Source organism: Typopeltis vanoorti, chromosome 13 (assembly GCF_054136105.1).
Source record: "Typopeltis vanoorti isolate ZY-2024b chromosome 13, IOZ_Tvanoo_1.0, whole genome shotgun sequence".
In the NCBI taxonomy this organism is placed as follows: Eukaryota; Metazoa; Arthropoda; class Arachnida; order Uropygi; family Thelyphonidae; genus Typopeltis; species Typopeltis vanoorti.
This window is the reverse complement of record NC_143561.1, coordinates 68,615,304-69,030,091: the sequence shown is the minus strand read 5'-3', so window position 1 is coordinate 69,030,091 and position 414,788 is coordinate 68,615,304. Positions and strand designations below refer to the sequence as shown.

Sequence of the window (414,788 nt, the reverse complement as noted above, 5' to 3'; positions counted from 1 at the left end):
TACCTAATTTTGCATCATCAGCAAACAACTGAATATTTCTTGTATCATTTATGTATAAATTGAACAGCAATGGACCCAGCACTGAACCTTGTGACACACCACTAGTCACCTGTTTTTGCCTCAATTCTGCCCTTCCATATACCACTTTTTGATATCTGTCCAGCAGCCATTCTCTTATCTGCTTAACCAGTCTCGTAACCATCCCCATTTGTCCTAATTTGTGTAACATGGTTCTATGTGGTATTCTGTCCAACGCCTTTGCAAAATCCAGAAAAATAATCATGTAGCCATTTCCTTTATCCAACTCAGCTGTTACTATATTATAAAAAGTTAGTAAATTACTAAGGCATGACTGACCCTTCACAAAGCCATGTTGACCCTCATACAGTATCATATTTTTATCTATCCATTCTTAATTCTCTTTTTTAAATTTTTTTTCTAGTACTTTTACCACCACACCTGAGATACTGATTAGTCTATAATTTGCTACTGCAGCCTTATGCAAAAGAACCTCCTTTATGCAAAAAAATTATTTTGCCCTCTTTCCACTCCCTTGGAACCTCTACCAGAGCTGAGACTTAAATTAAAGAGCCTAGTCAAAGGCATTGCCAGTTCCCTTGCACATTCTTGCAAAAACCCTAGCTGATATCCCATCTAATCCCACAGCTGTATTTACATTGACATTCTGCAATGTCCTAGGAACCTCCAATTCATCCACCTCTGTTCCCACATTAGTTTCTGTCACATATGATAAAGCAGTAACTTCACTAGGATGATATACTCTTACAAAGTGGTCACTCAGTAACTCAACTATTTTATCTGCTTCTCTCTCCTTATGACCATCATCATTCATTAAGGTTAATCTTCCATAGTCATTCTTCCTCTTACTTGCCATGCAACAAAAACTCTTTGGGATTTCCTCTGGCCTTCCTGGCTATGGTACAGATTTAAGCTTCTTCCTAAGCATGTCATAATCACTTGCCTTGTAGTTTCACAAATACACCTTCTTGATAGAATATTCCTCATGTTTTACAATCTCCCAAGTCAAGACCACATAGTCACTTCCACTAATTAGAGGCAATGTTGTCACCTTGGTTATGGATGGCTCTTCTGATCCTATGACAGGTCCAATACTCTTGCACCCCTAGTCCTCCTCCATCACATGCTGCCTTAAGTAATTATCTCTTAGCAGGTGTATAAATTCTATTTCCTTCCTGCCATGTGATCTTTCTTCCTTCCAGTCTATACTCCATATTTGAAGCTCTTCATAATAATCATTTGACCTGTACTCATTGTACTAATTTGGTGATATATGTCTTCCAGATCATCCACAGATGATCTGGAAGACATATATCCCTGGCCTATAGCAACAATCATCTGTATACTTTGTCTTACTGGCCTTAATCTCAAACCAGATTGCTTCAAATGAACAGCCACCCTCCAGCCTGTCTTCTATTTTTTTGGCTGTAATTCAGGAGGAGTACTGCTGTTATCAGCAGTACTCCCCCCCCCCATCCTATCTTTTCTATCTTCCCTGAAAATACTAAACCCTTCACATTCAATCCCTATAACTACATCATCTGCTGTTAGCCAAGTCTCACTAATGCATGTAACTTTTGGCAAGGTTGCACTAACCAATGCCAAAAACTCCCATCTCTCTCTTGTTTGTGATACTTCTGGCATTATTATATAGAAACTGCAGCATCTTATTAGTCCCCCCACCCATTTTTACTTCTGAATTGACTACCCTATTCAATATTTTTACTTCAGAGACTAGATTCCTCACTGATCATTCTCGCACTCACTCACTTCATGGGTACCTTCACACAAACTCACTTGCTTCCACCCAAAAGCTCTCTCCAGACCTTACATCAAAACTATTTAGATGCAATCCATCAGCATTGTACAAATTGTTCGTTCCACCAAACCGAGACCACAAATTCACAAATTCTACATGATTCCTTTTGCAAATACAGGGTGTTCGGGATAAATTTGACAGTTTCGTAAGGAAAAAGAAAATCTTCTTTGTATCTATTAAATTTAATGAATTGACAAAAAACATTACAGGCAGAGTTAATTACAATACTATCAACAAGATTTACTCAAAATAACCACCATTAGCATCGATCACAGCTTCAATCCTGCTTCGGAACCTCGAACAAGCTGATGCTACAGTCTCCCTGGGAAGGGCCGCAAAAACTGTTTTAATTTTATCCATTAACTGGGCTTTTGTATTACTGGAAGTGCGATTGGTGTCTTTTTCAACTGCGCCCCATACAAAATAATCCATGGGGTTAAGGTCTGGGGAGTTTGGAGGCCAAACATTTGGACTGGTGAAGTCGTAGAAATTTTCAGACAACCATTTTTGACTTTTCCCAGAGGTGTGGCAAGGGGCCGAATCCTGCTGCCATACATACGGCCTACCATTGGCTACCCTTGTTATCCAGGGCTTGACTACAGTGTTTAGCAACTCCACGTAGCCATCTGAAGTCAACCTGAGGCCCTCTTGGAAAAAATGCGGAGGCATCACATTGCCTCCAGAGGAATTCTGCTGTACGAACGCAATCAGATCGTCTGCTAGGGATCTTTCTTCTTGCTACATCCTCGTAGTCACCATTGCAAGTCTCTAGTTCATGCCTGATTGTTTTTACTGTATTCAGGGAGCATTGGACAGCAGTCGAAATATCCTTATTTTGATGGCCGGCACGAATCATCATGATACAAGTTATTCTCTTCCATGATTCAGGTGGGTTCCAGCTATCCATCCTTTCTGACATCTTGTATATGAATGAAGAAGGGTCCAACCTTTTAAATGAAGAGAAGTGTGTGTTAATACATGTAACTTATGGAAAAATATAATTAATTATAAATATGTCAAATTTATCCCGAACACCCTGTATACTGTATCTTTTTTTTTATACTGATAAGATAGCTTAGTAAATTTAAAGAACATAGCAAATTCTTAAAAAAAAAAAGTATTGACAGTAGTTGTGTGCTAATGTAATTAGCATACGAAAGGCAAAGTACCTAAGGAAATGTCGTAATTGCCGTCTCCTAGGATCTGTCAATTGTCTTGGTGTTATTTTGGACAGAGAATTAGGGAATACATCTGGCAGTTTTTTTTTTTTTTGTAGCTAAATGCATTCAAATTCAGCATATTTTTTATTGGTGAAGGTCAGATAGTCCCTTGGTTCTGTGTCATCTTCTTTTTAACATGGAATTTCCCTCTACACAAAGGATAGCAAATGATCTGTTAGCCATTCTTCAGTATGAATTTAACTATGAAGTCCTTTTCCTATGGGTTGCTCTTTGAGATTGTTCATAATAATAAATCGGCAGAGAATCAGTTTCTAATAATACTTTTTGAGAATTGTCTTGATTTCTTCTCCCTAACGAAGTGCTTTGCTTTTAATGGTTTCGGAGGTCTAATGTGACTGTTAGTCTGCAAGTTGTTGGTTTTATTCTTTAAACAAACAAGGATTATACTTGTTTGCATTTTCTAGCTCATTCTGGATTATAGTATTTGAAGCAGATGATATAATTTTTGTATTAAAAGTTTTGATGCCAAATGTGAAGAATAGCAGTTTGGTGATAATCACCACTGATGTGGTGCATAGTTTTATATATATATATATATATATATATATATATAGAGAGAGAGAGAGAGAGAGAGAGGAAGAGCAGTCATCTGACAGCTTGGTGACTAAGCAGTAATTTTCTTGTTTTCAAATTTAAAAATAATCAGCATGCAAAAATAGATAATCTCCTCCCCCCCCCCCCCCCATTATTTAAATAGCACAAAAATGCAGATTTGTAATGAAAATCAGTATATAAATTAGCTCCCTTTCCTCCTTAATAAAATTTCAGTTTTGTGTTCTACTTCATTTCAAAGTGAATAAAGTTTGGATATGGTTTACAGTTTGTGCAAAGTCTTGTAAATCATATTGTAACAAATATTTTATAAAATACAATTATATGCATGATTTTCAATACTGAAGTGCCAAACTTATTCCACCGCATTATTATTATTATGTGACACCTCCAAGGACTTATCGAGGGAGGGCACCTACTCTACAACTCTCTGTCTCCACCACTCAATCCACCACTACAGCAAACCACATCATCTACACCAGTGATGGCGAACCTTTTTACCCAGGTGTGTCAGACATCTTTTTTTTTAAATATTGATGTTGTTGATGTGCCACTTGCATACATGCATTATAAATTTAACTACATAATCATAGCTGGTGATTTATACATGTCATATTACGCTATTTATTTAATAGGACATCGATATAAAATCTATGAATTCATATTATAAATAGGACAATTCTTGTCCTGTCAAATGAAAACTTTAAGTTTATAATATATAAAGCACGTATTTATAAGTTTGTATCGTATAATATTGATAATAATTTTTATAAGTTTGTATCATATAATATTGATAATTATTTTTATAAGTTTTTATATCATATGACTATGCAGAAATTATAATGATTAAGAAAGAAAACGTAAACTTAAAACGCTCGTTGTTTATAGGCTAGTTACAAAATAAAATAGAAATAAGCTAACTACAAAATAAAATTGAAATAGGCTAACTATAATTTGTAATTTTTTCAATGAACCGAAATCTACCTTCACCTTAACTGAGAGTGATCTTACACAATTTATCACAATTTTTTCATCAGAATATGAATATTTTTCCACATCCAAGGTGTGTCACCTGAAACCCTCAAGTGTGGCAGTGCTGACACGCTTGTCATAGGTTCGCCATCACCGATCTACACCAATGCTATCTATTGCCCACCGCTAGTATTTTCACAGACAAACATCCATGCCTGTAGTTGGATTCGGACCCGCTGCCTTTTGGCAGGAGAGGGAATATGCTAACCACTCGGCCACTGTCCACCTGCTGCTTCTGAGAAAGGGAATTGTATTTTTAAATTACTTGCACATGGTACTATTCATTAAAATCTATGTAATATTTAAATTGTAAAACAATACAGTCAGCTCTCACTATAGCACACTTCTAGATACTACAGCAATGAATAGTTATAGTGATTGCTTGCTATAATTAATGTCTTTTAACACAGCATGGTACTGCTGAGATTTGGTCAGGACTTATCAGTAGTTTGTTACAGCAGTTTGCTAGAGCAAGAGTCAAATTTGAAACAAAGATGGGATACAGAATTAATCAAATTAAGTGGATATTGAATCCAACATTATTTCAAAGCCAAATAGAGAAACTACAAGGATTTTGTGCCGAATATAGATAATATTGTTATTTCATAACAATATTATTTGTTCATAGGCTTAGCTGGTGGGATAGTTATCAAATCTGAGTTCTATAGAAAATCTTCCAAATAGATAATATGCTCACCATCTTGAGAGACATATTGAAGTCTTCACTTCAATATGTGGTCTCCACTTCAAAAATTTAGCTGAAATGTGTGAGGAGAAAGGAGTATAGCTTATTAATGTGTGGAATGAGTTTGAAGGACAAAGTGAACTATATAAGAAAGATGGACTGCATTTGAGTGGTTATAGTGTGAGTCGCTTGGTGAGACTAAGAGACTACTGCTGGAAGGTAGAGATGTGAGTACAGAGAATGAATCTGATCAAGTGAGAGAGATTGAAGAGGTTGTTATGAATGAGGAAGTGAGTGCCATGAGTATGGAAAATGAGAGAATGAGTGTGCAAGAGGAACAGGGAAACAGGAAAGCTCCAGGTAGACAGGGGTACACAGTGTGAGAAAGGTGGATGCTGCAAGAGGATGTGAGAGCGTGTGTAGATATATTATTATTATTATTATTATTATTATTCAGGCCTCCAAGGAGTCAAAAGACTCATCGAGGGAGGTCCTTTCTAAGACATAAAGTCTGTCAAGACTCATCGAGGGGAGGTCCCCCCCTGAGAAACACAAAGTTTATCATACCACTCCTTAAACCCACTGACCGTTCTCGCTCCCACCACTCCATCAGGCAATGCATTCCACGGCTCAACCACCCTCCACACAAAGAAACCACTCCTTACCCTCTTGCTCACAGTTTCCTTTCGTAACTTCCAGGGATGGCCTCTTGTCATCACTCCTTCCCGCTGATCAACCAAGCGAAAGAACTCCCCAGTGTCAACCCTGTAACCACCTCTCAACAGTTTAAAAGTCTCAATCATATCACCTCTCCTTCTTCTATCCACCAAACTCTGCAGTCCACATTCTCTCAGCCGATCCTCATAACTATCCTTGTACAGTCCTGAAACCATCTTTGTCATCCGTCTTTGTATCCTTTCCACAGTTAATTTATCCCATTCAAATCCTGGGGACCAAATCTGAGAACAATAGTCCAAGTGTGGTCTGATCAGAGACTTATACAACGGAATGATAACCCTCTTATCTCTGCAGGTCAGTGTCCTTCTCATAATAGTAGCAATCCTCTGTGTTACCTTCACCACCTTTGCAATATGTCCCCTAAACTTCAGGTTTCTATCAATCATCAACCCCAGATCTCTTGTCTCCCCTACTTCCTCCAGCATAACTCCTCCCATAGAGTATGCAGCATCCCATCGATGTTTCCCAAACCTCAAGACCTTACATTTTGCTGCATTAAACTGACATCCCCATTCATTTGCCCATCTATCTAGCTTATTTAAATCCTCTTGCAGGGCTACCACATCTGCACTATTACTAATAATCCTTCCAAGCTTCGCATCATCCGCAAACAACTGAATATCCCCCTACAATCCACTGGCTATGTCATTGATATAAAGGTGAAACAATATAGGTCCTAGTACTGAGCCCTGTGGGACCCCACTTGTAACCCTCTGCCTCCTGGAAACTGCTCCACCATACACAACTCTCTGATACCTATCAGACAGCCAATCCTGAATCCAGTTGACCAATCTGACATCCAGACCCATGTGCTGCAACTTAAATATCAGCTTATCATGTGGCACCCTGTCAAATGCCTTCGCCAAGTCTAAGAAAATTGCAGTATATGCCTTTCCCTCATCTAATGCTCTTGTAACTTTATTATAAAAGGCTAGCATATTGCTAAAACAAGAGCGTCCTTTCACAAATCCATGTTGATTCTCACAGATAACATTACCCTCATCTGCCCAATGCTGTACACGGTCCCTCACTACTTTCTCCAAGATCTTAACAACTACTGATGACACACAGACTGGCCTATAATTAAACACTTCCAGTCTGTTACCACCCTTATGCAATGGCACTATCTTACCTTCCTTCCATTCCCTGGGCACCTTTGCCAAAGCCAGACTTTCATTGAAAAGCCACGTTAAAGGTATTGTCAATTCCCTAGCACATTCTCTCAAAACTCGTGGCGAAATACCATCCAGTCCCACAGCTTTACTGACATCCAGAGTACTCAGTATCTGAAACACACTCTCCTCCTGTACCTCCAGACCTCGTACCAGTCCTATCCCTCTAGCATTAAAACTGACTCCTCTAGGATGAAATACTCCAATAAAGTGTTCATTGAACAATTCCACTATGTCCTCTGCATCAGTCACTCTATTCCCATTTTTATCCCACAATATCATTCTTCCACAGTCATTTCTCCTCCTACTGGCCACATAGCTAAAAAATTCCCTAGGATTTTCTTTGGATCTTAGGGCTAATCTCCTCTCATATTCCAGTTTTGCTTTCCTTACCACACGAGTCACTCTTCTGGCCTGTGTCTTATATTCCTCATGCATCTCTTCACCTGTTTCCTTATATCTCTTCCATAGCCTCTTTTTCGCATGCAATATGGGATGACCTGGGATCAAGAGGAAAAGTTGGAATTGAAGAGGGTTCTAAAATGAATAAGTAGAAAGAGAAATGGCTTCAGTCTACAATGGAGAGATCACATCAAATGAGTAGCTGTAGATCAGGATTGAGCTGTTGTGTCTGTATACAAATGCTAGAAGTGTAAGAAACAAGGCAGATGAAATGGTTGCGCTAATTGAGTCTGTTCACCCAAAAATTGTTGGAATGAGTGAGACATGGTTAGATGAAGATGACATCCTGACAGGAATAAAGATGGAAAGGTATGATATGTTTCGTGAGGATAGAAGGGGTAAAAAGGGAAGGGGAGTACTATTGATGATAGAGAAAGAGTTATGTCCATACAAGGTAGAGATGCAAGAGGGAAATAGTGCCAGTGGTTTTGAGGCAGTATGGTGTGAGACAGAAGTGAATGGAATGAAATACTTGGTTGGATGTTGCTGTAGACCAGGTAATGTGGATGGTAGTGACTATGAAATGCATAACCAAATTAGTCAAGCAAATAAGAAAAGAGTGATTTTAATTATAGCAATATAAACTTGAATGATGAGATAACAACTGGAAGTAAAGAAAATGAGTTTCTTGAGTTTTTTAGGGATAACTACCTCAGACAGTATGCAACAGAGGGCACTCGAGGATTGTGGGTCTTGGATTTGGTCATCTCATCAGAGGATGTAATCATAAATGAGGTGTCAAATCACCCACCAATTGAGAGAGTGACCATGATGTGATTACCTGGGTAGTTGCCTGCAGTGTGAGGACCTCTCTGAGAAAAGGGTATATATGGAACTACAAGGGGGGGGGCTGATTATGAAGAGCTCAGGAGACAGCTTGCAGGTGTAGCATGGAATGAGAAGTTAGCTGGAAAAGAGATCAATGCAGCTTGGGGTTTTCAAGAACTATCTAGTAGATGAATGTTTAAATGTATTCCAAATGTCAGAAGGTTAAATAAAGTAGGTGTGAAATGGATGAATAAAGAGATTATGCATGCGATACAGAGAAAGAGGACATTATGGAGGCAGCATAAGAGAAGTGGTAATAACCAATTCCATTAGGATTACAAAGACCAGGCAAGGCCGGTGACTTGGTTGGTAAGAGTAGCAAAAGTGAGGTATGAACAGCAGTAAGCTAATGAAGCCAAAAAGAATCCTAAAGAGTTCTTTCGATATGTAGCCAGCAAAAGAAAGAATGATTATGAAAGAATAACATTGATTGAAGAAAATGGTATAAAGACAGCTGTTGCAGAAGATACTTAATCAGCAGTTCATAAGGTCTTTCAATCTTGAGAATGTAACTTCATGGAGAGATTGAGAGCAGTTGATGATGGGGAGAGACTGACTGTAAGTGAGCAAGAGGTGTATGGGGAGTTGAGCAAATTTGATGTTAATAAGGCTGTGGGACTTGATAATATATCACCACATATTCTGAAGGAATGTGCCAGGGAGTTGACACCTGCCTTGATATATTTTTTTAATACGAGTCTTACACTGAGTCAAGCTCCTAAGGAGTGGATGGAGGGCAAGATTGTGCCGCTTCATAAGGGAGGTGATAGAACTCAAGCATCAAACTATAGGCCTATCTTTGTGTTAAGTGTTGTGGTTAAGTTCGTGGGGAAGCTTGTGAGAACTAGGATCCAGAATTGGGTTGACTACAATGGTATTATCGTTGATGGACAGCATGGATTTGCTAAAGGGAGGTCATGTTTCAGTAATCTACTTACTTATTACAATAAGGTGACTGCTTCCATGGACAGAGAAGGATACACAGTAATATACTTAGATTTCCCAAAGGCTTTTGATAGATTACCGCATGATAAGTTGATAGTCAAACTAGAGCAGATGGGGTTGGATATTAGATTGGTGCATTGGATTGGAGACTGGCTATGTTTAACTTGTATATTAATGATATTGGCAAAGATTTGGATGGAGATATTCAGTTGTTTGCAGATGATGCAAAGTTGGGATGAACCATGAAGAGTAGAGAAGATGTGGCCTTACAAGAAGACTTGAATAAATTGATTGATTGGCACGGGCATGGAGATGTGAGTTCAGTGCTGCTAAATGTAAGGTTTTAAAATTTGGGAAACAAAAGTGGTTGAGACAGTTGTAGGTGTCCTCCCGTGATGAGTCTTCGGACTCCTTGGAGGCGTCAGGAATAATAATAATAATAATAATACAGAATTAATCAAATTAAGTGGATATTGAATCCAACATTATTTCAAAGCCGAATATAGAAACTACAAGAGTTTCGTGCCGAATATAGATAGAAATTATAAAAGTTTTGGCTGATCTAAGCGTTAGCAAACCTTTGCTTATGCTTGGATCAGCCAAAACTTTTATATTTCTATCTATATTCATCACGAAACTCTAGTAGTTTCTCTATTCGGCTTTGAAATAATGTTGGATTCAATATCCACTTAATTTGAATAATTGTGCATCGCCGAAGTGAAGCCTTTAGGCTCTCTTATTTCAGTAATGGGATACAGAATTTATGCTTGGTGAGGATATATTGTCAATGGTGGAGGAAATAAGAGATCTTTGGGTGATAGTGGATAAGGATCTGAAATTTAGAGGACACATAGCCAAAATTGTGAAGACAACACAAAGGCTTCCGGGAATGATGCAGAGGACACTAACTTGTAGAAGTAGGGAGATTCTTGTTCCATTGTATAAGGCTTTGATTAGGTTGCACATGGACTATTGTGCCCAGATTTGGTCACCTGGTTTTTCAGAAGGATGAAGAGATTTTGGAAAGGATCCAGAGGCTCTGACTAAGGTAGTTTCTAACCTCTGGAATGTGAGGAAAGATTGAGAAGATGCAATTTGCAGAGTCTGGTGGATAGGAGGAAGAGGGGAGATATGATAGAGACCTACAACTTTATAGGATCAGTGTTGAAGAGGTTCTGCAGAAAACAGTGGAAGATCAGGGGGGAACCAGAGGTCATCCTTGGAAACTGTATAAAGAGAGTGTGAGTAGGAGAGTGAGAAGCAGTTTTTTTTTTCAAGCAGAGTTGTGAATGATTGGAATGCCTTGCCTAAGAGTGTTGTGTGTGCAGAGAATTTGAGCATGTTTACAGCATTGTATTATGGGCTGTGTGTATGATAAAAGGACCTCCTAGATGAGTCTTTGACTCCATGGGATCTTGGATAATAATAATAATAATGTATATGTTAAATGCTTACCATTTAATTTCATTTGCAAGGTTGATTTCATCATCATCATTTATATGTACCCTCAAATTGTGTTCAGGCTGCTACCACCGCAGCACTACATGATTAAGTTTACTTTATTAATAATCTCTTATTGATTAGGAGATTATTAATTTTCCAATCTTCTTCAATTTTCCTCCAAATTAGTCTGTTACTTGTCAGTACTCCAATAGTGTTGTATCTAATATTTATCAGATATTAGTATCTAATACATCTAAGGCACTTCTGCCTGAATAAGTCCACCTAGACCTTGCCCTTCCTCTGGATCTTTTTCCTTCCATCTTGGCATCAAACACCTGTTTTGTCCTTAATTTTTCTAAGAACTCTCATATGTGTGGTCTCTAGTCTTTAAGTGCTTTATTTATGCTCTAGAAGGGAGAACTTTCACCCTGAAATGTTAACAGTAATAATCCCAGCTGTTCAAAATTCCTCTGCTTTTAATAAAAGAAAATTTAGGTGCTACACCTGGTGTAATTTGGTTCATATATTTTCCTTTATGCCATGATAAAGCTCATAGAAATAGAGATAATTTTAGTGCAAATGGTAATAGTAACATTCATACCCATGTTATTTCAATGGAACATCACATTGCAATAACATTGGAACATCAATGTTATTGCAATTATAATCGGTTCTTTGCATTCATGATAACCTTGACGTGTATACATGTCAAAGCCAGTTGGGTAGTTAAATCATATCTCAATGTCATCCAAGATTCTGCTCTCATAAAATCTAACTATTCAGATTTTTCAAGAGAATCACCAAGTTCTGCACAGAAACCTATGATTCTGAACCTTTAAATTAGTAAATTCTTCAACTGCTCTATGCAAGCTAATTTTTGTTACTCTGGGACATTCATCATGTAGTGACATGGGAGTTCTTTGTGACTATAAGAGATTAGCCACAGTTTGATGTAAGGGATTTAGACCAAAATGTAAAATGAAGAGGATTTTTTTATCAAGAGATATTAGCACCAAAAAAGCCCTAGATGTCACAATCTTTCTCACAAAATTATTAGTCTTTCAAGCAATTTTTAGTACATATTTTCTGGTGATCTTAGGGTAGAAATTCTTATCACTCTATATATATGCTTGCTACAAAGTTATGAATGTGATGTCTCTAGATGGGATTAGCTTTCAGACAAATTCTTCATTAGATTCAATGCCTTATATTTTTTCGATACTTTTATAGTTTTGACTTACTAAAATCTGTGGCATTTCAGTGATGTCTTCATTCATTCTTCTTCAAAGGAATGAAGAGATAGGTATTGAATGGTAAGTTCAAAGTTGTACTGAAAATGAAACAACATATTTTCAAGAAAGTTGTGGAATTTACTGTCAGATGATCTTCAATGATAAGTAATGAGGTGATAAGTAATGAGGAATCATACTGAGAAAGAAAGAAATAAAATGCTTAAGAGAGAGAGAGAGAGAGGAGCTACACAAGGGAAATATTCTAATTTAAACAGTGTACCTTTTATGTTACTCTCACTGCTATTAAGGATGAAAGTAAGGTGAAAGTAAGTAAACAGTTAAAAATAAAATTTTGAAAATGAGAAAAGTCACATATTGGAATTTACAAATTTCTATCAAATGAAGTTATTTCATTTTCTAACAAAGATCAGTAGTTTATTTGCTGAAATTTTTTACAGTGAAATTTAGGCATTTGGAGTCAATTTATTAAATCTAGCAGTATATACTCTTTCTTCTCTGTTAAGTATATCAGAATTTGGAAAATTAGTATGTGCACATCCAGTGAATGGTATAAACAGAAATTTTCAATAGCATTGGATTGGCTTTTTTCTTTCTTATTTTTTTTTCCAAATTTATTATTATAGTCAACTCTCATTATAGCAAATACCATTATAATAAAATTCATTATAGCCAACTACTTTTTGTATCTCTAACAATTTACTATAACGAGAGTAATTGTACATGCAAAGATATGCATGTGAGAAAATTCAATACAAGGACAAAGATATATATAGATATATATATATGGAGTGTGTGTGTGTGTATATATAGATATACACACACACACACTCCAGCAAAGGTTGGTCGATTGGTAGAGCCTCTGTTACTAATGCTCGCAAAAAGTTAAGCATGTTTGAGCATGGTTAGTAGGTGGAAGGGAATCAATCGTTCGATGCTGTTGGCAAACTCTCCATCAATGAGTCTTTGGACTCCCTGGAGGTGTCACATAATAATAATAATAATAATACATCCTTCCTAAGGAATAGGGGAGGGGTTTCAAGATCCCTTAAACTCAATGTTATGTATTCATCATTTAAGAGTATGTGCACATAGTCACAGGATGATTATCACATATGTGGTAATTACATGTGAGTTTACAAATACTTGTTAAAATTGCTATTTGTAAAACCTGTGCAAGTTGATAAACTTTCAAAAGTTCTCCATGAAAATATGGCAAATTTTATGGTCTATAAAATTCACATGAAATAACAAGTAGAAAGGCTTATGTGTTGGCAGTTCATGCTAGTTTAACAGTATTGATTCACAACAGAGAATGATAAGAAAATACGTATTTATTAACTAATTAGATGATATTTTGCTGGTATCATATCCAGCTTCTTCAGAGGACAAGAACAGTTTGTCACAGTATACAAAACAACAGTTTGGTATAATTGTGGGACTAATTTTGAAAAAAATGTAACGGTCAGCACAAGGAACTAAAGTCCTAACTGGCACCATCTATTATTGGATAAAGAGAGAGAGAGAAAGAAAAAACAAGGTATTAATTAGATCTTAAAATGACTGTCTCCAGATTTTTGGTAAATTGATACAACCAAACTTGTTGAGGCTTGGAGTATGTTTTAAAGCTTGGAGTATGTTTTAAAGCTGCTGCTGATTCCAAAAACAATCTCTTCGAGTTATGACTTTTGTATAGAATTTTTGTCTTCCATTTTTCACTTTTGATCCTGTGTGAAGGGATATCCAAGGCAGGCATAGTCTGCTAGACCCGTGTTAGACAATGGCTGTAATCCTCATAGAATAGAAAAATAATAAATGCTCCCCCCCCAGAAATCCCCTCCATTGCCGACTACACAACACTGCAGCAAAATTGTTACCATCCCATATATTTAAGGCACATCTGAAAAGATATCTAGGATGCTTAATAAATATCAGCTATGCACCATATTTAAACCATATGTCAAATTGGCAACTCTCATCCATTCACCTAAGGACAAAGTCTCTTCTTTATCACATCCAGGAATATATGAAGTGTCCTGTTCTTGTGACCTGGCTTACTACGGATAGACAGGAAGATCTGTTGACATCTGCCTTGGAGAACATAAAAATACATTTTGGAACTATCATTATGGCAAGTCGGGTCTAACAGAGCATGCCTTGGATACCGCTTCACATTATTATTATTATTATTATTACATGACACCTCCAGGGAGTCCAAAGACTCATCGAGGGAGGGCATCTACTCTACCCCTCTGTCTCCACCACTCAATGCACCAACAACCATCATCTACACCAACACCATCTACTGCCCACCAACACCACTAATATTTTCACAGACAATCACAAACATCCATGCCCACAGCAGGATTTGAACCCGTAGCCTTTTGGCTGGAAAGCAGATATGCTACCCACTCGGCCAACCAGGCCGGCAAAAATATTCTAACAGGTTTTTAAGTATTTACACAGATAAGATTTCTTTCATTTATTTGAACAAATGCTATTCAGGCAGCTATTATTCTGTGTCAAGAATATTTTTATTATTACGTGACACCTCCAGGGAGTCCAAAGACTCATCGAGGAAGGACACCTACTCTACAACTCTCCGTCTCCACCACTCAATCCACCAACTACAACGAACTGCAACTACCATCATCATCATCATCTACACCAACGCCATCTATCACCAACCACCACCACCACCACTGTCACTAGTATTTTTACAATCACAAACATCCATGCCCACGGTGGGATTTCAAACCGCAGCCTTTTGGCTGGAAAATGGATACACTAACCACTCCATCAACCAGGCCGGCAAAGTCAGAGATTACTTTCATCACATAAGTTAGAGATTATTTTTGGGATCAGCAGCAGCTTTAAAACATTTTTCAAACCATTAACAAATAAGGCTGTATCAATTTACCAAAATGACTGTTTCTGAGACAGAAACAGTCATTTTAAGATCTAAATAATACTTGTTTTTTTTTTCTCTCTCTTTATCCAACAATAGATAGTGCTAGTTAGAATTTTAGTTCCTTGTCCCACTGTTATACCAAATTGTTGTTGTTTCGTGTACTATGAAACTCTTCTTGTTCTCTGAAGATGCTGGATACAATACCAACAAAATAGCTAATAATTTAATAAATATTTATTTTCTTATCATTCTGTGTTGTGAATCGATTGCATTAAATAAACTAGCATCACATGAAATAAGAAACCAGCCTTAACTCAATTTATGTACATATTTTTTTATTAATATTTTAAATATATATTCTAAGTATATACTTTACAGTTTTGCAATATTCACTTTTTAATAATGCTCTGTTATCTGGATCCCAATATCTCTATCAGTTTACTACACATCAACGGTTTTCTTGATATTCAATACATATGTAAACAATTCCACATTAACAATATTAATAATATGGAGAAAATTTGTTTACATGACAAAACACTGGCATAACTTAATAAAACATTACTTTTACACAGTTTATCTTACACATGTAAGATAAACAATGTAAAAGTACAGTGGTTAAACAGTATTTAAACAACACTATGAGCCATGGTGTGTTTAGTCATTATACAAAACACGAATGTGAATTGTATCATTGAAGTAAATGGATATAAAGTATAAGATGGTTGATATATTTCATTCACCATTGTTGGTTGGGTGATACACGGCATTGAATAATTTATTAATTAATTTTTGTTTCTATCAAATGTAGCAGAATTTATTTACACACTGGAATATTTTTATTTTAGTACAAATTTACAAAAATCCTAAGTACAAGCACATGAGTGAATTCTGGTTTTAATGTCAATATCTTGGTCGTTTATACTCTGATTCTTCCCTGTAACAAAATGGGATAAAAAGATTAAAATATAATTCATGTCAAAATAATCATTCATTGAACATTTGTAATAATGACATTTCATTAACTACTATAAGCTTTTATTTACACTTAGGAATTAATGAATAAATTTCATGAAAAATCATATTTTGATTCAAGATATTAAGTAGCTTTTGTTTAACTGACTGCTAATAAATAGCACACATCCTCCTTTTGCAGCTAAGTATTCAAGAGTTTCTACAATGCCTTGAAGCTTTGGTTTAACAGTATCATAACATAGTGACTACTATCACCATTAACATTTATTTCGATATTTATTTTCAAGATATACAGATATACACCACCTTGGGTACCATGATGGTCTAGCACAGTTAAGTTTACTGTTATTGCTAGTTTCCTTTTAACAATTTTCTTTCAATTAATCTATTGCCTGTCATTTCTAAGACTGATTGAATCAATCCACCTAGATCTTTCTTACTCTGGGTCTTTTTCCTGCCATCAAACACCTGTTCACTAGCCTTTCCCAATTTTGTTTTGACATATCACTTCAGATCAGCCCGATTTTTTTTTTTTTTTAGCAATTTCCTCTTATTTTATAACAATGTTATGGCCAAGTGGGGTAAAGGGAATGGATACACTGTGATAATATTGTATTTCGATAAGGCATTTGATAGGATACCACATGAAAGGCTGTTGCATAAACTGGAGAATATAGGATTGGAATACAAACTCTTAACTTGAATCAGTGGATGGTTGACACACAGATATCAAAAAGTGGTATACAGATTTAAAGCTACTAGTGGTGTTACCTCAAGGTTTAAACCTTGGGCCATTGTTGTCCACTCTATACATTAATGACATTAGGAAGGATCTAACAGGAGATGTGTAATTGTTTGCTAATGATGTGAAAATAGGCAGGGCAACAAGAATGCTGCTGATATCCAGCACATACAAAATAAATTTAGTTTAATCCTTTATCCAAGTAAGCAAAAAAAGTTTGCACCTGAAAATATCTTCAGGACTGAGGTAAGGTGGTACAACACTTTGGCAACTCGCAGCAAAGTGGACCAAGCTCTCATCACTCCTTGTCTCAGTATCTCCCATAATGCAAAGCACATAGCATTATACATGTCTGCAAGGAGATATGATTTTCATTATGGGAGATACTGAGACAAGGAGTGATGAGAACTTACGCCTGTGCTCCACCTTTGCTGCGAGTTGCCGAAGTGTTGTACCACCCTTACCTCAGTCCTGAAGATATTTCCAGGTGCAAACTTTGTTTGCTTACACTTGGATAAAGGATTAAACTAAATTTATTATAGTCTAACCAAGTGCAAAATAAACTTCCAGCACATACAAAATTATTTGAATAGGCTGGAAATTTGAGCAAAAGAAAATGGCTGTCGGTTTAATGTTAGTAAATAAATTTATGCACTTTGACATGATGAGATTTCCAGGGGCATATTATATTAGTGGGGTTATGATACAAGAAACTGACGACACTAGAGATCTTGGCATAATGGTGAATAGGAATTTGAAGTTCAAAGGTCACATAGCAAAAGTTGCAAATTCCAGGCGGTAAAATGAGTAGAGTGATTGAGGCATTGAATATGAGGCGGGAACGAGCAAAAGAGTTAATTGTATTAATTAGTACAAATGATTTGAGAGAGAACAAAGAGCATGTCAAAATGAATGTCAGGAGACTGCTTGGAAAGATAAAGGAGAATAGTGTGACAGCAAGGGTAGTCAGTGTGTTGCCTAGGTATGATTGTGGTGAAATGAGGCAGAGAGCAAGGATTATGAATGATATTCTGGCCGAAATGTGTGAGGAGATGGGAGTACAGTTTGTTAATGTGTGGAATGAGTTTGAGGGACGAAGTGAGCTGGGTTAAGCACTACGGACGTGTTTTGAAGAGCTCCTGATTCAGATAAGTTTTACTAGGAATAATTAAGTATATATGCGTAATTGTTTAAGTAAGAGCGGCTGTAAACGTTGTACGCTACCGATATTATTAGTGTGGGGTTTTTTCCTTGCTTAAACTAAATATGAAATCGTTAATATTAGACCTAGTAACCTGCAGAAAAAAAAAAAAAATGGCGGCGGCATTGTCATTCCATGATTTTAATTTCGATTTCAGTCGTTTCGTTAAGTGTGAGGTCTGTTATATCTATTCCTTCGATTACATAAATGATTTGTGGATGTTTAGTGCGGATGGAAGAATGGTGTGTGTGCGAAATGTGACCTGAACGAGGAATTGATGAATGCGAATATGAAGTTGATGACAGAAAGTGCTAGTACCGATTGTGTCGCGAGTGCATGTTTGAAAGAGAAGGATGGTGAGAAAGACAGGCGAAAAAATGTTAAAAAATCAGGAAAAAAGAAAAAGAGCGATTTGACAACCGTAACGGATGTTAAAAGGGACGAAAGTGAGGCGGAAAGAAACAAAATTGGGAGAACGAATGAAAGTAGAAATAGCGCGATGCAGAAATCTCAAGTAAAAAAAATCGAAAGAATGAATGATAGCGAAAAAAGAATAAATGATGGCGAAAGTTGGACGCATGTTGGAACGAAAGTACTGAACCAAAGAAAGGTGAATGACAGTAAAAGTGAGAAGAATGATAGCGAAAGTTGGATGCATGTTAGTCCGAAAGTACGGAAACAAAGAAAGATATGTGAGAGTGAAAGTGAGAAGAATGACAGTGAAAGTTGGACGTATGTTGGACCGAAAGTACGGAAACAAAGAAGGATGAATGAGAGGGAAAGTGAGAAGAGGGGGTCGAGAGTTAGAAAGTTAGAAAGATTTAATGATAGAGAGAATGTGTCGCGAGGTTCGGAAGGTGAATTGGATTGGATGAAGCAAGAAATGAAATGGATGTGGAATGAAATTAAGAGAATTCAGGTCAAAACTTAAAATAAATCATGATGGCATGAAAGAGTTAACAAAAGTTGAGCAAGTGGCGTTGTATGGCGACTCCGTTATTAAAGGTGTGCTAGAGGATAAAATGCACAAGGTATGTTTTCCAGGCAGTAAAATGAGTAGAGTGATTGAGGCATTGAATATGAGGCGGGAACGAGCAAAAGAGTTAATTGTATTAATTGGTACAAATGATTTGAGAGAGAACAAAGAGCATGTCAAAATGAATGTCAGGAGACTGCTTGGAAAGATAAAGGAGAATAGTGTGACAGGAAGGGTAGTCAGTGTGTTGCCTAGGTATGATGTGGTGAAATGAGGCAGAGAGCAAGGATTATGAATGATATTCTGGCTGAAATGTGTGAGGAGATGGGAGTACAGTTTGTTAATGTGTGGAATGAGTTTGAGGGACGAAGTGAGCTGTATGGGAGTGATGGACTGCATTTGAGTGGTTATGGTGTGAGTCGCTTGGAGAGACTGCTGCTGGAAAGTGGAGAAGTGAATAGAAGAATGAATCAGATCGAGAGGGGAGTGATGTGTAAGAGAAGGAGAGTAAGACAGGAGAGATTGAAGAAGTGGAAATGAATGGGGAAGTGAGTGGTATGAGTATAGAAAATGAGAGAATGGGTGTGCAAGAGGAGCAGGGAAACGGGGAGGCTCAGGGTGGACAGGGATACACAGCGTGAGAAAGGTGGATGCTCCAAGAGGAGGTGAGAGCATGTGTAGGCAGGAAAGTAATGGGATGATCAGGGATCAAAAGGAAACAGATGGAATTGCAGAGGGTTCTAAAATGAAGAAGCAGAAAGGGAAATGGCCCCAGTCCAGCATTGAGAGATCACATCGAGTGAGTGGTATCAGTGGAACTAGCTGTAGATCCAGAAATGAGTTGTTGTGTTTGTATACCAATGCTAGAAGTATAAGAAACAAGGCGGATGAAATGGTTGCACTAATTGCGTCTTTGCACCCAGAGATTGTCGGAATAAGTGAGACATGGTTAGATGAGGATGACATCCTGACAGGAATAAAGATGCTAAGGTATGATATGTTTCGTGAGGATAGAAGGGGTAAAAAGGGAGGGGGAGTACTATTGATGATAGAGAAAGAGTTATGTCCATACAAGGTAGAGATGCAAGAGGGAAATGGGGCCAGTGGTTTTGAGGCAGTATGGTGTGAGATAGAGGTGAATAGAATCAAATACTTGGCGGGATGTTGTTATAGACCTGGTAATGTGGATGGTGGTGATAGTGAAATGTATAGTCAAATAAGCCAAGCAAATAAGAAAAGGGTGATCATTATGGGTGATTTTAATTATGGCAATATAGACTGGAATGAAGAGATAGCAACTGGAAGTAAAGAAAATAAGTTTCTTGAGTTTTTGAGGGATAACTACCTCAGACAGTATGTAACAGAGGGCACAAGAGGATTAAGGGTCTTGGATTTGGTCATCTCATCGGAGGACGTAATTATCAATGAGGTATCAAATCATCCACCAATTGGTGAAAGTGACCATGAGGTGATTACTTGGGTGGTTGCCAGCAGTGCAAGGACCCCTGTGAAAAAAGGGTATATGTGGAACTACAAGGGGGGTGATTATGAAGAGCTCAGGAGACAGCTTGCAGGTGTACCATGGAATGAGGAGTTAGCTGGAAAAGAGATCAATGCAGCTTGGGGGATTTTCAAAAAATATTTAGTAGATGCAATGTCTAAATGTATACCATGGGTGAGAAGGTTAAATAAGGTAGGTGTGAGATGGATGAATAAAGAGATTAAGCATGCAATACAGAGAAAAAGGGCATTGTGGAGGCAGCATAAGAGAAGTGGAAATAACCAATTTCATGAGGTCTACAAAGACCAGGAAAGGAGGGTGACTTGGTTGGTGAGAGTAGCTAAAGGGAGGTATGAACAGCAGTTAGCTAATGAAGCTAAAAAGAATCCTGGGGAGTTCTTTCGATATGTAGCCAGCAAAAGAAAGAATGATTATGGAAGGATGACATTGATTAGAGGAAATGGTATAAAGACAGCTGTTGCAGAATGTGTGGTGGAGATACTTAATGAGCAGTTCATAAAGATCTTTCAATCTTGTGAATGTGACTTCATGGAGAGATTAAGAGCAGTTGATGATGGAGAGGAGAGACTGACTGTAAGTGAGCAAGAGGTGTTTGGGGAGTTGAGTAAACTAGATGTAAATAAGGCTGTGGGACTTGATAATATATCACCGCATATTCTGAAGGAATGTGCCAGAGAGTTGACACCTGCCTTGACATAATTTTTTAATACGAGTCTTGCATTTGGTCAAGTCCCTAAAGAGTGGAAGAAGGGCGAGATTGTGCCACTTCATAAAGGAGGTGATCGAACTCAAGCATCAAACTATAGGCTTATCTGTGTGTCAGGTTTTGTGGCTAAGTTGTTGGAGAAGCTTGTGAGAACTAGGATCCAGAGTTGGGTTGACAACAATGGTATAATCTTTGATGGACAGCATGGATTTGCTAAAGGGAGGTCGTGTTTTAGTAATCTACTTGCTTATTACAATAAAGTGACTGCTTCCTTGGACAGAGGAGAAGAATACACAGTAATATACTTGGATTTCGCAAAAGCTTTTGATAGAGTACCTCATGATAAGTTGACAGTCAAACTAGAGCAGATGGGGTTGGATATTAGATTAGTGCATTGGATTGGAGACTGGCTATCTGATAGGTATCAACAAGTTGTGTATGGGGGTGCAATATCCAGGAAAGTCACTAGTGGAGTGCCTCAGGGATCTGTTTTAGGGCCATTACTATTTAACTTGTATATTAATGATATTGGCGAAGATTTGGATGGAAATATTCAGTTGTTTGCAGATGATGCAAAGTTGGGACCAACCATAAAGAGTAGTGAAGATGTTGTGGCCTTGCAAGAAGACTTGAATAAATTGAGTGATTGGGCAAGCAAATGGGGATGTGAGTTCAATGTTGCAAAATGTAAGGTTTTAAAATTTGGAAAACAAAGATGGGATGCAGAATTTATGCTTGGTGAGAATATATTGTTGGAAGTAGAGGAAATAAGAGATCTGGGGGTGATAGTGGATAAGGATCTAAAATTTAGGGGACACATCGCCAAAATTGTGAAGACAACACAAAGACTTCTGGGAATGTTGTGGAGGACACTGACATGTAGAAGTAGGGAGATTCTTGTTCCATTGTATAAGGCTTTGATTAGGCCACACATGGACTATTGTGCCCAGATTTGGTCACCTGGTTTTCAGAAGGATGAAGAGATGTTGGAAAGGGTCCAAAGGCAACTGACTAAGGTAGTTTCTGACCTCTGGAATGTCGAGTATGAGGAAAGATTGAAAAGATGTAATTTGCAGAGTCTAGTGGAGAGAAGGAAGAGGGGAGATATGATAGAGACCTACAAGTTGGTAAGGGGTTGTTATAGGATCAATGGTGGAGAAGTTCTACAGAGAATAGTATGAGATCAGGGGAGAACCAGAGGTCATCCCTGGAAACTGTATAAAGAGGGTGTGCGTAGGGGAGTGAGAGGCATGTTTTTTTTGTGCAGAGTTGTGAGTGATTGGAATGCCTTGCTTGAGAGTGTGGTGTCTGCAAGGAGTTTGAATGTGTTTAAGACGCGGTATGATGAGATGTGTGTGAGATAAAAGGACCTCCTAGATGAGTCTTTGACTCCATGAGGTCTTGTTTAATAATAATAAAAATAATAATAATACAACTCAGAGGATAATTGCGATGTTGAAGAGAACCTTGACATGTAAGGATAAGGAAGTCATTTTGCTTCTTTATAAGGCCTTGATAACAACCATACCTGGATTATTGTGTGCAGATTTTAGTCTCCTGGATTCCAAGGGGGGGGGGGGGGAATAGCTATGGAAAGGGTGTAAAGAAGAGTTACAAAGATTATATCTGGATTATGAGGACAGATTGTGAGTATGTGGATTACGGACTCTGTAAGAAAGAAGGGTGATATGATAGAGGTATATAATCTTTTGAATGGGTGTTATAGGATATCATTTGATGACATTTTTCGTTATATGGAAGGTGAGGGGAGAACAATGGGGGGGAGCATCCATGGAAGTTAAGTTTGTTCACAGTCAAGAAAGGAATAATAGCTAGATTCTCCTCCACAGAGCAGTGAGTGAGTGGAATAGTTTGCCTTTAGGGGGTAGTGAGTGCATCTAGTGTGAATGAATTTAAGGGAAGGTATGACAGTTGGTTTGGGTAATTTATAACCTCCCTCGATGAGTCCTTGTCTCCCTAAAGGTCTCATATAATAATAATAATGTGAGGTTCCTTTCTAATATAGGCAATCCCCCAACTTACACAAGAGTTACATTCTGCATATTATATAAATTTTGTCCCTTTACCTGTTAATCACATCCTACTGCTTATTTACAAGAGTATGGTTTAGTGCATTAACATGTTTTAAAGGTTATTTCTGTTAGCTCTATTTGCAGAATTCACATACAAATCCAATTTGTGTTCCAATTTGAAAAGCCTTATTGACAATGTCATTGTTGATAGTGATATCTTCATGCTGGTTCAGGACACAAGAGTATACAGAGGATTTGAAATTGGAAGTGACCATCGCTTAGTTTTAAGTAGGATAAAAATGGATACTACATTGAAAAATAGTATGTAAGAAAATTTTTCTAACTTTTAAAATGAATAAACTTATTGTATGTGATCTCCGCACGGTCTAGTAGCTGTGTGCTTCGCAACCATATGCCTGGGGGGAAGGAGTGTCCTAGGTTTGATTCCCATCGGAGACATGAGGAGCTCAAGGATCTTCCTCAGTCATAGCCAAGTTAGCCGATCTTGGGCATTAGCAGTAGGGTTTCCCCCCCCCCAGTATTTTTAGGGTTGTTTCATCCTGCAAACCGGCCCCCCGTGAACACATACGGACCACAGTCATGCATACCTCCAATAGGGATGCAGCAGAGGAGTGGCATGCCGGCTGCGTTATTTCGCCGTGATTCCTCATTAGGAGGAGACCCAACCCATCTGAATCAGATGGAAGGGAGAGCTAGATAGATTGCATGTGATACAAAAAAAAATTAAAAGCTGAGCAGCTTTTACAGGTGAACTGAACTATACAAACATTATTGAATAAAACGATGAAAGTTTAAAACTGGAACCAATCCTCAAAGTCTCAGTGGCAAACTCTGAAGAAAACATTGACTAATTCAGCCAGGGAGGTATGTGTTGAAGCTGTCTGCAAGGATTAAACAAGTAAATCATTACATTACTTAGGACAACAGATATCAATGGAACAAAATATCATGGACGAAATTAAAAGATGCATGATGCTTGAGTGGAACATTGCATTCAATATTCAAAAGCCAACTACTATTATGCCTGAAGAGAAAAGTTTTTAACCAGTATATTCTTTTTATGTTGATCCTATATGATCCAGTAGAGGATAACAATGGCTGATGATGATGATATGAGAGTGTGCTGAAAAGATCTCGTAATTCTCGAATTTCTTCAAAACCTCTGGCATGTTTTATATATCCTAAAAGAAAAAGTACGAATTATTACAATTTGATGAAACATGGGGGTTAAAGGGTTTTAAGATATGTTCTTTCTTGTGGTTATAACAATTGCTTTAATATCATTTTTGCTCTAGGTATTTATCAGAACTTTTCAGCCCCCCCCTCTCGTATAGAGCAATCGACAAATAGAATACTTTAAATTTTATATAAATTTTCATTATAGAATATAGAGAGAAGATCATTAAAATAATAATTTAAAATCTATACTGATTAGTCAGCTTATTAGGTACACACACTTAATAGTGAATAGCATCCCCTCTTTATCTCTAGAAGAGCCTCAATACATTAAGACATACATTCCAGGTAAAACGTGTTTTGTGTATTCCTAGAACCATTCTCAAATGATTTGTGACATGACGCATTATCTTGTTGGAAGTGCAGATTGAGCGTTTAGACATGGGTCTTTGTGAAATGAACATTTTTCGAAAAAGCATCCGACTGACATTTTTGTTATTATTTGATCTCATACACGAGAGGTAGAAGACCTATAAGTATATCAATGTTGTGTGGGGGGAAAAGGAATTGGTTTAGGCTGCACAATTCTTGTAATCCTTCATTGCTCTTTAGCATCAACAAGCTATCTTCAACCACATGATTGATTGCCATAGGCTAGATGTTAGATCACTTGTTTATAAATCTACTGGCAAGAGGACAGCTCTGCCTAGAGTCTGCACACACTGTATCCCACGATATCTGTCAGTTTTATATACCCTGCAACAGACATTAATAAATGCAACTATTTTCATATGTGAAGGGGGGAGGTCTGAAAAGTTCTGATTAACACTTAGAACAAAAATGATATTAAAGCAATTAATATGACCACAAGAAAGAACATAAGTCTTCATAACTCTGCTACTAGTATGTTTTTCTTGTGGTTATATAATTTGTTTTAATACCGTTTTTGTTGTTGGTGTTAATCAGAACTTTCCAGACCCTCCCCATAGTGCATTTTATTTATCGTTCTGTCGCACTGGTGAATGACTATCTTAAGTTAGGTATGATGCAAAGTAATTTAAACTATTAGATTCAAGTATCATCAATACTTCTTACTTGATTATAATTTAGAATTACAAGTTAATAAAAAATTAAATTTAAATTACACAATAATTAATTATGAATTAAAATTATTTTATGCGATATTAAAATAGAATATGTTTTGGATTCATCCATATTTTATAGCCAAATAGAGAAAGAAACCCGCCAGCAAAAGTTGGTTAATTGGTAGAGCCTCTGCTACTAATGGCCCATGCAAAAAAGTTAAGCAAGTTTGGAGCGCGGTTAGTAGTTGGAAGGGGTTAATCGTTCAATGGTGTTGGCACACTCTTCCTCGATGAGTCTTTGAACTCCATGGAGGTGTGAAATAATAATAATAAAAAACTCAAAAACAAAAGTTACTAATTTACAAGAGTTTATGAGAATATAGCATTCGAGTTGCCTTGATTTGCATTGCTTAAAAGACACGAACTCTGTCCAGGAGCCGTATTTTCGCCTTTTATTGGTGCTTAAATTAGGTTTCACTGCCCATGGCCTGAGAGCTGTTTCGAACTCTTGCTTTTTATCAGACTAAGCAGAAACCTAAAAAGGCCAAAACCCTCTTTTCAATACCATGCTCATGTCACAAAGTTAAATTCATCATTAGTACTTAGTACTTCTCGTAATATAATTACTAAATGGAAACTACTGTTTAGTAATTGAATAGCACTTTTCCATTAATAATATTTCCTCATCTGTAGATGAGGAAATATTATTAATGAATTAACGAAGCGTCCTCTGCTTTGTTTTCTTGCTCTTAGAAGTAGTAATCAGTGATTACTCTTAAAATCGACGGAATTAAAATCCCATCTGTTTTTTGGAATCCCAATGAAACCAAACAAGAGTAGCGGCGATGCTTTGGTTTGAAGGAACGTTTAGAAGGGTTTTCAAGTAAAGGTGAGTTATACGATCGCATATCGAAATGGTGAGTTTTTTTCATCTAGCACAGATAACAAAGACATAGTCATACGCCATAATTCCCTATTTTCAAGGTCTCCGTAACTCTAGCGGTATCGACGAAGCCCTTTTGCTAGAAAGACCTGCGTATGATTCCCGTCGAGGATGCAAAGAACCATAAATTTATTAGTGCTTTTCAACTGAAAGTGGGTTAGCCGGCCTTATATAGAGATGGTGACTCGGGTCTTTTCATCCCGTGGAACCAGACAAACTGGACAGAAGAGCATACGCAATTAACAAACATGATACAAGTCTCAGAGTCTTATAAAGTACCCACAATATCTGGTGCAATCAAGTTTCAAAAGTTACAGTGGGTAGGACATGTTTTCCATATGGAAAATGATAGTGTTCCTAAGTGATAATAAATGATAAAATTCTTGGTCAAAGACTAAACCCAGAACAAGATAGATAGACACCATTAGTTAAGATAACAACGTCATATTACAATGGACTACAGGGTTGGAGGCAATAAATACCTGCCTGGTTGGTCGAGTGGATAGCACACCGCTCTCCAACCAACAGGTCGTGGTTTCGAGTCCCACCATGGGCATCGGTATTTGCAAAAGCTTGCTCTGGACAAGCTTATATACTTCCTTGAGTTTATAAGGCTTGTCTTAAAAAAATCTAGGAGGCCAAGGGTTGATTTGGGCTGTATAGCCATAATAATAATAATAAGATTTCTGTTCACTTGAAGTATTTTCATGGCTTGAGACATCGAGTTGTGAGTAAAATGCTTCAGAATCCAAACACAAATTTACGTGAATCTATAAACGCGTTAAATAATGTAATCAACTTTACTAAAGAATTTAGATCAGGTGAAAATTTTAATGTTACACGCTTGTGTAGCTCAGCAGAATAATTCAAATTGAGAAAAATGAAGAAACAAAGGGTGTTCCTGAAACCACTGGTAATATTAAAATGCAAAGAGGAATAAAGTATATATCACGAGTGATAAAGAGTGACCTTTGTAACCCAAAACAGAGAAGGATGAAAATAAAAGTCGCTCCAAATATCACAAGAGCAAGAAATAAAAACGGCAGTGAAAAAAGAAATCCGTACGAATAATAATATAAATAACACACAGCACGAAAGTTATGAGCCTAAATTGTAATGGTCTAAATCATAAGGATACTCAAAATTTACTAGTAAACCTAAATTCTATTATAATAGAATTATAATATCTGGAAAATATTTAAATATTTTCCAGATATTATAATTCTACAAGAAACAAAAATTTGCTCTATAGAACCCATACAAAATTTTAAGAAAAAAAAAACATAACTGCCCATTAAATCCACGAATTTGTAAATAATAGTAATAGTGCTGAACTGATAACTCTAATAAAACGCAACCCTGTCATTCAGTTATTTTCTCATGAGGCATCCATAAGATATAAAGTTTTAGAAACAGATAAAGTAATAGAACACAAAGTATGCACATTTATTAATGTATATGGACCAACAAAAATGGAAACAAATGAAACATCATCTATTGCAAAAAATAAAAATTGCCATAGTAGTAGGGACATGAACTTTATAGAAAATAAGTTAAAAGACCAATAGAAAATAATTGAAGTACACAAAAGGAATATACTAACATCTTTAAAGACTGTGGACTTACTGATGGTTTCAGGTTTTTATATCCGATGAAAAAACAATTCACCCAGGCAATGCATCTAGAATAGACAGAATTTACCGTCGAATCCATCGAGGAATAACTGTAAAGAGTTTTAAATATACTCCAGTCGTATTCAGTGATCACCACATGGTAGAGGCTAAACTTCAGTATTCCCAAAATGAAAAACCAAAAACATTTATTAATCGGAACTTTCCATTATGGAAATTCAATGAAAAGTGAATTTAATACGGAAGTAGAAAATATAATAGCAGAAGCCGAAAAGCATGAAAATGCAATCAGTGAGTAGGAAATATTTAAATTTAATATAAAAAAGGCAGCTATCCGAAAAGAAAGTAGAATAAAGAACCAGCAAAGAAGATAACAGGAAGAAGATTTTAAAAAGTTATCTAGCCTATACTACTCAGACAGAACAAACAGACAAGTAAAAGCAGAAATAAATCGATTAAAAAATAAAATAAAAGAACTACTGTACAATGCAATGAAATAGAAAGTGCATGACTAAGGATGCGTTTAAAAGCTGTAGAAAATTATGAAGGCAAAACATCTACGGCTTGACTGTTCGAAAGAGACAGCAACAAAAGAAAAAGGATAAATGCTCTGTATTATGAAGAGTAAACATTGTAAGAAGATGCAGACTTACTGAAATGGTCTCACAAACACTTTACAACTGTGTTCATTTGTAAGACGATGCACACTTACCGAAGTTGTCTCGCAAACACTTTACAGCGCTGTTCACAGAAAAAAGAGAGTGATACCATTGAACAAAATGAATTCGTGTCATTTTTATTCAAGATAACTCGAATGGAGGCTGAAGAGATTGATGCCCTCATTACAATATCGGAATGCAAGAATACAATAAAGCATCTCCCAAAAGGAAAGTCCCCCAGAGCAAATGGCTTAACTGGTGACTTCTACAAAAGATATTTTCAATAGTTCGAAAACTTGTTTATGAGGATGAAATTTTAGAAACACAGGCAAAACCAGAAAACTTCAACACTGGATAGATTTCTAGAAAAACTTATATCGCCTAATCAAGCATGCGCATGATTATGTGTATACGAATACTAACAATTGACCAACAGACATCCATATTACTAAATCTAGACATCGAAAGAGCTTTTGACACAGTGAGCCATGAATACATCTTTGAAGTAATAGAGGAAATAGGATTTTTGAGCAAACTTCAAGAACTGGTTACAAATATTTTATGAAAATCCAGAAAGCCGTATAATCACAAATAAAAAACTCACCGCACTTATCCAAATCAACTGTTCCGTACGGGAAGGTGACCCTCTCTCAATCTCTCTCTCTCTCTCTTTCTCTCTCTGGCTCTCTTTGTATTAGCACTTGAACCACTAATTAGAACAATTAACACAAATAAACAAATTCAAGGAACAAATATTCATGGAGAAAGCGAAGCAAAATTGTTAGCTTATGCCGATGACATAACACTCACTCCAGAAAATGAGAAATCCACGGAGGAAACAATAAGAATATTGGACTCCTTTGCAAAGGCCTCAGTTCTTATGGTGAACATTGTGAAGTCTTGCTGTTTGGTTGCCGGGACTGAAAAAAGGAACCTAAAATACCGGTGGGAATGTTGAGAAAAAACTACTTGCCAGTATTAGGAATAAAAAGTGGAGACCCAGATACACATGTAGATCAATGGAAAGAGTTGTATGAAGTCATATTAAAAAAAATAATAATAATATGCGAAATAGACACCTTTTTGTGAGAAGCAAAGCTAGGATTTGCAATCTATACTTAGCCTTTCGACTGTGGTACGAAATACGTAACATTCTATACCACAGACAATGGGCATATGAAAATCATTGGCTCTTTGCATATGGAGTTCACAATATGAATCAATGCGACATTGATAATTGATAATCAGAGCTATACCTGCAGTAAAAGCACATAATAAATCATACCACTGATACGTAATTGTTTTCTACAAACGTGCCTTCCTGACACTGTCAGGAAGTCATCAGCTTTCTTCCTTCGATCAAAAAAAGACCACCAAGAATGTTCACTGAAATGGCTGAAGGATACCCGTTTAAAATTACAGCATTGAAAAGCTACTACATGCCAAATCAAGAGTAATATATGCAAAGCTATCTAGAACCATTTTTCCAATACCCCAGCATCGAGAACGAAAAAGAGGAGAGATCGAACTAAGCTCAGTCTTAAATGTATTTTGTCTTCCAATAGGTCCTTTCGATAAAACATTTTTCTTTAAAGTTCATCATGCATGTTTGCCAACCAAGTGGGTTGTGGCAAAAGAAATACCATTGAATGGCCTGTCAGTTCTGAAACAGCCAGAAACACTTTACCACATGATGATTTATTGTAAAAAAGCAGAGGAAACCTTGAATCTTGTAAAACAATGGTGCCACAGAATCAAATAATAAATGAAAATATAATATTTTGGCTCAACGAGAAAAGTTAAGCAGAGTTCAAACAATTATAATTATTATAACTATGTTTACTATTTGGACATACAGGTGTGACCATTATGTATGACAGAGAAGGCGGTGAAAATATCCAAAGTGCCATAGATACCTCCAAGGTGTCGTGAGGAACTCTATCCTTTTGAAAAAGAGGAATGGGAGTCCTTAGGAATTCACTTGCATCAAATTAACGAAAGCTACCTTTCAGATAGCCAAACAGAAAGAACTTTTCTGTTTGACTATCAGAAGAGAGAGAGAGAGAGCATCAGTTAATAAGACAATTTCTGGAATGCTAGGTGAACTTTAAGAAATCAAAATGTGTAATCAAATAGCAGTGTTAAAAGAGCTAACAATTAAATAGTTAATAACAGTAAAACAAAGGTATTAAGAGTTAAAACCTGAATGTAACTAATAATGTAATTAGTGTCATATAACTCTTCACTGTTAATGACTAAGAAAAGTAAATTCACAAAATGAATTACTTGTAACAAATAGTAATACCCTTGAGGAGGTTTAAGCATGTAAATATATGATGTATCTATTTATGATGCATTTATTTTTACTACTATGTATTTATTTGTTATTGGTTTAATTAACTACACTCAGTGGAAGTGGTGTTTGCACTCCTCAAGGCTAAACCACCCGTAGAAAGAACGTCATCAGTTCGATTTCATCCGCTGACTAAAGAAACTTTTTCTAAGCCTTTTTTTTGACCGGCTCCAGAGTTAGTCGATCTCTGGCACGGGAAAGCGAGATTTTTCTTTTGGAAACTCTAGAAAATCGACCGTAGTACCCACACTATTTCACACATTAAAACTTACTGTGTTACTGACCACGAGATGGCGACACTTGTTGAGCCGTTTCTTCACTGCGGGCCGTTTAAACAGGCGATAGCCTTTGGCAAACTATGTTAGATAGGGCTAAAACAGCTTCGCCACTCACTGTAAGAGAATAAAAGGCATTAGCTTTTTTTAAAAAAAAATTATTTTATTACTTTAATCGGCATAAGTGTTAGCATTAGATTTAGAAATTTCTCCTGAGTTCAAAGCCATTACGCAGACGTAAGAAAAGATTGTTCTGTTAGGAATGTTCGGACGAAGCGCCAGTTAATCCGCAATATAACTTTACAGTTGCATTTTTTTTCCCTTTCTTTTCTTTAATTGTGGACATTATTACTAATTCTTTGGCTGAAAGGTTTCATCTCTTGAAATACTTTCAGCCAAAACTTTAACATATTACAGGTTTATTCAGGTTCAAGGAAATTTCTAATATGGGACACTTTAAGAAAACACCCTGATGATTTACAGGATACGCTGACTGATGGTGAAGAAAAGGATATTTGTGCCACCGAATTGTATAATGAAATAAAAATTCTAAAGGACATCATACATGATAGTGACAGCTTAAACCCACTGAAAATATTCCAATATACTCGTATGTACGCAAATGATTTTAGAAAGTGTCGTTATTAATTTAACAATTTGTCTTCGAATATTTTTTTACACTTCCAGTTTTAATGTTTCACAGGAAAGACTAGTTGGACTGTCAGTGATCGCAACAGAAGATGATATCTGCCAGAAACTAGAAACAGGTGAAATTTTGGATGAATTTGCTTCCATTAAATCAAGAAAAGTAAATTTTTAAATCATTTAATTTTTTCATTAAAAATTAAATGATTCTTATCATTGTGCAGTTTTTCTAGTTTATACATCTCTAGTTATAATAACTCATAGCCAACTAATTTATCTGTAATTCTAATTCTAGTCCATGTACATTTCTGTATATTTTGGGATTTTTGCTGTGTTGTTAATATATGTATTATTCGAAGTACACATTTTACATAAAAATATGCGTTTTGATTTTTTAAATTTTAAGTACACTTTTAAAAAAAAAGTAAGGGAAGCTCACCTTAAAATTGAATCGGCACGCTAATACCCCTATAGCCTGCACTGGGTATGTATCTCTAAAATGGGAAATTGAGTCTGTATTACTCTATGCTATAGTATATAATGGACCAGAGTTTCTTAAATCTTGCTTAGACATATCATTTTATATATATATATGATATCTTATTAATTTGCTAAGGTAGTTTAAGGCTCATTTATAAATTATGTAATGCTCTTGGAAAATAGGAATCTTATTTCCATGTATATATGAAATAATGGCAGATCCAGAAAGTGTGACGGGCGATTGTTCTTATGCTGTTAGAACAAAATAATATTCATGAATAATAATTTTCAGCTTAAAAATGAAAGAAAAATAATTTTCATTAGAAACAAAATAAAACAACATTTGTTGAAACAAAAAATATAATTTTGAAATTATTAGTGAAATGTTGAATTATATTAAAATAAAAATGTGACAAAAAATATACACCTTTTTCAATTTTATTCCTAATATCTAAAAGCACTCCATTTCAACCGAAAACTACTTCTGCTGCTAATTACATAACTGTGCGATTCAGGAAAACTTGAAAAAAATATTGTTATGTAATTTATAAACGAGCCCTTATTCGTTTTGATGTACTGTGATAGGATTCTAAATTAATGCCAGTGTTTCAAGCAATCATTATGCTGCTGGTGTATTTCATATTTAGAGATAATAAGCTTGAGAGTAATATATATTGTAGAGAAGAATATAATCAGAATACAAAGCGTTATTTATAATGAAAATAACGGAAATGCATTGCTGCCTTCGCAAAGCAATCGCAATGGAAGAAACGTGCGCCTTTTTATACGTGGATCGTGACCAACAGTTGAAGACCTGCTGGTGCAACTTAGAAAGTCAAATTATTTATTCTGATGTAAAGAGTAAAAAGTATTGCTTGGTGAAAATAAAATTTTTCCCTCCTCCATATGGTCTGTAATGGATAAGAAATCGTCATCTAACGGTGTTTGGTCAGTGATACGGTAAGTGATGGCTAGTATTATCAAATGAAATCAAATTCTCAAATATATTTGAGAATCAGTAATACACATAGTTAGGAATTTAATCAGATTAAGGAAGTAGAGTTCAGAAAAATAGGACATTTGCGAAGACGGATTTCGAGAACGATGATATATCACAATGTCGAATATGTTATTAATTTTATTATTAATATTATATGGCATCTTCATGGTATCCCGGGACACATCACTACAGTTGAATTGCTCGAGTTCGTTGTATAGTTTGCCTGTTTTGCTGGAAGAAAACCTAAAAAAAAAAAAAAAAAACTTTGCCATCTCCGAATTTTTATTAGAAACGCAGTACTGCGAAACATTTTAAATAAATTCTAAAAATTCGAGAAAAGAAATTAATATGAACAGAATTCAAGTGTTGATTTCTGGTATGATTTCAAATTACAGCAATCCCTCGATTAGTGCGTCATTTTTTTCTATACCCAGAATCGATTAGTGCATCTCTAAAATTAGATTAATCTTACATATATCTTACAAATAAATGTTACAGATTTAAAAAATTTTTCTATCTAAACATTTTTTATGGATAACTATTTTAAAAAAATCACTCACCAGGATGAAATAAATTAGTTACCGATTTACAACATTTTACAAAGTTATTTTAATGGCATACTACTACACTATGTTCTAAATTTATGTCGTCTGCTAATTACATAGCAGTTTGATGATCATATCACATGCCTCTTTTTTGTAATTGTTTTCTTTACTTTTTTATGTTAAAGTATTTCCCAACCTTTCATTATGAGTAAAAGAATTAGTGAGCAAAAAAGTGGAAGTGTGAAAATGATTCGAAAAGTAATTTCATTGGAAGAAAAACTTGAAATAATAAAGAAAAATGAACAAGGCGAGTCCAGAGCAAAGATAGGACAAGAACACAAAAATGGGTGAATCAACTATAAGAGCAATTTTAAGCTAGGCTGCTGAATGCAAATAGAAAGGTAAGGCTGCTTCAAGTTTATCATGCATGCACTCAAAATCAAAGTATTATAATGATTGAATTAGAGAGACTTCTTTCTATGTGGATCGAAAATTGTAAAAAATTTATCCCGCTAAGCACCGACCTTATTAAATCAAAAGCATTAAGTCTCTTTGGAACCTTTAAAGAAAGGGCTATCAATGATGGAAAAGAAGAATTCCACGCTAGTGCTGGGTGATTTGAGCGTTTTAAAAAGAGAAATATCCTGCATAATGTTCTAATCACAGGCGAAGCTGCAGATAAGGAGGCGGCTGCAAATTATCCAGAGATTCTGAAGAAAATTGTGGAAGAAGGGGGCTATTGTGACCAACAAATGTTTAATGTAGATGAAACGGGCCTTTTTTTTTTTTTTTTCTTTCGAAGTGAATGCCTTTCAAGACTTTTCTGGCGAAATCAGAGAAATCTCAGCCTCGTTATACAGTCGCAAAGTCGAATGAAATTGCTGCTTGCAAGCCGTTTGGAAGCACGTTTTTCCGCATTATGCAAATGATTTTAGAGGCTTTCAAATAAATGTAAGTTAATTAAATCTCATTCTGAGAAATTGAGTGATTCCAACTTGCTAAATTTGGATGCACAGTGGGAAGATCCAGAAGAATATGAAGAAAATTTAATTACTGGCAAGCACAGAGAGATTTCACAGAAACAATTTGAAAATATTTTTCATACAATCAAAGTTTTTAAGCAGCAATGCTTAGAGGCTGACCCTGATGACAAGAGAAGCAGTAAAATTTGTAGAAGTAGTAGAAGAGGCAATAAGGCCATATCAGTTGTATTGGAAATAAAAAAATAAAAAATAAAAAAAGAAACAGAATGCCGGCCAAACTACGCTAGCTCAATTCTTTGTTAAGAAGTAGAATAATAAATTTTTATTCTGAATATGTTTTATTCTCTTTCAGCTTCGTGGCTTTTCTTTAACTAGGCTCTGAGTATACCCTAATTCTTTTATAAAAAAAAAATTCAGGGTCAAAAAAGAAATTTGAGGAACGAATCAGTGGCGCACCCAGAGGGAGGGGGGGCAAGGGGCCCGGGCAACCCCAAAGAAAAGGAAAAAACACTAGAAAAATTTCCAAAAATCTTTTCCTAATTAAAATTCATTTTTTTTTATTTATGTTGTGTGCTACTTATGAATTAGCGATCACTGCAGATGCTCAGTTATAGGTCGTATGCGATGTGTAGTGTGTATTCGCAAAACGTCTACTCAACTCCCCCCCCACCAAAGGTTAAATCCTGAGCGCTCGGCCCCCTCCAAGATTAAATCTGCAACGGATTATACTTTTTCCCATAAGTTATTATATTCGAATAGTGCGTTTTCAATTTAATGCGCCTAAAGAACGCATTAGGCGCACTAATCGAGGGATTGCTATATAGTAATGTGATATTTAGACATCAAAGTGTATCAAAGACATAATCAGTAAAAAAAGTTTGGATGGCATGCTGTCCAAATGTAGAATTTTATTCCAAATAATATATAATTTAATAATAATAATAATAATAATAATATAAATTTCTTTTAGCATTACATCATTACAGATTTGGTGGGGATAAATTCAACAGCTTTTTGAGGTTATTAGCCAAAAAACTGCATAAACTAATGGTTGGATAAACTTCTGTGGTGTCAAAATTTTTGGATGAATAATAGTAAAGTATGGGTGCTATAAAAGGCACTCACATTTGGAGAAGGTTGATTCAGAATTTTTTAAAAATGCCAGAAAATGCATAACCCAGAGGTAACTGAACAAAGGGAGGGTCAGAATCTACTTCGTTTATGTGCATTTGTGTATTCATTATGCCTTTGATCGCTGCATAATGGTCGTTTCTCTTATTATTATTATTAATATCAGCTCTCCATGGAAGCAAAGCACTCATTGGAGGAGGTCTACACACACACACACACACACACACATGCAAAAAATGTTGATCAAACTTAAACCTATTAGCAGTTTTTTTGCACACACACTCCATTCAAAGAACCTGCTTGTCACTCCCTTTTTAAAACCCTCCTTATACAGCTTCCAGGATAGCCTCTTGTTCTATCCTTGTGTCCCTCCACTCTATGAAAAATCTTCTTTTTAAGAAGTTTGGTAAGGTTTGCTTTTGTAGCCATTTCATATAAGATAGGACACATTGCACTATCCTCCAGGCAGCAGTAATAGTCACAGAAGATTGCCATGGAGATCACCACTGTTTCCCTTGTCCTTGATGTCATTTCATTCCTATTCTTTACTGAGTATGTGTCTTTGATAATGTTAGATTAAGCTGGTGAAATGTTAGCATGTAAATATTTAAATTTAGTTACTAAATCACTTAATTTCATTCCAGGTCCACACTTCTATATCATGTTGAAGTTTCTGGAAAACTTCAACATGCTATAGAAGGGATATACAGTGTGTCCATTAAGTAACTTAATGGGCACACTGTATATATCCCTTCTATGTCATGTGTGCCCATTAAGTAATGAGACCATAATTATTATATCAAAACAAAGAACTATATTTGGAATTGTCAGTTACACAGATTCAAAATAATCTCGCTCCATTTCCACACAATGTTTACATCTGTCGTACAGGCGTTCGAAGGTATGGTGGAAGTCCTGAATGGAACCCTCCTGCAGTGTCTGGGTTACACAATGTTGAATGTCCTCAATGTAGCTGAAGCGCTCACCTTTCAAGGCAGACTTCATCTTTGGGAGAAGGAAAAAGTCTGCAGGAGCCAAATCTGACGAATGGGGGGGGGGGGATGTACGTTCACACAGATCGACTTCAAAGCCAGAAACTGCTTCCCAGGACACACAGTGCACGGCACATTGTTATGCAACAGAAACCAGCTGTTGTTGTTATGGAACAGTTTTTTTCTGACATGTCACCTGCGGTTATACAGACATTGCATTACTTACTCCTAAATAATACTGACTTTGGTGCCCTCAGGAACAAATTCGCAGTGGATAATTCCAGCAGCATATTAAAAAAAAAAAAAAAAAAAACAGTCCACAGTCTGGTTCATCCTCCAGGGATTTCCTCCCCTCTTTGAATGTTGAAAACCAGCAGGACACCTGCGCATGGCTCAGTCATTGATTTGATCTTGAAAGAAAATTACAATCAAGCTTTCTTAAATTGTTTCCAAAAGATAGAAAGCTTTTGATTCTGAGTTATAATGAAATTCGATTAACTTCACCGTCTAATTTCTACCGTAAGGGTAAAAACATAGTATAGCTACGCCCAAAGCAAGGCACAAAAGCATCGACTATTCAATCATCTGCTCAGTAGCGCACTCAGGATTTTTTTTTTTTTTGCGGGGGGGGGCGAGTTGAGTAGACGATTTGAGAATACAGCACATTACGCATCGCATACGACCTAAAACTGAGCGTCTGCAATGATCGCTAACGACACAACATAAATTTAAAAAAAAAAAAAAAGAATTTTAATTAGAAAAAGACTTTTGGAAAATTTTTTAGTGTTTTTTTTTATTTTTATTTGGGGGGACAGTCCCCCCCCCTCTGGGTGTGCATCTGCCCACCCATCATATTAAGTATCAATTGCGTGCATAGTGGAGCATCAACTGACGACTATCGACGGTCTTGTTTCGCCTGCAAATGTTGTTTGACTCAAGATTCCCCTTTAATTTTCGTATATATTATATTCTGTTGTAAGTTATATACTTGGCTGGCAATCAGTGGCGAATTAAGGATAGTTGGGGCCCCCTACGCAAATTATATTTGGGGCCCACAAAAAATAATAATAATAAAAAATAAAAGTTGGGTGGCAAATAAATGAAATTTTGTACTTTTGAATTTTTTGAACTTCTGGATTTTTCTGCCTGTTAAAGGGTTAAAAGATGATAAATAATAAAACTTTTTATTTATTTTTTTTTATCAGTTTGTTTTTACTTGCACTACACTCAAATAATGAAAACACAAAAAGTCATGCTTATTTTTGAAACAAACACCTCACTCTTACACGATTCAATAACAAATGAAGTTAAGGAGCAACCAGGCGAATCTTCCTATCTCGGCAATGCAATAAGTTTTCGTGCCCTCGATGCTGTCAACAGCGCCGTGCGCCGACGTTAATAATGCAGTTTAATTTAAAGCGTAGATAGCGCGCGCGCTGTTCAAAATACAAAATACGAAGCCTGTCAACTAGCACCGACATTGGTATTTCGACATTATTAAAGCGTAGATAGTGCGCGCTGTTCAAAATACGTATTAAAACGTAATAATTGTTTTGAAAAAATTTCGCTTAAAATAATTAAAAATTTTAATGATGTTTACTGAAAACATTAATATGTTTTAAAACATTATAGGAAAATGTCTTGACTTGGCTCCCCCCAAAAAAATTTGAGGCCCCTAGGCACGTGCCTCATTGTCTTAATGGGTAATCCGCCACTACTGGCAATATTATAACATCGATTTGCATAAATGACTAGTAGTATTTAAATTAGTTGCAATTACATTCCAATATTTACCCAAAACATATATATTTATTATGATGGCCATTATGGCGTTTGTCCCATATCGGAGAATAGCGCAAGCCCTCTCAAATCTATCTTGTTCAGGCACTTTTACTCATTTTTGGCTGAGACTTAAGAATTCTTTCATTTTCTTGAACAAATACAAAGCGTAAATATTGTTTGTCGTCGCTCTTTTGTAGACGCAGAATGTCAGCGCCCGAAAAGAAGAGGTACCAAATCGATGCAGAAAAACGAAAAAAACACCCAAGAGAAAGCGAAGAAGCTCGATGAATAAATAATAACAAAGACACAGTCTTTTCCAACTTGGCTTTACTCGTGAGTCAACAGAGGATCAATCCGATGCCTCTTCAAGTACTTCTGCCAACGAAGTGATGGCAGTAGACCATAACCCCCCTCCCCCGAACAGATTGATGAGGATATGGTTCAATTACTGGGTGCAGCTGAAACTGAGCCGGAAGTTCAGTTACATCATCAAACTAGAGATAACCAAGGACCAGAATATCAAAATGACATTGGGTTATGGCGAAACATTACCGATAAAGTGCTGAATTTTTGGTGTAATAGAGACCCTGTGGAATGTCAACTTTGATGGTGATTTTTCGGCTTCAAGCAGCAGTATGAAGATCGTAAAAGAAATTTTTTGGTTTCTATGATCTTTCGAAAACATGTGATGAAGAAATCAAGAGAGAATGGATCATGTACTTTCCGTCCACAGGAAATGTGTACGGTTTCCCATGCATCTTATTTAGTGAAACACATAAAGGCCGAACTCAATTTTCAGATGAATTTTTAGAAATAAATTGGAAGAATGCCTTGCAGCGAATGAAAATGCTCAAGGACAGTTCAATGCATTGGGCATGTGTACAAACACTGATCAAACAAAACGTAATTCCTTTCTTCTTGTTTAATAATATTGTGTAATATTGTTTAATAATATTTAATAATTATTGTTTAATAACATAATATGCTTATTTGTTATAACATTAATAATTGTTAATGTTTGTTTTGTGTAATAAAATTGGTTTATTAAAATTGCTGGTTGGTAAAATTCAAAACGTATTAGGAGATAATTTGCAAGGGGGGGGGAGGCTCAAGATTTCGACTGCCTAGGGGCCTCCAATTTTAATCCAGCACTGAAGAGGAAAACTAAGGAAACTGAAAATATTGGGAGGAGATGCAATCAACCATGTGTCTGGCCACGCCTGAGATAAATGAGTGTGTATGTACAGAAATGATTGTGCAATTCTGAATGCGATTACACAGGGCACACTGTGTATCTACATCTTCAGATTCAAGTGGGTTGGTGATGCCATTACACAAAGATAATTGTGGGTCCTATGTTGAACTATAAAGCTGGTAATTATTATTATTATTCAAGCCTCCATGGAGTCAAAAGACTCATCGTGGGAGGTCCTTCCTAATAAACACAAAGTCTATCATACCACTCATTGACTGTTCTTTCTCTCACCACTCTATCAGGCAATACATTCCATTTGAATGGTTTTTGGAGTTAGATGTTTGAAGAAAGTCTGTCTGGCATAAAATAATGTGATAAAATGAGCATGTGTACAGAAATTATTATGCAATGCTGAATGAGATTTCACAGTCTTCTGATTCAAATGGATTGATTAGAAATGAAGAGGATTTAGGTCTGGAGGAGATTGTTCATTCAAGGCTGCCTAGTATGAGATAGAGGCTTATAGGACAAAATATATTGTTGGTCACTGCTGTAGACCAGGGGGTTTACAGGAAGATGTAGATATCATGTATTGACAGATTAGCACAATGAGTGCTAATTATTATGGAAGACTTCAGCTATGGGGACATAAATTAGAGGGAGGAAAGGGAGCATAGCAAAATGGAAGTGGGATTTATACAGTTGCTAAGGGATAATTACCTGAAACAACATGTTATAGAGGGGGGGGGGGCAGGGGTTTGAGAGTGCTGGATCTGGTAATAGCATCAGAACATATATCCATAATCGAGGAGTGGTCAGAGATTGTTTAAGAAAAGTAGTATCAGACTTCGTATCCAAGTTCAGCAGGATAAACCAAGTGGGGATTAAGTGGAGATGAGGAGAGATATAAAGCAAGAACTGAAAGGAATATAAAGGTGATAAGCATACTCATGCACTAAATGCATGCAAGAAGAGTGACTAGTATGGTAAGAAAGGCCAAATCAGATTATGAGAGAAAATGAGCTAAGTAGCCAAAGTTAATCTAAAATAGTTTTGTTTTTGTTATATAAAGTGTAAGAGAAAAAATGATTGATAGAATGACTTTATTCACTACTGATGTAGGGAGGTGACAGAGGCAATAGAAATTGTTGAGTTGCTGAGTGATCATTTTGCAAAGGTGTATCATCCAAGGTGGAGATTTTGCAATTGCTGATATGTGTTTGAGGGAAGAATGAAATTATACAGGCATGATGGGTTGCATTTAAATGGCTTTGGAGTGAGTGTTGCTGGATGGAAATACAGTATCTGATGCGTGCAAGAGATCAGGAGAAAGAGATGAAGGGAAAAATCGGGAGTGGTATTAAATAGACAGAAGTGCTTGGCAGTGGAAACAGTAGTAGTGTCAGAGATGAAGAGAGAACAATAATGCAAGAGGATCAGGAAACAGGGGGGGGGGGTGGAGCTTGGGTGAACAGGGAGACATGATATAGGGAGAGTGGATGTTGAAAGTGGCAGTGAATGTGTGTATGAAGATGGAGTATATTGCAATGTGGGTGGACAAGTGGAGACTGAGCAGGTATATGTGGTAAGGGGTGATAAAGGTGATTTGGCAGGTGTAGTGAGGAAATCACAACCAACAGGTGTCTTGGATAGGACTGGTTATAGACCTAAAAATGAACTGCTTCTGTTTACAAATTCCAGAAGTATCAGAAAGGTGAAATGGTTTTAGTGATTGAGTTTATTTGGCCACAAAATCATTGGAATTAATGAAACACGGTTGAATGAAGATGACATTGTAACGGGAATAGAAATGGAAAGATACGGTATTTTTATGAGGATAGAAAGGGCAAGAAGGAATAGGTAGTGCTGCTGATGATAACAATGGAATTAAGTCCACATAAGGTGGACATGAAATGGAGAAATACTGGCAATGGTTATGAGGCAGTGTGGTGTAACGTGATTGAGTTCCAGGGTTATAGCAACATAATGTTGCTATAACCCTGGGAATGTGGAGGGTGGTGAAGAAGAAATGGATAAACAACTTAGATTAGTGGACAAAGGAAGGGGAATTATTATGGGTGATTATAATTATGGTGGTATAGATTGGAATGAAGAGGTAGCATTTGAGAATAAGGAAAATGAATTTCTTGAGTTCTTGAGAAATAACTATCTTAGGCAGCACGTAAAGGAGGGCACGCGAGGGTCGAGAGTTCTAGATATGATCATTTCATCAGAGTATGTATATGACTATCTACAGAGTAGATAGTAGATAGTCATATGCAGACTTTTGTGAGGAAAGGATATATGCGGAATTATAAGGCTGGTGATTATGACAAACTTAGAAGAGAGCTTGGAGCTATAATATGGTATGAGGAGTTGAGCAGTAAGGAAATAAATGCTGCATTGGAAATGACAAGGAAATACATAACACCATAGATGTGTGAATGTCTTCTGAAGGCCAAAAGGCTGAATAAGGTAGATGTAAAATGGATGAATGTGGAGCTTAAGCATGAAATCTGGAAAAGAAAGTACTTTGGAGGAAGTACAAAATGAATAATGGTAATAATCACTTACATGAAGAGTATAAAGAACAAGTCAGGAGAGTGACTGAGTTAGTAAGAAAAACAAAAGTAGAGTATGAGCAGAAATTGGCAAGTCATGCAAAGAAAAACTCTACAAAGTTTTTTAGATATGTGGCAAGTAGAAGGAAGAATGATCATGGTAAGATGATGTTAATGGATGAAAGTGGTAGAATGGTAACTGCTATAGAAGACATTGTTGAGGTATTTATACAGATCAATTTATAAGGGTGTTTCATCCTGATCAGGGTGGAATCATAATGGCAATGATGCAGAGGACTCTGACATGCAGAAATAGAGAGGTTATGATGCCATTGTATAAGGCCTTGATCAGGCCTCATATGGATTATTGCGCACAGATTTGGTCGGCTGGTTTTCATGGTGATGAGGATATGCTGGAAAGGGTCTGGAGAAGATTTACAAAAGTGGTCAGTGGTCTTTGGAATGTGGAGTATGACACAGATTGAGAGACTGGAAGTTACAGAGCCTTGTGAATAGGAGGAAATGGGGGGGGTATGATTGAGACATGCTAGTCAGGGGTTGTTATCGGGTTGATATGGAAGAGATTTTTCATAGAATGGGAGGGGGGGGTAGAACAAGAGGCCATCACTGGAAACTGTATAAGGAGGGTGTGAGGAGTAGGTTCTTTGCATGGAGAGAGGATGGTGAGTGGAATGCATTGCCTGAGTGTGTTGTGAATGCAGACACAATGACAGAGATGCATGTCAGAATTGAGGTAGATGCACAGGAGGTGTTCAGCATATTGAAAAATATTAGTGTGAATACAGCAGTGGGGCTGGATTGGTCAGCGGATTTGAATATGCAAGAGAATTGTCATTACCTCTGATGAAGTTGTTTGATCTATTCTTGGTACTGGCAAGATTCCAAGGGAGTGGAAAGAGGGTAAGATAGTCTCTTACATAAAGGTGGCTCCAAGACAGAAGTAGCAAACTACAGAACAATGAATATATCAGGAGTGGTTATTAAAGTATTGGAAAACTTGGTTAAAGGTAAAATCCAACAGTGAGTGGATAGGAATAAGACACTGTATTGGGCAGCAGCAAAGCTTTATAAAGCTTTATAGAAGTAATTTATTCACATTTTATAATAAAGTCACAGTGGAATTAGATAAAGTAAATAAATGGCTACACCATGATACTACTGGACTTTGCAAAGGCATTTGACAGAATTCCACATTGGAGAACTATTACAAAAGTTAGACCAAATTGGAATGGATGTGAAGCTAGTAGTATGGATGAGGGTGACTGTGGAGTATCTCAGGGTTCTGCACTAGGTCCACTCTCTTTAATTTGTATATCAGTGATATAAAGAAAGATTTAACTGGATATATTCAGCTGTTTGCTGATGATGCAAAACTGGGGCAGTACCAGTAGTTGATGAAAGTGATATGGATATCCTGCAAGATGATTTAAATAAATTAGCATTGTGGGCAAAGGATAATTATTGTCAATTTAATGTTGTAGAATGTAAGGTTATGTACTTCAGATTGAAAAGTTTGTATCACATTGATGGTACAGAATTGAAGAAAATGGATGATGCTAGGGACTTAGGGATAATGGTAGACAGAGAGTTGAGGTTTGGAGAGCATATTGCAAATGTTGGTAAGATAGCTCAAAGGATTACTTGGATGTTGCAAAACATGCTAACAAGTAGTAATAAGGAAGTTATTTTTCCTCTTTATAAGGCTGTGATTCAGCCACATCTTGACTACTATGCACAGATTTGGTCACCTGGATTTCTTAGGGATCAAGAGGTGGTGGAGAAGATTCAGAGACGCGTGGTTTAGCTGATGATAAGGTCTGTGGAATGCTCCTTATGAGAATAAGTTGGAGGTGTGTGGGTTACAAAGTTTAGTTGATAGACAGAAAAGAGGGGACATGATAGCAACTTTTAGGATATTAAAGCAATTTTATACAATTGACACAAAGGAAACTTTTCAATATATGACAAACAGTCTGAGAACTAGGCATCATCCTTGGAAATTGTGTAAAAATGTGGTTAGTAGGGGTGTGCCGACTAGGTTTTGTGTATGGAGAGTGGTAAACAAGTCGAATGGATTGCCAGAATTATTTGTGAGTGCCATGACAGTGATTGAGTTTAAGGAGAATTATGATAGGTTTTATGTATAAATGTTAGTGTGGGTCTCCCACGATGAGTCTTTGGACTCCATGGCGATTTTATTTATCTTCGTATGGGGTTCCCCCCATTCCTTCGCTGTCCCTCAGGACTAGCTGAACCCTCCTAATGAGGGGTTAAGTATGTGTTTTATGACACATACTTAACGTGTGTATGTGTTATTTTGCCACTGTCCGGTTTGCCTGTTCTGAGGAACGAAAAACCTGAGTTTCTGGGTGGATAAAGAGACCAGATAAAGGATATTAAAGGATATTGGTTCCTCACATCTTTCTAACCAAAGGGCTTCATCTATACCGACTGAGCTACAGAGGCTCTTCCATGGAGATACCATGTAATAATAATAATAATAATAATAATAATAATAATACCTCAGGAGGAGAAATCACTTAGGAGTTATATGGATGCATAGTATTATCAAGGAAGAGCATCGAAAAAAAAGCAGTACAACGATCAAGCAAAAAGATGAACAACACAGTAAGGAAGGCAAAATCATATTATTAGAATAAATTAGCTGAACAGGCAAGGAATTCTTTCACTACATGTCAAGTAAAATGAAAAATGACCATGGAAGAATAACTTTTATGAGTTTAATGAATGCTGGTAGTAGTGAAGTGACAGAAGAAGACAAAATAGTTAAGTTACTTAGTGACTGCTTTGCAAGCATCTGTCATCCAGAAGATATTGCTGCAACATATGTGACATGAACTGATGTGGGAATAAAGGTTGATGAATTGGAAGTATTTAGGATATTGTAGAATCTCAATGCAAATATGGTCATGAGATATCAACTCGTGTGTTGTGTCGGAAAAAGTGATGAGTCATCCCTTTTTCCCACCCAACGTTACGTTACCTCAGAAGGAAGGGATAAGGACATGCTTATGCCTCCTGATGGGAAATGTACCGAATAATGTCCCAAGAAAGTGTAAATATTCAGATGTATAAATTCCAAACATTGTTAAAATAGTTCATACATTTATTAAGATAACAATTGTGAATGAATTAAAGCAGAAAGTCATGTAGTATTAACAAATAAATATGTATAAGCTAAGTACAAGTTTAAGGCATGTAAAGACAGTTCGTAGCCACGGCGTCCAATCGGCTGCCGCCGTATGCGTGACGACACCGCCGAATGAGGGAGCTGTTCCGGAGTATATAAGTTTCGGCGGAGTTCGAATCGCTCTCTTTTCTCTTATCTCCGATCTCTGATCACTTGTGTCTCGTCTCCGAGTTTTGTCGGCGCCTAGTTTCCCGTAGGAGAGCTATGTAGAGCTTGCCGCCACGTGTAGCAAGAATCTCCCCTTGCTATGCATGTTACATCGGTCAGAGCTGCAATTTCAATGTGTTCAAACACATTAGGAGAAAGAGCCGCTGATGAAATCCACGCCAGCGTACAGATCTGTGCATGAGTGTTCGGTTTGTGTAGAACAAAGGAACAAAGCCCGCCATCAGAGGAGGTACAGTGAACAGATCAGAATACCTAGTCAAAGCAAGAATGGTAAGCGAAGATTTTCTTATATTAATGTAGGATTAAAGTATCCGTGGAGTAAAGAAACAGAAGTTAAGAACACACGCTATTTACGTGTTGTGCGATTCGGCGGAGTTCGAATCGCTCTCTTTTCTCTTATCTCCGATCTCTGATCACTTGTGTCTCGTCTCCGAGTTTTGTCGGCGCCTAGTTTCCCGTAGGAGAGCTATGTAGAGCTTGCCGCCACGTGTAGCAAGAATCTCCCCTTGCTATGCATGTTACATCGGTCAGAGCTGCAATTTCAATGTGTTCAAACACATTAGGAGAAAGAGCCGCTGATGAAATCCACGCCAGCGTACAGATCTGTGCATGAGTGTTCGGTTTGTGTAGAACAAAGGAACAAAGGAACAAAGCCCGCCATCAGAGGAGGTACAGTGAACAGATCAGAATACCTAGTCAAAGCAAGAATGGTAAGCGAAGATTTTCTTATATTAATGTAGGATTAAAGTATCCGTGGAGTAAAGAAACAGAAGTTAAGAACACACGCTATTTACGTGTTGTGCCACAAGAACAGTCTGCAATTTGGACACTTGTGTCTACTGTTAAGAAGAAAACATATTAGGCTACAGCCGAAACAGGAGCTCCGGACTGTTTAAGTGATTTAAGAAAAGTAATGTCATATGATCAGAAAGTAGTTAAGTGTTAACAGATATTTTGGGGGAGAGAATTAAGTAGAAATAAGGTCTATTGTCCTAGAGAATTACATGTCAGATTTATTGAATTGTCTAGTGTTTATATGTAATGTTTCATGTATGATATTATCAGGTAACTTAATTGTGAGAGTCTGAGGATAGATATATGTACAGAAGCGAGGAATTTATGCCCAGTAAGAGATCATAGTGCAGAAGTTTTAAATATGTTTAATTAAGCAAAGGGAACTCAGACTCTCGTAAGATTCAGAATTTAAATAAAATGTATACTTATCTTTGTGCATTAATAAATGTGTTTCTTTTTATATAATCAATTGAGTTTGTCATATCTTCTGCGGATTTGAATTACCGTTTGGAAAATTTCGTACCTTGCGTTTAAAGGGGAAACCAATAGTGATATGAGAATAGGGACCATGACTGCATATATCTTGATCCCTACAATTTTCTTTAAGTATTTTAGATAGTGTATCAGAATTTGGTTGCTGGCTGGCACAGCTGTTAATCTATACAAATTTGTCGGCAGCTGAAGTCTGATAGCAAAGAGATACAAAAATTTAATGTTAAAAGTAAAGTTAAAGACAATTAAAGATTAAAGATAAAACAAAAAGAAAAACAGGGATATATTGCAAGTGTATTGCAAGAACATGCAGGGGGGAAATTGGCATTGTTTCTGGCTTGACAATTTAACTAAGTCTCAGCTCTGGTAGAATCCCAAGTGAGTAGAAGGGGCAAAATAGTTCCATTGCACAAAGGAGGTTCCAAGACTGTAGTAGCAAATTATCAACCAATCACTATCTCAGGAATTGTGGTAAAGAGGATATTGGAAAATTTGTCAAATATAGAATTCAAGGTGTGGATAAAAATGATACCCCTATGGAAGCAAAGCAACATAGGGTATCATTGAAGTGTAGGTTATGCCTTAGTAATTTTTTATAAGAGAGTTATGGCTGAGATGAATAAAGTGAATAACCACATGATGATACTGCTGGATTTTGATACCAAAGAGCAGTGCTAGGCTCAGCTCAGGAAAGGAAAGTGATTAGCATGGTAAGGAAGGCAAAATTGATTGAGACAAAATTAGCTGAACAGGCCAAAGGAAATCCCAATGTTTGTTTGTTTGCTATGTGGCAGCTTAGGGGAAGAATGACTATAGAAGAATAACTTGAATGAATACTGAGGTAGCAAGTTGGCAGAAACAGGCCAAATGGTTGAGTTAGCAAGTGATCACTTTGTAAGGGTGTGTATCATCCCAAGTGAGGATATTATGGAGGTGCAGAATCCAAGATTATTGAATAATAGAAAGCATAACAAGCATAGAAAAGGAAGTTATCATTCTTCTATATAAAACCCTTAAAGCAGCCACATTTGGATTATTCAGGTCTTATCTCTGATCTTTTCCCTCTGGTCACCTTGGTTTCATGGTAATGAGGAAGTGATAGAGATGATCCCGATGTAAGTGACCAAGATTGTGGATTGTCTGTGGAATGCTTGCTATGATGATGGATTGAGGATTTGTGAATTATAAATATTAGTTGACAGGTAGCAACAGTAACATGATAGAAACATTTAAGTTATTAAAAGTTTTATAAGATTGATGTAGAGGAAATATTTCAGCACTTGGTTAGGTTAGAAAAAGAAGCAGAACAGGGATTCATCCCTGGAAATTGCGTAAGAATGCAGTTAACAAGGGTGTGAGGACTAGATTTTTTTTTTGCTTGGAGAGAGTGGTGAATGAGTAGAGTGAGTTGCCAGTTTGTTTTGAGTGTTATTATTATTATTATTATCTTCTTTACCTCCATGAAGTCACAAGACTCATTGTGGGAAGACACTAATCAATACAAAGTCTATTTTACCACTCCTTAAACTAATCCACCCTTTCAACTTTCACTGTCCTCTCAGCCAATGAATTCCATGCTTCTTCCAGTCTCTATGCAAAAAATTATTTCTTATCCTTTTACTCACTATTTCCTTTTGTAACATATAGGGATAGCCCCTGTCCTTGTTTCTTTCCCTCATTCTACCACATGAAAAATCTCCTCAGTGTTAATATGAAAATAACCTTTCAACAGCTTAAATGCCTCAATCATATTATTATTATTATTATGATTCAGGCCTCCATGGAGTCACAAGACTTATCATGGGAGGTCCATCCTAGAAAGCACAAAGTCTATCATACCATCGTTGAACTCATTGACCATTTGTACTCTCACCACTCTATCAGGCAATGCATTCCACAGTTCAACTACCATTCATGCAAAGAAATCACTCTTCGTCCTCATGCTCACAGCTTCCTTTCGTAACTTCCAAGGATGGTCCATTGTCCTTGCTGCTTCTCCCTGTTCTACCACATGAAAGAACTCCCCAGTGTCAAATCTGTAACTGCCTCTCAGCAGTTTAAAAGTCTCAATCCTATCTGCAGAAATAAAAGAGTGTTAACTCTTTTATCTCTGCATATCAGCTTACCTTGACCCTGTCAAATGCCTTTGCAAAATCCAAAAAAAAAAAAAAAAAAGGCAGAAAATGCCTTTCCCTCATTAACTGCTCTTGTCACTTTATTATAAAGGCAATCATATTACTAAAGCAAGAGCACCCCTTAACAAATCCATGTTGACTCTCACAGATAACATTACCCTCATCTGCCCAACGCTATATATGATCCTTCATTAATTTCTCCAAGCTCGTAACAACTATCAGTGAAACACAAACTGGTCTACAGTTCGACACTTCCAGTTCTGCTACCACCCATTTGCAATAGCACTATCTTATCCTCCTTCCACTCTGTGGGTACCTTTCTGTGGACCAGACTTTCATTGAAAAGCCAGGTCAATGGAACTGTCAGTTTTTTAGCACATTCTCTCAAAACCCGTGGCAAAATTCCATCCAGTCCCACTACTTTATTGACATCCAGATTACTCAGTATTTGAAACACACTCTTGCACTTCTAAACCTTGAACCTATCCTTTCCCTCTAATATTGTAATTTACTTCTCCAGGATGAAATACCCCAATTAAGTGTTCATTGAACCACTCCACCATGTCCTTTGCATCAGTCACTATTCCTATTTTTATCCAACATCATTCTTCCACAATCATTTCTCCTCCTACTGATCACATAGCTAAAAAATTCCTTACTTTTGTTTGATCTCAGGGGCAATCTCTTCTCATATTCCAGTTTTGCCTTCCTTGCCATACTGGTCACTCTCCTGACCTGAGTCTTATATTCTTCATGCATCTGCTCTCCACCCTCTCCTTATCTTTTGCATAACCTCTTTTTTACTTGCAGTTCTTGTTTCATATTGTGTGTCATCCACTTTACACCACATTGTATTTTTTTCTTCACTCACAGTATACAGCTTGCTATTGCTGCTAATAAATATTCCTTCACAAGTTCCCAAGCACTAATGATATCTTGCCCTTCCAATTCTTTCCTCCATGGAACTGTCCCAATTTAATATCTGAGACTATTATAATCACCTGCCTTATAATTCAATGTATATTCCTTTCTCTTTGATATTCCTGCATATCTATTCATCCTCCAAGTCAAAACCACATGGTCACTCTCTCCAACTGGGGGCAGAGATGCCATCTCAGTTATAATCAGCTCTTCTGATGTTATGACCAAATCCAGAACTCTTGAACCTCATGTTTCTTCTACTACATATTATTATTATTATCGGGAACTACAAGAAGTCCTTAGACTCATCAAGGAGGCCCTAAACGTCATGTCAAGAACAACTATTCAGCATTTGCACAGTATCCATCATACTTTGCTTTGAACTCATTTACAGTCATGACACACAACAAACTTGGGCCTTATTCCACTCATTCACCACTCTCCAAGTAAAAAAACCTAGTTCTAACCCCCCCCCCCCTTGCTAACTACATTCTTGCTCAGTTTTCCTGGATGGCCTCTAGTTCTTCCACCACCAGACCTGTTCTGAAAAATTTCCTCTGAATTAATCTTGTAAAAACCCTTCAGTAATTTGAATGTCTCAATCATATCATCCCTTTCCCACCTATCAACCAATTTCTGTAACCCCTAGATCTTCAACCTGTGCTCATAAGGTTCATTCCATAGACCAGCTATCATCTTGGTCACTCGCCTCTGGATCCTCTCTACCTTCTCCCCATCAAGAAGAAACCGTGGTGCCCAGATCTGGGCACAGTAGTCAAGAAGGGGTCTTATCAAGGCTTGATAAAGAGGAACAATAACTTGTTTGTCTCTGCTTGTCAAAGTATTCTTCAGTAACCAAGTGATCTGATGAGCTGATTTAGTCACTTTTGCTATGTGCTCCCTAAACTTCAACTCACTATCCACCAACTCTCCCAAATCTCTGGCTTCATCAATCTCCTGGAGTACAGTTCCACCAATGTGGTATACTGGTGCTAATCTTTTCACCCCAAAATGCATAACCTTACACTTTGCTACATTTAACTGACATCCATTCTCCTTAGCCCAGTCTTCCAATCTATTCAAATTATCCTGCAAAATTTTGACATCATGTGCATCCACTATTGCTCTAATCAACTTTGCATCATCAGCAAATAAATGAACAGTTCCTCTCAGATCCTTTCCTATATCGTTAATGAACAAATTAAATAGCAGTGGTCCAAGAACAGAATCCTGTGGCACACCACTAGTCACAAGTCTTCTTTTGGACTCTACTCCTGAATAAACTACCTCTCTGATATCTCTCCATCAACCACCCACTTATCCATCTCACCAGCCCTATATCCATTCCTATATGTTGCAGTTTAAGGATTAGAATTCCATGTGATATCCTGTCAAAGGCTTTAGCCGGGTCCAGCAGTATCACATTACCCTTATCCAGTTCAGCCGTCACTGTGTTATAAAACATGAGCAAGTTACTAAGGCATGATCTACACTTCACAAAACCATGCTGTCCCCCATACTTTGCTCTACTTTTTCATCTATCCATTCCTGTATTTTGCTCTTGACTACTTGCTCCAAAACGTTGATAAATGTTGCCTGAAACATTTGTCCCTCAAGAATTCTAGAAATTCCATTTCCTTATTACTACATGCATTTTCCTCTTCCCAGTTTATATTGCTGTAGTTAACATCTCTGAAACCCTCTCCAAGGTTACTTCATCTGTTACAAATCTGTATCAAATCTGTTTCTTCATCTGTACCAAAAACGCCAACCTGGCTAGCCGAGTGGTTAGCACATCCGCTCTCTAGCCAAAAGGTTGTGGGTTCGAATTCCGCCATGTGCATGGATGTTGTGATTGTCTCTGGAAAAACTGGTGGTGGTGGTGGTGGTCGGCGGTAGATGTCGTTGGTGTAGTTTTGGTCAGTTGGTGGATTGAGTGATGGAGAGTGAGGTGTAGCGCAGGTGCCCTCACTCAATGAGTCTTTGGACTTCCTCGAGGTGACAAATAATAATAATATAATAAAAATACCATTAACCTGATCTAAGAACAGAAATCCAGATGTGGTCTGATCAAAGCTTTATATAATGGGACCACCATATTTTTATCTCTCATGGTCCTCCTCAACATCACGCCAATTATTGGATTTGGATTTGGTTATAGCATCAGAAGAGTTGATAATAACTGAGATGACATCTCTCCCACCAGTTGGAGAGAGTAACCATATGGTTTTGACTTGGAAAATGAATAGACATGCAGAAGTATCAAACAGACGGGAACTTATGTGGAATTATAAAGCAGGTGATTATAATAATCTTAGACCTCAACTTCGGGAAGTTTCATGGAGGGAGGAATTGGAAGGCCGGGATATCATTAGTGCATGGGAAATTGTGAAAGAATATTTGTTAGCAGCAATGGTAAGTTGTATACCACAAGTGAAGAAGAGAACACAAATTTGGAGTAAAGTGGATGACAAACAATATTAAACAGGAATTGCATGCGAAAAAGAGGCCATGGAAGAGATATAAGGAGACAGGTGAAGAGAAGATGCATGAAGAATATAAGACACAGGCCAGAAGAGTGACTAGTGTGGTAAGGAAAGCGAAACTGGAATATGAGAGTAGATTGGCCCTAAGATCCAAAGAAAATCGTAGGGAATTTTTTAGCTATGTGGCCAGTAAGAGGAGAAATGACTGTGGAAGAATGATATTGTGGGATAAAAATGGGGATAGAGTGTGATGCAGAGGACATAGTGGAATTGTTCAATGAACACTTTATTGGAGTATTTCATCCTAGAGGAATCAGTTTTAATGCTCGAGGGAAAGGGCAGGTTCGAGGTTTAGAGGTACAGGAGAAGAGTGTGTTTCAGATACTGAGTACTCTGGATGTCAGTAAAGCTTTAGGACTGGATGGTATTTCACCACGAGTTTTGAGAGAATGTGCTAGGGAACTGACAGTGCCTTTAACCTGGCTTTTCAATGAAAGTCTGGCTGCGGGAAAGGTGCCCAGGGAATGGAAGGCAGGTAAGATAGTGCCATTGCATAAGGGTGGTAACAAACTGGAAGTGTCTAATTATAGGCCACTTTGTGCATCATCAGTAGTTGTTAAGATTTTGAAGAAAATAGTGAGGGACCGTATACAGCATTGGGCAGATGAGGGTAATGTTATCTGTGAGAGTCAACATGGATTTGTGAAAGGGCGCTCTTGTTTTAGCAATATGCTAGCCTTTTATAATAAAGTTACACGAACATTAGATGAGGGAAAGGCATATACTGCAATTTTCTTAGACTTAGCGAAGGCATTTGATAGGGTGCCACATGATATGCTGATATTTAAGTTGCAGCACATGGGTCTGGATGTCAGATTGGTCAACTGGATTCAGGATTGGCTGTCTGATAGGTATCAGAGAGTTGTGTATGGTGGAGCAGTTTCAAGGAGGCAGAGGTTTACAAGTGGGGTCCCACAGGGCTCAGTACTAGGACCTATATTGTTTAACCTTTATATCAATGACATTGCCAGTGGATTGCAAGGGGATATTCAGTTGTTTGTGGATGATGCGAAGCTGGGAAGGATTATTAGTAATAGTGCAGATGTGGTAGCCCTGCAAGAGGATTTGAATAAGCTAGATAGATGGGCAAATGAATGGGGGGTGTCAGTTTAATGCAGCAAAATGTAAAGTCTTGAGGTTTTGGAAACATCGATGGGATGCTGCACACTCTATGGGAGGAGTTATACTGGTGGAAGTAGGGGAGACAAGAAATTTGGGGTTGATGATTGATAGAAACCTGAAATTTAGGGGACATATTGCAAAGGTGGTGAAGGTAACACAGAGGATTGCTGCAATTATGAGAAGGACACCGACCTGCAGAGATAAAAGGGTTATCATTCCATTATAGAAGTCTCTGATCAGTCCACACTTAGACTATTGTTCTCAGATTTGGTTCCCAGGATTTGAAGGGGATAAATAAACTGTGGAAAGGGTACAAAGACAGATGACAAAGAAGGTTTCAGGACTGTACAATTTTGGTTATGAGGATCGGCTGAGGGAATGTGGACTGCAGAGTTTGGTGGATAGAAGAAGAAGAGGTGATATGATTGAGACTTTTAATCTGTTGAGAGGTGGTTACAGGGTTGACACTTGGGAGTTCTTTCGCTTGGTTGAACAGCAGGAAGGAGTGATGACAAGAGGCCATCCCTGGAAGTTACGAAAGGAAACTGTGAGCAAGAGGGTGAGGAGTGGTTTCTTTGCATGGAGGCTGGTTGAACCGTGTAATGCATTGCCTGATGGAGTGGTGAGAGCGAGAACGTTCAGTGAGTTTAAGGAGTGGTATGATAGACTTTGTGTTTCTTGGGGGGGTAACCTCCCCCTCGATGAATCTTGACAGACTTTATGTTCTTAGGAAGGACCTCCCACAATGAGTCTTTTGACTCCATGGAGGCCTGAATAATAATAATAATAATATTTACAATGTCTGTAATATGTCCTCTGAATTTCAAATTTCTATCTACAGTCACTCCAAGATCCTCTGCTTCCTCCACTTCTTTGAGCATAACTCTACCAAGTGAGTATGAAGTATCCCATCTGGGGATTCCAGTTGCAAAATTTTACACTGCAGTTTAGTTGCATTAAACTGATATCACCATTCATTTGTCCACCTTTCCAGCTTATTCAAATCCTCTTGAAGAGCCAAAACACCAGCACTATAACAAATAACTTTCCCAACTTGACATTACCATTGACATAAAGATTGATATCCAAATCCATATGTTGCAACTTAAAATTGTCATGTGCACTCTGCCAAATGGTTTTGAAAATTCCAAAAAAATCAGGAAAACAACGTTACCCAATTATTTAATTAAGGGGATAAGAAATCACTCGTTATTTTAAAGCTGAATAAGAAACTAGAAGATCAAAATCTAAGAGTTTCATGCCGAAGAAAGTTCGGCAAGTCCATGCGTGAGTCTATGCCTGGTGGTACAACACTAGGGCAACTCAGAGCAAAGGTGGAGCAAGATACTATCACTGTCCTTAATATTTTCTCATAATGTAAAATGCTGCTACTAAGAGATGTAGTACTGTTTTACATTATGAGGGAAGGTCACTACCCAGACTGGTTTCGACCTATGTATAGGTGAAGCTGGCTCTAAAAATTAGGTGATCCCAAAAGATCGCCCATCTCAGCATTGTTCCACTCAGTGACAGGCTCACCCCATCACCAAGAAGAGCTTCTCAGCATAGGCTCTACCCAGTGGCAGGTTCAACCCCCCACGAAGTAGAGCCATAATCTCAGTGGTGGCCCCACTCAAAGACAAGCAAAAACCTATCTCCAAGCAGAGTCTCTCAGAACCCAAGCCTAACCCGCACCGGTTTCAACCCTTTTTTATAGGTGAAGCAGGCTCTAAAAATTAGGTGATCCCGAAAGATCACATCTCAGCATTGTTCTACTCAGTGACAGGCTCACCCCGTCACCGAGAAGAACTTCTCAGCATTGGCTCTACCCAGTGGCAGGCTCACCCCTACCACCAAGCTGAGCCATAATCTCAGTGGTGGCCCCACTCAGAGACAGCCAAAAACCTACCCCCTAGTGGAGCCTCTCAGAGCCAGATCCACCCCCCCCCACCGGTTTCAACCCTCATTGGGGTCTCATCAGTGAGTAGGTAAACCTGGATAATACCAAGGTTTTAGTGATCAGAGCTTACGAATTGCCAGAAAGATGTACCCATCAATTATTTCTACAATAAAGAGCCAAAAGGCTATTTTTTCAGCGACGTAAATTATTTAATTAAGGGGATAAAAACTCCCTTGTTATTTTAAACCGAATAAGAAACTCGAAGATTGAAATCTAAGAGTTTGATGCCGAAGAACATTCAACAAGTCCAAGCGTGAGTCCACGCCTGGTGGTACAACACTAGGGCAACTCGGAGCAAGCTACTATCACTGTCCTTAATATTTTCTCATAATGTAAAACACATTTTTGTTGTTGGCTCTTCATCATCATCATACGTATCAAGGATTTAGGCCTAGTATGGCCTATTCCGGCCTTAGAAGTCATCATTGAATCGTTTAAGAGGACGTCCTGGTTTTCTTTTTCCTAATGGCTTGTACTTTAAGTTGTTGGCGCTTTATTTGTTGTTGGCTCTTTATTGTTGTAATAATTGATGGGTACATCTTTCTGGCAATTCGTATAGTAAAAGTATGTAAGCACTGTTCATTAAAACCTTATTATCCAGGTCTACCTACCTACTCACTGATGAGACCTCAATAAAGGTTGAAACTGGTCTGGGTAGTGACCGTCCCTCATAATGTAAAACAGTAATACATCTCCTAGGAGCTGCGTTTTACATTATGAGAAAATATTAAGGAGACTGATAGTAGCTTGCTCCACCTTTGCTCTGAGTTGCCCTAGTGTTGTACCACCAGGCATCGACTCACACTTGGACTTGCCGAACTTCTTCGGCATGAAACTCTTAGATTTCGATCTTCGAGTTTCTTATTCGGCTTTAAAATAACGAGGGATTTTTTATCCCCTTAATTAAATAATTTACATCGCCGAAAAAATAGCCTTTTGGCTCTTTATTGAAGGTTACCCGATGTTGCAGTCCTGCTGTGGACTTCGTTGATGGCAGTCGTTGAATGGAATAAGAAGGAAGAATTGGTAGCTGAGCAGGCATTGAAACACCTGCAGCAGTATACATCCCTTCTGTCTCCATTCAGTATACATCCCTTCTGTCATCCCTTCTTCAGCTTTTCTGCAATGAATTAACTACTCATTTTAAGAGCAAAGGAATATGAATAACATTGTCTTCATTCTGCCGAATTCTCTATGTGAGCTTGTATCAATTTTTCCAAAATCTTAACAACTACAGAAGAAATACAAACAAGCCTATAATTTGATATCTGCATTCTACTACCACCTTTATGTAATGGCACTATCTTACCCTCCATCCACTCTCCAGGAACCAGGGACAGGTTCCTGGAGAGTGGAAGGAGACTTTCATTAAACAACCAAGTCAATGGCATGGTCAGTTCCACAGCACATTCATTTAAAACACATGGTGAAATTCCATTTAATCCTCTTGCCTTACTGACATTTAGCATACTTAGTATTCAGAATACATCCTCTTCATTCACTTCTAACACTTCACCACACGTTATCCTTCTGGAAACAAAACTGCTGTACCAGGATGGACACTCTGATAAAGTAACCTTTAATAAAGCAACACCATTCACACAATAGATATTGTATGAATGGTGTTGGTTTCCTGCAATGAGTCTTCAGACTCCATGGAGGTTCCCATGCAATAATATTAAAGATAATATTAATATAAAAGCTATTATTACCTTTAATAATATTAAAGGTAATAATATCTTTAATATTATTAAAAATTATTATCTTTAATAATATTAAAGATAATAATAACTTTGTCATGATGCTTATTTTATATACTGATTCACTACAAGTTGTTTTAATTTGACTAAAGTTAATATGTAGACTTTCACAGGTACTTTCCTAGGTAACACAGGTTATCTTACATTATAGTTTATTTGTATTTTGATATAAACTGATAGTAACTCTTAAATTTAACATTTATTTGCATATGTTTGGATATAATATGGGTAACTACAAGAATAAAATTATCTCATTATAATAATGATATAGGTTTGAATGAACAGATAGAAATATATACCTGTAATATATTTTTCTTTAATAATGATATATTTTTTTAAATACCAGAAAGAAGCAGTTTACTCCAACATGTTGTACAAAACATATAATTCCACCCTATAAATCAAGACCTATGAATACACATACCTGGAAGTTTCCAGTAAGCAGTGATAAATTTACACTTATTGACACAGATGGAAAGGAACATTCTGATGCACCTCGAAAGTTGTTTTTAGCAAAACCTAAAAAGGGTCAAAAAATTGGAAGATACAGTAAGCTGACCCCATTGCATCAGCAGCGATTGCTAGAAATGGAAGATTTTAATGAATATCTGGAGCACTGCCGGATTAAAGGTTTGGTTGAACACTTCCAAAAATGTCTTGAGCCTGATGTAAGTTAATATTACTATTTACTTATTAATCTTTCATGTTGTTCTGTAATTCTTCTAGAAAATTGCTAAGTGTATTTATTATCTGGTAATTTCCTTGTAGTGACCCGATTCACTTGAATGCACATTCTTGTGTGATCACTAAAGTTAAGCAAACCTGAGCCCAGTTTGCACTCGGGAGGTGACCACCTGGGAATTTTGGTGCTGTTGGCATTAATTGTTGGAAAGGGTCCAGAGGTGACTTACTAAGGTAGTTTATGATCTCTGGAATTTCGAATATGAGGAAAGGTTGAGAAGATGCAATTTACAGAGGCTAGTGTATAGGAGGAAGAGGGGTGATACGATAGAGACTTACAAGTTAGTAAGGGGTTGTTATAAGATGGTTACAACACTCCCATAAAGAGGTTGAAGTGGTTTTACAGAAAACAGTCAGAGATTAGGGGAGGATCAGAGGTCATCCCTGGAAGCTGTATAAGGAGGGTGCGAGCAGGGGGAGTGAGAACCAGTTTTTTGCATGCAGAGTTGTGAATGATCGAAATGCCTTGCCTTAGAGGTGGTATCTATAGAGACTTTGAGTGTGTTTAAGGCATGGTATGATGACCTGTGTGTGTATGACAAAAGGACCTCCTATATGAGTCTTGGAAACCATGGGGATCTTAGGATAATAATTTAGTAACATTGTTTGAATATGAGCAATAAGAAATTGAGTGCTGTTTTTAGTCTGATTCCTAGACAATTTGTAAAATATTTAGTCTGTCTGTGCTCAATGTGGGTGTGCGTGTGTGAAAGAGAGAGAGAGAGAGAGAGAATATCTTTTAAGCAGTAGCAGTTTGTGAACTTAGTGTTGCAAGAAACATGTTATTGTTACGAATTTTTATTTGGTTACAACTCTCCCATAAAATACAATGGGTATGACAATAAACATGGTTATTCTTGACTTCATGCCATTTGCAAGGACAACTATATTATTATTATTATTATTATTATTTGTAACATCTCCAAGGAGTCTGAAGACTCATCGCAGGAGGACACCCACTATACAACTGCCTCAATCACTACACCGAACCTCTACTACCAATCATCTCCATCAACGCCATCTACCACCCACCACCACCACAACTAGTATTTTTTGTGTGTAAATTGCATATGTTCTGAAGGGGCTAATTTTTATCCCGCATCTGTATGCGGAATGAAAAACCTGAGTTTCTGGGAGAAAAAACTCTGCTACCTCCATATGAGATCGGCTAACTCAACTTCAATTGAAAAAGTCCACATAAAGATTCCTCCCGTCACAACGAGAATCGAACTTAGGCCTATTCCAATCAAAGAGCACAATATACCGTTGTTCTTCCAATTGCGCTATGGATATAACTGTCTGTAGCCCAGCATTTAAACTACAGTTTTCTTTTGTTACATCTGCAAATCCTGCTCTTAACTTGACATTTTTTACATTTTGGATTTTATGAACCCATTGGCAATTTTTAAATATCACTTGATAAAGAGCAGCATGCAATTTAAGAGATCCATTCTTAAGTAAGAGACATTTTCTTTGGATTTTATTGGACCATGATTCTTTATAAATATACACCTGCCTTGACATATTTTTAATATGAGTCTTGCACTTGGTCAAGTTCCTAAAGAGTGGAAGGAGGGCAAGATTGTGTCACTTCATAAAGGAGGTGATTGAACTCGAGCATCAAACTATAGGCCTATCTCTGTGTCAGGTGTTGTGGTTAAGTTGTTGGAGAAGCTTGTGAGAACTAGAATCCAGAGTTGGGTTGACAACAATGGTATAATCTTTGATGGACAGCATGGATTTGCTAAAGGGAGGTCATGTTTTAGTAATCTACTTACTTATTACAATAAAGTGACTGCTTCCTTGGACAGAGGAGAAGGATACACAGTAATATACTTGGATTTCGCAAAGGCTTTTGATAGAGTACCTCATGATAAGTTGACAGTCAAACTAGAGCAGATGGGGTTGGATATTAGATTAGTGCATTGGATTGGAGACTGGCTATCTGATAGGTATCAACAAGTTGTGTATAGGGGTGCAATATCCAGGAAAAGGAAAGTCACTAGTGGAATACCTCAAGGGTCTGTTTTAGGGCCATTACTATTTAACTTGTATATTAATGATATTGGCAAAGATTTGGATGGAGATATTCAGTTGTTTGCAGATAATGCAAAGTTGGGACAAACCATGAAGATTAGTGAAGATGTTGTGGCCTTACAAGAAGACTTGAATAAATTGAGTGACTGGGCATGGAAATGGGGATGTGAGTTCAATGTTGCAAAATGTAAGGTTTTAAAATTTGGAAAACAAAGATGGGATGCAGAATTTATGCTTGGTGAGAATATATTGTTGGAGGTAGAGGAAATAAGAGATCTGCGGGTGATAGTGGATAAGGATCTAAAATTTAGGGGACACATCGCCAAAATTGTGAAGACAACACAAAGACTTCTGGGAATGATGCGGAGGACACTGACGTGTAGAAGTAGGGAAATTCTTGTTCCATTGTATAAGGCTTTGATTAGGCCACGCATGGACTATTGTGCCCAGATTTGGTCATCGGGTTTTCAGAAGGATGAAGAGATGTTGGAAAGGGTCCAAAGGTGACTGGCTAAGGTAGTTTCTGACCTCTGGAATGTTGAGCATGAGGAAAGATTGAGAAGATGTAATTTGCAGAGTCTGGTGGAGAGAAGGAAGAGGAGAGATATGATAGAGACCTACAAGTTGGTAAGGGGTTGTTATAAGATCAGTAGTGGAGAAGTTCTACAGAGAATAGTGGGAAATCAGGGGAGAACCTGAGGTCATCCCTGGAAACTGTATAAAGAGGGTGTGAATAGGGGAGTGAGAGGCAGGTTTTTTCCGTGCAGAGTTGTGAATGATTGGAATGCCTTGCCTGAGCGTGTGGGGGCTGCAAGGAGTTTGAGTGTGTTTAAGACACGGTATGATGAGATGTGTGTGTGATAAAAGGACCTCCCAGATGAGTCTTTGACTCCATGAGGTCTTGGGAAATAATAATAATAATAATAATAATAATATATGTATACAATCGTCTACAAGTTTTGCCAGCTTAAGTCTATCTGGCTTCTTCAGGACAAGAAATGGGTACACTAACATTAAATGCTAAAAAGGAATGCAGTAACGACAGTAAAATTAATTAAAAAATTGAAACATTTCTATTTTTTAATTAATAAATATAAAACAAACATTTGAGTTAGTAAGGGATTTTACATGGATAATACTGGAATTATACAAGAGTTGTAAATGAAGTAGTGGTAACACTGTCAGGAGATGTAGTTGGTAACGTAAATGTTAGTCTTGACAGATGGAGGTGCTAGTTGTATGTACTATACATGTGCACAAGGTAACACAGCCCATTCTAACAAGTGTCCTTGTGTGGAGAAGTGGTTAAAGTTAACGTCTCAGTGTACAGTGCTCTAAAGTATGTTCATAGGATTAAAAAATGATCCTCGATCAAGGTCTAGGGGTTGCATGAGGTAACCTAGTCCTGCAAGCAACCATTATCATGGCCTTAGGGAAGCCTTTGGTGACAATGTCCTACCATACCAGACTGTTACAAGATGGGTCAGTGCATTTCATGTGGGATGAGATCACCCAGATGATAATTGCCATGTATGACAACCCCCATTTTAGATGAATATATTGAGCTTGTTCAGGAACTCCTCGTAGTTGATCAGCAACGGACTGATCAACTATGAGGAAACTGGGATAAACCACCAGTTTTTGCCACAACCTAAAAGAGAGAGCTCAGTATGTGCAAAATTTCAGCCCGTTGAGTTCCACGTTACTTGAGTGAGATGCAAATATGGCATGATATGGAGTTGCTGGCATTCTATCAGGGATGATACAAAAATGAAGGAGTGCATTCCTGAATCATATTGTAGCCAATGATGAAACTTGGGCAAGGGCTTATGAGCCTGAACTGAAGAGGCAATCTATAGAATGGCACTATTTAGGATCACCTCATCCAAAAAAAATTACCAGGAACCTAGCAAAGTTAAAACGATGCTGATACTCGGTTACGACATTCAAGGTGTCATTCTTCATCATGCAGTGCTTCAAGGGCAAACTATTAATGCGCAGTACTGTCGAAAATTTCTGGAGCACCATTTGCATCCAGCTTTAAGGAGAAAGTGACCACAGTTTCTCACTCGTTCTCCACCATGTTTGTTGCATGACAATGCATGATGTCATATGTCACAATTGGTGATACATATGTTGGACAGGCGGCAATTGGAGGTATTCGGACTTCCTCTGTTTTCACCAGATATAAGTCTTTGCAACTTCAACTTGTCTCCCAAAATGAAAAAACCTGTCAGAGGTCTGTGGTTGCGTGATGTCCAAGAGGTTCATCAAGCAGTCAGTCACACTATCACTGATATCAACAGGCAACACTCTGCTGATGGTGGTATCCATCAGCTTCCACAAATTTGGAAACAGGTGTGGAACATGGCCGAAGATTATATTGAATGGATGTAATTGTATAGACTTGATAAATAAACTATTTTACATTTTGTGCACACGTTGCCACTACTTTATTTACAACCCTTGTATATAATGCAGAGCACAGAAGATTTAGAGGCCGTTCTGGATTACATAAAACTATGAAGGGAGTGAGGAGTATGTTTTTTATGTAAAGGTGAATGAATGGAATGTATTGCGAATGTACTCTGAATGAGTTTAAAGTTCAGTATGGTAGATATGTTGCTGTTAAGTGAAAGTACCTATCATAAGCCTTTTTTTTTTTTACTCTATGGAGATTTGTTTATAAATAATAATAATAGTTCTGAATTATCATAACTGGAAGCAGTTAATCCTTATTTTCTAGTCATGAGTTTAAGTTAAGGGAAGTAGTGATAAGCAGAAAAATGTATCATGATGTGGATATTCTAAGGCAATCATTCTTATTTAGTTGAGATAACAATGATAGTCTTGAAATATGCAATCCAGGTAACAAAATTAATATCAGGTCTTTGTTATGTTGGCTATGAAGAGAGATTGAAAGTAATGTAATCTACAGAGTTTGGTAGGAGGAAGAGTGATGTGATTGAGATATAATTGTTCAGAGTTGTTTATCAAACATGAATGGAAGCAAATATCCAAATAACAAGACATAAGGAAGAGCAAGAACAACAGCTGATCCTTGGAAGTGTATGAAAGTTAAAGAATTAAGTTTACTGTAGAAAGTTGTTTTGCTTGATTACATACATCATTAAATCATTCATCAAACTGACAACTGTCATCTATTAGCCCAAGGACAAATTCCCCTCCTCTATTACATTCAGAAGAGTATAAAATATCCTGTGCTTGCAACTTTAATTGTTAAGAATAGACATAAATTGTTAAGAATAGACATAGACATAATAGACAAGACAAATTTTACATTCAGAATGTAAAAAATACATTGGCTATGATTGCGGTAAGTCAGGGATGGCAGGCAGTGTGCTTTGGACATCCTCCTCATACACAGGATTATATGGAATAAAACTGCATAAAAGTGTTGCAGAAGTTACTACAAGTCTGAGAGACTATTTTAAATCAGTAACTGCAATGAAAAACTCTCTTGAACCTTAACAAAGCATAGCTGCATTAGATTACCAAAAATTGAGAGAGTGTTATTTCATTTTCTAAACTAAAGCTGTAATTTTGTTAAAAAATATAACTGTACAGGACACTTTTATAGGGCTGTTATTTTGTCCTTTGCAATTTTGAATTGTTTTTTACAGCTACTGGATTGTTGAATGCCTTGTGCGATATAACAAATATTTTTGTGGTCTGAAGATGTTGGTTTGAAACCCCAAAACAAAATATTACATGTCTAAAAAATCTTTTTTTCTTATTTCTGCAGTATTGCATGTATACCATTCAATTAATGTGCAAAACATTATGTGCAAGCAAATATGTTTGGTTTATTTTATAATTGATACCCTCTGGTTATCTGTCTATGTAATCACATAATTTTTGATTTTATGGTTTGCATCAGCAGACATAGCAAATGCAATAGTGTGGTAAACAAAGCATACTAAAAAAGAGTGAGTCATGAAAGTTAAAATCATTGTTACCAGATTAACCCCCCCCCCCCACACACACACCCAAACAGCCATATGGATAAAATATATCAATAATGTATGCTTCACATTCATTTCCATGTTCAGAAAATAATAATAATAATAATAATAAAATTAAACAAATACATCCAGTATGGACAACCAGAAAAGTGGACTAGCATAACATGCCTTGGAGGATGACCATTTCATCAGAAAGAAGAAAGCCAGCCTACATCACATATCCCAGTTTAAATCAGAAAGACTGGAAGTGGCACAAGTTGTACAGAACCCAGTTAACTGCAACAGATCTGATGGTGTGTGTGAGCTTGCTTAGATTTTGGTGCACTGTCCTTCCTGTCAGCATTAATAACAAAAATTACCATGAAGAATGCCACTGTCTCTGATAATACTAGCTTAAGCTGGTGAAACTTCAGCTTGTAAATAATTAATTTTAGTCAATAAATTATTTATTTTCATTCAAGTTTCTATGTAGTTTTTTCTCCAGAAAAAAAACTTTGACATGAATCACAGTTCCACATACATGTTATTTCAATGGTATCCCAATGTTATTTTAATTTTAGTGACATTTCATCTCCGTGTTTTTATTTACAAGGGTGGTCTGAAAAGTTCTTTCAAAATTATTTTTATTTTTCAACATAATCTCCCTTAAGACTAATACATATAATGCATTTATTTAAGACTAATACATTCCAACGATGTTCCAGCGCCATTATCCTGTCCCGGTAGTGGTTCTCAGTAAGATCTGCAAAATATCCCTTCTATAGCTATTTGATGGGGAGGAGGTGGAGAGGATCCAGAGGGGAGTGACCAAGATGATAGCAGGTCTATGGAATGAACCTTATGAGAGCAGGTTGAAGATTTGTGGGTTGCAGAAATTAATTGATAGACAGAAAAAGGGAGATATGATTGAGACATTCAAATTGCTAAAGGTTTCTATAGGATTAATTCAGAGGATATTTTTGAGATCAGGACTGGTGGTGGGAGAACTAGGGCACACCTATGGAAGCTGGGCAAGAGTGTGGTTAGCAAGGGTGTTAGAGCTAGGTTCTTTACTTTTAGAGTGGTAAATGAGTGGAATAAGCTGCCAGAGTCTGTTGTGGGTGCTATGACGGTGAGTGAGTTCAAGGCAAGGTATGATAGATACTGTGAGAATGTCGTATGGTTGTGTGGACATGATGTTTAGGGGCCTCCCTCGATGAGTCTAAGGACTCCCTGGAGTCACCCGTAATAATAATAATAGCTGCAATCATCTCTTGATTCGAAGAAAAAACGCTGACCAGCGAGGAAGAGTTTTTGTTTTGGGAAGAGATAAAAGTCAAAGGGAGCCAAATCTGGGGAATAGGGTGGATGTTCCAACAATTCATAGTGCAGATCCCTTAATTTTCCTATTGCCAAAACACCTTTGTGGGCAGGTGCATTGTCCTGATGAAAGATGTTTTTTTCCTTCTGCAAACCAGGTCTTTTCTGACAAATTTTTTCGTCTAGTCTGGTTAAAAGATCGGAATAATATTCCCCAGCTATTGTTTTACCCTTTTCAAAATAATTAATAAACAAAATGCCTTTAGCATCCCAAAACACCGATGTCATGACCTTTCCTGCTGATGGAACCGATTTTGTCTTCTTTAGCACTGAACAACTAGCTTCTCTCCACTGTTTTGACTTCTGCTTGGATTCTGTTGTGTAATAGCGATTCCAAGTCTCATCCATAGTAATAAATCGATGCTCAAAATCTGTTTTAGTCTTGTTAAAATGCTGCAAACACTGTTCAGAGATTTTCGTGCGAGTGCATTTTTGATCTGCTGTGAGCAAGCGTGGCACCCATCTTGTGCAAAGCTTTTTCATTAGCAATTCCTCATGCAAAATATATCCTACGTATTCTTTTGAAATGCCTATAGAATCAGCAATTTCGTGCACTTTGATTCGCCGGTCATCCAATACGATATCGTGCACTTGATCAAGGATTTCTGGTGTTGTTACACTTTTCGGACGTCCTTCACGTGGATCATCTTCAAGGCTGGTACGGCCACATTTAAACTCGGCAGCCCATTTTTTAATTGTCGAAAATGAAGGAGAAGAGTGCCCATAAACTTTTGTGAACTTTGAATGAATTTCTGTTGGCATTAAACCTTCTTTTACAAAGAATTGAGTATTGTGCAGTTATAAAATTCAGTGAATACAGACAACTCTTTTGCTTCAGACAGCTGTATAAAACAAACTGCTTGATAGAATAACTTGCAGTTTCACATGGATGCTTATGACAGATATGCCAACTTAGAAAAAAAGCAATCTTTTTGATAGTGTTGCCATCTATGTCGAGACCGAAAACTTTTAAAACCACCCACATATGTGTAAACATGCCAGTATGGTAATTGAAGTTTAGTTTTTTGAAATTTTTTTTTCATATTTTTATGTTTGCATAAACATGGCATATTGACTTTGTGTAGTTATCTGTGCACTGTAAAATTTGATTTTCAATTTAGGTAGTGGAAAAAGTAGCAGAACTTTTGCATACGGAATTACCATCTAGTAGCAAAGTTAATGAAGATCAAGAAGTTAATGTAACTACAGAAGCTTCAGAAAGCTTAAAATTTTTTGCTACTTTACCAGCAGATAAATCAGAATTATCATCACTTCCAGTAGTTGATTCATCATGGTATGTATTGTTCCAAATGGTATAACTATGACTAGTGTTACTCCACTTATCACTAATTAGTTTATTATTATCATCAACAGACCTTTGTGCAGTTAAAATTCTTATGGGAAATCATGCTGTCATTCACACACAGTTCATCAAACTATGCTTTACTTTTACTCTTCAACTACCATCCATGCAAAATCAACTCTTACTTTTCTGATCACACCTTGTTAGGGCTATAACTATGTAGTTATATGATGGTTGGGGTGGTAGATTTAGATTCCAGTATTTATAATATAAGCCTATTGCTGTAGGAATCAAGCAGTAAGGGTAATTATCTTATTTAGAGATTCTGTATGATATATCTTAAAGTTTATAAATTTAATTTGGTTTATTGTTGGTTGTTTTATTGTTATTTACATATCACAATAATAAACCCAGTAACATTTAAAAAAAAAAATCATTCTTGTAATTATAATATATGTTGAGAATGTGCAGTGAAAGATGATGGGAAGCAGGAAATGCAAACAGGAGTCTACCTGAAAATAATCAGAGAGAGAGAGAGAGAGAGATAAAAATGTGAATGGAGATATGAAAGAATAGGTAATGAAGGAAGATGTTTACATTACTTTTTACAAAGTAATGTAAACATAGAAAGAAGAGGAGATTCAAGTGAGTGGCAGGATAGGTGAAGATTGAAAGGCAGGTCACTGGATGATGTAAGAGAGAGAGAGAGAAAGAAAGAAAGAATGCGAGATGCAAAGGCTGAACATATAGGAATGAATATATATCCAAGAGTGTTCAAAAGAGTGAGAATTGTCCTGGAACACAACAACAAAAGTTATGTCTGTTTGTTTGCTAAACTGAGGCTTAACTGTAGAGGAACTGAATAATGTGCTGTTACTACATGTTTGAAGGAATATTTTAGGGCAGCACTTCCCAAACTGTGGGCCGCGGCCCCCTTGGGGGCCGTAGGTTTTGTTGAGGGGGGCCGTGAAATAATGAAAACAAATTTAAAATGTTTTAAGACTAAGTAATTTTTTTTATTTTAAAAGAAACGTATTTAACTTTTATTATTTATTATTTCTTTTTTGTTATTTTTTATATTTTAATATCAAGAACTGTTGATATTGACTTTATATATATATCAAAACTCGTTTTATATTATCACTTTCATCCGAGCTAGTTTTCTGTTACCAATAAAAGTTTCGCATATACTTGACACATGAAAAAAAGCTTAAACAAATTCATGTGGGGAGATAGTAACTGTGTGCAGTGGTAAACAACATGCCTCCCTAATAGCCACTATACTGCAGAGGCAATAAAAACAAGTACTTTTATTATGCCAGTGAATAAGGTATGAGCAGTCTGTGTAATATATTTCTCAACAAATAGTGCAATTAGAGACAACTGGGATAAAAACACACTAATTAATGAATCACATGTCCCCTCATACACAAACTATGCTGTATAGCCTGAAACAAAACCATATGTTGCATGGGCAAAAATCTAACTAAATACTATTGTTATTAATTAGATGTGTGTGAGTTCGATTTCCCAAGGCAGCAATAAAATTTAACCGAACGTGTTAAAATTCGTAAAAGTGTTAAAACTAAGTAATATATATATATATAATGAATGTTATGGCATTTCACATATGGAATTCGGTTGAAGAGAGTTAGCATTTCAACTCAATTGTCAGCTGTGTTTTTATCTTTCGGTTGCGCGATCTTTTGTTAATTCCGCGCCAATCATATGCACGTTTTAATAACCTGCCTTTGCTGTCTGTTTCACATTAGGCTTAATTACCTTAAAGGGAGAAAAGTCACAAAAGAGAAAAATGTTCCTGGTCCGGGGATCCCTTATTCAGGTAATATTCACTAATTTTATGTTATCAGTCTGTGGTGTGCCAGTATCGGTAAGTGGTGATATTATTTGATCTATTCTACATTGAAAAATTTAACCCTGAGATGGATAAGTGGCTGATAAAAAATAAAAAAATCCCGCGAACAATCAGAAGAAGCAGAAACAGACTTAAAAAAAGGGACAATATTTCATGTTTTACCAGAACAGCCCGCATCATCTTCAGAACCAAACGGTAAGAGGCAAAAAATTTAATATATGCATTTGATTTTTGCAATATTCGCTGTGTATGTTTTGTATTGAATATAAATACAATAAATATTATAATAATATATCTCTCTATTACGATTTTGTTTCGAGGGGGGCCGTGAAATATTTTAATTTTTGCAAAGGGGGCCCTGACATCCAGAAGTTTGGGTATCTTTTGATTTCTTGATTAATGAGAATCTTACATTTTTAATTAAAATATTCAAGAGAAATACAATTAATAATTCATATCAGTAGAATAGAATGAGATAAGATAAGCCATCAGAAATGTGAAATATGTCAACTGATGGAGATGATGATATTAAAACAGAGATGCTCAAATGTGGTGGTGTAAAAGTTTTATAGTGATGATACTGAATCATTCAGAAGACCTGGTCAGAAGGTTGAATTCTGGATAATTAGGGTAGAGCTCTTATAGTATCCATCTATAAAAGGAGAAATAAAACCAAATGTGAGAATTACAGAGTAATCTCTGTACTGAGTATGCCAGGTAAGATTTATGCAAACGTCCCCAGGATTTGAAGGAGATAAATTAACTGTGGAAAGGGTATAGAGGTGGATAACAAAGACAGTTTCAGGATTGTACAGTGTTAGTTATAAGGATCGGCTGAGGGAATGTGGACTGCAGAGGTTGGTGGATAGAAGAAGGAGAGGTGATATGATTGAGACTTTTAAACTATTGAGAGGTGGTTACAGGGTTGACACTGGGGAGTTCTTTCGCTTGTTGAACAGCAGGAAGGAGTGATGACAAGGGGCCATCCCTGGAGCTTATGAAAGGAAACTGTGAGCAAGAGTGTGAGGAGTGGTTTCTTTGCACGGAGGGGTGGTTGAACTGTGGAATGCATTGCCTGATGGAGTGGTGAGAGCAAGAATGGTTAATGAGTTTAAGGAGTGGTATGATAGACTTTGTGTTTCCTAGGAGGGACCTCCCACATTGAGTCTTGATAGACTTGTGTTTCCTAAGAAGGACCTCCTGCAATGAGTCTTTTGATTCCTTGGAGGCCTAATTAATGATAATAATATAATAATATTATATAATAATATAATAATATTACTTAAGAACAGGCTAAGAAACTTTTGAAGAGAAACAGAAAGGAAAAACTTGGTGTAGGCCAAATAGGGATTGTTAGCACCAAATTTTTGACTTTACAACATATGTTCGAGAAATCATGGGGCTAGAACATGGATCTGTATTGAGTCTTATAGATCTGGAAAAGCATATGAAAAAGTTTCAAGAAAAGAATTTGTCTGAAACGCTACAGTTATATGATGTGAATGGGACCCTTGTCATCAATGTGTCAGTTTAAAAAAAAATTATAAGTTGGCTGTTGAAGGATGCATACAAAGATGTTTGTTATATCAGGTTGTAAGACAAGTTTCATGTTACCTTCAGTGTTATTCATCATATATGGTGATGACCCCCTTATATATCTTATATATGTTATTCATCATATATAAGAGGGGGGGGGGAAGGCTGGAAAGTCCTTATAAACTTCTAGAACAAAAATGATATTAAAGCAACTGATATAACCAGAAGAAAGAACATACTAGTAGCAGAGTTATGAAGGTAACTTATGTTCTTATATTCTTATATCCTTGTATGTTCTTTTTTTATCGGAACTTTCCAAACCTCCTTTGTATATGGATTATTATGGACAGAAGGGGCATTAGATAATGGACAGCCTGAAATATTAATAATAGTTTTTGAGGAGTCAAACTGTTTATTAATATACATATTTTTCTTTTTCACTAGATCTTCAAACTTCTGAATATGACGTTTAACTGACAAAAAAAAACAAACTTTTATTGTTTAAGTCTGAAGAAATTTTGTAAACAGTATCAAATTCATCAGTAGATGATATATTAGATAATTCAATCATAATAAAGTCAATATCATGGGTGATAAAAAAAATAATGTTCTTTGCTTCTCAGATCTGATCAATCATTGACAGATATGATTGAATTGCATTATAAAGACTTTCATCCTGATATTGTAAAATTTTTCGACTTTATCATTAATGCAGGATACTTTAGATGAACAAACTGTATAAACAGATAGGAGGAACAGCTATGGGGTCTCCCCTTTCTCCAACCTCTAGCCAATTACTTTATTTAACATTTTGAACAGATTATGGTACATAAATCCCTAAAGAACAATACTGTATATTACAACTATTTATAATATACTGTATATTACACCAGAAGAGGGGAAAAGAAGAAGACAGTAATATATTTTATAAAGAATTACAGAATGCCATAGATAAAACAAACAGAACTGACTATTTACTACTAGCAGGAAATTTAAATGCCAGAATAGGAAACAAAAAATACAAAACAAACATAGGTAAATTTGGCGAAGATACATGTAATCAAAATGGTCACAGATTGTGCGATTTTGTCATTTATAATAGTATGAGAATAATGAATTCAATGTTTAAACACAAGGAAATACATAAATATACTTGGTCATCCAGAGGATACAAATCAGTAATTGATTACGTTATCACAAATTTTAAATTAGCGGAATTAATTTTAGACGTAAGAGCATATCGAGGCTTTGAATTAAACTCTGATCATTATATGGTATCAGCAAAAATTCGATTTAAACCAAAGTGGCTAAAAACACATAAAATTGAAAATTCTTACCAACCAAGCTACAAAATTTCTTCATTACAGGATCCTCAAATTAGACAACAATATCAAAAATGCACAAACTTAAAAACAGAAACAACACATGAATCAAGTGACATAGAAGATGAATGGGAAAATTTGAAACAAATTCTCACAAAAGCAGCAACAGAAATCTTAGGAATAAAGTGCAAATGGATTAGAAAAAGAGGACTGTGATACTGGAACAAAGAAGTAGAAAATATAATAAAAACAAAAAAGGACAGTTACCGGAAATGACTAAATTGCAAAACAATAGAAGCAGAAATAGAGTATAAAAGAAATAGTGAAAGTGCAAAACAAGAAGTAAGGAAAATACATAGAGAAAGATGGAACAATTTCATAACAGAACTAGAAAAGGATTTATTTAAGCCACAACCCAAAACCTATAAAGTAATAAAATACATGAATAAAGAAATAAAAGAAAAGATAAAAATACAAACTATAGATTTAGAAAAATGGGTGATTTATTTCCAAAATCTCTGGACAGATGAGAACAATTAAATAAAATTTTATAAGACAAAGAATGACCTAATAGAAAATATCACAATGTTAGAACTGAAAAATATAATAAAGAAGATGAAAAATAGGAAAACATCAGGAGAAGACAATATAAATATAGAACTATACAAAAATGCAGGTGAAAAATTTAATGAAAGACTTCTAAAAACTTTTAATATGGTTTGGATGTCCGGAAAAACTCCTAACTCTTGGAAAAAGCACTGGTTATGCCAATCTATAAAAAAGGAAATAAAGATGATTGCAATAACTATAGGGGAATTAGTCTGCTGAATAGAGGATATAAAACATATGCAGGAATATTAAAAGAGAAACTAAGCAGCGCTGTAGAAGACAAACTACTAGAAGAACAAAATGGTTTCCGAAAAGGTCAATCCTGCATAGATCCAATTTTTCTTTAAAAATTATTAATAGAAAAGAGAAAAGAATTTCAAAAAGAAACATAATCAATAAATGTGGCCTTTATTGATTATGAAAAAGCCTTTGACAAAATTAGTAGACAAAAATTGTTTAAAATATTAACTGATTTAAACATACCAAACCAACTTTTACAATCCATTAAAGAAATATATACAGGAAATAAAATTGCAGTTAAATTAGAACACATCTCAGAATGGAAAGATATATAAAGAGGAGTACGACAAGGATGTACCCTCTCACCTCTGCCTTTCAATATATATACATACATACATACATCTTCAAGGCCCACCTTTCCTAATTGGGTTGTAGGGGCAACAGCTGCAAGAGGAACTTCCAATGGTCACGATCCTCTGCCACCAAGCTCAGGTGTTCTGGTGGGATTCCCAAACGTGTCCACCCATGGTTTTGAATATAATCTATCCAGCGAGTCCTTGGCCTTCCATGTTGCCTCCTACCCTAAGGCTTATGAGGGCCTGCTGAGAGAGCCTCTCTTGTGGCATTCTGACCAGGTGCCCGTACCAACATAACTGTGATCTCTCAACATGGAGAAGCAGCGGTTGAGTATTGAGGGTTTCCCGGATTGTAGAGCTTCTGGCTCTGTCGAGTCTTGTCAACCTCGCAACCCTTGAAGGAGCCTCATTTCAGCCACTTGGATTCGTGTCCGCATTCTTTCAGTCATTACCCAACTCTCATGACCATAGGTGAGGATGGGGACATAGACTGTATTGAAGATAGCCAGCTTTGCCTTCTGGCTTAACTCCCGCTTCAATACTACCGAACGGCCAAGTTCCCGCAATATTGAGCTTGCTAAGCCAATTCGAGTATCTAGCTCTACGTCCCATTTTCCATCATTTGTGAATATGGACCCAAGGTATTTAAACTTCTCCACCTGCCTCACTGGGACTCCACTTACATGTAGAGTGCACTGGGATGGTTGTCTTGAGACCGCAAATGTTTCAGTTTTGGCCACACTGATCTTCATTCCGGCATCTGCACAAACAGCAACAAACCTATCCAGGGTCCGCTGGAGGTCATCTGTGGAAGAGCTAAGCAGAACTAGGTCATCTGCAAAAAGCTGACGTCCAATGCTACATCTTCCAATTCTGACACACTCACTGTCTTGGCTGTGCCTATCAATCCAGTCCATAAATATTATGAAAAGGAGGGGTGACAGAACACACACACACACACCCTTGGCAGAGGCCAACGGAGACTATGAATGGTTCAGACTTTGTGCTGTTTACCCTGACACAAAACTCTGGGCATTCATACAGGGACTTGATGGCAGCTAATAGTTGGTCATCCACTCCATACTCCTGTACTACTTGCATGTTACATAAACGTTGCTTTTTTCTGGAAAAACTTTACAAAGAAAGCTATGAAGCACACATTCACAACCTGAATCTGAAAATAAGCGAATGCCTAAAACTATCTCAATTTTGGGAAGTTATATTAACTAATACTCGCCATTCATGTGTTCCTTAATTATTATTATTATTATGAAACATCTCCAGGGAGTCCAAACACTCATCGAGGAAGGGTATCTACTCTACAACTCTCCGTTTCCACCGACCGCAACTACCTTCATCATCTACACCAACACTATCTACCGCCGACCACAACCACTAGCATTTTCATAGACAATCACAAACTTCCATGCCCACGGCAGGATTCGAACCGGCAGCCTTTTGTCTGGAAAGCGGATATGCTAACCCATCATCATCATCATGCGTATCAAGGATTTAGGCCTAGCATGGCCTGTTCTGGCTTTAGAAGTCATCGTTGAATCGTTTAAGAGGATGTCCTGGTTTTCTTTTTCCTAATGGCTTGTACTTTAAGGCTTGTTTTGGTAATCTTTCTGTTTTCATTCTTTGAACGTGTTCCATCCATTTATGTTTATATTTTTTAATTTTTTTTATTACTGGTTCTTGGTTTAATTCTTTCATAATTTCTTCATTTCTTTTGTGATCAAATAGGGTATACTTTGCAGTTTTTCTCATAAACTTCAGTTGTTAATCTTTGTTTGATTTTTTTGTTTTATTGTCCAGATTTCGCTTCCATACATTAAGACTGGTAGGGCTAATGTATTGTATACTTTTAGTCTGGTTTGTTTTTGAACTAGGTTTGGTTTAAATATAGAGTTAATTACACCTGTTATTTTTAAATATTTTGCAATTTTTACGTTTATATCTTTTTCATTTTCATATGTGACCATACATCCTAGGTAGTTAAATGAATTCACCTGTTCTAAGATCCTGTTATCTATTACTATTTTAGTTCTTGCTGGATCTTGTCCTTTAAAGGCCATAGTTTTTGATTTTTCTGTTGATATTATCATACCATAATCTTTGGATATCTCATTTAGATCTAAAATAGCTTTCTGTAAGTTATCTTCAGAATTTGTAATTATTATTTGGTCGTCGGCAAAGAGGAGAGTGTTTAAGTTTACTGTAGGAGAAAGTTTAATTCCTTGATGTAAATTTTTATTCCATTTTATTATTTCATTTAAGTAGATATTAAAAAGAGTTGCTGAGAGGGGGACATCCCTGTTGGATCCCTTGGTTTATCTCTCTCGTATATGATAGCTCGTGATTTAATCTTATTTGTATTTGATTATTTTCATATATACGAGGGCTGTTCAATAAGTAATAAGACTAATTTTACTGTCGCAAAACCACTCATCACAATATTAATTTCTGTGGAATAAAGAAATGTTGCTGTCTGTATTAACAAAAGAGGTTGATAGATGGCGTATACGGGCTGATGTGCCAGAGTGTCACGTAACTAAACGCAAGCTTCTTTCGGCGCGCCTATGAGCCGCGACCAGTTGTCGAAATGGAAGCATCCTTGGAACAGCGTTATGCGATTAAATTTTGTGTGCGTTTGCAAAAATCGGCATCGGACACTTTTAACATGATACGCGAAGCTTTCCACAATGAAGCAATGTCGAGGGCAAGTGTTTTTCACTGGCATAAAACTTTTAAGGAAGGAAGGCAAAATGTGGACAATCTTGAACGTGAGGGAAGACCTTCAACGTCCATCACAGAGACAATGATCAACACAGCAGCAATTATCATCAAGGAGGATTGCAGAATTACAGTACGCCAGCTGCATGTTGTCCTGGATATTTCTGTGGGTTGAGTGTTCACTCAACCATGACTGAACATTTGGGACTGAAACATGTTTGTTCCAGATGGATTCCCAAACTCTTGACACCGTAGCAAATGCAGCATCGAGTGGATGTGTGCACAGAATGGAAAGAAAGACTGGAACCAGAAGGTGACAACTTCTTAAAATGCATCATTACAGCAGATGAAGCTTGGTTGTATCACCATGACCCTACAAAGAAACAACAAAGCAGTGAATGGAAGCATCCATCTTCGCCTATCCCCAAGAAAGCAAAAACTGTAAATTGGCTGGTAAAGTTATGACCATAATGTTTTTTGACTACGAAGGCATTGTTTACCAACACGCTGTAAAACCCAGGAATACTGTAAATGGCTCATACTATGCGGATGTTTTATGGACAATGGTACAGCACGTCAAAAGGAAGTGTCCATTGCTGAAGAATGGCACCACGATAATGCAAGGCCACATATTGCTGGTTGTGTAGTGGACGTTTTGCAGAAGAACAACATAGATATCCTACCACAACCCTCCATACAGTCCTGGTCTCGCACTGTGCGATTTCTGGCTGTTTCCTCAGTTCAAGAAACCACTAAGAGGCTGCCATTTCGAAAGCAACAAAGCATGTGTAAAAGCTGCGGAGGTGGTTTTGAAAGAACTCTCAAAAAAAACGACTTTCACATGTGTTTAAGAAGTGGATGCAACGTTGGGACAAATGCATCGCATCTCACGGTAGTTATTGCAAAAAAGACCATGTAAATGATGACAATTAAAGGTAATCTATTTTCTGTATAAATATAGTCTTATAACTTATTGAACAGCCTCCATACTTTTGATAGCTTTTAGGATATTATTTGGTATTTGTCTTTCTTTTAATATGTTAAATAATATGTTTCTTCTAACTTTGTAAAATGCTTTTTCAAAGTCAATAAATGCAATATGTGTTTCTAAATTGTATTTTCTTCTTTTCTCTATTATTAATTTTAGGCAAAATGCCGGGTCTATACATGATCGTCCTTTTCTAAATCCAATATGTACTTTTAAAATAAAGTTTTCGGAATATTTCATTAGTTTGCTATTTAAAATTCTGCTATATATTTTGTAACAGGAATTTATTATACTGATACCTCTATAGTTTTTAGGGTCATCTCTATTACCATAGTTATTTAAAATAAATTAACTAAATCAATTTATTGTAATTTATTTTGAATATTTATTAATGCAGATGGAGCTATTCTCCTGGAGCCTATAGTGTACATAATATCATGTGTTTTGAATTAAACTGTAATTCTTTATAAGTTTTCCTATAACTGTATTGACAGTGATGATGAAACTTAGCTAAAAAAATTTTACAAATAAAAATATTAAACATAAAGTGATTCTGGTATTAATATTATAATATAAATTGAAGATGCCAAGAAATTATATTCTTGATTTAATCCTTTATTCAAGTGTAAGCAAACAAAGTTTGCGTGTGAAGTAATTTCATAACTGGGAACTCATATATATAGGTTAATGACTTCTGCATTACTTCAACCTTATTATCAATTCTGGGTCTGGCTCCCACTGATGAGACCTTAATAAAGGTCGAAACTGGTCTGGGTAGTGACCCCTTCCCATAATGCATAGCTTTATACATGTCCGTAAGGATTTGTGCTTTGCATTATGGGATACTGTCAAGTGATGTGAAGTCATTAGCCTCTATGTATGAGTTGCCCTGTCATGAAGTTTCTTCACGTGCAAACTTTGTTTGCTTACACTTAGATAAAGGATTAAACCAAGAATATAATTTATTGGCATTGTTAATTCATAGTAAAACCAAGCAGAAAAACTGTCAACATCTGTCATTAATATTTTATGATAAATGCTTCTGCTTATGTCTTGATCTTTAGATGAGCCAGCCTGGCTGGCCGAGTGGTTAGTGTATCCGCTCTCCAGCCAAAACGCTGCTGGTTCGAATCCTGCCATGGGCATGGATGTTTGTGATTGTCTGTGGAAATACTAGTGATTGTGGTCAGCGGTAGATGGCGTTGGTGGATTCAGCTGGTGGATTGAGTTGTGGAGACAGAGTTGTAGAGCAAGTGCCCTCCCTCGATGAGTCTTTGGACTCCCTGGAGTTGTCAAATAAAAATAATAATAATAATAGTAGTTCCACTGGAACAAATAGGTTCTTATAGTGGAACGTATTAGTGGAATGTTTAGGTTTCACTGGAACAAAGATTGTGGGCTCTGTTGGTTAGAATTTTTACGATGTTGTATTGTTGAGAAGGTTGGTGGTGGGAAAGTTTGTGAATGCATCTGAATATAGAGTTTTCTCTGTGAGTAGGTTTTCTGTATACACTAAATGAGGGTTTACCACTTGGAAGCTGTGTCACTAAGGTGTCTAGGAAACGTAGACTATTGATAATTTTCTCTTCTATTGTAAACTGGATTCTTGGATGTAGACTATTGAAGTGACAGAGGAAGGAATCTAATGTGTCTGGGCCACGAGGCCAAATAGAGAACACTTATCTACATATCTTATCCAGATAGAAGGTTTGACAAAAGCTGATTCCATGGCTCGTTTTTCAAAATTTTCCGTGAGGGTGATGGAGGGAGGATGGAACCCATAGCAGTTCCTTCTATTTGTTTGTAAATTTTGTTCTTCCAAGAAAAATATCCACAATTGATAGCAAAGGAAAAGAGATTTAAGATGTCAGAAGGAAAAACATTATTTAAGAGTGTTAAGGTGTCATTCATGGTCATAAGCAAGAAACCAATTCATAATTCAGCACTTTCTTCAAATGGGAAACAAACAGAGAGAGAGAGAGAGAGAGAGTAACAAAATTTAAATATCTTGGATGCTGATTAAATGAAGTGCAATCCAGAAATGGAAATAAAATTTAGAATTGAAATGGCAAGAAAAAATTTTATCCTGATGAAATCAATACTGTGTAACTGCAATTTAAATTGCATTTATGGAGATTATGCATGGTTAATGCTATTTATGGTCTGTGCTGCTCTATGGTGCAAAAACTCAGACCTTGAAGACAATCAATAAAAATAAATAAAAAAATTGACATACAGACAAATGTTAATAATCCCATGGACAGGAAAAACATCCAATCAAGAAGTACTGGAACAAATGGCAAAATCACGTTAACTTTTACATACCATAAAAAGAAGAAGAACTGCATATCTTACTCACCTACTTTGTAATGAAAAATATAAGATGCTTCAAATGTTTATAAAAGGGAAGATAAATGGAAAAATAGGACAAAGAAGGCGAAGAAAATCTTGGCTGGCAGACATCAGGCAGTGGACTGGCATGAGTTCAGAGTTGCTGAGGATTGCTCAAAATTTGCCAAGGTGGTTGCCAACGTGCAATCAGAGATGGCACTCGAAGAAGAAGGTGTCATTCAAGGGAATATTGGTTAAACAGTGAGGTGATAGCAAAACTTATCAATATATCTCTTATTTGAAGTAGATTTTCAATAGAGGTTTTTGAATGGGTAGAGTTTTTTATATGGGATGTAGTGTGACCAGTGAAGGGGGTAAGAGAGTTTGCTAGCTGTTTTGATAATTTGTAGCATTGTGAATCAGTGGTATCTACTATAGATCTTAGGAGAGGAATTTGGTTTATGGACTTTTAGTAAACTGTATATCTGGGAGGGGGGGGGATGAGAACCAAACAGGTTGACCCTTTTTTGTGATGTCAGGAGGCCAAGAAAGATACTTTTTTAAATAGGTTTTGTAATTTGTTAACCTGTCTTTTGCTGGGGCTATAATCTAATGAGATGTAGGTAGAGTAGTCTAGAAGGATAATATCCATTTTATGATTGTATTTGGTGGCATTAAGGATAGCTGTGGTTATCCTTATTTGCTCTGGTGATAATAATACTTTTATTTTTTTTGTAGCTTTCTGAAAGCAGCAAGTTGGCCAAAAGATAGATTACTTTTCAGAGGTGAAGACTACAAAATATTGGTGACATACATCTATTGTTATTGGCTATTTTGGGACCTAGATTACTGATTCTGCATTCTACATTATGTATTAAGTCTAGTACAGACACTTCTTTTGGTACTAAGGCAAATTTGAGGCCAAAGCTTTGGCCACTGATAGCATCTTAGTTAGTCTTTTTGATGACAGATTCACTCCAGTATGGAGAGATTGAATTTGTAGCTGGGATTTTGAATTGCACAGAGTGTTATACTTTTTGATATTCCTATGTCTTATTTTTAAGAATTCTTTTTAAAGAGATACTGATCAGTCTGTAATTTCATAAGTCCTGTATGCAACACAGAACTATTTTCCTCTTTTCTTTGTCCATATCTTTGGGATCTTACCAAAGATGAGACATACAGCCTGGTCAGAGGCACAGTTTGTTTGCACATTCTTGTTATATATGAGCTGATATTCCATCATTGCCGGCCTGGTTGGCCGAGTGGTTAGCATATCTGCTCTCCAGCCAAAAGGCTGCGGGTTCGAATCCCGCCCTGGGCATGGGTGTTTTGTGATTGTCTGTAAAAATACTAGTGGTGGTGGGGTGGTCGTCGGTAGATGACATTGGTGATGTCATCTAAATGATGAAAGTAGTTGTAGTTGGTGGATTGAGTGGAGACAGAGATTTGTAGATTAGGTGCCCTCCCTCAATGAGTCTTTGGACTCCCTGGAGGTGTCATGTAATAATAATAATAATCTCATTTCATGGTCACATTTGCATTAAAGTTTTGCAATATCTTAAGCATTTATCATTTCACCTACTTCTGTTCCTACATTAATCTCTGTCACATATGTGATTGCATCCACATGGATAATACCCCTCCCCCACAATAAATGGTCACATAGTAATTCAACTATTTTGTCAACGTCTGTCGCCTTCCTACTACCAGCATCCAGTAAAAGTTATCCTACCATATTCATTGTTTCTCAAGAATTTTCAGACATTTTCACAAAGCCTTTTCAAAATTCATTTTTTTCATCAACTAAATCCGATAAGAAAGAATGAGAAAATCTCATTAGCAGGAATTTCATTGCACTCACCATGGCTAATACAATTTGATACATCCTCTTTCAGATACACCATGACAATTTCTCATTGATCAGAGGCAAAGAAACTCCAGTCAGCAGCAGAGTGATTATGGATACATCCTCTGATGCTGTTACCAGTTCCAACACTCTCAGACCTCTGGTTCCCTCCATCACACTTTTTCAGGTAATTATCCCTTAGTAACTGTATGAATAATTCCATTTCCATCTTGCTGATATTCCCTTTCTTCCTTACAGTCTATGTCCTCATGGTTTAAGACCCTCATAATGATTGCTTGGCTTGCGCTCATTTGTGCTGTTCTGTCAATTCTAGACATCCACATCTTTCTCTGGACCTCCTAGTCTATAGCAACAGCCAACAACAACAAACAGTATAATTTATCTTTTTGGCCTCTGTCACAAACAAGATAGTCTCAATTGAACCATTTCCGTCAGACTTTAAATCCTTCTTCCATTTTATTGGTTTCTTCAGCTGTCATCAGTAATACCTCTCTTCCTGTCCTTTTCCCTCTGAAAATATAAATGACATTCTACATTCTATCCCTTTATCATAGAAAAGTAGTAAATTAATACTTTTCTATGATAAAGTGATATCCCTTTATCATAGAAATTTGTCTCTAATACTCGATTTCTCATCAGATATTGGAAACAAAAATGAGGCGAATAATTTGTAGTTGTCAAACTAATGCCAAAAATTTCTCTCATTTATTTCTGATACTTCTGGCATCCTGTTGTTACATCTTCGTCTTTTGTCTTTGGCGTCTATTGGCGCCTTATTTCTTATATGTCCTATCTTAAACTTTATCTTTTGTTATCATTAAATTTTAGTACTTTACTTATTATCAGTTAATTCGTTTGCCAACAAATTTATATTATTTAATGACTGCGCCAGCCGGCAACTAAATTCTGATACACTAACCAAGATTACTTAGAAAGAAAATGCAGGGATCATTAAGTATGCAGTCATGGTCCCATTTCTTATATTACTAGTGGATTCCCCTTTTATACACGGTTTGTGATTTTCCAAGCGGTAATTCAATCCACAGAAGGCATGACAAACTCATTTGATTTATACATAAAGAGATACGTTTATTTTAGCACAAAACATAAAGATACATGTTAGTTAAACCTTTAATTAAATTAGAGTCTGGGTTCCCTCCTTTTCTTAATTTAACACATCTAAAAATTTCTACACTGTAATCCTTTATATTAACACAAATCTTTCACTTCTATATATAGCTATCCTCAGACTCTGACAACATATACTAAATTACCTATTTACTACTACACATGCAAATTACATACATATACAAGTCAATTCTGTAACTCTGACATGGATTTCTTGAGGCAATGCTCCTTCTTATATTTTAGACTTAATTCTCCCCCCCCCCCCAGAATTTTAGTTAGCATTCAATTAGGTTTTGACAGTATAACATTATTGTCCTTTAGACACAAAGAGTTCGTAGCCTCGGTCTCCTACTCGGCTCAAACCTAAGATGCCTTTTCCTTAGATATAGACAAAATGTCCAAAATGCAGACAGTTCTTGTAACACTTCACGGAAATGGCCAGTGTTCTTAAAGATCGGTTCTCCTTACTCCACGGTTACTCCGATATTAATATGAAAAGATTTCTGCTTACCGTTCTTGCTTTATCTGGATATTCGGATCTCTTTACTGTACTTTCTTTAATGGCGGCTTCACCATTCTTTTGTTCCACACGAAATGAAACACTTTTACACTGATTTATACACTGACGTTAACTCATCAGTGGCCCTCTCTTCTTAGGAATCTGGATGCACTATAGCTGCAGCTTTGATCCACATAGCACACATAGCAAGGGGAGATTCTTCCTATGCATGGTGGCAAGCTTTTCACAGCTATACAGCCTTCTGCACAGCAAACCAGGTACCGGCGAAACGAGAAGAAAAAGCGGACGATTCAAATCCCCGCCGAAACCTATATACTCCAAAACAGCGCCCTCACTTGGTGGTGTCGTCATACGTATGGCGGCTGCCGATTGGATACCGTGGCTACGAACTATCTTCGACATGGCCTAAAACTATTATTAGCTTGTACACATCTTTTTAGAATTTATACATGATTTTCTACCTTAATAGATTTAACAAACCTTCTCTATTTAGTTTATGGGATACTTTAACATTACTTAGAATTTACTAATCTGGATATACACATGTTCTTGGGTCATTAATGAGCACATTTTCTGTTTGGAGGCATAAGTATGTCCTTATCCACTCCTTCTGAGCAAACTCTATGTTGGGTCGGAAAAGGGAGATGACTCATGACATTTTCTCGACACAACAATGTACATGCATTTCAACATCTTCTTTGGGCCACAATTACCCCCTGTTAAAGGTCATTACCAACCCATTCAGATTTGAAACGTGGGAAACTCTATACCTTGTAGTTCATGATAATTTTTACACTTGCACTCATTTTTCATAGGGGTTGTTAGACACATGCTTGACTGCATCCCTCTAATCCTCTAGTTTTTCCTGATTTTGCACTTCTAGCCTTTCATTGAACAACACTTTCTCCAAAACTATTCAAAGCAATCTGTCAGATATATACAAGTCCTTTCATCCATGAAATTCACTCTGTATTTTGTTAAGTATTCTTGTTATGTATCATTCTTGTTGAGCATCCTAGTAATATATCTATCCACATATCAAAGTAACATATCCACACAATATTTTCTCTTACTTCCATTTTTTCACTCTTTCATACTTATCCGATTACATTTGCTTTATATTTTTTCTTTAATTTATGCACGCACCCAATGTATTCCCAGTCATTCAAGCTCATGTTGTTCCTTTGAAGGACTCTGTGTAAGTGTACTATATTTCTCTCTTTATTGTCATCTCATCATCCATATCACCTTCAGCCAGATCTTTCATACTTTCATTCATATTTCATCTGCTATTGCTCACTCCTTCCACCACATTCTCTACAACACTATCATGATTTTACTTTTCATCATTAATATTAGTAACTTCCTTCTCCCACTTTTGACAACCTTTGCATTTCTTGTTGTTCACAAAACATTTCCAACACACCCTCTCTTCGTCGTCATTTTCATACCATAAATTATTCACTCTTGTCACTGAGTACTTTGAACATGCACGCACACACACACACACACACTACATTGCGATTTGTAGTTTCCAAAACCTTCATGAATAGATAGTTCAGTATTTTAGTTACGGTTAGCATAATAAGGCTTCAAATCATTCATATTTAATGATACTTCACTGAAGCAATTTATTATTATCCTGAACGATCTGACTAGCATGAACTGTGTATTGGGCCAATATGGACTCTTGACATTTTAGTAGCCAAATGTAACATTGATGTTTCAGAGAATTGCTTCTCAGTTAAAAGACTGCTTCCAAGTAAGATAGGTTTCAAGAATATTTTATTGAAATGTCCATTTAATAAAATGGACATTTTATTGAAATGAAATTATCTGAGTTATGACTCAGATAATAATTATATTATTATTATTTGAGACCTCCAGGGAGTCAAGGACTCATCGAGGGAGGCTATAAATCACCCAAACCAGCTATCATAGCTTCCCTTAAATTCATTCACACTAGATGCACTCAGTATCCCTAAGGACATATTATTGCACTCACTCACTGCTCTCTGGGAGAAAAACCTAGCTGTTACCCCTTTCTTGACTGTGACCAAACTTAACTTCCATGGATACCCCCCATGTTCTCTCCCCATAATCAGTTTAGTTTAATCCTTTATCCAAGTGGAGGAAATAAGTGCATTAGAAATAACAATATCCTACCTTGTTGCTCCAGGAATGGGGAATGAATGTAGGAAGACGAGTAGTGTGATAGGAGAGAATGAAAAATATATATATATGAATGAGAAAATAATAGTTGATAGTGTGAAAAGTGTGAGTGACTATGAAAGTTTAGGATATGGTTTTGTTTGGGAGAGTGAATTTAGATTAAGAATGACTGACCTGCAGAGGGAGATAGATGAGCTGAAAGAGGAGGTGGAATGTCCTGTGAATGAGAGCAGAAGTATGAAAGATAAGATTAGGAGAATGGAAGAGATAAATGCAAGGCGAATCCGAGTAGGGGAGAGAGAGAATTTTGGGTGTTAGAAGAGGAGAGAAAGGAAACAGTAGAAGAGAAGAGAAGAGAGGGAATGAATGAGAGGTATGGGGATGCTAGAAGAGGAGAGAATGGAAACAGTACGAGAGGGAATGAGAGAGAGGTATTGGAATGCTAGCAGACGAGAGGATGGAAACAGTAGGAGAGACGGAATGAGAGAGAGAGAGATATGGAAGTGCTAGAAGAGGAGAGAATGGAAACGATAGGAGAGATGGAATGAGAGAGATGTATGGGAATGCTAGAAGATGAGAGGATGGAAACAGCAGGAGAGACGGAATGAGAGCGGGATATGGAAGTGCTAGAAGTGGAGAAAATAGAAACAGAGGGAATGAGAGAGATGTATGGGAGTGCTAGAAGAGGAGAGAATGGAAACAGTAGGAGGAGAGAGGTATGGGAATGCTAGAAGAGAGAATAGCAGTAGAGGAGAGGGAATGAGAGACACCTATGGGAATGAAAGAAGAGGAGAGAATGGAAACAATAGGAGAGAGGGAATGGTAAGAGGTATAATGTATGGTGACTCAATGATCCGTGGTGTTCAAGATAGGATGCGTGAGGAGTTTTTGCCAGGAGGAACAATAGAAAGGGTAGCTATGGCAATTAAGAGAGGTGAAAGGGTGGATGAGATGACTGTGATGGTAGGAACAAATGACTTGAGTGGTAATGTAAGTCGGGCAGCGAGAGATATGAGATTTTTGCTTGAGGCTGTACGGAAGAAGACAGAGAGAGGAAAAATAGTGTGCGTGTTGTCTAGGTATGATAATAACGAGCTGAGCAGAAGAGCAGTGATATTGAATGACATAATAGCTAGAATGTGTGAAAAGAAATGACTGGTATATATGTGGATGCTTGGAGTCCATTTGAGGAAAGAGAGGAATTGTATGCGAGAGACCGCTTACATTTGAATGAGGAAGGATGTAGGCATCTGAAGAGATTGCTTTCTGAACGAGTCAGTGTGTCCCAGGGAGGATGATAGCAGGAGTGGCCTCTTGTGGGAATGGATACTTTGGAGAAGAGATGACACCAGGTAACACTGAGCCCAGTGGAGTCTAGAGGGGGATAATTCTGGATATAGAAACAATGGCATTTATATGCTTTATACTAATGACAGGAGTATCCAGAATAAGGGAGAGGAATTGGTGGCGAAAGATAGCATCAGCCTGGCCAAACATTATTGGGATCACTGAGACATGGTTGACAGAAAAGGATATAATAACAGGAATATAAGTCGCTGGGTACAGCATTTTTCGGCAGGATAGGAGGGGAAAGCGTGGTGGTGGCGTACTGCTTATGATAAGTGACGAGCTATGCCCTCTAAGAGTGGAGGCTTTGGAAGGCAGTGAGACAAATAATTTTGAGAGCATATGGTGTAAGGTAGAGGTGGGAAAGACAGGATATTTAGTGGGGTGTTGCTACAAACCAAGGAGCACAGAGGGGTGGGGACCAGGAGATGTTTAGACAGTTAAGTTTGGCAAGTGGAAGAAAAAAAAGATTTTAACTACAATAGTATAAATTGGAGAGAGGAAGATGCATGTAACAATAGGGGAATTTAATTTCTAGAATTCTTGAGGGACAAATGTCTTAGGCAACATGTAACAGAGGGAACAAGAGGTTCAAGAGTTTTGGATTTGGTTATAGCATCAGAAGAGTTGATAATAACTGAGATGATATCTCTCCCACCAGTTGGAGAGAGTGACCATATGGTTTTTGGAGAATGAATAGACATGCAGCAGTATCAAAGAGACGGGAACTTATGTGGAATTATAAAGCAGGTGATTATAATAGTCTTAGACGTCAACTTCGGGAAGTTTCATGGAGGGAGGAATTGGAAGGTCAGGATATCATTAGTGCATGGGAAATTGTGAAAGAATATTTGTTATCAGCAATAGTAAGTTGTATACCACAAGTGAAGAAGAGGACACAAAATTTGGAGTAAAGTGGATGACAAACAATATTAAACAGGAATTGCATGTGAAAAAGAGGCTATGGAAGAGATATAAGGAGACAGGTGAAGAGAAGATGCATGAAGAATATATAAGACACAGGCCAGAAGAGTGACTAGTGTGGTAAGGAAAGCGAAACTGGAATATGAGAGGAGATTAGATCTAAGATCCAAAGAAAATCCTAGGGAATTTTTTAGCTATGTGGCGAGTAAGAGGAGAAATGATTGTGGTAGAAAGATATTGTGGGATAAAAATGGGAATAGAGTGACTGATGCAGAGGACATAGTGGAATTGTTCAATGAACACTATTGGAGTATTTCATCCTAGAGGAATCAGTTTTAATGCTAGATGGATAGGGCAGATTCGAGGTTTAGAGGTACAGGAGGAGAGTGTGTTTCAGATACTGAGTACTCTGGATGTCAGTAAAGCTTTGGGACTGGATGATATTTCACCACGAGTTTTGAGAGAATGTGCAAGGGAACTGACAGTGCCTTTAACTTGGCTTTTCAATGAAAGTCTGGCTGCAGAAAAGGTGCCCAGGGAATGGAAGGAAGGTAAGATAGTGCCATTGCATAAGGGTGGTAACAGACTGGAAGTGTCTAATTATAGGCCACTTTGTGTGTCATCAGTAGTTGTTAAGATCTTGGAGAAAGTAGTGAGGGACCGTATACAACATTGGGCAGATGAGGGTAATGTTATCTGTGAGAGTCAACATGGATTTGTGAAAGGGCGTTCTTGTTTTAGCAATATACTAGCCTTTTATAATAAAGTTACAAGAGCAGTTGATGAGGGAAAGGCATATACTGCCATTTTCTTGGATTTAGCGAAGGGCATTTGACAGGGTGCCACATGATAAGCTGATATTTAAGTTAGAGCACATGGATTTGGATGTCAGGTTGGTCAACTGGATTCAGGATTGACTGTCTGATAAGTATCAGAGAGTTGTGTATGGTGGAGCAGTTTCAAGAAGACAATGGGTTACAAGTGGGGTCCCACAGGGCTCAGTACTAGAACCTATATTGTTTAACCTTTATATCAATGACATTGCCAGTGGATTGCAAGGGGATATTCAGTTGTTTGCAGATGATGCAAAGCTGGGAAGGATTATTAGTAATAGTGCAGATGTGGTAGCCCTGCAAGAGGATTTGAATAAACTAGACAGATGGGCAAATGAATGAGGGTGTCAGTTTAATGCAACAAAATGTAAAGTCTTGAGGTTTGGGAAACATCGATGGGATGCTGAATACTCTATGGGAGGTGTTATATTGGAGGAAGTAGGGGATATAAGAGATCTGGGGGTTGATGATTGATAGAAACCTGAAATTTAGGAGACATATTGCAAAGGTGGTGAAGGTAACACAGACGATTGCTGCAATTACGAGAAGGACACTGACCTGCAGAGATAAAAGGGTTATCATTCCATTGTATAAGTCTCTGATCAGACCACACTAAGACTATTGTTCTCAGATTTGGTCCCCAGGATTTGAAGGGGATAAATTAACTGTGGAAAGGGTACAAAGACGGAGGACACAGATGGTTTCAGGACTGTATAATTTTGGTTATGAGGATCGGCTGAGGGAATGTCAACTGCAGAGTTTGGTGGATAGAAGAAGGAGAGGTGATATGATTGAGACTTTTAAACTGTCGAGAGGTGGTTACAGGGTTGACACTGGGGAGTTCTTTTGCTTGGTTGAACAGCGGAAAGGAGTGATGACAAGAGGCCATTTCTGGAAGTTAAGAAAGGAAACTGTGAGCAAGAGGGTGAGGAGTAGTTTCTTTGCATGGATGGTGGTTGAACCGTGGAATGCATTGCCTGATGGAGTGGTGAGAGCGAGAACGGTCAATGAATTTAAGGAGTGGTATGATAGACTTTGTGTTTCTTGGGGGGGGCCTCCCCTCGATGAATCTTGACAGACTTCATGTTCTTAGGAAGGACCTCCCACGATGAGTCTTTTGACTCCACGGAGGCCTGAATAATAATAATAATAATAATAATAATAAAACCAATAAAGTTTGCACCTGAAGTATTATTTTCAGGACTGAGGCAACTCATGGTAAAGGTGGACTAAGCTCTCATCACTTGTCTTAGTATCTCATAATGCAAAGCACATCTCTTTGCAGACATGTATAATGCTATGCATTAAGGGAAGGGCCACTACCCAGACTGGTTTCGACCTTTATTGAGGTCTCGTCAGTGGGAGGTAGATCCAGAGGTGGTGATACTAAGGTCGAAGTAATTGAGAAGTCATATTAACCTATATGAGTTGCCAAAAGGTGTCTCACCTTATTATTAAATTACTCTGGATTTAGCGTTATACATGGCTGCATGGAGATATGCTTTGCATTATGGGTGATACTAAGACAAGTGATGAGAGCTTAGTCCACCTTTAACACAAGTTGCTTCAGACCTGAAGATACTTCAGGAGCAAACTTTGTTTGCTTACACTTGGATAATGATTAAACTAAATTTATTATAGTCTAACCAAGTGGGAAAAAACTTCCAACTCTCTCCCCCCCCCCCATCTTCCATATAATGAAAAATTTCATCTGTTGATATCTATAACACCCATTCAAAAGTTTATAGACCTCTATCTTATCACCCCCTCTTTCTCCTGCAATCCACTCTGGCAATCTATTCTCATAATCTAAATCCCATAATCCAGATATAATCTTTGTAACTCTTCTTTTCAGATTTTCCACAGCTTCTTTATCCTCTTAGAACCCGGGAGACCAAATCTGCACACAGTAATCCAGGTGTGGTCTTATCAAAGCCTAATAAAGAGGCAAAAACACTTCCTTATCCTTACATGTAATGGTTCGTTTCAACATTGCAACTATCCTCTGAGTTGTATTTGCAATTTTTGCTATGTGACCTTTGAACTTCAAATTCCTGCCCACCAATATGCCAAGAAACCCTGCCTCTTCAGTTTCTTGTAACATAACTCCACTAATATAATATGCTGCTGGAACCTCTAATCATGCCAAAGTGCATAACTTTGCACTTACCAACATTAAACTGACAGCCATTTTGGTTTGTCGAAATTTCCAGTCTATTCAAATCATTTTGTAATTAATAAATATCAGTAGCATCCCTGATTGCCCTGCCTATCTGCGCATCATTGACAAACATTTGCACATCTGATGTTAGATTCTTGCTTGATGTCATTAATGTATAGATTGAACAATAATGGCCAATGGACTGAATCCTGAGGTACACCACTGGTCACCTTAAATCTGGCAGATTCACACCCACTGTATACCACTTTTTGATATCTATCTGTCAACCATCCCCTGATCCAAGTCAAGAGTTTATATTCCAATCCCATATTCTCCAGTTTATGCAACAGCCTTTCGTGTGGTATTCTATCAAATGCCTTAAAAAATCAACATTATCATAGAGTATCCATTCCCTTTATCCAGCTCGGCTGTAACATATATAATATAAACAAATTGCTAAAACATGACTTTCCTTTAGTAAACCCGTGCTGTTCCTTGCAGAGTATAACATGTTTGTCTACTCATTTCTATATACAAGTTCTTATCATTTTCTCTAAAATCTTCACTACCACATCTGAGATACTGATAGGTCGGTAGTTAGACACATCAGTTTTTGCACCACCTTTGTACAATGGAACTATCATACATTTCTTCTATTCCTGTGGTATCATTCCTGAGCTGAGACTCAAGTTATATAAACATGTGAGAGGTCTACCAATTCGGTTGAACATTTCTTTAGCAAATGGACTGATATTCCATCTGTCCCTATAGACAAATTCTTATCCAGGTTATTATTATTATTATTCAGGCCTCCATGGAGTCAAAAGACTCATCACGGGCAGTCCTTCATAGGAACACAAAGTCTATCAAGACTCATTGCAGGGAGGTCCCTCCTAGGAAACACAAAGTCTATCATACCACTCCTTAAAGTCATTGACCATTCTCGCTCTCACCACTCTATCAGGCAGTGCATTCCACGGTTCAACCACCCACCATGCAACAGTTCCTCAACCTAATTTTCATGCACATCTAACTCTTCATCCAATGTAACAGTAGCACTATGCACCATGTTTCATGTCCCTGGTTGATATATCTTAACAAAATGAGCACTGATTAACTGAACAATCTCATTAAATTCTGACTCGAGTACCATTTGCATTCAACAAAGTTCTTCTTTCACATTCATTCTTTCTTATACTTGTGGCATAACGATAAAATTCTTTTGGATTGTCTTTAGCTTGCATGGCAAATTTCTTTTCATACTCCGATTTAGTTTTCCGCACAATACTCTTTACTTTTCTGGCCTGAGCTTTATAAATTTCATAACTCCTTTCACTCCTATTCTCACGATATTTTTTCCACATCATCTTCTTGTGGATCTCTTGCTTAATAAGGTTGCACATCCATTTCATTCACAATCTATTTATTCTTTGAACACTAGGGATACATTCAGATACCACCCCATTTAAGCACTTTTCAAAGATTCCCATGCATTGCTGACATTTTTTCCATTCAGTAACTGATACCATGGGACCAAAGATAGTATTTTCCTAACTTGATCATAATTTCCAGCTTTGTAGTTCAGCATGTAACCTGTTTTAATTGGAGCATCAATACAATTAGATACTTCCCAAGAAAGTACAGCATGATCACTGTCTCCAATAACATCAGAAGTATTTGTTATGAATTCTTTGACCTTGAGTTCCTTCTTTCACATGCTGCTTGAGAAAATTGTTTCACAACAATTCAACAAATTCCCCTTCTTTCGCTGGCCTGGTTAGCTGAGTGGTTAGCATATCTGCTCCAGACAAAAGGCTGTGGGTTCGAATCCACCATGGGCATGGATGTTTATGATTGTCTGTAAAAATACTAGTAGTGGTGGTTGGCAGTAGATGCCGTTGGTGTAGGTGATGAATGTAGTTGCGGTTGGTGGAGTGGTGGAGACAGAGAATTGTAGAATAGGTGCCCTCCCTTGATGAGTCTTTTCACTCCTGGAGTGTTATATAATAATAATAATAACTTTTATTATCATAAGATTTCTCTTCTACCCAAACAATGTTTGGAAAATTAAAGTCACCTATAATGATCATTCATTAGGTACCCATAAGGCTAAATTGGTGATGCATTTCTTTGTCCCCTGCAATTGAGCAGCCAGGTCTGTAGCAACACCCCACCATATATTTCATTCTGTTAACCTCCACTTCACACCAGATAGACTCAAACTCACCGCTACATGGGACATTGTGTTACCATCATTGTTTTCTTGTGTTTCTACCCTAACTGGACTTAAGTCATCTGATATCATTGGTAGTACTCCTCCTCCTCTCCTATCTCTTCTGCCATTTCCTAAAAATGTTATACCCATTACACTCAATACCATTTACCATATCTGATTCTGATAGCCAGGTTACACTAATGTCAACAATCTTAAGCCGCATCGTATTCAATAAAGCAACAAACAACCCTTTGTTTCCAATGCTCCTGGCATTTGTGTATAGACATAATAAATTACTACCTAGCTTATTCTTATAATTAGATATTCAATCTATTTGGTCTCATTCTAGAATTTTCTCTTTTCTCTCCACTGATATACTTACAAGGTCTTTGAACCCAAAGCATATTTTTCCACTCCTTCGTCACATACATAACCATGTTCGAAGACATTCATATCTTTATCATGTTTGCATACTATAACTGAACTTTCACATATTTTTCCCATTCCTCCCTTGATGATCTAGTTTCCCTCACTCTCTGCGTTAGGTCTCATACCAAGAAGTAATTTCTCCAGGCTTGTGATGCCAAATGAATTCAAGTTCAGGCCATACTTCTTATACAAGTTTTTTCTGCCATCAAATACACCCCCACATATCTAAAAACTCACATCCATATCTTCTACACCAGTGCTTCCCAAACTGTGAGCCGTGGCCCCTCGGGGGCCGTTAATTTTGTTGAGGTGGGACTGTGAAATAATGAAAACAAATTAAAAATGTTTTAAAACTAAGTGTGCCATGTCAAATGTGTATATAAGATGCTAAAAGTGCAATATTTGCATTTGATTTTTGCAATATTCGCTGTGTATGTTTTGTATTGAATATAAATACAACAAACATTGTAATAATATGTCTGTAATACGATTTTTTTTTTCGATGGGGGCCGTGAAATATTTAAATTTTTTCAAGGGGGCCTTTACATCCAAAAGTTTGGGAAGCACTATCTACATAGCCTGCATGTGAAATCATTTGCTATCATCATCCTTCTTCTTCACCCAGTACTGTCATATCTGGATAGTAATCCTACAATTTTTACTCTCTCATTTCTTTCCTCGCTTGTTGGTAAGTGTATAGTTATGCACTTACCAACAAGCGAGGAAACCAAACATGATTAGAGTTCCAGCAGACCAACAGACCTTTCACATCTTCGCTCATACTATATTTGTCACTACTTAAATTATTAGTACCTACCAGAACTACTATCTCTTTTTGATTTTCAATTACGTTTGTCATTTTTTTATGATATTTTTGTCATATTTTTAATTTTTGCTCCTTATATTTGAATTGATAAATACCTGGAAGCACAGAGTTGCAACCTATTTTTAAGGGAGCAGTAACTAATGGATTTTTGTTGAGGTGAATTTGAAGGTGACAATGAGTTGAAGCTTCTGGAGAACAGTTGTAATGTGTTCAGATGTACCTTTCATAGAGAATAGAGATTCTCTTTGGTCGGCAGATATACAGAGAGACAGAAATCAATCATTTTTGCAACATCTTTGGATTGTAACCTAATATGCTGACAACATTTCTGCAGTTTGGAAATATACAGATCAAGATTTAAATGTTACTTCTTTAGACAATCAATCTTTTTTTTTCCATCCCAAGGATTACTTTTGTCCTTGAAAAGAAATCGCAAGGAGTATTATTTTACTGGAGGTTTGTCTCCAGTGAGAAATTAATAATTCTTTGTCTACATTGGTTCCCACAAATCCACTTACTCTAGTCAGCTATATTCATCGGTCCTGCACATCATCCATCCCAGAAATATGGAGTAATCACATTTCTGTTTGTTGGCCTGGTTGGCCAAGTGATTCATTTATTTGCACTCCAGTGGTTTTGAATTTCGCTGTGAACATGGTTGCTTGTGATCAGGGCCGAGCCATGTGGTTGTGCAGATTGTGCGCCACACAAGGGCACTTGAAAATAGGGGTGCCATTTCACCACGGAAAATAATAAAAAAAAATATTAAATTTTCTTATTCTTGAATTATATTGTACTATATAAATTACACAATTACAAATTATAGTTAATGCAATAAAAATGAAATTTTAAATCACTCAAATTCTTATGAATTCTTAATAATCTAACAACATTTTTAACTTAATACATCACCAGTTTTATTATAATTTGTTTGAAGTGAAAGTTATCAATATTACCACAGATTTTATTTCACAGAGTAAGCATCAACTCAGCGAAAATTTTATAAATCTTCTCTATTGTTTATTACATTTTTAGTGGAAATTGTTAGTTTAAGGTGGGCGGTAGATGGCGTTGATGGAGATGATTCGTAGTAGAGGTTCAGTGTAGTGGTTGAGATAGTTGTAGGTGTCCTCCCGTGATGAGTCTTCGGACTCCTTGGAGGTGTCACGAATAATAATAATAATAAGATAGACCGTAAATTCATTCTTACGCTGTGCTTTGCCCAGTAACGTCGACAGGATGTAGCATAGAGGCAGCCTGCCTCACGGCACTGCTTAATAAGGGCGCTCATTCAGCCGTATTACGGCAACAAGATATTTTACAACAATACAGCATTTAGTTAGCAAATAAAAAAGGCACCATTTCCTATTGACAGTGAAATATGTGCTTATTATATTTTATTAATAAAAAAATTATAGTCATACATACTAAAACTAAACATTTTAGAACCCACTTATTAGATACTTAAGGAAACAACCCATAAAGTATCATACGATATGAATTTCATAAACTTTTATAGTCTATATATATATATATTAAATTATAAAAATAAAAAAAAATCAGCTAACTCCTTTTATTCCCTTATAGGGAGTAGGCGAGACCTTTATACCCTATCTAGCTTTTGGAGACTGAGTGGACAGTTCAATCTCCAAATTCTCCTACTCAAATTGCGAGTCTCTATCGCCCTGAATTTCACATTGGAGCGATAATTCGCTCCCTGCAGTAAACAATATGCCATCCCCAACAGCCATTATACTGCAGAAACAGGAAAACCGATTAGCTTTATCATGTCATTGGATAAGGTTCATAGACATTTGCAGACTGTGTAATATATTTCTCAACAAATAGTGCAATTACAGACAACTGGGAATATAAACACTAACTGATGAATCCCATCTTCCCTCCAACAGAAACTGCCATATACACTCAAGCAAACCACATGTTGCAGGTGCAACATATGGTTTTGCTTGACACTATCCCCATCATGAACGTGTTAAAACTAAGAAATATATAGTGAATGCATTTCAGATATTATGGAATTCGGTTTAAGAGAATTAGCATTTCAATTCAATTGTCAGCTTGTTTTGTTTGGGTCGCGCAATCTTTTGTTAATACTGCACAAATCATATGCACTTCTTAATAGCTGCTTTTTCTCTATTGGCCTACAATCGTGCACATCTTTCACTTCTCATTAGTAACTTGTCAAGGATTATTCATTATGTATCTCAAGTCTTAAATTACTGATAATTTTTGCTTGATATAATGGGAAAGAAGATGACTCTATTTGGGTAGATAACTTTTATTACACACAAGGAAACCACTCTGGAGGACAGAAGAAGTGATGGAGAATAGAAGTTTCTTGGTAAGTCATACTCATTTTCATTTTTTTTTCTGAAAACTTTAGTTTCCAAAAATCCCCGCATATATCTCCAGCACGATTTTTTAGCTTTAATTTTAGGAAAAAAGTGCAAGTTATAGTCGAGTAAATATGGTAATTTTTTTAGCTTTCAAATTGTTAAGTATGAATCATTTGTTAAAGACTGGATTTATAAAATACACAAAAGAGAGCAGATATAGAAATAAGCAATTTCACTCCTATCATTGGTGATAAATTATTTATATTAAGTAAAAATGTATAGAATCTTTATAAATTTTGTTCTATTAAAAATAAATATTTTTTTGTTTAAATGTACATCTAAATTCAAATAAAACAGACATTTACAATGAAATATATTTTATTTATTATTATTATTATTTTGATAAGGGTACTTTGAAAAGATACTTGGTAATAATGAAAATTAAAGAGGGTACAAGGATATCTGAAGTTTCAGAAACACTGATCTATCCAAAAATATTTAGTCTGAAACATAGGTGTATATTACGATGTTCGTTTTCTTAAATTCCGCTTAGAATTTGGATAAACGAAATAGCGTCTATCCAAATATGCACTTACATTTTTTCATTTCAATTTTGAATGTGAAACATTGAGTGTATTGTATATTCTGTGTTTAAGTGACTTTGATTTTAATTGTGTACTTATTTTTGGATTTTTGATAGACAAATAAAATTTTAAAGATAATAGTTTATAAATTATAAACATATTAATCAGCTGAGGGGACCATAGCTAAAAATCCTGTATATATGTGGGTAGACTATCTGCGCGTCAGACTGACACGGATCGAATTAAATTAATAAACATAGGTTATTTATGAGCTATAAAACTCTTTAGATGATCTAAGTTTGTTTAAAATTATTATACTGCAATTGGCCCTTTGTTGATACTTTTTTGGTGTATTTTTGCATCATTTAATTTTGTGCATTACAGTGTTACTGTGCAGTTGCCTTTTGTTTCATAAAATATATTTATTGTTGTTTAGTAAATTTTTTGTGAATTTGGATTATTATTCACGTAAAGTAAGTACGTCTATTATATTTTTGCTAAGTTTGAAAATCATTTAAATTGTTTCATTTTAGTTAATTATCTTATTTTGAAAACAAAAGATTTTTTATCTTATGTTGGATAGACGTCTAGAAAATAAATAATTTTCAATAAGAGATTTATTTATATATTTGTTCTTGTTCTGGGTGGAAGACATTGGGTCCTTTTACTAATTTCTTTAATAAATAATTTTAATATTCTAGAAATTTCTTAATTATTAAACAATTACCAGAATGTAAAAAATATTAAATAAATATCACTGAGAAATCAATCAGTGGCTAATATCTCTACATGTTAATTTTCAAAAAATACCTAAAATGTAAGCATATTTATTATTCAAAACATCTGAAAAATCAAATTCTGTAATAAAAAAAAAAAAATTCAGTCTTGGGCCATTCACCTTAAAAATAATAGTCAGTTAATGGGTTAAAAAATAAGTTTAAGGGAAAATTTCAGAAATATTATTTATTTTGGTGGACAACTTTTAACCCTTTTCTTATCTTAAACTCTAACCAAGTGTGTTAACCCCTAAATGTTGGACAAAAAGCCAAAGAAGTTATCTGGTACACAAAACAGGAAAAGACAATAGCAGCGAGTACAACTGGAACATAAACTGGCTGGATTGTTGAATACATTTTTAACTTCAGGACCACGTAAAAAATGAAGAACAGAAAGTTCTGACAAAGCAAGTACTCCATGTAGCTCTACCACAGAAAAAGAGAGGACACAAGATAACTATGAAGAAATAAATGTTACATGCGAAAATGAAACTGGCCTGACTGGACTATCTACAGAAATTGCAGCAGAAGAAATATTGGATTCCAATTCAGCGAAACACGAAACTTCAAATTTTAATGTTAATGATCCAGGTACTTGGCCGAATCATGCAACTACCAAAGTTAGAGATTGTTTAGTTGAGCATTGCCCGTGTCAAGTAGTTAATAAAGAATTTCCCAAAGATGAATCTGACCACAAGTTTTCCGATTCATACAATTATCAAACTTTAGCAAATGGAAAAAAACTTTTACGAAGTTATTTAGTTTATTCAGAATCGCGAAATTCGGTTTTCTGTTATTATTGCAAAATATTTGGTAGTCAAAATTCCCAACTTACTAATGAATACAGTTGTAACGATTGGCAACAATTGAGTCATATACTAAAAATACACGAGACAAGTTCTGCGCACATTAAAATCTGTTCAAAATACAGCAAACTTAAAATGTCATTGATTAAGAAATGCACTATTGATTGCACACAACAAAGATTATACGAAACTGAGGAAAAATATTGGCAATCTGTTATAGAACGGTTAATCTACATAATACAATATTTATCAAGACAGTGTATAGCGTTATCATTTTACAAAAACTTTTTGAAAATGATAACGGCAATTTTCAAAAAGAAACTGTCCCTAAATTTGATTTGATAATGGTAGAACACTTGCATCGCATCCAAACATCACAAAAAAGGAACACTGCTCATTATTTAGGTGATAAAATACAAAATGAAATCATCCATATAATTTCTGAAGCTATAAAACAAAAAAATTTAGAAATGGTTAAAGAGACAAAATATTATTCATTAATTCTTGACACTACTCCAGATATAAGCCACACAGAACAATTATCTATTGTTATTAGATTTGTTAATCAAAATAAAGTTACAAATATAGCAGAAATTCGTGAACATCTTTTGGGTTTTCAATCTCTAGAAGATACCACTAGGCAAGGACTATTTCAATTTATAAAAAATTATTTAAAATTAACGAATCTTAACGGATTTACACAGCCAAGCTTATGATAATGGTGCAAATACGCGAGGCAAACATAATGGACTGCAGAAAAAATCCTTGAAATAAATTCAAGGGCTTTTTTTTATTCCATGTGCTGCTCATTCATTAAATTTGGTAGTTAATGATGCAGCTAAGATATCCTGTGAAACTGTAAATTTTTTGGGAGTAATACAGGAATTATATAATTATTTTTCAATATCTGTGAAACGTTGGGCTATATTAAAAAAAAACATATTTGTGTTTTAAATTTGAAACCACTTTCTGCTACTAGGTGGGAAAGTAGAGTAGAAGCAATAAAGCCACTTAAAAATAATATCAAGGAAATTTACCAGGCTCTTTTTGATATCGATTCTAGAGTTCAGACAGACAACTTAATTTCAAAGATTTATTTGTTTAAATTTATTTGCCCTGTTCATGTTTGGTACGAAATCTTAAGTCTCTTAAGTCTTTACTTAAATCTTAAGTTAATGTTGCAAGCAAAATAATGCAGAATCTGACATTTGATATAGGAAAAATTACAGAAAATCTTGATTATGTTATACAAGAATTAAACTCGCCGAACAGACCAATATTTGGAAAATATTAGAACTGCAAAAGTAGCAGCAAGCAATTTTAATATTGATCCTATTTTTCCAGACATTCGCAAAAGAACAAAAACAAAAATATTTGGCTACAAAGCATCAGATGAGACAATGCATGATCCTAAACAAAATTTTAAAATAAATTTTTTCTTTGAGATTTTAGACACGACAATAACTTCAGTCATGGAAAGATTCATACTTTTAAAACAACATAGTGAGGACTTTAAAGTTGTAAGAGACATTAGCAAATTAAAAGATTGGAGCAATGAAGATTTAATGAAACATTGTAAAGATTTGCACTTAAAACTGAGCGACAATCGCGATATTGTTGGTATGACTATTTGAGGAATTAAAAACTTTACAATGTTTTATTAAAAAAGAGTCGGCTCCTCAGGATGTTTAAATTATATACACAAAAATAAATCAGCCGACATGTTTCTGAAAACTGCGATTGTGATGCGTATTTATTTAACATTACCAATATCCGTAGCATCAGGGGAAAGAAGTTTTTCAAAACTGAAAGTAATAACAAATTATTTGTGGTCAACAATGTCGGTAGAGTGTCTAATGGATTTATCAATTATATCAATTGAAAATAATATGGATTCATTAGACATTAAAAATATTATTAAAATCTTGTGGCGGCTAAAGCAAGACGGATAAATATGTAAAATAAATCTACATTTATATTAATTATATAGTTAAAAGCATATCTCCAAATTATCTTTATTATGTAATATTTCTTTTTATATTAAAATAAAAGTAATTTTTGTTTATATATATATATATATATATATATATATTCTGTTGTATTTATATATTAAGGAATAAACATTTTTGAAAATGTTTATTGTTAAAAATTCCTTATTAATGAATTTCAGTGATTACAATGTTCTACTACTGTTAAATAAAATTTATTTTTATATATGCGTATAAACTGTTTTGTACTTTTAACAAAATAAAATTTTTTGTAAAAATTTTTCATGGAAACTTATTATTTTATGGGGGCGCTGAAAAACGTTTTGCACAAGGGCGTCTCCTACCCACGGCGCGGCACTGCTTGTGATTGACTTTAGGTGAAAGGTGCATTTCATCCCTTGAATGAAATTTGAATAAATAAATTTAAAAAAAAAAAAAAAAAAAATATATATATATATATATATATATATATATATTGATTTTTCTCTCTCTCTCTCTCTATATATATATATACAGAGAGAGAAAAAAATCATCAATAAAAGTAGAAAAAAATACGTAGCCCACCCATATCACTAGTATACTATAGGTTTACAGTCTTTCATGGGTGACAGTCACATGAAAAAAGAACAAGAGCTCAAAACATATGCTCTCTGCAGTATTTCTCCAGCAGGAAATTTCAGCTATTAAGCAAGAAAACAGGTCTCTTTGTTTTATATAATCATTATCTTGTGATACTCAGTACAAAATATCCATTAACCAGTTTACTTAATTTCACAGGTTCTGTTTCCCGTTTGTCTGTCTACTAGTTTCAGACTTACAATAAATGAGTCCTCTTATCTGATTATCAGCCATATTAGAGATAGAACTCCTCTAATGAGAGTTCTGTCTGTAGCTGCCAGATTAGATGTTTTTATACAATTTAGTGAATTCATCACTAAAAAACACATGTACTAACCACAGTGATAAGTTTTAATATGTAAATATTTCATCCCAAGTGTCTTGGGACATCCTCAGTACAGTAATTCAAACAATACTAGAAATAACAGTAGTTGTTTTAGGGTGCATGATTACAATGGAATCTCAGTATGCTGCATTAATATGTTATAGAAGTAAATTAAAATATAACTGAACAAAAAAAAAAAATAACATATATAAAGAGATTATTTAACACAATTTTGTATGACAATTTCCCATACTTTAGGAATAGTAAGAAGGTCATTGCAGTTTAAATTTGGTGTGTGTAGTAGGGCTTCAGCACTTTCTTTATATAAACGTTCATGTTTATATAAAGATCTATGTAAAAGTTTTGATTTATCCCAATGGATCCTATGGTTTGGGTTTTCAACTCCAAGTTGAGAGAGTCCAGATTTCTGGGGTTTGAAAAGATGAATGTGGTCTTGATGTTCCGAGATGCAGAACATCAACCTCTGAACAGATCTACCTGTTTGTCCAAAGTAAGACAACTTACAGGAGCATGGGATCTCATACACGCCAGGTAACATCAGAGGTGAGAGTTTGTCCTTAGGAGAAGGTAACAAGTTATAGATCTGGTTGATGGGTTTATAAGTAATGGCAAAATTGTATTTTTTCATAATTTTTGAGATGTTCGGAGATGCCTTTGACATAAGGTATGGGAATCCTATGGGCTTCTTCTTGTCTAGGTTGATGTGTGGAGAAGTGACTAATGATTTTTCGAGTTGTTTTAAGATTATATCCATTTAGTATGACTGTATTTTTGATTATTGCTAGTTCTTGGTTTAGAAAATCTTCAGAGGAGCAGAATTTGTGTGCTCTGGTAACTAGTGATTTAATGATACCAAATTTCTGAGATGGATGATGAGCGGAAGAATTGTGAATGTAGCGACCAGAAAATGTAGGCTTGCGATACATGGCGATGGAACCGTCTTCTTTTCTTTGAATGTGTAAATCCAGAAAGGAGATACCTGTGGAGATTCTTTTTCTAGCATAAAGTTGATGCGAGGGTGAAGAAGGCTTATTTAATCTAGGAACAGGTGTAATTCATGTTCGGGATGATCCCAGACTGCAAAGCATAAAGTTGATGCGAGGGTGAATAAGGCTTATTTAATCTAGGAACAGGTGTAATTCATGTTCGGGATGATCCCAGACTGCAAAGATGTCGTCGACATATCGTAGCCAAATTTTTGGTTTGGGTTTAAAAGTTAAAATTTTTTCTTCCAGGTATTCTAGAAACAGGTTTGCTAAGTTTGGTGATAAAGGAGACCCCATTGTTGTTCCTTCTTCTTGCTTGTAAATTTTACCTTTACGAGTGAAGTAACCAGACGTAATAACAAATTTGAATAATTCAGCTATATCAGACGGAAATTTTTGAGTTAATAATTCTACTGTTTCTTTATGAGGAATGTTAGTGAAGAGGGAGACAATGTCGAAGTTAATTAACAAGTCGGTTTTTAACAGTTGAATGTCTTTTATTTTTTTGTGAAACTCTGTGGAATTTTTGATTGAAGAGGCTGAGTGGCCTATGTGAGGATGGAGAAGGTTAGATAAGAATCTGATAACTTGTAAGTATGGCTGCTAATAGAATCTACGATGGGTCTGAGTGGAACATTAATCTTGTGAAGCTTAGGTAAGCCATAAATTCTAGAAGGTCTTGCATGGTATGTCTTGAGTTTTTTTAATTGTTTCTTCATCTAAGGAAGAAGTTTCATCAAGTAACTTATTTAATTTCCTGAGTTGACATTTTGTAAGATCATAATCCAGTTTGGCATAAGTATTACAATCTCGCAGTAGTAAATTCATTTTCAGTCATATGAATTGGTATCAAGAACCACAGTGGTATTTCCTTTTTCACCTCTGGTAATGATTATGTTTTTATTATGTTTTAAGGAGGTAAGAGCTTTCAATTCTGATGATGGGATATTTAAGTCCGAAGGTTTGGCATCATAGATTATTTTTGCTACCTTGAAACGAAGTCTGTTGGCTTCAGTACTGGAGAGATGGCCGATGTTTCTCTCTGTGTTATGTATGAAATCTATATATGGGAAACATTTAGGTGAAATTGCAAATTTATGACCTCTTGCTAGAACATTTAATTCATCTGTTGTTAGTGGACGGTTAGATAAAGAAAAGAAGATGGTTCCATCGCCACGTCTGTCTATTGCAAGCCTACATTTTCAGGTCGCTACATCCACAATTCTTCTGCTCATCATCCATCTCAGAAATTTGGCATCATTAAATCACTAGTTACCAGAGCACACAAATTCTGCTCCTCTGAAGAATCTCTAAACCAAGAACTAGAAATAATCAAAAATACAACCATACTAAATGGATATAATCTTAAAACAACTCAAAAAATCATCAGTCACTTCCCCACACATCAACTTAGACAAGAAGAAGCCCATAGGATTCCCATATCTTATGTCAAAGGCATCTCCGAACGTCTCTCAAAAATTATGAAGAAATACAATTTTGCCACTACTTATAAACCCATTAACCAGATCTATAACTTGTTACCTTCTCCTAAGGACAAACTCTCACCTCTGATGTTACTTGGCATGTATGAGATCCCATGTTCCTGCAAGTTGTCTTACTTTGGACCGACAGGTAGATCTGTTCAGAAACGCATCTTGGAACATCAAGACCACATTCGTCTTTTCAAACCGCAGAAATCTGGTCTCTCTCAACAATGAGTTGAAAACCCAAATCATAGGATCCATTGGGATAAATCAAAACTTTTACATAGATCTTTATATAAACATGAACGTTTATATAAAGAAAGTGCTGAAGCCCTACCACACAGACCAAATTTAAACTGCAATGACGTTCTTACTATTCCTAAAGTATGGGAAATTGTCATACAAAATGTGTTAAATAATCTCTTTATATATGTTATTTTTTATTTTTTTTGTTCAGTTATATTTTAATTTATTTCTATAACACGTTACTTCATGCATATTGAGATTCCATTGTAATCATGCACCCTAACTGTATGTTATTCCTAGTATTGTTCGAATTACTATACTGAGGATGTCCCAAGATATGTGGGATGAAATATTTATGTATTGAAACTTATCACTATGATTAGTTCCTGTGTTTTTTAGTGACAGATTAGATGTGTCTCCAGAATTTCCTCTGAATGTTGAATCAGCTATTTTGCTGAGATTGGGTCATCATATCCATGTCTATTGTAGTAGCTGTACTATGAACATGTGGCATTGACAGATGAAAAACAAGATAAAATTTATCTTGTTTTTCATATACCCCTTGTAACCTTCAATGTGATAGTGGTAAATAACCATACATGTTAATGGGTTTAAATTTTTTTCATTATCTTTCTTTCTTTCAGTCAGCCATATTCATCTCTTGATACTCCAGAACCAGATAATCCTTATAAAAATTTGTTGAAAAGATTAGAGCAGGAAGAAGAAGATAGAAAACATACAGATGATGGAAAAGAACAGGCAAAACTGATAGTAAGTTTTTTTTTTAGCTTTTTTTTTTTTTTTTTTTTTTTTTTTGTAAAAATGTAATCTGAAAATTCATTAATTTGATTTTTAAAGGTCCACCTATGAAAGGTTAGAACCTCAATATATGAATATTGAATACTTTGGATGACCGACAATCACATAATCTGAGAGCCTTGCTCTGGAGACTAAACATTTTTCAAGTCACTTCAGACATCCAGTGAACATGATGATTAATTTCCCCCCACACACACACAATTCCTCATCACATGATGAAGAATTATGAAAAGGAAAGAGGGGGGGGATAAGGGGCAAGCAGTTCAATTTATAAACCAGTGTGAATAATATTAAGAATAAAAAAAAATAGAGTTTATGGCTATGGCCGGCCTGGCTGGCTGAGTGGTTAGTGTATCCGCTCTCCAGCCAAAAGGCTGTGGGTTCGAATCCCACCATGGGCATGGATGTTTTTGATTGTCTGTGAAAATACTAGTGGTTAGAATTTATAGAAAGAAGTAGGTGACAGTGGTGTAGATGATGCGGTTTAATGTAGTTGCTGGAGATGGAGAGTTGTAGTGTGGGTGCCCTCCATCAATGAGTCCTTGGACTCCTTGGAACTGTCATGTAATAATAGAGTTTATATAATAATATATAAACTATATAATATATATAATATAAAAAATATATATAAAATATATAATATAATAATAATAATATGATCAGGTTAGTTGGTCTGCAGATCATGGGATTAGTAAGATGTGGTGGTTGATGAAACATGATGTAGTGATGGGAATAAATCCTCCTATCCTGTGCCCTCAGCCACACAGCTGGTGGGGATAGTAGATTATTAAAAACTTGGGGAAACATCATCTTCCTAGTATGGTCTAAAGTGGTTTCCTGTTGTTTTCCTTGCCGTAGTATATTTTATGACTAGCTGTGTGTGTGTTATGGGATCAGATTGCCTGTTTTGAGGGATGAAAAACCTGAGTTACCAGGAGAAAAATCCTTCCACCACCATATGAGACTGGTTAACTCACTTTTAGTCGAAAGAGACCAGATAAAAGTTCCTCACATCACTGATGGGAATCAAACTCAGGTCTTTCTGACGAAAAGCTTCATCTATACTGACTGAGCTATGGAGGCTTGGGAATAGAATATAATACATATAACATTTGTCAAGAAGAGAAAGGATAAAAGGGATGCAGTGTTACAGATAATCTTAGAAGAGTTGCATCCTTCTCCAATTGGAGAATCAAGAAAGCAGTAGCAATATTGGTTTTGAGATAGTAGTGAGTTTGAGGTGAGCAAGAATTTTAGATATTTAGTGTGGGCGTCAGAGGCGAATTCTCCATGCTTGCTGTGCAAGCTCATTAATTGAGAAAGAAGTAATATTTATTTGTTAATAAATGCATGCATTTATAAGCATTCCATTTAGGCTTTTATTTTTGTAGACAGAAGATGTCTTAAGCTTGCGCGACAATAACTGAGCTTTGTGTTGTGTATTGAAGGTCAATGCTTGCTCGTCTAGTCAAAGCTACTTTGGCTTGCTCTGTTGTAGGGGCTTCCAGGTCTTCGTTGCAGCACTGTGATTTCATGCGCACGCATAACCATTTCCGCTCCCTTCACGTCGTCTTAAACGCAAAGCCATATGCAGTCAAAGTAGCTCTAGCCAGTGAGCTTCAGTCAGCCTTTACAAGTGTGTGTGTTGCTTGGGAAAATTAAGTTAAAACCAACTTTTTATGACGATGTTATTGACCAGCTCATAAAGAAGAACCATAGGGTAGAATTTGTATTCAAGTAGCGAAATTGAAAAAGATAGAATATCATTTGTAAAATAAATGTTGTATTTGTATTAAATTTCTAAATATATAGTTTTAAATGGTCGGTAATTAATTATTCCGCTAATCAGACTTCAATCATACCTCTCCTCCCCCTGAATGATAACAAGAGCAAGCTTGAATTTCAAGACCAGCATTCGCCCCTGATGGGTGTTGTAGATTAGTTAAGAAGGGCATATTTTGAGATCTTCAGGTAGAAGAAACTGGTAAGTGACAATAATTGTAATGGGCAACTTTAACTATTTATTGGAAGCATCAAATATGAGTAATGAGTTCCTTCAATTATCATAGGACAACTAGGTTATACAACATATGGTTGAGGTAACATGTAGGACACAGGTGGATTTAATAATAATGTTTCATATGGTGATAATAGTGCTACCAGTTGGTGAGAATAATTTTATAATTTTGGCATGGTAGGTGTACAACTTCGACTGAAGGAAAGAGATGTGCAGAAAGTTATAACAAACTCAGGAAACCTTTTCTGTAAGGATTTTTCATCATGTTGGAGGTTTAATGGAGTAATGACAACACTAGGAAAGAATTAAAAATTAATTTTAATGCTTCCAATTTCATCTAAGTCACTGAGACATACATCTTCAGGGAATACTAATAACACACGCACACACACAACTGAATGAAACGCATGGGTGAATCTGAAATACTATCTAGATGGGTGCCCTCTATTGGTGTTGTAGGCAACCTAGGATATAAACTGGAACCTCTGACGATTGTTTCCCAAATTTCGGGAAGTTTTTTGCATCTCTCGTTGTTTAAATTTGGTTGATTTCTGAGTGCCACTGCAGATTTTCCAAAAACAGTCTTTCCTTTTTAAATTTACTATAGTGAAATAAATAGTGAATAGTGGCTGATCTACCTGTTTGTACAAACTAATCCAACTTGCAGGAATTATATATTTTATATAATCCACTCACTTAGAGTGAAAGGAGCTGATTTTTGGCAGAATGGATAAGAGTAGCAAGTTTCCGGTTGGGCTTAAAAGTTGTGTAGAGGTTGTACGAGGATGGTCTGAAAAGTTCTCGTCCTCGACCATAGATGGAGATACTATCAGCACGATTGTTTTTATCAAAGTTGGTACATCTGTCACGCATCCATGTGAAATTGCAAGTCATTCTATCAAGTAGTTTGTTTTATACAGCTGCCTGAAGCAAAAGTGTGTCTGTATCCCTCGAAATGGATAAAATTAAGTATCGTGCAGTTATAAAATTCTTTGTAAAAGAAGGTTTAATGCCAAAAGAAATTCATTCGAAGTTCATAAAAGTTTATAGGCACTCTTCTCCTTCGTTTTCAACAATTAAGGAATGGGCTGCCGAGTTTAAACATGGCCGTACCAGTCTTGAAGATGAACCACATGAAGGACGTCCAAAAAGTGTAACACCACCAGAAATCATTGATCAAGTGCACGATATGGTATTGGATGACCGGCGAGTCAAATTGCATTAAATTGCTGAGACTATAGGTATTTCAAAAGAATGTGTAGGATATATTTTGCATGAAGAATTGCAAATGAAAAAGCTTTGCGCAAGATGGGTGCCTCGCTTGCTCAAAAATGCACTCGCACAAAAACTCTGAACAGTGTTTGGAGCGTTTTAACAAGAATAAAACTGATTTTGTGTGTCGATTTATTACTATGGATGAGACTTGGATTCACCATTACACAACAGAATCCAAACAGCAGTCAAAACAGTGAAGAGAAGCTGGTTGTTCAGCACCAATGAAGACAAAATTGGTTCCATCAACAGGAAAGGTCATGACATTGGTGTTTTGGGATGCTAAAGGCATTTTGTTTATTAATTATCTTGAAAAGGGTAAAACAATAGCTGGAGAATATTATTTCGATCTTTTAACCTGACTAGACAAAAAAATTCGTCAGAAAAGACCTGGTTTGCAGAAGAAAAAAATCATCTTTCATCAGGACAATGCATCTGCCCACGACGGTGTTTTGGCAATCGGAAAATTAAGGGATCTGCACTATGAATTGTTGGAACATTCACCCTATTCCCCAGATTTGTCTTCCTCTGACTTCTTTCTTTTCCAAAAACTAAAACTCTTCCTCGCTGGTCAGCGTTTTTCTTTGAATCAAGAGATGATTACAGCTGTGGAGGGGTATTTTGCAGATCTCACTGAGAACAACTACAGGGACAAGATAATGGCGTTGGAGCATCACTGGAATAAATGTATTAGTCTTAAGAGAGATTATGTTGAAAAATAAAAATAATTTTGAAATTATAAATTCGTTTGAAGTTTATTTTTCACTTGGTTAGACTATAATAAATTTAGTTTAATCCTTTATCCAAGTGTAAGCAAACAAAATTTGCACCTGAATATCTTCAGGACTGGGGTGAGATAGTGCAATACCAGGCAACTCCAAGCAAAGGTGGACCAAGCTCTCATCACTTATAGGAGTTGCCAACAGGTATACAACCTTATTATTCAATTACTCTGGATTTATAGAAAGATGAACTTCCTACATCTTTCTCTAAATTAAGAGTAATTCAATAATAAGGTGGTACACCTATTGGCAACTCCTATAGGTAGATATGACCTCTCCTATTGCTTCTGCCTTAGGAGAGGTCATAAGGAAAGGGACACGATCCGGTCTGGGTAGTGTCCCTTCCGTTAATGCATAGCAGTATACAAGGAGACGTGCTTTGCATTATGGGAGATACTGAGACAAGGAGTGATGAGAGCTTGGTCCACCTTTGCTCGGAGTTGCACTACCTTACCCCAGTCCTGAAGATATTTTTAGGCACAAACTTTGTTCGTTTACACTAAGGATTAAACTAAATTTATTATATAAATTCGTTTGTTATCGGTCTGGTTGGCCAAGTGGCTAGTGTATCCGCTCTCCAGCCAAAAGGCCATGGGTTCGAATCCCGCTGTAGGCATGGATGTTTGTGATTGTCTGTGAAAATACTAGTGGTGGTGGTGATGTGTGGTAGATGGCGTTGTTGTAGTTGCGGTTCATTGTAGTTGGTGGTGACAGAGAGCTGTAGAGCAGGTGCCTTCCCTTGGTGAATCTTTGGACTCCCTGGAGGTATCATGTAATAATAATAATAAATTACTTTTTTCACTGTTAGGCCGAGAACTTTTCTGACCACCCTTATATTTTTTAAAATCCTGGTTATTTTATTTTTTCCAATGTGCCCTAGACATATGGGATGGTGATGGCATTTCTGAAATCCTTCAGGAGGGATGGCTGAAGAATGGAAAAGAACTGATTATTTTTTTAATTCTGTAAGAACTGTAGCCATTATATAGTGAAAGGTGTTGTGTATATGGTTGAGTTCTGTTCAAAGAGAGGTTACTGGAACAAAGATTATAGGCTCTGTTGGTTAGATTTTTAATGATACCATATTGTTGAGAGGGTTGATGGTGGGAAAGTTTGTAAATGTATCTGCCTGCGTGAGTGGGTTTTCTATATACAGTGAAGGAGATTTAACATTCGAAAGGCCACTGTATGTAGCAGACCACTGTATATAGAAAACTCATATATATTATTGTAATTATTATTAAGAGAGAGACCTCCATGAAATCAGGAACTCATCAAGGGTGGCCATACTATTCGCACCCATTGTCATGTCTGTTCTTGAATTCATTCACGATACTTGTACACACAACATCCAAAGGCAATCCATTCCAATCACGCACTACTCTATGAGAGAAAAATCTAACCCTGACCCTCCCTTCTTGACAGCATTCATTCTCAACTTCCATGGATGCCCTTGCATCCTTTCCCACCCTCCATAAAATGAAAAATTCCATCTACTGAAATTCTGTATAATCCTTTCAGAAGTTTATAGGTCTCAATCATATCACCCCTCTTTCTCTTGTTTGCTAGTGTCTGCAGCCTACAAATTCTCAATCTTCCTTCATAATCAGTATACCACAATCCTGATATCATTTTTGTCACTCTCCTTTGCACTCTCTCTCTCTCTCTCTCTCTCTCTCTCTAGTATATCAGAATCACCATAGAAACCAGACCTGAACACCAGACCATCATGCAATAGTCCAAGTGAGGTCTTATCAAGGCCTTGTAGACAGACAAAATGACTTCCTTATCTTTACATGTCAAGGTTTGTTTCAGCATTGCCATTATTCTCTGAATTGTATTTAGAATTTTTGCTATATGCCCCCTTGAACTTCAACTTCCTATCTACCAAAACTCCAATATCTCTAGCCTCAGGTTCTTCAAGCATAGTCCCACCAATTTAACACGACATTGGATATCTAATCACACCAAAGTGCATGACCTTAAATTTATTAACATTGAAATGACAGCCTACCTATCTTTGCATCATCAGCAAATAGCTGTATATCACTTGTCAAATTCTTCCCAATATCATTAATGTACAGACTGAATAACAGTGGACCAAGCACTGATCCTTGTGGTACACCACTGGTTATTTTTTTTTATTAATCTTTGTACTGGTTATTGGCAATACTACCCTTACATCATCACGTCCAGACTTGATATAGGCCTAAGCCTTTACAAGTGTTTTAGCCTATGCCTGTTCTAGTTATCATTGTAGTCATTCTCTGGTGGCAATGCCATGCCACTGGTGTTCCCTGTAGGGCCCTCAAGGAAAGACCTTTTATATCCTTTTGTGTAAGCCCAAGCTGTTTTTTTAAGTCCTTATAACTATCTGCACTCCATACGCCATGTAAAGAGATGGTGGCGCTGGTAAACCTCGGAGTTGCTTCATGCTCCTCCCGTATCTTACTAACTAGATCTTGGTTATTTTTATAATAATTTACTTTAATATTATGGCTATAGGCTAGTGGGCGCCCTGTTCCCACAACCTGGGCATCAACTACCCAAACATCACCATCTCTTTTAATCACTAAGTCTGGCTTATGCAAACCCGTGGAGGTCCTATAATGTGGTTCCACTGCAGTCTCCCAACCTTTGTTCTTAAAGCGGTTGTTCAGAATGGAGACCACGGCATCATGCCTCCTCATGTGGAAGCAACACTGGGCTATATGAGACAATGTTTCACTGTAGTGGCAGCCAGCCCTACAGTTGGAGTCGTCACTACCCCATCGAGCTGTGTGGGCTCGAGCAGGCAGGGCATTGATCCTCATAAGGTCAATATACTCGAACCCAGGGAGGAGTCTGGTGCCATCCCTTACCCAATCATGCTGGGGAGGCACCAGATATGACTCTTTTAAAGGAGCACCATCTACAGAACAGTGCAACAGAGATGCCCACCTCTTGTGTTCTGCTGATGCTGACTCGATTAAAGTACCTTGATAACGGGACCAGCCTTTAGCCCGCCTAAAGTCTTCTTGTATGGGCTATAGAAAGCCTCTCTGCAGATGGGGGAAGAAGATAGTTCTAACTACACGATTCTTGACAGCCGCAGTAGTGGGGATCAGCCATCTAAGTGATGGAACCCGAAGCCCACCATCCTTCACCCTCGCATGGAAATATGCAGTAGGAGTATCAGGCGGCAGTCAGAGCCATGATCTCATGGCTGAACAGATAGCCCTGTCAATTCGGGACAGTACCAAGATATATATGTCCTACCAAGCACTAACTTGTGGTAAAAGTGAGGCAGGAGATAGTGGGAAAGGAGAAACAGTCTTTGCTGGGGCTTGAGAGGAGCTTTCCTCAAAGAAGAGATCCCAGCTTCTAGGATAGAAGGGATAGAAGACTTTCCCTTTGGGGTGAACATGATACCGAGGTATCTCCACTCTTCCAGGATGGTCAAAGCATGCAACAGCCTCCCGTGCAGGAAAACTCTATAGTCTCGACCTTAAGCTTCTTGTCACGACTAGAGGGGCAAGAGCTAAAGAGCAGGACTTCTCTACATTAATAGAAAGGCCTCAAATAGAGAAGAAGTCAACTGCCCGGTCAAGGAGTTCCTGCAAGCCTATCTTAGTAGAGGCTACGAGAATAAGATCATCCGCAAAGGCCATAGCATTAAAGGAAGATGCACCTAGAGAGCGAGAGAGAGAGAGAGAGAGAGAGTGGCCTATATGGCTAGGAAGAGAATGAAGAAACTCATCTATGACGCAGTTAGAGAAAAGGGGAAATAGAGGATCACCCTGGCGAACACCCCGCACTGTGGGAATAGAGGTTGCATGGGACCCTGTAGTGATAGTGATGGAGCTACCCAAGTATAGCTCCATAACATAGGAAAGAAAAGGTTCTGGACATCCAGTAATAGACAGTGCGGGAAGGAGAGCAGGAAGGGAGATGCTATCAAAGGCCTTTTGGAGGTCCAGCGATGCCATATATAGAGGCTTAAGGTGCTATCAGGAATCAGAGAGAAGAGAAGAAAGAAGATATATATTCTCGGCACAGCCGTCCGAAGGGACAAGCTCTCTGTCTATAATCATGCTGTATATGTTGCTGAAGTCGTTTAACTAATATTTTATGATAGAGTCTAAGTAACACAGGAGAGATGGTAATAGGTCTAAAATCTGATGCACAGCTTGAAGTTTCTTTCTTTGGAATGAAGATAGTTCTTGAAGCATGCAAGTATGGTGGTATTACTTTACTGGAAAGGAGAATGTCCACTAAGTCTTGAAGAATCTTCAACGGCACCTTCCGAAGCCTAGACGCAGGAAAGCCATAAGGTCTAGAGGCAGAGAAATTGGATGGAAGAGCTGCTTTAATCTCCTGAATGGAGACAGGCTGGTATATTTGAAGGGCAGGAATGGACCTCAATATCGTAGGTTGGTCATCATAATCAGGGAAGTGTGGAGATGGAGCAGAAAAGACTGTACTCCAGAATTTGACAAAATCATCATCATGTAAGAGGTGGAGGGGAAGCGCCGTCAAGGATGGTTTGGCACATTGCCCTCTATTCTTTTTATAGAGGGCCTGCATCTGCATAGGCCCTCTTCTTCTGCTTCCTATTTGACAAAGTCATTGTAGAATGAGACGTAGGCTGATGTTAACGAGGCATGAAGTGTTCAGAGAATTCAGCATGGAGGTAGTCATTCAACTGATCTGTGATATCCATTCCCAGAAGGTGAGTCTGGATGAGATATTTAAGAATCCTTAAATCATGCAGACTCACATCCCCTGTATACCTCTTTTTGATATCTGTCAGTAAGCCATCCTCTTATCCACACTAATATTCTATAATCCAAATCCATATTCTCCAATTTATGCAACAGTCTTCCATGCTGCTATATTCTGTCAATCTGCCTTCATAATAGGTATACCACAATCCTGATATAATTTTTGCACTCTCCTTTGGATATGTCAGTCTTTTTTCACCACCCTTGTGAAATGGGATTACCATACATTCTTTCTACTCCTGTTCTGAATACTCTTTTAGCATCCGTGCTGATATCCCATCAGTTTCCTATTGCAGAATTCATATTCAGTTTGTGCAATAGCTCCAGCACTTCCTCATTCACATGAGTTTCCTCATATGGTGAGGAGGTAACAGTGAGTTCATTGTTGAAAATACCAGTTTGATAACTTTTAGCAAAATGACTGCTCATTAGTTGAACAATCACTTCTGCATTAGTCACTTGCATACCATCTGCATGCAGTAGTATTATTCTTTCAAATTCATTGTTTCTTTAACTTGCAGCATAAGGATAGAATTCTTTTCAGTTGTCTTTAACTTGCAGAGCTAGTTTCTTTTAATACAATACTTGTGACTCTTCTGGCCTGCTGTTTATAATTATAACTATCAACCTTATGAACACGATATTCCTTCCACATCATCTTTTTCATACGAATCTCTTGCTTAATTAGATTACACATCAGTTTCATTCCTACTCTATTTATTCTTCAGAATCTAGGGACACATTCTGATATGGCATCATTTAAGTATTTTTTAAACACTTCCCATGCACTGTCGATATCCTTCCCATCCAATAATTGATACCAGGGTACAGAACCCAGCATCCTCCTCAGGTGATCATAATTTCCTGCTTTGTAGTTCAGCATGTAATCTTTTTTGAATGGCACATTCATAAACCTAGCCAAGCCACTTCCCAATTGAGTACCACACAATCGCTGTCACCAACTGGAGGCAGAATAGTTTCAGTCAAAGACGTAACTATTCTGCCTCCTCTGATGCTATAATCAGATCTAACACTTTTTGACCATGAGTTCCTTCTGTCACATGCCGCTTGAGGAAGTTGTCTCGCAACAGCTCAATAAATTCAGTTTCATTCTTCTTGTATGATTTCATAGCTACCCAGTCAGTGTTCAGATAATTAAAGTCTCCCATTATGATTACACTTTTTGCAAATATCATATTTATTTGGTGATGCATTTCTTCGTTACTGGTAACCAATGAACCAGGTCTCTAACAATACCCCACTGTGTATTTAATCTTTTTAGACTCTGCCTCACATCGGATAGCTTCAAACTCATGGCCACATGAAAAACTGTTACTAGTATTGTCATAGGTCTCAACTCTAACTTGATTCATGTCATCTGATATCAATAGTAGCAACCCCCTCCTCTGCTATCCTTCCTAAAAATACCATACCCTTTGCATTCGATACCAGTTAGTATGCTTCTAATAGCCAGGTCTCAGTAATGCCTGTTATATGAAGTCCCAATATATTAACTGAGGCAACAAACTTGACTCCTTGTTTCTGATATTCCTAGCATTCATATACAGACATAATAAATGATCTGCATGCTCTTTTGTCTATATGCTTGCATCGATGCACCCGGGGGGAGGGGGGGGGCAACAGCCCTCCCCCCAAAAAAAAGAAAATGAAAAAAAACACTAGAAAATTTTGCAAAAAATCTTTTCCTAATTAATAAAATTCATTTTTTTTATTTATGTTGTGTCTTCTATGTCTTCTATTTCTATACTACTTATGAATTAGCAATCATTGCAGATGCTCAGTCATAGGTCGTATGCAATGCATAGTGTGTATTCTCATATGGTCTACTCAACTCTTCCTTACTTATGCAGATATTGTTACACATGCTTTATAGGTCCGACTGGACGAATACAGAATCATTCTATCTTAATAATAATTTCCATAATAATAACCATTGCCATCATTAACATAGTCATCTAACATTTTTGCTCTTACATACAGATTCTCATGATTCGTCCCATCAAAATTCAATTTCCCTGACTATCTGTGTTAGGCCTTATATCAGTTAATAATTTTTCAAGACTCCTGATGCCAAATGCATTCAAGTGTAGGTCGTCCCTGTTATACATATTCAATCTTCTCTCAAACTCATTCCACACACACATCCAAAAACTTACATCCATTTCTTCTACATAGCCTATGCATCGAATCATTTGCCATCATAGCCCTTCTTCATAATTCATTTCCATCATATCTAGGTAATATATTAATGATTTTTATGTTTTCACTCTTCACTCTCATTTCTTTCAACAACATTTTCATGACCTCTCTCATACTGAATTTATCACTAGTTAAATCATTGGTTTCTACCAGATTACAACCTCGTTTGCTTTGCATTTCTGTTTTTCAATTTCTTGCATTATATTTTTAATTTTTGCTCCAGGAAAAGACTGTGGCATGTTTTATGATAGAGTCACCATACCTAATAACATCCTTCTTTTTATAATCAACTTTACTTACCAGTTGTTTTTTTTTTGTTATTACACACTAACTTACTTGATTCTGTGCTTTGTTTTAAATTTGGCTGCTGAACTTTTTTTATTTTTCCTATGTTCCTCTAAACATCGCTCGACTTTCTGTAGTTTCCTCATCAACTGCCTAATAATCTGCTTTTACCTAGCAATCTTTAAATTTTTAAAGACAATATTTAAATTTTTTTTCAGTATTGTCTTTAATGGACAAAACCTTGTTCACTACTTTGCTGTTCTTGTTAGCATTCCATTTCTTCTGTGTTTTTGGCACCACTTTACAGCTGTATTTAATATTAAAATATCACAAAAAAAAAAAAAAAAAAAAAAAAAAATTGGTTACTGAGAACGCAGGGTCGGAATCGGATGCATAGCGGTGGAAGAGAAGAAGAAGATAACATAAGTTTTCATTATTTAGATATTTAGTATACTTAAATATGTTTTATACTTATAGTTATACTTATATAGTTATACCTAAGAGTGTAATTAGTTGTAATATTTTGAATAATGGCAGCAGCAGCAGCTCCAATTGCAAATGGTGTATCACCAAGTCCTCCCCCATTTGAGAACTCCATTTTGCATGATATAATTAGTGATGACTATAACTGATCTCGTTGAGGTGGGAGATTCTCCACATAGAGAGATGAGTGGTATGATAGAGGGTGAGAATAGTGAGAGAAATATGAATGAAAAATGAGTAGGGAGTGTGGAAAGGTTGAATGATTGTGAAGTTTTCAGAGATGGTCTCAATAGGGAGGATAAATGGCAGACAAGAGTGGCTGACTTGCAGAGAGAGAGAGAGATGAGCCGAAAGAGCAGGTGGAATGTCTCGGGAATGAGATGAGAAGTGTGAAAGATGAGATTAGGTGAATGGAAGAGATGAATGCAAGGCGAATCAGAGTAGGAGTGAGAGAGAGTTATGGGAATGATAGAAGAGGAGAGAATGGAAACAGTAGGAGAGAGGGAAGGAGAAGAATGTGAGGGGGCACTGGAACCAGGGACAGAGTGATGTCAGGAAGGCAGGTAAGTAGAGGAACACAGAGAAAGTGTTAGAGGAGAGAGAGAAAAAGTGAGGGATGCAGGTGAGCAATCGCGGAACAGGGTGGTAAGAGGTGTGATGTATGGGAAAACTCAATGATCCGTGGTGTGCAAGATAGGAAGGATGGGTGAAGAGTGTTTGCCTGGAGGAACAATAGAAAGAGTGGCTATGATAATTAAGAGGGGTGAAAGGGTGGATGAGATAATTGTGATGGTAGGAACGAATGACTTGAGAGGCAATGTAAATTGGGTTGGCAAGAGATATGAGATTCTTGCTTGAGGTTGTACAAAAGAAAATGCAGAGAGGAAAGATAATGTGCGTTTTGCCTAGGTATGCTAGTCACAAGCTGAGCAGAAGTGCAGTAATATTGAAGAACATAATAGCTCGAATGTGTCCGAAGAGAGGATTGGAACATGTGAATGCTTGGAGGGCATTTGAGGACAAAGGAATTGTATGCGAGAGACCGCTTGCATTTGAAAGAGGAAGGATGTAGGCATCTGGAGAGATTGCTGTTTTCTGAGCGAGTCAGTGTGTCAATGCAGGGAAACTAGAATACCAAGGGTGGATGGTAGCAGGGGTGGTTTCTTGTAGGAATGGGTGCTTGGGAGAAGGGGGAACGACATCAGGTAACACTGAGTCCAGTGGAGTCTAGAGGGGATAATGCTAGGTATGCGTTATGGGAATAGGAATGGCATTTTTATGCATTATACTAATGCCAGGAGTATCCGGAATAAAGGAGAGGAATTGGTGGTGCTGATAGCATTAGCCTGACCAAAGATTATTGGGATCACTGAGACGTGGTTGACAGAAGAGGATATAATAACAGAAATAGAAACAGCAGGGTACAGCATTTTTCGGCAGGATAGAAAGGGAAAGCATGGTGGGGAGTACTTCTTATGATAAGTGACGACTTATGTATTCTAAGAGTGGAGACTTTGGAAGGCAGTGACACTAATGATTTTGAAAGCATATGGTGTAAGATAGAGGTAGGAAAGGATATTTAGTGGGGTGTTGCTACAAACCAAGGAGCACAGAGGGCGGGGACCAGGAGATGTTTAGACAGTTGAGCTTGGCAAGTGCAAGAAGAACGATTGTTATGGGAGATTTTAACTACAGCAGTAGTATAGATTGGGGAAAGGAAGATGCATGTAGCAATAAGGGAATGGAATTTCTAGAATTCTTGAGGGACAAATGTCTTAGGCAACATGTAATAGAGGGAACTAGAGGTTCAAGAGTTTTGGATTTGGTCATAGCATCAGAGGAGTTGATAATAACTGAGATGACATCTCTCCCACCAGTTGGAGAGAGTGACCATGTGGTTTTGACTTGGAAGATGAATAGACATGCAGGAGCATCAAAGAGATCGGAACATATGTGAAATTATAAGGCAGGTGATTATAATAGTCTTAGATATCAACTTGGTGAAGTCTCATGGAGGGAGGAATTGGAAGGCCGGGATATCATTAGTGCATGGGAAATTGTGAAAGAATATTTGTTAGCAGCAATGGTAAGTTGTATACCACAAGTGAAAACGAGGACACGATTTGGAGTAAAGTGGATGACAAACAATATTAAACAGGAATTGCATGCAAAAAAGAGGCTATGGAAGAGATATAAGGAGACAGGTGAAGAGAAGATGCATGAAGAATATAAGACACAGGACAGAAGAGTGACTAGTGTGGTAAGGAAAGCGAAACTGGAATATGAGAGGAGATTGGCCCTAAGATCCAAAGAAAATCCTAGGGAATTTTTTAGCTATGTGGCCAGTAGGAGGAGAAATGAATGTGGAAGAATGATATTGTGAGATAAAAATGGGAATAGAGTGACTGATGCAGAGGACATAGTGGAATTGTTCAATGAACACTTTATTGGAGTATTTCATCCTAGAGGAGTCAGTTTTAATGCTAGAGGGATAGGGCAGGTTCGAGGTTTAGAGGTACAGGAGGAGAGAGTGTTTCAGATACTGAGTACTCTGGATGTCAGTAAAGGTTTGGGACTGGATGGTATTTCACCACAAGTTTTGAGAGAATGTGCTAGGGAACTGACAGTGCCTTTAACCTGGCTTTTCAATGAAAGTATGGCTGCGGGAAAGGTGCCCAGGGAATGGAAGGAAGGTAACATAGTGCCATTGCATAAGGGTGGTAACAGACTGGAAGTGTCTAATTATAGACAACTTTGTGTGTAATCAGTAGTTGTTAAGATCTTGGAGAAAGTAGTGAGGGGCCATATACGGAATTGGGCAGATGAGGGTAATGTTATCTGTGAGAGTCAACATGGATTTGTGAAAGGGCGCTCTTGTTTTAGCAATATACTAGCCTTTTATAATAAAGTTATAAGAGCAGTTGATGAGGGAAAGGCATATACTGCCATTTTCTTGGATTTAGTGAAAGGCATTTGTCAGGATGCCACATGATAAGCTGATATTTAAGTTACAGCACATGGGTTTGGATGTCAGGTTGGTCAACTGGATTCAGGATTGGCTGTCTGATAGGTATGATAGAGTTGTGTATGGTGGAGCAGTTTCAAGGAGGCAAAGGGTTACAAGTGGGGGTCCCACACGGCTCAGTACTAGGACCTATATTGTTTAACCTTTATATCAATGACATTGCCAGTGGATTGCAAGGGGATATTCAGTTGTTTGCAGATAATGTGAAGCTGGGAAAGGTTATTAGTAATAGTGCAGATGTGGTAGCGCTGCAAGAGGATTTGAATAAACTAGACAGATGGGCAAATGAATGGGGTTATCGGCAGCAAAATGTAAGGGCTTGAGGTTTGGGACAAATCGATGTGACACTTCATACTCTATTGGAGGAGTTGTACTGGAGGAATTAGGGGGAGACAAGAGATCTGGGGGTTGATGATTGATAGAAACCTGAAATTCAGGGGACATATTGCAAAAGTGGTGAAGGTAACACATAGGATTGCTGCAATACTGAGAAGGATGCTGACCTGCAGAGATAAAAGTGTTATCATTCCGTTGTATAAGATCTTGATCAGACCACACTTAGACTATTGTTCTCAAATTTGGTGCCCAGGATTTGAAGGGGATAAATTAATTTTGGAAAGGGTACAGAGGTGGATAACAAATATGGTTTCAGGACTGTACAATGTTAGTTATGAGGATCGGCTGAGGGAATGGGGCCTGCAATGTTTGGTGGATAGAAGAAGGAGAGGTTATATGATTGAGACTTTTAAACTGTTGAGAGGTGGACTCCAAAGAACTCCCCAGGGGTTGACACTGGAGAGTTCTTTTGCTTGGTTGAACAGTGAGAAGGAGTGATGACAAGGGCCATCCCTGGAAGTTACAAAAGGAAGTTGTGAGCAAGAGGGTGAGGAGTGGTTTCTTTGCATGAAGAGTGGTTGAACCGTGGAATGCATTGCCTGCTAGAGTGGTGAGAGCAAGAACGGTTAATGAGTTCAAGGAGTGGTATGATAGACGTTGTGTTTCCTAGAAGGGACCTCCCACGATGAGTCTTGATAGACTTTGTGTTTCCTAGGAAGGACCTCCCACAATGAGTTAGTTGGTATCATATGAAAGTGGTAGTTTTTTTTATCCTTGAAATTCTAGGTTTTAATCCAAGAAAAAGACAGTTGACTTAGATGAACACACGGTTAACAGACGCAAGACACTGGCCTCATGTCCATAGTTGCTTCAGCCATAATTATAAACAATCCAGACAAATTATTTCTTCTTTCCAGCTCCACCTTGTGTAGGTATGATTCCTCTCTTATTAACATCGCTTCACCCTATCCTTTCTTTCACAAGAAAAGGAGGAAGAGGGGGGGGACACCATTCATAGCTATAATCTCTGTTAATCAGAATATTATCTTTATCCAACCATGTTTCACTCATTTCACCAGATTTCAGGACAAATGAATTCAATCAGTACAGTGAAGAGAGATGAATACATTTCATTTATCTTATTTCTGATACCCCTGGCATTTGTAAACAGACACAGTAATTCTTTTATGAGTCTGTAATCAGTTCAACCATTCCCATCTCTCAGCTCTGACTCCACATCTGTCCTTGCTGTTTCTCTTTATTCTAACCCATCTGATATTTTTCCACAGACTCACCTGCTTCCCCTTGTATTCTTACCCACTCGCATGATGACCACCATCATTTTCTACTGCTTCCACATTCTGCTTTCCTTCTGTCATATCTCTTCCTGCCTATACTGACTCCCCTCCATTTTTCTGTCTCCAATTTGCATTCTAATCATGGTAATTTTGCATTCCCATTCTTTGATTCTGATCTCTCATGCTATTCTCCATTCATAAGTGCTTGTTCAGACTCATTTATCTCACTTTATTGCTTCTTTATTTTACTTCTTACTTTATTTACTCTGATTTCGTATTCATGTCTGCATTAAATTTTCTTCAGCAACAGCCTCTCCAGTTGAGTCACACCAAATCATCACTGTCATACAGTTCTGTTCGCCTGAAATTCATCACATGCATTCACAAATTGCAATTTTTTTCCCCACACAAGCCCTGCCAATGTATTCATGACTTTTAATACAACATTGCTAATTTCTCTATAATCACTAGTTATATTTCACCATTGTAAAAGGCCTTGATCAGGTCTCATATGGATACTTGTGCACAGATTTGGGCACCAGGTTTTCATGGTGATGAGGATATGTTGTAAAGGGTTCAGAGAAGATTCACAAAGGTGGTCAGTGGTTTTTCGAATGTGGAGTACAAGGAAAGATTGAGAGAATGTAAGTTGTAAATCCTCGTGAATAGAAGGAAGAGGGGGGAAGGGATTTTATTGAGACATATAAGATAGTCATGGGTTGTTATCAGGTTGACATGGAAGAGATTTTTCATAGAATGGGAGGGGTGGAGGTAAAACAAGAGGTCATTGCTGGAAACTGTATAAGGAGGGTGTGAGCAGAGGAGTGACTAGAAGGTTCTTTGCATGGAGAGTTGTTGGCGAGTTAAATGGATTGCCTGAGTGTGTTGTGAATGCAGACAAATTGAATCAGTTTTAAAGCACAGTTAGATGATCATTGTGTGCAATAATGTGTACCTCCCACAGTGAGTCGTCGACCACATGGAGGTCAGATGTTAATAATAATCATAATATGATATGATTGATTATATGAGAAAGTCATATCATTTGAAACTAATAATAACATAAGTACAGTCTGTTGAAAAATATTTGTTTTAGCTGTATTATTTTATGTTATTTTTCTACGCAGGCTGACCATATGGAAAATGTGGTTCATGAGTTCACATCTTGGACTGCCACAATGGGTTCACATGAAGAGAAAAAAAAAGAAGAGGATGAAGAGGTTCATCCTGTTATTCAGCCTGACGTGGTTAAAAAATGGTTCCGTACTGAATTTGGCCATTCTGAATGGTGTCCTGCTCTTCCTCTTTGTGTACGGGATGCTCCTTTTGATCCTAATGTAAGTGCCAAAGAACGAAAGGAGCAAGCACTGCATAAACATAAATATAAAAAGGCGAGTAATAATTAAATTACTGTTTTTTTTATCAATCATTATTTGCAGCAAAATTTTATAATACTCAGTATACATAAGAAAATTCAGCAGGCAACTTGCAGGTATAGCATGGAATGAGAAGTTAGATGGAAAAGAGATCAGTGCAGCTTGGGGGATATTCAAGAACTGTCTAGTAGAAACAATTCATTCATTCATTTCATTTCGTATGGTGATTCAAAGGCCATGAGCCCCTTTTACGGGGAGGTACGGCACCACCTCAATCCCCCCTATTTTTATCTGTGCTCGAGACCAGCATAGCTGGCAATTCAGACCTATAGCTGGAGATATTGTCTTATAGTGTGTTCACGGGGTCGGTTTGCTTGCTTGCGGAATGATAAACCCCAGTTATACTAGGGTCAAATCCCTGCTGTCCACATACAAGATCGGCTAACTTGGCTATGGCTGAGGAAGATCCTTCAGCTCTAAATGTCATTGACAGGAATCAAACCTAGGACACTCCTGGTCAGAAGGTTAAATAAGGTAAGTGTTGTTATGTCGCTACTTTGTCCCTTTGTTGTTATTTATATTCTGCTGTTACTATTATCTATCACTTTAGGACATCAGTTATTCCGTTGCCAACAAATTTATAATTGTTTAAAACGACTGCGCCAGCCGGCAACTGAATTCTGATACACAAAATAAACAACTCAAAATATTAAAGGGATCACGTGATTTGCAGTCGTGTCTCCCCCCCCTTCTTTTTTTTTTCTTATGGCAATGGATTCCCCCTTTACTTATGCAGGTCCGAAGGTTTAATAAGTGGTAATTCAAATCTCAGAAAACGACAGACTCATGAACTTTGGGTTAAAGAAATACATTTATTTTAAACACTTGCATATATATACATTTTATGTAGTAAATCCAATACTAAAGAGTCTGAACTCCCCCCCTCCCCCTTTTTAGGTTAAGATATCCAAAATTTCTATTCCTAAATTTAATCTAACAGTCCTACACTCTCTTTTGTGTTACTATGTTCAGACTCGGTTAATCCACACAGAGTTACTCAGTTCGCGCATATAAAAACAACACATGCACATAGTTATATACAATCCTTGTGTAGAGCATATCAGACGTGTTCCGTCTTGTATTTTAACATGGGATAATATTCTTATTTATGCTCAGGTTTTATCCTCCCCCAACTCAATTAATATTCAAGCTAATTTCTAACATAAGATCACAACTGTTTCTTCCAAATAAACAGTTCGAAGGTTTGGTTCCTTTCTCAGCATAAGCTTAGAGTGGCACCAGCTTACTTGACAGACAGATTAGTCCAAAAACAATCCTTTACGCATTATATGAAAGTTAAATGTGTGGAGCTCCTTAATTCTCTGGTTACTATTCAAAATGAGTATGAAAACTTGTACATTACCATTCTTGTCTTTTCACGGAGTTGCTGAGGCTTCCTTGATTACACTTCCGCGTTTTCTCACCACGTATTCTCATGGCATCAGCGACTTCCTTCTACTATCTTCAAAAGGTTCCCCTTTCGCTGACTACACGTTGGCATAACTAACCAACGGCTCTTTACTGGAATTCTGACCTCATTCCTTCGTTGACTATACTCGGCACCGCACGTACAGCAACCGGCAGATTGTTGCTGGGTACGGCGGTAAGCTTCCGCAGCTATCCAGGACTTGGATCAGGAACGCAGAAACAGAAAACAAGAGAGCGACTGAATCTCACGCCGGACCTTATATTGCAAAATGCGAGCACCCTCTCTCGATGACTACGTCATACTCATAGCGGCGGCTGATTGGTCACTGCAACTCCGAACTGTTTTGACATGGCTCCAATACATATATCATCTTATATACATCTAATAATAAAATTTCAGTACTGATACATAATTTTCCCTTGTTAATTTTTACACAGACATTATCAACTTTAATTATGGACTTCTCAAAATCACTTAATATCTACAACTCAGATGGTTAGACATACTTCTGAGTGAGCATATGTACACTATCTTTTTAGCTCTTCTTCTGGAGGCATAAGTATGTCCTTATCCTTAGATCTAATCGTTACCGTATGTTGGGTCGGAAGCAGGATAACTCACCAATAGTGAATCAGCACGTTTTCCGACACAACAGTGTGAAATGGATGAATGAGGAGATTAAGCATGCAATACAGAAGAAAAAGACATTATGGATGCAGCATAAGAGAAGTGGTAATAACCAATTCCATGAGGATTACAAAGATCAGGCAAGGAGGGTGACATGGTTGGTAATTGAAGCAAAAGCAAAAGGCGTGAGCAGCAGTTAGCTAATGAAGCCAAAAAGAATCCCATGGAGTTCTTTCGATATGTAGCCAGCAAAAACACGAATGACTATGGAAAGATGACACTTAATGATGCTGATTGGAGAAAATGGTATAAGGACAACTACTGCAGAAGATATAGTGGAGATAATTAATGAGCAGTTCATTAATTATCTCCACCTACAGCAACATATCTCCAACCAAGACTACTTTCATTCACAAGAATGAAAGTAGTCTTTCATTCTTGTGAATGTAACTTCATGGAGAGATTGAGAGCAGTTGATGATGTGGAGGAGAGACTAACTGTAAATGAGCAAGAGGTGTATGGGAAGTTGAGCAAATGATGTTAATAAGGCTGTCAAACTTGATAATATATCACCATATATTCTGAAGGAATGTGCCAGGGAGTTGGCATCTGCCTTGACATATTTTTTTAATTCGAGTCTTGCACTGGATCGAGTTCCAAAGGAGTGGAAGGAGGGCAAGATTGTGCCAATTCATGAGGGAGGTGATAGAATTCAAGCATCAAATTTTAGTCCTATCTGTGTGTCAGGCATTGTGGTTATGTTGTAGGAGAAGCTAGTGAGAACTAGGATCCAGAATTGGGTTGACAACAATGGTATTATCTTTGATGGACAGCATGGATTTGCTAAAGGGAGATCATGCTTTAGTAATCTACTTATTACAATAAGGTGATGGCTTTCTTGGACAGAGGAGAGGGATACACAGTAGTATCCTTAGATTTTGCAAAGGCTTTTGATAGATTACTGCATGATAAGTTGATAGTCAAACTAGAGCGGAAGGGGTTTGATGTCAGATTAGAGGATCGGAGACTGGCTATTTGATGGGTATTACAGCAAGTTGTGTATGAGGGAGCAATATCCCGGAAGAGGAAAGTCACTAGTGGTGTGCCTCAGGGGTCTGTTTTAGGGCCATTGCTGTTTAATCTGTATGTTCATAATATTGGCAAAGATTTGGATGGGGATATTCAGTTGTTTGGAGATGATGATGCAAAGCTGGGATGAACTATGAAGAGTAGAGAAGATGTTGTTGCCTTACAAGAAGGCTTGAATAGATTGAGTGAATGGGGATGCAAGTTCAATGTTGCAAAATGTAAAGTTTTAAAATTTGGGAAACAAAGATGGGGATGTAGAATTTATGCTTGGTTGTAGATATGATGCTGTAGGCGGAAGAAATAAGAGATCTTGTGGTGATAGTGGATAAGAATCTGAAATTTAGGGGACACATTGCCAAAATTGTGAGGACAACACAACGAATTCTGGAAACGATTCAGAGGACACTGACTTGTAGAAGTAAGGAGATTCTTCTTCCATTGTATAAGCCTCTGATAAGGCCACATATGGACTGCTGTGCACAGATTTGATTGCCTGGTTTTCAAAAGGATGAAGAGATGTTGGAAAGGATCTAGAAGCGACTGACTAAAGTAGTTTCTGATCTCTGGAAATTCGAATATGAGGAAACGTTGAGAAGATGCCATTTACAGAGTCCAGTGGATAGGAGGAAGAGGGGTAATATGATATATACCTGCAAGTTAGTAAGGGGTTGTTATAGGATCAATGTTGAAGAGGTTTTACAGAAAACGGTGGGAGATCACGGAAGAACGATAGGTCATCCTTGGAAGCTGTATAAGGAGGGTGTGAGCAGGAGAGTGAGAACCAGTTTTTTGCATGCATAGTTGTGAATGATTGGAATGCCTTGCCTCAGAGGGTCATATCTGCAAATAATTTGAGTGTGTTTAAGGTGCAGTATGATGAACTGTGTGTGTGTGTGTGTGTGTGTGTGTGTGTAACAAAAGGACCACATAGATAAGTCTTTGATCCAATGGGGTCTTGGGATGATAATAATAAGTTTGTATAAAACTTTTGGCGATTTTATACAATAAAATTTTATACAGTATCAATAAAGGCTCTAATTCTGTCATGATGTACCATCATTTTATATTGTGGCTTGTGGTTTTACATTTCACATGGAGAAAAGATTCAAGAATAAGAAAAGTCTCATTTACTATGTTATTGTTGATAGTGATGTTTTCTTACTTGTGCAGGATACTATAGTGTAAAGAGAATTTGAAATTGGAAGTGATCACCATTTAGTCTTGAGTAGGATAAAATTGAATTTCATATTGAAAAGAAAGCTGAGCAGCTTTCAGATGTGAACTGTAGATTAAAATACCCAAACATTATTCAAGAAAAAAATGAAAGAGTTTGGGAACAGGAACCAAACCTTGCAGATTCATTGGAAAGCTGTGAATAAAACACTTATTGATTCAGCCAGCGTGGCGAGGTTGTCTGCAAGGATAGAAAAATCAGAACTCCATGGTGGACACAGGAAGTTAGAGACAGTGAAGGAAAAAAAGAAAGCATATCAAACGTTCCTGGCAAATAAGTCAGCTTGTGCTCTTAGAGAATACAGAGACAAACATAAGAAAGCTAAACACTGGGTAAAACTAGCTAAACAAAAGTCATGGGAAGACTTTGGTAAGATCATAGAAAATAGATATCATGAAGGTGGCATATTTTGGAGGCTTTCAGAAAGCTCAGAAATGAAGGAAAGAGTGTTGTAAAAGGAATTAGAGATGATTTTTATGATAAAGGTGACATGAAAGCAGAAGAAAAAGATATCCTTGAAGTATGGAGTAATTACTTTGAAAAATTGCTAAATAAATCAATCAGTGAGAGCATAGTGATAAAAAACACTCATCAGGCATGCAATCAGGAAAACATATTCATACTTGAAGTAGAAAAAGCCATCAAAAGCCTGAAATGTGGAAAGGCTGCTGGAGTAGATGATATTCAACTACAAATGCTCAAGTATGGAGATATAAAAGTCTTATTATAGCTGCGCTGCATAGTTATTCAGAAGGCCTGGACCGAGGAATGAATTCCAGATTTTTGGAGTACAGCTCCCATACTACTCATATACAAAAAAGTGAAATAAAACTGAATGTGAGAATTACAGAGGTATTTCCCTACTGAGTGTTCCTGATAAGGTCCTCTAAACTTTAACTCTCTGTGCAACCTTTGCAACACTAGCAGTATGCCCTCTAAACTTCAGTCTACTGTTAACCATCACTCCCAAATCTCTAGTTTCATCCACTTCCTGCAGTACAGCACCATCAATATAGTGCATAGCCTTATATTTCTGCACTCCAAAATGCAACACCTTGTTGATATTAAAACTACAACCCCACTCTTTTGTCCAAGTAAAAAGTCTATTTAAATCTTCCTGAAGGGGTTCAGCAGTGCTACTTGTAATTCTTCCCAACCTTGCATCATCAGCAAATAACTGAAGATTCCCATTCAGTCCACATGATATATCGTTTACAAACAAGTTAAACAGCAGGGGCCCAAGAACAGAACCCTGAGACACGCCACTGGTCACCCTTCTTTTTTTGAGACACAGCTCCATCATACACAACCTACTGGTATCATTCAGAGAGCCAATCTATGATCTATCTAACCAATGTGCTCTATTCCCATCCTCTGCAGCTTGTACACCAACTTATCATATGGTAATCTATCAAATGCTTTTGCAAAGTCTAAGAATATTACTGTATACGATTCTCCCTTGTCTAACACACTCATCACCTTATCATAAAATGCAAGTAAATTACTGAAAACAGGACCTACCCTTTACAAATTCATGCTGACCTTCATAAAAAATGCCATGCCCATCAACCCAATTCTCTATTCTATTCCTTATAAATCTCTCCAACACCTTGACCACAACTGCAGTTATACAGACTGGTCTATAGTTGGAGACTTCTGTCTTAGAACCATGTTTGTGGAGTGGCTATTTTTCCCTCTTTCCACTCCTTAGGAACCCTACCCACTTCAAGACTTTCATTAAATAACCAGGTCAAGGGCATTACTAACTGTGGTGCACATTCCTTAAGCATACATGGTGATATGTCATCCATTCCTACAGCCTTATTCACATCTAACCCAACCAACATCTGATACACCTGTGTTTCTTTCACTTCCAATTCTCCTAATACTTGCCTCTCTTCTATATATTGTACTGGGTAATTTATACCAGTATGATATACACTGATAAAGTTCTCATTCAATGGAATGACAACTCTTTTATCTTTGCAGGTCAGCATCCTTATCAGTACTGCAGCAATCATCTGGGTTACCTTCACCACCTTTTCAATATGTTCCCTGAATTTCAGGTATCTATCAATCATCAGCCCCAGATTCCTTGCCTCCCTTACTTCCTCCAGTACAGTTCCTCCAACAGAGTATGCAGACTCCCATCGATGTATCCCAAACTAAAAGACTTTACATTTAACTGCATTAAACTGACAATCCCAATTCATTTGTCCATCTGTCCAGTTTATTCAAATCCTCTTGTAGGGCTACCACATCTGCACTATTACTAATAACCCTTCCCAGCTGCATATCATCTGCAAACAACCAAACATCCTCATGCAATCCACTGACAATGTCATTAATATAAAGGTTAAGCAATACAGGTCCTAGTACTGAGTCCTGTGGGATCACACTTGTAACCTTTCTGCCTCCTTGATATGGCTCTCTCCCCATTACAATCAATCAATACAAGACAGTCAGTCCTAAATTCATTTGACTAACCACCATCTAAACCCATGTGCTGCAACTTAAATATCTGCTTATCATGTGGTACCCTGTCAAATGCCTTTGTAAAATCATGGCAGAATATGCTTTTCCCTTATCAACCACTCTTGTCACTTTATTATAAAAGGCAATCATATTACTGAAGCAAAGGTGTCCCTTAACAAATCCATATTGACCTTCACAGATATCATCTGCCTAATTCTGTATATGATCTTTCATTAATTTTTCCAAGATCTTAACTACTGACGAAACATAAACTGGTCTATAGTTTGATACTTCCAGTCTGCTACCACCCTTATGTAATGGCACTATCTTACCCTCTTTCTCTTGCACTTCTAAACCTCATACCTGCACTAACACTTTAGCATTAAAACCTTCTTCTCCAAGATGAAATACCCCCAATAAAGTGTTTATTGAACAACTCCACTATGTCTTTTGCATCAGTCACTCTGTTCTCATTTTTTTCAGTCAGCATTCTTCCACAATCATTTCTCCTCCTACTGGACACATAGCTAAAATTTTTCTTTGAATCTCAGGGCCAATCTCTTCTGATATTCCAGTTTTGTCTTCCTTACCTACTAATCACTCTCCTGGTCTGAGTCCTATGTTATTCATGCATCTACTCTCTACCCCCTCTCCTTATATCTCTTACATAACTTCTTTTTTTTTACCTGCAGTTCCTGTTTGATATTATATGTCATCCACTTTACACCAAATTGTGTTTTCTTCTTCACTCATGACTAACTGGTAATTAGCTTAAGGAATTAACAACGCATATAATGGGTATTAATTAAAGCAAACTTTAATGAATACCTTCAATATTTTGGCAACGTCATGTTGCCATCTTCAGGAACATACAAATATGGTATGTGCATGCAGGCACTAACAAAAGCAAATGAGGAAGAAGGCAAGAAACTAATACTGTTCCTAAAGTCCTAATGGTGCCCCCCCTCCCTAGTGGGCCAATTGGGTTGTCTTGACCGTTGGGCTGAAGTTCTCATAATGTAGGCTTCCCAAATTTGGGGTAATTTCATGCACCCAAATTTGTTGAGGTTTGGAACGTTTTTTTAGAGCTGCTGTTGATTCCATGAATAATCTTTCGTACTTGAACTTGCTGCAGTGTATTATTTTAGTTTTCTTCCAACAAATTCTATGGCAGGTATCTAAGGCATGGTCTGCCAGCCCAGAGTGGCTGTACTGGTGAAACTGGATGTAGTCTTTGTGTTCTGAAATCTTACATACTCGCCATAGAATTTGTTGGAAGAAAACTAAAATAATAGTTTTATTTTAGTTTTCTAACAATTTAGTTTAGAAGAAAACCACAGCAAGTTCAAGTACGAAAGATTATTCATGGAATCATTAGCAGCTCTAAAAAAAGTTCCAAACCTCAACAAATTTGGGTGCACGAAACTACCCCAAATTTGGGAAGCTTACATTATGAGAACTTCAGCCCAACGGCCAAGACAACCCAATTAGCCCGCTGGGGGGGGGGGCACCATTAGGACTTTAGGAACAGTATTAGTTTCTTGCCTTCTTCCTCATTTGCTTTTGTTAGTGCCTGCATGCACATACCATATTTGTATGTTCTTGAAGATGGCAACGTGACGTTGCTGAAATATTGAAGGTATTCATTAAAGTTTGCTTTAATTAATACCCCTTATATGCATTGTTAATTCCTTAATCTAATTACCAGTTATGTATGACCAACGTATAAGCCTTGCTACAAGAATTCTTCACTCATGGTATACAGCTTGCTATTGCTGCTAATAAATATTCCTTCACAAGTTCCCAAGCACTAATGATATCTCATCCTTCCAATTATTCCCTCCATGAAACTGTCCCAAGTTGATACCTAAGACTGTTATAATCACCTGCTTTATAATTCCACATACATTCCTTTCTCTCTGATACTCCTTATAATCAGCTCTTCCAAATCCAAAACTCTTGAACTTTATGTTCCTTCTACTACATGTTGCCTAAGACATTTGTCCCTCAAGAATTCTAGACATTCCATTCCATTATTACTACATGCACTTTCCTCTTCCCAATTTATACTGCTGTGGTCATCTCCCATCACAATCATTCTTCTTGCACTTGCCAAGCTCAACTGCCTAAACATCTCCTGCTCCTCACCCTCTATGCTCCCTGGCTTGTAGCAACACCCCACTAAATATCCTATCCTGCCCACCTCTACCTCATGCTTTCAAAACCATTAGGCTGATGCTATCAGCACCACCAGTTCATCTCCTTTATTCTGGATTACTCCTGGAATTAGTATAAAGAATAAAAATGCCACCATTTCTATGCCTATCATTGTCCCCTCCAGACTCTACTGTATTCAGCATTACCCAATGTATTTTCCCCACTTCTCTCAACCTATGCCCACAAGAGGCCACAACTGATACCATCCACCCTAATAATTCTGGTTTCCCTGCATTGATACACTGACTCATTCAGAAAACAGCACTCTCTTCAGATACCTATGTCATGCCTTATTCAAATGCAAGCTATCTCTCATGTATCTATCCCTTTCTGTCCTCAAATGCCCTCCAAGCATCCATATATTACAAGCTTCTCTTTCGACACATTCTGGCTATCATACTATTTATTATTAATGCTCTTCTCTGCAGCTCTGAATTATCATACCTGGGCAACACACACACACTCTTTTTCCTCTCTCAGTCTTCTTCAGTAAAACCTCAAGCATGAACCTCAGATCTCTTGTCACCTGATTCACATTGCCTCTTAAGTCATCCATGCTCACCAACCCGGTTATTTCATTCACCCTTTCACCTCGCTTAATTGCCATAGTCACACTTTCTATTGTTTCTCCAGGCACTCTCTCTCTCTCCTCTAACACTTTCTTTCTTTGTTCTCTTACTTATCTGTTGTCCTGGCATCTCCCCATCCCTGGTTCCAGCACTCCCTCGCATTTTTCTCATTCCCTCTCTTCTACTGGTTCTATTCTCTTCTATCATTCCCATAATTTTCTCTCACTCCTACTCTGATTCACTTGGCATACATTGTTTCACTTTAATCTCTTCTTTCACGCTTCTAAACTTATTCTGACACATTTCACTTTCAGTGCATCTCTCTCTCTCTGCAAGCTACCCACTCTTTCTCACCATTCATCCTCCTAATTAACACCATTTTTGAAAACTTGACAATGATTCAAACTTACCACCCTCCCCACTTTTTTTTTTCATTTATATTCTGCTTGTTATTCTCACCCTCTATCATCACGCTACTCATCTCTATCGGTCAGTATTTTCCAGCTACTGATGCAACACTGCCTAGGTCTGTTATACTAATCTCCAACTCACAAAGTTCTTCCCATTTCCTACATTTTCCACATATATGCACTTCTCGATCTCTCACCTACCACATATCCAGAAATTCTCTATTGGGTTGAGGTCTGAAGACTGAGTTGGCCACTGAAGTAAAGGACTCTCTGTCATGTTCCTTGAACCACTTCAACATGCTATGTGCTTTGTGACATGGTGCATTATCTTGCTGGAAGTACCCACATGACAATGAGTAAACTGCAGCCATATATGGATGAACATGATCAGCGATGATGTCAAGATAGGCTGTGGCATTCAGTGTTCAACTGATATCAGGAGATGTCACATTGTAAAGAAAACATTCTCCACACCATTACACCCCTGCCACCAGCCTAAGCTGTTGCTGCTTGACAGTATATGTCCATGCTCATGTGTTGTTGCTGCCATTTCTGGTTCTGTCATCAGCATGACACAGTACAAACTGAGACTTGCATCAGACCAAGTGACATTTTTCCAGTTTTAGCTCTCCAGTGTTGGTGATCATGTGCCCACCAAAACTGCATCTTTCTGTTCTTAGCTGACAGCATTAGGACCTAGGATGGTCATCTGCTTCATGATACTGTGCACTCCAGGATAATAATCAAACAACTTCAAACCAGTGGCAGTCCTGTGGATGGAAACAGCTCATTGAAGCATGAAGTCAGAGAAAAATGACAAGGATTGCAAAAGGTAATGAGAGGGCCATTACCATATTTCTCTGACTTCATGCTTCGATGAGCTGTTTCCATCCACAGGACTGCCATTGGTTTGAAGTTGTTTGATTATTATACATCTCCTGGTACACCCTAAACACTATTGTGTGTGAAAAGCCCAGAAGAGTAAATTTGCAAGATGGAACAAGCATGTCTGGCACCAACAATCACACCACACCACACTTAAAGTCACTTAAAGCATGCCTTTTACCCATCTTGATGCATCAGACACAAAGAACAGAACAATCAGATGCCTCTGCCTGATTTATATAGCAAACTGCAGGTGTGTCTTCAGAAATGGTGTATTTTCCTAAATGGTGAGGTGTTCCTAATAAAGTGGCCACTCAGTGTATGTTAGAAATCCACATCCTCATCCACATTAATCTGGTTATCACCAGATTAATGTGGATGAGGTTTTTCACAGAGTGGAATGAGATAGAAGAGAAGTAGCCATCTCTGGAAGCTGTATGAGGAGGATGTGAAAATGGGGGGGAGGGGAGGGGAGGGTTTTTTGTATGGTGAAAATGGTAGTTGATTGAAATGCATTGCTTGAGAGTGTAGTGATTACAGAGACTGTGATTGTATTTAGGGCACAGTATGACGAGCTGTGTGCGCACATGCATGTGTGTGTGTGTTTAATGGGACTCCCACGATGAGTTTTGATTCCATGGAGGTCTTATGATGATAATTATAATAATAATAAGAAGAAGACTTCTATGAATAAGACTTGGTTATTGAAGAACACACTGACAAGCAGAGATAAGGAAGTTATTATTCATCTTTATAAATCTTTGATATGGTCACATAGGGATTACCATGTGCATATCTGGTGACCTGGATAATGGTCACCAGAAGCTCTGGGAGGGGGGGGGGAACTAAAATGTGACTGTCTTCTGCAGAATGCACCCTATGAGTATAGTTTGAAGGTTTGTGGATTACAATGCTTAGTTGATAGATGGAAATTAAAAGAGAGATGATTTAGAGAGATATATGCAGAAGAAAATTTTCAATTCATAACAGGAAGAGAGAGAGAGAGGACTACATTTTTTGTTTGGAGAGGGGTGAATGAGCAAAATCGGTTATCATCGGAAGCTATGAGTGTTTTGTCAGTAAATGAATTTCAGGAGAAGAGTGATAGGGATTGTGTGTGAGAGTTAATGTGGGCCTCATGTGATGATTCTTTGAACCCTGTAGAAATGCCTATATAATAATAACGTACTGTTGATGCTGTTTTATTTTGGTGCATATAATTTCCTATATTTACAGTTTTTGTCTGATGATCCTGTAACCTAGGTCCTGAAGAAGCTGTTCATAGTAATAGCAAAAACTGTTGTTCTAATAAAAGTGATGTTTCAATGTGAAAAATACTATGCAGATATTATTCATCATGAACAACAATCAGGGTAGTCTGAAAATGATGATTTCTTGCCACCATCTTTTCTAAAGTTCTGAAATTTACATTAAATTCTTTTCATCATTTTTTTCTGTTCCAGGAAGAAGTGAAAGTGCCAAAAAAATTCCATGTTGCTTGGTATTTAAAACCTACTGTTTGGTTTAAGAACTGGGAAGATAGCAATTTCACATCCAAAAAAAAGGATCTTGCATCTACAGAAAAATCAAGTGTAAGTTTTTTCTTTATATTTATAATTATTGTTTATTCAGTTTACTTTAGAAAAACTAAGAGGAATATGCAGGAATAAATTGGTGGATTCAGATTGGAGATAAGCTGATAAATCTGGGTGTACATGTGGGTAAGGAGCAGTATATCTGAAAAAAGCCATATATCTAAATTGCTACAAGATTCTGTACTATGGCCAATGTTGCTCAACTTACATTGTTAATTGAATGAGCAGTTTATTAATGTATATCATACTAATGTAAATGATGCATGCGATATGTAGAATAGAGGCAAGTGTTAGGAGAATTAGAAGTGAAAGAATCAGGGAGAATATCAGGTGTTGATTGGATTAGATGTTAATAAGGCTACGGAAATGGACATATCACCATGTATTTTTAAGGAATGTGCACAACAGTTAACTATGTCCTTGACTTGGTTATTTAATGAAAGTCTTGCAATGGGTAGGATTACTAAGGAGCAGAAAGAAAGCAAAATAGTACCACTCCACAAGCATGGTTCTAGGACAGAAGTCTCCAATTATACACCAGTCTGCATAACTGTGGTTGTGGTCAAGATGTTGGAGAGATTGGCATAAAAAGAGTAGAAGGCAAGAGAAGAACTATAGGTCATCTCTGGAAGTTATGTAAGAATGTTGTGAAGAGAGGTATGAGGAGTAGATTTTTTACATGGAGAATTGTGATTGAATAGAATGTATTACTGGAATATGTTCTTAATGCAGGGAGTGTTAAGAAATTTATTATTATTATTATTATTACATGACACCTCCAGGAGTCCAAAGACTCATTGAGGGAGGGCACCTACTCTACAACTCTCTGTCTCCACTAACTATTACGAACCATCATCTACACCAACACTATCTACCGCCAAACACCACCACTAGTATTTTCACAGAGACAATCACAAACATCCATGCCTGCAGCGGAATTCGAACCTGCAGCCTCTTGACTGGAGAGTGGACACGCTAACCACTCAGCCAGCCAAGCAGGCAGGCTGAATTTAAGATTCAATGATAAATATGTTGTCAGTTGAATGAACTTCCCATTATGTATATATAAAATTAAAAAAATTAAGATATTCTTACTAATTAACCTTGAGTGTAAACATTTTCACATCACCAATATATTGTATCTCTAGTGATAAACTAATTTAATTTAACCTCCTTATCATTCATTTTTCCCTAAGGAGACATGACCATGAGATTGAGAACTCCTGGAATGCATGAATTTTGTTGGTGATCATTCAATGACTTTATCAAACTGTTTCTCCTCCACTATCCCCTGTCCCACCTTTATTGCTCATTTAAGCTATTGCATATCAGTACTCATTTGAAATAATTAATGGCTTGGAAGTGTTGTGATTGTGAAAGAGTTTTATATTCAGCAGAATTTTAAATTGTTATTGCATGCATATAATATCATTAGAATACAATTCATATATTTAGAATAACAGGGACTGATAAGTGATAGATTTGATACATTTCTTTTGTTTATATAAGAATTTATATACACTTGATTATGAAAAGGGAATGATTAAAAAAAGACACAAAGACATTACATTGACTCTCCCACGATGAGTCTTTTGACTCCATGGAGGCCTGGATGATAATAATAATAATAATTAATTGTTGTAAGCCATCTTTATAATATAAATATCAAGACTTTGATAGCTGTTGGAAGGTTTTGGTCCTCATTCCAGCAAGGATTATTTCAGTTATTCATTTGAAGCAAGTGTTTAAATTAGGAGTGCAGAAACACTAATTAGACTATTGAGAGGCACAGAAATAAAGATCTTTCCATTTGATACAGTTGTGCCAAAGAACACAGGACCAAGTATGGCTGGGAAGAATGCTTCATAGCTGAAGAAATGTAGATAAGGTTATAGTCTGAGTTACCAGTGGGGACAGTTGATATCTGCAGCATATTTGGAGAGAGAGAGAGAGAGATAGTTAAGAAGAGGTCAGAAGTATTGGAAGGATGGTGAGGATTAGATATTATTATTATTATTAATATCTGACCTCCATGGAGTCAGACTTATCATGGGCAGTACATACTATCACACACAGAGCTCATTCATATCGACCTGATATGAATGAGCTCTGTGTGTGATATTTCCTCCTATTCACAAGGTTTTGCAATTTAAATTCTCTCTTTTGCAATTTAAATTCCAGAGACCATCTTTGTGAATCTTCTCTGGATCCTTTCTAACATTCTCATCACTCTGAAAACAGTGACTAAAATCTGTGCACAATAATCCATATGAGGCCTGATCAAGGCTTATACAATGGTATCATAACCTCTTTATTTCTGCATTTTTGTTACCATTGCTAGCATTTTGGTATTTCTTCCATTTTTGTCAGTGGAAGTGGAGAAGAGAAACCAGTTTGAGTTGTGGTCATTGAAGTTTTCAAGGAAAATGGTCTCTAAAAAGTTTGGGTATTGTGTAGAAAAATCAACAATATACTGAATAAATAATCAATGTTGATTATTTATTCAGTATATTATTTATTTATTGATTATTTGATTTTTGGAATATGTATTAAAAAAATTGGGGTGGGGGAAGTGTCTTTGCAAATAAAATTATTTTTATGACAAGAGGGATTTTGCCTAATTTGCGAGCCCTGTGGCATATATATATATATATATATATACACAGGGCTTTTTTTCTAAATATAAGTTTACCAGAACTCTACCATCTCATCTCATAACACAAGAAAATCGAAATATACCAGGCCTTTGAAGCTCTTGTTCTTTCACTTTTCACAAATGGATATTATATATATCAAATGGAAATAAAACATTAAAGTAAAGGTGAAAAAAAATTTTAAAAATACCTTAATTTTCACAATAGCTTCCAAATTGGGCTCATCACACTGGTGTTGCCATCTTCACAAGTTCGTTCCTTACTCTTCGTGTCTGTTGCTAGATGTCTGCCTTTCAGGAACCAGGAATTAATAAGGGTTGAAAAACAGGCAGAGGAAGCCCAACCAGCTTGATGAACATCAGTGTACTCACGTTCTTCATTTGTGGAAAAGCTCTTGTCGGTGTGATAATCAGGTTCATCTGGAAAAAGCCATGCTCACATTCAGTAGTAGAAATGGGGATGCTGTTGATGGTGTTTATTAACTGCAATAGTGCAGCAGGCATTTTCTTCTTTGTCAGGAATTCACAAAAACCTCTAACAACCTGCCATTCTAGAATTCTTAGCCTCTTACACAAACTCTCCACTTCACTCTTACCGAAAGTAACATTCCTTTCAGCACCGTCTGGCCAACATTCTGGATACAACACTTTTGTCCATTCTGGAATTTGCATCTCTTCTGCAGATAGAAGGCGATTTTCCATTCGTTGTTTCAAGCAGTCATAAAATTTTTGTAGGATCAAGAGAACGATTCACATTTGTTGATCAACTGGTTACCCTCTTCTCCAAAGTTACTCCTTTAAAGTTCAGATTTTCAACTGCTTGTACAGCTTCACAATAAAAAGGCCCGCCATTGACTTTCCTGTCTTCAAATAGCCAAATCTGCCTTGATATACTGCTATGAGCTTTGTAGAGTGTAATATCCCTTGCAGTTCAACACTAAGCTCTGACAATTCTTGGAGGGCATCAAACATCAATCCAAGATCCAAAACAAAATCAACACTTGTTATTTTCTTCAAAAGGCCTTCATACATTACTCTTTCAGACTTGTCTCTGTTTTCATCTTGTTTTGCTGCTAAAAAATGAGCCACAAGCACTTCATAATCTTTACACACTGCGGAAACACTTCTAGAACTAGAAGCCACCCAATGTGTACTTAATACTCTTCCAATTTTGAAGATTTCCTTGTTGCCTAGTTCTCTGACATTTTTGGGTGACTGGTGATAGAGACAGTAAAGTTTGTCAAGAAATGACTTGAAGTGGTTGATTTGTTCTGGGAAGTCTTTTTTTACAACATCACCAACAGAGAGCTCGAGTCTATGGTTGGCACAATGCCAAACCAAAATGTGAGGATAACGTTCCTTAATCAAAGCCACTACTCCTTTTTTCATACCCAACATCACAGCTGCTCCATCACAGGCAATGGCAACAAGATTTTTCTTCAAATAATCATCATGAAACCGCAGTTCATTAAGGGTATTCATCAAGCTATGGAAAATACCTTGCCAAGCTATGGAAATTACCCAGTCCTGAAGATACTTTCAGGCACAAACTTTGTTTGCTCACACTTGGATAAAGGATTAAACTAAATTTATTATACTCTAACCAAGTGAAAAATAAACTTTCAACATCTTTCTCTAAATCCAGTGTAATTTATTAAAAAAGGGTGGCACACCATTTGGCAACTCCTATAGGTGGAGATGACCTGCTAATGCTTCTGCCTGGTATCTCCACTTGGGTTGGCTCCCACTGAAGAGACCTCAATAAAGGTCAAAACTAGTCTGGGTTGTGGCCCTTCCCCTAATGCATAACATTAGACATATCCGCAAGGAGATGTGTTTTGCATTATGGGAGATACTGAGATAGGAGTGTTGGTAGCCTGCTCCACCTTTGCAAGGAGTGCCCTGGTGTTGTACCACTTTACCCCAGTCCTGAAGATACTTTCAGGCGCAAACTTTGTTTGCTCACACTTGGATAAAGGATTAAATTAAATTTATTATACTCTAACCAAGTGAAAAATAAACTTTCAACACCTTGACGAGCAGAGACAAGCAAGTTATCGTACCTCTGTACCGAGCCTTAATAAGACCTCATCTCGACTACTATGCCCAAATTTGGTCACCTAGGTTCCTTCTTGATGGGGAGAGGATCCAGAGGTGAGTGACTAAGATGATAGCAGGTCTATGGAATGAACCATATGAGAACAGGTTGAAGATTTGTGGGTTGCAGAAATTAGTTGATAGGTGGAAAAGGGGAGATATGATTGAGCCATTCAAATTGCTTAAAGGGTTTCTATAGGATTAATTCAGAGGATATTTTTGAGATCAGGACTGGTGGTGGGAGAACTAGGGGACACCTATGGAAGCTGGGCAAGAGTGTGGTTAGCATGGAGTGTTAGAGCTGGGTTCTTTACTTTTAGAGTAGTAAATGAGTGGAATAAGCTGCAAGAGTCTGTTGTGGGTGCTATGACGGTGAGTGAGTTCGAGGAAGATACTGTGAGAATGTCGTATAGTTGTGGACATGATGTTTAGGGCCTACCGCGATGAGTCTAAGGACTCCCTGGCTGTAATAATAATAATAATAATAGAAACAATGTATTGTTGCTATGGGAACAAAATGTCCAATCTCTCTTATGAAATCAAGTGTCAGATAAAACTATTTCATTATAATTCTTTCTTTCACGGTTACACAGTGGTCAGCATTAATTCATTATGTAGATAGAATTTATGGAGACAAAAACAAACATGTTAGAGTAATTACTTTACTTACAATTGAGAAAATAACACTTGACATTCAGTGCTTGTTCTTCTGCCAAAAGGTTCATTCCCATCTTCATTTGTGTTAGGCCTGTCAGGGTAATTACTGTTTATGATAGGAATGATTAATCCTATTCGCATTATCTGCTATATTTTTAAACACGTGATTTCTTCTAGCCTGTTTTTCAAAATGAGAAACCAGTTTCTGGAAGGAAATTTCCTTAGATTTATATGAGACCAGCTAAGTCACCTTCAGTTGAAAAACCCTGATAAAGATTCTTTGATTATAGATGAGATTCAAACTCAAGTCTTTCATTTTTTTCATTTGTTGCATTAGTAGTGCATTCTGTGATAAAGTTGTACAAACTGAAATATGTGTAACTTGAGATATTAATATTTCTGTGATTAATGGAAACAAAGCAAACACAAAGGGGTGCTTAAGGTCAAAGCTGTATAACTAAGAGGAGACCTCCACATAGCCTTTAAAGGAATGCGGAGAACCGGCCAGAGCTTCTGACCTAATGTCCGATCCTCACCTTCTCATGGTGCACCCTGTTGGGTATCTACCTGGATTACTGAACAAACGAGGATGGGATGGCAATTTGGGATTTAGCCGACCAAATTGTATTCCTATTGGTTAAACCAAAATACAAATGATGGTACAACATGACAAAATTTCATGCCGGCTGGGACGTCGTCCGGCTAAACAAGGCCCCCTGTTGTTTTTGCCAGAGAACCAAGGCGAACAGCGAAAAGTCAGCTACTGGAACAAATCTGAAACACACCCCAAATCAAATCACCAGAGTTAAGATCGGTACTATCAACATAAGAATCCTGAATGGCAAAGAAACGGAGCTAGCGGAGGAATTAGATAAGTACCAGATCGACATAATAGGGGTGACTGAAACAAAAAAGACCAAAACTTGTGAGGTCTTTCTGAGCAATAAATACAAAATGTTATATTCAGGAAATGAGAATCAAGGAAAAGAAGGAGTAGCCATATTATTCAACACAAAATATGAGGCTCATCTTCTTGAATGGCAGGCAGTGTCAAGTAGAGTGATTTGTGCAAATATCAGAATGGGGAACTGGACAATGAGACTTATTTGTGCCTATGGTCCCACAGAAGGCTCTACTGAGGTAGAAGTGGAAAAATTTTTTGAGGCTCTAGAGAAAGCTACTGACACAATGAAAAAGGAAATGTTGGTCCTTGTTGGGGATTAAAAAAGCAGAGTAGGAAGTGATTGTCAGACATACAAAAATATTTTGGGAAAATATGGAGAAAAGAGCAAAGCTAATAATAATGACAAATACCTGTTGGATTTCTGCTCAGGACATGGACTGGTTATTACTAACACCATGTTCCAACATAAAAATGTGCACAAATTCACATGGAGAGAAGAGGCAAGGAATAAGAAAAGTCTCATTGACTATGTTATTGTTGATAGTGATGTTTTCTCCCTTGTGCAGGACACCAGAGTGTACAGAGGATTTGAAATTGGAAGTGATCACTGTTTAGTCTTGAGCAGGATAAAATTGAATTTCATATTGAAAAGAATAACATGTAAGAAAGTTTTAAAGCGAATAAAAGTGGAACAGCTGTCAGATGTGAACTGTAGACTAAAACACACAAAGATTATTGAAGAAAAAATGAAAGCGTTTGAGAACAGGAACCAAACCTTGGAGATTCAGTGGCAAGCCTTGAAGAAAGCCCTGACTGATTCAGCTAGAGAGGCATGTGGTGAAGTTGTCTGCAAGGATAGAAAAATTAGAACTCCATGGTGGACACAGGAAGTTAAAGATTCAGTGAAGGAAAAGAAGAAAGCATATCAAACGTTCCTGTAAAATAAGTCAGCTTGTGCTCTTACAGAATACAGAGACAAATGTAAAAAAGCTAAACAGTGTGTAAAACTAGCTAAACAAAAGTCATGGGAGGACTTTGGCAAGAACATAGAAAATAAATATCAAGGTGAAAAAATATTCTGGAGGTTGTTGTAGAAGCTTAGGAATGGAGGAAAGAGTGCTGTAAAAGGAATTAGCAACGATAAAGGTGACATGAAAATGGGAGAAAAAGATATCCTTGAAGTATGGAGTAATTACTTTGAAAATTTGCTAAAGGAAACAAGCAGTGATGATAGCACAGTGATAAAAAAAAAACACTGACCAGGCATGCAGTCAGGAATACATAGCCATACTTGAAGTAGAAAAAGCCATCAAGGGCTTGAAATGTGGAAAGGCAGCAGGAGTAGATAATATTCGACCAGAAATGCATGGCTTGAAATGTGGAAAGGCAGCAGGAGTAGATAATATTCGACCAGAAATGCTGAAGTATGGTAGTATAAAAGTCTTACAGTGGCTGCACTGAATAGTTCAGAATGCCTGGACAGAGGGACGAATTCCTGATGATTGGAGTAGAGCTCTCATAGTACCCATTTATAAGAAGGGAAATAAAACTGAATGTGAGAATTACAGAGGTATATCCCTACTGAGTGTTCCTAGCAAGATATATGCAAGTATACTTGAAAAACGGTAGAGAAGAATTGGAAGAAAAACTTGGTGAAGAACAAGCTGGATTCAGGTCAAATAGAGACTATCAGGATCAGATCTTCACTTTACGACAAATAGTCAAGAAAGCATGGGAATACAACAAAGATCTGTATTTAAGTTTTGTTGATTTGGAAAAGACATATGACAAGGTGCCAAGATAGAAGCTGTTTCAATATGCTGTAGTTATATGGTGTCAATGGGGCATTATATCAAGCAATACTTAGTCTTTATTTGAGTTGTAAGTCAGCAGTTAGAATTGAAGGAAGTACAGGAAGATGGTTTAATGTTAAATCTGGTGTGAGACAAGGATGTACATTATCCCCTCTGTTATTCATTATCTATATGGATCACATTATGAAGGAAAGTGGTATTAAACATGATATCAAAATTGGAGATGTTAATGTCAGCTCTTTGCTTTATGCAGATGATGTTATACTTCTAAATAAATCCGCTACAAGATTCCCCGACGAAATTGAATAACTGTTGTAATAGATATTGTAAGAAGGTCAGCAATAAAAAGACAAAGACAGTGAAAATAGGCAGAATCGCTGAAAATGTCTACTGCGTTGTGAACGGAGAACCTGTGGAACAAGTAAAACATTTCAGCTACTTAGGCACAATTTTTAGTGAAGATGGTAAATTAAATATGGAAATAGACAACAGAATCAACAAAGCTGGTATGGTAGGAGGTCAATTGAATAAATTCATATGGAATAAGGAGAGAAATTAGTCGGAACACTAAATTAGCTGTATACCAGACAGTGTTCAAACCAGTTTTAACTTATGGATATGAGAGCTGGGTCAGAAGTAAAACACTTGATCAAAGACTAGAGACCGCAGATATGAGAGTCCTGAGAAAATTAGAGGCATGAACAGATAGCATCAATGGCAATATCATATTAAAAATGAGGATATTAGGAAAGAACTTGACATTGTCAGCATCCAGGAATGCGTTAGGAGAGCTAATCTCAGGTGGTATGGTCAAGTGAACAGAATGGGTGAGGAAAGATTAGCAAAACAAGTGTTCTCTGCCAAGTTGGCAGGAAAACGACCCAGAGGAAGACCAAGATATAGGTGGATTGATGCAGTACAAAGTGCCTTAGACGATAGAAATATAAGATCTGGTAATGTTGGAGTCTTGACAAGTAACAGACTGATTTGGAGAAAAATTGTAGATAGGAAGTTAGGAATGATGTAAATTTTTCATGTAATACTATCATATCCTGTACACCCCTGAGGGTACATGGCAGGAATTTGATGATGATGAGAAAATAGAAAATTGTTTTCATAAAAGGAAGATTTATTTATCCCATAAACATAATAAATATAAAAAGTAAATGTATATTGTAAATGATGACATGAAATTATTAAAATTTAGTAACAAAAAGTAGTAGTAGAAAATTACCGAGACATAGAAAATTACTCGAGGGTTTTTAACAAGATTAACATAGAGGAAATTTTTCAGAACAGGTCTGGCAGTGGGAGAACTAGGAGGAGGCATCCTTAGAAACTGAGTAAGAATGTAATTGGCAAGGGTGTTAGAACTAGATTTTTTGTTTGGGGAGTGGTGAATCAGTGAAATAGGCCAGAATCTGTTGTGGATACTATGACTCTGCATGAGGCTCTAAACATCATGCTTGGCATTATGTTAAGCACCTCTCTTGATGAGTCTAAGGACTCCATGGAGTAGTCCATAATAATAATAATTCACTTTGGATTCAATAAATACTGAGAAAATTGCTGTCTCTGTTAATTATCTGCAAATTTTTAGTATTTCACCTAACAAAACACAAAAAATAATTTATTTAAAAATAATTCATACTTCGTATCCTATTAACGTATAATTGTTTGATGTTTGTACTGCTCTTACAATCTCGTAAATGCTTAATTAGTAATTTATTATACATTTATGGCATGAAAAACATGTTATAATCACAGATGCATTTACCAGTAACATTCACTCTGCTCAGTTAGTGTTAAAGTACCCCATTACTTGAAAAACATATTTCCTTATGTGAGTAAATAATCAAACCAAAAGTTAGTGATACATTTTACGATCATTCATTTTCAGTTCCTCAAGTAGGCCCTACGCCTGCTACAAAAAGGTTAAGTTGGTTTTTGTAGACTGTATTTCATTAAAATAGGACTATTCCTTTTGGCATGATATATATGTGCTCATTGGAGTTTAAAAAATTATGTTGTTCAACATAGAAAAAGGTCTAATAATAAAATTCACGCTATTATTGGTAGGATTTGGACATAGGTCTCTTTTCCAAGCAGTATTTTTTCAGCACTTCACAAAATATGTACATACATCCATATGAACATTAAAAAAAAAAAAAAACTTAATCCTCCTATGGTATCGTTACTACTGTATAATGGGTTTACAGCCTTTTGTGAGTGAAAGTCACATAAATAAAAAAATAATAATAAAAATATTTATACATACATGACACTTCCAACTTAGGCTATGGCTAGATAGATTTACTGAAATTTGGAATCTTTATTCGTTTTAAGTCATCTCACTTTGCAAAATTTAAACTGGACTGTTTTTAGTGGCATAACAACTTGAAACACTACTTAAACTTACATTTACTGTCAAGTAAAAGAAATTATGTTACAAAAAACAGTACATAAAGTGTAGAATACAAAAAGTGGTTAATTTGGTATGATAATGAAAGGTAATGTGAAATATATCTTTTTGTATTATATCCTTACTTATGGACAATAATATCATTTAGAGAATTCATAATGGCTGTTATTATGTTGCTTTTGCTACATATTTTAGAGAGAAAAAAGTGATCATGAAATTGCTTCAGGACATGCACATGCCTTGAAGCAATCATGTATTCACTTTTTGATACTTGGATAGAGGAATGAGATTCTTCTTATTGTGATTGTTTTGGGTTGCTAACCTACCAAAGAGCCATTCCTGTATTGATAGGATAATATTGTGATTTACTATATCATGCCATTTTTGGATGTACAAGAGTAGGCATACTAACAAAAGAATTGCTGAAAGTAAGAGATAATGAGAAAAATAAAACAGTAATAATAATTTTGACCAGCAACTAGGCCATAGAATATCCTGGAATAGTTACTTATTGTGCAGTTTACAATTGCTATCAAGCTAATTTAAAAATATTTTTCTTGCAGTACTTGAAGGCCGTACCTACTGGTAAAAGTGGTTCAAAGTAATTCGTGTTTTCCCTAAAGATACTTTGATATGTACTGTTATTGTCCATTGTAATGTTTCACTTCTGAGTAATTTTGTGTGTATATATATGTAGAAGACACACAAAATTATGTAAATTTGATAACCATGAAATTTTTCATTCTTTTTGTAGTTTTAATGATGTATAAATGTGATAGTATTTATTGTAAGTACAGTTGGTGTCCATTGTTAGCAAATTTATGTAGCAAGATGTTATATTTTTAAATAAATCCATATAAGTCTGCTGCAAGATTCCCTGATTAAATTGAATAACTGTTGTAATAAATTTGGTCTGAAAATCAGCAGAAACACTGAACGTATCAACTGCATCTTGAATGGAGAACCTATAGAACAAGTGATTCATTTTAGCTACTTAGGTACAATTTTTAGTGAAGATGGTAAATTAAATATGGAAATAGCCAACAGATTCAACAAAGCTGGTATAGTAGGAAGTCAACTGAATAAATTTATATGGAATAAGAGAGAAATTAATCAAAACACCAAATTAGCTATATAGAAGACAGTGTTCAAACCAATTTTAACTTATGGATCTGAGAGTTGGGTTAAAAATAAAACACTTGACTAAAGACTAGAGACCACAGATATAAGTCCTGAGAAAGATTAGGGGCGTGAACAGATGTTAGGAATTTGATAATGATGATGATAGTATTTTTATTGCTGATTTTCATTTTAACTTCGTTGACTTTCATCAATGGCAATTTCTTATTAAAAATGAGGATATTAGGAAAGAACTTGACATTGTTAGCATCCAGGAATATGTTAGCAGAGCTAATCTTAGGTGGTATGGTCACTTAAACAGAATGGGAGAGGAAAGATTAGCAAAACAAGTGTTCTCTGACATGTTGGCAGGAAAAAGACCCAGAGCAAGACCAAGATATATATAAGGGATTGATACATAAAAAGTGCCTTAGAAGAAAAAAATATAGGATCTGATAATGTTGGAGTCTTGACAGGTTACAGATTGATTTGAAGGAAAATTGTAAATAGGAAGCTAGTAATGATATAAGTTTTTCATGTAGTACTATCCTATTCTGTACACCCCTTGAGGGTATATGTTAGGAATTTGATGATGAGGATGGTATTTTTATTGCTGATTTTCATTTCAGATTTGTTACAGCTGTTATTCAATTTAGTTAGAAAATGCTGGAGACTTGCACTGGATGTGTTTAGGAGTACATCATCTGCAAAGAGCTAAGTTTGATATCTCCAATTCTAATTTCAGGTTTAATGTGATCCATATAGATGAATAAGAGTAGAGATAATGTGCATCCTTATCTTATACCTGAATTTACATCAAACTATCTTCTTGTATTTCCTTCTTCAATTCTAACTGCTGACTTACAACTTAAATATAGACTACATACTGCCTTGTATAATGTTCCATTTACCCAATATAATTGTAGCATTTTGAAAAGCTTTTCCCTGGGCACCTTGTCATATGCCTTTTACAGATCTACAAACCTTTAGTATAGATGCTTGTCATATTCCCATGATTTCTCAACTATTTGTCAGAGTGAAAATCTGATCCTGACAACCTCTATTTGGCCTGAATCCAACTTGTTCTCCCAGTTTCTCTTCCACAATTTTTCTCATTCTCTTTTCAAGTATGTTTACATAAATCTTACCTGGACCACTTAGTAGAGAAATTACTGTGTAATTCTCACATTCAGCTTTATTCCTTATTTCATAGATGAGAACTACTCTGATCATCTGAAATTTGCAAATTCTAATGCAGTGTAGCCAATGCAAAAATTTTATACCTCTATATTTGAGCATTTCTGGTCGAATATCATCTATTCAGCTGCCTTTCCAAATTCCAAGTTTTTTTTTTTACCTCAAGTATTGATATGTACTCCCTCTTTGCATTGGTTTGTTTCTTTTGTTAACATAGCACTGTTCAAGTTCACTGCTGCTGTATTACTACTAATATCACAGTGTTGAATAGACTTGCAAAACAGTGCTAGAATTGATAAGATCGTTGATTATAACTTCATTAGTTCCCCAATTAATCAGTGAATGGAAAGATTAAAGCATTTTGTGTGACTGTTTTTCCATGATATTTGTCTTATTCAAAAATTTTTAATGTCAATGATTACACGTAGAAAAACTGGCATTATATTTCCTTGTGAAAAGAAAAATGTGTTAAAAACACTTTAAAGCTTTCGTCATTTCCCCCCCCTTACACACAACTTTCCTGATCACACTGTTTTGCTTTCCATATTGAAATTTCATGTTCAGATATCAGCCATTTGAGCAAAAGAAAATTCATCCTAAATATAACAAAAGCTGGACATCATATGTTATATTATCAAAATGACAGAATGTTGTACTACTTTCAGCAGAAGAAATCAGAGAACATGTGAACTTCAATGACCAAAGCAAAAAATATTTCATGGAGTTTTTGATGACTGAATTAAAGGAATAATGAGATGCGCTAAGTTATGTTTGTCTTAAGGTGATGCCAAAAACAATCTTTGTTGTAAAGAATCAGCATTTTCATGATTTAATTTCTTCACATGAGAGCATAATCCATGTGTTAAGGTTTAAAAGACATGGACACTACATCCTGTAAAGAGGTGTAAATTCATTTCAGACATCTTTACATAATTTATCTATGGATAGATTTTGTTGGTAGAATTAAATGTATTAAAATAGGAAAGTCCATATATAAATATTATGTTGATGAAATTTTAAGCTTTCCTTCTTTTTTTTTGCATGACATTCCATTGTAAAGAGCATGAAAAATCAGTGCATGTAGTTTTATCAGTAGAAAACTAGCAAGGCCATTAAGCCTATCCATGCCTCAGAGTAAAACACATGTTTATGATAAACAAAAGTGTATGGTTATCATGTGTATGATAAACATACACATGAAACTCCAAAAATCCTGGTCATATGACCAGGATTTAACAAAAAAGTGTACATACTGAATTTTTATTTTTTTTTCCATACAAGATAATTTTTGAATTTTGCATGTATAATTAACATGGCTACTTCTAGTGTTGATTTTGCAGCAGATTGGTAAAATGAAAAATTTGTACATGGTCAGAACTTTAATTGTGATATTTCTAAAAATGCAGATGCTTTCTTCAGCTTGGCTGAAACTGTAAAGAAATTAACTAGAGAAGTATCCGACTAAGTTACTCTAGAAAATTTTGATAAATGAATATTCCATTAAGGTGGGCCTGAGACCCATTGAATACTTATACTTTGAATCATATGGAAACTGTATTCCATACTATTGATAGACTAACTAGTCTTGTCTGTAAGTTTTAAATCTGATGAAAAATATACAGGTTTTTATTGATCAATTTATATTCTACCAGTGCAGGAATAGGTTGAAAACAGAACTTAGGAGACCTGTATATGGGAAAGAGGTGACAAGCATTAGAAATGGCTCAAAGGGAGGAGTATTACAAAGCATAAATCTTTCTTCAGTTAAAGATATCAGCTTAGTTAAACATGGCACCAAATAATCTGAAAAAGGGGTGGAATACTGGTAATTCAGCACCAATGCATTTTGATTAGCAACCAAATGCCTGAATGGAAAAATTTGGTGCTAAAACAGACAAAAAACATTCTAAACTAACTAGATTGGAAGAGCAGCTAACTTCTCTTATGGATCTCAGAGTGAAATCTAGAGGGGAGAACTTTCACCTCGAAATGTTAACGGTAATACTCCACAGTTGTATAAAATTTTTCTGCTTTTAATAAAAGAACATTTAGGTGCTACAATTTGGTTCATACATTTTCATTTTGCCATGATAAATCTCATAGAAATGGAGATAATTCTGGTGCAAATGGTAATAGTAACATTCGTATCCATGTTATTTTAATGGAACATCAATGTTATTGCAATTATAATGGGTACTTATAATAAATTTAGTTTAATCCTTTATCCAAGTGTGAGCAAACAAAGTTTGCTCCTGAAAGTATCTTCAGGACTGGGTTAAGGTGGTACAACACCAGGGCAACTCGTTGCAAAGGTGGAGCAAACTACCAACACTCCTATCTCAGTATCTCCTATAATGCAAAACACATCTCCTTGCAGATATGTCTAATGTTATGCATTAGACATATCTGCAAGAGAAGGGCCACTACCCAGACTAGTTTCGACCTTTATTGAGGTCTCTTCAGTGGGAGCCAGGCCCAAGTGGAGATATCAGGCAGAAGCATTAGCAGGTCATCTCTACCTATAGGAATTGCCAATTGGTGTGCCACCCTTTTTTTAATAATTTACTCTGGATTTAGAGAAAGATGTTGAAAGTTTATTTTTCACTTGGTTAGAGTATAATAAATTTAGTTTAATCCTTTATCCAAGTGTGAGCAAACAAAGCCTTTCAGGCTTTGTTTGCTCACACTTGGATTTATCAGGTGCAAATCACACATTTGCGCCTGAAAGTATCTTCAGGACTGGGTTAGGTACAACACCAGGGCAACTCGTTGCAAAGGTGGAGCAAGCTACCAACACTCCTATTCAGTATCCCCTATGGAGATACTGAGATAGGAGTGTTGGTAGCTTGCTCCACCTTTGAGACAGGAGATGTGTTTTGCATTATAGGAGATACTGAGATAGGAGTGTAGGTAGCTTGCTCCACCTTTGCAACGAGTTGCCTGGTGTTGTACCACCTTAACCCAGTCCTGAAGATACTTTCAAGCGCAAACTTTGTTTGCTCACACTTGGATAAAGGATTAAACTAAATTTATTATACTCTAACCAAGTGAAAAATAAACTTTCAACATCAATAATGGGTACTTCGCATCCATGACAACCTTAACATGCATACATGTCAAATTCAGTTGGGTAGTAAATCATCTCTGTGTCATCCAAGATTCTGCTCTCATAAAATCTAACTATCAACATCCTTTGACCATCCAAGTCCTGCAGAGAAACCTATGATTACATTAAGTTCATATGATGCTGAACCTGTAAATTTAGAAAATTCTTCAACTGCTCTATTCAAGCTAATTTTTGATACTGAGGCATTCATTCACAGTAAAGAAGAGACATCTATATCTCAGTTAAAAAAGCCGTGTCCACCAACATAGAGTCAGGCAAGCTCCCTGTTAGATCATTCCATCATTCTATGGTATGGTCCACTCAGTATAGCTAAAGGAGGTCAGCACAGATCTGCACTTAGTGCAACTTTGTGAGAGAATGAAAAATGGTAAACTGATTCTCTGAAGCTCGTCTAACTCTAAGGAAAAGGTTTTCAACTTCCACCCAGCATTATTTTCTCTCCAATCTGCTGTGCACAACAGTATTTAAAAAAAAATAATAAAATAAAATAAAAAAATTGTATTGTTTGATCATGATCTGCTCTTTCCTTCTGATGTTGCCTCTTAACCCCAATTTGTAAGGATACAAAGACACTCATGAATTTTTATGGAATATGATCCAAAATTTTGCACAAAAAAAAAAGCAGCTCCGGTATTAAAGCCTGACAGCGATATAATCTCTTTGCACAACTCCATAACTTACAAATTGGCAGACATCAGACACCCTGATAAAATCTTGACTACACATTAGTTAGAATTTAAAGGAATATTATCAAAAAAGGGTACTACAATATTACCTAGAATCATTATCATCAAATTTCTGATATATACCCTCAAGAGGTGTATAGGATATAAATTTCTTATTGACAATTTTCCTCCAATTGGAAATTACCTACAATCTCACTTAGGAAACTTTAGAAGGTGAAAGGAACTTAAAAGTAAAAAGTTAAAAAAAAGCTTAGATTTTACCACCATCTTTAAATGCCATATGCAAATATTAACATGAAAAAAAAAAAGGCTATAGCTGGTTGAGTTTAATTTTTCAAAATTAATTCTTGTAGATAAGCTTATACGTTGGTAACACGACTATTAAATTATTTCAGGAAATTACAACATATACTAAATATTAATTAAAAGAAAACGAATCAATACTTCCTATGTTTCGGCAACGTTACATTGCCATCTTCATGGGAGCTATGATAAGTGCATGCAGGCACTAATAACAAGCAAATGAGGCCAAAGAGAGTAACTAACGTTGTTCTTAGAGTCCTAAGTCCCCCCCCCAGCAGGCTAAATTGGGTTGTCTTGGCTGTTAGGCTAATGTTCTCATGATGCAAGCTTCCCAAATTTGGGGCAGTCTCATGCACCCAAATTTGTTGAGGTTTGGGAAGTTTTTTTAGAGTTGAGGCTGATTCTATGAACAATCTTTCGTATTTATATCTGCTGTAGTGTAGTAAAGTAGCTTTCTTCATCGTATTTATTCTGTGCTGGGTATCCAGAGCATGATCAGCAAGCCCAGAATGGCTATATTGGTGAAACCGGATGTAGTCTTTGTGTTCGGATATCCTGATATTAGCTGACAGGCATGACAGCTAATATCAGGATATCCGAACACAAAGACTACATCCGGTTTCACCAATATAGCCATTCTGGGCTTGCTGATCATGCTCTGGATACCCAGCACAGAATAAATACGATGAAGAAAGCTACTTTACTACACTACAGCAGATATAAATACGAAAGATTGTTCATAGAATCAGCCTCAACTCTAAAAAAACTTCCCAAACCTCAACAAATTTGGGTGCAAGAGATTGCCCCAAATTTGGGAAGCTTGCATCATGAGAACATCAGTCCAACAGCCAAGACAACCCAATTTAGCCTGCTATGGGGCACTTTTAGGACTCTAGGAACAACGTTAGTTACTCTCTTCGGCCTCATTTGCTTGTTGTTAATGCCCGCATGCATTTATCAAAGTTTTATGTTCCCATGAAGATGGCATGTAAGGCATGTAACATTGCTGAAATATAGGAAGTATTGATTAAAGTTTTCTTTTAATTAATCTTTAGTTTATGTTGTAATTTCCTGAAATAATTTAATAGTCTTTTCAAAATTAATCTAGTCTAGATATTTTCTTTGCCTCACTATACAAACATCAGTCTTATTTTATAGAAAATTTACCCACCATGAGCACTACGCAACTGTTTATTATCAGTTCATTAATACAGCCGATACTTTAACATGGTAAACTTTCATACTGTGGTTTCTGAGAAAAACTGTTGGACATTTGTTCCATGAGTACTTGGAAAATCAGGACTTAGATCAATATTAGATTCAATACTTTTATATTTTTAACTTTTGCTAAAATCTGGGACATTTCAGTGGTCTTCATTCATTCTTCTTCAAAGGGATGAAGAGATAGGTATTGAATGGTAAGTTCAAAGTTGTACTGAAAATGAAACAACATATTTTCAAGAAAGTTGTGGAATTTACTGTCAGATGATCTTCAATGACAGCAGGTGATAAAGTAATAAGGAATCATACTGAGAAAGAAAGAAATAAAATGCTTAAGTGAGAGAGATAGAGGAGTTACACAAAGGGACTTATCCCAATTTAAACAGTGTGCCTTTTATGTTACTCTCACTGTTACTAAAGGGAAAGTAAGTAAACAGTTAAAAATAAAATTTTAAAACTGAGAAGTCACATATTGAAATTTACGAATTTCTCCCAAATGAAGCTATTTCATTTTCTAACAAAGATCAGTAGTTTATTTGCTGAATTTTTTTACAATGAAATGTAGGCATTTGGAGTCAATTTAATACATCTAGCAGAATATTCTCTTTCTTCTCTGTTAAGTATATTGGAATTTAGAAAATTAGTATGTGCACGTCCAGTGAATGGTATAAACCGAATTTTCCTATAGCATTGAACTGGCTTCTTTTTTTTTTTTTTTTTTTCCCGAAATTTATTATTACAGTCAACTCTCATTATAGCAAACACCACTATAATAAATACAACAAACTGCTGAAATACCCAACTAAAGATTCATAGGTATTATAGTATACTGCTATAATAAAATTCATTACAGACAGCTATTATCCCCATATCCCTAACAATTTACTATGAGTAACTATACATGCAAAGGTACACATGTGAGAAAATTCAATGCAATTACAAAGATATATATAATCTTCCTAAGGAATGGGAGAGGGGTTTCAAGATGTATTTGTAAAATCACATGCGATTTTACAAATACATGTTAAAGTTGCTACTTGTAAAATCTGATTAAACCTTGATAAACTTTCAAAAGTTCCATGAAAATATGGCAAATTTTATGGTCTATAAAATTCACATGAAATAACAAGTAGAAAAGCTTATGTGTTGGCAGTTCATGCCAACACACAATGGTACTGATTCACAACTGAGAATGATAGGAAAATACGTATTTATTAACTTATGCTGATATTTCACTGGTATCATATCCAGCATCTTCAGAGCAGTTTGTCACAATATACAAAACAACAATTTGGTATAATTGTGGGACTAGTTTAAAAAAAAAATTGTAATGGTCAACACAAGGAACTAAAGTCCTAATTGGCACCATCTATTGTTGGATAAAGAGAGAGAGAGAGAGAGAGAGAAAAAAAAAAAAAAACAAGTATTAATTAGATCTTAAAATGAGTGTCTCCCAGATTTTTAGTAAATTGATACAGAAAAACTTGTTGCGGTTTGGAGTATGATTTAAAGCTGATACTGATCTTTATGGCACATTGGGTCTTACAGGCCATGCCTTGGATATCCATTCATATAGGATCAAATAGAAGAAGACAAAAGTGCTACAGTGAAGTCATAAGTCAGATTATTTTTGGAATCAGCAGCCACTTTAAAACATTCTTCAAACCTCAACAAGTAAGGCTGTATCAATTTACCAAAAATCTGGGAGAAAGTCATTTTAAGATATAAATAATACTTTTCTTTCTCTCTCTTTATCCAACAATAGATAGTGCCAAATAGGACTTTATGTTGACCATTACAATAGTTTTTAAACTAGTCTCTGTTCTTGTACTCAGAAAATTCTAGATAATATACCAGCAAAATATCAGCAATAAGTTAATAAATATTTATTTCCTTATCATTCTGTGTTGTGAATGGATATCATTAAATAAACTAGCATCACATGAAATAAGAAACCAGCCTTAACTCAATTTATGTACATATTTTTTTATTAATATTTTAAATATATATTCTAAGTATATACTTTACAGTTTTTCAATATTCACTTTTTAATAATGTTCTGTTAACTGGATCCTAATATCTATCGGTTTACTATCACATCAAGGGTTTTCCCGATATTCAATACATATGTAAAGAATTCCACATTAACAATATTAATAATATGGAGAAAATTTGTTTATATGACAAAACACTGGCATAACTTAATAAAACATTACTTTTACATGGGTTATCTTACACATGTAACATAAACAGTGTAAAAGTAGGTTGGTTAAAGTATTTAAACAAAATAAATACTGTAAAGTTTAAATATTGTAAAGTATTTACAGTATTTAAACCACCCTACCAGCCATGATGTGTTTAGCTATCATGCAAAACATGGATGTGAATTGTACCATTGAAATAAAGTATAAGATGGTTAATATATTTCATTTACCATGGTTGGTTGGGCAATGAATAACATTGAATAATTTATTAATTAATTTTTGTTTCTATCAAATGTAGCAGAATTTATTTACACCTCTGGAATTTTTTTTTTTTTTTTTAGTACAAATTTACAAAACTCCTGAGTGCAAGCAAATAAGTGAATTCCGGTTTTAATGTCAATATCTTGGTCGTTTATACTCTGATTCTTCCCTGCAAGAAAATGGGGTAAAAAAAATTAAAATATTATTCATTGAACATTTGTAATAAATAATGACATTTCATTAACTACTATAAGCTTTTATTTATACTTTGAAATTAATGAATAAATTTCATGAAAAATCATGTTTTGATTCAAGATATTAAGTAGCTTTTATTTAACCAATTGATAATAAATAGCAAACATCCTCCTTTTGCAGCTAAGTATTCAAGAGTTTTCTACAATGCCTTGACACTTTGGTTTAAGAATACCATAACATAGTAACTACTGCCAGCATTAACATTTATTCTGATATTTATCCTCAAGATATACAGATATACACCACTATGGATACTATGATGGTTTAGCACAATTAAGTTTACTAGTTATTACTAGTTTCCTGTTAACAATTTTCTTTCAATTAATCTATTGCCTGTCAAGTATCCAATAATGTCATGTCTGAGGTTGATTGCATCAATCCACCTAGATCTTTCTTACTCTGGATCTTTTTCCTGTCATCAAACACCTGTTTTCCATTTGTTTTGCCATATAACTTCAGATCAGTCCTATTTAAAACTAACATCACTTAGTTTTAAATAGGATAAAAATATCACATTAAAAATAACAGTATGTAAGAAAGTATTTTTAAGTTTTAAAATTAATAAACATATTGTATATGATGCAAAAAAAAAAAAAAGAATTGAGCAGCTTTTACAGGTAAACTGTAGACTGAACTATACAAACATTATTGAATAAAAAAATGAAAGTTTAAAATAAGAACTAATCCTCAAAGTCTCAGTGGCAAACTCTGAAGAAAACATTGACTAATTCAGGCAGGAAGGTATGTAGTGAAGTTGTCTGCAAGGATTGAAAAATAAGAACACCATACTAAAAGTTTCTAGCAAAAAAAGTCAGCAGATGCCCTAAAAGAAACAGAGTAAAATGTAAGAGAGCTATATGTAAAAGTAGCTAAACAAAAGTCATCATAAGACTTGCAGAAGAATATAGAAGATAAATATCAGGAAGTTGGCAAAATGTTCTGGAGATTATTGAAAAGCTTAGCTTAGAGAAAAGAGTACTATAAAAGGAATAAAAATGATAAAGATGAAATTAAAACTGAAGATAAGAATATCCTAGATGTCTAGATTAATTACTTTGAAAAACTGTTAAATGAACCAAGCAGTGATAAAACAGCAGTAGAAAATTTTCAAGAGGAATGCAAATAGGAGTACATGATAATTAACGAGAAATGCTCAATTATGGACTTTTTTTTTTTTTTTTAACACTTCTGGTGGCCACACTTCATAATTCAGAGAGCCTGGTCAGACTGTTGATCTCCAGATGAGTGGAGTAGAGTTATCATAGTTGTTCCCATCTATAAAAAAGGAAATAAAGATGCACTGGAGAATTAAAGTGAAATTTCTCTACTGTTTCAGGTAAGATTTATGCAAGCATACTTGAAAAGAGATTGAGAAACTTGGAGAAGAAAATGCTGCCAAACAGAGGTTGTCAAGATCAGATTTTCTTTTTACAACAAACAGTTGAGAAACCACAGGAATATGACAAGAATCTGTAGTAAAGTTTTGTAGATCTGGAAAAGGCATAAGGTGCACAGCTTTTCAAAACACTATAATTCCTAGTCTATATTAAGTTGTAAGTTAGCAGTTTGAATTGAAGGAAATACAGGAAGATTATGTAAAATCAGGTGTATGATACAGATGCACATTAAGAAAGAAAGTGGCATTAAACCTAATATCAGAACTGGGGATATCAAACTTAGCTCTTTGCTTTATGCAGATTTGCAGAATACATTGCACCTGATTCTCTTCTTTCTCTATTATTTCATCCACCACTGCTCTCTGGAACAGCCTTCCTTCATGAAGTATTCCCAAATCTGCAACTTTTCAAGAAAGATGGCAGTAAACTTCTTTCCCAACCTTCAACTGTACCCTACACATGACAGCGATGTGCTTAGAGGTTCTTAAACCACCTCTCATGTATAGGATCAATAAAGACTCCAAGATGCTTTGACATGCTGACTTATTAGCTATCATGAACTCTTTCTTTAACCTGCTATGGAGCTCTTATTTTTCTAACTTTGTATATGTTTTATTGGCTGAGTCAATATTTTATTCAGATTTCATTACTTCAGTCTCTAAGGTTTTGTTTTTTTCTTTTCAAATGCTTTCATTTTTCTATCAGATTTGTGTCTACAGTTCATATCTGAGAGTTCTTCAACTCTGATTCTTTTTCAAACTTTTAGGCCTCCCTCCCTCAATGGAATACTTAAATGGGAATGAATTCCTATTTCAAATCTCCTGTATTGTATCAGAGACTAAGCTGAAAATAGTACTATTATCAACAGTATGCACATTTTTATGTTGAAACCAGTATTGCTAATAATGATCAAACTATATCCTAGTGAGAAATCTAACAGATACTGCTGTTATTAGAATTATTAAAATTTCTCCAAGTTTTCCCAAAACATTTATCTGGAATTGATTTCTTACTTCTATTTAGATCATCAACAAAACTTAGCCCCCCCCCCCTTAAACACAGTAGTTCCTTCTCTTTGTCTACATCACTCTACTTAAAACTGGAAGTTTATCTTCATCCTATAGCTGTTCCCTTCTTTCCATAATTCCTCATGCCTAAATTAATCTTATTATTCACAGGTATCTCAGTTGTTTTGGTAGTCTCAGTAACATGATATTGCTGTAGGTCTTCTCTAAGTCCACTTCTTTTTCATCACTTCTTAAGCTGATGTCATCAATGCCATCCACGTAATGGCACATTTTCCTTGTGAAATTTTGGGAGTCCATAAATACCGGGGGGGTATGGAGTTATATGGTTTTAATTTGTTGGTGATTTCCACAGGCCAAGAAGTGACCTTCTTAAGGAGCCTGTAGAGTTTTCTAATTTGTGAGTTGGTGGGATTGTACTCGATCTAACAATAGATTACATAGGTAAGCTGAAATCTCTATTGTTAGATCGGGCCACTTACCTCCCTATCAAGTACAATCCCACCAACTCACAAATTAGAAAACTCCTCAGGCTCCTTAAGAATGTCACTTGTTGGCCAGTGGAAATCACCAACAAATTAAAACCATATAACTCCCCCCCCCCCGTATTTATGGACTCACAAAAATTCACAAGGAAAATGTGCCATTACATCCCATAGTGGATGGCATTGATTCCCCCACATACAAACTAGCTAAACATTTGGCCAAAGCTCTCTTAAGCTATACTGGCAACGCACCTTCATACATAAAAAACTCAGCCCACTTCAGCATAGAAAACCTTACACTCAAACACACTGACATAATGGTCAGCTCTGATGTCTCCTCCTTATTCACAAATATCCCACTCAAAGAATCCTTAGAGCTAATCCAAGCTAAATTTCCTCCTGATATCACAGCCCTATTTCAGTTCACAATGAACTCAGGCTATTTTGTTTGGCAAGGAAAATTCTACAAATAGAGGGGGACAGCCATGGGTTCTCCACTCTCCCCACCCTTAGCCAACTTTTATATGGAGACTTTTGAAGAGAAAGCTTTAAACTCTGTCCCACAAAAACCAACCATTTGGCTTCGCTATGTAGATGATGTATTCGCTAATTGGCCACATGGCTCCAATGCACTCCTCTCCTTCTTAACACACTTAAACAACCAACACCCCAGAATCAAATTCACCCTGGAAGAAGAAAAAAACAACTGCATTCCTTTCTTAGACACACTAGTCACCTGCCAGCCTGATGGAACCTTGGTTTTCTCAGTATATAGAAAACCCACCCATACAGGCAGTTACATTCACCAACAATCCCACCACCCCTCCTCACAACAATATGGAGTCATTAAGACACTACACAACAGGGCTAAACTTATCTGCTTGAATGACAATGCCCTAACCACATTCTCAACACTTTCTCAGCCAATGGCTATCCACCCCCCCAAAAAAATCCAAAAAATAATGAAACCAGTAAACCACAACCTCCCGCCCCCCTCACAACAAAGACTACTCTAAATTCATCACCATACCCTATATTCGAGGCACCTCGGAAAAAATCACAAAAATCCTAAAAAAACATAACTTCTTGTTACAGACCATATAAAAAATTGGCATCCCTTATCTGCTCTACTAAAGACCAACCTCCACCCCTAGACCTACCTGGTGTATACTAGGTCCCTTGCAGCTGTAAGCTATCCTACTTTGGCCAAACAGGCAGGACAGCAAATATCAGAATTTCAGAACACAAGGACTACATCCGTTTTCACCAATACAGCCACCATGGTCTTGCTGACCATGTGCTAGATACCTGCCATAGAATATGGTGGAAGAAAGCCAGGATAATACACCTTAGCAAATACAGATATGAAAGGCTTTTCATGGAATCAGCTTCAGCTCTAAGAAACAATCCAAACCTCAACAAATTTGGCTGCATGAGACTTCCTCAAATTTGGGAAACCTACATCAGAAGACCTTCAGCCCAATCGCCCAAGAATACCAACATTGCCTGCTAGAGGGCACCATCAGGACTTTAGGAGAAATAATAGCTTCCTACTTCTTCCTCACTTACTGTTTTGTTGTGCCTGCATGCACGTGTCTTGTACTTAAGTTCTTGAAAATGGCAACGTGACGTTGCCGAAATATAGAAATATATTAAAATTTATTTTAATGTATATCCTACTACGTTGTAATTTCTTTAAATTATATAGTGAGAATCTGCATAAACTGTTCCTGAATTCTATTTATAAATGTCATTAATGCATACTTACATCTCAACAGGGATATAAGCTTCAATCTCAGAAGCAGCTGCAGCTTTTCTTTTGTACATCAACTGAAAAAAAAAAAAAAAATGGTAGTACACTTCTAATTATCCAGAAAAAATTGAATAGTTTCTATATTTTAGTATTTAAATACCATTTTAATCAACAATATTATAAGAGAGGAACCAAAAAAGGTTTGTAATAATATCTACCATGAATTAGTGTCCGCAACAAGAAAATGTGCATGTAGATGGCAGTCTTGGTTATCTGTGACCATTAAGTAGAGAACTGTGAATTGCAGCAAGCAATAATTAGATGACACCAGGGCTAAATTACAGCAGTGAACAAAGTTAATCCAAACACTCACATTTTAAAGAAAAATTTTAAATTTCACAAGAAAATAAGTACAAAAATTAAATTTCAATTTTACCTAATAATTGATAGGTGCTCCTCTGTTCTTAATAAGTTCATTAATTTGCTTAGGCATGGACTCTACACACAAAACACATTTTTCTTATTTCTGCAGCTCGAAACCATACTTGTATAATGGAGTGTATTAAGTTATCCTTTGTATCACAATTTAATTTTCCAAGTCTCTTTTTCACTATGGCCCACAATTTTGCTATTGGGTTAATGTCAGGAGAGTTACTTGGCCATGGAAACAATTGGATGTTGTGATTTTTGAGGGCTCTTTCACTATATGACCTTCTTCCACTTCTCAACAGTTCAATCTTTGTACACTTTTGCCCACTGGAGCCTCTTTTTCTGCACAGCCTTCATCAACAGTTGTTTCTTTTTTGGTCTGTGGGCAGACCAAAAAAGAAACATCTCTATTCACTAACATCCCTGTGGAGGAAGTCATCAACATTTTAGGAAGTTTGCTCCCACAAGATATTACTTCTCTGTTCTGTCATTGTTTAACATCAAACTTTTTCACATGGAATAAAACCATATATCAGCAATTGACTGGCCTTGCAATGGGTAGCCCCCCCCCCCCTCTCCATCTTGTGCTGATCTCTTTATGGAGGATTTTGAAAGTAAAATCCTATCACAAGTAGACCCTAAACCCACAGTATGGTGGAGATACATGGACGATATTTTTATTGTTTGGAACCGCACAAAAAAAAGGACCTGTTAGACTTCCTAAACAAGATCAACTCTTTACACCACACAATCAAATTTACTCTAGAACTTAAAAAACATAACCAATTACCATTTCTGGACACTTTAATTAAGCTAACGAATGGTGGTATCAACCTCTCAGTTTACCGCAAACCTACCAATACAGGGCATTATTTACATTTCACTTCCTCCCACCACATTTCTCAGAAACTTAGCATTGTGCACATGCTGAAGAACCATACTTCTCTCCTTACAACAGAGCAACAGGACCTCCAGGAAGAACTATCCCTGATATCTAACAACCTTACCATGACTGGATTTCCTCGAAGACTCGTCCACAAGATACTTTTCTCTGACCCCCCCCACAAAGACAACGAGATGACATACGTTATATTTCTACCATCGTCATTCCATACTTAGGGACAGTTTCGAATAAGATTGCAAGACTCCTTAGACCACATAAAATAAGAGTGGCCTTTAAACCTACAGAAACGATTAGACAATTCTTAAGATCTCCAAAAGATAACCATCCTTTCTTCAAATATGCTGGAGTTTACAACATACCCTGCTTGTGCGGCTTGAATTATATCGGCCAGACTTGAAGGAGCCTTGAAATTAGGCAAAAAGAACATATTGGTGTCATAGTGGGATAGAAGCACAATTCCTTATATAGAGGAGGACTTCCGCTCCCGATTTATTAAAGAAGCCACAGCAGTTGCCTGCTGTACACACAACCTTAACAGGAACCAAGGACTAATCTTGCCCATGATCTGGAAGACCCTTATTAGATCTCTTAACTCAACAGAACTGAATTACATTGCCAACCATAGAACGTTCTTAAATAACAAGTGAGATCATGCACGCTCAATGCATGTTTTGTACGTGCTATGTTCTTTTGTCTAATATAATTTGAATCGGTTGATTATGGTTTGTAACAGTTTTTTACTTTTTTGTGCCTTACATCAGTTATGTACCCTGAAGGTGCCAACAGCCTTAGTTGGTAAAGCATAGTTGTTTATTATATGTACTTGATCAATATAGTCCCATTAGAAGTCTTTTTATATTTTTGTACTCTTTCTCAGCATCCATGGAGATGTATCCATTTTCTAGCTGCAGAAAATGAATGAACACTACAAATGTCAACTTGTTTACACTATTAATAAACATCATAGAGACAGTTAAAACACAGCACTCAAACAAAATAGTGAACTAAAACCAAAATTATTGTTGAGTGAACAAAAACCAAAACCTTGACTAAAATTAGGCTTGTTCGGATTAATTTGTTCACTACTGTATATGCTGAGTGAAGAAGCTCTAACAACAGCTGATTTTTTTTTTTTTTCTTGCATCAGAACTTGTGTGCTGGGGGGGGGGGGGGTTCATTCTGTTATTCATGGAATCTAATTGTAGTTGCCAAATGCTAAGTGTCATGCTGTTTCCCAGTTGCTGAAGATGAAAGTTAATATGTCAGTACTGATGATGGCATGTTCTTATAGAACCAGTTCAAAATAGGCTACACCTTTTGAAATTCCAACAAACACATAACAGGGACTTGTTCTTGAATAGACTCCTAATAGGACCCAAGAGATTATTAATATTATTACACAGAATATCCATGAGGATCCAAAGACTCATCATGAGAGGCCCACACTATCCACATAATACCTATCATACCTTTCCTCAAGAAGAGGTATGATAAGTGGAAAGGATTCACTGACAAAGCTCTTAACAGACTGTTGCAACCATTCTACTCATTCACCACAATCCAAGTGAAAAACCTAGTTCTGATGTCATTGCTAACCATACTCTTATTCAATTTCAGGAATGAGCTCCTATTCTTTCCCATCTAGCCAAGTACTGAAAAACTTTCCTCTGCATGAATCCTATAAAACCCTTTTGTAACTTATGTTTCTAGCATATTCCAGCTTTCCACCTAGCTTCTACAACTTCATAACCCTTAATCTATTCTCATAAGTAGCATTGGACAGATGACTCACGATCTTCGTCACTTGTCTCTGTATCCCTCTCACTTCCTCGTCATTTAGATACCCAGGTGAACAGACATGTGCACAGTAATCCAAATGTGACAGTATCAAAGCCTTATATAAAATGTTAACGTCCTTATCTTTGCTTGTTACTATATTCTTCAATAACCAAGTAATCCTACAAGCTACCCTGACCACTTTTGGAATATGTCCTCAGAACTTTCAATTCCCTATCCAACAAAACCTCAATCCCTAGCCTCAATTTTCTGGATCACAACTCCATCAGTGTAGTACACAGCTTGTAATCTTTTTCATCCCAAAATGTATAACTTTTTAATTTTCCACATTATACTGACACATGATATCTTCTGCCCATACTGTCAGCCTAATTTATTCTGCAAGCTCTCTAACAATGCCTTGATAAATGACACCCGATTTTGCATCATCAGAAAACAACTGAATACTTCCCATCAAATCATTTCCTGTATCATAGATATACAAATTAAATAGTAGTGTTTCAATTGCTGAGCCAGTCATGTCTTCTAGGACCTGCTCCTCCACATATTACTCTTTGATATCTGACCATCAGCTACCATTGTATCCATGATATCAGCTTCATATCCATCCCCCCCCACCCCCCAATGTACTTCAATTTGTATAGAAGAGTTCCATGTTGTATCCTCTCATCATGTAGCCATTCCCTTTATCCAAATCGAACATCATCTTATTAAAAACTAAATAAATAAATAAAACTAAATTACTAAAGTATGACCAACCCTTCACAAAGCTGTTGTCTCCCATTAATCACCCATTCCTGAACTCTATCTTTGGTCAACTTTTCCAATACTATCAAGCTACTGATCAATCTGTACTTTGCTACCTTGGAGCCTCCTTTATGCAATGAAATTATTTTTCTCCTTCCACTCCCTCGGGACTTGACAGACTATAAAGTCCCAAGTGAGTGGAATCTAATTGTGAAATCTAAGTGGAATCTAATCTAATCTGATATCTTATCTAATCCCATGCTTTATGTATTGAAATTCTGCAATATACGAAGTGTTTTCAATTCACCAACCCCTATTCCTACACCATGTACTACAGCAATATAGTTGTCACGTGGATGTAGATCCCTGCAAAAAGTGGTCGCTCAGTAACTTCATTATTGTGTCTGCTCCTGTCACCTTCCTACCATCAGCACTCATCAAAGTTAGTCTTCTATAGTCATTCTTGCTTTTACTAAGAGTGCTTTCACTAAAGTGACAGCACTCTTATTTCCTTTGGCCTATTGGCTCTAACTTCCACTTATAATTTGGTTTTTTCTTCCTTACCATGCTGGTGTCACCATTCTTGGTTGTAACTTGCATTATTCATGAGTTGCTCATTACCTTCCTCCTTACAAACCTCTGCAATATTTTCTTTTTTTGCCTTTCCTACTTATTGATAGTACTCATTCTTCTCACTCCTACTTTATTTATCTTCTTTATCTTGGGTATAGAGTTTAATACTGCCTCCTTGAGATGCTCCTTGGCCATCTCCCAATGTATATTCTTATGCCCAAGGCAAAAAAATCTGCAAGCTACATCCTAAGTCTGTCATAATCACCTATCATGTGGTTTCACATCTGACAACTTAACTGGTGAAAACCGTAGATCACTTGTGGAGGCTACCTTAGTTCTGGATAGATCCTCTGATGCTGTCACCAGACAGCACTCTCAAACCATAAGTATTACTCTCAATCGCATGCTGTTTCAAGTAAATCTCTTAGTAGAAAAAAATTCCATTTCCTTTCTGCCATGTGATTCCTCCTTGTCATCTATGTTCCTCACAATAACTACACTTCTACAATCATACTAACTTGCAAATACATGTCTTCTACATCTTCCCTGTTACGCACTGTCAGCAATTCAACTGTATATGTTGCCCTCTCGACCTTTATTTCACACAGATTGTCTCAAATGCACTGCTTTCCATCTATCTTTCCGATGACCCACTACTCTTTTCTGACTTCAATTTATCAGCTACTAGCTGGGCCCTCCTGCTTTGCTGAGGTGAACTTGTACTGTCAATGGTTCACTTCAGGTTGCTGTTGGTGCTTTTGTCATGGTGTACAATTGCGAGCATTATAACTTACTTACTTACTGTCCTCTTCTGTCAGGGACAAGCTGAGTCCTCCATGTTTTCCACAACAACAACAACAACATCCAGGAGTCTCAGTTTCTTGCATGGCTGGTGAGCTGGCTATAGGTTGGTAATCCAGAGTTAACCTTTATTGATGTTATCCATTTGGTTCTTGGTCTTCTTTTTTTTTTTCTTTTTTCTTCTAATCTTGCATACAGAGTGAGTTAGTCTTTTTGGCGGCATTCTCTCGACATGTCCATACCACTGAAGTTGTCTTCTTTTGATCTTTTCTATTAATGAGTTAGTATAGTTTAGGTCTTGTCTTACAGTTTCATTTGTTTCTTTTCTGTCCATTTTGTTTTATTTATTTTTCTGAGACATTTCATCTCGAAAGCCTCTAGTTTTCGTATCTCTGTCTTCTTGAGTGTCCAAGTTTCTCAAGCATATAGCACAGTGGGTATTATAATTACATTATATAATTTTATTTTTAGAGGTTTGGAGATTTTATCATTTTTCCAGATTTTACCTAGCTTATTAAATGATGGCCATGCAGTCGATATTCTATGTTTAATAGTGGTCATAGTATCTAAATGTTCTGTTATTAATGTTCCTAAATAGTTGAATTATTTTACCTGAATGTTGAAGGAGAAGTTTACTTTATCTTTTCCAATTACCAAGATTTTTGGTTTGTCCATATTTATGGTCATGCTGTATTGTTTAATTTGGTTATTATGTTTACCATTTTTTCTTTTGTGTCCACTATCATTTCCTATTATTAAATTCTCAAGACTGCTAATTCAAGAATATGCTACATATAACTGCCCATTTCGAAACATTATTATTATTATTATTATTATTATCTGAGACCTCCAGGCAGTCAAGGACGCTATAAATCATCCAAACCAGCTGTCATACTTTCCCTTAAATTTATTCATACTAGATGCACTCACTATCCCTAAAAGCAAATTATTCCACTCACTCACTGCTCTCTGGGGAAAAAACCTAACTCTTACCCGTTTCTTGACTGTGAACAAACTTAACTCCCATGGATGCCCCTGTGTTCTCTCCCCACCTCCCATAGAATGAAAAATTTCATCAGACGATATCCTATAACACCCATTCAAAAGTTTATAGACCTCTATCTTATTACCCCTCTTTCTCCTGTTAACCAGAGTCTGCAATACACATACTTGCAATCTGTCCTCATAATCTAAATCCCCATAATCTGGATATAATCTTTGTAACTCTTCTTTGCACCCTTTCCATAGCTTCTTTATCCCCTTGGAACCCAGGAGACCAAATTTGTACACAATAATCCAGGTGTGGTCTTATCAAAGCCTTATAAATCAGGCAAAATGACTCCCTTATCCTTACATATTAAGGTCCGCTTCAACATTGCAATTATCCTCCGAGTTGTATTTGCAACTTTTGCTATGTGACCTTTGAAGTTCAAATTCCTGCCTGCCAATATGCCAAGATCCCGTGCCTCCTCAGTTTCTTGTAGCATAACCCTGCTAATAACCAGATTAGAGTTCCAGCAGCTTATATGCTGCTGGAACTCTAATCACAATAAAGTGCATAACTTTACACTTACTAACATTAAACTGACAGCCATTTTTGTTTGCCTAAATTTCCAGCCTATTCAAATCATTTTGTAATTGCTGAATATCAGTAGCATCCCTGATGGCTCTGCCTATCTTCGTCATCGGCAAACAATTGCACATCCGATGTTAGACCCTGCCTGATGTCATTAATGTACAGATTGAACAATAATGGTCCAAGGATTGAACCCTGAGGTACACCACCAGGCACTTTAAACCTTGCAGATTTACACCCACTGTATACCACTTTTTGATATCTGTCTGTCAACCATCCCCTGATCCAAGTCAAGAGTTTATATTCCAATCCCATATTCTCCAGTTTATGCAACAGCCTTTCATGTGGTATTCTATCAAATGCCTTAGAAAAATCCAACATTATCATAGTGTATCCATTCCCTTTATCCAACTCAGCCATAACATTGTTATAAAAATATGAGCAAATTCCTAAAACATGACCTTCCTTTAGTAAACCTATGCTGCTCCTTACGGAGTATAGCTTGTTTGTCTACCCATTTCTGTATGCAAGTTCTTACCAACTTCTCTAAAATCTTCACTACCACACCAGAGATACTAATAGGTCAACAGTTAGACACATCAGTTTTTACACCACCCTTGTACAATGGAACTATCATACATTCCTTCCATTCCTGAGCTGAGACTCAAGTTATACAAACATGTGAAAAGCCTAGCCAATTTGGCTGAACATTCCTTCAGCAAACAGGCTGATATTTCATCTGTCCCTATAGACAAATTCTTATCCAGGTTATGCAACACTCTTCAACCTCATTTTCATGCACATCTAACTCTTCATCCAATGTAACGGTAGCACTATGCACCATGTTACATACATCTGGTTGATATATCTTAGCAAAGTGAGCACTCATTAACTGAATAATCTCATTAGAATCGCGTACCATCTGCATTCAATAAAGTTATTCTTTCACATTCATTCTTTCTTTTGCTTGCAGCATAACAATAAAATTCTTTTGGATTGGCTTTAGCTAGCATGGCCAATATCTTTTCATACTCCGATTTAGCTTTCTACACAATACTCATTACTTTTCTGGTCTGAGCTTTATATATTTCATAACTCCTCTCACTCTCATGATATTCTTTCCACATCATCTTCTTGTGCATGTCTTGCTTAATAATGTTGTACATCCATTTTATTCCCAAACTATTTATTCTTCGAACACTAGAGATACATTCAGATACCGCCTCATTTAATCACTTTTTCAAAGATTTCCATGCATTGCTGACATTTTTCCCCATTCAATAACTGATACCATGGGACATTCACCTCTTAAATCAAAAACCTGCATATCAAACTCTGTCCTTGGGCTTTATTAATCATCATATCTATTAATCACACCTTATTACTAAAATACTTCTTGGCATCTTTAATTTATAATATAACCAAGTCAAAAAAAACTTTCAACATCTTTCTGTAATCCAGAACTGATAAGATCTCAATAAAGATCAAAACAGGTCTGGGTAGTGGCCATTTCCATATCCATAATGCGTAGCATTATCTGTACATGTCCATAAGGATGTATTTTAGTAGTAAAGTGTGACACTTTTTGACTACTTGTATTTGGAAATATGACTTCTGCATTACTTCAACCTTGGTATCACATCTGGGTCTGCCTCCCACTGATGAGATCTCAATAAAGATCAAAACAGGTCTGGGTAGTGGCCATTTCCATAATGCGTAGCATTATCTGTACATGTCCATAAGAATGTGTGCATTGCATTATGGGATACTAAGGCAAATGATATGAAGTCATTGGCCTCTATATACAAGAAGCCAATCATGAAGTTACTTCACATGCAAATTTTGTTTGCTTATGCTTGGATAAAGGATGAAACCATTAATATAATTTCTTGGCATCTTTAATTTAATGTATGATGTCTGAGGAAGCTCATCTGCAATTTTAAAGGAATTCTGGCATATGATCTATTGCAATGTTCAATTTTTGTTGTAAAATGAGGTGTCTGGACATTTTTTTCCACATAGGGTATCGGCAAGGTCTTAATTTCAACAGTGTGTTACTAACACTAAGGATCAAGGAAATTGTTGGGATATTAATATATCATTTCTGGATATGTATCCCCAAGGAGTGTAAAAGATACTATAATAGTACCAGAAAATTAAGTTTACATTATTACTGTTTTTTAAAAAACAATTTCATTCCAAATTATTCCATTATTTGTTATCAAGTTTCCAACACTTTCAGATTTTATATTCAAGTTCACTAAGGAACTACTAACTACACCAATCCATCTAAGCTCATTCTTTCTCTGGTTCTTTTTTTTTTTTTTTTTTTTTTTAACTGCTATCCTGGTATCAAATAACTGTTTTGCTAAATAACTTGTCTTACATTTTTTTTAAAGTGCCCACACTTAAACACCTTACATTAGCTCAGCCACAAAGACATTCCTGAATGATGTCCGGTTCCTTTCTAATATCCTTATTTTTAATATGATTTTACCATTAAAACATGTTCATCCTCCTAATTTCCCTTGGAAACCTCATATATATGTCATTAGTTTTCAATTTTAACAGTTCTTAATAGCATTTAATAATATGGATATACACAACTTTACTACTTACAAAGAAATATATGATTTATGCATTGATTTAACCTTTGTATTTCCTGGGTCTGGCTCCCACCGATGAGACCTCAATAAAAGTCGAAACATGTCTGACCTTCCCATAAAGTTTTTGCATTTTAATGAGACAACTGATGTGGAGGCCACAGCCTCTCTATATATAGGTAGACTAGTTATGAAGATGCTTCACGTGCATACTTTGTTTGCTTATGCTTCGATAAAGGATTAAAACAAGAATGTAATTTCTTTGTAACACAGTGGTAAATTTTTCACATTAAATTTAGGCATAAAATAATTAAAACTAAGTTTCAAATTTAACCTTGATGACTTTAAAGTCATTCATATCTAGAAATATAAAGAGGAAATATCCAAACAATTACTGAAGACAATGACGTATAGAAAAGCTGTGCAGAATTTAAAACAAAAGTGATGAATGTTGTAAATAACTGCCTAGGACAAATAAGAAAGCTAATAAACTCTGGGTCAATAATGAGAGTTTTGGACACTTGGAGAAGAAAAAAAAAGACTAAACTATCATCATCATCAAATTCCTGCCATGCACCCTCAAGGGGTTAACAGGATATGATAATACTACATGAAAAATTTACATCATTACTAACTTCCTATCTACAATTTTCCTCCAAATCAGTCTGTTACTTGTCAAGACTCCAACATTACCAGATCTTATATTTCTATCTTTGAAGGCACTTTGTACCGTATCAATCCACCTATATCTTGGTCTTCCTCTGGGTCGTTTTGCTGCCAACTTGGCAGAGAACACTTGTTTTGTTAATCTTTCTTCGCCCATTCTGTTTAAGTGACCATAACACCTGAGATTAGCTCTGCTAACGCATTCCTGGATGCTGACAATGTCAAGTTCTTTCCTAATATCCTCGTTTTTAATATGATATTGCCATTGATGCCATCTGTTCATGCCTCTAATCTTTCTCAGGACTCTCATATCTGGGGTCTCTAGCCTTTGCTCAAGTGTTTTACTTCTGACCCAGCTCTCAGATCCATAAGTTAAAACTGGTTTGAACACTGTCTTGTATACAGCTAATTTAGTGTTCTGACTAATTTCTCTCTTATTCCATATGAATTTATTCAATTGACTTCCCACCATACCAGCTCTGCTGATTCTGTTGTCTATTTCTATATTTAATTTACCATCTTCAGTAAAAATCGTGCCTAGGTAGCTGAAATGTTTTACTTGTTCCACAGGTTCTCCATTCACAACACAGTTGACATTTTCAATGATTCTGACTATTTTCATTGTCTTTGTCTTTTTATTGCTGACCTTCATACCATATCTATTACAACAGCTATTCAATTTAGTCAGAGAATCTTGCAGACTTATAGCGGATTTATTTAGAAGTATAACATCATCCGCATAAAGCAAAGAGCTGACATTAACATCTCCAATTTTGATATCAGGTTTAATACCACATTCCTTCATAATGTGATCCATATAGATGACGAATAACAGACGGGATAATGTACATCCTTGTCTCACACCAGATTTAACATTAAACCATCTTCCTGTACTTCCTTCAATTCTAACTGCTGACTTACAACTCAAATAGAGACTAAGTATTGCTTAATATAATGACCCATTGACACCATATAACTGTAGCGTATTGAATAGCTTCTCTCTTGGCACCTTCTCATATGCCTTTTCCAAATCGACAAAACTTAAATACAGATCTTTGTTATATTCCCATGCTTTCTCAACTATTTGTCGTAAAGTGAAGATCTGATCCTGACAGCCTCTATTTGGCCTGAATCCAGCTTGTTCTATACCAAGCTTTTCTTCCACAATTCTTCTCAACAGTTTCTCAAGTATACTTGCATATATCTTACCAGGAACATTCAGTAGGGATATACCTCTGTAATTCTCACATTCAGTTTTATTTCCCTTCTTATAAATGGGTACTATGAGAGCTCTACTCCAATCATCGGGAATTCGTCCCTCTGTCCAGGCATTCTGAACTATGCAGTGCAGCCCCTGTAAGACTTTTATACCACCATACTTCAGCATTTCTGGTCGAATATCGTCTACTCCTGCTGCCTTTCCGCATTTCAAGACATTGATGGCTTTTTCTACTTCAAGTATGGATATGTATTCCTGACTGCATGCCTGGTCAGCGTTTTTTATCACTGTGCTGTCATCACTGCTTGTTTCATTTAGCAGTTTTTCAAAGTAATTACTCCATACTTCAAGGATATCTTTTTCTCCTGTTTGCATTTCACCTTTATCATCTCTAATTCCTTTTACAGCACTCTTTCCTCCATTCCTAAGCTTCTTCAACAACCTCCAGAATATTTTGCCACCTTCTTGATATTTATTTTCTATATTCTTGCCAAAGTCCTCCCATGACTTTTGTTTAGCTAGTTTTACACACTGTTTAGCTTTCTTACATTTGTCTCTGTATTTTGTAAGAGTAAAAGCTGACTTATTTGCCAGGAACTTTTGATATGCTTTCTTCTTTTCCTTCACTGCCTCTTTAACTTCCTGTGTCCACCAGGGAGTTCTGATTTTTTTATCCTTGCAGACAACCTCACTACATGCCTCTCTGGCAGAATCAATCAATGTTTCCTTCAGAGTTTGCCACTGAATCTCCAAGGTTTGATTCCTGTTCTCAAACTCTTTCATTTTCTTTTCAATAATATTTCTGTATTTTAGTCTACAGTTCACATCTGAGAGCTGCTCAACTTTTATTCGCTTTAAAACATTCTTACATCTCATTCTTTTCAATATGAAATTCAATTTTATCCTGCTCAAGACTAAATAGTGATCACTTCCAATTTCAAATCCTCTGTACACTCTGATGTCCTGCACTAGGGAGAACACATCACTATGAACTATAACATAGTCAATGAGACTTTTCTTATTCCTAGCCTCTTCTCTCCATGTGAATTTGTGCACATTTTTATGTTGGAACATGGTGTTAGTAATAACCAGTCCATGTCCTGAGCAGAAATCCAACAGGTATTTGCCATTATTATTAGCTTTACTCTTTTCTCCAAATTTTCCCCAAACATTTTTGTATGTCTGACAATCACTTCCTACTCTGCTATTTAGATCCCCAACAAGGACCGTTTCCTTTTTCATTCTGTCAGTAGCTTTCTCTAGAGCCTCAAAAAATTCCTCCACTTCTACCTTAGTAGAGCCTTCTGTGGGACCATAGGCACAAATAAGTCTCATTGTCCAGTTCTCTATTCTGATATTTGCCCAAATCACTCTACTTGACACTGCCTGCCATTTAAGAAGATGAGCCTCGTATTTTGTGTTGAATACTTCTTTTTTGTTTCAGTCACTCCTATTATGTCGATCTGGTACTTATCTAATTCCTCCGCTAGCTCCGTTTCTTTGCCATACAGGCTTCTTATGTTGATAGTACCGATCTTTAACTCTGGTGATGTTGAGTTGGGTGTGTTTTCAGATTTGTTCCAGTAGCTGACTTTTTGCTGTTCTCCCTTGTTCCCTGGCGAAAACAACGGGGGCCTTGTTTAACCGGGCAAAGCCCTAGACAGCATGAAATTTTGTCATGTTGTACCATCATTTGTATTTTGGTTTAACCAATAGGAATACAATTTGGTCGGCTAAATTCCAAATTGCCAGCCCATCCTCTTTCGTTCAGTAACCAGGTAGATACCCAACATAGTGCACCATGAGATAGTGAGGATTGGACATTAAGTCAGAAGCCCTGGTCGGTTCTCTGCATTCCTTTAAAGGCTATGTGGAGGTCTCCTCTGAGTTATACAGCTTTGACCCTTACTAACGCAAAGCTCATTATATAATTTTACAAAATAATATTGATAGACTGCGTAAGAGAGCCAAAGCTGTCTTACACAGTCTATTTTGTATAATAGAAAGTTACCTACAAGAAAATTTTCCCCCCCCAAATGTTGTAATAGTTGCTGTATAAGGATTTTGAAGCTCTTTATGTGTTTATTAATAAAATGCAAAATTAATTTCAATCTATGAAATGCTTTTAAACATACTTGGTTAATTTTCTGTAGCTCTCTATCTAGCTTTGTCTTCTCATCTTTCTTTCCTGTACCTGTACGCCTAGTCTTTCTACCATCAGCCATTTTAACACCATACTGAAATGCTGCCCTGCAAAAATTAAACAACATAATCTTAATAAGTAAGAAAAAGGTGCTTTAATTTTTCCTAGATATAATGAACTGTAAATAAAATTTTACTTCACCTTCTATGAAGAAAAATTAGGAATCATATTCATATTCCAAACAATAATCCTGTACAGAAACTTTGGCTTTAATTGCTGTAATATAGTAAATGCACAACATGACAAACACCACTATAGTGAAATGATGCACTATAATGAATGAGTGAAAAGTTCTGCCTAAGTTCCATTGAACCAAAACTATTTTAAGCTCACTATTATAAACAGTAAAAGCTCAAAAACCTTCAGATAGCAAACCAAATTTCCTAACAAATGGTGTCATAATTAGTAGACAAAGGAAATGGCAGGAATCATGCATAAACAAAGGAAACAACAGTAAAAAGAGAACAAAGGAAATCATGGGATATGCAATTCATGATAGAGGAGAAGTGCTTTTACCTCAGTCATTGATGCAAGAGAGATCTTTGGGTGGTGTTACAATTGTATCATCTGGATACGAGTGGTGGAAACATTGATGGACACAAGTTGCACTCAAATGGTCTTGATGAGGCCACTGAGATACGAGGGAAGCAAGTTTTTAGCATTTGGCTCTTTCAAAATAAGATTTAGATTTGTTGATAGTTTTACCATGATTGTTACAAGCAGCGTTGTATGCAGAATGTATAGCTGGAATCGTTGCTTCTGTCGAGAGAGAGGACGTATTAGAAATATTTTTGCCAGTATTATTCCACATGAAAGTACCAGATGGGATAGAATAATATTTACTGGCTACTCTAGAATGCAAGAAAAACACAGAACACAAGAATTTTCACATCATTAGGAGAAATAAACAATGGAAAGAGCATTTGCTACGACATTGGTTACAGGTACATGGTTTGTTGCAAACTACTGTAACTGCACGTATATCATGTTGAATTAGAGTAAAATCATCTGATGTAAAATCTGATCTGATGTAAAATCATCCTTTGTTTTTTGTTGCACTGCTGGGGATGTTTGATCATTTCAGCTGGTTCCTTGAATGCTCTGGAGGGGATGGGGGAACTGTAATCTCTATGTGAAGCATTTTGGTTTGTTGCCATAATACTTGATGTTTGGTGTCATTTGGGTTGAAGGCCTTCATTCCAGTAAGAAAATTATTTCTGTTACTCGGTCTGAGCAGGTTTGGATATGGGAAACAGATACAGTCAGACCACAGAAAGGAGGGGAAGAAGTCACAGACATCTTTGCAATGCCAGAAGTGAGAATGGCTGGGTGAAGGCTCAATGAATCATTAAGTTTTACTAAAAGGAGAACTGAATCTACAGTATGTTTGGAAGGAAGATAATTGAGAAGAGATCTAGGGTGCTAGTAGAGTGATGAGGCTTGTCTGGTATTTATTCTGGTAGGTAAATGAACTATCTGCATAAAGTCATTAAGGACACTAAGATATTTGCTAATGGCAAATACTTAGGTGTCCCTGCCTTCTTGACCAGTTTGAGTTATGCATTAGCGAGGAAGATGACCTCACTAGTTGGGTATTTCAATTGCAGAAAATCCAGCTCTGGAGATAGGAAGTCAAAGAGGTCAGAATGATTATCAGACAGCAAGCAACAAAATTTGGTTAAGGTTAAATGGTGGAAAGTTCTACATTCTCTGACATGGGATGTCAGATAGTACTATTTGGATGTCAGATCTAGGTCTGGTTTGGATGACTGCAAACAGTGGTGGACATCACTTATGTTGCTGTTAAGGCAGTGAATGTGAGGAGAACTTTTTTTTTTTTTTTTTTTTTTTTTTTTGAAAGAATTTTTTTGGGGGGAAGGTTGTTTGTTGCTTTTTGGTTTTTAATTTTTTTCTGGGAGATTTTTTGTAATCTGAAGTAAAACTGGTTACACTGTATTTCACTGTTGGTAAGAAAAGTTAAAGAGCATGCAATGAGAGGTGAGAGACTTGCAAACATACTCCCACACAGAGGAAACTCTGTCTCCTGTCTGTACATGGCTTTGACAGTTTTCCCTGCATACTTGGATCCTTTCTAAGAATGATCTGAGGACAATAAGTAGCAATAATTTGAGTGTAGCAGTGTTCAGTGCTTGGTTCTGTAAGTGTTTTTTATAAAAAGAGAGAATAAGATGTGGGATGAGGAGGAATCACTGTTAGCAAATCCATATGTTTGTATATTATAAAGCATGTACTGTAAAACTAAATAATTCAAATCTAGTGGGGAAGAATTGGGACTTTTTAAAATCATGCATTTTTGTTACTTATCTTCTTTGTGCCCTATGACACATAAGGCCAAGGTCTGTTTCTTCCAGATACCTGTGTGCCACTAATTCTGCTTTTCTCTCCAGTACTCCCAACCAGCTATTCTTCTTTCCTTTTCTGTCATTCTCTGCCAAGTTAATTTGGCCTTCCCCTTTTCCTTCTGGAATCTATGTCAAAACTATCTTGGAATCTCATAGCTGTCCATTCTCAGTACATGTCCAGTCGATTTCAATCTGTACTTGGTGATTTCACTGATACTTTTTTTGCACAGTAATTTATATCATTCAATGTTTGTTGGGGCCAAAATATTTTTAATATTTTTGTAGACAATTTGTTTGAAAACTATTTAATTCAGCTTCCTGTTTTTTGGTCAATTTCCATAACAATAAGGCATTAACAATGCTACTAAAGATCTTTATTTTTGTATAATATTTGGATGATTTCCATATAGTATAAAATTTTTAACTTCTATTATGATGATTAATTTTAATTTCTTTGTGGCACATCTGCTGTTATTACTATTATTATCATACGAGCACCTCCATGGAGTCTGAAGACCTGCAGGAGACCCAGTCTATCATATCTCTCCTTTTACCCATTCCACTCATTCACAACTCTCCAAGCAAAAAATCTAGTCCCTACACCCCTAATAACCACACTTTTATTCAACTTCCAGGGATGACCCTTTGTCTGCACACCCCCCCCTCTAACCAAGTGCTGAAACATTTCCCCTATATCTGTCCTATTCTATAAAACCCTTTAAGCAACTTAAATGTTTCTATCATATCCCTCTCTTTTTCTCCTATCAACCATCTTCTGCAATCCACACACCTTTAATCATAGGGAAATTCCACAGGCCACTCACCATCTTGGTCACTTACCTCTGAATCCTCTCCAGCACTTCCTCATCCCCAAGAAACCCTGTTCAATTTAAGAACTTTTGTTTTATTACAGCTGACCCTTCGTAAGGATTAGGGGGTGCCAACCTCCCGCTTGTTTGAAAATCCGCATATAACTTTTGACTCCCCAAAAACTTACCTACTAATAGCCTACTGTTGACTGGAAGCCTAACCAATAACATAAACAGTTGATTAAGACATATTTTATTGGGCATGTATGTATATATAATGTATTCTTACAATAAAGTAAGATAGAGAAAATAAAACATTATTAAGAAAATCATAAGGAAGAGAAAATGCATTTACAGTACTATACTATATTTATAGATACCTTAAGTTTATGTTACCTGTTTACAAGATGAATTGTATGTCTGTCAGTACCTATATTAATATTGTCTGATATGATACAAAACACCATAGATACTATAAGTATTACTAACACTAGACATCAAAAATGAAAAGATAATATGAAAAAGAAATTCATATTTAATTACAGGTATATTCATGCATTGATAACAAAGAAGCAGCATAATTTTATGGTAGGCTAGTGCAATCGATACGACTGCTTCACAGTAGCCTAGCCCATACACTAATGAATGAATCATTATAAAAATTTATTTTATTCTATGCTAATTAATTAACATAAAATAAAAATTTTTATTTTTTATGCAGTTATAATTTTTATTAATTTTGCTTCTCTCTCCAGTACTCCCAACCAGCCAGTCTTCTTTCCTTTTCTGTCATTCCCTGCCAAGTTAATTAGGCCTTTCTCTTTTCCTTTGAATCTATGTCAAAACTATCTTGGAATCTCTCAGCTGTCCAATCGATTTCAATCTGTACTTGGTGATTTCACTGATATTTTTTTTGCACAGTAATTTATATCATTCAATGTTTGGGGCCAAAATATTTTTAATATTTTTGCAGACAATTTGTTTGAAAACTATTTAATTCAGCTTCCTGTTTTTTGGTCAATTTCCATAATAATACAGCATTAACAATGCTGCTAAAGATCTTTATTTTTATATGATATTTGGATGATTTTTTTCCATATAGTATGTAAAATTTTTTACTTCTATCACGTTGCTTAATTTTAATTTCTTTGTGGCACATTTGCTGTTATTATTATTATTATTATTATACAAGCACCTCCATGAAGTCTGAAGACTCAGCCAATCTATCCACATAATCTATCATATCTCTCCTTAAACCCATTAACAGACAAAGCACTCACAACTGACTCTGGCAACCCATTCCACTCATTCACAACTCTTCAAGCAAAAAATCTAGTCCTTACACCCCCTACTAACCACACTTTTATAAATATATAAGTATATAAATAAATATATACTTATTTATATACTTATATACCAAGAAGGTGGCAAAATATTCTGGAGGTTGTTGAAGAAGCTTAGGAATGGAGGAAAGAGTGCTGTAAAAGGAATTAGAGATGATAAAGGTGAAATGAAAACAGGAGAAAAAGATATCCTTGAAGTATGGAGTAATTATTTTGAAAAACTGCTAAATGAAACAAGCAGTGATGACAGCACAGTGATAAAAAACACTGACCAGGCATGCAGTCAGGAATACATATCCATACTTGAAGTAGAAAAAGCCATCAAAGGCTTGAAATGTGGAAAGGCAGCAGGAGTAGATGATATTCGACCAGAAATGCTGAAGTATGGTGGTATAAGAGTCTTACAGTGGCTGCACTGCATAGTTCAGAAAGCCTGGACAGAGGGACGAATTCCTGATGATTGGAGTAGAGCTCTCATAGTACCCATATATAAAAAGGGAAATAAAACTGAATGTGAGAATTACAGAGGTATTTCCCTACTGAGTGTTCCTGGCAAGATCTATGCAAGTATACTTGAGAAACGGTTGAGAAGAATTGTGGAAGAAAAGCTTGGTGAAGAACAAGCTGGATTCAGGCCAAATAGAGGCTGTCAGGATCAGATCTTCACTTTACGACAAATAGTCGAGAAAGCATGGAAATATAACAAAGATCTGTATTTAAGTTTTGTCGATTTGGAAAAGGCATATGACAAGGTGCCAAGAGAGAAGCTATTCAATACGCTGCAGTTATATGGTGTCAATGGGGAATTATATCAAGCAATATTTAGTCTTTATTTGAGTTGTGAGTCAGCAGTTAGAATTGAAGGAAGTACAGGAAGATGGTTTAATGTTAAATCTGGTGTGAGACAAGGATGTACATTATCCCCTCTGTTATTTATTATCTATATGGATCACATTATGAAGGAATGTGGTATTAAACCTGATATCAAAATTGGAGATGTTAATGTCAGCTCTTTGCTTTATGCGGATGATGTTATACTTCTAAATAAATCCGCTACAAGTCTGCAAGATTCTCTGACTAAATTGAATAGCTGTTGTAATAGATATGGTATGAAGGTCAGCAATAAAAAGACAAAGACAATGAAAATAGGCAGAATCATTGAAAATGTCAACTGTGTTGTGAATGGAGAACCTGTGGAACAAGTAAAACATTTCAGCTACTTAGGCACAATTTTTACTGAAGATGGTAAACTAAATATAGAAATAGACAACAGAATCAGCAAAGCTGGTATCGTGGGAAGTCAATTGAATAAATTCATATGGAATAAGAAAGAAATTAGCCGGAACACTAAATTAGCTGTATACAAGACTGTGTTCAAACCAATTTTAACTTATGGATCTGAGAGCTGGGTCAGAAGTAAAACACTTGACCAAAGACTAGAGACCGCAGATATGAGAGTCCTGAGAAAGATTAGAGGCGTGAACAGATGGCATCAATGGCAATATCATATTAAAAATGAGGATATTAGGAAAGAACTTGACATTGTCAGCATCCAGGAATGCGTTAGCAGAGCTAATCTCAGATGGTATGGTCACTTAAATAGAATGGGAGAGGAAAGATTAGCAAAACAAGTGTTCTCTGCCATGTTGGCAGGAAAACGACCCAGAGGAAGACCAAGATATAGGTGGATTGATACGGTACAAAGTGCCTTAGACGATAGAAATATAAGATCTGATAATGTTGGAGTCTTGACAAGTAACAGACTGATTTGGAGGAAAATTGTAGATAGGAAGTTAGTAATGATGTAATTTTTTCATGTAGTACTGTCATATCCTGTACACCTCTTGAGGGTACATGGCAGGAATTTGATGATGATGATGATGATAAATAAATATACTTCTGTATATTTATTTTAAGACCAACATTTTTTAGCTGTGTTATATAATGCTTCTGATTTTGCTTGTATATCAGTATTTTATAACAAAACTATGTTGTCTGCATAATCTAGATCTTCCAACTGTGATATAGGTTTCCATTCAATTCTTCTTACACCTATAACTTTTCTTATAATCCAATCGGAGACTATGTTAAACAGTAAACCAGTAAAATTGTTGTATAATGAGCTTCTGAATTCTATGCTTTGTTTAATAATGTTCCTTAAAGTAAAAATATATGTATAGTACTCCCATCTGAAAATACTCCATTCTAAAACCAACTTGCTCATGCCTTAATATCTTTTCTATTTCACTTTTAAACTTATTTATCCATAGTTTACAAAATATTTTTGTAGGTACTAAGAACAGACTAACTCTTCTGCAAATTTCACATCTAGTAAGATCTTTCTTTAAACTAAACATATTTGGTCGTTTGATAATTAAAGACACAAACTTATTTAATACTGACCATTTACAAACATCTTACATTATAAGCTACCAGTTTCGCCAGCAAACTGTCTAGCTTTTTCAAGGCGTTTGTGGAAAGACAAATACTAGTGTCAAACTAGTAGCTAAGGTTACATGTCAACATGTAACCTTAACTACTAGTTTGTTGACAATGTTTTTATGTTCCTTTCAATTTGCATTTACTAGTAATTATGTCTGTCCGCAAACACCTTGAAAAAGCTAGACAGTTTGCTGGCGAAACTGGTAGGCTATAACGTAAGATGTTTGTAAATGGTCAGTATTAAATAAGTTTTTATTTTTCATCTTCTTTCTTTGGAATTATAGATGTTATTAATTCTTTCCATAATCTGGGTATTGTTAAAGATTACTTGCAATTTATCAGCAGCAATTTCTTTAGTTGTCTTAAACATTTCTATGGCCATATTGTCATTGCCACATGCCTTTCCTCTTCTCATCTTCTCTATTACATTAATTTTTCTATTTTTAGATATTGGTTCTAATTATTCAAACCTATGCTTATAGGAGGTTCTTCCATTACTGAACTTCTTGTGCCAGTTACATTGTGTTCTACATTTAAAATCTCATCTGAGTGTTCTTTCCATCTAACAATCTTATCCTCTTCAATTAGCAACAAACCATTTTTATCCCTTATAGCATACTTTATTTGCTTCTTCCCATCAGAAGGAAAGTATGCAAGCCAGAGAATGGCTAACTTAAAATCCCAAAAAAACAAATCCTTGATGGTGTCCAGAAGAGAGTAGTTTGGCTCATAGATGATTCCCCTCCCTCCCCCTTCTCTCTCTTATACCCTCACTTCAACCTCTATCTTACAGATGCAACATATTAGCACTCTGTTTATTCTACAGGTACTTCAATGATCATTGATCCACTTAACAGGTAACCATCATTCCTCCACTTTTTGCACCTGTTAATAGAAGAGCAGCAGTTGCTCAGCATACCACTCTAAACACACCAAACCTGCTTCTCTTCTTTCTCTTTTACTTCATCTACCTCTGTCTTCTGGAACAGCCTTCCCCCAAGAAGTATTCCCAAACCATTACAACCTGCATCTCTCAAAAAAAAAAGTAAATAACTTTCTTCTTTTTTAACTTTCACCTGAAATGATGTATTTATAGATCTTTTGTATCAATTTTAAGTCATTGGTCATATATAAAAAATTAAAAAAAAAACACCTCATATGTTATTCATATGAAGTGCCTTTGTACATGTGAAGTGGCTTACAAACAGGGAGTTTGGTTGATAACTCTTGGAGAATATCAGAAATACTTTTGCCACCACTGTTATAGCAAGACTGGTACACTATGCTTCACATACCCTTTTACACAGGATTAAATGGAAAAAACCAAGGTGCTACACAGAAATCATTACAAGTTAGATAGACTGTTTTTGGAGTTAGCAGCATGAAACACTCAATGAATCTCAACAAGTATGGCTATAATCGATTTCCCAAGTCTCAGGGGCAGTCATTTCAAAACCAACTCCAACTTAAAACTGGTAAACTTCTTTTTATGAAATGGCACAGGACACCAATTTAGGACTTTAGTTCTGTTCATTTGTATTACAATTGAAAACTGTTCCTACTTCATGAGCGATTGTCAATACTAGTGTACTGTGACAAACTGTTTGTGCTCTAAAAATGCTTGATATAAAATCTGTGAAATATTAGGAACCAAATAAATAAATATCTTATTCTGTTCCACTGGTATTCAGAATTAAGCCACAACACTACTAAAGCCATTAAAACTGAAGAAGGTACAAGTAAGACAATGATGCACACTACTGTCACTCTTATTCATCATGGATATGATGAATAAGAGTGGCATATGAAGGAAAGTGGAGATATACAACTAAGCTCTTTATTATCCTCAAATAAACTGAATAACTTCCACAAACAATACGGCTTGAAAATCATCAATAAAAAGACAAAAACTATGAAAATAGGCAGAAACATGGTAAACTTTAATTCCATTCTCAATGGACAACTTATATAGAACAAGTAAAATATTTTCAGCTATTTAGGCACAATTCTTAATGGAGATGGAAAATTAAATAATACAGTAATAGACAACAGAAGCCAGCCTAGTGCTTAATCCCCACGTATGGCAAATGGTATGGTATAAATTGTCTAAATTAATAAAGCAGCAGCCTTGAAGAATTGCTTTGCACCATGCGTTTCGAGCTGATTATATTAATGCTAAGTGCAGAGAAGCACCGTACATACATCATTTATTACAGTGCAGTACTGTATTACAGAAATTTTATATTATAATTTGTCATCATCATTATCATCATCATCATCATCATCATGCATATCAAGGATTTAGGCCTTGCATGGCCTGTTCCGGCCTTAGAAGTCATCGTTTAAGAGGACGGTCTGGTTTTCTTTTTCCTAATGGCTTGTACTTTAAGGCTTGTTTTGGTAATCTTTCTGTTTTCATTCTTTGAACATGTTCCATCCATTTATGTTTATATTTAATTTTTTCTATTACAGGTTCTTGGTTTAATTCTTTCATAATTTCTTCATTTCTTTTATAATTAAATAGGGTATACTTTGCAGTTTTTCTCATAAACTTCATTTCTGCTGTTGTTACTCTTTGTTTGTCTTTTTGTTTTATTGTCCAGACTTCGCTTCAATACATTAAGATTGGTAGAGCTAATCTATTGTATACTTTTAGTCTGCTTTGTTTTTGAACTAGGTTTGGTTTAAATATAGAGTTAATTACACCTGTTATTTTTTAATATTTTGCAATTTTTACTTTTATATCTTTTTCATTTTCATATGTGATCGTGCATCCTAGGTAGTTAAATGCATTCACCCGTTCTAAGATCTTGTTATCTATTACTATTTTAGTTCTTCTGGATCTTGTCCTTTAAAGGCCATAGTTTTTGATTTTTCTGTTGATATTATCATACCATAATCTTTGGATATCTCATTTACATCTAAAATAGCTTTCTGTAGTTTATTTTCAGAATTTGTAATTATTATTTGGTCGTCGGCAAAGAGGAGAGGGTTTAAGTTTACTGTAGGAGAAAGTTTAATTCCTTGATGTAAATTTTTGAGAGTGCTGAGAGGGGACATTAAATCACGAGCTATCATATACGAGAGAGATAAACCCTTGGTTTATCTCTCTCGTATATGATATCTCGTGATTTAATCTTATTTGTATTTGATTATTTTCATATATACTTGTGATAGCTTTTAGGATATTATTTGGTATTTGTCTTTCTTTTAATATGTTATATAATATGTTTCTTTTAACTTTGTCAAATGCTTTTTCAAAGTCAATAAATGCAATATGTGTTTCTAAATTGTATTCTCTTCTTTTCTCTATTATTAATTTTAGGCAAAAGGCCGGGTCTATACATGATCGTCCTTTTCTAAATCCATTCTGTACATCTAAAATAAAGTTTACGGAATATTTCATTAGTTTGCTATTTAAGATTCTGCTATAGGGGTATTTAAGGGTCAAAGCTGTATAACTGAGAGGAGACCTCCACATAGCCTTTAAAGGAATGCGGAGAACCGACCAGGGCTTCTGACCTAATGTCCAATCCTCACCTTCTCGTGGTGCACCCTGTTGGGTATCTACTTGGATACTGAACCAACGAGGATGGGCTGGCAATTTGGGATTTAGCCGACCAAATTGTATTCTTATTGGTTAAACCAAAATAAAAAATGATGGTACAACATGACAAAATTTCATGCCGGCTGGGGTGGTGCCCGGTTAAACAAGGCCCCCATTGTTTTTGCCAAGGAACCAGAGCGAACAGCGAAAAGTCAGCTACTGGAACAAATCTGAAAACAAACCCCAACTCAACATCACCAGAGTTAAAGATCGGTACTATCAATGTAAGAAGCCTGAATGGCAAAGAAATGGCGCTAGCTGAGGAATTAGATAAGTACCAGATCGACATAATAGGAGTGACTGAAACAAAAAAGACCAAAACTGATGAGATCTTTCTGAGCAATAAATACAAAATGTTATATTCAGACAATGACAATCAAGGAAAAGAAGGAGTAGCCATAGTGTTCAACACAAAATACGAGGCTAATCTTCTTGAATGGCAGTCAGTCTCAAGTACAGTAATGTGGGCAAATATAAGAATGGAGAACTGGCAATGAGACTTATTTGTGCCTATGGTCCCACAGAAGGTTCTACTAAGGTAGAAGTGGAGGAATTTTTTGAGGCTTTAGAAAAAGCAACTGACACAATGAAAAGGGAAAAGTTGGTCCTTGTTGGGGATCTAAATAGCAGAGTAGGAAATGATTGTGAGACATACAAAAATATTTTGGGAAAATTTGGAGAAAAGAGCAAAGCTAATAATAATGGCAAATATCTGTTGGATTTTTGCTCAGGACATGGACTGGTTATTACTAACACCATGTTCCAACATAAAAATGTGCACAAATTCACATGGAGAGAAGAGGCTAGGAATAAGAAAAGTCTCACTGACTATGTTATTGTTGATAGTGATGTTTTCTCACTGGTGCAGGACACCAGAGTGTACAGAGGATTTGAAATTGGAAGTGATCACTATTTAGTCTTGAGCAGGATAAAATTGAATTTCATATTGAAAAGAATAAGATGTAAGAAAGTTTTAAAGCGAATAAAACTTGAGCAGCTCTCAGATGTGAACTGTAGACTAAAACACACAAAGATTATTGAAGAAAAAATGAAAGAATTTGAGAACAGGAATCAAACCTTGGAGATTCAGTGGCAAACTCTGAAGTAAACATTGATTGATTCTGCCAGAGAGGCATGTGGTGAGGTTGTCTGCAAGGATAAAAGAAATCAGAACTCCCTGGTGGACACAGGAAGTTAAAGAGGCAGTGAAGGAAAAGAAGAAAGCATATCAAAAGTTTCTGTCAAATAAGTCAGCTTGTGCTCTTAGAGAATACAGAGAAAAAAATGCAAGAATGCTAAACACTGTGTAAAACTAGCTAAACAAAAGTCATGGGAGGACTTTGGCAAGAATATAGAAAATAAATATCAAGAAGGTGGCAAAATATTCTGGAGGTTGTTGAAGAAGCTTAGGAATGGAGGAAAGAGTGCTGTAAAAGGAGTTAGAGATGATAAAGGTGACATGAAAACGGGAGAAAAAGATATCCTTGAAGTATCGAGTAATTACTCTGAAAAACTGCTAAATGAAACAAGCAGTGATGACAGCACAGTGGTAAAAAACAATGACCAGGCATGCAATCAGGAATACATATCCATACGTGAAGTAGAAAAAGCCATCAATGGCTTGAAATGCAGAAAGGCAGCAGGAGTAGATGATATTCGACCAGAAATGCTGAAGTATGGTGGTATAAAAGTCTTACAGTGGCTGCACTGCACAGTTTAGAAAGCCTGGACAGAGGGACGAATTCCTGATGATTGGAGTAGAGCTCTCATAGTACTATATATATAAAAAGGGAAATAAAACTGAATGTGAAAATTACAGAGGTATTTCCCTACTGAGTGTTCCTGGCAAGATCTATGCAAGTATACTTGAGAAACAGTTGAGAGGAATTGTGGAAGAAAAGCTTGGTAAAGAACAAGCTGGATTCAGGCCCAATAGAAGCAGTCAGGATCAGATCTTCACTTTACGACAAATAGTCGAGAAAGTATGGGAATAACTTAAATACAGATAACAAAGATCTGTATTTAAGTTTTGTCGATTTGAGAGAAGGCATATGACAAGGTGCCAAGAGAGAAGCTATTCAATACGCTGCAGTTATATGGTGTAAGTGGGGCATTATATCAAGCAATACTTAGTCTTTATTTGAGTTGTAAGTCAGCAGTTAGAATTGAAGGAAGTACAGGAAGATGGTTTAATGTTAAATCTGGTGTGAGACAAGGATGTACATTATTCCCTCTGTTATTCATTATCTATATGGATCACATTATGAAGGAAAATGGTATTAAACATGATATCGAAATTGGAGATGTTAATGTCAGCTCTTTGCTTTATGCGGATGATGTTATACTTCTAAATAAATCCGCTACAAGTCTGCAAGACTCTCTGACTAAATTGAATAGCTGTTGTAATAGATATGGTATGAAGGTCAGCAATAAAAAGACAAAGACATTGAAAATACGCAGAATCATTGAAAATGTCAACTGCGTTGTGAATGGAGAACCTGTGGAACAAGTAAAACATTTCAGCTACTTAGGTACGATTTTTACTGAAGATGGTAAATTAAATATAGAAATAGACAACAGAATCAGCAAAGCTGGTGTGGTGGGAAGTCAATTAAATAAATTCATATGGAATAAGAGAGAAATTACTCGGAACACTAAATTAGCTGTGTACAAGACAGTGTTCAAACCAGTTTTAACTTATGGATCTGAGAGCTGGGTCAGAAGTAAAACACTTCACCAAAGACTAGAGACCGCAGATATGAGAGTCCTGAGAAAGATTATAGGCGTGAACAGATGGCATCAATGGCAATATCATATTAAAAATGGGGATATTAGGAAAGAACTTGATATTGTCAGCATTCAGGAATGCGTTAGCAGAGCTAATCTCAGGTGGTATGGTCACCTAAACAGAATGGGCGAGGAAAGATTAGCAAAACAAGTGTTCTCTGCCAGGTTGGCAGCAAAACGACCCAGAGGAATACCAAGATATAGATGGATTGATACGGTACAAAGTGCCTTAGACGATAGAAATATAAGATCTGATAATGTTGGAGTCTTGACAAGTAACAGACTGATTTGGAGGAAAATTGTAGATAGGAAGTTAGTAATGATATAATTTTTTCATGTAGTACTATTATATCCTGTACACCCCTTGTGGGTACATGGCAGGAATTTGATGATAATGATGATGATTCTGCTATATATTTTGTAACAGGAATTTAGTATACTGATACCTCTATAGTTTTTAGGGTCATCTCTATTACCTTTTTTAAAAATAGGAATCACAATTGCTTTTTTCCATTCTATTGGGGGGATACCAGTTGAATAAATTTTATTTAAAAATAATAAGAGTCTTTCTTTGAATCTTGTTCCTGCATTTTTATATAGTTCTGAAGCTAGTTTATCTTCTCCTGGTTATTTTCCGTTTCTTGTTTCTTTCAGGCTGATTTCTAATTCTTCTTTAGTGATTTTCTTTTCATTTTCGTTCATTGTTTGCAGTTGTCTTTTTTAAAATATTTGTCTGTCCACAATTCTGTGTAGTAATTTAGAAATTCTTCTAATTTCAATTCAGTGTTTAATTTTATGTTTTCTTTGGTATCTGCATTTAAGTGTTTCAAAATTTTATATTCATTGGGTCTTATTTTATATAAATCATGTTCTAAATTAGAAACAAATTTGTTCCATGATTCTCTATGTCTTTTTCTGACTTCTCTTTTAGCTATAGCTCTTATTCTTTTATATTCTATTTCATCTTCTAATATTTTACTGCATCTATTTCATCTTCTAATCTTTTAAAAGAAGGAGTAGCCATAGTATTCAACACAAAATACGAGGCTAATCTTCTTGAATGGCAGTCAGTCTCAAGTAGAGTAATGTATGCAAATATGAGAATGGGAACTGGACAATGAGACTTATTTGTGCCTATGGTCCCACAGAAGGTTCTACTAAGGTAGAAGTGGAGGAATTTTTTGAGGCTTTAGAAAAAGCAACTGACACAATGAAAAAGGAAAAGTTGGTCCTTGTTGGGGATCTAAATAATAGAGTAGGAAATGATTGTGAGACATACAAAAATATTTTTGGAAAATTTGGAGAAAAGAGCAAAGCTAATAATAATGGCAAATATCTGTTGGATTTCTGCTCAGGACATGGACTGGTTATTACTAACACCATGTTCCAACATAAAAATGTGCACAAATTCACATGGAGAGAAGAGGCTAGGAATAAGAAAAGTCTCATTGACTATGTTATTGTTGATAGTGATGTTTTCTCCCTGGTGCAGGACACCAGAGTGTACAGAGGATTTGAAATTGGAAGTGATCACTATTTAGTCTTGAGCAGGATAAAATTGAATTTCATATTGAAAAGAATAACATGTAAGAAAGTTTTAAAGCGAATAAAAGTTGAGCAGCTCTCAGATGTAAACTGTAGACTAAAATACAGAAATATTATTGAAAAGAAAATGAAAGAGTTTGAGAACAGGAATCAAACCTTGGAGATTCAGTGGCAAACTCTGAAGGAAACATTGATTGATTCTGCCAGAGAGGCATGTAGTGAGGTTGTCTGAAGGATAAAAAAATCAGAACTCCCTGGTGGACACAGGAAGTTAAAGAGGCAGTGAAGGAAAAGAAGAAAGCATATCAAAAGTTCCTGGCAAATAAGTCAGCTTTTACTCTTACAGAATACAGAGACAAATGTAAGAAAGCTAAACAGTGTGTAAAACTAGCTAAACAAAAGTCATGGGAGAACTTTGGCAAGAATATAGAAAATAAATATCAAGAAGGTGGCAAAATATTCTGGAGGTTGTTGAAGAAGCTTAGGAATGGAGGAAAGAGTGCTGTAAAAGGAATTAGAGATGATAAAGGTGAAATGAAAACAGGAGAAAAAGATATCCTTGAAGTATGGAGTAATTACTTTGAAAAACTGCTAAATGAAACAAGCAGTGATGACAGCACAGTGATAAAAAACACTGACCAGGCATGCAGTCAGGAATACATATCCATACTTGAAGTAGAAAAAGCCATCAAAGGCTTGAAATGTGGAAAGGCAGCAGGAGTAGATGATATTCGACCAGAAATGCTGAAGTATGGTGGTATAAGAGTCTTACAGTGGCTGCACTGCATAGTTCAGAAATCCTGGACAGAGGGACGAATTCCCGATGATTGGAGTAGAGCTCTCATAGTACCCATATATAAAAAGGGAAATAAAACTGAATGTGAGAATTACAGAGGTATTTCCCTACTGAGTGTTCCTGGCAAGATCTATGCAAGTATACTTGAGAAACGGTTGAGAAGAATTGTGGAAGAAAAGCTCGGTGAAGAACAAGCTGGATTCAGGCCAAATAGAGGCTGTCAGGATCAGATCTTCACTTTACGACAAATAGTCGAGAAAGCATGGGAATATAACAAAGATCTGTATTTAGGTTTTGTCGATTTGGAAAAGGCATATGACAAGGTGCCAAGAGAGAAGCTATTCAATACGCTGCAGTTATATGGTGTCAATGGGGCATTATATCAAGCAATACTTAGTCTTTATTTGAGTTGTGAGTCAGCAGTTAGAATTGAAGGAAGTACAGGAAGATGGTTTAATGTTAAATCTGGTGTGAGACAAGGATGTACATTATCCCCTCTGTTATTCATTATCCATATGGATCACATTATGAAGGAATGTGGTATTAAACCTGATATCAAAATTGGAAATGTTAATGTCAGCTCTTTGCTTTATGCGGATGATGTTATACTTCTAAATAAATCCGCTACAAGTCTGCAAGATTCTCTGACTAAATTGAATAGCTGTTGTAATAGATATGGTATGAAGGTCAGCAATAAAAAGACAAAGACAATGAAAATAGGCAGAATCATTGAAAATGTCAACTGTGTTGTGAATGGAGAACCTGTGGAACAAGTAAAACATTTCAGCTACTTAGGCACAATTTTTACTGAAGATGGTAAACTAAATATAGAAATAGACAACAGAATCAGCAAAGCTGGTATCGTGGGAAGTCAACTGAATAAATTCATATGGAATAAGAAAGAAATTAGTCGGAACACTAAATTAGCTGTATACAAGACTGTGTTCAAACCAATTTTAACTTATGGATCTGAGAGCTGGGTCAGAAGTAAAACACTTGACCAAAGACTAGAGACCGCAGATATGAGAGTCCTGAGAAAGATTAGAGGCGTGAACAGATGGCATCAATGGCAATATCATATTAAAAATGAGGATATTAGGAAAGATCTTGACATTGTCAGCATTCAGGAATGCATTAGCAGAGCTAATCTCAGATGGTATGGTCACTTAAATAGAATGGGAGAGGAAAGATTAGCAAAACAAGTGTTCTCTGCCAGGTTGGCAGGAAAACGACCCAGAGGAAGACCAAGATATAGGTGGATTGATACGGTACAAAGTGCCTTAGACGATAGAAATATAAGATCTGATAATGTTGGAGTCTTGACAAGTAACAGACTGATTTGGAGGAAAATTGTAGATAGGAAGTTAGTAATGATGTAATTTTTTCATGTAGTACTGTCATATCCTGTACACCCCTTGAGGGTACATGGCAGGAATTTGATGATGATGATGATGATGATCTTTTACTGCTTAACCATTTTTGATAGGCTTCTTTTTTCTTTTTGATTATTTCTTTCATTGTATCAACCCAGATCTTCAGTTTTTTCCTTTTATTGAATTTTTTGGTCTTTCCTAAGCTTCATTTGCTGCTGCATTTAGTATCGTTTTTATATTAAGTCATTCTATTTCTTCATTTTGTTTTATTTTATCTAGATATTGGTTAATTCTTTGTTCATATAGCCATTGTACATTTGTGTCATTCAATAGTCTAGTTTTATAAACAAATATTTCAATTTTTCTTTCTGTTCTTGTTATTTGTAGCCATTTAGGTGGTAATCTTAATTTTATTTTAACAAAGAAGTGGTCACTGCTTATTTCACATTCTCTGTGAACTCTAACATCTAGTGAAAATTTTGATGTCTTTTCATTTAATATAAAGTAATCTAATATTGATTTCCATCCTCTTGCTGCCCAAGTATATTTATGTATGTCTTTATGTTTATAGAAGGAATTCATTATTTTTAGGTTATTATAAACTACAAAGTCAATCAATTTTTTACCATTCCTGTTTAGAGTATGATCTCCATGTATTCCTATATTATTATTAATTTTTGTGTTTGTTTCCAATTCTTGCATTTAAGTCTCCTGCTAAAATTATGTAATCATTTTTATTTATTTTATTATACATGTTTTGTAGTTGATTATAAAAATCAGTATTATCCTGTTCTCTTCCCTCTTCTGGGGCATATAAACCAATTATTGTTAAGTAGCCTCTATCTATTTTTATTCTAGCTTCTATTATTCTTTCATTCCATAATTTATAATGTTTTAACTGTTTTGAAAGGGAGTTATGAATCCAAATCATGACTCCTGCTTGTGCTCTTTGGTCTCTGTCGACTCCACTGTATATCACATTAAAATTTTCAGTCCTCATGGTTCCTTTTAATTTATTTTTTCTTTCCGTGATTACTGCTATTTTAAAATTTCTTTCAATTAATAACTGGCCTAATTCTATTTCTTTATATGCTATGCCTCTTACATTCTAGTTTGCTATGTGTATTATATTTTGTCGTTTCCATTTTTGTTTTACCTTTTCCATTCCAGGGTCGTTTCCTAGATTCAATCCGATTATCTTTTTCTGTCAGCTTACTAGTAGAATTATGTTCTCCATGTCAGGGGGACTAGCCTGACGATGGAATAGTTCAGTGGTAGGGCTGCTACCTTAGGGCTTCTGAACTAGCCTTCTTCCGAATTTAAACCCATAGGAGGAATAGGGTATACTGAAGGGGGAAAGAGTAGATTATAGGGGAATTATAGTAAGGTTTATATAGAGGGCATAGTTGTAAGGCCAGAAATGAAAAGACCCTATGGCCCTCGAGTACTCTAATAGCATAAGGATCATAAAATAAGAAGAGTTGGATGATAAGACCCCTTATAGGAAAGATTAAAGTAAGTGGATCTTCCTCAAAGTAGTAGAAGGAGAGGATTGATCCAGCTAAGGGTCCATGGGAGTGCCGCTTCCCTTACAATCAAGATAATTGCCCCTTATGGTCCTGTTGGTCCACGAGTCCTTATTCAGTATATTCGGACCACCCCACCACACACACACACACACATGATGGGCTCCCCTATCAGCCACCCAGGGGACGCGCTCTCTAGGGGTTACAGGGTCCCCAGTTTACAAATTATAATTTGTAAACTGTATTATTTCACTACAAACAAAGAGTAAATAATTAAAAATATTAACAGAAATAGATCTACACATTTTAGCATCCAGACATGTAAACTGTTAGCATATCCTTATGGTTCACAGTGACTTTTTTTGACTTACAACTTTTTCAACTTGTGACAGGATTGTTGGAACAGAACCCCGTCATAAGTAAACCGAGCATACCTGAAACAGACCATCCACATGACAGTGGCTGGAGTAAGTCAGAGAGGGAGAGAGAACATCAATTACATCAAATAACCTCTTTTGGACAATATTAAAAAAATTCGATTAAGTTTTTGATGTAGCAGAGGGGTGATGTGAACATGCAGGTGGTCAAAGGATAGAACAGCTGTGCTTACAAATTTGATAAATTTGAAGTTGAAAAAAAACTTTTCACTTACTTTGGCAAAGCTTCCTTGTTGCTCATATATTCACTGTATTCCTCTTGTGTATCAAAATCCCAACGTCCAATAGGCCCTTTTTTATTACCCTACAAAGATATTAAAGTCACCTTAGAAAAGTTCATAGCGAGAAACTACCACTTCCACTACATTATTAAAATTACTAAAAATGATTGTATTCTGATATCTTTAAATCAAAGTATGTTGAAGTAATATATATATATACAACTGTAGCATTTCTGAATAAGGAATTACTTAATGTGAACATCAAATAATTAACTGAAATTCATTTCCATACGGTAAAAGTTAGGTTGCATCATACACAATTAAATTATTATTTCCAATATTTTTCCATAGTTAAAATGGCATCTTAAGGGGAATTTTGCATCTTTAGGTGGATAAGGCAGGATAGTTAGTGAAAAAAGAAGCAGATTCATGGAAAAGCCTCTCAAATTTAAATTTGCTTTGGTGGAGTAAGGTGACTTTTTTTTTTCTCCATCTGATCCTCTGGTTGGTATCTAGGTCATAGTCTGCACGAACCTGAGTGGCCATATTGGCTGTCCTACCTGTTTGGCCACAGTATGAAAGATTGCAGGATACTTGGCAGACCCAGGTACCATAGGTAAATCCAACTAGCATCCCTTATTCACTCTCCTAAAGAGTGAATAAGGGGATGCTAGATTTCTGTGTGGCTTATAAGTGGGTATCTATGTACTAGGTACTCACCAGATTGTAGTTTTTAGGACCTTGGCTGCCTTTTTAGAAGTACCCCAGATATATGGAAAGGTGATGGATTTATTGTATTCTATGTTCGGGATGGGGGGGTATGAGGTATTAGTATTCATTTTGTCTGGTGTGTGTATGGGGGGGGGGGGAGTAGCCATTGACTAAAAAGGTGTTTTGTATGTAGTCGAGTTCAGTAACAAGTGTAGTGTTATCAAAACAAATCAGTTTTTTGGCCGAGTGGTTAGCATATCTGCTCTCCAGCCAAAAGGCTGTAGGTTCGAATCTCATCATGGGCATGAATGTTTGTGATTGTCTGCGAAAATATTAGTGGTGGTGGTGGGCAGTAGATGGCGTTGGTGTAGATGATGGTAGCTGTGGTTCTGTGTAGCTGGTGGACAGAGACCAAGAGTTGTGGAGTGGGGGTCCTCCCTCGATGAGTCCTTGGACACCTTGGAAATGTCACGTAACAATAATAATTTTGTCCTGTGGACTAGACTTTTTATAATGCCTGAATGTATGGGTTTCCTATAGACTGAGAGGGTCAAGGATATCCATCCAATTGTCTTGGATACCTATGAAGGACAGACCATTGTTATTTTCTATTTCTGTAGTCGTGGCCTGGACACTCTAAATGCTTTTCTTTCCCATTTTGAACAGCATTTAGAGTATCCAGGCCATGTGGCCAAATACCATAGCAAGATAAAGAGGGTTGGGGGCAGAATTAAAACAGTTTTTCCAAAAATCTCCATAAACTTTGCTCAGGTTGAGAAACAGAAGAGCCCAAGGCAGAATTTCCCATGCCAAACAAAATAGCCCGAGTTTATAGTGAAGGAAACATGGCTAAGACATTGGAAGGGAATTCTGCTGAGATTAGAAAGGTGTCTTTAAGCGGGATGTTCGTGAATAAGGAGGAGACATCAAAACTGACCATTAAGTCAATACTGAGGAAAGTGAAGTCTTGTATGTTTATATGTGAAGAGGTGTTGTCAGAAATATGACAGAGTATTGTGGCAAAATGTTTGGCTAATTTGTAGGTGGGTAAGTTCTATGCAGTCTTCAAATGGACATAGATAAATCTTCTTTATGTATTTTAAGAAGCCCATATACTGGGAAAGGGTGATCTGGAATTGTAGGGTTTTAATTTGTTAGCAACCTCTGTCAGCCAGGAAGGTTATATTTTTCAGGTCTCTGGATAGTTCTAATCTGTGTGTTGGTGCATCATAGTTTAGCTGGTGGTGCGAAGGTAGACTGATAGCCATTGTTTTCGCAAAATCTGAGTGATTACAGCTGCACTGTCCTCATTTGCATTCAAGATTATTATTATTATTTTATTTTTTTTTGTTATTTTTCAAATTGGATAGAGTTTTAAATTCTCTGATGAGAAAGTTACTTTTGGGAGATTTTGCCTGTGGCATAATTTTAGGACTGTAAGCCTCCCTGTTACCTGCCATCTTCACTAAAAACTGTGCCTAAATAGCCGAAATATTTTACTTATTTTATAAGATCTCCATTCAGAATGCAGCTGAAGTTTTCTATACTCCTGCCTATTTTCATAGTTTTGGGCTTTTCATTGCTGATTTTCATGCCAAATTTATTACAGATGTTCAGTTATTCAATTTAGTTAAAGAATTCTGGAGATTTGGACTAGATGTGCTTAAGAGTATGACATCACCTGCATAAAGCCAAGAGTTAAGTTTGACATCTCCAATTCTAATATCAGGCCTAATGCCACTTTTTTTTTCATAATGTAATCCACATAGATAAGAGTGGAAATACTGTGCATTCTTGTCTTATTTATGATTTTACATCAAACCATCTTCCTGTATTTCCTTCAATTCTAACTGAAGACTGACAAATATAGACTATGTATTGCTCTATTATAATGTTCCATTCACCCCATATAACTGAATTATTTTGAAAAGCTTTTCTCTGGGCACCTTGTCATATGACTTTTCCAGATCTACAAAACTTAAGTGCAGATCCTTGTCATATTCTGACAATTTCTTAACTATCTGTCTTAAAGTGAAAATGTGATCTTGACAACCTGTTTGACCTGAACCCAACTTGTTCTTCATTTTCCTCTTCCACAATCTTTCTCGACCTCTTTTCAAGTATGCTTACATAAATCTTACCTAGAACACTTAGAGAAATTCCTCTGTAATTCTCACACTCAGCTTTATTCCCCCCCTTTTTTTTTTATGGATGGGTACTATAAGAGTTTTACTCCAATCATCAGGAATTCAACCTTCTGACTAGACCCTCTGAATTATGCAGTATAGCCACTACAAAACTTGTATACCTCAACACTTAAGCATTTCTGGTTGAATATCATCTACTCCAGCTGCCTTTCCACATTTCAAGTTTTTAATGGCTTCTTTTTTTTCTACCTCAAGTATTGATATGTACTCCTCTTTTGCATTCCTCTTGAAAAATAGTTCTGTCATGCTTGGTTCGTTTAACAGTCTTTCAAAGCAATTACTCCAGATGTCTAGGATATTATCTTTTTGATTCCTTTTACAGTACTCTTTCCTCCATTTGTCAGCTTCTTCAATAATCTCAGAACATTTTGCTACCTTCCTGGTATTTATTTTCCATACTCTTACCAAAGCCTTCCCATGACTTTTGTTTGGCTACTTTTACACATAGCTTAGCTCTCTTACATTTTTTTCTGTATTCTTTTAGGGCATCTGCTGACTTATTTGCTAGGAACTTTTGGTATGCTTTCTTCTTTTCCAGGACTGCTTTAACTTTTTATGACCACCATGGTGTTCTTATTTTTCTATCCTTGCAGACAACTTCATCACATACCTCCCTAGCTGAATCAATCAATGTCTTATTTAGAGTGTGCCACTGAGACTCCAAGGTTTGGTTGTTTTCAATTTGTTTCATTTTTCCTTCAATAATGTATGTATAATTGAGTCTATAGTTTACCTGTAAAACTTACTCAACTTGAATTCTCTTTTTGAAACTTTCTTACATACTGTTCTTTTCAATGTGATATCCATTTTTATTCTGCTTATACTAAGTAATGATCACTTCCAGTTTCAAATCCTCTGTGCACTCTTGGATCCTGAACCAGCATGATGATATCACTATCAACAATAGCACAGTCAATGAGGCTTTTCTTATTTCTTGTGTCATTGCTCCATGTGAACGTGTGCACATCTTCTTTATGTTTATTTATTTATTCTTATGGCAAAAGGAATACAGAACAGCTACAGGTCAATGTCCAGTCTGGAAAGCCAATCCAAGGCCTCCTCTGTCACCTTGTGAAGGCTTGGGCAGTCGTTCACAATATGAGTAATCATCTGAGCCACGGGAGAACAATCACAATAAGGGTGTTCTAACAGCCCCCATTTATGTAGTAGGTAGCCACATCTGCCCTGGTTAGTTCTGATCCTGTTGATTGATGACCAAATCTTCCTAGGAAGAGCAAAACCAGGCTGCAGAGCACAGGGATCTTCTACCAGGAAGCCATTTGTTGGGAAATTGTTGGACCAGTATCCTCTCCACATGTCAGGTGTTGATGGCAGGGCAGCTGAAGAGAGTTTGTCCATGGACCAGAAAGGCTTTCTAGATTTAGGCGAAGACTAGGTGGATTTATGAGAGTCTGGTGCAGGTGCAGGAGTGGGTTGCTCATTGCTTTATTAAATTCTTTAATCGAGGCTTGTCTTCTCCATATGTTTGGTGGAGTAATGTTAGACAGGCAGCCAGGAGAGAGGGGTACTTCTCACTGTCCCACTAATTGTGCGCATGGTAGAGTTTAGCTGGGTGTCTATAATGTTAGTGTGTTGTACTTCTTTCCCAGATAGGGGCAAAACATTCTGCTGCAGAGAATGCAAGGGCTAGTGCAGATGACCTTAGGACTTCTGCATCACAACTTCAGGTTGTTTCAGCAAGCCTTGAAATGATATTGTTTCACATTTTAATTTTGTTGGACAAGTTGGTGATGTGCCTTTTATAGGTTAGGCTTCTGTCCAGGCTCACTCCAAGGTATTTCAGGTGAGGCTCGTGTTCTACCATTTTCCCATAGAAAGAAAGGTTGAGGTGTCGATTTGCCTCTGCATTGTTCAGGTGAAATACTGTGGACACAGTTTTTGTTGGATTTAGTTTCAAGTACCACTGCAAGAAGTATTTGAAGCATCCTGGAAGAGTACTTGAAGTACTCTTTCAGGATGTTCAGGTCTGTGTTCAAGGTTGATTCCAGGTTGGCAAAGGAGGTAGATTGATGTAGGATCGCTAGGTCATTAGCGTACATATACTTGCTTGAGCTGGTATGTGGTAAGTCATACACATAGATGTTAAAAAGTAAATGGGATAACACAGAGCCCTGAGGGAGACCGTTGTGAAGGAATCCGGGCCTGCTCTTTTTTCTGCCAATATGGACCCGGATCTTTCTGTTGGAGAGAATAGATTCAAAAAACTGGAAAGTTTTTTTGTACCTTATAATATTTCCTAGCTTTAGGAGGAGGGCCCCTGATTCAGACTGTGTCATAAGCTGATGTTAGGTCAATGAAAGTGGCTCCAGATTTAAGTTTCTTTTGGAAGCTTGCTTCAATCTGTGTTGTCTTATATTGATGGTTCCTATCTTCACTTTTTCTGATGTTGGTTTATTCTTCTTCTTCTAGATGTTGAGTTGGAGCCTGATCCAGTAGCTGACTTTTCACTGTTCACCCTGGTTCCTTGACAAAAACAGCAGTGGGCTGGTTTAACTGGGTGATACCCCCAGCTGGCATGAAATTTCATCATGTTGTAACATCATATGCCTAAGTGGTTTAGGCCAATAGAGAGTACAATTTGGTCGGCTAAGTCCCAAATTGCCAGTCCATCCTTGTTCATTCAGTATCAAGTAGATACCCACTAACAGGTTGCACTATGTGAAGGTGAGGATCAGACAAAAGCCCCAGTTAGTTCTCCACATTCCTGAAAATCAATGTGGAGGTCTCCTCCCAGTTATTTAGCTTTGACCCTTAAGCGACCCCACACACACATATATATATAACTGACCCACACATGAAAAGCCATAAGACTTACAGCATATCAGTGCGTTATGCAGACAACAGAGTAAGAAAATAGGAGTTATCTGTTGACATTTTTTTGAAAAGCTGAATATTGTATTCTCTGACGAAGGCAGAGTGCAAGAGGAGATTAAAATGGAGGCAGATGGAACGAAAGAGAAGGCAGAGAAGTTGGTTCAGAGAGTTTCAAGCTGGTGATAATGGCCAATCCAGTAGAACAGGCAGAAACTGAACTTCTATGAGAGAGGGATTGAAGTGGATCTCTCTCCCTCTGTGTGTGTGTGAGAGAGAGAGGAGGAGATCATTAACTAACTGTACTACCCTCTTCTGGATAGCATCAAGCAAGCTTAGAGAGGATTTCACTGAACCACCACAAATGTGTGAGCAACATTCCATGGTTGGTTGGATTTGGGATTTATATAGAATTTGCAACTGTAGAAGTGTGAAGTAGTGTCTTGAGCAGAAAAGTACAGTGAGTTTTTTGGCAGCTGCAGACGCTGTGGCTGAGATGTGTTTGTGCCAGGAAAGGTCAGCAGTGTAAGTCATTCCAGGAAGAGAGATCTAATTGTGTTTGGATATCTGGGTATACTAAAAGTTAGGGGAAGGGATGAGAGATCTTTCTGTTGAAAGATCAGATAGGAATGAATTTTGATGACACCGAAGTCTACAAGGTTGGCCTTACCCCAATGAATTATAGCTAGGAGATCAGAGTTCTTAACTAGATATTTATAACATAAATGAAAAGATCAAGGAATATAGAGAGAAATGGAAAAATCATCTATCTAGGATGGAAAGATATCAGTTACCAAGAGAGAGAGAGAGAGAGAGGAAGACTAGCAACAAGATGGAAAGACCAGTGAAGCCAGAACAGGCAAATGCCTAATCCTTGAAGAAAAGAAGAATCATCATCATCAAATTCCTGACATGTACCCTCAAGGAGTGTGCAGGATATGATAGTACTACATGAAAAATTTACATCATTACTAACTTCCTATCAACAATTTTCTGCCAAATCAATCTGTTACCTGTCAAGACTCCAACATTATCAGATCTTATATTTCTATCTTCTAAGGCACTTTTTACCATATCAATCCATCTATATCTTGGTCTTCCTCTAGGTCTTTTTCTGCCAACCTGGCAGAGAACACTTGTTTTGCTAATCGTTCCTCTCTCATTTTGTTTAAGTGATCATTCACCTAAGATTAGCTCTGCTAACACATTCCTGGATGTTAACAATGTTAAGTTCTTTCCTAATATCCTCATTTTTAATATGATATTGCCACTGATGCCATCTGTTCATATCCCTAATCTTTCCCAGGACTCGTATTTGTGGTCTCTAGTCTTTGGAAAGTGTTTTATTTCTAACCCAGCTCTCAGATCCATAAGCTAAAATTTGTTTGCACACTCTCTTGTATACAGCTAATTTAGTGTTTTGACTAATTTCTCTCTTATTCAATATAAATTTATTCAGTTGACTTCAACCATACCAGCTTTTTTGATTCCATTGTCTATTTCCATATTTAATTTACCATCTGCACTAAAAATAGTGCAGATGGTAAATTAACTTAGGCACAGTTTTAAGTAGCTAAAATGTTTTACTTGTTCTATGGGTTCTAAATTCACAATGCAGTTGATATTTTCAATGCTTCTGTCTATTTTCATTATCTTATTATTGCTGACCCTCATACCATATCTATTACAATAGTTATTCAATTTAGTCAGGGAATCTTGCAGACTTGTAGTGAATTTATTTAGAAGTATTAGGGGAAGGGATGCGAGATCTTTCTGTTGAGAGATCAGACAGGACTGAATTTTGATGGCATTGAAGTCTAGAAGGTTGGCCTTACTCCAATGAATTATAGCTAGGTGATCAGAGTTCTTAACTAGATATTTATAACATAAATGAAAAAGATCAAGGAATACAGAGAGAAATGGAAAAATGATCTATCTAGGATGGAAAGATATCAGTTACCAAAAGAGATGAATATTACTCAATATTATTTATACTTCTAAATAAAGAAGATTATACAAAAAAAATATATTTTTTAATAATATGCCCAGTATGAATTAAAATATTCTTTAGGTACTCTTTGGTTATTCTTCTCCTCATCACTACCCTGAAAGATAAATATATATCTCTCAGGGTAGGAATACATACAACAAAACTATCATGGTACGAAAATGTAATAAAGGTAATGCTACAGTATTTTTTAACACAAATGAAATGGGAGATCTTCTGCAGGATTCCCATGCCTGCAGTAATGTCCCAACATGGACAGAGCATGAAAATAACAATCTTATTATCTCTGCTATTGGCCAAAAGAAGTTAACAGCCAGTTAACTACAACACATCTCGTTAGTCCAAGGACTGATGCACTTTCAATATTAAACAAACAAAAAGTGGTTTGTTTAATATTCATGCATAATCGTGGATGCTATGCAAACTTTTCAAGGTATTTATCCAAGCTATTCATTCCAATGGCTGGCAAAATAGACTCTTATATCAAAAATTCAGTAGTTTTTATAGAAAAAATGAATAGAGACAAAAAAATAAAGAAAGATATGATACCAGAACTCAAAGACTTATTAACACACCTAGAAGCAACTAGTTTGTTCACAAACATATCTTAGAACAAAACCATACATTTATTACGTGTGATTTTCCTGGCAGACAGTGTCTTTAAGTACTGTTTAGATAACACATAACCTTTTTCTTATATGACAATAAAAACATATGAACAAAAAGAAAGCTTGCAAATGAACTTGCCAACCTCTTCAAAAATAGTCAACATTTACTTGGAGTCTTTCAAACAACAGACCTCAAAAGAATATCATTTACAACCAAAATGCAAAAAGGATGAGATATATTCCAGGCTTGAAAAATTTTGCAATGTTTCACCAGTGAAAGGCAAATATCTTACTAGTTAGGTGCCAACCTGGGGGTATACTCTACCCATGGGTCACCTGATATATCATAGTCACATCTCAGACCTGGTCAATTTATAAGCTTTTATTAATGCTATGTCTAGAGCCTCCATAGCTCAGCTGGTTTAGATGAAGCCCTTTGGTTGGAAAGATCTGGAGTTCGATTCCTGTCGGTGACACGAGGAACCTTTATCTGGTCTCTTTCTACAAAAGGCGAGTTAGCCAGTCTTATACACAGGTAAGGGTTTTTTTTTTCACCCCGAAACTCTGGTTTTTCGTTCTCCTGGAACAGGCAAACTGGCCCCATGAACACATGGATTACAGTCAGGAATACTTAAAACCCATCCATAGGCCTGATTCGTCAGCTATGCCGGTCCCGAGCCCGGATAAAATTAGGGGGATTGAGATGGTGCCATACTTCCCCATGAAAGGGGCCTCATGGCTGTTGTATCATCATACGAAATAATAATGGTATGGCTAATTTTTGCCCTTTGTAATTACAAGTGTTGAAGCACATATGTACTGTTCATATGTGCTACCTTATATATTAGTGTGTTTATCAGTCTGAGAGACATGAAGAAAAATCCATACACTTTATCATGATCATTTATTATTATTTACATGACTATTTAAACACCCATTTTCAGTTCTAACACTTATAGAATTATAAAGTGATTCAAGAATTTTTCTTGAATCACTTTATGAAAAAAAGTCAGTTTCTATCTGCCATTACAAACAAAATATTGAAGATAAAAACATTAAAAATCATAAAGACTGTCAATAATAAAACCCTTAAGTCTATACATATATTAACTACATAGTTAATATATGTTTTTGATTGGTTACAATAGAAGTCATGAAGATCACTCTAAGAACTAGGCCAGATGGCAAAAAATCATCCACAAACTGCTACTGAACATGAGGTTGAGGAAATACATGGTAAAAATCTGGTGCGAATTGGCTAGAGTTTGTGAAATAGGACTGCCCGTGTCTGTTTCCTCAAACTGCTGATAATATTTTCCTCTGTACACAAAGTAGCCTGATTGCATAACAAATTCAGTAAGTTTCATAATATCAGGAAAAAAATTTTTTTTTTAAAAGTTGAAAAGTATCCTGTTAGGGTATATTGGCAAACAATGAATTAACTTTACCTGAAAATCAAAAACATTAACTAAAGTCGATTAAAGGTGAATTTCAATGTTAATTCGCTATGATGGATTTCCTTTAATTCAATTTTAATTCATTTTTCTATTAACTAAATTTATGTTAATAATCAAAAATTACTGACATTCACATTGCCTTTAATATCTTTAATTCAAATTTTACAGCTAATTACCATATCCATCTTTGAATAATCAACTTCATCATCACTGTCAGCAACAGCATCTTCATTTTCTGGTGCACTGCAAAATTTAAATTATAATTTTACTACAATTTTTAGATTAAAATACATTATGAAATAGTGGACTAAATACATACTACCATAGTGAACTAAATAAATGCATATGTGTGCACGTGCACACATTAAAGCATACTTAAAAACTGACTTCTTGCAAAATGATGTATGATCAGCTCCATGCTTCTGAATGCTTTCTTATATATGATTCATGCAAAAATAAACAAAAACATGGCTCTGGAATAGTGTACAGGCACCTGGAGTATACTATAACCAATGTTCATTACATGAATCTGACAAAATCATTTCAATTGGATTTTTTTTTTTTTTTTTGGATAACCTATAAAAATAAATTATAGGTTATCCTGTCTTACTTTGGCCAAACAGGCAGGACAGTGAATATCAGAATTTCAAACACAAGGACTACATCCGGTTTCACAAGTATAGCCACTCTAGTCTTGCAGACCATGCTCTGGATACACACCACAGAATACGATGGAAGAAAGCTACAATAATACACCGTAGCAAGTTAAAATTCGAAAGACTATTCATGGAATCAGCCTCAGCCCTAAGAAACTCTCCCAACCTCAACAAATTTGGTTGCATGAGATTACCCCAAATTTGGGAGGCTTACATCAGCAGACCTTCAACCCAACAGCCAAGAACACCTACATAGCCTACTAGGGGAGGCACTATCAGGACTTTTAGGTCCTGATGGGGGCAAATAGCTTCATCACTTCATTCTCAGTTACTGTGTTGTAGTGCCTATATGCACGTGCTTTTTTTTTTGTAAGTTCCTTTTGATGATGGCAATGTGACGTTTCCAAAATATCGGAAATATTTATTAAAGTAATTTAATTTATATTCTTATGTACGTTGTCAATTCGTTAAGTGATTTAGTAATGCATAACCAACGTATAAGCTTGCCTACGAGAATTACCATCATCCACGGAAATTCCATCACACGGAGGGCTCGCCAATATGGTAAAATGAAGTTGAAGTTATCAAGACAACTAAATTGTCTGACATTCCTAAAACGCTGCCAGGATAATCAGGTAATCCCAAATTGTGTAAAATTCAAGCACTGTTTTGTTTCACAAAAAGCTCTCCGTATCTATAACCACGCCAGATACGCTTTGCTTCAGGAATAAATTGCTGCCACGTGGTTTCTCATAGCTGACATTAACAAAGCTATTCGTGCACTTTAAATCACGAGCTTTGGTCAATTTTACATGACGTCTCGTGTACCGCAACAGACAAAGAATTTGAGAAAATACGGGGTCGACAGATCAAAAAATTTGAAAAATTAAAAAAAGAACTCTACCGTCAATCCAAAACTTCCCACCAACACCGTAATCAACCTTTCTTCAGTCACCCTGAAGCACTCAACGTGCTTTCACGTGGCCACAACTTTGCCATTGCTCCCAGAAAAATACCTAGTGAAGATATTATGATCCAGATTGACCGCGGAATCCGCCATCTTCCAAATCAAATTGCCAACAGTGTAAGACTGGATATAACTTGTGTCCTCTCCAAAGCAAGACCACCAAAAACCAACATATCCAATAAGGAGTATAAAGCTCTGCAGGAAATGAGGAATAATAAAGAAATAGTTATCACCAAAGCAGATAAGGGAAATGCAACTGTAGTACTTAACCAAACGGACTACACAGGTAAGCTTAATGCTCTTCTATTAGATCGGGCTACTTACCTCCCTATTGAATACAATCCCACCAACTCACAAATCAGAAAACTTCACAGGCTCCTTAAGAAGGTCACTTCTTGACCTGTAGAAGTTACTAACAGATTAAAACCATTTAACTCTATACCCCTCCTGTATTTATGGACTCCCAAAAATACATAAAGAAAATGTGCCATTACATCCATTGATTCCCCCACATACAAATTAGCTAAACATTTGGCCAAAGTGCTCACACATTATACTGGCAACACACCATCACACATAAAAAAACTCAGCCCACTTCAAAGCCAGCATAGAAAGCCTTACACTCCAACATACTGACATAATGGTCAGTTTTGACGTCTCCTCCTTATTCACAAATGTCCCACTCAAGGAAACTTTAGAGCTAATCCAAGCTAAATTTTCTCCCAATATCTCAGCCCTATTTCAGTTCACAATGAACTCAGGCTATTTTGTTTGCCAGGGAAAATTCTACAAACAAATAGAGGGGACAGCCATGGGTTCATCTCTCCCCACCCTTGGCCAATTTCTTTATGGAGCCTTTGAAGAAAAAGCCTTAGCCTCTGCCCCACAAAAACTAACCATTCACTACGTTGATGATGTGTTCGCTATTTGGCCACATGGCTCTGATACACTCCTCTCCTTCTTAACACACTTAAACAACCAACACTCCAGAATCAAGTTCACTCTGAAAAAAGAGGAAAATAACAGCCTCCCTTTCCTAGACACACAAGTCACCCACCAGCCTGATGGAACCTTGGTTTTCTCATTTTATAGAAAACCCACCCATACAGGCAGGTACATTCACCAACAATCCCCCCCCCCACACACACCACAACAATATGGAGTGGTGAAAATCTGTTCTAACGACAAGGCCCTAAACACTGAACTAACCTTCACAACAAGGATTACTTTAGATCCATCAACATTCCCTACATCTGAGGCACCTCGGAAAAAATTACCAAAATCTTAAAAAAACATGACTTCACCTCCTGTTACAGACCATACAGAAAATTGGCATCCCTTATCTGCTCCACTAAAGATCAACCACTTCCCCTAGACCTACCTGGTGTATACAAGGTCCCTTGCAGCTGTAAACTGTCTTACTTTGGCCAAACAGGCAGGACAGCTAATATCAGAATTTCAGAACAGAAGGACTACTACATCCGGTTTCACGAGTATAGCCACTCTGGTCTTGCAGACCATGCTCTGGATACATGCCACAGAATACAGTGGAAGAAAGCTACAATAATACACCAGGTTCGAAAGAATTCCATGAATAGACTTTCAAATTCGAAAGACTATTCATGGAATCAGCCTCAGCCCTAAGAAACTCTCCAAACCTCAACAAATTTGGTTGCATGAGACTGCCCCAAATTTGGGAGGCTTACATCAGCAGGACTTTTAGGAGAAAAATAGCTTCATCACTTCATTCTCAGTTACTGTGTTGTAGTGCCTACGTGCATGTGCCTTTTTTGTAAGTTCCTTTTGAAGATTGCAATGCGACATTGCTGAAATATCAGAAATATTTATTAACGTGTAATTAAATTTATAATCTTATGTATGTTGTCAATTCCTTAAGTGATTTAGTAATGCATAACCAAAGTATAAGCTTGTCTACGAAAATAGAGGAAAATTGTAAGTGATGACAGAACAAACAAAGGATTGATATGAACAATACCTAAAACATACAAAACTACAATACATGAAAAAGTACACATGCAAACAATAATGGGACATATAAACAAGAACTAGAAGAGTAATGAAATTACAAAAATGAAAATCCAGAACTCAAACTTAAATTTTGAAATGTTATGTTAAATTAACGTCACTTACCTGAAATCTGCATGATGAACTAAATGTGTGTGTGGTCTGTAAAATCAAAATCAAAAGTAACCTGAAAACTTAGGCAATCAGTCACCACTCCAGTTACACTTTGTAACTGTTCACCTCCAATTACAAAGCGGGAGAAAGGATACATGTGATGCACATTATGGCCAGATGCCTAAGGGGAAGAAAAAAGAAATTGGCACTTTTTCTGATGTGAACAAGTTAGATGGACAGAGACCTAATGTAGGCAATATGTGTATCACTTGTGTACCTTCACTCTTCATAACTGGAGGTGGTGAACAATTACAAAGCGTAAGGCTATCGCTGTGTCCTCTTCCTCTAATTGGAGATGACCAATTATAAAATTGACTGGTGATGTTTTCAGGTCATTTTTGATTTTAATGGTACAGGCTGCACATACATAGTTCACTATGAGGATTTCAGATGTAACATTAATTCATCATCATCAAATTCCTGCCACATACCCTCAAAGGGTGTACAGAATATGACAGTACTACATGAAAAAATTACATCATTACTAACTTCCTATCTACAATTTTCCTCCAAATCAGTCTGTTACTTGTCAAGACTCCAACATTATCAGATCTTATATTTCTATCGTCTAAGGCACTTTGTACCATATCAATCCACCTATATCTTGGTCTTCCTCTGGGTCGTTTTCCTGCCAACTTGGCAGAGAACACTTGTTTTGTTAATCTTTCCTCTCCAATTTTTAAGTGACCATACCAAATGAGATTAGCTCTGCTAACGCATTCCTGGATGCTGACAATGTCAAGTTCTTTCCTAATATCCTCATTTTTAATATGATATTGCCATTGATGCCATCTGTTCACGCCTCTAATCTTTCTCAGGACTCTCATATCTGCGGTCTCTAGTCTTTGGTCAAGTGTTTTACTTCTGACACAGCTCTCAGATCCATAGGTTAAAACTGGTTGGAACACTGTCTTGTATACAGCTAATTTAGTGTTCTGACTAATTTCTCGCTTATTCCATATGAATTTATTCATTTGACTTCCCACCGTACCAGCTTTGCTGATTCTGTTGTCTATTTCTATATTTAATTTACCATCTTCAGTAAAAATCGAGCCTAAGTAGCTGAAATGTTTTACTTGTTCCACAGGTTCTCCATTCACAACACAGTTGACATTTTCAATGATTCTGCCTATATTCATTGTCTTTGTCTTTTTATTGCTGACCTTCATACCATATCTATTACAACAGCTATTCAATTTAGTCAGAGAATCTTGCAGACTTGTAGCGGATTTATTTAGAAGTATAACATCATCCGCATAAAGCAAAGAGCTGACATTAACTTCTCCAATTTTGATATCAGGTTTAATACCACTTTCCTTCATAATGTGATCCATATAGATAATGAATAACAGAGGGGATAATGTACATCCTTGTCTCACACCAGATTTAACATTAAACCATCTTCCTGTACTTCCTTCGATTCTAACTGCTGACTTACAACTCAATTAAAGACTAAGTATTGCTTGATATAATGCCCCATTGACACCATATAACTGTAGCGTATTGAATAGCTTCTCTCTTGGCACCTTGTCATATGCCTTTTCCAAATCGACAAAACTTAAATTCAGATCTTTGTTATATTCCCATGCTTTCTCGACTATTTGTCGTAAAGTGAAGATCTGATCCTGACAGCCTCTATTTGGCCTGAATCCAGCTTGTTCTTCACTAAGCTTTTCTTCCACAATTCTTCTCAACGGTTTCTCAAGTATACTTGCATAGATCTTGCCGGGAACACTCAGTAGGGAAATACCTTTGTAATTCTCACATTCAGTTTTATTTCCCTTTTTATATATGGGTACTATGAGAGCTCTACTCCAATCATCCGGAATTCGTCCCTCTGTCCAGGCTTTCTGTACTATGCAGTGCAGCCACTGTAAGACTTTCATACCACCATACTTCAGCATTTCTGGTCGAATATCATCTACTCCTGCTGCCTTTCCACATTTCAAGCCTTTGATGGCTTTTTCTACTTCAAGTATGGATATGTATTCCTGACTGCATGCCTGGTCAGTGTTTTTTATCACTGTGCTGTCATCACTGCTTGTTTCATTTAGCAGTTTTTCAAAGTATTTACTCCATACTTCAAGGATATCTGTTTCTCCCATTTTCATGTCACCTTTATCATCTCTAACTCCTTTTACAGCACTCTTTCCTCCATTCCTAAGCTTCTTCAACAACCTCCAGAATAGTTTCCCACCTTCTTGATATTTATTTTCTATATTCTTGCCAAAGTCCTCCCATGACTTTTGTTTAGCTAGTTTTACACACTGTTCAGCTTTCTTACATTTGTCTCTGTATTCTGTAAGAGTAAAAGCTGACTTATTTGCCAGGAACGTTAGGTATGCTTTCTTCTTTTTCTTCACTGCCTCTTTAACTTCCAGTGTCCACCAGGGAGTTCTGATTTTTTTATCCTTGCACACAACCTCACCACATGCCTCTCTGGCAGAATCAATCAATGTTTTCTTCAGAGTTTGCCACTGAATCTCCAAGGTTTGATTCCTGTTCTCACACTCTTTCATTTTCTTTTCAATAATCTTTCTGTATTTTAGTCTGTAGTTCACATCTGAGAGCTGCTCAACTTTTATTCGCTTTAAAACTTTCTTACATGTTATTCTTTTCAATATGAAATTCAATTTTATCCTGCTCAAGACTAAATAGTGATCACTTCCAATTTCAAATCCTCTGTACACTCTGGTGTCCTGCACCAGGGAGAAAACATCACTATCAACAATAACATAGTCAATGAGACTTTTCTTATTTCTTACCTCTTCTCTCCATGTGAATTTGACTAGTCCATGTCCTGAGCAGAAAGCCAACAGATATTTGCCATTATTATTAGCTTTGCTCTTTTCTCCAAATTTTCCCAAAATATTTTTGTATGTCTCACAATCATTTCCTACTCTGCTATTTAGATCCCCAACAAGGACCAACTTTTCCTTGTTCATTGTGTCAGTTGCTTTTTCTAAAGCTTCAAAAAATTCCTCCACTTCTACCTTAGTAGAACCTTCTATGGGACCATAGGCACAAATAAGTCTCACTGTCCAGTTCCCCATTCTCATATTTGTCCACATTACTCTACTTGAGACTGACTGCCATTCAAGAAGATTAGCCTCGTATTTTGTGTTGAATACTATGGCTACTCCTTCTTTTCCTTGATTGTCATTGCCTGAATATAACATTTTGTGTTTATTGCTCAGAAAGATCTCATCAGTTTTGGTCTTTTTTGTTTCAGTCACCCCTATTATGTCGATCTGGTACTTATCTAATTCCTCAGCTAGCTCTATTTCTTTGCCATTCAGGCTTCTTACATTGATAGTACCGATCTTTAACTCTGGTGATGTTGAGTTGGGGTTTGTTTTCAGATTTGTTCCAGTAGCTGACTTTTCGCTACTCGCCCTGTTTCCCTGGCAAAAACAACAGGGGGTCTTGTTTAACCCGGTGACACCCCAGCCGGCATGAAATTTTGTAATGTTGTACCATCATTTTTTATTTTGGTTTAACCAATAAGAATACAATTTGGTTGGCTAAATCCCAAATTGCCAGCCCATCCTCGTTTGTTCAGTATCCAAGTAGATACCCAACAGGGTGCACCACGAGAAGGGGAGGATTGGACATTAGGTCAGAAGCCCTGGTCGGTTCTCCGCATTCCTTTAAAGGCTATGTGGAGGTCTCCTCTCAGTTATACAGCTTTGACCCTTAAGCACAAAACACTATAATTTATTTACATTTCATTTTGTTATTATCAGTTAAAAGCAATCACAGGAGATGTCTGAAATAACTGTTTTCTAATGAATTGCAAAGTTATTTAGCAGTCATTGTTTTTGGACACTAGTTGCAAAAGTTTCCTGGCTGAAAGTTTAACTGCCTCTTTATTGTTGACTTTCAAATGGTCAGAAGACCAGTCTTTTTGTGTGAGCCATGTATAAATTATCCATAAAGATAAAAATAGATGTTAAGTCTCATTTTCAGACTTATCAGAAAACAAGCAAGATAAAGAAAAACCTTATCTTACTAAAATCCTGTTCAAAAAAACTGTTACTAATGATTCTTGCTTACAGTGGTAGTATGTACCATAATATTCTATATATCTATCCTTCTCATCTGTCTAGGATGGGTTGGGTCCCCTCCTTATGAGGGGTTACTGGGATATTAATGCAGCCAGTTCACCACTCCTCTGCTGCATCCCCCTAAAGATGACATTCTTGACTCTATCCATGTGTGTGTGTTCAGGGAGCCGGTTTGCCTGCTTGAAGGAGATGAAAAAACCCCAGATAAACTGGAAGGAAAAACCCTGCTGTCCACGTCCAGCTAACTTGGCTATGGCTGAGGAAGATCCTTAAGCTACTCACATCAACGACGAGAACTGAACCTAGGACACTCCTTCCCCAGGCATATGGTTGCGAAGAGCACAGGCACTAGGCTAACCGCAGAAACATATCATAACATTACTATGTTGAAACCAAAAACCAAATATTTTTCTAATTTCTTGTTCAGTAAATGGCTGCTACAAGCTGCATAAAAAAACATCTAAAACACCCTAGCAATGGAGCCCAAAACACCAATCTTCTGTAGATGTTATGGTATTTCTCAAAACTGTGAGGATTTTTCAACACCAATGACTGTTGCAGTGAATCAACCCTAACAACCTGACAAGCGAATGAAATTTTGATCACACTAGAAATGAGTAGTTGCAAAAATCTATTATCTAACAATTTTTGTCACAATGAGAGGAATCATTATACAGGCTTTTGCAAATGAAGTCAGCCAATCTTGATTTTTTAAAGATACTTGTGACATTAGGATTATAAAATATATACACGTTTACACAAGAATATTATTTAATTTGCCAAATATTTCAGTCTGAATATTACAGACCATCTTCAGTGGCTACATAGGAATAGTTTTAAAAAACAAGGTGGAATATGAACAACTGATCATTCACAAATAGAACGAGCCGCGTGATGTCATATCGCTAAGTATTAAAAGAGTAAACATTTTTTATCAGTCATGATTAAATTAAAGATATTAATTCAGAAGATTAGCAAAACAAATGTTCTCTGCCGGATTGGCAGCAAAACAACCCAGAGGAAGACCAAGATATAGGTGGATTGATACGGTACAAAGTGCCTTAGACGATAGAAATATAAGATCTGATAATGTTGGAGTCTTGACAAGTAACAGACTGATTTGGAGGAAAATTGTAGATAGGAAGTTAGTAATGATGTAATTTTTTTCATGTAGTACTATCATATCCTGTACACCCCTTGAGGGTACATGGCAGGAATTTGATGATGATGATAATGAATTCAGAAATTCATGTAATAATCTTAAATAACAGACTAATATAGGAAATTTAAAAAATAAATAAAATAAAAATAATTAATGTGTTACCCTGATTAAACTTTCCCAAATTTTTGATATAGATATACAGTCATTACGATTCGAGTTAGGACATTGAAGTAAGGCCTCCACACTTTCTTTAAATAAACGTTCAAATTTATAGTGACATCTGTGTAGGAGGCGAGTCTTGGACCAAAGGATGTTGTGGCTTGTTTCTATTCCGTGCCGAGTACACAACATCTTTTCGATTCTTACAATCCATCATAAAACAGCAAAGATTCAATACGTCGAGTTCCAATTCCTTACATTTCCAGGATTTCAGAACCAATTTCAACAATTCTGAAGAAATATGATTTAACAGCCATTTATACACTATTAACAAATTATCCACCCATTTTCCTTCTTCTAAAGATAAATGCTCAACTATGTCTCTACCTGGTGTGTATCAAGTTCCATGTAACTGTAATCTTTCCTACTTTGGACAAACTGGACGCTCTATAGAAAAAAAAAAATTCAAGAGCATCAATCATCCATCCATCAATCAAACACAACAAACATGAGAAATCTGGATTAGCTCAGCAAGAAATAGAAACAAGCCACAACATCCTTTGGTCCAAGACTTGCCTCCTACACAGATGTCGCTATAAATTTGAACGTTTATTTAAAGAAAGTGTGGAGGCCTTACTTCAACATCCTAACTTGAATCATAATGACTGTATATCTGTATCAAAAATTTGGGAAAGTTTAATCAAGATAACACATTAATTTTTTTTTTTTTTTAATTTCCTATGACTCAGATAAAAAAATGTTTACTCTTTTAATACTTAGTGATATGACATCACGCGGCTCGTTCTATTTGTGAATGATCAATTGTTCGTATTCCACCTTGTTTTTTAAAACTATTTCTATGTAGCCACTGAGGATGGTCCGTAATATTCAGGCTGAAATATTTGGCAAATTAAATAATATTCTTGTGTAAACGTGTAGAAATTTTATAATCAGCCAATCTCATATAGTATCAGCAGTAACTTAACCCCCCCCACCCCACCCAGAAACTCAAGTTTTTCATCCCACATACAGGCGAACTGGCTAGAGAAGAGATGCAAATAAAAGAAAAAATACTATTAGTGGACAGTAAATGGCATAATGTGTACATGGTAGACTGTGTTGTGCCACAAAGAATCCATGGGCTCCCTGAAGGTGATGCAATAATCTTCAATAATTTCAATCATTTACCTGCAAAAAAACCATCAAACAGAGTAAGCTGCTAGCACAGACTGATGAATTGCTATTTTGTGAAAGTGAAGATTTAAGATTCTTTAATAAATTTTATAGGAAGTTGATTTTGGAATTTCTTCTGAGAACTGTTGCACTCTGCCCAGACTTAAACATATCGGCAATGCTGAACACAAATATTTGTGTAGCTTAGCAAATATTCATTTAATTTCTTCATTTAATTTTTGAGACCACACAATTCTGAACATAAAACAGGTTTATTAAAATAAACAATATAACCTGACAAGTTGCATAAGTCATGGGACTTGCATCATCAGGGGGTATAAGACCTGTATAAAAAAAATAGGTAAAATTAATTACACACAATAATGTTATCAGAACTTTAACACTAGTACATATAAACAATGAAAAAAAAAAAAAAAAAAACTGTTGCATTCATTAATAAGTAAGCACTGGAACAATGCTAGTTGTTGCTAGTATTCATGTTCTGTGGCATAACATGTGTCATACTCCCTGTTCCATGTTTGTTAGATATTTGATGAATGCAGACCAAACTTGGTGTAGGAGTAAACCTTTGTTTTTGTTATAATGTGTGGTGATATACAGCATTTCTGTTTCTTGTCAAACTATGAGGGTGGCCTGAAAAGTTCTCAGCCTAACAATGAAAAAACGAATTTATAATTTCAAAATTATTTTTATTTTTTAACACAATCTCCCTTAAGACTAATACATTTATTCCAGCAATGCTCCAGTGCCATTATCCTGTCCCTGTAGTGGTTCTCAATAAGATCTGCAAAATACCACTCTACAGTTGCAATCACCTCTTGATTCGAAGAAAAATGCTGACCAGCAAGGAAGAGTTTTAGTTTTGGGAAGAGATAGAAGTCAGAGGGAGCCAAATCTGGGGAACAGGGGTGAATGCTCCAACAATTCATAGTGCAGATCCCTTAATTTTCCCATTGCCAAAAAAATCTTTGTGGTGTTGGATCCTACTTCTTCTCAATCTATACCTTGGATCCGACATGTTAGTCACTATGATGTTCTTAAACAAAAAATAGTTGCAAGTCGATTTCTAATACAAATATAGAGAAAATTTATATTTATAGACTGCGCCATTCTATATCTAAATTAGTTCAAGAATTGAAGATAAATCAACCCTCAACTATTTCTCCTTAATATTTATACTGGCCAAGTATATTTAACTAACTTAATTCACCCGCTTTGGTTCGAATATTTTTATGGATGGTGCAGTAAAAGAGATTCAGGCAAAATACAACTTTAGATTAACAAAAACAAATATTTAATTTTAAAATCACAAATTTTACACTTAAGTTCAAATCAGTAATTAAGATATCACAAACATTTTAGCTTCTCTGATAAGTTCAATCATACAAACTCAGACAATGGTAAATCTGTTATCTCTAATACAGTCTTCTCACAGTTCCTTAAGTTCCAAATACAATAAAATTTGCACTAACACCTCTTCACAAACAAGCACTTTTAATCTTACACTTCAGCTAATTCTCTGCAATAGTTACTGTTAGTATAAGGAAATTCTAGGATGAAACTCACACTTCTCTGTATAGGAATATTAATGGTTGGAATAATCTTACCGACAATCTTCCTTCTTCATCAACTTATACGCAAACACTTTTTATAATTGTAAACACCTTAAACATTAAACGGCACTCATTAAATAAATTCTTCTAAGCAATAACTGAATTAATCATCGGTCATAATACACATAAACAAACGTTGTTGCATAAAGTACTACTGATCACTCATGAAATAAGGCAACACACAATAATTCTTAACTTGAGGTTTTATATGCACAGTTGTTCATTCCTCCTGCATTCAAATAATTCTTTAGGCACTATAATTCCAAACACAGCTAACGGTAAACTTCAACTTCACAGCCTCTACTATTCTCTAGTAACTCCGTGCTTTATTTCAAGATTCTGTGTGTGTCCTTGAAAGGTCGACCCTGAAATTAAATCTCAATTCAAGTATCGCTAGTCTATTTAGTAGTCACTCAGCTGTCTTCCATAGCTATAATTGTTATTCTACAACTTATTAGCTAACCGCCTCTCGACTAGTAGACTTTATTTAGCTGCTTGAGTGACTTGCAGACTCGCTATTATCGCACTGTGATTCCTGAATGCCGAATGCTCCAATTCCAACCTAATGCCAATCCTCTCCTTTCTCTCTCTAATCTCTCTATAATTTCAGTGTTCATCGCTTATACATCCGTTCTTCCCGCCTAAATTGTTCTCGTGATCTCTTTAACTAAAACTCTTTTCAATAATTTTCAACATTCTCCTCACGTGCTGTTCCACTCGTGCTCGCTTACTTACATACATCTCCATGACAACAAAACAAAACATAATAAAATTGCGCTATTGCATAACGTTAAGCTTCTACAAATAGGAATAAATAGAGAATATTTACATTTCAATTAATGCGTAGTTAAAATATCAAATACAAATTCTTATAATATTAACATAGTAATAAATAAAATAGCTTAATAATATTTAATACAGAGTCTTATTACTATTAACACATATCTTTGATTAAATAATTAAATATTAAATAAGGTTAAAGGTAGTTATATGAATATTAATTATAAACAAGTGATTTACATTAAATAATATTTACAAGTCTAGCCTTTGTGATGGAAGATCACGTTGGATTCTGAAGCAAATAATAATTACTCCAATCTCTATATTTTCAGAATCCAACAGTGGGCAGGTGCACTGTCCTGATGAAAGATGATTTTTTTCTTCTACAAACTGGGTCTTTTCTCACAAATTTTTTCGTTTAGTCTGGTTAAAAGATCGGAATAATATTCCCTGGTTATTGTTTTACCCTTTTCAAGATAATTAATAAACAAAATGTCTTTAACATACCAAAACACTGATGTCATGACCTTTCCTGCTGATGGAACCGACTTTGTTTTCTTTGGTGCTGAACAACCGGCTTCAGTCTACTGTTTTGACTGCTGTTTGGATTCTGTTGTGTAATGGTGAATCCAAGTCTCATCCATAGTAATAAATCAATGCACAAAATCAGTTTTATTCTTGTTAAAATGCTCCAAGTACTGTTCAGAGATTTTCATGCGAAGTTTCTCAAGAATTTTCATAAGAGTGCATTTTTGATCTGCTGTCAGCAAGAATAGCACCCATCTTGTGCAAAGCTTTATCATATGCAAATCTTATGAAAATCTTATCTTTATCATATGAAAATATATACTACACGTTCTTTTGAAATGCCTGTAGTCTCAGCAATTTCACGCACTTTGACTCGCCGGTCATCCAATACCATATCGTGCACTTGATGAATAATGATTTCTGGTGTTGTTACACTTTTTGGACATCCTTAACATGGATCACCTTCATGGTTGGTAAGGCCACATGTAAACTTGGCAGCCCACTTCTTAATTGTCGAAAACGAAGGAGAAGAGTGCCCATAAACTTTTATGAACTTAGAATGAATTTCTTTTGGTGTTTAACCTTCTTTTACAAAGAATTTTATAACCACACGATACTCAATTTTCTCCATTCCAAGGGATACAGGCAATACTTTTGTTTCAGACAGCTGAATAAAACAAACTACTTGATAGAGTGACTTGCAATTTCACATGGATGCCTATGACAGATGTACCAACTTAGGAAAAAAAAAAATCTTGCTGATAGTGTTGCCATCTATGGTCGAGGCCAAGAATTTTCCAAAACCTCGCTCTTGGTGGCCTGCATTTGTTATGTGGAGGACTAATCCTGATGTGCACTTTCTTTTTTTCTCAGTCTTTTATTGTTCAAACATGCCTATCTTTTCAGACTGTTCCCCTCTGGCCTGTATAACAAATGCCACAAGAGCAATAAATTTTGTGCATGCCTGGTTTTTTTTTTATGGAAGGATGTGGGGTTTGGTGAATGTAAGACCCTTGAAATCTTATATACTGAGAAAAAAAGCAACTTTAACATTGTAATCACAAAGCAATATTGCAACTGTGTCCATAATATTTTTGATGTAAGATAATGTAATTTCATTTTTGAAGTCCTGTTTATTTAAAGGAACTGACAGAGGCATATCAAGAATTTTGCTAATCATCTTCATTTCATACCATTGAAGGTGATAATATGCTTCAGGTAATGCAGTTCTTCATTCTTTTTTTCTAACATACTGAAAATGTTATAGACTCCATCCCATAATGTTTTTATCATATCTATCCTTTGTAATGGATGGGAGTGTGAAGTAGCATGCAAGAATTTGCCAGTTGAGGTTGGTTTTTCTGCATACTGAAAAAATCAGTCATTTTTCTTCCTCAAAGAGGGAACATTATAGCACCAGCTAGCTAGAACAAGGAAAGAAGTATTGCTGTTGATAGCTGGAGAACTGTACGCTCGTTCTAATGCTTATATATTAGTTAATGCAATGGGGGTTTTATGGTCACTTTATTTAAACACTGCTTGGAAAGAAGTCAAACTAGACACCCCCATGGACAAGGTACATTGTGCCAATTAATGAGTCAGGTGTTTACAGCCGTTATAAATTGGAGGAATATGATGCTCCCTAGTCAGTGCAACTGTGTCTGAGTGAAATGGCTGCGAGAAGGGAACTGACAGAGTTTGAAAGAAGTGTTGTGATAGAATGCAATGTTGCAGGCCTATCTGTTCAGCAAATTGTTGGCAAACTGGGCCATCCCAGGTCAATAATTAGTGATATCATCCTGAGATGGAAGCACAGGAACATAGGACTGCAAGTGCTACCCACAGTGGACATTCCATTACACTTATCAAATGTGACCATAGGATGCTATGAAGGATAATATGTAAAAATTGCCATTCATCAGCCGACACATTGAATGCGGAGTTCCAGGCATCGACTGAAACACGAATCTGCACAACAACATTCAAAACCAATGCTCACATCATGGGTTTCCATGGTGGGACTGCAATATACAAGCCCCATATTACCTGAACCAACTTGCAGCATCATCTTCAGTGGTACAAAGACCATGTAGTGGGATGTAGAAGCTTGAAAAGCCATATTATGGATCATCGAATCATGCTACAAAGCAGATGGTGTGTCAGATGCCTGGTGGACATCTCTTACCAGAGTGCATAACTCCAACTATGAAATTGAAGGTGGCAGTGTGATGGTATGGTCCTGTTTTTCCTGGTTTGGTCCCAGACCTCTATAGTAAAACGCAAACAATGAACTCTGAGGGGTATCTACAATGCAATGCTTCCTATTTTGTGGAATTTCTATGGAACTGACCATTATCTCTTTCAGCAAGACAGTGCACCGTGTCATAAGGCTGCCACTGTAACTGTGTGTTTTGTGGACCTGAACATCACCACACTTGGCTGGCCTCAGCAGAGCCCTGATCTCAACCCTACTGAACATCTGTGGGATGAACTGGAGCATTAGGTGAGGTCCAGGTACGTCTGTCCTGCAAGAGTTCAGGATCTCATTACATGCCAACAGGAAGAATGGTCAAAAATTCCCTTTGATTGCTATCGTACGCTTGTGGAAAGAAAGTATTCTCCACAGGATTGCTGCAATTATCACAGTGAAAGGAGGTCCTGCATCTTATTAAGGTGGGTGCTATGACTCTTTGTTCCTCACACAATGGTATTGACTTCTTTCCAAGCAGTGTATGTACTGATGTTGAAATTCTGATAACATCTGCAGTGTGCAATTAATTTTTTTTTAGTCTTTTTTTATACATCCTGTGCCCCTGATGATGTAAACTTGTCAGGTTATATTGTTTATTTTAATAAACCTGATTTATGTTTAGAAACACATGGTCTCAATACTAGAAAATAAATAAAGAATAATAGCAATGTTTTTTTCTGAAACTGATGGTCCACCTAAAAGAATTCATCACAACAGTTCCTGCAAATCTGAATTTATCTATTATTCTTTTGCCTCTCAAATCAGATAGTAATAGAGCTGCAAGAAATTATACCATCAGGGCTTCTTTGGCAATTGCATATCTTTCAACCCTAACATAATACTGCACTATTGTCACTTCTTGACATTTCATCTGGATTTTCTTTTCTAATCCCATGAAATAGTACTGAAAATAAATATCCAATAAAAAGGCACTAAACAATGGTTAATACACAATATACATATCTATATAAGCAATAAAACAAACTCAAACACTTGCAAAACTTTACGAACACTCCTGGCTTCATGAAATACTAGCCTTATCTTATGCTGGTTCATCAATTGTAGCCTGGTCCTTTGTAATCAAAAGGAATTATTTCTTACTAAAACACACTAAAAGAAATCCGCAAACCATAACTCAATAAACTTCAAGTCAGAAACATCTAATTATCATGATGCTAATGCCAAAATGATGAGAGTAAGAAACTGTCAATCATCACCACACAGACCTCAGCTATAGACATACAAGTGGTGCAATGACTGTCACCTTGATGGACCTGTGATTTCAGTCAGGATTTCTCCATGACTGCAGGTCGTAAAGAGTCCAGCTATTCTTGTCTTGGGCCTTTCTTCTCCATTTTCTTCCGTCTTTCTTAATCATTGGGTCTTCCCATCTTAAGGCGGGTCTTCCAGGTTTCCTTTTGGTATCTCTCGGATACCAGTTTTTTACTCTGAAAGTCTATCTGTTGTCTCTCGTTCTGGCAAGATGTCCTGCCCATCTTCTTTCGCTGTTGTAGATTGCTTTTATTACATCTTTGAGTCCAGACTTCTTCCTGATTTCTGTGTGTCTTATGTAGTCTATTTTATTTACATTGCACATTCTTCTTTCTATTGCACATTGAGTTGTTATTAAGCTTTGTTCTTCTTTTAGAGTTGTGTTCCATGTTTCACTGCCATAAGTTAATGCTGGTAAGATGTGACTATTGAAAACATGGGCTCTTATTTCTATGTCTATGTTTTGGTTGGTAATTGTTGATTTTATTTTGTTGAAGGCTATCCAAGCAGCTCTTTTTCTCCTTGCTATTTCATTATTCATTTTTATGGACTGGCCGAGGTAGATGTAATCTTCAACTTTTTCAACGGTGTGAGATTCCAGAGTGATTGTATAATCTTGACAGTATTTGTTTTCATCTATCTTGTGTTGTCCAGATGTATTTCCAATCCAATTTTTTGGTAGTTTTGGCTTATATTATTCAGCGTTGATTCTAAGAGTTTGGATGAATGAGATAGTAATACCACATCATCAGTGAATAGTAGGATATTTAACATGTCACCATCAATGTTTATTCCATCTTTCATATCAGTTTTTCGAATGATGCTGTCCAGAGTTAGATGTGAAGAGATTAGGTGAAAAGACATCGCCCTGACGTACTCCTCTAATTAAGTTAATTTTAATCAGGTGATTGAAAAGGGTGATATTTGTTGTGCCTTCTTTGTAGATATCTTTTATGAGTTGGATGTATGCTTTTTCTACGCCTTGTTCTATTAAAGCTTGGAATACTGTGTTATGTTCAACAGTGTCAAATGCCTTTTAAAAATCTATAAAAAGAAGACAAAGTGGAATCTGGTATTCTCTGCATCTTTCCGTTAGCTGAATAATAGTTTGAATGTGATCTATTGTCGAAAAGCCCTTTTTGAAACCGGTCTGTTCTTTGCAGCTATTTTCATTGATGGAGTTTGTATTCTGTTTAGGATGACTCTGGCGAATATTTTATATATGTGTGTGTGTGTGTGCTGATAGACAGATGGGTCTGTAGTTAATGATGTCTTCTTTATTATCTTTTTTATGCAGAATTATGGTCTTTGATGTTTTCCATTCAGTAGGTACTTTCCTTAATTGTATATATCAGGTAAATCTTTCTGCTAGAGCTTTAAAAGAGTACTTGTCCACCCATTTTTAATTGATCAGATTTTATACCATCATACATACATACATAGCTCATGGCAAAAACATGTTGTTAAAAAAGAGAATCATAATGTCATTATATTAACAGAATTGAAGAATTTAAAATATTTTAAGTTAAAACTTTGAAGGAAAACACAGATCTAATCCAAGAAGTTGGAAAATTAAAATAAGAGTTAAAATTAAAAGTCTTAATATGTTATAATAAGGAAAAGAAACATATATATCATTATAAATTCTGATCTAAGTTCGTAATCCAGGTCACAGCTTCAGGAGCCGCTTGTAAAAAGTCATTCCAGTCATTCTGATAAGCACGGAAGAAGACGCATTCTGTTACAATATGTTGCATAGTCTGTCGTGAAGCACCACAGTCACATTCTGGAGATGTCTGTCTGTTCCATTTATAGAGAGTATCTCCACATAGGCCATGATTTGTCCAAATTCTATTTAGTACCGTCCATGTTTTGCGAGGTAGATTTGATCATCTTTAAAGATGTTATGCAAATGTTTTCGTATTTTCCTTCCATGTTTCTTCCCACTTTGATAAAGTGGGAAGTGTATAAAAATATTATTATATATTATTAAAATATTATATATTTTATACCATCAATTCCTGGTGATCGGTCATTTTTCATATGGTGGATAGTCATTTTCACTTCTTCAGGTAAGACAGATGGTATTTCCAAATTTTCGTCTGGTACGAAATTTAGATGAGTAAAGGTTATCGTAAAACGATTTTACTATTTTTTCCATTTCACCTCTGTTTGTGTGTGTTTCCTTGATTGTCTATGAAGGCTGACGGTAGTGGTTGCTATAGATTTATTTCTTTTTCTGCGTTTTTTAGAATACTGAAGAGCCTAGCTGCTTCTGCCAATTTTGTCATTCTATATATGTTATAGTCGTCTTTGATATTCTGCCTCAGTGAGGCAGAATGACTGTCTATTGAATGAATGAATGCAGTTTAACAGACCAAAAAAAAAAAGTTTCTTTTATAATGTATATATATATAAATGCAATTTTACCCTGGATAACATTCAGCATAACTCTCAGGCATATCTCTTTCCAGCTTACTTGTCAGCTTGGCTCTAAGGCGACTGTCATCTCCTTTCAGTAGAGTCCCTAAACTGTTATTAAAAGAAACTTAGTTATAACAAATTTTTGAATGTCATTTCAAAATTTTTAAATGTCATTTAGTCAAATTTTATTTTTTCATGAAAGATATTGCATCATTTGTGGGGAATTACAGGATGATGCAGCATACTGAGGAAGTTAAATATCCTGTTGTTCATTTCTACAAATTAATAGCTATTTGTAGAAATAAAATAAATATGCATATTACAGGAAAATAACATCTAGGAAAATCAAAACTGCACCTGGTTTAACCTTACTAAAAAAAAAAGGTAACTCAATACCGGTAGTGGTGTTTCTTCTAGAATATACATATGTTACAAACAGTGTATAAAAATATTATATATATTTTATGTGGTTAAAAAATAAAGTTTTCAGAAAACTTGACTGAAGAATATTGATTTGTCAGTATTTTTTTTTATCAAGCAGAGCAATCCACTAATGATCAGTACTACTTTTGTATAGAATTAATATCTGTGAGATTAACAAAATAGACAAAAGCTCAATGTGAATGGGTTAATATGATAACATATACTTTGAAGTGATCAGTGATCTTTGCATATGATCAAATGTAAACTTGCATTAATGATGTGAAATTGGCTCATCAATTTTTGGAATGTATCCTAAAGGGATGTATCAGTATTGATACAATTAAGATTTCATTGCTATTCATCTCAAATTTATAAAATGTCTAACTCAAGACATTTTATAAATATCTAAACCTGGAAAACAGAGGCACTACCATGCCAGCAACTGAACAGAATTAATAAATTCATACTTCATTTTGTTCCAATATGGCATTGTGAATCAATAATTAAAACTGATATGAATTAAACGAATCATAGTATTAATAATAACTTTAAATGTGAATGTGTGTGTATTATGTTCCATCGAGTCGTTTCCGACTCCTGGCAACTCGACGAACACTCTCTCCCCATTCCAATCTGTCCCTGACCATGTCTTTCAGAACCTCCATGCGCACTCCAGTTGCTTCTTTAACTCCGTCCACCCATCTAATTCTTGGTCTTCCTCTTCTCCTGCTTCCATCAACTAAAGTTGATGGAAGCAGGAGAAGAGGAAGAATCTTCTCCAGACTGTCTCATTTGCTCGCATAATATGTCCGAAGTATGACAATTTTTGCTTGATGATCATAGTGTCGGGGGAGCAATCTGGCTTTATTCTGTCTATCACTGATTTATTGGTTTGCTTTGAAGTCCATGATATTCTTAGTAAGCGTCTCCAAACCCATAATTCAAATGCATCTATCTTCCTTCTTTCACTCTTTCTCAGGGTCCAACTTTCACATCCATACAGTACCACAGAGAATATCATTGCTTTCACGATTCTGATTTTGTTGCGAGGAGGCTAATATCTTTATCTTTAAAGATCTTGCTTAAATTTGTCATTGCTTTCTTTCCAAGTAATAATCTTCTTCTAACTTCTTCAGTACAATAACCATCTTTATCAATTCAGGATCCTAGGAGCACAAAATTGTTAACTGCTTCCATTTTTTCCCCATCTACTTCAAAATCATTAAGTTCACATAACTTAATGTTGCCATAATTTTTGTCTTTTTGAGGTTAAGTTTAAGACCATATTTAGCACTTTCTTCTTTAACTTCCATAATAAGTTCCTTCAAATCTTCTTTTCATTCTGCTAGCAAGGTGGTATCATCTGCATACCTCAAATTATTAATATTTTTTCCACCAATTTTAATTCCAACTGAAGACTCCTCCAGCCCTGCCATTCTTAAATGTATTCGCTGTACAAGTTAAACCGGTACAGAGATAAAATACATCCTTGTTGCACCCCTTTACCTATTGTGAAATACTCGGTTTTTTTCACGATCTGTTCAGACAGTAGCTTCTTGTTCATAATAAAGATTCCTCAGAAGGATAATGAAATGCTCTGGGACTCCCATTGTTCTTAATACATTCCACAGTTTCACATGATCTACAGAGTCAAAAGCCTTGCTATAATCAAGGAAACAAAGGTATACATTCTTGTGATATTCCTGTCCTCTTTCTATTATTCATCTCACACTGGTGATTTGATCTCTTGTTCCTCTGCCTTTTCGAAATGCTGCCTGTTCATCTGGCATTTTTCTCTTCATGAATGGTTCCAGTCTTTTCTGAATGATCTTAAGACTTTACTTGAATGAGAAATCAGTGCTATAGTTCTGTAATTTTTGCACTCTATTGCATCGTCTTTCTTCAATAAGAGTATATAAACCGATTTTTTCCATTTCCTAGGCCATGTAGTTGTGATCCAAATTTGCTGACATCTGTCTCTTCTCCCAGGGCTTTGAGCAGCTCAATGGGTATTCCATCTCCTCCTGGTGCTTTCTTACTGGATAGCTGTTGCAGTGCCCACCTCACTTCACTCTCCAGTGGTACTGGCTCCTGTGTATAATCCTGCTCTTCAAATTTCTCAGTAATTTTGGAGTCCTTTCTGTAAAGGGCTTCTGTATACTCTTTCCATCTTTCTTTGATGTCTGCAGCTTTTGTAAGATATCCTTTGTGTTTACTTTTCAATATTGTCACCTTGGCACTAAATTTGCCTGTTAGTTCTCTGATTTTTTTGAAAAGATCTCTTGTTTTTCCTTTCTTGGCATTTCTGGTTAAAGTATTTTTCCTTGTCTCTTCTGGCTTGTCGTTGAAACTCTGCATTCAAATGCCGTACTTCTTGTAAATTTCCTGTGGCCTTCATTTTCCTCCTTTCCTAAGCAGTTTTGATGGCATCTTCTGACAACCATTTGGACTTCTTCTTACAAACTGTTGGAATATTCTTCTTTGCTTCTGTTTTAATTATATCTTTAATCTCTTCCCATAGTTCATCTGGTTCTCTTTCACACAAATTGAGTGTATTGAATCTGTTCTGTATGCTAATACTGTATTCAGCTGGTATGTTTCCAAGATCATATCTGATCAACATTTGTGTTGTTTTCAGTTTCCGTAGTTTCACATGTATTGTGACCACTAATAACTCATGCTCTGTTCCACAGTCTGCACCTGGAAAAGTGTTAACATACTAAATTGCACTTCTCCATCTTCTTTGTCCAAGTATATAGTCTATTTGATTTCTGTATTGTCCATGTGTACAATCTTCTTTTGTGCTGATTAAAGCAGGTGTTAGCAACAAACAAAGAATTCTCTGCACAAAACTCAACTAGTCTCTTCCCTGCAGTGTTACGAATACCTAAACCAAAATGACCTGTTATTCCTTGTTCCTCAGTCTCTCCCACTTTTGCATTCCAATCTCTGATAAGTAGCCACAAATCTCACTTTCATGCTGCATCTATCACTTCTTGTAACTTGCCATAAAATTCTTCAATGTCTTCTTCTGATGCCTCTGCAGTAGGTGCATAAACCTGAATGATGGTCATATTCATTGGATGTCCACTCACTCTGAGAGAAATGATTCTGTCACTCACTGGATTATAACCCAAAACATACCTAGCCATCTTTTTCCTAAGTAAGAAAGATACTCCATTTTTACGACTTGTCTCATGTCCTGAGTAATGCACCATATACTCCCCTAACTGAAAATGGCCCATTCCTGTCCATCTAAGTTCACTTATTCCCAATATATCCAGCTTCTTGCGCTCCATTTCTATCTTTATTATTTCCAGCTTACCTTGGTTCATACGTCTAACATTCCAAGTTCCAATCCTGTGGTTTCTTGTGAAACAGGGAGCCTCCCTTTTCCAACCAGCAACATCCATGACCAAGCTTCCTTCTGGGTTTGACCCGGACACATCACAAAAACTAGTTCTACTTGTGGAAGCCCTCTGTTCTTCCCCAGTTGCATGTTTGATGCCTTCAGGCATGGGGGGGGGGAGGGGGCTTAGCATCCAGCACCATATTGTACTTTCTCATTTTTGGCATGTTCATGGAATGTGACATTAAATGTGAATAGTCACAGTTAATACCTGGAATCAGATTCTAGCTATTAACTTAGCACATAAAATATGATTTATTTCATATTTAAAGCTCTTTGCAGAAAGAAATTAAACTAACACAAAACTGGTGATCACATTATCTTTACAGTGATTCTAAATATCATGTCTCTTTCCCAGTCACAAGTGCCAAGTATCATGAAGGTCCAACCTTCTGTGTTATGGAGATCATATATATATAGGATACACAGGATCTATATCAGATTTCTTCAAAGAGGTTCTTGAAGAACATTCCACAATATTCCATCACAGAATCAAATGGGTGTGTGTGTGGGGGGGGGGGTATTAAAATATACAGATAAATTTTTGAATAGAGCTTTTTTTTTTAAATTGGCTGGAATTATAAACATTCCTAATCTTAACTGCAATGATTGTATTCACATTCCTAAGAGCTAATCAATCCTGATAATCAATTAACATCAGAATGTCTCAGGTTCTACTTATCCTACCTATTCTCTTCTATTATCATCATTCCAAAATCTTTCTTTATCTCTTCTTCTTTGATTTCCTGTTCCCTAAATAAACTCTTCCCCATTATGTTCTTCATAATCAGAATGCTGAGGGCTCGTATCATAGTCATCAAAACAATGGTAAGATTTTTTTTTTAATGAGAATCCTATCCATGAAATATTGTAAACCTATCATGCACTTTAGTACCGTGGGTGGGCTATGGTCTATAGCAGCCTCACACTGGCAACAAAATCATCTACCTACTAAAAACTTTCACAAACATCCATGCCATAGTGGGATTCAAACCCCAAAGACTGTTGGGTGGACAATGGGAACTATCTGATCAGTGACTAGGATGGCAATGACACCTTATTTCCTTATTATCTTCATTTAAAATTCTGTAATCTAGTGTTGGCCTGCTCCCCTATAAGAAAGTAGCTGTGCTAACCAGAGACTATAATTTAAAGAATGAAATGTTGGAATAAATTATTTGTATTCCTGACACATCTGGCACTGGACATTTATCTGATATATATCAAAATCTAAGTGTGTAACTGAAAAATTTCTATATTATTCATGGGAATTTAAAATAAACATCCAATCATGTCATAGCATGCTTTTCAATAAAGATTTCTGGAATAACTTCAATATAAAAGTAGTTAGCTACCATAAAATTAATTTATAATCATTATAAATATTTAACTAACATTTCAATGTTTAATTTATTACCTTCTTTCTTTACCATCCTGTTCCTCTAAAGTGTCGAAATTAAGGAAAATGGAGTATATATAGTAAATAAATATAGCAATAACCTTAGAAATAATGAAGATGACCAGGATTTATTTGTTGTAATATTATTTAATCACACTAATATGTTTCATCAACTCGTACAGCTGATAACTTTTTCAAGGTGATACTATAAAGAGAATGGATTTACACAAAGGCAGTTACAAGATCATTGAGAAATGGAATGTACAGGAAACCACCTTATATAAAATATCAGCTGTCAACTGTATCATAGTAATAACCACTGATAGAGTAACCAAGATCCACAGTGTTATAGGAGCTAATTAGTGATTTTGCACATCTCATGCAAAATCCCTGGTGAAATAACCGCACTTGGAGATTCTTTGAAACAACATGCTATCTAGTTATAAGTGAAAGTATTGAGTTGGTTAGTACCTGGTTTATTGGCACAAGGATAAAAAAAGTCATACTGTGCTATTCTAATGGTTAGAGCAGTGTACAAGATAATAAAAATAAATACCAAATAAGTAAATAACATATTATGCAAAAGAAAACAAATTCTAAAAAATGGTTAATGCTGTATCTGCATATAAAATACATTTATGATCATGTATTTGGATAAATTAATTCTTTTTTTTTTTTTTTTAAGCTAAAACTTCATGCAATTTGTCTGAGGCTGACAAGTATATATGGTTCAGTCAGATTAGTAAAAATTCCATTTCATTCTAACAGCAAGCCACAAAAACATTACAAGTGGTAAGATAACTGTTATACTGTTCATGCATAGGTGGGGCCAGCAGTCCTCAAGAAGTGTAAGATGACTGTTTACTTAGGCAGAGCGCAGTAAGCACAACTTCCTCTCTTATGTTTCTACATTGACTAGATTATCCATGGCTAATTGTAGAACATCAAAAATCACTGGATGGATGTGGATTTTACATGGGAGAGGAGATGGACTGTAAAGAACTTGGTGAGTTCTGTATAAATCATGTTTTATGATTTATACAGACACATTTTTGGTAGTGATTTTCTGTTATGTGTATAAGTGCAAGTTGACTGGTGTGCAGCTTAGCAGTACAATTGCGACATTCAAATGGAATCTTACTGGATACAATGCAGTCAGGAAAAACAACATAACCAACAGAGGTCTCACATCTTGAACCATCTATATAGACATAAGAAATCAGGATGCTCTGCCTTGTGCACATTAGAGTTGCAAATAGACTAAAAGTGAAAAGATTGCATCTCTAGTAGAAAATCTTTTTCTAATGCTTTGATAGTCAAATCCAACTAGATTTCTCAGAGAGAGAGAAAACAACACCTGTATTTTACACAAAAACAGCACAACTGCATAACATATGAAACGTAAGACATTCGTATTCAGTTACTATTTCACTTTCAGCTATGTATTTTCCATGTTTTTTATTCCTATTTACTTAATATTTGCAGCTTATACCCTTTCTTGATGAAGAAAGTTGAATTTGAATACCAAAACATAGAAAAATAAAACTTTTGGCTGAATAAGTGAATCTTTTCACTTTTATAATACAAAACCTGACAAAAAAAATTTTATTGGCCAGTTGTTTTCTTTTTTTTTTTCCTAACAGATATTTTCTAGATAGGACATCATTGCTGTACACCAGTCCACAGAATGGTTTTCCAAGGTGATGCATCTCATCTTTCATAAGTCACATTGCTAGTATGTTCTAATTTCAGGGTTCTGGCATCTGGCCTGTCTAAAACATGTTCCAAGTTTAGCAGATTTTACACATATTTCTGAAAAGAAATGTGTAAAATCTGGGTATTTCTGAAAAGAACTGGCGTTTTTAGAAATTTGAAAAAACTGTAGGCTACCTTGAAGTAGTTCTTGTATGCTAAAGATACAATGCTAGTGGAAATATCATCAGAAATGGTTGGCATAAAAAACTTTTGCTTGTAATCTATATGGTAATACCCCGCCTTATCACATTGAGATAAGCTGCAGGCTAAACTTATCTCGCATTACTGTTGTTACAGTTGTTAAAGCAAAGATAAGGTACTCAGTGAAGTGAAAAGTGCTACACTAGTTAATACTACAGCTATCCATAAATGTGACAATCTTATTGGTGAAATGGAAAAATGTTTAATGGTATAGACTGATGACTAAACTGGTTAGCATCTTCCCATAAACAAAGCTTTCAGAATAGCTTTTTTTTTTTTTTTTTTTTTTTTTTTTTTTTTTTTTTCTCCTGAAAATTATTCTGAATTTTTTGTTTGGATATTTGACATAAATAAATGCTTTATTTACATCATTCATGCACATATATGACTGCTTAACAATATTATTAAACCATTATTTGCACATTTACAAATGAAAAAAGGTAGTGATTCACTACCTTTTTTCTGCCCAGTCATGTAACATGACAGTGGTTTGTAACATGTTATATGACTGGGCGGAAAAGTATAACTATATATAATTCTAATGCAGGGGTATGCCTGCATTAGAATGATATATAGTTTTTTTCCCTTAAGGCAGCCATTTTAGATATATTGATTAAAGAGAAGATCTTTCCTTATGTTCTCATTTTGTAGAATGAATTATGCACTGGTTTTTAAAGTACTGATGACAATAACAACAAGAACAAGCTACTTTCCTATAGATCAGAATTTCCCAACATTTTTTGGATCATGCCCCGCCTCAAAGATTTTAATGTCCCACGCCGACAATGGTGAGTGTTTTGAGTATATCAGCGATGAGGTGACAAATGCAACATCATTTTCTAATTGCCCCCTGTGGGGCATATGCCCCCATGTTGAGAAACACTGCTATAGATCTATACTAGTTTCTTATTTTTTGTTTATCAAAATATATAAGAAAGGTAGTTTATCATTCATTCCAACCCAAAAGAACAAGAAAGTTGGTACAGAACATGGTGTACCATGACTCGTCAGACCACAACTTTCCCTCCCAGTCTTCCAGTGTTCAGTCATGTTGCTTCTGACACTACTGTAGATGAACTTTCTGTTTTTCTTCACGGAAATCAGTCGTTTCCGTATAGGAATGCAACTACCATTATTGATCCTCTGCAATTCTCTACACATAGTTTGGTGAAATATTGGTCAGGAAAATCTTCATTAAATGCTTCAGTTTGCTGCACACAGGAGTTCTGTTTGTCAATACAAGCCCTCTCAGATGACGGCAATCTTGTTCCTGACAGACTGTCTTAGGACCACAGTTATGCCTCTTAGACAAGCAATGTGGGTTCTTCTTCCACTGGTTAAACACCTGGGATATCTCATCTTTTGATGAGATATCCCAGGTGTTTTATGTTTGCTCCAGCCAGACAGGCAAAGTCCTTTTTCAGACTCTGAAAGATCCCTTGTTTTTTCCCATTGTGATCAACACTATTGATGATTACTGACAGTTGCATTTTTAAATAGTTGCCTAGAACATGTGGTGATGCATGCGATCAAGCATTTTGCATATATACTGTGTAAGTGATGTTTACATATATCTGCATAAAGGTTTGTAATTAGGTGGCTGGTATGTGTACCACCTAGAGATATACACAAACATAACCCACAGCCTGTTGGTTGAAAAATGGTTATTTTACCAACTGGACAACTGGATTTACATATACCTATGTCTAGTTTATGATGGTTTTTAAGCCTATTAAACCATCACAGCAACACAAATCTTAAGCAGTCATAAGAACAATCCATGCACCTCATGTATTCTCTTCACACACTCCAGATAAGCAAGCTGTGCTGTCTAATTTCCATATTAATATTTGTAATAATTTGTGCTGTCTAATTTCCATATTACTATTTGTAATTACCTTTCATTCAATCCTAGAGCATATTTTCTGTTAAATATTATAATCACTCCTCACTTTCTTCATTATAAAAATAATGAGAAAAGCTAATAAAATAGAACTATGCTTAAATATTTTTAAGTAGCTTATCTTTCAACATAAAGCACATTCTGTAAAAGGATATGTTATTTCTGTCCATCCTGCTAAATGGTCCTAAGAGAAAAGAATAATTCTATAATTACCAAATCATGACTTCATTAACAGCAGAATTTAGCATTAATATAGCAGAATAATACTTTTCCTAATTTAAAGAGGTATTTCATTACATAAATAATAGGACATAAATCTAATTGTAACAATTATCATGGCATCAGCTTACTTAGTACCTGTTATAAAGTATATGCAAAAATCTTAGCATATAAACTTAAACGTATAGTAGATCCAAAATTAATAGAAGAACAAAATGGATTCAGAAAAGGCAGGTCTTGCATAGACTGCATTTACGTTAAAATTACTAATTGAAAAACACAGAGAAATGAACATAGAAACACACATAGCTTTTATAGATTACACCAAAGCATTTGATAAAATTATCAGAAAAAACTATGGGAAATCCTGGAAAAATATAAAATACCAAACCAACTCTTTAGAGCCTTATTTAATATATATCAAGATAATAAAATATCTGTGAAGTACAATAATTTAACATCAAGATGGAAACTAATAAATAGAGGAGTACGTCAGGGTTGTCCTCTCACCTGTTTTATTTAATATATATACATAGATAAAATCATAAAAAAATGGAAGATAACTAATGAAGGAGATTCAAGATAAACCATAACAACATATTAGCTACTCTACTCTTTACTGATGACCAAATAATCCTTGAAAGCAATGAAGATGAACTACAAAAATCATTATACAGTTTAAGTAACCTGATAAAAACATATGGTATGGAAATATCAACAGAAAAACAAAACTCATGGCCTTTAAAGGTGCTAACCCAATAAGAAGCAATAGTAATAAACAACAAAATAATAGAGCAAGTAAATACATTCAAATATTTAGGATGCACAATGTCATATGAAAATGAAGCTGATATAGAACCAAAACTATCAAACTTTTAAAGTAACAAGCATTATAAATAAAATTTTTAAACCCAATTATGTACAAAAACACACACAAATAAGAATCTACAATACAGTAGCTAAACCTACCTTACTTTATGGTAGTGAGATATGGACAATAAAAAAAGCAGATGAAAAAAGACTTGAATCAGCTAAAATGAAATTTCTGGGCAGAACTGAAGGAGTCACAATAATGGACAAAATTAAAAGTAAAGAAATCAGAAATAAACTTGGAATTACAAACTCCCTAAATGAAACAGTTATTTGCTACAGAGAAAAATGGAAAGAACACATACTCAGAATGAATAGAAACAGAATACCTAAACAAATTCTAAATTACCACCCAAAAGGTACCCGATATAGAGGAAGACCCTTAAAAAGATTGAATTGAGTCCAGAACAGGCCACTTGGCCTATAAACCTGGAAAGGAATAATAATAATACACATTATAAAAGCTCTATTCTCCCCATCTCCTTTCACAACAAAACTATTTAATATTTTTCTGAAGAGAAAACAAAGAGGATTACATATGAGAATAATTTTAAATTCTGATTCAAGTTACAGTATTATATAGTGTTGCATCAAAGTTATTATTTATATTATCCTCCTTAGCCATTTAGATAAAATTCTCATATATGGACATTTATGATTAAATTACCTTGATGTTTCTGAAAATATCTAAAAAGAAGTAAAAACAGCAAGTGGAATATATATATATATATTCTTTTTTAATTTTTATTTTTAAGATTGATTTTAAAAGAGTTTCTAGGAGCATCTTTTTTGGAAGATTGATCTTCGAGAACATATCCCTTGCATAAAATGCAACTACATTGTATTCTAGGATTCGTTTTAGTAATTTGAAAAGTTAAAGATAATTCATGGAACCTCACTGTTTACAACACATAATGTTTTCACTTACTTTTTCTTGATTTTCCTGATTTTCTGTCTCTTCATCTTTCACCCTGTCATCCTGAAAAATAAATGTTACCATGTTTTTAAATTTTTTGAAAAAAATTCATTTTTTTATCTGTGAAAGTTAATCTTAACTGATTTTTTCCTTTAAAGATGGTTTACATTCAGCAACTCACCTAGAAAGGTATTAAAACATCACCTATACAAGTCTTTTTCAAAACTTCAGTAATGAAAAGGAAAGCAAAATAGAGTGAAATTTTCAATAGTCTTGTAACTGCAAACTAATAACTGAGAAACTGAAACAGATAAGAGCCTCTGTACCTCAGTGGAAGTGGCATTTGCATTCCACAGCATTTGATCGCTTGAAGGAAGACCTAGGTTCAAATCTAGTTGCCGACTGGAGGAACTTATTCTAAGCCTTTCTTTGACTGGTTCCCACATCAGTCGATTTCTGGCAAGAGCAAGCAGATTTTACCCCAGAAACTCTACTTGTTTAGACTGGAAATACGACTTCTGCATTACTTCAACCTTGGTATCACTTCTGGATCTGGCTCCAACTGATGAGACACCTCAATAAAGGTCAAAACTGATATGGGTAGTGGCCCCTTCTCATAATGCATAGCATTACACATGTCTGTAAGGATATGTGCTTTGTATTATGGGATACTAAGGCAATCAATGTGAAGTCATTAGCCTCTATATACGAACTGCCCTGTCATGAAGTTATTTCATGTGCAAACTTTGTTTGCTCACACTTGGATAGAGATGAAACCAAGAATATAATTTCTTGGCATCTTTAATTTATAGTGGGAAAACTTTCAACAGCAGACTATGTCAAGAAAAATTCATTTTGCATTCCATCAATCTCTTCTCTAAATTTATTTATTTATTTTTATTATTATTATTTTTAATATACACTGAGCAGTCACTGAAATGACCGCTCAAAGGAAAGTAAAGAATGATAACAGCCAGTTCTGTGGAGCAATGGCAATGAAACAACCCCTACTGAAAATGCATAAGGAGAAACAGCATGAATATAAGAAAGTGACCAGAGTGACTGTGAGGGATCGCCCATCAAATAGAATGCCCTCTTCTGGATAGCATCAAATATTTTAGGAAGGTTTTTGATGAACCACCCCAAATGTGAATTTATATAGTTTTTATATGAATTTAAATTTATATAGTTAAAAGTTGTAAGGTGAAAAGTAATATCTCGAATAGAAGAAAGGCACAAGTGTTCTGGAGACAAAAGCACATCTGATAACACATCTGATCATGACTGGAGATCTGAATATTATCAAAGGCAAGAGGTGAAGTGAGATTCTTCTTACAAGAAACATCACAGGTTTTGTTATCACTGCAGTTTCGTTTAGGTTGTCCTCATCCCACAGTTACAGAAATTGAAAAAAAAAAAAAATAATAAATAACACATTTGTAAATTCAGCCCACCAGAAACATCAATGAGGCTACTCCTTTTCCACAACAGTGTTCAGCCTTGCACCAATTTTCACACATGGGGTGCAATCACAATATTTGGACAGAATGATATTTCATATCCCACCCACAACCTGGATTTGACATCTGACTACTACCTGTTTGGCCCTCTGAAGGATGCACTCCAAGGAGTGCCATTTTGTCAATGATGAGGAGCTGAAACAAGCTATTCATGAAGAGCGCTGATGGTGGAGTAAAGCTTTTTTATGAGGGTTGGCATACAGCATCTCACTTGATGACAAAAGGGTACAGAGAAAAGATGGAGACTGTTTAAATAAAAATGACAATGCTCACAAATGGTGATATTTGTGATTGGGGTTTAAACCATGTAAAACCACAAAGAAATTGATTTTCTGAATACTAAGCTCTGATATGAACTGAACTGAATACTAAACTTTGATCAAATATTTTTGAAGACAAAAAAAATTAAAGGAATTGTTTCATAAAACTTTTATTATTTTCCACACTTTCTTCCATATATTTAGCAGACTGTTGGAGCAACTTGTTTTCTGTCGCATGTAATGCCCAACCACTATCAATGTCCAAAACTGTCTTCATGAACTAATAATCTCATGGTCTTGTTTCCCTTTTGTCCCCCCCCCAATTCCTCTCTCCAGGCACACAATACTAATGAAACTTAGAACAATAATATATAAGCAAACACTGATACCTGAAAAGTCAGCTATGAACTGAAACTTTTGCTTGACAACGTGCCTTTATGGAGAAGTTGGAATGATATACACTCTTCAGTTTGAAAAACTGAGTTAAAATTTTATCTACAAAAGGAGCAATATTTATATTTATAAGGACTTTTCAAGTAAAGGTGAGTTAGCCAATCTCATAAGGAGAGGAAAGGATTTTCCTCATGGAAACTTGTTTCTCACACACACAAACACTCATCCTCAACATAAGGAAAAAATACCAGAAAAATATGTAATTGAAACACAAGAGAGTATGTAGATAAGATAATCACATCCTAGTAAATAAGTTTAGGAAGTCAAGTTATTAGTCATATCAGGCTATTCAGCCTCATAAAAGAAAAATGAGATGCAGATGCAATCTTCCATTAACCACCTGATCTGCCATTATGGATGACATACACATCCTCATTGGCTTCGTATCCATCATATATTTCAATGTAATATCAATGGTTTTACAATTTTAATATGCACTTCTCATTCATGATAACCTTGACGTCTATAGGCATCCTGGCCAATTAGGTGGTAAAAGAGCCGTACTTTCTAAAGTAAGTAAAAGTCATACAAGTAAAACAAATGTGTCATTATGTTGAAAAAGTTGAAACAACATCCATTTTAAAACTATTATAATGAATTCAAATGCAGAATTAAATGCAATAATCAGGACTGATTGAATTATGGTCACGGCAGCTCAGGTATTAAGGCTGATTGATATAGTGTTGTCTGATAGTGTATTTTCTTTTATGACATCGTTGGGAGAGGAGGGGGAACCAAGTTTCCCAAACAAAACCTACCTGCTAGAACAGAACTGAAACTCAAATAGTTCCAATCTTAAAAAGCAAATGCCAAACAGACAAATGCATTATGCATACATTTAACCACAATAAAATCATAATTAACGCACATTTGCAGTTCCTGTAAAACAGAACTAGCTTGAATTTTCAGGTAATGTTTTAAAAAATATTAACCAAAAGTAGAAATTTTGATGTGAACACATAAAATATTATGCAGAACAGTTTATAACATCTCATTACCTCTGTACTTGGTTTTTCAAAATAAGAATGTTTCTTTTCTGCATTTTTCTCCTTTGTGTCTTCTTTTTCTTTTTCTTCATTTCTCTTTTCCAGTGATGCCACATAATCACCAATATCCCCAAATATGCTATAAAACAATTAAATGCATGTTATGCAATGATTTTTACTATTAGATATATATGAAGAGCCAAAGACTTCATATATCTAATTTACTATATTTTTACTATATTTAGTATCAGAAGAAAGAAATATGAAAATAAGAGAAAACATATATACACTGATTGAATTATTACTGCTATCCACTGCAATTTCAACTGTATTACATTAACCCATCTAAGAGTGATTCAACCACTCTTAGAAAACAGACGCTTTTACGTGGACCTGGGGGGGGGGGGTAGAAAGAGCTGCTGGCACGTCCAAAAAATGGTCTCCCCCAGGGAAGTGTGTTATCACCATTACTTTTCAACATCTACGTCAATGATCTCCCCATCTTTCCAGGAACTAGAAATTTTATATATGCTGATGACCTTGCCATAGCTACTCAATCAAAAAATTTCAAGTCCATTGAAACTACTCTATCACTTGCTTCAAATAGTCTAACCACATATTATAGAAGCAATCAACTAAAACCAAACCCCTTGAAAACCCAGACTGGCCTTTTCCACCTTAACAATAAGGAAGCCAACAGGAAGCTACAGATTTCTTGGGAAGGCTCTAATATAAGAACATTCCTGGAACCCAATCTACCTCGGTATGACTCTCGATCGCAGCCTCTCTTATAACACACACACACACACACACACACACACACACACACAGAAAAAACAAAGGCAAAAGTGAATGCAAGAAACAATATACTAAGAATGCTTACTCCTCCAAATGGGGTGCAGACCCTAGCACACTGGAGTCTTCTGCCTTGGCCCTTTGCTATTCTTCTGCTGAATATGCCTGCCCAGTATGGTCCAGATCCTGCCATGCTGAAAAACTTGACCCAGCATTGAATGAAAGCTGCCGCTTAATTACAGGATGCCTGAAACCAATGCCACTAAAAGACCGGTATACTTTGGCTGGTATTGCACCCCCTTCAATTCGAAGATCTGCATTCTCAGCTGACGAAAGAAGCAGACAAATGAATGATGAACGATACCCACTATCCGGCCAAAACGCAGTGCCTCAAAGACTAAGATATCGTTGTGTCCTGAATAATCAAAAACTGGGACAAAAGATTAATTATATTCAGGAACAACTATCTTTAATTGTAGGCAGAGAATGTTGTGCTTTGGCAAGGAAATAAAATTGTACATTATAACTTTAAGGCAAAACTGAAGAAATGTGAGACTTAACCCGTTTGTACAGAGTCAAATAGAGGAATTTATATAAGATTATAATTTAATTAGAGTATCCCATTCTATGTATTGTATGAAAGCAAGATGAGTGTAAGCTAAAGTCCAAGGGTCACACTTTAGCCGTCCAGAATAACGTATGGCCTAAGGGAAAGAGAAATTATAAGGAAAGCGAAGCGAGAACGCATTCTTGGAAGAACGCCACACACACGTGGATGAGTGCCGTGCGGTAAAAAATGTAGCTAAGCACGAGAATCTCCAAGAAAAAAGGGGAAGTATATATATAAGGGTCAAGCTCCCCCCCCCCCACACACACAGGGCTTTTTGGTTCCTGTTTCCTGCGCTCGTGGACGTTGGCTCATGCTCTCTGCCAAAGTAAAGATTCCGGGTCGGTCGTAGAATTCGTGAGAGGCCCATCAATGTTTGCGAGGCGAGGCTATCTATCTCTTCATAACAGAGTAGCTAAGCCATATCGAGTGACCGGTAATCCAGATGTGTGCCTGCGGTACCAGAGAAAGTCCAGAGCGGCACGACGCTTTATCGACTCAGGGAACCAGGCCGTGCTGTTATCGTAAGTGATCCGGACAATCGCAGAACAAAAGGTGCCTTGATGTCCAGACAAGGCTGATGATAGAACAGAAAGTCATTCCATGGGATGGTAACGTAGAATGTTAAAGTATCTGACTTCCAATTAAAGATTTGAGTGAACTCTATAGGTTAATTTGTGTATGGATGCTGTAGAGAACTTTAGAGATTATCCCAATTTGGCAGTGACCTGTGCCTGTTTTGAAGAATGTCTCCCTAGAAGGGATCTGTGTGTGAGATAACTGAGACATATTGTGAGATATGAGTAGTGATCAGAGAGTGATTGAAGATAATGTTAAATTAAGCCTGAAGTTTGTATGTTTATAGAAAATGTGAATCTAGTTATTATGCATGTATTCTTGTATTAGTAATGATATCAGAATTTTACTAGGAAAATGATTATGTTAACCATGTACTTTAATTTTCTCATGTATATCTTTTAAACCTAAATAAATATGTTTTATAGCATTTGCCTGAATCTAGCCTGTCTTATGAATTCAAATAGCCACTCATAAAATTATTATCGAACCTAGCGGGAGGGATATATGAACATGGTTTGATTCTCCAGACCACGACTGCATACAAAGACAAATTGAATTAAGATTAGTTGAATTAGTGTTAGAAAGTTCATCACTGTGTAATACTCTGAGAGAGCCACCTTGGATAAGAGTCTCATCTATCCTATGTATTGGCTGGCACAGCAAAATATAAATTCGTCAATATTTAACAGGCGGACCGTCTCAGAGGTTATATTTTAAGGCCTTGTCCCATACTAAGACAAGGCCTGTATGAATGAAAGAATTACATGTGACTGAATTTAAGAGCTGCCTGAATTTTAGTTTGTTTAAGGATAGGAGGGTGATAGCTGATTTGCTAGATTTATTGGAAAACTATTACAGAAGCTAGAAGGGAAATAACTGTGTATGAGTGAGTAGTGAAGCATACAAATATATATAGATAGTAAAGGTAATAAAAAAGGTATATAACAATATCCTGAAAATAATACTGGTATTCCAAGAGCCGAACATCTTCCACGTGGTGCCACTTGAACTGGAATACTTGGAAAAAGCCTGAACAGACTTCAAAGACAGGATGCTGCAAACAAAACCTCATCAAATGGGGCTACCTCACTGGCCCAGATAACTGTGAGTGTGGGATAACCCAGTCCATGGAACACCTTCTTTCTTGTCCCTTTCTTCCATCACCTTGCACAAAACAGGACCTTATATCCTGCACAGAAAGAGCAGTTGATTGTGCAAGATACTGAAGGAACATCTGAGCATATTTTATTATATAAGTTATGTATAGTTTCCTTTTTTTCATATTTAATTATTATTACCTGTATAAGTCATCTACCAATTTAAGCTGTTCTCATTTGTAACGTATCCTAATTTGTTGTAAATAATGTTGTACCATTATTTACAACAAATGTTGTACTTACTTACTACTGTACCACTTGTGTTTGGATACGAAATAAATAAATAAATTAACCCATTTATGCCTAAACTAAGAATTTTTTATGAATTTTACAATTATGTGAGAAATAAGGACAATTAGGACCTAGTGATATGAGAAATGAGATTTCATTAATTGAAATATGATTTACAATGAAAATACAAAGTGTCTTATACTAGAGGATTTATATAGGGAAATACCTTACAAAAGACAAATTATTTAAGTGTTACTGAAAATGGTAAGACTAGAATTATGTTATGCGCAACTCTATTACATTTCTCGCATTTAGTTGTTTTCATTTCATGTGACAATGCACAAATCATGTTTGATTTTCTTGGGGGGGGGGGGTGCAACCCAATGTGCAGGCGTGTCAAATCGACTTTAATTCAAGTTTTCCTCCTCACTGGTCTTATTGTGGTATATTGCAATATTGCTCTAAATAAAATCTAACTATAGTTCTGTGAAAACTTAATAGGTCATTGCATATTTTATGTAGATGACAGCTGTTATTCAGCTATGTCGACCAAATATGTAATAAGGATAGAATACAATTCCCCCCCCCCCACACTCAAATGCCAGTTCTGTATTTTGATATATTCTGACCCGTTTAGTTGATCTCCTTTCATATGTTCATTGTAAACTTTTACAAGATTTGGCTGTTGTATAAGTACATGCTTTTTAGACACTGATGAATAGCGTATTTATACCTGAATTTTAGTTTGTTTAAGGATAGGAGGGTGATAGCTGATTTGCTAGATTTATTGGAAAACTATTACAGAAGCTAGAAGGGAAATAACTGTGTATGAGTGAGTAGTGAAGCATACAAATATATATAGATAGTAAAGGTAATAAAAAAGGTATATAACAATATCCTGAAAATAATACTGGTATTCCAAGAGCCGAACATCTTCCACGTGGTGCCACTTGAACTGGAATACTTGGAAAAAGCCTGAACAGACTTCAAAGACAGGATGCTGCAAACAAAACCTCATCAAATGGGGCTACCTCACTGGCCCAGATAACTGTGAGTGTGGGATAACCCAGTCCATGGAACACCTTCTTTCTTGTCCCTTTCTTCCATCACCTTGCACAAAACAGGACCTTATATCCTGCACAGAAAGAGCAGTTGATTGTGCAAGATACTGAAGGAACATCTGAGCATATTTTATTATATAAGTTATGTATAGTTTCCTTTTTTTCATATTTAATTATTATTACCTGTATAAGTCATCTACCAATTTAAGCTGTTCTCATTTGTAACGTATCCTAATTTGTTGTAAATAATGTTGTACCATTATTTACAACAAATGTTGTACTTACTTACTACTGTACCACTTGTGTTTGGATACGAAATAAATAAATAAATTAACCCATTTATGCCTAAACTAAGAATTTTTTATGAATTTTACAATTATGTGAGAAATAAGGACAATTAGGACCTAGTGATATGAGAAATGAGATTTCATTAATTGAAATATGATTTACAATGAAAATACAAAGTGTCTTATACTAGAGGATTTATATAGGGAAATACCTTACAAAAGACAAATTATTTAAGTGTTACTGAAAATGGTAAGACTAGAATTATGTTATGCGCAACTCTATTACATTTCTCGCATTTAGTTGTTTTCATTTCATGTGACAATGCACAAATCATGTTTGATTTTCTTGGGGGGGGGGGGGGGGGGGGGGGTGCAACCCAATGTGCAGGCGTGTCAAATCGACTTTAATTCAAGTTTTCCTCCTCACTGGTCTTATTGTGGTATATTGCAATATTGCTCTAAATAAAATCTAACTATAGTTCTGTGAAAACTTAATAGGTCATTGCATATTTTATGTAGATGACAGCTGTTATTCAGCTATGTCGACCAAATATGTAATAAGGATAGAATACAATTCCCCCCCCCCCCCCACTCAAATGCCAGTTCTGTATTTTGATATATTCTGACCCGTTTAGTTGATCTCCTTTCATATGTTCATTGTAAACTTTTACAAGATTTGGCTGTTGTATAAGTACATGCTTTTTAGAAACTGATGAATAGCGTAGGTTTAATCTCCAATGCATTTGAACAAAGGCTCACAATGTTATTATCGTTCCACTTGCACACTTCACCCTTTGCATCTGTACTAAAATCAAACAACCCTCTATCCTTTTTTAAAATCATTTTCTTTACTATTGGACAGTTTTTGGGTCTGTTATCACAAATGGTTCTGAACTGTAGCTTTGACTGTCTTAACTTTGCCATTAGCTTTATACTAATAAAAAAAGAAAAAGTTGCCATAGCATAAATGAAAAGGTGTTTGATTGCATTTCAATAGAATTTCAGCAAATCTGATAACAAGGTCTCTTCCTAACCCAAATAATTTCTTTTCCTGCTCCAGTTGCAGGATTTTTCTTGATATGGTTCAAAACCATACCAAATATCCAAGTTGTAGCACTACACCAAATCATGTAACCAAAATGAATTCCAAAAAGCAGTTCATTTTCCACAAATGAATTACTTACATCCATGCTTTCCAAAGTATTCACATAATGACCCATCAAAGCTATAAAATTCTTCCAAGAGAAGGGAATGTACTGAAGAAACTTTCATTCATATGATTTATCAAAGGTCTGAGATTAGTAAATTTATCAGAATCGAGTACTTTTGTCAGCAAAGTGCAAATTTGAAAAAAGAGCCTCAAATCTAATTGCATTCACAAAAAGAGAATGATGAGTATCAGCTGGATTCTTCCAAAACATCCTTCTTCTTGATAGTATATAATAGCCACTAACACAGCATATTTTTGAGAAACACTTAATTTCTTCATTAGTTACCTACGAGTTTTGATTTTTTTTGCAAAACCATGCCTATTTGTTTCTGTGGTAATCACACTTATTAACATCAAAGAATAATGAAAATGTAGATGATATACTCAAATAATAACATGAAAAACTCATTATTTAGGTGTTTCTTACTTGTTTTTGTCTTCTTAGTCACAGTAACACTACAGTACTCTGACCTGCCATTCGCTAACTAAACTCTGGTTTTCCAAAAGATATGCCAAGGCTGTTCAAATGAAAAACCAAATATACCATAACTGGCTCAAAATCAAGAACTCCATCCTCATTTAGAGCTTATACCCAAGCCCGAAATAAATGCAAAAAAAAAAAAAAACAATCAATGCTTCCAAAACAGAGTTCGAAAGAGCAAAAAGCAAGAAATCAGCAGTCTGTCCAAATGACAGCCGAGCCTTTTGGTCTCTCGCCAAAGCAAGTGGTCGTAACTTCTGCCCAACACTATTCCCACCCTTATCACACCCATATGGCTCTATTGCATCATCACCTACAGAAAAGGCCAATCTCCTAGCCTCACACTTTGCTTCCAATGCATGCATAATTGACAATGTCAAATGTCTCCCAACCATTCCAGATGATCAACATTCAATACACTTTATCTTTTTGCCAGAAAGAGATCAGTAAAATACTGTCCAAATTAGACACAAAAAAGTCCCCTGGTCCTGATGGTATTCCTCCAATTGTCTTAACGGTTTGTGCACCAGAACTGACTAATGTCCTATGTTGCCTATATATTATTGTCTTACTCCACTGCCATATTCCATAACCTGGAAATTGGCCTATATTCAATTCATGCCCAAGAAGGACGACAAGTCACCACTGTCCAACTACCACCCCATCTCGCTCACCTCAGTCCTGTCTAAAATAATGGAAAAAATCATCAATTCCCAACTCCTACACTACCACGAAGGTACCCGTCTAATAAACGAATGCCAGTATGGATTTCGTCACTGCCGATCAACAGGAGATCTACTCACATATGTCACCCATCTCTGGACAAATGCTATGAAGAAGCTTGGCGAATCTCAAGCAGTTGCACTTCATATCTCCGAGGCATTTGACTGGGTCTGGCACAAGGGCTTACTAAGCAAGCTGCCATCATTTGGTCTATCTCAAGATCTCTGTAGCTAGATTGGCAGCTTTCGGTATGGACGCACACTGTGTGTGTGTGTGTGTGTGTGTGTGTGTGTGTGTGTGTGGTGGTGGTGGATGAATCCTTAACCTCTCATCATCAACAAATGCCTGGGTTCCACAAGGTTCTGTCCTCTCATCAATCTTCTTCCTACTATATATCAATGATTTATTTCAGTTGGCCTCCAACCCAATACACAGTTTTGCAGATGGCAGCACATTGCAATCTTTCCTTTGTTTTGATAAACCTTACTCCACACAACTGACCTCAATCTGCAGAACATCAACCACTACTACCCTCAATTCTGATCTCCAAGTCCCTCCAATGGGGTTCAGATAACCTAGTCAATTTCAATGCTAATAAAACCCAGTACTGTCTTATTTCTCATAAAAAAGAACCATTTTCTCCCAGTATTATTTTTGACAATACCCAAATTTGAGAACAAGTTGATATTTTTCTTCTCGGAATTACCCTGACATCAATCCTCTCCTAGCATAAACACATCACAACCATTGCATCCTCAGCTTCTAAAAAACTAGGATTTCTCTTTTGCTCAAGACATTACTTCAGCCTTGAACAGCTGTTAACCTTACACAAATCACAAATCCACCCAACCATTGAATACTGCTCTCACATAGTGGGTGGGGGCCCAGAAAAGTTCCCTCAAAATGCTTGACTCAAGACAGAGGAGAGCAATCAGACTTATTAATGACCCATCTCTTATCAATTCACTCTCCCCACTTTTGCACAGACAATCGTTCTCCGCACAATGTGTATTCTACAAATAATTTCATGGAAAATGTTCATATGAAATAGCATCAATAATTCCCTCACTTAGAACTAAGCTCATTAGAACACGTGGACCTGCTGCTCAACATCCCTTAACAGTGCACCTTGAAACCCACAAAAAAATGTTTCTTATCCTTCATCCCTGCAGTTGCTGTACTATGGAACAGTCTTCCCCCTGATGAATTTCCCAAAGAATAAAATATAAGAGGGTGGTCTGAAAAGTTCTCAGCCTCGACCAAAGATGGCAACACTATCAGCAAGATTTTTTTTTCTAAGTTGGTACATCTGTTATAAGCATCCATGTGAAATTGAAGTCATTCAATCAAGTAGTTTGTTTTATACAACTGTATGAAGCAAGTGTTGTCTGTATCCCATGAAATGGAGAAAATTGAGTATCGTGCTGTTATAAAATTCTTTGTAAAAGTAGGTTTAACGACAAAAGAAATTCATTCGAAGTTCATAAAAGTTTATGGGCACTCTTCTCCTTTGTTTTCGACAATTAAGAAATGGGCTGCCGAGTTTAAATGTGGTCATACCAGCCTTGAAGATGATCCACGTGAAGGACGTCCAAAAAGTGTAGTAACACTAGAAATCATCGATCAAGTGCACGATGTGTTATTGGATGGCTGGTGTTAAAAGTGCATGAAATTGCTGAGACTACAGACATTTCAAAAGAACATGTAGGATATATTTTGCATGAAGAATTGCAAATGAAAAAGCTTTGAGAAGATGGGTGCCATGCTTGCTCATAGCAGATCAAAAATGCACTCTCATGAAAATCTCTGAACATTACTTAGAATGTTTTTAACAAGAATAAAACTGATTTTGTGCATCAATTTATTACTATGGATGAGACTTGGATTCACCATTACACAACAGAATCCAAACAGCAGACAGAAGCCAGTTGTTCAGCACCAAAGAAAACAAAGATGGTTCCATCAGCAGGAAAGATCATGGCATCAGTGTTTTGGGAGGCTAAAGGCATTTTTTTATTAATTGTCTTGAAAAGTCTAAAACAATAACTGGGGAATATTATTCCAATCTTTTAACCAGACTAGGCGAAAAAATTTGTGAGAAAAGACCCAGTTTGCAGAAGAAACAAATCATCTTTCATCAGGACAATGCACCTGCCCACAAAGGTGTTTTGGCAATGGGAAAATTAAGGGATCTGCACTATGAATTATTGGAACATCCACCATATTCTCCAGATTTGGCTCCCTCTGACTTCTATCTCTTCCCAAAACTAAAACTCTTCCTCGCTGGTCAGCATTTTTCTTCGAATCAAGAGAGGTGATTGCAGCTGTAGAGGGGTATTTTGCAGATCCTACTGAGAACCACTACATGGACGGGATAATAGCGCTGGAGCATCACTGGAATAAATGTATTAGTCTTAAGGGAGATTGTGTTAAAAAATAAAAATTTTGAAATTATAAACCCGTTTTTTCATTGTTAGGCTGAGAACTTTTCAGACAACCCTCATACAGACCTTTAAATCAAATGTGAACAAGTACCTTCTTTCCCAACCCACCACCCATAGATGGTATTAATGCACTATAGGTTGATCAACCAATCTCTTACGTATGGGCTCAACATAAAAAAAAAAATAATAATAATTATGTGAATATGATCTTTCTGGAGGATTTCATCTCTTTTTTTTGTTGATGCCTCTTACTTTGATGGCACTTGCATTTTTTATTTAATTCTTTATGCATTTTAATAACACAAATCATTCAGTCATATATACTAGTTTTATGCAATGATGCTTTGATTAAATGGGATATGATCATTAATCTTTCAATTTAAAATGTTATATTTACCTGTCATCAGCTACCTTTGGTTGACCTTTTTCATCTTCTTTCACTTTGCCTTTATCCTTTTTCTTGCCTCTCTTATTATGCATTCCTTGTCTGAGATATGACAGAATCTGTGTTAGCTTGTTAATTACGATGTCATTAGTTGTCAGAGTTGTTTGAGCCTAGAAATATTTAATATTTGAAAATGATTAATCCACATAAAAAATCAAGCCATACACAATATTTTGCAGTGAGAAAAATAAAAATGATTATAAAAAATGCCAATTAAAGATGATTAGATACAATCTGCACATCAGTGTACTTGAGTTTCCAACAATAAAAGCAACTGGTATAAGAAAACTCTTTCTATCAGTAAAAAGAATTATTACAGAACTTAATATCTCATCTCATTAGCTGACTACATCTCTCCCATCTATAGTGCATATACATAATGACAAACATAGCAACATTGTAGTTAGAGTTATGTAGAATTAATGATGAGGCAGGGTGGTAAACGTGTGTCTGTTGATAGCATGCATTTCAACTGCTTCAACAGACAACAGTAATCTATATATTACGTTTGTTACTCTAAAAACAAGCTATATCTTTTGAGTTGAACACAGTTGACTCTCACAACAGCAGACTTGTAAGGACCAAATGAATACTTGGTTATAGAAGGTAGCTTGCTATAGTGAATTTGTTTTAGCACAGCATTCTACCAATGAGCTTTGCCTAGGACTTTGACTTTTCAACAGTTTGTTATACTGAATGAACTTTGTAAGCCAGTGTTTATTATAGTAATGGCAATGCAATAGCGAGTAACTTTTAATGGCAGTGTTTGCCACAGCGAGTGAACTTTTTATAGCAGTGTTTGCTAAAGTAAGAGTCAACTGTATTATCTTTTAAGCTTTATGATAAATATGATTGTACAATAGTCCCATAGCAGTTATCTGAGAACTGGCTTTACTAACCGTAACAACAAGAAAGAAAATAAAATGAGTTAATACTATTACTATAATATTGATGTTTGCTGTCTCATCATCATCTCATCTTCCTTTTACCCTCTTTTACCTTGTGGTGTTGAGGGTTTATTAATCATCAGACCTCAAACTGTTCACACGATAAGGTGGTCAGCCCTATGCCCCGGGGTATCCTATGTCCTGTAGTGTTGAGTTCTCAAGGCCAGTTTGCCTACTTTGCGGGATGAAAAACCCCAGGATAAACTGGGGAAAAAAATCCTACTCTCCATGCCCAAGACCAGTTAACTTGGCTATGGCTGAAGAAAATCCTTCACGTCACTGACAGGAATCGAACCTAGGACACTCCTTCCCCAAGCATATGGTTGCGAAGTGCACAGTCACTAAGCTAACCGCGCTGGTTAATGTATGATAATAAAAGCATATTCTTTTATGAAAATACCTGATTCTGATGCCAAGACCATCCACAGGTCAGAAGATAATAATTATCACTGGCTGTGAAGCTATTCTATCATACCTGCAAGAAGTCACTTATATACTGTGAAGATATCTGTGTACATACAGAAACGCACATGAAGAGGAACAAAGGATAAGGATGATACTGACTCTTGCTAAAATTGCATTTTTGTGTATTTATATCCACTACTCCAATGAATGAGCATCTCTATCCCTAAATCAGTGAGTATGGACTGCTCTTCTGCTTTTGTCAAAATATGAACATATGGTGATAGATGCTTTCTTAGAACTTCAGTCTCCAGTATAGTAATGCCTCATTAACTTACCACCCTGTTTTATATAATGTTAAAGGCACTGAGCTATATTATGTGCCTTACATATAACTCACATTTATAATCACCAGTTACATCTGGTTTTAAGGAATCGAAATAATTAAATTATTTTATCAGTGCACTAATAAAGTTTCACTGGCCTGACACCTGTTTTGAACTGTTGGTTCTTTTTATTATTATTATTATTATTATTACGTGACACCTCCAGGGAGTCCAAAGACTCATTGAGGGAGGGCACCTACTCTACAGCTCTGTCTTCACCACTCAATCCAACTACAGATACACCAACGCCATCTCCCGTCCACTACTAATACTAGTATTTCCACAGACAACCACAAACATCCATGCCCACAGCAGGATTTGAACCTGCTGCCTTTTGGCTGGAGAGCGAACACGCTAACCACTCGGCCGACCGATTCTCATCAGGGATCAGACAGAAATCTAAGAATACAATATGGTTTCTATCTAAGAAACCATATCGATACCAGAGTAGTTCCATGTTAAAGAGTCTTCAGAACTTTTATTAATTTTGCCAAATTAAAACTTTTCAGGCTCTATAATTTATTATTATACTTATGCACCTATCAAGAGTTCATTTATGAAAAATGAGGAGAGGACAATAGATGGTAGGCAATGACACTAGACTTAATCTCTCTCTCTTTTTGAATATAGAAAGAGAATACAAGCTTTCCATGTACCGGGGGTAGATGTAAGATGAATATAAAGACATAAGACGGTGTTAGCTATGGAACACAACTTATGAATACAAAGAGGGTTTGGTTTGGTTTATTTATATTTATGACCAAAGCAACTCAGACTATGAGGCCAGTGTATTAAGTATGTTAAATTGTGTGTTCCAATGGCCAGTTTTCCTGCTTTGCATTCTCTGGCATGGAACATCAAATCACACAAAGTCACAAGTGCCATGCTGTGACAAAATTAATCATATAGGATGTAGTTTAGACACCCTATCTGATGTACAGTGGATGTCGAGGTTGATATCTGAGGTTCAGTCAGGTGATATACATTATTTATGTTTGTGTTTACCACGTTTGCTGCCAACTACGAACTACGAGTATACTCGTACTTGGTATATGAGCCACACAAGCCAGCTACGAGTATACTCATATGATGCTTACTGCCGGCAACGAGATTACCTGTACTGACCTTGAAGAAGTGAGAATGCTTGGCTTGTGGAGCTAGCAGCAAAAGCATGTAAAAAATTGAAGGAACAGCAATGGGTAATCCTCTTTCTCCTGCTATCTCCAATTTCTTTATGGAACATTTTGAACAACGTATCTTTGACAACATTTCTCCCAGACCTACTCATTGGTACAGATATGTCGATGACATTTTTGCTGTATGGAATGGCTCTTCTGATGAACTTCAACAATTTCTCGCTAAGTTAAACGCATTTCATCCTAGGATCAAGTTTACCCTAGAAGTAGAATCAAATAAACAGTTAGCCTTTTTAGATCTTCTAATTCTTCGACAAACAGATGGTAACCTACATTTCTCAGTTTATAGAAAGAAGACTCATACAGACCATTATATCCATGCAGAATCTCATCACCATCCCAGTCAAAAGGCAGGAACTATTAAAACACTGGTTCATCGGGCCCACTCCCTTTGTTCTTCAGACAATCTTTTACAGAAAGAACTACAATATATAACTTCTTCCTTTCTATCTAATGGTTAGAAGAATTGCTTCATTAAAAGAACTTTGAGTAGTTTTAATATGTCTTCCTCTTCAAACACAGAAGAAATAACGCGCATTACTATCCCTTATGTACAAGGCATCAGTGAACGTATAGCAAAAGTTTTAAAACCACTGAATATTTTTGTTGCCTTTCGACCGTTTAGAAAAATCTCCACCTTTCTCACTTCTCCTAAGGACAAGCTTCCACATCTTAATCATCCAGGTGTCTACTAGATTCCGTGCTCTTGTGGATTATCTTATTTCGGACAAACAGGAAGATCTGCCTCTATTCGGCTAGAAGAACACCAATCTTATATTGAATACTTTAAACCTGAAAAGTCTGGACTTGCTGAACATGCCATCTTCACCAAACACAGAGTTCACTGGAGAAAGACAAAAGTTCTTCACAAAAGTCAGTTTCTCACGGAACGCATTTATAAAGAAACATGTGAAACTCTACTTCGTTCTCCTAACTTAAACAGATCCGACGGCTTACGTCTATCCCCTTTATGGGAGATAGTACTTTACAAATCAGCTCATCTTTCCTAACTTTTTATTGTATTTATTATTATTTTTTTTTTAATTTTTAATTTTATTTTTTTTATTATTTTTTTATTTTTATTTTATTTTATTTTATTATTTTTTTTAAGGAAAGTTATTGACCTTTTTAGTTATCTTACACCAGCTACTTAGGTGGCGCTTTTTGGAATTGTCAGTTATTGTTTAATTTGAGCTTAATGTACTGAAGATGCCTGTGACACACAGGCGAAAATTATACTATTAAATAATCTTTGTACGTGAGTTTTTTCCGTTATTAATTTTGTATCGATATGTCTACTCACGGTATACCTCTTTTAAAACTTAGCAAAACTATGTATACTCATAGAAGATTATTTAATATATGCTCTGCACAAGCCAACTACGAGTATACTCGTATGTCGCTTACCGTTGGCAACGAGATTACCTGTACTGACCTTGAAGAAGTGAAATTGCTTGGTGTACGGGAACAAACTATGCCAAAGTAGCGTGGCAGCGAACGTGTTAACAAACTATTAATGCAAAATAATAATAATAACAAATTATACCCAGGAACAGTGTTATTATACTTGGTCTGACAACCTGATCTAGGATTAGATAAAATTTTCGCTTTTTGGGACCAGGTGGCAACAGTGAAAAATCTGTAAGCTACTATAATAATTTCTCTGATGAAACAATGTTTTTTGAATATTTATTAACTCCTCAACCAGCCATGACATCTATAGACATCCAGCTAAATCTGAATACGATTCTGTAACACCCGTTGAATAACATAGATAAGAAGTGAAATTTGGTCTCACTATTTCATCCACCTCGGCCAGTAGGGGGGTTAATGTTGTTCCTATAGCTGCTTTTGTTAAGTTCTTTTTTGTATGTTCGCTTAAAAACCTTCCTATCAAAATTTATTGGCCAATAAATTTTTAGGCCAATTATTCCAAATTGGCCTAAAAATGCCAGGTTTTGATTTTAATTAGTCATTACATTTACAATAGTGGCCAAAATTATGGAAACCTTTTGGAAAAAGTGTATTTTTGAGGTATTGATTTCTCATTTTATGGCATTACACCACTTTTTTTTGGTGTAATGCCATAAAATTATATATCAATGGAAAGATAATTTAATCAAGAATGTAATGCAACAAAGGTTGTTCAATTATCTGTATTCTATGAAAAGTTATAGCCAAATAACCAGAAAAAAGTACAACTTGCTTAGGTTGATATGAAGTGGCTTTCCTTCATTTGAATGTAGCTAATGAGCATGAGTGTTTAGAGAGCCAATCACGTGTCATCTTGATGGCAATGAGCCAATAAGGTCACAGTAGGATTCAGCTATTGATGTCATGTATTGGAGCTGAGAGGAGGACATTTGTCAGTTATGTGTTATGTGATTTCTATCAAGTTGGTTGGTTTTTTATGTGTTCTTTCTTTTAGTGAGCTTGTAAAACATATAAAATTAAAGAAATGGCACAAAGAGTTGACTGGTCACCCAGAAAGAGATATAAAATAGTACTATTAAGTGAACAAGGCTACAGTTATGAAGAAATTAGAAGAAAAATTGGTGGAAACTTAACCAAAGGTGGCATTTCTAAATTTTTGAAGTGGTATAAGGAGACTCAGTCACTACAAAACCAGACTGGTAAAGGCAGGAAAAGGTGCACAACAGCAAGTGATGATAGAAGAATTGAAAGACTGTGCCTACGTGACAGAAGAAAATCATCTGGGTGTATACAAGATGAAATGGTGCAATACAATGTGAAGTTGAGTGCAAGGACTGTTCGGCGCAGACTGCAGGAATTTGGTCTAAATGCTAGAATTCCACGAAAAAAAGCCATATTTATCTCTCAAACAAAGGTTGAGAAGATTAAACTGGGCTAAAACCCATGTTAACTGGACAGCGGAATAATGAGACAGTGTTATTTGGAGTGATGACACCAAAATCTCCCCGTTTGGTAGTGATGGCATAAAATACGTAAGGGAGAAGATTTGCATCCTGATTGCATTACACATACAGTGAAACACCCACTTGGTGTTACAATCTGGGGTTGTATGACATCATGAGAATATAAATGCCCAAAAATACATAAATGAATAATTGAGCCCAAACTGAAGCCTTCCGCACGTGATCTTTTCCAAGATAATGAAGCATTTATATTTCAACAGGATTCAGCTCCATGTCATGTTGCTGCTGTGTGCAAAAAGTGGTTTCAAGATAATCATATTCCACTGTTGGAATGGCCAGACCTTAACCCAATCGAAAATCTATGGAGCTGACTAAAGAAACTTGTTAGTCAGAAGCAACCCCACCAATAAAATCCAATTAATAGAAGCAATAATTCAATCTTGGTTTCACAATATAACAGCTGCAGAACTAAAAAAATTGGTTCACTCCATGGGAAGGCATTGTAAGGCCGTAATTAACGCTAAAGGTTACCCAAGTATTAACTCACATTGTGAGAATTTCTGTATATCTCATTTTTTCTATTGTTTCACTTTTCTTCTTTATAACTGCTGTTCTAATAAAAAATCCTTCATAAAAGTTATTGCATTACATTCTTGATTAAATTATCTTTCCATTGATATATAATTTTATGGTATTACTCAAAAAAAAGTGGTGTTATGAGCCATCAAACCTCAGAAATACATTTTTTCCAAAAGGTTTCCACAATTTTGGTCGCTAGTATATGTTCTACAGCAGACCTACTTCAGTCCATTTATATCTTGGTCTTCCACAGCATCTTTCCTGCCATTTTTGATTCAAGCATGAAAACTGTTCATCTCACATTCTGTCTAAGTATTACCTCAGATTATTCTGTTTATATATTCCCACAAATTTATAATGTGAAGCTCACCTTATAATTATAAGGTGAGCTTCAAATAATAACTATTTTAATATAAAGCGAGTCCAGCAAAATTATGTCTACAGTACAAGAATTGTGATAATGAGTAGTGTCACTATATAACTAGTACAAGAAATGCAAATCTGCAAATTTTATAATTGATTAAGACTTTATGGTGTTAATATGTTTTTTTTTCCCCGTCAGTTATGCCATCTGTTCATTCCCCTAATTTCCCACAGAATAAAGACTAGAAATCACATAGCTGTAATCTCTAGTATTTGTTCAACTGTTTTATTTCTAACTCGACTCTCGTATCCATGTGTTGCAAGCAGTTCAAAAACTGTCTTGATAATGCTAGTGTGGTATTTTGACTAATCTCTCTCAAACTCACATCAATTTATTCAACTGGCTCTGCCATACCCATACAGACTTATTCTATTATTTATTTCCATATTTAATTTTTTTTTAATTAGTCTCACGCACAAGGAGTTTTAGAAACTTATAGCAAATAGGTGGTGAGCAGGATTAAAGAGAAGGAATCTGTTACTGTTTTCTTAGAACCTCCCATGAAGTATTTGCTAAGAATTATACAATATTTCATAGGAGGTATTATTATAAGCTTAGCAGAAATTGAGAAATAATGGATGCCAGTTTGTGGAATAGCACTCATGGAAGCACCAAAAAAAAGGCAAAAGCAGAAACAGGTAATCTGTGAGAAAGAAGCTAGAATGATAGTTGAAAGATTGTTGATTAGCCAAACAGCCCTCTTTTAGACAGCATCTAGAAATTTCAGGGAGGTTTTTTTGTTGTTGTTGTGCCACCTCAAATGTGAAGATATTCTGGATGAGTGAAAAGTAGTGTGTTAAGCACAAAAGGGATATCAAAGTTTTCGGAGGCTGAGGGACGCTACAAATGTGAGGTACATGCCAGCAAAGGCTAGAGATAAATATCAGCACAGAGAGAGAGAGAGAGAGGTCTTATCTCATGAGTAGGTATTATCAAAGATAAAGGAAGGTGAACAAAGATCATTTTTTCTGAACGAAAAAAAAAAAAAAAAAGACAGGATTGAGTTTTGGTATCAGTGAAAAGTAATTAAGTTGTTACTGCCATGCTGAAAAATTATATGAAATTAGTGCTTAGGTTATAGGGATATTGAAGCTTGGAATGTTTGAGCACTGCAAGGTTGTCAAATGAATATGAGATAGGTTATCATCAATGAAACTAAGGTGGTAACTATGTAACCAATGAAAACACAGCCATAAAACTAATTAAGGGGAAAAAAAATTCCTTCTCTCAAGATATTTTTATATTTACCTCAAAACTCGGACAATCTGCTTTACTCCTTATGAGAGTAGTAGGAATATCACTTTCAGCATATTCATCCTCAAGATCTATAATATAAGCCATACGTCCAGGTAAGAATAATTCACTCCTTTCTATATTTCTTCCACGAAACACCATTCGAAATACATTCCTTCCTTTAATAAAAATTTTTAAATTGATGTTTGCTCCCAATTTTGTATCTTGCTTTATGTACTTACATTTTAGAATATTAATAATTATAATTATTAAAATTATAGAATAGTTACGTTAATTTTTCCTGTACATTTATGTTATAAACATTATATTAATACAAACCATTTTTTTTTTTTTTTTTGGTAATTGCACTTTCAATACTTAAAATTATCCTATCAGGTTTAAAGTGCTCAACTAGAGCTAGAATTATGCAGATATGATGATGTTGTTGTCTTGTCTTTTGAAGAGTCTTAGATGTTTTCGTGAGCTCCTTGTACTGCTTTGCCTATGTCGATGATTTTGTTTGTACAGAGCTGTTGTTCAGGATTAGGATCCATTTCTTGAGGCTGCTGTAATTACTGGACAGGTAAAGATGTTAGTGGGCAGTTGTTGCAGTTTCTATATGTTCTCGTATCATCTGTAATGATCTTCATTCCTCTATAATGTCCTGTTCGTAGTCTTGCTATTGTGGTGGAGGTCTTTCTGTCAGCACTGATTTCAGGAATTTGATGTTGTATCACTGATTTCAGTGGAATTAGTTTAGCTTTTGCTAGTGCATTAGCATCAGCAAGGGTTAACATGTGAGTTTCTTGGTTGAGTTCTCTGGCCTCTTTTGCTAATTTATCAGCTGCTTCATTGTAATCAATGCCTACATGAGCAGGAATCCATTGTAAAATGCAACATTTTCCTAAACACTTTAGTTGATTTAAGAGTTATGGATGTCTTGTGTGAGCTTGGTATTGCCATTTTTGATTGCCTCCATAGCTGACCTTAAGTCACTATAAATTATAATTCCTTCAGATTGTTGAGATGATGATAGTTTTAAGTAGGCTTCAAGTGCTTTATTTATTGTGTAGAGTTCGCTGGTAAAATTGGAAGCAATTCTCCCAGATCCAACTTTTATTGAAAGTTTTTCACCTTTCTGGAATAGAAGGAGAACACCAGTGCCTCCATTAATCATACTGGTGTCTGACGATCCATCGGTATAACAAATAACCTGTTTGGAGGATGAAAGAAGGTTGATAGTATTTAGGCCTTTTTCTTTGAGCATTTCTTTTGGTTCTTTTTTTGTACAAAGTTTGGTAAGGTTTAGATTTATGGAGGTATTTGAAGGTAAAGGACTGGAAAATAGAGGTTCTTTGTTTATGTGGACATTTAACTGATCAAGACCTATTTCTTTCCTGATAGTGTCATCATATTGTAAAGGTGATGATCTGTGAAGTCTGCATTTTTGTTCCAATGTTCATAAGTTTTTAGGGAGATATGATCGCTTCGGTAGCTTCTGATATTATTTATGAATTTTCGTCTGTCCTCCAGCAGGGCAAGCCCACATTCCTGTTGGGCTCTGATGTTGTTAGTGGATGAGACTGCACCAATGATAATCTTGGATGCTTTTGCTTGTATTTTGTCTAATTTTTTTTTTTTTACCGATGAGGCTGAAGGTGACCAGATAGGTGCTGCATATTCCATTATTGGCCTTATTAGTGTAGTGTAAGTAGTTTTGAGGATTTTGGGCTTTGCACCCCAAATTTGTTCCACAAAGCCTTTTCAGTATATTTAATTCTTTTAGAGCTCTGTTGGAAGTGTTAGAGATGTGTTGTGCAAAACGTAACTCCTGATCAAGCGTAATACCAAGGTATTTTGGATTTGTGACTTTTTCAATTAGCTTGTTGTTGATCATGACTTTAGGATAGTAGGAATGTCTATTTTTCCTGTCTGTACTAAAGGTGCTTAGTTTTGTTTGGGTTGATTTTGAGTTTAATGTTGGTGTGGTAATATACAAAGTGGTGCATTTCACCATTACTGAGTATACACAAGCTATGGTAATGCTCTCAAAGGATAATGCTGTGGCTAGTGCATGAAGCACTATAAACATTAAGTCTCACACTGATAATGCAAGAGTTATAACAAATAATCTAGGAGGCCAAAGTTTCCACGATTCCAGCTTAGGGCACAGTGTAAAAGAAAGAGAACAATAATATTCCTTTTAGCAGAAAGACAGCTAGAAACGTTAATTAAAATAATTATAAAAATGGAGGAAAACTCATGTAAAAAACATTATTAAAATAGAATTTTCACCTAAGTATCATAGATACAAAATTGTGTGATCTTTAAATGAACACATAATTCTATAAAGCACCACCTGAGTAGCTAATGTAAGATAATTAAAAAAGGTCAATAATTTCATAACTTATTACACACACACACACAAATAAAGCTAGGAAAGATTAGCAGATTTAAAAGTACTGTCTCCCACAAAGAATCTCCTTTGTGGGAGATAGTACTTCTTAAATCTGCTAACCTTTTCTACTTTTTTAAATTTGTTAATGTTTCCTAACTTTATTTTGTCCATGTGTATATACAGGGTGTTCGGGATAAATTTGACAGTTTCGTAAGGAAAAAGAAAATCTTCTTTGTATCTATTAAATTTAATGAATTGACAAAAAAACATTACAGGCAGAGTTAATTACAATACTATCAACAAGATTTACTCAAAATAACCACCATTAGCATCGATCACAGCTTCAATTCTGCTTCGGAACCTCGAACAAGCTGATGCTACAGTCTCCCTGGGAAGGGCCGCAAAAACTGTTTTAATTTTATCCATTAACTGGGCTTTTGTATTACTGGAAGTGCGATTGGTGTCTTTTTCAACTGCGCCCCATACAAAATAATCCATGGGGTTAAGGTCTGGGGAGTTTGGAGGCCAAACATTTGGACTGGTGAAGTCGTAGAAATTTTCAGACAACCATTTTTGACTTTTCCCAGAGGTGTGGCAAGGGGCCGAATCCTGCTGCCATACATACGGCCTACCATTGGCTACCCTTGTTATCCAGGGCTTGACTACAGTTAGCAACTCCACGAACAAAGCCCGAATTCCAATGCCAGGGTTCTTCAACACCTGTTCCTGCAGATTTGCGAGGAATTCTGCTGTACGAACGCAATCAGATCGTCTGCTAGGGATCTTTCTTCTTGCTACATCCTCGTAGTCACCATTGCAAGTCTCTAGTTCATGCCTGATTGTTTTTACTGTATTCAGGGAGCATTGGGCAGCAGTCGTAATATCCTTATTTTGATGGCGGGCACGAATCATCATGATACAAGTTATTCTCTTCCATGATTCAGGTGGGTTCCAGCTATCCATCCTTTCTGACATCTTGTATATGAATGAAGAAGGGTCCAAACTTTTAAATGAAGAGAAGTGTGTGTTAATACATGTAACTTACGGAAAAATATAATTAATTATAAATATGTCAAATTTATCCCGAACACCCTGTATATATGGACAAACTAGCAATTATATATATATATATAAATTTTTTAATAAGTCAGAAAATTATTGACCTTTTTTAGTTATATTGCATTAGCTACTCAAGTGGTGCTTTTTTTTTTTAGAATTGTCTGTTATTCTTTGTTATTCTGTGTTCTTGTACTGACAATGCCCATTATACTTAAGTTAAAATTCTGCATTAACAAAGTTTTTTATGCGAGCTTTCCTCCATTTTTATAATTCTTTTAATTATGCCAATTCATCATTATCATCAACATCAAATTCCTGCCATGTACCCGCAAAGGGTGTACAGGATAAGATAGTACTACATGAAAAATTTACATCATTATTAACTTCCTATCTACAATTTTCCTCCATATCAGTCTGTTACTTGTCAAGATTCCAACATTATCAGATCTTATATTTCTATCATCTAAGGCACATTGTATCATATCAATCCACCTATATCTTGGTCTTCCTCTGAGTCATTTTCCTGCAAACCTGGTAGAGAACACTTGTTTTGCTAATTTTTCTTTGCCCATTCTGTTTAAGTGACCATACCACCTGAGATTAGCTCTGCTAATGCATTCCTGGATGCTGACAAAATAAAGTTCTTTCCTAATATCCTCATTTTTAATATGATATTGCCATTGATGCCATCTGTTCATGCCTCTAATCTTTCTCAGGACTGTCATATCTGCAGTCTCTAGTCTTTGTTCAAGTGTTTTACTTCTGATCCAGCTCTCAGATCCATAAGTTAAAACTGGTTTGAATACTGTCTTGTATACAGCTAATTTAGTGTTCTGACTAATTTCTCTCTTATTCCATATGAATTTATTCAATTGACTTCCTACCATACCAGCTTTGTTGATTCTGTTGTCTATTTCCATATTTAATTTGCCATCTTCAGTAAAAAATCGTACCTAAGTAGCTGAAATGTTTTACTTGTTCCACAGGTTCTCTGTTCACAACGCAATTGACATTTTCAACGATTCTGCCTATTTTCATTGTCTTTGTCTTTTTATTGCCAACCTTCATACCATATATATTACAACAGTTATTCAATTTAGTCAGGGAATCTTGTAGACTTCTAGCAGATTTATTTAGAAGTATAACACTGTCTGCATAAAGCAAAGGGCTGACATTAACATCTCCAATTTTGATATCATGTTTAATACCACTTTCCTTCATAATGTGATAAATATAGATAATGAATAACAGAGGGGAAATGTAAAATCGTTGTCTCACTCCAGATTTAACATTAAACTATCTTCCTGTACTTCCTTCAATTCTAACTGCTGACTTACAACTCAAACACAGACTAAGTATTGCTTGATATAATGCCCCATTGACACCATATAACTGTAGTGTAATGAATAGCTTCTCTCTTGGCACCTTGTCATGTGCCTTTTCCAAATCGACAAAACTTAAATACAGATCTTTGTTATATTCATATGCTTTCTTGACTATTTGTCGTAAAGTGACGATCTGATCCTGTCAGCCTCTATTTGACCTGAATCCAGCTTGTTCTTCACCAAGCTTTTCTTCAACAATTCTTCTCAACTGTTTCTCAAGTATACTTGCATAGATCTTGCCAGGAACACTCAGTAGGGAAATATCTCTGTAATTCTCACATTCAGTTTTATTTCCCTTTTTATATATATAGTACTATGAGAGTTCTACTCCAATCATCGGGAATTTGTCCCCTCTGTCCAGGCTTTCTGAACACTGCAGTGCAGCCACTGTAAGACTTTTATACTACCATACTTCAGCATTTCTGGTCGAATATCAACTACTCCTGCTGCCTTTCCACATTTCAAGCCTTTGATGGCTTTTTCTACTTCAAGTATGGATATGTATTCCTGACTGTATGCCTGTTGAGTGTTTTTTACCACTGTACTATCACTGCTTGTTTCATTTAGCAATTTTTCGAAGTAATGACTCCATACTTCAAGGATATCTTTTTCTCTGGTTTTCATGTCACCTTTATCATCTCTAACTCCTTTTACAGCATTCTTTCTTCCATTTTTAAGCTTCTTCAACAACCTTCAGAATATTTTGCCACCTTCTTGATATTTATTTTCTATGATCTTACCAAAGTCCTCCCATGACTTTGTTTAGCTAGGTTTACGAAGTGTTTAGCTTTTTTACATTTGTCTCTGTATTCTTTAAGAGCACAAGCTGATTTATTTTCCAGGAACTTTTGATATGCTTTCTTCTTTTCCTTCACTGCCTCTTTAACTTCCTGTGTGCACCATGGAGTTCTAATTTTTCTATTCTTGCAGACAACATCACCATGCCAATTCATTGTTTCATTATTGTCAGAAACATATACTACATATTATCTTGTGGTTCCCTGACTGAAGTCACGGAGGGAGTTCTTTCTATTGGAAACAGACAATATCCTATACTTGATGATGTATATGATTATGTGCAATTAACTTCCTATTAAGCTTTAAGTGGTTAAAAACAATGGGCTTAAAACATCATTATAGCAAGTACTACTATAATGAATTCACCAATAACAAACTAGCAAAATTACCAAAAGAAATCATATATAATGAACCTTCCACTATAACTTTTCCAATGGTTTCCAATGAGTCTGCAATGATGAGTTTTAATGCAGTAAATTGCATTAATTTGCAGTACAACTTTTACTTACTTATTTTACGTTGAATTATTATTATTATTAAGAGACTCCAGTGAGTCAGAAACTCATCGAGGGAGGCCATACTATTCGCACCAGCCACCATACCTGTTCTTGAATTCATTCAAGTTCTTGCACACACACACACACAACATCTAATGGCAATCCATTCCAATCACACACTACTCTATGAGAGAAAAATCTAGCCCTAACCACCTTCTTAACAGCATTCATTCTCAATTTCCATGGATGCCCTCACATCCTTTCCTCACCCTCAATAAAATGAAAAATTACGGCTGAAGTGACTAAGCTATGAGGTCAGTATATTACATCTGTTAACTTAGCAAATTTCTGAGGCCAATTTTTCTGTTTTGGGGACCTTGTCAGCCTTGTATGAGACTCATCAACTTACCTTCAGCTGAAGAGTCTTCGTTAAGATTCATTGCATCCTAAGTAGGATTTAAGTAACTTTATTAGTCTAGTAGAAAACAGCACATCAATTTTTTTAGATTATTCATTTTGCAATAATATGATGCTTCAAATTTCAAGATAAGAATTTATTAATTAATGAAGTAACTGATAAACAAAAAATGTAACTTTCAACCTATTATCAATTATGTATTTAATAAAGTTAATATTTTTCATAAAATTTAAATATAAACTGTAACATTTTACAAACTCACCCATTCTTGTTCTAAAGAAGATTTCCTCTTCTCCCTCTTTGTCCCTGAAAATAAAATAATAATAAAAGCTTTTATACATTTTGCAAAAACAAGTAGCTTAATCCTGGTAAAAAAAGAAAGCTAACCAATTAGATAATACAATTTATTGCAAATATTTAATTATATAAACCATCAACCACAGCATAAAAGTAATCAGCTTGGGATATAGCCTGTTATTCTGGGCTAATCAAGGTCACCAAATATACATGTCCCCAATTCCAAAGTATAGAAGACCTTTTCTATCTGAAGAGAATATTAACATTCATGCTCAGATGAAGCCATCATCAGACAACTTTACTGCTTCATATGTCATTGGTTATGTCCTTAATTTATCACCACTTCCAAACCTTACAAATTAAGTTTCAATTTGATTAACACATGTTATTCAACAAATAGATAATCACATTCATAATATTCATCATGCTTTTATATCAAGTAAGCAACTAGTGTTTGCACACCAAAAGTTTTGAAACAACAAATATTTATTATCCTTCCTTTTTATTAAGGTTCAATGTCATAGCTTTTGAAATCTAAAGTTTCAAAGATAAATACTGTTTGCATATTTGGTATAAAATAATATTTATTTTCCTTTTAAAAAAAAACTTTTAATGAAGTGCCTGCTACTCTATAAAAAAAAAAAAAGTAGTGGGCACTTCATTACTGAATGAAAACATCCTTGATATTAAGCAAGAGTTTCCTGTATATGAGAACAAAATCATTATGTGAGTTTCCAGATATTGCAATTAAAGTAGATAATACAAAATCTCATATAAAAGGTAACAAAGTTATGCACTACTTAAAAATTAAGATGTGCAATAGAGAATAGAATGTCTACTCTAAGAAGAAGGCTATACTGCAGTTTGCAACAGCCTACTGAATCAATTTAAAATGTGTTTGCATATCCATTTTTGATACACTGTAAATGTCATTGAAAAATACAGTCAACTCTCACTACAGCAAACCAAACATAAAAGTCCCAACTAAATCACTATAGACACAATGTTATTCCAAAGAAAGTTTGCTATAGTAAACTATCTACTAAAATAACCTATTCCTGTGGTCACCACAAGTTTTTCTATTGTGAAGTTGACTGATAAAGTATAGGTAGATTATTATATAAAAGTAATTTGTATGTCATATTACTAACCATTGATATTACATATCTTAATCATATAACAGTGGACTAAAGTGATTTAAATAAAAGATGAATCTGTAAAAAATAAATGTAAAACAAAATCTTTTTTTCTTCTGTAGAGAGTCATTTAAAATTCGATCTGTTGCACTGTAGCTGTCATATAGAAATTTTCTTTTCCCTGTTCAGCAGTTAAGTTGCCTATTATGTTTTTGAATGGCATGATATGACAATCTACATAATACACAGAGTAAAGCAAAGAAAAAAAAAGTGATGAGACTGAATGCAAACAAGCAAAAAGAAGGACAAAGAAAATATTTACTTACTGATTGCTCTGAAAATAATCCAACAGGAGCTGAATATACTTATTATAGCAATCACACAAAGTTTGAAAAGAGTTGGAAACTCATCTGCTGTGATGATATTTAGTTCGGCTCAGATTCTTCTGCATGTCATAAATGCTATTAAACTGGTATCCTTTCACTCTCGATTTCCAACTTGGAAAATGCGAAAGAAAAAATGCTTAGAAATTATAATCCAACAGGAGCTGATGAAATATCAGCTATTTCAACAAAATCTTACAGGGATCCAATCATTTTAGTTTTTTCTCATCATGCAAACAATGTAGAAAAAAATGTGGGCAAATTTTTTCCTTTCCCAAGTCTGTGGTAGTTATGAATTCCTTATTCACATTTAACTAGCTAGATTCACATTTACTTAAATTTAATTAAATGTGAATTTTGCTAGAAAACTTATTCCTTATTCACATTACACTTGTACTTTGTCCACCACATGCTTCTGATCATTTTTGGTCATCATCTTTGATAAGCATCTGCAACATCCTCTTTGCCCTCATTAAAAAGCAAAAACCATCAAAACGTTTGTGTGAACATAAATATTAGTAACATTTCATGGATTTAAATGAAACTTTTCCTCAAAATTTAAATAAAACTTGATATTGATCCACTGTTCTATTCTTTGGTTTCTGACAGTGACAGACACAATGTAAAAAGAATAGCTTCAAAATAACACTTAAGGCCAACCTATTGAGAGATGAATGGACTGCCAAGGTCACAATTATATGACAGCACTTGAAAATCAACAATGTGACCTTCATAGTCCTCAGACATAGTCCCCAACAATTCAGTTTCATTACTTTCTTTTGTTATCACCGTGGTTAACCAAATGAAGAAATCAATTTAGGATGGGTACCTTTCATTCTGACATTGATTCCCTCTTTGTTCATGTACTACAGTTTCATATTAATGCTACCACATCAAGTTAAGCTATAATAACATAATGAGGTACTACATAAATGTCAAATGTACTAAGGTAGAAGTGGAGGAATTTTTTAAGGCTTTAGAAAAAGCAACTGACACAATGAAAAAGGAAAAGTTGGTCCTTGTTGGGGATCTAAATAGCAGAGTAGGAAATGATTGAGACATACAAAAATATTTTGGGAAAATTTGGAGAAAAGAGCAAAGCTAATAATAATGGCAAATATCTGTTGGATTTCTGCTCAGGACATGGACTGGTTATTACTAACACCATGTTCCAACATAAAAATGTGCACAAATTCACATGGAGAGAAGAGGCTAGGAATAAGAAAAGTCTCATTGACTATGTTATTGTTGATAGTGATGTTTTCTCCCTGGTGCAGGACACCAGAGTGTACAGAGGATTTGAAATTGTAAGTGATCACTATTTAGTCTTCAGCAGGATAAAATTGAATTTCATATTGAAAAGAATAACATGTAAGAAAGTTTTAAAGCGAATAAAAGTTGAGCAGCTCTCAGATGTGAACTGTAGACTAAAATACAGAAATATTATTGAAAGAAAATGAAAGAGTTTGAGAACAGGAATCAAACCTTGGAGATTCAGTGGCAAACTCTGAAGGAAACATTGATTGATTCTGCCAGAGAGGCATGTGGTGAGGTTGTGTGCAAGGATAAAAAAATCAGAACTCCCTGGTGGGCGCAGGAAGTTAAAGAGGCAGTGAAGGAAAAGAAGAAAGCATATCAAAAGTTCCTGGCAAATAAGTCAGCTTTTACTCTTACAGAATACAGAGGCAAATGTAAGAAAGCTAAACAGTGTGTAAAACTAGCTAAACAAAAGTCATGGGAGGACTTTGGCAAGAATATAGAAAATAAATATCAAGAAGGTGGCAAAATATTCTGGAGGTTGTTGAAGAAGCTTAGGAATGGAGGAAAGAGTGCTGTAAAAGGAATTAGAGATGATAAAGGTGAAATGAAAACAGGAGAAAAAGATATCCTTGAAGTATGGAGTAATTACTTTGAAAAACTGCTAAATGAAACAAGCAGTGATGACAGCACAGTGATAAAAAACACTGACCAGGCATGCAGTCAGGAATACATATCCATACTTGAAGTAGAAAAAGCCATCAAAGTCTTGAAATGTGGAAAGGCAGCAGGAGTAGATGATATTTGACCAGAAATGCTGAAGCATGGTGGTATAAGAGTCTTACAGTGGCTGCACTGCATAGTTCAGAAAGCCTGGACAGAGGGACGAATTCCCGATGATTGGAGTAGAGCTCTCATAGTACCCATATATAAAAAGGGAAATAAAACTGAATGTGAGAATTACAGAGGTATTTCCCTACTGAGTGTCCCTGGCAAGATCTATGCAAGTATACTTGAGAAACGGTTGAGAAGAATTGTGGAAGAAAAGCTTGGTGAAGAACAAGCTGGATTCAGGCCAAATAGAGGCTGTCAGGATCAGATCTTCACTTTACGACAAATAGTCGAGAAAGCATGGGAATATAACAAAGATCCGTATTTAAGTTTTGTCGATTTGGAAAAGGCATATGACAAGGTGCCAAGAGAGAAGCTATTCAATACGCTGCAGTTATATGGTGTCAATGGGGCATTATATCAAGCAATACTTAGTCTTTATTTGAGTTGTGAGTCAGCAGTTAGAATTGAAGGAAGTACAGGAAGATGGTTTAATGTTAAATCTGGTGTGAGACAAGGATGTACATTATCCCCTCTGTTATTCATTATCTATATGGATCACATTATGAAGGAATGTGGTATTAAACCTGATATCAAAATTGGAGATGTTAATGTCAGCTCTTTGCTTTATGCGGATGATGTTATACTTCTAAATAAATCCGCTACAAGTCTGCAAGATTCTCTGACTAAATTGAATAGCTGTTGTAATAGATATGGTATGAAGGTCAGCAATAAAAAGACAAAGACAATGAAAATAGGCAGAATAATTGAAAATGTCAACTGTGTTGTGAATGGAGAACCTGTGGAACAAGTAAAACATTTCAGCTACTTAGGCACAATTTTTACTGAAGATGGTAAACTAAATATAGAAATAGACAACAGAATCAGCAAAGCTGGTATCGTGGGAAGTCAATTGAATAAATTCATATGGAATAAGAAAGAAATTAGTCGGAACACTAAATTAGCTATATACAAGACTGTGTTCAAACCAATTTTAACTTATGGATCTGAGAGATGGGTCAGAAGTAAAACACTTGACCAAAGTCTAGAGACCGCAGATATGAGAGTCCTGAGAAAGATTAGAGGCATGAACAGATGGTATCAATGGCAATATCATATTAAAAATGAGGATATTAGGAAAGAACTTGACATTGTCGGCATCCAGGAATGCGTTAGCAGAGCTAATCTCAGATGGTATGGTCACTTAAATAGAATGGGAGAGGAAAGATTAGCAAAACAAGTGTTCTCTGCCAGGTTGGCAGGAAAACGACCCAGAGGAAGACCAAGATATAGGTGGATTGATACCGTACAAAGTGCCTTAGACGATAGAAATATAAGATCTGATAATGTTGGAGTCTTGACAAGTAACAGACTGATTTGGAGGAAAATTGTAGATAGGAAGTTAGTAATGATGTAATTTTTTCATGTAGTACTGTCATATCCTGTACACCCCTTGAGGGTACATGGCGGGAATTTGATGATGATGCTTTAGAAGGTATGGAGCACACAAGATATAGAAGAAATCAGATCAGATAAACCTGATGAATATCCACATAAGTAGATAAACAGATTATCTAGATGTTTTGTTTTTGAATCAAGATGCTTTGGATGATGCAAGCAGCCTTCCTCACTTTTCAAAGTTATTACTTGCGATGAGATTTAGATTCAAAATTAGGAGTGATACACTTTCAAAATCTAAGAAGCCTATCCAAATGGAATAATTCATCTCCTACTCACTCTCTCTCACACACAAAAATCACAACTTCCAAAACAAAGTAAAAAATTCTTAGTAGTCCTATGTTTGGAATAGTGAAGCCATTATTATTATTTTTTTTTAAATCTGGCTGAAAGTACTAACAAGGATATGAATTGTGAGACTGAAAAAATAAAGTAAAAAAGACCTAACCTAAAATCCTAAGATATAATCTTACATCATAAATAATTTTGTGGATAGACAACTGTCCACAAAATATAGTATGGTTGGACAATCGTGCCATATCCAGGCTATAAGCTGGACTTGCTCCAAATGACATTTATTCATGTGGTCCACTCGAGGATCACATATGTGGATATCATCTTAGTACTGAGGAGGAATTTAAAAAGACAGCAAAGCCATGTAAATATTCAATAAACTGAATATAGATAATAACTAATGTTTTCTAATATGTGGATATCAAATTTATTTTTTAGCTTTATTCAAAAACAGTTCTCACTTTATTCAAACAGTTAATTCAAAGACAATTCTCTGCACACTGCTGTGTTTACTACTTACTTGAATATTAATCAAATACTCACTTGTGCTTCAACAGGACTCTTTCAAGTTCTTCTTCTTCCTTTTCTTTATTTGATATTTCACTTCTTACCTGTAAAGGAACAATAAAGAGGTTCAAATGCATCACTTGATAAAAAAATAAATAAATAAACAAATTGTATTTTTAATGCAGTTAACTGGCTCTGCTCTTGATTAGCACTCAAATATACAAGACATAATAGCACTTTTTTTTTTCAGAAATTTCAGATTACTATTAAAAAAATTGTTATGTGAATCTCAAAATTTTTTCCAGGGGCAGAAAGGCTACTTTGATGTTATATTTGTTAAGTAATTTAGCCATCTTGTCTGTAACATTTTTGATATATGGAAGCATGATAGCGTTTTTGAAATCTTGTTTTGAGAGATGCTTGTAGGAGGTGTGTGGAGGATTTTTTTGATAGTCTTGGTTTCATAACCATTCTTTTGAAAGATCTGTGTTAGATATTCTAATTCTTCATTTCTCTAAATTAAGGGGATAAAAATCCCTTATTATTTTACAGCCAGTATGCGAACCCTCTAAGATCGAAAACTACAATCTAAGAGTTTCATGCCGAAGAACTATGAGCGAATCCAAGCTAAGTGACCAACTGGGAGTACCACACCAAGGCAACTCGAAGCAAAGATGGAGCAAGCTCCCTCACTATCCTTGATATTTTCTCATAATGTAAAAACATACAGCTCCTAAGAGATGTAATATTGCTTAACATTATGAGGAGAGGTCACTACCTAGAACGGTTTCAACCTTTTTTGAGGTCTCATCAGTGAGTAGCTAGACCTGGATGATATCAAAGTTTAAGTGAAAAGAACTTACATACCTTCACTATACAAATGCGAGAAAGGTGTGCACATATATTATATTATATTATAACTAAGATGAAAATCCAAATGGCTATTTTTTTTCCTGGCGAAGTTAATTAAATTAAGGGGATAAAAATCCCTTATTATTTTACAGCCAGTAAAGTAATAAGAGAATCCAAGCGTAAGTGACTACCTGGTGGTCACTTACGCTTCGATTCACCAATAGTTCGTCGTCATGAAACTCTTAGATCGTAGTTTTCAATCTTAGAATTTCGCATACTGGCTGTAAAATAATAAGGGATTTTTATCCCCTTAATTTAATTAACTTTGCCAGGAAAAAAAAAAATAGCCGTTTGGCTTTTCATCTTCATTTCTCTTTTTTCTGTGCTGGAAATGTTATATGCTCTGTCCCTTAGGGTTTTTATTAGACCTATTTTTTGCGAAGGGTGGTGGGGGTGTGAGACTGCATTAAGAAATCTTCCTGTGTTGGTGGGTTCTATATATTGAGAAAGAAAGTCTATTATCCTTTTCATTGACTTCTAATAGAATGTCTAGAAAAGGCAGTTTCCTAAGTTCTTGTTCTAAAGTAAATTTTATATTATTATGCAAATTATTTAGGTAATCTTTGAAAAGCAATGAATTCATCTGTTGTTCCTGGCCATATGATGAATATATCGTCTACATAGCGTAGCCATATTTTTGGTTTTTTATGATAATTGTTTAAAGCATTATTTTCAAAGTTTTCCATAAATAGATTAGCTAAAGCCGGAGAGAGGGAAGAGCAAGAGCCCACAGCCAATCCTTCTTTTTGTTCCCAAAATTTGTCTTGATACATGAAAAATGTATTATTTATACAATGTTTATAAAGATCTACGATGTCCGGAGGAAAAGGTCTTCCAGGAGATTCACAGTTTCGTTTCTTGGAATATTTGTAAATAGGCTGATAACATCCAAAATTGCTAAGATGTCTGAAGGTCCAATATAAATATCTTTTACTTTTTCAATAAAATGTGTACTGTTCTTGATGAAAGAAGATGTTCTTCCTGAGGTAAAATCATGTTGGTGAGATGTTTTGCTAAATTAGAGGTCGGAGAGTCTCTACCATCTACTATTGGTCTTAAGGGAATACCTATCTTATGAATTTTTGGAACACCATAAATTCTTGGAACTAATGGGTGTTTTGAATGTAGTGTTACATTCAAAATTTACTTTAGAACAAGAAGAACTTAGGAAACTGCCTTTTCTAGACATTCTATTAGAAGTCAATGAAAAGGATAATAAACTTTCTTTCTCAATATAAGAAAACCCACCAACACAGGAAGATTTCTTAATGTGGCTTCACACCACCACTCTTCGCAAAAAATTGGTCTAATAAAAAGCTTAAGGGACAGAGCGTATAACATTCCCAGCACAGAAAAACTGAGAAATGAAGAATTAGAATATCTAACACAGATCTTTCAAAAGAATGGTTATGAAACCAAGACTATCAAAAAAATCCTTCACACACCTCCTACAAGCATCTCTCAGAAACAAGATTTCAAAAATGCTATCATGCTTCCATATATCAAAAATGTTACAGACAAGATGGCTAAATTACTGAACAAATATAACATCAAAGTAGCCTTTCTGCCCCTGGAAAAAATTTCAAGATTTCTACATCCCCTGAAACCTCCTCATCATCCATTAAAAAAAACCAGGTGTTTACAAAATTTATTGTTCTTGCGGCATCTGCTACGTAGGACAGACAGGAAGATCTGGGGAAATTCGCATGAACGAACACCAAAAGGATGTGCAAAACAGAAGAGAACACAGGTCTAGCTTTCCATACCACTTCCACTGGCCACAATGTACTCTGGCAGAAAACAAACATGTCATACATAGAAAAAAAACTGTTACATAAGGAAATTTAAAGAAGCTGCAAACATGCTTAAAATACCAACACAATGCCATAAAAATCAAGGATTAATTCTCCACCAAATTTGCTCAGCTTTAATAAAAATTATACCTCAGTCAGACCTCAGACATTATGAACGTGGCATCATCCAGCATTGTTTAAATTCAGCACTGCTTTGAATTCTCATTCTGATTTTTAATTTTATGAAGTCAGATGGCTACAACTGTATAGCACGAACTATTACTAATAATTTCTCTTTTCTTTGTTTTTTAAATTTTAAGTTACCCTTTATCCCTGAAGAAGTAAGTCAAACGACTTACAAAACTTGTCGGGTCTTTTATTAATTCATTGTGTTTTATATAGTTTATTAAAAAAATGTGGTCCAATTACCGGAATATACCATGTCAACTTAAACCACAGAAACCTCCACTTACAATAAAATCTCAATCAAAAGAAAAAATCTGATTAATAAATAAATTTAGAGAAATACATTTCACTATCAAATATTTACCAAATAATTGGGAATCTAAATAGCAGAGTGAGAAATAATTGTCAGACATACAAAAATATTTTGGAAAAATTTGGAGAAAAGAGCAAAGCTAATAATAATGGGAAATACCTGTTGGATTTCTGCTCAGGACATGGACTGGTTATTACTACATCATATTCCAACATAAAAATGTGCACAAATTCACATGGAGAGAAGAGGCAAGGAATAAGAAAAGTCTCAATGACTATGTTATTGGTGATGGTGATGTTTTCTCCCTGGGTGCAGGACACCAGAGTGTACAGAAGATTTTAGAAGTGATCACTATTTAGTCTCGAACAGGATAAAACTGAATTTTATACTGAAAAAAGGAACATGTAAGAAAGTTTTAAAGCGAATTAAAGTTGAGCAGCTCTCAGATATAAACTGTAGACTAAAATACTCAAACATTATTGAAGAAAAAATGAGAGTTTGAGAACAGGAACCAAACCTTGAAGATTCAGTGGCAAAAAATAAGTGAAAAGTATGATTTATCACATAATTCGTTTTTATAGTATGTTCAAATATTATTGACTGTAAAGTAGAAATTCTGAAAGCAAAAATTTTGTGCATGCAGTTATTACTAGGAATGTGCACTCTTTTTGACCTGTGTGTGTGCACACACAGCCTAAAAGGAACATTGGGTTTGAGAGAGGAGTAATGTAAGTTGGTCAAAACTAGTGCTATTATTATTTTATTATTACGTGACACCTCCAAGGAGTCCAAAGACTCATCGAGGGAGGGTACCTACTCTACAACTCTCTGTCTCCACTCAATCCACCAACTACTGTGAACCGCAACTACCATCATTATCTACACCAACACCATCTACTGACCACCACCACTAAAATTTTCACAGACAATCGCAAACATCCATGCCAAAGCAAGATTCAAACCTGCAGCCTTTTTTGGCTGGAGAGCAGATACATAACCATTTGGCCAACCAGGCTGGCAACTAGTTCTAACCAACTTCTATTACTGTTTTTTTCACTGGTTTCAATACTATGGTTCTATTTCTTTCTATCCAAATATTTGCTTTCAAGACTTTCTTGAAATTATTATTTTGGACTTGAGACTATGTTAAAATATTTAGTGGATTTTCTTTGGTTTCATTTAGCTTTGGTTCCTTTAAGCATAACTCTGAGGTTTAACAGCAGTAATATCACAAATGGGTTATCTTAACATGCATCACTTGATAAAAATAAATATACATATATTCAAACACATACACAAAAAGTAAAACTTACCTTCTGTAATAAAGCGTAATCCAGTCCTTTCACCAAGTGAGTATGCTCCATGTCACCACCCAAAAATTTGGATTCCTGAATCATTTGACGACGACGTTCAGCAGCATCCAAGCCACTGAGAAAGGAAAAGAAATAAAATTTTAAGCCTCATGAATGTTATATGTTATTTATTTCAGCCTTTACAACAGTCACCAAATTATTACACAATATGTTGCAATGCTAAGATGGATTCAAATATTTTCGCAATAATTAACAAATGAATGCCATATAACAATGTTGGAAAAGGAATAAGGCAAGCAAGCTATAATTTCAAAAGAATTTATACATAGCAATATTCAAGGAAAGTGATTTTTAATAAAGAAACACCAATACACAGACCCAATTTTAACTTGAATGACAGCAGTGATTATTACCATAGCATTTCTGATTAGATGACAATAATAGATAGTTGGAAATTTTACTCCACTTCTCCTTCAATAATTCCCAAATAATCCAAGTGGGGGATTTTTTTACCTCACTCTAATTTGAAAGATCAAAGCTCTGAGCATCCAAACCAATTCTAGAACTTTAATTTCCTATATGATTGAGATCAAGGAAGTCTGGCCTTAAGGAAGGGAACATTATGTCATAACACTGAAAAATCAAGCCCTACACCATTGCCAGATGTTACTATTGTTTAAAATTATGCCAAGATTGTTTGACTTTTGTTAACTGCATATATGCTTTCTGACTGGTTTATGCAAGGAGAGAAACTAGAAATTCTAGGAAGAAAATTCCTGCCACCTCTGTTCAAAACTAGCCAGAATTCAAACTACAACAAGTAAACAATCCAACATCATGTCACCTGCTCTAATCGGAGTATCAGGTTGAACTCAGGTATTAACAAACTTGATAATTAGACCTGAACATTGTGTTATACAACTCATATTTTCATAAGACCTGTTTCTATTGTTCAGAATTCAAGAGCAACGGGCAGTGCTTCCTCTAAAAAACACCCGGCACTTATGTTGTGCATGATGTGTGGGTGCGAGAAGAGCTGCTGGCTGTAGTTCTGCCATGTAAAACCCTAACCTGCAGATATCTGAGTGGACAACCCTATTACTGACCAATGCTTGAATAACATTTATGTATTATGTGACCCTTAGAGTTTTAGAGCTGAAAGGCATAGTACTTTTGTGATCCAAAGATACTCATTTGAATCCAGCAAATATCAGCAGCTTGATAAATTACAGTGTATTTTGTTTTTAGATGGTATTGAGAGTTACTATTATTAAAAAGGTACAACAAATAACAATCAATACCACTTTATTGTGTAACCTAACTGTGAGGTTTGAATTTAATTCTCTGTTTGATTTTATATTTTATTTGGCTCTTTTGTTTTAATAATGTATTTTAATCAAAGTAAAAGCTTTTGAGCAACATTTCTAGTACCATAATGTTAGGTTACCAGAAGAAATAATTGATTAATTTTAGTTGCAGACTACAAGTAATTTTCTAGATGTTTTTTTTTTTTAAGCCAGTTTCTGAATTAGTCTATCTCTTGTACAGACAAAGTTTCTTTCCCCTCTGGAAGCTTGGGTTGTGTTGTCAATTTTTCCAAGATGCATTAAAATCAATTACAGAACTAACACTACTTCAGACAACAATATGAGTGTTAGGGTTCAGGATCATGAAACGATAGTAGTTGCCTGATCATGCTCCAATTATTAAAACAATAAATAAGGAAATGATATACAGTTTACCCTCACCACAGCAAATGTTATAACAAAATTACTAACTATTACAAAATACTACAAAAAAAAAAAAAAAAGCCTCAAAGTCCCATACCCACAATGCTATTATAAAGGAACTTCACTACAGCAAACTGTCTTCTGTGGAAATTATTCCTGTGGTCTCTACAAGCAGGTGTGCATGTATAGCAAAAGTCTGCTGTATCACTATAACATCTTCAATAAAACTTAGAAACAAGAAACAAGAGAAAAAAAGTTGCACCTCTTCTTATGGCTATCAAATAAGCAGAGTAATCAAATGCAAATTCGACTCCAGTTTTTATGATTTCATTTTTACACAAGTTTTGTAAAATACATAAGCACTCAGTTTGTTTTATCTATCTGTATGTACGCAGCTTTCCCCTTCAGCTCTGGCCAGCAGATTTTATTGAAATATGGTACACATACCAGCCACTGAATTAGAAACTTTTATTTAATACTGTGTTGGATCTCCTTTAGCCCAAATTACAGAAGGTATGCAGTTTGGCATAGATTCCACAAGAATTGCATCCATGTCTACAACATACCAGACAGTCCTTTAACTATCTCAGATTTGACTGAAGAAAATTTTGCTCCTGGAGCTGTTTCTCTAACATGTCCCATTAATTCTCAAAGCGGGTTCAGATCTGGGCTTTGTGGTGGCCAGTGAAGATGGAAGTTGCTGTAATGCTAATTGAATCACTGTTGAAGAATTCTTGTGCAATGGACAGTAGCATTGTCATCCATGAAACAAACATCACCTGTTGGATAAAAAGTCAACATTGCAGAATGGACTTAATCAGCAACAATGTTCAGATATTCACTGGAGGACACCTGACCTTCAAGCAATATCAGGGGATCTGTTCAATACCAACAGAACATGCCCCACACCATGACACCTCCTCTCAGAACCCTAAGTTGTGTTTACAAGGATGGGTTTCCACCAAACTGTCTGCCAACCGTAGATGCAGAACACAAGATGTACTGTAACTCGTTTTCAATCTTATTATTTCTGCATCAGATTTTGTTGTTTGTCCTAAATAACTATATTCCAGTACTCTTTCTAATGTGGATATGCATTTCTAAGATTATCTCCTTTATCTCTCTCTCTCTCGCGCGCGTGCGTGCGTGCGTGAGTGTGTGTGATTTTGATAAAACTGCTCATTTGGTTCAATGTTAAACCTGCCTTTATTTCCAAGTCAATAAAACACAATAAAATTCTCACAGAAACTTACATATCCCTAGACCTATGAAAGATAATGTGAGGTGAATTACAATTAATACTCTGTCTGCACGGTTAGCCTAGTGGCTTTTGCACTTTGCAACCATATGCTTGGGGAAGGAGTGTCCTAGGTTTGATTCCCGTCGGCGACGAGAGGAGCTTAAGGATCTTCCTCAGACATAGCCAAGTTAGCCGGTCTTAACAGCTGGGTTTTTCTCACCAGTTTAGCTGGGGTTTTCATCATCATCACATTCCTGCAATGTACCCTCAAGGGGTGTATCATTACTAACTTCCTATCTACAATTTTCCTCCAAATCAGTCTGTTACTTGTCAAGACTCCAACATTATCAGATCTTATATTTCTATCGTCTAAGGCACTTTGTACGGTATCAATCCACCTATATCTTGGTCTTCCTCTGGGTCGTTTTCCTGCCAACCTGGCAGAGAACACTTGTTTTGCTAATCTTTCCTCTACAATTCAATTTAAGTGACCACACCACCTGAGATTATCTCTGCTAACGCATTCCTGGATGCTGACAATGTCAAGTTCTTTCCTAATATCCTCATTTTTAATATGATATTGCCATTGATGCCATCTGTTCACGCCTCTAATCTTTCTCAGGACTCTCATATCTGCGGTCTCTAGTCTTTGGTCAAGTGTTTTACTTCTGACCCAGCTCTCAGATCCATAAGTTAAAACTGGTTTGAACACTGTCTTGTATACAGCTAATTTAGTGTTCCGACTAATTTCTTTCTTATTCCATATGAATTTATTCAATTGACTTCCCACCATACCAGCTCTGCTGATTCTGTTGTCTATTTCTATATTTAATTTACCATCTTCAGTAAAAATCGTGCCTAGGTAGCTGAAATGTTTTACTTGTTCCACAGGTTCTCCATTCACAACACAGTTGACATTTTCAATGATTCTCACTATTTTCATTGTCTTTGTCTTTTTATTGCTGACCTTCATACCATATCTATTACAACAGCTATTCAATTTAGTCAGAGAATCTTGCAGACTTATAGCGGATTTATTTAGAAGTATAACATCATCCGCATAAAGCAAAGAGCTGACATTAACATCTCCAATTTTGATATCAGGTTTAATACCACATTCCTTCATAATGTGATCCATATAGATAACGAATAACAGAGGGGATAATGTACATCCTTGTCTCACACCAGATTTAACATTAAACCATCTTCCTGTACTTCCTTCAATTCTAACTGCTGACTTACAACTCAAATGAAGACTAAGTATTGCTTGATATAATGCCCCATTGACACCATATAACTGCAGCGTATTGAATAGCTTCTCTCTTGGCACCTTGTCATATGCCTTTTCCAAATCGACAAAACTTAAATACAGATCTTTGTTATATTCCCATGCTTTCTCGACTATTTGTCGTAAAGTGAATATCTGATCCTGACAGTCTCTATTTGGCCTGAATCCAGCTTGTTCTTCACCAAGCTTTTCTTCCACAATTCTTCTCAACCGTTTCTCAAGTATACTTGCATAGATCTTGCCAGGAACACTCAGTAAGGAAATATCTCTGTAATTCTCACATTGTTTTATTTCCCTTTTTATATATGGGTACTATGAGAGCTCTACTCCAATCATCGGGAATTCGTCCCTCTGTCCAGGCTTTCTGAACTATGCAGTGCAGCCACTGTAACACTCTTATACCACCATGCTTCAGCATTTCTGGTCAAATATCATCTACTCCTGCTGCCTTTCCACATTTCAAGCCTTTGATAGCTTTTTCTACTTCAAGTATGGATATGTAATCCTGACTGCATGCCTGGGCAGTGTTTTTTATCACTGTGCTGTCATCTCTGCTTGTTTCATTTAGCAGTTTTTCAAAGTAATTACTCCATACTTCAAGGATATCTTTTTCTCCTGTTTTCATGTCGCCTTTATCATCTCTAATTCCTTTTACAGCACTCTTTCTTCCATTCTTAAGCTTCTTCAACAACCTCCAGAATATTTTGCCACCTTCTTGATATTTATTTTCTATATTCTTGCCAAAGTCCTCCCATGACTTTTGTTTAACTAGTTTTACACACTGTTTAGCTTTCTTACATTTGTCTCTGTATTCTGTAAGAGTAAAAGCTGACTTATTTGCCAGGAACTTTTGATATGCTTTCTTCTTTTCCTTCACTGCCTCTTTAACTTCCTGCGTCCACCAGGGAGTTCTGATTTTTTTATCCTTGCACACAACCTCACCACATGCCTCTCTGGCAGAATCAATCAATGTTTTTTTCAGAGTTTGCCACTGAATCTCCAAGGTTTGATTCCTGTTCTCAAACTCTTTCATTTTCTTTTCAATAATCTTTCTGTATTTTAGTCTACAGTTCACTTCTGAGAGCTGCTCAACTTTTATTCACTTTAAAACTTTCTTACATGTTATTCTTTTCAATATGAAATTCAATTTTATCCTACTCAAGACTAAATAGTGATCACTTCCAATTTCAAATCCTCTGTACACTCTGGTGTCGTGCACCAGGGAGAAAACATCACTATCAACAATAACATAGTCAATGAGACTTTTCTTATTCCTAGCCACTTCTCTCCATGTGAATTTGTGCACATTTTTATGTTGGAACATGGTGTTAGTAATAACCAGTCCATGTCCTGAGCAGAAATCCAAGATATTTGCCATTATTATTAGCTTTGCTCTTTTCTCCAAATTTTCCCAAAATATTTTTGTATGTCTCACAATCATTTCCTACTCTGCTATTTAGATCCCCAACAAGGATCAACTTTTCCTTTTTCATTGTGTCAGTTGCTTTTTCTAAAGCCTCAAAAAATTCCTCCACTTCTACCTTAGTAGAAACTTCTGTGGGACCATCGGCACAAATAAGTCTCACTGTCCAGTTCCCCATTCTCATATTTGCCCACATTACTCTACTTGAGACTGACTGCCATTCAAGAAGATTAGCCTCGTATTTTGTGTTGAATACTATGGCTACTCCTTCTTTTCCTTGATTGTCATTGCCTGAATATAACATTTTGTATTTATTGCTCAGAAAGATCTCACCAGTTTTGGTCTTTTTTGTTTCAGTCACCCCTATTATGTCAATCTGGTACTTATCTAATTCCTCAGCTAGCTCCATTTCTTTGCCATTCAGGCTTCTTAAGTTGATAGTACCGATCTTTAACTCTGGTGGTGTTGAGTTGGGGTTTGTTTTTAGATTTGTTCCACTAGCTGACTTTTCGCTGTTCGCCCTGGTTCCCTGGCGAAAACAACAGGGGCCTTGTTTAACCGGGCGACACCCCAGCCGGCATGAAATTTTGTCATGTTGTACCATCATTTTTTATTTTGGTTTAACCAGTAAGAATACAATTTGGTCGGCTAAATCCCAAATTGCTAGCCCATCCTCGTTCGTTCAGTATCAAAGTAGATACCCAACAGGGTGCACCACGAGAAGGTGAGGATTGGACATTAGGTCAGAAGCCCTAGTCGGTTCTCTGCATTCCTTTAAAGGCCATGTGGAGGTCTCCTCTCAGTTATACAGCTTTGACCCTTAAGCACCCCAGAGGTTTTTCATCCCACAAACAGGCAAGCAAACCAGCCCCATGAACCCACGGATACAGTCAGACAATCCCTCCAGCGATAGGTCTGAATTGTCAGCTATGCAGGTCCAAAGCTCGGATAAAAATAGGGAGGATTGAGATAGTGACGTACCTCCCAGTAATAGGGGCTCACAGCTGTTGAATCACTATACGAAATAATAAAAAATAATTAAATTAACACTCTTACTTGTATACTTCTGTACATATTTACAAGACATGTATATATCTGTATGTGCTTTGTACAGAAATATACAAATCAAATATACTAACATGTTCCATACATTCTCGAAAAGGTTCAGACCTCGGCTTTGTGGTGGCCAGGGAAGATGGGAAAGGTCGAAGTTACGCTCGATGAACCACTGCTAAACAATTCTGTACAAAAGCATGTACAGAAATATACAAATCAAACAAACAATAGAGAACTGTTTTTTTTTTGTATTAAATGCAAGCTTCAGCCTATGAGAAATGCTAGATCAAAATATCTCATCTAGATGAAAACTTAATTTGGTTTCTAATTCAGCAAGCATTCCCTCTGCATGTTGAACATCATGATGATTGTTAATAAGCAATTTATTAGCTGTTAACAATTTTTCAACGAGCACACACACACACACACACATACACACACACTGTGTATGCCATCATCATCAGAAGCAACTTAAATCACCATTCAGACTACAAGATTATATGTGATTGAAACAAGGAACAATCTATTGAACTGATCCAAGATAGTGAATTCTAGTGTCAAAATCAAGTTATTCTTAAGAAACTATTTATATGGGAGAGGGAAAGAAATTATTCTACTCATTTCTGTATGTATACACACATAAATAGTAAAAATATACTCACCAATATGCATTATAAAATATGTAAAATAAATAGCTCACAATACTGGCTGGAATTACTGCCAAAGCAAACAGTCTACCACTTAATCACTGTGTTAATTCTGGGTATTCTTTGACGATTTGCCTATTCTGATGAAAATCTGAAGTTTCCAGGATAAAAAAAAAAGTGGGGGGGGGGGGGACCTGTCATCTCAACATGAGACTAGCTAATTCATATCCAGGTGAAAAGTCCATCATCTTTACAGAAGTTCACTAAGTCCTAGATAGGATTCAAATCCAATTTTCAGTCAAAAAGCAAATATTGCTTAAATGGTACTCACATCCACTGTATAAAAAGGTATTGAACCAAGGCAAATTAATGTTAAGGGGAGTGCTAGTGAACCAGTGGTCCTATTTAATAATGGCATTAATTAATCCTGGAGTCATATGATGGAAGTCAACATTTTTTCTTTATTTGTCCTAAGGTGGGATATCTAATTCTCAGATATAAAAGCCTTACATAGATGTTATGGCAATTTTTCTTGATGGTAGTGGTGTGGTATCTTGCTGTGGTTCTGAAGGTTATTTTTAAGAATACAGAAACACAATAATCCTTGAGGGAAGAAATCCCTTCCCCACAAGACCTACAGAATCATAATAACAGAATGTCCTATGTCCTGCACTAATTTTAGAGGGGAAAAAACTGAAAGGAAAACCCAGAAATGAAAAAAGGAGTGGAATTTCTTGAAATAATGAAGATCAATTGCATCAGTAAAGTGTCTTCACTGGCTAAGTCTCAGAAATTTTTAAAGACTGGTGGAAATGATGGTCTGGCCACTGCAAATGTGGAGTAAGTATGCTTAACTTGGGTGAAATCCAGTTGGTCAACAACAATCGAACATGTTGGTGTGTCCATTAGTAGTCCTGGATACAATCCCCTCAGCCAACAGGCATAAACCAGAAGACTGGAGAAAACTATCTAGAAGTTTTCACCAGTCTTTTGTAAGCAGAAAATGGAGAAAACTCCTGGATAGTTTCTCTGGGCAGGGTTTGAGGTGTAGTGGCTAATTTATATGTCCACAACAACTAGGTAAAGAAACTCATCTACCACTAGATGGTAAATATAAACAAGTCATCTTAACTTTCTTTCTATTATCTTATTCAAAGTGCACAACTTTATTTTTCTCTCTACATGAAAGACTACAAAAATGAAAGAACTGCTATAAAATGAAAGAACTGCTACAAAATCTAGGTGATGAGACAAAAACTTACTCTATCAATTAATAGTCCAAATCTATGATAGAGGAGAAATACCAAAGAGTTTATGAAATCAACCATAATACCAATACCAAAAAAAGAATAATGCAAATAAATGCAGCCAATTTAAAACAATAGCTTTAATCCCACATGTTAGCAAAATTCTGCTAAAAATTATTCAAAATAGAATTTATTCAAAAATAGATTGTCTATTGGATGAAGACCAATTTGGATTCAGAAAGAATAAAGGAACAAGAGAGGCAATACTCTGTTTAAGAACAATAATAGAGAGAAGATTAGACCTAAATCAAAATACTTACATTTGCTTCCTTGATTTAGAGAAAGCATTTGATAAAGTAAACCAGCAAACACTCCAAAACTGTCTAACTAATATTGGCATAGATTTGAGGGATAGGAAAATCTTCTTCTTCTTCTGCAGCTTCTCCCACTTAAGTGGGGGTCACTGTTGATGATAAGTCTCCTCCACATCCTCCTGTCTTGGGCTGTCACCACATACAAGTTCTTCATGCTCAAGTCCTCTTCTACCAGCTCCCTCCATCTCTTCTTTGGCCGCCCATGCTTCCTCCTTCCTTGCACATCCACCTGCATGACCCTTCTTCCCACATATTCGTCCTCCCTCCTCATCACATGACCAAACCATCTCAACTTTGCCTCCAGTATCTTCGCTCCTAAGTTCGTAACTTTCACTGTTCAACCCTCACATAGTCATTTCTCAGACGATCCTTTCTGGTCACACCGCACATCCACCTAAGCATTCTTATCTCTGCTACTTCCATCCTGCTGATGTTATTTTTCCTCAGGGCCACAGTGTCTACAGCATATGTTATAGCTGGCCTCACTACTGCCCTATAGATTTTGCCTTTCAGATTGATTGGCACCCTCTTATTGCAAAACACTCCAGCCATCTCCTTCCAGTTCCTCCAACCCACTTGTATCCTGCATCCCACTTCCTTCTCAGTTCCTTCCTCTTCTTCCACTGTTGAACCTAAGTATCTAAAGTCCCTCACCTTCCTTATGACATTTCCTTCCAGCTCCAGATCTGTCTCCTGGCTACCGCCCACTGTGCAACACATATACTCTGTCTTACTTCTGCTCAGTCTCATACCTCTCTCTTCCAGTACTTTTCTCCATCTTTCCAGTTTAGATCCTGCTCCTTCTCTTGAATCTGCGCACAGCAAGATGTCATCTGCATACAACATTGTCCAAGGCGCATCTTCTCTCACCTCCTCCATCACAATATTAAACAGAAATGGACTTAATGCTGCCTTTGATGCAAGCCAACTGTTACTTGAAAACTTTCTTGAAAACTTACTTGAAAAAATGTGAAGACAGGTCCGAACACTTGTCTTCACATTTAGGAAAATAATTTATCAAATTTACAAAAATCAAAATGGACGGATTAAAATCAATGATAAGGAGAAAATAGTAAACATAAGGAGTGGAGTAAGACAAGGATGTATATTTTCACCACTTTTATTTAATTTATATATTGAAAAGACCATTCTGGAAACTAAAGATAAAATAAGTCATGTGCATAAGATTTGCTGATGACATAGCCCCTTGTAGCAGAAAACAGAAGAACGTTAAAAACAATGCTAGAATTACTAAATAATAACCTTGAAAAATATAAAATGAAAATCAACACAGATAAGACTAAAATCATTGTTACAGGGAAAATCCCTATCAATACAGAGCATATAGACATTAGCGGGGAACAAATAAAACAAGTGAAAAGCTTTAAATATTTAGGAAGCCTAATAACAGAAGATGGTAGAACGAGAGAAGACATAAGTTCAAGAATAAACAATGCAAAAGCCCAATTCTCTAAGATGAAAAGCATTTTAACGGGAAACCTCAACCTACAATTGAAAAAAAATTAGTAAAGACATTAATATGGAGCATTGCACTGTGTGGATATGAAACCTGGATTCTAAGCAGAGAAGATGTAAGAAGATTGGAGGCTTTTGAAATGTGGTGCTGGCGCCGCATGAACAAAATAAAATGGACTGAAAAAAAATCAAACCAACAAGCCCTGAGAGAGAGAGAGATAAACGAAACAAGAACTCTAATTAAATTGATCAAAATTAGAAGAGATAGGTGGTTTGGACATATACTTCGACATGATGGACTTGTGAAAAGAATAACTGAAGGCAAAATAGAGGGGAAAAGAAGAGGCAGACTAAGGAAAATCTTTCTTGACCAAGTCAAAGACAACACGGGTTTGAGGAATTACCAGGAGGTTAAGAAGAAAGCCAATAAAAGAGTGGAATGGAGGAAATTGTTGATGAGCTACCAGTCCCAAGACTGATGCAACTGATGATGATGAAAGACTACTAAGCAAAAAAAAAAAAAAAAAAAAAAAAAAAAATGTAAATTAAACTTGCAATATATGTATATTCCCCTAAACAGCTATAAAGTCCTTAACATAACAGCTGACAACAATATCAGTTTTCTTTCTAATGATTTCAAACAGTATTAACCATTATTAAGTGCGAAAATTCTCCATATTTCTCCAACAGCTGTTATACTAGTTATCACGTTCTTCTCATTTGCACATGCACCAGCACACATGATACTTCCAGTTTCAGTTTTAATTGTGAAGTTAGAGCAATGAGATACCATTAGTTGTTATTGTCACAGTACTTTGCTTGAAATTGACACACTGATGAAAACAAGTAAATTTTTCATATCATTTCTACTTATAAACCAATTCAAACTTCTTCATCATCATCATCATCATCAAATTCCTGCCATGTACCCTCAAGGGGTGTACAGGATATGACAGTACTACATGAAAAAATTACATCATTACTAACTTCCTATCTACAATTTTCCTCCAAATCAGTCTGTTACTTGTCAAGACTCCAACATTATCAGATCTTATATTTCTATCGTCTAAGGCACTTTGTACCGTATCAATCCACCTATATCTTGGTCTTCCTCTGGGTCGTTTTCCTGCCAACCTGGCAGAGAACACTTGTTTTGCTAATCTTTCCTCTCCCATTCTATTTAAGTGACCATACCATCTGAGATTAGCTCTGCTAACGCATTCCTGGATGCTGACAATGTCAAATTCTTTCCTAATATCCTCATTTTTAATATGATAATGCCATTGATGCCATCTGTTCACGCCTCTAATCTTTCTCAGGACTCTCATATCTGCGGTCTCTAGTCTTTGGTCAAGTGTTTTACTTCTGACCCAGCTCTCAGATCCATAAGTTAAAATTGGTTTGAACACAGTCTTGTATACAGCTAATTTAGTGTTCCGACTAATTTCTTTCTTATTCCATATGAATTTATTCAATTGACTTCCCATGATACCAGCTTTGCTGATTCTGTTGTCTATTTCTATATTTAGTTTACCATCTTCGGTAAAAATTGTGCCTAAGTAGCTGAAATGTTTTACTTGTTCCACAGGTTCTCCATTCACAACACAGTTGACATTTTCAATGATTCTGCCTATTTTCATTGTCTTTGTCTTTTTATTGCTGACCTTCATACCATATCTATTACAACAGCTATTCAATTTAGTCAGAGAATCTTGCAGACTTGTAGCGGATTTATTTAGAAGTATAACATCATCCGCATAAAGCAAAGAGCTGACATTAACATCTCCAATTTTGATATCAGGTTTAATACCACATTCCTTCATAATGTGATCCATATAGATAATGAATAACAGAGGGGATAATATACATCCTTGTCTCACACCAGATTTAACATTAAACCATCTTCCTGTACTTCCTTCAATTCTAACTGCTGACTCACAACTCAAATAAAGACTAAGTATTGCTTGATATAATGCCCCATTGACACCATATAACTGCAGCGTATTGAATAGCTTCTCTCTTGGCACCTTGTCATATGCCTTTTCCAAATCGACAAAACTTAAATACAGATCTTTGTTATATTCCCATGCTTTCTCGACTATTTGTCGTAAAGTGAAGATCTGATCCTGACAGCCTCTATTTGGCCTGAATCCAGCTTGTTCTTCACCAAACTTTTCTTCCACAATTCTTCTCAACCGTTTCTCAAGTATACTTGCATAGATCTTGCCAGGAACACTCATTAGGGAAATACCTCTGTAATTCTCACATTCAGTTTTATTTCCCTTTTTATATATGGGTACTATGAGAGCTCTACTCCAATCATCGGGAATTCGTCCCTCTGTCCAGGCTTTCTGAACTATGCAGTGCAGCCACTGTAAGACTCTTATACCACCATACTTCAGCATTTCTGGTCGAATATCATCTACTCCTGCTGCCTTTCCACATTTCAAGCCTTTGATGGCTTTTTCTACTTCAAGTATGGATATGTATTCCTGACTGCATGCCTGGTCAGTGTTTTTTACCACTGTGCTGTCATCACTGCTTGTTTCATTTAGCAGTTTTTCAAAGTAATTACTCCATACTTCAAGGATATCTTTTTCTCCTGTTTTCATTTCACCTTTATCATCTCTAATTCCTTTTACAGCACTCTTTCCTCCATTCCTAAGCTTCTTCAACAACCTCCAGAATATTTTGCCACCTTCTTGATATTTATTTTCTATATTCTTGCCAAAGTCCTCCCATGACTTTTGTTTAGCTAGTTTTACACACTGTTTAGCTTTCTTACATTTGTCTCTGTATTCTGTAAGAGTAAAAGCTGACTTATTTGCCAGGAACTTTTGATATGCTTTCTTCTTTTCCTTCACTGCCTCTTTAACTTCCTGTGTCCACCAGGGAGTTCTGATTTTTTTATCTTTGCACACAACCTCACCACATGCCTCTCTGGCAGAATCAATCAATGTTTCCTTCAGAGTTTGCCACTGAATCTCCAAGGTTTGATTCCTGTTCTCAAACTCTTTCATTTTCTTTTCAATAATATTTCTGTATTTTAGTCTACAGTTTACATCTGAGAGCTGCTCAACTTTTATTCGCTTTAAAACTTTCTTACATGTTATTCTTTTCAATATGAAATTCAATTTTATCCTGCTCAAGACTAAATTTTATTCAATTCAAACTTAGAAGGTAATATTTCAAATTATAATGGTAAGATCTAAAATTACAATATCTGTGTATTAAACATATTTGGTCATTTGAGAGTTAAACATACAAACTTATTGTTTTAATACTGACCATATTGTAATGCATACAAATATCTCACATTCTTTGCCTACCAGTTTTGCTAGCAAACTGTCTAGCTTTTTCAAGACATTGACAGAAAAGCATAAAAAACTAGTAAATGCAAATTGAAAGGCACATAAAAACGTTATAAACAATCTAGTAGCTAAGATTACACGTTCGTGTTACAGAGACTGAGAGGACTTATTGTTCTTATTCATTATCATGCATGCGTGTTTGTTGTAAACGCATAATGTGATTACTGGCAATCTGTAGTTCAGATGGATTTAGAGAGAGGATCAGGTTTTTCCACCAACTGTTCAGAATAGTACCCTGATTTCTGTTGAGGTTTCCGCTGGTTATTAACACTATTGTGGCTTCCTTGAATAAACGATGTCTGTAGTCATCATCCAAATATGGCATGGAGCTGTTTTGCTACACTATCGTGTGGTTAGACATAGAGAAATGATGTACTAAGTAGGAAGAAATACTTCTGTCGTGGTTTTCTTCTGGCTTAGCACATCATTTCTGTACGACTAACCACATTGATAGAGTGGCAAAACAGCTCCATGTCATATTTGGATGACGACTATAGACATCGTTTATTCAAGGAAGCCACAATAGTGTTAATAACCGGCAGAAACCTCAACAGAAATCAGGGTACTATTCTGAACAATTCGTGGAAAAACATGATCCTCTCTCTAAATCCATCTGAACTACAGCTAGCCAGTAATCACATTACTGGCTAGCTGTAGAGGACTGAGACTGAGAGGACTTATTGTTCTTATTCATTATCACGCATGCGTGATAATGAATAAGAACAATAAGTCCTCTCAGTCTCTGTCATGCGAACATGTAACCTTAGCTACTAGATTGTTAACAACATTTTTATGTTCCTTTCAATTTGCATTTAATAGTTTTTTATGCTTTTCCGTCAATGCCTTGAAAAAGCTAGACAGTTTGCTAGCAAAACTGGTAGGCAAAGAATGTAAGATGTTTGTACGTATTACAATATGGTCAGTATTAAAACAATAAGTTTGTATGTTTAATATCTGTGTATAACAATAATCTTTACATTTATTTCAAAAATTGTGTCATACATAAAATGATATAAATAATGTTGAAAGTTGTTTTTTTTTCGCTTGGTTTCACTATAAGTTAAAGATATCATGAAATTATATTATTGGTTTCATCCTTTATCCAAGCGTAAGCAAACAAGGTCTGTGTGAGGTAACTTCATGACTAGGCTACTTGTATATAGAGGCTAATGACTTCACATCACTTGCCTTAGTTACTTCAAGTGCAAACTTTGTTTTCTTACACTTGGATAAAGGATGAAACCAAGAATATAATTTCTTGGCATCTTTAACTTACAAACAATGCAAAATTTATTAGTGTATAAAGAAATTAATTGAATTTTTCTCATGGTATGACTATATTAACCAAAGAAACTGGTTAATTATGAAGAAAAAAATAAAGATTATACACTTTTAATTGTATAATCTGTATTTTAGTAATAAGTAATTTTATTTCATAAAGAAATAAGTATTTTATTTCAACACCTCTATGGAATAGAGGTGTTGAAATAAAATACTACAGGACATCTGTAACACATATAATATAAACATGTAATACAATACTGCCATATATTAAATCATTGGTTATATGCATGAGAAATATGCAGAGCTAATATTCTTTTCATAAACATTATTTAAAAAGAAAAGCAATCTTCCCGATACTCACGATTTGGCATCAGGAGCAACAGCCCTATATCCAGCAGCTGCACTGATAGGATCTTCATTTTGATAATCAGGATTAACACCTTCCCGTCGTTCTTTGGCCTAAATTAAATAATCTTATGAAAATGGCTTTTAATAAATTCATATAGTATTATTATATCAACACCTCTATGGAATCCATAGACTCATTAAGATAGGCCCACTATCATTTCACTTAACTTACCAATCACTAACTACCATTAACACAATACCTGTTATACTTCATTTTGAACTCATTCACCAATAAAGCACTCACAACTGACTCTGGTACTCATTCACCACTTCCCATGCAAACAATCACACCCTTGCTCTTACTCAATTTCCAAGGATGACCTCTAATTTTCTCTACACTAGTCATGTACTGAAAAACTTCCTCAGTATCATAAAACCCATTAAGTAACATACATATAGAAATTCTCAGGTGTCATTGACGATTCACAATAATGTTTTACAGTATAAACAACACCTCTTTGGTGTTGTTTATACTGTAAAATATTATTATTAATCATTAAGTAACTTACATGTTTCTATCCTACTTCCCCTTTTCTGCCTATCATCCAATTTCTGTAACCTGTAAATCTTGAATCTATCCTCATAAGGAATAAGTATTCTACAGACCTGCCACCATCTTGGTGACCTGCCTCTGAATTATCCCCACTTATTCAACATCTCCAAGAAATCCAGATGAGTCAACTTGTAAATTAATGATATGGGAAATGAACCAAGAGAAAATATCCAATCAACTGCTAATGTAAATCTAGGCAGAGCAATAGTCAATAAGGATGATGTAGAGCTCTTGTAGGATGATTTAAATAGACTGACATTATTGAGCAAATGAGAATTACTCTCATTTTAATGCAGCAAAAAGTGAGGGTATATATTTTGAGATGGAAAGATTGACAGGTGTTTACTACATTGATGGAACAGGACTGTAGGAAACTGATGCTGGCAGGGATTTGGGGATGCTGGTGGACTGCGAGTTAACTTTCAGATAGTATTGCAAAAATTGACTAAAATAGCTCATAAGATGACCTGATTAATGAAAAACACTGGCAAGCAAAGATAACGAGGTTATTACACCTCTTCAATGATATGGCTCCCTGGAGGTCTGATGATAATATTTAAGCATTTCTGGTTGAATATCATCTACTCCTGCTGCCTTCGCCATATGTCAGGTTTTCTGGCTGTTTCTACATCAATTATTGAATTACAGCTGCCGTAGCTCAATCAGTATAGATGAAGTCTTTTGGTCAGAAAGACCTGGGTTCAATTCCCATCAGTGATGTGAGGAACCTTTATCTGGTCTCTTTTGGTTAAAGGTGAGTCATCCAGTCTTGTACAAAGGTAGGGTTTTTTCACCCAGAAACTCGAGTTTTTTTTTTTATCCCTCAGAACAGGCAAACCAGTCCATGAACACATGCATAGGACACACTAGGAGGCATAAGGGCTAACCACCTTATCCTCGATATGGTAGTGGTTAAATGTAGAAAAATCTCGATACCGCAAGGTAAAAGAGGAGGGTATGAATAAGAAAAAAATAATAATATTGAACTGCATTCCTCTTCAATGTCATCCATCACTGTGCTGTCACTGCTTGTTTCATTCAGCAATCTTTCAAAGTAATTACTCCATACATATAGAATTTTTTTATCTTCAGTTTTCATGTCACCTTTATCATCTTTGATTTCTTTTACAGTATTATTCTACCTCAATTTCTAGCCTTTTTTCAAAAGTCTCGAGGATATTCTGCTACCTTCCTGATATTCATATTCCATGTTCTTACCAACGTCTTCACATGACTTTTGTTCAGGTAGTTTTATACAATGCTTTGCTTTCTTACTTTTTTTCCTGTATTCTCTAAGAGCACATGCTGACACTTGCCATGAACTTTTGGTATGCCTTCCTTTTCTCAGCCTCTTTTTAATTTCCTGAGTATACCATGGAGTTCTGATTTTTCTATTCCTGCAAACAACTTCACTATATGTTCTCCAGCTGAATAAATCAATGTTTCCTTCAGGATCTGTCATTGAATCTCCAAGGGCTTATTCACATTTGAAAGCTGCTCGACTATGATTCTTTTTAAAACTCTCTTATACTCTTTTCTTTTAAATATGGTATTCAATTTTATTCTGCCCAAAACTAAATGGTGATTACTTCCTGCTCCCACATTTGGGGTGGGCTCCTAAGAGCTCAATAAAAATATTTGACTCAATACAGAAGAGGACAAACAGATTCATGAATAACCTATCTCTTACCAACTCATTCTGCCCATTTTCACACAGACACTTGGTTTCTGCAATATCTCATCATCATCATCCGCGCGGTTAGATTAGTGGCTATGCGCTTCGCAAACATATGCCTGGGGAAGGAGTGTCCTAAGTTCGATTCCCGTCGGTGACGTGAGGAGCTGAAGGATCTTCCTCAGCCATAGCCAAGTTAGCCAGTCTTGGGCGTGGACAGCAGGGTTTTTTCCCCAGTTTATTCTGGGGTTTTTCATCCCGCAAAGCAGGCAAACTGGCCTTGAGAACTCAACACTACAGGCCATGGGATACACCGGGGCATAAGGCTAACCACCTTATCCTGTAAACGGAGTGAGGTCCGATGATCAATGGACCCTCGACACCGCAAGGTAAAAGAGGGTATAAGGAAGATGGTGATGATGATGATGATCATCATCATCAAATTACTGCCATGTACCCTCAAGGGGTGTACAGGATATGATAGTACTACATGAAAAAAATTACATCATTATTAATTTCCTATCTACAATTTTCCTCCAAATCAGTCTGTTACTTGTCAAGACACCAACATTATCAGATCTTATACTTCTATCGTCTAAGGCACTTTGTACCGTATCAATCCATCTATATCTTGGTCTTCCTCTGGGTCGTTTTCCTGCCAACCTGGCAGAGAACACTTGTTTTGCTAATCTTTCCTCGCCCATTCTGTTTAAGTGACCATACCACCTGAGATTAGCTCTGCTAACGCATTCCTGGATGCTGACAATGTCAAGTTCTTTCCTAATATCCTCGTTTTTAATATGATATTGCCACTGATGCCATCTGTTCACGCCTATAATCTTTCTCAGGACTCTCATATCTGTGGTCTCTAGTCTTTCGTCAAGTGTTTTACTTCTAACCCAGCTCTCAGATCCATAAGTTAAAACTGGTTTGAACACTGTCTTGTATACAGCTAATTTAGTGTTCCGAGTAATTTCTCTCTTATTCCATATGAATTTATTCAATTGACTTCCCACCATACCAGCTTTGCTTATTCTGTTGTCTATTTCTATATTTAAATAACCATCTTCACTAAAAATCGTGCCTAAGTAGCTGAAATGTTTTACTTGTTCCACAGGTTCTCCATTCACAACACAGTTGACATTTTCAATAATTCGGCCTATTTTCATTGTCTTTGTATTTTTATTGCTGATCTTCATACCATATCTATTACAACAGTTATTCAATTTAGTCAGTGAATCTTGCAGACTTGTAGCGGATTTATTTAGCCGTATGACATCATCCACATAAAGCAAACATTAACATCTCCAATTTTGATATCATGTTTAATACCACTTTCCTTCATAATGTGATCCATATAGATAATGAATAACAGAAGGGATAATGTACATCCTTGTGTAACACCAGATTTAACATTAAACCATCTTCCTGTACTTCCTTCAATTCTAACTGCTGACTTACAACTCAAATAAAGACTAAGTATTGCTTGATATAATGCCCCATTGACACCATATAACTGTAGTGTAATGAATAGCTTCTCTCTTGGCACCTTGTCATATGCCTTTTCCAGATCGACAAAACTTAAATACAGATCTTTGTTACATTCCCATGCTTTCTCGACTATTTGTCGTAAAGTGAAGATCTGATCCTGACAGCCTCTATTTGGCCTGAATCCAGCTTGTTCTTCACCAAGCTTTTCTTCCACAATTCTTCTCAACCGTTTCTCAAGTATACTTGCATAGATCTTGCCAGGAACACTCAGTAAGGAAATATCTCTGTAATTCTCACATTGTTTTATTTCCCTTTTTATATATGGGTACTATGAGAGCTCTACTCCAATCATCGGGAATTCGTCCCTCTGTCCAGGCTTTCTGAACTATGCAGTGCAGCCACTGTAAGACTCTTATACCACCATACTTCAGCATTTCTGGTCGAATATCATCTACTCCTGCTGCCTTTCCACATTTCAAGCCTTTGATGGCTTTTTCTACTTCAAGTATGGATATGTATTCCTGACTGCATGCCTGGTCAGTATTTTTTACCACTGTGCTGTCATCACTGCTTGTTTCATTTAGCAGTTTTTCAAAGTAATTACTCCACACTTCAAGGATATCTTTTTCTCCCATTTTCATGTCACCTTTATCATCTCTAATTCCTTTTACAGCACTCTTTCCTCCATTCTTAAGCTTCTTCAACAACCTCCAGAATATTCTGCCACCTTCTTGATATTTATTTTCTATATTCTTGCCAAAGTCCTCCCATGACTTTTGTTTAACTAGTTTTACACGCTGTTTAGCTTTCTTACATTTGTCTCTGTATTCTGTAAGAGTAAAAGCTGACTTATTTGCCAGGAACTTTTGGTATGCTTTCTTCTTTTCCTTCACTGCCTCTTTAACTTCCTGTGTCCACCAGGGAGTTCTTATTTCTTTTATCCTTGCAGACAACCTCACCACATGCCTCTCTGGCAGAATCAATCAATGTTTACTTCAGAGTTTGCCACTGAATCTCCAAGGTTTGATTCCTGTTCTCAAACTCTTTCATTTTTTCTTCAATAATCTTTGTGTATTTTAGTCTACAGTTCACATATGAGAGCTGCTCAACTTTTATTCGCTTTAAAACTTTGTTACATGTTATTCTTTTCAATGTGAAATTCAATATTATCCTGCTCAAGACTAAATAGTGATCACTTCCAATTTCAAATCCTCTGTAAACTCTGGTGTCCTGCATCAGGGAGAAAACATCACTATCAACAATAACATAGTCAATGAGACTTTTCTTATTCCTAGCCTCTTCTCTTCATGTGAATTTGTGCACATTTTTATGTTGGAACATGGTGTTAGTAATAACCAGTCCATGTCCTGAGCAGAAATTCAACAGATATTTGCCATTATTATTAGCTTTGCTCTTTTTTCCAAATTTTCCCAAAATATTTTTGTATGTCTCACAATCATTTCCTACTCTGCTATTTAAATCCCCAACAAGGACCAACTTTTCATTTTTTTTTGTGTCAGTTGCTTTTTCTAAAGCCTCAAAAAATTCCTCCACTTCTACCTTAGTAGAACCTTCTGTGGGACCATAGGCACAAATAAGTCTCATTGTCCAGTTCCCCATTCTCATTTTTGCCCACATTACTCTACTTGAGACTGACTGCCATTCAAGAAGATTAGCCTCGTATTTTGTGTTGAATACTATGGCTACTCCTTCTTTTCCTTGATTGTCATTGACTGAATATAACATTTTGTATTTATTGCTCAGAATGATCAGATCAGTTTTGGTCTTTTTTGTGTCAGTCACCCCTATTATGTCGATCTGGTACTTATCTAATTCCTCAGCTAGCGCCATTTCTTTGCCATTCAGGCTTCTTACGTTGATAGTACCGATCTTTAACTTTGGTGATGTCGAGTTGGGATTTATTTTCAGATATGTTCCAGTAGCTGACTTTTCGCTGTTCGCCCTGGTTCCCTGGCGAAAACAACGGGGGCCTTGTTTAACCGGACGACGCCCCAGCCGGCATGAAATTTTGTCATGTGGTACCATCATTCTATATTTTGGTGTAACCAATAAGAATACAATTTGGTCGGCTAAATCCAAAATTGCCAGCCCATCCTCGTCCGTTCAGTATCCAAGTAGATACCCAACAGGGTGTACCATGAGAAGGTGAGGATTGGACATTAGGTCAGAAGCCCTGGTCGGTTCTCCGCATTCCTTTAAAGGCCATGTGGAGGTCTCCTCTCAGTTATATAGCTTTGACCCTTAAGCACTATGTTCTATAAATATTTCCATGGCAAACGTTTACATGAAACAGCATCAATAATTCTTCTACTCTATACTAAATCCGTTGGAACACGTGCAACTGCCACCTCACATCCCTTCACAGTGAACAACTCAAAACCTACAGAACATGTTTCTTTTTCTCCTCCTTCATCCCTGCTATTGCTGTATTGTAGAACAGTCTCCTCCCTTATGTGTTTCCCAAGGAATGCAATACATAAGTTTTAAAATCAAATGTAAACAAGTTTCTCCTTTCCCAACCTGCTACCATATATGGTTCTAACATACTATAGGTTAATCAATCAACCAACCTCTTGTGCATGGACTCAACATAAAAAAATAAAAAATAATAAATAAATAAAATACTCTTGGATACTAAAATTATGTGTAGATATCATTATCAACAGTAGCACAGTCGATAAGACTTTTCTTATTTCTTGTATCTTCTCTCAATGTGAATTTATATACATTGCATGTTGGAACATCATATTAGTAATGATTTCTATCTTGAACAGAAATTCAGCAGATGCTTACCATTATTATTAGCTTTACCCTTTTCTCCAAATTTTCCCAAAACATTTCTATATGTCTGGTAATCATCTCCTACTCTGCTGTTTAGATCTCTCATTGTCCAATTTCCTATTATGGCCTTTTCTGGAAATTGTCTGCCATTCAAGATTATCCTCATATTTAATTTTGAATAGTATGGCTACTCCTTTTTCCTGATTGTTATTGCCTGAATATAACATCCTGTGTTATGAAGACCAATATTTATCCAATTATTCTGCTAGTTCCATGTCTTTCCCATTGATTCTTCTTCTTACGTTGATGGTGCCAATCTTGAACTTCGATGATGTTAAGTTGGAGTTTCTTCCAAAATTGACTTTTCACTGTTCATCCTGGTTTCCTACAAAAACAGCATGGCCTTGTTTAACTGGGTGATGCCCTAGACAGCATGAAATTTTTTCATATTGTACCATCATTTCATATTTTTGTAAATAAGAACACAATTTGTGTTACTAAATCCCAAATTGCCAGCCCATTCTTTTTCATTCGGTATCCAAGTCGAATACCTACTTAACGGGATGCACCACAAGAAGGTGAAGAATGAACATTAGATCAGAATTCCCAGTCAGTTCTCTGCATTCTTTCTCCTCCCAGTAATTAAGCTTCAACTCTTAAGCACCCCTTTTATATATATATATTATATTTGGCTGTAAAATATGGCTGGATCAGTAATATCCTCCATGATTGGAGGATATTACTGATCTTGATCAGTAATATCCTCCAATTATGGAGGATATTACTCCTCCATAATTGGTTATGGAGGAGTAATATTATGATTATGCACCTACTGATGGTTCACTAATGATGAATTTAACCTCCTGAGATAGGATTGCTATGGATAGCGAGAGTTTTTGCTCTATAGGTTTCTTCTTAGTCTCTGATGAGAACCAACAGTTCAAAACAACTGTCAGGCCAGTGAAACCTAATTAAAGCACTAATAGAAGGCAAACATGGGAAGAGCTTGTGTCTTTCAAGTAGTGTGCACCAAGTCAAATCCAATGTTGATTATATTCTTAGACGTATTTCAAAGCAGCTTTGAATTTTTTTTTTTTTATTGTTATAAACTGAAGCCTTTATTACTATACTAAAGTATAGTAATAAAGGCATTAATTTTCACCATACTCTCTCAGAGTCAGGCTTTTATTTTATTTTTTTTTAAATAAACCATCTTTCTTTGCATAAACATATTGCAAATACTGCCTCTTCAGTAACTACAAAATTTAGATTTTCTATTTCACTCAAAACATTATTTTACTTCTGAACAAAACACTAAGCAAATCATAAATTTTTCCAAACACTGAATACCCTTCTAATTTGGGGTAGTGCTACTAAAAATATTTAACTTAGTATACAAGAGTGCAATCAGATTAATTAGCAACCCATCTCTCATTTCACTCTCTTTCACAGACATTCACTTTCTGCTGCTTGCATTTTTAATAAGATAGTTTCATGGTCTATATTCATCAGAATTGGCACGGATTATTCCCTACTCTCTGCTAAATCTGCATGTGCACCTATACAATATTTCTTTACAGTTCATTTAATTCCAAACTCACAGAACAAATTTTTCTTCCTCTTCATTCATTCCTTGTAGTTTTTTCTGAACAGCCATCCCTTTTATTCAAATCTCTAAGAGAAGTTTCTTCTCTCTATAGAACTTTGTCCATTCCCAATACTAATGTACTATAGTTTGAACAACTCTCATTATGGAATTACTGCAAAAAAAACTCAAATCAATTTGACAATTTATTTTCATTAATACAATATACTATGGGTCTAATTCTTCATTTCAAAATACAAGATAAAAATTATTTATCATTTCAAAATATTTTATAGAGCAAGATTTTAAGCAAAACGTGCATAAATCATACAAAAGTTACATACTCTATCTCTATACTTTCGAGAGAGTTCTGCGAGTTTATCTTCTTCTTGTCGTTTAAGAGTGGCATAATATCTAAGAAAAAAGAACAATACATTTAAGAGTGACATAATATCTAAGAAAGAGGAATACACATAATTCATTAATCTCATCACTATCTTTGGTGCAACATTTCATTTAAAAATTTATCTTATTTTCTTTCACATTTGGCATCTCTTATTGGATGTCATATGGTTACTTCTGTATCTCACAGGGTTTTGGGAGTGAAGTCTCTGCTGGAAGAAGTGGTTGGGTCACAGATGTCTTTTCTACACAGATTAGTAAGAGAATCACAAACATCATATGCCCATGGTGGGATTTGAATATACATCCACTGTTTGTTTGACTTCTGATAGAGAGAGACCACATGTTCATTAATGAGAACTAGTATTATTAGAATGACAAAACCTGACAAATTTCACAAGTAATCAAATTTACATCATCAGGGGTGCAAGACTTGTATTAATTGATTGAAAAAAAAAACTATAAAGAATAATTACAACACATGATAGATATGTACTAGACATCAAGTCTAGTACATATAACAGATTGAGTAAGAAAAAAAACAACTGTTGAATTAAACAATGTGCATGTGAGCATTTCTGAGGCTTCTTTAAGTTTTCTTATATAACAGTTATGAACAATATACATCATTTCTGTTTTTTGGCCAACTTACTTAGTGGCCTGTTTGTTGTATGAAAGGCTGTATCAAATGAACATTTGATAAATAGGTTTCAAATGAATCAATGGCAGTGTATCAATGTATCGATAGTGGTAATCAATGTATCTACCTGTTGACCTATCAGTATCTCTGGAATAGTGATAAAGATTTTGGAAAAGTTCGTTAAGGCTCACATACAGAAATGAGTTAACAGAGAATCTATACTTTGCAATGAACAGCATGGGTTTACTAATGGAAAGTCACTTCAACAACTTGCTAGCATTCTATAATGATGTTACCATTGAGTTAGACAAGGGGAATGGACACACCATGATACTTGTGAATTTTGCTAAGGCTTTTGACAGAATACATAATAGATACTTTTGCATAAATTGGAGAACATGTGATTGGATTATAAAATATTAGTGTGAATAACAAGATAGCTGGGTGACATATGAAAAAGTGGTATATAGGGGATATGAGTCTGAAAGATTTAAGGTAACCAGTGGTGCACCATAAGGATCAATCGTTGATCCACTGTTATTCAATCTATATGTTAATGACAATGGGAAGGATTTGACAGGAAATATAGGCAGGTTAATCAGGAATGTGGCTGATATGCAGTACTTGCACAATGATTTGAATATGCTGGAATTGTAGACACGTTAAAATGGCTGTCAGTTCAATGTTAATAAATGTAAGGCTATGCACTTTGGTATAATGAGATATCCAATGTCATATTACATTGGTGGGATTGTGCTAGAAGAAATTGATCAGGCTAGGGACCATGGAGTTTTAGTACATAGGAAGTTGAAGTTCAAGGGCCATATAGTAAAGATTAAAAATACAACTCAGATGATAATTGCAATACTGAAATGAACCTTGACATATAAAGATAAGAAAGTCATTTTGCCCCTTTGCAGTGAACAGCATGGGTTTATGAGACTTCACTTGGACTATTATGTGCAGGTGTTCTAGTTTCTGTGGTGATTCTGATACAGTATGGGGGGGGGAGCACAAAGAAGAGTGTTAAAAATAATATTGGTACTTTTATGAAGATTATAAAGACAGATTTAGAATTTGTGGACTGCAGATCCTAGCAACCAGGAGAAAGAGGAGGTGATATGACTGAGATTTACAAACTTGTGAAAGGGTCATACAGGATATCAGTAGATGGAATTTTTCATTTTTTGGAGGGTGGAGAAAGGATGAGAGGACATTCTTGGAAGTTGAGAATGAATGCTGTAAAGAAGAGATGAGAGCTCTTTTTTTTTTTCTTCTCCCTTCTCACAGAGTGGTGATGAATGATTGGAATGGACTACCTTTGGATGGGTGAGTGCAGGTAATGTGAATGAGTTCAAGAAATGGTATGAGCTGGTGTGGGTAATATGTGGCCCTCCCATATGAGTCTCCAGAGGTTTCTCTTAATAAGAAACTATAATATATACACACACACACACACATATATAAAATATCTATAATCCATTTTTAAAGGAATTTTAAGATCACTTACTATGTTGGGAAATTAATTACTTCAGTAACTTTGTTTTCATTTCACTGCAGAAGATCGAAAAAAAAACACACTGATCTGACATTTGTGATAGGTCACTGTAATCATTAAACAAATTTTTATTACTTTATAACAATACAAACAATTTGTGCACACATTCAAAAACTTACTTCTTTTTCTTCTTCCTTTTTTCAGCTCTATCATCTGTTTCTTCTGGTTCCTTGGCACTAAAGTGAAGAAAGTGAAAGAACAGAGTTAGTAATGGATATCACTCGTGTAATTTTTTTTCTTGCAAAATTGTTGGTCTGATAATCAAGTCATCGTTGCCAATGATAAGTTTCAAGAATGCAAAACAAAGTGGAATAGAATATTTCGTTTTAAATAACAACCAGACATAACATGTGATTATTAAAGGTAGTAAGATAAGACTGACATGCTCTTACAGTTCAGCAGTTCTCACATACATTAACAGATATTATCATATACCACAATTCACAGGTACTACACAATGTAGTACAGTCAATTCTCACTATAACACACTAATGAAAAGTCTTAATTGAAGCTAACAGGGCTTCAGTGTCACAACTTTTCAATGTATTTTTTTCTTTCTTTTTTTTTTAATAACGTATACAAGGCTATTCTAAAGAAACTTCACTATGATACATCAGTTATAACAAACTATTCCTGTAATTCCTACTGGTTTGCTAGTAGATGTATAGCCTTTGGGTAAAGATTTTGTTTGCTAACAACTGTGTGTGTGTGTGTTTCATATAATTTAAAATATTTCAAGCTTACCTAATAGGAAAATTCTTTAAGTAATTAGAAGATAATGAATGCAAGGTTATTTCCTATGTGAAAATACACTACTATTCAGGAGTGCAACTGTGTTCAGCACAGACTGCTTTTAGTATGTTATATTAAAATCAAAAGATTCAATTCTGAAAGAAAATTTGCACACTGATTTTGATCACAGTATATTTTAGGATTTCACCAGACACCTGTTTCGAGTCTGTCTGTCTGAACTGTTATTAGAAGCTAAACAGAACCCCCCCCACCTCCCCAAGGTTGCCAAAAGTAAACATATACTGTGCCTCACTACATTTTCATCTGGCACTGAAAATATACAGTAATCTATTAAAATTATTATTGTAGTGTAATGATGTAACTTTAAAAAAAGATCATTCATTCTTCATGACTTTTGTTTAGCTACTTTTACACATTGCTTCACTTTCTTATATTTTTTTCTGTATTATAATAAATTTAATTTAATCCTTTATCCAAGTGTAAGCAAACAAAGTTTGCACCTGAAGTATCTTCAGGACTGAGGCAACTCGTGGTAAAGGTGGATTTCAGGTGCAAACTTTGTTTGCTTACACTTGGATAAAGGATTAAACTAAATTTATTATAGTCTCAAGTGGAAAAAAAAAATTCCACATCTTTCTCTTAATAATAAGGTGAGACACCTTTTGGCAACTCGTATAGGTAAATATGACTTCTCCATTGCTTCCACCTTAGTATCACCACCTCTGGGTCTGACTCCCACTAACAAGACCTCAATAATGCTGTTGCCCATGAAGTTAACTGAGGCATGGCTGTTGCTGCTACCCCTTAGATGATATATGAGCAAAGGAGCGGCTCTGCTTGGTGGTGGGGTGAGCCTGCCACGGGGTAGAGCCAAAACTGAGAGTTCTTCTCAGTGGCAGGGTGAGTCTGTTACTGAGGGGAACAATGCTGAGTTTTTGGAGTTTCACCTGTACTTGAACATTCAATAAAGGTCGAAAGTGGTCTGGGTAGTGGCCCTTCCCTTAATGCATAGCATTATACATGTCTGCAAGGAGATGTGCTTTGCATTATGGGAGATACTAAGAGAAGGAGTGATGAGAGTTTGGTCCACCTTTATCATGAGTTGCCTAAGACCTGAAGATACTTCAGGCACAAACTTTGTTTGCTTATGCTTGGATAAAGGATTAAATTAAATTTATTATAGTCTAACCAAATGGGAAAAAAACTTCCAACATTTTTCTCTGTATTCTCTCAGAGTACATGCTATTCTAGTTGCTAGGAAAACTTTCAATATGCTTTCTTCTTTTCATGACTGCCTCTTTAACTTCCTGTGTCCATCTTCAAGTTCTGATTTTTCCATATTTGCTGAGAACTTCACCACATGCTTTCTTGGCTGAATCAATCAACGTGAATCAAATTGGCTGACTGAAACAAAATTACTAAATGATTTTAATTTATCAACAATTTCCTCCTCCTGTCTTATGCTATTAGGTAAATCTTGTCTCATCTAACTAGTGTTCACATTTACAAAATACTTATTAAATTCTTCTACTAAATTGGCCAGATCTTTCAGGTGCATTCCTGAGGAGCTGTTTATGTTTAATTTGTTAATATTATCCTTACACCTTTTCAATATATATATGAAAATGTCAACTGTGTTGTGAATGGAGAACCTGTGGAACAAGTAAAACATTTCAGCTATTTAGGCATGATTTTTACTGAAGATGGTAAATTAAATATAGAAATAGACAACAGAATCAGCAAAGCTGGTATGGTGGGAAGTCAATTGAATAAATTTATATGGAATAAGAGAGAAATTAGTCGGAACACTAAATTAGCTGTATACAAGACAGTGTTCAAACCAGTTTTAACTTATGGATCTGAGAGCTGGGTCAGAAGTAAGACACTTGACCAAAGACTAGAGACCACAGATATGAGAGTCCTGAGAAAGATTAGAGGCATGAACAGATGGCATCAATGGCAATATCATATTAAAAACGAGGATATTAGGAAAGAACTTGACATTGTCAGCATCCAGGAATGCGTAAGCAGAGCTAATCTCAGGTGGTATGGTCATGGTATGGTCACTTAAACAGAATGGGCGAGGAAAGATTAGCAAAACAAGTGTTCTCTGCCAGGTTGGCAGGAAAACGACCCAGATGAAGACCAAGATATAGGTGGATTGATACAGTACAAAGCGCCTTAGACGATAGAAATCTAAGATCTGATAATGTTGGAGTCTTGACAAGTAACAGACTGATTTGGAGGAAAATTGTAGATAGGAAATTAATAATGATGTAATTTTTTTCATGTAGTACTATCATATTCTGTACACCCCTTGAGGGTACATAGCAGGAATTTGATGATGATGATGATATATATATATGTTTTTTTTTATTGTAAACATAACAATCTTATGTACAGGATTAACTGGTTTTTGGTTCTCTGCAGTCAGGCAGAGAGGTTACATGCTCATACTCTTGCAAGGTATGTTACATCGAAATACCAGTTACAAGGTTTACATTTTTATTTCTTTTTTTAAATTAAAGCCATTAACAGTTATTTGACACGATACTGTATAAGAACATAAAATCTGACATGTATGTGGAAGAACATAGCAGTTACTATAGGACAATATTATCTATTTACATGAAAGTGACAAATGGTTAATATTCGCACTGTTAAGCACAAAAACCTTTCTCCCCCCTTTCTTTGGGGGGGGAGATGATGTCACTTCTATGCTGGAAAGTGGACTATGATGCAGTCGCCCTGTTCAGCCAGGAGTTGATTCCGTGGAAAGATCTAAGGTGTTGTTTTGCCTGTAGTGGTGATGCTCGTGTAGGATTCGATTTCTCGCCTTTTGTTTGAAGGCTGCAAGGAGTCAGCTGCCTCTCTCTGTGAAGTTGCTGTGCTGTCTGAGGTTGAAGCTGTATATTACCGCTTTCACAGTGATGAAGAGGTAGTTGCAGAATGAATGATTATTTGACTCTGCATGGACGAGATTGAAATACTCCTCTTCTGTATGAAGACTACCACAGGTGAGAGATGCCATTTCCCGAGACAAACATAGATACAAGATTTTAAAATTAATTGTAGCAGAGTGTAATACTAGTAAAGTGTAATTCAAATATGGCTTAGTCTTTAATTAATGATTTTGTTAATGCAAATTATTATTTGTAATCGCAAGTTTTTACAACTGATTTATAAGATCTATTACTCTTCTTATAGTTTTTTCTTTTGTATAATGTTTTTCCTTGAAAACTTTGGTTTCTCATCTAAATTACTCCAGTTTTATTATCATATTTACTTCTTCGAATAAACTGAAACATCAAACTATGAATTATTCATAATTATTCATTTAACAGTGAACTGTCATTTCTATTAAACAGTGTTTCCTAGTTTATGCTTGTTAATTCTCTTATCATAAAATTAGATTTTTTTTTTTTTTCAATTACCCTTGTTACAGTCTTGTTCACCTCTGTCCGTCCTTTAATTTCTCTGCCAAGGTCAAATGATAATAATACCAAGTAATCATAAATGATTTTTTAAAAAATTAAATAATTTACTTTGAATATCAGCTTACCTGTATGTTTCCTCTTTAGGAGGGGGTGGTGCTGCTTGAGGGGGCAATCTAGGAGTCATCAAAAGCTTCCTAAAATCTTCATTAGTCAAGGGATGGTTTGGCCTAAATAAAGCAAAATATAGTATAACAACAATACTGAAAAAATGCAAATAATTCAATTTATATAATGAAAGACCATAGAAACATTTAAATTGATGGTCAAGGGATGGCTTGGCCTAAATAAAGCAAAATATAGTATAACAACAATACTGAAAAAATGCAAATAATTCAATTTATATAATGAAAGACCATAGAAACATTTAAATTGATCGCTTCTAATTTCAAATGATTTTCTTAATGAAATATGATCAAATGCAATTATTTAGAAGTGATTTAGCCAACTCACATAGTTTACTTAAAACTAAATTTGAACTTTAAAAATATCCATGTAATCAGTATTGCAAAATTTCTATCATCATCATCATACATATCAAGGATTTAGGCCTAGCATGGCCTGTTCCAGCCTTAGAAGTCATCGTTGAATCGTTTAAGAGGATGTCCTGGTTTTCTTTTTCCTAATGGCTTGTACTTTAAGGCTTGTTTTGGTAATCTTTCTGTTTTCATTCTTTGAACGTGTTCCATCCATTTATGTTTATATTTTTTAATTTTTTCTATTACTGGTTCTTGGTTTAATTCTTTCATAATATCTTCATTTCTTTTGTGATCAAATAGGGTATACTTTGCAGTTTTTCTCATAAACTTCATTTCTGCTGTTGTTAATCTTTGTTTGTCTTTTTGTTTTATTCTCCCGATTTCGCTTCCATACATTAAGACCGGTAAGGCTAATGTATTGTATACTTTTAGCCTGGTTTGTTTTTGAACTAGGTTTGTTTTAAATACAGAGTTAATTACACCTGTTATTTTTAAATATTTTGCAATTTTTACGTTTATATCTTTTTCATTTTCATATGTGATCATACATCCTAGGTAGTTAAATGAATTCACCTGTTCTAAGATCTTGTTATCTATTACTATTTTAGTTCTTGCTGGATCTTGTCCTTTAAAGGCCATAGTTTTTGATTTTCCTGTTGATATTATCATACCATAATCTTTGGATATCTCATTTAGATTTAAAATAGCTTTCTGTAAGTTATCTTCAGAATTTGTAATTATTATTTGGTTGTCTGCAAAGAGGAGAGTGTTTAAGTTAACTGTAGGTGAAAGTTTAATTCCTTGGTGTAAATTTTTACTCCATTTTATTATTATTTCATTTAAGTAGATATTAAAAAGAGTTGCTGAGAGGGGACATCCCTGTCGGACCCCTTGGTTTATCTCTCTTGTATATGATAGCTCGTCATTTAATCTTATTTGTATTTGATTATTTTCATATATACTTGTGATAGCTTTTAGGATATTATTTAGTATTTGACTTTCTTTTAATATGTTAAATAATATGTTTCTTTTAACTTTGTCAAATGCTTTTTCAAAGTCAATAAATGCAATATGTGTTTCCAAATTATTTTCTCTTCTTTTCTCTACTATTAATTTTAGGCAAAAGGCTAGGTCTGTACATGATCATCCTTTTCTAAATCCATTCTGTACCTCTAGAATAAAGTTTTTGGAATATTTCATTAGTTTGTTATTTAAGATTCTGCTATATATTTTGTAACAGGAATTTAGTATAATGATACCTCTATAGTTTTTAGGGTCATCTCTATGACCTTTCTTAAAGATAGGAATCACAATTGCTTTTTTCCATTCTATTGGGGGGATACCAGTTGAGTAAATTTTATTTAAAAATAATAAGAGTCTTTTTTTGAATCTTGTTCCTGCGTATTTATATAGTTCTGAACCTAGCTTATTTTCTCCAGGTGATTTTCCGTTTCTTGTTTCTTTCAGGCTGATTTCTAATTCTTCTTCAGTTATTTCCTTTTCATTTTCGTTAATTGTTTGCCAGTTGTCTTTTTAAAAATATTTGTCTGTCCACGGTTCTGTGTAGTAATTTAGAAATTCTTCTAATTTTAATTCAGTGTTTAATTTTATGTTTTCTTTGGTATCTGCATTTAGATGTTTCAAAATCTTATATACATTGGGTCTTATTTTATATAAATCATGTTCTAAATTAGAAACAAATTTATTCCATGATTCTCTATGTCTTTTTCTGCCTTCTCTTTTAGCTATGTCTCTTATTCTTTTATATTCTATTTCATCTTCTAATCTTTTACTGCTAAACCATTTGTGATAGGCTTCTTTTTTCTTTTTAATTATTTCTTTGATTATATCATCCCAGATCTTCAGTTTTTTTCTTTTATTGAATTTTTTGGCCTTTCCTAAGCTTTCATTTGCTGCTGCATTTAGTATCGTTTTTATATTAAGCCATTCTATTTCTTCATTTTGTTTTATTTTATCTAGATATTGGTTAATTCTTTGTTCATATAGCCATTGTACATTTGTGTAATTCAATAGTCTAGTTTTATAAACAAATGTTTCAATTTTTCTTTCTGTTCTTGTTATTTGTAGCCATTTAGGTGGTAATCTTAATTTTATTTTAACAAGGAAGTGGTCACTGCTTATTTCATATCCTCTGTGAACTCTAACATCTAGTGAAAATTTTGATGTCTTTTCATTTAATATGAAGTAATCTAATATTGATTTCCATCCTCTTGCTGCCCAAGTATATTTATGTATGTCTTTATGTTTATAGAAGGAATTCATTATTTTTAGGTTATTATAAACTACAAAGTCAATCAATTTTTTACCATTTCTGTTTAGAGTGTGTTCTCCATGTATTCCTATATTATTATAAATTTTTGTGTTTCCAATTCTTGCATTTAAGTCTCCTGCTAAAATTATTAGTCATTTTTATTTATTTTATTATATATTTTTTGTAGCTGATTATAAAAATCAATATTATCCTGTTCTCTACCTTCTTCTGGGGCATATAAACCAATTATTGTTAAATAGCCTCTATCTATTTTTATTCTAGCTTCTATTATTCTTTCCTTCCATAAAATTTCTATCACATATAAAAAATAAAAAAACTTTGAATATACCAACAAGTATTAGGAATATAACCTTAGATATGAAAGGAATGTTATCTGAAAGTAAAATGCAGTCAATTCCCACTATTGTAAACCACTACAGTGAATTTACTTATAATAAATTAGTTTAATCCTTTATTCAAGTGTAAGCAAACAAAGTTTGCGCCTGAAAATATCTTCAGGACTGAGGTAGGGTGGTACATCCCTTGGCAACTTGTAGCAAAGGTGGACTAAGATCTCATCACTCCTTGTCTCAGTATCTACCATAATGCAAAGCACATCTACTTGCGCACATGTATACTGCTATGCATTAAGGCAGAAGTGTCAAACTGGCGGCCCGCATGTGTCCCAGAACGCCTCAAGGAAAGATGAAAAAAAAAGGGGTGGTTGCTTTTTATAATAAAACAGAAATACCATATTTACTCAAATATAACTCGCCTCGGGTATCAGTTGCACCCCTGATTTTACTTTATGAAAAAATAAATTAAAAGTTTTACATATACATTGCACACGAAAATAAAGTTTAACCACTTTCAAGTCGGGGGCAATAACTTGCTCCCTGCGGTAAACAACATGCCTTCCCACAACTGCAACTATATTGCAGATGTAAAGAAAACAAGTAGTTTTATTGTACCACTGAATTAAAGTACAAACACATTTGGTGTCTGTGTAATATATTTCTCAACATGACAATCAAGGAAAAGAAGGAGTAGCCATAGTATTCAATACTAAATACGAGGCTAATCTTCTTGAATGGCAGTCAGTCTCAAGTAGAGTAATGTGGGCAAATATGAGAATGGAGAACTGGACAAGGAGACTTATTTGTGCCTATGGTCCCACAGAAGGTTCTATTAAGGTAGAAGTGGAGGAATTTTCTGAGGCTTTAGAAAAAACAACTGACACAATGAAAAAGGAAAAGTTGGTCCTTGTTGGGGCTCTAAATAGCAGAGTAGGAAATGATTGTGAGACATACAAAAATATTTTGGGAAAATTTGGAGAAAAGAGCAAAGCTAATAATAATGGCAAATATCTGTTGGATTTCTGCTCAGGACATGGACTGGTTATTACTAACACTATGTTACAACATAAAAATGTGCACAAATTCACATGGAGAGAAGACGCAAGAAATAAGAAAAGTCTCATTGACTATGTTATTGTTGATAGTGATGTTTTATCCCTGGTGCAGGACACCAGAGTGTACAGAGGATTTGAAATTGGAAGTGATCACTATTTAGTCTTGAGCAGGATAAAACTGAATTTAATATTGAAAAGAATAACATGTAACAAAGTTTTAAAGCGAATAAAAGTTGAGCAGCTCTCAGATGTGAACTGCAGACTAAAATACACAAAGATTATTGAAGAAAAAATGAAAGAGTTTGAGAACAGGAATCAAACCTTGGAGATTCAGTGGCAAGCCTTGAAGAAAGCCCTGATTGATTCAGCTAGAGAGGCATGTGGTGAAGTTGTCCGCAAGGATAGAAACATTAGAACTCCTTGGTGGACACAGGAAGTTAAAGAGGCAGTGAAGGAAAAGAAGAAAGCATATCAAAAGTTCCTGGAAAATATGTCAGCTTGTGCTCTTAGAGAATACAGAGACAAATGCAAGAATGCTAAACACTGTGTAAAACTAGCTAAACAAAAGTCATGGGAGGACTTTGGCAAGAAGATAGAAAATAAATATCAAGAAGGTGGCAAACTATCTGGAGGTTGTTGAAGCTTAAGAACAGAGGAAAGAGTGCTGTAAAAGGAGTTAGAGATGATAAAGGTGACATGAAAACGGGAGAAAAATATATCCTTGAAGTACGGAGTAATTACTTTGAAAAACTGCTAAATGAAATAAGCAGTGATGATAGCACAGTGGTAAAAAACACTGACCAGGCATGCAGTCAGGAATACATATCCATACTTGAAGTAGAAAAAGCCATCAAAGGCTTAAAATGTAGAAAAGCAGCAGGAGTAGATGATATTCGACCAGAAATGTTGAAGTACGGTGGTATAAGAGTCTTACAGTGGCTGCACTGCATAGTTCAGAAACCTGGACACAGGGACGAATTCCCGATGATTGGAGTAGAGCTCTCATAGTACCCATATACAGGGTGTTCGGGATAAATTTGACAGTTTCGTAAGGAAAAAGAAAATCTTCTTTGTATCTATTAAATTTAATGAATTGACAAAAAAACATTACAGGCAGAGTTAATTACAATACTATCAACAAGATTTACTCAAAATAACCACCATTAGCATCGATCACAGCTTCAATTCTGCTTCGGAACCTCGAACAAGCTGATGCTACAGTCTCCCTAGGAAGGGCCGCAAAAACTGTTTTAATTTTATCCATTAACTGGGCTTTTGTATTACTGGAAGTGCGATTGGTGTCTTTTTCAACTGCGCCCCATACAAAATAATCCATGGGGTTAAGGTCTGGGGAGTTTGGAGGCCAAACATTTGGACTGGTGAAGTCGTAGAAATTTTCAGACAACCATTTTTGACTTTTCCCAGAGGTGTGGCAAGGGGCCGAATCCTGCTGCCATACATACGGCCTACCATTGGCTACCCTTGTTATCCAGGGCTTGACTACAGTTAGCAACTCCACGAACAAAGCCCGAATTCCAATGCCAGGGTTCTTCAACACCTGTTCCTGCAGATTTGCGAGGAATTCTGCTGTACGAACGCAATCAGATCGTCTGCTAGGGATCTTTCTTCTTGCTACATCCTCGTAGTCACCATTGCAAGTCTCTAGTTCATTCCTGATTGTTTTTACTGTATTCAGGGAGCATTGGGCAGCAGTCGTAATATCCTTATTTTGATGGCGGGCACGAATCATCATGATACAAGTTATTCTCTTCCATGATTCAGGTGGGTTCCAGCTATCCATCCTTTCTGACATCTTGTATATGAATGAAGAAGGGTCCAAACTTTTAAATGAAGAGAAGTGTGTGTTAATACATGTAACTTACGGAAAAATATTATTAATTATAAATATGTCAAATTTATCCCGAACACCCTGTATAAAAAGGGAAATAAAACTGAATGTGAGAATTACAGAGGTATTTCCCTACTGAGTGTTCCTGGCAAGATCTATGCAAGTATACTTGAGAAACGGTTGAGAAGAATTGTGGAAGAAAAGCTTTGTGAAGAACAAGCTGGATTCAGGCCAAATAGAGGCTGTCAGGATCAGATCTTCACTTTACGACAAATAGTCGAGAAAGCATGGGAATATAACAAAGATCTGTATTTAAGTTTTGTCAATTTGGAAAAGGCATATGACCAGGTGCCAAGAGAGAAGCTATTCAATACGCTACAGTTATATGGTGTCAATGGGGCATTATATCAAGCAATACTTTGTCTTCATTTGAGTTGTAAGTCAGCAGTTAGAATTGAAGGAAGTACAGGAAGATGGTTTAATGTTAAATCTGGTGTTACACAAGGATGTACATTATCCCCTCTGTTATTCATTATCTATATGGATTACATTATGAAGGAAAGTGGTATTAAACATGATATCAAAATTGGAGATGTTAATGTCAGCTCTTTGCTTTATGCGGATGATGTTATACTTCTAAATAAATCTGCTACAAGTCTGCAAGATTCACTGACTAAATTGAATAACTGTTGTAATAGATATGGTATGAAGATCAGCAATGAAAATAGGCAGAATTATTGAAAATGTCAACTGTGTTGTGAATGGAGAACCTGTGGAACAAGTAAAACATTTCAGCTACTTAGGCACGATTTTTAGTGAAGATGGTAAATTAAATATAGAAATAGACAACAGAATAAGCAAAGCTGGTATGGTGGGAAGTCAATTGAATAAATTCATATGGAATAAGAGAGAAATTACTCGGAACACTAAATTAGCTGTATACAAGACAGTGTTCAAACCAGTTTTAACTTATGGATCTGAGAGCTGGGTTGAAGTAAAACACTTGACCTAAGACTAGAGACCGCAGATATGAGAGTCCTGAGAGAGATTATAGGTGTGAATAGATGGCATCAATGGCAATATGATATTAAAATGAGGATATTAGATAAGAATTTTACATTGTCAGCATCCAGGAATGCGTTAGCAGAGCTAATCTCAGGTGGTATGGTCACTTAAACAGAATGGGCAAAGAAAGATTAGCAAAACAAGTGTTCTCTGCCAGGTTGGCAGCAAAATGACCCAGAGGAAGACCAAGATATAGTTTGAACGATAGAAATATAAGATCTGATAATGTTGGAGTCTTGACAAGTAACAGACTGATTTGAAAGAAAATTGTAGATATGAAATTAATAATGATGTAATTTTTTTCATGTAGTAATATCATATCCTGTACATCCCTTGAGGGTACATGGCAAGAATTTGATGATGATGATGACATGCGTAATATATTTCTTTAGTGCAATTAGAGACAACTGGGATAAACACGGCACTAACTAATCACATGTCTCCTCCCACATTAACCATGCTGTTAAGACTCAAGGAAAACCATATGTTGCACCGGAAAACACCTATCTAACTAAAAACTATCGTTTTCGGTTAGATGTGTGCGAGTGCGCCCACTAACTCAAACGCAAAGCAACAACAAAATTAACCATGTACTGTAAATATTAATAAAAAGAAATTCAGCTAATGCCTTTTATTCCCGTAATATAAATATAATAAAAATATTCTTTATTTTTTTTTTTTAGTTGTCATAATCATTATACATGTAACCATAGTATAATGCGGTTTCATTATAACGCGGTCTACAATTTCTAGTAACCTCTTATTTTTTTTTTTAATATATTTTCACCACAAGACTTAAAAATCAAATTTCATGTTTGTTAATTTTGTGTCTGCCCGTATCGTGCAAGTAGTTATAAGTATCCAATTTAGTTTTATTGTATCCCTGAATAAGATACTGTACAGAGGCTTTTGCAGTCTGTGTAATTCTCAACAAATAGTGCAATTAGAGACAGCTGGAATAAAAACAGCACTAACTAATGAATCACATGTCTAACTAACTAACTAACAGCACTAACTAATGAACTCTCACAGAAACTATGCTGTATAGACTCAAGTAAAACCATATGTTGCACTGAAACACAGTATCTAACTAAAAACCATTGTCCAATTTTCCAATTATGAAATAAGTGTTTGTTTTTTTGCATTTGAAATTCTCGATGTCATTATGACAGTTTTTTTTTTTATGTAAAAGTTTATTTTTATTGTAATGGTCCCTAAAACTGCAATGGAAGGGAAAAAACCAATATTGAAGAGGAAATTTATTTCTCTCGAAGAAAAAATTAAAATCTTGGATTGGTTGAAAATTGGAGAAAAACCAGGAGTTGTTGTAAGGCCTCTGAATTTAAATGAATCAGCAATTCGAACAATCAAACAAAATGAACATAAAATCCGAGAAAGTGTTATTGCTGGGTCAACGGTTAGTGCAAAGCTCGTTGCTCGTGTACGCGATATTCTAATAGAAAAAATGAAGAAATCTCTAATGATTTGGATAGAAGATTGCACTCAAAAGAAAATTCCTCTGGATGGACACCTTATTAAGCAAAAAGCTCTCAATGTTTATAAACATTTAAAAGAACTTGATCAAGATTCTTCAGAAAAAATCTCTCAGCATGGATTTTGTGCCAGTAAGGGTTGGTTCGAAAATTTTAAAAAGTGGTTTTCTTTGTATAATCTTAAAATTCAGAGAGAATCAGCATCAGCAGATGTTGAAGCTGCCTGGAAATACTCAGCAGAACTTTTAAAAACCATTGAAGAAGGTGGTTATAGGTTATATTCGAAAAACATGCCAAAATGCACCTATATTTCGAAAAATGAAAGATCAACTCCTGGATTCAAAGTTTCCAAAGATAGCATTACTCTACTGTTTTGTAGTAATGCATCAGGTGATTACATGACAAAACCAATGTTTATTAACCGATCCGCAAATCCTCGTATGATGAAAGGGCTCGACAAGTCCACCCTACCTGTTTATTGGCAGGCCAACAAAAAGGCATGCGTTACAGCTTGAATGTTTGAAAATTGGTTTTTCAAGTGTTTTGTACCCGATGTAGAAAGTTGCACAAAGAAAAAGAATACGGACTTCAAAATTCTACTAATTTTAGATAATGCACCAGGCCACCCAACAAATTTAAACCATCCGAATATTAAAATAACTTTTTGCTCCCTAATACTACTTCACTTATTCAGTAACTCAACCAAGGATTAATATCAACATTTAAGTCATATTATATTTGGCGAACATTCCAATTAATTTTGGAAAAAATGGAATCTAATCCAAAAATGACACTGCCTCAAGAGTGGAAAGAGTTTTCAATATTAAATTGTATGAAAATTATTTCTCTGTCCATTAAGGAATTACAACCCTATACGCTGAATGCTTGCTGGAAAAAAAATGGCCTGAAACTGTTCTGGAACAAAATTTCGTATCTGCAGTGGATGCCGAGGTACGTCGTATAATAAATGTCGCACACATTTTTGGTGGAGAGGGCTTTTGCGATATGGTTGAAAACGAAATTAGTGCATTAATTGATGGAAAAACAGATTTAAATGAGGAGGAACTGGTGCAATTAATAGATGGCGTCGAACCAAATGGCAGGGAAAGTTCTGCCGAAGAATCTGATTGTGATGAATCCGTTAAAGAATTCAGTTTAAAGAAATTAGCAGAAGGATTGGATTTGGCAAGAAAGTTAAGAAGTTATTTTACAGATAATGATCCCTCAATGGAGTGCTCGGGAAAATTCACGAAACAATTGGATATTTGTTTAGCTCCATATTATGAACTTAATAAAAAATTGCAGCATAGTGGTAAACAGTCTTATTACTAACTTCTTGATAACTAAACCAGTCGAATTAGGCAATGAGAATTATACAAATGAGGTCTAAGAGATTTCAAGTGGTGACAACCTCCGGCCACTTAAAGAACATCTACGAAATGTTATTTCTGAAGACAGTGATGATGATTAAAATATGCACTTTATTTTATTGCGTCTAAAACATTTATGCATTATGTGCAATGAAATTTATGCACGATTTGTAATTTTTATAATTTTATACTATGTATTTGTCTTATAGTTTGTTTTCTTAACTCACATGAATTACCTGAATTAAATAAAAATATTGTTTTTGTTGGATGTCATTGTTGCTTATATAATTTAAAAAAAAAAAACTTTCGGAACCTAACCCTACTTTTTCTATGTGATCTAAGTCTCGCATAACGCGATTTATATAACGCGGCATTTCTATGGAACCTAACATCCGCGTTATACGAGGGTTACCTGTACTATAATTTTATGTCTTGTAATAACTTAGAATAAATAAAATTTTTGTTATCAGTTTTCCAATTTTTTTATGCTCATTCTTTCACTTCCCTTCGATTCTAATTAGTGAAGGATTTTTAGTCTAAAATTTTTTGTGGCCCACTTGAGGTACACTTTTATAGAGAGTGGCCCCCAGTACCAATTGAGTTTGATAGTCCTGCATTAAGGGAAGGCCCACTACCCAGACTGGTTTCCCTTTGTTTAAGTGGGGATACCTTTCCAACAACTCATAAAATCCCCCGGATCACCCAATAATGAGTGACCTGCAGGATCAGAAAGTCAGAAACTCAGTTGGCTCTGCACTGTAGCAGACTCCCCCCACCACCAAGCAGAGCCGTTCATTTGCTCATCTAGAAGGCTAACAGCAACAGCCGAGCCTCAGTTAAAACTTCACAGGCTACAGCATTGCCATTCATCACCCAAGCTTCGAACCGGTTTCAACCTTTATTGAGGTCTCATCAATGGGAGGCAGACCCAGTGGTGATACTCAAACAGAAGCAATAGAGAGGTCATATTTACCTATACGAGATGTCAACTGGTGTACCACTTTATTATTAAATTACTCTGGATTTAGAGAAAGATGTTAGTATCACCACTCTGGGTCTGTCTCCCACTGACAAGACCTCAATAAACAATAAAGGTCGAAACCAGTTGGAAGATTGGGTAATGAATGGCAATTCTGTAGCCTGTTAAGTTAACTTATGCATGGCTGTTGATGTTACCCTTCCAGATAAGTAAATAAGCGGCTCTGCTCAGTGGTGGGGGAGCCTGCCATGGTACAGAGCCAACTGAGTTTCTGACTTTCTGATCCTGCAGATCGCTCATTATTGAGTGATCCAGGGGATTTTATGAATTTTTGGAGAGGTATCCCCGCACTTAAACAAAGGGAAACCGGTCGGAGTAGTGGCCCTTCCCTTAATGCATAGCAGTATATATCTGCAAGGAGATGTGCTTTGCATTATGGGAGATACTGAGACAAGGAGTGATGAGAGCTTGGTCCACCTTTGCTACAAGTTGCCAAGGGATGTACCACCTTACCTCGGTCCTGAAAATATTTTCAGGTGCAAACTTTGTTTGCTTCCACTTGGATAAAGGATTAAATTAAATTGATTATAATTTAACCAAGTGCAAAATAAACTTCCAATGAATTTACTTACTATGATAAACTATCATAAAGTTTGGTTAAAGCTCCATAGTACAAATGTTAAGCTAAAAGAAATTTATTATAACAAAGTTCACCTATATACATCCTGTAGGTTCACCCACTTCAAGTTAATGTGATAAAATTCAGTCTATTATAAAGTGCAGAAGAGCAATTATAAATTTATTACATACTGTAGATGGAATAAAATGTCATGTACACCATTTTTTTTTTTTTTCAAAATATTAGTCCTTTCAGTTTTTGAAAATATCACAAGTGGATATATAAGAATTCTGCTAATTAAAAATAAATAAATAAATAAAAATAAGAAACGGCTTCTTTCATGAGTCCCTATATAAAAATAATTAATTTAATAAAATATTTTAAGTAGATGCAGACTTTAGTTAAAACTTAAAATTCAAAAGAGCTATCTGCTATGTAGATCTTTTTTTATATCAATGGCACATGCAAGATGTCACAAAACCTATAAAACATTAGTGATATGTAAGCAAAGGAGTTACAAGAGAAGGACCTACTCATATTATTCTTGGATAGCTTAGGTTGTAATCATTGAAAAACACTGAAGAAGGAAGAGGAGAAGCAGGTTCTGCTATTTGACTTAGTGGAACAACAAAAAATAGAGGAATAATTGCGATGTTCTCGTGACTGAGTACATGAAAGTAACAGAAGTACATGCCCTCCCTCCAAACACATTGCAGATATTAACTCTCCTCTCATCAACCTGTGTCCGCACGGTTAGCCTAGTGGCTATGCGCTTCGCAACCATATGCTTGTGGTAGGAGTGTCTTAGGTTCAATTCCCGTCGACGATGTGAGGAGATTAAGGATCTTCCTCAGCCATAGCCAAGTTAGCCAGTCTTGGGGAACAGCAGGGTTTTTCCACCAGTTTATCTGGGGTTTTTCATCCTGCAAGCAGGCAAACTGGCCCTGTGAACACACACAGGATACAGTCATAGGATATAGTACAGCAAGGAAGGCAACGGGAAACCACCTTGCTCATAATCATCTCCCTAGTATGGTAGCATATAGCTACCTCCCCCACCCCCACCCCACCAGCCGTATGGCAGAAGTGAATAGATAGATAGATCATCAATCTGTCTATGTTTACTTTTTATAAAGCAACCTTCTCCCAGACAATCTCAGCCACATTAATATGGCATTACAACAATCTCGATTGGGATTATCTATAGAACTTCACTTCTTTCTCAGCTGCAGCAGTTGTTTAAATCACTTAATGATTCAAACAACTGCTGCAGCTGAGCAATACCTGCTTTCTCCGCTCCTCTCCCTATAAAACATCTCGGATATTATCCAAGTTCAGGTTCTCCAATAATTGTGCCAAGATAAAAATTTGGCATACCTTAAAAGGCATAAGTCAAAAAACTTAGCTTTGCACTTAGTCTACATTTTAGCCTACAGTATTTGGATAAAAAAATTAACCAATCTAAATCAAACTTTGTAAGACCAAATGCAAAAACTTGCCTTCTGCTCATATGACAGTTGAGACTTCTGTTCCTTGCAAAGGCTATTGGATTGGACGCAACCTCTTCATGCTTTCACCTTTCACATATTCACGTGGTACTGGAGTTTTTGAGCTTTATAGTAAAAAAAAAAAAATCACTCACAAATAAGGATAACTTCCCAGTATTAGTTTTCTTCTCCAACTCTTGTGCCGATGACAAACAACTCACTGGATAGTGCCCCATCTTTCATCAGAAAGACACATCATATAAATCCTCAATAATCTAGATACTAATAAGCCTCATAATCCAGATGATATCCTTGAAATGTGCTAAAAACTTTGCTCCAGAATTAATATCCAACCTGTATCTCTTATATACAAGCTATGGTAATTATCCGGCATCTACTCAACCACATGGAAACATAGTCTTTGTCCACTTTGTGCTTAAAAAAAAAAAGTCAGCAATCAAACTATTGGATCATTACCAGCACTTCAATATTCTTGAAAAAACCGTGAGGGTCACATCATTTTATTTGAAACTGCCTTCCACTGAAGAAGATAATCTTTCTATTTGATGTTGAATACTATAGCTACTCCTTCCGTGGAATGATTATTACTGCCCAAATCTAATCTTATATTTGTTATCTAAAAGAATTTCAGCTGTTTTCATTTTTGTGTCTTGGTAATGCCAATTATGCCAATGTGGCACTTCTCTAATTCATCTACAGTTGCACTTTTATTTCTTTGAGACTTCTTTGTATAATTCTGCTGATGTTTAGTTGGAGTTTGTTCCAGTAACTGATTGTTTACTCTTATTCCTAAATCAAAACAATGCAGCATTCTTGTTTAATTGGGTGATATCTCATCTAGAATGAAATTTCTTCATACTGTACCCTTATTTGTTTTTTTAAGTCAATACAGAATACAATTATGCTGCTAAATCCCAAATTGCTAGTCTCCTTGTTTGGTCAGTTAAGCATCCAGGCAAATGCCTACTAATGGGCTACATCATGAGAAGGTGAAAATTGGACTTTAGGCCAGAAGCAGTAACAGTGGTGCCATCAGGATGATGGCACCACTGTTACTTCACCCAAAGAGAAAGTTGACCTCATGGAATCAGTCTTTTTCTCAAACTCCTTCATAGACAACCAAGGGAAATCACCTTCTATAATGAAATTCAAGTACTGTATGCCTTTAGTTTTTTGACAAAAAGAAATCAGAAAACTACGAAATAACCTGGATACTAAAGTCTTCTGGTCCTGATGACATTTTGCCAACTGTTCTCAAATACTGTGCTCCAGAGTTATCACCCATCCTGCATTGTCTCTACAATCTTTTATATATATCTGGTACTTATCCCAATGCATGGAAGCAATCTCATATCCATTCTATTCCAAAAAAGGGTGATAGAAATCACTCAACATATAATACATTCTTAATTACAGCTCAATTGGACATTTAGGCATTTTAGCACATTTATAATCTCTCTCAGAATAAACACGACAGAATCTCTATCTAACTGAAAGTTCTTAAAGTTCATTTTAAAAGCATAGTCATTTACATAAATCTTAGTTCTTCACTCTTTCTTCCATTACAAATTTTAAGATGCATTCTCTTAACATTGTTAGTCAATTCTCAAAAGGGGCTAGAACAAGTGAGAGTACTTATCCATTCTTTATCGGTTTTCTTCCGTCCTTCCTTCTTTGTTTCGATTCTGGTTGTCTCGATCTTATCGCCATGTGGGTTCACGTGCTCACCTGAGTTGGGCGCTATCTCTCTGCTAAGGTTTTACATCGATTGTCCTCTCATCGACGGCCTATGGTTGATCTTGTCGAAATCTGTTGCGGTGTCATGCCGGATCCTTTCGTAAATCAACCCTCAAAAATGAGAGCTGAACTGCGATGAACTCTTGGAGCACACAAAGAGAAATGCAGGAACAAGAAAAAACGAGGTGACTTACTTCCGTGTCACGAGTTTTATACACTCCCCTAGAGCACCACCTTTCCGAGTTTGAATTTCTCTTATCGTCTCACCCATTGGTCTCAGGCTGAGTGACTTCACCAATCAACATACGGGACTTCTTGTTTCTGGGAAAGTATGCGTCATGATGTCTTCTTAGATGTGATGCTCGCGGGTGCTTACACTGCTCTTATAGTATTAGGGCGATCTTTGCCCAATGTTGCTGAATAATACGCATTCTTTCATTTATAATATTTCACTAATGATTTCTCTCATATCTGCCCCTTTTGCTGACTTACATTCATGCTAGACATATAGATACATTAATTTAAATTCACATAATTCACAGTTTATCATACAAGATGTTGTTACAAAAAAAACATAGTTACTGCACTAAAAGATAAGTATGCATATATATTTTTTGTTAATTGTTAGATTCTGGAATGGTGACGTCATATAAAATTTGAAGTCGCCTATTTCAGATCTAACAGAATGTTTAGATTGTAAATATCTTTTTAATTTACTTGTAACCATTGCGTTGTTTGCTAATTTTTTGCCAAATTACACATGTAGGACATGGCAGATCTTCTTGACTGGAAATTAAGCCAAATAACAAATAATTTTCGTTGTAATCGTGAATATTAGTTTTTAATTTAGTTTTAGAAGAACCACTACTGGATATGGTATCAGCTGCTGATGTGCTGGGCAAAACTAACTTCACTTTCTTCTTTCTTTAGTACCAGCTTCACTTTCTTCACTGTCTTCAAATTTTCATTTTTCTATTACAAATTTATCCACATTAAAGGAATATAATTGAATAAAATTAACTGAATGAAAAAAAAAACAATAAAAGAATTCTTATCAGTTACCTTACAAATAAGAGAATTAAATGACGTTATTTGTGAACACACTTATCAAAAGGCAGCTTAAGGTGTGGGACCAGACACTAATAAATAAATGGCAAATTACGACATTATTTCTTTCAATTAATTTGTTTTCCCAAATCTCGCAGCACACTTGAAGACCTCTTGCAGCACACCAATGTGCTGCGCCACCACACCAGTTGAAAATTGCTGCTATACATAAAAGTTTAAAAAAAATCATACTTTTCCACTGACTTATATCCACTGGGAAAAGTTTCCTTCCCCTCACACTTCACTCTACAAGATAAACATTAAAACTTAGACAAAAAAGTATTCAAACTTACAGATCAACTTCATCCCTGCGTACTTCCATTCCTGGAGGAGGAAGTGGATTGGAATAAGGCTCATGTTCTCCTGAAAATGTATTATTTTAGCATTTAAATATTCTTATTTTTATGATTATCATAATCAAATACTACTAATAACATTATTAGTTATTAGTAGTATTTATCATATTCTAAATACATATAAAGACTAACAAAATTAATACAAGAAATTAAAACAAGATCGTATTGAATCTGATAGAAACAACAAATATTTCTAAATAACTTAGGGAATTGAAACAACGTAGATCCGAATATAAATTAAATAATACTTTAATAGATATTTCCGATATTTCGGCAATGTCTCATTGCCATTTTCTAAAGGAACTTACAAAAGGCAGGAGCACAACAGGCCCTAACAATATAGTAACTGGAAATGAAGATATGAAGCTATCTTTCTCCTAGAAGTCCTGATGGTGCCCTCTGGTGGGCTAAGTAGGCGTTCTTGGCCGTTGGGCTGAAGGTCTGCTGATGCATGCCTCCCAAATTTGGGGCAGTCGCATACAACCAAATTTATTGAGGTTTGGGGAGTTTCTTAGGACAGAGGCCGATTCCATAAATAATCTTTCGAATTTATATTTGCTCCGGTGTATTATTTTTGCTTTCTTCCACCGTATTCTGTGGCGAGTATCCAGAGCATGGTCTGCAAGACCAGAATGGCTATATTTGTAAAACCGGATGTAGTCCTTGTGTTCAGAAATTCTGATATTCGCTGTCCTGCCTGTTTGGCCAAAGTACGACAGTTTACAACTGCAAGGGACCTGGTATACACCAGGTAGGTCTAGGGGAAGTGGTTGGTCTTTGGTAGAGCGGATAAGGGATGCCAATTTTCTGTACGGCCTGTAACAGGAGGTGAGGTCATGTTTTTTTAGAATTTTGGTAATTTTTTCTGAGGTGCCTCGGATGTAGGGAATGATGATGGATTTAGAGTAATCTTTTTTGTGGAGGGGGGGAGGAGGGGGGCTGTGGTTTGTAGGTTTTAATATTTTTTGGATTTTTGGGGGGGTAGCCATTGGCTGAGAAAGTGTTTAGGATGTGATTTAGTTCAGTGTTAAGGGCTATGTCGTTAGAACAGATTAGTTTAGCCCTGTTGTATAGTGTTTTTACCACTCCATATTGTTGTGAGGGGGGGTGAGATTGTTGGTGGATGTATCTGCCTGTATGGGTGGGTTTTCTGTAAACGTTTGGTTTACAGTGTTTGGTTTTCTCAGTTTATAGAAAACCCACCCATACAGGCAGATACATCCACCAACAATCTCACCCCCCCCTCACAACAATATGGAGTGGTAAAAACACTATACAACAGGGCTAAACTAATCTGTTCTAACGACATAGCCCTTAACACTGAACTAAATCACATCCTAAACACTTTCTCAGCCAATGGCTACCCCCCCCAAAAAAAAATCCAAAAAATATTAAAACCTACAAACCACAGCCCCCCTCCTCCCCCCTCCACAAAAAAGATTACTCTAAATCCATCATCATTCCCTACATCCGAGGCACCTCAGAAAAAATTACCAAAATTCTAAAAAAACATGACCTCACCTCCTGTTACAGGCCGTACAGAAAATTGGCATCCCTTATCCGCTCTACCAAAGACCAACCACTTCCCCTAGACCTACCTGGGGTATACCAGGTCCCTTGCAGTTGTAAACTGTCGTACTTTGGCCAAACAGGCAGGACAGCGAATATCAGAATTTCTGAACACAAGGACTACCTCCGGTTTTACAAATATAGCCATTCTGGTCTTGCAGACCATGCTCTGGATACTCGCCACAGAATACGGTGGAAGAAAGCAAAAATAATACACCGGAGCAAATATAAATTCGAAAGATTATTTATGGAATCGGCCTCTGCCCTAAGAAACTCCCCAAACCTCAATAAATTTGGTTGTATGCGACTGCCCCAAATTTGGGAGGCATACATCAGCAGACCTTCAGTCCAACGGCCAAGAACGCCTACTTAGCCCACCAGAGGGCACCATCAGGACTTCTAGGAGAAAGATAGCTTCATATCTTCATTTCCAGTTACTATATTGTTAGGGCCTGTTGTGCTCCTGCCTTTTGTAAGTTCCTTTAGAAAATGGCAATGAGACATTGCCGAAATATCGGAAATATCTATTAAAGTATTATTTAATTTATATTCGGATCTACGTTGTTTCAATTCCCTAAGTTATTTAGAAATGCATAACCAACGTATAAGCCTATCTACGAGAATCAACAAACAACAAATATATATATATATACAGGCTACATCATTAAAAGCATGCCTTTCAAACAACAGAATATGGCAATTCTATTATGAGAATACCACTCTTAAAGGTGGAAAGACCACTTGTCAAATAATATATCAGACAATAGCACTTCAGTAGGTTTCTAGGTGATGAAGCAAATAACATAAAAATAAATATTAATAAAAAATAATTTAAACAGCAGTATGTGAAGTGCACTGCAGAATCCATGATTTGTTGAGGAGTTGGACCTCATACGACTGACTTATTATTTTACAGCATCTCCATGGAGTCCAGAGGCTCATTGTGGGAGACCCCAACTAACCATTATACACACAAATCCTATCATATACCTTTCCATGAATCCATTCACTGTCAGGGAAATTGCAACCAATTCTGGCACTCCATTCCACTCATTTACCACTCTCCATGCATAAAAAATCTGGTCCACATACAGTACTAATCACACTCTTACAAAACTTGCACATATAGCCCTTAGTTCTCTGACTATCTGTCATATATTGAAAATTTTCACTTGCATCAATTTTATAAAACTCCTCTAATATCTTAAAAGTTTCTATCATGTCCCATCTTTTCTGCCTATCAACTAAAGTTTGCAACTCACAAACCTTCAACCTATCCTTGTAGAGTATTCTACAGGTTTGTGGAATACTCTACAAGGTTACCCTTGTATTAACTGAAACAGCCATGAGAAACTAAACATAGACAAAATCAAAAACAAAAGCTTACCAAAAACCTTGGAGATCCATTACCATCTTTGCATTTTCATCCAATGCAGGCATTGAATGGAGATAAACGAATAGAATATCCTTCTTTCCAACAAGCCATAAGTGTAAATCCCACTCAAGCATGGCTGTCTTTAGATAAAGTTATATGAATTTTATTTTCTAACTGTATAGCCACCAATCCACTTAATGGAGATCTGAAATGGCTTGAAAAATTTCCACGTTTGGTTTCTACAGCACCATTTATCCAGATTATCCAATTCTTAGCCTACCAAAGAACTGATACTTTGGTGGGATTTGCATTAGATATATAAAAAACTGCTATCTTCAAATCATCTACTCTTCCTAAATGAACTCAATTACTGATCTCCTCAAGTCACCACAAGGGGAAAAGAAACTAGTAATTTTGACAGAAACTAGTGACAGTGTCCCTCCCAATTTCAACTTACTTTAAATAGAGACGGAAATTTTAATCTCCCAAAGTGCTCTCGATCCACTTCACAAATATATAGTCTTAGTTCCAACCTCAGTGGTATCTGTTTAAATCTGCACTCTTCCAAACTTTTCATAACAGAAACTTGACTTTGTTTTCCTAAATCAGTACTCATCTCGCATTACCCAGGTATACAATTTTTGATGCTTTTTTCCTCAAAAGTGTATTTTATTTATGCATGCATTTGAAATGATATCTCATGTTCAGTCCAACTTAAAATCTTTTAAGATGGACTGCCAGGCTGTGTCTTGCAAGAGATGCACCTCATGTGGGACTGTATTTAGTACTATAATAAAACTTTTGCCTTGTTTGGTTTATGACTATGTGTTATAGTGTCTATTGGGAAAGGATGTTTTTTACTATATATAGTCATTAACACTGCAGCTATTTCTAATTACACCAAATACTCAAATTCCTCTATTTTTCATTAAATATAACATACACTGACTGTGTATGTTATTAGTGCTACAATAAATACCAATATATATATATATGATACACCAATAAAAAGCATGCAATGAATTCTTGTACCCTGCCTCAAGATAAAGTTCAGCACATGATGATTTGTCATTATCCACTGGAAATGTGTTAAATTATTTTACTAGTTTTATCAAACATTTGCAGATGATCTGTTCATCTAAGAAGCAATACACAAGTTGTCTTGAACTGTAGAGCAAAAAATGTAAATAATTACTAGTTTCTTTTCCCTTTCCATAATAAGAAATTAAAACAAGTGAAGAAAAATTTAGGAAAATTTAGTAGCATCAACTCGAGTAGTTGATAAGAAACACTGGCCTGAAGATATTAATTCTCAAGTGATATTTGGTGAGGGTGAAGAGAGAGAGAGAAGAGAAGGCAGATAACCAGTGGTGTGTCATGGGGCTCTGTATTGAGGCTGCTGCTGTTCAATTTGTACATTAATAATATTGGAATGATTGAAAAAGTGGGGAGGATATCCAATGGTCTGCTGATTTGCTAAACTGAAAAGCGGAATAATTAATAAAGATCATATCCTGCAGGATGATCTAAACAGCTGTAATCCTTTAGGCAAAAGGAAAATTACTGCCAATTAAATGTTTCAAAGTGAAATATGAACTCTGGCATGAATTAGCAGCTGCTATCCTTGAAATGAAAAAAACTATTACCTAGTTGGAGATGCACTGCAAGAAATTTATAAGGCTAGACTAGGGATTTGGGGATAATGGTGAACAGAGCTCAGGGAGCATATTGCAAATGTGGTTACTCAAACCTCAAAGCATTACTTGTTAAGAAATACAAGCATGAATATGGAAATTACCTTCTTATATGGCTGTGATACAAAAACCATATCTGGTCACTGCACAGGTTTGGTTGCCAAAATTTCTAGATTTCCCTCACAGAAACAATGATGTGGATTTAGAGAGTGACTAAAATTGTGACTTCATTCTGTCACAAGAACAGAATGAAGGTTTGTAGGTCACAAAATTCTGACAGGTAGAAAAGAATGGATATGATAGAAGCGTATCAGTTACTAAAGGGTCTCAGAGTATATGTAAAGAAATGTTCCAATACATAACTGAATGGAAAGAAAAGGGAATCTCCCTTAATAATTGTACAAATAATTGGCATTATTGTTGTTATCCTTGCTTAAGCTAAAATCTAGATACTGCAAGACCCCTAATTGGCCTGATCTAGATTCTTTGCATGGAGTGCTGAACAGGATCGGGTTGCCAGAGGTGATCGTGGTGCTCTGTCAGAGTACGACTTTAAGTAGATATGTGATAGGGATTATGTCAATAATAATAGTTAATATGAACCTCCATCATAAGACCTATGATTTCACAGAGATGACCGCGTAGAACTAATAATTTAAAATTTTAATATTCCAACAGAATGAGAATGAACCATTTTTATTGGCTAATCGAGGTATGTTTCAGGATAATCGCATAGTATTCAATGTATAATTTGGGAAAACAAACTTACTCTCAGGCATCTTTACAGTGTGCTAAATTTTACACCCGACAGGTTTTGTGCTCAATTATAAAGCGTAACGTATAACTTTATTCAATATCTTCCTTTTCTTTCTTTTATAAACAAAAATCTGTTCGACTGATTAACTTTAAATAGACTCAAACGAGCACATTAGATTAAAAATCAAACTTCAAACAAATCATTGAAAATATCCCACGAAATACTCTGGTACAATAGTTTAGAAGATTGCAGAAAAATATTGCCTTCGCATAAAACTAGCCAATACGAAATATAGTCACGCTGATTCGATAAGCAGCTTGATCAGAATCTACAACAAATTAAGGTATCCGTATATTAGTGCATAGAATGTTTAACTGTCTTAAAAGAATCAATATTTTGATGAGAACGGACGTGTTACTTTAAACTGAGCCTGATTACATTGCATACAAGGTTTCTCAGTAATCTCACATTGCACTGGTGCTAACACAGTGTGATTCCTACTGTCTCCCCCTCTGCACGAAAAGTGCAAGAGGTCAAATGTCGAATGGCCAGCAGGCCCCACCCGCAATGAGGAGCTCAAACTTATAATAAGAAAATTAGAAACTGACTGGCCAGGATTCATAAAAGAGTACATTCACTCTAATGATGGAGAGGAGGAAGAGAATGAGATCTCACAAGAGAATCTCTTTGCTGCTCTGTCACCAAAATCCCCCTGTCAAAACATCTCTCAAGGGGAGCACTCTTACAAAAGAAGAAGAACCATAGAAGACCAGATGGATGAAGACATACCAACATTAGAAGTCCCAAGGAACACCGAAATGGTTCCACCAGTAATACTAAGGGACAAGGACAAATGGACCACTGTCACTACAGCCTTTAGGGAACACAAAATTGCATATTCCTAGGCAAAAAATCAAGATGGAGTCAAAATCCAACCAGCCTCAGTCACTGACTACAGACAGCTGACAAGACTAATGGATAACAAAAGTCTCCCATATCATACTTTTGCTTTACCCAGTGAGAAAAATCTCAAGGTTGTGCTTCGCGGAGTGACCGAGGGTGTCACCTGTGAAGAAATCACCACTGACCTTATGATCCGGAACCTAACTACAGTGAAAGTGAGCAGGATGCTTAGAGCAGATAAACGGCCAATGCCACTGATACTTGTAGAAATTGATAAGACACAAAAAGAGATCTATGAATTAACAATGATATGTGACCTCAGAATTTCTACTGAACCATTAAGGAAGAGATCAACAGCTGGGCAGTGCCATAGGTGCCAAAGGTTTGGCCATGCCCCAAAACTTTGCAAAGCAAATTACAGGTATTTAAAATGTGGCGAGGGCCACCAGACAGTCATGTGTACAAAACCAAGATCCACTTCAACTAAATGCGCCAATTGTGGAGGACCTCACCCTTCAAACTACAAGGGATGCATTACACACTCAAATAACCGAGGGTTACAAAAAACTACCCTTCCAACACAATTCAGCGATGCTCAAGACAGCCGTGCCAGTCACATCCCAGACCAAATTATCTCTAGCCCAACAAACTCAAGAAAGGAAATAAATGCCTAAAACTTATGCAGAGGCAGCACGAACAAAGGCTACTCCATCTTATGATCATATAGGCTCAAATCTAACATCAGTACTAACTGCCTCACTAGCTACCATGCTACAAAAATTCAATATGACGAATCCTTCGCCGTCCTCCACGAAAAGATTCCTACAAAGTACCCACTCAATTCTGACAGCCCTCAACAATGAATAGAAGAAAATTCCATCCCAACTCTCTCATGATCACGGCATAGAATGCCAACGGACTCAGCAATAAAACTCTAGAACTACAAGAGTTCTCTCACAGGCATAATCCTGACATAATACTGGTAAACGAAACACATCTCAGACCAGCAAATAATCCCAAATTACGGAACTATACTATGTACAAAACAGATAGACTAACCGGAAGCGGAGGAGAAACAGCTATATACATTAAAAACTACCTAAGCCACAATGTTCTGACCAATCCCCAAACCAAGAACCTAGAGATAACAGTCATTGAAGTTAATACCAACAATGGTGGCAATATTAAAATCTATGCTGTATATAATCCACCCAGCATTCCATTGCTGGTATCTGACTTGGACCCCATTCTCGGCTTCACTGACTCCATCATCATGGCTGGTGATTTGAATGCCAAACATACAGCTTGGCATAGCTCCACAATCAACGATAAAGGTCGAATTCTAACTAATTACTCAACGCAAAATTCTATTGCTGTAACCGGACCCACAGAGCCCACCCATCACAGCTCAACTGGAAGTTCAGATGTACTTGACATAGTTGTCCTCAAAAACATCAGATACCAATATCAGCTGGAAACAATAAATGAACTTTCATCAGATCATAACCCTATTCTGCTTCAACTTGGTACACAAGAACAATTCTCCCCTCCCCACTCTTTCATATCTTGGGACAAACTCTCCAGAATCCTACCTGATCACATTGGCCCAGTCCCTACTATTCACACTAAAGAAGAGATAGAAATGGCTGCAAACAACTTTACCAGTCAAATCAAAAATGCAATAAAGTCAATTACCCAAACTACAGTCTTTCACCCTAGTGGACGGATCCCCGAGGAGATTATGGATTTGATTAGACTGAAAAACAAGGCCAGAAAGAGGTATCATAACACAAGAGACCCATCAAGATAAAGCAAACTTGAATCACTTAAACAGATATGTACGTGAAGCCCTCCGAAACCAAGAATGGGATTCTAATCTAACAAAATTAAACCCTGAGGACAACTCCATATGGAAGTTTCTGAGACCCTTCCACACCAAAAGACAACTTTTACCCAAAATTCAAACCTCGAATGGTATAGTTCACATTGAGGGGGAAAAGGCAGAGGCTCTGGCTGAGAGCTTGGAAAGTCAATGCAACCCCTCATATGAAAATTTGAATATCAATCTCATCTACAAGATTCACCACCGAGTTAGGCAGGCCATAACACAACAAAAAGATGACCTAGAACCTCTCACACCTACTTCTCCAACAGAAGTTAGAAACATTATAACCCACCTGAACAACAATAAAGCTCCAGGCTCAGATGGAATTACAAACAAAATAATTAAACTACTCCCCAGAAAAGCAATTCTACATCTAGTCAACATAATTAATGCCATCCTCAGACTCCAGTATTTCCCTTTAACATGGAAAATAGCAGATGTCACACCAATCAAAAAGATTGGAAAAAACGCTCAACTCCCGGAAAACTACAGACTTATCAGTCTTCTGTCTAACGTTGGAAAGATCGCAGAAAAAGTAATCCTCACAAGACTTCATTTACAAACGAATAAACTAGGTATAATCCCAAATGATCAATTTGGATTTAGAAAAAACCACTCCACCGTTCAGCAGATTCACAGGCTGATCAACTACATTTAAGAAGGCTTCAACTGGAACCTTCATACAGCTGCAGTCTTTTTAGATGCCGCAAAGGCTTTTGATAAGGTGTGGCATCAAGGTCTTCTCTACAAACTCATCACATTCAATATGCCTATTAATCTAGTTAAAATAATTCACTCATACCTCAAAGACAAATACATGCAAGTCAAAATAAATGAAACTGTATCAACCAGATGCAAGGTTCTGGCGGTAGTGCCGCAGTGCTCACTATTGACCCCCTTGCTGTTTTCTATCTATATTGCTGATATCCCTCAAAACCCAAGCTCAACAATCACTACATTATATGCTGATGACACTGCATTATTAAGAAGATCTCTTAGTCCCAAACTAGCTATTAAGAGACTTCAAAGCAGCATTCACACGCTGGAAAGGTGGTTTATGGACTGGAGAATTCAAACCAATCCACAGAAGAGCTCAGCCATACTGTTCACTAGAAAAAAGCCTCAAATCAAGGAAGATATACATTTACTAGGTGTTAAAGTCCCATGGCAGAATACAGTCAAATATCTTGGAGTAATTCTGGATAAAAAACTACAATTCACCAACCATATAGAACACATAAATTCAAAGACATCCAAAGCAATAGCGCAGCTCTACCTCATGATCAACAGAAAAAGTAAATTCGGTACTCAGAACAAACTGCTCATATACAAGATGGCAATACGCCCAGTCATAACTTATGCATCTCCTGCTTGGAGTCATACTTCTAAAACAAATATTCAAAAGCTGCAGAGAATATAAAACAAATGTCTGAGAGAGTTTGGATGCTCTGTGGTTCATCAGAAACTCCCAAATTCACAGAGACGTCAGTATTCCCTACATCACATCTCTTCTTCATGACCTAGCTGAAAAGTTCTTCAATAAGACAATTAATCATTCCAACCCACTGATCAAACAAGCATCAGATTATAATGAAGCAGATTTCTGCAAATACAAGAAACCCAAATCAATTCTATGCTCAGCTGAACACAATTAATCTCACTGCCCGTTCAGGGAAAGCTTAAAGCTCAATAATTCTATAACCAAAGAACTTTCCTTTTCAGATGGAGGGGAATATGAAAAGCCTTTATGCTTCACCCATTAAGTCAGTACCATCATGCCGTTATGCGTAACTGTCTTAAAAAACAGAAGACAGTTAAAAAAATATGAAAGGGCTTTGATATATTTATATTAATGAAGTTTATATTAATCAACTAGACTACTGAATGACACAAATGTACAATGGCTATATGAACAAAGAATTAACCAATATCTAGATAAAATAAAACAAAATGAAGAAATAGAAATAGAATGGCTTAATATAAAAACCATACTAAATGCAGCAGCAAATGAAAGCTTAGGAAAAACCAAACATTTAAATAAAAGGAAAAAACTGAAGATCTGGGATGATTCCATGAAAGAAATTTTTAACATATTAAAACAAAGACAAATACCAAATAATATCCTAAAAGCTATCACAAGTATATATGAAAATGATCAAATACAAATAAGATTAAATCACGAGCTATCATATACAAGAGAGATAAACCAAGGGGTCCCACAGGGATGTCCCCTCTCAGCAATTCATTTTAATATCTACTTAAATGAAATAATAATAAAATGGAATAAAAATTTGCATCAAGGAATGAAACTTTCTCCTACAGTAAACTGAAACACTCTCCTCTTTGCCGACTACCAAATAATAAGTACAAATTCTGAAAATAAACTACAGAAAGCTTTTAGATCAATATAAGATATCCAAAGATTATGGTATGATAATATCAACAGAAAAATCAAAAACTATGGCCTTTAAAGGACAAGATACAGCAAGAACTAAAATAGTAATAGATTACAAGATCTTAGAACAGGTTAATTTATTTAAATACCTAGGTTGTACGATCCCATATGAAAATGAATAAAATATAACCGCAAAAATTGCAAAATATTTAAAAATAACAAGAGCCTGTGTAGCTCAGTTGATGTGGCGTTCGCACACCGCGGCGCTTGGCCGCATGAAGGAAGACTTGGTTTCGAGTCTAGTCGGCTACTAGAGGAAATTTTCTAAGCCTTTTTTCGACCGGTTCCCGAGTTAGTCGATCTCTGGCACGGGCAAGCGGGTTTTTCCTCCCGGAAACTCGGGTTTTTCGTCCTGTAAACTCAAGAAAATCGACCGCAGAACCCACATTATTTCAGACATTAAATATATTGTATTAGGGTTAGGGACCACGAGATGGCGGCACATTTGAGCCGTCTCTCTTCACTGTGTACCGCTTAATTAGTGATAGCCTTGGGTCATCTATCTCTGATTGGTACCAGTGGAGATTGAACTGCCCACTCAGTCTCCAAAAGTTAGATAGGGCTAAATGGCCTCGCCTACTCCCCGTATACGGGAATAAAAAGGCGTTAGATGATTTTTTTTTTTTAAATTAACAGGTGTAATTAACTCTATATTTAAACCAAACCTAGTTCAAAAACAAACCAGACTAAAAGTATACAATAGATTAGCTCTACCAATCTTAATGTATGGAAGCGAAATCTGGACAATAAAACAAAAAGACAAACAAAGATTAACAACAGCAGAAATGAAGTTTATGAGAAAAACTGCAAAGTATACCCTATTTGATCACAAAAGAAATGAAGAAATTATGAAAGAATTAAACCAAGAGCCAGTAATAGAAAAAGGTAAAAAATATAAACATAAATGGATGGAACACGTTCAAAGAATGAAAACAGGTAGATTACCAAAACAAACCTTAAAGTACAAGCCATTAGGAAAAACAAAACCAGGACGTCCTCTTAAACGATTCAACGATGACTTCTAAGACTGGAAAAGGCCATGCTAGGCCTGTTCCGGTCATGATGATGATCATGATGATGATGATGATGATATCAATGATGGCTTCAATTCAGAAAATCTAGGTTTCTTAATGTTTCTTTAACGAAACTAAATTAATATTGCTATTCTGCAATAACCCGCTCCTTGAAACGTTGATCATAATATCAATTAGGCTAATTCTACTTCTTGTTCTTCTTCTTCTTGGCTTCCCGTATTAGGCAATTGTTCGCCTGTGACGTTTTCAAGGATTTAAAAAGACTTCTACCCTTCTCATCCTAGGTCTTCCTCTTGATTGGTGTCCCTTTGGTTTATAATTCCAGGCAATATTTGGCCATCTGTCCTCATTTATTCTTTCTATGTGGTTTTTCCAGTTCTTTCTATAGTTTGTAATGTCGTCTGTTATGTTATTACGGATGACTTTTTCATATTCTTCATTTCTTATCCTGTCTATTGTTTTATAGCCTGCGAGTGGTCTTGGGAACTTTATTTCTGAAGCTTTCACTTGTCTTTATCTCGTTCTCATCAAGTCCATGTTTCGATACCATTTTTCAAAATTGGTTTGGGTATTATTTTATATAGTTTTATTTGGGTTGTTCTAGACATCTGTTTACTGAAATGTCTATTCAAAGTTCCAATGACTGCTAGGATTTTTTACTTTTTATATGCAATGTCGATTTCGCCACTGGGGCCTATGTAATTTCCTAGATATTTAAATTTGTTCACTTGTTCTATTACTTTGCTGAGGATAACTAGTTTGCATATTTTGATTTCTTTACCTTGAAATGCTATTGATTTCGTTTTATTTATTTTATTGTTTGGTTCAATATGTGTAGATTTTTCTGTAATTGGTCTTCATTTTCAGTATATATATATATATATATATATATATATATAAAATCAGCTAATGCCTTTTTATTCCAATATACAGGGAGTAGGCAAGGCCGTTTCCTTTGCCCTATCTAACTTTTGAAGACTGAGTGCGCAGTTCAATCTCCACTGGTAGCCAATCAGAGATAGCAGGCCCAAGGCTATCACTAATTAATCGGCACGCAGTAAAGAATGTGGCTAGAAGAAGGCGCCACCTGGTGGTCTTTAACCCTAACACAATATTTTTAATGTCTGACGGCCGATTTTCTTGAGTTTACGGGACGAAAAACCCTAATTTCCGGGAGGAAGAACCCGCTAGCCCGGGCCAGAGTTCGACTAACTCTGTAACCGGTCAAGAAAAGGCTTAGTGACTAGATTCGAACGCCTTTCGTCGTGCAGTCAAGTGCTGTAGAGTGCAAACGCCACTTCTACTGAGCTAAACAGGCCCTATCTTTTATATATATATATATATATATATATATATATATATATATATATATATATGGTTGAATTTGTATTTCAACTCATTTGTCCGCTATGCTTTTATCTTTCGATCGCGCGATCTTTTGTTAATACGGCACCAATCATATGCACATCTATATTGTTATCTAAAAATAATATGGGATTGTTATCTGACTTTGTCTTGCTTCCACTGATGTCATTTGTCACTGCTCATCATTGGGTTTGCATACTTCTTGGGGAGTATAGAGGTTCTACTTGGTGTTGAGTTTTTGCATGTTTTTGGGTGGAACCACAGCTGAGCTTTCTGTGTTTAAGATGGAGGAGCAAAGTTCCTTTAGCGCCTCCGTAGCGCAATTGGAAGAACGACGGTACATTGCGCCCTTCGATTGGAATAGGCCTAAGTTCGATTCTCGTCGCGACGGGAGGAATCTTTATCTGGTCGATTTCAATCGATGGTGAGTTAGCCGATCTCATACGGAGGTAGCAGGGTTTTTTCTCCCGGAAACTCGGGTTTTTCATCCCGCATACATACAAATCGGCCCTTCAGAACACACGCAATTTACAGACAAAAATTACTAGTTGTGGTGGTGTTGGAGGTGGGCGGTAGATGGCGTTGATTCGTAGTATAGGTAAGGTGTAGAGACAGTTGAAGATGTCCTCCCGCGATGAGTCTTCGGACTCCTTGGAGGTATCAGGAATAATAATAATAATAATAATAATAATAATAATCTTAATAACAAGCCTGTGTAGCTCAGCGGATGTGGCGTTTGCACGCCATCGCGCTTGGCCGCACGAAAGAAGACTTCGTTTCGAGTCTAGTCGGCGACTAGAGGAAATTTTTCTAAGCCTTTTTTCGACCGGTTCCCGAGTTAGTCGATCTCTGGCACGGGCAAGCAGGTTTTTCCTCCCGGAAACTCGGGTTTTTCGTCCTGTAAACTCAAGAAAATCGACCGTAGAACCCACATTATTTCAGACATTAAATATATTGTCTTAGGGTTAGGGACCACGAGATGGCGGCACATTTGAGCCGTCTCTCTTCACTGCGTACCGCTTAATTAGTGATAGCTTTGGGCCATCTGTCTCTGATTGGGTACCAGTGGAGATTGAACTGCCCACTCAGTCTCCAAAAAAAGTTAGATAGGGCTAAATGGCCTCGCCTACTCCCGTATACGGGAATAAAAAATAAAAAAATAAAAAATAAAATTAAAAAAAAAGGCGTTAGCTGATAATAACCAGCCTTTGCTGTCTGTTTTTTCTCGTTAGAGACTTAAATACGGTAAAGGGAGAAAAGTCACAAAACAGAAAAATGTTCTGGGTCTGGTGCATAAAAAGGTTCCAGGGGCCAGACCCTGGAGAACTCAAGCTGAATTTAACCACAGCCCCACAGGTTGATTACCATTGGCTTAAAGAAAAATAAAATGAGATCGACATGCTGGAATTTCATGGAAGACTCTAATAATAATTTAGATGATAAATATCAGGAAGGAAGCAAAATGTTCTGGAGAATATTTTAAGAAAGGGTTGTAAATTGAGGAGGTTTTACCGTAGATGGAATCAGTGATGATGAAGCTAACATAAAGAGAGTAGACAAAGATATTCTAAACTTTCGAAGTAATAAATTTGAAATATTGCAAATTGAAAGAAGCAGTGACAGCGTGGTTGTAGTAAATCCAACAAGCAACAATGCAATCAGTAGCATATATGAATATATAAGCTAAAAAAAGCCATCAAAGTCTTGACATATCAAAAGTCAGTTGGTGTGCATAATCGTCGGCGAGGAATACTCAAATGCAAAGGTATAAAAGTTTAGAATGTCTGCATGCATGGCTATGTCTAATTCAGAATGTATAGTCAGGGAATACAATTCTGGATGATTGGAGTAGCCTTCTGACAGTATATATTTATATAATGATATATAAAATTGAATGTGACAACTACAGAGGAATTTCCCTAATGAATGTTCCTGTTAAGATCTATTGAAGCTTATTTGAGAAAAGACTAAAAAAAACTAGAAGTGAAACTTGGAGAAGAATAAACAACGTTCACGCCAAACATTGAGATGACATTTTCATTTTAAAGCAGATGAATAATGACGCTAGGAAATCACTCAGAATATAACAGTGATCTGTATTTAGGGATTGTAGATCTGGTAAGAGATTATTATATGTTCAAGAGAAAAGTTGTTAAAAACTACAATTACGGTATATGGTAAAACGGACATTATAACCAGAAATAGAGAAGTGTGTATTTGAATAGTGAGTAACAAAGCGGATGTGAAAGAGATGAAGGAAGTTGTCTTGATATTACATGAGGTGTGAGAAAACGGTGAAAATTATCAGCCAACCCTTTTTTCCCCTTATAGGGAGTAGTTGAGGCTTATTACCCCTATCAAGCTTTTTTGAAGACTGACTTGACAGTTCAGTCCTCACAGGTGGCCAATTAGAGATGGCTAGCCCAAGGCCATCACTAATTATAAGCAGCATCCGATGAAGACACGGGAAATCAAATGATGATACCTCTTGGAACCTAATGTTAACAGGATGTGTTGCTGACTGAAATAATCTGGATTATACGGTCGATTGTCTTCAGTTTATGGGACGAGAAACGTGAGTTTCTGAGGAAACAACCCACCTGTCCTTGGCAGAGATCAACTAATTCTGATACCCATTGAAGAAAGGCTAGCCAAATTCCTTTGGCGACTAGATTTGAAATTAAGTCTATCGTCGAGCGACCTAGCGCAGATGATGCAAGCGCCACGTTTATTGACCTAAACAGGCCTTGTGTACATTATCTCTGTAGTTATTCATATACATAGATTTCATTATGAAGAAAAGTGAAATAAAGCCTGATATGAAAATATCTAATTGAATCCGTTCTCTACTTTATGGAGATAATATTATAACGTTGAATGATTCAGTACAATAATGCAAGATTTTCTATATAAATTGAATAATTCGAGTAATAAATTTTGGTATGAAAATTAGCAATTATGTATACATACTGTGAAAGTTGGCAGGGTCATTTTAATCACCATTTCCATCTTGAATGGAGAACCCATTGAACAAACAAAATATTTTAACTATTTAGACATAGCTTTAGTGAAGATAGCAAAGTAATAGTGAAATAGATAGAAGAATAGCAAGGATGGTATGGCAGAAACTTAACTGAATAAATTTGTTTGGAGTAAAAGAGAAATTAGTCTCTTTTTGTAAATGAAATGCTAGTTTAGTATTTCATTTCCAAAATACTAAACTAGCAGTATGAAAGAGAGTGTTAAACTAATTTTGGCTTCTAGATCTGTCAGCTGGGATAGAACTAACACACTTGATCAAAAAACGGGATACTACAGATATGTGAGTTCTAGAAAAATTAAGATAGTGAACATCAGTTACAGAATCATATTAAAAATCATAGGAAGGAAACTGATGGCTGCCTGTGAAGCTTCAAGTGGGAGTGCTGTCTATACAAAATAATTAAAAAAATTCTTTTTTTCCTAATGAGTAAGCAATTTATTAATAAATAAATTACAGATTTATTTATTAATAAATTGGTTACTGATTAGGAAAAAAAAAGAATTGTTTTTAAATTATTTTGTATAGGCAGCATTTACACTTAAAGCTTCACGGGCCGCCACCTCTTTCAACGAACTTAAGAAATGTGTCATCAAAGTCAATTAAATTGAATGGGAAGAGGACAGGTTAACAATACCTTTATTTTTGCTGGATGACAGGAAAAATACCCAGATGAAAACTATCATCTAGTAGATGGACATAGCAAGAAGTCCTTAGAAGATCGAATATAACATCTGTTGATGTTGGAATCCTGACAGATGACAGATTCGTTTGAAAAAAAAAAAAAAAACTACAAATGAGAACTAAGCAATGATATAAACTTTCATGTAGCAGTATCATAATCTGTACACCATCCCCTAAGGATACATATCAAGAATTTGATGTAATCATGGTGATGACTCTGCGGTGCATTCTAGAAACGTAATAAATTTGTTTTCACCTGATGCAAAAATAAGTAATTGCACGCCGGTACAGATTTATAACAGGTATTTTGGTTAAATATGTACCTGCAGTATGGCAGATAACCCTGCACTCGAGTTCACTGAGCATGTGTGGAAACAGTTATGAATTGCGTCATGTATGTGCATGAGGTTCAGTATCTATGTATCTGATGCGCTGCAATAGTTGATGGGAAATTATGTAATACACATTGTTAGTGCTGTATGGTGTGTCGTACTTTATTTTCCTTTTTTTCATTTTATTATCTCATTAGTATCATAAAATAGTCTTTTTCTGCGATTTCTCATCTTGTCCCCGCTAGGCTTGTGCCCCTCCCTCCCTCTCTCCCCTCTCCTCTCAGATGTTTCTGGCCTGGTGTAGTCGATCTACATTGTTGATTATTCGGAATTTTAGCCGAAGCAGATGAGACTATGAGAGTTGGGTATTTTTATGGTTTTTAATTTCGTTCCTTTTTCTAGCCGGTTTGTTTATTTTACGATATGAAAATTTCCGCATTTACGAATTATTCCTATCTATCTATCCCAATGGCTTTAACAGGCCTTTAAGGCCCACAACCTTCCAAGAATGCTTGGATTTCGTAACCGAAATACGAGGATAGAATGGTCACTCCTATGCCTCAAGGTATTCTTGGCTGTATCCCTGTGTGTTCAAGAGGCTGGTTTGCCTGCTTGCGGGATGAAAAACACCAGATAAACTGGCGGAAAACACCCTATTGCCCGCGCCCAAGACCGGCTAACTTGGCTATGGCTGAGGAAGATCCTTCAGCTCTTCACGTCTCCGACGGGAATCGAACCTAGGACACTCCTTCCCCAGGCATATGGTTGCGAAGCGCAAAGCCACTAGGCTAACCGCGCGGACTTTACGAATTATTACTATGGCTATTATTGCCTGATATCTCTGAGTAATTATCATGGGAGTGTGCACCACCTCACTACAATCCACCGTTTACTTTAATTAATCCTCCAACTACATGACACTACTACAATCAACACACAGTGCCATCTAACGCCCACTAGCACTAGTATAACAAAAAATTAGCTAACGCCTTTTATTCCCGTATAGGGAGTAGTCGAGGCCATTTTAGCCCTATCTAACTTTTGGAGACTGAGGGAAGTTCAGTCTTCCACCGGTAACCAATTAGAGATAGCTTGCACAAGACTATCAGTAATTATACATGGCATCCGGTGAAGAGCGGTAACTAATAAGTGCCGCCATCTCGTGGTACCTAATCCTAACAATATATTATATTTATTGCTTGAGATAGTTTGGAATCTATGGTGCATTTTCCCTTTTTTTTTTTTTTTTTTGAGTTTACGGGAGGAAAAAAAAACTTGAGTTTCTGAGTGAAAAATTCCGCTTCCCCCGTGCCAGAGATCGATTAACTCGGGAACCGAAAAAAGTCTTAGTAAAAGTTTCTCTAATCGCCGACAAGAATCGAACTTACAAAGCTCGCATTTCGGATGATTTAGCGCCGTGGAATTTCATTTTTAATGTATAGATATAAATATTGTCTGCAGGGCCATCGCCAAATTAGATCGTGCCCTGAGGCAAAAAATTAAATATCGCCCCTGATGGATTATAAGACAAAAATATAAGAAACTCTCCAAATGCTATTTTGTTTTTATTACAAGAGAAACATTAATGCAAAGCGATTACATAATAATATTAATTAAATGTTTGCTCTACAGGGATATCGCATATTAAAACTGTTTATAAGCTCTTCTAAATTTAAATTATGAGCTATGTCTGCCTCTATCGACATAGTTGCTAGACGAACCAATCTCTCTTGGGTCATTGCTGTTCACAAATAATTTTTAATCGGTTTAAGTTTGGAAAAACGTTTTTTCCCCACTTGCTACGCAAACAAGAATTGTTAGCTTAGCGACGGTACCTACCGCAACATGACTGAACGAGCGCTCTTATTAAGCCATGAGACAGGCTGTCTCTATACACCCTATTGAAGGTACTGACTGTCTGTAAATTGGGTGTGTTCGAGGCCGATTTTTCTGTATGCAGGATGAAAAATCCGAGTTTATGGGAGATAATTCATTTTGCTGCGATGCTTTTAAATTTATTGATCGCCCATGGGCGCATTCTTTTCTGATGGTTAAAGGGTAGAGAGTAGCCTTTTGTGACCTCACTCTCAACCCCTAATTTCTAAAAGCTATCATAGTTAATAGTAAAATGTTCCGCTGGTTTCAAGGCTGAATGGATGATCCCACCTCAGGAATTTTCATGATTTCATAGCAAATAATTATTTTACCCTCTAGGCAATGAAAGAATCAAATAGCATTTTTGATTATTATTTTTTTTTTGTAAAGATAATGACTTTGAATCTGCTTTGTTTTAGTTAGGTGTTGATCGGCCATGAAATCTTGTGGATGGTAGTGTCGTGCTTTTTGGAGGATATAATTTCCTATTCAGTGTCACCTTAAACAGTGTTTCTCAAAGAGTTTTGGTCGCTGGCCGCTTGGACAAAGCATATAACGTAGGGGTACATTAGTCCCCATATCCCATCCTTTCCTGCGTGAAAGGTCAAAATAGGATCATATTTTAAGACCAGAGGTGAACCTTCGTATCACACCCTAAGTGCAAAACTGAGGAGCACTTGGCTTCTGTAGCTGAATTGGTTTACACTAGCATTTGGTTGGAAATACCAGGGTTTGAATCCCGTCTATGACGCGAGGAACCGTTATCTAAAATTTTCAAATCAAATGCCGAGTTAGCTGGTGGCATACGTAAAAACACTAGTTTTTCGTTCCTCAAAACAGGCATACCAGGCCAGAAGAACACGTGTAATATAGAGACATAGGCCGGGGTGTATTCCTAAAATAAATAGTGCTCTACCTTGGAAACGAAAATCCAGAGCACAAAGTGCGACGTTATTCCTATAAGGGAATAAAAGGCGTTAACTGATTATTATTATTATTATTATTATTATTATTATTATTATTATTATTATTATTATCTCCCATTCTATTTAACATACACACCACACACACACACACAGGACATAAGCCACCTTCCTCTAAAAAGTAAAATATTCCAGTACGCAGACGACATTGCCATAGTATCCATTCACAACCACGCAAATATCGCTTACACAAATATGCAACACGACATCAATCAAAATCACTAAGTGGTTAACCGAAAACGGCATATATATAAACCCAGGAAAAACAAATCTAATGATATTCAGAAACCCCCAAACGCTGCCCATAGAAACTAAATATCACACTATCCGACATTCATCCTCCTATACACAAAGCGCTGAAACTAAAACCATAACTATTACACAAGTGAAAACAACACGCTTTCTCGGACTTCACTCCAATGCTGATCAAAGTTGGAATAGCCATATAAACTACCTAGATACCAAGCTTAGGATAATAGCTAGAATACAATACAGATTAAAAGACATTGTCCCAACCCACATAAAAATACTAATCTATAAAGCATTATGTGAAAATGGTGCAAGATAAAATGGTAAAACTGATATTCTGGGAACAACCCACACTTATGCAGGAAGCACGGACAAAACACAAAATATTTAAGGTGAAACACTTATGCCACTACACAGTCATGTTAAAACATTACTACAGCCCAACCTATAGAGTAACCAGAACAACATATCAAATAACAAGGCCACAGCAACAAACTACATAACATATAAGTACAACAATCACTACGGCAAAGCCACCCGAAACTAAACTTCAACGTACCTCACATGATAAAAACACTGCCGTTGGATGACAGAAACCTAGGAACATACAGAGAGCTGAAACAGGCGCTATATAAATATTATAGCGAGAATGAAAATTAGAGCAATTCCTGTTTCTCTCCCCCCACACACACACATAACCTATGACAAACCCCTTCTCAAAAACCATCACTACAAGAACACAAAAAACAAACACATCATGTCTAAATCCAACCCTACTTGCAAAAAAAAAAGTTAAACTGTAATAGCAGTTGAAGTCTTCCAAGCACGTATCAACAAACAGTGAAATCAACACCTGGCTTGCGACCAGTATAGAAACATAACCATGAAACTGCAGGACCAGAATGCAGGACATTATGGTGCAGAGGTTGAAGCTTGACGCTTTTTATATTCCCTGTTGTCTATTTCCGGAGCAGTGATGAGAGCGATTTGTGAGCTATTTTAGCTCGCCCTGGGTGGGCAGAAGTGGTTACAAGTCGTTGAGTGTTAGGATGGCTCTCGGTCTTTTATGTTTCCAGTGGACATTATCGTCATAGTTTCTGGCTTGTTGTATTAGTTGGTTTGGATGTATGGATGTCTTCATAAAGAATTTTCTGCTAGGGAGCATAGCAGTGAAGAGATATAGGGGATATTTATGTCCCGGTGGATCTGGGTGTTCCTGATGAACCATGGGGCGAACAGTATCATTCACAGGCACTTGTTCTATAGTCTTTGTTGCTTGAGGATGTTTGTGTTGGAGATATGGCTCCAGGCTGGAGAGGCGTATATAATTGTGGGACGGATCACTGTCTTGTAGAGTAGAATTTTGTTTCTTGAGCTTAGTTTGCTATCTGTTGATCAAGGGGTATAGCTGGGCGATAACTTTTGAAGATTTGGTGCATGTGTTCTTGATGTGGCTGTCGAAGCATAATCGTTTATCGAGAAGTATTCCGAAATATTTTGTTTCAGTTTTCCAGGGAATTTTAGAGTTGAACAGAGTGATGTCTCCTTCGGGGGATACTCCTCTTCTTGTGAAGAGTATCGTTGTGCTTTTCTGGGGTTTAATTGTAGTCGCCAGTCTGTAAACAATTTTTCTAGATTCAGGATGGTTTCTTGTAGTTTTTGGGTTACCAGATGTGTTTGTTGGGATCTGGCTAGTATAGTCGTGTCATCTGCATAAAGGGCGATGGTGGATGTGAGAGGATTTTGAGGGATGTCTGTCATATAAATGTTGAACAGGATCGGGGATAGCAGTGATCCTTGAGGAACTCCAGTGAGGATTTTCCGTTGGTTTGAGTCTGTTTCATTGATTTTGATTTGCATACTCCTGATTGAGAGGTATGATTTAATCAGGTGTATCATGTTTAGTGGAAGGTTTGCAATGATAAGTTTGTAGAGGAGGCCTTGGTGCCAGATCTTATTGAAAGCCTTTGAGATGTCTTGGAAGATGGCTCCAGTGTGCTGATTCCAATTAAATCCTGTGGTGATGTATTCTACCAGTCTATGGATCTGTTGGGTGATGCTGTGATTTTGAGGGAAGCCAAATTGTTCTTCTGGAATGATATTTAGTTGGTTGACATAATCTCGGAGTGTGATGAGGATGATTTTCTCTGTTATTTACCCTAAGTTGGATAGAAGGCTGATGGGATGGTAATTTTCAGATAGGTGTGGGTCTTTGCCTGGTTTGTGAATTGGGATGATGTCAGCTATTTTCCATAACTGGGGAAAGTGCTGCCATTTGAGGATGGAGTTTATGATGTTTGCTGGATGTGCTATGGCTTTACGTGGTAGTGCCTTGATGACTTTGTTATTGATGCCGTCGGGACCTGGGGCTTTTTTCATCTTGAGATGGTTGATGATGCCAATTATTTTGGTAGGTGAGGTAGGCATTATAGGGCTTGGATTGTCATCGGGACGATTTACTGTGAACCTGACTTTACGATGGATCTTGTATACATGGCTGATGTTTAGGTTCTCGTGTGCAGGACTGCATGGTTCCTCTAGGTTTCTTGCTGCCTTCGGCTTTGTCAGCATCTCTGTATGCAAGGTGCTGTTCTGTTTGGGGAGGGGTGGTAGGCTTTTTCGCTTCTCCCTGAGGTTGTTAAGGAATTTGCATATGGAATGATCTGCTGTGGAGATGGAGGTGAGCTTATTGACCCGTTGATTCCTGTGGTTCTGGAGAACTTCTCGGACAGATTTGGTTAGTCTGTTGAGGGCTGTTCTGTCCTTGTGAGCACGTGTGTCGTGGTATCTTTTTCTTTGTCTGTTTTGTTCTCTCATTAAGTCCATGATTTCTTCCGGGAGATGGTTTTGTTTGTGGGTAATCGTGGATACTGTGGCTGCTGTTATGTCTTTATTGATATGATTGGTGAGGTTCTTTATTGCCGTGTCTATTTCTTCGTTGGCTTTTATATGGGGAACTGGAACAATGTCTTCTGGTAGCACTTTCCTAAGTTTCTCCCAGACAATGGAGGTTTCGGGGAGAGGTGACTGGTCGTTGTTTCCAAAGTGAAGTAGGATTGGGTTGTGGTCTGATGATAATTCGTTCAGTGCTGCTGTACTGGTATTTGATGTTGTGTAGGATGGCGATGTCTAGGATGTCGGCTGTGCCAGTTGGGCTGTGGTGGAATAGTTCAATGGTTCCTCTTACGATAGCGTTGTGTAATCCTGTGTAGCTGAAGAGGATATGGCCATTTTTTTTGTGGTTCTGCTGTTCCAGGAGGGATATTTGTAGTTTAAATCCCCAGAGGCGATGATGGATTTATTTATGCCCAGTACAGAATCCAAGTCAGAAAATAGCAGGGTCTTAGCGGGGGAGTTGTAGGCGTCATAAATTTTATGTCTTCCAGTTCAGTTTGTGTGGACTCCGACACCGGTGAGTTCTAGGTTGGATGTTGGGGGTTGAATGCATTGTGCTTGATGCAGTTCCTGATAAATACGCCCTTACCACCACCTCTGTAGTCGAGTCGGTCATTTCTATACAGTGTGTAGCCTCTCAATTTTGGATTGCCTGCAGGTCTTAGATGAGTTTCATTAATTAGGATGATGGCAGGATTGTATCTGTGAGAGAATTCTTGAAGCTCCAGTGTCTTGTTTTTGTAGGCCATTGGCGTTCCCAGCGACGATCTGTAGGGGGTCTGGGAGTAATCTAGTTTTGTTCATTAACAAGCATTGATAAGATGGTTTCAGTTTCTTTTAGAAATCTTTTTTTTGTGAAGTTTGGTGAAGGGTTTGATTTATTGAAGTCTTGACGTTTGTTTGCCAATGAGGCTGTGATGACTATTGTCATGTTTGGAAGAATTTGGTCTTGCTGGATATCTTTGGATGGGCTGGCTACTTCCGCGTATGTCCTGCTTCGAAGGTGGCTTTCCAGACTCTTGGTATTTTCCATTGGTGTGAGTTGGTGTTTTGTTTTCTTTTGTGGGTGTCAGGCAACTGGGGATCTGTCGGCTTTGGTGCCTGTGAGAAGGGTTGAGAGATCTGTTCCCTTTAGTTGTCTTTTGTTCTTAGGATAGTGACTGCAGCTTCTGTAGTTTGTCGGGTGGGGGCCTCTCAGTTCGCAAATTTTCCTGGGATTTGAGCAGGTGGTTTTGCCCACCTCATTTGAGACATTTGTAGTCACCTCTACAGAGTTTCTGTGTGTGTGTTCGTACTTCTGACATCTGTGGCACTGGCCCGACGAGGCTTTTTTCCTTAGTGGTTCAGTTGTGATTTTCAGACCACAGATCGTTGTTATGTATATGTTCTTGTGTGTGTGTGTGTGTGTGTGTGTGTGTGTGTGTGTGTGTGTGTGTGTGTGTGTGTGTGTGTGTGTGTGTGTGTGTGTGTGTGTGTGTGTGTGTGTGTGTGTGTGTGTGTGTTAGGTATCTCTACGAGTACTAGAGGCACTGGACTGTTGTCGGCCCGTAACATTCTGCTGACCTTGACAGGCGGGAGATCATGGACGCAGAGGTCTTTTAGTCGCAGTTATTTCATCTGTGCAGATGTTTTCTGTTACTCCCTTGAGTACAACTTTTAGGTTTTTCTCTGACTTCAATGAGTAAATATGAAATTTAATATCTAACTCATCCATGGTTTTTGTGAGGTGTCTGTAGTCGCCAACTGTGGCAGGCTGGATTTTACCTCCGTCGTCTACGTTTTTTGCACATGAATAGGAAATTATTTGTTATTTTTGCATAATAGGCCTGAGGGCCATCCATCGTCCTTTTTTCCAGTAGTTCAATTGATGGGACTTTTTTCATTGTTGGGTGTGGGGAGATCAGTGTTGGCAGCATCTTCTTCCATGCCCCCTGTTTTACCTGAGTCTCCGCTGTTTTGCGCTTTTTTCGAACATGGGTTTCTGTATGGTCTTTTGGTGTGGGAGCAGAGATTATCAGGTTCATCTGCCCTTCTTCCCCTGGTTTTGAGTTGTCCCCTTTTGTGGAGTCATCTGTTGCTGAATATAGGTTTAGAAATCCTGGCCAGTCTAAATCAAATTTCTTCAACAGTTTTTTGAGGAGGTTGAGCGCCAGCTTCTTTTCCACAGATTGGACAAAGTCGTCGGGACTTAAACTCTTCATGTTTAAAAGTATTAAAATATGCCTACCTGAGAAATATTTATAATGGCGAAGCGAACGGGCAAGGGCCGGAAAATTGCATCAAAAGTTAAAGTCTTACCTTGTACTCCTCTATCAAAGAAAATTCACAAAATCTAAAACTCACTAATCACCACTGAAATCAAAAACATTCTTCGCAACAACAACAACCATCATGCCGCTCCAAAATTACATGCCAAACCGTGATTCAACCATGAAACCACCGCAATCTGTCATGTATTATCTTCCTCAGATAAGCTCTGCTAAGCTTCGAGGAAGAAATCAGAAATGCCTCCCCAAAGAAAGAATATAATGCATTATACAGGGGAAAAAAGAATTATTGTTATTATTATTATTATTTAAAATATTACTCATGAAATTAGGCCGTCGAACTCACACTATTTTCAGACATTAAATATATTGTGTTAGGGTAAAGGAACCACCAGATGGCGGCACCTTCTTTACTGCGTTTGATTAATTAGTGATAGCCTTGGGCCAGCTATCTCTGATTGGCTACCAGTGGAGATTGTACTGCCCACTCAGTCTCCAAAAGTTAGACAGGGCTTAAAAACGGCCGCACCTACTCCCCATATACAGGAACAAAAAGGCGTTAGCTGATGATATTGTGATGTTTTTTAAAATATTATTAACTTGCAAGTATCCATTATTCACAATTGTAATGTATCATAATTATTACTATATCTATATATGTAATTTATTTGTGACATAATAAAATGTTTAAACATGAAAAAAAAAAAATTATTATTATTATTATTATTATTATTATTATTATTATTATTATTATTATTATTATTATTATTATTATATGTATGTATGTATGTATGTATGTAATTTATCTGAGATATAATAAAATGTAAAAAAATTATATGAATGTAAATATATATGGATATATTCAGAATGTACTTGTATACAAAAAAAATTATTATTAAAAAAATTATGTTAACAGTACGTGTAAATACCTGTTTTTTAGTGTGCAAGATTAGTGTGCAAGTATGTATTGTAAATATTATATATGAATAATAAAGTTATGTTATTAAAAAATTTTATTATTATTGCGACGGCATATAGCAGAGAGTTTGCTTTGTTTTCTGAAACGAAAATGACAAGAGTTGGCTGGAAATGCATTATATGTCTCATTATTATAATTCTTATAATTTATTGTAATGAATTTTAAATTTTTGATAGTTTTAAAATAGTACCTGGCCTGACTATACCCGTGGACATAGGAAATTGCAGGAATAAAGATTAACCTCTCTCTATTCTGTCGTATTTGGTTTCGAACGCGTTCTCAATGAAGTGTGGGTTTACGTGTACACATAATTCAGAGAGGGAATTAAGGAGTTGGTGTAACATACTCAGCTTTAATATTTGCCAGTGGAAAATTAGGTAGGAGGAAATTATATTGAAATTAAGTTGGACAGGAATGGGATATATTGTAGTTATACCAAAAAGTGAAAAATTAAATACTTTAGACGATTCTAAAGTATTTAATTGTAAAGTAAGAATTATATTAAATAATTATTTTTAATTAACAAGATTTTTAATATATTGTGCTCTATACTATATCTGAAGAATTCACCAATGGTGAACACACACACACACACACACACACACACACACACACACACACACACACACACACACACACACACACACACACACACACACACATTTATTACAACATTTTAAGCCCCTTCAAAGTATTCCCCTTGACTGGTGATGCACCATTCCCAACTTTTCTTCCATTGTTGGAATGCTTCCTGCAACGTACTTTCTGTGATGGTGCACAGTTCTCTTATCGCATTTTCCTGAATCTCCTCTATGGATTGGAAGCGACATCCTTTCGAAGTGGTTTTAAGTTTTGGAAACAGGAAAAAGTCTGATGGGGCTAAGTCTGGAGAATAGGGTGGATGGGTACACATTGGATATCTGATATTTTGCCTTATAACTGAGGATGAGGAGACGCATTGTCGTGGTGCAACATCCAAATCTAGTTTTCCCACAATTCAGGCCTCTTCCTGTGCACAGCATTCTCTCAAACGCACTAAAACTTCGTGTTTTAGTGTACAACTCTTTATTTACCATCTGACCATATGGTTCAAATTCGTAATGGACAATGCCTTTCTATTAAAAAAAACTCAATCAACATCACCTTGATCTTTGACCGACTCATCCGTGCTTTTTTTGGTCGAGGAGACCCTTTCCTAACCCACTTTGACGATTGCATCTTGGTCTCATCTCCTGTTATGACGTTCTTCAGAAAGTTTTCATTACCAGTTGCAGTTCGATTGATTTCAACACTGTTCTCTTTCTGATTGTCAGTCAACAAACGCGGCATGAATTTTACATTGTGGCGACGCAGCTGAAGTTTTTCAGTCAAATTTGATAGCAAGATCCTATGCTGATGGCCACTTCATCAGCAACTTCACGAATGTTCGACATGGTCATCGTCTGTTGATGTGGAAGGTCGTCCAGGCCTGGGATCTTCACCGACCGATGTTCTGCCCTTTATAAAACTCTTAAACCACTCATAGCACTGCTTTTCGCTCACACAGTCCACATTGTGTGTTTGGTTTGAGTTCAAGCTCTTTCATTGTCACTTTGTCATTAATCCGATTAACAGCTTGTGCATATGCTCACTTCAGCGGATGTAACTTGACGACTAATGCTCATAGCAGAACGCGGAAAATGGCAGTTTGTTGTCAAAGCCTACCAACAAATGCTCAGTAGCCTCAGTGCGCTATATAAAAAGTTCGGTCTTTTTTATATGTATTTTATTATTAATATATATATATATAATAAAATTCTTTTTTATTATATATATATATATATATATATATATATATATATATATATATATAACGGTTTTTTTTTTTTTTTTTTTTTTAATATAATAAATAAAACTTGCGGTCCATCAACCAAAAGAACATAGTAGGCTGCACATCATCACTGCTTGAGAAAGGATGATATAAAATATGAAGTGTACAATTATTTCCGTATATCAACCAAAAGAACATAGTAGGCTGCACATCACCACTGCTTGAGAAAGGATGATATAAAATATGAAGTGTACAATTATTTCCGTATATAGGAGAAAACATAATTAGAAAGAATGAAATGATGCATTAGTACTTACTCCATTGCATATTTTATTATCTAGGAAAATCATTAGGATGAATCTCGTGTACTGCAAATGTCTCGATTTTTCGAGACATATTTTGTGAGTTATCAGTCTTTATCAATACTGCCATAATTGTTAAGTCAATTTATTGAATTACTTGAGATAACGACGTTTTTTATTTTTCTTTGCGAAGTTTTCGAACTAGTTTAATCGTTCCATATAAAAAAAAAAGGGTCAATGTGAATAGTGGTGTGTTGGATTAAGTAGTAGTGTACAGGTAATATTTCACGTAATAATAAATCAGGAGCGTAGAAGTTCAGTGTTTACAGGGTGAAAACTCCGTCACATGTTCGAATAATGCCTCTTTAGAAATGGAAGAAGAGCATGTTAAGGATAAAAACGGAACGGTGCCTTCTTATATGAGGAAAATTATCCAAGATTATAATACATTTAGAGGTAAGTTGTCTGCTATTTATACCACGAAAACTAACCCTTCTATTTGACATAATACGTATTTCTTGACTTAAGAGCAGAAAAAAGAATAGCTATATTCTCTGTTGGAGCATTGTTGGATCATTTTCATAGATTTGGATCATATTTCAAAGTTTGGATCATATTTCATAGTTTGGATCATATTTAACTGTAGTCACAGTTAATGACTACAGTTATAAGCATCAGTAGAATCCGAGTTCGACCTGTAACTCCTCATCTAAATCGTATATTATTGATTCACAAATTTTCTTTGATCAAGGTATTCAACAGGATACAACCTGCCAAATGGGAGTTTTTAAAACAGTGAAAAACGTTTAGAAGTCCTCTCCTTTCCCGGATACTTCAAGGTTATATTATTGGACCATTTACAATGGAATCTAATAATATAGTGTTTCGTGTATTGCTTAAGATCCGCTGGGAAATTTATCCGAAACGGGCAAAAATGAAAAGATAGACGTTTGTGGGAGGATCGACTCCCTTAAGAATTTCAGCCCACGTTGGTTGCAGTTTAGATGCACCTAGATGGTTGACATTGTTTTAGTTATCGAGACTAGCAGTTTCTTTTTGACATTCGAGCATTAACGATATGTTCACAATAAAATTTCAGCCGAGTAGCCATTTCTGAGCTACATCTATACTCTGGCTTTCCCAGTACATCACTACTTTTATACTTGTGGGATTTTTATTTTATGAAATTATTTTCATAATCGGATATCCATGGAAATTAAATTATACTTGAAAAGAAATTATTTTGATGTTTTTACCCTAAGTGGAAGTACCTTCATGACTAAGCAACTTGTATATGGAGCCTGTTGACTTTAGCATTTGGTTAATGCTCATCAAATTCCTGACATGTACCCTCAAGGGGTATACAGGATATGATAGTACTACATGAAAAAACTTACATCACCACTAACTTCCTAAATACAATTTTCCTCCAAATCAATCTGTTACCTATTAAGACTCCAACATTATCAGATCTTGTATTTTTGTCTTCACTTTTTACTGTGTCAATCCACCTATATCTTGGTCTTCCTCTGGGTCTTTTTCTTGCTAACCAGGCAGAGAACACTTGTTTTGCTAATCTTTCCTTGCCCATTCTGTTTAAGTGACCATACCACCTGAAATTAGCTCTGCTAACACATTCCTGTTTTCACAAGAACAATGTCAAGTTCTTTACTAATATACTCGTTTTTGAGATATTGCCATCTGTATATTCCCCAATCTTTCTCAGGGCTCCCATATCTGCTGAATCTAGTCTTTGGTCAAGTGTTTTATTTCTAACCCAGCTCTCAGATCCATAAGTTAAAACTGACTTGAACATTGTGTTGTATACAGCTAATTTAGTGTTTTGACTTATTTCTCTCTTATTCCATATAAATTAATTCAGTTGACTTCCTACCATACCAGCTTTGTTGATTCTGTTGTCTATTTCCATATTTAATTTACCATCTTCACTAAAAATCATGCCTAAGTAGCTGAAATGTTTTACTTGTTCCACAGGTTCTCCATTCACAATGCAGTTGATATTTTCGATGCTTCTGCCTATTTTCATTGTCTTTGTCTTGTTATTGCTGACCTTCATACCATATCCATTACAACAGCTATTCAATTTAGTTAGGGAATCTTGCAGACTTGTACTGGATTTATTTAGAAGTGTAACATCATCTGCATAAAGTAAAGATTAACATCCCCAATTTTGATATCAGGTTTAATACCACTTTCCTTCATAATGTGATCCATATAGATAATGTACATCCTAGTCTCACACCAGATTTAACATTAAACTATCATCTGTACTTCCTTGAATCCTAAGTGCTGATTACAACCCAAGTAAAGACTAAATATTGCTTGATATAATGCACCCCCATCAATTATTATTACAGACAACTCCAAGGAGTCCTTAGACTCATCGAGGGAGGCCCTAACATCATATCAAGAACAACTATTCAACATTCACACAGTATCTGTAATACCTCACCTTGAACACATTTACAGTCATGGCATCCACAACAGACTCTGGCAGCTTATTCCACTCATTCACCACTCTCCAAGTAAAAAACCTAGCTCTAATACCCTTGCTAACCACACTCTTGTGCAGCTTCCATGGATGGCCCCTAGTCCTCCCACCACCAGTCCTATTCTCAAAAATATCTTCTGAATTAATCTAATAGAAACCCCTTCAGTAATTTGAATGTCTCAATCATATGACCATTTTTCTGCCTATCAACCAGTTTCTACAACTCGCCAATCCTCAACCTATTCTCATAAGGTTCATTCCATAAACCTGCTATCATCTTGATCACTCCCCTCTGGATCCTCTCAACCTCCTCCCCATGAAGAAGAAACCCAGGCCCAAATCTGGGCACAGTAGTCTAGATGGAGTCTTATCAAGGCTCGATACAAAGGAACAATAACCTGTTTGTCTCTGGTCGTTAAAGTATTTTTCAGCAACTAAGTGATTTGATGAGCTGATTTAGCCACTTTTGCGATGTGCCCCCCTAAACTTCAACTCCCTATCTACCAACACACCCAAATCCCTGGCCTTGTCAATCTCCTGGAGTACAGTTCCACTTATGTGGTATACTGCTGCTAATCTTTTCATCCCAAAATGTATAACCTTACATTTTGATACATTAAATTGACATCCATTCTCCTTTGCCCAGTCCTCCAAACTATTCAAATCATCCTGCAAAATTTTGACATCCTGTGCATTCACTATTGCTCTACCCAACTTTGTGTCATCAGCTAACAAATGAACAGTTCTTCTCAGATTCTGTCCTATATCGTTAATGAACAAATTAAACAGTACTGGTCCAAGAACAGAACCCTGTGGCACACCACTAGTCACAGGCCGTCTTCTGGACTCTACTCCTGAGTTAACTACTCTCTGATATCTCTCCATCAATCACCCTGCTATTCATCTCACCAACCCCATATCCATCCCCATATGCTGCAGTTTACTGATTAGAATTCCATGTAGTATCCTGTCAAAGGCCTTACAAAGGTCCAGTAGAATCGTTATAAACCCATTACCCTTATCCAGTTCAGCCGTCACTGTGTTATAAAATGTGAGCAAGTTACCGAGGCATGACCTACTCTTCACAGAACCATGCTGTCCCCCATACAGTATCTCATTTTCATCTATGCAATCGTGTATTTTCCTCTTTACTATTTTCTCGAAGACCTTGATCAACACCATACAATTGTAGCATTTTGAATAGCTTTTCTCTTGGCTCCTTGTCACATGCCTTTTCCATATCTACAGAACTTACATATTTTTGTTTGGTCATGCTTGAAAAAAGGATAAGCATTTCTTGTTAGATGTATTGCCTTCATGGTTGGCCGAGTAGTCAGCATATCTGCTGTCCAGCCAAAAGGCTGCAGGTTTGAATCCTGCCGTAGGCATGGATGTTTGTGGTTGTCTGCAAAAATACTAGTGATGGTGGTCGACAGTAGATGGCATTTGTTATAGTTGGTGGAGATGGAGAGTTGTAGAGTAGGTGCCTTCCCCTCGATGAGTCTTTGGACTCCCTGGAGGTGTCATATAATAATAAATAATAATATTTCCTTGACACCAAGTGAGGGGAGGGAAAAAAAGATGCGACAGGTTTTTCCCCCCCTAATGTAAGTATTATTATGATGTGGTGTATCACCATATTATTAAAATACTCTATTTAAACCATGAATATAATTTCTTGGGATCTTTAATTTATGGTGATACACCATTTTGCTACTATTATATGGAAAATATGACTGCTGCCTGGAATTTGCTCTGTTTCTTGTGGGGTCTAGCTTCTACTGATGAGACCTCAGTAAAGGTAAAGCTGGTCTGGGTTTTGACATTTTCCATAATGCATTGCAATATGCACATCTGAAAAGGTGTGTGTGTGTGTCTGCTGTATGTTATAGTATACTGAGGCAAACTGATGTGAAGTTAAAAGCTTTTATATACAAATAGACTTCTTCAAGTTTAACAGAATGAAAAACAGCACAATGAAAAACTTATGCACAAGTTTAACAAGTCCATTGTGATTTCTCTGAGACATGATCTAAACATTGTGACCCATACAAAAACACCCATCAATACCTCTATGGGTGCTGGTAGCTAGCCTTGGCTGTTAGGTGGCAGATTCAAGAATTACTGTTGCGTGAAACTTCCCAAGATTTAGGAAATTTCACACAACTGTGTGTGTGTGTGTGTGTGTGTGTTATTATTATTATTCGGGACGCCTCCAAGGAGTCTGAAAACTCATCAAGGGAGGACATGTACTGTACAACTGTTTTCACTTATTTCTTACAATCATCTACACCAATGCCATCTACTGCCCACCACCACAACTAGTATTTTTTTGTCTGTAAATTGCGTGTGTTCTGAAGGGCTGATTTGTCTGTATGCAGGATGAAAAACCCAAGTTTCCAAGAGTAAAAACCCTGCTACCTCTGTATGAGATCGGCTAACTCACCTTTAATTGAAAATAGTCCATTTAAAGATTCCTCCTGTCACGACTAGAATCATACTTAGGCCTTTTCCCTGCAAGGTGTCCAAGGCATGGTCAGCTAGACCTGATTGATTTATAGTTGTGGTGGTGGATACATTTCTTGTGGTCTTCACGGCCAATATTAGCAGATCTCCCAGTTTGTCTATAATATAATAAATTGCAAGTATTAGGGACTTTGTATTCCTAGAATAGAGAGTTCATCCTTAGTGGAGCAGATGAGGGCAGTCAGCTTTCAATTTTTTTTGTATGTAAATTGCAGACAAAAAAAATATTTCTTTAAAGTTCTCGCTGTCTATTTTTTCTGACATACCCACATATAGAGAATAGTAATAGCATTAATATAATATGCATGTTGAGAGGAATAATTATTTTGTTGATTTTTTTTTTTTGCATTGTAGACATTGAATAGGAAGGTATGGTCAATAAAGGAGAGTTCAGCTGAGGTAAGCCTGGTTGGAACAGAGGTTGGAGTCTCTGTTAACAAGAGGTTTTATGATACCATATTGTTGGGGGGGGGGAGGATAATGGGAAAGTGTATATGTATCTGCTCATGTAGGTATGGCTTCTGTAAAATGAGAAAGAAAGTATGTATTGGAAAGACGTATGATTAGTGTCTAGAAAAGACGCTGTTGTTATAGGTATTATTTCTGGAAAATTTCCATGTTACTCTAAGTAAATATTATTTTTATGGCTATTTAACCTATTTTTGTTTAGGAGCACCCTTTTTTTATAATGCCATTGGTTTTTACTCAATTTTTAGGGCATTACTGATGGTTTAAAGACAGATATATGAAGAATATATAGGAAGAATAATTGGACATACCTTGTAGGATGATGTTGCTAGTTGTCTTGTTCAGTTCTATGGCATCCAGCATATGGCGATGTACATTGTCATACTTTAACAACTGTTAAAGTATGACTGAAAGGAAGAGAGGTTGGAAATATGGGAGAATTATTGGTGAGGCGAGAGGTGTGCGAATTTTAAACCCGGGTTTTTTAATGGTGGGCAGAGAATTCTTTGGGAGGGAGGTGAAAGATAGAAATTTTTTGGGAAGGAGAAGGATATGATGGGATGAGATCACCTCCTGATCTTATCCCATCTACCATTACCTAGCTCAACAGCCATGTAGTGATTAATTTAAAAAAATAAATAAATTCTTTTTCTTTTGTGCTTTTTTTTTTAAGTCAACTATTTTTAGAAGAGCTTCTTTACAAACTAATCTTGGTTAGCATCCTGATAGGCTTGCATTTTTAGCTCCTTTATTTTAAAAAAAAAAAAAAATCTAACCTCCATGGAGTTAAAGGACTCATTGTGGGAGGTTAGTGGAACTATGGATATCCCAGAACTGTGGGATATCCTGGACAGCATCTCCAACGCAACAGCCAACAAAGAATTACCAACGTTAAAAACCTGCACCAGAGAAAATTTGAAATCCTCCAACATCACAGTGCTATGCAATGGCCACAATTACAAGATTGTGTTGTTGTGAATTTTTCATCATTGACCTTAACAAAAGAAGCCACTAGTGCATTAAGTCAGAGGACACAATTTTGCCATTAGTCCTAAGCAAATTCCAAAAGCCAAAATAATGGCTTCTGTTGAACGCGGGAATATATGATCTGCCTCCAGCAACAGCCAATAACATTCGGTTAGAAGTGGCTAACATCCTAATCCATTCTAACCTCCCAAAAATAATATCCCACATAAAGAAATCATTGCTCTAAAAGAGCTACACAATAATAACCACGTTATCATAACCAAAGCAGACAAAGGGAACGCAACTATGATGATGATGGATTCAACAGAATACGAAAACAAAATGCACACACTTCCCCAAGATCACTAAACATACCAAATTATAGATCAAATCCCACCAACTCGCTAAAGAATAAGGTGTGCATTATTGAACAAAGTCACTTCCTGGTCTAAAGAGATGTTTAACAAACTCAAGTCCTTCCACGTTAAAACATCTAGGATATATGGAGCATCAAAAATCCACAAACGAGGTGCACCCTTATACACCCTATTGTGGATAGTATGAACAGTTCCGCATATAAACTTGCTAGAAATTTAGCCAAACTACTAGCCACTCTCACAAACAATTCTCCCTCTTTTGTTAAAAATTCTACCCCAAGAATTTAGAAAACCATACCTTAAAAAGTTTGGACATAATTGTGAGTTTTGATATCACCTCACTATTTACAAATGTACCATTAATTGAAGCCCTTGATTTACTAAAATCACAATTTCCCCCTGATATATTTCAACTATTTAAATTCACAGTATAGGCAGGTTATTTTGCATGAAAAGGAAAAATATACAAACAATTAGATGGAACAGCTATGGGCTCCCCTCTTTCTCTTTCCTTAGCCAACTTCTACATAGAACACTTGGAAGAGCTAGCTATCAGTACAGCCATGCTCAAACCAAGGCTTTGGCTATGCTATGGATGATGTGTTTGCTATTTGGCCACATGGCCCAGACACATTCGATACATTCTTAGCGCATTTAAATAGCCAGCACCCAAAAATCCACTTTACACGATGGAACTGGAAACTAATGACTGTCTGCCCTTCCTGGATACACTAATCACACATGTTCCAAATGGTTCCTTATTATTCTCGGTTTATAGAAAACCCACACATACAGGGAGATATTTACACAATCACACCATCACCCATCTCAACAATATGGTATTCTAAAGACACTACCCTACAGAGCTAGAGCAATTTGTTCCAATGACAATGCTCTCACTGCTGAACTCATTCACTTACATCACACCTTCCTCAATGGCTGCAATCCTCATAAGATAGACAAAATACTAAATGCTCCCCAGAATCCCCCCCCCCCTACACACACACTGTCTACCATAGAAGAACACAACAAAACTGTCACCATCCCATACATTAAAGGTACATCTGAAAAGATATCTAGAGTGCTAAACAAACACCAACTATGCACTGTATTTAAACTGTACGTGAAATTGGCAACTCTCATCCCTTCACCCACCTTTATCACATCCAGGAGTCTATGAAGTGCCCTATTGGTGTCATTGAGCCTACTATGGACAGGAGGAACTGTGGACATCTGCCTCAGTGAACATAAAAAAATATATATATCTGGCACTATCGCTATGGCAAGTCAGGTCTAGCAGACCGTGCTTTAGATACCCCTGTACACAGGATTGGTTGGGGAAAAAAAGTGCTGCACAAAAGCTTTTACAAGTCAGAGAGGTTGTTCCTGGAATCAACAGAAGCTTGGAAACATACTCCAAACCTCGACAAGTATACCTGCTTTCTCTCTCTTCCCCCCCCCCCCCAACATAGATGGTGCCTAATTAGGACTTTAGTCTTTGCGTACTGTGACAAACTGTTTTTGTGCTCTGAAGATACTGGATAGAATACTGGCGAAATATCAGCAATAAGTTAATAAATAGATTCTTATCAGTCTGTGTTCTCATCTATACCATTAAAATTATCATGGATATGACTTTGAGGTTTTGAAATATGTTTTTTGACTGAACCTTCTAGTTTGACCATAATAAGACAAGTTTCAAGAACATGGAACTTGGTAAACACACCATTGGTGAGAAGGCAAGATATTGCAAATTTAGTTGATGGGTTTGAAGATAGCGATGAGTCAGAATTTCCTCCTAATCTTTGCTACACCTTAATATAAGATACAGAAGGAGTTCTGTGGACTTCTTCCCTTAGATGGTGTAGAAGGAGACAATTATCTTCTGTGCTATTTGGTTATAACCATTTAATAAGGCTATTTGATGGTTTCCAGTTCTTGTTGGAGAGATCTTTCACAGGAGGGGCAAATTTTGTGTGCTTTCACAGACAATCTGTGATTTCTGTGGGTGGTAGATGGCATTGGTGTAGATGATGAGGGTAGTTACCGTTCACTGTAGTCAGACTGAGTGGTGGAGACAGAGAGTTGTAGAGTAGGTGCCCTCTCTCAATGAGTCCTTGGACACCCTGGAGGTGTCACATAATAATCTATAAGTTGACTATCCTTTGTTCAGAGCAATGGATTGTATCAGTGGATTGAATGCAACCATTTGGATCTAGCAGCTTCAGTTAATGATTCATTCATGAATCATTGACTGAAGTAACATTCAACTTAAAATTATCTGTTTAAAAGAAAGACATAAAAAAATTCTAAATAGCATGTGTAAAAAAATAAAAAAAAAACTTTAAACTAATAGGCAGGACAGGAGTAATTTCTTGTGTTGTCATCCCTTAATTGAAAATATCAGTTGTAAGAATATATTTTTCATTTTATTTATAGAGCACTAATATTTTTTTTGTACTTAAACAATTTGTTCAATAAAATATAAACTTTTATTGTTGCATAAGTTTTGCTATGTGGTTTAGCCATTCTGTAAGTTTGGACTTTTTTAAATAGTTATATAGAAAAGATTATTCATCCAAATATTAATGATGTCAGATGATTACTGCATATTATTTTAATTTGAGAAAATTGAAGAAATGATTATCATCTAAGGAAAAAGATATTGTTTTTATTAAAATCATTTGTAATTTTCTAGAGAACAAAATACAGATTCCATTTTGGGATTGTATAGTAATCACAGCATGTGATGAATCTCAGAAGGAAATATATAAACAACAAATTTCCGATAAAACAAGCAGACAGGAACTTCCTACAGATGTACCTTTCCATGTTTTTGCCGATCCACTTGGACCTAAAATTGGTAAGAAATGTATTGATTTTTTTCATAGACTTTTTAGAAGATTTATGTATATAGTTAAGTGTGGTTGATAAGGGTGTGAGGACTGGATTTTTTTTTTGCATAGGGAATGGTGAATAAGTGGAATGGGTTACCAGAGTCAGTTGTGAGTGCTTTGTCTGTTAATGGGTTCAAGGAGAGGTATAATAGATATTGCGTTTATAGTTTGTGTCTCCTGTCTTTGGACTCAATGGGAGTGGGTACCAATACTATAATAATTAGCATCCTCATAATGTTGGAATATTCCACTTCATCATTATGAGGATGCTAAATACATTCAAATCTCCAAGTGTGTATGAAATATTAAATTACAAAAAAGAATTTAATATCTATTAGGAAATGAAGACTAGAATGTTGTATGATGTGAAAAATTTCCATATGATGCCATTCTAGTTGTTTTTAGTGTTATTGTTGTTTCAGAGAATTATTACTGTTAATGGAAGATTTTTAACATCTTTTATAAAAAATAAATGATAAAATAAAAAATATGATTATGCTTTTCTTTTTTTTTTTTTGCACTGGTGTGTAAAATACTTTTACACATAGACCAAGAGTTTGCTTACGATAAATACACCTCTCCGATGTTTCAAGTTCCTTAGTACGGAGAGTTTTTACTCTCTTAAGGTTTCTGCCTGGTCTCTGGCGAAAACCAACCAGTTTGAAACAGCTGTCAGGCCAGTGAAACCTTATCAAAATGGACCAATAGGAGGCAAACATATGGATGCCGTCATAGTGGGCATATCTGCTATAAGGTCCGGCTAGGGCAACTTGTAAACACTAGTGAGTGTATTCCCGTAAGCTCTCTGGTCAAATTTCACACGAAACTTATAGTTTCTGTATTCTAATAATTCTATATTTTAATATTAACTTGATTTTTATCAATTCATGTCAAAAGTCAGTCAGTTACAAAATATCTAATAATAAAATAACTAGATTCTTCCTTCTATTATGCTAAATCTAAGATTCTTCACTGTAAGTACCATATTCCAGTCCATCAACAGCTACCAATTCATTTCAGAATTGCCATCTTAGCCAAGTCTTGGATATCCTCCAAGCATCACTATATCTTCCTCTAGGGCAGAGCTGTTTAAACTATGGGTTGTGACCCAAATGGGGTCGCGTAACCAAATGTGGGGGTCGTAAAAAATTTGGCAACAGTAAAAGGTTTCTAAATGCGCAACAACCAAAAATTAATTCAAATTCGAGGCTATTGTTTGTAATTCTTTATGTAAATGGTAAAATTATATGTATACCAAAGAATTGTTTTAAAATAAATTTCTTTATGATTTATTATCAGTAAATGTTTGATTGGTATGCCTATTTTATATACCTATATACACGGGGTCGCATAAAAATTTCTCGGGCGAAATAGGGTCGCTTAAAAATGTCTCGGTTGAAAAGGGGTCGCGAGTGGAAAAAGTGAAGCGCTGCTCTAGGGCATGTCCTCTTAAATGCATGTTTAACCATTCTTTCCATATGTCCAAGCCATCTAAGTCTGTAAGGTCCGGTTTCTGTGGTTATTAGTGAAGAAGATGCATATTGTTCATTTTGTCTTCATTATACCTTCTGCATTTTCATTTCTTAAACCCCCCCCCCAGATTATAAGATTTTTCATTGTTCTGCTATGCTTCATATAAAACAGGTCTAATCATTGTTTAATATATTTATTTTAATTCTGATTAATGATTAAGAGAATTTTAGAAGATTAATAAATGACGTACAGAATGATAAGCTGCCTTTGAGTATTTTGTTTGTATTTCTCTACAGATAAAAATATTCATAGTAAAATGAATATTAATTACTATAAATAATTTTATTCATAATTAATATTCCGAGATATTTGGAGGAGCAGTATTTTTAAATTTCTGGTTATCAGCAATAAATTGGTCCTTGGTTGATGTCTTCATACTCTTAAATATTCGGTCTTATTCTGCTTAATTTGATCTTAGTTTATCAGTGGCAGTTATAAGTTTTACAAATGCTGTTCATTATCAACATTTTCTCTAAATATCCAAACATGATCAACATATCCTAATATTATTATTCTGCTTATGTTATTTTTTATGATTTATCTAATACATAAGATGGCTTGAAAGGGCAACTCTCAAGCCATCTTATGTATTAGATAAATCTCTTTCAGCTTCAAAGCAGGAAAGTATGACCATCTGAGGAGAATACTAGGTTCAGTCCCATGGTATCAGTTGCTAAGTGGGAAGGATATTGGTAGTGCATAGGAAGCATTAAAAACTTAAATGATGCAACATTGTAATGTGCTCCTAGAATTTGAAGAATAAATAGGGTCGGAATGAAATGGATATGCTATCTTATTATGCAAGAGATTCTTCAGAAAAGATGTGGAAGCAAGTGTGTGTGCATGAATGAAGATGACATCAGTTATGAAAACAAAATGTTGGTCAGAAGAATTAAAAGGTACTGTATACAGAAAGATAAGTCTAAGTATGAAAGAAACTGCCTGTACAAGCTAAAGACAATTCAGAAGAATTCTGTTATGTTGTGATTAAATTTGTAAGAAACTACAGAATGCAAATGGTATGTGGGTGTCAGATGCAAAAAAACTATCATTCACCTATTTAAGGTTGTCAATATGGTGCATGCAACATAGAGCTCCGTGCAACCTCTACATTGGATAGAGAAACTTAGGTGTATGAGGAGCAGTTTCTAGAGCTATTCCATAAACTGAATAAGAATTTGGTAATAGGAACTAATATGATATCAGTATGGTTGTAAAAGAGTGTTCAGCTGAACTTGCTGTGCCTTTGACCTGGCTGTATAATTTGCATCTCAACACAGGAAAGATACCACAGGAGTGGAAGAATGTATGATACCATTGTACAAGGGTGGTTCAAAGATTATGGTTAACTGATGGCCTCAGCATGCAGGACGATTTAAATAGGCTCTCAGTATGGGCAGAAGATAATGGGTATCAGTTTAATGTGGAGAAATGTAAAGTTACGCATTTTGGAATAAATTGATTACAAGTTGTGTACCACATTGATGGAACTGTACTCCAAGAAATAGATGAAGATAGGGATTTAGGAGTGGTGGTAGACAGAGTTGAAGTTTAGAGGACATATTGCTAAGGTAGTTCATAAGATTACTTGGCTATTTAAGAACACACTAAAAAGTAGAGATAAGGAAGTTATTCCTCTTTATAAGGTCTTGATATGTCCACATCTGAATTGCTGTGCTCTGGTCTGGCTTATTGGGTTTCTTGGGAATGAGGAAGTGAAAGAGGACACAAAGACCAGTAGCTAAGATGGTGAGTGGTCTGTGGGATGTTCCCTGTGAGAATAGATTGAGGGTCTGTGGATTATATAAGTTGGTTGATAGGCAAAAAAAGAGGAGATATCATAAAAACATTTAAGTTACTTAAAGGGTTTTTAAGGATTAAATGCAGAGGGAAATGTTTCATCACTTGTCTAGAGGGTGCAGAACAAAGGGTCATCACTGGAAGTTGAGTAATGGTGTGGTCAGTAGGTATATGAGGGTTGGATTTTTTGCTTGGAGAGTTGTGAATGAATGGAATGGGTTGCCAGAGTCAGTTGTCAGCACTGTTAATGGGTTCAAAAAGAGGTATAATAGACTATGTTGATAGGTTGGGTCTCCTGCTGTGAGTCTTCGGCCTCTATGGAGGTGCCTGCATAATAATAATAATACACAGGATAGGAGATGGCCTGTAAAGAACTCGGTGAGTCTATATAATTTCACACTTTTGATAGCAACTTTCTTTTATATGCACAAACTCAAGCTGAATGGCATGCAACTCTACTGTAGGTGTATAATTGTTGCAATCAAATGAGATCTGGTTGGAGATAGTCATGTTAGGAAATGCAGCAGCATCAAACAGAGGTCTTGGGTCTTGAACCATCAGTGTAGGCGACCAAGAAATCAGTGTAGGCTGCTCTCTATGTATTAAATTGTGGGTTTGCATATTGAGTATGAGACCTGTAGTTGACGAAGTGACAAAAGAGGTGGTGCGAGTATTGACATGAATTTTGACAGAGTCAACATTCATGCCAATAGGTTCCATAATCTCTTTAACATGCATACCAAAAGGATGTATAGTAGTCTGACATGTGTGATATTGAGCCTCCCAATGTAGAGAAAACAGACTGGTCCATGTAGGATGCTTTGGAAAGACTTTTAGGACATAGTTAAGAGACAAACATTTCCTTTTAAGTGATAGAGCCAGTCCATTTGCTTCAGCATAAACATTTTGAATGGGCGCTGTACAAAAGGCACTCAGTAACTATTTGTATATCCTGATGATGGATGGGATCCAACCATCATAGGCTATTCTGCCTTGTAGAACCATAGACTTAAGACCCATAATCCAGCTTTGAGCATATAAGTACACAATAAAGATGAAGCAACGAATATTGATCTGCATCCCATTCAGTAGAAGATAGAGTGTGAAGCAGATTCAGTACTCTCTCTCTCTTGTACTTTTCTCTTAGTTGATGAATATATGCTAGGAATGTAAGTTTTTTTTTGTCAAAGATGAGTTCCAAGAACTTAGCCTCTGTTGCAACTGGAATAACAGTTTGTCCTACTCTTAGCTCAGGATCTGGGTGAAGAGTGCTTTTTGGTAGAGGTATACACACACTTTTTCTGATGAAAACCTGAACCCATTACTAATAGCTAATGGAGAGACATGTTCAGTTGCTTATGAAAATTGTCTGATTGTCCTCATGTTACGAGAGTGACAGTAAATTGTGAAGTCATTAGCATATTGCCTACAATGGGGCAAAAAAAAAAGATATGCATCAGAAGAGGGAAAAGAAGAAGACAGTAATATATTTTATGAAGAATTACAGAATACCACAGATAAAACAAACAAAACTGACTATTTACTACTAGCAGGAGATTTAAATGCGAATAGGAAACAAAAAAATGCAAAACAGACATAGGTAACTTTGACGAAGATGCATGTAATCCAAATGGTCACAGAGTTGTGACCATTTTGATTACATGCGAGATTACGTCGTTTATAATAATATGAGAATAATGAATTTGGTGTTTAAACACAATGAAATACATAAATATACTTGGTCAGCCAAAGGATGCAAATTAGTAATTGACTACGTTTATCGCAAATTTTAAATTGGTGGAGTTAATTTTAGATGTAAGAGCATATGGAGGCTTTGAATTAAACTCTGATCATTATATGGTATCAGCAAAAATTTGATTTAAAGCAAAGTGGCTAAAAATACATAAAATTGAAAATTCTTATCAACTGAGTTAAAAAAATTTCTTCATTACAGGATCCCCATGTTAGACAACAATATCCAATATGCACAAAAAAACAGAAACCACACATGAATCAAGTGACATAGAAGAGGAATGGGAAAATTTGAAGCAAATTCTCACAAAAGCAGCAACAGAAGGCTTAGGAATAAAGCGCAAATGGATTAGAAAAAGAGGACTACGAGACTGGAACAAAGAAATGGAAAAACAAAAAAGGACAATTACCAGAAATGGCTAAATTCCAAAACAATAGAAGCAGAAATAGAGTATAAAAGAAGCAGTGATTGCAAAACGAGAAGTAAGGAAAAAACATAGAGAGATGGAACAATTTCGTAACAGAACTAGAAAAGGATATATTTAACAAGTTCGCTGCCAACTACGAGTATACTCGTAGTTGGTATATGAGCCTCACAAGCCAACTACATATATACTCATATGACGCTTACTGCCGGCAACAAGATTACTCGTACCGACCTTGAAGAAGTGAAATTGCTTGGCGTGCGGTAACAAGCTATGCCCGAGGAGCGTGGCAGCGAACGTGTTAAGTCACAACCCAAAACCTATAAAGTAATAAAATACATGAATAAAGAAATAAAAGAAAAGATAAAAATACAAACAATAGATTTAGAAAAATGGGTGACCTTATTTCCAAAATCTCTGGACAGATGAGAACAATGAAATAAAATTTTATAAAACAAAGAATAACCTAACAGAAAATATCACAATGTTAGAACTGAAAAATACAATAAAGATGAAAAATAGGAAAACACCAGGAGAAGACAATATAAATATAGAACTATACAAAAATGCAGGTGAAGACATTATGCAAATAACTTAATGTAATGGCTTCTGTATATGTTCTCTTTGACATCCCACGAGGATCTGTATTTAAGTTTTTGTAGATCTGGAAAAGGCATACAGCAAGGTGTCCAGAGGAAAGCTTTTCAAAACACTACAATTATATGGATAGATGGAACATTATAAAGGGCAAATACATAGTCAGTATTTAAGTTATAAGGTAGTTAGAACTGAAAGAAATACAGGAAGATGATTTGATGTAAAATTGGGGGTTAAGACAAGGATGCACATTATCTCCACTTTTATTCATAATTTCCATGGATCGTATTATGAAAGAAAGTGGCATTAAAATTGATGTTAGAATCAGAAATATCAAACTTACCTCTTTGCTTTATGTAGATAATTTTTGTATTCCTCAACAGATTCAGTGCAAGTCTCCAGGATTCTCTAACTAAACTGAATAACAGCTGTAACAAATTTGGCATGAAAGTCGGCAGCAAAATAAAGATCAAAACTATGAAAATAGGCAGGAACATAGAAAACTTCAATTGCATTCAGATTAGAGATTCTATAGAACAAGTAAAATATTTCGGCTATTTAGGCACAGTTTTTAGTGAAAACAGCAAGTGAAATTTGGAAAGAGACAATAGAATAAGCAAAGCTGGTATGGCAAGTAACCAGCTAAATAAATTTATATGAAATAAAAGAGGAATTAGCCAAAACACCAAATTAGCAGTATACAAGACAGTATTCAAGCCAGTTTTAAGTTATAGATCTTAGATTTGGGTTAGAAATAAAGCACTTGATCAAAGATTAGAGACCACAGATATGAGGGTTCTGAGTAAAATTATGGACCTGAACAGATGGCATCAGTGGCAGAATTATTAAAAATGAAGATTAGGAATGAACTTAACGTAAGCATTCAAGAATGTATGAGCTGAGCTAATCTAAGGTAGTATGAAACAGAATCGGAGAAAACCTGATGTCGAGATGGCAGGAAAAAGACATAGAGGAAGGCTGAGGTCTAGGTGGATGGATTCAATCAGAAGTGCCTTAGAAGAGCAAAATGTTAGATACAACAGTATTGAAATGCTGACAAGTAATAGACTAATTTGGAGGAAATTTGTTGATAGGAGATTATTAATAATGTAAACTTAATCATTTGGTACTATCTGACCATCCCCTTGAGGAAATATATCATCAAATTGTTGATGATGAATTATGCACTACTTAAGTATTTGCATAATTTATAATCATAGTCTAATCTAGCAACTTCCAATTCCCCCCCCCCTTTAACCCTTGCATATGCTTTTCTTCAAAGTGAAGTCTATAATGTTAGCTATAGATAAATTTATATAAAATAATAATTTTTATAATATTGTTCTTTTCTAGGATGTGGAGGATCCACATTTTTTGCACTACAAGGGCTGCATGATGTATATGCTGATAAGCTATTCCAGATGAAAATACTGTTAATTCATGCTGGTGGACTAAGTCAGAGGTTACCAAATCACAGCATATTTGGAAAGTTATTTTCTCCATTACCTATAGGAAAGACCATGTTTCATGTATTAGATCTTATATTAGCTATCTATTCACCCTTTTTAAAGCGAATGCAACCTGGATTGTTTCTGTCTAGCTCGGATGCAGTTATTACATATTTACTGAGTGATGATGGTAAGTTGACAATTTTTGAAAGCTTTGGTGAAATAAATATGTTAATCTGAATGTAGGGTTTCTTTGCTTCATTTTTTTTTTACATATTTTATAAATATTTTACATATTATATATATAAATATTGTTAAAAATACCAAGCAATTTTAAACCTGGTTTTACTCCATTTCCCAAGTAAGCAAACAGACAAACAAGTCAAGTTTGCACCTGCAAGTGATGCAAGTCTAGCTGATCCTACAGGTAGTGCAAGACCAAGGCAACTTGTGGTAAAGGTGGCATAAGCTCTGATCACTAATCTTAATATTTACCCTTAATGCCAAAACACATCTCCAAGAAGGGGATGCAATGTTTTGTATTAAAGGCAAGGGGCCACTACCCAGACCGGTTTCGACCTTTATTGAGGTCTCATCAGTGGGAGCTAGGCTAGAAATATCAAGATTTAGTAATACAGAGCTTATAAGTATTTTACCAGAACAAGTTGCCATAAGGTGTTTTAACCTTATTAAATAAAAATCTCTGGAGGAGATACAAATGTAGAAGGTATTTTACCTTGGGTATAATAAATCTTCTAAATAAAATACCTTCTACATTTATATCTCCTCCAGAGATTTTTATTTAATAAGGTTAAAATACCTTATGGCAACTTGTTCTGGTAAAATACTTATAATCTCTGTATTACTAAATCTTGATATTTCTAGCCTAGCTCCCACTGACGAGACCTCAATAAAGGTCGAAACCGGTCTGGGTAGTGGCCCCTTGCCTTTAATACAAAACATTGCATCCCCTTCTTGGAGATGTGTTTTGGCATTAAGGGTAAATATTAAGATTAGTGATCAGAGCTTATGCCACCTTTACTACGAGTTGCCTTGGTCTTGCACTACCTGTAGGATCAGCTAGACTTGCATCACTTGCAGGTGCAAACTTGACTTGTTTGTCTGTTTGCTTTCTTGGGAAATGGAGTAAAACCAGGTTTAAAATTGCTTGGTATTTTTAACATTTATTATACCCAAGGTAAAACACCTTCTACATATATAAATATTATATTATATTATATATATATATATATATTTATAAAATTTGAATGCTTCATAATTGTCATTAATACTTGCTGCTAAGATGACTGAAAGTGGATTAGATTCAGTTAATCTTCACTTGTAACAGATGTGAGTCAGCAGATTAGAACAGTTAACATTATAATCTCCTGTACCTAAATATTTCAGCATAAAGAGTGCCTCTGTGGTTCAGTTGAAAAAATGATAGGATGTTATGCTGTCCCTCAATGAGAATTCATGAATTTGATTTTCATCATGACAAGGAAAATATTTATAGAGGCTTTCTCATTTGAAAGTAAGTTAGTGCTGATTTGATGTGGGTGTAGCAGGATTTTATCTTCTGGAAATTTTGTATTGTTATTTTTTTTTTATACAGGTAAATTTGGCTACATGCAGTTAACAGATAAAAATGATATGCAGTGGGTGGTAGGAAAGACCATGTTTCATGTATTAGATCTTATATTAGCTATCCATTCACCCTTTTTAAAGCTAAATAATAACTATAACATTATACTTGGACTATAACAATGGCCTAGTGCAGATCGTAGATTATGTAGTGTTGATAACAGGTCATGGAAGTGATGTGATGTTTCATAGCATAGAACTGTGATGAATCCTTGGACTTGGAGGTATTTGAGTTGTTCGAGTATGGAACTGGAATATTTCTGTTGAGTAACTAACCTATTGACAAATAACAGGTTACTTTTCAACAGTAAGTCATGATGTTTTGTATAGTCTGACAGAAATCACACATGCAATTTCATTTTATTTCGTTCCTTCATGTGATTTGAAGAATAACACTACAATGGAAAGTTTTTCAGCACCAAACATTTTTTTCCTCTAGTATTATTTGTATGTTTGAATCTACAGTTAGACTCAGAAAGCTGCTACTGATATTCTTTCTGGTATTCATTTCTATTCTGCTTTTTAAATGTCCAATAAGAACTAACTTTTTGTTACTGCTCTCTACTGAGTTGAAAAGTTCTATTTTTTCCTTTTCCTGATTGTGGTTGTCCAAGTATAATGTTATAGTTATTATTTAGCAGTATCTCATGCGTTTTCTTCATCTCAGTAACCTAAATTATGTTGATATGGTACTAATTTTAATTCTTTTATGAGTTTCATTTCTTTTTTCCTTTAATACTTTTTATGTTCATGTTGCCTATCTTCACTTCTGCAAGACTAGGTTCTTTCTATATTCTTACCAAACTCTTTCTATAAATTTCAGCTACTGTTGCACATGGTTATCTTGCATTTTTGTGCATTCTTTTGCACTTGCTAAGGGCTTTCAATATGATTTCTTCTTTTTCCTGCTACTTTTTTTTTTTTTTTTTTTCCCAACTTGAGTCCACCAGGAACTTCCAAATTTTCTTTCATTGCAAACATGCTTCCCTGGCTAAATCAATTAGTGTTTTCTTCGTATTTTGGCAGTTTGTGTATGTGTGTGTTGTCTAAGATTTCATTTCTGTTTTTCTAATTCTTTCATTTTTATTTTCCAGTAATATTTGTATATTTTATTCATCTTTCATTTTTTAAAAAAAACTTGTGTATAGTTTTCTTTTCAATGAGATACTCATTTTTATCCTGCTTAAAACTAAATGGTGATCTGTTCTTATTTGAAATCTTCTGTATATTCTAGTATGAGAACCACTATGCAGTATAATGGTTAATACAGTTCTTATTTCTTGTGTTTTCTCTCTATCTGAATTTATTTATACACTTTATGTTGAATATGTTACTAATGATGGCTAGTTCATATTTTGGATACAAATCTTCTTATTCTATTCCCTGTTTTGAAATTTGCCCATACCACTCTACTTAAAATTGGTTACCATTCATGAAGTTTATATTTGTGTTTAGCGATTGGACACTATAATTATTATTTTCTTTTATTGGTCATTATTGCTGGAAATAAACATCTTAGTTATAATTTAGAAATATTACACTTTTTTGTTGTTTTTTTAGTAACACAAATGTGTATGTTCTTAAGTTGTCACCTGTCTTTAATTTTTTTTTTTTTAAGTTTGATATTATACCATTAACTTGCTTTTCACTTTTGTCCTGGTTTCCTGGTGAAAAACGGCACAGTGTCCTTTCATTATTATTATTATTATTACGGGTATCTCCATGGAGTCAGTGTCGTGAGAGACCCAAATGTTTCTTGTAAATGTTTCTTGAATTCATTTACAGATAGAGAACTCACAACTAAGTCAGGCAATGCATTTCACTCATTCACCACCCTCCAGGTTAAAAACCTCATTCTCACACCATAATTACATTTAAAAAAGAAAAAAGTAGGCAGATAGTAGGCTGCATTTTTGTTACTTGCCTGTGACAAACTCATGAACCTGTTATTTTCATGGAAGGAAAGATAATTTTTGCTTTTAATTTTTTTAACAATAATAATCTAACACATTACTCAATTGTATTGTGTGGAAAAAGTTCATTTCAAATATAATGTATTTCTTAGCAAATAGCAAAATATTTTAATATAGGTATGTAAACTGACATACTTAGAAAATTAAAGATGGAAATTTAAACTTCATCATCATCAAATTCCTGCCATGTACAATCAAGGGGTGTACAGGATATGACAGTACTACATGAAAAAATTACATCATTACTAACTTCCTATCTACAATTTTCCTCCAAATCAGTCTATTACTTGTCAAGACTCCAACATTATCAGATCTTATATTTCTATCATCTAAGGCACTTTGTACTGTATCAATCCACCTATATCTTGGTCTTCCTCTGGGTCGTTTTCCTGCCAACCTGGCACACTTGTTTTGCTAATCTTTCCTCGCCCATTCTGTTTAAGTGACCATACCACCTGAGATTAGCTCTGCTAACACATTCCTGGATGCTGACAATGTCAAGTTCTTTCCTAATATCCTCATTTTTAATACAATATTGCCATTGATGCCATCTGTTCACGCCTCTAATCTTTCTCAGGACTCTCATATCTGCGGTATCTAGTCTTTGGTCAAGTGTTTTACTTCTGACTCGGCTCTCAGATCCATAAGTTAAAACTGGTTTGAACATTGTCTTGTATACAGCTAATTTAGTGTTCCGACTAATTTCTTTTTTATTCCATATGAATTTATTCAATTGACTTCCCACCATACCAGCTTTGCTGATTCTGTTGTCTATTTCTATATTTAATTTACCATCTTTAGTAAAAATCGTGCCTAAGTAGCTGAAATGTTTTACTTGTTCCACAGATTCTCCATTCACAACACAGTTGACATTTTCAATGATTCTGCCTATTTTCATTGTCTTTGTCTTTTTATTGCTGACCTTCATACCATATCTATTACAACAGCTATTCAATTTAGTCAGAGAATCTTACAGACTTGTAGCGGATTTATTTAGAAGTATAACATCATCCGCATAAAGCAAAGAGCTGACATTAACATCTCCAATTTTGATATCAGGTTTAATACCACATTCCTTCATAATGTGATCCATATAGATAATGAATAACAGAGGGGATAATGTACATCCTTGTCTCACACCAGATTTAACATTCAACCATCTTCCTGTACTTCCTTCAATTCTAACTGCTGACTTACAACTCAAATAAAGACTAAGTATTGCTTGATATAATGCCCCATTGACACCATATAACTGCAGCGTATTGAATAGCTTCTCTCTTGGCACCTTGTCATATGCCTTTTCCAAATCGACAAAACCTAAATACAGATCTTTGTTATATTCCCATGCTTTCTCGACTATTTGTCGTAAAGTGAATATCTGATCCTGACAGTCTCTATTTGGCCTGAATCCAGCTTGTTCTTCACCAAGCTTTTCTTCCACAATTCTTCTCAACCGTTTCTCAAGTATACTTGCATAGATCTTGCCAGGAACACTCAGTAGGGAAATACCTCTGTAATTCTCACATTCAGTTTTATTTCCCTTTTTATATATGGGTACTATGAGAGCTCTACTCCAATCATCGGGAATTCGTCCCTCTGTCCAGGCTTTCTGAACTATGCAGTGCAGCCACTGTAACACTCTTATACCACCATGCTTCAGCATTTCTGGTCGAATATCATCTACTCCTGCTGCCTTTCCACATTTCAAGCCTTTGATGGCTTTTTCTACTTCAAGTATGGATATGTAATCCTGACTGCATGCCTGGGCAGTGTATTTTATCACTGTGCTGTCATCACTGCTTGTTTCATTTAGCAGTTTTTCAAAGTAATTACTCCATGCTTCAAGCATATCTTTTTCTCCTGTTTTCATGTCACCTTTATCATCTCTAATTCCTTTTACAGCACTCTTTCCTCCATTCCTAAGCTTCTTCAACAACCTCCAGAATATTTTGCCACCTTCTTGATATTTATTTTCTATATTCTTGCCAAAGTCCTCCCATGACTTTTGTTTAGCTAGTTTTACACACTGTTTAGCTTTCTTACATTTGTCTCTGTATTCTGTAAGAGTAAAAGCTGACTTATTTGCCAGGAACTTTTGATATGCTTTCTTCTTTTCCTTCACTGTCTCTTTAACTTCCTGTGTCCACCAGGGAGTTCTGATTTTTTTATCCTTGCACACAACCTCACCACATGCCTCTCTGGCAGAATCAATCAATGTTTTCTTCAGAATTTGCCACTGAATCTCCAAGGTTTGATTCCTGTTCTCAAACTCTTTCATTTTCTTTTCAATAATCTTTCTGTATTTTAGTCTACAGTTCACATCTGAGAGCTGCTCAACTTTTATTCACTTTAAAACTTTCTTACATGTTATTCTTTTCAGTATGAAATTCAATTTTATCCTGCTCAAGACTAAATAGTGATCACTTCCAATTTCAAATCCTCTGCACACTCTGGTGTCCTGCACCAGGGAGAAAACATCACTATCAACAATAACATAGTCAATGAGACTTTTCTTATTCCTAGCCTCTTCTCTCCATGTGAATTTGTGCGCATTTTTATGTTGGAACATGGTGTTAGTAATAACCAGTCCATGTCCTGAGCAGAAATCCAACAGATATTTGCCATTATTATTAGCTTTGCTCTTTTCTCCAAATTTTCCCAAAATATTTTTGTATGTCTCACAATCATTTCCTACTCTGCTATTTAGATCCTCAACAAGGACCAACTTTTCCTTTTTCATTGTGTCAGTTGCTTTTTCTAAAGCCTCAAAAAATTCCTCCACTTCTACCTTAGTAGAACCTTCTGTGGGACCATAGGCACAAATAAGTCTCATTGTCCAGTTCCCCATTCTCGTATTTGCTCACCTTACTCTACTTGAGACTGACTGCCATTCAAGAAGATTAGCCTCGTATTTTGTGTTGATTACTATGGCTACTCCTTCTTTTCCTTGATTGTCATTGCCCGAATATAACATTTTGTATTTATTGCTCAGAAAGATCTCACCAGTTTTTGTCTTTTTTGTTTCAGTCACCCCTATTATGTCGATCTTGTACTTATCTAATTCCTCAGCTAGCTCCATTTCTTTGCCATTCAGGCTTCTTATGTTGATAGTACTGATCTTTAACTCTGGTGATGTTGAGTTGGGGTTTGTTTTCAGATATGTTCCAGTAGCTGACTTTTCGCTGTTCGCCCTGGTTCCCTGGCGAAAACAACGGGGGCCTTGTTTAACCGGGCGACAATAAATTTAAACTTATTTTGGTAAATTTTTTTAAACATCTTATCACAAAATGTTTCAAACTTATCTTTTTATTTATTGTCATACTTTGAACTGCTGAATTATTCATTAATATTCTAGGTGATGAATCATGTTGGAATTTGTACCAGAGTGGCTTCACAGCTCTAGCACATCCTTCTCCACTGGCAGTTGGGACAAAGCATGGTGTATATATTTTGCCAGATGTGCCTGCAGACTCATCCAGTCCTTCTTTCATGAGTCCTTGTTTAGAGGTATTACAAAAGCCATCTATTGAAGTCATGTATAAAAAAGGAGCTGTTGTAAATCTTATTAAAAAAGGTATGAAGAATTAATTATAATTAAGAAATAATTACATTTTATTGTAAAGAACATTGTATTTTATATCAAAATGTGATTATGCAGTGTTTAATATCCATATGTTCTGTAGTAGATTTCAAAACTTGGATGATATTTGAAGTGCTTCATCATATAATGTAAAAGTGTAAAATTAATTTTGAATTTTTTATATAAGTTCATTTAACAGTTCCAAAATGATTACTAAGGGATGTTTAACATATTTTTATTTTCTCTATTCTTTCTCTACTATATCTGAACTATAGTACATGTATGATTTAGTTGATAAACTTGACAGTGCACTACAACTTCTGCAGTTGCTTTATAAAATGAAAGAGCTAGTAGTGTCCTTGACTTGGCTGTTCAACAGAAACAGTCCCAGAAGAGTGGAAAGAAGGAAAAAAATGGTGCAACTGCATAAGGGAGAATCCAAGTGAGTAGCATCAAACTGTAGCTTGGTGATCAAATGTATATCAAATGTTGTGATGGTGTTATACAGAATACAAATCTGGATTGATGACAGTGGAAATCTTTCGAGAGAACAGCATGGGTTTATCAAGGGGAGGTCATACAAGGCTGGTCGGAAAAGTTCTCAGCCCCAATCATAGATGGGGCTGAGAACTATACTATCGGCAAGATTTTTTTTTCTAATTTGGTACATCTGTCATAAGCATCCATGTGAAATTACAAGTCATTCTATCAAGTAGTTTGTTTTATACAGCTGTCTGAAGCAAAAGCGTTGCCTGTATCCCTTGAAATGGATAAAATTGAGTATCATGCAGTTATAAAATTCTTTGTTAAAGAAGGTTAAATGCCAAAAGAAATTCATTCGAAGTTTATGGGCACTCTTCTCCTTCATTTTTGACAATTAAGAAATAGACTGCCAAGTTTAAACGTGGCTGTACCAGCCTTGAAGATGATTCACATGAAGGATGTCCAAAAAGCGTAACACCACCAGAAATTGTTGATCAAGTGCACGATCTGGTGTTGGATCAGCAAGTTAAAGTGTTTGAAATTGCTGAGACTATAGGCATTTCAAAAGAACGTGTAGGGTATATTTTGCATGAAGAATTGCAAATGAAAAAGCTTTGCGCAAGATGGGTGCCGCGCTTGCTCACAGGATCAAAAACGCACTCACACGAAAATCTCTGAACAGTGCTTGGAGAGTTTTAACAAGAATAAAAAACTGATTTTGTGCATTGATTTATTACTATGGATGAAACTTGGATTCACCGTTACATACCAGAATCCAAACAGCAGTCAAAACAGTGGACAGAAGCCAGTTGTTCAGCGCTAAAGAAGACAAAGTCGGTTTCATCAGCAGGAACGGTCATGGCATCGGTGTTTTGGGATGCTAAAACCATTTCGTTTATTAATTATCTTGAAAAGGGTAAAACAATAACCAGGGAATATTATTCCAATCTTTTAACCAGACTAGACGAAAAAATTGGTGAGAAAAGACCCAGTTTGCAGAAGAAAAAATCATCTTTCATCAGGACAATGCACCTGCCCACAAAGGTGTTTTGGCAATGGAAAATTAAGGGATCTGCACTATGAATTGTTGCAACATCAACCCTATTCCCCAGATTTGGCTCCTTCTGACTTCTATCTCTTCTCAAAACTAAAACTCTTCCTCTTTCTTTTGCTTCGAATCAAGGTGGTGATTGCGGGGTATTTTGCAGATCTTACCGAGAACCACTACAGGGATGGGATAATGGCGCTGGAGCATTGCTGGAATAAATGTAATTACTCTTAAGGGAGATTATGTTGAAAAATAAAAAAAAATTGAAATTATAAATCTGTTTTTTCATAGTTAAGCCGAGAACTTTTCAGACCACCCTTGTACATTAGTAACTTGATTACATTTTATAATAGGGTTACTAGTATATTGGACAGAAGAGATGCTTATGTAGTGATTTATCTGGATTTTGCTTAAGCATTTGATTGAGTGCCACATGTTACTATTGATGAAATTCAGACAGGATGGGAATGAATAGTCGTTTGGTGGCTTGGTTACAAGGATGGCTGACTGATAAGAGAAAGCAAGTTATATATGGGGATTGCAATGTCCCGAATAAGGAAGGTGATGAATGAGGTACTGCAGTGTTCTGTTCTAAGACCATTGTTGTTTAATTTATATATCTGTGATATATAATAGTTTAGTGTGAGAGGAGATATTCAGTTATTTGGTGATGATACTAAATTAGGAAGAGCAATGTTAGGAAGTTCTGATGTGATGTTACAAGAAGCTCTGAATAGGTTGATACTTTAGGCTTTTGGGAAAGAGGTGTCATTTCAGTATTGCTACATGTAAAGTTATGTACATTTGCCAGAGAAGATGGAATAAGGTTTATCATATTAGAGCAGTGGTTCTTAACCTGGGGTGTGTGCACCCCTGGGGGTGCGAGAGAAGTTTCTAAATTTTGATCCAGATTCGATAGACGACAGGTATTTAATGAAAGACGATCTTATTGAAATACGAGCCAATGCACATATTCAAATGGAATTTGAAAAACTGGACTTAGAACAATTCTGGTGTACACAGTTAGAACCTTATCCACAACTGGCAAAAGCAGCATTGCAGACACTTTTACCATTTGCCACCACCTACCTGTGTGAAATGGGATTTTCATCACTTTTGCACATAAAAACAAAAGTCAGAAATCGCTTAAATGCAAGTGATGACTTACGCATGGCTCTTTCAAAAAAGGAGCCTCGCTTCGAAAGTATTATTATGAATAAACAACAACAACATAGCCATTAAAAATTGAGATATTGTTTTTTATGTATATGTAAATGTATGTGTTTATTTTTCAATAAATAAATTATCTTGCAATAGATGTAATTTCCTAAATAAAGAAATAGAAACACATTTTTCAAGGGGGTGTGAGAACTTATTTTTAGATTCAAGGGAGTGCTGATCACTAAAAAGGTTAAGACCCACTGTATTAGAGGAACATTGCTTCAGGAAGTGGAGGAAGCCAGGAATCTGGGAATCTTGCTGGATGGAGAACTGAAGTTCAGGGAACACATTACAGAAGTCGTAAGGGTTATTAGGAAATTGCTGCTATAATGTGAAGAATGCTGACATGTATGGATAAGGAGGTGCTTTCCAATTTATATGGGACTAATTAGGCCTCATTTGATTTCTATGCAGAGATCTGGGTCACATGGCTGTATTGGTGATAAGGAAACATTGGGGGTGGGGTAGGGATCCCAGATACATCGGAAAAAAAAATACACGACACTTATGACTGAGGGTAAAAGTTTAGTATGCACTTCCATCACATATGCCAGTCTTACAAAATGATTCTAACTTTCCAAGTGTGTGTGCGTGGTAAGGTTTACTATGCACACTCACTTTACTAAGTATAAGTAAACAAATAGTAAATCCAATTGTTAGGCTGCATATTTTCATTAAGCCTATTTAAGTTGCCTTCAAATGGTTTTTTACTTACAATTATAGATACAAAATAGATTGTTAATACAGTAATGCTCTTCTCATTTTTCTCAAGGCCATCACTCACCTTGAGAAAATAACAATGCATCTACAGTTCCCTGTAATGACTGAGAGCGATGTTTGTAATAGAATAGAAATTGTAACTCATCGATTTTGTTATTCAGTCTTGAACTCTAAAATACAGGACAAAAAGCTGTCTCGAAGAGTTTTCTCGGGATAACGGGATGCATTAGCCAAAAACGGGACGATCCTGTATTTTACGGGACGTCTGGGATCCCTAGGATGGGGGAAGTGGGTGCAGAGGCAAATAACTAAGACTGTCTCAGGATTCTTGAATATTGAGTATGAGAACAGATTAAGAGAATCTGGTCTGTCAGAGCTTGGCAGACAGGAGAAGAATAGATTTTGCTCACCATTTTACACGTTTCAATGTGACTAAGGCATAAGTTGGTGAGAGGTGTTTCTCAAGCAGATATAGGAGAATTACTGCATAGGATAATGAGTGATGCAAGAATGAGAGGTCATCCCTGAGAAACTGTACAAAGGTCATGTGAGTAAGGAAGCAAAAAGGAAATTTTTTCTTGGCAGGTAGGGAATGAGTGGAATGCATTACCAGGGCAGATGGTGAGTGCTCCAACACTGGATGTATTCAAGGCAAAATATGATAGTTGTATCTGTGAGTGTTTGACTTCCTGTGATAAGTCTTCAGAGATTCCATGGAGGCTTGGGAGCGATACTAATACTAAAAAAACATAAGGAATAATAATAAAATCATATTTAAAAATATTTTTTGTTACATAAATAACACTGCAAAAAAATCATATATTTCCTTTAGTTTTTATTGCATCTTTTTGTATGCAGTGGTATCTTGTGGCATTGTGTAGACGTTAGAAATTTGAAGCTGGAGAGGGATATTCCTTTTTTGTGACATTCTCATACTGATCAAACTGGGCCAGTCAGTATATAGGATTGCAAACATACTACATATTATACTACAATAGCTAAACACCTTCCATGAGATGACATTTCTTATGTTGTACTTCTTTAAATAATTTATTTCACCATAGTCCCATCTTGACTTATTCCAAGCCCTTATCCTAAGTAGACTTGCTTGCATATGAGAAAAATACTTTCAAATAGAACTTAAGCTCTGTTTTGTTTCTTGATCTTACAAATTTCTTTTATCCTTGCAGAAGTATTGATATTGGTGAATCTTGATCTACTTGCAAGCTCCTCCACTCTATTACCAGTTCTGTGAAGTTTTGCACATGCACACATACTGATACACATACTTAAATTGTCAATGAATAAGTTAGCAGCCTTCATAACGATAGTTACAGGATGCTATGTCATCATCTACCAATCCATCTTTTCCTGATAAACTATCCTATAATTATTATTGAGTGTTTAATCTGGAAATATCAGCTATTTTCACCAACAATTTAGATGGGTATTGCATGTATGTTTCACACATTTATGACACCCCTTCATACTAACTAGAAGTTGTTCCTTTTTTTCATTATGGTGATATGATAGATACTAAATGATGCTTTGTATACCTAAAGGAGCATAATTTGAGTCATTGTTCTGAAAAAGCTGATCTGCTAGTGAATCCAGATATGGCTGATTATGAAGGTGTGCGGAAAAGTTGTGATAATCACCATGAACAAATTGAGGTAGAACTATGTAACTTACACATTATTCTACATATTCCCCACAAAGTGTTTATACACTTGTGACAATTATTGGTAGACAATAATTGTCAGGACACTCGAGCAATTTACAATTGATGCCAGCAGGCAAACCCTAATATTGGGTATGTCCACCTTTGGCTTTGATCATCTCCTGCACTCTTTGAGGGAGGCTTTCCACCATGTGTGGCAGACATCAGGTGGAATTTGTCTCCATTCCTTCTTCAAAGCAGCATAGAGTTCAGTGACAGATCAAGGATATGCTGCTCTGGACTTCAATCGCTGCTCCAGTTCATCCCACAGGTGTTCGATGATGGGGTTGAGTTTAGGACTCTGTGCAAGCCAGGGCAGTCGTTTAATACCCATCTCTTCATACCATTCCATAACAGCTCCAGCTTTGTAGCATATGGCATTGTCGTCTTGATAGTAACACAGATCCATTCCATAAAACTCCACAGTGTAGGCAGCACCTGATTATCTAGAATATATCAATGTACTTCATGGAACAGATGACCAATGGTCCCACTCCAAACCAGTTGAATGCATCTCACACCATTACTCCTCCATCACCAAACTTTGTTGTGGATACAACACACTGTGATAACAAGCATTCACCAGGCTGCCACCACACCCATACCCTGCCATCAGACTGAAAACAGGTGAACCTTGATTCATTGCTCCAGAGTACCATTTTCCATTCACATGCTCTTTGCACCAGGTCAGATGAGCCGCCTTGTTCGTTGTTGTGATGTTAGGCTGGTGTGCCACTATTCTTCTGCAGAAACCCAGTAAATGGAGTTCTTTTCGTATAGTATTAGTGCTCACCATGGTGCTTGGTTACTGGCACTCAGAACTCATCACAGATGGTCTGTGCCGATTGTAGCCAGTTTTTGCATGCCACCTGTTTTAACATCCTCCTGTACCTGTCAGTCATTTTTGCGGCTGCCCTAGGTGTTTACCTGTACTACTGATACCAGAACACCTCCATTTGTTGATCACATCATCAACAGTTGATTTTGGATGCTCTAGTTGAGCAGTAATGGACACATATGGACATGCCACCAATGTTACCACCCATGATGACACCTCTCTCGAAGTCATGAATTTGTGTTGTCATACCACCTGTATTCAACTGCTTATTCAGCTAAAGATTTTTTCTGATTCTGTTTCAGTGACCATACCACCTTAGTTAGCCCTGCTCACACATTCTCGAAGACTTATATTAAGTTCATTCCTGATTAGTGTCTTAATTTTTAATATGATTCTGTCACCAATGCCATCTATTCAAGTTCATAATTTTTCTCAGAACCCTCATATCTGCGGTCTCTAGTCTTTGATCAAATGCTTTATTTTTAACCCAACTCTCGGATCCATTACTTAAAACTAGGTTGAACACTACACTGTCTTGTATACTGCTAATTTGGTGTTTTAGCTAATTTCTCTTTTATTCCATTCTGTTGTCTGTTTCCAAATTTAACTTGCCATCTTCACTAAAAACTGTGCCTAAATGGCTAAAATACTTTACATGTTCTATAGGCTTTCCATTCAGGATACAACTGAAGTTTTCTTTGTTCCTGCTTACTTTCATAGTTTGATCTTTTTACTAAATTTGTTAAAGATGTTACACATCCAGTACAAGTCACCAGGATTCAGAGAATCCTGGTGACTTGTACTGGATGTGTTCAGGAATACAAAATCATCTGCATAAAGCAAAGAGGTAAGCTTGAGATTTCCAATTCTAATATCAGGTTTAATGCCACTTTCTTTCATAATACGATCCATGTGGGTGATGAATAAAAGTGGAGATAACGTGCATCCTTGTCTTACACCCCTGATTTTACATCAGACTATCTTCCTGTATTTCTTTCAGTTTTAACTGCCTTACAACCTAAATATTGATTATGTATTTGCCCTCTAATATTCTATTTACCCATATAAATGTAATGTTTTGAAAAGCATTCGTCTGGGCACCTTGTCATATGCCTTTTCCAGATCTACAAAACTTAAATACAGATCCTTATCATATGCCCATGATTTCTCAACTATTTGTCATAAAGTGAAAATCGGATCTTGACAATCTCTATTTGGTCTGAACCCAGAAGTGTCTCTTTCACAATTTTTCAGCCTCTTTTCAAGTATGCTTGCATAAATTTTACCTAGCACACTTAGAGCGTGTGCTAGGCAAACTGCTCTGTAATTATGACATTCAGCTTTATCTCCTTTTTTAGGGATGGGAACTACAAGAGTTACTCCAGTCATCTGGAATTCAACCTTCTGGCCAGACCCTCTGAATTATGCAGAGTAGCCACTGCAAAACTTTTATACCTCCATATTTGAGGATCTCTGATTGAATATCTTTTACTTCAGCTGCCTTTCCACATTTCAAGTTTTTGATAGTTTTTTTACCTTAAGTATTGATATGTATTCCTCTTTGCATTTCTCTTAAAAATTTCCTTCTATGGTTCTGTCACTGCTTGTTCCATTGAAGTCTTTCAAAGTAATCACTCAAAACATCTAGGATATCCTTATCTTCAATTTCCATGTCACTTTTATCATCTTTGATTCCTTTACAGTACTACTCTTTCCTCCATTTCTATGTTTTTCAATAGCCTCCAGAACATTTTGCTTCCTTCCTGATATTTATCTTCTATAATCTTACTGAAGTCTTCTCATGACTTTGTTTAATTACTTTTACACATAGCTTAGTTCATTTACATTTTTCTGTATATTCTTTTGGTGCATCTGCTGTCTTACTTGCTAGGAACTTTTGTTTTTTTCCTTCAATGCGTTTGTATAGTTGAATCTACAGTTTACCTGTAAAAGCTGCTCAGCTTTAATTCTTTTCAAAGTTTAAATTCTTACATACTCTTCTTTCCAATGTGATATTCATTTTTACCCTGCTTAAAAACTAAGTGATGGTCACTTGCAATGTCCAGTCCTCTGTACACTCTTGTATCCTGAACCAGCATGAAGATATCACCAACAACAGTGACATAGCCAATGAGGTTTTTCTTATTTTGTGTGTCGTGAACTTGCTCACATTTTTAATCTTTAAAGGTACCTGTGGCATAACTATAAATAATAAATTACACGATAAAGTTAATTAATGTGGTTATCGTGTAATTTATTATTTATTTGTGCACATCTTTGTTGGAACTTGGTGTTAATAATGACTGGTTCCTTAGCCAAAATTCAACAGGTAATCACCGTAATCTTTAGCCTTGCCCTTTTCTCCAGATTTTCCCAAAATGTTTCTATATGCCTATTTGGTGCTTTTAGATCTTTATGTTAGCTTATCCATGCTTTGATGACTTGAAAAATTTCTCCACTCTTCCTTCCTTCAAAATACATATTACATAATGCACAATACAAAATACACATTTTAATAAGCCAAAATTTTAATAAGTGCAAAAACAGATCATCTGTGAGAAAGTGAAGGGAGTTTGTGAAATGAATCATTTATTAAGCAAATAGTCTTACTCTGGATAGCAGCAGTCTTATGGAGATTTTTGGTGCACCACCTGTGAGAACATTAATTTTGAGGTTGGACAGATCTGGAATTTATATATGTTAGAAATTGCAAAGGCAAGAAAAAATGTTTTGAATGATACCAAAAGGATATTAAGTGTTTTTGAAGCTGAGACTTGATGTGATGTGTTTGTACCTGGAAAAGATGTATCAACATGACAGGAGAAAACTGATCTTGACTAGAGATCAGAATATTTGTTATAGCAAGATCAGTGTTATGGAAAATCATATGGAAGCCTTAAGTTATTCTTGAATGTTGCAGAAAAAGGTCTGTTTTGGAAAGTAGATATTGAGCATATGGACAACATGACCAGTCCAGCAAAGTTGGTGGTGGTGGATAATCATTACCTCAGTGCTCATGCAGCTAGCATTGGTCAGAACATCAATGCCCATACTTGTCTTTACACTGAATCTTGAGAATCCTTCAATGACCGCTAATGTTTCTTGGTGCATGCATTTTGCTGGGACACATTTCACAATACCGTATGGCAAATGTCAGGATGTCGAAATTCCTATAAACCAACAGTTTCGTTGCAGTATGGGGATGCCCCAGTCATCAAATACTCATTTTATCAAATGTCTAAAAACTGCTCTAGTGCATTTTATCAGTGCCAGAATTTGGTGAAAAATGATTGCCAGAATAGGGGGAAATGCTTTGCATTTTTCATAGTTACTCCATCCACTTGAGTGCAAAGTGCTTGTGTTGAATCATCTGGAGTAGGTTGGTGAAACATTGGTGTATTTTTAATGTTTGTTTACATTAAAGGTCTGATCCCAAGTTTTAATAATAAAGTGACATACCTTTTTACTATTTGTGTATGGGTAAAAAAAAAAATTACTTTTTCATTCATTCAACCTTAGTATCTTCCTGGGTCTGGCTCCTAATAATGATACTTCAATACCACAGTGGAATTTAAATCCACATAGATTGTTGATTGGAGAGTAGAGATGCTGTCTCCACTTGGCCAACCGGGCTGCATTGAAAGCTTTTGTTGTTGTTGTTGTTTGTTTGTTTGTTTACATAGGACATATTTCTTGGCCCACAAGGTTAACTGTAATATCTATAATATTTGTTGAGTAGGTTTTAGTACTGGTTATTTAACTATTTTTAAATTGTAGAATTTGTTAAACTCTTGAATTATTATGTATTATATAATTTTTTTTTCTTTTCAGAATTACAGGATGTAGAAGACACCGGGAAAGTATTCAGTGACAGTGTTTTCTTTTTTGATAGCAATGTTATGTGCAAAATGATGGAATTTTTTAAAATGTCAAATTCAATTAAATGTGAAATTAGTTCCTATGGAGATTTTTTGCAACCTTTAGGGATCAGGTCTTCGCCATCATATATTCAAAACATGGAGAATGTAAGTGAGGCTACAGATGACTTAACTACCACAAGAAAAGTTATTTATAATTTGCTGAAAGAAGAACCACTAAATATCTTAGTATTACAGAATTCAACCTTCTATCATTTAGGAACTATGAAGGAATATATTGATAACATATGCTTAAATGACCATTTCTCTGAAGAATTAGGATTAAGCAGAATGACCTGTGTTTCTCTTACTGAACGTGGAGTTCCATTGATAGGCTGTCATGGAGTTTTAATGCATTCACTTATCCACCCATCATCGAGGATAGTTAAAAATGCTATTATAGAATATTGTGATATCTCAGTAGCTGTAATTATCAACTCAAGATGTATTCTTAGCAACTGTCAATTCAGGGGAATTAATATTAATAAAGTTCCTATAGAAATCGCTTCGGATACTCTGCTGCACACAATTGCAGTAAGAATAGAAGGAAACTCTGGATATGTTACAGTGGCTTTTGGAGTTGATGATGATTTAAAGAAAAATTCTAATAAAGTGATATATCATGGCATATCCCTTGAAAATGCAGTCGATCTTATATTCAAGAACAAACATAGTTCTTCGCATTCTCTTTGGGAAGCAAAACTCTTTCAGGTAAAACCTACAATGGATGAATCTTTCAAAGAAACATTAGAAATGCTAAATTCAATTAAATTATCAAATCCATCTAATACCCATAATATTCGGCAAGTCTTCAAACAAGATTCAGCTTATTTGAGCATGGAGGAGTGTTTGAAGTATAAGGATATTAAAACAATGATGGAATATCGTCACATATTATGGGATAAAATTAAAAGTAATCAAAGTAGCATTTGTATGATATAAAATATAATTTTGATAAAATCAATTTTTAGTAATTTTTTTCAACTCCTTATAGATTGCTCGCTGATCATAATTTCAGTGGCACATATTTTGGATAAAGGCTTGCTTATTGCTCTTTACACCTGTGAGGTGCATGAGGCCACGGGTTTAGCGTACCATCCTCTTTGGTCCACAGGGATGCGCCATTAGTGTCCGGCGCCTGTGTGCAAAACTTTAGTTGGCGCCCCTATACCCCTCCCCCAATAAAAAAAATCAATTTTATAAAAACGTATCAGCAAGTTAAAATGAAATACAAAATATATTAATTATAAGTTTATTGAACAAAAAGCAGAAATTACAAAAAAAATTTATAAAAAACAATAAACATACAAGTAGGGTACAAAAACAACAAAAATAAAGTAAATAAATAATAGTAACTTACAAGTATATAAAATAGGAGCATATTAAACATTATTGGGTAAAGAAATAGTTAAATAAATATTTAAACAGAAAGAAAAATCACTTAGTGAATTGAACTTTTCTAGTTTTCATTAATGAAAATTCTTGAATAATATCATGTTGATTCAAAATATCTGATTCTATTGATGTAATGGCAAGATTTGAAAGTCTGTCTTGTACCATTGTGGAGCGCAAGTATTTTTTAATAATTTTAAGTTTAGAAAAGGACCGTTCCACAGATGCTACAGATACCGGTAATGACAAAAGAATCCGAAGAGCAATTGTAAAGTTTGGATAAACTGTGATTAAGTCGTTTGAATAAATATACTGAATTATCTGATATATATCGTTTTTAAAATTAGAAATAAATGGTTGATAGTAAAATTGCTTCGTATAAATCGTCTGTGTCAATGTCTGAACGATTCTCATGTGTTAATTTTTGTCGTAACTTTTTATTCAGGGGAATTAATATATCAGAAGATAATAAATCTTCTTTATTTCGTGAAGTACTTAACAAATACAAAAACTGAAATGAATTCATGTGTTCTTTTAATAAAGTAAATCTTTATTAAAAAATTTACTTCAAAGATTGTAATATTTGATCTATTATGCAGTGAAAAAAAATTACTTTAAATGAAATTTCAGGATCTACTATATTTTATTTTCATGTTTGTAATAAAATTGTGTTGTCTTTTTACGTCACCTTAGTGGTCTACTACTACAAAATACAGATTCTGCATTAAATTTTGCTGCAATTAGTTTTAGCTTTCTACAGTTTCTTTGAAAGTTTCATCAGACCTATAATCATTTAAAAATTGATTTAGATCATTCAATGCATCTAAAGTAAGTTGGAGATTCATAGATGAAGACTGCAGTATTTTGCTGACAAAATTCACTTTATTTAAAATATCATACCAAATCTTTGGCACCTTTACTATCCTGGTGCCTGTGTGTGTTGTACATATGGCCGGCATGCCCCTGTTAGTCCAGTGCTGCTTCTCTTGCTCTCTCCCAGCTCGACTATCCTAGTTTGTTTCGTTCTTTGATTACCATCTGGCACCATGTCATTTTGTGTCTTCCCCCTCTTCCTTTTACCATCAGGCGCCCATGTCAATGCTGTTCTTGTGTATTCTGATTTTGGCGTTCTCAACACGTGGCCTATCCATGTCCATCTGCATTTCTTTAACTCTATTATGATGGGTTTGGTTTTTTTGTTTTGTTGTATATTTCAATATTTTAATTATTATTTGGCCAGTCTGAGAATTCTGTGAAGACATTTTGTTTGGAAGGCATCAAGTTTATTTAGTTTATTTTCTTGTTGTTTGGTTAATTTCCATGATTCACTTCCATAAAGTAGTACAGATTTAACAGTTAAATTAAAAAAATTTGCACCTTTAAGTTTATTTTTATATTTGATGATTTCCAAATTTTCTGTAAAGTTTTAAATGTGTAGCAAGATTTTTTTATTCTTACTGTTACGTCTTCGTTAGCACCACCTTCCATTTTGACAGTTGCTCCAAGGTAATTAAAAAGTGTTTGTCACTTCTACGAGGGTGGTCTGAAAAGTTCTCAGCCTTGACCATAGATGGCAACTATCAGCAAGATTTTTTTTTTTCTAAGTTGGTCCATCTGTCATAAGCATCCATGTGAAATTGCAAGTCATTCTATCAAGTAGTTTGTTTTATACAGTTGTCTGTATCCTTTGAAATGGATAAAATTGAGTATCATGCAGTTATAAAATTTTTTGTAAAAGAAGGTTTAATGGCAAAAAAAATTCATTCGAAGTTCATAAAAGAGTGTCCATAAACCTTTGTTTTCGACAATTAAGAAATGTGCTGCTGAGTTTAAACATGGCTGCGCTAGCCTTGAAGATAATCCACGTGAAGGACTTCCGAAAAGTGTAACAACACCAGAAATCCTTGATCAAGTGCATGATATGCTATTGGATGACCGGCGAGTCAAAGTGCATGAAATTGCTGAGACTAGGCATTTCAAAAGAACGTGTAGGATATATTTTGCATGAAGAATTGCATATGAAAAAACTTTGTGCAAGATGGGTGCTGCGCTTGCTCACAGCAGATCAAAAATGTACTCGCATGAAAATCTCTGAACAATGCTTGGAGCATTTTAATGAGAATAAAATTGATTTTGTGCGTCGATTTATTGATGGATAAGACTTGAATTCACCATTGCACACCAGAATCCAAACAGCAGTCAAAACAGTGGGCAGAAGCCGGTTGTTCAGTGCCAAAGAAGACAAAGTCGATTCCATCAGCATGTAAGGTCATGGCATCAGTGTTTTGGGATGCTAAAGGCATTTTGTTTATTATTTATCTTGAAAAAGGTAAAACAATAACTGGGAAATATTATTCTGATCTTTTAACCAGACTAGACGAAAAAATTGGTGAGAAAAGACCTGGTTTGCAGAAGAAAAAATTCATCTTTCATCAGGACACCTGCCCACAAAGGTGTTTTGATAATGGAAAAATTAAGGGATGTGCACTGTGAATTGTTGGAACATCCATCCTATTCCCCAGATTTGGCTCCCCTCTGACTTCTATCTCTTCCCAAAACTAAAACTCTTCCTCACTGGTCAGCGTTTTTCTTCGAATCAAGGGGTGATTGCAGCTGTAGAGGGGTATTTTTCAGATCTTACACCGAGAACCACTATAGGGACGGGGTAATGGCGCTGGAGCATCGCTGGAATAAATGTATTAGTCTTAAGGCAGATTATGTTGAAAAATAAAAATAATTTTGAAATTATAAATTTGTTTTTTCATTATTAGGATGAGAACTTTTCAGACCACCCTTGTACTTGATATCCATTTATAAAGATTGGGTCATTCTTTTTAATGTTGATTTTTAATTTTCATGCCTTCAAATCCAGAAGATAGTAATACAGTGTTGTCAGCATAGTCCAAATCTTCTAATGCGGTGTCAATGTTCCATCTTATTCCAGTTTTCAGTTTTTTTTCAGGATTTGCCGCATTATCCGATCTATGACAATGATGAAAATTGTTCCAGACATGATGCAACCTTGCTTAATACCAATTTTGATGTCAAAAATTTTGGAAGTTGTGATATTTATTGTTTTGTCAGGGAATCCATAAATTTTCAGGATTTTCCATTGACATTATCTATTCTGTTAAATGCACTGAGAAAACACTGAGAATAGAACAAGCAGATCTTAGAAATGGAAAAAGCACATTGAATCAAATTTTTATTCTTAGAAACATAACTGAACAGAGTGTTGAACTAAATTCAGCTATATATCTCAACTTTATTGATTTTGCTATATAGTTGAATTTAATTCAACACTCTGTTCAGTTATGCTTCTAAGAATAAAAATTTGATTCAGTGTGATTCTTCCATTTCTATGTTCTATGCTCAGTATTTTCTCAGTGCTTTTATTCTATTTATTCTTTTATTTTATTTATTAATTCTTTTATTCTATTTATTATAATTCTAGTGAAGATCTTTGATGGTACTGACAATAGACTGATTCCTCTTTAGTTAGTGCAGTCTATAAGATCACCTTTTTTGGAATTTTGACTATTTGGGATTCTTTCCTGGTACTCAGAACATTCTCAGATGCCCATATAAAATTAAACAGTTTATACAGTATAGTTGCTGATGCTTTAATGTCAGCTTAGAGCATTTCAGCACTAATGTTATTATTTTTCACTTTTCTGTTCTTTTGGATCTTGATTGCTTCCATGATTTCTTGTACTGTGATCTCTACCATATTTACATCTAGTATGAATTCATTTAGTATCTCCTTGAAAAGGGGACTCAATATTTGGATTTAATCATGTTTAACATTTAATAGTTCTTCAAAGTAATTTTTCCATCTTTGTTGGACTTCTAGCTCTTGAGTTAGTAGTTGGCCATTTTTATCTTTAACCCCACATTCATTCTTCTGGTAGGTTTCCTCCAAGTTTCCTTATAATTTTATAAACTTTTCCAAGATTTCTGGTATCATTCACTCTCTCTCTCTCTCTCTCTCTCTCTGAGCATCTTTGCCCAACAGCTGATAGTAATTTCTCTTGTCATTTCTGGCAGAGCACTTCACCATCTTATGTACTTCTTGATATTGCTTCTGATATTCTCCATGTAATCTTGCTTACTTGGAGTTATTTTCTCTTTTATCTTCTTCCTTTCTTCAATTAGTTAAAACTAATTGAAGAAAGGAAGAAGATAAAAGAGATTTATTTTCTGTAACCCATTCTTTGTATGACTTGCCACTCCTAAAATATCTTGTGCAGTTTTGTTGAAGACTTCTTTAAACTTTTCCCAGTTGGCTTCAATCGTATTTTCCTCGTCATTTTCATTTGATTCTTCTAAAACTGAGAATCAATTCTTCAGTTCATTAGTAAATTTCTCTTTTGTTTTCTTTTCCTTCAGTTTATCAATGTTATATTTAATTTTCTTATTCTTTCTTAGTTTTGCATTTCTTGCTATCTTTAGTTTGATTGCATTTAGCAGAAAATGGTATGAAGCTACATCAGCTCTTCTTTTGAACCTTACATCGTGTAACATCCTCTTGAAAATGTTACATATAACAATGTGATCAATTTGATTTTTTGTTTTCCCATCAGGGGAACTCCATTGTGAATTACCTTATGTTTGAAGATACTACCTCCTATGATGAGGTTATTTAATTCACAGAAGGATGTAAAAAAGTTCTCCATTTTCATTTTGTTTACTACTCGCTTCATTTCCTATAGTACATTTATCATTCGTCTTTCTTTTGTGACAAGAGAAGACTGGAATATGTGGATGCTTGGCGTGCGTTTGAGGACAGAGAGGAATTGTATGCAAGAGACCACTTACATTTGAATGAGGAAGGACATAGGCATCTGGAGAGATTGCTATTCTGAACAAGTTAGTGTATCCCAGGGAGGATGGTAGCAGGGATGGCCTCTTGTGGGAATGGGTACTTGGGAGAAGGGGGACGACATCAGCTAACACAGAGTGGAGTCCAGAGGGGATAATGCTAGGTATAAAAACAATGACATTTATATGCTTTATACTAATGGCAGGAGTATCCGGAATAAGGGAGAGGATTGATGGTGCAGATAGCACCAGCCTGGCCAAAAATTATTGGGATCACTGAGACGTGGCTGACAGAGGAGGATATAATAACAGGAATAGAAGTCCCTGGGTATAGCATTTTTTGGCAGGATAGGAAAGGAAAGCGTGGTGGTGGAGTACTGCTTATGATAAGTGACGACCTATGTCCTCTAAGAGTGGAGACTTTGGAAGGCAGTGGCACTAATGATTTTGAAAGCATATGGTGTGAGGTAGAGGTGGGCAAGACAGGATATTTAGTGGGTGTTGCTACAGACCCAGGAGAACAGAGGATAGAGACTAGGAAATGTTTACACAGTTGAGTTTGGCAAGTGCAAGAAGAATGATCGTTATGGGAGATTTTAACTGAAGTAGTATAAATTGGGGAGAGGAAGATGCATGGAGTAATAAGGGAATGGAATTTCTAGAATTCTTGAAGGACAAATGTCTTAGGCAACCTGTAATAGAGGAAACAAGAGGTTCAAGAGTTTTGGATTTGGTCATGGCATCAGAAGAATTGATAATAACTGAGATGACATCTCTCACCAGTTGGAAAGAGTGACCAATATGGTTGTTTTGACTTGGAAAATGAATAGACATGCAGGAGTATCAAAGAGATGGGAACGTATGTGGAATTATAAAACAGGTGATTATAATAGTCTAAGGCGTCAACTTTGGGAAGTTTCATGGAGGGAGGAATTGGAAGGCCAGGATATCATTAGTGCATGGGAAATTATGAAAGAATATTTGTTAGCAGCAATGGTAAGTTGTATATCACGAGTGAACAAGAGGACACAATTTTGAGTAAAGTTGATGACAAACAATATTAAACAGGAATTGCATGTGAAAAAGAGGCTATGGAAGAGATATAAGGAGACAGGTGAAGAGAAGATGCATGAAGAGTATAAGGCACAGGCCAGAAGAGTGACTAGTATGGTAAGGAAGACAAAACTGGAATATGAGAGGAGATTGGCCCTAAGATCCAAAGAAAATCCTAGGGAATTTTTTAGATATGTGGCAAGTAGGAGGAGAAATGACTGTGGAAGAATGATATTGTGGGATAAAAATGGGAATAAAGTGACTGATGCAGAGGACATAGTGGAATTGTTCAATGAACACTTTATTGAAGTATTTCATCCTAGAGGAGTCAGTTTTAATGCTAGAGGGATTGCACAGATTCGAGATTTAGAGGTACAGGAGGAGAGTGTGTTTCAAATACTGAGTACTCTGGATGTCGGTAAAGCTGTAGGACTGGATGGTATTTCACCACGAGTTTTGAGAGAATGTGCTAGGGAACTGACAGTACCTTTGACCTGGCTTTTCAATGAAACTCTGGCTGCAGGAAAGGTGCCCATGGAATGGAAGGAAGGTAAGATAGTGCCATTGCATAAGGGTGGTAGCAGACTAGAAGTGTCTAATTATAGGCCAGTTTGTGTGTCATCAGTGGGTTAAGATCTTGGAGAAAGTAGTGAAGGACATATACAGCATTGGGTAGATGAGGGTAATGTTAACTGTGAGAGTCAACATGGATTTGTGAAGGGGCGCTCTTGTTTTAGCAATATGCTAGCCTTTTATGATAAAGTTACAAGAGCATTAGATGAGGGAAAGGCATATACTGCCATTTTCTTAGACTTAGCAAAGGCATTTGACAGGGTCCCACATGATAAGCTAATATTTAAGTTGGAACACATGGGTCTGGATGTCAGATTGGTCAACTGGATTCAGAATTGGCTGTCTGATAGGTATTAGAGAGTTCTGTACGTATGGGGCAGTTTCAAGGAAGCAGAGGGTTACAAGAGGGTTCCCACAGGACTCAGTACTGGGACCTATATTGTTTAACTTTATATCAATGATATTGTCAGTGGATCGCAAGGGGGATATTCGGTTGTTTGCGGATGATGTGAAGCTGGGAAGAATTATTAGTAATAGTGCAGATACGGCAGCCCTGCAAGAGGATTTGAATAAGCTAGATAGATGGGCAAATGAATGGCGGTATTGGTTTAATGCAGCAAAATGGAAGGTCTTGAGGTTTGGGAAACATGGATGGGACACTGCATACTCTATGGGAGGAGTTATACTGGAGGAAGTAGGGGAGACAAGAGATCTGGGATTGATGATTGATAGAAACCTGAAATTTAGGGGACATATTGCAAAGGTGTTGAAGGTAACACAGAGGATTGTTGCAATAATGAGAAGGATGCTGACCTGCAGAGATAAAACAGTTATCATTCCGTTGTATAAGACCCTGATCAGACCACACTTGGACTATTGTTCTCAGATTTGGTCCCCAGGATTTGAAGGGAATAAATTAACTGCAGAATGGGTACAAAGGCAGATAACAAAGATGGTTTCAGGACTGCAATGTTAGTTATGAGGATTGGCTGAGGGAATGTGGACTGCAGAGTTTGGTGGATAAAAGAAGGAGAGGTGATATGATTCAGACTTTTAAACTGTTGAAAGGTGGTTACAGGGTTGACACTGGGGAGTTCTTTTGCTTGGTTGAACAGTGGGAACGAGTGATGACAAGAGGCCATCCCTGGAAGTTACGAAAGGAAACCATGAGCAAGAGGGTGAGAAGTGGTTTCTTTGAATGGAGGGTGGTTGAACCATGGAATGCATTGCCGGATGGAGTGGTGAGAGTGAGAACGGTTAATGAGTGGTATGATAGACTTTGTATTTCTTAGGAAGGACCTCCCATGATGAGTATTTTGACTCCATGGAGGCCTGAATAATAATAATAAATAATATTTTAGCATTCATGTCTCCCAACAAAATTAGTAAGTTATGTTTAGGAACTTTGTCAATCACTTTTTGGAGTTGATCATAGAATTGGGCTTTCTCCATTTCTTCAGATCATTTTTGGGTGTTGACCATCGTACATTATGCTTGTATGATGGTCAATTTCGTGAACCTGGAGAAAAACCTAGCTTTAATTATTTGATTATTTACCGAGTTCCAATCCATCAGACTTTTCCTTGCTTTCTCGCTTACAATCACCGCAACTCCTTTCTCATGTCTTTTATCATCTTCAGAATACAATATTCAGTATTTGTCAGTTGTTCTTATCTCACCAAAGCCTGTCCATCTTGTTTCAGCAATTCCTAAGATATCAATACTTCAATACTGTATTTACTCATCTCGTTGATTATCTGCCTAGTTTTTTCCAATTTGATACATTATACGAACGTTCCATGTTCCAATTTTAAGTTTAATTTTAGGGTAAATGATTGACCTTATCTGCAAATGAGGTTCCATAAGGCTTGGCCTCACCTGTGTCAAGAAATCCTTTGGGACAAATTCCCCAAAGGATTTCTTGCTTCCCTCATGGTTTCTTTAATCAGGGATTTTTTATGAGGATGGGTGATTAGCCCAGCGGTCAACCTTCCTCTTTTACCTGGGTTTAGGACCAGCATAGGGACGAGCATAAGCTCCACCTATGGCAGAGTTTTGGATAAAGGGATATGGGGGGGGTGGGGGGGGGGGGGGGTGGGGGGGGGGGGGGGTGGGGGGGGGGGGGGGTGGGGGGGGGGGGGGGTGGGGGGGGGGGGGGGTGGGGGGGGGGGGGGGTGGGGGGGGGGGGGGGTGGGGGGGGGGGGGGGTGGGGGGGGGGGGGGGTGGGGGGGGGGGGGGGTGGGGGGGGGGGGGGGTGGGGGGGGGGGGGGGTGGGGGGGGGGGGGGGTGGGGGGGGGGGGGGGTGGGGGGGGGGGGGGGTGGGGGGGGGGGGGGGTGGGGGGGGGGGGGGGTGGGGGGGGGGGGGGGTGGGGGGGGGGGGGGGTGGGGGGGGGGGGGGGTGGGGGGGGGGGGGGGTGGGGGGGGGGGGGGGTGGGGGGGGGGGGGGGTGGGGGGGGGGGGGGGTGGGGGGGGGGGGGGGTGGGGGGGGGGGGGGGTGGGGGGGGGGGGGGGTGGGGGGGGGGGGGGGTGGGGGGGGGGGGGGGTGGGGGGGGGGGGGGGTGGGGGGGGGGATACCACAAAAAACTGGTAGCTAGAAGTTCTTTTGACCATGCATCAAGATTCTGCCTTAGTATTGATGTCTCCAAATCATCAGCTTTTACTTGCTCGATAATTTTACTTCTTATTTTTTCTCCCAAAATTTCTATAAACTTGTACTGAATAAATAGGTGACATAGGATTTAGCAAACTTTTTTTCCAGCTTGATTCTTAGAATATGTTCGTGTAGCACTGGATCATATTTCACCAATAAATGAACTAATTCTAAAAAATTTCCTCTATTTCCCATTGATTCAGGTTCATCATCAGTCTTGTAATGATTTCCTTCTCGGTGACTCCATAAAGCAAAATTTTGTTTAGCTAGGAATCTAATGATATCCAACAATCTTGAAAGTATCTCCCTCCACTTCACTTTGTTTTCAACTTGTTCTTGTTCCTTTTTATCAATTGTTTCTTCACATCAGATTCTAATTTCTTTCCAACTCCTTCCATTGTGTGAAAGATCGAACATGGGTCACACTAGATTCATGGTCGAATATTTTAGAATTAAGTTTCCACCACATGTTGAATCCATTCACAGAATCAAAATTTGAATGACTTCTGTCTGCAAATAGTCTGCAATAAAAGCAGTAAAATCTTTCTTGAAAGGATTGTACACCAACCACGACCTCAGCATTTTTTCATTATTTGGCAGAGTTCGAAAAAAACCACTTGCATGTAAGCTTACTGTTTCATCCTTTGATTGGTGCACCCTCACGAATCACTTCACCAAAATCAGAATCTAGATGTTGAGCCACAGATGCACCTTGATGTACCAGTAAGATCAGTGTGTCATCGTTAATCTTACTTGGCCAAAGACCAACATCTTTTAAGTCAACGCTGGAATTTTTTGTTCATTACACTCCTTATCACTTGTTGAAGTTGAAGAATCACTTGATTTTGACGATGGTTTGAATTCAGAAATTGCTTCAGCAACAGTAGTAGTTTCGCAACTGAGGTATTTCAGTAGTGCACCTTCATTCTTTTTTAATTCTTTCTCCCTAGCCTTTTTCTTTTTTCTAAAGGCTGCACCACTTTCTTTTATTCACTGCATCTTAAGTAAGACTTGAAAGAATAATAGAAAAAGAAAGATATTCATAATAATTAATAATTAAATAAGGATAAATTTAATTTATCCTTATTTAATTATTAGGATAAATAAATTAAGATAAATAAATCTGTTTTAAAATGTTAGTTTGTGTAGTCTGCATGCCTAAAAAAAATGATACTCTAACTCACCTCAGAAAAACAATGAAGAATGATGTAAAATCACAAAGATATTACATGCATTTAATGAGATCAAATAATAACAATCTGAGGCTTAGTCACTGTTGTAAACGGAGGGATATTGTGCCATTGTAATCTCTATTGTATCTATTAAAATTCCTTTTTTTTTTTTTTTCTATACTTTAAATTACTTTACTATATCTCTTTTCTTCACTATCCTTATTCTATCCTTACTTTATCTTTATCTAATCCTTTCATGTACTCTATTAACTTTATTCTCTTTGCTCTACCTTCAGTATTCTTTACTTATACCGGAGATCTCTAGAAATTTATTTTTTATTAATGACTGCACCACTAGGTCTCCTTGTGGTATAAGAAATATCAATACTTCCAGTAAAGTTCGCTCTCTATACTAAGGCCCTTCTCAATAATATTTCACAGTCGTGGCTAACACTTAACTTCAAGTTGGGTATTATTAAACTCCCTGCTCACAGGATCGTGTTTATTTTAAAACAGTGCGTTGCATAAAAGATCAGGCACTTTTTATTTTCTTTGTAAATAAAACAAACATGTTTATTTATACTGAAACAATCATACAATTTACACATTAATGAATTTCTACCTCTTAATCCACTCTAAGTTTAACTTTAGAGAAAAACTTCCTTTAGAACATTTACTTAAGCATGCAACATAATACAAATCATTAAGCAATTTAAAAAAATATATCAGCCCGTTTACTATATAGGAATTATCATGGCTTGTTAACTATACTATAGATTCCAGCCTTCACTTTATATAAACTTCTCTTTATACAAACTATTCTCATTATACTATATGTAGTAACTATAAATTTATCAGTCCCTTTAAAATAGTCTTTCATGACATGGACAAAATTGCATAAAAAAATAAACTCACATGACTTCTTTATCAGTATAGTGCACTTGTTCACATTTCCTTTACAGATTCCCTGGCTTCCTTTTCGTATCAGGTCTTGGGCTATCACTTAGAGATTTCATGGACACCATTGTCTCCTCTGGAATGGCTTGCGGAGCCTGGAGCGTGATTTCGCGGCGTTATAGATATTCTGGCGAAGGGTCAGGCAGTCAAGGCCTTATGAATTCTGGTCCTGTGCCGCTACCCCCCCCCCCCCCCCGTAAGTTTTTGCCTCCAGTGGCTTCCTTCCACGACTTCATCTGGATTCAACGAAATCCATGGATCGACTCATCCTCTCCTCTTTTTCTCCTGGTGTCGATTCTACCGATAGTCCATCACGATCCTTTTTCTATGATCCTTATATTTGATTTTTCATGGAACCCTGGACAAAGGTTTGGGACCCCCGAACATTCCCACGCAAACTTTGGACGAAGGTCTGAGACCCCCATACTTTCTTTTAAGCGCAGACTTCTAGTTCTCCTAAGTGCACGTTTAATCCTTTTTACAACATAGCAGAACTGCATCTGATGTATACCTCCCTCTTTTACCATTGATCTTGAAGGCTGTATCGGACTGGCTTAGGATACAATAGGTTTCCTTTTCACTCTATACTAACTTCTTCTTTCGCTATCCCTTATCCTGTGTTAAACAGGGTCGGCGTTCCCATCTTTAATCTTCTTCCAGATTCTCCGGTCCAGGGCATCTTCCCAACTCCATCCTTTCTCCCTAAGATCCTCTGCCACCTTATCCCTCCATCTGAGGTTGGGCCTGCCTCTTTTCCTCTGCCTCCATACACTCCACTTGTTTACCAATGTACTCCTCACTCCTCTCTACATGACCGGACCACCTCAGCCTGCTTTCTTGTACTTTTTTACCAATTGGTCCCACTGATGTAGTCATTCCTTATCCTGTCCTTCTTTGTTACACCACTCATCCATCTCAACATCCACATCTCTGCCATCTCCATCTTCCTCTCCTGTGCCTTTGTTATAGGCCACGTCTCCGTGCCATGGAGTATCACCAGCCTCACCACCATCTTATACAGCTTTCCTTTCATCTTACAACTCGCACTCTTGTCGCACAGGACCCCACTCATCTTCATCCAGCTGCATGTTATTTGGTGCTGTATTTTGTCATCCAGGTCACCATTCCTCTCAATGACCGACCCGAGGTGCTTGAATTTCTTCCCTGAAGTTAACCTTTCACCCTGGAGTCATATGATCATATCCTCGTCACTCCCCGTTTATATATATTCGGTCTTTACCCAGTTAATTTTCATGCCTCTCTCCTCCAATACCCTTCTCCACTCCTCCAGGGTCTTTTCAAGCTTCTCTCAGGATGATTCGCAGAGAACAACATCATTGGCAAACATCATGCTCCATGGTGCCTCCTTCTTGACGTCCTCCACTAGTACATCCATGACCAAATCAAAGAGGTAGAGGCTCAAAGCTGATCCCTGATGGAGCCCTACGACAATGGGGAACCCCCTCTGTCATGTCGACACTAGACCTGACCTTTCACTCTCCCTCATACATCTCCTTCACCAACCTCACGTACTTTTCTGACACCCCCTTCTTCCTCATACACCTCCATACCTCCTCTCTGACCACTGTCGTATGTCTTTTCCAGGTCTATAAACACCATATGTAGCTTTGCCTGCATCTCCCTATATTTCTCCATCAATCGCCTTAGTGCAAATGTTGCATCCGTTGTCCCTCTTCCTGGTATAAATCCAAACTGCTCCTCACCAATTTTTGTTTCCTGCCATATCCTTCCTTCAATTACTCTTTCCCATATCTTCAACGTGTGTGACATCAGCTTGATCCCTCTATAGTTGTGGTCTCTCTATACTAACATCAAATATATTTCTGATTTCGAAGGCATTGCCATTGAACTTAACATTTTAAGATATCTTCTGTTTACACTATTTAGAATGTTAATTCCTCTGGGTTTCTGTACATGGGCTTTTGGTATTACTTACTTAGACAATTACAATACATTTCTGATTTCTACAGCATTGCCATTGAATTTAACATATTCATATATCTTCTATTCATACACTTTATCAGGCTAATTCCTCTGAGTTTTAATATGTGGGCTGTTAGTATTATTTACATATAAAATTTACAAGTTTACTTTTTGTGAATTTTGGATGTGACCCTCTATAAAAGTCGATGCAATAAAAAATAGAAAAATTTACGCTGCATCGAATTTTACACCTGTCACCACTTGTCAGATTGGCAGGCATTTTTGCCACAAACAATTTGCAGCAAGAACTAACAATTTAAACAAATGAAAGATTTGTTTAAATCTATTCTAGACTAAACATACATAAACAATACAATAAATTACTAATTATAGTAATTTATCAGTTTGTACTACCAAATGGGTCAGGTGTTGCACTATCCAGGTATTTGCTTACGCTTGGAATCACCAAACTTTATATAGTTTCTATATTCAGCATGAAACTCTTTGAGTTTCCTATTTGGCTAAGAAACAATATGGGATGTAATATCCCTTAACTTAAATAAATACAATAAATATTTTTTCAATAGTTTCAATAATGACCTAATGGAAATGTGTAACAGGTTAAAAAAGCTAATGATGAATCAGACATTTTAAAATTTTTTAGGGTAAAAACGGAATCATGCTTGTTAATTTTTATACACTGCATAAACGCATTGAAAGGGTTAAGCAAAAACCCTAATATAATAGGGCTGGCAGAAATATTATTATTACCAGGGCCCTAAACTCCTGTTGATGGCCTTAGTTATACTCAAAATTAGAAGGATGAAAAAAAAAACGTGTTTGCAAATGTGTACTGACTGTGCGGTGCTGCTGCTGAGATGCAGCTGCCGTGATATAAGCAATAAAACAATATAGCAATCGCAGTGCCATGTGTTTTATTTTTAAGAATTTGAATTATGGTATGATAGGGAAATGTAATGGTTTTGTTATAATTATATTTTATTTTAGTTGTAAGTATAGTTGTTAAAAACTAATTATTAAGTAATAAAAATTACTAAGTTAACATAAAAGAATCATTGAAAAATAAAATTGTTTCACTTGAACCCCCCCAAAAAAAGTTCTCTCCCCCCCAGCTATGCCACTGCTTGGTATTAGTGTCTCCAAATCATCAGCTGTGATGAAACAATAGCACTACACTACACTCATGGTCTTTTTGAATGTTATTAACGGGATTGTCTGTCCACCGTGTTTTATCTCATTTCCTTTCATCATTGAGGAAAAAAAAGGATTACCTTACTTTTCATAAACCCTTTGTATAATATTGTATTGGTCTTCTAATTGTAGTTACAGTTTGATGAAATGAATACCACAAAAAAATGGTAGCTAGAAGTTGTTTTGACCATGCATCAAGATTCTGCCTTAGTATTGGTGTCTCCAAATCATCAGCTATGAGGTGACAGTAGTGCCACACTAAAATGACTGTCGTTTTGAATGTTATTAACGGGATTATCTGTCTACGGGGGTTTATCTAATTTCCTTTCATCATTAAGAAAAAAAAGTATTACCTTACTTTTCAGAAACCCTTCATATCATATTGTATTGCTCTTCTAATTGCAGTTACAGTGTTAAAGATGAAATGAATATCACAAAAAACTGGTAACTAGAAGTTGTTCTGACCATGCATCAAGATTCTGCCTTAGTATCATTAGTCTCCAAATCATTAGGAACTGTGATTCTAGAAATAAACAATGGAAGGAAAAATACTTTGGGTGTGCAGTAGAGGAAGAAAAATATTGCTTTCTTTAGGAAAGAAAAGAAAGTTTGTTTCTTCTAGAGGAGTAGTTGTCATAAGTGTAAATAAAATACTTAAAGAAAAAAAAACTGCAAAGTGGAAAAAAAAGTTATTGTAAATTGTAAGACTAGTCCACATACATAAATCTAAATTATGATTTAGAAGATTCTTTTGTGCATGAATTTTTATTATTTTCAAACTTATTTTGAAAATAATAAACATGCAAAACAGTATCAGAATTATTGTCGGCATAAACTGAACAAAGTCTGGTGACAAGCTTCTCAAATACAAATATTGTACTTCAAATTTACTTATCAATTTTGGGGACAAATGCAGAAGGTGAACGAGCATTTTCAACATTAAATTGTATAAAAAATCATTTGTGATCTGGATTAGCTCAGTCAAAATTATCTTTATCAGTACTTTCTATAGAAAGTGAAATATTAAAACTGCCCGTTGACGAAATTATAAGAGAATTTGCAAATAAAAAATACCACAAAGTAAATATACCTGAATAACAAACATATGCAGATTGTGATTTTTATGTAACAAATGTAATCTTTTTTTTTTTTAGAAAATGTGATTGATTGTTTTCAAGAATTGTTGTTTAATAAACCTACTTCTATTTCTAATAATTTCTATTTATAATTTACATGGATTAAAATATAAAATATCTTTATTTTGAAATTTTGTTTTTCTTCTCAATTCCTGTAAAAATTTTTGTTAATCCAGTTTTCATTGGCCCTAGGCATTGTGCCTAATGTATAAGGCAGCCCTGATAAGGAAAGTATAAAGTTTGTTTTATTACGAGTACATATGTAAATATTTCTTAATGGTAATGCATTATTTCTTGTAATTAAAAATTCTTTAATGTTTTTGTATAAAAGAAGTCTTTGTATAATTATAGCCTGTTGCAAACTGTAATTGTGATATTTAAGAGTAAAAAGATCTCACCTTGATTTTAGTTTTTATTTCTATAATTTCCACTGAGGTTTTCATGTCAATAAAGAATTGTAGTCTTTTTTTTTTTTTTTATGCAAGTGATGCTTTTACTTCTGTTTTGTTGCCATGTTATTTGCCACACCAGGCAGTAGTGTGCTTTTACAAAGAGGAAGCTGATATAGCGAGAGGAAAAAGAGAAATAGAACACCTGTTTGATGAAAACATGATAGGTTCTGAAAGTTGGAAGTTTAGGGGAGAAATATAGTTTAAAGGAAAGGATGTTTCTTAAGCCAAAAAAGGTGGAAAGGAGAGGGCAAATTTGAGAGGAACAAACAATTATCCCAAAATTAACAGATGAATTTCTAAGTTGGAGTGTAGATAAAAAGTGATAAGAATTATATAGTTTCTCCCAAAGCAACAGACAGTTCCTTTTGATCTGTTAAGCAGTAAACTTCTTCTGATTAAATGTTGTGAAGTTGAAAGCAATGAATACAAAAATTTCATGGAAGTTTCCACCAAAAAAAATGATATGCTAGAGAAGACATAGAAGAAATATTTTACTCAAGGAAGGTTGTGTAAAAATTATTTTTTGTTTTCAAAGAAAAAGGTATGAGTTAATTATATTTCTATTGCCAATACTGAGAGAGGAAGAAATTGTATTTTATAACTTTGAAGTTAACTTGCTTTTGTGTTCTCATCAAATCCTGTGATCTTGAAGAGAAGAAATTAAGAAATCTTGTGTGATGTTTGTAGGCTCTAATCTCTTTAGATTATAAGTTTTTATTTATAATGCAGTTTTGCATATAGCCCTTGCAAAATAAACTTTTTATGCATGCATTGTTACACCCATGCAGTACCTAAATTTACACTAATATTAAATATTTGTTTTTAAATAAAGCTATTAAATTTTCTTTATCTCTCACTCAGTCTCTTAAGCTAATTTTATTTTTATAATAGCTCAGATCCAAATCTTATTAACTGAAAAGTTAATAAACCACTCTGGTATACCATAGGCAAATAATGTTATGGAAGTTTGGGGGAGAAATAAAATATAAGGACAAGGACTTTTTTTTTTTTTTGAGTTGGAAAGTAGGTTAAGATGACTAAGAAAGAAGCAAATGGATTTTTTTCCCAAATTAACAGGGTGTCATTAAGAATTATAATAGTTTTTCCGAAATTAATGGACATTCCTCTTTTAAATACTTTTAGGGGCCCTTGTTCTGCTTATGTTTTAAGCAAAGAAGAAACAAACTTTTGTATTCTCAAAGATTAGTGGAGTGTCTAGAAGAAAGAGAATTTTAAAATGATCTTTACTGTAGTTCCTAAGAAACATAGCAGCTATGTTTCAAAGGGACATTAGAAGAAATGTTGTTGTATTCAAGATATGTAGAACTTCAGATCTGTTGTTTTTTTTTATTGCAAGAAAAACAGGTGCAAGTATATATTATTATTACTTGACACTTCCAGGGAGTCCAAAGACTCATCGAGGGATGGCACCTACTCTACAACTCTCCATCTCTACCACCCACAATCCACCAAATACAATGACCCACAACTGCACCAACACCATCTACTGCCCACCTTTCCCACTAGTATTTTCAGGGACAATCACAAACATCCAAGCCCACAGCAGGAATCGAACCCGCAGCCTTTTGGCTGGAGAGCGGATACGCTAACCACTCGGCCAACCAGGCTGGCATGCATAACTAGATAGGAATGAACTATTGTTGTGAAAGAAAGACACCAGTGTTTCTTTACCTTAAATGAGTTAATTTTTTTTTCCACTCTTTGTGAGATATTTGTATTTTATTTTCTGCTGTAGTTTTGAGTCTTTTTTTTTTTTTTTTACACATGGAGTTCTAGTCGTTTGTTCTTTCAGTAAAATTTCATTAGGCAATACTAGTTTTAAAAGAAAAAAAAAATACCATGGGTATAAATAAACCTATGTTTCATTAATTGGATGAAAGGTGCTTAATAAACTACTTGATACACAACTAACGGTATCCTGTCATCTTTTAATGGAAACAGTTAGGATTTTTATTCTGGAGAGATAGGAATCTAGACTATATAACAGCAAAAGATGATGTAGCTTGTAAAAAATCAGCTTGTGTAGTTTTGGAAACTTGTTTGTGAAAGACTAATGAGAATACTAGAATGGTGTTCTGACAAAGAATTTGTTCTATGGAGAGAATCTAAGCATTTTTTGGATGTGGCCAGACTGAAATTGTCACTGCAGCATATCCAAAAAGTAGGGTGAAGATAAATGGAAGAGAATAGATTTTCTGAATGTTCTAATTAGTAGTTAGCCAATATAGAAAGGAAAGGGGAGGGCTCTGCCTTTATTTAATCTGCTTGAAAATTGTTTTCCCAAATAAAATATCTAGACTGCATTACAACAGAAATCTTTAATATGTCAAACGGGAAGGGAAGTCTTGCAGCGTGTTTTTGTAGCTGTACCATAATAATAAAATAGATAAGTGTAAGAATGATAATAAAATTTCATGTATGATGCATAGCATTGGAACATATCAGACTGATACACTTTTACTAGTTTGTTATAACAAATGATTTTTTTTTTCTAGTGGTGTTTGCTATAGTGAGTTGACTGTACTAACTTTTTGTCAACAATTTTCCTCCAAGTTAGTTATATCTTTCAGGACTCCAATTTTGCTTGATTTTCTAGTGCTAACTGCATTAATCCACCTAGATCTTGATCTGCATCTTTTTTTTTAAATACTTTCTTTTCTACGACTGCCTCCACTGTGATGTTCTGATTTTCCTATGCTTGCAAACAGTTTCACCACATTTCTTGCTGGCTGAATCACTGCTTTCTTCAGTCTGCTATGAGTCTCCAAGGTTTGTTTTCAGACTCATTTTCAATTGAATAACATTTATATATTTGAGTACAATTCATGTCTGAAAGCTGCTCAATTTTAAAAACTTTGTACATATTTTTCTTTTCGATATGAAATTGATTTTTGTCCAGCACGAAAACCAAATTATCACTTCCTGTTTCAGATTCTTTTATACTATTTTTTCCTGAACCAGCATGAAGATAACACTATCAACAAGTCAATGACATTTGTGTATTCTCACAATATGTATTTGTGCACATCTTTGTTGGAACATGGTATTAGTAATGACTAATCAGAGTTCCTGAATAGAAATACAGCAAGTACTTACTATTATTAGTTTTGCTCTTTTCTACAGTTTTTCCAACACAGAAATGTGTTATATGCCTAATATTGATTTTCTGATGTTTAATCTCTGACAAAGACCAACTTTTTTACATCAGCTGCTTTCTCTGACTGAAAAAAACCTAGTTCTTCATTAATAGAACTTGCTGTGGGAGCATAGGCACAAATAAGTGTCTGATTTCCCATTTTTGATGGTTTTCTATACTGCTCTTTCCTTTCCTATTAATTATTGCCTGAATATACCAATTTGTAGTTAGAGAAGAACCACACTGTTCATTTCTTATGCCACAAGTACCATTAAAAACTGAGTTACAAACATTACCCAAAGTACACTTCATGATTCCTTCAATATAAAGATGGTATTTGCAATTCAGTATCCCATGTTAGATAAAGTTAGGCTTAGATCATGTTCTTCATCCAATCCATTCAGGCTCAAATTTCTCTGCTTGATCAACTTCCTTCGGACTTAGTTCACAGCTAAAGCTGGAAGAAATGTCAAAATATTTGCTATTAGCAAAGAATACAATCATGGTACTACTTCTAATTTCTACTCTTCTTTTCTATGATCAGGCTATTTTAACTCTACTTATCCAAACACTTGCTGTTACTGAACTTTGGAATAATTCACTTGATATAATACTTTCTGAAAAGGCCATCACTCATTTCTCAAAATCTCTGTAGTTGTCTAAGTGTGCAAAAGATTTTGTTTAAAAAAAAAAAAAAAGTATATCAGGTGGTAAGAGCTGCGAAAAAAATTTGCCTCCTAATGAAATGTAATTGTCATTTGCCGGTGCACTGCGGAACTGCAGCACCCCCAATTTTTCTCGATACATAAATATATTTATTAATTTATATTTGCTTGTAATATTTAATTCTATCATCAACAATCCTATATAATCTTATTTTGTATAAAAAAATAATAAAAATCCATCTTGTAGCACTTAGGAGGGCGAAGGACGCTAGCAGTACAGTGTTTACCACAGTGTCATATTGTTACGCGCGCAAGCATATGCACTTCGTAGTGAGATGCAAGCTACTAGCGTAATGCGGCTAATAGCTCACATTAAACACGATAAGCTAGTGCTTAGGTTATCGTGTTTACTCAGTCTCTTTAAATATTTGGACTTTACAATTAAAGGATTTAATTGTAATGTCCAAAAAATGTAAATCCATTCCTTTAATTACAATTAAAGAAATGGATTTTATTTTTAAGTAATTTTGAATTATACCAAACTAGGCCCGGCTGGTGGCGTGTGCAATATACACAGGCGCCGCAGAAGAAAAGGCGCCTAAAAAATGTCAAAAAATATAAGATAAGAGTTTAAACGAACAACGAATGGTACATATAATTATGAATGTACGTCATCTTCCGTTCGGGCCCCTTCAAATCTTCCCGGAAACGAACAAATAAATTCTGAAATTATATCCTGGACCCGATTATATCACTGTAATTTTTGATTAAAATTTACGAAAATAAAATATACCTAAAATAGTTTATTTTTTGATGTATCATAAATCAACTTATGATTAATTGTTGAGTTCCGTGTAAGGGCCGTATCCTAATTTTGATCGGATCGGATCGGATCGGATGCATGTGGTCCGGTCCGGTCCTAAAAGTCAGCTTACTACTGATAACTCATTCTTCTCGACATTCGAGCCTGTTATATTAGCGGGCAGTTAGGGTGGCGTCAGTGACACAAAATAATCGGATTTATAACAACAACATTGACCTCTTTGCAAATTCACTGATTGCATTGAGAATACTATTGACTTTGCCCGTTTCATTTGCTAAGGGAGAGAGAACATTTTCTAAATTAATTAAAATAAAGAACTACCAGCGATCATGAAGCATGAGTCAAAAACTAAATGGTTTGGCACTAATTTCAATAGAAAATAATATTGCTCAGTCTATCAACATTGATGTACTGCGACAGGATTTCGCTAAAATGAAAGCCAGACGAGTCCCTTTTAGCATAATTAATGTAAAGAATATTTGAATAAATCTCTTAACTTTATATTACTATTTTATATTATTTTGAAAATTTATATAACTTGAAAAAAAATGCATAAGCAGGACTAATCTGTAGGTAACATTATACTGTAAAGCGGTTTTCATTTCCTGTTCGTTTTATTCACACTTTATTAAAAAAAATTTTTTTTTGGAACGGCGCCGAACATTAATCGCACGCACAAGAAAAATACTATGCGCCGGTCCTGTATCAAACTATAATTTTATCGATAATAATATTTTTTTCATGTTTAATTTAAAAAAAAAAATTTTTTAATCATAATTTTGATATTTTATCCAAACACGCATACACTACTTACGGTGCGTATGTATATTTTAAAAGTTGCAGTACCCCACGATTTCAAGCCACGAGCCGCCACTGCCTAAAAAAAGGACATGAGGCACAACTTTCATCTGCCATACCTAGAAGGGCCCTCTTTGGCATAATTTTTCTTTCAACTGCTGTTATGACTCAGGCAAATTACCTTTAGTATATACCAAAAATAAACTAAGAAGATAAGAATTACGTGAACAGCATAGCAGAAGCAGCACTGACTGCAGTATAATGTTACCTACAGATTAGTCTTGCTTATAAAGTATATCAGGTGGTAAGAGCTGCATTGAAACACTATACAGTGATAAGGGAAAATATGCTGTTAGCAAGTAAATGCTATAAAGGATAAAAATGATGTTCTGCTAACTGAAGAGGGTAAGGTTGTTGAAAGATGGAGATAGACTAATGAGATTTTGAATGTAGAAAACAATGTAACTGACATAAGTTCAATACTGGAAGAACCATTCTTTCTAGATATGTATATATATATATATATATATATATATATATATATATATAGGTTTAAATATACAGGTATACCTCGATCAATGAAGAGGATGAGTTCCACGAAATTACTTTAAGCGAAACTTCGTTCTCAGAGGTAAAAATACGGCCATAAAAATTCGTACGTAAAGAAAATGAAAGATTTTTTTTGGAAAAAAAAGCTTTATTTATTAAATAAAAAGTCAATATTACATACCAAATAAAGATAAAATCACGACATTTTAAAATACGAATCTAAAGTTGATTGTTTATGCTTTTTTCTCTTTCATTTAACAATTGCCTATATGGGTTTATTGCATAACACACTGATCGCATCATTTTCACTGAAAAAATTTAAAACGTTTTCAATGTCATTCAAGCACCTTTTTAAATCTTTGGTTGCTAACACTTTTCGGTAGGAACTTCTTTAATTTCGTCTTCGTTTTCTTTGGCTTCGTTGCTAACAAGTTTTTTTAAATCTTCCACTGAAAAAACATCATCTGCAGTTAATAAATTTCTTACATCCTCTTCTTAGACATTTTCGAAACCTATTGATTGAGCCATCTGGATAACTTCATTTCTAATCTCTTGAATGTTATTGTCTTCTTCTACTACAACTTCTGGCCATAATAATTTGCGCCAAACTCCATTTAAGCTGCGCGACTTCTTTCCAAGAGCTATTAATGTTTTCAATTGTGTCTTTAATGGTGTAGTTTTCTCAAAAAGTTTTAATGACATTTGCTCTTTGCCTTCTAGTTCAATTAAATTGCTTAATGTACCATGCAGATAATAAGCTTTGAATGTTGCTATTACTCCTTGATCCATCGGTAGAATCAGGGAAGTTGTGTTTGCTGGAAGAAAGACAACTTTGACAGGAATGCATGTGTCTAACATATTAAGTTCAGTAGGATGTCCCAAAGCGCTGTCCAACAATGAGAGCTTTTTCTTCAAAATTATTTCTTTGGCAATACCGTTTCACTTCTAGCCAAAAATGGTTAACAAACCAATCAGTAAATAATTCCTTGGTAATCCATACTTTTCTCTTAGCTTTCCATATTACAGGTAAATTCGTTATGTTACCTTTTAACGCCCTCGGATTTTCCGAATGGTAAACTGATAACAATTTTAATTTAAAATCGCCGGAAGCATTTGATCCAGAGTAGCATCAAACGGTCTTTAGCTGCTTTGAACCCAGCTGCTGATTTTTCTTCAATAGAAATGAAGCTTTTTGATGGTAGCCGTTTCCAGAACAAAATGTGTTCATCAACATTGAACACCAAATTAAAAATTTTTTTTCACGTTCATTTCCTTTAGTTTTTCTGGAAATTTATTCGCAGCTTCTCCTGATAATTTCACACCATAAATTCTTGCCCGTTTTTTAAATTTCTCAAACCAACCACGAGAAGCCGCAAAATTTTCCACAATTTCTTCAATTTTCAGGTGATTAAACAAAGATGCTTATACTTGAATCACCATTTGAGTTAAAAGCATATGATGTTGTGACATGTCATCTATCCAATTTTCTCCATTTTTTCTAAAATTTGACTCTTTAAGTGAGTTTATTTTGCTGCTGTAACATTTGTACAATTCTGAGCAGACTTTGAGTAGAAAAATATCAATTAATATTTACAAAATCTACAATAATGCTATCATAGAACATACATCATTTATTGCAATGCACCACACCCTACCAAGTGTAAGCAACGACTATATGAGCGGATGACGAGCGAACTGTTAAAAACACACACACCCACAGCTTGGGAGTGTGACGAGCCGCCGTCGTTCACCAATCAGATAATTGCCGGGCGTTGACCTTAAAATTTTAATATTTTTACGTAAAATGGGGCTTGAAATTGCGGACTTCGTTACAGGTAACGTGATCTTGATTGACAGAGCATGAGAGGGGGAAAAGAAAGAACTCTCTTGCCAGCATAAGATTAGGTATTAGAATCAGAAGGGAGATTTTTTACCTCAGTTGAGTGCTAGAGGAGTGAAAATTCGATTCGGAAGCTAGCATAATTGAAGGAAGATTAGAGGGATAAGGATAAGTGAGTTATTTGAGAACATTTTATTAATATAAGAATAAGAAATATATATTGCAGATGCCAAAATTTCAGGTAAGTAGGTAAGGTAAGGTAAAAGTAAAGATTGAGACAGGTGATCACAAAGTATAGTGATTCTGAATATTATACAGCAAACTGCAGACTAGTCTTAATCATCATGAACAGTCCGTACGATGAACTAGACTTTAAGCAGCTGCTTGCAATTTTCCGACATGTAGGAAACCTGCTATATACAAAATGGCTGGGTAAAGTAGAGATCCATCAAATCGCAGAAGTCGAATCTGAGGACTATCAACCTTCAGAACCTCTCCCCACCACTTCTCAAGATGACGCAAGAGACAACAACCCAGCCACAGATACTCAGACCCTGAAAGAACCAGATGACTGCCAAACGGTGAGCAGAAAAAAGCGACACAACCAGAACACCAGCCAATGGACACAGTGGCACAAATCAAAGAACGAGTCCCGCCGGTAATCTTAAGAGACAAAAAACAATGGTCGACAATTTCGGAGGCCATGAGAAACTCCGAGATTAAATTCAAAACAGCCAAAAATTCCGATGGAGTGCGTATCCAGCCTAAAGGGACATCAGACTACTGTCGGCTAACAAAGTTAATGGATGAGCTAAAGACCCCATACCACACTTTCGAACTGAAAAGCGAAAAAAAACAAAAAGTAGTCATCAGAGGACTGGTAGAAGAAATCACGTCCGAAGAAATAGCCATCGACCTTAGATCTCAAGGACTGCAGCCCATAAAAATATCAAAAATGTACCGGGCAGACAAACGTCCCATGCCGCTGGTTCTCGTGGAAATTAGTAAGGAACAAAGAGAGATTTACGATCTCAAAACAGTTTGCAATCTCAGGATTAAAACAGAACCACTCAGAAAGAAAGCAACAGCAGGACAATGCCATCGCTGCCAGATATGGGCACGCACAGAAACTGTGCAGAGCGGAGTACAAATGTGTGAAGTGTGGGGACAGTCACCCTAACTCACACATGCTCCAAACCATGCACAACTCCAGCCACATGTTCAAACTGCAGCGGCCCATACCCAGCCAACTATAGAGGCTGCACTCTCCACCCAGATAACCTGGCAAGAAACAGAAAAGCAGGCACTCCACCAGCTCAAAAACGTGCAACACCCCTTGAAGGAATCTATCAGCGAACATCACACAGCTCATATGCTGCAGCAGTCACCTCAAAGGCTAAATCAGCAGAACCTATGCCCAACAGTCAGAACACAGCTACTATCCTAGCTGCCACCCTAGGGGAGATGCTAACGGCTTTCAGCAAGATCAACCCCAATCAGAGTGATACAAACAAGTTCTTAAAAAACACTCAAGTCAGCTTCACAATGATAAGCAATGAATAATACACCTGGTTCGAACGTCATACAGATAGCATTTTGGAATGCCAACGGCCTAAACAACAAACTCCTGGAACTACAAGAATTTACAGCAAGACATAGAATAGACATCCTCTTAATCAACGAGACGCACCTTTGGCCCTGCGACAACCCCAAACTAAGGAACCACGCACTACTTAGGAATGACAGACTCAATGCCAGAGGAGGTGGAACGGTTATCTTTATCAAAAAAGACATGATACAACGAGATCAAGAAGACAACTACACACCTGGAAGAAACTGGAATAGATACACACGAACAATGCAGGTAACCTAAAGTTATATTGTCTACAACCCTCCAGGCAAACCACTACTAGCCTTGGATCTCTCCCAGCTCGACACAAACGAAGCAACAATTGTGGCAGGAGACCTAAACGCAAAACATCCTGCATGGAACAGTAGGAACTCCAACAACAACGGGAAGAGCCTACACACGTTCGCTATGACAAGAAACATCACCATAGCAGATCCCACAGAACCAGCACACTACGGACTGCTGGGAAGACCTGATGTGCTGGATATAGCCATTTTTAGGAACACCTCGCAACAATTCCAGTTACAGGTAGTCAATGATCTCACCTCCGACCACAATCCAGTACTACTAACCTAGGCAGGGAAACAGAAATCATCCCCAGGCAATCCTCCACAAATTTCAAAAAGCTGAACGGTACTCTCCGCAACCTCACAGGACCCGTTCCAACCATCTCCTCACCTAAAGAAATAGATACAGCAAGAAAACTGGAAAGCACAATCCAAGCTGGCCTAGCAGCAGCTTCCACCATTACCACTCCAGCTCAAGCCAACCTGCTCCTGGAAGAGATTCTAAAGCTCATCTGCAGCAAAAACAGGATCAGACGCCGATACCATACAACACTGTCCCCCCAGGATAGACAAGAGCTAAACAGGGCAACAAACCTAGTCCGATATGCGATCAAAGATCACAAGAACCAGCTGTGAGAGAAGCTAAGCTCCTTAAACACCAAAGACAACTCATTGTGGAAAATGACTAAAGCCCTTCGCAGCGACCGCCCCAACATTCAACAAATCCAGGGAGAAAGGGGCATGGCCTACTGAGACGACGAGAAAGCAGAAGCCTTCGCAGATGCCCTGAACTGCAATTCAGCCCAAACTATGTGCATGCGGACTTGCACTTCGTTGAAAAAATATACATGCATATCCACTGTGCACTCCATCAAACCAGCAGCCAAGAAAACACAAGCTACACTACACCAAATCATCAAGAGCCTCAACAACAGAAAGGCCCCAGGTCCTGATGAGATTTCAAAACAAACCATAAAAGCACTCCCCCCATAAAATAGTTATGCATCTAGTGGTGATCATCAATGCGATGCTAAGACTCAACTACTTCCCCACTCGCTGGAAACAGGCAGATGTAATCCTCATCCACAAACCCAGAAAAGCACCTCAATTCCCACAGAACTACAGACCTATCAGCCTCATATCAAATCTGGGAAAAATCGCGGAAAAGATAATTCTGAACCGCCTACAAAACGAAATGGACAAGATCGACCTAATCCCAAAAGAACAATTTGGATTTCGCAAAGGCCACTGCACAACCCAACAGGTCCACAGACTTATAGAATTCATAACTACTGGATACAACACACAGGTGCAATCTTCCTAGATGTGCAAAGACCTCATCCACAAACTAATAGCTGCAAAATACCCACTAAACCTCGCCAAAATCATAGAATCCTATCTGAAAGACCAAAAATTTCAAGTTAAGCTACATGGCCTCAGATCCTCCATGAGAAGCATCACAGCAGGTGTCCCACAAGGCTCCCTCCTATCGCCGTTACTCTTCAACATTTTCATCTCAGACATACCAAACACAGCATCAACCACCATGGATTTCTATGCAGATGACATGGCAATACTGACCAGATCACTCAGGCCACACTTAGCCACACAACTACAAGACACAGCAACAAATCTTGAAGAATGGTTTCAGAAATGGAGAATAGATGTCAATGCCGACAAGAGTACGGCCATACTCTTTACAAGAAGGAAAGCAACCCACCACGGAGCAGTCACGATGTTCAACACTGATATCCCATGGCAAAAAGAAGTAAATATCTGGGAATCAAACTGGATATCCGACTCAGCTTCAACCCCAACATCTCACATGCCTGCAACAAAGCCAACTCAGCAATAGCTCAACTCTACCTGCTACTCAACCGAAGAAGCAAAGTCAGTACAGAAAACAAACTAACAATATACAAAACAATCATTAGATCCATATTAACGTATGGATCGCTGGCATGGAGCCACACCTCCCCCAGCAACATCAAAAGACTACAGGTACTACAAAATAAATGCCTCCGAATGATCTTCGACGCCCCGTGGTTTGTTAGGAATGCTCTCCTCCACCAAGACAGAAACATGCCAGACATACCTTCGTATCTCAATCAGACTGCTGCCAAGTACTTCGCCCAGGCATCACTCCATCCCAACCAACTCATTCGTGATGCATCAAATTATGATGAAAACGACAGATGGAGACACAAACGACCGAAGGCAGCTCTGATCATTGCTTCAAACGATTCTACACAGCCCTAATTCGGACAAGCCACGCGTTCAGAAATTTCTCATTATCAATAATCACAATCTAGCGATGAAGGGATAAAAATCCAAGGGATTGACGTCCATCTTGCCATTTAAGTTAACAGTTAACACAGGTAACGTTAACTGAGGTATACCTGTACTTAGAACCAATATCTAAAATTCATGTAATAGAGGAAAGGACTTGTGGCAATAACATAGCAATAGATAAATTGCTGTCATAACTGCAAATGATTTTCAAATGAAATGTGCTAGAGACTGAAAAGATAACCTAGATCTTGAAAAGAAATCTTGATAACCATAATTCCGAAGAAAAGCCATCTCACTAAATGAAAATTGGAGGGAAATTAGTCTGTCTGTGCCCACAAAGATTTTTTAATAAATTTTCATAAATAGAATTAAATGTGAAATAGAAAACGGTATTAAGACATGAACAAGTTGGTTTTAGAACATATGTAGTACATCATATTTCTAATTTAAGGAATGTCATTAAACAAAATACAGAATTTAGAACCTCCATATATCTAAATTTTATCGATTTTGCCAAAACGTTTGGCAGTAATTGATAGGCATTAATTATTACAAAGGTATGGAATTCCTGACAACAATGAAAGAATAAAAGGAAATAATGGAAGTTGCGATGAGGACTGGCATGAGACAGGATTACATAATGTGGAATAGTTTTTAACATAGTCATTAACTGGATTATGACAGGATTCAGGTATAAGAAGAGAATGGAATCACATATTACAGCTGAAGATCTAGATTATGCAGATGACAGTTCTGATGAAATCAAAGCTTATTCATATTTAAGTCCAACTTTTATCAGTTGTATAAAACAGCTGAAAAGTTGTTCAATCTGAATAAGACAAACGTTCTTGAAATGAACAATGAACCAGCCCTCCCCCCCCCCAAAAAAAAAACACTAACCAATGCATTGAAGTTAAGAATTTTGCATACTTGAGAGCTAATGTTGAAACTGATAAGGATATAATGCAAAGATTAACAAAAACAAATGATGCAAATATAATAAAACCAAAATAAATATCTTCAACAGTAATGTCAAGATCATGTTGTTATATGGATCACACATGGATACTGACAAAGAAAGAAGAAGCTAAATTAAATAGTTTTTAAAGAAGTGCTTAGAGGCCAAATTATTTTTAATATTTTATCCAATGTATAACAAATGACATATATAAAACAGAGTAAAAAAAAGTATTACTAGTGTGTGTGGGGGGGGAGGAGGGAATGGAAATGAATATATACTGAGAATGGACAGGAAAGATTTCAGTCTAGCTTTGACATTGATTCTAGAAGGGGAAGACCTAAACTAATATAGCACTGCTGGTTGGGAGAGCAAGAGCAACAGAATTACTTGCAGAAGATAGGATTAATTGGGAAAGATGGATCTTGGCCTAATATGTCATTGAGCAATATATTAAGAATGACACACAATTTCATATCCTTCCACTCCTGATATTTTACCAGAAGAAAATTGAAAGATACCAAGAAATCTGATCCCGATAACATCATTCCTGTCCCATCATCTTGCTCCAAAACACCCATCCTATGTTGTCTGTGCCTCCAAAGAAGCATTAGACATATTCAGCACATTCAAAAGGTGAAGAGATCAGTCTACCATTAATGGTAATGTGTCATGGAATAAGGAGGTACTGTATCGGAATATGGAAAGTGAATATTAATTTTGAAAATCTTGAATTTCTGTGCATTATCTTAAGCAGCATGTGATGGAAGCAACTGAAGGTTTTTGTGTTGAATTTAGCAATATCTCCACATATGGTTGTTACTGAAGTCTCAACACTGCCACTGATTGGTGAGAGCAATCATGAAGGAAGGTGGCCAAACTAAAGGTCACATCAAATAAATGTGGAATTATAAGGTAATTATGAGAAACTCTGTAGTCAATTAGCATCAATAACGATAAGCTGTGCAACAAAGACGATGAAGAGCATGAACTGATTAGGAAACATCTGACAATGAATAAGTGTACAACAAGAGTTAAGCAAGTAGAGTAAGAGTGAAATCATACAAGCATTGTTGGAAAAGTTATGAAGGAGTTCCTTGTGATTGTTGTTCTTCCTTTGGACAAACAGGATGCTCAGTAGAAAAGAGAATGCACTAACACCAGATAGTAATTAGATGCACGAGGAAAAATTGTAGGCTAGAAAGGTATGGTTAAGAAAGTGCAGTAGGAGAAGAGATTGGCTAGTCAGGCTAAAGCTAACTGAAGAGTATTACTTTGCTATCGGACAAGGAATAATTATAGAGGATGGTGATCAGATTGCTGTTGAATGTAGCATTTCAATAAGTGGAAGATTAAATCACCTGATGGTAAGGGGAGGAATAGCATATCTAAAAAGGATAATTTTGTCTTTTTCTATTTCCATAATAAATTTACTTTGTGGATGTAGTTTATTTTTTGAATCTAATATAAACAAATTAGATAATGTTTCTTCATTATGGGTCCAGATTGCAAAAATAGCATCCATGTAACAAACCCAAAATAAGTTTACCATTAACAGTAATGTGTCGTGGAATAAGGCGGTACTGTATAGGAATATGGAAAGTGAATATGAATTTTGAAAATCTTGAATTTCTGCACATTATCTTAAGCAGCATGTGATGGAAGCAACTGAAGGTTTTTGTGTTGAATTTAACAATATCTCCACATATGGTCAATGAAGGCTTTGGATGTATAGATGAGAACAGGATGTCTTCTAAATAAAAGTTTGCAGGAGTGGCAACTTGACAGTCGAATTGAAGGAACTGCCATGGCCAGTCCTCCCCCCCCCCCCCCATCCTCATCCATACACCTAAAGCCTTCATTTTGGGTTAGTTATATGGATGCCATTTTTGCAATCTGGCCCCATAATGAAGAAACATCATCTGTTTTCTTTATATTAGATTAAGAAAAAAAAAATCTACATCCATGAATTAAATTTACTATGGAAATAGAAACGGACAAAAATTATCGTTTTTAGATATTCTACTTACCATCGTTTACAGACGACTGAACTTATAAAAACTAAGATGATGTTATTAGATATGTGAAGAGCCAAAGTGTTCAATTCAGCGACATATATAACTTGTTTAAATTAAGGGATATTACATCCCATATAGTTTCTTAGCCGAATAAGAAACTCAAAGAGTTTCATGCCGAATATAGTAGAAACTATATATATAAAGTTCGGCGATTCCAAGCGTAAGCAAATACCTGGATACTGCAGCACTGATCCCAAAGGGTAGTGCAAGCTGGGGCAACTCATGGTAGAAGTGGAGCAAGCTCCGATCACTATTCTTGATATTTGCCCATAATGTGAACTAGCTCCGTATTTTTGTTCACATTATGAGAGAAGGTCACTACCCAGACCAGTTTCGACCTTTATTGAGGTCTCATCAGTGAGTAGCCAAATCTAGTTAATATCTATTTAATATGAACAAAAATACAGTTCCTAGGAGCTAGTTCACATTATGGGCAAACATCAAGAATAGTGATCGGAGCTTGCTCCACTTC

The 414,788-nt window shown here is 36.1% G+C and overlaps 3 protein-coding genes across 3 annotated transcripts; 2 read left to right on the top strand and 1 right to left on the bottom strand.

Moving 5' to 3' along the window:
- Positions 1-33,409: 33,409 nt before the first annotated feature.
- On the top strand, positions 33,410-148,801 carry LOC150100260 (uncharacterized). Its single transcript, XM_090403227.1, has 6 exons — positions 33,410-33,500; positions 58,207-58,528; positions 67,105-67,277; positions 104,541-104,667; positions 135,031-135,159; positions 148,691-148,801. The coding sequence occupies exons 1-6, from the start codon at positions 33,457-33,459 to the stop codon at positions 148,712-148,714; spliced, it is 819 nt and encodes a 272-aa protein (XP_090259353.1). The 5' UTR covers positions 33,410-33,456; the 3' UTR covers positions 148,715-148,801.
- A 5,564-nt stretch (positions 148,802-154,365) lies between these two features.
- beag (IC cytokine homolog beag) lies at positions 154,366-324,590 on the bottom strand. Its single transcript, XM_090403298.1, has 21 exons — positions 324,387-324,590; positions 318,917-318,986; positions 302,803-302,904; positions 298,607-298,663; positions 296,232-296,301; positions 287,735-287,832; positions 272,238-272,352; positions 267,757-267,824; positions 261,820-261,863; positions 255,018-255,181; positions 246,891-247,048; positions 236,931-237,057; positions 233,712-233,762; positions 231,852-231,878; positions 227,854-227,885; positions 222,611-222,712; positions 203,509-203,575; positions 193,504-193,592; positions 174,193-174,307; positions 160,758-160,819; positions 154,366-155,996 (listed from the first exon to the last, which is right to left on the bottom strand). The coding sequence occupies exons 1-21, from the start codon at positions 324,394-324,396 to the stop codon at positions 155,963-155,965; spliced, it is 1,662 nt and encodes a 553-aa protein (XP_090259424.1). The 5' UTR covers positions 324,397-324,590; the 3' UTR covers positions 154,366-155,962.
- Positions 324,591-347,802: 23,212 nt separating this feature from the next.
- On the top strand, positions 347,803-399,190 carry LOC150100258 (fucose-1-phosphate guanylyltransferase-like). Its single transcript, XM_090402782.1, has 6 exons — positions 347,803-347,888; positions 356,980-357,144; positions 364,639-364,923; positions 371,706-371,924; positions 381,792-382,588; positions 398,964-399,190. Exons 1-6 carry the CDS (start codon positions 347,804-347,806, stop codon positions 398,997-398,999), a joined length of 1,587 nt encoding a protein of 528 aa, XP_090258908.1. The 5' UTR covers position 347,803; the 3' UTR covers positions 399,000-399,190.
- Positions 399,191-414,788: the final 15,598 nt, after the last annotated feature.

Bases quoted from the DNA above. Each gene is read 5' to 3' on its own strand.
- LOC150100260 (XM_090403227.1), top strand. From the start codon at position 33,457: ATGGATAAGAAATCGTCATCTAACGGTGTTTGGTCAGTGATACG. The intron at 67,278-104,540 runs GTATGTATTGTT...TCTTTCTTTCAG, and splicing joins CCAGTAGTTGATTCATCATG to TCAGCCATATTCATCTCTTG. The intron at 104,668-135,030 runs GTAAGTTTTTTT...TTTCTGTTCCAG, and splicing joins AAGAACAGGCAAAACTGATA to GAAGAAGTGAAAGTGCCAAA.
- beag (XM_090403298.1), bottom strand. The intron at 298,664-302,802 runs GTAAGCTGATAT...TCTTCACTTTAG, and splicing joins CCTAAAGAGGAAACATACAG to TGCCAAGGAACCAGAAGAAA. The intron at 233,763-236,930 runs GTAATGAGATGT...TTTATTTTTCAG, and splicing joins TTGAAAAACCAAGTACAGAG to GATGACAGGGTGAAAGATGA.
- LOC150100258 (XM_090402782.1), top strand. From the start codon at position 347,804: ATGGAAGAAGAGCATGTTAAGGATAAAAACGGAACGGTGCCTTCTTAT. The intron at 364,924-371,705 runs GTAAGTTGACAA...TTAATATTCTAG, and splicing joins ATATTTACTGAGTGATGATG to GTGATGAATCATGTTGGAAT. The intron at 382,589-398,963 runs GTAAAACCTACA...TTGTTAATCCAG, and splicing joins GGGAAGCAAAACTCTTTCAG to TTTTCATTGGCCCTAGGCAT.